The 468,256-nt window shown below is 45.2% G+C and overlaps 9 protein-coding genes, 3 long non-coding RNA genes and 2 other non-coding genes across 30 annotated transcripts; 5 read left to right on the top strand and 9 right to left on the bottom strand.

Annotated features, from left to right (window-relative positions):
- Positions 1-26,685: 26,685 nt before the first annotated feature.
- On the bottom strand, positions 26,686-63,502 carry KIF9 (kinesin family member 9). Of its 4 annotated transcripts, none has more exons than XM_005223054.4 (21): positions 63,141-63,501; positions 59,874-59,971; positions 58,057-58,222; positions 56,161-56,267; positions 53,629-53,853; positions 50,036-50,119; positions 49,831-49,923; positions 48,952-49,099; positions 47,813-47,877; positions 45,796-45,873; positions 40,334-40,402; positions 39,410-39,514; positions 38,122-38,177; positions 37,292-37,382; positions 36,684-36,817; positions 34,943-35,134; positions 33,595-33,809; positions 31,354-31,530; positions 30,939-31,054; positions 30,438-30,542; positions 26,686-26,990 (listed from the first exon to the last, which is right to left on the bottom strand). In XM_005223054.4, the coding sequence occupies exons 1-21, from the start codon at positions 63,499-63,501 to the stop codon at positions 26,940-26,942; spliced, it is 2,736 nt and encodes a 911-aa protein (XP_005223111.1). In that variant the 3' UTR covers positions 26,686-26,939. The 4 variants fall into 4 exon arrangements, with proteins under 4 accessions (XP_005223111.1, XP_024838304.1, XP_059735552.1 ...); XM_024982536.2 differs by lacking the exon at positions 63,141-63,501 and adding an exon at positions 61,902-62,091; XM_059879569.1 differs by lacking the exon at positions 34,943-35,134 and having other exon boundaries at positions 63,141-63,502.
- LOC101906318 (SRA stem-loop-interacting RNA-binding protein, mitochondrial) lies at positions 55,133-55,544 on the top strand (the record flags this gene model as incomplete). Its single annotated transcript, XM_059880122.1, has 1 exon — positions 55,133-55,544. A coding segment is annotated over one exon (345 nt), but the record flags the coding sequence as incomplete, so codon positions are not given.
- Positions 63,503-63,588: 86 nt separating the features above from the next.
- On the top strand, positions 63,589-121,536 carry KLHL18 (kelch like family member 18). 6 transcript variants are annotated; one of them, XR_009492276.1, is made up of 13 exons: positions 63,589-63,739; positions 89,639-89,769; positions 92,383-92,523; positions 96,737-96,935; positions 99,596-99,756; positions 100,962-101,098; positions 102,600-102,837; positions 108,857-108,961; positions 110,725-110,836; positions 111,525-114,673; positions 115,636-115,911; positions 117,100-117,207; positions 119,481-121,536. XR_009492276.1 is itself a non-coding variant. In XM_005223102.5 (10 exons), exons 1-10 carry the CDS (start codon positions 63,611-63,613, stop codon positions 111,909-111,911), a joined length of 1,725 nt encoding a protein of 574 aa, XP_005223159.1. In that variant the 5' UTR covers positions 63,589-63,610; the 3' UTR covers positions 111,912-114,799.
- A 1,989-nt stretch (positions 121,537-123,525) lies between these two features.
- Positions 123,526-127,597, bottom strand: NGP (neutrophilic granule protein-like). The gene is made up of 4 exons (NM_001105468.1): positions 127,410-127,597; positions 126,614-126,715; positions 124,848-124,940; positions 123,526-124,252 (listed from the first exon to the last, which is right to left on the bottom strand). Exons 1-4 carry the CDS (start codon positions 127,587-127,589, stop codon positions 124,109-124,111), a joined length of 519 nt encoding a protein of 172 aa, NP_001098938.1. The 5' UTR covers positions 127,590-127,597; the 3' UTR covers positions 123,526-124,108.
- A 4,331-nt stretch (positions 127,598-131,928) lies between these two features.
- Positions 131,929-136,455, top strand: LOC132343520 (uncharacterized). The gene is made up of 3 exons (XR_009492403.1): positions 131,929-133,896; positions 134,011-134,168; positions 136,027-136,455. It is a non-coding gene; the product is annotated as an uncharacterized lncRNA (long non-coding RNA).
- Positions 136,456-136,597: 142 nt separating this feature from the next.
- LOC132343519 (uncharacterized) lies at positions 136,598-142,275 on the bottom strand. The gene is made up of 2 exons (XR_009492402.1): positions 141,456-142,275; positions 136,598-139,052 (listed from the first exon to the last, which is right to left on the bottom strand). It is a non-coding gene; the product is annotated as an uncharacterized lncRNA (long non-coding RNA).
- TRNAW-CCA (transfer RNA tryptophan (anticodon CCA)) lies at positions 138,138-138,210 on the bottom strand. Its single transcript has one exon. It is a non-coding gene; the product is annotated as a tRNA-Trp (tRNA).
- On the top strand, positions 141,034-161,959 carry PTPN23 (protein tyrosine phosphatase non-receptor type 23). 2 transcript variants are annotated; one of them, NM_001206526.1, is given in 25 exon segments: positions 141,034-141,186; positions 148,085-148,159; positions 154,032-154,159; positions 154,346-154,422; positions 154,913-154,962; positions 155,049-155,180; positions 155,367-155,447; positions 155,537-155,668; positions 155,752-155,799; positions 156,128-156,184; positions 156,266-156,324; positions 156,471-156,550; positions 156,663-156,777; positions 156,866-156,931; positions 157,224-157,369; positions 157,557-157,868; positions 157,944-158,098; positions 158,187-158,338; positions 158,410-158,589; positions 158,678-160,379; positions 160,454-160,638; positions 160,725-160,829; positions 160,899-161,037; positions 161,113-161,226; positions 161,297-161,959. In NM_001206526.1, coding segments are annotated over 25 exon segments (4,854 nt in total). In that variant the 5' UTR covers positions 141,034-141,102; the 3' UTR covers positions 161,777-161,959.
- A 251-nt stretch (positions 161,960-162,210) lies between these two features.
- SCAP (SREBF chaperone) lies at positions 162,211-262,020 on the bottom strand. 3 transcript variants are annotated; one of them, NM_001101889.1, is given in 24 exon segments: positions 162,213-162,604; positions 162,682-162,888; positions 163,073-163,153; positions 163,721-163,887; positions 163,990-164,072; positions 165,533-165,618; positions 165,699-166,218; positions 166,304-166,419; positions 166,498-166,699; positions 166,781-166,969; positions 167,463-167,839; positions 168,563-168,781; positions 168,941-169,039; positions 170,302-170,396; positions 171,344-171,456; positions 172,957-173,083; positions 173,463-173,635; positions 174,166-174,271; positions 174,450-174,670; positions 175,428-175,585; positions 189,304-189,433; positions 212,107-212,326; positions 256,284-256,362; positions 261,827-262,020. In NM_001101889.1, coding segments are annotated over 22 exon segments (3,837 nt in total). In that variant the 5' UTR covers positions 212,229-212,326; positions 256,284-256,362; positions 261,827-262,020; the 3' UTR covers positions 162,213-162,358.
- On the bottom strand, positions 223,174-223,276 carry LOC112443540 (U6 spliceosomal RNA). The gene has a single exon (XR_003031952.1). It is a non-coding gene; the product is annotated as a U6 spliceosomal RNA (small nuclear RNA).
- A 5,783-nt stretch (positions 262,021-267,803) lies between the features above and the next one.
- On the top strand, positions 267,804-270,712 carry LOC112443483 (uncharacterized). The gene is made up of 2 exons (XR_003031870.2): positions 267,804-268,121; positions 269,569-270,712. It is a non-coding gene; the product is annotated as an uncharacterized lncRNA (long non-coding RNA).
- A 2,626-nt stretch (positions 270,713-273,338) lies between these two features.
- ELP6 (elongator acetyltransferase complex subunit 6) lies at positions 273,339-292,290 on the bottom strand. Of its 3 annotated transcripts, NM_001205740.1 has the most exons (8): positions 292,260-292,290; positions 288,165-288,590; positions 284,543-284,621; positions 283,444-283,514; positions 280,644-280,762; positions 279,475-279,676; positions 277,437-277,583; positions 275,695-276,202 (listed from the first exon to the last, which is right to left on the bottom strand). In NM_001205740.1, exons 2-8 carry the CDS (start codon positions 288,216-288,218, stop codon positions 276,074-276,076), a joined length of 801 nt encoding a protein of 266 aa, NP_001192669.1. In that variant the 5' UTR covers positions 288,219-288,590; positions 292,260-292,290; the 3' UTR covers positions 275,695-276,073. The 3 variants fall into 3 exon arrangements, with proteins under 3 accessions (XP_059735597.1, NP_001192669.1, XP_059735596.1); XM_059879614.1 differs by lacking the exons at positions 283,444-283,514; positions 288,165-288,590; positions 292,260-292,290 and having other exon boundaries at positions 273,339-276,202; positions 284,543-284,599; XM_059879613.1 differs by lacking the exons at positions 275,695-276,202; positions 277,437-277,583; positions 279,475-279,676; positions 292,260-292,290 and adding an exon at positions 280,381-280,575 and having other exon boundaries at positions 288,165-288,326.
- Positions 292,291-323,417: 31,127 nt separating this feature from the next.
- On the bottom strand, positions 323,418-335,784 carry CSPG5 (chondroitin sulfate proteoglycan 5). 2 transcript variants are annotated; one of them, XM_059879514.1, is made up of 6 exons: positions 335,531-335,784; positions 333,742-334,852; positions 330,749-330,937; positions 328,840-328,915; positions 327,008-327,144; positions 323,763-323,938 (listed from the first exon to the last, which is right to left on the bottom strand). In XM_059879514.1, the coding sequence occupies exons 1-5, from the start codon at positions 335,625-335,627 to the stop codon at positions 327,034-327,036; spliced, it is 1,584 nt and encodes a 527-aa protein (XP_059735497.1). In that variant the 5' UTR covers positions 335,628-335,784; the 3' UTR covers positions 323,763-323,938; positions 327,008-327,033.
- A 6,668-nt stretch (positions 335,785-342,452) lies between these two features.
- On the bottom strand, positions 342,453-467,472 carry SMARCC1 (SWI/SNF related, matrix associated, actin dependent regulator of chromatin subfamily c member 1). 3 transcript variants are annotated; one of them, XM_024983285.2, is made up of 28 exons: positions 467,156-467,472; positions 458,351-458,470; positions 450,567-450,652; positions 446,341-446,422; positions 445,169-445,261; positions 439,485-439,554; positions 434,497-434,566; positions 431,126-431,201; positions 426,242-426,367; positions 423,310-423,431; positions 420,679-420,803; positions 419,487-419,546; positions 415,078-415,115; positions 412,455-412,576; positions 409,291-409,362; positions 408,481-408,594; positions 407,770-407,923; positions 406,768-406,881; positions 404,909-404,968; positions 397,910-398,168; positions 397,056-397,217; positions 379,570-379,625; positions 377,402-377,516; positions 376,592-376,746; positions 371,146-371,280; positions 360,452-360,713; positions 346,810-346,986; positions 342,453-344,242 (listed from the first exon to the last, which is right to left on the bottom strand). In XM_024983285.2, exons 1-28 carry the CDS (start codon positions 467,348-467,350, stop codon positions 344,145-344,147), a joined length of 3,318 nt encoding a protein of 1,105 aa, XP_024839053.1. In that variant the 5' UTR covers positions 467,351-467,472; the 3' UTR covers positions 342,453-344,144. The 3 variants fall into 3 exon arrangements, with proteins under 3 accessions (XP_024839053.1, XP_059736103.1, XP_059736104.1); XM_059880120.1 differs by having other exon boundaries at positions 376,592-376,743; XM_059880121.1 differs by lacking the exon at positions 467,156-467,472 and adding an exon at positions 466,673-466,961.
- Positions 467,473-468,256: the final 784 nt, after the last annotated feature.

Here is a 468,256-nt window from a genome sequence, read left to right as displayed (position 1 = left end):
TCCTGGCAGGCTACAGTCCGTGGGGTCGCAAAGAGTCCGACACAACTGAGTGACTGAGCACACACAGATTTTTTGCAATAGCCTTGCAGAGTTTCTGTCTTTTGCCTCTTTCTTCATGATCCTATTGCTCATGGCTTCCCTGGTGGCTCAGATGGTAAAGAATCTGCCTGCAATGAGCGAGGCCTGGGTTCAGTCCCTGGGTCTGGAAGATCCTCTGGAGAAGAGAATGGCAACCCACTCCCGTATTCTTGCCTGGAGAATCCCATGGACAGAGGAATCTGGTGGGCTACAGCCCATGGGGTGGCAAAGAGTCGGACACGACTGAGCAACTTGCACTTCACTCAAAAGCCCATTGAGCCCTCTCCTGTTAGTTCTGAGGATATAAGGAGAAAACTCAGTCTGCAACCCAGAAGGTGGCCCTTGTCAGAACTCAGTTATACTGGCAGCTCAATCTCCAACTTTCAACCTCCAAAACTGTCTGAGAAGTGAGTTTCTGTAGTTGATAGCTACCCACTCTATGGTATTCCATTTTAGCAACCAAAGTATATGAGAGTATAAAGCCTCTCCTAGCTCTTTTTTATATCCTATATAAAAGGATATAAAATCTTATATATTCTACACACACATATTTATGTTAGTGTCTATTAGTGCTTTATCATCATTGTTTCTCACTTGAGGATTATTTTGGTTTTTTGTTGGCTTTTCAGCATATCCAGACCCCATCTGACTCCCTTGGTTCAAGTCTCTCATGGCCACTTCTTTACAAACTATGAATATTGCCTAATTTTTCTGCTTTTTCTCATTGTAAGATGAGAATATTAATGTGTACAGGACCTCACTGTTGCGAGGATACAATGAGATAATGTCTATAAAGCTTTAAACTTTCAATAAATGTCAGCACTTACCAGAGTGCAATGATGAAGAGCTACCTAGCACTGTATACCCGCCCTGCCACTTTCTAGCTGTGTGACATGAGGCATGGTTACTTTTCATGCTTGCAGTGCCTTATCTGTAAAATAGAGGTATTATCTACTGCACAGAGTGTTGTGATTATTAAAATTGTATAAAACGTGCTTGCACAATGCCTCTCCCCGAGTAAAGTTATCTTTTAGGCTTTGAAAGAATAAATTGGAGCCCTATGCCTTGGGTACCACATAGGCTATTGGGAGCCACTTCACATTGGACAGACCGGAAAGGACTATGATAAATATAGGTGAAGGTGGCTGAAATAATGTTAAGTGTGAGGTGACAAAGACCTAAACTGAGATAAATGAGAAAAAAGCAGTCAGTTACAGGTCTCCTGTTTCCTAAATAACAAAATAGATAGCTCTCTTGCAGGAGGTACCAGTTGATATCTCTAATACCTAGTCTTAGGATAGCATTAGTCTGGTTAGAAACCAAAGCAATAAGCATGCTGACCTGTGGGGTTCAGTGGGAAATACTAAGTCCCAAACATAAATAAATGAACCAAGTTTTTACAGGCAAGATTGAATACTATTAAATGCCCTCATCTATGACTGTACTAGGAGTTCTCTGTACAACTATTTTAAATTCAAAGAGAATGTGTTCACAAAATGTATACTTAGGCCTGGCCTCTTGATCAAAGCTGTGGAATAATTTGGTCTATAACTGACCATCTCCCAGTTTCTTGTTTAAGACTGCCTACAAATAAGTTTGAAGGAAAAATGTCAAAAGTTTTAAAATGAAACATTATTATAAAAGGCATTCCATAAAATCCTTCATAATTGTTCCTGCCATTACTGCGCCTGTAGGCCCAGAGCACTCCATCTCAGGGAACCCAAATGAAGCCAGTAGTGACCCTGAAACAAAGTTGACTCAGGCATTTCTTGCCTTAGGGGAGGTGGAAGGCCAAAGATCAGACATTGCCCTCATTTACGCTCTTGGTACCTGGATGGGAAAAGAAAAATCATTTTTTAAGGTGGCTGCTACTAAGTCACTTCAGTCGTGTCTGACTCTGTGTGACCCCACAGACGGCAGCCCACCAGGCTCCCCCGTCCCTGGGATTCAGAGAGAGTATCAGTTGCTTGCTTGAGCACATTTTCCAGAACTACTATGTGTAAACATAATTTTTGAAGTAATGTGTTGACAAGGCGGTTCTTAGGACTGGTACAACCCAGAAACAATAAGATCAAGACAGCCAGCTATTCTGAGGTACCACTGGGTGGTTCCTCTTTTCAGTGTGCCAGGCCAAAGCTCTGCTGCTTCAAATGAGAACCTGGCTAAGGCTCTAAGAGAGAGAGAAAAGGTGGTTTCCCCCTCAAAGTAGCTGGAGCTGAGTGAGGAAGCTGCCCCTACCTATTTAACCTCCTCTCCTACCATCCCATTCTGCCTTCAACAAATCCTACCCCCACCTGAGGATTCTCAGAAGACTTCCTCGAGAAATGCCAACTTGGGAAGGACATATAAGAACTAGGCCTTCAGTCCTACGGCTCCCCAGAGTTCCTGTCTTTGTCAAGAGGGGACAAGGTTGGCAGTGGCAACAAATCCAGTGTGGGCAGTGTGAGCCAGGGCAATGTGGGAAACCCTGTCTCTACCCATGTGCTCCCACAAATATCTTCACATTGGCAAAATTAGGCCCATTCTTAATGGCTATAGCCCGTGGTTAATAATGGTCCGCTGGTGTATAAAAGGTTGAATTTAATATCAGAGAGGCAGTTTGGGAGTATACATGAATGATATACAAGACTGGGTTATATCAAGATCAAATGTTTGAAAGTTGAGACTTGCCAGTACAAGGTTTATGAAGATCACAGCAGTTTGTAAGACACCTAATTACTTTCCTTGATTATTTATCTATTACCTTGAATCTATTCCTTAGTGTTAATGATCCTATCATGAGTTTGTTTTTTTCTAGTCCAGTGTACTTTTAAACAGAGGAATCGTGTTACATATTCCAGAAAGGTATTTTTCCAGAAATGTATTTTTCATTATTTGTAATGAAAAAACAAAACTGGCTGTTACTGTAGTTGCACATTAACCATAACATCATGACTACAAACAAGTACATCCTAACATTAAAATAGAAACATGATTTGGTTATCAATGAGCTGTTATATGGGCTTCCCTGGTGGCTCAAAGGGTAAAGAATCTGCCTGCAGTGCAGGAGACCCGGGTTCAATCCTTGGTTTGGGAAGATCCCCTGGAGAAGGGAATGGCTACCTACTCCAGTATTCTTGCCTAGAGAGTTCCATGGACAGAGGAGCCTGGCAGGCTACAGTCCATGGGGTCCCTAAGAGTCAGATAGGACTAAGTGACTAACACATTCACTTTCAAGCTGTTATATAGGGTTTCCCAGGTGGTGCCAGTAGTAAAGAACCTGTGTGCCAATGCAGGAGGCATAAGAGACTAGGGTTCAATCCCTCGGTCGGGAAGATCCCCTGGAGGAGGGCATGGCAACCCACTCCAGTGTTCTTGCCTGGAGAATCCCATGGACAGAGAGGAGCCTGGCGGGTTACAGTCCATAAGGTCACAGAGAGTTGGACACAACTGAAGTGACTTAGCACACACCATTTAATAAAAACTCTGTGTGTGTGTGTGTGTGTGTGTGTGTATCTTTTGATTCAGCAAATTCTGTTTCTGAAATTCTACTTCATAGACTATTCATACCAAAGAATATTGTCATTAAAAAGAAAGAATTTTCACTGTACTAGATGTTCTGGAGGAATTTTTATGAGGTTTGGGGATTTTTTTGAATGGGAAAAGCAAGATTTTTAGACATATATAAATATACATATATACATGCATATATTTATTTGATTTTGTGAGGATGATGAAAGATATGAACAAATATATGCCATTTAGTCAAGTTGTTTTGAGAGTTGAAGGAGGGAATGAGAAAAAAAATAAGGAAAAATTACTACTACCATACCCTGATAAATACATATTGATCTATAGATGTTTGTATATATTTAGAGCGCCTTTAAGAAATTAGGAGAAAAAAGTGTGTATCTACTGGCTTAAAGGGGTGTTAACTTTAAGTATTTGGAGTCTATGTCTATTAAACCAAGATATGCATGAAAGTGAAAGTGGCTCAGTTGTGTCCAACTCTTTGCGACCCCATGAACTGTATGGCATGGAATTCTCCAGGCCAGAATACTGGAGTGGGTAGCCTTTTGCTTCTCCAGGGGATCTTCCCAATCCAGCAATCGAACCCAACCTCCCGCTTTGCAGGCAGATTCTTTATCAGCTGAGCCACAAGGGAAGCCCAAGATGTGCATACTAATATATTAATAAGTGCTTGTGTAAGTATATCCAAACAATGAGAAGGGTGCAGAATGATACAGATGAGTTTGTTAATATTACCAGTGTTTTGTATGTGAGGTATGAGAGAAAGAAAGAAATCAAAGATGAATCCTAAATTTTTACCTCAACACCTAGATAACTGGTGAAGACTTGAGACCAGGAGAAAGAGGTTGGAATTAATAATTATGCTTTCAATGTATTAAGGCAGGAAATGCTGATAAACATTCAGATGGAGATATCAAGTGAGCAGTTCAAAATACCCATCAGGAATTTAGAGGATCCCTCATAAGAAAATAGAAATTTTGGAGTCCTCAGTATACAAGTGATATTTAAAGCTATAGGACTGCACAAGATTTCCTAGGGAAAAAGTACAACTAAAGAAGAAAAGCAGATAAAAGGACAGTACTCAGGATTGAGCATTTGAGACTTAGCCTTTACAAGTTATAAAGAATAGTAAGCCAGCAAAGGGACACAGGTGAAATTAATAACAAACAGGAGAGTGTGGCCACACAGAGGCCATAAAAAGAAAGCTTCTAAATGAATTAACAAATTAAGAAGCAATATTGCTTTTTGCTCTCAGCTACTTTGCACGTTTATCCTTGTATCGGTTCTCAATTGTCAGACCTAGTGGGAAGCCAGAAATCTGTACTTCTATCCAACAAGAACAAGGCACCACTCCCCTCTGGGGTATCATAGAAGGTGAAATGGGAAACCTGAAATTTCACCCCCACTGGCACTTAGGACATGACACTCTATTCCATCTGGCCTAGTGTCAGAGAGGTCATTCTAAAATAGAAGGTTTACAAAAGATCCAGAGTCTCATAATGCTCTGACAGTCCAGGATGCCATTTTAAAAAAATCATTCATCAGGAGAATTACAAACTGAATGACAAAATACAATTTTGAAAGATGCTGACACCAGAAAGAGAAAGACAAATAACATATCACTTACATGTAGAATCTAAAATATGCCACAAATGAACCTATCTATAAATCAGAGTCAGAGTCCCAGAAGAAGCGAAGAAAGAAAGGTCAAAAGTATTCAAAGAAACAATGGCTGAAGACTTACAAATTTGTCAAAGTAGATACACCTACATATTCAAGAAGCTGAACATATCCAAAACAGAATAGACCCAAAGAAATCTATACCCAGGTACATCCAATTTAAACTTCTGAAAACTAAAAAAAGAAAAAATCTTGAAAACTGAAAGAGCAATAACACCTACAGGAAACATTTTTTGGATGGCAGATTTCTCATCAGCACCATGGTGGTCAGAAGGAAGTAGCACATTATCCAGTTTCTGAAAGAAAACTGTTAGGCTTCCCTGGTGGTCCAGTGGCTAAGGCTTGGCAATCCCAATGCAGGGCGCCTGGCTTCGATCCCTGTTCAGGTAGCTAGATACCACATCGGCAAATAAAGGTCCTGTATGCCATAACTAAGACCTGGTGCGACCAAAATAAATAACAACAATAATAAAATAAACCTATGGGAAAAGAAAAACCCTGCCAATTCCAGATTCTACATATGGGAAGATTATCCTTCAGGAATGAAAGAAAACTTAGAACAGCTAAGAATTTGTCACCACTGAACCTACTATAAAAATTTCTGGAAAATGTTCTTCAAATATAAAGGAAATAATGAAAGATGGAAGTTTAAGCTATAAGGAAAAAGGAAAGCACAATAGAACAAAATATTACTAAATACAATATACTTCCTTTTCTAAATTATGTTTGATGGTTGAAACAAAAAAATATCTCTCTATAATATCTGATTTGGTTTGCAGTGACTATAGAAGAAATATTTAAGACAGTTATAAATAGGGGAGGCTAAAGGGACTTAAAGGGAGCTACGGTTTCTATACTTAATTTGAACTGGTAAAATATTAAAACCAGTAGACTGTTAAGTAATTTAAATATTTAGAGTAAATACCCCCAAAAAATCTGTGCAAGAGATACACTCAAAACATTATAGAACACTTCCCTGGCGGTCCAGTGGTTAAGGGTCCACCTGCCAGTGCAGCAAACTTGGGTTCAACTGCTGGTCCGGAAGATTCCACATGCATAGAGCGCTTAGCCCATGCGCCACAACTACTGAGCATGCGCTGTAGAACCCGCTAGCCACAGCAATATACTCGGATCCATATCTCACACCATAAACAAAAATTAACTCTAGAGGAGTCATAGGCCTAAATGTCAATCCTCACATTATAAAACTTCGAAAAACAGAAAAACCTTTTGTGACCCTGACTTAGGCAATAAAAGCTCAGTCCATAAAACAACAAATTGACAAAATGGACTTTACCAAAGTTAAAAATTCCTGCTTCTTAAAAGACAATGTTAGGAAAATGAAAACACAAAGCACAAGCTAGGAGAAAAATCTTTGCAACGCATATATCTAATAAAGAACTTGAATCCAGAATATGCAAAGAATTGTCAAAAATCACCAATAAGAAAACAGCACAATTTTTTAAATGAGTAAGAGTTCTGAACAGGCACTTCATCAAAGAAGATATCCAGATGGCAAAGAAGAACATGGAAAGTGCTCAACATCATTAGACATTGAAAGTGAAAGTTGCTCAGTTGTGTCCAACTCTTTGCGACCCCATGAACTATATAGTCCATGGAATTCTCCAGGCCAGAATACTGGAGTGGGTAGTCTTTCCTTTCTCCAGGGGATCTTCCCAACCCAGAGATCAAACCCAGGTCTCCTGCATTGCAGGTGGATTCTTTACCAGCTGAGCCACCAGGGAAGCCCAAGAATACTGGAGTGGGTAGCCTATCTCTTCTCCAGTGGATCTTCCCAACCCAAGAATCGAGCTGCGGTCTCGCACTGTTATGTGTATTCTTTACCCAACTGAGCTATCAGGGAAGCCATTGAAGAAATGCAAATTTAAAATGAAACAAGATGTCACTACACACCTATCAGAACAGCTGAAGTCAAAAAGGTTGACTATTTCCAATATGGGCCAAGATGCATTTTACTTTCTTCTTGCTGGTGGAAGGTTCAAGATGCAATAATTTGTCTTTTGTTTTGGAGGTGACATCCCAGACTACAGAACTCCTAACATTTTTTACTGATGTGGTGGCCCCCAATTCTTCATAAGATTTATCTTCCAGTCATTGTAGCACATAACAAAGAATCCTCCATGGTAGCCATTTATTGCTTATTTGGTCCATTAATATGATGTCATCAACATAGTGAACCAATGTGATATTCTGAAGAATGTCCATGTTATTTGGATTTCTCCATTTTATAGTTTGACCACAGTCAAAGAGTTAAAGTAGCTTTGGGAAAAATTGTAAATGTGCACCATTGTCCATTGCAAATGAATGTGAACTGTTTTTGAGATTAGAGATTGTCCAATGTTTACAGACTCTTTTAACCCTATTGTAATATGCAGAGCATCTGTTTGTTTGGTTCATACTACTTAACCCTAGCATATGACTGAACATAATTCAACATAGCCAAGTACTCCATATGGTAGAGACAGTTTTTTTTTGTCATTTTGTCCCTTATACAGTCTAATTTCTGCCTCACCAGACAGCATTCACGACTCAGAGAGGAAACTCATGCAGTAATTTTCCATGCTTTTTTAAAATTGAGGAATGGTTTGTGTCTAGAGAACTGATGCTCAGATCTACTGAAAAGGCTCATTTGTATTGAGTTACACAAATGGTGCCCTTTGCTACTGTTTCATCTAACCCAAGGACCTAAGGAAGTTGAAATTAATCCCAAGCCTGGAGTAAGAAATTAGTAATCTCTTCTTCCCTCTATGAACATCTTTTGTTTTTATTTTTTGGTTTACCAGTTATGATGGCACTAGAGAACTTTTTAAAAAGTGTACTCTCTGAACAGCAATTTCTTGACTCCTCTCTATCTGCCAAAACTTGTGGGTAGAAACAGGGTATACAGAGATAAAGTAATCTCTGGCTTTGGGAGGCTCTCAGAGTAACTGGGAAAACACTTCAAATAGTTCAGGGACAGTACTGTATTGAAAGTACTGTAAAAACGGAACCAGAGTGCTATGGGAAAAGGAAGTAACTCTTTATGCCTAGAGGAGTTTAGAAAGGATGTGATACATACACTGAGCACTGATTAATAATCATCTGACAGAAAAGAGGGCAGATGAGGGCAATCTAGGCAGTGAACGTTAGCCCCATTAACGAGTTTCTTAGTAACTTTGGATCATACTTAAAGCCAAGTATGGATCATACTTGAAGAAGGGTTTTCTTTGCTATAAAGAACCAAAGCAGTGTTTAGACAGCTTTATATGCTAGGTTATGGGAATCTGAGGGCTTCCCTGATGGTAAAGAAGTCTCCTGCAATGCAGGAGGCCTGGGTTCAATCCCTGGGTTGGGAAGATATGGAGAGGGGAACGGCTACCCCAGTTCCCTGCCTGGAGAATTCCATGGACTGTATAGTCCACGGGGTCACTAAGAGTCAGACACAACTGAGCGACTTTCACTTTGATGAGAATCTGAATGTCTTTACATGGACTTTCAACAATGGAGCAGCAGCTAGCTAAGGTGAAAGACTACCTGCAATCATTCTTAAATATTAATACATGCTTATCACGTGAGAACGTCTGGCTCACCTGCCATGTCTGGCTTCCTAGGGTTTGTACTGTGGTGTAGTGTCACAGCCATCAGGAATGAGCCTCCTGTTCCCTTGGAATACATTTTCACAGCTTTAAAATTTTTTAGTCTTTTACAAATTCATGCAGAATGAGGAATCCAATGATCATTTATACTTGGGCTCCTTGGTGGAGTGAGGGCTGCTTTTTTCCTCAAAGGATGCTTAAAGGATCATTTGGGTCATCACGGTTGAATTTTGTCAAAGTTTTTAAAATGTTGGAAACATGACTCATACAAATACAGAATGAATATGTGTCAAAGATTTATTGTAATAACTTATATAAGGGAGCCAGTTAGGTAAAGCTGGTTATAAGAGCATGTTGAAGAATTGGGTATTCATAGAGATTTGGAAAAGAAAACTAAGAGTAAAAAAGGAATGTTAGAATTAAAATGTTAGATTTGATATAAAAGAGGAGAGCATTCAAACTGTACCCTTTGGGGTTATTTTTTCTGTTGAATAATATCAAGCATATAATTTGAGATTCTAAGCTCATAATTGATAGTAATAACAATGCTTTATTCCCTTAGGCTAGGTAATGAAATAACTCTTGGACGAGACCACCAGCCCTCTTAGTTTCTAGTAATGCACTGAAAGTACGTGCCACCTACCTTCTTGCCTTTTTTCCAAGTAATTTTTCTTAACATTTCATGTTTCTAAAGCCAGGCATTTGAGCTGTCTTATCCCAGCCAACCCCTGTCTGTCCCAGCATGCCTTTGTAAGCCGAACTGCCCTCTGCCCTTACTCTCTACGCATACCACTCTCTTCTACTTTAGAGCTATTGCCCGCCCTGTCCCATCAGCCAAAGACCCTGAGGTTCATTGCCAGAGGTCAAAGAACAACTTATCCTTCAAGGGCAAATGCAGTTGGCACCCTCTTCTCAGAATCAGTGCTGTAATGAATCCCACTTGACACTCTTCCAAATTACTTAGTACCAGTTTATCTTGGCTAGTCTTTAAAAAAAATGGTTTCTTGGGATTTCACTATTTTATTTGCTTGGAACATCTCTAGAGACAGCCTGATGTAAAACTAAGTCTTCAGCTATTAATGCATTTGCTCCTGTTTAATTGGATTTGATGGCTTGGGCACACCTGCACAAAAGCTTTCAAATGAAATGTGCATTTTGTTGTGTGAACCTAATTTAAAACTGGCCCTAGGGGACATTTTGTACAATTGGTGGGGAATTTGTGGTATCTTGTTGAGACTTAAAGTGACTAAATTCAGCTTTGACTGAATTTTTGATGCAAAAAAAATAAATTTAAAAAAACCTTGCAAATTGGACCACAAAAAGAAGTCTGAAAGGTCATTAATTCAGGCAGTTGATCATGGGACAAACTGCATATCCAAATGCAAAAGAATGAGTTTGTTATCATACTAAGTGAAGTAAGCCAGATAAAGACAAATATCATATATATGTTTTATCTGAAAAACATGATACAAATTAACTTATTTACAAAACAGCAATAGACTCATAGACATAGCAAACAAGCCTACCAAAGGAGAGAGAGGGGTGAGGGACAAATTAGGAGTTTCAAATTAAAATATACAAACTGTTGTACTATATGTAAAATAGATAACCAACAAGGACTTACTGTATAGCACAGGGAACTATACTCAATATCTTGTAATAACCTAAAATGGAAGAGACTATAAAAAAAAATATATATATATATAACTGAATCTCTTTGCAGTGTATCTGAAACTAATGCAATATTATAAATCGAGTATATTTCAATGAAAAATTTTTAATGCAAAAAAGAAAGTGAATTTCAACTACTGCCTCACAAAATTAGCTCAAAATGGACTAAACACCTAAATAAAACTGTACAACTCTTAGATGAAAACATAGGCATAAGTCTTTTTGACCACGAATTTGTCAGTGTTTTATTAAATTTGATACCAAAAGTGTTTTGTGTATTCTCCCCATCTCAGATGGCGTTCATTTCCTTCTTGTGCTGAATCTACTTGTGTCTAATCCATGGACTGTTTTCTCAACCCATCCTCTGATTTAACCTTGTTCATGGGAGAGCCCAGAGGACGCTCCATTTATCAAAGCAGTCAAGAATGCACAGGTGAGAGAGGTACTAGCATCAAGAAAAAACAGTGATGACTGGTCTTTGGAGTCTGGGGCTAACAGTGGAGATGCTCTTAGACAGCCAGCCTTCCTCATAGGATGCAAAAATATCAATAATAGAGGCCAAGTGATATAGCATGTAAAGTGGGCACAATTATCTTAATTACATGAAAGCTCTAGAATGGGTTAATAGAAATGGGGAATAGTCATCATCTTACCTTATCTTCCCAACAGTCCAGTGAGGCAAATATTCGATCCCATTTTATAGAGAATCTGCATGCAAGTCAAGGCTGAGAAGGACTGACACCTTTGCCAAAGATCCACAGAAAGAGGCCTCAACTCCAGGGCCACCTACCACCCAAGTCCAAGTATTAGCATCAGTCCACACTGCTTATGAAAGAAGTATGAGAGACACTTCCAACCCTGCCAGTGGCTGATAGATCTCTGGGAGATAGAAACAGCATGAACTTATTCAGAGGAGGAACAGAAATAATGTGTGTTGAAACTTGATTTTATGGAATTTTCATCAGAACTGAGAAGTTAGCACTGAACTGCTTAGATCTACTGCATGAAGCTGATGAATTGAACAGCACAAAGGGTGCTGTACATCACCCAAATTCCCCTCTGGACCTACTAGGCACTTACCTCACTAGCAGCCCGTGGGTTCTAATCACAGGACATAGAGCTTCTGAAATTCCATACCATGCTCCATGCTTGACCTCATCACAGCAGTGGTGCTCCTTTAAAATTGTGGAGGTTCATCCTCCTATCCTTGAACACTGTAAACTCACTTGCTCCCTTTACTTCCTCAGAGAATCACAGGTCAACTACTGCAAAAATTTCCTTTATCTTTACCCTGGCATCTGCTTTCTTCCCTTTAGGAAGCTCTCCTGCTCTTAGACTGAAAACCTGGCTGCTCTGTGTCTAGACTGTAGAAGTTCTGGAGATGAACAGTGCTGATGGTTTCACAACAATGTGAAGGTACTTAATGCCACTGAACTGTGCGCCTAAATACAGCACATGTCATCAGTGTGTTTTCTTCGTAACCTTGGAACTGCAACTTTCATTCCTTTAAGAGACGGAAAATGCTAGCTATATAACCCAGTTGTTAACAACTTTCCTCTTTGCCATTAAATCGGAATTACTTACTGTCAGAAGACATCTGAGTTTATTTTTTACATGAAACAAATATGTTAATACTTACTTCAAGGAACATGACAGTAACCACTAGGAAATAAACCTTATAAGATTTTTTAAATCCATCAGGTTTAGTTTAAAGTGATACAGATCTAATATAATTAAGTTGTCCATTCTATAATTATTAAAAACCAGATAATATATTAATATACTTTTCTTAGGACTTTCTTGGTGGTCCAGTGACTAAGATTCTGTGCTGCCAATGCAGGGGACCCAGGTTTCATCCCTGGTCGGGGAATAGATCCCACACCACAGCTAAGAGTTCTAAAGATGCTGCTGCCACAACAAACACCAAAGGTTCTGCGTGCCCCAACCAAGAACCTGGCGCAGCCAAATAAGTAAAGGGGTGAAATATTTTAAATATGTAAATATATTGCTTCTTAACTAATTTCTAATACAGTGTAATATATAGCTAAAATTATAAATCACTTATGAAGCAGAGTACGATAAATGCATGGTTTCCCTGGGTAGAATATACATATGGATGTGATGCAAATTCTGGCGTTTAACTTTTAAAAAAATAAAAAATCAAGTATGAAAATAGTAAATAACTCGATTATTTTCATTACAAGAGATCTTTTCATATTTAATGAAGCAGAAAAGTACTTATTACTAAAAACTGATTAAACTAGCATGTAATTTCTTTCCCCCCCCCAGGCCAAAAAACAAACAAAAAAACCCCCTCAGTTTTTAAAACAACAAAGATTTACCATAATAACAAATATTTCATGATATGATTTGATAAAAATTTTAACTAGTCAAGTAATGCACAACAACTCTAAAATAAATCACTTAAAAGTCTTATCTGGGAATTTTATCCAGTGTATCTGAAGAGACTTAGTAGTCCCATTAAAACATTCCAGGTATATTTAAAAGAATCACTGTCAATAGTTGATGCTTTTTTTCTTTCAGAAATGATCATTTAAAGACCTGCTTACATTACATAAATACAGAAAGATATTTTTGGCATACAGGACAGAATTTCTTGTTTTTTTTTTAATTGAAGTATAGTTGATTTACAATATCACGTTAATTTCAAGTGTATAACACAGTGATTCAGTTATATACACACACACACACACACGCATATACGCACATATATTCCTTTTCACATTCTTTTCCCTTATAGTACTGTGTGTATGTCATTCCCAATCTCCCATTTTATCCTTCCTCCATCCCCTTTGGTAACCATAAGTTTTTTTTCTAGGTCTGTGAGTCTATTTTGTAAATATGTTCATTTGTATCATATTTTTAGTTTTCATGTATAAGTGATATCATATGATATTTGTATATAAGCTCTTAGTATGATAATCTCTAGGTCCATCAATGTTGCTGCAAATGGCAATATTTCATTCCTTTTTATGACTTAATGCTCATGCTTTTTGTGGTCTGCTCACAAGTGATTATCTAACAAGAGCTAGGCATTCTTGGGCAATAGGGGATAGAAGAGACAAAATTTATTTAGTAAAAGTTACCAATACTCCCACTGCCTCACTCTATCATTTATCTGAATTCAGAACTTGGGGCAGAGTGCCCTGTTCTTAATTTAACTTTACAGTAGAGATGAGCCCAAGACAGAGAGAGAGACAGGAAACCCCCTCCAAGAGTAGAGAAGGGTAAGGTGTATGCCTTTTTCTTATAAAGGGACAAAGAGCTGTTGGTGATCCAGACCTAGATCTAACCAATGTTAGAAAATTTATGGGCAATGAGGACCTGGAAACATGTATCAAAGCCCTAGGAAGGCCTTCTCATGCCCCCAGGGGAATCAGATCCTGCTTTGCAAGACCACACATCTTAGTCACAGTGGAACTGGTGAAGTGATGTTGCCTCTTCACTCTGCCAAATTCAGAAGGAATTGGAGAAGTCCCTTCATCGGCCAGAAAAGGGAGGGACTATGACTTTTTAATGAGTAATTAATAATACCTTTCTTCTTAATTTGTACATGGTTTTCATGAATACACTTTATTTTTATGTACTGTTGCTTTTATTATTTATGTCTAGTGCTTGTCATACACACTGGTTTTCATGTTTATTTGACATTAAAATTATTGAGAGATCTTTTAATTATTTTAATAGTTAGCCAAAATTTTATTTTCTCTTTAGAACTGTTTTGTTTGATCTGTAATCACTGTGATTTTAAGTTCCTTTATTGAGACTACTACAAACACTTTTTAAAGGCTCAATCTACCTAAACTATTAGACTTGGGAAATGGCTCAAGAGACGCTCATTTATCAACATAATGAAATACCATGCAGTCAACAGCAATGTTGAAGGCAAACAATATGGACTTGCACAATAGCATCTTTTTTAAAACTGTTTTGCTTTATAGTTGATGGACAAATTAGTGTTTTATGTGTACAGCATAGTGATTCAGTTATAGTGATACATATACTCATTCTTTTTCAGATTCTTTTCCCATATAAGTTAATATAGAATATTAAGTAGAGTTCCCGGTACTATACAGTAGGTCCTTGTTGGTTATCTATTTTATATATAGTAGTGTGTGTATATTAATCCCAAGCTTAAATAGCATCTTAAACGCAGAAACTAGAACACTGATTAGAGTGAGTCAGATTATTTCAGTTCAGAGTTGAATTGGAAAAATTTAACATATTAAGTTGGGAGAAACATGAGGAATTTTTCCCTTAAATTGTTTTCTTCAAAGTGGTTAAAATATGTGTTACACAATAAAAATATGCAGTGTATGTCAAGAGCAGTGATCATTGTTAATGAGTAAACTAAAATATTCCTTGAAAATTGATTAGTAAAGAAAAGGACTTTAAAAGGGCAGAGCTTAAGTTATAAAAGGGAGAGTTGGTTATAGAAAAAATGTATTCCGCAAAAGCCTGCCGGAAAGACCCGAAAAACCTCTCTCCTGAGGGTAAATTCAAGAAAGGCCAAGGTAAGAGGCTCCCAGAGTAATCAACAGATCTGTATAATGCAGGTCCAAGGACCTGTTGCTGTTGATAAGCTTGAATATTTTGACATTCCCCCCCACACACAAAGGGAGAAAACCAGACATGGCAAAGGGAAATGTAGTGTATATAAGCTCAACAACCACATATCAAATGTGTGTAAATCTCTGCCTCTGTGTTACAGCATTTGCCCCCCTCCCAGGGATTCTCCTCGTCTTACCCTCCTTTCTGGGATCCTAGGTAGGGAAGCTTGAATGGGGGAGTGGATGGTCCTTCCTTGTTAACCTATGTATACTGCTTGGATTCTGCCTCTGTTCTGGCACCTCACTGGGATGTGCTGGCCAGTGAAGCTGAACTCAAGCTCCACTGCCCGGGAGATTTCCTCAAGCCACAGTTACTCTGCAGCTCAGTTGCCTTGTTGGTTCTGATGTCATGTTGGATGTAGCACCGTGTTGGATAGAGTGCCACGGTGTGGTGCAGCTGTCCTGTGATGCACCACTGTGCTGGTGGTGACAGCACGTAAAAGGAATTCCACGTTAGACAGAGTGCCTCGTTGGCAGCAATACATGTTGGATGTAGCACCATGTAGGCGGTGGAACCAAGTAGAAGGGGGCATGTTGGTGGGCCCTTAGGGATTACTGAGTGCTGCACAGGATTTCTAAGTGGCTGCTCCAGGGAACCCAGGACAAAATGTCTACTCTAGGATTTCTCAGTTCGGTATCAGTTCAGTTGCTCAGTGGTGTCTGACTCTTTGCAACCCCACGAACTGCAGCATGCCAGGCCTCCCTGTCCATCACCAACTCCTGGAGTTCACCCAAACCCATGTCCATCAAGTCGGTGAGGCCATCCAACCATCTCATCCTCTGTCGTCCCCTTCTCCTCCTATCCTTAATCTTTCCCAGCACCAGGGTCTTTTCAAATGAGTCACACTTCAAAACTGTGGGTCCTTAATACGTATATTGTCCTTAGAAATTCAACGCTGAGAGAAGTGTAGAACTAGAGCTCCCATCTCTGACATCCTCCTCTCTTCCAAAAAAATCATAAGTAAAAATCACCCATCATTCCACCCTACATAGATAGCTGCTGATCAGATTTGCATAATAATTATTTGTGTATATATTTGAGTGAAATGGCATACATTATACATAATGTTTTATAGTATTTTTATGTAATAGTATATCTGTCAGTCTTTATAGTGTGGGTAATTTAATTTTTATTAAATATAATTGATTTACAATGTTATGTTAGTTTCAAGTGTAAAGTGATTGAGATATATATAGAGATATGTGTGTGTGTGTGCGCACACACGTGCGCACGCACACACACAGTCTTGTCTTAACTCTTTGCAACATGGACTGTAGCCCACCAGGCTCCTCTGTCCATTGAATTTTCAAGGCAAGAATACTGGAGTGGGTTGCTGTTTGCTGCTACAGGGGATCTTCCTGACCCAGGGATCGAACCCACAACCCATATCTCTTTCACCTCCTGCGTTAGCAGGCAGATTTTTTACCACTGCACCACCTGGGAAGCCATATATATATATTATATATATATATATATATATATATATATATGGTCTTTTAGTTTCTTTTTTATTATAGGCTAACGTAAGATATTGAGTATAGTCCCCTGTGCTATACAGTAGGCCCTTGTTGTTTATCTGTTTTACATAGAGTAATGTGTATATTTTAATCTCAAACTCCAAATTTATCCCTCCCCCACGTTTCCCCTTTGGTAACCATACGTTTTTTTTTCTATGTCTGTGAGTCTATTTCTGTTTTGTAAATTATCTTTATTTTTAATGGCTATATACTCCTCCGTAGTATAAATGTACAACTCCTTTAATCAATCCCCTCTTCATTTTGGGTGCTAACAGTTGTTCGCTCTCATATACAGGGGTGTTTATCCTTGCAGAGAAATCTGTTCACCACCATGATGTTTTCATTAGTAAATTTCCTAGAATTAGAATTTCTGGTTCAAGGGATAAACTGAAGTGATGCCTGCTCATGGTGAAAATTCAAACAACACAGAAGTTATATTGCTGATAGGTATATACTCTTCCAGCCTTTTTTCTCTGCGTGTTCTCACACTATGTGTGTGCACGCACACACACACACACATGCTCATAAAAGGTAAAACGGTATCCTATTATGCATACTGTTCCAAAGCTTGCTCTTTTATAAAAAGTACAGTAGATCATGAATATCCTCCTGGTGTATAAGTTTACCTCATTTTAAGTTGCAAAATATTCCAGAATATAGGTTTATTTTGTCAGCCATTCTGTGTGGACAGACATTTAAGTTGCTTACAGTTTTTCTCTCATAAATTTGGTGGCAGTAAATACCTCTTGTTAGTAGAACTTTCACATGTGTAATTCTGTAGGATAAATTTCTAGAAGTGGATTTCTAGGTGTTAGGAATGTACTGAAGTTCAGTCTCAGTGTTGGTATTCTACCAAAATCTGATTTTTAAGTTTGGCTTTAGCCAAATATCAAAATGCTTGCCTTGTGATCACTTCTGATTTCCTTAACCTTCTCATCAGTGGTAGCCTGGATGTCAACAAAATTCCTGCTTTACTATTGACTCTGGTTTGTAGAATAATGCCCTCCCCCAAAGATGTCCATTTCTAATATCTGAAGGCTGTGAATATGGTAATTTACATGGCAAAAGGGGATCAAAGATGCAGACAGAATCAAGTTTGCTAATCAGATGATATTAAAATAGCTTATCCTGGATTATCTGGATGGGGACAAGAAGGAAGCTGAAAAGGAGGGTCAGAGGGAGTCAAGACTATGGAAAAACAGTCAGACAGATGGCTTTGAAGATGGAGTAAAGGGGCCACAAGTCAAGGAATATAGGCAGCTTCTAGAAACTGGAAAAGGCAAAGAAATGGATTCTTCCCTTTTGTTACATTCATTTTAGCCCTCATATCAGACTTCAAACTATAAAATAGTAAAGTTGTATTGTTTCAAGGTATTAAGTTTGTGGTAATTTGTTACCAGAGCTTCCCTGGTGGCTCAATGATAAAGAATCCGCCTGCCAGTGCAGGAGATGCAAGAGATGTGGGTTCAATCCCTGGGTCGGGAAGATCTGAAGTAGGATATGGCAACTGGTTCTAGTACTCATGCCTGGAAAACTCCATGGGCAGAGGAGCCTGACAGGCTACAGTCCGTGGGGTCACAAAGAGTAAGACACAACAGAGCACGCACACACAATCTGTTACAACAGCAGTAGAAAACTAATATAGTGATCAAAAGGTTTCTGGGCTAACAGCAAATCTGGTTAAGTAAGTAGCATGGAAAATCAATGAAGAAAATATCTGATAAGTGTCCTCGACAATGGAACACACATGGTAAAGATCGTGGGCAGTTTTGGAGTCATAAGCATATAGTGTTTTGTCTGTAGCCTTCAACAGTTTCTTCAGAGTAAGGATGTGTTGGTGAAAGGCAGAGAATGGACGACTTTCATCACTTTTCTTTAGGCCAAGAATTACTTGACCTGTCTTAGATTCAGGAACTGTCTTGTCACACATACACAATTTGCTCAAACAAGAAACTGCAGCCATTAGGTGCAACAGGATAACAAGAAGCCTTATCACTATTTTTTGATAATACCAGCATAGTAGGACTTAATAACAACCAATGCTTGCTTACAACAAAAATAGTTTGCAGGAACCTGATAAAGGGAACTGAAACCAATTTAATTTCCTCTCTTTGGGTTTAAGTTAAAAAAAAAAAAAAATGGGACTAGGCATACTTTCCTGTCCTTATACACTGAGAACACACAAAAATAACTTGGCTCTTTACTTCAGTAAATACTTGATCCTAGAAGACTGTGAACTAACAGAAAGAGCTTACTTGTCAAAACTAGCATTTTACTCATCAATACTTGCTTAAAGGCTATTGCCTCACAGTGCCTATCAATCCAAAATTATTGTTATAAACTCTGCCAAATTTCAGTCAGTTTCCTGCTTTGCAAGACGTTCCTTAAATCTACCCAGTTTGGGTCCTGTGTGTATATTAGTCACTCAGTTCAGTTCAGTTGCTGTCGTGTCCGACTCTTTGCGACCCCATGAATCGCAGCACGCCAGGCCTCCCTGTCCATCACCAACTCCCGGAATTCACCCAAACTCACGGCCATCGAGTCAGTGATGCCATCCAGCCGTCTCATCCTCTGTCGTCCCCTTCTCCTCCTGCCCCCAATCCCTCCCAGCATCAGAGTCTTTTCCAATGAGTCAACTCTTCGCATGAGGTGGCCAAAGTACTGGAGTTTCAGCTTTAGCATCAGTCCTTCCAAAGAACACCCAGGATTGATCTCCTTCAGAATGGACTGGTTGGATCTCCATGCAGTCCAAGGGACTCTCAAGAGTCTTCTCCAACACCACAGTTCAAAAGCATCAATTCTTTGGCGTTCAGCTTTCTTCACAGTCCAACTTTTACATCCATACATGACCACTGAAAAAACCATAGCCTTGACTAGACCGATCTTTGTTGGCAAAGTAATGTTTCTCTCTGCTTTTGAATATGTTGTCTAGGTTGGTCATAACTTTCCTTCTAAGGAGTAAGCGTCTTTTAATTTCCTGGCTGCAGTCACCATCTGCAGTGATTTTGGAGCCCAAAAAAATAAAGTCTGACACTGTTTCTACTGTTTCCCCATCTGTTTCCCATGAAGTGATGGGACCGGATGCCATGATCTTCGTTTTCTGAATGTTGAGCTTTAAGCCAACTCTTTTACTCTCCTCTTTCACTTTCATCAAGAGGCTTTTTAGTTCCTCTTCACTTTCTGCCGTAAGGGTGGTGTCATCTGTGTATCTGAGGTTATTGATATTTCTCCCGGCAACCTTGATTCCAGCTTGTGCTTCTTCCAGCCCAGCATTTCTCATGATGTACTCTGCATATAAGTTAAATAAGCAGGGTGACAATATACAGCCTTGATGTACTCCTTTTCCTATTTGGAACCAATCTGTTGTTCCATGTCCAGTTCTAACTGTTGCTTCCTGACCTGCATACAGGTTTCTCAAGAGGCAGGTCAGGTGGTCTGGTATTCCCATCTCTTTCAGAATTTTCCACAGTTTATTGGGATCCACACAGTCAAAGGCTTTGGCATAGTCAATAAAGCACAAATAGATGCTTCTCTGGAACTCTCTTGCTTTTTCCATGATCCAGTGGATGTTAGCAATTTGATCTCTGGTTCTTCTGCCTTTTCTAAAACCAGCTTGAACATCAGGAAGTTCACGGTTCACATATTGCTGAAGCCTGGCTTGGAGAACTTTGAGCATTACTTTACTAGTGTGTGAGATGAGTGCAATTGTGAGGTAGTTTGAGCATTCTTTGGCATTGCCTTTCTTTGGGATTGGAATGAAAACTGACCTTTTCCAGTCCTGTGGCCACTGCTGAGTTTTCCAAATTTGCTGGCATATTGAGTGCAGCACTTTCATAGCATCATCTTTCAGGATTTGAAATAGCTCAACTGGAATTCCATCACCTCCACTAGCTTTGTTCGTAGTGATGCTTTCTAAGGCCCACTTGACTTCACATTCCAGGATGTCTGGCTCTAGGTGAGTGATCACACCATTGTCATTATCTTGGTCTTGAAGATCTTTTTTGTACAGTTTTGTGTATTCTTGCCACCTCTTCTTAATATCTTCTGCTTCTGTTAGGTCCATACCATTTCTGTCCTTTATTGAGCCCATCTTTGCATGAAATGTTCCCTTGGTATCTCTAATTTTCTTGAAGAAATCTCTAGTCTTCCGCATTCTGTTGTTTGCCTCTATTTCTTTGCACTGATCACTGAGGAAGGCTTTCTTACCTCTCCTTGCTATTTGGAACTCTGCATTCAGATGCTTGTATCTTTCCTTTTCTCCTTTGCTTTTCACTTCTCTTCTTTTCACAGCTATTTGTAAGGCCTCCCCAGACAGCTTTTTTGCATTTCTTTTCCATGGGGATGGTCTTGATCCCTGTCTCCTGTACAATGTCACGAACCTCCGTCATAGTTCATCAGGCACTCTATCAGATCTAGTCCCTTAAGTCTATTTCTCACTTCCACTGTATAATCATAAGGAATTTGATTTAGGTCATACTGAATGGTCTAGTGGTTTTCCCTACTTTCTTCAATTTAAGTCTGAATTTGGCAATAAGGAGTTCATGATCTGAGCCACAGTCAGCTCCCGGTCTTGTTTTTGCTAACTCTATAGAGCTCCATCTTTGGCTGCAAAGAATATAATCAGTCTGATTTCGGTGTTGACCATCTGGTGATGTCCATGTGTAGAGTCTTCTCTTGTGTTGTTGGAAGAGGGTGTTTGCTATGACCAGTGCGTTCTCTTGGCAAAACTCTATTAGCCTTTGCCCTGCTTCATTCCGTATTCCACGGCCAAATTTGCCTGTTACTACAGGTGTTTCTTGACTTCCTACTGTTGCATTCCAGTCCCCTGTAATGAAAAGGACATCTTTTTTGAGTGTTAGTTCTAAAAGGTCTCGTAGGTCTTCATAGAACCATTCAGCTTCAGCTTCTTCAGCATTACTGGTTGGGGCATAGACTTGGATTACTGTGATATTGAATGGTTTGCCTTGGAAACAAACAGAGATCATTCTGTCGTTTTGAGATTGCATCCAAGCACTGCATTTCAGACTCTTATGTTGACCATGATGGCTACTCCATTTCTTCTAAGGGATTCCTGCCCGCAGTAGTAGATATAATGGTCATCTGAGTTAAATTCACCCATTCCAGTCCATTTTAGTTCGCTGATTGCTAGAATGTCGACTCTTGCCATCTCCTGTTTGACTATTTCCAATTTGCCTTGATTCATGGACCTAACATTCCATTGGATTGGGTTCCTATGCAATATTGCTCTTTACAGCATCGGACCTTGCTTCTATCACCAGTCACATCCACAACTAGGTATTGTTTTTGCTTTGGCTCCATCCCTTCATTCTTTCTGGAGTTATTCTCCACTGATCTCCAGTAGCATATTGGGTACCTACCGACCTGGGGAGTTCCTCTTTCAGTATCCTATCATTTTGCCTTTTCATACTGTTCATGGGGTTCTCAAGGCAAGAATACTGAAGTGGTTTGCCATTCCCTTCTCCAGTGGACCACATTCTGTCAGACCTCTCCACCCTGACCTGCCCTTCTTGGGTGGCCCCACAAGGCATGGCTTAGTTTCATTGAGTTAAACAAGGCTGTGGTCCGTGTGATTAGATTGACTGGTTTTCTGTGATTATGGTTTGTCTGACCTCTGATGTCTCTCGCAACACGTACTGTCTTTCTTGAGTTTCTCTTACCTTGGACATGGGGTATGTCTTCATGGCTTCTCCAGCAAAGCACAGCCGCTGCTCCTTACCTTGGACGAGGGGTATCTCCTCACAGCCGCTCCTCCTGACGTTGAACGTGGAGTAGCTCCTCTTGGCCCTCCTGCGCCGGCGCAGCCACCACTCCTTGGACATGGGGTTGCTCCTCTCGGCCACTGCCCCTGATCTCAGGCGTGGGGTAGCTCCTCTCGGCCATCACTCAGTCGTGTCCAGCTCTTTGTGATCCTATGGGCTGTAGCCCACCAGGCTCCTCTGTCCATGGGATCTTCCAGCCAAGAATATTGGATTGCGTTGCCATGCCCTCCTCCACGTTTGGGCCCTAAAGCTCTATATATATCCTCTCTGACTTTCCCTTCTGAGAAATTGTTATGACACTTTGGCAGTCTCTTTAATGCTGTAAGTTTATTAAATTTAACTTTACTTGAACAGATTTTCAGGGGGTCCTTTGGAGAGGTTTACTGCCTGGTGGCTCAGAGGTTAAAGCGTCTGCCTCCAATGTGGGAGACCCGGGTTCAATCTCTGGGTCGGGAAGATCCCCTGGAGAAGGAAATAGTAAGCCACTCCAGTATTCTTGCCTGGAGAATCCCATGGATGGAGAAGCCTGGTAGACTACAGTCCATGTGTCGCAAAGTCAGACACGACTGAGCAACTTCACTTACTTAATCAATAGAAGTAACCTTGAGAGTGCTACTTACTGTGTGTGCACGTGCGCTCAGTCATGTCTGCCTCTTTGTGAACCCCATGGACTGTAGTCTGCCAGACTCCTCTGTCCATGGGATTTTCCAGGCAAGAATACTGGAGTGGGTTGTCATTTACTTCTTCAGAGGATCTTCCTGACCTGGGGATCGAACCCACATCTCTTGCATCTCCTGTATTGGCGGCAGAAACCCTGCTCTGAAGATTCTCCTATGTTGTCACTCCAGGAAAAGTGCTGCAGTTGGTGTGTATGCAATGGAAGCTGAGTACCACGTAGATATTCATAGACAATTTTGTTTTCTTAAACTCAAATCCCCTTGCTCCACAGCAACAGTTCTAGGTCCAAAGTCAATGGAATCTATACATCAGAAATAAAAATATGTAAGTGAAAATAGCAGTGTTACCTCTGATATTTAGTGTTTCCTTCAAGTAAAGCAAAACGCTTCAGTTTGTGTGTTTGCTTCAGTGAAATTGTATCATCAACCTAGCATCAAGTCCAGGAATTGAAAAGGAGATAAATCTTTACCCAGTCAGTTCACTATTAGAAAGGAAGGAAACTTTAATAACTTGATGACAGCATCACTGTCAGCTGAACACTTTACTGTAGAACCTACAGAAATAAGTCTGGCTTCTTTACTCAATGCTGAAAATGAATGACTATTTAGTATCTCAGAAGTACACACAGTAATTGACCAGCCCATGGTACTTGGAAATCATGGTACCCATGAGTATTAAAATGTAAAACTTACAAAATCTGGCAATAAATAAAATAATTATAATTATCTATAAAATAAATGATTACTATATAATAATATTTTGAAATAATTTTACAATAAAATAATTTACATTTGCATTTGACAAAATATGTTTATGGTACACATCTGTTACACACAGTTGTTAAAGATATGGCCAAATTTTTGTCCAAAAAGTTTATACTAATGCATAAAGTGTGTACCAGTATATGTTGTTAAGGCTCTGGAAATACACTGCCTAATTGTCCTCCAGAAAACATGAGCCAGTTGATTCTCCAACACTGAAGAATAATGTCCATTTATCTCTTGTTAAAAGAGAATTTTTCATGGAAGTTATGAACAGGAACAAATAATGGGTATTTCATGTGCCTGGCCACATCTGTGACCACATTCTCTATGCTCTCAGTTTATCTGCTCCAGGGACTGGGAGCCCAATTTGTACCAAGATCATCCATTCTGCAGTTGGAAAACTCTTGTTCCATTTTTGCCTCCTAAAATAAGAAAAAATGTCCCTTTTGGATTTCTCTCATTATTTCTCCATGCAGTGGGAAAATTTTTTCTAGCTTACCTCTTTATCAGATAACGCCACCTTTCTGCAAGGAGTTCTATTTCCATCTTCATATGAGGCATGCTGCTGCTGCTGCTCCTGCTGCTGCTGCTGCTGCTGCTGCTAAGTCACTTCAGTCGTGTCTGACTCTGCAACCCCGGAGACGGCAGCCCACCAGGCTCCCCCAGTCCCTGGGATTCTCCAGGCAAGAACACTGGAGTGAGTTGCCATTTCCTTCTCCAATGCATGAAAGTGAAAAGTGAAAGTGAAGTTACTCAGTCGTATCCAACTCCTAGCGGCCCCGTGGACTGCAGCCTACTAGGCTCCTCCATCCATGGGAGTTTCCAGGCAAGAGTACTGGAGTGGGTTTCCAGGGGCCAAGTCTTATTTCTCACACTTACGTGGACATGAACACTCAAGAGCAACCATCCACTCACACACCTCCCAGACACAGCTGGTTGACACTGACCACTCTGGTTTTCAGTTCTCCAGGTCCTGGCAGTTCCCTTTCTTTTACAAATTTAGCTTTGCATTTAAAAGAATGGTATACTTTAGACAGCATCTCTGTTCGTAGTCAGAGTATCTTCAGGTTATCTTATTCTGTCATATTGATGGAACTGGAAGTCCCCTTCAGGGATGGCCATGATGGTCAGATTAGCTCAGAAGGAACTACTTTCTAGAACAAAAGGCACATTTGAGTGGACATGATGCCCCTAGCTCCCTGTCATGTTGGAAGCATCTGCTCCTCTAAGGAGTTTGTGTGGAGGGTGGTTGACTGAGCACCATCCTGGCTTATTCCTGTGGCTCTGCCCACACTGATGATTACTTGTTTCCTTTTGTGCCAGAACTGACCAAAGAGGCCTGTGTAATGATGAATGAGCTAGAAACAAACGGGACCAACTGCCGTGACAGAGGCCAAGCCTGCCCTGGCCTGCAGGCCCCAGGTCTGGCTGCCCAGGAGTTCTGTCCATGGACGTTCAGGATACCATATGCTATTCTAGCATATGGGAAATGAAGGGAAGAGGAGAGGGGCTTGTAATGCTACAAACGGCTACTTCCTTTGGCACCCAACAAAATGTACCCCTGTGTTTTCTGTTGTTATTTAGTTGCTAACTCTTGTAAAACCAACTAGACTATAGCCAGCCAGGTTCCTCTGTCCGTGGGATTTCCCAGGCAAGAATACTGGAGTGGGTTGCCATTTCTTTTTCCAGGGGATCTTCCTGGCCCAGGGACTGAACCCAGGTCTCCTGCATTGGCAAGCAAATTCTTTACCACCGAGTCACCTTTACTACGTTCTATTTTCTGAGCTGTTCTAAAGACCCAGGAACCCCAAACAAGTCCTGGTAATGGCAGGGGCAACCAGAGAAGGGAAAGAATCTGAACTCTAAGGCCTCCAGCTGCTGGGACAATGCATATTGCCTGGACACATCTGCCGTTTGGCCACATTTAAAGGAAACATGAGGACTGACCATCAAGGCTGTGTGCACACTGTCAGTGCTAATCAATCAGTGATAGCCCCCATGTATCATCAAGGGGAATGAAGTTTGGGGACTTCACAACTGTTCTGGGAATCTGTTTTAGGACCACTGTGCACCTGCCAGTCAGTGAAAGAGAAAGGGGCTGGACAGGAGAGAAGGGACAGCCCTCAGGGAAAGCCTTTCAGCCTTCTCTCAACAGAAGCCCCCATCCAGCTGCTCACTGAAGGCCTGAAGAGCAGAATCATGGGGCCTTTGATTGGAAAGGTACTATTTAGTTCAGTCTTGCAAATAGTGCAGGTTCTGCAGTTTCCTTGTCAGCCTCCCACCATGGGGTTCTCACTACTAATTTCATGGCAGGAATGATCTCATTTTAAGCGTCTTCTTATTTTGTGATAAAAACCTGCCTTTCAGTCATTTCCACCTACACCCCATCCTCTACGTGTTGCTGAAGAAGGGAGTTCTGCCTTCAACTGGCTCAGGAACACAGAGAGCTATGGCCTGAGCCATGAGAACCAGGGCTCCTCAGACCCAGCTCACCCCAGGATGGCCATTCAGAAAAGGAAAGAGGCTGACCAGTGGGACCAAGGCCTGCCAGGGGCTACTTGTCCACTTTCTAACTGGAGACTTGTTAGGACCCCACCTCTGCATAGGGAAGACATCCTCCCAGATAGGAAATAAAGTTATTTGGGGACTTCCTTGGTGATACAGTGGTTAAGGTGCTTCCACTGCAGGGAGCACAGGTTTCATCCCTGGGGGTGGGATTGGGACCAAGATCCCACGTGCCATGTGGCATGACCAAAAATAAAAGTTCTTGGATGAGCACTGAAAGTCGAAACCAAAAAGCTGTTTTATCCTGTCCCTGCATATCAGACAGCATATTGAAACCGAAAGCATTCTGTGAAGGTAGTCAAGGGTGTCCTTTGAAGGCTGTTCCGTCAGGCAGGCCACTGTGTTCCCTGGACTGGGCCCCAGTCTCGGAGCAGAGGGGTTGGAGTCTGGGCAGGAGTGCTGGTAGCTTCTCTAGAGCAGGCAGGACTTACTGGGGATCTCATCCTTCAATGCACTGGCCGTGAGTCCCTATTTTCTGTGTGCCTGCTGGAGGCCCATCATGGTTTTCAAATAATTGTGCTGGACACAGAAAGGGGGAGAAAATAGGAACTGATCAGGACCTGCAGACCTAGCAAGGCCTCAGAAGCCACACCACCTATATCCACCCAACATTCTTCCTGCAGATATCACCATTTGGGGACAAGGACCCCCTTTGATGAATCCCAGTTCTGTGAGAAAAAAATGTTCCATTCAGTCTGTCTCATTCTTTCATCCTAAAGTGTATAAAATGTTTTAAATGTTGAAAAGCAGACATGCGTATTTCAAGGGCTCACTTGAAAGTTTCTCACAAGAATTAGGTTCAAAAAAAGAAAAGAAGAGGGCTTTCTCTCCAGAGGGAGGGGGACCCATGTACTCTGAAGGGCTTTCCCTCTGCAAATCAACTAGGTGTTCATGAATCCTACCTTTTAACGCACTGCTAGGCTCCTGGGAAGCAGGTGGGGAAAGGAAGCTGAAACAACATCAGTGGGCAGGGCAGTGAGCAAGCAAATGCCAAACCCACCAACTTGGAGTGTGGGGGTGAGTCCTAGATTCCCCACATGGTGAACCTGAACTGAAACTGAAACTTCCACTTGAAGCTGGAATTATTTTTTATTGTGGTAAAATACACATAAAATAAAAATTTCTGCCTTGGCCATCTTTAAGTATACAGTTTGGTGGTACTGAATACATTCATAATGTACAACCATCACTACCACCCATCTCCCTAACTTCATCATCCCAAACTGAAACGGCATATGTATGGAGCAATAACTCCCCATTCTCCTCTCCCCCTAGACCCTGAAAAGCACTATTATACTTTCTCCCTTTATGATTTTTAAGTCGTTTTATTTTTTAAAATAACTTACTGGCGAATACTTGATTTACAATACTATGTTAGTTTCAAGTATACAGCAAAGTGATTCAGTTATACATTATGTATACATATATTCATTCTTTCTTACATTCTTTTCTCATATAGGTTATCACAGACTATTGAGTTCCCTGTGCTATCCAGTAGCTCCTCACTGATTATCTATTTTATATATGGTAGTGTGTGTATGTTAATCCCAAGCTCCTGATTTATCACTCCCTCCTTGTGTTTTCCCTTTAGTAATCATAAGTTTGTTTTTGATATCTGCGTGTTCCTGTTTTGTAAATAAGTTCATTTTTATCATTTTTAATTAGATTCCACATATGAGTGATATCATATGATACTTGTCTTTCTCTGATTTACTTCACTTAATGTGACAATCTCTAAATCCATCCATGTTGCTGCAAATGGCATTATTTCATTCTTTTTTTATGGCTGAGTAATACGTACCACATCTTTATCCACTCCTCTGTCGATGGACATTTAGGTTGCTTCCATGTCTTGGCTGTTGTAAATAGTGCTGCAGTGAATATTGGGGAGCGTGTATCCTTTTGGATTATGTTTTTCTCTGGATATACCACTAGGAGTGGGATTGCTGAATCACATGGTTGTTACATTTTTTTAGCTTTTTAAGGGACCTCAATACTGTTCTCCACAGCAGTTGTACCAACTTACTTTCCCACCAACAGTGCAGCAGTGTGCCTTCTTCTCCACACGCACTCTGGCATTTATCATTATTGTCTGTAGACTTCCCCCGCCTCAGCTTTATTGAGATATAAGTGCCATAGAATATACTACTGCATACGTTTAAGGTATACAATGTGTTGACTGGACACACTTACATATTACAAAATGACTGCAACCACAGCATTAGCTAACACTTCTATCACTTCACATAATTACTATTTCTTTTTCTGTGGTGAAATCCTTTAAGATCTACTCTCAGCAACTTTCAGCTATTGACATATTATTAACAGCATTATTAACTATAATAGCCATTCTATACATTAGACCCCCAGAACCAACTCATCTTATAACTGGAAGTTTGTATCCTTAGACCAACATCTCCCGTTTCCCACATTCCACCCCCATTCCCTGGTAACCACTATTCTAATCTCTGTTTTTATGAGTTGAACATGTTGTTTGTGGACTTTTTAATGATGATCATGCTGACTGGTGTGAGGTGATACCTCAGTGTACTTTTGACTTGCATTTCTCTGGTAATTAGTGATGTTGAATATCTTTTCATATGGTTTTTGGCCATCTGTATGTCTTCTTTGGAGAAATGTTCATTTAGATTTTCTGCCCCTACGATTCTTTTTTTCCAGTAAACAACTTAGTTTTTTATTTGTCCAAGGCCAGCTGTTGCAGGCACTGAGACCCCAAGACTTCCAGAAGGGATGGGGGGAGCAAGCCATCCTGCCTCCCAGGTGCTGCCTGCCCCATCCTGCTTCCTGCAGGAGATGGGAGAGTAGATAAAGTATACCCTTGTGCCATCAAGCATCTCCTCAATTTTGTGAGTGTGTCATTCATTCGGGTCCAACCCTGCGACCCCATGGACTATAGCCCACCAGGCTCTGTCCAAGGGATTCTCCAGGCAAGAGTACTGGAGTGGGTTGCGATTTCCTTCTCCATGCCCCTATGATTTTTGACTACTTCATATAAGAGGAACTATTTATTTCAACTTACTCCATCTAAGTGGAACCAAGTAATTTCAACTTATTCAGGACTCCTAGAGTTTTTAAGTTCAATCACATTTTTGGTCAGCTGAATTTCAACAGGGGTACCAAACAGTTCAACAGAAGAATCATTTTTTCAACAATCGGTACTGGGAAAACTGAATATCCACATGGAAAAGAATAAAGTTGAACCCCTGCCTCACCTCATATGCCCCCTCCTCTCGGCCGAGAGGGGTAGGCCTCTCTGTGGTCAGATAAGGTAGCTCCTGCATAGTGGCCACAGTCAAATGATCTCTGAAGCCGCTGGGCTGCCTACGCCTAGTTGACCTTACTCCATCCTCTCTCATAGAGCCCTGCCTTTCCACAGAGGCAGGGCCCTGTTCACTGATCTGGGCCTCCCTTCAGGGGCCAGGGTTAATAAAGCTTAATGCTCACAGCATAAGGCTAAGTGGCTGCCTGGGAAAAGCCATCCTCTTGCTGAAGGAGTGGGCCCAGGCAACTAGGATTGGCAGGTGACCCTGCCCCAAGCCACAGCTGATTGAACCAAGACTGCACACTTAACACAAGGAGAGCATAACTGGCCCGTGCCTCCATCGGAGACCTCCATCGGAGACCTCCATCGGAGACCTCCATCGGAGAGGCTCTCCCCAGTAGGCAGTGGCCTCAGGGGAGCCCCAGGCCCTGACCTGGCATGTGAACCACACACGGGCTGTCTTAGCACTCACTGACATGTCCACGCCTGGCCAAGGTCTGTGGGACCACTACTGTGTGCCACTCTGGAGTTGGCAGAAGATACCCACTGACTCTGGGTGACTGGATTTCCTTGGGCTGGTGTTTTCCCCCTCTGCCTCTAAAGTGGGGGGGGCCATCCTGGGTGTCCCAGTACTGAGGTCCCTGAGGCCTTGCCTTCCTGGAGACCCAGATCCCCCAAGTTACCTTCTGTTCCATCTTGACTTTGGCATTGTAGAAGGAGACAGAGTCAGGGCCCTCGGGCAGCGTCGTCTGCTGCAGCTGGCTGAACCTGTCCTGGTCGTCTTCTCCCTAGAAGAAGCCCAACTCAGCACAGACCCTTTGCCTGGCATCATCAGGATCTGCTCTGACGGGGCCTGTGGTGGGCATCAGGGCAGACCCTCATCGGGCTGGCAAACCTCCATCAGGAGAGCTCACAGTCCTTCAGCCCCAAGTTTCCCAGTGTCATCACAGATGCCTGTAACCACCATCAGGACAAGATGAGCCACTCAAGAAGGTTGGCAGCAGCACATGGTGTTTCCTGGGTCCTCATCCCCCAAAACTGAGGAGAGAGCTGTGCCTGCCCACCTGCCTGGGGCAGCTGTAGGAAGGCCAGGACCAGCCCATCCACTGCTATGCTTGTGGAGGGGGCAGGGGGCACTGCCCTGTGCTCGTCCACCATCCCCACCCCCACCCTGTGCCACTCACCAGAGACACAATCTTGCTGAGAGGCATCATGCCTGGCCGGATGCTGCCACCTGGCTTCACTGCCATCTGCAGGTCCTCGGGGACGAAGAAGGACTCATTGTACCAGATGTCAAATTCTTCAGGGAAATGCAGAGAGAGCATCATGAGGGTGGGTAGTCTCGAGGAAGCAGGTCAAGGCTATGTGTGCCTGTCCTGTGCCTGTCACGGGCTTGCCCGCTGTTCACTTCCTGCTCCCAGGTCTTATCCTTTCCCATCTCCATTTCCTGCCCTCAGAGTCCTGGAAACACATCTAAAGCCCTGTCCCCCTGCCTCTGCCACAGAGAAGTTCAGAAGCCACTTCTAGAATCCAGGCTGTGGCCCTGCCCTGAGCCTCCTGGAACCCCAGGTGGCTGGCCAACCTCCCCAAATGGCACACCCGTGAGCAGGCGGTGTCGACACTGGTCCACCAGGTGCTGGCAGTACTGGATCTCAGCCCTGAGGTCACGGAGGTCCTGATACTCCGTCCGGTACTGCTTCTTGAGGTCTTTAAGCTTCAGGATCAGCAGGAATTCCTCCTCATCGATGATCATCAGCCCTTTGTTTTCATATTCACCTGCAAGGGGATGGAGGAGGTCAGGGAATGAGGGGCCCACCTGGGGTGCAGGAAAGAAGGTGGTCAGAGAGGGCAGTGCTGGCAAAGCATGAACACAGGGCGAGGGGAAGGGCTGGCAGTGCAGCGAAGAGGTGGACAAGGCATGAAAAGGCTGGGCTACCAGGACAGGTCTCACAGGGAGAGGGAGCTCAGGTGAGGGGACCACAGGAGAGGCGAGTAGAGGAAATGGTACAGATGGCCCACATTCTATGGTTATTTTGATCTTAAACCCCATTAACCAGAATATCCAGTAAATACCTCTATTATACAGGTGTTTATCTTTTTCATAAGTTATATAAACAAGCTGCCACGACTGGCTAGTACCACAAGGCAGTTGGGCAAGATTCCTTATTAACAGTAGATATAAACCCAAATTTCAAATTGTCCTCTTAACTTCAGCATTCACCAGCTACCTTTTAGAAAGCATCAGACATCTGTATTGTGTCTGGTGGCTGACAGAGGGCTCCAGGAGGGAGGGGTCGGTCATCCTATGAGTCTTATGTCCTCCACTCATGGTCTCTTTGCACAGTCCTTTTTAAGGGCTGTCAGTTTGATGAGGGTTGTTGGGTTAAGATAGAATTACCTGTGGAGCCACTCACCTGGCGGTCTACTGCCTATAGCACTTGAAAGTCCAGCAAAGGCATCACAGTCATACACCAAGCCCAGGCTCCTGGAGAGTTAGTCCTGTGTGTGACTGAGGTGTGCGGCCAGGGTGCCTGAGGCGGTCCCCAGTACCTGGGAAGGCGTTAGCACCTCCGCTGATGTTTACAGAGGGGAAGTGAGGCACATGGTGTCACTGACACCATCCATGGAGAGGCAAGGGCTCCAATTCAAGGTGTCTGCAGCGGGGAGGCCAGAGTTTCCCTCACCTTCACTGCAGAGCAACCTGATCAGCGGGCTGTGGGCCAGTCCCAGTGTGGTTACTTGATAGACACAAATCTTTTTTTTTTTTTTTTGAGCTGTACCATGGGGAATGTGTGATCTTAGTTCCCTGACCAGGGATCAAACCCACTCGTCCTGCATTGGAAGCACTGAAGAACCACTGGACTGCCAGGAAAGGCCCAAAAATCCATCACAGAGACTTTACGGCACTCTGTTGAGATAGGGAGTGATAACATCTCTTATACTTCCCAGAGGTTCTCTGATTATCTCCAAAGAAAAAAATTTCTAAGAGTTGAACTTAAGATGATTTTCATTTTTCTTTCATGGAAGACATGTCTCATGTCTAATGTCCCAAATGACCACTCTGGGCTGACAAGTGGCTGCCAGTCAAGGTACCTAGCAGGTATGTTAAAAAATGAACTACTTGATCTGTTCCCTTAAGATAAAAGTTATTTTACTTGGTATTTTACCAACCAATGGGAAAACAACTGCTTGGGGGGTAGGGAAGGGCAAAAATGTTTTCTGATATTCATAAAAGTTTAACTATTTAAAAATACTGCTTATTTTTTCTTCTTCCCATCCTTTAAAAATAAACATTTTCCAGGCATATTGAGGAGTAAGTGATATATCAGCATAATATGCATATGATTTAAAATATGTAAATATATGTTCAGTTCAGTTCAGTTCAGTCGCTCAGTCATTTCTGACTCTTTGCAACCCCATGAATCACAGCATGCCAGGCCTCGCTGTCCATCACCAACTCCCGGAGTTCAAATATATAATAAGGAGTTGTATATTCAAAGACCTGGAGAAGGGCGTGGCAACCCACTCCAGTATTCTTGCCTGGAGAATTCCCATGGACAGAGAAGCCTGATGGACAACACACAATCCCTGGGGTTGCAAAGAGTCAGACACGACTGAGCGACTAAGCACATATTTAAAGAAGGTGTGGGCAGAGGGACAAAGAAGGACTCTAGCTCCCCAGGGCTGGCCAGAGCCAAGTGATGCCCCAGGGATGAAGGGTGCACCCCGGCATCCCCTGCGGCTCCCTTCCAACTTGGTCCTCCAGTGCCCACGTCTGCCCATCCCAAGCAGGATGACTGAGATCCCACTGTCCCCCAACTACCTTCTCAGCATGCTCACCTTGCTTCTCTCGTAGTGATTTCTGTAAATTGAGTGCCTCTTTGGTCATGTCGATCTCCCGCTTGATGGCATTGATGCGCTGTGTGGTCTCGCTGGCCCTTTTCCTCCGTTCGTTCAAGATGGATTTGTTTTCTTTGAAGATGCGGTTGATCTCACTACCCCGCTCATTCTTAAAGTCCTCAAAGGCCACAGGCTTGGCGGGTGGGGTGCTAGGCCTGAAGATGGAGAGGGAGATGAAGGGAGAAAAGGGGCAGCTGTCTTGGAGCCACCGGGCACTTTACATTTCTTCCCTGGAGCTTCTGTGAACTGGAGGTCAGAATTCCTGGGTACCACCTACCCTAAATGAGAGGTAAACTGTATAGGAATCATTCTCTCATCTCTGTTCTATTCAGCCCACTGCAGAAAATGAAAATAAGGAAAAATAAAAAAACAAAATACCACTCATTACCTACTGGCAACCACACTTTAATGTATCTCCTTCAGGAATTTATTTGATACACTTTTTAATATTTGGATCATGCAGTATATATAATTCTGCATCCTTCGCAGAAGCATTCTTTCATGCTATTAAAAACTCTTTGAGAATCCTAGTTATTATTAACTAGATGTAAGATGAAGTGCCATGTAGGTGAAGGTAGATTGTCTGCAACTGAGTTTGAAATCCGTTTAAAAAAAAAAGATGGATGAAAAGATGGAAAGAAAGACACATGATGAAATACTACAGTAACAGTACAATCAGGAGGGTGTTCACTATACAGATCTTTCAACTTCTCTGAATGTTTGGAAATGTTCACAAGCTAGAGAAAAATTCTTCATGTACATCTGTGTACATTTCAAGGGCAGAGAGAATCATTCACTTGGTGCCCTTTCCCTAATGTTGACTACTGAAGGTGTTACCAAAAAAATTTTCCTTTTGCTTTTTAAATTAATGACACAATCTTTTAATATAAATTTTTGTCTAAATCTCTTTATTATTTCCTCAGGACAGATTCCTAAAAACTCAATTACTGACTGACCGGGGAGAGGAACTGGGTAGCTGGAGGAAGGGTCTCACACTTGAGAATTTTGTATCTTTTGAATACAGTACTTAGCCATAACGTGCAAATTTAATTATTTAAATAATTGCTGTTTGGAGGGTCTAAAATGATTTCGCGTGTCCCTGCACCTTGGGTGGCTCCTGAGGTTGAGCCAGTGTGCGCCTGTATAAGCCACCACGTTTCTCCTTGGGGGTATGCTCCTAGTCTTTGCCTGTCACCCTTGTTTAGCTCTCTTCTCTCTGCAGGTGCTCTTTCCACGTCATAGTCTGCTTTTGTATGATCTGGCGCAGGAGCTAGCATTAGATGGTCACCTGGGTGGGCGTAATTCCTCCTTTGGGGAGTCAGAGGCCAGGGGCTCAGTATTGGAGGTCTCCCGGTCCCGCACAACCATGTCTTTGACATCCCCATCCTTGGAGGACGGGGTCAGCTGGGTCTTGGAGGTGGAAACATCCAAGTCCTTGCCACTCAGAGGGCTGCTGGCACCCTCCTTTCTTGCTGAGGAGCTGGAAGGAGAAGGGAGGGAGACCCCGGGCTCAGTGTCTCTGATGCTGAGGGGAGTAATCTTGCTCAACACTCATACACCAGAGCCCCATCCCACTCAGCTCCGGTCTTAACACACACCTCAGCCAAAGGGCGGAGAGTACAGCCCTAAGCCATGCACGTGGGGAGGAGGAGGGGAGCATTTGTCTCCTGGCGAGAAACCTCCCAGGAGACTCCGCATTCCTCCCAGGAGAAACCTGGGAGGAACGGGGAGTCTCCAGTTTGGAAGCATGAGGACCTTGGGGTGGGCCACAGGCTCTAAGGAACATCCTGGCTGCTGAGGCAGGAGTCACACAGGTGCCCCTGGGAAGGAAAGCAGAGCCCTCACCCTGGGCGCGTCTGTCTGAGGCCCAGCAATAAAGACAGACACGTCTGCACCCCTGCTCTGACCAGCCCACGACCCGCTCGCCCACCTACCATCAGTGCCCACACCAGCTCCCGGGAAAAGAGCCATCCCTCTCCACGTGATGGTGCCCAGGGCCCTGCCTCCCGAGAGGCACGTGAGAGCAGGGCTGAACTGAAGGAAGGATGCGTGGCTCCCTCTGTGACTGCTTCCTTCTCTGGTTTTCTTGCAACAGGTGTGGCCTGGGGCCCAAGCCTCGATCAACTGTCACACTGATTGCCTGACAGCCGCACAGAGGGGGTGAGTGCCCTGCCTGAAGAGGCAGGAAGAGGCCAGGATGCCCCGCTACCGGACGCCAGTCCTGCACGTGACGGTTTGCTACCATCAGCGTTGACCCATGTCCTTTCCCAAGGAAAAGGTAATGATGGTTAACAACATGTTGGTATTGAAGTCTTCCAGGGACGGGGACTGCGTTTACTCACTTATCCTCAAAACCACCCCAGTGACTAATACTGCTATTATTATTATTCCCACTTAGGGGGAGGAAACCGAGGCAGAGAAGCTCTTATGCCTCACAGAAGGTGACCCTCTTGGGTGAGAGAAGTACACAGCAAGGAGGTGAGCCCAGGAGTTACCCTCAGAGTGGGGGCTGTGTCCACCACAACACAGCACTTCCCAGAGACGCTGGCTCATTAAGGGAAGCTTGACATTCCTCCCACCCTGCACCCACAAATGTGTCTTGCCTGCAAGGTGAGCTGGGGTTTTTATGCGACATGGGTGCCAATTAGCTGGGTCACAGAAGGAATGTGGTGGTGGGGTGGGTTTCCACGTGAAGTACCAATGGGCAAGTGGCAGCCCAGCATCTCATTTCCACTCTACCACTTCTCAGCAGTGTGACCTTGGAATGACCTCCCCTCTCTGAGCCTTGGTTTCCTCATTAGTAAACTGGAGATGTCAACTCCCACCTCACAGAACCGCTGTGAGCATGACAGATGAGCAGTCCCAGCCTGGGCCCAACAGACACTGTTAGTATTGGCAGGGGTGATGGCCATTGTGACCACCCCACCCCATCACTAAGACTGGGGGAAGGGAGGGACAGCTGTGTCCTCACTTCACCAGCCAAGGAGGGCAAGGTGCTGATCAGCAGGAGCATCAGGAACGTTACTCACCTAAGCTGCTCTTTAAACATCTTCTTGGACTTGGATTTCTTCCCGGGTTTGGTAGAGAAAGGGGCGACTCCAAGTCCGAAGCCTTGTCCATCAGGCTCACCCACTAGGTGGCCGTCAGCATCTACGAGCCCTGCCTGGACAGAGGCCAGTCACAGGTCTGCAGGTCAGATCAAGTGTTCAGGCCCCTGGGGGACCCTGGTGTATATGGACATGTTCAACCCACACACCAAGATGTGGCTCCTGCGGATGTCACTTCAGGCTGTCCCCACGCCAGCTGTCTCTGACCACCCCACCAAACATCCAGTGTCTCACCAACTGTTCTCATAGCTGGGTGTCTCATCCATACTCTGAGACTCCAGAGGCCCATTTCCAACCTAACTGTGGGAATTGTCTTGTTTGCTGCTGGGCACATCTCCAATTTATAGAGATCATTTTGAATTCATACGTGGTTGACTCTTGCATGGGTCATTCCATGCTCATGCTGGTGTTAACCTTTACCTGTTACAACCCTAGATCTGCTTTAATGTAGGACACTCGTTGCCTCTGGCAAGATCTGGGAATGCAAAACTCTGATGTGAGTCTTGTCGGCAAGAGGCAGGCGTGCTTACCTTCTGGACAGCAGAGATAGCTGCATAGTCATTCTTGTCTATGAGGGTGTACTTCCTGCGCAAAGTGGACTCCACTTCCTGTTCCTGTTGGCTTGGGAGACAGAGTGAAAGAACCCCTCGCACCTGGGGCAAGCTGAGCCCCCTGGGCAGCACCAAGTTCTGGAGTTAGAAATTATTTGTGTGTGGCCCCTGAGACAGAGCCACACCCTCATCGTGAACCAGACCAGACAGAACACGCTCACTCCCCGCTCCCCACTCCCCAAAGCATGTACCCACTGTCCAGTCTCCAAATCCACAGGGGTCACCCTATGTGTCAAGGACAGCTGCTGTAAGATGACCTTTGACAAGGACCCCAAGCCTGCATCATGCATCCCGATCTGTCTCTAACTGGCCCTTCGGAATCACGTGCCCAGCTTCTGTGATAACACCCAGCATGAGCCAGTCAGGCTACAGGTATGTCTGTACCCCAGAAAACCACAAATCCCTCTTGAGGTGGGGAAGAGGGTGCCAGGAGCATCAAAACACCCTGCTTTGGCCACATAAAAACCTCCTGTCCAGTGAACAAACTCAGGAAACCAGTGACTACCTCCTCTCTGCATAGCCTTCAAAAGGGGGGCTGTCCCCACTTCCAGGGGAAGGGAAGGGTAGGAGGACCTGAGAGCTCAGTGGCAGACTGCTGGGGTCACCCGGGGCTGCCATACCCAGAGGCCTCTGATCCGGCTCTGCGCACACCAGACAGAAGGCAGAGCACCTGGAGGCCGGCACCCAGACCATGGGAAAGGAGAATGGCAGCCTGATGCAGGACTGGGTGGGTGTGGTGGGTCCCTTACCTCAGCACCACCCGAAACTGGTTGAACACCTCCTGGATCTGTCTGAGGTTGATTATCTGGAGAGGATACCAAGGCAGAGGTTAGACCAGGGGCACCACGGAACTAAGGCTGTGTCTGTAGAGAAATCAGGACCCCTTGACTAAGCCTTGGACCATATGTCTCAAGAAGGGGACATGTACCAACACCCTCTCAGCAAAGTGGCAGTCAAGCCCTCCTCAAGAACAGAGAAACCCTTGATTAGTAGTTTGGAAACTATTTATTGAGGCTATAAAAAAATCACCTTTTCTGACTGAAGATTTATATAAAACTGAAATGACTCTAGTTCTTGAAGGTTCTAAGAAAACATCTAAATAAAATTAACTGTCCTCAGCTCTCTCCTGCTTCCAAAAGGATCCATCATGAACCATTCTGTGTGGGTACAGACAAATGCACACACCTGCGGCTGAAGGAAGACCATCAGCCTCTCTTGACCCCAATGCCCTCTAGCATTAGCCTTGACGCCTCGGTCATTCTGGGGCTGCCCTTCCTAGGAAGATCAGAAGAGCCCTCAGCTGTCCCAGGCCTGCCTCTGGCAGCTGCTGACAGTAACAGGCTGGACAAGGTTCTGTCCGTGAGCCCCATGATGAGAAGTCTGCCAGCATGTGCTCTGAAAACAGAATGCCTCTTTCCCCCTGAGAGCCTTCCCTTTGTGGCTGCTTTATTCCTCCTTGGCCCACTCCAGCATGGGCCCTGGAGGGGTCCACCTTGCAGACAACCAGCATGACCGTCATCCTTTAATGCCCTCCCTCTGCCTGCCACAGATAAGCCTCCGAGGTGTTGTACCTCAGTTCATCCCAGCTCGGTTTCCCTCCCCACCATACAGGTCAGGCCACCAGAGTACACGAGCTTGAGCATTTTCCTGAGGCCACTCAGCAGGGAGACTGCTGAGCTCTGAGATTCGACCCAGAGCAGCTTGGCTCTAGGATCTGTATTGGTGGCCCCATGATGGACCACCCCCACTGTATTTAAGGCTTGGACCACTTCCCACATGGTCAAGGCTTGGACTACCTCCCACGTGGTCAAGGCTTGGACCACCTCCCCTGTGTTCAAGGCTGTAGGCCACTCTGTGGGGCACCCACAGCCTTGCAGCCTCAGTGGGCTGAAGGGCCCTGAGGCCAGGAGTCCAGCACCACCCACCCTATACCCCCTGCACCCTCTCAGTGAGGTTCCCAGGCTAGCAGAGCATACATCAGAGATGGAGACAGAGGCCCTGGCCAGCCGGATATGGTGGTCCTGAGGGGCTCCTTACGTCAATCTCTTCCAGCGTTCCCTCCAGGTACCTTCGCACCTGGGAGTTGATCTCAGCAATCTGGATTTCATCCATAGGGTCATAGTTCACGAGGGTACGGTTGGCCTTGGAGAAGGAAGAGGGACGTACTGTTAAGCTCCAAGCGCCCGAGCCCAAGCAGGGTGGCAGGGACCTTTCTGAGGACCAAAGTGGGGAGGCTGGGCAGAGAGCCTGGCTACCCAAGCCACTCCACTCCCTTCATCACCATGTCCTGGTAGGGAGGGCCTGACTCACAGGCCAGGTAGTTGGGTCAGCACGGGACAACCAGGTGGGACAGGGAAGGAAAGGCTGCCAGACAAGGGCCTGCTCCTCCAAGCCGGGGGGCTCTGCTGGCTGAGTCTCAGCAGACTGTGGGATGAGGGCCACAGGAGGGAGGGGGCGCCTCTGCCTTGAGACCCTCTGGACCATGAGCATCAGCTCAGACCAGCACTGGAGGTGTCCTGCCCCCCCCACCCCTGCCTTCCAGCTCCCTGCTGCCCCTAATAACCATCCAGCCTATCCACCTCCCTGACCTTAGAGCCGTCATCAGGCTGTCTGCCTCTGTACCCCCACCTGCCAGGCTTGTGGCCCCTGCCCTTCATCCCCCTGCCTACTGCCTGGCTCTGCTCCCTGACCATCTGACAGCCCTGCCCACATCTTGTTCTTCCAGGGTCTCTGCCCAACAGACATCCCTTCTGCCCCTGCAGTCTCTGTTCCCCCAGTCCCCTGTCTACTCAGCCCCTGACCCACATGGCCCCCTGTCCACCCAGTCCCTCTGCTCACCCAGCCCACCCTCTGATCCACCCCTGCCCTGACCCACTGCCCCCTCCCACCTAGTCCTTCTTCCCACTTGGTACCCTGACCCCAGTCCCTCTAGTATTCCACCCACCACCTCTAGCCCCTTACCAGGCTGTCATGGATGGCTAGTTCCTGCTTGAGCAGTGCTAGCTCCTTCTCCAGGTTCCTGACCATTCTCTGCCAAGGAAGCATATAGAGGTGGGTGGTAGCAAGGAGGACAGTCAGAGAAGCCACTTATAATCCCCTACCCTGTCCTCAGACATCCTGGCCCTTGCAGGTGATCCATGGAGTGTGATCTCAACATTTGGACGATTCCCTCCCAGCTGTTGACTTTTCCTCAACTGGGTGAGTTTAGGGTTTGAAGAGGTTTCAGCACTTCTCTGTCCTTTGCCTCTTACTTGCAGGGGAGACTGAGAACAGAGTGAATATGGGCACCACTAGGGCCACCCTAAAGCCCGATCCAGAAGCTCCAGCATACTTCAATCCACCAGGGTCACTGCCCTCTCCGTGCAGCCTGTGCCTCCAGGATGTTGTCACCCTCATCCTCTCCAGCCACTGCACAAAGCATCACCATTCCCTACTGACAGGTATGCCACCTCCATTTATTGCTGCTATAAACAATGCTGCAGAACACCTTTGCTCTTACATCTTTGTGTAGGATAACAGTGACCTATGCACTATGTCGGAGAAGGCAATGGCACCCCACTCTAGTACTCTTGCCTGGAAGATCCTATGGATGGCGGAGCCTGGTGGGCTGCAGTCCATGGGGTCGCTAGGAGTCAGACACGACTGAGCGACTTCACTTTCACGCACTGGAGAAGGAAATGGCAACCCACTCCGGTGTTCTTGCCTGGAGAATCCCAGGGACGGGGGAGCCTGGTGGGCTGCCTATGGGGTCGCACAGAGTCGGACACGACTGAAGTGACTTAGCAGCAGCAGCAGCAATGCGCTGTGATCTGCCCCATTACTCCTTGCCTATGCTTCTGCCCCTGCTCACGCCACTCCCACCAAATGACCACACTCCTGCCTCTGTGCTGCCCGTCCCCTCTGCCTGGGACACTCTTCTCCCAGGTATTCGCATAGCTCACCTCCCTCAAGTCTCTGTTCAAACACTGCTAAATTAGGCGCCCCTCAGTTACCCCATGTAAAACTGCAGTCCCCTCCCACTCTCACACCACTCTTTTTAAAAATCTTGCTCTAGTTTTTTTTCATAGAACATACCCTAGAGCGGTGCTAACAGAACTTGCTGTAATGATGGAAAGGTTCTGTTGTGCCACAAGCCACATAAAGCTATTGAACGCTTACAATGTGACTAGTGGGACAGAGGAAGTGAATTTTTTAAAAAAATTTTTAATTTTATTTCATTTTACTGATTTCAGAGCACTTCCTTGGAGGTCCTATGGTTAAGACCCCGCACTTCCACTGCTGGGAGTATGGGTTTGATCTCCGGTTGGGGAACTAGTATCCCTGTGGCATGAGGTGTGACCAAAAAGAAAGTTTGTTTTTGTTTTTTTACTGATTTCAGAAGCCACGTGTGAGTAGTGGCTACTGTATTGGACAGTGAAGCTCTAGAACTTAACCTATTTTAGTTTTAAGAAAAATTATATATAAGGTGTACAACATATGTTTTGATATACATGTACACAGTGAAATGACTACTATAATCAAGCTAATTAACATATCCACTAGTCACCATTTTTTGTGTATATGGTACAGTTTCTGAGATCTACTTCCTTTGCAAATATTCAGTATACAGCACACTACTATTAACTATATTCACCATGCTATATGTTAGATCCCCAGAACTCATTCATCTTAGGACTGAAAATATGTACTGTTTGACCCACATCTCCCATATCTCAGCCTGCCTGCTCCCACTCCTGGTAACCACTGCTCTGCTTTCTGCTTCTGTGAATTCGGCTTTGTTAGGTTCCACATGTAAGTGAGATCATGCAGTGTTTTTCTTTGTGTATGTGGCTTATTTCACTTAGTACAATGTCCTCTAGGTTCATCCATGTTGTCGCAAATGGAAGAATCTAGAACTGACTGATTTCTTCTGTTTATTACATCTGTCTCTCCCATCTCCAGCGAACTGTCAGCTCAAGACAGATTTGTGTTTCTGTTGGTCCACTGACGTGTCCCAAGTGCTTCAAAAAGTGCCCGGCACATGGTAAGTACTCCATAAATTTTAGCTGAATGAATAAATGATACATTTCTAGAAGCAGAATTGCTTTGTCATTTTACATCTGGTACTATCCTTGAGTCTTTCATGTAAGCCCAGGACTTCATGTTGAGAACCTTCAGTATGAACAACAGGCTTCTTTTAGTTGTCCAAAATGCCCACTAGAGGGAGCCCCTGCCAGCTGGGTCTCAGGTTTAGTTGTTTGGTCACTAAGTCATGTCTGACTCTTTTGCAACCTCATGAACTGTAGCCTGTCAGGGTCCTCTGTCCATCTGGTGACCAAAGCAGGGACCAGTCTATAGCAAGGGGTCCTGGTGGCTCACTGGCAAATCAGAGCACAAAGCCTGAACTCAAGACACATGACCAGGGTCCAAATTCTGACTCTGCCCCTCTGGGCAACCTCAAGATAGTCCTTCAGTGGATTCCTATGAGGTGACTGAGGGAAGTCCTATGAGAGAGGGCTGGTGGCCAGCCCCTACTCATATTCATCCCCTCGTCTCAGCTGAGGGATCTCAGTTCTAGAAAATGCACTCTACCCAACCAGGGAAACTGGCTGAGCTGCGGGGGACCTCCAGCTCGATGACTCCTCCGTCCACCGTGGTGTGAGGAGCCAGGCTGAGACCTCTGGGCCAGTCAGGTGATGGCGGGAATGGGCCATCTGCTTCCCTGGGTCACCAGGCTCCAAGCTGCACCCTGAGAGCATAGAAGCCACCTTCTTACTGCCTGGCAGGCTTAGTGGCCTCTATCTGTCCTCTTCTACTGACTGACTGGAAAGAAACTGCCTAGAAACAGAGCTGGAACAGCAGACCCCACAGAATAGGGTCTGGCAGCACCTCCTGGCGGACCAGCTCCCTTGTAAGACAAAGGAGCATTTTCTGGATGGAAAAAAAAAAAAAACACCTTGGAGACAAAACAGACCCCATGTAAGTTCCTTGATGGTTAGGTGTTTCCATTATAAATGTAATGAGGATAATTCAGAGAGTTCTGCTTAAGTTCACAGCAGGCTGGGAACAGCTCTCAGCCAAAGAAGTTGCCCTATTTGACCTCACTGCAGTGTGTAAGTGCATTTCTTCTTGGCAGACTAGGATACCCCAAGTCTTTCTGCTGTCTGTTTATACCCATGACTCACAACCCTTCCACCACCTCATGGAATCACAGACATAGTGGGAAGGTCACTGGAGGTCTTCAGTCCAACTTCCTAGTTCACAGATGAATACCCTGAGGCTCAGACTCTGAGCAACTCACTGCAGAGAGCTGGTAGCAGAGGAGGAACTCAGTCTCCCACCTTTCAGCCAGCCCCGCCAGCCAAGGAACCCTACAGAAGCTATTCCACTCCCTTGAAAACAGGCATCAGTACTGAATATTGTGCTGGCGACAACCTGGGAATACTGATCACAGTCTAGGAAAGGCGGCACTAAAATACTTTGCCAGGTCTCTCTCAAGAACTCGTGCACAGAAAGGAAAAGGCTCATCGCAAAGATTATAAACACATTCGCATTTGGTGACAGGGCAACTTGGCTGTCCAGGACCAACAGTGCAGATTTCAGAACAGGAATTACATTAAAATGAAAGTCCCTGCCATCAGGTGCAATGCCCACCCAGCCAGGTTCACAGGTGGTAATGTTGTAGTCCTAAGCTAAGTGAATACCAAATAAGAAAATAAGAAAAATAAATAAGAAAAGCTCCAAGCTACAGAAAAGCATAGAAAATAATGCCATGAAACTGTGGGAAGACCACCCTAAAATCTGACTTTTTAACAGCATGCTAAATACTGGCTGCAGGTATTTTTTATTTTTAAAAGAAATAAAACATTTAAGATAAATGTGAAGCCCCTGGACCCCACTCTGAGTCCATTCCCCACCCTGACATCCAGAGGGAACCCCCAGCTTGCTTTGGTCTTTTCACTCCCACACATTTTTTTCTTTGACTGCGCGCACACGTATGCACCAAGAACAATCAGCATTGCTTTTTATGTCCTTTATCCTTGGTATGAATGATAGATGCCACCATTTCAATCCCCAAGTTGTTTTCTCCCTAGAGATTATCCATGCTCAAAGCTCAAGCTCTGCTCCCTCCCTCCACAACCTATTTAGCTACTCTCCCGTTAAAGGCTATTAATTGCACTCCTAACTTTTCACCATCGCAGTAAGCGGTGCAGCACCGTTTTCTGTAAGTCTCTCTGTGCATATGTGAGAATACCACTGGACTGTACACCTAGGAGTGAGGCTGCTGGTCTGCAGAACTGAGTGGACTGCTAACTCACATTTCCTAAACATTTATGCCATGACAGCACTGTGCTAAATGATTTCTACTCATTACCTTACTCTTCACAACATCTCTTTGAGGGTGGACTCTGTTATTCTTCCCTTAGAAAGAACAAGTATCTCACTGAGGCTAGACAGCTGAGAGAACAGGCTACTGAACCAGGATAGCCCAGTGCACGTGCCAGGGCTCTTAACTACGGTGCAAGTCATTCTCCAAGTGAGGTCCCAGAACAGCAGCACTGCGAACACTTAGGAGAAGTCTGAACCCTCAGCCCCACTCCAGACCGAGGCAATCAGGAACTCTGGGAACAGGTCCAGTGACCTGTGGTTCAATGAGCCCTTGGGGTAAGCTCTAAGCTCTACTTCTTCCTCAACCTCCAAACCATGGTTTAGATACACAGAGCCCTGGAACTGTTATTTTCCTTCAGGATTTAGAGTCTAGAAAGTTTAGGTGATTTGTCATGGGTTTAGGGCACACATGTGCTCCTCTCCAATAACTATGATTGCATAAGCATCTTAAAGGAAAAGCAAATTATTGGTAAATGTATTTTTACTTCAGTAGATGTTGCCACAATGCTCTCCAAAGTGGTTGGCAGTTACCCTTTGACCAGAAATAAATAAGATCTGTTGTTCTGCACATACTCACCATGTTTTACATTGTCAGAAAATGTCTAATTTTTGCTAGTTTGAAGGTAGAATTCCACTAAGGTTTTAAATTGCATTTCCCTGGTTAGTGTTGATGCTGAGCATTGCTCCTGATTGGTCAGCTGTATGCTGAGAGGGATCACTCAGGCTGGGAAGAAAGCTGTTCAGTAGTGACCTAGCCAGATGAATCTGAGAGACAGCCCACACGTATTAAGCTTAGAAGCAGCTCTAAGGGCTCCCATGCAGAAGCCCGGGGTACTCAGAAGCCTTGAGGCCCCATGCATTGGGTGGGGACCTGACCTAGCCCTTTCACCTTGGTGGCAGCCCCCAAGGGGACCTACCCCAGAACAGAAAGTGACTGACTCAGGATAGCATGGGTATCTTTGATGCAAGCAGGAAGGGAAGCCAGGCTCATGGGACCCAGGGAGCAAACCCATACATCTTCCCCAGAGAGAGACACCTGCCTACACCCTTAATACCTCAGCGTCATACTTTTCATTGACGGTAGGCTCAGTGGTGACCAGCTTCATCCTGCTGGCAAACCGCAGTGAAGACAACTGAAAAACAGATCAGACAGACCTCTATGTTCTTGGCAAATTACTTGTGACTAGAGACATTTGCTAAACAACGTCTAAAGGAGTCCACTAGAAAACAAATCTCCCCAAAGAGAGGAATGCTCCATGAGCTCATGAAGTGACATCCGGGGGGTCTTGTCTGTGTCCCTCTAGGGGCACAGCCAGCCAGGGGTGGTTATGGCTGGAGGCCCATGGGTAGGCACTTGGGAGACAGCCCCAGAGCACTGATGTTCCATGAAGAGTGGGGGGCTGCTCCCTGGTGTGAGGAGCAGCCAGAGGCACATGGGGCAGGCCCTGACATCTCAGCCTCAGACTATGCTGGGCTGACTCAGGGCCTGAAGCAGGGAGGCAGACTCAGAGGAGGGATGGGTCACCCAGAAATAGCCTGAGGAAGGCCTGAAAGGCCTCTTCCACTGGACAGTCTTGCCTAGTGGTTAAGAGCTCTGCACAGACCAACCGACTGTACATCCTCAGATGGGTCTTATAACCTCTCTGTAAAATCAGGGAGACCTGGCTCACAGGGTCACTGGGAGACTTAGTGCTCAGGTGTGTAATGTGCTCTGGACAGAACTGACCCACAGTCAGCCCTCAAAGAGGCCCCTGTCATTAGAGTTACTTCTATGTGGGGTGAAACCAGACTCCTGCTGCAAGTACAGCAGCACGTGTGGCCACGACTCCCTTGTACACACAGGCAGGGTCACTGCATAAAGCAACATGAATCACGACAGGCACTGTTTTAAAGTTAGAAAATTTGGAGAAGAGAATCATGACCTTCCACACTGCCAATCTGCCTTTGTCCCAACCCAACACCCCTTCCCAGCAGCTCCTTGGGGCTCCTCTGGGCTCGGTCCTGGGCAGAGATCCCAGGTGGTATGGGCACGAGCCTCTGGGGACAGCAGGTGCCAGGAGAGCTGCTCCCTGTGTGACCATCTCAGAGGTGGGCATACGGGGAGAGAGGGTCTTCCACGGTCTAGGAGGACAGATTTCTAAACCAGGCAGCCAGGAGGCCCAATAGTCACATGACTCCTCTTGGGGTTCACTCACGCTTTATGATACTCTGAGACTAGTAGGTCCTGAAGCCTTCCTCTGGGGATGCTGCCTGCACGTCAGCTGGAGCTCCCCTCCCTGGCCTCCCACGTCCCAGGACGCTGAGTGTGCAGCAGGAGAACTCCCCCTGGAAGGTGGGACGGTCACTAATGCACAAAGCTGGGAGGCCCTGCAGGAGCGTCTCGCCCTGCAGTGTCTGACCTATTTCACCGAGTGGATTCTGCATATGACTGAAGCTTGCCCTGAGCCATCCACATTTGAGCAAAATGTCTAGGGAGAGATTTCCAGTCCTATCTCACTTAAGATGAGTTGGGAGGAGAGGCGGGGAGCCCCAGCTATGTGGACTCTCCTGTGTCACTAGCTCAGCTTGTATTCCTGCCTCTGGTTCTCATAAGCCTCTCGCCTCCTCAGATCACCTGTTTCCTTGCTGCTGGGTTCATCTCCCTGAGTCACGAGTCTGGCCACAACCCTCTTTTACTAAAGCCCCGTGACAACCCCTGCCATCTTCAGGAGAGCAGCCAAGGCCCCAGCATGGCCACCAGGGCCCCTCCAGCCACTCACCTTTTCCTTCCTCTTTCCTGAGCCTCCCACTGCGTGGGTCAGAAAACACAGTGCTTGCCCCACCCAGCTGACGCATAGCCTCGTCTCCTCAAAGGCTTCCACACTGAGCTTGCCCCCTGCCTTGCCTCTCCCTTGACACAGCTTCTGCTCCTTGGGACTTGGTATCTGGATCCTGGCTGGAGCCCTTTTGGCTCAGACTCATCCCCTGGATCCGTCCACTCTTGACCATGTCTGCGGCTACTGAGTCAGTTTACCCAGTCCGGCACGCCTGAGGATGGATGCTAACCCGGCTGCACTGATTGTCCTTACATACCGTCTCTTCTAACTGAGCAGCTTCTCCATAGATGTTTGTCACGAGGACCATGTTGCAATTTCCCCCTGCAGAAAGCAAGACACAGAAGGTCCGTGAACCATGTGGGTTTTCTGCCAAGACATTCCTTTGAGGCTGGTGGTGGTGATCTGTTATTATCTGAGCGCTTGTGTCCCCTCAAAATTCATATGTTGAAGTCCTAGTGCCCAAGGTGATGGCATTTGGAGGTGGGGCCTGTAGGAAGTGATTAAGTTTAGATGAGGTCATGAGGGTGGAGCCCCATGATAGGATCAGCGCCCTTAGAAGAAGAGAGAGAGAGACCAGAGCTCTGTCTCTTTGTGATCTCTTTTCTTTCTCTCTTGGTCATGTAAAGACACAAGGAGAAAGTGGCCATCTACAGGTCAGGAAGACAGTTTTCACCAGGAACCATTCCTGCTGGACCTTGATCTGGGACTTCCAGCCTCCAGGAGGGTGAAAAATAGATGTCTGCATAGTGTAAGCCCCTCAGTCCATAGTATTTTGTTCTAGCAGCCTGACCTGTTTGAGGGCCAGAGAAGACACACGAAAGCATGCACAAGCCTGGGAGGCAGGGGGAAGACGGAGAGAAGAGGGAGAGGCCGCCAAATGTACCTTTTAAAGAGGAGCTGGGGAGAAAGCAGAGGCAAGATGGCTGGGGCAGGGCAGAGGCCTGTGGCCAGGGCTTTGCTTATGGGGGGCACACAGTTAATAATCACACACCCACCTTCAGGCCCAAAGCAAAAACTTGGGAACACAGGATGACAAGACACAGCCCCTGCTCCTCCATCAGGGAGGCTGAAGGAAAGGGAAGACCTCACAGGAGAGGCCCTCCACCTGGGGCTTCAAGGCGCCGAAGGATTCTGCCGGCTGGTTAAGGGATGGCAGGACATGAGAGGGTGCCCCCGGTAGAGGCCAAAGCTTAGGCAAAGCCTCTGAGGAGGGAGCAGAATGGCATAGGGGACACGAGAGGGCACTGTGCTTGATTTTGCCTTTCCAGGTGTGTCTGAGGTCACTGTGAAAAGGCTGCAGGCAAGTCCATGCCACCGGGCGGGAGCAAGTCCATTACCACCAGTAGCAGACACGCCAGTCCTGTTCCTCCTCCCCGCACACCAGCCACCCCTCACCTAATGAGTCCTTGAGGGCGTGGGTGAGCTTGCACTGCCGGAAGGGAATGTGGTCTCGCTTCTGGTCCCCGAGGGCAATGATGGCCTGCTCCAGGAATGACAGCGACTTGTTGATGTAGGTGGCTTCCTTCAGGACTCGGCCCTCAGACTACAAACCAAAGGTCAGTTCTGCTTCAGGCCAAGTGGAGAGGCTGCCCCACAAAAAACACTGCAGGTCTGTGGCCAGGCCAGAGCCTCCTGCCCAGAAGCAGGGTCTTCTCTTCCTTGTATTCCACGTTGGGCTAATAAGAACACTCCCAGGAATGCTGATGCAGATATTCATATGAGTGAATGCTCATATGAATATGAATACTTGTGTGAATATTCATATGAATACTCCCTTAAGAGTCACACTGTTATGAACACACAGGGGAATATTTGTGCAGATATTTGAGCAAATAATCCTGGGAATATACAAACATTCATTCAACACACAAATACAAACACTCATCTGAATGCTCTTGTGAATACTTATGCTAATACTCATATGAATATTTATGTGAGATGAAAAATTCATGTAAATATTCATCACATGAACACTCATGCACAGAGAAATGCTAATATGAGCATGGAGCACTGACTGAGCACTGACTGCCAGGTACTTTGCTAAGAATTTAGGAGCCATCATCTCATTTAGCGTTTACAACAGTCCTGCCAGGTAGGAATTGCCTCTCTGATGCAGCTGTTTCACCTCTGCTAGTTCTGTCCCCCAAGCTGAACTGCGCCTAGCTAGGAACATTGTTCACAAATGCCCAGTGAGGGACAGTCCACATACACAGACACAAAGCTGGAAACAGGGCCATGGCTTGTTGAGGAGGAACTTCCTGCTCCCCCACTTACCCTAGACTTCCCCAGCCTCTCCGAGCCTGCTAGATCCACCAAGTTAATTTTGGAAGTCACATACTTTTCATCTGATAAGGTCCGTGAACGGGCCTGTGAAACACCCAAAACAGAGGTTAGGCTGTCACAGTGAAAAGCTTCTTACTGAACAGGCTCCATGGGAATCGACCTCCCTTCCCAAGCTATTCAAAGAGCTTGTACTTACCTCCACATAGATGGTAAAAATGCAGTGTGACCTGGATGAGTTCTTGTTCATTGTGTGGGAGGCTATAATCCTGTTGGTCTCTCCCTAAAGAAGAGAGAAAACATGTAGACATTTTGACATATTGAAATAACAAGGCATTTGAGTCATTTTTTAACTATACAGAAATGATCTTTACATACAGCTCTTGGTCAGGCCTTCCAGGGAAATCTGATTTATAAACTAGTAGAACAGAAGACATATTGGAGTCCAGACCTATACTTTCACTCACTGCTAGCGACATGTGAATTTGTATAATATCTTTCTGAAAAGCAAAGTGGCAACAAAAATTATGAGCCTAAAAAATGTTCATAGATATTAAGTCATAACCAACCTACATATCCAACAATTCAGGAATGATCTGTCTGGAGAACAATGTTATGTGACCAGAAGAATGCTGACAAATAGCTTTTAATAACAATAATGCAGAATCCAAAAATCAGAGCAAACTGCCTTCAACAGCACAATAAAAGGACTATCCACCACAGCCAAATGGAATTTAGCCCGGAGGCAAGGATGGTTTGACATACACAAATCAATCAATGTAATCCACCTCATTAACAAAATGAAGGACAGAATCATATGATGGTACAATCTGAGGAATGCAGAAGCATTCATAGAAGAAGGAATAAACAGACGGTGCTACCAAGATGTTAATAATGGTCACTTCTGGGTTAGAGTTTATAGGTGGATCTTTTATATACAGGTTATGCTTCCATATTTTTAAAATGAACATGAATTACATTTAAACATTAGGAAAAAAATCAGTAATTTGTATCTTTAAACAGACAGCCCTTGCCTCTAATTCACAGGATTAGGCACTATGACCAGAATATACTTAAAAGGAGACACGTAGAAACGGCTGTACTTAGAGAAAAAGATTCTTATGGGAGGGACTCCTGTCTCCTTAAAGGACCCTGAGAAATGCTATGAAGAAACCCCAATCAGTGATACTGCCTTCCCCTGAGGAGAGTGGAGCACCTAAAGAGGAGGGGAGGCCCTGGGCTGTGGAGGAGGCCCGGCTGGCTCCCAGGCTACATCCCCAAGGTCTCATTGTCACATTCAACTAACCTAAAATTAAGAATATTTGTTCATCAAATTGACATATCAAGAAAAAAAGACAAGTCACAGGAGATAGAAAACAGTTGTAATACATACAACTGAGAAAAGAACTAGTTTTCAGAATTTGTAAAGAATTTATACAAACAAGAGAAAAAAAAGACATCTGTAAAGATAATAATCAAAAGACATGAACAGGGAAATCCAAACGGTCAATAAACACATAATTAGGTCCCTAATCTCACTGGTAATCAGGGAAATAAAACCCAATGAGTGGGGCCATAATGGGAAATAATACACACCAGCCAGACTGGTCAAAATTTTAGGATCAGAATAATGGGAATTCTGACAACCTGTTGAGGGAGTATGCCATTATTGGTATCGTTTAAGAAAGCTTAAGACACATACTCTCTGTGACCTAGCAATTACAGTTCTTGGCTTTACCTAGAGAAATGCATGCTTATGTGCATCAGATATACATACAAGAACATTCCCAGTTCTAGTTCCTAGTGCCATTGTCTTATATATCCCCAAATTAGTAAAACCCAACTGTCCATCTGAAGTAGAATGGATAACTAAACTGCAGTATGCTCACACAATGTAATATGATAAAAGTGAAAACCGTAGAATACCAGATGAATTGCACATAAACAGTAGGTAAAAGAAATAAGACAATTCATCCTATATGATTCCTTTTATATAAATTTCCAAAAAGGTTAACTTATACTATTTGAGGAGATGTAAGTGTTATGCTACAGGTGGTTAAGCCCTCATGAAGACCAAGGAAATGATTACAAGTCAGGAGAGTGCTTGCTTCCAGTGTTAGTTGCTCAGTTGTGTCTGACTCTTTGTGACCCCATGGACTGTAGCCCACCAGACTTTTCTGTCCATGGTATTCTCCAGCAAGAATACTGGAGTGGGTTGCCATTTCCTCCTCCAGGGATCTTCCTGACCCAGGGATTGAACCCACGTCTCCTGTATTAGCAGGCGGATTCTTTGGATTAGAAGCCCAGTTACTTCTACGGGTATGAATAAATACTTATTCATGATAAACTCTTCACAAACTTGGACATTCTTTAACCTTAAGCCAAGAAACTTTCGGCAAACATCATTCTTCATGGTGAAATGTTAGGAGCAGCAATAAGATGAGAATGTGTTTTTGCTGCCTCCTGGCAGGCTCTTTCTTCTGTGTACGTGCAAGGGTTCTGTGTTTAAATCACCTCTGAGGACACCTAAGTGACTTTTTTTTAAACTTTTATTTGACATATATTTTAAATACCCTAAGATTCACCATTTTAAGTGTTATAGTTCAGTGATTTTTTAAATCAGTAAAATTACAGGGTTGTGTCACTATCACAATTCTATTTTTAAATTGTTGCATCACTCCAAAAAAGTTTTCTCAGGCCTATTTACAGTCACTTCCTGCTCCCCTACCCCAGGCAACTACTAATCTGCTTTTTGTCTCTATAGATGTGGCTATCAGGACATTTCAAATGAATGGAGTCATACATTAGGTGACCTTTTAAAATTTCTTTTACTTAGCATTTTTCTGAGGAGGGAGGAGGAATTTCATCCATGTCATAGCATGTACCAATGTTTCATTTCTTTTTTATCGCTAGTTTTCTATTGTTTGGATGTACCATATTTTGCTTATCTATTCTCCAGTTGATGAATATTTTGGTTATTTCTGGTCTTTGGCTATTATGAATAATCTTATTATGAATATCTGTGTACAAGTCTTTGTGTGCACATAGATTTTCATTTCTCTTGGATAGATCTCTAGGAGCAGAATTGCTAGGTTCAATGAAAAAATTAATGTTTAACTTTTTAGGAAACTGCCAAAATGGCTACAGCACTTTATAGTTCACCAGCAATGCATAAGAATTTTAATCTACATGATTTTAAAAAGAATAACAAATCCCAGGGAATTTTTTTATTGATTTGTAAGAGCCTTTATATTTCAAGGACATTAATTTTTAATTTTTTCTATATCACAAATGCCCATGGTTAACTTTTTAAAGGACATTGTCAATAAAGAAAAAACTTCAAGAGAAAAAAAGACTAGAAGTCAAATTTATTAAGCCAAAATATATATTATTGGGACTTCCCTGGTGGTCCAGTGGTTAGGACTCTGCACTCCCAATGCAGAGGCCCAGGGTTTGATCCTAGTCAGGGAACTAGATCCCACATGCCATAACTAAAGATCCTATATTCTGCAACTAAGACCTGGTGCAGCCAAATAAATAAATATTTATATATATATATATACACACAGACACATTATTATTGCCATATGTAGAAAACAGATGAGTGAATTCTTTTTTGCTTCTATATTTTTTCATTATTATCTGAACTTGCTAAACAAGTATATATTAACTTTAATTCTGGTTATCAAAGTAAGTAAGAAACTGAGGAGGAGGGAGGAAAAGGGGAACAAAAGGAAAGAAGGGAGAGAGAAAAGGTTAGGAAGAAGGCACCTGTGGTCCTGATCATCTCACCTCAAAGAGGAGGCTGAATGCATCTTCCTCCTGACTTGTGAGGTGGACCGACAAGCCCTTAATGAAGACCCCTTGAGGATTCTCCACGATGGTCATAGGTGTGACTGAGGGTCCAACATATGGCAGCGTGGATAGGAGATCAAACAGGCTCTCGTTATAGATTTCCAGGTAGGAAACGCGCACAGTAATGGCATGTGTGGGACGTTCTTCAATCATCTTAAAGACCTAGATGGGAGATTGGACAGCCGTCACCAAGAGCAGAACTCCAATGACCAGCCAGGATTAGGGGAGTTCTTAGCTCAGGAGAGAATCCTCACCCTGGAAGAATTTACGGTCTAGTTACTGTGATGGTCTTTATCAACAGCTAGTAGTTCATCGGGTGATATTCACTATCATCTTGTAGTTTTTTGAGGCCTGACTTACAGATTGGCTAATAATTATACAGTCTCAAGAAGTAGAGGCATGATGAACGGAAAAGACTGTGAAGTGAAAATATCATTTTGTGGAGTTTTACCACACAGAAGCTTCTTTCACATCCATTATTTGATTCTGTCCTCCTAACTCCACTGTGACTGAAGCAGGGCAGGGGTCACACCCATCTGTGGTGGCTCGGCTAATAAGGGAAAAAGCCAAGCCAGAACTCAGCCTTCTCAACTCCAGTGCTTATCAGCAGGTGACTTTGGGCTGGTCTTTTCCCTGTCTCTGGACTTTAACTTTCTTATTTGTTCAATGGGAAGCTGGGCTGGATGATCCCTGAAGTCCCCCCTTATCCTAACAGGCTAGATCTGTGCTGTGCCACATGCCAGACACTAGCCACATGGCTGCTCAGCACTTGAAATGTGGCTCACACAAATGAGGAATTGAATTTTACTTAACTTTGACTAAATAATTAAAACTGATACTAAATTCAATTACTGGTAAACTTTTAAGTATGTTTGGAACAATTTGCATTTATGAGTCCACCCTTTCAACTGTCAATTGCATGAAATATAAATACAGAGAAACTATTTCTGATGAATATTTAGGGTCTAAATTGAAATGGGGACTTCCCTGGTGGTCCAGTGCTTAAGACTCCATGCTTCCAATGCAGGGAGTGTGGGTTCGATCCTGGTTAGGGAACTGTGATCCCACATGCTGTGCAGTGCAGCCAAAAAAAGGATGAAATGGGCTGTTAAGTATAAAATACGTTGTTGTTGTTTAGTCGCTAAGTCACGTCCGACTCTTTGCGACCCCATGGACTGTAGCCTGCCAGGCTCCTCTGTCCATGGAATTCTCTAGGCCAGAATACTGGAGTGGGTAGCCTTCCCCTTCTCCAGGGGATCTTGCCAACCCAGGGATGGAACCCAGGTCTCCCGCATTGCAGGTGGATTCTTTACCAGCTAAGCCACAATTCATTTCACTTGCTTTACTTTTTAAAATGTGGCTACTGGAAAACCTAAACCTGCATATATGAGTTACATTATATTTCTGTTGGGCCGCACCGAGCTAGATTATCAAGGTCTAAGATGCTAAAGATGGGGGGGCTTCGGCAGCGAGGGGCACTATGGCTCTGCGTACAAATATCGGCTGGCTGGTTGCGTTTGTCAGAAAAATTTCAGGGAAGGCAGCCTCAAGTGAGCTGAGAGAACACTTTACACAACTTGGCCATGTAAGAAAGTGCACTGTTCCTTTTGACAAAGAGACTGGCTTTCACAAAGGTATGGGTTGGATTCACTTTTCTTCAGAAGAACTTCACAATGCACTACAACAGGAAAATCATGTTATTGATGGAGTAAAGCCCCATGTTCAACCTCAAAAACCCAAAGCTTTACAAGGAGACCAAACATCTGATGAAGAGAAAGATTTTTGAGACCCTCACTGCCTACTGAATAAAGTAAATAAAAGAGGGGGGGAAAAAAAGGTCTAAGATGCTGAGGCATTGACAGTGGGATGTTAAGGATATTGCTTCAAAAAATTATAGCATGGATGGTTATGCACAAGAGGGGCAACTTCACTTCCTACTGGACAGGGCTATAAAACTTCAAGTTGCTGTTTAGGGAAAAATCCTCTGCCTCCCACTTCCAAAACAAGGGTCCTCACAGAACACAGGCTAGCAGACTCCAAAGGAAGGCCCTCCTGTCCTGTCTTCAGTCACACTTCCCAGACCCCCAGGGCTGACTCGGTCCTGAAAGCTCATGTCGTGTGATGATGGTGGAAGAAGCCAGAGCAGGCCAGTAAGGAAGCTCTGCAATGGTCCCTCCCCCTCATTAAAACCAGGAAGGAACAGAACTAGGTCCTCCGTATCCTCTGTTACAGGGCCACAGACCAGCAGAGCAGCAAGAAGCCAGTCTGCACATCTGACTCACTCTACCAAATGGGAAACAAGCTTGGCATTCGAGTTGGTCACACACCCACACACACACACTCCACCATGCATAACCTGTCTCCCCTACAGGCTGCAGCTCCTTGGAGGCCTGGATCCCACTGGCTCCAGGAGCTGGCCTGGGATGGGCAGCTTCTATGTGCCATCCTGCCCACGGGCCCATGCTCTACCTGCTGTAGGGCACGAGGGAGGATCCCTCGGTGCTTGTAACTCTCAGTTGCCCCCGTCATGGTATACGTCTTGCCAGCTCCTGTCTGCCCATAACACATGATGGTGCCTGCAAACATTTCAAAACACATTTTGGTGACATCCAGGAAAATAGATCTAAGGACAGCTTTTCCCTCCCCCAGCACGCCCAGCACCAGCCAGAACCCTGGTGTGAAGGTGGCCATCAGGAGCAGCTAAGGACATCGGGAATTCCTGCCATGTAGGGTGAGTGGCTAAGCAGGGAAACAGGATGTAAAGGGTCAAACACAGACAGCTGCTCTGAATCTGTGGTCCATGGAGGGCTCTACTGCTTCCCCTTCCAAGAGGGGATCTGATCCTAGGGCTTCTGAGGAGAGCAGAGAATTCTGGGCTACAGAGGACCTGGGAATTTTCCTAGCAAGATGAGGGTGATGAGAGCGTTGAACTCAGCCCTTCTTCAGCAAGACCATGGACAGCTAGGCTCCCAGGGCTAGGTCTCCCAGTGAGGCTGCCCAGACAGAAAGAAAGAAGAGCTTTCAGAATCCCCAGGAAGAGATGGGAGTGGGAAGGGCATTTTCTGTTACTGGTGAGAATTCTGTGTAGACAGCACATTCCCACAAGACCAAAGTTGGTCCCAGGCCACTTTCAGAAACCGAATACTGTGACTAGGTCCTGATCTGTCCCAGTGCCCTCTCTGGAAAGATGTTCACTTGCACCTCACTCGTGCTTTAGGTCTACCATCACCACCAGGCTGTGGGACGCAAACCAGTCACCTTGGGCTCCAGTTCCCATCTGCTTTTCCTCCCGACTCGGGCAACCTGAACCAGACCCAACCCAAAGGCTGCTTCTGTAGGTATTCACACAGCAGAAATGCCCAGGCAACACTGGGTGGTGGAAATCAGTGTCCGCCTTTTCCACATCGATGCTCTAGTTCCTGGGATTGGTAGGTTTTAACACAAGGGGCCTGAATTCAGCATTTGCACTGGAGTCAGAAACAGTATCTTTAATCCTGCAGGAATGTGCAGGAAGGAATCAGTTTAGCTGGGACACAGAGCCCATTTGTGGCTCCACAGCACCCAGCGCCCATGACTCAGCCTCCCTGGGCCTTAGCTCCTCTGTCTCTACTTCCTCAGGGCCACATCCCCTCAGGACGAATGAAGACCACACCTATATATCACACACAGGCTACAGTGTTCGGGCATCTACACTCAACTGACTTTTAAACAGAAGACGTAAAACTTGCAAACGGGGAACATTCTTGTCAGGAGCCGCCAGACAGGCAGTCTACAGACTGTGATGTATTTTTTCTAAGGACTTTAAAATCTTAAGATTCTTAAGATTTTAAAACAATCTTAGACTGAACAAGTTTGTACAAATTTCCCTATAAATGTTAATTTGCTAAATGGCTTTTTTGTTAAGCTTTTACCTTAAGAATATCAAACTCTACTCAAGTTTTTAGTGATATATGTAAATAATTTAATACTGGAATGGAACAGATCGATTGTGCTGGTAGGATAAATGGAAATAGCTCCTAGCAGGTAGCCAGGAGAAAAATGTTTTGACTCCATCAAATTTATCATAAAGACACTGTTTCAAAACTAATATTCGAGGAATGTGAAACAGGATAATAGTTGAATCCCCGTGACCTATAGAGAGACAGGGTCATTAAATCGTCCTATGAAGGTAGGAACCCAGAACCATGGGTCAAGCCATGACCACCATGTCACCAAAGTTTTCCATCATAAGAACATGGAGACAAACAAAAGTTAGTAAGAGAAATTGTAGTTTATTTTATTCACCATAAAATCCTTGTACCTCTTCCTGGGTGGGGGTGTTCCCCAGGTTCTTACGTTAAAACAACAGTTAATTAACTAAATTACCGTTAAAGCCATTGAGGGCCTGAGAAACCACATCCTTCGCAACTGTCTCGTAAACCAGGTCCTGGGAGGCATCATGGAGAACTCTGTCCAGTTTGAATGACCAGTCTGTCTGCTGGTTATTGACAACTCCCCTCCGAGAATCTTTTTTTAAGTGAATATCAATGGTCTAGGAAGAAACGAAGACTTGTTAAGAAACTGGTATAAAAAAGTCAATGGCAGCCAAGGCCTGACCTGGAGGAAACAGAGGAGGTGAACTTGAGGAACAACAGGGACTTGCATGTATCCTGGAAGACCTTCAGGATGGGGGGAAGAGAGCCACTTCAGGGAGGCCGCACACCCTCAGGGTGGAAGGAGCAGGAGACAGGAGCACATGCTGGTTTCAGCACATCTCACCCTCGTGGACAGGGGGCTGTCTGTCTTGGTTCCCTCATCTGTGATATGGGGTGAAGCACATTTACCACATTCTCATTAAACAAGTTTTAGGGAAGTCCAATAAGCACAGGAATGCCTTCAAACAGGCCAGAGAGAACAGTGTGCTTGGGAATGGAGGCCTGGGCTAGAGCCCTAGCTCCTTGGTGACTGGAGGTGAGGCCTCCCTCAGCGCTGTGGTGAGCAACTACTCCCTCACACACTGTGGGCCACAGTGAGCAGTGAAGAAACGATAGCCACAGGAAGGGCACTGGTCTATTCCGACATAGTAACTCGCTGGCACTAAATCAAGCGTGCCTGCTGACTTGTAATCAGCGCGTTTTCAGATGGCAAAGATTTCTAAAAACTTTATTTTTAGATTTTTAGATCCCTCTATGGCAAGTCTCTTTGGCAGCAGCTGGTTTAGAAATATATTGGGTTAGATTTCACTTTCACTTTTCACTTTCATGCACTGGAGAAGGAAATGGTAGCCCACTCCAGTATTCTCGCCTGGAGAATCCCAGGGACAGAGGAGCCTAGTGGGCTGCCGTCTATGGGGTCGCTCAGAGTCGGACATGACTGAAACGACTTAGCAGCAGCAGCAGCAGCTTAATGGTAGATTCCAATCTTTGAAATGAGGACTTCTGATGTAAATGGACTCTCACTGGACTCTTACACTGGCTGCCTTAATCCAGAAGCCAAGACACAGCCACACACAGAAAAAATAAGACCAGCAGAGCAGGGCTTGGTCCATTCATAACGTTAAACGTTCTGTGCTTCAGGGTCACTGAATCCACGTCCAGCAGGGTGTACATCACAGGGTTGCACCTGAGTTTCTTTCTGACTGCTAGGACTTTAGAAGCTTGAAAAGTTGACCTTTGAATTGCTCCCTTGAACAATGTCTCCATGCTGCCCATAGTAGATCCACAAATGTTTGCTGAATAAAAATATTCCATAACTCTCAAGGTGTGCTAAATCTGTCTCAGGCTTCAGAATAGTCCTCAGGCATTGGTGAGGACATGGGGCGTTCTCACCGTAAGAGTTTCTCCCACTCTTTGGTAAGTTTAACAATAATCAACTGAAGACATTCCTACTGTACTCCCTGGGAGACTGTACAGTGGGAGATCTGATCACCAGAAAGTTTTATGAGTGTGGACAAATGTCACCTTCCAGTGTCAGATACAAGGATAAAGGCAAACTATTAACCAAAAAGCCAATAAAAATGGGAGTTTCATGAGCTTCCTCATTGACAGCGTTGGTGGGGGAGTACTCTGGACTTGAAGGACTCTAGATTCCATCTGAACTTTTACCAGTTCTGTCCTGGTCCTTACAAGGTGGTCTGAAAACAGAGTAGTGAGAAAGCACTGAGAGATTCTCAGGCAGGTGAAGGCAAACACAACCGTACTTACTTTGTTGTCATCTCTATATTTGATCATTTCATGAGCAAAGTCATCAGTGGGTCTGACACGGACAAATGCGTGAACTTTTTTCCTAGAACCCATTTTAGCTAAAAAGAAGAAAACAGCAACATTTTCAGTAGTCATCCTCAAACAACCATTAGAAGGGAGATGTCATTGATCAACAAGATCGGAAAGCATGATGTGTGGTCCATGTTTTCCTCTCTCAGAGAGCCAGCCTTCTTTTTGCCCCCTAGCATCTCAGTGCTCTGCCCACAGGATCCTGCTCAACAAGTCTGTGTACTTCCAACTTTCTCAGGTGCCTCACCGTTCTCCACCGACCCCCTAAGAGACCAAAGTACAAAACAAAAAGAATGCTCCCTTCAGTGGGCCTAAGTTCAGATGTGGATTCTAGAAACGTTCTGTATCAGAGTCCACCTACACTTTGCCTTCTTCATTGTATTTTCCTCTTAAAATACTTACTATGAAATGCATTAGAACTAATTTTTTTTTCATTAACATACCTTACCTGAGATGTAGCACCTCCTCCTCTACTTCCATTAGACTAACATAGATCAGAAAAAAAGATTTCCTGGAAGTATATTTAATGGAGCCTGCAGTCAAATATTCTTTCTTCTCCACCACTCCATTGAGAGAAAAATCAGTCCCCTACCTCCTCTGCCTCCCTAAAACCTAATTATGTGCATTCTTATCATTTTCAGGTAGACACACATATGTCTGTATTCCTTCATTCATACTATCATGAATAATTACCATGTGTAATAAAATGTTAAACACCGAATGTAGTTTCATCAAATAGGATGAAGGCTTAAAGCTGTAAGTGACAGGGAGGGAAATTTAGGAAAATAAACTTATTATTATGTAGAATTTTCCTATAGTGGAAAAGACTCTCAAAATAAGGACTATAAACATCATAAACAGTAAAGCAAGACACCAGTTAGCAGAGATGCTAGAAAAGGGGCTGTTGTCAGTTAGATCTCTAATATCTTGTATAACTAAAGTATTTCACAAACATTTAAAAAAACTGAATTGTGCCACCCTCCAAATGATAACTAAGAAATCTCACATTTTATTGGATACTAGTCTCATTGGTCAAATCACACTAGGTTCTCTCTCCTGAGAACGTCTGTGTAAATATATTTAATACTGTCACCTAGTAAATTCTGGTTCTAACATTGATCAAGAGTGGAAAAGCAAAGAAAGTTATTAAATAGAAGTAATAATCACACTGATTTTTACTGCTTTAAGGGGGAACTTAAAATGTAATCAGCTCTTTAGGTGCCTCTTATACACCGATGACAAAAGATGAAGTACTGAGAGAAAATGTCAAATAATTCTAAGGAAAGCTAAAAATCTTTCCATTTTTAGAAAATGAATGTGAAAGGTATTCAGGTGGGTAAGGATCATGCCTTGTCCCATTTCAGGTCTAAAAATTTTGTTTGTAAGACTGAGCTCTAGAAATAAAAAGTCCCAAGTAGCTCTAACAGGACTGCCGAATTGAGAAAGCTGAAAAGATTATCTCATCTCCAGGTTCACTTTGATCTAGGATATTGGGAGAGTGGAGAGTAGAGGGAGGTGTGCTGACTTAGGCAAGCAGTGTCACTCTCTAAAGTTCCCCATTCCGGTCTGAGGGCCCGTCCTCCTGCTCAGGGAAGTTAAGATGCTGTCCAGGGTGCCCTCTGAAAGGGAGCATGTTCTGGGGGCAGGTGCCTAAAACTCCCTCCTGGCAGCCCCTACCCACAGACAGCCCAGGAGCAGCACAGGCCAGCTCCAAGCACCACCCTCCCCTCAGAGCCTGCCCCCTTTCTGCCCAGGAATTTGCCAACATGCACATGCAGCCATTCTATCTGTGCTTCCCAATTCTCCCCATGCTCGCGCCATTGCTCCAGGCATGCCAGGAGCTATATTCTCCCCAGACAAACCTCCTCTATTAACTGCATGCCTCCTTTGTGTCCACTAGCCAGCAGCCCCTCAAACACCAGACATTTAGGGACCCCATGCATGCCATCTTGCACTTACTGAAATAATGCTTGTTACTGTTCTTAGACCGCATCATTTGAGACAGTTTCAGCTCCCAAATTAAATAACAAGCTGCTTGAAGGACTGGATGGTGCCTTTTATCTTGTTTGAATCCCCCCTCTAAGTCCAGAACACTGCCAAGCACAGAGCAGGTGCTTAAGAAATGGTGACTGGTGATGGTGGTGGTCATGGCTGGAAGTCAGAGGGTGGCTGAATCTCCATGTGTAGGTCCATCTTCAGTCACTACTGAGAGAGTCCCAAAGGGCACAAGATGTCACTCCCTTCCCTCACCACCACCAACCCCTGAGCCCACAGCCCTTCCAGGAGGACACTAGGTTTCCAGGCACCATTTGGAAAAAGCCGTCTCAGTTCCTTACCACGCTCTCCCTTTTAGTAGAGTCCTTCTCTCTAGGATCTTGTGGGGAATGCCTCTCCCTCATGGACACCACCCTTAGATATCTCTGGTGTAAATAAGTGAACCTCTGAGTAGTCACCAGGAGCCCTCTCTGCTTAAAGGCTCACAGTTTCCTCACTTGTTTTAGGGGTGAGTGAACAGATTGCCACCCAGCACCCCTAAAAACTGGAGAAAAGCAGAGGTTCAGGTGGGTTCCTGTCTTCAGCGCTCCTGTCCAGAACAGACTCTCAAGAACAATCACAGCCACCAAAAAAGCCGCAGCATCTTAGGTCCCCAAATTCGGACCGAAGCCGAACTGGCCTTTCTCCTTTTTCTAACCCAACAGGCTGGACCTCTGTGTGGAGTCTGGGAGGCAATGGGCCTTGGGACCATTTCTGTGTCTCTCTGGAGCGGTTTCTGTATCTATAAAGCAAAGGGTCGGGACTGGTAATCCCAAAGCTCTCTAGTTAGTAAGTCATTTCAGTCGCTTAGTCATGTCCGACTCTTTGCCACCCCATAGACTGCAGCACGCCAGGCTTCCCGAGTTAGAAAACCGACGAATAAAAAAGGGTCCAGAAGAGCAGAGGTCCCTGAACCTCAGGCGCGACGCAGGACCTTCGTGAAACCAGGGAATATTAGATCCGAAGGCCCTAAGCGGCAAAAAGGCTGAAAGAATCCCCTTGACACCGCACCCTCCTCCGCCCGGTGGAGGAGACCAGCGAGCCAAGTCGGGGAACTCCCACGAGGAGCGGTGTTCAGATTCCAGCAACTGCCCGTCACCGGGCGGAGACCCCCCTTTCCAGCCTCCCTTCTCCCCATCCCGAGCGCGCGTGACCCCTGCTCACCGCTCGGGAGGCAGGAGCCCTCTCCCAGCCGGACCGCTGCATTAGCAGCTACGGAATACCGGCAGCGCCGCTGCCAGTCTGTGTATACGGTCGCCGTGGCAACGGGCCGCTTCTGGCTATTCCGGAAGTACGAGGTGGTGGCGGAAACGAAGTCCGCGGTCCTCTGTTGCGATATGAATAAGGTCAGGGCCGAAAGAGGAGGACAAGCAATGGGACCGATTAATCCAGAAAGACTGCGGGAGCTGCAGGCACGAAGCCAGGGTCGGGGTAGCTGGGGAACGGAGCCGCAAGACCTGGGAAACTGCGAGGCCCGGCTTCCGGCGCAGAGCAATTTGAGACTACGGCGGCCGCGCAGGCCCATTCGACGCCGGCCCGGCGCCCCGGGCCGCCGTCCGCCCGCGCCCTCGCCCCGCCCAGTTTAGTTCCGAGCCAGCACAGCCAGGCCTGCGCAGTCTCGGCGGCCGAGGAAGATGGTGGAGGACGGCGCGGAGGAGCTGGAGGACCTGGTGCACTTCTCCGTGTCCGAGTTGCCTAGTCGCGGCTACGGCGTCATGGAGGAGATCCGGCGGCAGGGCAAGCTGTGCGACGTGACGCTCAAGGTCCCAGGGGTCGGGCAGCGCGGTGCTGAAAGGGCCGGGGGCCGAACGGGGAGGGAAGAGAGATGGGGGGATCGGGGAAGAGAGGTCTAGCGCGCTGAGGGGTGGGGAAACGAGGTGGGAGTGAGAGCGACCGGCGGGGAAAGAGAGGTGCCGAGCGGCAGAGGGGGCTTGGGGCTGAGCGGGTAGACGGACAGGGTCAGCCTTTCAGTCTCAGACCTTAGAAGGAAACGCTAAGAGGTGCGCCGCTGAGGCCCTCGGAGTGGAGACCTTGGGGTACCCGCCTCCTTTTTCTGTCACACAGACGAGGAAAAAAAAAAAAAAAAACGGACTTGCAGCCGCTCTGTGGAGAAAGGGGGCGGTGGCTCTTCCTACCTTTGATGGGCACCACGGAAAAGCACCTTTTCTTGTCACCACAGACGTGCCCCCTCCTAGTTAGCTGCGGTGTGATAGAGGCGTGGGCTCTTCCTGAGGAGTCATTGCTCCCCCTGCCTTGTCTCGTAATAAGAGCTTTTAAAATCGGATCTGGAAATCTTTTGAGGTGGGCCACTCCCCTGACCCCACACTGGAAGGCACGCTACCAGCACCGCAGGGGTCCCGGAGAATGGACTGATGGCCTCCCGTGGGGACAGGGCTCTCTTAACCACCTGTTCCTTGTTGGCATTCTGGGCACAAGACCCAGCCTTCCTCCCGTGCTTTTGTATCCATTCCTGCTGAGGAGGCATGCTGTCCTGCTCTGCGGCCGAGCTGCTGAGCCAGGTGGAGCTCTCCAGGTGGAGATGCTGCTGGAAATCCTGTTCCCTGTTGGGCTTTGGCTAGAAGGATGTTAGCATCTGCGAAGGCCCCTGTTTAAAAAATAAAACTATGCAGAGATCTTTGTGCTCTTCTTGTTTTCCGCAGGGTTAAGGAAACTTCCTCTTCCACATTTCTGAGTCAGACCTCCTGAGACAGTTAAGTAGAATGGTTAGGAGTGTGGCTTTGGAGACAGAAGAAGGATTTGGATTAAAATCCTTGGGCAAGTTACTTAAGCTCTCTTAGCTTCAGCTTTCCAAATGTAAAAATAGGGATGATTTCTAATTCTTAGTATTCATATGAGGATTAAATGAGAAAACTTGCGGTATTCTTTGCATAATGCCCAGCCAAGGTTTTCGTCACTCTAAACCCCTTCTGAGACAGAAACCAACACAGTATTGTAAAGCAATTATCCTTCAATTAAAAATAATTTAAAAAAAAATTTTAATAGAAAAAAAAAGCCCTCCTGAAGGAGATTAGTTTTCCAGGAGAGGAGTGAAGTGGACAGCAAGGGGACAGCATCTTTTGTGGGGAGCGAGTGGTTTGAGAAAAATGAGCTGGACTAAAGGAAACAAAATAAATATAAATGAGAGGTTTTTTTGTTCACAGTGATCACATGGAAGCAGGTGTTGAGGGTTCTAGAGATTTGTAAGCAAGAGAATGGTCTGTTTGTGGCAGTAACACTTGGGGTGAGTAAAGACTGGTGAAAAGCAATAATGGGGGTGAATTTTCGGATTAAGATTTAGGCTGTAAGGGTAAGCCAGGGAAAGCTTCTAAGACACAGAGATGCAAAAAGGACGTGATGGAGTAAGATGGTCACACTAAATAACCCTCACCCTAACCCACTAAACCCAAGTACACAATTTTCACTGAAGCTGACTTTAAGGGCCACACATTTGAATCTGGAATCTTGCCTAATTTGTTGTCATACTAATTTTGTGATGAAAGAGTAGGTGGAGGAGGATATTAGGAAGTGAGGTAAGGACTTGTTGGTGCGCGCCATTTTTATGTTATGTGTCATTACTGAGTTATACCAGTATATTTAGAGAGCTGCTGCTAAGTCGCTTCAGTTGTGTCCGACTCTGTGCGACCCCATAGACGGCAGCCCGACAGGCTCCTCCATCCATGGGATTTTCCAGGCAAGAGTACTGGAGTGGGGTGCCATTGCCTTCTCCCATTAGAGAGCTAAAATAATCATATTAAAAGGAGCCATCGAGGTCTTCTAACAAAGCCATCCATTTCACAGATGAAAAAACCCTGGGGCTTAGCGATATTAAGGGATTGCCTAAGGCACAAAGCTGTATTATCTGAGATCCAACACAGCTGTTGGTTGGTGGAAGCAATGCTTTTGCATTCTCTGTCAGATTACTTACCTGCTAATGGTGTATAAAGCAGAACAGGAAACAAGCTGTCCTCTGTCAGCAGCGTCCTCTGTGAGCACAAAGGACAGTGATGTGTACGGCCAGGTGCAGTATCGCTCTTCTATTTCAAGACAGGAGACAGACACGGGCTTTTTCTGCTAGTCTTCTGGACCTAAGACTTCTTGACTCTTGATGTGGAGATGACCCTGTATTGGGAAATCCTGTGCTTCTGAATATTGTTCATTACCGGGGCTCTCTACTCACTTTTTTCAGGTAGCTGTGTTTCCTTTTCAGCCTTGCCTCTTTTTGATGAGTAGTTAAAATTAAGGGGAAGAGTGTGTTCCATTAGAGCACATGTTCACATATCACAGTGGGCACCTGTGCTATGAATTCATATTCATCAAAAAGTCAGTTTTGCTCTTTCTTTTGTGAGTTATGTCGGGGGTGTTGTTAAATTTGGACACTGATTTAGATGAATGAAAGCGCTTGATGCTGCCTGACTGTAGGTGGAGAAAGAGAGTTACATGGTCAGGCTACTCAAGATGGCTGTTGTCTTGCTCTCTGAACATCTCCTGCCCAACCAGTTCCTGCTTCATCTATATCCTGCTCACATGACTGGCCTTTCCACCCTCTTATTGCCTGCCCCCCTCACCCCTCACAGTTTGGGGTGTGCCTTCCGTTGGTTTCCCTGGTGACTAATGAGCCCACCTGACATCAGGTTCCCTACTACTGGTCATCTCCTTCCATTTGGGAGTGAAGACTACCCCCATGTCCTGCCTGCCTTCTGCACACAGTGGGATGCCCCTCCAGGACCTTGTTTCAGACGTATAAGATCCCTGCTATCCATTAAACCGTTGATGGCTCTGTTGCTGACTTCAGGTTCTTCCTTTGGTCTTAAAGCTGGGCACATACAGGCCTTGTAGGCCTGCTGTGTGCAGCCCAACTGAGGTGTCTTGGAAAATCAGTTCCTAACCGAGCAACGTTCACTGGGTTCATCCTGTGGCTTCTGGCACTTGGCCAGCCATCTGGGTGAACGTCAGAAGCCTGTCTTTGGGGATGCTTCGTACTGCAGGTGGTTCCTTTATTGTTTTGTACATGAGACTCCATTGTTTGCCCCTTGGCCACACCTGGTTCAGCTTGTGGGCTGATTGATGGAAAATGAGACCATGTCCTTTCTCCAAAGATGTGTTCCTAGCTCCTCCTGAATTACAAGTGTGGCATCTGCCTTTCTACTTTAGGTTTGTTGACTGTTGGCACTCCCATTGTCTCCTTGGCATAGAAACCAGCCAACTTCCTCACAGTCCATCTAGGCCTTTTCTACCCAAACAGTGGATCACATCATTACTTGTTTCTAGTTGGGGAGGAGAAAGAATGAACCAAGATGTGTGAACCAGGAGCTGGCAAGCATATTCTGTAAAGAGCCAAATAGTAAATATTTTAGGGTTTGTGGGTCACACTGTTTCAGTTGCAGCTCTCCAACTCTGGGTGTTGTAGCACAGGAGCAGCTGTACATAGAATATAAATGAGTGGGTCTGGCTGTGGTCCAGTAAAACTTTATTTATAAAAACAGGTGTTGGCCAGACCCATTGGCTGACCCCTACTGTATACTGATACAGCCTCTGTAAAGTTTAAGACTTGTGGAGTAAGTTACACTTGCTTTATTGCCCCAGCGTCTACTTCTGTGGTTTCAGAGATTGGAAGCAGCTCTTGTTAAAGAGTACAGGTGAACCAGAAATGGAAAACTTTTTTTTTTTCCAGCTCACAGCAGTTGATCAAGGGACTGGCCTGGTCTGTGACCGATAACTGACATAGGAGAAGCTACTGTTACGTTATGCATCTCATCTTTTTTTTTTTTAAATATTTATTTATTGAGCTGTGCTGGGTCTCTGTGTGGCACATGGGTCTTCTGTCTTCCTTGAGGGATCTTTTTAGTCGCAGCACGTGGGGTCTAGTTCCCTGACCAGGAAGCGAACTTGGGCCCCCTGCGTTGGGAGCACCTCAGCTTCCAGACCACCAGAGAAGTCCCAGTATCTCGTCTTTAAAGCCTTGCAGCTCTGTTGAAGCTTGAAGCTGACTATTCCGAAATATTAACCGAGGACACCATGGTCCCTTTCTGTCTCAGTGGAAGCTGAGGATGCTTAGCTGCTTGTACAGGGGCAGGCCAGAGGAGACCGTGATGGCTCCTGTGTTCCCATGGACCTGACTGGCTGTGTGCAGGGCTGGGAAGGTAAAGGCCAGAGTTCGGGCTTGTGGCAGGCCAGGTAGATCAGTAGCTCAGGTGCGGCTCAATATGTCTGGGCAGTGTGCTGCATATCTGATGAGAACACAGAAATGCTTTTTTTGGAAAATAAGCTCAAGAACAGATATGTGTACAAGCCAGTTCATAGCATCATTGTTCACAGTGTCCAAAAGACGAAAGCAGCCCAGTGGTGTGCTGCATCATTTGCTGAATGGATAAACAAGATGTGGTCTATTTTGTTCCATACATTCAGTGGAATAATATTCCATATATCCACGGGAATATTCAGTTCAGTTCAGTTGCTCATTCGTGTCCGACTCTTTGCGACCCCATGAATCACAGTACGCCAGGCCTCCCTGTGCATCACCAACTCCCGGAGTTCACTCAGGCTCACGTCCATCGAGTCAGTGATACCATCCAGCCATCCCATCCTTTGTCGTCCCCTTCTCCTCCTGCCCCCAATCCCTCCCAGCATCAGAGTCTTTTCCAATGAGTCAACTCTTCGCATGAGGTGGCCAAAGTACTGGAGTTTCAGCTTCAGCATCATTCCTTGTAAAGAAATCCCAGGGCTGATTTCCTTTAGAATGGACTGGTTGGATCTCCTTGCAGTCCAAGGGACTCGCAGGAGTCTTCTCCAACACCACAGTTCAAAAGCATCAATTCTTTGGCGCTCAGCCTTCTTCACAGTCCAACTCTCACATCCATACATGACCACAGGAAAAACCATAGCCTTGACTAGACGAACCTTTGTTGGCAAAGTAATGTCTCTGCTTTTGAACATGCTATCTAGATTGGTCATAACTTTCCTTCCAAGGAGTAAGCGTCTTTTAATTTCATGGCTGCAGTCACCATCTGCAGTGATTTTGGAGCCCCCAAAAATAAAGTCTGACACTGTTTCCACTGTTTGCCCATCTATTTCCCATGAAGTGATGGGACCAGATGCCATGATCTTCATTTTCTGAATGTTGAGCTTTAAGCCAACTTTTTCACTCTGCACTTTCACTTTCATCAAGAGGCTTTTGAGTTCCTCTTCACTTTCTGCCATAAGGGTGGTGTCATCTGCATATCTGAGGTTATTGATATTTCTTCTGGCAATCTTGATTCCAGCTTGTGCTTCTTCCAGTCCAGCATTTCTCATGATGTACTCTGCATATAAGTTAAATAAGCAGGGTGACAATATACAGCCTTGACGTACTCCTTTTCCTATTTGGAACCAGTCTGTTGTTCCATGTCCAGTTCTCACTGTTGCTTCCTGACCTGCATACAGATTTCTCAAGAGGCAGGTCAGGTGGTCTGGTATTCCTGTCTCTTGAAGAATTTTCCACAGTTTATTGTGATCCACACAGTCAAAGGCTTTGGCATAGTCAATAAAGCAGAAATAGATGTTTTTCTGGAACTCTCTTGCTTTTTCCATGATCCAGCGGATGTTGGCAATTTGATCTCTGGTTTCTCTACCTTTTCTAAAACCAGCTTAAACATCAGGAAGTTCACAGTTCACGTATTGCTGAAGCCTGGCTTGGAGAATTTTAAGCATTACTTTGCTAGCATGTGAGATGAGTGCAATTGTGCAATAGTTTGAGCATTCTTTGGCATTGCCTTTCTTTGGGATTGGAATGAAAACTGACCTTTTCCAGTCCTGTGGCCACTGCTGAGTTTTCCAGATTTGCTGGCATATTGAGTGCAGCACTTTCATAGCATCATCTTTCAGGAATTGAAATAGCTCAACTGGAATTCCATCACCTCCACTAGCTTTGTTCGTAGTGATGCTTCCTAAGGCCCACTTGACTTCACATTCCAGGATGTGTGACTCTAGATGAGTGATCACACCATCGTGATTATCTGGGTTGTGAAGATCTTTTTTGTACAGTTCTTCTGTGTTTTCTTGCCACCTCTTCTTAATATCTTCTGCTTCTGTTAGGTCCATACCATTTCTGTCCTTTATCGAGCCCATCTTTTATTCAGCCTTAAAAAGGAAGGAAATTCCGACCCTAAGCGCAAATGGATGAACCTTAAAGACATTACGCTACGTTTCAAAATAAGCTGGTCACAGAAGGACAGATATTGTATGATTCTTCTTAAATGGGGTAACCAGAGTAGTCAACTTCATAAAAAGAGAGAGTAGAATGGCAATTTCTCAGGGCCTGGGAGGAGGGAATCGGGGTCAGTGTTTCATGGGTACTGAGTTTCTGTTTAGAAAGGTGAGGTTCTAAAGATAGGTGGTGGTGATGGTTGTGCAACAGTGTGTCACTGAACTGTACACCTAAAAATGGTTAAAACAGTAAGTTTTATGTATATTTTACTACAATTTAAAAAGAAGAGACAAGCTGAAGACTTGTTAGCTAGTGGGCCATTGAGATTGCTTACAGTGCTTTGTAACTGGAAAGACACTAAAAACAGAATTTGTCTCTCTTCCTAGATCCCCTGGTCAGAAACATTTCATGCTAAGGAGTAATCGTCCTTAATCTTCAGTGTTTGCAGTAAGTCACTTCACTCATTAGGAACCACATTTTTTATTAGCTCAGCCCTATGACTGCACTTCAAATGGTCACTTAAAAGGAATCAACTTCTAAGAGATGTACATTTAAGTGAGGCATACACGTTATAAGCTTTTTATTTGTAAAATGTAAAAGTCATGTCATCTTAACAGAGCTAGAGGATCAGTGAAACACATTATGCTAACCTGTCTTCCAACAGCATCTTTCTTGGCATAGTCTACAAATTACAAATGCCTTTCAGATCTAGGTTTCAGCCTCTTGTTTCTCTCCTGAGCACTGGATCTGCATTCCCATTTGTCCTGTTGACCCTTACGCTCGTTGAGTCTAAAATGAGGCCTCTTCTAAACCATCTCTTCTTCTGTTTGCTTTGTTTAAAGATGGCACACCACCCGTCTAGTCGTGTAGGACTGAAACTCTCAGGTTGGTTTTATCTCGTCCTCTCTCTTTCAGGTGCCTTTTGTGACATTTATCAGTAATGATAATTACATAGTTATCTACAGGATTATAACTCCGTGAAAACGGGCTGTGAGTGCAGCATTTAGTGAGGCGTCTGCAGAGCAGGTGCTCAGTAACCCACTGTCCCAATTCAGACCCTTTTCACCTTTTCCTAACCTGGGGATTCTTTAACTCTGGCAGCGTGCTGAGAATCGCTGCAGACCCTTTATGGGATGGTCTTGGTGCAGCCAGGGGATTGGTTTTCAGGTCTGTCCTGAGTGGCCTCCCTTTCATTCTCATTCAACAGGGTATCAGCAGATAATGTCAGCGCCTTCCCTGAGTTGAGCACTGTCCGAAGTACCGGGGCAGGAGCCGAGCAGGCAGAGCCCCTACGGGTGTGAGCTTACTACCTTCCCCAGCGGGGCACAGTGAACAAATGAACAGTATAAAATGCCCAGCGGTGACATTGACAGAAAAGTCAAGAAGAATAGTAAGGGGACTGGGTGCTGGGTTTTTTTGGAGGGACCTGAGCCAGTCTATCTGAGTAAAGACCTGAAGGAAGTAAAGGAGGAATCCATGAGCGTATCTGAGGGAAGAGTATTCTAGGCAGAGCGAATGATCAGCACAAGTGAAACAGGAGCATAGTTCACGTTTGTGGGGACAGCAGGCAGCTGGTGTGATGAGAATAGAGTGGCCCAGGAAAATAGTAAAAGGACGCAGGATCAGAGAGGCAGCCCCCAGCCCAGCATAGTTCCTTGCACAGTACAGTACGGCTCACAGATATGTGTTGAATGAGCAAGTGAATGAATGAAGCCAGATATCATTTATTTATCTACGGATGAATGAATGAGGGGGGCAATGAAGGCAAGGCAGAGTGGGTCTTAGAGATGTATCTAAGGCTGCAGGTGTATCTAAGGTAGGATGTGTTTTCCACAATTCATGAAGCAAGCACACGGTATCGTTTGCACTTTCCTCTTCTTTTCCCGTTCAGGAGGGAGAATGCTAATAGCCAGAGCAAGAGACCAGTTCTGGCTTGTTCTTGAAGGAACGTCTGTTCTTCCACACCACAAAGAAAATCAGAGGTTAGAAACTTTTTGGTGGAGCAGGAAGGTAGAACAGAGCTGCTCAGCTCTTGGTGGGTTTCAGAGGCGCTCCTGCCCACGTTGGGTGAAGCTCATCTTTTGTCCTGCGTGTCTGTAGGCCGTCTCGTCACTCTAAGTCGGCGAGACGTGGGGAGAGCCGTGGGGTGGTGGAGCCCAGGAGCAGCAGACGGTGGCTGGTTTTCCGTAGGATGGATGGAAGGACTGCTGATCTAACTGAACCTCTGATTATCCTAAGCTGCTCTCAGAAATCCGTGGCTGCCTCCTGGGAGCTTTAAGAGGAAGAAGCTTAAGGATGTTCTAGGGGCCACCCTGCACAACTTTTCTAGATCTCCACCTGTGTTCTCGATACTCCAGTTCCTTCAGACCCGGCCCCTCTCTGCCCTTCTCTCCTAGCTGCCCACAGTCTCAGCTGCTGACTGTGTCTTAGGACGTCAGTTCTCCATCTTCTGGGCCTCCGCTCTAATATTCCCGGGGCTTGGAGTATCCGCTCCCCTTGGCCAGCAGAGTCCTACCCACGCTTCATAGCTCCTTTTGCAGTTTTCCCTTCTCAAAGGGAGAGAAGCGACCAGACACTCCTTTCTCTGTTCTCCTAAAACATTTTGCATTTGTGTCTGTTCAGCACTGTCTTGTGGTCCTAAATTTGCACACCTGACTCCCTGCCAACCTGTATGGGCAGAGACCCGTGCCATCTGCTTTCTTTTGCCCTATCACGGTGGGGAGATGTTGTGTGAGATATGACAGTTTTCTCATGTCCTTCCAGGTATAGTTAATCTCTCCCACTTTACTTCAACCCCTGCTTACTCGGAGTAGCATCATGGCATCAGCCTCAGCCTTGCCTAAGAGCCTGTAAGCAGTGCAGACTCAGGCCCCACCCTGGAGCTTCTGAGTAGACTCTGGTGTGTCCTGTGCACCTGCCACCCCCCAACCCTGTTTAGCACACTAACACAGAGACATGTGAGAACGTCTTTCTCCCTCTAGACGTTGAGCTTCGGAAGCATGGGAAGCATCTCTTATCTAACACTGTTCTTGGCATGTTTCAAGCTCTCAAAAGTGTTTGCTGAGTGCCCTTCCAGGGCCTCTGGCGTTAGGTTGGAGATACTCCTTCAGTCAGCATATTGCTGCAGTGCATTTAGCTGTGCATGATGCTTTGCTGCGTGTGTGAGGCACCCTGCCATGAGTGGGAGTCAGCCTCTTTCTTTGGACTTTAAAGATTGGTAGGGGAAATAGATAGCCATCAGTTAACTGTGAGACAAGGCAGAGGGTGGTAAGTTCTGTAACTGCACCAATATCACCAGAGGCCTGAGGGATGGCAGTTACTTCCAGTTAAGAGGGTTTGTGATGGTTTCGTCGAGAGGATGGTGTCTCATTGGTACCTTGCAAGATGAATAGGACTTTGACAGACAGACATGGTAGGAAGAGCCTGGGGAGAGCCGGTTCAAGAGCCCAGGCTTGCAGGAGTGTATGCAGGATGTTTCTTGAGCAAGTAAGACACAGGGGAGCCAGGCGGAAGGTACGATTGGGAAGGTGGGTGGAATGCTGACTGAAGTCCTTGAATTCTCACGGTCAGGCATCTGAGCTGGTGAGAAACATTTGCAGATCGAATGTGGTTGGTATGGTTAGATGTTCAGTGGTTTCTGAGGGCTCCTCCCTCCCATCTCCCTTTTTCCTCCCATCCTTCCCTACTGGACGCGGATGAGGCGGGGGTGGGTTTGAAAGAGGTGGGGACAGGCCTGAATGTTTAGCCAGCTCTTGACTGCTTCATTCCGTGGGACCATAGCCCCAGGTCTTTTTTTAGTGCTAGCTGGTCAACCACTTCCTCCCTCACCCCCTTCCTGAATCACTTACCCAGTGAGGCCCCCTAAAGCGGAGAGACCCAAGCTTCATCACAGAGGGTTTCACACTGCTTTTTTTGTTGTTGTTAATTTTTATTTTGTATTGGTGAAAGTGAAAGTTGCTCAATCATGTCTGATTCTTTGCAACCCCATGGACCATACAGTCCCTGGAATTCTCCAGGCCAGAATACCGGAGTGGGTAGCCTTTCCCTTCTCCAGGGGATCTTCCCAACCCAGGGATCGAACCCAGGTCTCCTGCATTACGGGTGGATTCTTTACCAGCTGAGCCACAAGGGAAGACCAAGAACACTGGAGTGGGTACCCTATCCCTTCTCCAGCGGATCTTCCAGAACCAGGAATCGAACCGGGGTCTCCTGGATTGCAAGTGATTCTTTACCAGCGGAGCTATCAAGGAAGCCAGTTTTGGGATTGGGGTTTAGCCAGTTAACAAACTGTTACAGTTTCAGGTGTACGGCAAAGGGACCCAGCCATACATATACATGTACATACCTGTACATATACATTCTCTCCAAACTCCCATCCCATCCAGGCCACCACACAACGCTGACCAGAGTTCCATATGCTGTAGAGTAGCTCCTTGTTGGCTGTCCATTCACAGAATGTGCTTTAAAACAGCATCAAACCCCCAGACTGAACCAGTTCCGTGCATTCTGTTGTACTTGCCTCATTCCCAGCCCCGTGGGTTTGTGAGGACTAAGCATTTCTGCTTGTAGTGGGATGAGCATCCTTCTGCCCCTGTCCAGGCCTGGCAGGCAAGCTATCCAGGGACACAGCCCCACCCCTTGTTGGCTATGGCCCTGAACCGGACATCTATAGCGAGGCTTGTTTATTTCTTCTAGGGTCCAAGATGCACTGTTAGTGTGGAAGGCAAGCCCTCCACGGGTTGGCCCCAAGCTTGATCCTCTTTTTCTTGAGGCTTTTACTTCAGCTGACGAGTTTTCAAATAAGGTCGGAGAGTAACGCTCCTTATGCTCTCTTCAGTCAAGGGCCGGTGTCTTCCTTCCACTGGCTCCCCCAGCCCTGAGCCAGAAAGATGAGGTGAAACTCCTCAAAAGTTGTGTGACTTGTACCCCAGATGAAGGACTGAGAGCTCTCACCTTTTAGATGAAATCATTTTAGGATTCATTCGGCAGACTCAAGAATGAGGCACTGTGTTAAGTGCTAGGATTCAATCTTTCCTTTCCGTGGGAAGATTCTTCAGCCTGGATGGGGAGACATTCATTAGGGGCAACATAGTGCGGTATCTTCTGTGCTGGAGGCTCCTATCAAGTGCTGCGGGAATGGGGGAGCCTACTGCCTGGGGGTCAGGGAAGCCCCTCAGAGGAGGGAGCAGTTGAGCTGGATCTTCAGAGGTTGAGGAGGAAATCACCAGGCAGAAAAGTAAGGAATAAGGATCCAGGCAAGGGAATAGGGCCATGTAAGGGAATTGGCAGCAGCTCAGAAGAGAGGCATGAAAAGTGTGAGTCGCTCAGTCTTGTCTGACTCTGCGACCCCATGGACTGTAGCCTGCCAGGCTCCTCTGTCCATGGAATTCTCCAGACGAGAATACTGGAGTCGGTAGCCATTCCCGTCGCCAGGGGAATCTTCCCCACCCAGGGATTGAATCCTGGTTTCCTGCATTGCAGGCAGATTCTTAACTGTCGGAGCCACCAGGGAAGCCCAGAAGAGAGGCCTTGGTGAGGCATAAAACTGGTTAGGTACATGGGGGCCAGTTTAGAATTTGGATCTGACTCAGGCAGCAGGGCGGAGAAGGCAATGGCACCCCACTCCAATACTCTGGCCTGGCAAATCCCATGGATGGAGGACCCTGGTAGGCTGCAATCCATGCGGTCGCTAAGAGTCGGACAGGACTGAGCGACTTCACTTTCACTTTTCACTTTCATGCATTGGAGAAGGAAATGGAAACCCACTCCAGTGTTCTTGCCTGGAGAATCCCAGGGACGGGGGAGCCTGGTGGGCTGCCGTCTATGGGGTCGCACAGAGTCGGACACGACTGAAGCGACTTAGCAGCAGCAGCAGCAGCAGCAGGCAGTAAGGAGCTCAACAAAATGGGGACTGACATGACCAGACTCAATTTTAAATCGAGTTGATTCATTCACAGGCTTCATTCATTTAACATATAAGGAGTGTTAATTTCTAGACAATCCCAGGAAACATGAGAAAGATTGCTCCTTTGGTGGAACTCAGGATTAGTAAGTTCTTCATGTCAGGGAACCACCATCGGCTCTTGTCAGGGTTACCGGTGACCTCCGCTTCCTCAGTGCAGAGCTGCCCCGTGACCTCAGAGATGTCCCTCGTGCTGCCCCTTCATCATCACGTCCACCCTCTCCCGCCCACCATCCCTAATTGCTGGCAACTGCTGATTTGTTCCCCACCTCTCATTTCAAGAATGGTGTATAAAATGGAATCACAGAGTATGTGACCTTTGAGATTGGCTTTTTTTCACTCGCATAGTGCATTTGAGGGTCATCTAATTTGTTGTATCAGTAGTGTGCTCTTTAATATATCTGAGGAGTGTTCCATGGTGTGGATGGATGTACCACATATTGTTTAACCATTCACCCACTGAACCTTTAGGTTCTTTCCAGTTTTCACATATTACGAGAAAGGGTGCTGTGAACATTCATTTACAGGGTTGTGTATGAATGTCAGTTTTCATTTCTCTGGGGTAAGTGCCGAAGAGTACAATTGCCATGCCACGTGGTAAATTGAGTTTCAGTTCTAGCAGAAATCGCCAAATTGTTTTGCAGAGTGACTGTGCCATCTTACATTCCTGCCAGCTTGTCTGAGTGCAATGGTTAATTTTGTGTGTCAGCTTGACTAGGCTGCGGCGCCCAGTTGTTTGAGCAAACACCAGTCTAGATGTTGCTCTGAGCGTATTTTTTTAAGATGTGATTAATGTTTAAAAAGTGAACTTAGAGTAGAGCAGATTACCTTCCAAGATGGGGTGGACCTCATCCAATCAGTCGACAGTCTTAAGAGCAAAAACTGAGGTTTCCCAAAGAAGAAACGATTATTCAAGATTGCAACATAGAAATGCTTCCTGAATTTCCCGCTTGCTGGCTTGCTCTCAAGATAGCAGTTAATTTTTATAAAAACCAAGGTGTATGTCGAAGTTCTTTTTTTTTTTTTCTAAGGGTGTCCAATTGCTCCAGTCCTATTTGCTAAAAAGCCTGTCTTTCTCCCATGTGAGGTGCGCAGATGCTTTTGTGCGTTTGTCAGAAATCAGTTGGCTGTCCCTGGATGGGGCTTCTTCTGGGTCCTGCATTCTCTTTCATTGGTCAGTGTCTCTCTCCCTGCTCCGGGACAGCACGGCTGTGCTCACTCTGGCTTTACGTGTGACAGGTAGTGAGATGGGGAGAGCTGCTCCTCCCCCTGTATTTGTTCTGTCTCACCTGTTCCCCATTTGAACCATTTCAAGCATACAGTTCAGTGGCCTTAGGTGCATTCGCAGTGTGGGATATCCGGTGCCCCTGTGTGTTTTGGAAACTTTTTCATCAGTTGAAGCAGAACTCTATAAACATTGAGTAACAAGTCCCCAGTGCCCCTCCCCCAGATCCTGGTTTCCTTCGTTTTATAGAGCCAGCCAAAAAGTTCATTTGAGTTTTTCCATGACATCTTATGGGAAAACCCAAACAAACGTACTGCAGAACCCAGTATTCTCTTGTCTGTGTGGTTTTCACGATTCCACACCCTTCACATAAGTGGAATCATATAATATTGTCCTTTTGTGCCTGGTTTATTTCACTTAGTATAATGTTTTCAAGGTTCATCCATGTTGTAGTGTGTATTAGAATTTCATCCCCCTTTTAAAAAAAGTCTTCTTTTTTTTTTTTAGAGCAGTTTTAGGTTCGCAGCATAACTGAACTGAAGACAGAGATTTCCCATACACTCCCTGTTCGTGCTGCACACGGAGCCTCCCTACCATCAGTATCCTGCACCCAGCTGGTACACTTGTTACAGTCAGTAAGCCTATATCGACACGTCAGTACCACCCAGAGTCTGTACTTTACATTAGCGTTCACTTTTGGTGGTGTATGTCCCAAGGTTTTGAGAAATGAATGGCACATGCCCACCACTGTAGTGTCACAGAGCAACTCATGGCCCAGAAGACCGTCTGTGCTGCACCTGCTGGGCCCTCCCTAAGCCTGGCAACCAGTGAGCCTTGTACTGTCGCCATAGTTCTTGCCTCTTCCAGAATGTCAGGTAGTTGGATGCATGCCTTTTAAAGATTTTTTTTCTTTTCACTTAAATATGTATGTAAGGGTCGCCTATGTCTTTTCATGGCTTGATAGCTCTTTTGTTAACTCCTTTGGGAAAATTCCAGGGAGCGTGATTGCCGGGTTACATGCTAAGAATACGTGTGGCTTTGTCCGAGGTGCCACACTGCCTTCCAAAGCAGCTGTCCCGTCCTGCGTTCCCACCAGTGATGAGTGAGCATTTTTGTTGCTCCGCATCTTTGCCAGCATTCAGTGTCGGCAGTGCTCTGGGGTTTGGCCATCCTAGTGGATATGTATTGTTACTTCATTGTTTTAATTTGCATTTCCCTGATGACATGGTGTGGAGTGTCTTAATACGCTTATTTAATACACTTATTTTTTGCCATCTGTATTGGGGAGATGTCTGTTAAAGTCTTCTGCCCATTTTTAAATTCAGCTGTTTTCTTATTGATGGATTTTTTAAAGTTTCTTGCATCTTTTGAATAACAGTCCTTTCTCAGACACGTGTTTTACAAATATTTCCTTCCAATCTGTGGCTTATCTTTTTCTTGATTCCATCCTTTTTAGGGCGGAGCGGTGATCTGTTATATGTATATGCCGCATTTTATTTATCCCCTCATCTATTGACGGGCGCCTGGGTTGTCTCCATCTTTCGGCCACTGTGAATACTGGCGCTGTGAACACGAGTGTACAAATAAATCTTTGAGACTGTGTTCAGTCCTTTCGGATGCATACTGCGTCATATTGTTGGTCTGTGTTTAACTTTTTGAGAAACAGCCAGACTGCCTTCCATCATAGCTGCGCCATTTTGCATCTCACCAGCAGTGCTCACGGGTCCCAGTGTGGTCACATCTTCATCGACGCTTGGGACTTTCTGTTTGATTTTTCTTTTTCTTTTCTTCCTTTTTTTTTTTCTTCTAATAACAGCTACACTCACGAGTGTGAACTGGCATCTCGTTGCGGCTGTGATTTACATTTCCCTGACGACTAATGATGTTAGACATCTTTTCATGTGCTTGTTTGGCCCTTTGCACTTAATTTTTGTTCAAAACTACTTTAGCTATTTTAGTTCCTTTGCCTTTCTGTATAAATTTTGGAATAATCTTGTTTATAGCTATAAAGACTCTTGCTGGAATTTTGGTAGGAATTGCATTAAATCTATGCACTGATTTGGAGAGAAGCAACATTTTTATTGCGTTGTGTCTTGTAATCCTTGCACACAGTATGTCTCTCCGTTTATTTAGATCTTTGATGTCTTTCATCAGCATTTTGTAGCACATCAATCCTGTTAGCTCGACTTGTTAAATTCGCATCGTTTAATTTTTTTGAGCAATTACGTAATTATATTTTAGATTTTGACTTACACATGTTAACAGTATGTGGAAGTACAGTTGATTTTCTATGATGATATTGTGTCCTGTGGCCTTATATACTGGGACCTTGCTGAACTCACTCATTGGTTCTAGGTTATTTCTGGGTGGTGTTTGGCATTTTTTTTTTGTGGGGAGGGGACTGTGGGGGTTGGTAGATTGCCTTGGATTTTGTACCTAGACCATTGTGTCATTCGCAAATAAGGATACTATTATTTCTTATTTTCTGATGTGTATTCCTTTTATTTCATTTTGTTACCTCACTGCACTGGCTGGAACTTTCAGGACTATGCATAATAGCGATGGTAGGAGTAGACAACCCTGCCTTCCTCCTCTTCTCAGGGAAGAGTATTCAGTCTTTTACCAGTAACTATGCAGGTAGCTGATGGTCTTTTGTAGATGTTCTTTATCAAGTTGAGGCAATTCCCCCTATTTCTAGTCTTTTTAGAGTGTTTATCATGAATAGGTGTTGAATTTTGTCAAATGCTTTTTCTGTTGTACATCCCTGATTGAGAGGGTCATGTGATTTATTTTTCTTCTAACCTGTTTTTATGGTGGATTATATTGATTGAGTTTTGAATATTGAATTTCCTTTGGATCCCCCAAATAAACCCTACTTGGTTGCAGTATATGATTCTTTTTGTATTTTGTTAAAGGATTTTGCATCTATATTCCTGAGGGATATTGGTCTGTAGTTTCCTCTCTTTTGTACTCTCTGTTGTCTACTTTGAGTATTAGCCTAATACTGACTTCAGTTTGAGTTGTCCCTTTCTCTTCTATTTTCTATAAGAGATAGTTTAGAATTGGTATTAGTTCTTTTTTAAGTGTTTGGTGGAATCCTCCAGGTCTCAGCCTGGAGACAGACCTTCTTTTCGAGACTTTTAAAATTACAAAATCAATTTCCTTATTAGCTCTAGGGCTATTATAATGGTCTCATTTTGGTGGGTGAGGGAGAGAGAGCAAGGTGAGCTGGGAGTCACATTGCTCTGGAATCCACCGCTCACACTTACAGAGGAGAACACCAAGTGGCCCTAGTTCCCGTCCACCTGGCCTCAGGGGGGTCACACGCTCCAGTTACGATGGGCAGTCGGACGCTGGGTTTGTTTATCCCTTTCCAGAGTCAGGATATTTTCCCCGATTCAAAAAGTGAGTTATCTTCACGGCAGATAGCTGTCGACCATTTCTGCGTCCCCTGCAGTGTGTTCCCAGTCAGTTCCGCGCTGTGTTTGCTCTGCCCTTTGATGCCTGCAGCAGACGCCGCTTCTGTGGCGTTTTCATACCTGGGGTCCTTGAAGACCTAACTGATGAGCTGAGTGGGGGCCTCCAGGTAACCACCAGGGGCCAGTCAGAGCTGAAACCACCTTTGGTTAGAGCCCGTTTGTGAAGACCAGGAAGGAAGGTCCCCCTTTCTTGCATTTTTCCAGGGCTTTCTCCAGACCACAGTGCTCAGAACTCTTAAATGCAGAACCAGCCTCAGCAGTCTAGACCAATCATTCACTGTCTCATGTAATCAAACAGGAAAAAAGTTGGGGAGCTGAAGTGCTGCCAAGGCCCCTGCCCTGTGTGGTCAGCGTCCTCCCACCGCAGACTGCTTCATCACACACAGAAGTTGGTGGAGCCCCCGCCAGCTCCTTGTTACCTGGAGCTGTTGTCATCATCATTGCGCTATTACAGAGGATTCATAGCAAATATATTATTAAGCATTATTCATACATAGCTAATAACTTTATATTACATAGCTATAGAGGTCATCGTATATCTAGATGATAATGAATATTCATGATAGATTTTGTTGTACTAGCCATCAAGCGTGTGGTTATTTCTAGGTTTGCGGTATCTGGTGGTGGTGGTTTAGTCGCTAAGTCAAGTCCGACTCTTGCAACCCCATGGACAGTAACCTGCCAGGTTCCTCTGTCCCTGGAATTCTCTAGGCAAGAATACTGGAGTGAGTTGCCATTTCCTTCTCCAGGGGATCTTCCCAACCCAGGAGTCAAACCCAGGTCTCCTGCGTTGCAGGCAGATTCTTTACCAAACGAGCTATGAGGGAAGCCTTACTGTATCTACTTATATATGTAAAAAAGTTTTGAATGAAATGAGTAGAAAATTCACAATGCCCTCTGCTCAGTCTTCCATATCCTTCTCTAAATTTAACTGAAGGAAACTGTGGTCCATTTTGGCTATCACTTTTAGCGAAACTGCCATTTTTTTCCTACCATATTACTTTATTTTCGCAAAGATTCGTTGATTTTCTGGGTAGCCATTAAGGATGGAGTTGGTATTTTAATTTCAATAAATATTTACTGAACTATTTAGGGGATGTGCAAGACCGTTATTACCTCAAGGAGTTTGAAGTCCACTGGACTTCAGAACAGAAAAGTATCATGCTTAAGACTGAGGCGTCACATCTCAAACATGCAGTAGCCTTACTTGTCTGACACGTGAATAAGATTCTGGTTTGGGTGGACAGCTGGGCCTCACTGGCTTTGTGCTGGGTGGTTGCTGAATAACGTGGGGGATTGGTAGGTTCCTGAGGTCTGAAGGCAAGTGCTTCAGGGCATCTCCAGGCAGTCCACCTCCTGCATTGCTGGTGCACAAGGCCGCGTTATTTGCTGAGGCTAATTAGCACTGAAACTCCATGGGGGTGTTGAAGAAAGGATGATTGATTGTGTAACTATGGTTAAGAAACTGAAGTTTAAAAAAAAAAAGGCAACTGGTGGTAGCAGGCCCATACAGGCCATTCATGACTCCTGTGTGAACGCCTCTATTTCAGGCTGAGCTCACTTCCTTTTTGAAAGGAACGAGTGTTTTTGTATTAGACACTGTATCCCAGTGTTGGGTTCCACAAGGTGTAGACAGTTCATCCTAGTTCAGCAGGGTGTGACCTCTGAAAATCAGGTGTGATGTGGGTGGGGCATGGGGTGGTGTCTTAAATAAGTGGTCAGCATCTTTCCCTTTCTAGAGAATGTGTTCACCTCCCTCTTCATAATATTTGTTCCCTATGACTCTAGAGCAGAGGTCAGCAAACTTTTTCTGTAAAGAAGCAGGTAGTTTTTTGGTTTTGCGGGCCAGTGGTCACTATCTCAGGTACTCAGTTTGCTATTGTATGGGCATGTCTGTGTTCAAAAACAAAAATTTTATATATGGTTACTCAAAGTTGGATTTTATATGATTTTCACATGTCATGAAATCTGAGGCTTGATTTTTATCAACCATTTGAAAATGTAAAACCTATACTTAGTTCAAAAACAGGTAGGCAGGCCAGATTTTGGCCTATAACCATGGTTTGTTGACCCCTTCTTTAAAGGAATTAAAAATAACTTCTGTGAAATTCTCAATATAAGGACATTTTCTTTCTTTCTTTCTTTCTTTAACAAGCACTTATGTAGCACATCATATGTGCCATGCACTTTTAAATGCCTTGCATTAAATGCCGATATAATCCTCCCAATAACCCCATGAGGGAGGTACTGTTTACCCCACTTTTGCAGATTTGTGAATTGAGGCAGTAAAGTTAAATGACTAGCCCAGGGTTACATTGCTAGTAAGTGGCAGAACTTAGATTTGAACTGAGAGTAATTAATAATTTAGCTGTTAATTTAGTTCCAGAGTATCTGTTCTTATCTACCATGATAACTGTCTCTCTTAAAGAGACAATTATTGACTTTCTAGCCAGAAGGAATTTTACAGATTAACCCATGCCTACTCATTTTTATAGGCTCATCCTTACCCACAAGATTCATAGCTTTTATGATTCAAATGTGTGCCTTAGTGAAATTATGGATTACTACTTGTCATGCAATTTCAGCATCTCTTGTGACTGCCTAAAAGCTTAGTCTTAAACCTCACTGATCCCAAGGGGATTCTGTCTGCACAGGCAAGGCACTTAACTATTCACTTACTGTTTTATTTATGTTTATTGTGGGCTCCTTGAAGGTAGGAGGAATAGGATCAAAATGTTTCCCATCAGACAGAAATCAATTCTAGATTTCTTGCTTTCTTTGGGGACGCCTGTCTCCGATTACTCCCAACTCAGATTTCGCCCTGCTGCTTTGCCTGCCTGAACAAGCAACTAGTTGAATCTTGAGTCTCACCTGCCTTTGACAGGAACAGAGTTCATGGTATCATGCTACACTATCTGTGCTGATCCAAAGATACCTGGGCAGGGTCAGGAATGAAAGATTTCTTAGTCTTTCCAAGGAAGAAAATGGGAAAATATGTGTGTGTGTGTGTGTGTGTGTGTGTGTGTGTGTAAGCAAGTCACAACTTAGGTAGAGCTGAGGTGCTCAGGATTTCTGATTGCATTTGCTCAGTCAAGGTCTCAGACACCACTAACTAGGAGGGATCTCCAGGTACCTCTGGTGCAGGGGTTCCCATGCTAAAGGGATTCTGCAGAATTGTTGCAAAGGGCCCTCAAATCAACACCTGCACCAGTCTGTGGGCCAGATAAATTATATTGTTTAGGTGTAGGTACAGCTATTTTTCAAATGGCATGTAGGTGCCATCACCTAAAGACAAATTAGTTGTTCCCCTTAACTGAGCACGGAATTCAGATGTAATCTGGCTAGCATATCCCAAGACAGGCCTGTCGTCTCTTTAGCTGAGCTTTTTTGGGAAATCAGGTCACCCAATTCGTGCACATACAGCTTGTCCTTTTGTCTTCTGTTTACTTTCTGCATGAAAAATAAATGCACAGGAGTTTTAACACAGCAAATTGAATACACATTTTATCCTCCATTCCTTCCTGTAATACTGTTAAAATGGTAGTAAGAGGGAAAAGGGGGCTCCCTGGGTGGCTCAGTGGTAAAGAATCCACCTGCCAGTGCAGGAGACACTCATTTAGATCTCTGGATCAGGAAGATTCCCTGGAGGAGGAAATGGCAACCCACTCCGGTATTCTTGCCTGGGAAATCCCATGGACAGACAAGCCTGGTGGGCTACAGTCCATAGGGTTGCAAAAAGTCAGACATGACTCAGCACACAGAAGAGGGAGAAGAGAGATCAGCAAATGAGAGGTCATTGGAATGTCGAAGCCAAGAAGTGAGTGTGATGAACTTAGTGGACCTGAGGAATTGAAAGTTCTTGCTGAAGGTGTGGGGAGAGAACTAACAAGAAAGAGGATTTGTAATGCGGAACCCTGGATTAGCTCCAGAACTGGAAAAACCAAATACTGAAAACAAGAAGATTAGTTGAAAGTCTGTGTAAAAAACAGATGCCTACAGCCCCTCCCCTACTCTCACAGGAGACAAAAATTTGAGTCTTAGGTATTGAATCAGAGGTACACCAAGCACAGAAGATGGGATGGAGTACAGAGCAAAACTGAAAATAGGGGCTTTAAGACAAAGTTATAAATATAGTGATTAGTAGAACAATTCCTCTCTCTCACAGTTTTCAGAATATTTGCAGGCAGATGCTCCCATGCAAAAGACTGAAAGGTCTTTCTCTGATAAATATAGTTCCAGAGAAGTCCTAAAGATACTGCCTACTTTGAGGGACCCTCAAAAAATGGCAGATTCTTCTTGCCTGATTACACTAATGTGAAGTGCTCAAGTTGATGAGCTTAGCTATCATAAACAGAGCTTTCCAGCAGCTTTTAAAAGTCTGAGCAGATAGCCAGGTGTTATAAGACATTTAAAGGATATAAAAGACAGTCTAAAACAAATGGAAGAGAAAAGAACTCAGAAGAAACAGTAAAAGCAGGGAGAAGGAGAAGGAAATATTTTAACTATAATATCTTGAGAGAGATTAGAGAAAATATTGCATTCATAAAAGATGAACTAGATTCTTAAAAAATAAATAAAAGGAACCTCCAGAAAACAAGACTTCTTAGAAATTAAAAGTATGATAGCAAGTATGAAAAATACCACACAGAAATATTGAAAGGTAAAGTTAAGTAGATTCTCAGAAGACAGACCAAATGAAAGAGATGAAAAATTGGGGAGAAGAGAGAAATTATAGAGGATCATTCCAAGAGGTCTAATACCTAACTAATGGGAATGTGAGATGAAATAAACAGTAGACAGGAGGAAATTATCAAAGAAATTGTATGAAAAGGTGTTCTTAGAACTGAAATAATGTCTATAGAATAATGCTGCACAGTAAATAAAAGAAAATTGACTCCCAAGTTACAGCCTTATGAGGTTTCAGATCTCTGAGGAAAAAGAGAAAGTCCCAAAAGCCTCTAGAGAGAGCAGTCACACACTTAGGGTTAGTATTCAAAATGGCATTAACTTTCTTGAAAGTAACAAACTAGAAGACACTGGAACGACACCTCTGAATTCTGAAAGAGGGCAATTCCCTGGCAGCCTAGTAGTTAGGATTCCACACTTTGACTGTCAAGGGCACAGTGAATCCTGTGGTAGATCCCTGGTTGAGGAATTAAGATCCCACAGCACTGCCCTCCCACCCTCAAAAAAAAAATTCTCAACACAGAATTTTATAGCCAGCTAAAATACCACCCAAGTTTAAGGGTAATAAAGACATTTTCAGACATTTTGTGCATATGCCCTTAGATATTGTGATATAATAAGAAATATATATTTGGTCTTTGTCCCTGATTCCTGACACAGAGCTCCAAAAACCCTTGTAACTTTCTGAGTTGTAGGGCTGATACGAGCTTCTTCTGTTGTAATACTTGCCTTTTGTTCTGAGTTCCCAACCCAAGAGCTTCTAAAACCCTTGGAATTTTCTAAGTAATAGGGGTAAGAGGAGAAGTCAGCCATACCTGTGTTTATGCTAACGAGGTAACTCTTTGTGGGCCCCTCCATAACTTCAGAATGAGAACTGGTTGCCAGAAGAACCAACCGTGTGATTAGAGGTTTGGAACTTTCAGCACCATCTTGCTGCCTCTAGAGAGGGGAGAGGGACTGGAGATGGTGTTAATCACCAGTGAGCAATGAGTTAATCAGTCATGCTTACTTAAAAATACCATTCTAGCAAATTCTCAAACCTGAAGAGGGGAATTGTGGGGAACCCCACCGCTCTTCTGACCTTGTAACTGATTGGTCAGAAGTACAAGTGGCCCAGACTTGCAGTTGGCATCTGAAGCAGGAGCAATCTGGTGGAACTGTTAGGGGTCCACACGAACTCTACATGGTGTCAGATTTGAATTCAATTGTAGGATACTTTGGCCGCCTGATGCGAAGAACTGACTCATAGGAAAAGACCCTGATGCTGGGAAAGATTGAAGGCAGGAGGAGAGCAGGATGACAGAGGATGGGATGGTTGGATGGTATCACTGACTCGATGGACATGAGTTTGAGCAAACTCCAGGAGATGGTGATTGACAGAGAAGCTGGCGTACTGCAGTCCATGGGGTTGTAGAGTCAGAAGTGACTGACTGAACTGAACTGTAGGATACCAGTTGGTGTCTGGAAAGTTGGAGAATTGGTTGGTGTGAGAACAGAGCCAACGCATTTGGTGTCAGATATGCTGTGAGTTAAAAACAGTTCATAGTACACCCTTTTTAAAGACGCTCTGCTAGAAGATACTTTTTACCAGAAAAAGGAAACTAATTTAAAGGAGAATTAAATGGGATCCAAGAAACAAGGATTCCAATACAGGTTAGGGGAAAGGAATTCCCCTATATATATCTAGTATAGATATATCACAAGAACAAACTGATAGAGTAGTTGATGGAACATATTAAAGGGAGTTCAATACTTTATTATCTTCAGGGAAAATAGGCTTTATACCAACAAAGAAATGCAATCATAGTATACATCTTGGCTTGGCTACAAATAGTATTCACATAGACCTAATAATGCAACTCTTAATGCTAATTTAACCAAAATTTGTCATAATTCTATAGAAAAATTGAGAGTAAGCAGAGTAGTATGTGACAAAAGCATTAGAACAAAATCCTAATCTTCCATCATTAGAATTAAATAGATAACATCATAGTTATATTTTGCTGCATAACAAATTACCCTAAAACTTAGTGACTTAAAATATCAGATATGTATTGCCTCACAGTTTCTGTGGGTCATGAGTTGAGAAGCCCTCATGGGGTTGCAGTCCAGGTGTCACCTTGGGCTGTAGTCCTGTGGACCTCTCCTTAGTGAAAGTCACTCAGTCGTGTCCAACTCTTTGTGACCCCATAGACTATACAGCCCATGGAATGCTCCAGGCCAGAATACTGGAGTGGGTAGCTGTTCCCTTCTCTAGGAGATTTTTCCAACCCATGGATTGAACCCAGGTCTCCTGCATTGCAAGTGGATTCTTTACCATCTGAGCCACCAGGGAAGCCCGGACCTCTCCTTTGGATATGTTGTTACCTGGCTTCCCTGAGAGTACGTGATCCAGGAGAGAGAACCAGAAGAATTTCCAGTGTGTTCTGTGATCCAGCCTCAAATGTGACCTACCGTCATCACTTCTGCTACGTTCCATCAGTCACGCAGACCGACCCTGAGACATTGTGGGAGGGGCCTGCACAGGGACATGGATGCCAGGAGACAGGGGTCAGTTAGGAGCTGTTCAGAGGCTACCACAAGTAATAACTAGCAGTGAAAATTAAAGAAATAATTGTTGTTTATCTGCTAAGTCGTGTCCACCTCTTTTGTGACCCCATGGACTATAGCCTGCCAGCCTCCTCTGTCCATGGGATTTCACAGGCAAGAATACTGGAGTGAGTGGCCATTTCCCCTTCCAGGGTATCGTCCCGACCCAGGGATGGAACCTGCGTCTCCTGCATTGTCAGGCGATTCTTTACCACTGAGTCACCCGAGAGGCCTCAAGAAATAATATTATAGGCATATTACTTAGAAAGGTGGAAAGAAATACCACAAGAAAGAGGCTGCCCTTAGGAGCAGGAATCGGGGGACCAGAAACTTCTAGTTTTCATTACAAGCCTTGTAGAACAATTTTAAGAAATATTGTGTGTATTGGTGTGATTTTTTTTAATTATGAAAAACCCTCAGTGTGCAGCCATATAATGTCACCAACGCTGGTAGTAGAACAACACGTGGATTATATGAGGAAGATGTAGAATCTGAATCTGGTTAAGGATCCTTTGGTATTTAGAAGGTGGTGTGCCTGTTCTTGAAGCAGTTAACGGATAATAAACCTAAAGTTCAGTGAAAAAGAGGACACGGTGACACAGCCTGAGCTAGAATCCTTGAATAAATGTGACCCAAAGAGATGAGTATGAGGTAGTGAAATGGCTTTGGCATTTCACTAATGTGGGACTTGGATGAAAAAGGAAGGAAAAAACCAGACTGTTTTGCTCTTTCTGATGAGTAGAAAGTTCTTAAGTGGAAATGTTTATGTGTCTTGGAGCTATAAATGGCAAAGCTTGTTAAAAGGAATATCCTTTTGGCAGACAGTGGGAAAGCACTTTGGAGAACTCCCCGGGATTAAGGATGTGTCCGTGAGGGTTTGGTACAGATTAGAAAGAGTCGGCCTCTGTCCCTGTGAGCCCTGTGAGCTGTGCAGAACGCCAGCCAGTCCACAGCCCGAGTCCTTCCAGCTGCTGCCAGGGTCACGTTCCTAGGAGAACTCTGGGCTCCTTGTGGTCTACCACAGCCTACTTGGCACCCCAGGACCCCATAATAACTGTGCCCATGGTATTTGCTCTGTCCTTGATCCCCACATGTGCCCCCACCCCCCAGCACTTTTCAAGCCTGGTCTTATTTCTCATGTGTTTACTCTTCTTGAGGAGCCTCCTGTTAGGTGCTTCAGGGCTCTTGGCTAGTTTGTGTCTTCCATCTGAATATTGGGATCAGGAAAAAGGGTTCCGGAAGTCAGGTCTTTGAGTTGCTAGGAGATGTGTGGAGGGGTGCAGTGAAGACTGCTGTGTAAATAAAAACTTCTAACTACTTTAATACCTCTTAAAAATGTGCTATTTGCATTCTCCTACTATAACTGAGTATGCTGAGTTTAAAGTACTTCAGGGTCTTTGTGGAATGCCTCGGCCATCACGTACTGGGATGCCCTCAGTACCCCTCCACTGGGCAGACAGTTGACCTGTGGAAGGAATAGGGTGGGTTTTCACATTTGCGTTGCTCAATGTCTGTCTTTGTATTTTACTTTGCCCACAGATCGGGGACCACAAATTCAGTGCTCACCGGATCGTCTTAGCAGCCTCTATCCCGTATTTCCATGCTATGTTTACAAATGACATGATGGAGTGCAAGCAGGATGAGATTGTAATGCAAGGAATGGACCCAAGGTGCGAAGTTTGTCCCTCAGGTTCCACAGCCTGCTTTCAGCCTTGTGTTTGGTGCCCTTTGAGGGCCTTCCAGTGGGACCCAGGATCTAGCACAGCTCCACACACATAGTAGGTGCCCAGTAAACAAGCCAGAACCTCAGCCACTGGCCTGAGACAGGGTTAAAATAAGGAGTTTTGATGTCTTTTTCCTCTATTAGTAACATGTCTCATAGGAACTAGGGTTCAGTACAGAGATGGTGGTGTATTATTCTCTTCACTTTTCTCCCAGCCTTTTAAGCTGACAAAGTAGTCTTTCCAATAAGTGTCTTCATTCATTACCCTTTTCCTCAGTCAGGAACAGCGTTATTCATTAGAGCTTCCTGTATGGATGGAGATGTTCTGTTTGTTGTCTCCAAAATGGTAGCCCTTAGCACATGCAGCTGTTGAGCACTTGAAATGTAGCTGGTAGGACTGAGAGACTGAATTTTAAGTATTATTTAATTGTAATTAATTTAAATTTAATTTTAGGGGAATCCCCTAGTTGTCCAGTGGTTAGCACTCCACACTTTCACTGCCAGGAGCCCAGGTTCAGTCCCTGGTTGGGGAACTAAGATCCTGCAAGCCACACAGCATAGCCAAAAAGATAAATAAATAATAATAAATGTAGTTTTAAATAGCCATGTGTGATTTAAATACTCTCCTGATCAGGAGAGTTTTTCCATGAAGAGAATCTAGAAGTAAGGACAACTTTAAATAGTGCATAAATGATGCACTTTCAGTGCTTCCAGTTCTGCCTCCTGACCCTAAAATTCATCTAGGGCAGAATTTCTCAGCCTCAGCATTACTGACATCTGGGGACAATGATTCTTTGTTATGGAGGGCTTTCTGGGACACTGAAAGATGTTTAGATGGGACATGTTTCATAGTATGCCTTTTTTATTTTTCTCCCTGGAGAAGGGAAGGGCTACCCACTCCAGTATTCTGGCCTGGAGAACTCCATGGGATCACAGAGTCAGACACGACTGAGCGACTTTCATTTTCTTATGCCTTTTTTGGGCCTTGAGAGGAAAAAGTGTATTTATATGACGTAAAAGAGTGGACTGCAAGTCTGTGAATTGGGGCTGTTTGTTCATAACCTCAGCTACATGCAGAGGTCCATTGCGCCTACTCTGCCTGGCGTTGTGCTGGGGTCTGGGCACATAGCAGCCAAGAGGACACACAGGATGACTCTTGTTGGGGGAGACGAGAAACAAACCGGTGACTCTAAAATATTAGCCCTCAACCTATCCTTTGTCACCCGACTTCTTAATCTGCCAGCGGTGAAAACTCGAAGGAGCAGCTAGGAGACTGTGCAGTGTCCTGTGGATAACTGAAGGTGACCTGCCCTAGCACATGGCGAGGGTTTATATACCCACTGCAGGGGAGCAGCCCCAGGCCAGCTACCTGTGAGGAGAGACAGCAACGTGTCTATCTCCACGGGCAGTTGAACATGCTCTTCTCTGAGGTCTGCGTCTGATGGAGCCATGCTAATCGCCACGTGCCATCCAAGCACCTCATTTAACAGGTAGACGGAGCACCTGTGATCTGTGCTGCTGTAGGCACTGAGACACAGCGTTGAGGAAACAGCACCTCTTATTACGCCAGCTTTCTGGTAGCAGCGATCTGGTAGTAGACAGCCAGATACAGCTGGGAAGCAAAAAGAAAAGCAGACAAAGGCTAGCAAATGATGGTGGGGGTCCATGCTATCTCAGGGTGATCAGGGAAGCCCTCTGTGTTGAGGTGACATATGAGGTGAAGTGAGGGAGTAAGCCATCCGGGGGAGGAGCCCTCCAAACAGAGGGAGCCGCCAGTGCAAAGGCCCTGAGGTCAGAGTGTGTTCAACATGTTGAAACAGAGTAAGGGGAAGAGTGGAAGGTGATGAGGTCAGAGGCGGAGGGGCCAGACCATATACAGCCCTACAGACAGAACTTGGATTGCATTCTTGGTGTGAACTGGAAGGCAGAAAAAGCCTCATGCTGAAAGTTTATCCCAAGGAAATAATCGGAAAACATTATTTGTAATAGCTATTATGCTTACCAATAAAGAAAGAAATTATAGCATATTTATGTGTTGGACTACTATTTAGCACCCGTTAAAAATGTTAAACATGGGGAGTTTGCTGGTGATCCAGCGGTTAGGACCTGGTGCTCCCACTGCCATGGCCTGCATTCAGTCCCTAATTGCATAACTGAGACCCTGCAAGCCTCACAGTGCAGCCAAAAGACCATGAATACAGTGTAGAAACATCGGAAAGGGCTTCAAAATGATTATATCATGCAGGCAAGTAGGAAATGAAAACGAACCTAGAAATGACTACAGTTGACTCATTCAGTGGTGAGATTCTGGGTTGTTGCTTTCTCTTTGTAGAACTTTCTGTAATAAAAATATTTGGGCAGTAAGGACACCCTAAGAAGTAGAAGTATAGCTACGGTGAAATGATTATCCTTTTCAGGTAGATTCTCAAAGGACACAGGCTAATTGTATCTGCGAGTGGGGGGCCATCCATTCTCAGCTAACAGTGTCAGCTCACTGAGGGCACGAGTCTCCTGTAAGCCAAGCCCCATCTCTGAAGAGCATCTTTCCTCTTTGCTCTAGTGCCCTGGAAGCTCTGATCAACTTTGCCTACAATGGCCACCTCGCCATTGACCAGCAGAACGTGCAGTCCTTGCTGATGGGGGCGAGCTTCCTGCAGCTGCAGAGCATCAAAGACGCCTGCTGCACGTTCCTCCGAGAACGGTGAGGTGATGCGATGGGCGTGGCCCGTGGTGGCGAGCGGACCGTCTCATCTCTGGGATCCTCTGCCAGTTTGCTGAGTGTTGGGGGCGTGGGAAGTCTTATGAAGGGAGTGAGGAGCTGGGAAGATAACTGCAGAAATGACGTTTCTTGAAATCATTCTGAAGCAGTACCCAGTTCTTTGGGATGCACCTTTGAGGAGCAGGCTTTATGGAGCCCTGCCTGCATTCTCCCTTGGCCTGATGTGTATGTCCTCTCCTGGTCCTCTGCAGTCTGACCAGCCACCTCCAGATTTGGTCAGCATTGCCTAACGGTTCCACAGCTGTCTCCGTCTTTGTGTGGATCCTTCCCCTGCTTGAATTTCTTAGCCTTCCTTTTTCCTTCTGCTCTGAAATACCCCTGCCAAACTTCACCTCCTAGAATTCTCTGTCCCCTTTAACCTTTAATCCCCTGGGAACAGTCACTGTGTGCTTTTAGGGTCAGGGCCATGCATTATGGCCTTACCTAAGTCCAGCGCTTGGCCTTGACCTTTTGAGGACTTGGCAGATAAAAAGGCTCTTCCTCCCCTCAAGAGGCAGAGATCTTAGTCACAAAGTAGAGGCGACTCTGAACACTGGAGGCCCAGGGCTGAGGGTTAGTGCTGGGCCACACACAGGCAGAGACAAGCCAGAACAGCACCCCACAGCACTCCTCTGTCTGTGGTCTCTCCAGGGCCTGGCTCCAGCTGAGCTCCCCTGATACGGGGCCCCTGGTCTCAAGACCAGCATTCCTCTCGCCTCACACCTGCCCTCCTGAACCTCATCCCCTCTGAAAACCCCCCCTTCCCTCTCCCATTTCTACTCCACAAGCCCAAATCTCTTAACAGCTCTGTGGACCCCCACTGCTATCCACATCCTGCCCATGTGGTGCTCAGGGGCATCAGTGAGCACTGCTGTGTGTGCAGCTGGTCTCAGCAACCGTGGGAACGATGCTAACAGGCAGGGGCACCCTTCGCCGGTTTCATTGGGAGGTGGGTGGTCCTGTTTGGGTTTTGCAGTGCAGACCATGTAGTGAGTGCAGCCCCAAAGCCTGACTTGACCAGCCCTAAGATGCCTTCTGGGTCAAGCTGCATGTGGCAGGCCGTGGGGCACTCGCTGTCTGTCCTACTCCTGTGTGAGCTTAAGGACACAGACTGGACTTGATTCATCCCTATATTCCCACAGAACTTGGAGACTGACTAAGGCCCTCTGGAAGGGAGGAAAGGTGGCCATTCTCACGAGGGGACAAGAGCGCCACCTAGTGGCCTTTGAGATCCTTGCTGTCAACACTGGATCCAGGCTCTATTAGTGTCACTGAAAAGATTTTTAGACCAGTGCACTTTTTACATGCACCAGTAATGACATCTCAGGAAAAGGTGCTTAAACACAAATCCTGATGTTTTGAGTCCATCCTTGACATTTTTCTGTTCAGCACTGGGAGCCTCCTTCTGAAGCCTAAGCTCACACCTTATTCCTGTTTTTTATTCCCTGCCACAGGCCCCTGAGGCTTGACCTCCTTTCTGTTTTCTTTTCAATGGCTGCCATCACTGCCCAAGTTTCTGGGGGGTGATTCTCCCTGAGCCTGACTGTAGAGCGTGATGGGGTCTCCCAGCTGCCCCCTTGACGACAAGTACGTGGGCCCTTCACTTTCGAGGTCTGATTACTAAAGACTTGAGGGAAGCCATCCTGAGCGGTAGTGGAAAGGCCAGGGCTTGACAGAGCACAGAGAATGTATGAAGCCATCAGAGTTCTTAGAGCAGTAGTTCCTGAGGCCGCTCTGCCTGTGAGGTCTGCAGTCTGCTGATATTTTTTTCCCCGTGAGATTGGGGTTGATTTTTTCTCTTGACCCCTTTTCCAGCCTTCAGATGAATGGACCTCCTTGTTTTTAGGTGGACATTAGAAGTGGGTATTTTCCAAAATCTCCTTTCAGAACTGGATCGGAACATCAGATGCACCTGTAAACCAAGCCAGTAACTTACTCAATTCAAGTCGCCGCTTCCTGCCTCCGATAAAGCATTGCATCTTATCCTGGTTAAACAGTGTCAGCCCAGAAGGAGGCTGGGAAGCGGCTCTTGACAGATGTGGGCCTCTGTCGGCCCTGTGGGTTACTGTCCCTCTTGTCTCCCTCCTTCTCCTGAGCGGCCCCCTCTCCTGCACAGCTCTCCCTCCTGCTTCCCCACCAGTTGGCTTTCAGACAGGCTCCCCACATCCCATCCTCTTAGATGTGCAGACCCACTTCAATGGAAGGGGTGTTTTGCACTCAGTATCATGGCAAGCCAGTCAAAGGTGAGATGCAAGAGTCCTGACCAGAGGGAGGGGTTGACATGTGTCCCAGGCAGCAGTGTGCATCGTCCTTTCCCACGTCTATGGACTCTACCAGCTCCCTGTCCATGGCATTTGAACCCTCTTCTTGATGTCAGAACAATGGAGTTGAGTGACCATGTGCTTATAGAGGCTGGAGTGGGGTAGGGGGTCTCTCCTCGTATCTCATCTGCCAAATGGTATGAGGTGCTTTGAGCAGGTCTCATCCTGAGAAAGGCTAATGATATCTGACAGATGACTGAGCTGACACTCCGACCCTGAGCCCTGTGTTCCCCCCTGGCCATGCTGCTTGTCCATAGGTGCTCCGTGCTCATGTTTCCTTGGCCTTTGAAACTACACTTAGCTTTGCAAAGCAATGGACAGAGCCAGCTCAGGCTGGAACAAAAAACAACTATATAGAATTTAGTCATAAACCAGGCTCCTGAGATGCTCCGCCTTCTCAGTCCCTGACAGGTCTGCTGCTGGGGGGCAGTGCTGAATATTGGTTGGTAAGTATAGCTTACTGTAACCCTTAAATCAATAGGGGTGGGAGAGGAGAGAAGGCATTCTCACAAGGAAAGGTCAACCTGGGCAGTTTTTAATGTAATATTTACCATCTCCTACCACAAGACTATCAGTCACAAAATCAAAATAAGGAAAGCCTTGTCCCTCAGGGTCTACTGGTACCATCAAGATTTCGGAACCACATTGAGCTCAGTGGGAATTTTCTCAGATGCAATAATAGTTGGAAAAACAAGCATACTAGAAAGTACTAGAAATTAAACCTGCAGCTGACTTCATACCAGACACCATGCTGAGTGCATTTCCTATGTTCCTGCCTAACGGCCACAGCCCCAGGAGGTGGGTAGCTGTTGGCATCACCTTTTTCTAGGTGAGGTTACTACTGACACTTGAGGAGCCTAAGGAATCCCCCCAAGTCGCCCAGGGTGGCAGGGCCAGAATTGAACCCCAGGTTTCCCTGGCTCTGATGAGCACACGTCTGCCTGAGGGCTTTGGGAACGTTCAGTCTCAGCATCCCCACTTGCTTGTAGAGAGACTGTGAGCACATTTCTTTGTTTCTCTGAGCCTCAGTTTTCCACCTAAAAATGAGCGCAATTACTGTTATTTTGGGGTGTTGTTTAAAAGATCCTAGAGAGGGACTTCCCTAATGGTCCAGCGGCTAAGACTCTGCTCCCAATGCAGGAAGCTCAGGTTCAATCCCTTGGTTGGGGAACTAGATCCCACGTGCTGCAACTGAAAAAGAACCTCATGATGCAACTAAGAGCTGGCCCAGCCAAATAAATAAATATTTTTTTTAAAAAAGAGATCCTAAAGAATACGTATGGAAGGCCTGGCGCCACATAAGTAATGCGTGTCACTGTTGTCTGAGCAGCCAGGCCCAGAGAGCCTCTTTCTGTTTATAAAAAAAATTAAAAAAGAAAAAAAGGAAAAACGTGGAAGGGTCCTGACGTAAGAGAAGTCATCTCTGCATGTGGTTTAAACTCTCATTCTACAACTTCAGGGCCTTCCCGGTGTCCAGAGGTGGACCTTCAACCAAGAATGTCAACGCCTGAAGGAAAGCACAGTTTCCCAGAATGTGCTCCGTTCTCTCCCGAAAGGTGCTTCGCAGGGCTTCCCATAGAGCTCTGTCCACCCTGGCGACACCCGAGTCCCATGAGGCAGACGTCTTTGAAGAGAATCTGCCTAGTTTTATACCTTTAACAAGTGGAGTCCCAGAGAGGCTCGGCCTGTGTCACCCAGGGAGTTTCCAACAAAGCTGAGGGCCAAGCTTGTGTATTTTCCCCATTCTGTAGCTCTGCTCAGAACCAACTCGAGCATGACGCAAGATCACGTTCCTCCTCTTAACTTTCTTCTTCTCACCTTCTCTATGCCAAAAGGCTTCACCCCAAAAACTGCCTGGGCGTGCGCCAGTTTGCCGAGACCATGATGTGCGCCCTGCTGTACGACGCGGCCAACAGCTTCATCCACCAGCACTTTGTGGAGGTGTCCATGTCAGAGGAGTTCCTGGCCCTGCCCCTGGAGGACGTGCTTGAGCTGGTGTCTCGGGATGAGCTGAACGTGAAATCGGAGGAGCAGGTCTGTAGAGCAGAGTCTGCAGGTGACACGGGGGGCTGCTGTTCTTCCTCATCTTTGGAAAAAGTAAAACAGAAGACAGTGCAGATCGTGGTGTGTGTGCCCCGTTGCTGCTCATGGGTTCACTTTATCATACCATCTGCACATTTCACGAGAACTTTTTTCCCCACACATTTTAGCGTCTAAATAATACTCAGCTGATTTTATCAACTGCGTGGTCCTCATTCTTCGATGTTTGGGTTATTTTCCAAAATTTACTCTTAGAAGTAATGTTTCCATGAACTGGAAATGAGCACAGATAACTTCTTGAAAGAATCTTACTCTAAAGGTGAGTAGAGATAGGGGCAGTGGCTAGGGGGCATATGAAGTCAAGAGGGTCTTGATTGTTTTACGATGAGAGAAATTACAGTACAATTGGACTGTTGATGGGAATTTTCCAGAAGAGGGAAGAATTGGAAATGTAGGAGAAAGGGGAGATTGTTGTCCTGGGGTAAATGAGAATGGACAGAGTGTAGGGTACAGGGAGGGTGTCTGAGAGGAGCTCGGGCCCCTCATGTCCAAGGCGAAAAGGAGAGCCCATGCCTAGCACAGCAGGAAGGGCGGTGTGCTGAGAGAGTCTGCTTACATTGTCTTCTGGTTTGTTCCTGTGTTCTCAACTGAGAGCGAGGGTGAGGGAAGAATGTTAGACGTCTGAGGAGAGATGAAAAGGTACGAGCTAGGCATCAAGGAAAGAGGGGAGAGTAAATAGACGAAGCTCGGGACTTGGAGAGGGCTGGATAGGAGGTAGGGCCGGGTGAGATCTGCAGTCGCAAGTGTCACATAAGCTGGTCGGCCCTGTTGTGTGTTGTCTGTCGGCTGTATGTACTGCTGCAGGGTAGAGAGTGGGTTGTGTTTAAAGAGCTGGGCTTTATCAGGGTACTCAGGTTTTTTCTAGGTAAGTGTGACTAAGAGAAATAGGAGACTAACATGGGCATGATAACCCATGGAACCCGTGTAGGTGAGAGAGCTAAGGAAATGGGCTGGAGGGGGACCTGAGAGGGAGGTGTGGGGTGAGGGAGAGCCATGCCCAAGGCTAGGTAGAGTTGGTTGCTGAGCTGGAAGGACTGGAGGCAGTGGTCAGGTGCTGCTGCTGCTAAGTCGCTTCAGTCGTGTCCGACTCTGTGCGACCCCATAGACGGTAGCCCACCAGGCTCCGCCGTTCCTGGGATTCTCCAGGCAAGAACACTGGAGTGGGTTGCCATTTCCTTCTCCACTGCATGAAAGTGAAAAGTGAAAGGGAAGTCGCTCAGCCCTGTTCGACTCTTCATGACCCCATGGACTGCAGCCCACCAGGCTCCTCTGCCCATGGGTTACTGGAGTGGGGTGCCATTGCCTTCTCCGGGTCAGGTGCTAGTATACTTAAAATCATGGAAGGTACTGGCCAAGCGAGGTGTAGGTGATTATAGGGTCCTCTCAGGATAAAGACAACACCTTAGAGTAATCAGGAAAAGCTTAAATGAGGGGCTTCCCTGGTGGATCAGTAGCTAAGGCTTTACACCCCCAGTGCAGACGGCCCAGGTTTGATCCCTGAGCCAGTACCACAGGGAACTGGTACCACAGGCCACAACTAAGAGTTTGCATGCTGCAACCAAGATCCCACGCAGCCTAATTAATTACAAAAGAAAATCTTAAATGAAAGCGGATGGTTTTAGTAGCCAGAGAGGAGTGAAGGTCATCCTTTCTGTTGAACAAAAGTGTGGTGCAGGGTGTCTTAAGAGGACAGTGAGTTGGAGGGCAATGAGGGCTGGGCAGTGAAGGGCATCAGCCACAGGGTTGAGAGGAGGTGTATTTGGACCCAGCACTACAGACACCCGGAGCACCATGGCAGCAAGGCCTCTGCTCAACTGGCCACAGGTCTGGGGGTATCATGAAGCTGTACCTTGGCTGAAGGAGCCCCAGGCTCCATCAGACACTCAGCAGAGATGTTAGTCCCAGCTCAGCTCCTTTCCTTAAAGTCTGAAGAGTCCTCTCCCCTGCATGTTAGTGACCATCAAAGAAGCAAAGCCTGAGCTCAGCAGCATGGACCCTGAGATTTAGAGGAGCACACCCCATCCCAGGAGCAAGGGGCCCTGCACTGGTTCGTCCACTAGTTAATATGGCCCAGGGCAGCTCACATGTGCTGTAGTACATTCTTCAAGGGCCTTTGGGCTTCAGAGGGAGAGATGCTTGTGACTGGAGCCCCCGGGGAAGGCTCCTTGGAAAACCCACTTCTGAATCCAGGCCTTAAAGAAATGGGAATGAGTTTAGATGGAAAGGAAGAGATTCGGGCATTCTAGGTGAAGGGGGCAGCCGGCCTGCCTAGAGAAGAGGATGCAGGAGCTTCGGGAATTAAGGTCGACAGTGCTTTGTTGTAGGAGAGAGAGGAAGAAGGAACCTCGGGCAGGTTTTCATTAGGAAGTCATAGTGAAAGCGAGGATGGTGTTCCAGTAGCCTCGGCTTGCCCCTCAAGAGACTGGACCGGATGGGGTAGCTGGGGACGTGGAGAGAAGGCGGTGGATTCAGGAGGCAAGTCAGAGGAAAGATGGGTGGGCCCAAGGGAGTGGAGGGTTTGAGATTGGGGGGTACCGGGGTGCAGGCTCTGGATGGAGGGGTTGCCACCAGCGTTCCCCTCTCTGTTGTGGCAGGTCTTCGAGGCTGTGCTGACCTGGGTCAGGTACGACCGGGATCAGAGGGGGCCCTGCCTGCCCGAGCTGCTCTCCAATATCCGCCTGCCCCTCTGCCGGCCCCAGTTCCTGTCGGACCGAGTGCAGCAGGATGACCTGGTGCGTTGCTGCCACAAGTGCAGGTAAGCGGAGGTGGGTCTGCACACGGATGCTGCCCAGGGTCTGGCGGGGAAGAGAACCTGGCCGCTTCGTTCAGGGGAAGAAGCATTTGGAGTGGTCATTCTGAATTTGTGGCACACAGGTTGATCTGCCTTCTGTCTAGAACCTAGAAGGGTCCAAGTCTGTCACGTTGAGCAGAGAAATGTGCCCTGTTTAAGCATCAAGGCAGAAGGGTCTTCCTCCCCTAAGTTATCTGAGGATTTTCTAGCATCGCCATCCATTGAGCTGTTATGAGCTTACAGACGTCTGTCTTGCGTGCCCTGACCCTGTTCTCACCAGCAGCTGACTTAGTGGTGACTTCCTGGGGCTCCTTGTGCTCCTCCGTAAACATTAGTCAGTGTGCTGGCCTTGGGTGGGTTTGTCCAGCTGCAGTACTGGGCGGGGTGGGTGGGGCATGTTTAGGAGCAGGCAGAAATGGTACCCAGGGTAAACCAAAGAGACTGTGATGCGGCAGAGCCACCAAAACAGTTCAGGAGACGCCATCCGCGGGGGAGGAGGTTATAAAGTAGAGCAGCAGCGGAGCGTCTGCGTCTTCCTTCTTGCTCATCACATTCCACATTCGCAGCTGGCTCAGGAGGAAGTCGGGGGGTGGGGGGGCAAGCAGTGTGAAGGTGTGTGTCAGGTTGGGCTGGAGGTGTGGCTGGAGGCAGCTGAGCCCCTGGAATGAGCAGTCTCAAGGGTGCCGTTGGGGAGTTTGAGCTTGGTTCTGTAGGCAGTGGGTAGTTACGGAAGGGTCTTAATTAGAAAACCAACCTGGACGGCAGGGTGGAGGCCGGCCTGGAGGCAGGGGGTCTCTCAGGAGCAGGTGGCTTCTGCCGCCTCAGTCCAGGTGAGATGGTTCATCACAGGGTGTGAGTTAAGGAAAGAAAAGGAAGAGCTGGGTCTGAGTGGCAACAGGATGCAGGCAGCTTGTTGAGCCTCCCCAAGCCCAGCTAGTTTATACAAGACTGTTTTTCTTCTATTTAGCTAGCGGAGGTGGGCTCCACTCATCTCGTCCCTCCAGTGTCGAGTGGGTCTCAGTGGTTGTGTGTAGTTTCCCTGGACTCGCCTGCGTTCTTTGAGACCAAACCTTCCTCCTAGGCTTCCCATGCAGTTGTGGGTGGGACCTGAAAATGTGGGGCAAGAGGAGAGAGTCCTTCCTGTCCTGGATTCTTGCACTTTATTCCAGGGACCTGGTAGATGAAGCAAAGGACTATCACCTCATGCCAGAGCGCCGGCCCCACCTGCCGGCTTTCAGAACTCGGCCTCGCTGCTGCACATCCATCGCTGGGCTCATCTATGCTGTGGGGGGCCTCAACTCAGCAGGTATCTTGCAGCTCCCCTTCATAGAGCCCCGTCTTGGCCGCCGTGGTTGAAGAAGCACCCAACAAGCTAGCCTGGCTCCCCTGCTTCCTCTCCCTGGTGCCTTTTGATTTTATATCATCGCTCTGCTGTTAGGGCATGTCAGATATTAATACTCTTGAAACAGAATATCAGAGCACAAAAGGTCTTTAGAAATCCTGCAGGCCTGGCCTTCACAGTGAGGAAATTGAGGCTCAGAGAACTTGATCTGTGTTCACACAAGTTCTTTGGGCTGAGCAAGGGCCTGGCTCCTGGGCCCACACTCATTCTCTAATATCCTGTCAGCTACGGGATTTACTCGGCTCTGGATAGGATATAATCAGAGACCCAATTCTGTTACCAGGCTAATCACATCGGGTCGTGTGGCCCTCTGGGCTTAGACTCTGAGATGTCACCGTGTAAGAAGCCAGATTCTCCAAGTACACAGGGTCTGCACTGTCAGTACTTTTCACTCTTGGACTCTTAGCCTCTAGTGAAATACACGTGCCTTATAGTCCTCGTGTTCTTGGCACTCCTGTGTCATACAGTCAGGCTCTCAGGAACGCTCCCTGGAGCCCGGGCCCCTCCTGCCCACCCCAGGTGTCACTGTCGGGCGGGAGTACTCTAGGAGAGGGCAGTGGAGACTGCTGAGTCCTTGCAGTGCAGAGGCACAGGGAGTTGTCACCTAGGATGTGAAGGCCTGGCCTCTTCAGAGGCCGCCAGGCTGATGGGAGGTGGGGAGCTGGTGGGCAGTCCTGGGCAGTTTTGCTTTTGATTGAAACTTCGTGGGGAGATGGGTCCTGGCCTCTGCTGCTTGTTAACCATATGACCTGGAAAAGGTAAGTCCTCAACTAGTGAACGTAGAGCATGGCAGGTGTTGAGTGTCCCAAAACAGTAGAAAACAGGGAGGGGGTTATTTTATTTGATCTTTTAAAAAAAAAAAAACAACAATAGTGAAAATGGTGGGGTTGGAGTTACTCCTGCTGCCGTGGTTACCATTTGTTGAGCACGGGGTATAGTCTAGAACTCTGCTAGGTGTTCTGTCATGTAATCCTCGTGGGAACTCTGCCCTGGAAATGATCTCACGTGTGAGAACATAAGATGGGGATGCCAAGCAGCTTGCCCAGGGCCCCCTGCTAGGAAGCAACAGTCGCACTGGAGCCATGCCCTGCTCTGTGGGCATGCCGCCCGGGTCGGGGAAATAGTGGACCCCATTTGCCTTCACCTTTGCCTTTCAGCAGGTGAAGAACCTTCTTGCCACTTAAAAGCGCCCTGTCTAGAAAGGAAACAAGCGCCTCCAGTCTGCTTCTGATTTCCCTTAAAGAATTAGGTTTGAGGTTATCCCCGGCTCCAGTTCCACAGGGGGCCCTCCAGCCTTGAGTGATTGTGTGGGAAGAGCTGATAAGATCAAGTCGAACATGCCATGTAATCATTGCCCAGCAGCCGTGATCTAAACGAGCGGTCTCATTTGTTTTAATTTGAGTAGCAAATTTTTATGCAGGTGACTCCCTGAATGTGGTGGAAGTGTTTGACCCCGTCGCCAACCGCTGGGAGAAGTGCCATCCCATGAGCACAGCCCGCAGCCGCGTCGGCGTGGCCGTGGTGAATGGGCTCCTCTACGCCATCGGCGGGTACGACGGCCAGCTGCGGCTGAGCACCGTGGAGGTCTACAACCCGGAGATGGACACGTGGACTCGAGTGAGGAGCATGAACAGCAAGAGAAGGTATTCCGGGAGCAGGCTGCACGTCCTGCGTCACTCTTTGGGACCCCATGGTCTAGGATGGTGGCGCCATCCTAGATCAGCAGGACACGAAGTAAAACAAACGCAGGCTTCAGCCTGGGGATCCCTGCAGCCGCTGCCCGTACCTCCTGGGAGCCAGCACCCCCGTCTGCTTGTGGTAAAACCCCTGCCTTGTCCTTTGAGGAACCTGGGGAGATGACACAGGGGCGTGTGGACATTGTACTGTAACTTAAGTGCCAGATAAGGACTGAAGGTTTTTATTATGGAAGACGTGAGGAGGGAGAGAAGCTGGGCTGGAACATTGGGAAGGTTTCGGCAAAGAGGTGCCGGGACCACAGTTTGAAAGCTGAAGAGTAAGGAGGATTTAACTTCTGTCAGTCACACGAGGGAGTTGGAGGGAATTCCTCCCTATGCTCTCTTTCCCCCCAGGATCCCTGCCCCACATGCTTTCACTGGCAGGGGCTTTGTGGAGCACAGCAGTGCTCTTTACCTGGGGGCTCCACACGGTCCCCAGGCCTGAGCACACAGCTGGCTGTGAGGTGGACCAAGCTTGTGTCTCCTAACGCCTTCCAGCCACTTGTCTGCTTCTGCCCACGTTTCCTGAGTAAGACGAGAGATGAGAGGACATCCAAGGTGCCCTGTTCGTTTAACCAGAACGGTTCTGCGTTGATCCTTTTTATGTATTGCGCCTCCTGGACATATGCCCAACTTTGGAAGGAAAAAGTTAAGATGATATTATTTTTGAAAAGCCCTGGACCAGCTGCCCTTTAAGGGCCTTGTCTACTTTTGTAATTCTGTGGCCTGAGTATTTGCCTCACAGACCCCTTTGTCTGGCTGTGATTTGGGTTTTGTCCTCGTAAGCTCATGTGAAAAAAGAGAGAGATGCCAGTCACTGTGTGTGTGAGGAAGAGGAGTCATGTTTCAGCGTGGAAGTCCTTTGCCACATGGAAGTGTCACAGCCATGATACACGTTGTCCTCATTCAGTTGTGTCTGTGTGTGACCTTGAGCAGGGAGGAACCTGCCTTTGTATCAGTGAGATTCACAAAAGGCCAAAGAGCTTCGTTTTTGGAAGAAAATATATGTAGAAAAGATCTGCCCTCTAGTGGTTCCTTCTCCTCCTGCCTCTGCCTCGGGGCTTCCCCTTCTGGCTCCTTCGGTCCTTTGCAGCTTTCTATGGCCTCAAGTGACTCACTGCTCAATATCCCCCATCAGGAGGGCCTTTTTCGCTTTAATGGCCATGAGTTGTTTTTCGTTGCGTGTCTGCTCTGGGCTGCTTGCTAGCTTCGACGTCACAAGGTCTGGAATGCTGTCTGGGAGGAGCCCGCCGGGTGGCACCTTCTCTCACTGTGGTTATTAGGCGCACAGGCCCAGCTCCATTGCATCCCCCTGAAGTGACAAACTGCCTTAAAATGTGCATGGTCACTTCTCCCCTGATGAACCACATGCCTTCTCTCCTGCTGGCTGGTGACAGCCTCCTTTCTACCGTTGTTCCCTGCCCTCCTCTAGTCCTGCAGGCTCCTTGCCCAGAGCCCTATCCCATGACTGTTCCAGTCCACAGCGGTCAGTTCAGTTCAGTTTAGTCGCTCAGTTGTGTCCAACTCTTTGCGACCCCATGGACTGCAGCACGCCAGGCCTCCCTGTCCATCACCAATTCCCCGAGCTTGCTCAGACTCATGTCCATTGAGTCGCTGATGCCATCCAACCATCTCAACCTGTCTCCCCCTTCTGCTCCTGCCTTCAGTCTTTCACAGCATCAGGGTCTTTTCAAATGAGTTAGTTCTTTGCATCAGGTGGCCAAAGTATTGGAGTTTCAGCTTTAGCATCAGTCCTTCCAATGAATATTCAGGACTGATTTCCTTTAGGATGGACTGGTTGGATCTTCTTGCAGTCCAAGGGACTCTCAAGAGTCTTCTCCAACACCACAGTTCAAAAGCATCAACTCTTTGACACTCAGCTCTCCTTATAGTCCAACTCTCACATCCATACATAATTACTGGAAAAACCATAGCTCTGACTAGATGGACCTTTCTCGGCAAAGTAATGTCTCTGCTTTTAATATGCTGTCTAGGTTTGTCATATCAATAATCTCAGATATGTAGATGACACCATCCGCATGACAGAAAGTGAAGAAGAACTAAAGAACCTCTTGATAAAAGTGAAAGAGGAGAGTGAAAAAGTTGGCTTAAAGCTCAACATTCAGAAAACTAAGATCATGGCATCTGGTCCCTTCAGTTCAGTTCAGTTCAGTCACTCAGTCGTGTCCGACTCTTTGCGACCCCATGAATCGCAGCACGCCAGGCCTCCCTGTCCATCATCAACTCCCAGAGTTCACTCAAACTCACGTCCATCGAGTCAGTGATGCCATCCAGCCATCTCATCCTCTGTCATCCCCTTCTCCTCCTGCCCCCAAATCCCTCCCAGCATCAGAGTCTTTTCCAATGAGTTAACTCTTTGCATGAGGTGGCCAAAGTACTGGAGTTTCAGCTTTAGCATCATTCCTTCCAAAGAGCACCCAAAGCTGATCTCCTTTAGAATGGACTGGTTGGATCTCCTTGCAGTCCAAGGGACTCTCAAGAGTCTTCTCCAACACCACAGTTCAAAAGCCTCAATTCTTTGGCGCTCAGCTTTCTTCACAGTCCAACTCACATCCATACATCACTACTGGAAAAACCATAGCCTTGACTAGACGGACATTTGTTGGCAAAGTAATGTCTCTGCTTTTTAATATGCTGTCTACTACTACTACTACTAAGTCACTTTAGTTGTGTCTGACTCTGTGCGACCCCACAGACAGCAGCCCACCAGGCTCCCCTGTCCCTGGGATTCTCCAGGCAAGAACACTGGAGTGGGTTGCCATTTCCTTCTCCAATGCATTAAAGTGAAGAGTGAAAGTGAAGTTGCTCAGTCGTGTCCGACTCTAGCAACCCCATGGACTGCAGCCCACAAGGCTCCTCCGTCCATGGGATTTTCCAGGCAAGAGTACTGGAATGGGGTGCCATTGCCTTCTCCAGAATATGCTGTCTAGGTTGATCATAACTTTTCTTCCAAGGAGTACGCGTCTTTTAATTTCATGGCTGCAGTCACCATCTGCAGTGATTTTGGAGCCCCCAAAAATAAAATCTGACACTGTTTCCACTGTTTCCCATCAGTTCATGGCAAATAGATGGGGAAACAGTGGGGAGCCCCCACGGTTTTTTGGAGGCCCCAAAATCACTGCAGATGGTGATTGCAACTATGAAATTAAAAGACGCTTAGTCCTTGGAAGGAAAGTTATGACCAACCTAGACAGCATAATCAAAAGCAGAGACATTACTTTGCCAACAAAGGTCCATCTAGTCAAGGCTATGGTTTTTCCAGTGGTCATGTATGGATGTGAGAGTTGGACTGTGAAGAAAGCTGTGCGCCGAAGAATTGATGCTTTTGAACTGTGGTGTTGGAGAAGACTCTTGAGAGTCCCTTGGACTGCAAGGAGATCCAACCAGTCAGTTCTAAAAGAAATCAGTCTTATGGACTCTGTGGGAGAGGGAGAGGGTGGGAAGATTTGGGAGAATGGCATTGAAACATGTAAAATATCATGTATGAAACGAAAAAAAAAAAATCAGTCCTGAATATTCATTGGAAGGACTAATGCTAAAGCATCCAATACTTTGGCCACCTGATGCCAAAAGCTGATTCATTGGAAAAGACCCTATGCTGGAAAAGATTGAGGGCAGGAGGAGAAGGGGATGACAGAGGATAAGATGGTTGTATGGCATTGCTGACTCAATGGACGTGAGTTTGGGTAGGCTCCGGGAGTTGGTGATGGACAGGGAGGCCTGGTGTGCTGCAGCTCATGGGGTCGCAAAGAGTCGGACACGATTGAGCGACTGAACTGAGGTTGGTCATACCTTTTCTTCCAAGGAGCAAGTGTCTTTTAATTTCATGGCTGCAATCACCATCTGCAGTGATTTTGGAGCCCAAGAAAATAAAGTCTGTCACTGTTTCCATTGTTTCCCCATCTATTGTCCAAGAAGTGATGGGACCAGATGCCATGATCTCAGTTTTTTGAATGTTGAGATTTAAGCAAGCTTTTTCACTCTCCTCTTACACTTTTATCAAGAGGCTCTTCAGTTCTTCTTTGCTTTCTGCCGTAAGGGTGGTATCATCTGCATATGTGAGGTTATTGATATTTCTCCCAGCAATCTTGATTCCAGCTTGTGCTTCATCCAGCCCAACATTTCACATGATGTACTCTGTATATAAGTTAAATAAGGGTGACAGTATACAGCATTGATGTACTCCTTTCCCAATTTGGCACCAGGCTGTTGTTTCATGTCCAGTTCTAACTGTTGCTTCTTGACCCACATTCAGATTTCTCAGGAGGCAGGTCAGGTGGTCTGGTATTCCCGTGTCTTGAAGAATTTTCCACAGTTTGTTGTGATCTACACAGTCCAAAGCTTTGGCATAATCAATAAAGCAGAAGTAGATGTTTTTCTGAAATTGCCTTGCTTTTTCTGTGAGCCAACAGATGTTGGCAATTTGATCTCTGGATCCTCTGTCTTTCCTAAATCCACCTCGGACATCTGGAAGTCCACAGTTTACGTACTGTTGAAGCCTGGCTTGGAGAATTTTGAGCATTGCTTTGCTAGTGTGTGAGATGAGTGCAGTTGTGCGGTAGTTCCCCTTGTCTCTTCACACTGTCTTTACCATTTCATTAAAAGGTAATGTCACATGGTTTTGTGGCACCTCTCAGTCCTTCTTACATTTTTGTTCAATTCCACAGTTGTTACTTTTGCCTACTTCTAGAAGGACAGTAACATGTCTAGTGAGTTTGTGACCTTCCCACAGTCCTCTCCTCAGGCAAGTCCTGTCCTCTTTCAGGCTGACTAAGGGATGTCACGTGGATCACTGTGATTTGCTGTGTACATTAGAAAGGGGGCTGTAAAACCTGGCATCCTTTATTTTACTGTTTGTTAGACACCGAGATTCGCTTTTAATCTTCTTCAGCATCAGGTCTGAACACAGTGAATCGGGCAGCTTGGCACTCATGTTTCATTTTCATGAGGCTTTGTGTAGACCAGAAGACTGTATGATTACACCAGATCCCTGCTTCTTTGGTATTAGGAGAGCTTGGCACGATGAACAGTGTGGGAGACAGGCCCTCTGGGCAGCCCTGAGAGGATCGCCTGGCCTCCTCAAGCCACAGCTGCCCATCTCTGCAGGGGTGATGGTGATGCCTCCCATGGGATCGCTGAGGGTGCGAAATAGCAAGTAGAGAGCACCTGCTGTGTGCAGTGGGTGTGAAATAAACAGGAGCTGTTGCCTGACCCCTCAGACAAGTTAGGGGACATGCAGGGCCATGTATGTAACAAAAAGATGTCTGCCATACCTTATAGTGAAATGTGTGGGGAGATCACAGTCACCCACATGTTAAGGGATTGTTCCTTACAAAGCACCACACTCAGCAGTGTCAGGGTCTCACTGTGAGGACCCCTGTCTTCCAGGAGGTCCCCACTTGTCAAGAGATGGCGGGTCGATGTCTGGTACCCCTCTGGGCAGGGCCTTTGGCTCGCTCGGCTCTCTAGACCCGGTGCCCTGGACGGTATGCCTGGTGAAGGTCTGGTGTGCTGGACGAATGGGTGATGGACAGCTGTGAGAAAGGAGCTGCGCTGGGAGGGCGAGGTCGGGAGGGACTCATTCTTGCTGAGGAATCCAGGATGGCTTCTGGAGGAGCATAGGGAGGAATTTGACCTAGGCCTTAAAGGTGAATCCTACCCTGAGCACGGCAGGGCAGAAGAGCATATCAAGGGCTGAGAAGGAGGTGGAGGAGGCACCCCGGGCAGGAGGCAAGAGGAACCCCAGGGCGGTTCCGTTTCCATTTTACACCGTTGCTTAAGCACATACCTGGGATTTAGGTCTGTTCTAGAAGGAGGCAGTTTGGGGCTCAGCTTACTTCTCTGCACGTGAGAGGTTGCCTCGGGAAGTCTGAAGCCCTCGGGATAACAGCTGTGTCTGTTTCAGTGCCATGGGGACGGTCGTGCTGGACGGACAGATCTACGTCTGTGGTGGCTACGATGGCAACTCTTCTCTCAGCTCTGTGGAGACCTACTCACCTGAGACAGACAAGTAAGGAATCCAGCTCCCCTGGGGCATTGGAGCTTGTTAGAGTATGAAGATCAAAAGTGCTCTCCTCATGCTTCTCGAGGTTAAGGAAGATTTCTCCTGTTCAGCCCCTGTGGCATATGTTAGTTGCTCAGTTGTATCTGACTCTTCGCAACCCCATAGACTACAGCCCTTCAGTCTCCTCTGTCCATGAAATTCTCCAGGCAAGAATACTGGAGTGGATTGCTGTTCCCTTCTCCGGGATGTTTTCCCAACCCAGGGATCAAACCCTGGTCTCCTGCATTCAGTAAAGAATCCAGGCAGATTCTTTACTGTCTGAACCACCAGGGAAGTCTACCACCTGTACTTCCTTGCATGTAATAGGTATTTAATAACCTTTGATTAAATGAATGAATAATTAAATTTTAAAAATAAATAGTCTGCATAGGTACTTGGAAACACCTGTTAATGCTCTGTACCACTTAAATAAATCAACTCATTTTAATGGAAATGCATGTGAAAGGGCATGGGAAATAGATGAATAGCACTTTCCAGAATGGGTAATATATGATTTTGGGGGAAAAAATTATACATTAAATTAAAGAAGCTTGGGAAACATTGATGTCTGTACCACCAGAGGCCTCGTCTTCCCATAACACATATTAGCATTTTAAAAGACTGAAAAATTCTGCAGTAGAGAAACCTCTTTAATTTCACTGTATCTGTCACCATCCTGTGGTCTCATTTTGCGGAACACTCTTTGAAAAACACCAGCAAGGTTAGCCCAAGCTTTTCATTTCAGTATTTTAATCTGCTTGTATTCAGTATTTGAATCCTACAGTATAAACACATTGGATCCATCACAGAGCGTTTAAGCCTTTATTCCACACGCTTAACCAACCTATTAAGTGTCAGGCAGCGAGCAGGATTTCTAAGATGGTTAAGCAGCACCTCGTCTGCCGGGGCCAGTGCACACAGCGATGGTCTTCCTCTGGGGGCCTGTGTCTAGAGCTCTTGGGTACAGAGTGGGGAGGGCTTCCATCTTCCCACGGCTGAGGGGGCAGAGTCAGGTTGCAGAGATACCTTCTGAGGGGAAATGCACATCCCAGGAGAAGAGACAGCAGGGAGAGAGGCTTGCAGATAAGAAAGAGCTGCTGTGTGAGGTTGAGGAGCAGGTGTGGGTGGCACATGGCAGAAGGCACAGCTGGAAAGAGGATGAGGACCCAGTGGCAAAGAAGCACGTTAAGGAACTTGGAGTCGCCGTAGAGGAAATAGGAGTTGTCAGAGGACATTCCGTGCCCGGGGGGATGGGAATGATCTGAAAGCCAGCCCCAAAAGCAGGCAGTGGCAGTGGTCCCACAGGAGGCCACAGCCAGCGCAACGGAAGTGAAATGCGGACAAGCAATGACCAGGACGCAAACCCGCGGAGGTATGGTGACCACAGAATGTTGATGATGGAGAAGTGGTCTTAAAAAATTCCGAAACTGTAAATCTAGCAGCTAGATGGCTGGTGGTCCCATTCACAAGACCGGAGGTATCAGGGAGGAGCAGATCTGTCAGAAGGCCTTGCTTGGGCGTCCTGACTTTGAGTGTGTGGGCCTGAAGCTTAAGCGAAGGGCGGCAGCCAGAGTGACCTGAGCAGAGGTGGTGGAGGAGGCCATAAGAATTGGGGGGATCGTCCAGGGTAGGACAGAACACAGCACAGCTCCTCCAGATCCTCTGCTGTCTTGGGAGGGCAGGATCCCCAGATCTCATGGCTCCCTTTCTCCTTTGCCTCTTTCCTGAAGGTGGACAGTGGTGACCCCGATGAGCTCGAACCGCAGTGCTGCGGGGGTTACAGTCTTTGAGGGCAGGATCTACGTGTCGGGCGGCCACGACGGTTTGCAGATCTTCAGCAGCGTGAGTCTGGGTTCCTCCTGGGCTAAGGGCACCTACGCTCCCTTTACCTGCGAGTGTTATTTTGAAAGGACATTCTTTGGAAAAAGGCTCAGCCTGGCCACTGCTAGGGAAAGTGTCATCTTGGGGCCTCAGGCCATCTGCCATGTGCTCTGAAATGCCGCCTCCGAGTGTGGGAACCCATGTGCACAGAGAGGGTTAGAGTGTGGCCTTAGCATTCTCACCCCACCCTGGTCAATTCCTCAGTGAGCAGCGCATGAGACCTGCTGAAATTCCTGCCCAGAGGAAGTGCAGTCATAGACAGAGTGGGAACTTTCAGACAGTTGCGTTCTTCTGGCCATTTGACTTGAAATTGCATTTATTTTAAAAAGAGCTCCAGAGCCATTGAGTGTCATTCCACCGTCCATCAGGGCTGCGGGGGAGCACACAGTGGGGATCTCGGGAGACCCCGCACTCCCGCTGCTCTGTCACCACACAGAGCGAGCGCATCACGGGCAGCTCTTCGATTTCTTTCTGTGGGTGTAGACAGAGCTGGTGAGGCCAGGCCGTCTCCCTGTCATCTCACAAGCCCGTGTGCAGCTGAGGAACGTGGGCCTGGGGGCCAGGGCCCAGCCCGGCAGAGCTCCTCGTCCCCCGAGCCTCTCCCCGGGCGCTGAGGGCCTGGGCCTGACCGCCCCTCTCCCTGCTGCAGGTGGAGCACTACAACCACCACACGGCCACGTGGCACCCGGCGGCCGGCATGCTCAACAAGCGCTGCCGCCACGGGGCCGCCTCCCTGGGAAGCAAGATGTTCGTGTGTGGGGGCTACGACGGCTCGGGCTTCCTCAGCATCGCCGAGGTGTACAGCTCAGTGGCGGACCAGTGGTGCCTGATCGTGCCCATGCTCACGCGCCGGAGCCGGGTCTCCCTGGTGGCCAGCTGCGGGCGGCTCTACGCTGTAGGGGGCTATGACGGACAGTCCAACCTGAGCTCGGTGGAGATGTACGACCCAGACACGGACCGCTGGACGTTCATGGCCCCCATGGCCTGTCACGAGGGCGGGGTCGGTGTGGGCTGCATCCCTCTGCTCACCATCTAAGGCGCAGGGGTGGGCCGTGGTGGGGCAGGGATCTGGTACAAACACGGGCAGCACTCCCTCCCGGGGACCGTCCCCCTGGGGAGAGGTGCTGGCCAGACGACAGGGTGAAACGGGAGCTCGCCGGAGGTCCAGGGTTTCAGGTGCTTGAGTCCTCCCTGGCTGTGCAGCCCTTGTGATCTTCAGGCCTGGGTGACCAGGATACACAGCGGGGGACAGAGCCCCTGTGGGTCCCGCCGCCGGCCGGTGACAGAGCGGCTCGGCCGGTCCACACATCCACGGGCTCCATCCAAGCCCACCTCCAAGGTGCCATAGCTCCGTGGGCCGCCCCTCTGCAGAGGGCTTTCCATCTTGACAGTCCTCGCCCACCGCACGCCAGCCGTATCGTGGCCAGTTTGCGATGGGGCAGCTGCAGTGGCCGAGGCCACTGGAAACTGTGGGATGTGGCCGGGGGAGAGGGACACAGGCCAGAGGTCCTCACTTCGAGCCTGCAGCATGGCAGGGCCAGCTGCACACGGGCCCCTGTGCCTCCTTCCATCCAAGGGCCCCGAGGATTCTTGTCTACATTGCTGAGCAAGCAGGGAGAACAGAAGCTTTTCCTGTGTCTAATTTTGGGATTGCCATGAGGTCTTTTTCATCTTATTCGAGAGAAACCGAGGGAGAAGGAAAAAAAAAAGATACTTGAAAGAAACTGAAGGAAAGTTAAAGCAACATTTGAAAGAAACTGGAAGGAAGAATACTTTTTTCAAGTGAGCTTTTTTTTTTTGCAAGAAGAAAACATAAAAGACACTAAAGGCAGTTACGTGTTTAAATGGAAAACCGCCACCCGCCATGAAAAGGGTGGTATCTGCTCCCACATTCTTCGGATCCCAGGGTCCCGAGGCCTCGCAGGGCACGCGGGGTTCCCTCTGAGCCCCTCCGCGCGTCTGGAACCAGTGCACTCTTACCCAGTCCTGCAGCACGGTGCTCACGGGGTTTGTCTCCACACCCACTGTCAGAGGACTCTTTTAATCGTAGGCTTAGCGAGTTGGCTGAGTTATCGCCGCCTTTCTAGGTGGGAGCTCCCAGCTCATCGCCGGGGCTCCGCGTGCCCGGTGGCCCCCTCCCGCTGCCACCGTGGAGCCCGTGCAGAGCGCCGCCCCCCCGCGCCCCTCCCTCCCTTGGCCGGCAGGAAGCAGCAGGTCTGGCCAGATGCTCATTTGCCCACCTGTCCTCCTCGGATAGTTTTCCTCTTCGTGACGCTTCTGGGGCACGTCGACCGTTCGTACCTCGAGAACCTAACCAGGGACTTGGTCCTTCCACCAGCCCAGGGCTGGCTTGGTCCAGCCGCCGCCTCTCCCCCGCCAGTCGGCTGCTCCCCCATCCACTCGCCAACTCCAGGGGTCTGGCCTCCCCTCCAGCCCTTGGCAGACCAACCAGCAAGGTGGACCTTTACACTCTCACAAAGCCGGCTTTACGACCCAAGGAAGTAAAAGCCGAAAGAATCTCTTGCTGCTGCAAAGAACAGATTTTATATTTCTTCCTATGATCTTAGCAAACGACCTCTTGAAGAGACTCCACGCTCCTCCTTCGTCCTCCCTGGATAGGACCTTGACGTTGCACAGCGGAAAACCGACGGGAGGACACTTCTGTGATCGGTGCGCTGGGCAGGGGAGCTGTTCCTCAACTGCTGCTGCCAAAAATCAGGTTTTCCTAAAATGCTTCCAGTAGAGACTTAAGAGAGGATACGTTTCCAACGCGAGATTGGGTCTCAGGGTCCCAGTCTCTACTTGGTTGGTCTCCTGCCCATCGCCGCATCTGCCCGGGTGTCCTGGAAGCCCATTCAGAAAGGCACAATGTGGCATTCTGAGACATCTCTCCTACCCTGGGACCAGGAGGCTTACCAATGTGTGCAATCGCCATGTTTCCAGAGGAAGTACCTTTGACACCTGCCACTTAGGTGGAGCTGGGCCTTTGCTAAAAGCACCCGAAAATGATGTTTTTATTTTAAAAGACTAAACAGTCTGATCCAGTTTAAGCCCAGGCTCACGGTGGAGCTCCAGCATTTCTCACTCCCTGTTTGCCTCTCAAGGTAGACTTGGAAGGAGGGTGGGGTCCGTGTTTCCTGTTAAGAGAGGAGTTTCCGATGCACATCTTCTTATTATAAGCCCCTTCCTTTTGTGAATTTGCAACAGCACTGACAAGCCTGAGTTGTGAATGTGTTAAGAATCAGCAAGGGGGCCTCGCCAGGTCCTTAGGATGCTGACCCAGATTTTGCCATCGGGGTTGAGAGCTCAGTTTCCCACCCATCTGCCACTCTTGCGGTGACCTTCCTATGCCTACCCCCACTTCCCTGGGGCGGAGTTACACTGCCGCACCTGGGCTCAGTGTTTCCAAGTAAGGTGGAGCCAGTGCTTTGACTTGGGTTCTGAGCACAAGCGAGCCGACACCAACATTTCACGCTCTCCACAGTAGGTTCCTCGGTCCGACGGTCATAACTTTTCACAGGTGGCTGGTCTGACCCTTTGGTGTTGGAGCCTTTCCAGGAAAACCATGAAAAGACATCACCCAGAGATACTGTGGAAGGGATGTGGGACAGACACTGTGAACAGTAAGCCTTGGGGTCCAGCCCAGCTCTGAGCAGAGGGCTGTGGCCTCAGCTGTCCTTGGGTATTTCCCCTTAGGTAATAACACAAGGAGCCTTCTCTTCTGGGTTTCATCTGAGAGCAAAGCCAGGATGGGAGCTGAAGACCAGCCTTTTGACTTGGCCACAGAGATGTGAGTAGGTAGGAATTCTGACTCTCCCTCCCCCCAATTTATTGTTTCCCAGAAAACCTTCATTCCTTTTATTTATAGAACGCATGTCTTTTGTGTTAAGAAACCAAAGAGAAATAAAGAGTACACTCCTAATACCTTCTTGCCCTTCCCTGATTTATTTATTTATTTTTAATTAGAGGTAAATCATATTTTTATTGTAATTCAGTGAAAAAATATTGGACAAAGTGAAAACGGTTTCTGTGGAAATAAGAAAAAAGCCCAACTGGATGGCAGATGTAGTTTTCAAAGAGACGTGTGTGTATTTTATAAGAATGGGTTCCGATGAAAAAATACGCAAAAAACTTCATGAACATGTTGCATGTTTGCTCCTGTCCAGATCACCCCTTTCTTGGATCTCCCCACTTTTCTTCACTCCCTGCCCTAAAACTCCACAAGAGTTCCTCAGCAGAATGTGACTGGCCTGTGAGTGCCTGGAACCAAAACACCCAGCTCTTTTTTTTTATACTCCAAGCTGGAGGTACTTAGCTTTGGTGCACGTAGAAGTCACTGGAAAGTTTTTAAACCACAGATTGACCCCTCCCCAGAGACTGGTTCCCTTGGACTGAAGTGCAGCTCAGGTCCTTATGCAGACAAGTCTCCGCCGTGGTTCATAGGCTCGCCCATGTGTGAGAACCGGGCCCCTGTGTGCAGTTTCCACTTCCCCGGATGGAGCCACGTTCCACATCTGTCTTCCTGAGACTGCACGCTGGTTACTGTGGCGGTGGGTCTTAGGAAACTCTGCATTCACACTCTTCCTAAAGTCAGCTGTTGGCGAGTCTCATCCAGGGGGTGATGGTTACACTCTCGGATGACAATTAGAAGTTTTTGGAAGGGTATGTCACCCACATTCCCCCACCAGCACTGTTGATTCTCACTCGGGCCTCTCAGTAAGTAACCTCCATGCTCAGGCCCTTGTGCCTGTTACTTCCAGGTAACGTGGCTCATTTTAGCATAAAGAAATGGTCTCAAAAGGTCTGAGCAACTGACCTGATTTATCAACTAACCGATAGTATTGTCAAGAACCGAGGCCAGATCTCCACGCTCACTGTCCAGTTCAGCTGGGGGAGCAGTGTCTTTGTCCTCTGGAGCAGCTGATCCTGCAAGCCCCCAGCGTGGAGGTCTGCCGCCCAGTACCGTGATGGGCCTTCGAGAAGCAGGCTGAGCAGCGAGGGAGAGAGAAGAAACCGTGTTGTAATTATGGAAACAGGTACCTTTATGTCGAAACAGGAAACCAGATTAGCTGTGGGCTCTGGGCTGTGGGAGAAAGGCCAAATGCCTGTGATGTGCTAACAGCCCTTTCCATGTAACCTACACCGCTTTGCTCAGAACCACAGGGTGGCCCAGGGAGCTCTAGCTCGGCTCATCTGCTTGACTTTCTGTTTCTCTGTTGTTCACTGAACTCCTCTGCCTTCACAACTAGCAACAGAGCCCACTCCTCTTCACCCCAAAGACCAGCAGCACTGGTTTTTACTGCTGCTCACAATAACATAGTTTTACCCAACCGGAAAATGGCAGGGGAATCTCACGGTTCTCACCAGTTATCTCCCAGGCTTACTGCTCCTTTTTCATCTCAAGTGATGACACAAAATGTTTTTCTCTAATGGAGCTCGGTTCCCTGTTTAACTCACTCTCTCTAGGTTTGCAGTTCAGGGTGAAAATGCAAACCACCTAGCAGGGCGGAGAAGGCTGCTGTGGTCTGGCCTCTCTGGCCGGCCCAGGACGTCTCCTCCACGCTTGTTTCTAACAACCCCAGCTGGACAGTGGCCTGTGTGCTTGTCTCACCCACGAGATGGTGAGCTCCTTAACCCTATTGTGTGCCAGCCCCAGACACACAGAAGAGACACGACCATTATTTTCTTGAAGAACTTGAGGGCAGTCAGATATATGCAGATCCAAAGTTCACCTAATCATGCTTCCTAGTTTCCCTTTGTTTTGAATCACTGGGTTTTTAAAAATAATTTTAATGAGGTGTAATGTACTCACTCATTCTAAGTGTGCAGTTCAATAGTTTGTAGTAAACGTGCAGAGTTGTGCAACCATTGCCGCTGCCCCATGTTATGATATTCTCATCACTCCATAAACTTTCCCCATGCCCATATGCAGTTAGTCCTCATTCTCACCCTCATCCTTGGGCAACCACTATTTTGCTTTCTGTTTCTATGGATTTCCTTGTTCTAGATGTTTTGTATAAATAGGATCATACAATATGTGGTCTTTTGTGTCTGGCTTCTTTCCTTGGAATACTGTTTTTGAGATTCATTGATGGCATAGAAGGTATTGGTAGTTTGTTCTTTTTATGTTATTGTTCCTGTGAATAGATTCCACTGTATGCATATACCACATTTTGTTTATCCATTTTTTTTCACCAATTGATGAATGTTTAATTTGTTTCCAGCGTGGGGCTTTTATGAACAGTACTGCTCTGACGTACAAGATTCTGTGCACATACATTTTCATTCCTCAGGTAGATTGCTAGGAGCAGAATTGCTGGATCATACATACGGTAAGCTTATGTTTAACTTTTTAAGAAACTGACAATTTGTATTTCTCTCTAATGGCTAATGGTTTTTGAGCATCTTTTCATGTTCTTGTTAGCCATTTGTATATCTGTAATAAAATATCTACTGAAAACTTACCCTTTGTAAGTTGGGTCATATGTCTTATTGAGTTAAAGAATTCTTTACATATTCTAGATACAAATCCTTTATCAGATAAATGATTTGCAAATATTTTCTCCCAGCCTATAGCTCGTCTTTTCATTTTCTTAATAGTATTGAAGAATAATATCTTAATAGTGTTGTAGAAGTTTTTAATTTTGATTAAGTTTAGTTTTATAAATTCTTTTATGGATTGTACTTTTTGGTGTCATATCTTAAGAGTTTTGCCTAGCCCAAGGTCATGAAGAAATTCTAGAAGTTTTATAATTTTAGCTCTTGTGTAGGTGTAGAATCCATTCAAGTTAATTTTAAACTTCGTTTTGTGTGTGTGTGTGTGTGTGTGTCTGTGTGTGTCTGTGTGTGTCTGTGTGTTTGTGTGTCTGTGTGTGTGTGTCTCTGTGTGTGTATATCCATTTGTCCCAGCACATTTGCTGCAAAGACTATCTCTTCCTCCATTGAATTGCTTTGGTACCTTTGTTGAAATCACTTAACCATAAATATAAGGGCTTATTTCTAGACTCTCAGTTCTGTTCCACTGATCTATATGCCTGTCCATGAGCCAATACTATGCTGATTGTATGGTACTGAGTTTTCCAGCATTAAAGTAAATCTTAAAAATAGATAATGTAAGTCCTCCAGCTTTGTTATTTTTAAAAATCCTTTTGAATATTTTAGGTACTTCGCATTCCTATTAGCTTTTATAGGCCAGCTTGTCAGTTTCTACAAAAAGCTTCCTGGGTTTTTAATAGATGCTGTGTTGAATGTAGAGATCAATTTGGGGAGAATTAGCATCCTGACAATGCAGTCTTCCAGTCCATGAACATGGAATATTTGTCATTTGTTTAGATCTTCCTTGATTTCTCCCAGCAATATTTTCTCATTTTTGAAGGGTTGCACTGCCTTCTGTTAAGTTGATCCTAACTGCTTTTGTGTTTTATGCTGTGTGGGTGTAACTACACTGACTTAATTTTATTTGGGGAGGTGTTTTTTGTCAGTGTATAGAAATACCATTGGTTTTTTGTATGTTGATCTTGTATCCTGTGACGTTGCCAAACTCATCCATTAGTTATTCTTTCTTTCTTTTTTGGCTGTGCTGCACAGCTTGAAGGATGTTCCCCAACCAGGGATTGAACCTGAGCCATGGCAGTGAAAGCCCCAAATCCTAACTACTAGACCACCGGGGATCTGCTAACTACTACACTACCAGGAAATTCCCTTTAAAGTCTTTATCTTTAAAAAAATTTTTTCACATATGTGTATTCCTTGGGATTTTCTATGCATATGATATTCCATCTGTGAATAAAGATAGTTTTATCTTTCCAATACAGATGCCTTTAATTTTTTCCTGCTTTGTTGCACTGCCTAGAACCTCCAGTATAGGGAGTTCCCTGCTAACCTAGTAGTTAGGACTCAGAGCTCTCACCACCATGGCCTGGGTTCAGTCCTGGTTGGGGAGTAGATCCCACAAGCTGCATGCTTTGGCTGAAAAAAAAAAAATAGAAAAGAACCTGCCGTACAGTGTGGTGTATAAATGCCACAGATAGACATGGTTGCCTTGTTCTCAGTCTTAGGTAGGAAAACATGGTCCTTCACCAGTGAATATGTCAAGCTGTGGGGTTTTCATCAGAGACCTTTTTCAAGTTAAGGAAGTTGCATTCTGTTTTGTCATGAATAGGTATTAGATTTCATCAGATGCTTTTCCTGCACCTATCAGCTTTTCCTGTCCTTTCAGCTGTTAATACGGTATATAACATTAATTGATTTTCAAGATACTGATACAACATTGAATTCCTAGAATAAATCCCACTCGGTCATGGTGTGTAATCCTTTATATGTTGCTGAATGGCTTGCTGATATTTTTTAAAGGAGTTTTTTATAATACATCTGTGTTCACTAGGGCTATATTCTGTAGTTTTCTTTTCTTGTGATGTCCTTGGCTGGTGGTACTGGCCTCATAGAACGAGTGAAGTGTTTCCTCCTCCTTTATTTCTGTAAGAGTTTGTAAAGAATTAGTATTATTTTTTTTAATATTTGATAGAATTCACCAGTGAAGCCATCTGGGCCTATTATTTGAAGGATGATTCTAAATTTATAATTCAGTTTTTTCACTTGTCTCCAGGTGCCCTGAGGGTGGATACCCACTTCTCTTAGGAGATTGGAATGATTGATGTTTCGATACAGCATGAAAGAATCTCGAAATAATGATGCTTAGTGAAAGAAGCTGGTCAAAAAAGGAGGACATTGCTGTGTGCTGTGTCTTGGTCTGTTCAGGCTGCTATAAAAATTACCAAAGACTGACTGGCTTATAGACAGCAGAAATGTATTTCTTGCAATTCTGGAGGATGGGAAGTTCAAGATGAAGGGACTGGCAGATTCAGTGTCTAGTGAGGCCCCGCTTCCTGGCTCACAGACAGCCGCCTTTTTGCTGTGTGTCTTCACATGGCGGGGATGGCACGCGAGCTCTCCACAGTCCCTTTTATAACATCAGTTATTCCAGAGCCCTCATGACCTAATATCAGTACATCCCAAATGCCCAGTCTGCAAATACCATTACTTTAGAGGTTAGAATTTCAGCATGTGAATTTTGAGGGAACACAAACCTCCAGTCTATAGCAGATTTCCATTTATACAGAACTCCACCCAGCACTTCATGGCAAATAGATGAGGAAGCAATGGAAACAGTGACAGACTTTATTTTCTTGGGCTCCATAATCACCATGGACAATGACTGCAGCCATGAAATTAAAAGACACCTGCTCCTTGGAAGAAAAGCAGTGACCAACATATTAAAAAGCAGAGACATTACTTTGCCGACAAAGGTCCAGACATCTAGTCAGAGCTATGGTTTTTCCAGTAGTCGTGTATGGATGTGAGAGCTGGACCATAAAGAAGGCTGAACCCCGAAGAATTGATGCCTTCAAACTGTGGTATTGGAGAAGACTGTTGAGAGTCCCTTGGACTGCAAGGAGATCAAACCAGTCAGTCCTACAGGAAATCAGTCCTGAATATTCATTGGAAGGACTGATGCTAAAGCTCCAATCCTTTGGCCACCTGATGGGAAGGGCTGACTCATTAGAAAAGGCCCAGCTGCTGGGAAAGATTGAAGGCAGGAGAAGGGGACGACAGAGAATGAGATAGTTGGATGGCATCAGCGACTCAATGGACATGAGTTTGCACAAGCTGCGGGTTGTTGAAGGACAGGGAAGCCTGGCGCGTTGCGGTTCACAGGGTCACAGAGAGTCAGAGACGCCTGAGGGAACAACAAGTAGAAAATGCAAACTAACGCAGCGACAGAAGTAGATTGCGGATTGCCTGAGGACAGCAGGGCGATGAGGACTCAGAGTTTAACGGGTGTGAGGAGACTCTGGAGGGGTGGTGGGTATGTGCACTATCTTGTGGGGATGGTTTCACAGATGGACATTATGTCAAACTTACCAAATGTATACTTTGAATATGTGCAAGTTATTCTGTGTCAACTGCAGCTCAATAAAGCTGTTTAAAAAAAAAAGTTGGACACTGATTTGCATTGTGGCCTCTAAGGCCCCAAGGTTTACTGTCTCTTCTGGGGCTCCAGATCCTGGGGTGCAGTTCAGGCCGAGATGATGAGGGGACCTGTGGACTCCAAGGGCTCTGTGGTCTCCATCACGTGGAGATAAACCCAACTTAGCAGGTCCTTTGCTCAAGTCTAACACAAGCATTTTCCTTGATATAACGTTGTCTTCAGATTTACCTTAAAGGCTGTACAATATGCAGTCCAGTGAGTATAACACAGATTACTTAACCATTCCTCTGTTGGCTGGGCACTCAGGCCATTCCCTATTTCCAAGTAGCATAAATAAAACTGCCAGAACAGCAATATTTCTTAATTACTGTCTACAATCCTAGATAGTAATTTACCAATACATTAAGTTCTTAACATGTTCATACACTCTGATACTATTTCCATTCTAGGAACTTATTTTTATCTCAACATTGTTTAAAAACAAAACAAAAAAACGGGAACAACTTCAACAGCAGGAGTAACTTAAATAAATGGAAACCTAGTCACCCAATGGAGCATAAGACAGAAAAAAAGAAAAAATGTGACCCAATAGTGACTGAAGTGTATTGGCTGATAGGTTAAAGGAAAATAAGCTGGTTGTAAAATGGGACATAAAATGACTATGGTCATTTTTTCTTTTAAAAATAAAGCTCACATCATATCTGTCTATGGTGATGGTGGTTTAGTCACTAAGTCCTGTCCAGCTCTTGTGACCCCATGGACTGTAGCCTGCCAGGTTCCTCTGTCCATGGGATTCTCCAGCAAGAATACCGGAGTGGGTGGCCATTTCCTTCTCCAGACTTAGGAATTGAACCTGGGTCTCCTGCATTGCAGGCAGATTCTTTACCAGCTGAGCTACAAGTATCTGTACAGGGAGCGAAAGTTGATTTCTGCAGCCGTTTAGATGTTAACCTAGAGGTCTGCTCACCCATTGTGTTCCCATGCCCAACCCCGGTGAATTCTCCCTTCTCAGTCTTGCTCTGATGGCTCTGAAGACTTTCAGAAGCTGCCAAGGCCAAGAGGCTGAGCTGTGTTTGGCGCCTTGGTGCTGTCTCAGGGCCTGATCATGCTGGGACTAGGAGAATGCAGCAGGGCAGCCCAGCAGAGCCTGGTGGCTGGTCCCATAGGCCTGCCTCTCACTGGGTACAGTATGATGGGCCAGCTTCCCCAGACCGCGTGTGATGCAGCATTGACCGCCACAGATGAGTCTTGAACTTCCGGGGAGAAGTTGCTGAGCCCCATTACTGTCCAGGGCCCCACAGAAGACCTGGCTGAGGCCTGTGAGTATTCTCTTGGGGGTGGAGGTCAGGCAAGAGAGTGGTAGACGGTGTGCCTTAGCTGCTGGCACCTTCTGTGGGGCTACAAGGGCCTTCTCCAGGTGAACATCATCACCCCACCACAGGGAGAGATGGTCTGAGGTCTAGTTTATCCTGGTCCACCCAAACCTGCCCATTTCCCACCTGAGGGTCACTCCCTCAATTTAGATTTAGATTACACGCTCCTAGATTTAGATTACAAGGGGGTTGGAGTGTGGACTACAGTCGAGTCAACCAGTTTCCTTGAGGCGTAGTTTTCTCACTAAAAGTTGCTGGTGAGGCATGCACCTTGCAATACTGTTCTAAGACCTGAGAAGTGTGTTTCGGTTCACTGGGAAGTAGCGTTCATAAATCATGGCTATTATCATTAACAGGAGTCTTTGGCTTCCCTGTGCTGTGCTTAGTCACTCAGTCATGTCCGTCTCTTTGCAACCCCATAGACTGTAGCCCACCAGCTCCTCTGTCCATGGAATTTTCCAGGCAAGAATACTGGAGTTTGTGGCCTCTCCTTCAGGGAGTCGTCCCGACCCAAGAAGTGAACCAGAGTCTCTGGCATTGGAGGCGGATTCTTTACCAGGTGAGCTACCAGGGAAGCCCTGGCTGAAAAAACCCATTCCCCCGAGGGGCTCTACACTATGGCCCCTCAAATGAGAGGGTTTCCCACAGATATTTCTCTAGCAAAGATTTGAAAAAGGGGGCCTACTGGTGAGAAGAAAAGGGCTCTCGTCCACTCAAGTATTTACTGAGCAACTGCCATGTGCCAGGCCCTCTTCACAGGGCTGGATGGATCAGGAACTGAGACCAACTGTCCAAAACCAGACTCTCCCTGAGAGACAGCAGAGAGTCTGAGCAGGGCTCACGTCCTTGGGTGGATGAGGCTGCCATCAGCTGGATTGGGCACTAAGAAGGGCGGTCTGGAGGGAAGATTCTGAGTGGGTGGCACCCCAGGACATCCATGGGGAGGCGTCTATGAGGCCATCTGATGTGCGAGTCTGGGGATCCAGAAGAGGTTCTGGCTGGAGCTTCATGATAAAGAAGGAAGAATAAAAGTAGCCGAAAGGAAGGAGAGGTGGTTCCAGAATAACCTGGGGGCAGGTTACTTTGCCTTTGAGCTCCCAGCATGGCCCTCAGATGGTGCCCCTCATTATCCCGTTTCTCGTCACTGCCACTGCCCTGACCGCAGGGAGTCTGTGTGCCCAAGGTGCACGGTGGAATCTCACCCCCAGGACCTGCCTCCTTGGTCTCTTCCTCCTAAGTCCAGCTGGTTCATCCCTGGCACTTGATTCATTCACCTATTCACATCATCGTTCAACTTAGAAACGTTTTATTGAGTTTCACTCCTGGCGCTCTCAGCAGAGGATGCCCTGGCACCCTCTTGGGGGTGCTAGATACATGAAGGGACATTTCATTATCACAGTGACTGAGCAGGGAACAGGGACACTCAGGGTCCTGCCCAGAAAGAACTGTCCTCCCGGGATTCAGGAGCACTTGGCAGAGAAACTCCCTCCCCAGCCCCCTGCAGCTGGCACAGGAGGGCCCCGCTGGGAGGAGAGACAGTGCTCTGTAGCCCAGGACGCAGCTGGTACTTGCCAGCGTGGTTTGAGGATCGTGACTGCACCACGGTCGAGGGAAGGACACGTGCTGCTCAGGGAAGAGCAGAGAGGCTTCCTGGGGGAGGTGACTTTGGACCTATGCCTGGAAGGATGTGGAGCATCCACAGACACGGGATGGGCAGGAATTCCCCGGCAGAGGGAAGCAGGTGTGCAAAGGCTGAGGAATATGGGTGGGCTCATTTGCAGGCCAGGGAGTGCTAAGGGCAGCAGAGGCAGAGAATGGGTAGGAATCGCAGGTCGCTGTGGGCTTGCAGGGCATCCCTTCCCTTCTCCAGCCCTAGAAATTCCTCAGGATGTTGGAGATGATATCGTACTTGGCTCTCTCGTACATGTCCCTGACCGCAGGTGGCAGATTGGAGCTGTCAAGTTCTGGAGGGTCTTCCCCAGCAGACCCAGCAGAGCGCCTCTCCCGGCGGCGGGGCTGCAGAAGTGATGCCGCGGTTAGCGCCCTCATCGATCGCCACCCCCCCCTTCCTGTCCCACGTGCGGCCCCTCTCTCCCCAGGTGGGGATGAGTCTTGAGGTCCAGGCAGTGACCCTGGTGATGGTGCTGGAGGGGTCCCCAGTCAGGCCCACTCCCAAAGCCCAGAGGGGCTAGAAACGCCTGCCACTCTTGTCCACCCCGGCTATTGCACTCACTTACCAGGAGGCTCCACCTCCGGCTGGTCTTCCCAAAAGTGGGATGGGGAGGCGGGTTACCAGAGCTCAAGGCCCAGAGAACAGCCGGTGGAAGACTGAATCCCCTCCCAGCCCCAGGAGGAGACCATCAGTTCCTGCCCCCAACCCCTTCTGCCAGACGACTAGCAGTCAATCATCAAGGTCTGGCCACGCCTCTCCCCTCCAGACTACTTGAGTTTAGACCGGTTCAGTTTCCAGGTCTAAGGTCTGGGACCTCCAAAACTGAGGTTCCACGCGCCTAAGTCAGTGGCCCGGATGAGGGACCCTCGATCACTGGCGGTCACCAGGCAGAGCGCCGCTGAGACGGGAACTGGGGCAGGTGAGGGCGCAGGGGCTCACCTCCGGCTCCAGCTCACGGTCCGGAACGCAGTTGAGAGACAGGAGGCGGAGTTGCCGCAGCATGAAGAAGGAGCCGGTGCAGTTCCGCTCCTCCTGCCGGGGAGCAAGCACACAGGCTGTAGCAGACGGCGCCCTCGCCCAGGTCCCCCGACTCCCGAGCTCCAATCCACCCGCTAGACGCCGGAGGGAGCAGCGGCCGCTGGGGACACCCGGGCAGGCTCCGTGTGCGCCCGATAGCATTAAGGACTTTCATGCAAGTTCTTACACGGGAAAGGGTCTCCATAAATTAGCCGAGAGGGAGTTATATTGTTTAAAACACTCGTGTGTACATCAAAAAGGTACCGAAGATGATACACCAACAGTTAATGTTGTCTCCTGAGTAGTGGGGTTGCAGATTTTTTGTTGTTTACGTCGGTTCTCTAAATTTTGTTAGTTTGCTATAATAAAATATTTTCCTAATATTAGAAAAGCAGTTATCTGTTCAGTTCAATCCCTCAGTCGTGTCTGACTCTTTGCGACCCCATGAACCGCAGCTCGCCAGGCCTCCCTGTTCATCACCAATTCCTGGAATCCACCCAAACCCATGTCCATCGAGTCGGTGATGCCATCCAACCATCTCATCCTCTGTCGTCCCCTTCTCCTCCTGCCCTCAATCTTTCCCAGCATCAGGGTCTTTTCAAATGAGTCAGCTCTTCGCATCAGATGGCCAAAGTATTGGAGTTTCAGCTTTAACATCAGTCCTTCCAATGAACACCTAGGCCTGATCTCCTTTAGGATGGACTGGTTGGATCTCCTTGCAGTCCAAGGGACTCTCAAGAGTCTTCTCCAACACCACAGTTCAAAAGCCTCAATTCTTCGGCGCTCAGCTTTCTTTATAGTCCAACTCTCACATCCATACATGACCACTGGAAAAACCATAGCCTTGACTAGACGGATCTTTGTTGGCAAAGTAATGTCTCTGCTTTTTAATGTGCTGTCTAGGTTGGTCATAACTTTCCTTCCAAGGAGTAAGCGTCTTTTAATTTCATGGCTGCAATCACCATCTGCAGTGATTTTGGAGCCCAGAAAAATAAAGTCAGCAGTTATCTGGGTGGATTATAAAAGCATCAACAAAAACTAAAAAATAATTTATGGTTTTAAACTGTGGTGTTGGAGAAGACTCTTGAGAGTCCCTTGGACTGCAAGGAGATCCAACCAGTCCATCCTAAAGGAGATCAGTCCTGAATATTCATTGGAAGGACTGATGCTAAAGCTGAAACTCCAATACTTTGGCCACCTGATGCAAAGAACTAACTCATTGGAAAAGACCCCAATGCTGGGAAAGATTGAAGGCAAGAGAAGGGGACGACAGAGGATGAGATGGTTGGATGGCATCACTGACTCATGGACATGAGTGTGAGTAAGCTCCAGGAGTTGGTGATGGACAGGGAGGCCTGGTGTGCTGCAGTCCATGGGGTTGCAAAGAGTCAGACACACCTGAGTAACTAAACTGAACTGAGGCGGATTATGGTCCCCCTTTGTTCTTTCTCTTTTAATATTTAGTTGCTTCTTTAGCATGTATTGCTTTTCTAATAAGGATGGGCAAATTGTAGTAAGAAAAAGCCATAAGGAAAAACCCAATTTTTTAAAAAAGCTTCCACAGTCAAACCTCACCTGTCTGTGGGTGGGTGGAAGCAAACTCGGCCTCCGGGAAGGAGGTGAGAGAGAGGGGAGATTCCTTGTCCTGCTCATTGCGGGGGGAGCCAGGGGATGGATGGGAGACTCACCCCGCCCTCCCTGAAAGGACACTGTCGGGGCCTTCGGCGGTACCAGAGCAGGAAGCACACAGTCTCTTTAATCCTGAAGTTGAGCGGGATCGTGGTGGAGTTCTAAAGAAGCAGGAGAAGAGTCACAGTCATCTCCCTTTTACACAGGAGAGAACAAAGGCAGGGAGGAGAGAGATCACAGTTCCAAGTTGACAGGGCTTGCCCAAAGTCTGCACTTCCCACCTAAGACAGGCGGCTGCTTCAAACAGCCTCAGCAGAGACTGAAGGTGCGCACGGCTTCTGGAAACCAGCGGAGGCCACCACTTCATGGCTGGACCACCTTGAGGGGTCACCTCCCATCTCTGCACCTCAATCTCCTCTTCTGGGACAAAGGACCTAGAATACTTGCCTTGCACGCTCAACTGCCAGGAGAGAGGTAAGGGGGTGGGAAGGGGGACCCTGGAAGGCCCTGCTGAGGTGCCTTCTGGTGGGACCAGTCTGGCTCCTGTCCATCCTTTGAAACAGCTCTGCTTACTGCTTCAAGTCCAGGGCCTGAGTGCAGAATGGACTCCCAGACCCCACATTCCACCCTTGGGCAAAACCCAGAATTGATCAGCTAGCCAGCTGTCACGCTGGAGAGAGATTCCAGTCTCTGTTTTACCTTCTGAGTGGAGAAACATCATAGTAATAACAGCAGCATCTGCTGTTAACCGAGCACTTTGTGCCTGTTTGGGGCACCTGCTCCTGCCTGCTGGCCTCACAGGATGCTGTGAGGTAGGTGGTACCCACTCCCCGGGCTTGAGCCCCTGACCCTCACCAAATCAGGTGGCGGCGGGGTGCTCTCCAGCAGGCCAAAGATGCGCTGTCCTCGCCTCCCCTGGTTGAAGAACTTCAGGGCCTGGGTGACGATCTCTTCATAGCTCAGGCCACGCTGGGCCACACAGGCCACGGCTGCCAAGCCTGCCACCAGTACCAGTGCCTTCCAAGCCCCTGCCATCGTCCCTTCTCGGATCCTCTGCCACTTGTGACCCCTTTAGGTGGTAATCACGCAGCCTTGCCCAAGGCCTGCTGGCGACATGCAGGGGCTGAGGCCTTCCTGTAAGGGGCTTCTCTTTTCCTTTGCTAGGCACCCGGTGTTAGCCAACAGTCCAAAATACCAGTGACTAAGAGGCAAGGAGGATTGGGCAATTGGCCTAGGAGTGAGGCAGCCCCGAGCTGGGGGCAGGAGACCGGTGCGATGCTGGGCACGTCCCTTCACTTTGGCCTCAGTGTCCATCTCTCCCCCAACCCTGTGCCACGGGGAGGCCACCTCTGGCTCTGACACTCCAGGACCCTGTGCCGTCTCTTGCCTGGTTGGTGTGGTTTGGTTCCAAAACAGCTGCCTGGGATCCATGAGTTCTCTGTGTGACCACTTCTCAGCTGAGAGCACAGACAGATGGTCTGGTTGAATGCAATCCCGCTAATAACTGGATACGTATTCCAACAAGTAGCAACAGTATTCCATGAGTAGGAATACCCCGAGTGCTCTAACCAAACTGCTCTTGAAGAGTACAGATGGTCTGTACTCTGGCTGACACCTACCATGTTGCATATATTTTTAAAATACTGATTGTTGTTGTTTTAGTCGCTCAGTCATGTCCAAGGCTTTTGTGACCCCCTGGACTGTAGCCCACCAGGCTCCTCTGTCCATGGGATTGCCCAGGCAAGCACACTGGAGTGGGTTGCCATTTTCTCCTCTAGGGGATCTTGCCCACCCAGGGATCGAACACACATCCCCTGCGTTGGCAGGCAGATTCTTTACTGCTGAGCCACTGGGGAAGCCCTAAAATACTGATTGTCAGTCCTTAAAAATCTGGATGCCTGATTTAATTCAAAAAAAATCATAAGATCTGACAATTCATGGCTCACTAGTCCCTGTCATTGGGTTTGATGGCAGCAACCTCTCCAGGGAGAGCCTCGCTGCCCACATCCCCCAGGCCAATCCCTGCAGGGCAAAGAGGGGAGGCTGTCCCCAACAGGATCAGGGTAGGGACCCCTGGCTGTTGACACAGGCGGCCCCAGGCAGCAGCCCACAAGGGGAGCCGCAGGAGCCTCCCCCTCCTCCGAGGGCTCCCATTTTCCTCAGCTCCCTGTTACTGGGGCCAGGGTGTTGACTTGCCAACCGCCCTTGGTTCTGGGTTCCTGTTCCATAGGAGACTCAGAAACTGGGGAGGAGAGGAGCGGCTACGGTGTTCTCACTGAAGCCCGCCAGTGGGGAAACCAAGGCACAGAGCAGCCCACCCTTCCTCCAAAAGCTAAGGGTGGAGCTGAGAAGGACAGAGCCGGAAGTAGGGAGAGGGGGCAGAGCACAGAACAGTCTTTGGCAGACCCAACAGGTCCTCAAAGGCCTGAGTCTCATCATCAGATCCATGCAGCCGTGGCGTATAATGGTGAAAAATTAGAGACAATATAAACATGCTTCAAGAGCAGTTTGGTTAGAGCACTCGGGGTATTCCTACTCATGGAATACTGTTGCTACTTGTTGGAATACGTATCCAGTTATTAGCGGGATTGCATTCATCAAAGGTTCTTAGCTGGAGAATGAAGGTTCTGCTGCAGCTGATCTCGTGTCCGTCCCAGGAAGTGTGATAAGGCGAGACGGCAGGTGCTCACTGTAGAATCCTATGCTCTTCCTATGAAACGTCCTAATTTCTCCTCCGAGTTAAAATGCAATGAGAATCTGTGTGGTAAAAAGGAAAGTGCATTTTTAATTTTCTTGCTCTCAAGAAAGCTTTCCCCTAACTGTTGGGGGCCAGAGTGAGGCACTCGGCCCGTGGCAAAGGTCATGAGGAAGGAGGCTCGACATACGCAAAGGCGGGATCGAGCCTCAGGAGTCCCCCTGGAAATCCTCGAGCATCTACCCCCATAACCAGAGCCTTCCTACTTTACTACTTTGTGCTCATCTACACCTCTGACTTTACGGGGGGCTGTCCCCCACCACCTCTTTCGGAGAAGGAGTTAACTTAGAGCTCCATTTAATAAAAACTCCTGGGCGTGACAAGAGTGTTTTAACCTACAAACTCCTCTGAAGGTTCTCTAGCCTTCCTGACAGGCTTGTCCGGCCACATGTGATTGCTCACAGCCTCCCAACCGTGAGAGGCATGAGATGCTTTAAACCTTCTAAAAACAGGTTCCTTAGAAAAGTTAGAAACCTATTAGTATAAGTATAATGGGCTGATTAGAAATTGTATTGGTGAAGGGTTTTTCATTTGTTTAGCCAATGTTTGTTGCTAAGTCTCCACATCCCCTGCCCTTACACACATAAATGAATATATAGAAGAAATAAGTATTAACCTTTGATATTAATCACATTGGACCTTAGGCTAAGTAAAATCTTTCCTTAAATAAAACCCACTATACCCTCACCCTATAGGAATGTAACTTTATTTGGGGGGCGTCTGTTTTAAGAATAATCACCCCTGGAGAAATAAGTGTCCTGGTTGACTGACTGCTGTCACAAGGAGAGGGTCATAAATTGTCAGCAGGCCCCCTGGCCAGAAGATGATGTAACACCCCTAAGACCTCTGTATACATTTGTATGAAGCACCTGACTTTGATAAAAGTCAGGACTGCTGACCCCGTGTGACTTTTGCATAACATCTCAGTGTATAAAAGTAGACCACGGAAAATAAAGAATTGGGATCAGTTTCTCGAAATACTGGTCTCCCCATGTCGCGCTTTCTCTCACTCTGGCTGAGTCTCCCTCTGGAGCGCGGAACCCGCCATGCTTACTAATTATGCCTGGGCTTCTAAGATCCAACCGGGGAGGCCTCAGTGTCTCCTCTCCTTCGGGAGAACGGAAGGACGCCTGCGGCCTACGTAAGTGGTGCAAACTTCTTGTCTTGAAGTTTTATTGGTCTCCCGCGTAAACCAAGCTACTCAGCCTCTTTTCTCCACTGAATTTTCCTACTGAGCTATCCTTATTCTATTACTCTTTATATCTTTAATTAATATCTAATTGAAGCTATTGTATCCTGATCCTCGCCGACCGACGCCGTCCCCGCTTCGAATACCCTGGATCAGCCGAGGTTTGGACCCCGGCACCTAACCTTCACACTGGCATCCTATCTCACTTTCAAGTCCTCAGGAGGACTTCCTCCCCAGGCCTTCCTACGCCCCCATCTCTGCTTTCTTATTAAGACACAACTTTCTTCATAGCACTTGCTGTTGAGTAGCTACAGTGGCTTATTGTTTATTTTATTTCCCACTTTGAGGGTAAGCTCCTTGAAAGCTGATTGTTCACCCAGCGCTAAGACGAGTATCTGGCATATAGTAGCTGCTCAGTAAATGCTGGCTGAGGGAATAAATGATTTTACCCTTGAAGGATTTTATGCATAGCTCAAAGACCAGTTCCTTGTACTGCACACATTTCCACCCAGTGTGGCTCAGCTTGATGGCAGCAAGCTTCTCTGACACTCAGAGCATCCGGAATGGAATTTTGTTACAGCCAGGCCTCTTTTTTCTGGGTGTCTAGCTGCAGCACGTATTCCATTTCTGGTACAACAAGTTGACAAGAAGCAAGGATTCTCAGCTGGGGAGATTTTGCCCCTGGACCCCCAGGACAATTGTCAATGTCTGGAGACAGTTTTGAGTGACACAGCTGAGGAGAAGGCGCAACTAGCACCTACTGGATACTGCTGATCACCCCACAGTGCATAGTGCAGCCCCCCCAAGGAAGAACGGTCCAGCCCCAAATGTCAGTGCCGAGGCTGAGAAATCCTGAGACAGAGCAGCACACCTGACGAGCACATAGCAACTGGATGGATCAGTCTTAAACACACGGTGCTTGGCCAGAGAGGAAAGAAATAGAATGAGATCTGTAACAACCCCCCCGCCCACTTCTCTCTAGCCATGTGTATGCGTAGAAAATACATCAGAATACATCCTTGAAACTGATAAACATTTTATAACACCTCCAAGGCCCAGGTAAAAATGAATGATGGTTGAGAGGGCAGGAAATGGTATGGGAGGGAAAAAAGGCAGAGAGGGGGCTTGCACAGACCAACACAGCCCCCACTAAGGTTCGGTTCCTTTTACAGAAAAGTGTACACTGGTCAGTATCCATGACAACATCACTAGCAAGGTGCCTGAAAGGATGTTTGCTAAAATGTTAGTAATGATTACCACTGTGCTTTTCTCTTATGGAGCTGGCAAAGGATTCTGAGGTTTGTTGTTTTTTTTTTTCAACTTTATTATTTGAATTTTTTTTTTTTTTACAATAAACATCTTTGTTTTACAAAAACCACAAAAATATTTTTATTTTTTAAAATTATTCATTTTGATTGGAGGCTAATTACATTACAATATTGTAGTGGGAAAACAACAAAAATATTGTTAAAATACTCATATGGAGTCTATGTTTTATTCCATATCTGCAACTGTTATTTTTTAAAGATGAATGGAGCTCTTTTTATTGAGATGAAATTCACATATCATAAAATGTGCCCTTTCAAAGTGTACAACTTATAACATTTTCATCCTCCTAAAAATAAACTATGTGCCAGTTAGCAGTCACTCCCTGTTTTCCCTTCCCCTTTGCCCCTGGCAGCCAATAATCTTCCTTCTGTCTTTATGGGTTTCCTTTACTGGAACATTTCATATAATTGAAATCATAAAATATGTGGTCTTTTGTATCTGGCTTTGTTTACTTAGCATCATGGTTTCAAGGTTCATCCATGTTGTAGATTAATTCCTTTTTATGACTAAGATTTCATCATATGGATAAACCACATTTGTTGATCCATTCATCAGTTTATAGACATTTGGATTGTTTCCACATTTTTGCTTTTGTGAATCATGCTACTGTGAATATTCACATACTAGTTTTCTATGTAGACATATGTTTTCAGTTACCTTGGGCCTATACTTAGGAATGGAATTTCTGGGTCATATGGCAACTCTGTTTAATTTTGTGACGATTTATCAAAGTGTTTTCTGAAGAGCCTGTACTGGTTTACACTCTCACCAGCAGTCTGTGGTATCCCACATCTTGCCAACAATTATTATTGTCTCTCTTCTTATAGCCATCCTAGTGGTGTGAAGTGATATTTCATTATGGTTTTCATTTGTATTTCCCTAAGAGCTAATGACATTGAATATCTCTTCGTGTCTGTTTATATATCTTCTTTGGAGAAATGTCTCTGCAAATCCTTTGTACAATTTTTAATTGGGTTGCTTGTCCTTATATTGTGGAGTTGTTCACATAATGTTTTTAAAATTAAAATGTTTTAGATTTCCATTGGAGGGAAAAATACCTCCAGTAAAACCAAGGCTTTAGATGTGTAGAATATTTCTTCAGGGACTTTGCAGACCCCCATCCCACGGCTCCCCATCAGCCTGAGAGGCTCCGGTTGTCCCCAGCCCTAATCAGTGAGGCTGATGAGGCCTGGAGAAGTTAGTAAGCATGCCCAAGTTACACAGTTGAGTCCTGTGTAGAACGATGGGGAACTGGGAAGTTTTACCTTGAGGAGAGGGCTGACAGGGTGACTTTGATTCCCTGCTCTGTCTCTGAAAGGCTGCCACGAACAAGAGGACCAGACTGTTTTTGTGGACTCAGAGGACAGAGACAGAACCAAAGGTTGGATTCCCAGGAGGAGACATGTCAACAAGAAAGGTCTCAAATCCAAGACAGGTCCCCTTGACAAAAGCTGGAGTGTGGCGTGGTGGAGGAGGCCTGGGAGACGTTGAACTGAGTCTGGAAGACCACTTGGCAGGGAAATTGTAGGAGACTTGAAGGGTCATTTGACACCTGGCTTCTCCAGCATCCATTTCCCCTACCCCTTCTTCCTGCCAGTCAGGCCCAGTTCCCCTTAGAGGATCTGCATGGTTCTGGGAGAGTAAAACTCAACTCGGTCCATGTCGAGAGAACCTGTCATCTCTCCACCACGACTGGTGATTGATTCAGGGTGTGCATGTGATTAAGCTGCCCCACTTAGAATGCATCTCTGAACTTTCGGTGGGAATACTAGGCACTTGCCCTCCTCCTGGAAATAAACAAGGAAGAGACAAAGAAAACATCTTGGGATGTGAGGTAGGCCCCTAAGGATGAGGTCAGCACCACAGAAGACAGAGAGAAAAACAGCTCCTTATGACATCACTGAGCTGCTGGGTCACACCTGGCCTGAAGGTGGAGGGCCTCTGGATGTTACCATTTAAGCTACTTTGAATGGGCTTTTCTGTTACTTGCAACATGTTACAACAAATTTAGGGTTCAAACATCCAGTATAGAGGCATAAGGACAGTAGCCTTTATAATCCCATCAAATCGTAAGACTGACATGTCCAGAGGTTTGAGGTTGGATGGCATAGTCAGGGCTGGGAACTCAGGTTGGGGGCTCTTCAGTGGGAAAAAAAAATTGGGATTTTTTTTTTTTTTGACAGGTAGACTTTACAGAGTATGAGTTCAAAAGGTCACACTCTGTGATAGCCACATAAAAATCCTTCAATAGAGACACGTGTGTTGGGCTGTCCCGCGCAGCAGTGGAGAGAGTCGAACCTCGATTTTGTTGGTGTCCATTGTGAGCGGCGGACTTTTAAAGGTAAAAAAAAAAAAAAAAAATCCTTCAATAATTTGTGCTCAATAATTGACCTAGAGCAATGCAGAATACAGCTGTCTGAGCCCTGCCTCAGCTTCAGGATTCCATAGATCTGGGTTCACATCCCACTGCTGCCACGTCTCCACTGCTGCTTGGCCAGTCTCTCTGGGATTCAGTGTTGTTGTCAATCGCTGAGTTGTGTCCGACTCTTTTGCGACCCCACGGACTGTAACCCTCCAGGCTCCTGTGTCCATGGGATTTCCCAGGCAAGAATACTGGAGTGGGTTGCCATGTCCTTCTCCAGGGGATCTTCCCGCGCCAGGGATCGAACCCACTTCTGCACTGGCAGGTGGGTTCTTTACCAATGCTGGTATTCAGTATGTCTCATCCTTGCAGCGGAGATAACAACCTTACCTTGTAAGTGCGGTGAGAGGATTAAGGCTAATGTGAGTGGAGGCAGCTCAGGTGTGGTGGTTTTTAAGGCAGTGATAAGTCAGATGCAGCTGAGACCATTAGTAAGCACGGAGCTCCTAACCCTCCAGTCTCTGACAGAGGGACTCAATTTTGCAGAGAGACCCTGATTACAGGGCTGGTCGGTGAAAGTGCCAGGATTCCAACCCCGGGTCCCAGGGTCGTGTCCTCCACCGTGCCGCTCTGCCTTCAGCCTGGGGGCTGCGTATCTTACTCCCTGGATGCTGGGAGCTGAGCTGCAGAGGGTGAGGGCAGGATTCCACGTATCCAGCAGGTTTCTCCAAGACCCACCCAGCCTGTGACTGGACCCTGGGGCCCGAGGTTGGAGCAGGGCATGGGTGAGGCTCTGGAGGGCAGTTGGGGGTGCAGGGAGCAGGAAGTGGACACTCCAGGGAAATGTCTTCCACCTGCTGGAGGTACGAGATCCCATTTGAGTGACCGTTTCCACTGCACATTCTACTGGCCAGAACCACAGACAGCTGAGACCCTCGATTCCTCTTGAATGACCCCATGGCTTCCATGCCTCCTTGAAATGTTTGGAGCAAAAAGCCTTCACAAGGTCTTAAATAATGAAGAAAGAAGCCTGGTGGGATATTGGGCAAGCTCTGCCCTTCACGGGCCTCAGCTTTCTCCTTGCTGTAACAGGGTGGTCAGGAAGGGGACACAGATTTCAGAAACTCTTAGCCCTTGCCCAAGTGACCTGTGCAAGTCCAATAGCGTGTGGAGAAAGTTGCTGTGGCCACCTTGGTCCCCCGGGGACACACATCTGATGTTCTGGAACCAGCACTCTGGATATAAGCTGCCCCAGAGACACAGAGACCTGGGAAGACTGTGGCCTCAGTCCCACAGGGTGACCTCAGTCCTGAGCCGGCAGGTTTCTACCCCCTGCCCTGCTCCACCCCCCCCGCCAGGGGGTGCCACCCAGCCTCCAGGCTCTCACTGCCAAGGCCAGAGTGTCTCAAAGTTCTGCCCCATGTGGCGGTGCTGCCACTCACAGCCTGGCACCATGCAGTCGGGAGGGTGTGTCTGGGGCATCCCGAAGGCCCTATCTACCCTGAGGCGCTCCCTGGCAACGCCTGAATGAGGACATCTGTCCTCGGCAGGGGAGGAACAAATCCCCCGTTGCCCTCCTTCCACTCACAGGCACCCCAAGAAGTAAACCTGGTTCTGAGCAAAACAAAACACGTCCCTAATTCCCAATCTACGGGGCTTTGGTGCCATCAGTGACTCCCAGGAGTGCAGCTGCGTCGTTACAACCCTGTGGCCTTGCTGCCATCTGCTGGCCAAGTAACTTGGCACTCGGGAGAGGTTCGGTTTCGTGACTGGGCCTCAGAGATTCCCCAACCTTCTTCATATTTGCAAACCTGTCTTGTTGGAACCTTTTCTATAGGGAGAAAGTAACGAATTCCTGGAGGGCTCTGGACACTCTGGAGGGAGGAGCAGCTACTTCTTCGCTGCTGTTTCTGAACCAGGGGAGTGGGGGGCCACCTCGGTGTCCCCTCCCCGAGCGCCAGGAACACGGCTGTTGGCTGAGACAGAAGAGACACAGTGGGATTCTTCTGCCTCTGGCCTCTAGGCTGCCAGGTCTGAGACCGGGAGACCTCCCATCTTCCCTTCACCCTTCTTCTCTCCCTTCCCTGGCCACACCAGGCCTCTCCTCTGACCTTCCCTCAGAGGCTCCATGGTGTTTGGGGCAGCCTCTTTCCCCTCTCCTTGCCTCAGTTTCCCCACCTGTAATGCAGTGATTCTGGATTCACATCTAAGAAAGGTGGCCCCGGGGGAGGACTCCATGTTTCCTGTTTGGTGGCTATGACCCTTCTTTCTGGACACACCTCCTGGTGTTCCCTGGGCAGGAGTTGGTCGGATGTCCTGAATACCCTGTATTCACACACCCAGAAATTCCATTGCTGGGGCACCGAAACATAGGGAGTTGTCAACTGAAAAAAAAAAGGAACAACCTAAAAGTTGACAATTATGTTTTATTCAGAAGCCTCACTGAAGGCTTAAGCCTGCGATGTAGTCGCTCAGCTCGGAGGGACTGTTCTAAAGATGTAAGGGAGGAGCCAGAATGTATGAGTTTTTTTGTTTTTTTTTTTTTTTGGCTGAGGAAAAAATGTGCAGTTGGCCATCCAAGGGCTTCCCAGGTGGCACAGTATTAAAGAATCCTCCTGCCAATGCAGGAGATGAAAGAGACATGGGTTCGATCCCTGGGTTGGGAAGATTCCCCTGGAGTGGGAAGTGGCAACTCACTCCAGTATTCCTGCCTGGAAAACTTCAGGGGCAGAGGAGCCTAGTGGGCTACAGTCCATGGTTGCAAAGAGACAGACACGACAGACACACACACACGCATGCACGCCATCCAAAGATTACCGCTAATCACAAAAACGGACACAAAAATCTCAAGTTAATGATTTGAGAGCTTTTCTACATGGGAAGATGCCAGAGGGTGGGCTTGTTGAAATCTTTCCTTTGATAAGCATGCTATTTAGGGCCAGTGTCCTGCTGTTCTCCATCCTGAATCTCTCCCGGGGCACGCAGGGGGCCGTGGTGGCTGATGGCTTTGTGGTCACAACAGTCTTCATTTACTGAAATGGCAGGTGACAGTCTTTGTTCACAGCGTCAACACGACTAAATCATGTCAGTTTCCTGTAGCGGTGGCACCAATTTCCAGCCTCGTTTGCAGCGCGTGAGAGGTCCTGTGGCTCCACGTCCTCACCAACACTGACATACTCATCCATTAGGCTCATTTGTCCCATGAGCACAAAGTGAACTGTCCCTGCGGTTTGGGTCCCATCCTCGTGGTTACTGATGAGGTCTGACATCTTTCCATGAGTTTTTGGCTGAGAACTTTTGAGATTTATATATTGTAGATGGTCCTCTTTCTTGCTTATGTCTCACAGATATCTTGTCTCGATTTGGTCTTTCCATTGTCTTTATGGTGTCCTGTTTTAACTGCCATCTCATATACTGTATATTGTTCATTGTGTTAATATCTAACTCCCCCATTAGACTGTAATCTCATGAGGGCAGACATCTTTGCTTGTTTTATTCAGCAGTGCCTAGAACAGTGTCTAGGGCACAGTGGGTATTGGACGGACACTAGCTAAATAAATGAACTAGAAGGGAGGAGACCCAGGCCCAACCTGGACTCTTCATCCACTTATTGGCAGACTTGAGTGGTCCACTCCCCAACCCAGGCCTCAGTTTCTGCATCATTAAAATGGATCCACATTAATAAAATGGGGGAGGGTGTCTGTCTTTGAGGTCATTCCAATTCTGACAAGATAGTTGTCTTGAGAGAAGGGTGAACAGGCCAGTTTACCTTGGCTGAACGGGGTATTTGCTGCCCCCTAGTGACGGGACCTACCCTTCAGCAGTACAAGTGAGTCTTGAAAGAAAGAAAGTGAAGTCGCTCAGTCCATGGGATTCTCCAGGGATTCGTCCACGGGATTCTCCAGGCAAGAATACTGGAGTGGGTTACCATTTCCTTCTCCAGGGGCTCTTCCTGACCCAGGGATCTAACCTGGGTCTCCTGCATTGGAGGCAGACGCTTTCACCTCTGAGCCACCAGGGAAGCTCAATGCTGCCCATCTCTGTGAGGAAATAGGTGCACTACAAGGGCAATGGCATTGGAGAAGGAAATGGCAACCCACTCCAGTACTCTTGTCTAAAGAATCCCGTGGACAGAGGAGCCTGGTGGGCTGCTGTCCATAGGGTCGCACAGAGTCGGACACGACTGAAGTGACTTCGCATGCGTGCATGCGTTGCAGAAGGAAATGGCAACCCACTCCAGTATTCCTGCCTGGAGAATCCCAGGGACAGAGGAGCCTGGTGGACTGCCGTGTTTGGGGTCGCACAGAGTCGGGCACGACTGAAGCGACTCAGCAGCAGCAGGAGGGCGCCACTCACCCCAGAGACATCTTTTCTGCTGTATCGCTTCCAGTGAGCCATCCTCACCCCAGTGCCTCAGTATTCCATGCCCCTTCACCCCTTGGTGCCTCTTTGATGCCTCTCATGCTAACTGCCCTTCATGTCACTGAGACCATGTGTTATGGGTCGAATTATGTCCCTCAAAATTCATATGCTGAAGTACTAGCCCCCAGTACCTCAGAGGCTGACTGTATTTGGAGATGGAATCTTTAAAGAGATAATTAAATGAATCCGAGGTCATGAGGGTGGACCCTAATCCAAGGTGGCTGGGGTCCTTATAAGAGGAGATTACAACAGAGACATGCACAGAAGGAAGACCACGTGAAGACACAGGCAGAAGACATCCACCTACAAACCAAGAAGCAAGGGTTCAGGACAAACCAGCCGTGCTAACACCGTAGTCTGTTTTTCCACCTCTGAGCAGGTGGTCCCAAGATGGTCCTCCAGAAACAGGCTTTTTAAGATGCTGGTAAAATTTTCTTTTTCCTTAAAAAAAAAAAAAATTACCTGCAAGATCTTACATTAAAAAAAATTCCATTTTAACCATTTTTAAGTGCACAGGTCAGTGGCATTAGGTATTAATACATTCACATGGTTGTGCAGTCATCTGTCTCCAGAATTTTCTCATCATCCCACCCTGTAACTCTGTGCCCACTGAATACTAATTCCCCATTCCATCCTCCTTCCAGTCCCTGAGAAATCACCATTCTACTTTTTATTCTTACAAATTTGACTACTCTTAAGTTAACTGATTTAGGTGGAATCAGCTCAGATGTTAAAGAATCCTCCTGCAACGCAGGAGAGCCAGGTTCAATCCCTGGATTGGGAAGATTCCCCTGGAGAAGGGAATGGCAACCGCTCCAGTATTCTTGCCTGGAGAATCCCCATGGGCAGAGGAGCCTGGTGGGTTACAGTCCACGGAGTGGCAGAGTTGGACGTGACTGAGGGACTAACACAGAATCTAACACAGTATTTGTTCTTTGGTGTCTGGCTTACGTCACTGGCATCGTGTCTTCAGGGTTCATTTATGTTGAGCATGTATCAGAATGTCCTTCCTTTCTGAGGCTGAAGGACACAGTCCAGTGTATGCTGTACCACATCTCCCTTACCCATTCATCTATTGATTTATTTTTACCTCCTGGATATTATAAATAATGCTGCTGCGAACATTTGTGTACTTGCATTTTCTTTTGCTCTAACTCCAGCTGGCATGAAGGTAGATCCTGGATTGCAAAGGGGACCTGGGCCCTTGGTTGTGAGTGAACCCTCTCTTTTGAGCCATGGTCTCCTCCACATCTTCTCTTGAACGACTTAAGGGAATCTATATCCAGCTCAACACAGACAGTCCTGAACCCTTGTTCTTCTCTTCCAAACCTCTTCCTCCCTGTTTTACCATGTCAGAAAACAGCTGTGGAGCCACCCAGGTATATACTGGCTAGAAACTTGGAAATAATCTTTTATATTCTCAATCTCCTACATCCATTCATCCCAAGTTCTGCCACTTTTTTCCCCCCAAACATTTCTCAAACCTGCCCGTGTTTCATTCCCCTTTGCCCCAACCGGACAACATTTGTCTCCTGCAAGACTACAAAAGGTTCCTCGCTCATTTCCTTGCTTCTACTTTGGCCCTAACATTCTCCATTTTATGTGTTTTTAAAGCTAGGTAATATACACATAATTTTAAAATCCTTGCTCTACAGGTCATCTCTTCAGAGCTAATAACTGTTCTCTGCTCCCTGGTCCCCTTCCAGACTGAAAAGTATTCGCGTGGCTGTATAGAGTCATCCCCACCCCCATCGCTCTAGGCCTCTCTCTCTTTTTCCCCTTCCGCTTTACACTTCATTTACCAGTTCTCTCCCCATCATCAAAAACGGACTTGGCCGTCTCTTAGGCAGTGCCTGGTCTTACAGGCTCAGCCGAGCGTGTCAGTCTCCAACCAGTCACTCCTCTGTTCCAAAGCTCTACACCTGGGGTGAAACGCCTTGCTTGCTTCTTAGCCCTGTCTCCTTGGCCAGGCAGCCCCTACTCCAAGGCTGTTTTTAAGTCACTTCTGGGGGTGGCCTGCCACCACGTTATCTCTACCATAGCATCTGACCACATCTACCAAGGCCCTCGACACTACTTAGGGTCTACAAGTCTATGGCTACGTTCTCTAATGTCCTTCCCCTGAGTGGGGAGCGCCTGGAGCCCGAGCCAGGTCCCTGCGGTCTACTTAGGCCAGGAAGAAGAAACCAGTTACCTCCCTGCTTAGCAATTAGATGCAGATAGACTACGACTCCCAGAAACCCTTTCGCCTAGGGCTGGAGGTTTGCCCTCTACACGTGCCCGCGTGCAAGAAACTGAGCATGCGCACCGGAAAATGAGCCTGCGCAAAAGGCTGCACGGGAGGGGACCGCCTCTCCCAGCAGGCAGTAGGGGCATTTTTTTCATCCCCGCGTGACAAGTGACTTCCGGCGTGGAGGGGCGGGGTGCGTGGCTGAGCCTGCAGCTGAGAAAGCTTGGGGAGCGGCCGGGGGGCCGGCGGGTGCCTGCGGCCATGGAGGCCGTGCCCCGCATGCCCATGATCTGGCTGGACCTGAAAGAGGCCGGTGACTTCCACTTTCAGCCAGCCGTAAAGAAGGTGAGGGCAGCTCCTCCTCCCCGCCCCCGCCCCTCTTCTCCCGCGTCTCTCCGTCCGCCGGCTCGTGACGCCCCCTGCGCGTCTATCATCTCCCCAGGCCCTGTCGCAGGGTCGGGTGAGGCCAGGAGGGGCCTCCGCTGGCTTTCCTTCGCCTGGCGCACCCCCCATCGCACCCTGCTGACCCCTGCGCGCTCGCAGAGCTTCTCCCCCCACCCCCCCCATCCCTCGACCCCACCAGCCCCGGGTAGCCCCCGCTGTCTGATCGGAACCTGCTTTCCGATTCCTTCCCCGGCCATCCGCGATCCCCGCCGAGGCACCTCACTTCCTCGGTGTGACGCTTTGGACCTAGTTCTGCTCCTCCCCTCATCCACGCCAGCACCGCCCTGGGGGATCGGTGGGTGGCCTTTAACCGTCTGGTGGAAAGGCTGTGCCTGGCCCTCGTGCTGTCCGTCTACGACCGGACTGGGACGGACGCCGAGGATGGCTCAGGATGTGTTTTAAGGCCCCGGCCAGCCTGATCTCTGCGATTGGAGTCGCTCTAACACTTGGTGCAATTCTGTCTGGTCTCAGAAGAAGACCCGTAATCTGGAGCCCCTTTGGACCGAAAGATACAACTCTGTCGTTTAGGGGAGCGTAACTGCTTTCGCGACTGCACAGAGGGGATAAATAGTATTGTAGCTGCCAGAGCAACGCTAGCAGTCCTTTGTTGACTCTTCAGTTGGATGGAAGAGACAGGCAGTTTTGGCGTTGAGGGAGGCAAGGGACCGCTGTTGGGAGGTCAGGTGTGTCGACTGGGCATCAGGTACCCTGTGAGACATCTGCCTTGGGAAGGACCGTCTGGTACCATTGAAAGACAGAGCAGAAGTGAAAAGGAACAACCAGGAGGCTGCTGCAGGTTGACATCCTTGTGGTTTTAATGTAGCTGCTGCCAGAATCTTGACAGTGCCCCACTGAGTAAGGTGGTGGAGAAAAAAAAAGAAAGAAAATGGGTTGGGGAAGAAGTTTTCCAAGAAGGTCTCCCTTTCTCTGTTCACACTGCCACTGCCTTCCTTCAGACACTAACAGTTTGTATTCCGTTGAGTCCATCATTTAATCTCTTTGAGCATCTTTTCCCTCATTTGTAAAAGCAGAAAGTTAGATTAAAAAAAAAAACACAACTTTGGCCGAGTTTCCCAGCTTATGGGATCTTAGTTCCCTGACCAGGGATCAAACCCCAGGCTCCAATGGAGACTTCCCAGAAATTAGGTTAATTGATCTAAAGTTCCAAAATTTTACTTCTTCGCCAAAGTTTGGTCTCCTTTCCATCTACTGTTTTAATTCCAAGATGTATATCAAATTCAGAACAGAAGCTAAACACTCCCATCACCCACAGAGGGTAAAAAGAATACATAGAGGAAGGAGACCTTGTTAATATTAGAGAAGGTGAGACAAAATCTTGACCCTGGGTCAAGAATTAGGAAGTTTGGCTCAGAGTTCTAGAACTGCTGTTGTTGCTGATCTCTCTCTCCCATTTTTCTAACCTGCAAAAGAATGGCAGGATCTGGTGATCTCATCTACCCCTGGGGCGGCTCAGCTGGTGAAGAATCTGCCTGCAATACGGGGGACCTGGGTTCCATCCCTGGGTTGGGAAGATCCCCTGGAGAGGGGAAAGGCTACCCACTCCAGTATTCTGGGCTGGAGAATTCCAGGGACTGTATAATTCATGGGGTCACACAGAGTCGGACATGACTGAGCGACTTTCACTTTCATCTGCCTACAGAATTCTGGGCCATTGGTTGCTTGGTAAAAGGGCAGAGTAATGTCACAGAAATAGTATAGACACTGGAATCAGGCAGACTTTGGTTTAAGTCCCACCTTTTCGACTTACTAGCTGAGTGACTTCAGCTGTTACAGATGATTACCTCACTAATCTGGGCCTCATTTTTCTCACCTGTAACAGGACTAATACTACACCTTATAAGCTTATGGGCATCAAGAGTTAACGCAGGGGCTTTACTGCTGGTCCAGTGGTTAAGAATCTGCCTGCCAATGCAGGGGACATGGGTCTGATCTTCGGTGCAGGAAGATTCCACATGCTTTGGGACAGCTAAGCCCGTGTGCCACAGCTACTGAGCCTGCGCTCTAGGGCCCACGTGGCGCAACTCCTGAAGCCCTGGGCCCAGAGCCTGTGCTCTGCATCAAGAGACGCCGCCACAAGGAGAAGCCTACGCGTTGCAGCAGAGTAGCCTCCGCTCGGAGCAACTGCAAAAAGCCGGAGCACAGCAGCAAAGACCTAGGGCAGCCAAAAATAAAATAAATAAAGAGAGAAAAACAAGATATACTTAAAAAAAAATGAGATAATGCATTTGAGTCCCTAGTACAGGCCTTGGCGTATTGTAAACAGTACTTTCAGCTTAGCATCCTCTTTCTCTGTTTAGGAAATAGCTCAAGTCCTATGACAGTCTGTGAGTTAGACATAGCAGGTAATTGTCCTTGTTCAGCCGGTAAGTCTTGTTCAGCTCTTTGTGACCCCATGGACTGCAGCACGCCAGGCTTCCCCGTCCTTCACTATCTCCCAGAGCTTGCTCAAACTCATGTCCATTGAGTTGGTGATGCCATCCAACCTTCTCACTGTCGCCCCTTCTCCTCCTGCCCTCAGTCTTTCCCAGCATCAGGGTCTTTTCCAGTGTCAACTCTTCACATCGAGTGGCCAAAGTATTGGAGCTTCAGCATCAGTCCTTCCAATGAATATTCGGGATTGACTGGTTTGATCTCCTTGCTGTCCAGGGAACTCACAAGAGTCTTCACCACAATTCAAAAGCAGCTACTATGAACACCATATTACAGGTGAAAAGCCAAGCCCTGGCCTCACAGCAACCTAAGGGCACAGCCAGGACTTGCTGTGTTTTGGTGTTTCTCTTTGGAAAAAGTCTTTCCAGCCTGTGTATTTTTAACTTATAACTTCTTTCCCTGCTTTTTCCTCCCAGTGGCTCTGAACCCTGGACATGCTTTCAACATGAAACTGTTCACAGGTCTCATTGTTCGTTCAGGAAAAAAGAACCCCAGCTTCTCCAAAGCCTGGCTGGGCTCGGGGGGCCCCTGGCCCTCAGCCCCAGCTGGCTGTCGTTTGTGTGGGTGCGCTGGGGTCCTGGTGGTGCCTTCTTGTATCTTACTCCGAATCCGTGTTGCCGAGGTCCAGGCTCTGCTGCAGGGCCTGCTTTCTCAGGCTCTATGGCGACCCTCACGTCCTGACCAGACCTTGTTTCTCGCCCTGCAGAAGTCTGTGCTGTAGGGACACTGTCCGAGAGATGGTCTCTGTCCTTTACTCTTGAACCTTCATCCGCCTCTTACCTCTGTGTAGTAGGGGGAGTGAGTGATCAAGCCATAGAGGATTTCGTCAGAGTTTAAAAAATCACCTCTCGGCTCCATTGACTCACCTTGTGGCCGGAGATTCGTTTTCACTTCCCATTTTTTTGGTGTTTTATGAGAACTGTGTTTAAAAAATAGAAATGGATTGGTCTGATGTGTGGTCAAGAATATGGGCTCTGGAGCCCAAACGCCAGGCTTCGCATCGGTGCTCTGTCGGTGGTTAATGCTGTGACCTTGGCGAGTGTCTCACCTTCCTTGCCTCAGTGTCCTCAGCTGTCAAATGGTGGCGACAACGCTGTCTACCTCTTTGGGTTGTTATTAGGGCTGAGTGACTTCCTAGGCACTGGGCGAGTGTCTGGCCCGTGGGTGGGAGCTCTGTGTTTGCTGCAGATCTTGGAGGAGGAATAAGACAAGTAGACAGCCTCCTTCAGGGACAGTTTGCTGCGGTCAGAGGCATCATCTCTCACCCCTTCCCCACTGCGTGACCGCAGGGACAGGTGTTCCCAGCGATGGCAGCTGAAGCCCTGTTTCTGGGACTCTCGGATGTCACTCAGATCCCTTCGGCCTTTGTCCCACAGGGCCTCTGGGCTCCACTTTTACTGTCGCCTTGGGGTGACGAACAGAAGCCTCCTGTGAGAAGGGAGTTAATCAGAGAAAGAACATGTTCCCATTTAGATAGTCAAGTTTAACCCTGTAGCTCAGGTCACATTTTATGTCTGTGAATTGGGGGACGGGCGGGGTGAGGGATTGGCTAGATCACAGCGAGGATTATAAACCAAGAGCCCATAAACGGGCTTCAGCATGTCTGTAAACCCCCTGAACATGTTGGCAAATTCTTGTGTTTATGCATAGATGAATATTTGTAGGGAGATTGTTTTGTGGCTTTTATCACGTTCTCAAAGGATCCAACAAGAGGCTAAGAAATGATGATGTAAAGAAAGTATTTTTTTAGGTATCATTTAGCTCAGCAACTCATTTTTTTTTTTTTTTTTTGGCCACATTGCTTGGCGTGTGAGATCTCAGCTCCCTGATCAGGGCTTGAACCCAGGCCACAGCAGTGAGAGTGCCAAGTCCTAACCGCTGGACCACCCAGGAGTTCCCTCAGCAGCTCTTAAGACATTTGTTTTCCAGATTTCAGACATACAGAAAAGTCGAAGGAATAATGCAGTGCTCACCCAAACTCTATCTACTTAATTTTGATAGTTGGGCTTCCCTGGTGGCTCAGTGGTAGAGAATCCGCCTGCCAACGCAGGAGAAGCGAGTTTGATCCCTGGAGAAGTGGAAACCCACTGCAGTATTCTTGGCTGAAAAATCCCATGGACAGAGGAGCCTGATGGGCTACAGTCCATGGGGTCATGCAGAAAAGAGCTGGACATGACTTAGCGAGTAGACAAGAGCAGTGGTAATAGTTCACTTGCACCGTATGTGTGTTCTGTCTGTAAACACACACACACGTACATCCCATGGACCTTTGCAAGTAAGCTGTGCCCATCTCAGCAGGTCCTAAGAGGATTTTCTCCTGTATAACTATACTGTTATCATCACACCTTAGAAAATCCACAAACATTTTCTACTATGTTTTATATTTAAATTTCACCTGTTATCCCCAGACATCCTTTATAACTGTTTTTTTTCTAAACTCAGATCCAATCATGGTTTTCATAGGGTCATTGTTCTTTTTTTTTTAATCTCTTTTAATCTACAATAGTCTCCTGCCCTCTAGCCCTCTAAATGATACTTGTTTTTCAAAGAGACTGAGATAAGTGTTGGGTAAATTGTTACATCGTCTCAAATTTTCTGAGTGTCTTCTTTGGTATTACTCAGTCTGTTCATCCATCCTGTGCATTTCCTGTAAAGGCAGCCATTTGCTGAGGATCGAACACATTGAATCAGGCCCCTGCCATTCCCGATAGACTCGTTATTTGGGGTGGGGGTGGTCGCTGATGTGACGCTGCTGGGAGGCACACTTTCTCAGTGTGGGGAGAGCAGCCGCTGGTGCTCTGGGAAGTGGTATTTTAGCTGAGCCTTAGCCGAGAAGGTGGTGGGGGCAACGTGTGGACAAGCATTGAGAGCTGAGAGCGGTCATTGCAGAGTACTGTTGGCTGGGTGTCCCTGGGAGCTGAAGGCTGTTGGGAGCTGACTGTGAAGATGAGATTTGGCCCCGGAGGTTTGGGGAAGCACTGTTGTGCACATTCTTCTCGGATTACTTCCCCCCACCCTTTATATTACAGCTCTTTCCCCATAATCTCACTGTCCTGAGAAAAGCAAGCTGGGCTTTATTTTTCCCCCCCCAGGAGTGTGTATGTTTCAGAAGGATATAAAGTCAGGAATAACACTGGAGTCATGTTAGAAAGACAAATCTGACCACTGGATGAGGGGTGGATTGAAGGGGTGGGGAGTCCGGGCCAGAGGTGGACGGGGATAGCGAACTGGCAGGAGGTAAAAGCAGTGGAAGAGGGTTGGGCTCAGAGATCTGGAGCTGAAGGAAGCTCAGGACTCGCTTCCCTCTGCCTGCCCCTCCTCTCGCTTCCCTGCCAGGCAGCTAACGAGGTGACACGGCCTCCCAGGCTCCCATGGGCTCACCGCGTGGCCACGTGTCACAGTCCCTGGGAACGGGCCCGGGAGACGGGTGGGCCGCCGCTGGACAGCGCAGGCCACCCCTCCCTTCTCCGCCTCACAGGCCTTGGCTGGGGCCTCAAGGGGCCTTGGGAGTTGGGGGCCCGTGCTCTTAGTGCATGTGGAGTGACGGGTCTGGGCCCCCAGACTGCAGACCCAGACGCCCCCAGACTGCAGACCCAGACGCCAGGTCCCCCAGCACGAGTGGTGGAGCTGCCACGATGTGTTGGTCTTGGTGGTCCAGGCCCCGCCTCCAGGCTGGCGAGTGTGCCCACCGTCTTGAGAGTCAGCCCTGCCGTGGGCGGGGGTGCCAGCCCCGCCTCTGATGTGCGGAGTGACCTCCCCATCTCCCTTCCCCCGGATCATTCCCATCACACCGCCACAGGCCTTTCCTTATTTCTGTGGCGCCCCTTCCCCAGGTGGGCGGGCTGGCAGGGAAGGCTTTGCACACCCACTCTTCTGTGACTCTCTTTCTGACATTTGCTGGCGGGTTGGGATTACGATGGTGATCCCGGGCCCCAGCAGGGTCCCAGACACAAGGGAGGCTTGAAGTCGTGGCCAGTTTACGAATGCTCAGTAGGATCCCACTTCAGCCGACTGAGTTCCCCGGCTTCCTGAGCTGGCCCAGTTCTGGGTTTGGTAGGGAGGACGGCAGCATGGTGAGGGCCAGCCAGGGGATTCCAGCCACATTGTGCAGGCATATTTTCCATTTTGCTCAAAAAAGGAGGGTGCCCCAGAAAGTGTCTTAGCGCTGCCTTGCTACGGAGGCCGAGTTCCCAGTGGGGCAGGAGATGAGATGGTGGTAGAGGGTCTGGACTCCATCCTGAGCCATGGCTGGTGCTTGCAGGGGATTCCGAGGGCGGAAGCGGGAGCAGGAAGGATGCTCTGTGCCTGGTTCACAGCCTTCCCTCTCTATCTCTCTCTCTCTCTCTAGTTTGTCCTGAAGAATTATGGAGAGAATCCAGAAGCCTACAATGAGGAACTGAAGAAACTGGAGTTGCTCAGACAGGTAGGAAGACAGTGTTTTTACACAGGTGTGAACAAAATTGGTTTGATTGGGAGATAAAACTGTTCTTATTTAAATTCAATCATTTTTCCTCTGTAAAAGCAAAATGATGGAAAATATATAAACTGTTGTCATTGCTCAGTCGTATCCAAGTCTTTGGGCCCGCATGGATTGCATTGCGGCAGGCTTCCGTGTCTTTCACTGTCTGCTGAAGGATGCTCAAACTCACGTCCATTGAGTCGATAATGCCGTTCAGCCGTCTCCTGCTCTCTGAGTCCTTGTCTTTCTGCCCTCAGTCTTTCCCAGCATCAGAGCATTTGCAGTGAGTCGGCTGTTTGTATCAGGTGGCCAGATTTTTAGATTCAATGTCAGCAACAGTATTTCCAGTGAGTATTCAGGGTTGATTTCCAATAGGATTCACTAGTTTGATCTCCTGGATTGATGTTTATTTTGACTAGCTGAATGGGACTGACTTAACTGAATAAATAAATGTACCTTTTTCCCGACCCACAATTTGCCTTTGTAAGTTATGATTGCAGAGTGCACAGTAGGTTGCGCTACGGCGTAGCACAGGTATTTTCCAGTGGTCTGTTTTCCTTAGTTGAGTGTGTGTAGCTATGTCTTACCCTTTGAATATATCCCTCATTTCCTCTAGGTCTACCTCTGGTAAAATAAGCTCGTTTTCTATGAGTGACAATCGGCGCCCTTTGCCACAAAGCTCCTGTGTATCAGTTTTCAGACGCCGCCTCTTGTGGTTGTCTGGACGGTCCCTTCTCCGTCTTGGTCGCTTTGTAGCGTTCTGACTTGGTCTGTGTCGCCAGTGGCGCCGTTTCACTCTGGGCTGGGCTGATCTTCTTACACTGTAAAGCTCTGCTGCATGCTTCTTTCCTGCAGCCCCTGTGCTTGGAAATTTTGCTTCTGCCCATGTCTCAGTTATTCTGTTGCTTCAGGAAAGGACACCATCCGTGGGTCTGTTTGATCAATGGTTGTCCCCTTGATATCCAGCCTCATGGGGCCGTGCCGGATCATGGAAACGGATGTCAAGTTCCGCCCTTGGGGACCCTCCTTCTGGGTCTTCATAGTGCCTGCTGCCAGTTTCCGTTTCTTCCCACATCTTTGGGGCCTTCTGTTTCCTCCCTGCTCTGTCCCAGTTTTACTGTCAGCGGTCTTTTTGTTGATGTTCATTCTGAGCGGGCGAGGAGGTACCCCGTTGCAGTTTTCATGTGAATTTTCCTGCTGATTAGCGATGCAGAGGCAGTGTTCCTAGGCTGTCGTTTAAGAGAGTCCCAGTCCAGTTTGTACCTGGTGAACGGGAGCTCTGGAAAGTGGGCCCCTTTTTGAATTCTGTTTTGATTACCCACCCCAGGACATTTCTGGAGGGCACGTGTCATTGAGAGCCCGGCAAGCCTTGAAAATGAATCCTGAGTGTGTTCCAAAGCACCGGGTTTCAAGCTGCTGTTATAGGAAACGGCCACAAGATGGCAGCACTTTTCCTGCCCAACTGGTGACTCTGGCAAGGGGAACCTTGGAGAAAGTCCTGCTCCTGGGCTGTCAAATAGAGGGGGATGTCCAAAAAAAAAACACTGAAGGGCTGGGGTCCCTTGCTTCTTTCTCCTCACCTTTAACCCTCCAGACACCTCCCAGCCCCTGGAATCAAGGTGCTTAGGTGGTGGTGTTCATGGGTGGCCCAATTTCATTTTTGGGGGGAAGGGGTGTTGGGGCTGATATTACACTGTAAGGCTGTACTAATTTGTTTTTCCAGGCTCTTGTGCTTGGAAATTTTGCTTTCTCCTATGTCCCATTATTCGTACTATTGCTTCAGGAAAGGACACCATCCATGGGTGTGTTTGATCAATGGTTGTCCCCTTGATATCCAGCCTCATGTGGGCCTGCCAGATCATGGAAACGGATGTCAAGTTCCGCCCTTGGGGACCCTCCTTCCGGGTTTTCATAGCGCCTGCTGCCAGTTTCCGTTTCTCTCCACATCTTTGGGGCCTTCCATTTTCCCCCTGCTCTCTCCCGGTTTTAGTCAGTAGACTTTTTGTTGATATACATTCTGAGCCGGATGTGAATTTCCCTGCTGATTAGCCATGCAGAGGCAGTTTTCATTTAAAAGAGCCCGAGTCCAATTTGTACCCCATGAGCAGGAGCTCTGGAAAGTGGGCCTCTTTTTGAATTCTGTTTCGATCACCCACCCCAGGACATTGCTGGAGGGCACGTGTCATTGACAATCCCAGCACACACGCACACACAGGTCTTCAAGCTGCTATTCCAGGGAACAGCCACAAGACAGCAGCACCTTTCTTGCCCTACTGGTTCCTCTGGCAGAAAGCCTTAAGGAGTCCTGCTCCTGGGCTGTCAAATAGAGGGGGATGTCCCAGAAAAACCCTGAAGGGCTGTGGTCCCTTTCCCCTCACCTTTCACCCTCAAGACACATCCCACCCCGTGGAATCAAGGTGCCTTTAGGTGCTGTCGTTCCCAGGTGGGCCGAGTCTCAGGCTGGAGGCGGGACGTCCAGCACAAGGAGGCAGCCTGCAGGTCCTCTTTCAGCTCTGAGGTTCCACCATCCTTTGGGAGTGCCTGCTTGGTTTAAGTGCTTGAGGGCCCAGCTGGATCTGCAGTTGGTGGTTCCGTCCAGAGGGTTCAGGCCCTCCAGGGGCAGATCGCAGGCTCACTGGCTGACTTGTCCTCCCCAGCTCTCCCAGCCAGCCATGCGGTCGCGCCTTGATTCCAGAGCTGCCCAGACCCAGGCACGCGACAGCCAGACCTTGTCACTGAGGCCTGAAGGCCTTGTAGTAGACTCTTTTTGTTATTTAGTTCTTTATTTGGTATTTCATTTGGAGCTGATCAATGCGTAGAATATTTTAAACATATTTTTTATTGGTTAAGTGTACCTAAATGAGGTAGCCGGATATATGCAACTGTCTTTTACTTTCCACTCGTTCACTGCCTTTGTATGTTGTGACTCCTCAGTGTAGAATAGGTTGCCCGTTGCTGTAGCATGCGTCTTTTTTCAGATAATGTATTTTCCCTACTTGAGGGTTGTACCTGTGTCTACCCTTTGAATTTCTCGCTCTCTTCCTATCCCCGTGCCTATGCGTTTCGTCACGTAGGTCCTGTCACTGGTTTTGAGACATCACGTCTTGTGGTTACCCTGTGATGGGTCCCTTTCTGTTTCTTCGTTCACTTGGTAATGTTGTGTGTGGGTCTCTGTATGGTGATAGCAGTGGCCCAAATTAATTTTTTTTTTTGTGGGTGGGCAGGAGCTGATATTATTACATTGTAAAGCTGTGCTGCATGTTTTCCAGTATTTTTATACTCTGTTGTTTTGTTCATTTTAAATTTCATTTCAAACTTATCAGTGCATAGAGAATATTTTTAATGTTTATTTTTCCTGAGCTCTGATTGATTGATGTAGTGCGATAACATGCATGTTTTTCTTCCCCGGGATTATTTTTTTCGCACGCTGTTATTACACATTCTGGAGTAGGTTCCCCCGTGCTGATCTGGAGTTACTGGGCTGTCCAGAGTGGACCAGGTTCTCCATCTGCAGGGGCTGCTGTTTTTGGCATGTACTTCCCAGTGCCTCACGCCCAGTGCACTCCCACCCGGGAACCCTGACCTGCCCAGGTTGGGCGATGTGGGACCCAGTGTAGGCTACCGAGGCCTCAGGGGAACAGAGCAGGCAGTTGGTTCAGGTTTTTTTGTTTTAATGCAATTTTATTCTCTGAGTCATTTACAATTGTGCATGTGCTTGAGATAAGGGAACATGATCCACATATGCATGTATCAGTTCTTTTCCCATTCTATTTTCATATACATCATCACAGAGTGGTGAGCAGATTTCCATGTACTATTCAGTTGGACCTTTCTGTTCAGCTTATAGATGAGCATATTTAATGTTATATGTATACATAATATATACTTTATAGATAGTATAAAGCATACATAGATTATGTATGTATAATTATGTATATCTTATTCAAAATGTTTATATCTCCATCTTCTCCAGCTTTCCTTTTATGACTCTAAATTTGTTTAGTAAGTCAATAGTAGATGTTTGGCAAGTTCGTTTGTATCCAGTTCTTTATCTGTGATATTACAGAATGTTTTTCTTTCCATATTTGACTGACTGTGTGTTATCATCTCCAGATCCATCCAGGTTGCTGCCAGTGACACTCTGCATTCTTTTTTATGGCTGCTTGTCCGCTGTGTGGCTGTAGGTTTTGGACGCTTGCATCCTTGCCTGTTGTAAACAATGTCCCAGTGAGCTTTGGGGTTCCCATGTCTTTTGAAGGATGGTGTTCGCTGCATCATTCCTAGGAGTGGATTGCCGCACGGGTTGGTCGCTTGTTTCCGTTCATGAACCCGCATCTGTAGCATGGTGGCTCTTAGCAGTTTACATTCCCAGAGCAGTGTAGGATGGTTCCCTTTTCTCCATGGCTTCTCCAGCATTTAACTGTTTGTAGACTTTGTGCTGAGTACTGAAAGATGATACCTCATCGTCATTTTGATTTGCACTTCTCTTAAGAATTAGGAGTGGTGAAGGTATGTTTATGTGCGTTTTTACTTTCTAAGGATGAGTAAGATTTACTTTGGAAATTGGCTTTTGAAAGCCATTGCTAATGAATTCTTACCTACCGCTATTTCTAGAGCATACGTGTCTTTTTTAGTCTCACAGGCCTTGTGAGTATTTTGCGTTCTTGAGCACAGGTTTTCCAGTTGTTGTTACCAGAAACGGCCATAAGATGGCAGCATTTCTTCAGACCCAGCTTTAGTCACTGGAGCAATCAGAGTCTCAGGAGAAAGAGTTGGGTTCCTGGGTTGTAATTAGAGTGCAAAGTGCACAGAGAAATATGCAAGGGCTTGCGTCTCACCCTTCCACTACTTCCTCACTACTTCCTCACACTTCACCCACCAGTCAACGCAACCCCAGAAAGGTGCTCTGTTGGGGGTGCTGCCAAAGGTCTGTGGATGGACTTTAAGGGAGGAGGCTGGAAGTGGGCTGCAGACTGTAGACTTGCAGTAGCTGTGGGAGGGCCGGCCTGGATCTGGAGTTTGGGGTCCCGTGGAGGGGGGACCAGGCAGTACAGATCCAAGGATGGCTCAGACTGGCTGCCCCAGACTCCCCAGCTCCCTCAGCCCTGGGACAGTCCAGCCCTGGGACCCAAACCTGCTCAGGCTGTGAGGATGGCAGCAGCCCAGGTCACCGAGGCCCGAGGGGAATACTGCAGGCCTTTCTTCTTCTATTTCTTTGTTTAAAAAGTTTATATATGTATAGTGGATTGATTAGCAGTGTTGCTTTAGGTTATAGCAACCTGATTCTTTATATTTTATACCATTCTAACATTTGAGGAGAGAGTTTACTTACCAATAAAATCAAAATGTCCCTGTATGTATGTACAGAGTAGGATGCACTCCTGAAACCTACCCAGGGATCATCTCTTCAGATGGAACTCTGTAGATTTCTCTCTTTGTATAACTAGTTGGCTCTGTTTCTGTGAATTATGTTGCTTATCTTTTAGATGCGTCTTTCTCCCCAGCAGTAAGCGTGTTATGGACATGTTGACATGTCAGTAGAGAGCCTTGTCCTCAGTTGTCATGGCTCTTGTAGCTCATATTTTTAGATACAGAAATACGGGTCAAACATTAAGTACATTAAACATTTTAAGGCATGTTTTATGGAAAAGTGGAGCCGGTTTGGTGGAAGCGTCTGGCGGGATGGTTGTGCAGTGACTGCAGGTAGCTGTTGCCTTCCTTTGGTTTCTTACGCTGCGCAGTCCGCCAGCCCCGACGTGTCCGTCTGGGCCTTTGTGGGCACACAGGCGCGTCTTCCGCTCCAAATGATGGCCGGCCTCCTCTCACCCTCCCGCAGAATGCCGTCCGTGTCCCACGTGACTTCGAGGGCTGCAGTGTCCTCCGCAAGTACCTGGGCCAGCTCCACTACCTGCAGAGTCGGGTCCCCATGGGCTCGGGTCAGGAGGCCGCCGTTTCTGTCACCTGGTGAGTGCGGGCGGGCAGAGCCAGGGGAGCCTGGAGGGTGCCCCTCTCCCCCTCCCCGTTTCCTTGCTGTAGAGGATGGGGAGCTGCTTGGGGTGGTTTTCCCCAGACCCCCTCCCTCCCGCCCTGCACTGGGAGGGGGCTCGCTTCACCAGCTGCCCCCTCACAACTGTGGTGGCCTGTCCCCAGGACTGAGATCTTCTCTGGGAAGTCTGTGGCCCACGAGGACATCAAGTACGAGCAGGCCTGCATTCTCTACAACCTTGGTGAGCTGCCTCTCCCCTTCCCTGGGGCCCCCTCGCTCCCGGCCCTGCCCCTCTCAGCAGAAGACACCTAAATCCTGACCCTGTCCTGCCTCCGTCAGCTCTGCCCGCCTCCTGGGCCGCAGGGAGCCCCCTGGTGGGAGGCTCGGCTAGGCTGCCTGCTCTTGGAGTTGCTGCTGTGCTCCAGGCACAGAGCTGGCCTCTCCTCTTTGTCTGGACACCCCATCTCGCCCCCCACCCCCATGGTGGCTCAGGTTTGCTTCTGGCTGGAGGAGACCAAGGCTGGCCTAGCCATCAACCCTGCTGGTGCAGCCTCAGCCTGGGGAGCAGAGTCCTGTGAGGGCCCCTTCTCTCCCCTGGTCCCTGCCTGGCGCAGAGCTGGAGCTCCGTCCCCCAGATCCACTGGGTCCCCGCCCACCCCGCGCCTCACCCTGGGCGCCAACGTGGGCAGGAGCCACAGCTGAGCCCTGACCCATGTTCCTTGCCTCCCTAGGGGCACTGCACTCCATGCTGGGGGCCATGGACAAACGGGTGTCTGAGGAGGTGAGGAAGCAGGGTGGCATGCTGTCAGCTCCAGAGTGAACCCCATCCCCTGGAGCGGCTCCGCTTCTGACAGCCCCTCCCCCCAGGGCATGAAGGTCTCCTGCACCCACTTCCAGTGTGCGGCCGGCGCCTTCTCCTATCTGAGGGAGCACTTCCCCCAGGCCTACAGTGTGGACATGAGCCGGCAGATCCTCACTCTCAACGTCAACCTCATGCTGGTGAGGAGCCGCCCTCGCTAGGGCTGGACGGTGGCGCACAGGTCAGGGAGGGACAAGCCGGGGCCTGGGCTGCGACCCTCTGAGCTCCAGGTGGGTCAGGAGCTGCTTGGAGGGGAGGCTGGGCAGAGAGGGGTGTGTGCGGTCTGTCCCGGTGAGGAAGGAGGGCCTCTGCACCCACTGTTCCAGGGCCAGGCGCAGGAGTGCCTCCTGGAGAAGTCCATGCTGGACAACAGGAAGAGCTTCCTGGTGGCGCGCATCAGTGCACAGGTAGGCCCAGGGGACCGTGGCCCTCTAGGGACTGGGGCCGGACCTGGCCTCCTCCCAGTCCCCAACTTGGAGCCCATCCTGGCCCCCAGGTGGTGGATTACTACAAAGAGGCCTGCCGCGCCTTGGAGAACCCCGACACTGCCTCGCTGCTGGGCCGGATCCAGAAGGACTGGAAGAAGCTGGTCCAGATGAAGATCTACTACTTCGCAGCTGTGGCCCACGTGAGGGCGCCGCGGGCGTGGGGGTGGGGTGGGGCGGCGCTGGGGTGTCCCCCTCAGTAAGCAGGGCTGTGTCTTCCGTCCAGCTGCACATGGGGAAGCAGGCGGAGGAGCAGCAGAAGTTCGGGGAGCAGGTGAGCGAGCTGGGGTCAGGGGGGTGCTCAGGCTGTTCCAGCCCCGTTGGATCCCCGGTGGGGAGTGGTTCCCTCTGTCCTTCACCCCTCGGTCTCTGCCACCCTAGGGGACAGGCGCGGTGGTTCCCCTGAGTGGCTGCCTGGAGGTGGGCACTGTGGGCAGAGCCGCAAGCGGACACTAATCTTGGTGCTGTTGGCTGGCTGGCGTTGGCGGCCGCTTAGCCTCCTGTCTCGTCTGGGCTACCTGCTGGTCAGACAGGCTGGGTCGGGGAGGCAGGAGGAGCAGGGTCCACCAGAAGGCTGGACCAGGCTCTGCTGGCCCCTGCAGGTTGCGTACTTCCAGAGTGCCCTGGACAAGCTCAACGAAGCCATCAAGCTGGCCAAGGTAATGATGGGGGAGAGCCTGGCTGGGCCAAGGGGGTTCTGGCGCCGGCCGTGGGTGTACTGAGCTCCGCTCCCTGCACAGGGCCAGCCCGACACCGTGCAGGACGCACTGCGCTTCGCTATGGACGTCATTGGGGGAAAGTGAGTCTCTGGGCCTCGAGGGGCTCTGGTTCTTTGCCTGCATCGTTGGGAGGAAGCCACCAGGGCCAGAGAGCAGGGGCCCACATGGCAGGGGCGAGGTCCTAGGTCCCTGCTGACCACTCAAGACTGCCCCCCTCCCATGCCAGGTACAATTCTGCCAAGAAGGACAATGATTTCATCTACCACGAGGCCGTCCCAGCGCTGGACACCCTTCAGCCTGTGAAAGGTCTGAAGCGGAGGGGAGCCTGGGATGGGGTAGGGGGCGAAGATGTCGCACAACGGAGGCAGTTAAGGTTGGGTGGGCCTGGTCTCCAGGACTCTCTGCCTCTCCCTCCCAGGTGCCCCCTTGGTGAAGCCTTTGCCGGTGAACCCCACAGACCCTGCTGTTACGGGCCCTGACATCTTTGCCAAACTTGTACCAATGGCAGCGCATGAAGCCTCATCACTGTACAGGCGAGTGAACAGACAACCCTGTTAGCCCAAGTTGGGATGTCTCAAGAGACACGGGCTGCCAACAAATTGGTCTGTCCCCTCCCTGCAGTGAGGAGAAGGCCAAGCTGCTCCGGGAGATGATGGCCAAGATTGAGGACAAGAACGAGGTCCTGGAGTGAGTGCAGAGCTGTGGGGAGGTGGGGTGGGATCCTCTAGTGCAGTCTGCAGCAGAGGGAGGGAGGGAGCGAGGGAGCAGGGTGGTGAATGGCCGTGGAACAGCAGGCTCCTGGCTCAGCCTCCCTGCCCAGGGCCTCGTGTGCGTTTCCAGCAGTGCCTAGGGCAGGTTTTGTGCTGGTGGCTGGGACACTGTTGTGCTGCTAGGACCTTGGACGTTGCTTCATTTTGTGGGGGGGCTCCTTCCACGTGAGGGGTTGAGTCCACACCCACCTGGTCCTGTTGCCCCACAGCCAGTTCATGGATTCCCTGCAGCTGGATCCTGAGACAGTAGACAACCTCGACGCCTACAACCACATCCCACCCCAACTCATGGAGAAGTGTGCGGCTCTCAGCGTCCGCCCCGACACTGTCAGGAACCTCGTCCAGTCCATGCAGGGTGAGTACAGAGCAGGTGGAGGTCACCTGCTGTCCCCTGCTGGGCAGGGTCGGAGGTTCCCACCTCCCCGGGCACAGTACCCCCCGTGCCCTGGGGCTGCACTGCTCAGCCCGCACTGAGCTGCACCAGTGTGGGACGGGGCAGTTGTGCCCCAGGAGCTGACCCCCTCCTCTGTGCCCACGCACAGTGCTGTCAGGGGTGTTCACCGACGTGGAGGCCTCCCTAAAGGATGTCAGGGACCTCCTGGAGGAGGACGAGGCATTGGAACAGAAGCTGCAGGAGGCGGTGGGCCCGGCGGCGGCCAGCACGGCCACGTCCAAGGCTGAGCTGGCAGAGGTGAGGCGAGAGTGGGCCAAGTACATGGAGGTCCACGAGAAGGCCTCCTTCACCAACAGCGAGCTGCACCGCGCCATGAACCTACACGTGGGCAACCTGCGGCTGCTCAGCGGCCCCCTGGACCAGGTGCGGGCCGCCCTGCCCTCGCCGGCCCTCAGCGCAGGTGAGCCCTCCTACCCCCTCGGGGCGGTCGGGCGCGGCGGTGGGGCTCCGGCCTCACTGCTGCCGCCGCTCCCAGAGGACAAGGCGGTGCTGCAGAACCTGAAGCGCATCCTGGCCAAGGTGCAGGAGATGCGGGACCAGCGTGTGTCCCTGGAGCAGCAGCTGCGAGAGCTCATCCAGAAAGACGACATCACGGCGGTGCTGGTGACGGCCGACCACTCAGAGATGAAGGTGGGCCGGGTGTGGCCGGCGGGCTGGCTCTTGGCACCCCACCTCAGCGGCAAGGCCCTGAGCGCCTGTCCTCCCCACACCCCCACAGAAGCTGTTTGAGGAGCAGCTGAAGAAGTACGACCAGCTGCGGGTGTACCTGGAGCAGAACCTGGCCGCCCAGGACAACGTCCTCCGGGCCCTGACCGAGGCCAACGTGCAGTACGCGGCCGTGCGGCGCGTGCTCGGCGACCTGGACCAGAAGTCAGTACCCAGCCCTGGGCCCACGCCCCGGAGCCGGCCTGCAGCGACTCACCTCCCGCCCTCTGCCCCAGGTGGAACTCCACACTGCAGAGCCTGGTGGCCTCCTACGAGGCCTACGAGGATTTGATGAAGAAGTCCCAGGAGGGGAAGGACTTCTACGCAGACCTGGAGAGCAAAGTGGCTGCTCTCCTGGAGCGCACACAGTCCGCCTGCCAGGCCCGCGAGGCGACACGCCAGCAGCTCCTGGACAGGTGAGTGTGGGGACACCCTGGGCACAGCTGCAGAGCCAGGCCGGGCTGAGGGGGCTCTGACTCCCCTTCTCCCTCGCTCACCCCACAGGGAGCTCAAGAAGAAGCCGCCGCCACGGCCCACAGCGCCAAAACCGCTGCTGCCCCGCAGGGAGGAGGGCGAGGCGATGGAGGCCGGGGACCTGCCTGAGGAGCTACGCAGTCTGCCCCCAGAGCCCTTCCTGGGGGCTGCCGCCCCACTCCACTTCCCTCCTGGCCCCTTCCCCAGCTCTGCAGGCCCAGGACCCCACTACCTCTCTGGCGCCTTACCACCTGGTACTTATGCAGGTCCCACCCACATGCTGCAGCCCAGGGCCCCCCAGCCCCCGGGGCACCCAGGGGTGGCTGTGGCCCCTGGACCGGCTCTCTACACGGCCCCCGCCTATGCCCCAGAGCTGGGCCTCGTGCCCCGGTCTTCGCCCCAGCACGGCATGGTGAGCAGCCCCTATGGGGGGGTGGGGCCACCCCCTCCGCTCGCTGGCCTCCCCTCAGCGCCCCCTCCCCACTTCTCAGGCCACGAGTTGGTCGTGGGGGTTCGGCCAGCCACCACCACCGTAGATAGTGTCCAGGCCCCCATCTCCAGCCACACAGCCCCGCGGCCAAACCCTGCCCCGGCCCCTCCCCAGGCCTGCTTCCCGGGCCCCCCACCACAGCCGTTGCCCCTGCCCTACACCTACCCAATGGGGCCCAAGCAGCCCCTCACAGCACCCCCGGCCCAGCACCACTTCCCTCCCGGGGTGCCTGCAGGCTTTCCAGCCCCGAGGATGGCACCCCAGCCTCCCCCCCAGCCCCTTCCACTCCAGCACCCACATGTCTTCCCACCCCAGGCTCCAGGCCTGGTGCCCGCCCAGGCCTCCTACCCCTTCGCCCCTCAGCCTGGGGTCCTGGGGCAGCCATCACCTGCCCTGCACACCCAGCTGTACCCCGGCCCCTCTCAGGACCCTCCACCCCCCCACTCCGGGGCTTTGCCTTTCGCCAGCGCAGGGCCCCCTCAGCCTCCCCACCCCACCCTGGCCTATGGTCCTGCCCCTGCCCCCAGACCCCTGGGCCCGCAGGCAGCCCCTCTCTCCATTCGAGGCCCCCCACCTGCCATCCAGCCGGCCCCCACTCCCCACCTGGTGCCTTCACCCGCCCCTTCCCCGGGCCCCGGCCCCGTGCCCCCTCGGCCCCCTGCAGCAGAGCCGCCCCCCTGTCTGCGCCGAGGCACCGCTGCTGCTGACCTGCTGTCCTCCAGCCCTGAGAGCCAGCACGGAGGCCCTCAGCCTCCTGGGGGTGGGCAGCCCCTGCTGCAGCCCACGAAGGTGGACGCAGCTGAGGGCCGGCGGCCACAGGCCCTGCGGTTGATAGAGCGGGACCCCTATGAGCGCCCTGAGAGGCTGCAGCAGTTGCGGCAGGAGCTGGAGACCTTCCGGGGCCAGCTGGGAGCTGCGGGGGCCCTGGACACGGTGTGGCGGGAGCTACAAGACGCACAGGAGCTCGACGCCCGGGGCCGCTCCATCGCCATTGCCCGCTGCTACTCGCTCAAGAACCGGCACCAGGACGTCATGCCCTATGACAGCAACCGCGTGGTGCTGCGCTCCGGCAAGGACGACTACATCAACGCCAGCCGCGTGGAGGGGCTCTCACCCTACTGCCCCCCGCTGGTGGCCACCCAGGCCCCCCTGCCTGGCACAGCGGCCGACTTCTGGCTCATGGTGCATGAGCAGAAAGTGTCGGTCATTGTCATGCTTGTGTCGGAGGCCGAGATGGAGAAGGTGAGAGGGAGAGGTTGGGCGGGCACCGGTGGGGACCCTGGAACACCAGCCCTAACTACCTGTTTGTGCCACAGCAAAAGGTGGCTCGCTACTTCCCCACCGAGCGGGGCCAGCCCATGGTGCACGGGGCCCTGAGCCTGGCCCTGAGCAGCGTCCGCACCACCGAGACGCACGTGGAGCGGGTGCTGAGCCTGCAGTTCCGTGACCAGAGCCTCAAGCGCTCCCTCGTGCACCTGCACTTCCCAACGTGGCCCGAGCTGTGCGTCTGCCTGCCGCCCTGGGTGGTGGTCGGGGGGTGATGTGGGCTCAGACTGGGTCTGGCTCAGAGCCCCCATCCCCCGGCAGAGGCCTGCCTGACAGCCCCAGCCACCTGCTGCGCTTCATCCAGGAGGTGCACGCCCACTGCCTGCATCAGCGCCCGCTGCACACGCCCGTCGTCGTCCACTGCAGGTAGGTGCGGGCAGCTCATGGGCTCCTCGCAGGCCCGGGGGCCGGCCTGACCCCATCTTCCGGCCGTAGCTCGGGAGTGGGCCGCACGGGGGCCTTCGCGCTGCTCTACGCGGCCGTGCAGGAGGTGGAGGCTGGAAGCGGGATCCCCCAGCTGCCCCAGCTGGTGCGGCGCATGCGACAGCAGAGGAAGCACATGCTGCAGGAGAAGGTGAGGCTCAGCGGGCGGGCATGCGCCCTCCCCCCAGGGGACGGCCCCCAGCTCACCAGTCGTGTGCCCCCGCAGCTACACCTCAAGTTCTGCCACGAGGCAGTGGTGAGACATGTGGAGCAGGTGCTACAGCGCCATGGCGTGCCCCCTCCCAGCAAGCCCACGGCCGGCACCGGCATCACTCAGAAGGTGAGGGGGGGCCCCTCCCGGGGGCTCTGAGCACCTCATGCATCCTCTTCACCCACTCCTGTCTCCCCAGAATCACCTTCCTCAGGACTCCCAGGACCTGGTCCTCGGCGGGGACGTGCCCATCAGCTCCATCCAGGCCACGATTGCCAAGCTCAGCATCCGGCCTCCTGGGGGCATGGACTCCCCAGTGGCCAGCCTGCCAGGCCCTGTGGAGCCCCCCAGCCTGCCTCCTCCCAGCCTCCCAGAGTCCACCCAACTCCCCTCCTCTTCCCCACCCCCCCCTTCTTCCCCCTTGCCCGAGGCCCCCCAGCCTGAGGAGGAGCAGCCGGTCCCTGAGGCCCCCAGCCTGGGGCCGCCCTCCTCCTCCTTAGAGCTGCTGGCCTCCCTCACGCCTGAGGCCTTCTCCCTGGACGGCTCCCTGCGGGGTAAGCAGCGCATGAGCAAGCAGGACTTCCTGCAGGCCCACAACGGGCAGGGGCTGCGGGCTGCGAGGCCCACCGACGACCCCCTCAGCCTCCTGGACCCGCTCTGGACGCTCAACAAGACCTGACCGGGCGTGCCCGCCTGGTCCTCACTACACCGTCTCCTGGGCCCGTCTCTCATTCCTGCTGCCTTTAGCCCTGCCTGCCTTGGCCTGCACTATTGTGGGGTAGCGGGTCTTGGGTCAGGCTCCGCTCCTCTGTGGGACCTGTTTTTCAGCTCTTTGCTATCGAATAAACAAACCTGTTCTGTGGCCGGTGTCTGCCCGTTGCTGCTCCTGGGAGGCCACTCCGACCTGCTTATGCAAGGAGTGTCTAGAGCTGGCGCCAGGTTGCCCCCCGCCCCAACTTTGTAACTGCCCTGACTTCATGTGGCTCCTGGCAGGAGCCGCTCTGAGCTGAGCAAGGTCTAACCCAGTGCTGCACTTCAGGCACCAGGAGGGTGTGAGTGATGGCAGAGCCCGTCCAAGGGAAGACACAAGTGGCTCAAAAGGCCCCTGGCTGATGTCATTTAAAAAAACATTTAATATTACAGTCATGAGGCAGGACAGGACAGTCAGAAGCAGCTTTCCCAAGACTCAGCACTCCCCCCGTCCAGGTCCCATGCGTTGCCAACCGAGCGCCCCAGCCAGAGGGGTGGGGAAGGCCCACCCTCAGTCCAGCTTCTCCAGCACAGAGGGCACGTACACCAGGCTGAGCTCGCTGCCAAAGTTGCAGACAATGGCAGCGTTGTCCAGCACCAGGATCTGGCGGGCCGGCTGGGCCTCGCTGTTCTTGCCCAGGTAGACTGTCTGTAACAGGTCCCCGTAGTTCAGGTCCCAAAAGGAAACACAGCCCTGGCCGCCGGTCACCAGCAGGTTGTCTGAGATGACACCCAGGCTCGCGCCACAGCCCAGGTCCTGGAGACAAGGACAAGACGGGCTCGGGGTCTGGAGCCCTTCCCGACAGCCAGAGGCCCCGTGGCCCCCACGCCTACCTGCTGGATGGAGTAGAGCTTGATGCCCGTGCTGCGGTCCCAGATGCTGATGAGGTCGTCCAGGCCACTGCTGATGACGCACGAGGTGGTGCAGGTGAGGGAGGTGACATCCCCACGGTGAGCGAACATGTGGCTGACCCGGCTGCCGGTCAGCACGTCCCACAGGCAGATGGCCCCGTCTTGGCCTCCGCTGGCCAGCACCATGGTCTGCAGGAGTGGGTGTGGGGGCCTGGTCACTGGTGCCACCTCTGTCCCCAAGGTGTCCCAGTGCCCGGGTGGGAGGGAACCTTTGCCTGCCTCTCGGAGGCCCTGGGGACCAGCTCCCAGGACTCAGAAACAAGGCCGTGGTGGGTCTGGCTCAATGCCCCCACAGCCCACCCACGGCCCTCACCTGGTCAATATACACGGTCGTGATGGCCCCCGAGTGGCCCTGCAGGGTGAAGAGGCAGCACGAATCCTCCAGGCGGAACACCTGCGGCAGAAACAGGCCTCAGGTGCTGGGCTCCTTGGGGTTTTATTTTAATTAGAGGAGAACCGCTTTGCAATACTGTGCTGGTCTCTGCTGTGTGTGAATCAGCTGTGAGTACCCACGTGTCCCCTCCTTTGTGTCCCCCACACCTCCTGCTGTCCACCGCGCCCCTCGTGGTCTCCAGCGTGCGGCTGCGCACGCTGTGTCGCACAGCAGCTCCCCCCGACTAGCTGCTCCACACACGGCGCTGGGTGCCAGTGCCACTCTCCCAGCTCACCCCACCTCCTTCCCCGGTGTGTCCACAGTTCTGTCCTCTATGTCTGCGTCTCTATTCCTTCCCCGCAAATGGGTTTAGCAGTACTATTTTTCTGGATTCCACAAATACGTGTGATTATGTCATTTTCATTTTTCTCTGACTTCTCTGGGTTTTTCCAAATCACACTTCGGTCAGGAATTCCCTTCCACAGTTCATCCAAGACACCTCCAGCCTCTCTCTGACTGACCCCAGATGCCCTCCCCCGACCCCTGTGCTGGGCCACCGCGTGCCCAAGAGATGGTGCCGACACTTACTCTCAGTGTGTGGTCCTGGCTGCCAGTCACGAGGCGCCCGGCAGCGGCCTTCAGGGCTGTGATGGGCTTCTGGTGTGCACAGGGCACGGTGTGGGTCAGGTGGCAAGCCACCCTGTCACTGCTGCTGCACGCGGGGGAGGCAGGGGAACTGCCCCGCCCCGGGGCCCCTGGGGACAACAGGCCAGGTGAGGGGCCTCGGAGAAGACACCTGCAGCGGCCCCCGCGCTCCACCCACTAGGTGAGGCCCCTGGCCTGCCCAGGTCGCTGACCTCGGAACTGCAGGGGGCTGAGGGCAGTGTGGGTCTCCAAAGAGAAGAAATCGAGGGAGCCATTGAGTCGGGCGGCCACAATCCTGAAAGACAAGAGTGGCTGCCAGGGGGCTTGCCCTTAGAGCCCCTGGCCGTGGGGCTGAGCGCCACGGGCCTACACAGGCCCGTCCCACTGGCCGGGGAGCAGTGAGGCCGCGAGAGACCTCAGCCCAGACGGAAGCACAGGTGCTGGGACCAGGTGCAGAGCAGGAGGGCCCTGCAACCCCAGTGCCACCCTCTGTGCCTCAGATACTTCATGTGTGAAAATGGGAACAACCGTGTGTGCCTTGTGGGGGCGGGTGGTCGTGAAGAGTAAGTGAGCTGATGATAGTGTAAAGTGGTACCTGGGGAACATGAGTAAGACTGGAAATTTAAAAGTCTGGGGGAGGGGAGTCCCCCTCCACAGCCTGGAGCCATAGGAGAGGCTTCAGTGGAGGTGAGAGGAGCTGAGGCAGGGCTGTGAGGAGCCGCAGAAGGCACTGCTGCCCTATGACAGAAAGGCAGCTCCAACACAGGCACTGCCTGCTCCGTTTCCTGTTTCCACAAGGAAATAAGGATTCTCTCCACCGCCTGGCATTCCTAGGCACAGGCTGATGGGCAGAGATGAAGATGTGTGTGCTCTGTGGCCCCAAAGCCTTGGGGCAAGTGGGGTTCACAAGTTTTCAGCCCATAAAGCTGAATGGTCCACAGCAGAGCTGGGGCAGAGGAAGGAGAGGGCAGAGCCGTGGACGCAGAGCTAGGCTGAGACACGTGGGCTTTCCCTAAAATGTCAAAAAACCACCAGTGGGGGAGAATTCCAAGCTCGGGGGAACCCAGTGAACTTGGCCAAGCTACACAGTAGGATGTCAGCTGAGACCTAAGCAGAAAGCCACCAGAAACTGACAACTCAGGGCGAGGGGTGTCCCCACCGCAGAAAACAAGGCTCTGCTCTAGCTCAGATGCCAGGCCACACACGCTCAGGGACCTGGAAGGAAGAGCCAGCCAGCATGATGGGCAGCTGAGGCGGTCACCAGAGGCACTTGGGTGGGTGAGCCCTGGGTCCATCAGCCCAGAGGTTCGGGGGCCCAGTCTGAGTAGCTGGGACCTCCCCCCCACCACCACCACCATGGAGGCGATGGTGTGATGGCGTGCTGGGAACACCTGGCCAAAAGGCATGGTGAAGAGGCAGGCAAGAAGAGTCTACAGCATCAAAGGGGAAGGCGAGTTTTTACAAGGCAGTAGTTCTAAAGATGCGTTTTTCTGGAACTGAAAACCCAGAAGGGTCAGCAGTGACGGCTACCCAGACGAGTCTGACCTCAAAGGGTGAGAGGAAGACTGTCAGTGGTGAAGGGCCTTCTTTCACTCCCCACCTTTACCCTTTTGAGTTGTCACCTCCCATCAAGGCAGACTTCCTGCAACTCACAGGTGTGGGCTGTGTCACACCAGGGAAGGGGGAGCAGGGCTCGACCTCAGTGTGTGCAGAGCTGGGCGTCTAGGGGTGAGGCGGGCCTCCTAGCGCTCCCACCTTCTGTCCAGGAAAACGAGGGCCGTGATGCCTGATGACACTTCCTCACTGCTGCAGCGCAGGGTGCCCTCGATGGCGTCCCACACCTGGGGGCCCAGAGGCTGTGAGCACCTGTAACTGGGAACACCCACGACCCCCCTGCCTCCCTCCAGCCCCCGCTGCCCACCTCCAGCCGGCCACTGCTCCGCCCCACCACGATGAGGCTGCCCTGCAACTCCAGACTCCAGATGGAGCCATCTGCGCTGGGGGCCCAGGCGAGGGACGGGCAGCTCTTCTCGGGAGGAAAGCCAGCCTCGTCCTCAGGGGCCAGGGGGAACGTGGGCCCGGGAGAGGGTGGGCGCAGGGCTGGCGTGTGCACGGGAGCCATGCCCCCCTCCTGGTACACGCGCTGCACCAGGCGGCTGAAGTCGTAGCCTGCGGAGTCTTGAGCACGGCGGCCCGCCCGGTACCGGGGCTCGGGCTGAGCCGGCTCGGGGAGCTGTGGCCGCGCTGAAAAGTTGGTGTCAATCAAGCAGGTGAGGTCTGGCTGGTCCCCAAAGAGGGCAGGGGGTGGAGGGCCCCGGGGCCGGTGCCGCAGCGGAGGGCTGTCCCCAGGCTCCTCCGGGCCACCCTTCCCGCCGTCCGACAGCCGTTCCCAGGTCTCCTGAGTCTCCAGCCCGCTACCAACACCGCTGTCCCGCCGCTGCCTGCTAGGGGCGGGGAGACTGGGTGAGGGAGAGGGCGGGGCCTGGGAGAAGGAGGAGCTAGGGCAGGGCAGGGCGGAGCACCTACCCCGGGTGCGGGATGCGGGTGAGGCAGTCTCCGGTCTGCGCGTCCCATACACACACGTGGCCTGCCAGGCAACAGCTCACCAGTAGCATCCCGTCGCTGGCCAGACACTCGATGTCCTGCGGGAGCGCGGCATGCACATGGGCACTGGCGGCGGCGCGGCTCGGCCCCCCGCGCCCCCGGCCCCATCCACTCACCATGAGGTGCCCGCGCAGCACCAGGGGCACAATCTCCGTCTCGGGGGGCGCGTAGCCATAATCGTCGCAGGGCAGCTCCCCCCGCCGCCGCCGGCCGGGCCCCGCGCCGGGCTGCCCGTAGTTGCGCGGGCAGAGCACACGGTACAGGCAGAGCAGCAGCAGCACAAGCACGATGCCTGAGGCCAGGCCAAGTGCCGCCACCCTGCATCGGGCAGAGCCTGGTGAGACCTGCCCCGGCCCCGCGACCCCGCCGGCCGCCCCACCCCCGACTCATGGGCCTTACTTGTACAGGGTGAGGTCTCTCTGCGCCTGCGCCGTGCCTGGCCCCTTGGGGCCGGCCTCCCAGAGCCCACCCTGCCCGGGCCGGGGCGGGGGCCAGGCGCTGCGGCCGTCCTGAGGGTGCCGGCCCTCCAGAGCCTCCCGCGGGTTCAGGCGGAGCGTGACGGGGATGACAGGCAGCAGGCTGACGTACCTGAGCCGGGCAGCGCTCAGCCTCAGCGGAGACGCCCTCGGAGGGCCTGCTGCTGCCCAGGGCCCCCTCTACTCTCCCCATGGGACTCGGCCTGCTCTGCCAAGCTCCAAGAACATCCTCCCAAGACAGTCTTCCCAGCAGTAGGCTCCCCCGCTCCAGCTCTGGCACCCCAACCTTGCCCTGTCACAGACTCCACCACCCTAGCAATCACTGTCCCTCTGTCACCAATTCTGGCAGAGTGGGGGGAAGTGAGGTGTGGATCTCATTTTGGCTAAGTAGCTGACAGCGACCTATGACCTCACAGAGCGGGGCCCAGGGACTCAGGTTGTGGCTACTGAGAACACTGCTTCCTACCCCACAACCTGATGGGTGTTTATTTCAAAGAAAATTCAGAATTCAAACCCACGGGTCTCCCTCCTGAGGGAAGGGGTGCTCTGGGGGCAGTGAGCTGACACGAACAGGTGGGAGGGGGGACCCAGCTCAGCCCACCCACCTCTTGGCCAGTGTGATGTTGTAATAGCTGAAGAGCGTGGGCCAGTGGCGGAAGGACAGTTTCCTCCAGAGCTCCTCGTCCTCGGGCCCCCAGGTGACCTCTGGGGCCGGGCTGTCATGGACGCCCTCGGCGAGACCCCCGGGCTCAGGCGGCTCCCCTGGCAACGTCTGGTTCTCGGGTAACTTGGAGGCATCCGGCGGGAAGATGGAAAAGGCAGGATCCGGGTGGCTGGCAGGCAGCACACCACTGGGCACAGGCAGAGGAGCCAGGGCACCCTCGCCCAGCGGGCTCTGCTCCGTTACCTGGGCGGCCAGGTAGGTGCGCAGCCCAGCTGGGTCCGTGTACACAAGGATGCCGATCCACACCACCGTGCCAGCCTGCAGCAGGGAGTGGGGGCTCAGCAGGACCCCAGGGAGGAAGGGGCAGCCTTCACCCGCTGTACACTCGGCCCTCACGCTGGAAAGCGGCAGGCCAGAGGGTAGAGAGAGGACACAGGCCACCTGTCCTTCCCTTCTGCCTCAAGTCCTCTATGACTAAGACCAACTGCCCCCCCTGGACGGACCAAGCTCCCTTTCCATGCTCGGGTTTGAGACTCCTGGCCGAAATAGAGAGAGGCACCCTGGGTTTGATACAGAACTTTCCCACCCTAACCGCTCCCTCAGCTTGGGCCCCCATGGTCAGCATAGCCGCAGGGACCAGCTGCCTGACCTGCTCCAGGGACACCACGGGTCTCAGTCCTCAGAGGGCCTCAGCCCCGCTCCCCTCTCACTTCAGCCAACCTTGCTCCTTCTTCCGTCTGCCCAGCCAGCATTTCCTGCTGCCTGCACAGTGAACCCTGACTTGGGGAACCACCTGGTTCCATCCCAGAGCATCCGTCCTGGTCACTCTGGGCAGACTCCTCTCCCTGATGACACCAGCTGCTTCTCCAGAGACAGGCTTCTCACCCCAGAAACCACAAGGTCTGGGCAGGAGGGGAGAAGGGGAGGCTTCCCAAAGCTAGGCTTCCAGGGGCCACGAGGGCCTGGGGAGCACCCCCCCAAGACAAATGCAAACGGCAAGAGGACTGTGAGTGCGGGCCTGCGGGTGGGGGTGGCAGGTACCATGATGAGGCGCTGTGCCAGGCGGGTTCGGGCCAGGAAGTAGATGACACGCAGCCGCTTGGGGAGACGCAGGTTGCGGAAGGAGGACGGCTGCAGTGTGATGGTGTGGGGCATGGATGGCCGCACAGTCGGCTGCCGCTCAAAGCGTGTTGGCCGCCCCACCGGCTTGGCTGGGGGCAGGCAGGCCTCAGGGGGCAGCCGCTTGTTCAGGTCCGCCAGCTGTTGGGGGTGCAGTGGTCAGGGCCTGGAGCCGCGGTCCAGAAGCTCCCACTTGGGGCTGCGGCCCTGCCCTAGGTCTGCCCTCTCTTGCCCAGAGACCCCTGAGCACAGCCAGGGCTGAGGAGGAGGTGGTTAGGGCAGGGCTCAGCCCACTCCTACCTCCATCCGGCGAATGTCAATGGACAGGACAGTGGTGAAAAACAGCATCTGAAGGAAAAAGTCAGACACCAGCCCCACGACGGCAAAAAGACAGAACTCCTGGAAAAAAGGCAATGAGAGGACACTGACCTCAGGGCCCAGCACTGGAGAACCAGTTCCCTGCCTGCTGTGGCCGCAGCCCCATGTGGGAGCCTCATGGGCCCTGACCACTGCACCCCAAACAGCTGGCACCCTGGACGCTGCAGGGCAGTTTCTTGCGAGGCACAGCAGGGAGGAGAGATGCTGGAACTTTGACATCCAGGAGCCACCAAGGAGGATGCAGCAGCAGCTCCCTCCCTCCCCATGAGGGGCAGCAGAGACCCCTGGCACTGATGCCCCAACAGCCTGCAGTACTCCAAAAGCCCTCCCTAACTGAGGCCCCAGCCCTGCTCATGTACCAGAGACCAACACCTACCAAGAGCCCAGGCCTGGCCTGGTTTGGAGGCTCTCAGAAATTCCTTATTCCTGGCCAATGACTACACTGGACCAATGAAAGGAGAGGAAGAGCACGGGGAGAATGAATTCTACCCAGCAACTGAAAAGGGGAGTCTCTTTCCTCCCCAGGCTCTGTGGATAGATGGAGTTTTCTCGGGTTTAGGTTTTCCTCCTCTGCCCTTGTTGAGACCTCTGATGCATCACCATGGCTTCTACTCAAATGTGAGGAAAATGAAGAATGGAGTGCACAGTGGCACGTCAGCCCTCATGTCCCAAGACCGTCCGCGTCCTGCAGATGCCCTCTGGTGGGGTAGGGTGGGGAGCCTGGGAGCCCTGGGTTCCTTCCCAAACCTCAGCTGGCCTGCCAGTCGTGGGGAAAGGACAGGAGGCAACAACTCCTTACTCCCTTCACAAAACTTCCAGGCAGCAACAGTGGGCTTCCTGCTCGCAGCCCCAGGGCTCAGCAATGGCTGCTGGCTCTCCCAGGGTCGGGCCACGGGTCTCGAGGGTGCAGGGGCGGGTCAGGGCTCAGGCCCTGAAAGGCAGGGGGGCCTCACCACTTTCTGCCTGAGAACTGGGAAACGGGGCCTGACTGGACTGTGCTGCGGGCAGCCAGCTTCCTCTCCTGCCACTTGAGTGAGGGACGGCAGTGAGTGGTCATGGGTGAGGGGTCATGGGTCTGAGACTGCCAGGCTGTAGCTCAGCTTACTGAGTCCTCCTCCTGGGCCAGTTCCACCAGGGCCTCTCTGTGCACAGTGACAGCCAGCCTGCCAGTAGAGGGGCCACCTTACAGGAGAGGGCAGCAGCAAGGCAGGGTGTGCCCTGCACAGCTGGGAGGCTCAGTAATGGGCTCCACGCGGCCCAAGCTGCAGACCCGGAGGCCTCACCTGGATGGCAGGCACTAGGGTGAAGTAGCCAATGAGGACGATGCCCAGCTCTGTGGCCATGTTCTTCATGATGGACCAGCTCTCGCTGCTCAGGCCTGCAGGGGACAACGGGGCCATACGGCAACACATAACCTCTGTCCACTGCATGTGGGCTGACGACTGCATGGCCCACAAGACAGCTGCCCACCAAATGCTCCAACCCTAAGGACCCTGCTATGGGCACAGCTTTACAGGGAAGTGGGGCCTGAAGGTCCGGAGGAGAGCTCCGACCATCTGAGGAAGGGAGAAGCGGGTTGCTGACTTGAGCAGACCTAGGAGAGCCACATCCACCCAGACCGGCATGTCCAACCTCGCATGTGGCAGAGGGCTCGAGGGACAGGAGAGCCGGCTGTGTCCTACCTCAGCCCCTCCTGGGCCCCGGGCCACCACACAGTCGCACATTTAAAGCTCTGAGCGCCTAGTGGGCAGCGGCCGTTTCCCCCGGTCTCCTCGGAACCCCATGTCTAGTGCAGGGCCTGGCCTCTCACGCAGGCTCACAAAGCTTTGCTGAGTGAAGGAACAGCCTGCCCCGGCCCTGTTCCCACAGATACGGGCTGAGGTGGAAGAGGAAGAGGAGATGTGAGAGTTCAGACCTCCAGGCCCAGGCTCTTTCCCCACTTTCCCCAGAACCCAGCTCCCCAGCTCCTGCCACTAAGGCCACGCGGGTCTTTCCTGGCAGCTGTGGAGGCAGCGTCTCTGAGCTGACCCGCTCCAGGGGTCTGGGCCTCACGTGATAGAGTTGGGCAGGAAGAGAAAAGACCAGCTGCCAGCTGGACAAAGGGCCAAACACGTGAGCCCGCAGCAGAGGCGGTTTGTGGTCTTACTGACATGTGGACCTGGACAAAACAGGGCCCTGGGCTCCATGGCTGCACAGGGCTCACGCTAACAAGTGGGCGTGTTAGTAGAGGCCGGGGCGAGGGAGGCTCCTGGGCTCCCCGTTCCCTCGGCAGGAGGAGGTGCAGCACAACCCCCGCCGCCATGCCCCCTACTCCCCTCCTGTTACCTTGGGCAATGCGCAGCTTCACCTCGAGGTCCACCGGGGTGGAGACGACGGACTTGGTGAGCACCAGCACGTTCTCCAGCCCAATGACCACCACCAGGTAGGGGAAGATCTCCCTGGGGACAGAGCGGGGTGGGGGGAGGAGGGTGCTGAGGGGGCCCCCAACACACGGCTGCTCCTCAGCAGGCCTGGCTCCTGGGGCCCTGCGGGGTCTGGCCCACAGTGGGGGCTGCCAAGCAACTCCCACATCACAGGACTGGAACCCCACCCTCCAGGAGGCCTTTGTCTACATGGCTCGCAGCTTTCAGGCTGGCTTCCAAGTCGTGCCGAGGAGCCAGCCACCATCCTGCTCTCCATCTGTCCAGCACCGTGGGAAGAGGCCCCCACTGCCCAGCTGCCAGAGCACAGCTCCCCGGCCCTTCCCACACCACACCATCAGCCAGAGGAGCCCCTACCACAGCACGCCAGGCCAGGCCATCAGGACTAAATGGAAGGGGATGAGGCCAGCCTGAAGCCCTACTCGCCTCTGAAGAGAAGCTGCGTGTAGAGAAGGGCAATCGTTTCTAGAGAAAACTCCCCCAGCTCTCTCAGACCACAGGCTCCCGCTCCCTGACTAGGGAACACCAGCCGAGCACGGCGCTGGGATCTCCGCTAGGGGGCGGTGCGGGGGGGGGGGCTCTGAGGAGGCAGAGCAGACAGCTATCGTTGAGGGGTGATTAGCATCATCAGGTCTAGGAAAGGAAGCAAATGTTCTACAAGCAAGGGAAGGAAGAGGAAACACAAGATCGCTGTTCCTGGGAGCAGCCTGACAAGCCAAGGCAGGGCACAGGCCAGTCGGCCGTGATCACTAACAGGCTGGCGGGGTCCAGGGCAGGACCATGTTTCTGAGAGAAATGGAAGGGAAGCAAACGGTGGGAAGGTGACAAATCAGAGTGTGCTTATGGCCTGTATCTTTTAAAATGCTTACTCCAAAGGGACCTACCAAGCAATTTAAATGTTTTAATATCAAGAAAGGACGAAACGTACGGTCTCTATGACACACTCATCTACGGCTTAAGCTGTTGAGAAGCAACGTGCACATGTATTTAAAATATATAAATACATGGTTGGATGGCATCACCGACTCAGTGGACACGAGTTTGAGCAAACTCTGGGAGACAGTGAAGGACAGGGAAACCCGGCGTGCTGCAGTCCATGGGGTTGCAGAGTCAGACACAACTCAGCAACGAACAACAACAATTCACACATCTATACACCCTCAGACACACAGACGCACACAATACATTCCCACACATATGCGTAAACACATACATACACACATATAAATACTTACCCCATATATACACACAAACATACACATGAATATACACACACATACACACACCTATGGATGTATTATATGTAAATATACATACGGTTTGTATATAAATATGTATGATCGTAAGCCAGGTAACTCAAAAAAGTAAAAACACATACCTCTTAAGTGTCAAAATTACCATGTGAAAATATAGGGTAACAGCAAGTGTCGAGGGCAGGGCAGGCCAAGCACCCAGAGGTGCATGATGCTCCGGCCTGCGGGCCCACCCTGCCCCCCAGGGGAGCCTGCTGGGACCTACCCGCCATTGAGCGTGGGTGTCAGGCCGAAGAGTGTGCAGAGCCCCACAGACATGAGCAGCGAGCTGAGCACCGTGACGACGGCAGCCAGAGCCAGGCCCCACTTGGACTTGACCATGTCGATCTTGCCTGGAGGGCAAAGAATACATCAGGGCAGCCTCTCCCCAGAGCCTGGCTCACTGGGCCCTGTATCCTGGGAGCTGGGAGGGGGTGTGCCTGACATTCGAGGAAGAGAAGGCCCTGGTTTGCGCAGAGAATGTGTACCCTTCCCAGTCTCAGGGCACAGTGTCCTTGAAAACCTTCCCAGGAAGGGACTCTGTGAGTAGTGGGAGGAACCCTGGACCTACCCAAGCCCCTCAGGCCCCGCTGGGGGATGAAGCCCCAGCTTCGGTGACCAGCTGGCACATTCTACATCTCTGCCCGGGCCCCTGAAGAGGCAGGGAAGGAGTGATCTGGAAACGCCCCAATTAGCTGGGAGAAAGCCCTGGCCTCTGTGCTGTGGACCTACGTGTGGAGAAGTAGATGTAGGCGAACAGGATGATGTAGGTGGTCACCAGGGGGATGAGCTCAGCGATGCCAATCTCCTCCTTGAAGTGCACATGGACCAGGCTCTCTGCTCTGAGGCTGCAGTTGGGGCTGGGGTGCAGGAGCATCAGGCGGGCCCGCAGGCTGCCCAGGAACCTGGGTGGGGGGTGGGAGATGGCCTGTCCCTCTCTGTCCGGGGGACAAAGGCAATCCCTGAAGAAGGTCAGCTGGGGATTCCCTCCTCGCGGTGTCTAACCTTCCCTCCAGTCTTGAGGGGGTTGGCCCAGCTGTCTCAGAACGCCCCTGAGGACCCCACTCCCAACCTATCACTGCGCTCTGACTGCCACAGGCCCAGAACAGCCCATCGGGGGCCCCCTCCGTGCCCTCGCCCCTTGGAGAACTGTCTGCTGCGCTCTCCCAAGTCACATGGGGCTTGGCAGTCACCAGCTGGGGACCCCCACCCAAGGCTCCAGAGAGACCATGGGGGCACCAGGACCCTGAGCTTGCCAGGCCTGCCTTCCCCATTGTTCTTAGTCAGCTGTCAGGTGGCCCCCCTCAAGCGTGAGCAGACAGCACCCTGAGGGACATGAACATTTCAGCAGAAGGCCTGAGAACTCCAAGCTCCCGGGGGCACTGTGGACACTCCAAATGGAAAAGCTGCCTGCTGTGCCGCAGGCCAGCCTTACTTGGCGTGGTAGTGCTGGAAGACCAGGGTGATGGTGTATGAGACCAGCCGCTTCCTGGTGTACAGGCTCACCCCGCTGTACTTCCCAGGGACGCCAAACAGCAGGTCTGCAGACAGAGGGCAACAGGTGCTGACAAAGGACCGGCAGCTACGTAGAGATACCAAGGACCCCTTTCTACCCAACCCTGAGAAACTCAGGGCAACCCCAGATCTGCCAGAGCAGCCTCCAAAGAGGATGTGGTGACTGACAGGCCCCCGATGGCTCTCAAGGGACTGCCCGGGCACCTTTGAGTGTGGCCGAGGTCTGCAGGGTTTTGGGCTCGTGCTGGTGGATGGTCCTGATGATGTCGGGATCTGCGTGGAAGCGCTCCCTGTCATTCTGCCAGAAGTTCCCGGGGGAGAGCAGCAGGCATCCATGCTCGGGCAGGAGGTTGCGGAGCTTCCTGAGGCCTGGCAGCAGGTCAGTCACCTGCAGGCACACGTCCTCCAGGCTCCTGGTCCCGGAGCTGTGCGGGGGACAGGACGAGGCGCTGCCGAGTCTGCCGGCCCCACACAGCCCCGCGCGTGAAGCTCCCAGGTGCCTGGTGTCTCAAAGGGCCGAGGACAAGGGCAGCCGGGGAAGTTCTTCCAGGGGCTCAGCCACCACACGGGGAGGCAGCCTGACCTTCCAAGTGCACGTGGAGCCCCAAAGCCCAGCCCCTCCGAGGAGAGGCATGCTTGGGAGTGAGCACAGCTCCCTCACTAGAACCCCTGCAGTTCGGCAGGCAGAGGAGGCAGGATGAAAACCAGGGGCTGTGTGTGGCCCAAGCCCTCAGCTAACCTCAACTAGCACTGAGGCAGCCTGCAGGGCAGCACGCCCCAGAGAAGCACTGGTGGGCTGGGACTCCAGGAGGGGACCTCTGGGCACAGCTGGCTTCTCGTCAGCTTGGCCACCATCACACTCGCATCTCACAAGCTCTGGGCAGTGAGCCCTCAGGGCCACCAGTCAACCGGGTCTCGGAGAGCCTGTCCCAGGGTCAGCCCAGTGGATCTGTCTGTGTGAGGCCTGGGGACGACGCTCAGGGCTCTCGGCACAGGTCTGAGGGGAACACAGCTGCAGTGGACCCAGCAGCTGTGTGGACTTTCGCCCCTGAGAAAGGCGAAGCGAGCTCACCCACCCTCTTAGTCTCGCAGAGCTAGCCAGCTCGGTAGATTTATGCTGAGGGCTGTGCCCCACCTTAGGTGTGGAGCTGGGTCGGGGAGGCTGGGGCCTGGCATGGATACCTGTCTTTCAGCACGTGGTTCCGAATCTCCTCCACCAGCTGGAATGCCCTCGACAGAGGTGAGCGGAACACATCTACTGCTAGGAGGTTCTTGTGCCAGGGAGACACGGAAGATTTCACAAATATCTGCTGGATATAAGCCACCGGGGCCCCCACGTACTGCGGAAGAGATGGGGGATGGTAGAAAGGTCAGTACTCATGCTGGGAAAGTCCCATGGACAGAGGAGCCAGGCGGGCTACAGTCCATGGGGTTGCAAAGAGTCGGACACGACTGAGTGACTGAACCACCACCAGCAAGATAGCTCAGCACAAGAGGGAGAAGCACGGCCGGTCCTGGGCAAGGACTGGCTGAGCACCCAGTATGGGCAACACCGTACAGCCCTTCAAACACGAAGACGCCCAGGGACTCCCATGGCAGCCCAGTGGTTAAGACTCTGAGCTTCCACAGCCGGGGACTCGGGCTGGATCCCTGGTCAGGAAATGGATCCCACATGCCACAAGTAAAGATCCTGCATACCCACAAAGATGGAAGATCCCGCGTGCCACCATTCAGACCTGGCACAGCAAAATAAGTATTTAAAAAAAAAAGACTCTGTCCTTCCACCGCAAGGGGTGTGGATTCCACCCCTGGTCAGGGAACTAAGATCCCACATGCTGCGTGGGGTGACCAAAAAAAATTTTTTTTTAAATAATGAAGACGTTCACAAGGGCCTTCTCACCACTGAATAAACCACTTTCCTACCTATTTCTCAACAGGACAGTGACCACAGGCCATTAACTGAGTCTGGCACCTGTTTTACTAAAGAAAGTTTTCCTGGAACAGAGCCACAGCCACCCCATTCCACACTGTTCTGCTTTCACACAACAATGAGAGGTGAGAGTTCACAACAGGCAGAGTGACCCTCAAAGCCTGCACAAGACCTGTATCACCCAGCCCTTGACGCCAAACGCCTGAGGACCTGCCAAGAGGCCACAAGCTCCCCAAGGGCAGAACCCACCGTGCTGACCCTGGTCTTGCCACTTGCAGGTCAGTGGATTTTGAGCTCAGCAGACCCAGTCTTAAATCTCTGCTCTCCGAAGTGTGTGGCCTTGGAAATAACTTTGACGTCTCTGGATTTCAGTTTCTTCAGCGTGACATGGGGATAATGACGTTCACACTGCAGCATCACTAGGACGCGTGTGCACACACACAGTGCAAGCAGAGACTAAGTGTCCATGGACATGTAAGCGAGCACAGGTGTGGCGTGTCCTCTCACTGGCCAGCACGACTCTCCTATGAGACGCAAAGTGACTCCAGGTCTCCGGACTTGAGCAGGATGTGAGGATTCCTACCCAGATCTCACTGAAACACCACACTCCCCTCACCAGAACCTGCCATATATCCTTAAAGGCACTTAAGTGACAAAGTGACACACACATAACAGGCAAGGAACGACTCCCAGCGGTGGACATGTCGAGAAGCAGCCCCAAAACAAGACTGGACTGGCCGCGGCAGGGTTATGGCCGGGAGGAGCTGCGTGGGGGCTGTGAGGTGGGAGGGGTAGTGGGCGGGTGGGAGGGGAGGTGAGGCGGTGAGGAGGGGGTAGTGGGGGGGCGGGAGGGGTGGTCAGGAGGCGGGGGGCAGGAGGGGGCAGGGGCAGCTCAGACAGCACAGGGGTGTCCTGATGGGAGTAATGGAAATCACAGGGCAATGAGGGGGCCGGGATGACGCCTGACTGAACTGTCTGGGTTTTAACCAGGTGACGAAGAAAAGCCCTGACTGTCTCAGAGGGAAGGGCGACCTTACAACGCAGCGCTCCAGGGAACACTAAAGTTAGACCATCATCTACCCGGAGACAGGGAAGGCCAGCCTGCAGCCCTGGGGTGCTGTGAGGTGCCGGCTGGAGGGAGCTGGGCCTGGTTGGGGATGGGGGGACGTCCTGACACCTGTGCGGCCGTCAGGAACTCTGAAGGGCGGGTGTGAGGAGAGCATGCCATCCACCAGCAACAACGCGGTGCTCCAGCATAAGCACGGGCCAAGATACTGATCATACAAAGCACCCCAGGCACCACCTGAGCCTTGGTGAAATGTGCATTTCTGACAGGCGCTGGGGATAGAAGCCTCACCAGCTTAGCCTTCTGCACAGACCAGACCTGGCAGACGATGTCAGGAGGTGCAGAGGGACCTGCACAGAACGGACGCCACCTGAGCTCCTCGACTCGACCCAGCTCGCAGCTCCAAAGGGAGAGCGACACTGGGGTTAGCACCCTCCAGCATCTCCGCGAAGGACATGGCATGGCACCCAGGGACAGCTGGCCCGGTAGAGCCGCCAGACTGTTCCCAGTGGGCACGAGGCTGTGACCGCAGAGACCACCTCCTCCACCCCTCAACCCGGGGCCCAACTGAAGCTTCAGTTTCCAAGCAGGACTGCTCCCTGGCCCTCCAGTCCAAACCCAGACCCCACCAGGCCTCCATTTCAGCAGAGTAACAAAGAATGTACTTCAGAACCAGAGCTCTCCATCAGGGCTCTTGGGATGGCCCCAGGAGTTCTGTAAGCACCCTGACCAACTCACATTTCTTCTCAGAAGTGTCTCTACTATCATAACCTCGTCATTGTTAGGGGAGAGGATCCACGGCTTTCAGACTGCACAGAATCTGAACCCCCTCGGCCCCGCACGCCTCTCTCTCCTTTGACCTTCCATCTGCTCAGGTAAACCCCCCTGCTCATCTGCTCCCACTCCTCAGCAGGTGAGGCTCACCAGGCAAAACCACAGAGAGGAGAGCCCACGCACAGCCGTGCGCTTCGCCTGGCCCTCCGTCTGCAGGCCGGCCCTCACTCGCCTTCCCGACTTCCAGCTGAACTCTCCAAGCGGCTATCCCACATCCGCCCAGCTCTTTCAGGATCTTGGGTCAGTTTAGCATGTCTGTATCAAACTCATCGTCCAGTGTATGTGCCCTCAACTCCCCTCTTCCAGGCATCCCAACTCTCTTACAGTGGTTTACCTAACAGGCAGGAGCCTAACTCTCGTCATTCATTCACTGTCCCACTCACTGTCTCGGTTGGGGTTCCCCCAGCAGCACACCCTGGACACATGGTGTCCTCAGGAGGTGGTGTGAACACGGGCAGGGGAGCAGGGACAGGGCAGGGCAAGGAAGGCCACCACCAAGGGTGGGCTGCTGAGCAAGTGACCCTTGTGGATGATGGTTTAGCTGAGTTACCCCACATAAAGGATGATGGCTGAGGTTACACACCAACTCCTCCTACAGTTACAGGATAAGGGCAGCTCCTAGGGGATGTGAATTCTCCAGCACCTCAGGCCTTCCGTGCCAGATATCTTTGACAAATGAGATGCGGATGCTGGTAGCTGGCAGGCACGAACGTGGGAGCAGAAGAGGTGGGCAGGACCTACCACTTACTGCTGGGCCTTACCATAATCCCCGCCTGAAACTCGAGTAAGACACAGACATGGAAGCCTACGACACGGAAACAGACGACACAAGGTATCCTAAATGGGTGATGGAGAGTGCCTAAGGGCCAGTGGAGTCCAGGTGCCTCTGGGAACAGAGGGAGGGGCCCTCACAGATGGGGCTTCTAACGCGGCCCCCAGTAAGCCCCACTTCCTCATGCTCACGCTCAAGCATAATTCCGCTGGAGAGTGGGCTGGACCTGGTGACTTGCTTCTGAAAAACAGAATATAGCAAAATGATGAGCTCTTTATTTCTGAGATTGGGCTACAAAAGACTACTACTCTTAAGGCCATTATGCTAAGTGAAATAAACCAAGCACAAAAAGGCAAACACCACCTGAGTCCACTGGTATGAGGCGCCTGAAGGAGTCAAATCCAGAGTGTCAGAGAGCGGAAAGATGGTTATCAGGGGTTGGAGAAGGGTGAGTACAGCGTTATTGTTTGACTGGTGCAGGGTTTCTGTTTTGTGAGATGAAGCATTATAGAGAAGGATGGTGGTAATGGTTGTACAATGTGAATGCACTTAATACCACTGAACGGTACGCTTAAATAGTTAAGAGAGGGAATTCCCTGGTGGGCCAGGGGGTAGGACTTGGTGCTTTTGCTGCCACAATTTGTTTTAAATGGAAGGAAAAAACATACTGACTCTTCCTTGGCCCCGTCCTTACAGCCACCACTCTGGTGATGTCAGCCGAATTGTGAGACGCTCCAAAAAGGTCCACAAGGCACGGAACTGAGGGGACTTCCAGCCAATACCCAGTGAGGGACCAGAGGCCCCAGCCCACAGCCTGCAGGGGGCGTGCTTCCCTCACTGTCTGATGTGGATGCAGGCTCTGAGACAACCGCAGCCTTCATAGTAAGGGACCCTGAGCTAGAGGACCCAGATAAGAAAATCTTGTTATCTCAGAGAGATAGCAAGAGTATGCCCAAGGCCACACAGCAGCACAGGCAGGAGTCAAGCCCGGGGCTGCCCAATTCCCAATCTGTGAGTCCTACATGCCGGGGTGGTTCTGACCCATGTGGATCCCATGGAGAACAGGGAGCAGAAGCAAAGGCCCAGCACAGCAGTGCCGGAGGGGAGCTGAGGTCCTAGGGCCCGCGGGGTCTCAGCTGCCACCGTCTCAGCATGAGAGCCCTGACCTGGGCTCCTCGGAAACCTCGCATTCAGGCTTAGGCCGCCACTGCCCACACTGCAGGGCTGGCCTGGAAGCCCAGGCACCCAGGCGGACCGGCAGGCAGGGCCTGGCATGAGGCCCAGGTTCCCATGGTGATCCAGTCTAGCAGGGCCAGGCCAGAGCAGGACATCTCAGGCTTGTTGTTGCTTTAAACACAATCCCGGGGCCTCCCTGGTGGTCCAGTGGTAAAGAATTCGCCCATCAATGGACACAGGTTTGATCCCTGGTCTGAGAAGATCCCACGTGTTGTGGAGCAGTTAAGCCCGTGAACCATGTCTGTTTAGCCTGTGCTCTATAGCCCGGGAGCCCTAGGGTGCTGAAACCCGCACACCCTAGCTCCGCACCAAGAGAGGCGACTGCAATGAGAGGCCTGCGCACGGCAACTGGAGAAAAGCCAGCGCAGCAACAAAGATACAGCACAGCCAAAAATAAATTAAAAAAAAAAAAGCTTGTTTAAACACACGCACACACACACACACACAATCCATCCTTCACTTTCAGAGAAAACATCCTAGAGCTCCAGGCCCTTTGCCTGTGCGCTGACATACCCAGGGGCCCCTGACAGCACTCCCAGCGCTCAGCTCCTTGAGGACAGGGCTCCTGCTCCTTGTTCCCCAGCCCTGGACAGGCGGGGAATGGCTGTGGGGGGAGGCGCAGGGGCCATGCTGGGCTTCACATTCTAGCTCCACCCCCAGCTGCGTGCCTTGGACAAGGGTCTCTACGCTTTCCAAGCCTCAGTCCCAGACTTGAGGGAAACGGGGACAGACCCTCAGAGCTCGGCAGATCACTGTGCGGACCAAACAACACAACACAAGCAACCAGCCAGTAAGGCATGTAGCCCGATGCACGCCAGTTCCATCTAGTGTATCATTATGTCCTAAAGCTCTTACAGGTAGCCTTGCGATCCCTATAAAATGAAGCCCCCTTCCCCTCTCTGGCCCCCTCACCCTCCTCCTAGGCACCATCATCCCCATCTCCAGGTTTCTCTAAGACTGACCATCTTACCACCACTCTCACACCAAGTCGCTGCCTCTAAGGGCTCAGCTTCCCACTGCTGAGGGGATTCATTTAAACTCCAGAGCCCAGGATTTAACTTGGTCCCAACTACCTGATCACCTATCAAGCTCCAAGAAGAAAGCCTCACTTCAGACTTCGGTCTCTTGGTGACAGACACGGAGAACACGCCCAGTGCACTTAGAACCTCTGAGCACAGGAACCTCCGCCCGGCCCTCCGCCCTGGCCAGATGTAAGCAAGGACAGTGGTGACAGCCAGACTCATTTACAGATGCCAGCGATGGGCCAGACACCGACCTGAATTTGCATCCTTTCACTTCATCCTGTGACAACTGAAATGCAGGTGTAACTATTATCCCCATTTTACAAATGTGGAAACTAAGGTACAGAGTCGTTACATAAGCTGCCCAAGGTCACACAGCTGAGAAACGGGAAGTCTTCACCTTTCTGCTTTGCCCTGGTAAAAACACCCCTCCTCCCAGTGGGAACTGACCTCCCCGCACCCCCACATGGGGGTGATCAGTGACTCCAACACACGCCAGGCCTAACCCAGGGCACAAGATGCCGGCAGAGTTGATTAGAGTCCTTTCTGGAGGACAGACACGCACGAGGCCCAACCGCAGGGTGCAGCCTCCATCCCAGTGCGGGAACACGTCAGTAAAAGGGGAGAAGAGGGCTACACAGAGAGACACCTCCAGCACACAGAAAGAATTATAACTCAGTAAAAGAAATCCATCACCCACACACCTACGGGTACCTTATCTTTGACAAAGGAGGCAAGAATATACAAAGGAGAAAAGACAGTCTCTTCAGTAAGTGGTGTTGGGAAAACTGGAGAGCCACCCGTAAGAGGATGAAACTATAACACTTCCTAATGCCACACACAAAGATAAACTCAAAACGGATTTCAGACCTAAATGTAACACCAGAAACTATAAAACCCTTAAGAGGAAAACTTAGGCAGAACACTCTTTGACATAAATCATAGCAAGATCTTCTATGACCCATGTCCTAGAATGATGGAAATAAAAACAAAAATAAATGGGATCTAACTAAACTTAAAAGCTTCTGCACAGCAAAGGAACTATAGGCCATCATCAAAATATCTACAAACAATAAATGCTGGAGAGGATGTGGAGAAAAGGGAAACTTCTTGCACTGCTGATGGCAATGTAAACTGACATAGACACTGTGGAGAACAGTGTGGAGCTTTTCTTTAAAACTAAGCATAAAACTACCATATGACCCAAAATCCCACTACTGGCCATACACTCTGAAAACACCATAATTGAGAACGACACGTGTACCCCAATGCTCACTGCAGCACTGTTTACAACAGCCAGGACTTGGAAGCAACCTAGATGCCCACTGACAGGTGAGCGAACACAGACCTTGGGGCACACATATGCAATGGGTATCACTCAGCCACACAAAGGAACAGATCCGAGTCAGTTCCAGCGAGGTGGGTCAATCTAGGGCCTGTTATTCAGAGTGAAGTCAGAAAGAGAAAAACAAGTATCACATAGCAATGCATATATACAGAATCTAGAAAAATGGTACAGGTGAACCTGTCTGTAGGGCAGCAACAGAGATGCACGGGAGACGAGTCAAGTATCTTACTAGTCACACCCTCATCTCCCGTGCTAGCAAGGCAATGCTCAAAATCCTTCAAGGTAGGCTTCAGCATTATGTGAAATGAGAACTTCCAGATTTGTAAGCTGGGTTTAGAAAGGCTGAGGAACCAGAGATCAAATTGCCAACATTCTCTGGATCATAGAGAAAGCAAGGGAATTCCAGAAAAACATTTACCTCTGTTTCACTAACTACATGGCACCCCACTCCAGTACTCTTGCCTGAAAAATTCCATGGATGGAGGAGCCTGGTGGGCTGCAGTCCATGGGGTCACTAGGAGTAGGAGAGACTGAGCGACTTCACTTTCACTTTTCACTTTCATGCATTGGAGAAGGAAATGGCAACCCAATTTCAGTACTCTTGCCTGGAGAATCCCAGGGACGGGGAGCCTGATGGGCTGCTGTCTATGGGGTCGCACAGAGTCGGACACAACTGAAGTGACCTAGCAGCAGCAGCACTGACTACCCTAAAGCCTTTGACTGCGTGGATCATAACAAACTGTGGAAAACTCTTAAAGAGATGAGAATACCAGACTATCTTACCTGTCTCCTGAGAAATCTTATGCGGGTCAAGAAGCTACAGTCAGAACCTTGTATGGAACAACTTACTGGTTCAAGACTGAGAAAGGATATGACAGGGCTGTTTACTGTCAACCTGTTTATTTAAACTGTACACAGAGCACATCATTCAAAAAGCCAGGCTGAATGAGTTACAAGCTGGAATCAAGATTGCTGGGAGAAATATCAACCAACTCAGGTATGGAGATGATACTACTTTAATGGCAGAAAGCAAACAGGAACTATAAAGAGCCTTTTGATAAGGGTGAAAAAGGAAAGTGAAAAAAGTTGGCTTAAAACTCAATATTAAAAAAACGAATGTCATGGCATCTGGTGCTATGACTTCATGGCAAATAGAAGGGGAAAAGGTGGAAGCAGGGACACATTTCCTCTTCTTGGGCTCTAAAATCACTGTGGATGGTGACTGCAGCCATGAAATTAGAAGATGACAGCTTCTTGGCAGGAAAGTTATGGCAAACCTGGACAGTGTGTTTAAAAGGAAAGACATCACTTCGCCAACAAAGGTCCATCTAGTCAAGGCTACGGTCTTTCCAGTAGCCATGTATGGATGTGAGAGCTGGACCATAAGGAAGGCAAAGCACAGAAGAACTGATGCCTTCGAACTGTGGTACTAAAGACTCTTGAGCGTCCCTTGGACAGCAAGAAAATCAAACCAGTCAGTCTTAAAGGAAATCGATCCTTCATTGGAAGAACTGATGCTGAAGCTCCAATACTTTGGCCACCTGATGCAAAGAGCTGACTCAGTGGGAAAGACCCTGATCCTGGGAAAGACTGAGGGCACAAGGAGAAGGGGAGGACAGAGGGGGAGATGATTGGGTGGCATCACCGATTCAATAAACATGAACTTGGGGAAACCCTGGGAGATGGTATGGGTCAGGGAAGCCTGGCGTGCTGCAGTCCATGGGGTCACAAAGGGTCAGACATGTCTCGGCAACTGAACAACAACAGAGATGCAGACACAGAGAACAGACTTAAGGACACAACGGGGGAAGGTGAAGGTGGGGCGAATTGAGAGAGAGCACTGAAACATTACCGTATGTAAAACAGACAGCTAGTGGGAAGTCCCTGTATATATACAGGGAGCTCAACAGTGCTCCCTAACAACCTAGAGGGGTGGGATGGGGTGGGGGCTGGGAGGGAAGTTCATGAGGGAGGGGACATATGCCTGCCTATGGCTGATTCATGCTGATGTATGGCAGAAAGCTGATGTATGGGCTTCCCAGGTGGCTTGGATGGTAAAGAATCTGCCTGTAATGCAGAAGACCAGGGTTCGATCCCTGGGTTGGGAAGATCCCCTGGAGAAAGGAATGGCAACCCACTCCAGTATTCTTTCCTGGAGAATCCCATGGACAGAGGAGCCTGGCAGGCTACAGTCCATGGGGTCGCACAGAGTCAGACACAACTGAGTGACTAACATTATGGCAGAAACCCACACAACACTGTAAAGCAATTTATCCTCCAATTAAAAATACATTTTTAAAAAGTAAAGGCTTATAAGCTTCACGTGGGAAGAATAGGGACATCACAGTTCTCCTGCAACAATTCTAAATATAAACTTTTCCTAAGGGGAGGGAAAATCACTTAAGAGGCAAAAATGCCAGTTACAATTACATATCCCTGAAAACCTGTACCTGTCCATGTTTAACATGTTAAGAAGAATGATAAACTATTCTCTTGGTACAAACTCCTTTCTAAGATACATTAAACAAGAAACAGGGAAAGTTTGTTAGAGAAAGTGCTAGCGTTTAATCTTTTTGAAAATTTATCTCTTTTTTTTTCTTTTTGTAAAAGCAATGCAAGTCTATTGTAATACACAACCTAAAAGTAAGTGTTGTTTGCATTTTAATGGATTTGATACTAGTTTTTTTCCCATGCACCAGGGCTTCCCTGGTTGCAATGCAGGAGACCTGGTTTTGATCCCTGGGTTGGGAAGATCCCCTGCAGCAGGAAATGGCAACCCATTCCAGAATTCTTGCCTGGAGAACTCAATGGACAGAGGAGTCTGGCAGGCTACAGTCCATGGGGTCACAGAGTTGGACATGATTAAGCAATTAATACTTTTTCTATGCATGTATTTTTTAAATGGTTGGTATAGTACACATACTGTTTTATCTTCGGCTTTTCCTACTTAATCTACTTTGTTGAGCTTAAAAATCTATTTAATGGGTACATTCAAGTTTATGGGTGTAGTATAATTTAGTTATTTCTCTATATAAGGATATCTAGATTATTGCACTTTTTCCATTATCAATATACTTCTTTGAATAGCTTTGCATATTAAAAAAAATCCACACAACTCAGCTCAAAATGAGCAAAATACTGAAACACTTCACAAAGGAAGATGTGCAAATACAACAAGACCTCAACAATATTCATCTGAAAAATGCAAATTTAAAACCACAACTAAGGACCTCCCTGATGGTCCAGTAGTTAGGAATTCACCTGCCAATGCAGGAGACATGGGTTCAAACCCTGGTCCAGGAAGATTCCAGATGCTGCGAGGCAACGAAGCCCGTGCGCCTCAACTACTGAGCCCGAGAGGCACGACTACCAAAACCTGAGCACTCTCGGGCTTGTGCTCCACAAGAGAAGTCACCACAATGAGAAGCCCGCACACTGCGCCTAAAAGGCAGCCTCCACTCGAGGCAACTAGAGAAGCCCACTCACAGCGATGGAGATGCAGCACAACCAGAAATAAATACAGTTCTCAAAAAAGAAAACAACTAGATGTTTCATATTTCTGTAAAAAAGACTAAAAACAAAAAACCACAAGAAAACCCCTGATGGTGCCAAGAACTTCAGAGCACAAAGACTAAACTTTACAGAAATTAAAAAAAAAATACTTTAGAGGCTGACAGATGTGAAAAGAATGACACCTGACCTCTGCAGTCTTCCTTCTAAAACCCCACAAGCTGAGACTAGTCTAGAGAGATAGAAACAAATCCCCGCTTGAGGAACACTCCTCGAAACTGTCAAGCTCATCGAGAACAAGGCAAGTCTGAGAAACTATCACCAAGGCAAAGTAAGGAAACCAGATTTCCTCAGCTTGTCCCCATGTCCTTTCTCTCTCCTGAGATCTCATCCAAGATACCATGTTATATCCAGCTGCCCTGTCTTGTGAGGCTTCTCTTGGCTGGGACAGTTTCTTGGACTCTCTTTTTCTGATGACCTTGACAGTCATGAGGAGTGCTGGTCAGGACTGTGTAGACCACTCCTCACAGATTTGTCTGATGTTCTTCTCGTGATCAGACTGGGATTACAGTGTTTGCAGAGGAAGAACATAGAGGTAAAGCACCCTTCTCGTCACACATCAAGGTACATACCATCAACCTGATCTGCCACTGCTGATGGTGACCCCGAACACTGTGTCGAGAGCTATCTGTCAGGGTTTCCGCTGGAAAGCCACTCTCTCCTCCCCTCTCCACTTGGCACTCTCTGGAAGGAAGTCACTGTGCGCAGCCCACAATGAAGGAAGGGGATTAGATTCCACCTCTCTGAAGGCAGAGCGGCCACATAAATTCAGAATTTTTTGCTCAGATCTGTCTATTCTCCTCCACTTAGTTATTCAAGCACACGGACTCAGCTATGTATGTATTTTGCTGCAAAATGTATCTTTTTTTTCAGCACTGACCACTGGGAGCTCCTGGGGCTGGCTCCTGTGTGCTGTTGACAAAAGAACCCACATCTCCATGTGCTCTTCCCAATCACCGTGCGTCTCCTCCAGGGCAGTGAGGCTCCATGTGTCCCCACGATCATTCTGCCAGGCACACTGAAGACAAGGAATAAACGTGCTGAATAATAAAGGAATGGATGAGGAATGAAGGACCTCACAGCTTCCTGCTGTGAGCAGCAGGCGCTTGCGCTGTGCTGCCCAGGGCCTGCACTTCCTAATCTTCCTTTGGAAACAGTCTCTCACCCGCAGTGTGGTGATGAAGCCAACCAGCAAAGCACCTCCCTGCTCACAGGGTCTTGGGTGGGAGCAGGTAGGTAATCCCATGCAGAGCCAAGCGGGCACCCACAGGGCTGAATCTGCTGTAGCCCCCATTAGGGAGAGGACAGTGAGCTGACCCGGAGCGGGTACAGTTGAGGGATGGACTCCTTCTGAGGCCTAACCCATGCTGTCGGTTAGTAAGTCCTGCCTGTGGGTGAGCTCTATGACCCCAAAATGCCCTTCTCACTTCCCCAGGTTTGGGCTGAGTTTTCTGTTCCTTATACTTAAAGCAATCCTTACAAGTTCTGCATTGCTGACCTTTACTGTTACAACAGTCAATTCTGGTGAGGTAACTGACCACAGAGAGGCCTGACACCAGGTGACTGAGCCAGGGCCTGCATTTCTTTCTCAACCTTTCAGGGGCTGCAGACCCCAGTGAGAAAGAGAAACCCTCAAGCTATTTTGTACCCCCACACTATCATCATCCCAGGCCAAAAGAGGACATCAAGAAGTGGAAAGGGCTCACAAACAAGTGAACCCCTGACCTTGGATAGACCCCTAGCTGTACCATCAGGCCCACTGAACTCTACTAGTCACAAAACACTCACAAACGCAGACTACCCCATTGTGAGCAGGAACCATCAACTCCATTATGTGGTAAAACCCCATCAAGAGGTTAATGGAGGGACTTTCCTCCTGGTCCAGTGGTTACGAATTCTACTTCCAATGCAGGGGACGCAGTTTCGATCCCTGGTTGAGGAACTAAGACCCCACATGCTGCTGGGCAACTGAGCCCGTGCACCTCTACTAGAGAGAACCTCGCATGCTGCAATAAAGACCCAGTGGAGCCATAAATAAATACTTTTCTTTTTTAAGAGAGAGTAAAAGAGACAAAAGGCTTGATCCCACAATGAGCAAAGTGTCAAGCTGAGACATGAAGCTATGAACTGGTTTCCGCCTCATCAGCTCACCCTAACCTTCGTGGCTGAGTACCACTGAGCCTGTGTTCTCTACTTCCTCCTGAAACCATGTGTAGTCATAACACACACCTATCTAACCAGATCTCTACTTTAGCAATATTAGAGCAAAGCTGACATCAAGTTACCTGGCTGCTACATTACCCAGAAAGGCAACAGGAAGGAATGTGCAATCACTGGCACAGAGAGGGTGGAGAAGAGGAGCAGTGTGCCCTGAGCTGGGCTCTGCTCCTCAACAACAGACTCAGCAAGCCCAGCACCAACCCATGGGACCAGGGCCCAGCACGTGAGGGAAGAACGTGTCATCCACAGCTGGCAGGTACAAGCCAGCAGGACGAGCTTATCATTTCCTGTAAGGTTTCCAAATAATGAGTCCAGAGTTCCCTCGGGTTACATCCCGCAGCCCAGTCCCTCACCTGGAGGTTTTGCATTCCTGTAGGTTTTCTTCCTGTTTTGCATTCATGCTCAGCTCAGAGACAGCTGGCTGAGGACAGCACGATTCAAAAGTAGCAGCTGGCTTCAGGTCAGGAGATCTGGAGTTCTAACCCAGTGCTGACCCCATGACAAATGAACTGAAACTGAGGCACATTGCCATTCTCGGCTCAGTTCGCCCAACAGGCGAACAAGCAGAACCTGCACGCTTTACCTGACTGCACTGTGAGGATAAAACAGCACCTACCAGATTTGAAAAAGCTAAGCGCTCACTGCTAACATTAAATGGTGATGGGACTCGGAAGATAAAACATTCTCCAGGGATAGTCAGTGGTTCCCGCAACCACTTGGGCTCAAGGAGGAGAGGTCCGTTTGCCAGGGCACTGCCTGGCCCGAGTACCCACAGTATGGACCCAGACCCAGCCAGCCGGAGCTACAGCAACCACAACCCAGCTTTTCCAGGACAGTCACCTTCCTGCCATGCCATTTAGTGTTTCCTTTCAAAACAGGAATGTGTGACTGGATGTACTATTAAATGTAAGCTAAATATTTTCAGTGCCTTTATAAAGTGGTTCAAGTGTTAAGCATTCGCCCATCAGAAGGTGACCACCCTCACTCCACGTAGAACCCCTGCCACGGCCAATCCGTACCCAAAGCCCAGGGCGCTCCTCAGAACATGCTGAGCACCTACCCACTCTGGCTGCTCATTGGGCTCTCCAGGCTTGTGGTCAGAGGTCAGAGGTGGGGGCGAGTAATCTTTCACAGGAGTGGTGAATTCCACAGGTCCTGTTCCTGGCAAGGGCAGCTTCAGCAGTGGGTAGCTGGAATGGACAAAAAGGAGAGAAAAGTCAGGACATGATGGCAGGTAGAATCCATGCTGAGATAACAGTGACATGGAAATCACTGCAGCTGCACTCACCTCCTGTGCTAGGAGAACTGCACAAATGTACGAAACACCATTCATCAAACTTCAGGGCTACAAGGAAACGCAGGAGCCTCTAAATTAGAATTTTCAAGCTCCTTTTTGGTCACAGGAAACCCAATTCATAAACTACTTAATGAAATAGGTTACTGGCTGAAAATTTTTAGAAATATAATAAAGGCAAGATGCTAAACAAACTTCTGGTCATATTGGATACACGTAAGACAACAAGAAAAAACTGGGGAAGGACTTCCTTGGTGGCCTAGTAGTTAAGACTCCACGGGGGCACAGGTTCGATCCCTGGTCAGGGAAGTTCCACATGCCAGGCAGTGTGGCCAAAAAAGAAAAAAGAAAAGAAAAAAACCAGGGAACCAAAAATCCAGAAGGATCCTGATTCAGACTGCTGCAAAAACTGCTTCAGTTTAAAAGGACAGACCATAACATTTTGTGTAACACATTGAGGGTATGGTTTACACTAGACCAGGCTGAATAGAAAACAATGGATCCACCACTGGCAAAGGAAAAAGCTTGGACTAACATCAAAAAGTTGGCAAATGGATGTGCTTTTGTTTCTGACTTCATTTCTTCAAAACTTTTTTTTTTAGAATTTCCCTGGTGGGCCAATGATTAAGACTCCGAGCTTCCGGAGTCTGCAGTAAATGCAGGTTCAATCCCTGGTCGAGGAAGTTCTGCATGCCACACGTGGTCAAAAAAAAATTTTTTTTAACTGAGAATTAAGTTTTATGTAATACAACGCACGAATCTTAAGCATACAGTGAGTGCAATGAGTATTTACACATACATACACCTGTGTACCCACTATGTAGATCAAGCTACAAAATATTTTTAGAACCTTAGAAGGTGGCGTTATGCACTAGTGAAGGGCATCGTCTACCACAAACCGCTATCAGAATTTCTATAATCACAAATTAGCTCTGCTTGTTTCTTCTGGCATATAACTGAAATCACCCATTCCACTGCGTACTCCTTTGTGACTGGCTGTTTCAACTTACATCTACCGGATTCATCCACACTGGTGCATGCAGTTTCATATATACGCACTGTTTCATGCATACGCGCTATTCCACCAAATGAACATATTACAGTGCATTTATCTATTCTAGTGTTGAGGAACATCTGGCTGTTTCCAGCTGAAACTATTAAGAAGAGAAATAATGGAAATGTTTATGTATACACTCATTCTTATGTAAGCACTCATTTCTGTAAGGTATGTCCCTTGAACGAAATGGCTGGGTTGTGGAGCCTACACATGTTTAGCTTTGTGGATTACACCAGATTTCCAAAGTACTTATTTGAATTTGTATTCCCGCTGGCGGTGCGATGGGAGTTCCAACTGCTCCACCTCTTGATCTTGTCAGTCCAATTAATTGGAACCATTTAAAGGAGGAGGCGGAGAAGGCAATGGCACCCCACTCCAGTACTCTTGCTTGGAAAATCCCATGGACGGAGGAGCCTGGTAGGCTGCAGTCCATGGGGTCGCTAAGAGTTGGACACGACTGAGCGACTTCACTTTCACTTTTCACTTTCATGCATTGGAGAAAGAAATGGCAACCCACTCCAGTGTTCTTGCTTGGAGAATCCCAGGGACGGGGGAGCCTGGTGGGCTGCCGTCTATGGGGTCGTACAGAGTCGGACACGACTGAAGTGACTTAGCATAGCATAGCATAGCAAAGGAGGAGGTGCTGGTATAGCTCTGTGGTTTCAATATACAGCAAACAATGTATGCTTATCTTTCATATGCTTATTGGCCACCTGGACAATTTCCACGTATTTCCAATTTTCCTTCTTTTCTCGATTTTTAGTTTCATTCCACTGTCACTGGAACAGATCCTCTGTATGATTTCAGTCTTTCTAAATTTATTGAGACTTGTGATCTAACACAGGGTCTGGCCTGGAGAATGTTCCGTGTTCACTTGGGAAGAACAGGTACTAGTGCCGTCGGTTTCAGGGTTGCTCAGGTCCTCCATTTTCCTTGCTGACTCTGTCTGGTTGTATCCATCACTGAAAGCGGAGATCCACTGTCACGGAGACTGTGTGTTTCTCTTTTCAATTCTGTCCATTTTTGCTTTATATATTTTAGGAGTCTGTTAGGTGTTAAGAGGTTTATAATCATTATATCCTCCTGTTATACTGAAGCATATATATAGTGTCAGCATATCAATATGATCAATATATCATCAATATATAGTGTCCTCCTTCTTGGTCTCTAATAAGCTTTTTAATGTTGTTTGATAATAATATAGCCACGTCAGCTCTCTTTTGGGTATCATTTAGCATGGAATATCATTTTCCATCCTTTTACTTGCAACTTCTTTGTGTTCTAATGTCCAAAGGGTAGCGGATGCCTACAGTGTCTCCCCAGGCACCACAACTGGAGCCTGCGGGCCACAACCACTGAGCCCACACACTCTAGAACCCGTGCACTGCAACAAGAAGAGAAGCTTGTGTGCCGCAGCCCAGAGCCCAGGTGTCGCAACAAAGACCCAGCACAGGCAAAAACAGAGAGCACGCAGACACTGTTCTTAAATATACAAACCGTGCTGCCTTTTTTTTTGTTGTTGCACTGGGTCTTCGTTGCTACGCACAGGCTTTCTCTAGTTGCAGCGAGCGGGGGCTACTCTCCTTTGCAATTCGCAGGCTTCTCATGGCTGTTGCAGAGCACAGGCTCTAGGTCTGTGGGCCTCGTAGCTGCAGCTCACAGGCTCAGCAGTTGTGGCTTGTGGGCCTAGCTGCTCCTCGGCATGTGGGATTCTCCCACGGCATTTGTGATCTTCCCGGACCTGTGTCCCCTGCATTAGCAGGCAGATTCTTTTCTTTTACTATTTAAATATTTTATTTATAAAATTTTACCTCACATATAGAAGGAATTCTAAATAATAAACAATTAGGTAAAATGTTATAAAGATAATTTAATAATTATTTTTACTAGCAACAGATCCTTGGTCCCAGGTACTCCAAAGGATTATACTGGTAATCCAAGGCACTTTAAGCAATAAAGTAGGAATTCTGTATATAACTGGATCTGGATTTTTCAAATGTGTGGAGAGCAATAGAATTTTCAATGGTATTTTCATACATTTTCAATGGTATTTTTTTATTAGCAGTTATTAATCAGACCCTTAAGAAAGAAAACTTTCCAAAAAAATAATCCTTGAAAATGGTTTAAATTTAAATCCATTAACTTCATAGGGTTTCTATTCAGTCATATATCTTTTAAATGTCAGACTGTCAGGCTTCTTTCCTGAAGGGAGTATAACAGTGCCTGTATCAGAGAATAAAACTATTTCTAAATATTTTTAAATTGCCTAAAATATAATTTTATATAAATGGTAAGAATTAATTTGGGAAATCAAAAATTTATTGTAATTAAATTGCAAATTATAGTATTACATTGTATTATAGTATTACATAGTATTATATAAAATATATATATTATAGTATTACATTGAATACATTTTGTTTTTTGGCCTATAATAAGAAAGACACAGGTTGCTGTACATTAGGAAGTCAAAAAAAATCAATATAAATTAAGTTGAAGCTTGAGAGGTTAGCTCTGTCCAGAATCAGTGTTGATTTAAAAATTAATGCAAGTTTAAACAAACATGCTTTGCTTTACCAACAAAACGTGCATAACACTAAGACAGAGTAAGCAATGCATTAAAAAAAAAAAAACAACAACAAAAAGGTGCTTTCAGCCTGCGTATGGACATGAAAAGGTGTGCACAGAAACACAGATCTGGACAGGCAGATTTTTCACCATGAAAAACCAGGGAAGTCTAGATTCTTTTAAAAATCAAATTGTCTTTTAGTAGGCGAGTTTGATCCACTCATACTTAATGTGAATACCCACAGGGAAGGGTTGACTTATGCTGTACAGCTATTTGTTTTGTTTGTCAAATGATTTTTGCTCGTCAATTCCTCCATTGCTTTTTAAAAAAAAAAAACAGGGAGAGGGTTGATTTTTTGTAGTGTGCCACTTTGATTGACTTCTACTTTCCTGTTCTATATATCTTAGAAGTTATTTTCTTAGTGATTACCTTGAAAGTAAAAGTCACTCAGTTGTGTCCAACTCTTTGGGACCCCATGGACTATACAGTCCATGGAATTCTCCAGGCCAGAGTACGGGAGCAGGTAGCCTTTCCCTTCTCCAGGGGATCTTCCCAACCCAGGGATCAAACCCAGGTTTCCCACATTGCAGGTGGATTCTTTACCAGCTGAGCTACAAGGGAAGTCCGTAGTTACCTTGGGAGTTCTATTATTAACAACTTATAGGACTTCCCTGGTGGTTCAGTGGTTCTTAAGAATCCACCACTAATGCAAGGGACACGTGCTCAATCCTTGGTCCAGGAAGATTCCATATGCTGCAGGAAAACTACTGAGCCCACGCTCTGGAGTCTGCGAGCTGTAACTGCTGAGTCCACGTGCCATAACAACTGAAGCCATGCGCCCCAGAGCCTACGCTCTGTAACAAGAGAACCCAGTGCAGGGAGAAGCCCACATACACCAACAAAGACTCAGCCCAGCCAAAAATTAAAAAAAGACAACAAAACCTTGTAACAATCTAGGCTGAATAGTATTATTACAGAGGAGTTCAAAAGCAAATCTGAGCAGACAGAAGAAAGGATCAGCAATCGTGAAAATAAGACAACTGACTGAGAGCTTAGCATCCACAGTATACACTCCGACAGTACATCCCATCTTTTCCCTTTTATACTGTTACTGCCACAGATTACACTTTATACATTTATTCTCATCAACACAGCTTTTACGTTACACTTAATACACTTGCCCTTTAAATCACAAAAGACAAAGAAAGAAATTACAAACCAAACCAAAAGCACAGCAATACTGATCATCTTTACTAGTGTTTATTTTCTCTTATGGTTTCAACCTGTAGGGCAGGTCCAGTGGTAACAAATTTGCTCAGCTTTTGTTTATCTGAAAATGCCTTAATTTCTCCTTCATTACCAAAGTACAGTTTTGCACAAGATAGAACTCTTGGTTGAGTTTTTTCCTTTCAGGACTTTAAATGCCTCCATGGTGAAAAAGCTGTCTTAAAACTCAACATTCAAAAAGCTAAGATCATGGCATCCAGTTCCATTACGTCATGGCAAATAGATGGGGAGAAAATGGAAACAGTAAGAGATGCTCCAAAATCACTGCAGATGGTGACTGCAGCCATGAAATTAAAACACGCTTGCTCCTTGGAAGAAAAGCTACCAACCTAGACAGCATATTAAAAAGCAGAGACATTACTTTGCCAACAAAGGTCCATCTAGTCAAAGCTATGGTTTTTCCAGTACTTATGTATGGATGTGAGAGTTGGACTGTAAAGAAAGCTGAGTGCTGAAGAACTGATGCTTTTGAACTATGGTGCTGGAGAAGACTCTTGAGAGTCCAGTGGACTGCAAGGAGATCAAACTAGTCAATCCCAAAGGACATCAGTCCTGAATACTCATTGGAAGGACTGATGCTGAAGCTGAAATTCCAATACTTTGGCCATTGGCTGCAAAGAACTGACTCATTGGAAAAGACCCTGATGCTGGGAAAGACTGAAGGCAGGAGGAGAAGGGACGAAAGAGGATAAGACGCTTGGATGGCATCACCGACTCAATGAACATGAGTCTGAGCAAGCTCCAGGAGCTGCTGATGGACAGGGAAGCCTGACATGCTTCAGTCCATGGGGTCGTAAAGAGTTAGACAAGACTGAGTGACTGAACTAAACTGATGGTTTCTATCAGCCATTAATCTATTGAAAATTCTTTTTATGTGAAGAGTTGCTTTTCTCTCGCTGCTTCCAAAAGCTGTAAGGTTCACCTGTTTGGAAGCAGGTATCAAGAGCTGTCTCTGGACTTAGCTAAGGTTCTGTTGGGGAAAACTCTGCACAAGGGCTGGGCTGAGCCCTGGGTGTAGAGAGGAGTCCAGGGCCCAGAGGTAAGGCTGCTGGAGCTCTAGCTCTACTAGAGATGAAGGCGGGCCATATGTTGTATTTATCTACATTCACTTTCCACACAGTAGCTGCTCAAAACACACTCACTAAACTGAAGGCAGCCTGTTTCTCAAGATGTGAAATATTTAAAACATCTGTGAATTCCAGGAGTTTAAACATTTCAGCAAGGAGATTGAATCAGTCAATCCTAAAGGAAATCAATACCCTGAATATTCACTGGAAGGACTGATGCTGAAGCTTCAATACTTTGGCCACCTGATCCGAAGAGCCGACTAAGTGGAAGAGATCCTGATGCTGGGAAAGACTGAAGACAAGAGGCAAACGGGGTGACAGAGGATGAGATGGTTAGATAGGATCCACTGACTCAATGAACATGAACTTGGGCAAGCTCCGGGAGATAGTAAAGAACCGGAAAGCCTGGCATGCTGCAGTCCATGGGATTGCAAAGACTTGGACGTGACTTAGCAACTAAACAAAAACAACAACAAAACATTCTAGCAGGAAAAAAAAAGAAGGGCAGCACACCCCAGAGCATCCACTTTCTTAGGATGAAATCTATTCGGAAACAGCCACAGACCTTGAAATGCTTAAAATGGCTCACGGTGGGTCATTCTCCAACTTTGTCCTGGAGCCACATACAACTCCCCTTCTGCTTCTGAGGCGCTGCACCTGGCTCTTGCCCCATCTTCTTCAAGATAACTCAGTTTCAAGCCTCAGCTGCAGTATTCCTTCCACAGGAAGTCCTTCCGCTCCCCCCAAAGTCCAGGTTAATAAGGCCTCTCCTGCTGCTGCTGCTGCTAAGTCACTTCAGTCGTGTCCGACTCTGTGCGACTCCATAGATGGCAGCCCACCAGGCTCCACCGTCCCTGGGATTCTCCAGGCAAGAACACTGGAGTGGGCTGCCATTTCCTTCTCCAACGCATGAAAGTGAAAAGTGAAAGGGAAGCCACTCAGTCGTGTCTGACAGCGACCCCATGGACTGCAGCCCACCAGGCTCCTCCGTCCATGGGATTTTCCAAGCAAGAGTACTGGAGTCGGGTGCCATTGCCTTCTCTGGCCTCCCCTCCTAGGAGCTACCAAAAAGCCCCATACTCATCCCAAAACGGTCCTTACCATTGACCATGAACCTGCCTCTTTCCGTCTCTGAGAACCTGCGATGTGCCAAGTGCCTTCCATCTTTTTGCTCAGTTAAGCCTCACCACAGCCCAATGAGGCACGCAGAAGCTATATCTCCCCCAAGAAAGTGACAGAACAAGTATGTGAACACAGGCAGTCTGGGCCCAGAGTCCACTCTCTTAATATCATGCTATACTATCTGGTATTACAGTTTTTTGTTTTTTTTTTTTCAAAAATGACCATAAATTCCTTTTAATATAAGCACAAGAAAAAGATTCTACAGAAATACAAAATGCAAGGTAATCATCACCATCCATGGCTACCAAATGTGAGACCAAAAGGAATGCTTGGAAAAAAAGTGTCGGGCAATTTTACAAGCAAAAGCACTCACTTTATCAAGGTCAGAAAAAAAAGACCAAAGATAGAAACTGGAGGTTTCTACCACCACCCCACATTGCTTCTGCAAACTCATTTCAGTAAGCCAGATTCTGTCGTGGCTTACTCTGACCTTACAGGGGCACAAGGAAGGAACCAAGTCTCCAAACCCCTCCCTGAATTTCCTGTCTCAGCTCCACCCATCCAGCTGCTCAGACCAAGCACTCTGAGCTTGCACTCTCTCACACTCCACACCTGGTGCTCAGAAAAATCCCAAGACTCCATCTTCAAAATACATCCAGACTTGGCCACATCTCACCACCTCCAGGGCCTCCCCTTAGACTGAGCAACAGCTATCAACTCTTATTTGGAGTAATGCACTAGTCTAGCTAGACTTCCTGCTTCTCCTGCTGAAATCACTTGTTTCCTCATCAGGTACAAGTACACTCTGAATCTCCCCACCTCCCAGCCCACACACCTCTCCGTTGCTGTGCCCGCAGAGCCCACGGCTGGCCACCCAACACCTCTCCAGGGCCTGCCGCTGCCCTACCCTTGATCCCCCTCATCTGATCTCTGGACATGCTGGCTCAATTTCCAGCTGCCAGCACTGGCATCTCTTCACCTGAGAGTGTTCCACTGCTGCTGGAGGCCTCTCTGCCTCACAGAGACGGGCCCCAAGTGCCAACTGAGGATTAATGCTAGCTGGAAGCAGCCCAGTTGGTGGTTCATGTTATTATTGTACAGATTAGGGGTCGGCAAACTACAGTCCATGTCCTGTATTCATGTGGTCTGTGAGTTCAAAGTGATTTTTACATTTTAAAAGGGATAAAACCAAGAACACCTACAATTAACACCACCCTCCTCCCCCTCCGCCACCAAAAGATGCCACTTTCACCATAGAGGACTGGAATGCAAAAATTGGAAGTCAAGAGATACCTGGAGGGGGAAAAAAAAAGAGATACCTGGAGGAACAGGCAAATTTAGCCTTGGAGTACAAAATGAAGCAGGGCAAAGACTAACAGAGTTCTGCCAAGAGAATGCACTGGTCATACCAAACATCCTCTTCCAACAATACAAAGAGACAACTCTACACATGGACATCACCAGATGATCAGTACAAAAATCAGACTGATTATATTCTTTGCAGTCAAAGATGGAGAAGCCCTATACAGTCAACACAAAGAATACCTGAAGCTGAGTGTGGCTCAGACTATGAGCCCCTTCTTGCCAAATTCAGACTTAGGTTGAAGAAAATAGGGAAAACCACTAGGCCATTCAGGTATGGCCTTAATCAAATCCCTTATGATTATACAGTGGAAGTGACAAACAGATTCAAGGCATTAGATCTGATAGAGTGCCTCAAGAACTATGGATGGAGGTTCTTAACACTGTACAGGAGGTGGTGACCAAAACCATCCCAAAGAAAAAGAAATGCAAGAAGGCAAAATGGCTGTCTGCAGAGGGCTTACAAATAGCTGAAAAAAGGAGAAGCGAAAGGCAAGGCAAAAAAGGTAGATACTTAACTGACTGCAGAGTTTCAGAGAATAGCAAGGAGAGATAAGAAAGCCTTTTTAAATGAACAATGCAAAGAGGAAGAGAAAACAACAGAATGGGAAAGACTAGAGATCTCTTCAAGAAAATCAGAGTTAACGAGGAACATTTCATGCAAAGATGGACACAATAAATGACAGAAACAGCAGGGACCTACCAGAAGCAGAAGATATTAAGAGATGGCAAGAATACACAAAACTGTACAAAAAAGGTCTTAATGACCCAGATAACCATAGGTGTGTGATCACTCACATAGAGCCAGACAATCATGGAGTGTGAAGTCATGTGGGCCTTAGAAGGCATTACTATAAACAAGGCTAGTGGAAGTGATGGAATTTCAGCAGAGTTATTTCAAATCCTAAAAGATGATGCTGTTAAAGGGCTGCACTCAATATGCCAGCAAATCTGGAATACTCAGCAGTGGCCATAGGACTGGAAAAGGTCCGTTTTCATTGCAATCCCAAAGAAGGGCAATGCCACAGAATGTTCAAACTACTGGACAACTGCGCTCATTTCACATGCTAGCAAGGTAAAGTTCAAAATCCCTCAAGCTAGGCTTCAAAAGTATGTGAACTGAGAACTTGCAGATGTTCAAGCTGGATTTAGAAAAGGCAGAGGAGCCAGAGATCAAATTGCTAAGATCCACTGGATCTAGGAAAAGCAAGAGAATTCCAGAAAAACATCTACTTCTGCTTTATTGACTATGCAAAAGCCTTTGACTGTGTGAATCACAATAAACTGTGGAAAATTCTGAAAGAGATGGGAATAGCAGACCACCTTACCTGCCTCCTGAGAAATCTGTATGCTGGTCAAGAAGCAACAGTTAGAACTGGACATGGAACAACAGACTGGTTCTAAATTGGGAAAGGATTATATTGTCAAGGCTGTATATTGTCACCATATTTATTGAACTTATATGCAGAGTACATCATGCGAAATGCCAGGCTGGATGAAGCACAAGCTGGAATCAAGACTGCCAAGAGAAATATCAATAACCTCAGATATGCAGATGATACCACCCTAATGGCTGAAAGTAAAGAGGAACTAAAGAGGCTCTTGATGAAGGTGAAAGAGGAGAGTGAAAAGGCTGGCTTAAAACTCAACATTCAAAACACTAAGATCATGGCATCTGGTCCCATCACTTCATGGCAAACAGATGGGGAAAAATGGAAACAGTGAGAGACTTTATTTTTTTAGGCTCCAAAATCACTGCAGATGGTGACGGCAGCCATGTAATTAAAAGACCCTTGCTCCTTGGAAGAAAAGCTATGACAAACCTAGATAGCCTACTAGAAAGCAGAGACATCAGTTTGCTGACAAAGGTCTGTATAGTCAAAGGTATAGTTTTTCTAATAGTCATGGTGGATGTAAGAGCTGGATCACAAAGAAGGCTGAGCGCAGAACTGATGCTTTTTAACTGTGGTTTTGGAGAAGACTCTTGAGAGTCCCTTGGACTGCACAGAGATCAAACTAGTCAATTCTAAAGGAAATCAACCCTGAATATTCACTGGAACGACTGATGCTGAAGCTTCGATATTTTGGTCACCTGACGCGAAGAGCTGACTCACTGGAAAAGACCCTGATGCTGGGAAAGAGTGATGGGAGGAGGAGAGAAGGGGACAACAGAAGATAAGATAGTTGGATGGCATCACTGACTTAGTGGACATGAGTTTGAGGAAACTCCAGGAGATGGTGAAAGGCAGGGCAGCCTGGCGTGCTGCAGTCTATGGGGTCGTAAAGAGTCAGACACAACTGAGCGACTGAACAACAACATATGAAACAAAACAACCAAAGACAAATTTGTGACAGAGGCTCCACGTGGCCTTCCTATGCGGCCCTGCAGGGAATGAGTCTGCTGACCTGGCAGAGGGTGCAGCTCCCCTGATCCGAGGGGGAGCTCTGAGGCGGAAGACCTGCACTGTTCCTCAGTGTCTCCGAATGTGACTCTGGGGTGGCCCGTGGTGTAAACTTGCTGGATAATGTACCTCCCCTTCCAGCTCCTTCTCCCACCCGCTGACCACTGTTCATTCCATCTTGCACATAAGCTGCTGCTGCTGCTGCTGCTAAGTCACTTCAGTCGTGTCCGACTCTGTGCGACCCCATAGACGGGGGCCCACCAGGCTCCCAGGTCCCTGGGATTCTCCAGGAAAGAACACTGAAGTGGGTTGCCATTTCCTTCTCCAACGCATGAAAGTGAAAAGTGAAAGAGAAGTCGCTCAGTCGTGTGTGACACATAAGCTCAGTTCAGTTCAGTTCAGTTGCTCAGTCGTGTCCGACTCTTTGCGACCCCATGAATCGCAGCATGTCAAGCCTCCCTGTCCATCACCAACTCCCGGAGTTCACTCAGACTCACATCCATCGAGTCAGTGATGCCATCCAGCCATCTCATCCTCTGTCGTCCCCTTCTCCTCTTGCCCTCAATCCCTCCCAGCATCAGAGTCCTTTCCAATGAGTCAACCCTTCGCACAAGGTGGCCAAAGTACTGGAGCTTCAGCTTTAGCATCATTCCTTCCAAAGAAATCCCAGGGCTGATCTCCTTCAGAATGGACTGGTTGGATCTCCTTGCAGTCCAAGGGACTCTCAAGAGTCTTCTCCAACACCACAGTTCAAAAGCATCAATTCTTCGGCGCTCAGCCTTCTTCACAGTCCAACTCTCACATCCATACATGACCACTGGAAAAACCATAGCCTTGACTAGACAGACCTTTGTTGGCAAAGTAATGTCTCTGCTTTTGAATATGCTATCTAGGTTGGTCATAACTTTCCTTCCAAGGAGTAAGCGTCTTTTAATTTCATGGCTGCAGTCACCATCCGCAGTGATTTTGGAGCCCCCAAAAATAAAGTCTCTCACTGTTTCCACTGTCTCCCCATCCATTTCCCATGAAGTGATGGGACCGGATGCCATGATCTTCGTTTTCTGAATGTTGAGCTTCAAGCGAACTTTTTCACTCTCCACTTTCACTTTCATCAAGAGGCTTTTGAGTTCCTCTTCACTTTCTGCCATAAGGGTGGTGTCATCTGCATATCTGAGGTTATTGATATTTCTCCCAGCAATCTTGATTCCAACTTGTGTTTCTTCCAGTCCAGCGTTTCTCATGATGTACTCTGCATATAAGTTACATAAGCATAAGCTGCACTCAAATCCTTGTCTCAGGGAGACCAAACTAAAACATGCCCTCTACCCACTAAATGCTGACCAAACTCCCGTGTATCCTTCAAGGCCACCTCATCTTTCCAACCCAAGCAGTTAGGCACCTCTCTTCTACACTCCCACGACAACCTGCAGACACTGCTCCTCAATTCACCTGCTTAATTAATGTAAGATATATGAGGTGGGAACATGTCCCTCTAACTTTCGCATCCTCATACCAGCCACACGGAAGATGTTCAAGATGTGCAGGCTGATTTTTAACCTACCAGACGCTGTACCAAGGACTAGCTTCATGGTGTGCACCTATGTGGCTGCGTAAGGCCCCACGTTCAGAAGGGCCTGGAGCTTGGGGTTTAATGCTCTGCAGTAGATATGCAGAAATTCTTAACAAATCTATCTTTTGATTTGTGCTTCATAAACCAAATCCATCACAACGGCACATGATGTGGAGTACAGGTTCACAGGTGGTCCCTCCACCCTCGGACAGGTGCGTGACCACCAGCGCCCCTGCTCACCTGTGTCCCAGGATCTGGCCATCCCCTCCCAGTCCAGGTATCCATGTGCTGCTGCTGCTGCCTACAGGCGCCCGACCAAAACCAGTAGGTGTTCAGCAGCGCACACCTTGCTGGGTCCTGGAGCTGGGTGAGGCGTCGGCCGTGGCTTATCCCAGGCTGGCTGCACCACAGCACACTGGATGGCAGGAGCAACTGGGCAGGAGCAAGCCTTTCACCCACGCGCATCTGAGCGTACTGCAGCACCTTTAGTGGTACTTTCCCCTGCTTTTTGAGGAGGCAGCCCTGCACCTTCATGCTGCACTGGGTAACGATGGTGTTACGATGGGAGCTCAGGCGACACTGAAGACACACAGGAAGAGCACCCAGAAAGATGGCACGCGGGGGCGTGGCACAGGACTCCCCTCCGGAGGCACCAGCAGTCAGACGTGCTTCCTCTCTCCCCTTCTCAGGGGAGAGCAGCACAGAACTAGGGTGGGGCGGTGAAAGTCTACAAAGGGAAACTTCTGAGATCTCTTGATCTCTCTTCTGTTTGAGGAAGTCTGGGTTGATAAGGGCGCCTTTGATCTCCTCCAAGCCCTTCAGAGCTTTTCCGGAGTTTGTGTGCAGGGCCAGAGGTAATTTCTGCTTGGAGGGAGCCTCTGGCTTCGGAGTGCTGAACAGGACCCAGGAGCGGCTGCTGTAGCTGGGCCCTGGGCTCCTGCATCTGGGTTTGGGGACACAGGTCCACGGTGCTCAGACGTCCTTCCCAGCCTACCAGCCCAGGTCTCAAAGCACAGGTGCAGACCTGGCTTCTGTTACTCAGATTTCTTTCTCATTCATGAAAAGAATCTAATCATGTTCAGAGTGGTCACAGGGTACAGAAAGAAGGAGCCTGCTCTATAAGCCCCTGAGTGCCCACCTGCAAAGGGTCCACAACAATCATGGGAAAACCGGGAGAGGTTGAGAGCAGAGGCCACCACAACCGAGACGTCCAGTCTCAGCCTGAAGGGGCTGCTTTGCTCCAGAGAAAAGGGAGGAGGAAAGGGCCATGTCTGCACTCGGATACCCACACACTCTGCAGGATTCACCTCCCTCAGGGGGTTTGGAATGGTCTCATGGTGATTCCAACTTGCTCTCTAAGGTAAAATTCACCCTCTGTAACCACGAGCAGCACGTTATGGAATCACAAGTGACACACTGACCCCCACATAAACCTCTGGCCCACAGGGACGGCAACCCAGCTGGCCTGGCACCCAGACACTGTTCCTTCATGCCACGGTGCACCCACCACTTCCCACAGCAGGCCCAAGCAACAGCACCCTCTGCCTTGCTGGGCCGCTACTGGGCATCCTGGTGGCCTAACTAGCTCTAGGAAATGTAAACAGACACCTGTCGCCACAGTGCCTACTTGCTACAAGTTTCATCAGATTTTCCCAAAGGAAAGAGCATTCATGGCTCCCAGGGTGACCCTGTGATGAACAGGCACACAGCTCAGGAAGCTGCTAGAGCCAGACAGAGGGAACAAAAGCAGCAGTCCCTTCATCAAGCTGAATAAGTCTCTCGTTCCATGTACAATACAGGTAAGCAATTGAATGGAGCCTGGGCATCTAATGAAACCACTAAAAGCATTCTATTCACTTCTCCAAAGAAGACATACAGATGGCCAATAAGCACACGAAAAGATGCTCGACAGCACTAATTATTCAGCTCAGTTCAGTCGCTCAGTCGTGTCTCTTTGCGACCCCATGAATCGCAGCACACCAGGCCTCCCTGTCCATCACCAACTCCCGGGGTTCACTCAGACTCATGTCCATCGAGTCAGTGATGCCATCCAGCCATCTCATCCTCTGTCGTCCCCTTCTCCTCTTGCCCCCAATCCCTCCCAGCATCAGAGTCTTTTCCAATGAGTCAACTCTTCACATGAGGTGGCCAAAGTACTGTAGTTTCAGCTTCAGCATCATTCCTTCCAAAGAACACCCAGGGCTGATCGCCTTTAGGATGGACTGGTTGGATCTCCTTGCAGCCCGAGGGACTCTCAAGAGTCTTCTCCAACACCAACAGTTCAAAAGCATCAATTCTTTGGCGCTCAGCCTTCTTCATAGTCCAACTCTCACATCCATACATGACCACTGGAAAAACCATAGCCTTGACTAGACGGACCTTTGTTGGCAAAGTAATGTCTCTGCTTTTGAATATGCTATCTAGGTTGGTCATAACTTTTCTTCCAAGGAGTAAGCGTCTTTTAATTTCATGGCTGCAGTCACCATCTGCAGTGATTTTGGAGCCCCCAAAAATAAAGTCTCTCACTGTTTCCACTGTCTCCCCATCCATTTCCCATGAAGTGATGGGACCGGATGCCATGATCTTCGTTTTCTGAATGTTGAGCTTTAAGCCAACTTTTTCACTCTCCACTTTTCACTTTCATCAAGAGGCTTTTGAGTTCCTCTTCACTTTCTGCCATAAGGGTGGTGTCATCTGTATATCTGAGGTTATTGATATTTCTCCCAGCAATCTTGATTCTAGCTTGTGCTTCTTCCAGTCCAGTGTTTCTCATGATGTACTCTGCATATAAGTTAAATAAGCAGGGTGACAATATACAGCCTTGACATACTCCTTTTCCTATTTGGAACCAGTCTGTTGTTCCATGTCCAGTTCTAACTGTTGCTTCCTGACCTGCTTACAGGTCAAGAGGCAGGTCAGGTGGTCTGGTATTCCCATCTATTTTCAGAATTTTCCACAGTTTATTGTGATCCACACAGTCAAAGGCTTTGGCATAGTCAATAAAGCAGAAATAGATGTTTTTCTGGAACTCTCATGCTTTTTCCATGATCCAGTGGATGTTGGCAATTTGATCTCTGGTTCCTCTGCCTTTTCTAAAACCAGCTGGAACATCTGGAAGTTCACAGATAATGTACTGTTAAGCCTGGCTTGGAAAATTTTGAGTATTACTTTACTAGCATGTGAGATGAGTGCAATTGTGCGGTAGTTTGAGCATTCTTTGGCATTGCCTTTCTTTGGGATTGGAATGAACACTGACCTTTTCCAGTCCTGTGGCCACTGCTGAGTTTTCCAAATTTGCTGGCATATTGAGTGCAGCACTTTCATAGCATCATCTTTCAGGATTTGAAAGAGCTCAACTGGAATTCCATCACTTCCACTAGTTTTGTTCGTAGTGATCCTTTCTAAGGCCCACTTGACTTCACATTCCAGGATGTCTGGCTCTAGATGAGTGATCACACCATCGTGATTATCTGGGTTGTGAAGATCTTTTTTGTACAGTTCTTCTGTGTATTCTTGCCACCTCTTCTTAATATCTTCTGCTTCTGTTAGGTCCATACCATTTCTGTCCTTTATCGAGCCCATCTTTGCATGAAATGTTCCCTTGGTACCTCTAATTTTCTTGAAGAGATCTGTAGTCTTTCCCATTCTGTTGTTTTCCTCTATTTCTTTGCATTGATCGCTGAGGAAGGCTTTCTTATCTCTTCTTGCTATTCTTTGGAACTCTGCATTCAGATGCTTATATCTTTCCTTTTCTCCTTTGCTTTTCTCTTCTCTTCTTTTCACAGGCCTTATTTGTAAGGCCTCCCCAGACAGACATTTTGCTTTTTTGCATTTCTTTTCCATGGGGATGGTCTTGATCCCTGTCTCCTGTACAATGTCACGAACCTCATTCCATAGTTCATCACGCACTCTGTCTATCAGATCTAGGCCCTTAAATCTATTTCTCACTTCCACTGTAGCTACCATACGATCCAGCAATCCCAGTCCTGGGAATATAGTTGGAGCAAACGCTAATTCAAAAAGGTAACAGGCACTCTTAGGTTCACAGAAGCACTCCTTACAAGAGCCCAGACATGGAAACCACCTAAATGCCCATGGACAGATGAGTGGATACAGAAGATGTAGCACATTAAAAAAAAAAAAAAAGGAATATTAGTTATAAAAAGGAATGAAATAACGCCATTTGCAGCAACATGGATGGACCCAAAGATGATCATACGAAGTGAAGTCAGCAGGAGAAAGACAAGTACTATATGGTATCAGTTATATGCGGAAGCTAAAATATGACACAAATGAACTTATTTACAAACAGAAACAGACCCACAGACATAGAAATTTAAAACCAGTTACCAATGGGGAAAGGGGAAGGATACATAAGGAGTTTAGGATTAGCAAATACAAACTACCATATTAAAAAATAGATAAAACAAGGTCCTACTCTACAGCAAAGCGAAAAATATTCAATCTCCTGTAACAAACCATAATGGAAAGAATATGAAAAACAGTATGTATACATGGATAACTGAATCACTTTGCTGTAGAGTAGAAACTGACACAACATAATAAATCAACTATCCTTCAATTAAAAACAAAAATTACAGGAACTTCCCTGGTAGTCCAGTGGTTAAGGATCCACCCTGCAGGGGCTTCCCTGGTGGCTCAGCGGATTAAAATCCACCTGCCAACGCGTGACACGTGGGTTTGATCTCTGGTTCAGGAAGACGCCACATGCCAAGGGGCAACTAAACCTGTGCACCAGCACTACTGAAGTTACGCGCCTAGAGCCCGTGCTCTGTGACGAGAGAGGCCCATACAATGAGACGCCCACACCACAACTGCAGAGTAGCCCCGCGCACAGCGACTAGAGAAAAGCCCGTGCAGCAAGAGGACCCAGTGCAGCCAACAGAAATATACAAAAATTATTTTTTAAATAATAATAAACACACAAACTTCAAAGAAAAAAAAAAATCCAGTGGCACTGCAATTGTTTCTCTCAGGCTGAGACTATGGGAGGGTCTGTGTTCGGCATTACCGTCTGGCACAGCTCTTGGTATATACTACAGCCATCTTCATTGAGGTAGCTATAAAACTCAACTGCATACACTCTCCTCAATGTCTATTATGTAGGGCCACTACCTCAAAAAGCCTCTCTGTCCTCTGTCTAGGCAGATCCTGGCACACTGCAACTGAGACTCTCTTTCTCCAGCTTCTTGGTCAAGGAGCAGACCCCTGCAGTGAAAGTTAACAGCACCAAAGTGTTCTTCATAAAGTTCACATCACCCCAGTGAAGTGGAGAAACCACAGATGTGGATCCACCACACAGACCTGCCAGTTGCAGCACACCACTTACTATCTCGCCGTACAAGCTTTATCATCAGCAGAGGAGCTAATAACCACCTCCTCCAAGGATGTCAGGTGAGCAAATGAAACAGCATGTGTGGAAGTGCTTGCGCACGAAGCCAGTGCTCAGTGAACATGAGTCTCCACTCCCTCTCACCAGCCCAGTCCACCCTGAGGGCCCCCACCCGTTCCCAGGACTGATGTTCCGCCAGACACACCTGTGGGATCTAAGACAGGCGTCCGCCCAGCTTGACTGCAACTGGGCTGCTGCTGCTGTTCAGTCACCAAGCTGAGGCCGACTCTGTGACCCCATGGACTACAGCATGCCAGGCTTCCCTGTCCCTCACCAGCTCCAGGAGTTTGCCCAAGTTCAAGTCCATCGAATCAGTGATGCCATCCAACCATCTCATCTTCTGTCACCCTCTTCTCCTTCTACCTTCAATCTTTCCCAGCATCAGGGTCTTTTCCAATGAATTGGCTCTTCACATCAGGTGGCCAAAGAACTGGAGCTTCAGCTTCAGTGTCAGTCCTTCCAATGAGTATTCAGAACTGATTTCCTTTAGGATTGACTGGTATGATCTCCTTGCTGTCCAATGCATTCTCAAGACTCTTCTCCAGCACCACAGTTCAAAAGCATCAATTCTTCGGCACTCTGCCTTCTTTTATGGTCCAACTCGCACATCCATACCTGACCGCTGCAAAGACCATAGCATTGATTATATGGAACTTTGTCGGCAAAGTGATGTCTCTGCTTTTTAACACAGTCTTGGTCATAACTTTCATTCCAAGAAGCAACTGTCTTCTAATTTCAAGGTTGCAGTCACCATCCACAGTGATTTCAGAACCCAAGAGGAGGAAATGTGTCACTGCTTCCACCTTTTCCCCTTCTATTTGCCATGCAGTCATAGCAGCAAATGTCACGATCTTCATTTTTTGAATGCTGACTTTTAGCCAGCTTTTTCACTCTCCTGTTTCACCCTCATCAAGAGGCTCTTTAGTTCCTTTTGCCTTCTGCCATTAGAGTGGTATCATCTGCATACCTGAGGTTGTTGATATTTTTCTCAGCAATCTTGATTCCACTTGTAACAGCCAGCCCAGCATTTCGAATGATGTGCTCTGCATATGAGTTAAATAAACAGGGTGACAATGTACAGCCTTGACGTACGCCTTTCTTAATTTTGAACATCAGTTGTTCCAAATAAGGTTGTAACTGTTACTTCTTGACCTGCATACAAGTTTCTCAGGAGACAGGTCTGGTATTCTCATTTCTTGAAGAGTTTCCCACAGTTTGTTATGATCCACACAGTCAAAGGCTTTAGCATACTCAATGAAACAGAAGTAGATGTTTTTCTGGAATTCCCTTGCTTTCTCTATGATCCAATGAATGTTGGCAATTTGATCTCTAGTTCCTCTGCCTTTTCTAAACCCAGCTTATACATCTGGAAGTTCCTGATTCAAGTACTGCTGAAGCCTAGCTTGAAGGATTTTGAGCATAACATTACTAGCATGGGCGATAACTGCAACCGTCCAGTAGTTTGAGCGTTCATAAAGAAAGCTGAGTGTCAAAGAATTGATGCTTTTGAACCGTGGTGCTGGAGACGACTTTTGAGAGTCCCTTGGACTGCAAGGAGATCCAACCAATCCATCCTAAAGGAGATCAGTCCTAGGTGTTCATTGGAAGGACTGATTTTGAAGCTGAAACTCCAATACTTTGGCCACCTGATGCGAAGAGCTGACTCATTGGAAAAGACCCTGATGCTGGAAAAGATTGAGGGAAGGAGGAGAAGAGGACGACAGAGGATGAGATAGTTGGATGGCATCACCGACTCAATGGACATAGGTTTGGGTGGACTCTGGGAGTTGGTGATAAACAGGGAGGCCTGGCGTGCTGCAGTTCATGGGGTCGCAAAGAGTCAGACATGACTGAGCGACGGAACTGAACTTGAACATTCTTTAGTACTGTCTTCTTGGGAAATTGGGATGAAGACTGACCTTCTCCAGCCCTGTGGCCCCTGCTGGGTTTTCCAAATTTGCTGACATACTGAGTGGATCACTTTAAGAGCATCATCTTTTAGGATTTTAAGTAGCTCTACTGGAATTTCATCATCTCCACTAACTTTACTGGCAGCAGTGCTTCTTAAGGCCCATTTGACTTCACACTCCAGGATGTCCGGCTCTAGGTGAGTGATCACACCATTGTGGTTATCCGGGTCAATAAGATCTTTTCTGTACAGTTCTTATGTGTATTCCTGCCACCTCTTTTTGATCTCTTCTACTTCTATTAGGTCTTCACCACTTCTGTCTTTTACTATGTCCATCACTGCATGAAATGTACTTTTGATATCTCAAATTTTCTTGAAGCGATCAGTAGTTATTCCCATTCTGTTGTTTTCCTCTATTTCTTTTGAAAAAGGCCTTCTTGTCTCTCTCTGCTATTCTCTGGAACTCTGCATTCAGGTGAGCATACCTTTCCCTCTCTCCCTTGCTTTTTGCTTTTCTTCTGCAACTGGGCTACACTGGTTGCTAAATACTATCACATTTGCCTCTTCCCCTATCCCCAGCCCCATTCAAATTCACCTTGAGTCACGGCATCTTCCATACTTGAGACCTTAGCCACAAAGGTCAGAAAGTTTTCATACCAGAGGCCCCTATCATAAATCCAAGGACAATTTGTTTTGAAACACATGTGTGATATCAAATTATTCATTCAAAGATAAATCCCAGTTGCACCCAGCTACACTCACAGCTGCTGCCCCCATCACACACTCCCTGTCTGGGAAGCTGTCTGGACCCGGCTGGCCAAATTCAATCCTCCAAAGGTGAATGGCAAGAAGAAACATCCTTTCCTTTCTGTTACTAGAGCTGTCCTTGTGGAAAGGGAGTCACAACTACCTCTTCAACTGCCCACTGAGAAGACAAGCTGAACTCAGGGTGCTCATCCATTATAGATTTACCTAGCGCCCTCCCAGGTGCAGAGGCACATGCACAGAGGCTATCACACAAGTGAGGATGTAGGACAGGGGAGCTGGGCACCACCCACCCCTACAGAAGGCGACAGGAGCAATAACGACCAGGAGTGTCCCCACAAACCACTGCTCCAGAAGTCAGAATAAAAAGTACTTTTAGCTGAGATGTGGTAGAACTTTTCAAGACAGACACACAGTCTAGTGTTCTCAGCATGTAGACCCCTGGCCTGGGAAGTTGTTTAGAGACGCACATTCTTGGCTTCACTCAGACCTGAGGAACGAGAAACTCTGGGGTAGAGCCCGGCAGTTTCATTTAACCGGCCCTCCTGGTGATTCTGATGCTAGAGCAGCTTTAAGAATCACTGTCCAAGCACATGAGCCAGACCTAGAAAAGGATGATTCTCAAAGACAGAGATGTGTAAACTGACTTAAAGGAAAGAATACAAGCAAAACCAAGAGCTGGGTTCTCAGAACACTCCTAATTCATCATGTGCAGGTAAAAGCCACAAGCATCTTATCATGTACAACACAAATTAACAAAGTTTAAACAAATACACTGAACCAGAGTGACAAGAGCGGGGGACACAGTGCCACAGGTGCAGGCACCAGGATCCCTGGCCTGGATCTGAACTCGGTTCCCTGCTCATTGGTTGTGTAGACTAGGCAAGCTTTAAACCTCCATCCTCCCTTTGGTTAAATGGAAATATAACTGGACCATTTCCCAAGGTTTTTCTGAGGATCAACGAGACGTTTAATTATATACCTGCTGAAGCGCCCAGCAGGAAATTCTCAAGAATATGCTCATCTTTCCTTGTCCTAATTAAGGAAGAACTTGGGATCATTAACAACCGAACCATCTTTCTTCCAGCACAGCAATGTAAACTTCTATAAACATTAGATGTGCAATGAATCTGGAAACCAGAATTCTTCCCAGAGACAAGGACAACGAGGTGGGCTCTTTTCTTGTCAGTGTTTGCAAGCCAAAGGGGACCCCTGGTTATCACCTTACATCAAGCCTCTCCTTCTACAGTGTCTTCATCAGCCACAGCTCTTAGGGTTCTCCGGGGCCCTGGGACAGCACAACAGACATGGAGAGAGGGCGGCACAGCTCTCAGTGCTGGTGAGTGTGGCAGGCCCAGGGACCAACCAGGTCAGAAGGAGGCTCCCCAGGAACACAAGAAAATGACTGAAGAGGGAGGTGCCTGGTGATCCAGTGGTTAAGAATCCACCTTGCAATGCAGAAGACACCGGTATGATCCCTGGTCCAGGACCTAAGACCCCACATACTGCAAGACAACTAAGTCCAACAACCAGAGAGCCCGCACACTGCAAGTACTGGGCCCACACATCACTAGAGAGTCCATGCAACAAAAGATCCCGCGAGAGGCAATGACAGGCCCCTATGTAGAAAACCCTATCCTGGGATTAGCCTGCAACACTGATGGTATCCCAAGAATTGTTGAAGTGGACTGTTCTTGCAACACTCCAAGGCTCCTGCTCTTAACCAGATACCAAAAGGAAGCTACCACTGCTGAGAAGGAAAATTAAAAGATCACACTTTTATTCATCCTGCAGTTTCTTCGAAACATCTCAACGTTATTTTGAGAAATTCTCAATAATATGAACAAATCTGGCGACTTACTAAATTAGGGCGAGCCTGGACTGTTCTAGTGCAGTGGCTTCCACCCCAGGACTAGAGCTTCCCGCTGGTGGGCCGGGATGAGCCTCAAGTTCCACTGTGTAAAAAGACCCAGTCCAAGGGCTACACAACAGTCAGGGTTAGGAGGTCGACTGGCCCACCACATACAGGGCAACTTGGAAACATACCAGCAGGCTAAGATGCAGAGCCCCGTGAAGAGAATGATGGGGATGGGGTAGGACGCACAGAACAGCCCATGGTTGTAGAAGGCCTGGGATATCTTCTCACGCAGCCTTTCAGTCAGGGTCATCCTCAGCTGAAGTCACCTTGCTGCCATCCCGGAAAGTGACCATGGATCAGCCTGGCACACGCTGGATGGAACTGACAATGTACACCATTTGCAGACACCTGGCAAGAAGGGAGAAAAGCAAATTAGCAAAGAATACCTGGCTGTGAACACTAGGGCACCCAGGGGAGGTGGCGGGGATGTGGAGACCCAATCAGGATGTGTACAGGCAAGAGCTGGAGACATCAACTCCAGCCCACACATGCATATACACACGTGCATAATCTTGGTCAGCTCCTAGTGACTGTGGGCAGTGTCCAAATAAGTCTAACCAAAGAAACCAAAAAACTGCCCCTCTAGTTCTAGTAACAAACTCTCAACCATCTTCCACATTAGGCACTGTCTTAAAAAGGCCACTCCCTCGAGAGGGCATTGTTCTCATATGTGGCACAGGAGAGCATGCCTGTGTAATCGACAGCACCTTCAGCTGCTCTCAGCCAAATGGACTTTCTGGAAACCCTCCCCCCTGTTCTTTGTGCAAAGGCCAGACCAAGAGAAATCCTTGGGAAAAACCTTCAAGGACTGACCCCTCAAAAAACACATTTCTTGCACAAACAGTGATTCACTGATAAAGAACGTTCAGTGAGGTCAGCCCTCAACGTAAAAACACCAAAAAGCCTAGGCCCCTGACATAAAACAAATTGCACTGCAAGGTGGAAGTCTCTGCTTCTGGTCCCCCGTTGCTCTGGGAACATGTGGGGCAGAGGGCCCCTTCTGCTCCTGCTGCCCAAGCTGTCTCCTTCTTTGAGGGACAGCGCCCAGCGCGACTCAGAACACTAGCTTTCTGCACAAGATCCACCCTGTATGGACTGTCAGTTAAGGTCCTCTCCCTGACCCCCATCAGGCTGGTCATGTCTGTCTCTCTGGACTTTGACTTCTGACAAAAAGAAGCAAAACTGGACATGGCGGTACTGAATCCTCCCTGAGAGGTTCCAGCTCCCAGATCATTGCACTGCTCTGGCTCCAGTCCTTTCTGAAGACTCATTAGGTCTTCCTTCCGGCCATCCCATATCCTTCCAATTAAATCTCTGTTTTGTCTGTGCCTTGCTTCCCAACAGAGAAACTTACACCCCAAAAAATCAGAATATAAAATTCTAACAGAAAGCCCCAGAGATCTAGAATTCCTTTCCCTGCTGAGCTCTCCAATGAAATTCACGTTTAAATCTACTTCTGGAATTCCCCAGTGGTCCAGTGGTTAAGAATCCGCCTGCCAATGCAGGGGACACAGGTTCAATCCCTGGTCTGGGAAGATTTCACACGCTGTGGAGCAACGAAGCCCGCAGGCCACAACCACTGAGAGCACTGTACTAAAGCCCATGAGCCGCAACTGCGGAAGGCGCGCACGCTGACAGCCCGTGCTCCACAGCACCAGAAGCCGCGGCAAGGAGACACCACACAGCACGACTAGACAGCAGCCCCCACCTGCTGCGACTAGAAAAGAGCCAGCGCACAGCAATAAAGACCCAGCACAGCCACTACATTAACAAATAAAACCATATTTCTTAAAAAAAAAAAAACTACTTCTCCTGTTCCGTGTTGCTATTTTCCAGTCTGTGCTGGACGTGTGTCTCAGCGTGATCTGGCTCACTGATGAAACCCAGGCCAAAGAGGTGATGCCTCAGAAGTGTGAGACCAGAAAAGAGAAGCAAGAGCAGTCACACCACAGCCAGTTAACAAGAAGGGATTCACTCCATCAGCCTTCCTGGAGGCACAAGCCACAAGCATGCGTGCAATCCTCCAGTCCAAGAACCTTCTAAGCAAACATGACACTGAGCCTCTGTGGGTCAACTCAAAAGGCAGCGGGCAGGGGAGCCAGCAAGTGACAGCTCTGCCCAAGTAGCAGAGCTGCTGACAAGAGCCCAGCCATTCCCCAGGCTCACCTGCAGCCCCAGAGCTCACGAAGGTCCCAGGCCAGGGCCCGCAGAAGGACCCTGCAGCTGCGCTCCCCACCAGCATAACCCAGGACTCTGGGGAAGCGACCTTTCTGCTCCCACGCCCCTAACCCTCCATCCTGCCCCAAGGGGGAAACAAACACTAATGAGAAGCCTGTCTGTGGAAAGACACTGTCAGGAACAAGCTGGAGCTTTTCCAACCTCAGTCCTCTGCCAAGCCCCACGTCTCTTCCCTTAAAGGTCCCCAAACCAAGTCCACCAGGAAACTGTGATCCTACTAATCCTAATCTTCTTCTCAGGCCTCTTCTGTTATCTTATACATGAAATTACTAATATGAGGAAACAAAAACATCTCCCTTCATTCTGCACCAAGTCCAAGTCATTTCTGACATGATCTTAGTCATTTTCAGTTCCCATTCATCTTTATTACAAAGTAAAGTTATGACCAACCTAGACAGCACATTCAAAAGCAGAGACATTACTTTGCCAATAAAGGTTCGTCTAGTCAAGGCTATGGTTTTTCCGGTGGTCATGTATGGATGTGAGAGTTGGACTGTGAAGAAAGCTGAGCGCCGAAGAATTGATGCTTTTCAACTGTGGTGTTGGAGAAGACTCTTGAGAGTCCCTCAGGCTGCAAGGAGATCCAACCAGTCCATCCTAAAGGCGATCAGCCCTGGGTGTTCTTTGGAAGGAATGATGCTGAAGCTGAAACTCCAGTACTTTGGCCACCTCATGCGAAGAGTTGACTCATTGGAAAAGACTCTGATGCTGGGAGGGATTGGGGGCAGGAGGAGAAGGGGATGACAGAGGATAAGATGGCTGGATGGCATCACCGACTCGGTAGACGTGAGTCTGAGTGAACTCCGGGAGTTGGTGATGGACAGGGAGGCCTGGTGTGCTGCGATTCATGGGGTCACAAAGAGTCGGACATGACTGAGCGACTGAACTGAACTGAATTGTTCATTTTCATAGCACCCGGAAAACAAAATCATGAAACAAACAAAAAACGAAGTCCAAATTCTAGTTCCTTACACAGACCACCTACCTGGACGTGGCAAGAGAATTAACTTATCTTTCCTCCACTATGTTCACTTTGACACAAAGCTATTCCAAAGCCCAATTTATCCAACCTGAACTGAAATTTTCTCTTTCCTACATTGCCCCACACTTATAAATTTCTTCAGCTCAAAATCTACACTCTGAACTCAGCTTCTCGAATTTAAAGAGACACAACAGTTTTTATGTGATATGTACACATACAGTGGAATGTTATTTGGCCACAGAAAGGAATGAGGTTCTGATATACACTACAACATGGATAGATCCTGCAAACATGCTAAATGAAATAAGGCAGACACAACAAGACAAACTTTATATGATGCCACTTATAAGAAACATCTAGATTAGGAAAATTCATAGAGACAGAAGACAGATTAGAGGTTACTAGGAGCCTGGGGACAGACAGGATAGGAAGTTACTAATTACAGCTTCTTTCTGGCTTGATGAAAAGTTTTCGAAATAGATAATGGTGATGGCTGCACAACACTGTGAATGTAATTAATGTCCCTGAATTGCACAATTAAAAATAGTTATCATGGAAAATCTTATGTTTATACATACTTTAACACAATAAAAATAATTTAAAAAATTAAAAACATAATTAAAAAAAATAAAAAATAGTGACTTGAAATAATTTTTAAAAATTAAAAATAGACACAATATGTAGAAGGGATGGAGGCCCTGGGGGCCTGAGTGGACCTATTACACAAAAATGTAAATGATTTTGTCCAATGCCTTCACGGGAGACCCTGCTACAAGCAAAAACAAAGGGCTCTGTTGTTATAGACCAAAATTATAGAGCTGTATCGGAGAAGGCAGTGGCACCCCACTCCAGTACTCTTGCCTGGAAAATCCCACGGACGGAGGAGCCTGGTAGACTGCAGTCCATGGGGTTGAGAAGAGTTGGACATGACTGAGTGACTTCACTTTCACTTTTCACTTTCATGCATTGGAGAAGGAAATAGCAACCCACTCCAGTGTTCTTGCCTGGAGAATCCCAGGGACGGGGGAGCCTGGTGGGCTGCCATCTCTGGGGTCGCACAGAGTTGGACACGACTGAAGCGACTTAGCAGCAGCATAGAGCTGTATGTATAAAGAAAAAAAACTATTGGAACCAGAACAAAGAACAGCCCTGGAGGAAGTCTACAGAGAGGACAAGCCCAGATCAAGTCAGACCCACTGGCTCAGAGGACAAAGGGCACAAAGAACAGGAGGAGTCCCTGAGGGCAGGCTGGGGAGGCAGACGGGTGCCACTGTGTCACGAGCTTGCCGAACCTGTGATTCTGAACCAGCCCCAAACCAGATCACAGATGCTCAAGTTTTAGAAAAATCCATACACGTAACATACATTAACATAGAACATTATTTTTTAAAAAAAGAGATGATGGTCTATTTTGTGCCTATATTCACCAAACTTTCAGCATTTAAAATTCTCTTCAGCCAACTCACAAAAGTTAAACACTCAACCAAGAAAAATAAATGTGTCAAAGCCCCAAGGAGAGAGTAGGACAAGAGATGCAAAAAACGACATAGACTGCAGGCTCTGTCTCAAAGCTTTCCAAGATCATTTGTTGAAAAGCCTTACCATCTCCCCTAAATTTCAGCCACACTGGACCCATCATGCTTATTCTTACCACAAATATTTACTATCTCCTTTCTCTGGAATAAATACCCAGAAGTGAAACTGCTAGGAAACATAAAACGTATTATACAACCTAAGACTGCCAACGTATTTTCCAGAGTACCCACACCGTTTTACACTTCCACCAGACTCGACTTCGTTTCTTGGCATCCTTACCAGCATTTGGTATTGCTACTATTCTTTATTTTAGCAGGATTAATAGGAGTGTATAAGTATCTTATTTGATCTTGATTTGCATTTCCCTAATGGCTAGTGAGAAGAAAAGGAGAAAAAGAAAGATACACCCATTTGAATGCAGAGTTCCAAAGAATAGCAAGGAGAGATAAGAAAGCTTTCTTCAGTGATCAATGCAAAGAAATAGAGGAAAATAACAGAATGGGAAAAACTAGAGATCTCGTCAAGAAAATTAAAGACACCAAGGGAACATTTCATGCGAAGAAGGGCACAATAAAGGACAGAAATGGTGTGGACCTAACAGAAACAAAAGATATTAAGAAGAGGTGGCAAGAATACACAGAACTGTACAAAAAAGATCTTCATGACCCAGATAACCACAGTAGTATGATCACTCGCCTAGAGCCAGACATCCTGGAATGTGAAGTCAAGTGGGGCTTAGGAAGAATCACTATGAACAAAGCTAGTGGAGGTGACGGAATTCCAGTTGACATATTTCAAATCCTAAAAGATGATGCTGTGAAAGTGCTGCACTCAATATGTCAGCAAATTTGGAAAACTCAGCAGTGGCCACAGGACTGGAAAAGGTCCGTTTTCATTCTAATCCCAAAGAAAGGCAATGCCAAAGAATGTTCAAACTACCGCACAATTGCACTCATCTCACACGCTAATAAAGTAATGCTCAAAATTTTCCAAGCCAGGCTTAACAGTACATTATCTGTGAACTTCCAGATGTTCCAGCTGGATTTAGAAAAGGCAGAGGAACCAGAGATCAAATTGCCAACATTCACTACTAGATCATGGAAAAAGCAAGAGAGTTCCAGAAAAACATCTACTTCTGCTTTATTGACTACACCAAAGCCTTTGACTGTGTGGATCACAATGAACTGTGGAAAATTCTTCAGGAGATGAGAATACCAGACCACCTTACCTGACTCCTGAGAAATCTGTATGCAGGTCAAGAAGCGACAGTTAGAACTGGACATGGAACAACAGACTGGTTCCAAATTGGGAAAGGAGTGCATCAAGGCTGTATACTGTCACCCTGCTTATTTAACTTATATGCAGAATACATCAACATCATTCGAAATGCCAGGCTGGATGAAGCACAAGCTGGAATCAAGATTTCTGGGAGAAATATCAATAACCTCAGATACAGATGGGCAGATGACACCACACTTATGGCAGAAAGTGAAGGGCCTAGAGAAACTAAAGAGCCTCTTGATGAAAGTGAAAGAGAAGAGTGAAAAAGCTGGCTTAAAACTCAACATTCAGAAAATTAATATCATGACATCCAGTGCCATCACTTCATAGTCAATAGCTGGGGAAACAATGGAAACAGTGAAGAGACTTTATTTTTGGGGGGCTCCAAAATCACTGCAGATGGTGACTGCAGCCATGAAATTAAGACACTTGTTCCTTGGAAGAAAAGCTATGACCAACCTAGACAGCATATTAAAAAACAGAGACTACTTTACTAACAAAAGTCTGTCCAGTCAATACTAGTTAAATCTTCTTTAAAGATTTGACAGAATTTACTAGTGAAGCCATCTGATCTTGGGCTTTTTCCTTCTGTGTGGGAAGTTTTTAAACTATTAACTCAATCTCTTTATCTGTCAAGTCTATTCAGATTTTCTATTTCTTCTTGAATAAATTTTGTTAGTTTGTTTCCAGAAATTTGTCCATTTCACCTAGGCTATCTTATTTATTAGCATAATATTTGCCGTTCATAGTATTATAGTCATTTTTATTACTGAAGGTTAGTGGTACTGTCCCGTCCCCACTTTCTGTAATGATTCCAGTTATTTGAGCTTCCTCTTATTCTCTGTTGATCTTTTAATAAAACAAACTCTTGCTTTTATGTACTTCACTATTTTCCTAGTTTCTCTGCATTTGTTTACACTCCAGTCTTTATTATTTTCTTACTTCTGTTTGTTTTGGGTTTATTTTTATCTTTTCTAGCTTCTTTTTCTTCTTTCTCTAGTTTCTTAAGGTTACTGATCTGTTTTTTCTTTCTTAATACAGGCACTAACAGTTGTAAATTTCCCTCTAAACACAACTGTAGTTGTATCCCACAGCATCTGTATTTGTGAATTTTTGTTTTGTTTTCATTCGTCTCAAAAGTATTTTCTAACTCCTCACATACTTTCTTCTTTGATCCACTAGGTATTTAGGAGTTGCTGAGATCTCCTTATATAATATATTCTAGTTATTCTAGATGTAAGTCCCTGCCAGATATATTGTTCACAAGTATTGTCTTCAAATCTGTAACCTGTCTTCTTAAAATTCTTTTCACAGACTCTATGATAGAGCCAAAGCTTTTAATTTTTGATCAAGTCTAATTTATCCTATTTTTTCCCCCTTTATGGATCATGCTTTAGGTGCCATGTATAAGAATTCTTCACCAGACTTCCTTGGTGGTGCAGTGGATAGGAATCCACCTTTCAAAGCAGGCGACACAGGTTCGATCCCTGGTCTGGAAAGATCCCACATGCTGAGAAGCAACTAAGTCCGTGGGCCACAACCACTGAGACAGCGCTCTGGAGCTTGCAAGCCGCAGTTACTGAGCCCACATGCCACAACTATTGAAGCCCACGCACCCTAGAGCCTGCACACCCCAACTACTGAAGCCTTCACTCTAGAGAGTCTGTGCTCTGCAACCAGAGAAGCCACCACAATGAGAAGCGATGAGAAGCTCATGCAAAGAGTAGCCCCTGCTTGCTGCAACTAGAGAAAGTCCATCCAAAGCAATGAAGACCCAGCACAGCCAAAACAAAATTAAAATGCTACAACAGATAAAAAATAAATTTTTTAAAAAGAATTATTCACCAAGCTTTACTTCTAAAATCATTCTCTGATGTTTTCTCCTAAAATTTTTAATTGTTGTATATTAGTGGCTCAGTGGTGTTTGACTCTCTGCGACCCCATGGACTGTAGCCCACCAGGCGTCTCTGCCCATGGAATTCTTCAGCCGTTTCCTTCTCCAGGGGATCTTCTGGAACCAGGGATCAAACCTGGGTCTCCTGCATTGCAGGCTATCCTTCACTGTCTGCTGCTGCTGCTAAGTCGCTTCAGTCGTGTCTGACTCTGTGCGACCCCACAGATGGCAGCCCACCAGGCCCCCCCGTCCCTGGGATTCTCCAGGCAAGAACACTGGAGTGGGTTGCCATTTCCTTCTCCAATGCATGAAAGTGAAAAGTGAAAGTGAAGTCACTCAGTCGTGTCCGACTTTTAGTGACCCCATGGACTGCAGGCTCTCCATGGGATTTTCCAGGCAAGAGTACTGGAGTGGGGTGACATTACCTTCTCCGTTTACTGTCTGAGCCCACCTTAAATCTATGAAACATTTGAGTCAATTTTTTGTGTAAGATGTGAGGTTAGGTTTGCATTTTGTTTTTCCCTGTGGATAACCAACTGTTGCAACACCGAATGTTAAAAAGACTACCTTTCCTCCACTGAATTGCTTTGGCACCTGTCTTAGCCCTCTGGGCTGTTACAGCAGAAATAGCATACACTGGTGGCTTAAACAATAAATATTTACTCTTCACACTTCAGGAGTCTAGGAGTCCAGGCCGAGGCACTGGCGGGCTCAGCTGCTGCTGAGGGCCCATCTCCTGGTTCACTGGTGGCCGTCTGCTCACCGCCTTCACCTGGCAGAAAAGGCAGTGAGAGCTCTCTGCGGCCTCATTTACAGGGCTGGTTCCCATTCATGAGGACTCCACCCTCATGACTTAATTATCCCCCAAAAGGCTATGATTTCCTGATATAATCACACTGAGGGTTTCAACATAAGATCTTGTGGGGGACACAAACATTCAGTCAAAAAGCAACTGGCTGTACCTGTGTGAGTCTATTTCTAGGTTTTCTAAACTGTTCCACTGATCTGTGCGTCCGTCCCTCCCCCAACACCACTCGGTCTTGATGACTGTAGCTCTAAAGTCTTGAAATGGGTAAAGAGATTCCTCTCATTTTATTCTTCTTCAAAATTGTTTTACCTTTCCTAGTTTCTTTGCCTTTCCATATAGATATTAGAGTAATCTTGTCTATGTCTAAAAAAAAATCTTGCTAGAATTTTGATAGGAATTACAATAAACTTGCATTATCAATTTTGAGAAGAAATGATATTGCTGCTATGTTTAGTCTTCCAACCTATGAAGGAAATATCTCTATTTATTTAATCTTTGATTTTTTTTCCCCTTGGCAGCACTGCAGCTTATGGGATCTTAGTTCCCTGACCAGAGACTGAACTCATGTCCCCTGCAAAGGAAGCATAGAGTCCTAACCACTCACAGGAACTCCCTCTTTAATCATTACTGTATTACTTTAATCATTACTGTTTTTAGCATACAAGTGCTATACATGTTTTGTTAGATTTACACCCAATTTTTTTTGACTGGTTCTGTTTTCAATTTCAGTTTCCCCGTGTTAATCGCTAGTACAAAGAAATATAACTGATTTCAATATGTTGCTCTTGTATCCTGCATTTGTGCTGAACTCAATAATTAGTTCCAGTCTTTTTGTATATTCCTTGGGATTTTCTAAGTAGAATATCATGTCAACTGCATAAGAAACATCTTTCTTTCTTCCTATAATGTCCACACACACTTTTACTGCACTCCATCTCCACTCCTTCTGAGACTTTGATAACATGAAAGATAAACGTTTTGTTATTTTCCCATGGGCCCCTGAAGATCCCTTCATTTTTCTTCAGTTTATTTTAAAAATCTGTTGTTCAAATACATACGTTTTGCCCTTCTACCTTCAGGTTAACTGACTTCTTAATATATCTCTATTCTGTCACTGAGTCCACTCAATGAATTTTAAATATAGTTTCACTTATAGAACTTCCAATTTAAGTGTCTATCTTTCCATTTGTTTCAGAAATGTTCACCCTCGAGGAATAACGTGGTAGTCCAGGGGTAAAGAATCTGCCTGCCAATGCAGGAGACACAGGTTCGACCCCTGGTCCAGTAAGATCCCCAAAGCTGCGGAGCAACGAAGCCCACGTGCCGCAACTGTGGAGTCTGTGCTCTGGAGCGTGGGAGCCGCAACACTGCGACCCGAGCGCTACAGACCCTGTGCTCTCGACAAGGCAAGCCACAGCGACGAGAATCCTGTGCACCGCAACCAGCGAGCAGCCTCCACCCGCCACAACTAGAGAAAAGCCCACGCAGCAACAAAGACAAAGCACGGCCAAATAGAAACAAACTTAAAAAAAAAAAAGAATGTGCACCCTCAAGTATTAGAGCCAGGTTTTAACTAATAATTACAGTTTAAATTCTTTGTGATTCCAACATCTTTGTTATGTCATGATGGCCATCTGTTGACTGTCTTTTCCCCTTAGGAGATGGTAAGATTTTCCTGATTGTTTATATGTGAGTAACTTTGAATGTTTGGATACTATGCTACGTTATTCTGGATCTTGTTCAAGTCCAATAGAAAATGGTGGGCTTTTTTCTTTTTAGTTTTTAATTGGACGATATTTGCTTTACAATATTGTGTTGGTTTCTGCCATTATCAACATGAATCAGCCAGAGGTATACATACGCCCCCTCCCTCTTGAACCTCCTCCCACCTCCCACCCCAACCCACCCCTCCAGGTTGTCACGGAGTCCCTGATTTGAGCTCCCTACCTCATACAGCAAATTTCCACTAGCTAACTATTTTACATACTGCAATGTATATGCTTCCATCCTGCTCTCGCAATTCGTCCCAGCCTCTCCTTCCCCCACTGGGCCCACGAAAGTCTGTTCTCTATGTCTGTGTAGCCACTGCTGCCCTGCAAATAGGTTCATCAGTACCATCTTCCTAGACTCCATACATAGGCACTGATGTACGGTATTTGTCCTCTCTCTGACCCATCTCACTATGTATAACAGGTTTCAGGTGCATCCACTTGATTAAGACTGACTCAAATGCGTTCTTTTTTATGGCTGAGTAACATTCCATTGCACACAAGTACCACAACTTCTTTATTCACTCATCTGTCAGTGGACATCTAGGTGCTTCTAGCTATTGTAAACAGTGCTGCAGCAATCACTGGGGTTCATGCGTCTCTTTCAATTATGGATTTCTCAGGGTATATGCCCGGGAGTGGGATTGTCGGGTCATATGGTAGTTCTATTCCTAGTTTTTTAAGGAAAAAAATAGCAAACACTTCAGGAACTTGCGTGTCATCCTTGCACAGGGGCCATGCTAATCTTCTCTGTATTGTTCCAATTTCAGTATATGTGCTGCTGAAGCAAGTGCACATTTTTGTTTTAGCAGCAATCTCCCTGATTAGGTCCAATCCACAAATTCCTTTCCACTCTCCCTGGGCTGTGCTTCCAACATCAGATCATTTCAAAGCCCCTGTGGTACCGTTCTGACTTGTCTCAAGCATACTGTGCAGATTCCGGCACATGACTTGGGCAGCAGTCTAGCCTCTGGTGTGCTGTTTAGGATCAAATGCACAGATAATATTTAGGAGAACCCAGGAGTTCATACACAGTATTACGGGTTCACTTTGTTGAGCTCCTTCCTCTTTCCAGGGCTTCCCTGACAGCTCAGCTGGTAAAGAATCGCCTGCAATGCAGAAGACCCCGGTTCGCTTCCTGGGTCCGGAAGATCCTCTGGAGAAGGGATACGTTACCCACTCCATTATTCTTGGGCTTCCCCTGTGGCTCAGCTGGTAAAGAATCTGCCTGCAATGAGGGAGACCTGGGTTCGATTCCTGGGTTGGGAAGATCCCCTGGAAAAGGGAAAGGCTACCCACTCCAGTCCAAAGGGTCGCAAAGAGTCGGACATGACTGAGCGACTTTCACATTCCTCTTTACAACCTTTCCAAGACATTCCAGCTCCCAGAGGACCTTTTGCGGGTCTACTGGCAAGAAAGGAAAGAATTTCATTTCTTTCTACTGCTGAGCACCTCCCACAACTGTGACTGCTTCCCGGGTCAAGTAGTAAGGATTAAGAACAAAATCAGCAAATTTCTTCATGCTCTTGAGACCACAATCCCTGTAAACAGAAGGATTCCTCTCCCTGCTGGCCGCCAATGTCACTATTGCCTTCACCACCACAAAATTTCATGGGGGACAAGAGCAGGAGAAAATGGAGGGGAGAAAAACAAATAAACAAGACACAAGCTTTTCTTCCTGCATCCCTACCCTCTAATCTCTTAAGAAGTCCCTTTCTCACTCCTCAGACTAGAAAGACAGGCTTCTCTTGAACTTCTGTCCAAACCTAGTGTCCAGTTCCAGGTTCTGGGTTACCTTTGAGTCCATGCTAGAAGATACTCTATGGAGAGAAAAAACAAAAACAGTTTCCTTTCCAATCGCTGGCCCATGCCATCGGCCCTAGTCATTTAATTGTATTTAGCCAGGACTTCCCAGGTGACGCCAGTGGTAAAGAACCTGCCTGCCAATGCAGGAGATGTAAGAGATACATAGAGAATGGGCTCCCCTGGTAGCTCAGCAGGTAAAGAATTTGCCTGCAACACAGGAGACCCTGGTTCAATTCCTGGGTCGGGAAGTTTGCTTGGAGAAGGGACAGGCGGCTACCCACTCTAGTTTTTTGGGCTTCTCTGGTGGCTCAGATGGTAAAGAGTCCGTCTATAACGCGGGAGACCTGATTTTGATCCCTGGTTTGATCCTGCTGGGAAGATCCCCTGCAGGAGGGCACAGCAACCCACTCCAGTATTCTTGCTTGGAGAATCTCACAGACAGAGGAGCTTGATGGGCTACAGTCCATAGGGTCGCACAGTTTCGGACACAGTGAAGCTACTTAGCACACATGCAGCCAGAGGCCCAGGGTACTGTGTGCTTACTACATGCTGAGCAAAATCAGGACCCTAACATTTTCACTTGTTTGTTTTAAGGCCATGTCATGCAGACTTAATTCCCAACCAGGGATCGAACCCGTGCACCCTCCATGGGTAGCATGGAGTGTTAACCACTGAACTGCCAGGAAAATTCCAGAAGCCTTACATTTTTAACATAAACATCTTAAATTTTCAGGTTCTTTGCCATTAATGAAACTTTCCATACTATGGTCCTTGGCATCATTTTGTCAATCATATCGTTATTCCATTGTGAGAAGCATGGCCTTTCTGTGTTTAGCAACTTTTCTAAAGAAAACATGTACGTTTCCAATCAGAAAAAAAATTAAGTAAAGGATATAGGCAAAAGACGCACAACAGGACTTCCCTGGTGGTCCAGTGGTCAGAAGACTCTGCACTTCCAATGCAGGGTCATGGGTTCTATCCCTGGCTGGGGAAGTTCCACATGCCACGTGGTCAAAAAAAAACCACAACAAGAGAATGGAAAGAAACGTTGGTAACAGTGGTTGTTTTTCTCCATGTGATATTCTTACATGCAGAGGCAGTTTAAGTCAACTTTCTGTACTTGTAACCTTTTTATAATGACTATTGAGTCAACATTAAGTAAACTTTTAAAGTTTAGCATAAAATATTACAAAAAAGCACACAGATTATAAGCACACAGCTCCATGAAAGTAAACACAGCCATTTGATCTAAATATCACTCGATCAAGAATGAGAGTATCACCCCCAAGTGACCTTTTATGAGTTGCAATGGCAATTACTTTTCAATTACAGAAGTGGTATACATGGATTCCTATCAAAAGTACCAGAAGGCAGTTCCGATTTTACTTATTTTAATGCTTATTATCTTCACAGATCGTCAAGATATGTAATATTCACTTTTTCAACTCTTACAAAATCTTCCATATGTTTTCTACAGGTTGATTCTAAAACTTAATAACCATTAAAAAAGCATTTGGAGTAGCTGCTAATGACATTTTCATTTACTGAGAAATCCCTAGCAGGTCTGATAGGAGTTGTATCTCTCCTAAAGCCCGGAAGAGATGATGGCTTCAAGTGCAAAGACAGCAATATGAGACTTCACGGAATATGAAAACTCCATGAAACATGACACCAAAGGAACACAGCAATTCTTCAATTACTGACCCCAAAGAAATGGAGATCTGCAATGTACCCAACAGAAAATTCAAAATATTTGTTTTAAAGATATCCTTAATGAGCTGCAAGAAAACAGACAATTCAATGAAGTCAGAAAAATAATACACGAACAAAAGTGTTGGTCACTCAGTTGTGTCCGACTCTTTGTGACCCCAGGGACTGTAGCCCACCAGGCTCCTCTGTCCGTGAGATTTCCCAGGCAAGAATACTGGAGTGGGTTGCCATTTTCTTCTCCAGGGGATCCTCCTGACCCAGGGACAGAACCCAGGTCTATTGCGTTGCAGGTGAGATCTTTACCATCTGAGCCCCAAGGAAGTCACATGAACAAAAGGAAAAATTTAACAGAGAGACATAGATCATAAAAAGAACCAAACACAAATCATGGTGCTGAAAACTAAAATGAATGAAATGAAAATGCACTGCTGCTGCTGCTGCTAAGTCGCTTCAGTCGTGTCCAACTCTTAGCGACCCCATGGACTGCAGCCCACCAGGCCCCTCTGTCCATGGGATTTTCCAGGCAAGAGTACTGGAGTGGGGTGCCATTGCCTTCTCCATGAAAATGTACTAGGAAGTATTAATAACAGACTTAATCAAGAAGAAGAAAAAAAATCCATGAAGTCAATGACAGGTCATTTGAAATTATCCAGGTTAAGGTGAATGAAGAGAAAATATGAAAAAGTGAAGAAAGCCTTCACAAATTATGGGGTATGAAGAGAAACAACCTAAGCATTATTGGAGTCCCCAAAGGAAGAGAGAGGGAGAAAGGGGCAGAAAACTTATTTAAAGAAATAATAGATGAGATCTTCCCAATCTGTGAAGAGATTTAGACATCCAAGTTTTTATAGGTCCCCCAAAAGATCTCGAGACACACCATAATGAAATCACCTAAAATCAAAGACAAAGAGAATTTTAAAAGCAACTAGAGAAAAAAATTGCTCACATACAAGGAAACTCCCATAAGGCTACCAGTGGATTCCTCACATATTGCAGGCCAAGAGAGAATGAAATGATTTATTCAAAATGCTGCAAAAAAAAAAGGAAAGAAATCTGCCAACTTATATCCAGAAAAGCTGAAAACTCTAATTTGAAAAGACAGATGTACCCTAATGTTCTCAGCAGTACTATGTACAACAGATAAGTACCCCTCAAAAGATGAATGGATAAAGAATATGTGTTCTTTATGTGATACACACATACCCACGCACATGCATACAATGGAATATTTCTCAGCCATTAAAAAAAGAAAGAAATCCTGCCATTTGCAGCAACATGGATGGACCTGGAGTACATCACACCAAGTGAAGACAAAGACAAGTATTATATCATACCACTTAAATGTGAAGTCTAAAAAATAATACAAACCATCTTATTAACAAAACAAAAACAGGATCACAAAGCAGGTCTTGGTAAATTTAAGAAAGTTGAAATTATATCAAGCATCTTTTCCAACCACAACGCTATGAGATTAGAAATAAACTACAAGAAAAAAAAACTATAAAAAACACAAACACATAGAAGACAACACGCTGCTACACAAGCAGTGGGCACGGAAGAGCTCAAAGAGGACTCAGAAGACACCTAGTGATGAAGGAGAACAAAAGCACGCGGTCCCAAACCTACAGGGTACGGGCAGAGCAAATCCGAGAGAGCGTTTCACAGCAACACAACCATATTTCAGGAAAAAATAATCTCAAATAAACAATCTAAACTTACACCAAAAGCAACTAGAGAAAGAGCAAAACCTAAAGTTAGTAGAAGGAAAGAAATCATAAAGGTCAGAGCAGAAATAAATGATATAAAGCAACGATATCCCAATAAAAATTAATAAAATAAAGATATAGATGAAGAAAACAATACGAACGGTCAATGAAACTAAAAGCTGATTCTTTGAAAAGATAACAAAACTGATAAACCTTTAGACAGACTCTTCAAGAAAAAAGGGAAATGACTCAAATCGAAATCAGAAATGAAAAGGAAGTTACAACTGACAGCACAGAAATACAAAGAATCATAAGAGACAATTACATTTTTGAAAAATATAAATGTCCAGGTATTGTTTCTTTCCTCCAAAGCTCCAGAAATGTTTCTGATGAGCAGCCGTGCTTAAAAACAACTGGACTATATGACGATCTTTCACTTTTATCTAGTTTGTTCCACTTTTTCTATTTCATATTCAGGACTTCCATTTCCTTTATGTTTTCTAATTTCTCCATCCCTTCTCTTTTTTTACGTTCTTTCTCAAGCCTTTATCAAGTGTAGTATATACACACACACATATATAGCACGTATAATATATATTTTAGAAAACTAATGAATTTTTGTCTAACTAAAAAATTTATGACATTTTTATTCCACTTGTTTGACCCAGTATGAATAGAATGCTAGATTTCTAATTTAAAAAAATAGATATGCAACAAGAAACAAAAGTTCACCATATAGCACTGGGAACTGTAGTTAATATCTTTAATAACCTATAATGGAAAATAATCTGAAAAATAATATATGAATATATGTGTAACTGAATCACTTTGCTGTGTACCTAAAACACTGTAAGGCAACTATACTTTCATAATATATATATTTTAAAAACAGACTATTATAGCAACCGTACACCAATGAAAAGGACAACTTGGAAGAAATGGAGAAATTCTTAGGTACAATTTCCTAAGACTGAAATAGGAAGAAACAGAAAATATGAACAGACCAATCACAAGTACTGAAATTAAAACCGTGATTAAAACACTCCCAACAGGACTTCCCTGGTGGTCCAGTGGTTAAGAATTTGCCAGTCAATGCGGGGACACAGGTTCCATTCCTGGTCCAGGAAGACTGCACATGCTGTGGGGCAACCAAGCCTGTGCTCCACAGCTACTGAGTCCACACGCCTGAGAGCCTGTGCTCTGCAACAAGAGAAGCCACCGCAATGTAACACAACAAGAAGCCCACTCACCACAACTAGAAAGGAGCCCTCGCGCTCTACAACTAGAGAAACCCCACGTGCAGCAACAAAGACCCAGTGCAGTCAGAAAAAAGAATAATGGCTACCATTTTTTTTTTAAATTAATATTAAAAAAAAGAGAGAAAGAAAAAGAAACGTGTCTACCTTGAAAAAAAAAAAACAAACCTCTCAACAAACAAAAGTCCAGAACCAGATGGCTACACAGGCCAATTCTGTCAAACATTTAGAGAAGAGCTAACACTTATCTTTCTGAAACTGTTGCAAAAAACTGCAGAGGAAGGAAATCTCCCAAACTCATTCTGTGAGGCCAACCATCACCCTGATACCAAAACCAGACAAACATACCACACACACACACACAGAATAACAGGCCAAGATCACTAAAGAACAGACACAGAAATCCCCAGCAAAATTCTAGCAGCCCAAATCCAACAATACATTAAAAAGATCATACATCATGATCAAGTGGAATTTATCCCAGGTATGCAAGGGTTTTTCAATATCCATAAATCAGTGTGATACACCACATCAACAAATTGAAGACTAAAAACTATACGATCATCTCAATAGATGTAAAGAAAACTTTTGACAAAATACAACATCCATTTACAATAAAAACTCCCCAGAAAACAGGCACAGAGGGAACCTACCTCAACATAATAAAGTCCACTTATGACAAACCTACAGCTAACATCATACTAAATGGTGAAGCGCTGAAAGCATTTCCTCTAAGATCAGGAACAAGACAAGAATACCCACTCTCGTCACTTTTATTCAACAGAGTTTTTGGAAGTCCTAGCCATGGCAATCAGAAAAGACAAAAGAAATAAAAGGTATCCAAATTGGAAAAGGGAAAGAACCAGTTAAAGTGTCACTATTTCAGATGACATGATACTGTACACAGGAAATTCTAACAGCACTACTAAAGCTCATTAATGAATTTGGCAAAGTTACAGGTTACAAAATTAAAACACAGAAGTCTGTTGAATTTCTATACACTAACAATGAAAGATCAGAAAGAGAAGTTCAAGAAACAACTCCATTTACCAGCATATCAAAAAGAATAAAATACTGTACCTAGGAATAAGGAGACAAAAGACCTGTGCTCTGAAAATTATGACACTGATGAAAGAAACTAGAGATGACACAAACAGAGGGAAAGATACATCATGTTCTTGGATTGGAATAATCGATACTGTTAAAATGACATACTACCAAAGGCAATCTGTAGATTCAGTGCAATCCCTATCAAATTACCAATGGCACTGTTATTAGAACTAGAACAAAATATCTTAAAATTTGTGTGGAGACACAAAATATCCCACATAGCCAAAGCAATCTTGACAAAGAAAAATGGAGCTGGAGGAAAAGGCCCCCTTTCTTCAGACCACACTACAAAGTTATAATTATCCAAACAATATGGTATGGGCACAAAAACAAAGACGGATCAAAGGAAGAGGACAGAAAGCCCAGAAATAAACCCATGGACCCATGGCCAGTTAATCTAGACAAAGGAGGCAAGACTACACAATGGAGGAGAGACAGTCCACACAGTGCTTGGAAAACTGGACAACTCACATGCAAAAAGATAAAATTAAAACATTAACACTATACATACACACAAAAAATTCAAAATGGATAAAAGATCTAAACATGATGCTGAAAACTATAAAACTCAGAGAAAAACACAGGCAGAATACTCTCACGACAGAAATCTCAGCAATATCTTTTTGATCTGTCTCCCAGAGTAATGGAAATAAAAACAAATATAAACAAATGAGACCTAATTAGGCTCAAATTTTGCACAGCAAAGGAAACCATAAACAAAATGAAAAACAACTCACATACTGGGAGAAAATATTTGCCAGTGATGTGACCAACAAGGGATTAGTATCCAAAATTTACAAACAGCTCATGTGGCTTAGTATCATCAAAAGAAACAACCCAATCAAAAAATAAGCAGAAGACCTAAACAAACATTTCTCCAGAGAAGACTTACAGAGGGCCAAGAGGCACATGAAGAGATGTTCAACATCGCTAATTACAGAAATGCAAATCAAAACTAAAATGGATATCACTTCACACCAGTCAAAATGGCTATCATCAAAATCCACAAACAATAAATGCTGGAGATGGGGTGTAGAGAAGGGAACCCTCCTACACTGTTAGTGGGAATACAAAATGAAGCAGCCACTATGGAAAAAAGAAGTATGGAGATTCCTAAAGAAAATACAAATAGAACTACCATAAGATCCTGCAATCCCACTCCTGGGCATGTATCCAGGGAAAACCTGGTCTGAAAAGATACATGCACTCCCCATGTTCTTTTCAGTACTGTTTACAATAGCCAAGACATGGAAGCAACCTAAATGTTCACCAAAAGAAGAATGGATAAAGAAGATATGGTACATATTTACAATGGAGTATCACTCAGCCATTAAAAAGGATGAAATAATGCCATTTGCAGCAACAAGGATGGACCTAGAGAGTGTCACACTAAGTGAAGTAAGTCAGAGTAAGAGAAATATGGTATGATGTCATTTATATGCAGAGTCTTTGAAACATTATACAAGTGAACATATTTACAAGACAGAAATAGACTCACAGGCTTAGAGAACAAACTTATGGTTACCAGAGAGGACAGGCTGTGGGAGGGACAGTTAGGGAGTTTGGGACTGACATGTACACATTGTTATACTGAAAAAGGATAACCAACAAGGACCTACTGTATAGCAAAGGGAACTCTGCTCAATACTATGAAACAACCTAAATGGGAAAACAATGAAAAAGAACAGATACCTAAAAAACATTGAATCATTTTGCTGTACACCTGCAACTAACACCACATTGTAAATCAACCATATTTCAATAAAACAAAACAAAGCAAAAAAATCTGCCAACCAAGAACACTTTACCTGGCAAACCTACCCTTCAGAAATGAAGGAGAGATAAAGACTCTTCCACACAGGAAACTTCTTGGTGGTCCTGTGGTTAAAAATCCACCTGCCAATGCAGGGGACATGGGATCGATCCTTCGTCCAGAATCTAAGATCCCACATCCACAGGGCGACTAAGCCCACGGCCACAACTACTGGAGCCATGTGCCCTGGAGCCCAGGCTCTGCAACAAGAGAAGCCACGGCAACGAGACCCCAGCACAGCTAGTGCCGCACCCCACTGGCCACAACCAGGGGGCTTGCTCATAGCAAAGAGTCCAGTGCAGCAAAAAAGAAATATATAAATTAAAAAAAAAAAAGATTTTCCCAGTCAGACAAGTGTGTAAAGCATTCATCATCACTACATCTGCCTTACAAGAAATACTAAAAGGAGTTCTTCCAGCTGAAATGAGAGGACATTACTAACAGGAAAACATAAGGAAATATAAAACACACTGGTAAAGGCAAGTATACAATCAAATTCAAAATACAGTTGGCCCTCCCTATTCAAGAATTCCACATTCACAGACTGAAAGAAACTGAATGAAAATATTTGAGGAAAAAAAGTCTCAGAAAGTTCCAAAAAGTAAACCTTGAATATGCACTACTCCAGCTACAATTTACATAGCATTTACAACTACGTACATGATATTTACACTGCATTAGGTATTATAAGAAATCTACAAATGACTTACAGGTTATAGGTAAGCACTACTCCATTTTATCCAAGGGACTTAGGCATCCATGGATTCTGGGTATACACAAGGGATGAGGGGGTGTCATGGAACCAATCTCCTACATACTGAGGATGACTTTAGTACTGTATTATGCTGGTATGTTATCTCTTAACTCTAGTATAAAGGATAAAGCACAGAAGTATTAAAAGTCACTATAGCTACAATAATTTCTACATGAATATACAATATAAAAAGATGTAAAGTGTGATATCAAAAACATAAAGTGGAAGAAGAGAGAAAAGCACGGAATTTTTATATGCTATCAAAGTTAAGTTATTAGCTTAAAATTGATTCTTATAACTGTAAGGTGTTTTTTATAACCCTCACAAAAATCACAAAACAGAAAACTAGAGCAGACAGATAAAAGATCAAGATCAAAACATGCCACTAAGGATTCTCCAAAATATACAAGCAGTTCAGGCAGCTCAATATCTGAAAAACAAACCCAATTAAAAAATGGGCAGCAGACCTAAACAGACATTTCTCCAAAGAAGACATACAGAAGGCCATCAAACACATGAAAAAATGTTCAACACCACTCATTATTAGAGAAATGCAAATCAAAACTACAATGAGGTATCACCTCACACTAGTAAAAATGGCCATTATCAAAAAATCTATAAACAATAAATGCAGGAAAGAATGTAGAGAAAAGGGAGCGCTCTTGCACAGTTGGTACGAATGTAAACGGACATAGCCACTAGGGAGAACAGTGTGGAGATTTATTTAAGAAAAAAAATAAATAAATAAAACTACCATAGGACCCAGTAACCCCACTCCTAGGCATATATCCTGAGAAAACCATACCTGAAAAAGACATATGTACCCCAATGCTCAGTGCAGCACTATTTACAACAGCCAGAACACAGAAGAAACCTAGATGTCCACTGAAAAATGAATGGATAAGGAAGTTGAATGGATAAGGAAGTTGTGCTATATATATACAATGGAATATTACTCAGCCATAAAAAGGAACAAAATAAACAAAAAGGAATAAATCTGAGTCAGTTTCAGTGAGGTGGATGAACCTAGACCCTGTTATAAAGAGTGAAGTAAGTCAGAGAAAAACAAATATGGTATAACAATGCATATACACAGAATCTGGAAAAATGGTGCTGATGAACCTATTAGCAGGGCAGCAATAGACGCAGAGAGAACAGACTGTGGACACAGAGGGGGAAGGAGGCGGGCCAAACTGAGAAAGCAGCGCTGACACATGCACATTACCACGTGTAGACAGAAGCTAGGGGGACGTTGCTGATAACACGGGGAGCTCAGCAGTGCTCTGTGGCAGCCTAGAGGGGTGGGATGGGGGGCTGGGAGGGAAGCTCAAGACGGAGGGGGCGTGTGTATACTTATGGCTGAGTCACATTGTTTTACGGCAGAAACCAACACAACATTGTAAAGAAATTACTCTCCAATTAATAAAAACAAACAAACAAAATTGTTAAAATACAACTCTTTGCTTTACATTGGAGGCTGATTAGATGGGTTTTATTTTTTGTTTTTTTTTTGTGGGAGGTGATAGATATGTATATTATCTTGATTGCAGTGATAGTTTCGGGATGTGTATGTATATATATATATGTTAAATTCATCAAATTGTACTTTAAATATTATGCAATTTACTGTATGACAATTTTACCTCAATTAAGGCACTAAAAATACTTTTAAAAAACTATACCACTAAGGAAAATTATCAATTAAAAAAATGATATCAAGAGGAAGAAAGGAACAAAGGAACTACAAAACAGTCAGAACATAAAAAGATACAACCAGCTGAGCTAACGAAAAGACCTAGTAAATCTTTACCTATCAATAATTACTTTAAATTTTAAATCTTTAAATCATCCATCTATTCAAAAGGCGTAGAGTAGCTGAATGGATTTAAAAAAAAAATAGACCGAACTATATGCTTCCCACAAGAGACTCAATTTAGCTTTTTTTTTCCATCATCAAGGAGAAACTTTATTAGCACAGGTAACCAGATGACATTTTATATGTTTATATCTATCTATCTATAAATATATTTATATCTATTCAAAGAGACTCAGTTTAGCTTTAAGGACACAAAAAGACTCAAAGTAAAGGGATGGAAAAAGATATTTCATGCAAATGAAAGCAGAAATGGCTATACTTACATCAGATAAAAACTTAACAAGAGGGCTTCACTGCAGGCTCACTGGTAAAGAATCTGCCTGGTAAGGCAGGAGACATGGGTTGAATCCCTGACCCAGGAAGATCCCACATGTCACAGAGCAACTAAGCCCATGAGCCACAACTACCAAGAGTGAGCTCCAGGGCCCATGCTCTGCAACCAAAGAACCACCTCAGGGAGAAGACCATGCGCCACGACAAGCGCACAGCCCCCGCTCACCACAACCAGAGAAAAGCATGTGCAGCAACGGAGACCCAGCGCAGCCAAAGATAAACGAAAACAAAACAAACAAAAATACTTTTTAAAGCTGGACAAGAGACAAAAAAGGTCACTATATAATGAAAACAAAGTCAATTCATCAGAGGATGTAACACTTGCAAATACACACGCACCCAGTATCAGAGCACCTAAATATGTTAAACAAATACTAACAGATCTGACGGGAGAAAAAGACAATACAGTAACAGTAGGGGACCTCTATACCCCACTGTCAACAAAACAGAGACTGTCCAAACAGAAAATCAGTAAGGAAGCATTTGAATTTGAACTAAACTCCAGAACAAATGGACCCATCAGACATACATGGCACAAACTATTTCATGCAAACAGCACCAGAACACACATTCTTCTCAAGCGCACACGGAACATTCTTCAGGATAGATCCTGAGTTAGGCCAGAAAACAAGTCTTAGAAAATGTATTAAGAATGAGGGAGGGCCTTCCCTGGTGGTCCAGTAGAGAATTCGCTTTGCAATACAGGCGATACAGGTTTGATCCCTGGTCAGGGAACTCACACCCCACACGCCAAGGAGCAACTGAGCCCGTGCGCTGCGACCACTGAGCCTGCGCCACCACGAGGCAGAGGCTGGCGCTGCAACGCAAGGCCCTGCAGAAGCAGCTAAGGCGGACACGGCCAAGACAGCAACACTTAAACAAGGAAGCATCCTTCTGACCACAATAGTGTGAAACTAGGAATCAGTAACAGGAGGAAAAATGGAAATTTCACAAATGTGGAGACTAAGCAACAAACTCTTGAAGAACCAATAGATTAGAGAAGAAATCAAAAGATAATCTAAAAAATTTTAAAAATCATGATACAAAAATGGAAACACAACATACCAGAACTTATGGAATGCAGCAAAAGTAGTTTTAGGAGGAAAGTTTATAATAATAAAGGTCTATGCTTAGAAAAAAGAACTATCTCAAATAGACAACCTAACTTTACACCTCAAGAACCAGAAAAAGAAGAAACTAAGCCTTCTACTTAGAAGGAAGGAAATAACAAAGATCAGAGTGGAAACAGTCTAAAAAGACAACAGAAAAGATGAATGAAACCAAAAGCTCGTTTTCTTGAAAAGACAAAACTGACACACCTTTAGCTAGACTCACCAAAAGAGAGGATTCAATCAGAAATGAAAGCAGATGATATCACAGAAATATAGAGGATCATAGGTCCAGTACTTTGGCCACCTCATGCGAAGAGTTGACTCATTGGAAAAGACTCTGATGCTGGGAGGGATTGGGGGCAGGACGAGAAGGGGACGACAGAGGATGAGATGGCTGGATGGCATCACTGACTCGATGGACGTGAGTCTGGGTGAACTCCGGGAGTTGGTGATGGACAGGGAGGCCTGGTGTGCTGCGATTCATGGGGTCACAAAGAGTCGGACATTACTGAGCAACTGAATTGAACTGAACTGAGAGACTTCTATGAAAAATTAGATGCCAATAAAATTGACAACCAAAAAGAAATGAATAGAATCTTAGAAATATACGACCAATAAGACTAAATCAAGAATAGAAAATCTGAACAGGCTGATTACTAGTGAGAAGACAGAACGTTTCAGTCACTCAGTTGTGTCCAACTCTTTGTGACTTCGTGGACTGTAGTCCACCAGGCTCCTCTGTCCACAGAATTCTCTGGCACAAATACTGCAGCTGGGTAGTTCCAGCTTCCGGTTCAAGATGACAGAGCAGAAGGACATGCACTCATCTTCTGCCAGAGCACCAAAATCTCAACTAGCTGTTGAACAACTATCGACTGGCAGCACCCACCATCCTGATATCCAACATCCAAAGACAAAGAAGAAGCCACAGTGAGATGGAAGGAGGGTTGCAATCATGATAAAATCAAATTCCGTAACTGCCAGGTGGGCGACCCACAAACTGGAGAACAATAAATCAAAGAAGTTCTCCACAGTTATGAAGGTTCTGAACCCCACATCAGGCTTCCCAGCCTGCGGATCCAACAAAGGGAACTGGGAGTCCCCAGGGAATCTGATCTTGAAGGCCAGCGGGATTCGATTATAGGACTTCCACAGGGCTGAGGGAAACAGAGACTCCAGTCTTGGAGAGCACAAACAAAATCATGCACCGAGACCCACAGCAAAGGAGCAGTGACCCTACAGGTGACTGATCAAAACCACCTGCTAGTGTTGGAGGGTCTCCTGTGGAGGCGCAGGTCAGCAGGGGCTCCCCACAGGGACGGGGGCACTGGCAGTAACAGTCCTGGAAGATTCCCCTTGGAGTAAGCCCTCTTGGAGGTCACCATTAACCCTACCATAGAGCTTGCAGATCCCAGAGTTGGGTCACCTCAGGCCAAACAACTAACAGCAAGGGAGCGCAACCCCACCCATCAGCAGATAACTGGATTAGCTCACCAATGCAAAACCCAGTTTTTCCCCACAGCCAGTCCCTCCCATGTAGAAGGTTACTCAAGCCCTTTAGCCTCCTCCATCAGAAGGCAGACAGAAGAAGCAAGAGAGTCACAATCCCACAGCAGCTAGAACAAAAACCACATTACAGAAAGTGAATCAGGGTGAAAAAGCAGACAGTTATGTCCCAGAGGAAGGGACAACATAAAACTGCAGAAAAACAACTAAATGAAGTGGAGATAAGCAACATTCTAGAAAAAGAATTCAGAATAATGATAGTGAAGATGATCCAGGATCTCAGGAAAACAATGGAGAAGATGTAAGAAATGTTTACCAAAGACCTAGCAGAACTAAAGAACAAACAACAAACAGAGATGAATAATACACTAGAAAGAATCAACAGCAGAATAACTGAGGCAGAAGAATGGATAAATGACCTGGGGGACAGAATGGTGGAAATCACTGCCAAAGAACAGAATAAAAAAGATAATGAAAAAAAAAAGGAAACAGCCTAAAACACACCAACACTTGCATTATAGGGGTCCCAGAAGGAGAAAAGAGAGAAAGGACCTGAGACAATATTTGAAGAGATAACAGCTGAAAACTTTCCTAACATGGGAAAGGAAATAGTTAACCAAGTCCAGGAAGTAGAGAGTCCCAGGCAGGAGAAACCCAAGGACGAACACACCAAAACACATAGTAATTAAATGAACAAAAATTAAAGACAAAGATAAAATATTAAAAGGCCCGAGGGAAACATGACAACAACCTACCAGTTGATTTCTCAACAGAAACTGTACAAGCCAGAAGGGAATGGCAAGATTTATTTAAGGTGACAAAAGGGAAGAACCTGCAGCCAAGAACACCCTACCCAGCAAGACTCACATTCAGATTTGATGGAGAAATCAAAAGCTTTCAAGACAAGCAAAAGCTAAGAGAACTCAGCACCACCAAACCAGCTTTACGACAAATACTAAAGGAACGTCTCTAGACAGAAAACAGAAGAGAAGGAAAAGACCTACTGAAAATAACCCAAAATAATTAAGAAAATGGTAATAGGACCATACATATGGGTAATTCCCTTAAATGTAAGTGGATTAAATGCACCAACCAAAAGACATAGACTGGCTGGGCAGATGAAAAAATGTGCATGTATGCACTTCCACTTACCACATCATTCTGCTTGACCACCCCCCACAAGTTGTTGGTAATTATTTTATTTTTTACTTATTTATTTATTTTTTTAACTAATTTTTTTTTCATTTTATTTTATTTTTAAACTTTACAATATTGTATTAGTTTTGCCAAATATCGAAATGAATCCGCCACAGGTATACCCACGTTCCTCATCCTGAACCCTCCTCCCTCCTCCCTCCCCTACCCTCCCTCTGGGTCGTTCCAGTGCACCAGCCCCAAGCATCCAGTACCGTGCATCGAACCTGGACTGGTGACTCGTTTCATACATGATATTATACATGTTTCAATGCTATTCTCCCAAATCTCCCCACCCTCTCCCTCTCCCACAGAGTCCATAAGACTGATCTATACATCAGTGTCTCTTTTGCTGTCTCGTACACAGGGTTATTGTTACCATCTTTCTAAATTCCATATATATGCGTTAGTATACTGTATTGGTGTTTTTCTTTCTGGCTTACTTCACTCTGTATAATAGGTTCCAGTTTCATCCATCTCATTAGAACTGATTCAAATGTATTCTTTTTAATGGCTGAGTAATACTCCACTGTGTATATGTACCACAGCTTTCTTATTCATTCATCTGCTGATGGGCATCTAGGTTGCTTCCATGTCCTGGCTATTATAAACAGTGCTGCGATGAACATTGGGGTACACGTGTCTCTTTCCCTTCTGGTTTCCTCAGTGTGTACGCCCAGCAGTGGGATTGCTGGATCATAAGGCAGTTCTATTTCCGGTAATTATTTTATATTGTTAGGTTAATCATGTTCCTATTATGGCCTGCAACTGCAACTACCTTTTATTCTTTGTCTGGCTATTGACTGTGGAAACTGATAAAAATCTTTTACTATTGTGATTATGTAACTATTACTCACATAATACCACTGTATCATGATTGGTCAACAGAAAAATAATAGAATTCTATATCACTAAAACTATCATTCAATAGAAAAAGTTGTAATCACTTTTTAAAACCCAATGCATATCAGAATCATCTTGGATTAAAAAAAAAAAAATGCCCAGGCATTACTTTTTTCCCTCTCCAAAGCTCCAGATACCTTTCTAATGAGCGGCCATGTTTAAGAACAACTGGACTATATGATTGATGACTTTTATCTAGTTTGTTTCACCTCTTCTATTCAGGGCTCCCATTTCATTTAGTTTATATTTTACAAATTTTCCATCATTTCTTTTGTTTTTGATGTTCTTTCTCAAGCCTTTATCAAGCATAGTAGAAAAGCTTTTGTATACATAAATAATATGCATTTTATATATATTTAAAAACTTATGATTTTTTGCCTAAAAAATTTATGACATTTGGTGGGGAGGGGTGGGAAGAATATTGGAGTGGGCAGCCATTCTCTTCTCCAGGGGATCTTCCCAAATCCAGGGATCAAAACCAGGTCTCCTGCATTGCAGGTAGATTCTTTACCATCTAAGCCACCAGGAAAGCCAGAAGAGACTGAATGAGAAATCAAAAACCTCCCAACAAACAAAAGCCCAGGACTAGATGGCTTTACTGGTGAATTCTACCAAACATTTAAAGAGGAGTTAAGGCCAATCGGTCTCAAATTCTTCCAAAAAAACTGAAGAGGAAGGAAGTTTTCCATACTCATTTTAAGAGGCCAGCATTACCCCGATACCAAAGCCAGACAGGGGACACTGTGAGAAAAGAAAATTATAGGACAATATCCCTGACAAAAAGAGAGTCAAAACTCAACAAAATCTTAGTAAACTAAATTCAGCAGCACACTGAAAAGATCACACACTTCCCTGGTAGAGAATTTCCCTGGTGGGCCAGTGGTTAAGAATCTGCTTGCCAATGCTGGGGACATGGGTTTGATCTCTGGTCCAGGAAGATCCCACATGTCACGAAGCAGCTGAGCCCATGCGCCACAACTACTGAGCCCATGTGCTGGAACTACTAAGCCCAAGTGCTAGAACTACTGAACACCTACACAGCCTGTGCTCAGTAATAAGAGAAGCCCTTGCGATGAGAAGCCTGCGCACTCCAACGAAGAGTAGCTCCTCCTCGCTGCAACTAGAAAAAGACTGAGCACAGAAACAAAGGCCCAGCACGGCCATCAGTTAGTTAATTATTTAAAAAAGATCACACACCATGACCAAGAGGATTTACTCTGGAATGTAAAGATGGCTCAACTTGCAAATTAATAAAGGTGATACTACACAGTCACAGAATAAAAATCCTATGATCATCAACAAATACAGAAAAAACGTAACAAAACTCAGCATCCTGTCATGATAAGAAAAAACTCTCAACATACTGGGAACAAAGGAATGTACTCAACAGAGTAAAGGCCATATATGACAAGCCCACAGTTAACATCATCATCAATGGTGAAAAGCCAAACGTTTTTCCTCTAAGAGCTGGAGCAAAACAAGGGTGTCCATTACTTTTTTTTTTTCCTGGCCGTGCCATGTGGCTTGTGGGATTTCAGTTCTCTGACCAGGGATTAAACTCAAGCCCTCATCATTAAGAGCATGGAGTCCTAACCACTGGACCACCAGGGAATTCCCATCAAAGTGAAAGTTGTGCAGTCATGTCCGACTCTTTGCCACCCCATGGACTATACAGTCCTTGGAATTCCCCAGGCCAGAATACTGGAAAGGGTAGCCGTTCCCTTCTCCAGGTGATCTTCCCAACTCAGGGATCGAACCCAGGTCTCCCTCACTGCAGGTGGATTCTTTATGAGCTGAGCTACAAGGGAAACCCAAGAATACACAAGTGGGTAGCCCATTCCTTCTCCAGCGGATCTTCCCAACCCAGGAATTGAACCAGGGTCTCCTGCACTGCAGGCAGATTCTTTACCAAGCTATCAGGGAAGCCCTGGGAAGTCCCATGGGTGCCCACTATTGCTGCTTCTATTTAACATGGGACTGGAAATCCTAGTCAAATCAATTAGGCAGGAAAATAAAATTTTAATACTCAAATTGGAAAGGAAGAAATAAAACTGTCTCTGCTTGCAGATAACATGATCATATGTCCTAAACTCCACCAAAAAAAACTATTCATACTGATAAATTCAGTATGGTGGCAGGATATAACATCAATATACAACAGTCATCTGCATTTCTACTGGGTTGGCCAAAAGGTTTCGAGCTTTTCCGTAACGCCTTACAGAAAAATCCAAAGGAACTTTTTGGCCAACCCAATAAATATTAACATCAAATTCTCAGAAAAAGAAACAAGAAAACAATCCCATTTACAGTATGATCAAAAAGAATAAAAGACTTAAGAACAAATTTAACCAAGAAGGTAAAAGACCTGTACACTGAAAACCATAAGACATTGATGAAAGGAATTGAGGAAGATAGAAATAAATAGAAAAAAATTCCAAGTTCATGAATTGGAAAAATATTGTTAAAATGTCCATACTACCCAAGCAATCTAGATTCAATGCAACCTCCATCAAAATTCCATTGGTGTTTTTCACAGAAACAAGAAAATAATCCTATAATTCGTGTGGAACCATAAAAGATCCCAAAGAGCCAAAGCAATCTTGAGAAAGAACAGTAAAGTTATAGGCATCATATACTATAATAATCCGACAGTATGGTACTAGCATAAAAAAACAGAAACACAGACCGGTGGAACACAGCAGTTAAGTTCTGCTATAAACCATACATGTAGGGTCAACTAATCTTTGACAAGGAACCAAGAATATACAATGGAGAATGGACAGTCTCTTCAATAAATGGTGTTTGGAAAACAGGATATCCACATACAAAAGAACAAAACTGGATCCCTATGTCAGTGGTGATCCCTTGCACCACTTACAAAAGTTAACTTAAAATAAACAGATCAAAGACTTAAGCGTAAAATCTGAAATCATAAAAAATCCTAGAAGGTTACATAGAGAATATGCTCCTTGACACTGGTCCTGGCAATGCACAGGCCAAAAAAAAAAAAAGTACAGGAAAAAAGTATTAGGTTGGCATAAAGTTCATTTAGGTTTTTCTGTATCATGAGAACATCAGAACAAACTTCTTTTTGGCCAAAACAATACTACATTAAAGTACAAGGCTCTACACAGAAAGGAAACAATCAATAAAATGAATAGACAATGTATGGACTGGGAGAAAACATTTGCAAACCATATATTTGACAAGGGATTAATATCCAAAAACATACCACTCGACAGCAAAACAAAAAACAAAATAACCTGATTAAGAAATGGGTAAAGGACCAGAACAGACATTTTTCCAAAGAAGATACACAAATGGTACATGAATAGATGCCTAACATCATTAATCAGAGATACACAAATCAAAACCACAGTAAGACGTCATCTCATACTATTAGGATGGTTTCAATAAAGAAGACAATATACGCTGGCAAGGATGTGGAGAAAGGGGTTTCTTGTACACTGCTGGTGGAACTGTAAATTGGTACAGCCATTATGGAAAACACAATGGAAATTCCCCCCAAATTTAAAAACCAAACTACCATTTCTTCAATAAGGAGTGCTGGGAAAACTGGACAGCTACATGTAAATGAATGAAACTGGAACACTCCCTAACACTATACACAAAAAATAAACTCAAAATGGATTAAAGACCTGTATGTAAGGCTGGATATTATAAGACTCTTATAGGAAAATATAGGCAGAACACTGTTTGACATAAATTGCAGCAAGATCTTTTTTGATCCACCTCCTAGGGTAAGGAAAACAAATAAAAACAAATATAAACAAATGGAACCTAAACTAAAAGGCTTTTGCACAACAAAGGAAACCATAAACAAAAGGACAACCCTCAGAATGGGAGAAATATTTTCAAGTGAAGGAACCAAGAAGGAATCAACCTCTAAAATATATTAACAGCTCATGAAGTGCAATATCAAAAAACAACCCAGTCAAAAGGTGGGCAGAAGATGGGGCCTCCCTGTGGTTCAATGGTGAAGAGCCCACGTGCCAGTGCGGGAGAACCCCACGTGCCTGAGCAGTGGGCCCGTGCTCTAGAGCCCAGGAGTCAGCGCTACTGAGCCACAAGTTGCATTACTGAAACCTGCACACCCTAGAAGCCATTCTCTGCACCAAGAGAAGCCCCTGCAGATGCCCACGCACCACAACTAGAGCGTAGCCCCGCCAGCCACAACCAGAGGAAAGCCTGCACCGCAACCAACAACAAGCGGAGCCAAAAACAAATACTTTAAGTGGGCAGAAGATTTACATAGACATTTCTCCAAAGATGACATACAAATGGCTAAAATGCACATGAAAAGATGCTCAACATCACTAATTATTAGAGAAATGCAATTCAAAACTATAATGAGGTATCACCTCAGATGGGTGAGAATGGCCATAATCAAAAAGTCTACAATCAATAAATGCTGGAGCAGGTGCACAGAAAAGGGAACTTTCCTACTGTTGGTGGGAATGTAAAGTGGACAGCACTATGGAAAACAGTATGGAGGGTCTTTAAAAAAATAAAAGCAGAGCTACCATGTGATCCAGCAATCCCACTCCTAGGCATATACACAAAGAAAAAACCGTTGGAAAAGATACATGCATCCCAGTGTTCACTGCAGCACTATTTGCAATAGCCAGGACATGGAAGCAACCATGTTGCTTCCATTTTAAGATGTAAAAATGCTCATCGACAGATGAATGGTTTTAGAAGATGTAGTATATATATACAATGGAATAATCAGTTCAGTTAGCTCAGTTCAAAATAATGAAATAATGCCATTTGCAGCAACAGGGATGGACCTATAGATTGTTCTAATGAGTGAAGTCAGACAATCATACAATATTGCTTATATGTGGAATCTAATAAAAGGGTACAAATGAACTTATCTACAAAACAGAGAGCTACAGATGTAGAAAACAACTAATGGTTACCAGAGGGTAAGAGCAGGGGGATAAATTGGAGGATTGGGATTGACATATACACACCACTATACATAAAACAGACAACTAATGAGGATCTACTGTAGAGCACAGGGAACTCCACTCAATACTCTGTAACAGCCTAAATATGGGAAAAGAATCTAAAAAAGAGTGGATATATGTATAACTGATCCACTTCACTGTAGACCTGAAACTAACATAAGACTATAAAGCAACTGTACTCCAATAAAAATTTAAAAAAAACAAAAACAAAAACAAATCAGCCTACCGTATGACCCAGCAATTCCACTTACAGGCATACATCCAAAGATATCATTTCTTGAAGAGATTATTTGGATGCCTAGGCTCAGTTCAGGATTATTCACAATCGCCAAGATATGCGAACAACCTACCTGTCCATCAGCAGATAAACAGATAAGGTAGGGTTGTGTGTATTAACATATTAACTAGTCACAAGAAAGAAGGAAATTCTGAAATTTGCAGCAACGTGGAAGAATCTAGAGCACACAAAGATAAGTGAAATCAGCCAGAAAGACAAATACTGTATGATCGCCCTCATAAGTGGAATCTAAAAAAAAAAATGTCCAACTCACAGAAACAGAGAGTAGAATGGTGGTCACCAGGGCCTGGGAGAGATGGAGAGATGCTGGTCAAAGGGCAGAAGCCTTCACTGATAAGATGAATAAGCTCTGGGGAATTTAACATGTAGCACAGTGACCACAGTAAACAATACTGTGAGTGCCTGAAAACTGCTGAAAGAACAGACTGCAAGGATTCTCACTACAAAGAAAAGAAAAGGCAACTGAGGTGATAGACGTGTTCATTAACCTGATTGTGGTAATTATTTCACAAAATACACATATGTCAAATTACCATGTTGTATACTTTAAATAAACACAATTTTGTTAATTACACTTTAAACTGACAAAAGCTTGAATATTTATATACATATTTACATTTAAAAATATACAGTAAGATACAGACATCAACCACATATTTACATCCTTCTCAATCTCAAAGCTAAAGTCAAGCCTAGTGGGAACACATTAAAAGACTTCCCACTCAAGTCAGAGGCCAAACAAAGCCACATGCCTCACCACCAGTGTTTACCACTGCTGTGGAGGTGCCACCAATCACAAAAGACAACAGAAGTAAAACACAGGTATACAACCAGAGGAAACATTTATTTGTGGATAATATTATAAACCTAAAAAATCCAAGAGAAGCAACTGAAGACCTATCATAATTAATTAAAAATCAGGTAAGATGATGAAAATTAATATATACAAATCAACAATTCCACATACATTATCATCAAGTAGGTAGAAGGGAAAATGCTTCAGCATTAAAAACAAACAAGAAAGACCTGAGAATACACTTGGCATAAAATCCAAGTGTATTAAGAAATCCATCAAAACTAAAACCAAACTCAGAGAGAAAGGCATGTAATCTTAGCAGGGAAGATTCATCATCAAAATGTCACTTTTCTTACACTAAGCTAAAACTGTAATTTAGTCCCAATAAAAACAAACAGGACTTTTAACAAACAAACTTGTCTTAAAGTTCATAAAGAAAAACAAAAAACAGCAAGGAAAGTTGTGAAAAATAAAGATAATGAATTAGAATTTACTTTACCAAACACTGAAATATGCTATAAAACTAGAGTAACTAAAACAATATGATACCAACACATTAAAACATGGATTAATATCTACAATTGAAAGTCCAGGAATAGACCCAATATACATGGTATGTGGCAAAGTACATCATACATAGTAAATGATGAAGGATATTTAAAGAAGTGGGGAAAAGATGAATTGTTCAATAAAAGGTATTTCAACAAATGAGCAGCCAATTGGGAAAAATTAAGTTGGACCCACACTTCACACTAAAAAAATTTCAAATGGATAAAAGGTAAAACATGAAACATAAAAGGTAAAAAGGTAAAAAATGGATAAAAGGTAAAAAATGAAACATAAAAAGTACTTTAAGAAACCACAGGATAATTTTTCATACACTTCTACCAGGGAAAATCTTTCTATGTATGACAGAGAACCCATAAGCCTTAAAAAGTCAATTAAAAATCAATTTTTTTTTTCATGACAAAACCATTCTAAGTATCAATAAAAAATATTTAAAAATCTATAAAAATATAACTGCAATTCCTATCACTGACAAAATGCAAAGTTTCTTCCTATATAATTTTTTTTACAAAATTAAGAAACACCAAAGCCCAGTAGAAAAACAGGCCAAGGATACAAACTGACTTCACAGAAAACTGAAATGGCCCTTAAACCTTAAATTAACTTTTCTACAGGATGAACTATGACGTTTTGGAGGAAAAAAATCTAGTTTTTTTAAGCTAACAAACTGGTAAAGATCAGGACTTCCTGGTGATTCAGCGGTTAAAAATCTGCCTTGCAATGCAGGGGACACGGGTTTGATCCCTGGTCCAGAAGCTAGATCCCATAGGACTTGGAGCAACTAAGCCTGCGAGTCACAGCCACTGAGACACTGTGCCACAACCAGAGAGACCATATGATGCAACAAAGATCCCCTGTGCTGCAACTAAGACTCAACACGGCCAAGTATATAAATTTAAAAACAAACAAAAAAACTGGCAAAGTCCAAACTGTGAGATATCACAGCGTTGTTGAGGGTGTGGATAAACAGGCACTGCCACACTGGCTGGGAGCCTAAATGGACAAAACCTCTACGGAGGTTTAACTTGTAAGAGCTGTCAAAATCACAGAAGCACATACTCACCACCCAGCACTCCTGCCTCAGGTAAGTGAATGGACACACGCCCTTGGCCATGCGTGGACCGATGTATACAGAACGCGCCTCAGTGGTGTCTGCATTAGCAAAATGTAAAACACCTTACATATCCATCCATAGAGCGCTGGCTAAATAAAAGTACATCCTGACAATGGAATATTCTCCAGTTGTAAAAGACAATAAAAAGCTCTTCCGTATTGACAACGATCTATCACAAACAGAGAAAAGAGCAAGTGTGCTACTTTTCATGTAAAAGAAAGGAGCTCTCTGTGTATTCGTCTGTATTATGCACAGAACAGGCCTGAACAGACACTCGAGAACTTGTAACTCTGGCTGCCTCTGGGAAAAGGATCTGGTGGACAGGGGCAAGATGGAAGGGAAACGTTCTGGTGTATACCCTGCTGTACATTTTAAATTTTGTGCTATGTGAATACAGTACTGCCCTGAAAAGCTAAAACTAAAAAAAAAAAGTGAAAGCCTCCTTCTAGGAGCAGCAGCCTTCTACTCTGAGCTTCTGCAACTGTATTTCCACTTGGCCCTGTGTTTATTCTGACTTCCCCAGCCTCCCCTGACTGACTGCAGTCCCTCCTGGGAGGTCACGGCTGAATCACCTTTGTGTTCCCTAGAGCGGTCAGCACCTCCTTTGGTGCCGAGAGGAAAGTCACTATAGGTCTGTTCACTGTGCTAAACTAGTCCACTGGTGCAAAGAATTCATCTTTGGAGGGCAAGTTGATTTGCAAAGTGGATCAATGATCAGGACAGGAAATTCTGCTTCTCTAAGCATTAAAATTACCCAAATAAGCTGGAAGGATTTTCAGCAGACTTAAATTAACAGTACTGAAAAAAGAAAGGAGTTTCAGTTAACGAACGAAAGCTGATTTCAAAGAATTTGAAGCCTGAAAACATCATATTCAAGAGGATGAATATTGCCACAATTAGGATAATTGTTGGGATGGCGCAGCAATACTCGTATTGAAGGAAGACTAAATTAAACAGTTGTGATGATCATCGCAAATAACCATTACAGGATGCTGACCCCTCTGCACAATTCAGCATCAACAGATACACTGAAGACTTTCTTCCACAACACCAGCAACCTACATTTTCATTCCTTCTTGACGTAGTCAGCAATGACTAACAAATGGACTGAACTGACTGCTAAGAACATGGGCAAAGAATCTGTTTTAAAGCTAGAAACAACGCAGGAGTTCAATAGGGCAGCCCTGTCATTTTGTAAGACTGCGGGCCCAGAGGTAGGGTGCCCTCAGCCTTGGTCTCAGAAGTACGGCCAGGACCAGACTCCTGCTCTCAGCCACACATGGGTATGTCCAGACCTCACAGAACGGAAGCCTCTTGCCTGTGGCTTCCTGAGAGAAGTGTGTTCTTCTGCAAAGTACCATGCTTCTTGAGAGTTTTCTCAAAAGTGAAGGTGTGATGAGTTTAGATTTTATTACTGTCTCAAGAGCTTTTAATATAAACACCACATGGAAGATGGTTGCATTCCAAACACAAAACATGCAGAAGCCCTGTTTGTGAGGGAGAGAGTGCCAAAGAGAGCCAGGAGATGGTACAGGTACAGGACACCTGGTAAAAGTTTTTTCAGCAACTGGTGCTGGGAAAGCATGACAGCCCCACGCAAAAAAGTTAAAGTGGACCCTTGTATCATATACAAAAACTAACTCAAAATCAAAGACCTAAACAAAGAACTAGAACTAATAAAACTCTTAAAAATATAGAGGTAAAACCTTCATGATACTGATTCTGAAAGGATTTTGTGGATGTGACACCAAAAGCACAGAAAAACAACAACAACAGATAACAAAATCACTTTTGTACCTCAAAGAAAACTATCAACAGAGTGAAGAACAACCCACAGAATGGAAGAATATATTTGCAAGTCATATATCTAAGAAGAGATTAATATCCAGAATATAGAAAGAACTGCCACAACTCAGCAACAACAAAAAACTCGATTCAAAAATGGGTAAGTAGGGACTTCCCTAGGGATCCAAAAGACTCTGTGCTTCCAATGCAACGGGCATAGGTTTGATCCCCAGTAGGGGAACTAAGATCCCATGTGCCCGCTGCATGGCCAAAAAAAAAAAAAGGGCAAAGGACTTCAATAGATACATTGAATATAAATGGTCAAAAAGCACATAAAACTGCTCAACATCACTAATCATTATAGAAACAGAAATCAAAGCCATAATGAGATATCACTTCACACCCAATAGGTCGGCTCTTATTTCTTAAAAAAAAAAGAAAAATAACAAGTGTCAGGACACAAGACTGTGCTTGCAATTCATCTAAAAACTAAGACATGTTATTTGAGAAAATGTATTAAGGAATTTGGAGGGAAATTGCTGTATTACTTTATATGCAACATACACTGTATGTATGTTCTGTATATGTATAATCAATGCACTATTTCTTCTCAGTCTGGTTCTGGGAGTTATGTGAATGCACAATGATTAAAGTACCCCCCACAAAATAAAAGGGACTTCCCTAGCAGTCTAGTGGTTAAGACTGCGCTTCCAATGCAGGGGTGCAGGTTCGATCCCTGGTTGAGGAACTAAGACCCCACATGCTGTGTGGCGTAGCCAAGAAAAAAGTATCGGTAAGGATGAGACATAACTAAGTGATACATCACAATGGATCACTACTCTCTGCTTTTGTGTATATTTCAATTTAATGATAATAAACATTAATAAGCAGAGAAGTCCTTTGAAATGTACAAGGCTTTTTCAGAATGTACCCCTTTACAAAATTTGGCAGCAATGAATACACAAGGATCAAAGATCTGAACTTAAGACTATAAAAACTCTTAAAAGAAAATAAAGGGCAAAAGCTTCACGTTAGATTTGGCAATTCCTTGGTATAACACCAAAGGCACAGGGAACAAATGAAACGTAAACAGACTGAACTTCATAAAAATTTTTAAATTGTGTGCATCAAAAGAAACTATCGACAGAGAACTTCCTGGGATCCAATGGCTACGGCTCTGCATACTCACTTCCGAGGCCCCAGATTCAACCCCTGGTTGTGCAGCATGGACCAAAAACACAAAGATTCTGTCAAAAGGGTAAAAAGGCAACCCACAGAATGGGAGAAAATAGTTACAAATCATATATCTGACAAGGGATTAATATCTAGAATATGAAGAAAAGTCCTACAACTCAACAACAGAAAAATCTGATACAAAGTTAAAAGTTTAAAAACAAATAAATAGAAATTTTTAAAAAGTGATCTGATTAAAAAATGGGCAAAGGGCTGGAATAGACATTTCCCCAAAGAAGATATACAAATGGCTAATAAAAGCATGAAAATATGCTCAACATTACTGATCACTAGGGAAATGCAAACTGAAATTACAATGAGTCAATAGCAACCACGGAAAACACTTCAGAAATATTAACAGAACTTGCTCTGAACCCAGGACAGTGCTAGTGCTACAGCTGCTGGGATTAAAAATACAAAAACAAAAACCCACCACTGAACTGTGTCAATCCAGACTCCTGACCATTTATAAACATTTAGGAAGGCAGGATTTAGCAACGTGAAGTGAAGCAGGGGGCTAGTAATTTGAGACAATATACAATCAATACTGGACTTCCCCGGCAGCTCAGAGGTAAAGAATCAGCCTGCAATGCAGGAACCACAGGAGCCGCAGGTTCAATCCCTGGGTGGGGAAGATCCCCTGGAGGAGGGCGTGGCAACTCACTCCAGTATTCTTGGCTGGAAGCATGGTGGGCTATATACAGTCCATAGGGTCACAAAGAGCTGGACACACTGAAGAGACTTAGCACACACACACAATCGATACTAGGTTGTGGGTTCAGAATACAGATTCATCATTTCTTTCTTTGTGAATTTAAGCAGATGCCAGTATACTTAAATACATATTGCTGCGACCTTACTTCAATTTATTAGACATCTCCTCTGTTGTCTCTTTCATCCATTTTATAAACTGTATAAGCACAAATTTAAGGCAGTCTTTACCATTTTTTAAAAATTTATTTATTTTAATTGGAGGCTAGTTACTTTACAATATTGTAGTGGGTTTTGCCATACATTGACCTGAATCAGCCATGGGTATACATATGAGTATTTACCATTTAAATTATGAATACTTTTAAAAGGTTTTAAGGTCAAATTGAGTACATGAACTTCAGGAATATTAAAAAAAAAAGGTCAGCTCTGTGATTATGATATTTAATTGTTAAACTGCTTATGCTATAATAAATTTCAAAGTACACATGTAAAATGAGATTTAGAAATGCTGCTCTCTTCTAGGCTCATATCTTCTAGAGTATACTTCCACTTCCACCTTAGTTACTGAAGATACCTTTCTGAATCAGTGTATGATGCTGTCAACGGATCCTATCTCAGGTCATAAGTCTTCACTTGCAAACATTAAGAAAGTTACTCTTAATCTGAATACTAATCAAGGGATAAATTTTAATTGTATTATTTGTTAAATGCTGGACTATATTACAGAAAATGTTTTTTCAAGAAATCATTTTAAGTATATAGATCAGTGTTTTTTACAGGTAAAATGCTAAAATAAGCTGCCCATGATAGATATGAAATGTTTGAGTTTTATAGAATATTACAAATTAAAAACAGGAAAAAATATTTATTTTATACAACAAATATGTTCACACAAATTTGTAGGACTTACAAAGAATTGATATTTGAGAAAAGCTTTGGTTCACTTACACTACATATACCTTCAGAGTATTAGGCACCTTGTACTTTAAACCTGTGACGAACTGACAAATTTTTAAAGGGGAAGTATTACTGTAAAATGAACAGTTACATATTTCTAAAGACTGTACAGCTGCACATTTGATAGGTAAAGCTCTTTATTTAGAGTTCTGAAGAAATATTCTCTCTTCAATGAAACATTTTCATACTGGAATGATGTAAGTTAAAGTGATAAAGAGTATTATTAAAATAAATGTTTATATATAATAAAAGAAAATTATTCTTAAAATGTATTCTCAGTGAATAGTTGAGATCTGTACTATGCAACCATTTTCTATGTTGATTTTAAGTGATCTTTTAAGAAATTTGTTCATCAAAAAAATATTTTATAAAAACTACAAAGAGAGATAATCACCTCATAGGCATTACAATGGCTACTATCAAAAAAAGGAGAAAACACCAAGTGTTAGCAAGGATGTGAAGAAACTGGAACCCTTGTGTATTGCTGGCAAGAATGTAAAATGGTACAGCCTCTGGGGAAAACAGTCTGATGGTTCCAAAAAAACGAATCATAGAATTACCATACAATCCAGCAATTCCACTTCCATACTGGCCCAAGAGAACTGAAAACAAGGACTTGAACTACTGTTTGTATACCCATGTTATCAGCAGCATTACTTACAACAGCCAGAAGGTGGAAACAGTAAAAATGTCTATCAACAGATGAATGGATAAACAAAATGAGATATACACAGAATATTATTCAGCTTTAAAAAGGAAGTAATTCTGACCCATGCTACAACATGAGAATATTATGCTACATGAAACACACCAGTCACAAGAGAGTAACAGGGTATAATTCCATTTACATGATATACTTAGTCAAAATCATAGTCATATAAAGTATTTAGGATGGTTACTGCCAGGTACTTGGGAGGGGAGAAAATGAGCTACTACTTAATGGATATAGAGTTTCAGTTTTGCAAAATGAGGAGAGATACAGAGAGAATGAGCTTCCCCGGTAGATCAGCTGGTAAAGAATCCGCCAGCAATGCAGAAGGTCCCGGTTCGCTTCCTAGCTCAGGAAGCTCCCCTGGAGAAGGGACAGGCTATCCACTCCAGCATTCTTGGGCTTCCCTGGTGGCTCAGAAAGTAAAGAATCTGCCTGCAATGCGGGAGACCTTGCTTCGATCCCTGGGCTGGGAAGATCCCCTGGAGGAGGGCATGGCAAACCACTTCAGTATTCTTGCCTGCAGAATCCCAAGGACAGAGAAGCCAGGTGGGCTACAGTTCACGACGTCGCCGAGTCAGACACAACTATCCACAGCACAGAAAGAATGTGGTGATGTTGCGAAAATTTAGAAATGTTATTTAATATCACTGAACTGTACACTTAAAATGGTTAATATGGAAACTTGTATATTTACCACAAGAGAAAACTGGAACAACAAAAAACAATGAGGAAATGGCAGGGGGCAAGCAAAAGCAGGCTTCAGAGGGATTCAAGTATATGAAAAAAAATGAAAGGATATAGGATAGCAAGACAGATTTGGAGACAAGAATGTAATCACTGTAATGTTTAGAAAAGACATGAAATTTGTTTTTTATGGTAAAATTTGAGAGAAAGCAAAATGTCTAGCTATTAAAAAGAAAAAAAGAAAGAAAAAAACAATGTTATAAGCCAGAAGAACGCACAAGCCAGAGAACTCTGAATATAAATGAGACTATGAGCTCCCTAGGGACCAAGGCAAAGCGAGGTATGGTTTAAACAAAATCAAACCAATGGTTCAGAAGAGGCATGACCACTCCCAGGCACTGGACCTGAAGGAAATTTCTAATTGGACTCACAGATTTTCTTGGAGGCTTCTTATACAGCTCTTAACACAAGCTGATGGGGCCATGTGAAGCGGAAGGAGGCCAGAAATATGCTAATGATCCAGTTTCATTCAAAGACAAAACACTGCCTAGAACAGGTGCACCGAAGCCTGTGCCAGAACAATCCCACGGACATCCTTTACCACAGTTGAGTTCAGGACAGCTTTTATCCTCCTGACAAGAATATGAGATGCAACATTCTCTGGGGCCTGCTGAAGGCACGTCTTGATATTCCTAACAGTCACTGTTGCTGGGGGGACAACTGAGAATGAATGTCAAACCCAAGCAGGTCTCATGCCTGAAAGATGAGAACTAATCGCTCCCTGAAGCTGGGACAGCACAGGGCTTCCCTGGTGGCTCAATAGATAAGAATCCAATTGTCAATGCAGGAGACACGGGTTCAATCCATGGTCTGGGAACATCCCATGTGCCGTGGAGCAACTGGGCCTGTGCACTGCAACTGTTGGGCCTGTCCTCTGCAGCCCAAGAGCCTCAACTGCTGAGCCCATGTGTCCCAACTACTGAAGCCTGGGTGCCCTGGAGCCTGTGCTCAGCAACAAGAGAAGCCCCCACAGTGAAAAGCCTGCACGTGGCAGCTGGAGCGTAGCCCTCACTCACTGCAACTAGGGGATTCAACACAGCCAAAAATAAATGAATGAGTAAATTTATTTTAAAAATTCTTCCATCCAAGTGGCCTCTTACAAAAAAAATAAAGATAAGGCAGCATAAACACTGCCTGGCAGAGGGAAGAAGGGGTGGATGTGCCAGCCTGGGGCAGATTATAAGAGTGGGGAGCTACTGAAGATTGTTGAGAAAGAGAGACCATGATTGAAGACTTTGTGAGTGACAGCACAGTCTTCTGAAAGGTGCCAACAAAGCCCACAGCCACATGCAGCAGGGTGGACTGGACAAGGCTGCTCAAAGGGAAAGCCACTGAAAAACATCAAAATAAATGAGAGCCCATGTTTTTTTAAAAAAAATCAAAAATGTTCTACAACAGTTTTATACATGAAAAAAATGTTCACACAGAAAATGGATACAGAACAGTATGAACCCATTACACAGAGAAAGAAAACTTCTGAATGAGCAAGAAAGAAGCCTGAGAAGAACCCTGCAGGTGGTTACCACTGGGATTCCAGACAATGTAAATTCTGTGCACGCATATGGGTGAGCTTATCAATTTTTAAGAAGATGAGTGATTCGAATTAAAACAACAACTCTAATTCCTCAACCTAGAAACTGCAGGGAAAGCAGAAACAGCACTACAGTTGAGAATATAATTATGACATTATCTACAAATAAGAAAGAAACGGACTAAAACCAAGAGCCAGATACGCACAGATCTTCCTCAGTTTACAGTGGAGGCACATCCTAATGCGTGTGTATGTGTGTGTGTGTGTTAGTTGCTCAGTTGTGTCCAACTCTCGGAAACTCCATGACTGTACCCTGCCAGGCTCCTCGGTCCGTGGAATTCTCCAGGCAAGAACACTGGAGCAGGCTGCCATGCCCTCCTCCAGGTACATGCTAATAAACCCATCCTAAGCTGAAAACACTGCAATGCCGAAATTACATTTACTGCACCTAGCCTGCTGAATGTCATCACTTAGCCTAGCCTACCTTAGATGTGCTCAGATCACTGACATTAAAGTTGGGCAAAATCATCTAACCCAAAGCCTATTTTATAATAGTGTTGAATATCTCATGTAACTTACTGAATACTATACTGAAAAATACCAAAATACCAAAATGAAAAAAATGGTTGTCTGAATACAGAATGGCTCTAATTATATTAGTTGGTCACCCTCATGAGTACATTGGGCACCCTCATGAGATCCAACCAGTCCATTCTGAAGGAGATCAGCCCTGGATGTTCTCTGGAAAGAATGATGCTAAAGCTGAAACTCCAGTACTTTGGCCACCTCCTGCGAAGAGTTGACTCACTGGAAAAGACTCTGATGCTGGGAGGGATAGGGGGCAGGAGAAGGGGACGACAGAGGACGAGATGGCTGGATGGCATCACTGACTCGATGGATGTGAGTCTGAGTGAACTCCGGGAGTTGGTGATGGACAGAGAGGCCTGGCGTGCTGCGATTCATGGGGTCCCAAAGAGTCAGACACGACTGAGCGACTTAACTGAGCTGAACACGAGTACATGTCTGACTGGGAGCTGTGGCTCAATGCCGCTGTCCAGCATCACGAGAGTGCTGCTGTCAACATATCACAGCCCTGAAAAGATTAAAAATTCACAATCTGGAGCGTGGTTTCTACTGAATATATGATTGCTTTGGCACCATCATATTGCTGAAAAATGGTAAGTCGAGTCATCATTAATTCAGAGGACTGCCCGAGCTTGGCAAAACTAAGGCAATGCTGATGAGATTCTAAGTGAAACATGAAAACACTGACCTCGTGCTCTGGTTTTAGAGCCAGGGCTCTCAAACTGTGGTTCCCTCAGGCAGCAGTGGCTCAGCAGTAAAGAATCCACCTGCAATGCAGGAGACACAGGAGAAGCAAGTTCAATCTCTGGGTCAGGAAGATCCATTGAAGAAGGACATGGCCACCCACTCCAGTATTCTTGCCTGGAGAATCCCATGGACAGAGGAGCCTGGTGGGCTACAGTGCATGGGGTCACAAGAGTCAGACATGACTTATCAACTAAGCATGCAAGACAACAGTAGCACCACTGAGCAACTTGTTTGAATTTCAAATTCCAGGGTCTACCTCTGACCTACAGATTCTGGAGGTGAGGTTAAAACAACTCCTCCAGGTAATTTCAACTCACACTTAAGTTTGAGAACCTAGGTATGAGTAATACTGTCTCATCTGGATAATATCAGCTTATATAATTAGGAAACTACATTTCTTGCTCAAAACCCATTCTGTTATTTTAACCTAAACTCCTGAAGAACACTAATCTATTCAATTGTGAAATAAGCTGGAAGATGACAAAGATTTAATTAGATACAATTCTGAAACCACTCATTCTGAAATAATGTACTAACCACTGCAGTGGAATGAACTAAAGAATCTAGTCTGTAAAAAGTGATAAGGAATCAACATGCTTAGAATTTCAACATTTAGATGATACGAAAATATTCTAAGGTTGCAGAATACCACAACTACAACTATTATAAATGCCATATCTGTGTACACTGATTAGTCTCTTGGGCTTCAAACTCAATTAAGTTGTTTAAAATAGAAGAAGTTCACCTGCTACAATGTTGGTGGGAATGCAAACTGATACAGCCAACAAGAGGAACAGTATGAAGGCTCCTTAAAAAGCTAGAAACAGAACTACCATATGAACCTGCAATCCCACTCCTGGGCACACATCCAGAGAAAACATAAGCTAACAGTATACATGCACCCGTGTTCACTGCAGCACTGCTTACAACAGCCAAGACAGGGGAGCAGCCTAAATGCCCATCAACACAGGAATGGACAAAGAGGCTGTGGTACATAAACACAACGGACTATTACTCAGCCATTGAAAAAATGAAATAATGTCTTTGCAGCAACACAGATGGACCTAGAGAGTGTCAAACTGAGTGAAGTAAGTCACGCAGAGAAGGAGAAATATCTTACGACATCCCTCACATGTGACATCTAAAAAGAAATGATACAAATGGATTTTCTTACAAAACAGAAAATGAACTTATGGTTGCCAGTGGGGAAGGGAAAGTTAGGGACTTCAGGAAGGCCATGTACACACCGCTCTATTTAAAAGAGATAACCAACAAGGACCTACCACATAGCATGTGGAATTCGGTTCAATGTTACAATATGTGACAGCCCGAATGGGAGTAGGGTTTGGGAGAGAATGGATACATATGTATGTATGGCTAGTCCCTCTGCTGCTCACCTAAAACTACCACAATATTGTTACTTGGCTATACTCCAATATAAAATTAAAAAGTTAAACTCTGAAAAAAAACACAAGAGGTTCAACAAAATTTTTTCTTTTTTTTTTTTTTTGCCACACCACACAGCTTGTGGTACCTTAGTTTCCTGAAGTACCCAGGCCCTCATCAATGAAAGCACAGAGTCCTAACCTCTGGACAGCCAGGGAATTCCCAAAGCTTTAACTTCTAAAGGGCTATATCAGTCACTATAGCTTCAAAGGTAAAGAGTACTACTATATTTGCAACATAAAGGCTAATGAAAAACCAAATCTTTCACACTCAGAATACAATTTCTAAAATAATTTATACTTGGTTATTAATATGAAATACCCTGATTATGTAGAATTACACTGAACTTCACTAGACTTCCAACTTAGGAACAAATGGTTAGCATGACACATTACATATTTTATGAATTCAGAAAATGCTGAGTATTAAATAAACCAGGGGGTTCTTAATGTTTTTATGAACTCCCAACAACAAAAACTCAAGTACATATCCCCAATATGTGTGTACATATCTCCAATTTTTGTGCAAAAATTATATGTATGTACTACCGTGATCAAGATTGCCAGGAGAAATATCAATAACCTCAGATATGCAGATGACACCACCCTTATGGCAGAAAGTGAAGAAGAACTAAAGAGCCTCCTGATGAAAGTGAAAGAGGAGAGTGAAAAAGTTGGCTTAAAGCTCAACATTCAGAAAACTAAGATCATGGCATTCGGTCCCATCACTTCATGGGAAATAGATGGGGCAACAGTGGAAATAGTGTCAGACTATTTTTTTGAACTCCAAAATCACTGCAGATGGTGACTGCAGCCATGAAATTAAAAGACGCTTACTCCTTGGAAGGAAAGTTATGACCAACCTAGATAGCATATTCAAAAGCAGAGACATTACTTTGCCAACAAAGGTCTGTTTAGTCAAGGCTACGGTTTTTCCAGTAATCATGTATGGATGTGAGAGTTGCACTATAAAGAAAGCTGAGTGCCGAAGAATTGATGCCTTTGAACTGTGGTGTTGGAGAAGACTCTTGAGAGTCCCTTGGACTGCAAGCAGATCCAACCAGTCCATCCTAAAGGAGATCAGTCCCGGGGGTTCATTGGAAGGACTGATGTTGAAGTTGAAACTCCAATACTTTGGCCACCTGATTCGAAGAGCTGACTCATTTGAAAAGACCCTGATGCTGGGAAAGATTCAGTGCAGGAGGAGAAGGGGACAATGGAGGATGAGATGGTTGGATGGCATCATCAACTCAGTGGACATGGGTTTGGGTAGACTCCAGGAGTTGGTGACGGACAGGGAGGCCTGGTGTGCTGCGGTTCATGGGGTCGCAAAAAGTCGGACACGACTGAGTGCCTGAACTGAATTACTGTGATAATACCAACTGTATTTATAAAATACAAAAAAAAAAAAAAAATTAAGGCTGAAATAAAAAGACTGGCTTTATTTTTTTTCCCTGAGACCCATGTGCCCCCGTGATGCATACACACACCCTCTTTGGACTCTACTGCAAAGCTGCACAGCCCAGCAGCCCTGCAAGCTGTGTCCCAGACCACTGAAGGGGGAAACTATGGAATACAGAGGTCAAATGAATATCTCCTTCCTGTTAAGTTCGACCATCCCTGACTCAAGCCTGTGACTCCGGGCTCCTCCCTTCACCCCAACATCGTCTTCTGCTACCTCTCATTTGGTGGGTAGTGGAGAAGACTGTGAAGCCAGCAGACGCAAGAAGGGCATAAAAGCATGGACTCTGTTTTCAAACAAACCTGGATTTGCAACTGGGCTCGGCTCCTAACTCACTGGGTTACCCAGGGCCAGTCAGATAACGTTTCTAAAACTAATGAGTAAAGAGGGTGATAACAGGGTCATCTCTCCTGGTTATTATGATGGTTAAGAGAGATAGGCTGCCATGAGAGCATCAGCAGAGAATCTAGATAGCCCAAGTGCTCAATAAAATATCTTACCCAGAATTATTACTTCAGGAGGCAAAAGAAGTCACCTGGACTTTGTTTCAGCAGCCAACTCAAGAAGGGAATATGTTACTGTGGAAGGCCTCCCTTGGGGCTCAGCTGGTAAAGAATCCGCCTGTGATATGGGAGACGTGGGTTTGATCCCTGGGTTGGGAAGATCCCCTGGGGAAGGGAACGGCTACCCACTGCAGTATTCTGGCCTGGAGGATTACATGGACTGGATAGTCCATGCGTCGCAGAGTCGGGCACGACTGAGCAGCTTTCACTTCTACCCTCTCCTGTGGAAGTAGCAGGCAGTGTTGTCGGGCAGACTTGGTTTGAAGGTCTGATCCCCACTGACAAGCTGGGTGACCCTGGCAACTCCATTTCTCTATGAGGGGGGAGTCTTCTTATCCGTTCAATGGGAGTGTTGATACAAACTCTACACGAAGTGCCTGTCAGAGTCAGAAAACTAACTCTCTCTTTGTCGCGAAGTCGTGTCCGACTCTTGTGACCCCATGGACTGTAGCCTGCCAGGCTCCTCTGTCCATGGGATTCTCCAGGCAAGAATACTGGAGTGGGTTGCCATTTCCTTCTCCAACACTTGGGAACCAAATGGCCACCAAGGGTGAGGGTAAGCGAATAACACATAAACTAAGTGTTATTGCACAGTCCTTGGGACACATTCAAATGCACACTAAGAGTAAGCATCCTCTAAAGCCTACCATCAAATGTTAATAAATGCCCATGTACCAAACGCCACCGGTACGGCTCATTTCCCAACTGGACAGGTGACTTCTTCATAACTGCTTGAATTCTTCAAGCAATTCACAATCTTCATCCTCCACTGTCATAAACTAGGAGTAGTAGAGTTTTCATACCCACCTACGGACAATAGGCGAATCTAGATGAGGGAGCGGGGCGGGGGTGGGGGAGACCTAAACCAGTAATGACACAGCGCATGGAGACCACCGCACGGAGACCACTGGGAGAGGTGCTGTTTCTGCCACGACAGCAAAAGAAAAGCGGGGTCTCTCAAACACCAGAGGAGCTCATAATCAATGAGAATTACTTCAGCTTCAACAAACCACCGAAAGAATAACTGTAGAGATACATTAATACACATTTTTTTTTACATCGCATGTCCCCCACAGGAAATGCTGCAAATGTGTGAGACACCTACAACACTCATCAACATAAAATTATAGACTAGTCGTCAATTAGAGGAACACCTAAAAATACACCCAACCGGACACCCTTGCCCCTGACTCCCTTACAAAAGCTTCAGTTTTTAGCTCGACACCCTAAGATGGCAGCACCCCCATAAGGACACTGCATAACCCAACTTCACAAACGTTGGGTCAGAAGCACACTCAAAGCTAGCATCGTGAAAGAAACCTTTACTAAGTCCTCTTCACAAAATGCATTGCAAAATCCCCAGGAGTTTAGTCGCCCAGCTCTATCACCACAGACGGTGCGGGCAGCGAGACGACCGGGGAAAGTCACCACGGCCAAGAGCATGTCCACCTGGACAACTATCCTGACTTCAGGCTCCTGCATGGTACACTGGGGTGATAAGCCCACCCAGAGTATAAACAGAGGCAACGATAGTGAGCACCTTGATTTATGAGGGAAACAGAAAACTAGACACCAGGCAGAACCCAGGGAAGCAACTAGCTACGTGCTGCCTCTCAAGCACATTTCACAGAAGAGACAGGTGCGGACAGCGTGCTCTCCCCTCCCCGCAACACCCAGACAGTCCAAAAGCAGGTTCTAGAACCTGCAGCTCCCCGGGGCACGGCGGGGCCCCGGGGGCGCAACAGCGCGACCCCCGGTCAGGCCAGCGGTCGCCGGGGGGCGAGGAGGAGGGCGACAGGCACGCGCGGTGGGCCCGGCCGGGGGCGCGGCCGCGGTGAGGGTGGGGTCGCGGCAAGCCGGCCCCCTCTCCGGCGCGGTCTCCCGGCGCGGCCCTTACGGCTGCTGGACAGCGCCCACGCCGGCGCGCCGCGGCCCCCATCCCGGAACCCCGCGGGCCGCGCAGCGTGAGGCCCGGGCCGGCCGGCGGACGCTGAGGGGACGCGCGCGGAGGTACCTGTGGCGGCAACAGCTTCTCGGTGGCGGCGGCGGCGGCGGCCGCGGCGGGAGGACGGGGGCGGGGCGCGGCGTGCGCGCTCCCGGCCCGCGTGGTCCGGGGCGAGGCGCCCTCCCTCACTCCTCCCTCTCAGTCTCTCTCTCCCCGCCGCCCGGCGCCCGCGCAGCTCTCCGCCCCTTCACCTCTCACCTCCTACCTTTCCCCTCCCGCTCCCGCCCCCGCCGCACTTCGCACGTGCTCCCAGCGGCGCGCGCATGCGTGGTCGAGCCCTGCCGCCCGCGACTCCCGCTCGCCCCCTGGCGGACGCCGGGCCGTACGACTCCCTGGTAGGGAAGATGTCCGGGCGGGGCCGGCGAGGCAGAGCGTCACGCTGGGACAGAACCCAGACTACAGCACCGGAGCTTTTTAACAGAACATTCCAGGGTATATTAGCAAGAACACTTACAGGACGCCCGTGTTCCCTGTTTTATAACAGCGAAAAATTAAAAGGCAGCTGAAGTATGCAACAAATGCAGTTGGGTCAAATTATGTCCATGAAAGTGACTTTCTCTAAGGCGTTTTGAAAACGAAGTTGCTGTTCAGTTGCTAAGTCGTGTCTGACTCTGCGACCCTATGGGCTGCAGTAGGTCAGGCTCCACTATCTCCCAGAATTTGCTCAAGTTCATGTCCATTGGGTTGGTTATGCTATCCTACCATTCCATCCTTCTCTTTAAAAGGATGTTTTATGAATACTAATGTGGAAAGATGTTCTTAAGAGAAGGTTCAGACTGAGCTCAATTTAAAAAAATAATCCAAGGAAAGGATTCTAGAGTGATGCTGATGTGCGCTCAGTGGACACCTCTGGGTGAAGGATTAGGGTGTTGAGATTTTTCCATTTGCTCATGGGCACACAACCATTTTCTACATGGAACACTTTGTTGTAATAGCAATATCTATGTCCACCGTTTACTCCGTGCCAGGTGCTTGAAACCAAGTCACCCTAAAACCAAGTTCTCTGTGCAGTTTATGATTAACCTCTCTAGCCAAAATGTTACTCCCTTTCTTGTCTGATGCCTGTTTCCCTAGAGACTGAGGAGTATCAGAGTAAAGAGGGGATTGAAACCGACCAGGACCCTGTGGTGCCCTCCAATAAGCAGGTAAGTTAGGGGGTGCCCGGAAAAAGAATACCAGATGTGGCTTTCTTGACATTTTATGATCCAATCCTATGATTTAAGGGCCCTGTAAGGGCCACCACGATGCTTGCTCTTGAACATGTGTCAGTAATTAATGATCTTAAGGGAAGAGAGAAATGCAGGAACAGAAAAAAGCCCATCAATCAATAGTCCAGGGATAAAGCAGAGACCTAGTTCCCCCTCAAGAGATACACACAACCATACATCTTTGAGTTCTGCAGGAACCAGGCCTGCACCCAATGAAGGATGGAAAAATGGTGTTGACCCTCCTGACATCAATCAACTAAAGCTTGGATTGCAGTTTCAATCCCTGGATCAGGAAAACTCCTGGAGTAGGGAAATGGCAACCCACTCCAGTATTTTTCCTGGAAATCCCATGACAGAGAAGCCTGGTGGGCTACAGTTCAGGTGTCGAAAAGAGTCAGACATGACTGAGCACACGTGCACACACCCTTAGCTTAGTTCAGTTCAGTTCATTTCAGTTGCTCAGTCGTGTCTGACTCTTTGCGACCCCATGAATCACAGCACGCCAGGCCTCCCTGTCCATCACCAACTCCCGGAGTTCACCCAGACTCATGTCCATCGAGTCAGTGATGCCATCTAGCCATCTCACCCTCTGTCGTCCCCTTCTCCTCCTGCCCCCAATCCCTCCCAGCATCAGAATCTTTTCCAATGAGTCAACTCTTCGCATGAGGTGGCCAAAGTACTGGAGTTTCAGCTTTAGCATCATTCCTTCCAAAGAAATCCCAGGGCTGGTCTCCTTCAGAATGGACTGGTTGGATCTCCTTGCAGTCCAAGGGACTCTCAAGAGTCTTCTCCAACACCACAGTTCAAAAGCATCAATTCTTTGGCACTCACCCTTAGCTTAAACCTTCCCCAATTTTGCTGTTTGGGGAGACACTGCTTTGGGAAAAATGCCTGGTGTTCTCCTTACTTGCTGCAAGTAATCATCAAACATTCCTTCTCACAAACTTCGACTTGGTTGTGTCTGTTGCCTCAATACCAAGAGGCAAACCCGGTTTTCAGGTAACACTCCTGGGTAAAAAAGCCTTTCTGTGGTGTCCCTGTTTCTTGTTTGTAGGAAAAAGGCTTGACCTTCCCTGAGTTCCAAAGGGCAAACTCAAACAGTTACTAACCCAGGAAGTGAGGGAATGCAGAAACAGAGGGAAACAGTCCCGGTTCCTCCGCCAGGGATTGATATAACAACAAAACCCTTTGAATTCTTCTGCTTGAAGGAAGGCCCCCAGCCAGGTGGATGATAGTAACTTCAGGCTGAGTACAAGCATCCTAGACCACCACCCTGTTCATCACCAGCCATTATATCTACTACTGCAGGCAGGAATTCCTCAGAAGAAATGGAGTAGCCATCATGGTCAACAAGAGTCCGAAATGCAGTACTTGGATGCAATCTCAAAAACGACAGAATGATCTCTGTTTGTTTCCAAGGCAAACCATTCAATATCACAGTAATCCAAGTCTATGCCCCAACCAGTAACGCTGAAGAAGCTGAAGTTGAACGGTTCTATGAAGACCTACAAGACCTTTTAGAACTAACACCCAAAAAAGATGTCCTTTTCGTTATAGGGGACTGGAATGCAAAAGTAGGAAGTCAAGAAACTCCTGGAGTAACAGGCAAATTTGGCCTTGGAATACGGAATGAAGCAAGGCAAAGACTAATAGACTTTTGCCAAGAAAATGCACTGATCATAACAAACACCCTCTTCCAACAACACAAGAGAAGACTCTACACATGGACATCACCAGATGGTCAACACCAAAATCAGATTGATTATATTCTTTGCAGCCAAAGATGGAGAAGCTCTATACAGTCAGCAAAAACAAGACCAGGAGCTGACTGTGGCTCAGATCATGAACTCCTTATTGCCACCCTAGACCATACAGGTATGACCTAAATCAAATCCCTTATGATTATACAGTGGGAGTGAGAAATAGATTTAAGGGTCTAGATCTGATAGATAGACTGCCTGATGAACTATGGACTGAGTTCATGACATTGTACAGGAGGCAGGGATCAAGACCATCCCCGTGGAAAAGAAATGCAAAAAAAGCAAAATGGCTATCTGAGGAGGCCTTACAAATAGCTGTGAAAAGAAGAGAAGCGAAAAGCAAAGGAGCAAAGGAAAGATATAAGCATCTGAATAGAGAGTTCCAAAGAATAGCAAGAAGAGATAAGAAAGCCTTCTTCAGCGATCAATGCAAAGAAATAGAGGAAAACAACAGAATGGGAAAGACTACAGATCTCTTCAAGAAAATTAGAGATACCAAGGGAACATTTCGTTCAAAGATGGGCTCGATAGAGGACACAAATGGTATGGACCTAACAGAAGCAGAAGATATTAAGAAGAGGTGGCAAGAATACACAGAAGAACTGTACAAAAAAGATCTTCACGACCCAGATAATCATGATGGTATGATCACTGACCTAGAGCCAGACATCTGGAATGTGAAGTCAAGTGGGCCTTAGAAAGCATCACTACGAACAAAGCTAGTGGAGGTGATGGAATTCCAGTTGAGCTATTTCAACTCCTGAAAGATGATGCTGTGAAAGTGCTGCACTCAATATGCCAGCAAATTTGGAAAACTCAGCAGTGGCCACAGGACTGGAAAAGGTCAGTGTTCATTCCAATCCCAAAGAAAGGCAATGCCAAAGAATGCTCAAACTACCGCACAATTGCACTCATCTCACATGCTAGTAAAGTAATGCTCAAAATCCTCCAAGCCAGGCTTCAGCAATATGTGAACCGTGAACTTCCAGATGTTCAAGCTGGTTTTAGAAAAGGCAGAGGAACCAGAGATCAAACTGCCAATCTGCTGGATCATGGAAAAAGCAAGAGAGTTCCAGAAAACATCTATTTCTGCTTTATTGACTATGCCAAAGCCTTTGACTGTGTGGATCACAATAAACTGTGGAAAATTCTGAAAAGAGATGGGAATACCAGACCACCTGATCTGCCTCTTGAGAAATTTGTATGCAGGTCAGGAAGCAACAGTTAGAACTGGACACGGAACAACAGACTGGTTCCAAATAGGAAAAGAAGTACGTCAAGGCTGTATATTGTCACCCTGCTTATTTAACTTATATGCAGAGTACATCATGAGAAACGCTGGACTGGAAGAAACACAAGCTGGAATCAAGATTGCCGGGAGAAATATCAATAACCTCAGATATGCAGATGACACCACCCTTATGGCAGAAAGTGAAGAGGAACTCAAAAGCCTCTTGATGAAAGTGAAAGTGGAGAGTGAAAAAGTTGGCTTAAAGCTCAGCATTCAGAAAATGAAGATCATGGCATCTGGTCCCATCATTTCATGGGAAATAGATGGGCAAACAGTGGAAACAGTGTCAGACTTTATTTTTCTGGGCTCCAAAATCACTGCAGATGGTGACTGCAGCCATGAAATTAAAAGATGCTTACTCCTTGGAAGGAAACTTATGACCAACCTAGATAGCATATTCAAAAGCAGAGACATTACTTTGCCAACAAAGGTCCGTCTAGTCAAGGCTATGGTTTTTCCTGTGGTCATGTATGGATGTTAGAGTTGGACTGTGAAGAAGGCTGAGCACCGAAGAATTGATGCTTTTGAACTGTGGTGTTGGAGAAGACTCTTGAGAGTCCCTTGGACTGCAAGGAGATCCAACCAGTCCATTCTGAAGGAGACCAGCCCTGGGATTTCTTTGGAAGGAATGATGCTAAAGCTGAAACTCCAGTACTTTGGCCACCTCACGCGAAGAGTTGACTCATTGGAAAAGACTCTGATGCTGGGAGGGATTGGGGTCAGGAGGAGAAGGGGACGACAGAGGGTGAGATGGCTAGATGGCATCACTGACTCGTTGGACGTGAGTCTGGGTGAACTCCGGGAGTTGGCGATGGACAGGGAGGCCTGGTGTGCTGTGATTCATGGGGTCGCAAAGAGTCGGATATGACTGAGTGACTGAACTGAACTGAATGAGAAGAAAGTCACACACACTGTAGCCCTCATCCCAAGTTTTGCCTATAAAACCCTGAAAACCATGGTGGACATTCAGGTCTTTCAAGAACAAGTCACCCATTCCCCTCAATTGACCCTTGGAATCTATCTTTCTCTGCTCCAAAGGCCTACATTTCTGTTTGTCGGGCCTCACTGTGCACCCACCATGTGAATTTGGGTTGGAAAACATGGCTGAGCTGAGCAATTTGCACAGTCCTTGCATCTGACCTTCCAAGAAACCCTGAGCTAGGTCTTGTTACCAGGTCTCACAAGAAGAGGCTCTACCCGAGACAAGGGTACAGGTCCCAGTGGACCCATTGCCCGTCCATTCCTGGGATGGGTAGTGATCATCTGCAGGTCTGGGGGAAGCTTGGCCTGATCACGCCACACACAGGTCTCGAGTGTCAAGGCTCAGCCTCACCCCATCATGCTACCCTGGGCACACTCCCTTCAGTTTACCCACACCCACCCTGCAGCGATCTGGACATGCAGACGAACCCTGTCCTGCCCTTGAGGGTGGCATCACTGGGGTTGCATAAAGGACAGATGTAACCACACCAAGGCTAAAATCAGTGGCAGCCCTTCAGGCAGCTCCAGCCCCCATCACCCCTCACAAGCCAGTCATGCCCCCTCCCATCAACCCTGTATCAACATCTCCAAAACCTTGCCTTCCTCCTTGCCCACACCGCCGTCATGGCAAAATTAAACAATAATGGTGTTGGGCTGCACCCCCACAGGCTTACAAGCCCTGTGCTTGCCCGCTTCAAGACAGAAGAATGAGCCTAGAGTCAGCAACAGAGACATCGACAGTGTGAAGAGGTGGTCCCCAACCTCTGGCACCGGGGACTGGTTTTATGGAAGACAATTTTTCCATGGCCTGGGGAGTGGGGGTCAGGGGTGGTTTGGGGATGATTCAAGAGCATTACATTTATTGTGCACTTTCTTTCTGTTATTATGACATCAGCTCCACCTCGGATCACCAGGCATTAGATCCCAGAGGTTGGGGACCCCTGCTTTAAGGATGGGGGAGCTTACCTAGTCTAAAGCAAGGTCCTGGAGCAACACCCCACCAGTGCCAAGCAGACATGGAAGAAAGGGAACCTGATGACCAGCTGTAGGGGAATTGATGTCAGGTGGGCTCATTAGTTACCAGGGAAACCAGTGGGAGGAGCATGTACCAGATGGGCCCTTTGATCAGACCAATCACCAGCTGGGGTGGGGCAAGTACTAGGAAGGTCAGGCACATGAGCAGTGTACAGGTGAAGCAGGCATATCTCAGGCAGGGCCAATGTACCAAGAGCAAGAGAACAGCCATCTTGAGTGGCCTGACCGTACAAATGGGGACAATGACCTCGGCCCAGAGTGACCTTTTAACATTTTGCCCTGTATTCAGACTTGGCTTTTGGCTTTAAAAGAGAATGTTTATTCTATAAAGGAAATATTCTTTTGTTATTTTTAGAGGGGCAACAACAGAGCAGTGTAGGGGAGCCTGACCTACACCCTTACCCAGCTTGCATCGCTCTACGTCTGATCCTTTATAACCCATGACCGGGCCCCTTGGAAGCCTTGGGCAAAAGGCACCTCAGTTCTCTGTCACCAGTCTTCCTTTGCTCTCCACTGCCTCATTCCTTTTGACAAATATGAAGTCTATCCAGTGTTTTTCGTTTTCCGAGTGATGTCACCCTGCGTGACCAAGTCCCAGTCTCTTCCTTTCACCGTCAAATTCCTACAAAGAATATGGCTCTGAACTTGGCTCGCAGCAGAAAATCTTGGGGGAATGTTCAGTTAAGTCAGAGTCTTCCTGAGCCCCACCCCAGGCCCACGGGACCCAAGTCTTCTCTCCAAAGAGCACTGGAAACGTCTTTTCACAAGCCCCACCACAGGGATGTACGTGACTAGACTGTCTTTTGGGTACTCCTGTCACCCTGCTTCCTCCCCATCCATTCCCCACCCAACCATTTCACCCAACCTTAGTTTACAGGGAACTGACTCTCAACAAGATCTATATGCCTTCTTCCAAAAAACAAGGGCCTCCAGAACTGACACTTGGTTAAGTGCTTCTGCACCCTGCAGCGCTGCCCCAAATCCCCCACTGCACAAGAACCACTGGGGTCCCTCTGGGGACCCTAAGGCTCATGGGTCCAGGGTGAATCCACTCTTGAATCTCCCCCAAGGAGTTGAACGTAAAGTGGCCATGATCTTAGGTCTTCTCCAACAAATTATTATAAAAACATGGGGAAAAGTTGAAAGAACCATATAGTTAACAACTATGTATTCTAGATTCTACAACTATTAACATTTTCTAGTGGTAAAGAATCCACCTGCCAGTGCAATACACGCAAGAGATGTGGGTTCGATCCCTGGGTCGGGAAGATCACCTGGAGAAGGGCATGGCAACCCACTCCAATATTCTTGCCTAGAAAAGTCCATAGACAGAGGAGCCTGGTCAGCTACACTCCATGAGACTGCAAAGAATCAGACACAACTGAGCGCACACAAGCAGTATCACGTTTTTCTAGAAACAACCAAAAACACCATCCCTTTATCCACCTATCAATCTTATTTCTTATGCATTTCCAGGTAAGTTGCAGATGCCTGATTTTCATTTTTAAATACAACTCAGGTGGAACAGCTTGTCAACTGGAAAACAAACAAACAACTTAGACGTGAGAACGGTGTTTTCTTTGGGGACATGACAGCCAACTAACTACAGCCTGGAAACAGCCTCTCAGATAGGTCTGAGGAACTGTTTCCAAGAGGTAAGAGATGAGCCAGGATACACAGCAAACAAAGAAAAAACATGTAGTCAAACACCAAAAGTCTACTGCTAATCACAAAAACAGACATCTCAAGTATGGGAAGATGCTGAGTCTGGGCTCCCTGAAATCATTCCACTGATATGCATCTTAACCATGAGGGCTAGTACCTGGTTTTCTTCATCCTGAGTGCCCCTCGGGGTGTACTACTGGTGGGAGGTAGGCAGCTGCAGTGGCTGATGGCTCAATGGCAGGCAACATTTTTTACTGAAATGGTCTACAAGCTCCACTTGCCCTTCCTACCCAAAGCTCAACCTTATTTTGGATTGCTCCCCATGGTAAATTAAAAAAAAAAAAGAGCTGAAGAGTTCATCCAGAAGAACAGTTCCCAGTTCTTGAGATTCCACGCGGAGCCAAATCTCACGACAATCTTGAAAAATAAGGGCTAGGTCTATTTCACAAACGAAGACAACGTCCTTGAGAGGGGAGGACATTTGCCCAGGGTCATTCTGGTAACTGATCAAGCACATAACAGCCACAGGACTCTGGCTGAGTTCCAGCCCACTGCCCGGCCACCTCAGCCTGTCATGGACACGGAGAAGGGTATTCATGATGAAACGGTGCTCTCTTTGCAATCACTTGCACTACCGATCATGCTCACGTGGAATTAAGCATTAGTGATAGCAGCTGGCAACGTGATAAGAGCACAAAGGCCGCTTTAGGACCAGAATCCTTGGATTTGAGTTAAGGGTCTGACATGCAGCTGCTCTGCAGTCGGGAAAATGAACTTAACCTCAGGGAACCTGGACTTCAGAGTCAGGTTCCAAGACACAACCAAGAAAACTGACCTCTCTGGTTTCCAAAAAACTTACATCACTATGAACACAGGTAAAACTCTTAGATTCTTAGAGCCAGCAGTCATCTGAATAACCATGATAACGGTCATTAAAAATACTCAAAATCTCCAAGTTGTATTAATATTCAATCAATGCCTTTATTAACTATCAAGTTCCTATGTGTCAGAGACAGGGATCCAAGTTAATTCTCTGCACTGGAGAAGCTGTCTTAGTGCACACCTTCAAACAAAACCTTACAGGCAATATTACAAGGTCATAATAGCTGCCAATAATAGTGACAACTATTGATTGTAAAGCCCAGAGACGGGCTTTACAATATTATTACTACCTCATAAAATCCTCACCATGGCCTTTAGAAGCAGGTCAGGTACATACGCCTCATTTTAAGGATACAGAAATGAAAGCGCCCAGAGCCATAACAACTTGTTTGAGGTCACAGACAGGCAGCATCAAATGGCCATCTGCACAAGCCCGAAGTCGAACTTTTGCCACTGAGCTTTCAAGTGCTGTGGGTGGGAGTTGGTGGGCAGGACACCAAAGAGAAGGGACCACCAAGGGGATGTTGTATGAGCAGGGCCTTGTAAGGGAAGAGTTTGCAGCGACAGCTACTGCTTAAACCACATGCCAGGGCTATCTTACTTTCATCACTTATTTGATCCTGACAATGTTTTAAACGCCATGAAACAGGCTCTTCTTATCTCCCCATTTTGTAGATGATGAAACTGAGGGCTGGCAAGGTTAAGTCACTTGAGACTGTAGTCAATGACTTCATTGTTCCCTTCTCTGTGAACAGATCCTACACACAGCCCTGCCCACGGTTAAGTGACGGTGATCGCTCCCAGTAGGGTGAGCAACTTCAGTGTCAGCCCTGGCCATGTCTTGCTTTGGTCAGTGGAGTGTGAGTGAACGTGACCTCCACAGGTCTGGCAGAAGTTTTTTTAAGCGCCATTGCTTGTGTGGGTCAGCCTCTTGTTCTTTCCCTTGGGACGAAAGAGCAACAGTCCTGCTTTGGGACTGCTCCTTCCACTTGGGTCCCAGACTGAGAGGCCCTGGAGCAGAACTGTAGCAATGAGCTGCAGCCCCTGGACATGCCATGCGAGTGAAGACTACGTTTGGTAATGGAAGTCACTAGGATTGGGGGACTGTTTGTTACTAACACAGAGCTCTCAGTGAAGAGGAGTCAGGATGCTAACCTCAGTACCCATCATTTAAATGCCATAAAATTCACCTGTTTTAGGTATAAAGATTTTTAGTAAAGTGCAACTATCACCATAATGTAACTTTAGAACATTATCATCATCCCAAAAAGAAGCCCAGTGGAGCTGTTTCTCATTTTCACCGCCCTGACAGCCCCGCCCCCCATCCCACAGGATTGTATGACATGTAATCTCTGTGTCTGGCACAGAGTTATGGAAGTTCATCCATGTTGCAGCATGTATCAGTAGTCCACTTCTATTTATGCCAAGCAGTACTTCATTGTATGGAGATATCAGACTTTGTCCTTTCATCTGCTGACGCACGTTTGGGTTGCTTGCACTTTCTCTGATTGTAAATAACACCGCTGTGAGCATTCACATGCGTGCTTGTGTGGATGTACGTTTCCATTTCCCTCGGGTAAGTACCTAGGAACTCAATGGCTGGGTCACACAGTCAATCTACATTTAACATTTTTAAGAAACTGCCCAATGTTTTCCAAAGTGGCCACACTATTTTACATTCCTGCCTGCATATGTGAGGATTCCAATTTCTCCTTATCCTTGCTAACAGTTGTAATTGTCAGATTTTTTTTCTTTTGATATAGCTGTTTCAGTGGTAATATGGTGGTATCTCATGGTGGTTTTAATCTGTATTCCCCTAATGGCTAAAGATGCTGATCAACTTTTTAGGTGTATGTTGGTTATTCCTATGCCTGCTTTGGTGAGGTGTCTATTCAAATCTTTTCCCCATTTTTTAACTGGGATATTTGTCTTCTTATTGAATTGTAAGAATTCTTTATATATTCTAGATACAAGTCTTTTATTGTATATCTGGTTTACAAATGCTTTTTCCAGAAAAACAAATAGAATGGGTAACTATTTCAGAAATAAATAGTACTAGCACTGATACAACAAAGAAAAGTAGCCATAAATAAAGGCCAATAACAAAGAAAAAGTTTTAAATTACCTCCAAAAAGTTACTTGACCTTGACCAACCCAAGTCCAAGTCCTCAGAATAAAAAGCACTAAGAATTTCAAAACATATAAAAAGCAGCAAATTCCTCAACATGGTTTATGAGACACATACGGCTCTATGCTCAAACAACTACAGTTTTTTACATGAGAGGAAAAAGTTCCTGAAGAATATTTTACACCTTGGTAAGATCTGGTAAATTTCATCTAGCTAAATACTGGGCTGGACCAATATTTATCTATAAGATGTTGCCAAAAAACGCAAATGAATTTTCTGGCCAACCCAGGAAGTGGGCATAATATCCTTTAAGTGAAGACTATTGTTTTTTTTTGCCTCACCAAACAGCTTGTGGGATCTTAGTTCCCTGACCCGGAATTGAACCTGGGTCCTCAGCAGGGAAACCCCAAGTCTTAATGACTGGATCACCAGGGAATTCCCAATAATGAAGAATCTTGATACTGACATACATTAACCTTTCAATAGTTACTAAAGACAAATTTCAGAGAGGTTCATTTATGAACTTCACACATAAATAAACCACAACTACATAAAGAGAAAAGAACATTACTTCTTAGTAAATACTATTGGGTTATTTATTAATAGCTATCAACATGAAGACAAATTACAACACTGTAAGAAATTCTAAACAAGTCTAAATTTTAAGCATATTTTTTAAACTGTTGATATTTTAAAGTAGGGAAAAAAACAAAGAATAGCACCTTCATTCCAGCAAGGAAGAAACATAAATTTCTGAATTCTGAAGAATTAACATACCATCAGAAAAAAAAAAAAAGAACATTTCAAGGTCCTGTTCAAATAGTACTGCTTCCATAAATTCCTCCCTGATTCTCTGCCCCCTCAATTAAAAAAAAAAGTCAGGGTAAATAATTGCTCTTTCCTCAGACCACCAGCCTATAAGCCTCACATTACTTGAACTGCCTTGATGGGCCTGTTACCTTCTCCACTGCATCACATTTAGTTCCTATTTTCTATGCCCATTCAAGTACAGCAGGTGTCATTATTTTATTAAACTTATATAAAATAGGTGTTTGAAAAATATTTCTTGAATTGATGTGTATCTGAATATTAAAAAAGTTTCTGAAGATTATTTTCTAAAAACCAGAATGTAGAAAAACATACACAAAGGCAATGATAAAATCTGACTTCCCCCAATATTACAAAGAATAAAAAAGAAGGTTGACACCAGCTTTTAAATGGTAAATGATTAAGGGTGAGAAATAGATCCTATACACATGGGAAAATTCAGAATATCATATCTAGTCTTCAACCTGATGTTGGTGGAGGAAACCAACAGGTGACTGGTAACTGGTGCCAGCATCCAGAATGGAACGACTTGATGACAGCTGAGGGCCGGCCCATGCTTTCAACCATAAATTCTACTTCAGGGAGTAGGCTCTCAAATGTCATTATTCCTTACCCTCGTAGGCCTCCTCTCTGCTTTATTTAGAGCACTGATCATGGTCTAACTCTACATCCCTTAATTCTCAATTCTGTTGTCTGTCTCCTCCCCTGGAATGTCAGTTCCACGAGGGCAGAGACCTATTTTGTCATTGTCACACCCTCAGAAAGCGTTAGTTGCTCAGTCGTGTCCAACTCTTTGCGACCACATGGACTGCAGCCTGCCAGGCTCCTCTGTCCATGGAATTTCCCAGGCAAGAATACTGGAGTGGGTTGCCATGCCCTTCTCCAGAGGATCTTCCCGACCCCGGGATCAAACCCGGGTCTCCTACATTACAGGCAGATTCTTTGCCATCTGAGCCACCAGGAAAGCCCCACACCCTCAGAAGGTGCTCAGTATTTGCGGAATGGATTAATGTTCTAAGGAAACAAGTACTTGCCCAATCCCCAAACAGGCATAGTATATAAAATTCATAACAGCGTAATTTATAATTACAAAAATCAGAACCCACATGCCCAGAGAATAGCTATGCAAATTAGAAATTAATGATACCATAAAATGCTAAGTAGCTATTAAACATTAAAAGTTTACTGAAAATATTTATATACCAAGAGAAGAAATACCATATCATGTAAAAAGCGTCCTGCGGTGCCTTACCCATTCAGAACTGCAGCTCATATGAAGCATGTATAAATATTTACGTACTAATAAAAGAATGGCATTCTTTAATAGCTACTTTAAGTGACTTACACTCGTAATTTTAAAATATTCTATCAAATGCCATATTTTCAGAAGAAAAGCAGCTACTGTGTCAATGGAAAAACCTACACAATAGTCAGCACGACTTGAGGAGCAGGGCGATAAATTGTTCCCTTTTACAAAGCTAAAAAATGTTCAGTTCAGTTGCTCAGTCGTGTCCGACTCTTTGCGACCCCATGAATTGCAGCACGCCAGGCCTCCCTGTCCATCACCAACTCCCAGAGTTCACTCAAACTCATGTCCACACTGAGTTAAAAGTAAACACTGGTTATGAAAATGTCCTTAGTCCCTGCAAAGCAGTGTTATCTTTTTCATTTACTTATTTCTTAAGGTCGAATTCTTCATAGCATAACATACATACAATAGAATGTACCCATTTTAAGAAAACAGGCTGAGGTGACCTTGACTGAGGGGCTGAGTGTGGTAAGTGGATCACAGGATGCTGGGCGAGAGCTCCCCGCCTTCAGTCTTCACATGAGAGCGAGGCACTGGCTCCTCCTCAAGGTCCTAGCCTGCCTGGAAGCAAAAACATTCGTTCCCGGCCTCACCAAGGCCATGCAAACCTGTGCCCCATGGGGGCCCTGTGTGGCCAAGCCCAGGGCCTTGATGGCTTGGCCTCAACGGCATGCTGGGCCAGGAACCCAGCAACCACAGAAATAAGAGGAGCTAACCTTTGAACAGGGTGGAGCCTGCCTCTGGTTTCCACGCGGGTCAGTTGGCAATCTGTAGTCTAATCTCCTAATCTTTAGCCTGCTCTATGATGCTGAACGTGCTTCCAAACCCCTCGAAGCCTGCTTCCTCAATGGACTGAAGAAGAAGAAAATCCCCTTGCAATATGAAGGTCAAAGTAAACGTGACCATCCACGGGAAGCCACGAGGTGGGAGCTCACTGTGTATCGGCCACACTTATCCTAGATGTCACCGGGACACCTGCCATCCAGGACTGCCTCTTGGCTGGCACGTTCACACCCACTCCGGCTTTGAGTCACCACAACCAAAAATGGGGAGTTGGAGCTAAAGCGTTTTGAATGAGGAAGGCTCCAAAGGACCCCGTTTCTGCTCAGTTGCTTGATCTTTCACCACCAAAAAATAGTCCAGGTAGCTTCAGCCGCCCCTAAATCAGGTCACAGAACAGCAGGAGACATTCCTTTGGCGAAAAAGGATACACTCTTGTCCTGTATCTTGTACTGGTACGTGAGGCTTCGATCCCGGGGGGTGGTGGGCTGCAGTGGTCTTCTCCACAGGATCCTCAGCTAAGTGACGAAGAGAAGAATGAAAGAGGAGAAGCCCCCCAAGTACCTGCTCCAGTGTGAACCCTGTCTGCCTCCTCACTGACCTTCAGCTGAGGTCAGGTGCGATGCGGTAAATGGGACCAACCTCTGAAACAAAGCTCACTACCCGTCACCTAAAACAGAGGTTTCCCCTCCATTACTATAGTAATATTTGCTCATCCTGGAAAACACGGAAGACAAAGAAAAGTAGAAAACACTCATCCAGAGAAAAACCATGAAAGTACTTTCGTGTATTTCCTTTCGGTCTTTTCTGTGAGCCTGGTTTTGTACTTTTGGGCTAGATGAACTTGGAAGGCCAATGCAATAGAATGCACACACTCAATTCTGAGGCTCCGAAGACTAGACATTTGTCCTGAGTGACTACATCGCTCTGCGGGGCTGAGCGGCTTCAGAGCCACACGCTGCCAGTGGAAGGGTCTCCTCGGGGTGTGCCTGGCATACCACCAGCACAGCCTCTCTGAGCCTGCTCGAATGCTCTGATTTCCATACCTGACTCTGAATGACTCTGGGCCAAAACTCCCACCCACCCTTAATGGGTCAAAAGTGGTCAACGCGAAGTTAACCTGGAAGAGGTGGCAAAGGCTTTGGGGTGATCCCGAAAGAGAAGTTTCAGAAGGCAGAGAACCATGGCAGCCCCTGGGCATGGGGAGAACCTGACCTCCCTTCCAGGCCACAGGCAGGACTCCATGCTTCCCCCTAAGTACTCCAAACATCCCGGTGGTGGGGTTAGGGGGTGGCAGTAACGCCAGCCAGGAGAATAGCCTCCCAAGTCTCCATTTGAAAAGGAATGGTGTTGGCCTGAATACACAGAGCCTGCTATGACCCTGTGGTAGAAGTCTGCTGTTTACTGCCTTCCCCAGGGGATAGCGGGACAGTCATCTCCTCTCCAAGAACTCCCCTCTGGCCGCAAATGACCACCGTGCAAAACCTGCCCTGGTGCACAGGGCCAAGAACCCCTGGAGCGGACTCGGATCTGCATTCACACAACTTCTGAGACCTCCCTCCCACCCGAGGGCATATCCTAGTGGACTACCCCAAGGCCCGACACTGTCCCGGGGCAGTGGGGTGCACAGAGGAGGCGAGCAGCTCCCGGTGAGCCAGGGCCCCGCGCACCTGCCCGTGCCCGACACTGTCCCGGGGCAGTGGGGCGCACAGAGGAGGCGAGCAGCTCCCAGTGAGCCAGGGCCCCGCGCACCTGCCCGTGCACGTCTTTGCAGAAGCCGGTGGCCAGGCCCTCAGCCCGCAGGATCAGGTGGCTCTGGTGACTAAGGCCATTCAGCAGGACGTCGCTCTCCTCGTCCTCGGCATCTCCACTGTCATGTACGAGGGCCACGACGTTTCCCTGCAACAGATACAGGCTGTCAGGAGGGACGCCAGGCTCAAGACACGCGGGTCTCTGGGAGCCTCCGCTGCCCTGCACACCCTCTCACGGGACTGGGCTCAGGGCTCGGGCCTGCAATCGTCTGCTGGAACAGCTTCACCAGCACACCCAGCCTGGACGTCCAGCTCAGTTTGTCTGTAAGCAAGGAAGAGCATCCAGTCGTGAAAAAGAATAAAGCAGATCAGTGTGTTCTGTTTCGGGGGCAGTGGACAGCAAAACACACACTGTGTGTTAGTAAATGAAAAGAAGTACCAAACTGTGTGGATGGTGGGTTACTCGGAATGTGAAAAGAAAAGCAGGGAGATGAGCATACATACAAATGCATTTATGACTGCTCAGACGCTCCGGAAGGATATATGAGGGAGGGAAGGAGAGACCTACTTTTTGCTACAGTAGACTTTATATCCTGTTTATATCTTCTTTTTTTCTTTATTAAACTATTTTAATATTAAAACTTTAATTAAAATATTAAAAACTTTATAATATAAAAATATTGAAATTTTAGTATTAAACTATTTTCTCTATTAAACTATTTCCAAGTTTTACTTTCTTAATTAATATAAGTATTTTTACAAAAAGAAGCTGATAGTGGCCCACACGGGGCTTCCCTGGTAGCTCAGCTGGTAAAGAATCCGCCTCCAATGCAGGAGACCCCGGTTCAATTCCTGGGTCGGGAAGATCCCCTGGAGAAGGGATAGGCTACCACTCCAGTGGTTCAGGTGGTAAAGAACCCGCCTGCGATGCGGGAGACCTGGCTTTGATCCCTGGATTGGGAAGACTCCCCTGGACAAGGGAACAGCCACCCACTCCAGTATTCTTGCCTGGAGAATGCCATGAACAGAAGAGCCTGGCGGGCTACACTCCACGGGGTCACAAAGAGTCGGACACGACTGAGCGACTGCACACAGCACAGTGGGCCACACGGCAGGCTGAGCTGCACAAACTGACTGCCTGCTTCACTCCTCCCCCAGCCCCGCTGAACTGTGTCCTGAGGCCCCTTACACGTCCCCCCCCCCATTCTTTCCCCATCACCCTGGCGCCCGGCCCTGCGACTGTAGGCAGGATGGCCTAAGGTCCCCTAAATCCAGCTTCCAGGCAGGACCCTGCACGCAGGAGGTGAGTGGCATGCACCGCTGGATCCACACACCCTGACTAATCCACTTCCCCCGTCCCCACTGCCCTGTGCCCAACCTGGCCCTGTGGGACACACGCTCAGCTGATGTCTGTAAGCTCCCCCTCACTTAATTCTTGCAGTCTGGTTCCTGGGAGGTGGGTACCACAGGTGTTACTGTTTTGCTAAAATCCCTATGAGGCAAAATCTCTATTTTTGCCTCATAACTTAACAATGAAGGTTACACCCTACCCCTGCATTGCACCTCGCAATTTTCATATTGTTTTTGTTTTGGGACACACTGTGTGGCACGTAGGATCACAGTTCTTTGACCAGGGATCGAACCCATGCCCCCTGCAGTGGAATCACAGAATCTTAACCATTGCACTGCCAGGCAAGTCCCTTCACCTCACAATCCTTAAAGCAGTTTTACATCTATTATCTTAACTGACCTTCAAAACACACTCAGAGCGTTACTGTCGTGTGGCAGAGCGGGGACAGACGCAGGACCACACGTGGCCAACCCCACTACAGTCAGGGCCAGGCACCCTTCAGTTTTCAGGATCTTACTTTTTAGCAATGGCAGGTAGCACAGTGCAGGCTGCATGGGGTGAAGATTTCTGGGGCTGCCGGAGTAAAGAAAAAGCCCCGAGCCATCAGACAGAAGAGATAACTGCCAGCAAGTGGCCCTCTGGGCCCGTGGGGTTCACGGCAGGACCTCGGGGTGCAGCGCCCGATTACCTTCCATTCCCGGCACACGGTGGCCCTGCAGTAATGGACGAAGTCCAGCACCGCCACCGGCCCCACGCCCAGGCTCAGCAGCACGCTAAGGTCATCCACCAGCAGCACCGGGCACCTCCAGGCGGCCTCCCCACAGTCCACAGGCTCCAGGGCGTCCCGCACAAATGCATACAGCGGCTGCAGGTCCCCAGCATTGGCCTCCCTGGGACACAGGGCAGAAGTCACCAGACAGCTCACGTGCTCTCCAGATGTTCAAGAGACAACTCAGCAGCACGGGGGGTGAGGGGTGGAGGGGATGGGGGAGGGAAAAAAGTGGGTCCAGTGCTTGGCACCAAGAGGCTCATGAGCTGCCTGGAAAGAAAAGGCACGCTCCCGTGGGCATGTTTATTTCAGTTCAACTATTCCCTGAGGCCTGCTGGGTACAGAGCACTGTGCTAGCAACTCAGGGACACAGAAATAAACCCCCCAGAGGCCCACACAGCCTCTCAGTCCAAGGGCTTAAGGCCTCTGCTTTAAAGGGAGAGGCCTTCCTGGGAGGTCATAACTGAGGATGAAAGCTCAACAGCAGTTCACGCGTCCAGGTGTGAGCAGCAGCCTGAGCGCTCATGTTCGGACCAGGTCTGACCTACTACTGGCCCCGCTACCTCCGCCTCCCCAGTGACTGCAGCAGTGGTCTCCCAGCAATGGGGGTGGTGGGGAGGTGGGCTCAGAAATCAGAGCCCGGGGCATAGGTACCGGCCTCACGGCCCCACACTCCAGGGCCAAACCCTGCTAACAGCAGGTAGAATGATGCTGTCTATACAATCTGGGCTCAGATGGAGACCAGGCCCACCCATTCAAAGACACCAGCTTCAGAGACGGGACAGGCTGTGTGCAAGGCCACACACACAGGCCACACACTTGGCCTTTTTTTTTTTAACATTATTTATTGATTTGGCTGTGCTGGTTCTTATTTGCAGCATGCAGGATCTCCCATCTTCGTGGGCTCCTTAGCTTTCTACAGCTTCCGGGACAGGCACACAGCCTCTGACAGAGGCGACGACCTTGAGTGATGCCGAGACACCTGGGCAGTGCCTGCCTTCTGCAGCCAGCTCTGCCCTCCTACGTCGGGGAGAGACAAAGGGGTTACACGGAGACCCGGGGCGGGGCCCACCTGCAGGCTGACTGACCTGAGGAACTGCAGGGGGTGCGGCTCCTCCTGGGGCCGGAAGAAGATGTCCACCGCGGACTTGAGACCCTCGAGGACCACCAGCTGCCCGCGTTCCCGCGCTGTGGTCAGGCTGACACCCTGCACCCGACCACGGAGAGGAGAGTGAGTTCCTGGGCTGGCGGGGGCCTCATCGGAGAGGACTTGGCACCAAGGGGCTCACGACTCCAGGACGCCAGCTCCTGAGAGGGCGCCGGGCCCGTTTGGAGCCCTGCGGACGTGCGTCTGGCTGCCTGACATGGGAGCCCAGGTCTTGTCTCCCCTGGGTGCGAGGGCGCCGGGCCCATTTGGAGCCCCGCGGACGTGCGTCTGGCTGCCTGACACGGGAGCCCAGGTCTTGTCTCCCCTGGGTGCGAGGGCGCCGGGCCCATTTGGAGCCCCGCGGACGTGCGTCTGGCTGTCTGACACGGGAGCCCAGGTCTTGTCTCCCCTGGGTGCGAGGGCGCCGGGCCCATTTGGAGCCCCGCGGACGTGCGTCTGGCTGCCTGACACGGGAGCCCAGGTCTTGTCTCCCCTGGGTGCGAGGGCGCCGGGCCCATTTGGAGCCCCGCGGACGTGCGTCTGGCTGCCTGACACGGGAACCCAGGTCTTATCTCCCCTGGGTGCTCCCCACACACAACCCGTATTCTATTGTCAGATGTGCATTTACATGTAGTTTTCACATTTTCTTAAAACAAATTTTTTTTGTTAACTCTCTTCTTTTCTTACTTGGCTGCACTGGGTCTTAGTTGTGGCACGCAGGCTCTTTTGCTGCACCATGAGGGGTCTAGTTCCCTGACCAGGGATCGAATCCGGGCCCCTTTCACTGGGGACACAAAGTCTTGGCCACTGGACCACCAGGGAAGTCTCTACTTGTCACATTTCTTAAAAAACTTACCTTCTTTTGCTTATATACTTATTTTTTACCTAGTACTGCTTTTTACTTTATGATAGTAATATAAAGTTGCCTTTTTAAGGGCATGTAGTTACAAAATAAAGTACATTTAAAAACAGAAAGTAAATAGTAACGTGGTGGTGGGGTGACAGTCTCTGTTGCAACAGCTCAACTCTGCTCTCATAGCAGCCACAGATGGGGGTGGCTGTGCTCCAATAAAACTTCACGTACAGAAAACAGGGGGTGCAGACTGTGGCTGCTCAACCCCTGCTCCCGACCAGTGCTTCGTAAACATGGGTCTTTATGAACCATGTAATTAAGAATCTCCTGAGGGCTTTCTTGGTGGCTGAGTGTAAAGATCTGCCTGCTAATGCAGAAGATACGGGTCTGACCCCTGAACTGGGAGGATCCCACGTGTGTCAAGAGCAATTAAGCCCCTGCGCCACAACTGTGGGGCATGTGCTCTGAGCCTGGGAACTAGAGCTACTGAAGCCCACACGCCCTAGAGCCTGTGCTTCCCAACAAGAGAGCCCACTGCAATGAGAAGCCCACGCACCACAGCAAGAGAAAAGCACCCTCAGCAATGAAGACCCAACATAACCAAAAATTAAAAATTAAAACAAGAATCTCCTGAGATACCTGATTAAAATGCACATCTCTGGGCCCTACTCCAGGGCTAGAAGCCTTAGGGGCAGGGCCTGGGAATCTGCATTTCAACATCCCGTGATGGTGACACTGTCCAGACATGCAACCCGTGGTTCTGCAGAAGCAGCAGGTGACATAGAACTCAGACTCCTTGTGTCCCCAGACCAGGCCTTGATCGCTCAGTCACACACTGGTGTTCACTGTGCAGCACCATTAGCAACAACGGCCCTCCTGGCAGAGAGAAGGACTCCTGACCGTCTCCTTTGCTCTTGCTCATGACTACTGTACTGATGTAAGAACAGCACTACAGCAAGAGGACGGAAACTCACGCTCTAGTGCTGGGCACACCCAGAGCTGTGCATGCCATTCCTGCCGGGTTGGTGAGTCAAAGGTAACAGGAAAAGCAGCCAAACCAGATATGAGAATACACGCCTTTCTCATCCTAGCTCACAGATGCCAGGGCCAAACACACGCCTCACCGACCTGGAATGCAACCGTGTTCCTGACACGACTGTGCTCCCTGAGCCTGTGCTCTGACCTCTGGCACAGGAACTTCTCCCTTCCCTGCAAAGCATGGGAAACCCTCTCGCTCTCTCACTGGTTCCCCCCATCAGAGAAGAGGACTGACAGTAAGGCTGTCATTTCGAAGATCACTGCTGATGCATGGCCTGGTTCTCTCCCACTCTGAGCCTGACTTAAACCAAAAACACGTAACAACAAGAGCCCCAGAAATTCACCTGGTCACAGGTCACAAGTAATGTGCCAGGTGAGGTGCCAGGAGGGTCACCAGCCTCTCAGACATCTTACTCTTGCATGGCTGCATTTAGTAAGACAAGGGGCAAACCAAGATGAGGTGAGGGGCGTGTGACAAAAGCCCTAGACTAAGGGAGAGACAGTGGGAGATACTCAGCTGGGCAGAGACCAAGCTGTGATCTCTAACCCACTGGGGACAAGATTAATGTTCACCCTGAGAAGGAAGAAACCTTAACTGGTCCAGACTCAGTGGAGAAGGGTTTGATTTAATCCATAACAGGTCTGGTTCTAAACACTTGACAAATGAACAAAACACGCAGAGATGCTGCCCTTGCCCTTCAGATAAAGGGTTCAGGATCCCATGATTTCCTTAGTCCTTCGCTTTCTAAGTTCCCTGCAACCCAAACAGGGAAGCCCAGCCTGACAGCATACGTATGCCTGGCGCACACACTCACTCAGGGGTCTCATCACAGAGGTCTAACATACTTACCAGCTTCTGCCCCACCATATTATAGTGACTAAAGGACTGGACGAGGGCCACAAAGCAGACTTTACAATTGGCTGGAAAACAAAATAAACTGATTTTTAACCAACTCTCTATTTACAATCAGTCTCAGATACTTCTTGCCTCTGGAAACAAAAGAACTGAGGCAGATCTAGAGAACCCATGCCTTGCAACCTGACATACTCAATTTGATTTGAAGATGTACTTTTTTCATATTAATAATTATACCTTATATTAATAATAATATCTTATTTCATTGATTCTGAGATGTACTTCACCTGTGAGATGTATCACCAGGAACCTTAGTTTGTTCCCCTGAAAATACATTATAGTTTTTAAAAAGCTGTATTTTTCTAACTCCTTGCTGGTTACAGAGATACAACTGAATTTTTAAACCAGTCTAATACCCGAGGATATAAGAAGAACACAAAGAAACTCTAGCTACCTTATGAACTTAATTAATTCTAAGAACTTATCTGTAGATGCTCTTGCTCTGTATAAGCTGACAATAACACCATCTAGAAAGGAAAATCACTTTCAAAGCTGTAAATGATTACAACTCAGAGTGCCAAAGGTCAACCTTGTATCCTGGCCTGGCTCAGTGGGGACTCAAGGAGAATCAGTTAAGTCTTTATTTTTCATTTGGCTGTTTTCTTCTTCTAATCGATTTCTGTATGTGAACTGCAGAGCTGTTTTCTGTTTTTTTCCCGCCTCTGTTCCTTAGGAAGCATCTATTGCCAGAGCAAAGTGTTAACGGGTTGATGCCTCGAGACTTCAAACACCCAAGGCCCAAGGATCAACAGAATGAAGAGGCCACACAAGGCCCTAAGGGAGTCAGTGCCTGCACAGGGGGTGGAGAAATGGAAGGCAATACTGGATACAGTGAATACACGGCAGTCGCTGGTATGGTAGAGGTGGGAACAAGATGGGCCATGAATCCCATTAACTAACAAATAGCCATCTGGTTACCCAAACACCAAAGGCCTGACTAGTTAATACTATTTCTAGTGCTACCTGAAACAGGCCTCTTTCCGCCCCCATCCCCCGCCCCGGCCTTGGATTTTCTTTTTCTATAGTCTTATACCTTTGAGGTAGAAGGAGAGAAAGTGGTGCACAAGGAAACTGCCATCTGTCTTGGCATCACAGAGTAGAGTCAGCTTCCCCTAAAAGTTAAGAAGAACACAAAAAGATGCATTAGACTCCCTGGAAAGAGGTCAACTGAGTGTCAAAATCTAGTGGATTGTGTCTACTTTTAAATTTCTATACCTGGAGACTCATGTGTGTGTGTATTTGTGTATTTAACCAGAAAAAGAAGAAAATAAGTAAAAATTATAGAAAAACCAACAATGAAAGTGATCTGTATTAAACGTACTTATTTTGGGCAAGCCTATCTCAAGCTATCATCTTCCCCAGGCAACGGAGAACAAAATCCCTTCTTTTCCTCACTCCTCTCCAGTCTTGCTGCTGCTGCTAAGTCACATCAGTCATGTCCGACTCTGTGCAACCCCATAGATGGCAGCCCACCAGGCTCCCCTGTCCCTGGGACAGGGGAGGCAAGAATACTGGAGTGGGTTGCCATTTCCTTCTCCAATACATGAAAGTGAAAAGTGAAAGTGAAGTCGCTCAGTCGTGTCCGACTCTTCACGACCCCATGGACTGCAGCCCACCAGGCTCCTCCGTCCATGGGATTTTCCAGGCAAGAGTACTGGAGTAGAGTGCCATTGAGAAAATTAAATCCTGAACAAAGTAAGATTTTACCATCAGAACCCAATAAAAATCACTGACTTTCCATATTGCAAGGGGTCTTCTAAAAGGTCATTTAATCCAATGTCCTCCCTAACTCTAATCCTTATGCCAATTCTGTCCCATAGGCAGGGGATGAGAAAGCAGTTGTTCCAAGAGACAGCCGGGATCAAAGTCCTCCTCCCAGTGGCCTTGGGAACTGCGTCAGGCAGAGCCCTCATTGTGGAGAGCCCGGGAAAGACCTCCAAAGATGGCCTTTGCAGGGGCTGGCTGTCCCGCTCCAGTCAGCCTTTGTTCCTTGTCAGTGATAGGGAAGGTCATCTCTCTGTTGTCCTGATATTTTTTCCTCTCATAAAATATGAAAGATTACACTAGCAGACTCTGAAGTTTACCCCTGGCACTGTCATTTCCTGGTGCCCACTTCTATCCCTCATTGTAGCCCTCGGTTTGGTCTTTGGAGGTGCTAGTAAGTAGGAACTGGCAAGGTCAGCAGCGCCATCTGGAGGCTTGGGCAGAGAAAAACTGCGGGGCAATTAAAATGCACAAGGATTTACTGAAAACTATTTGCCTGGGACTATGGAATTCCAGTTGAGCTCTTTCAAATCCTGAAAGATGATGCTGTGAAAGTGCTGCACTCAATATGCCAGCAAATTTGGAAAACTCAGCAGTGGCCACAGGACTGGAAAAGGTCAGTTTTCATTCCAATCCCAAAGAAAGGCAATGCCAAAGAATGCTCAAACTACCGCACAATTGCACTCATCTCACACGCTAGCAAAGTAATGCTCAAAATTCTCCAAGCCAGGCTTCAGCAATACGTGAACCGTGAACTTCCAGATGTTCAAGCTGGTTTTAGAAAAGGCAGAGGAACCAGAGATCAAATTGCCAATCTGCTGGATCATGGAAAAAGCAAGAGAGTTCCAGAAAAACATCTATTTCTGCTTTATTGACTATGCCAAAGCCTTTGACTGTGTGGATCACAATGAACTGTGGAAAATTCTTCAAGAGATGGGAATACCAGACCACCTGATCTGCCTCTTGAGAAACCTGTATGCAGGTCAGGAAGCAACAGTTAGAACTGGACACGGAACAACAGACTGGTTCCAGATAGGAAAAGGAGTACGTCAAGGCTGTATATTGTCACCCTGCTTATTTAACTTATATGCAGAGTACATCATGAGAAACGCTGGACTGGAAGAAGCACAATCTGGAATCAAGATTGCCAGGAGAAATATCAATAACCTCAGATATGCAGATGACACCACCCTTATGGCAGACAGTGAAGAGGAACAAAAAAGCCTCTTGATGAAAGTGAAAGTGGAGAGTGAAAAAGTTGGCTTAAAGCTCAACATTCAGAAAACGAAGATCATGGCATCCAGTCCCATCACTTCATGGGAAATAGATGGGGAAACAGGGAAACAGTGTCAGACTTTATTTCATGGGGCTCTAAAATCACTGCAGATGGTGACTGCAGCCATGAAATCAAAAGACGCTTACTCCTTGGAAGAAAAGTTATGACCAACCTAGATAGCATATTCAAAAGCAGAGACATTACTTTGCCAACAAAGGTCCGTCTAGTCAAGGCTATGGTTTTTCCTGAGGTCATGTATGGATGTGAGAGTTGGACTGTGAAGAAAGCTGAGCGCTGAAGAATTGATGCTTTTGAACTGTGGTGCTGGAGAAGACTCTTGAGAGTCCCTTGGACTGCAAGGAGATCCAACCAGTCCATTCTGAAGGAGATCAGCCCTGGGATTTCTTTGGAAGGAATGATGCTAAAGCTGAAACTCCAGTACTTTGGCCACCTCATGCGAAGAGTTGACTCATTGGAAAAGACTCTGATGCTGGGAGGGATTGGGGGCAGGAGGAGAAGGGGACGACTGAGGATGAGATGGCTGGATGGCATCACCGACTCGATGGACATGAGTTTGAGTGAACTCCGGGAGTTGGTGATGGACAGGGAGGCCTGGTGTGCTGTGATTCATGGGGTAGTCAAGAGTCAGACATGACTGAGAGACTGAAGTGAACTGATGGAGTAACAAAAAGACTTTACACACTAGGTGTCTTGGCCGCCTGGACGAGCTTACCATTTCATCAGAAAGACAGGAGTTATGAAATAAATCACCTATGTTCCTAGGAGAGGCAACCCTCGGACTAACGCATGAACATTTTTGAGTTGCTCTAGACCGTGGAAAGGAGAGAGCGAAGAAAACAGAGTAGGGAGGCTGTGGTGCCAAAGGCGGGGTTGTGCAATCAAACGTTGGCTGCGAGCAGCTTCAGAGAGCACTGTTCAAAAACATGAGGAGGAAGACGAGCAGAAGTGTTCGCTGAAACCTGCCGAGTGCTCCCGGGACAGAGGGGGCTTAAGGTCGTTAGGAAGTTGCTCCCTTATGATGGTGGGCGGGGCGGGGGGCTGGGGTGTTCCAGGTGGCTCAGTGGTCAAGAATCCGCCTGTTAAGGCAAGAGACGCGGGACAGGCAGTTCCATCCCTGCGTCGGGAAGATCCCCTGGAGAAGGGAATGGTAATCCACTCCAGTATTCTTCCTTGGAGAATCCCACGGACAGAAGAGACTGGCGGGCTACGGTCCATGGGGTCACAAAGAGTCGGACACGGACAGAGCGACTAAACCACCACCACCAACCTCTGTTTGGGCGCTAGGGCTCCCACCACGGTGAACACGCACAAGGGTCGCCTATACACTTAAGTCAACCCAAACGTATAACGTGCTTGCTGCGGTCTTTCAAGGGCGCACGTGACCTTCGAAAACGCGCAGGATGCCCACCTTTCGCAGGCCTAAGCGTCCAGCCCAGCCTTGGGGGCGGGCCCTCTGCGGACTACAACTCCCAGGCACCCCCCGGCCACGGACATCACGTGATTTCCCACGGGTCTGCGCGCGCTTCATCCGGGTGTCCGGTCTTGGGCCACGCTCCCAGAATCCAACCTCCTCCTCGACCTTGCGACCTCTTACCTGCTCCGCCCCTTCAGGGGTGGTGTTGAGAAGGTTATTGAGTTCTGGGAACATTCCGAGCTCCAGAACGCACGGGGGCCCCGGATGGGAAGATGGGCTGCCACGGATACAGCGGAGGCTGGAGAGCAAAACCCACCACACAGGAACACGCGGGAGGAGTGCGCATGCGCAATTCCCCTGGCCGCAGCCAATGAAACGCGCGGATCGGCCGCTCTCGGCGCATGCGCAGAGACGCGCACCAGGCCGGGGGAATCTGGACGCTGGGCCGTGCGGGCTTCTTACCTGTATTCCACTCGCAGAGAGTTTCCCCCAACCAAGGCATCAGGAGGTCGGGTCTCTTCTTCCTTACCTCAACCGCGCGTTCTTCTCATCCCAGAGCCTCCTGTCAAGCTTCTGCGGTGTGTCTCACACTACTAAAGGCTTTGGCTGCAATGGGCGAACCAGACAGGCAAAGACGCTCGCTCTCGCACAAAACAGAAAACAGACGTAATAAACATGTTATAATACATTGAAAAATTTTGTGTGGGGGATAAAATGAAGCTGGATAAAGGAATAACGGTGGGATGGGGTAGGTTTTGGAATAAGACAGGTTATCTGGGTAGGGTCACTGACCAAGTAGGGTTGGAACACGCCCTGCCTGCTTCTCTTTGAGGTTTTTGCACTGTTTACCCTCCCTGGGCTGCAGCCGTTAAAGAAAAAACAAAACAAAAAACGCCACTTCTTTCAGGTCTTTGTTCACATGTCAGTTTATCAGCGAGGCCTTCCCCAAGCCTCCATGGAACTAGAGATCAATTGCCAATTTTCCACTGGATTATCGAAAAAGCAAGAGAGTTCCAGAAAAACATCTATTTCTGCTTTATTGACTACACCAAAGGTTTTGACTGTGTGCATCACAATAAACTGGAAAATTCTGAAAGAGATGGAATACCAGACCACCTGACCTGCCTCTTGAGAAATCTGTGTGCATGTCAGGAAGCAACAGTTAGAACTGGACGTGAAACAACAGACTGGTTCCAAATAGGAAAAGGAGTACATCAAGGCTGTATATCGTCACCCTGCTTGTATAACTTATATGCAGAGTACATCATGAGAAACGCTGGGTTGGATGAAGCACAAGCTAGAATCAAGATTTCCAGAAGAAATATCAATAATCTCAGATATACAGATAGGCAGATTACACAACCCTTATGGCAGAAAGTGAAGAAGAACTAAAGAGTCTCTTGATGAAAGTGAAAGAGGAGAGTGAAAAAGTTGGCTTAAACCTCAACATTCAGAAAACTAAGATCATGGCATCTGGTCCCATCACTTCATGGGAAATAGATGGAGAAACAGCGGAAACAGTGAGAGACTTTATTTTGGGGGGCTCCAAAATCACTGCAGATGGTGACTGCAGCCATGAAATTAAAAGATGCTTACTTCTTGGAAGGAAAGTTATGACCAACCTGGACAGCATATTAAAAAGCAGAGACATTACTTTGCCAGCAAAGGTCTGTCTAGTCAAAGCTATGGTTTTTCCAGTCGTCATGTATGGATGTGAGATTTGGACTATAAAGAAAGCTGAATGTGAAGAATTGATGCTTTTAAACTGTGGTGTTGGAGAAGACTCTTGAGAGTCCCTTGGACTGCAAGGAGATCCAAACAGTCCATCCTAAAGGAGATCAGTCCTGAGTGTTCATTGGAAGGACTGATGGTGAAGCTGAGGCTCCAATACTTTGGCCACCTGATGTGAAGAGCTGACTCATTTGAAAAGACGCTGATGCTGGGAAAGATTGAAGGCAGGAGGAGAAGGGGACGACAGAGGATAAGATGGTTGGATGGCATCACCAACTCAATGGGCATGAGTTTGGGTAAACACCAGGAGTTGGTGATGGACAGGGAGGCTTGGTGTTCTGCAGTCCATGGATGGGGTCACAAAGAGTCCGACACAACTGAGCAACTGAACTGAATTTCCCTAAGCATCTTATTTAAGTTCTTAACTGTCCCTTCCCCAGCAATTCTTATCCTTTCGCCTCACCCCTCTTTTATTTTTCTCCATATCATTTATATCTGGAGCTAGTGAAGGACAGGGAAACCTAGTGTGCTGCAGTCCATGGGGTCGCGAAGAGTTGAACAAGATTGGGCGGCTGAACAAGACAAGAGTTATCAGAGTGAGGCACGAGGAAGTGCTGCCCCCTTGTGGACACGTCGCAGAACAACTTGACAACCACGCAGCTTAATCTGCAAGGAGGCGGGCGTGCTCAGTCGTGTCCACCTCTTTGTGATCCCCGTGGACCATAGCCCGCTACCCCTGTCTCTTTAGAATTTTCCAGGCAGGAATACTGGAGAAGGTTGCCATTTCTTCCTCCAGGGGATTTTCCTGACCCCAGGGATAGAACCCGTGTCTCCCACACATTTCCTGCACTTCCAGCATTACAGGCGGATTCTTTACCACTGAGCCACCAGGACAGCCCACTGCAGTTGAAGGGCACTTCATATTCACAAAGCCTGCGGGGCTGTAAAGGACACCTGCCCTCAAGAAATGTCAAAAAAAAAAAAAAAAAGTCAAAAGGCAGGGAATCGATAAAGAATTCAAAAGAGGGCAGACTTGGGACTTCCCTTGCGGTCCAGAGGTTAGGAATTCGCCTTCCAATGCACTGGACACCTGGTCAATCCCTGGTCCAGGAACTAAGATCCCACATGCCATGGGGCTACTCTAAGACCTGACATAGCCAAACAAATGAATAAATGTTTTAAAAAACAGAGCCGACTTTCAAGAATCCAATTGCAAGAGAGAAACTACACTCACACTGTTTAATACAAAAGCACAGGATAACATGCTCCACATTGCTAATTATTTAAGAAATGTAAGTGAAACTGACAACTGGGTGTCTTCTCCAACCAGACAGAAATGGCCACCTGCAAAAATCTACAAAAATCAATATGAGAGGGGCATGGAGAAGAGGAAATCTTCCCTCCTGCGCCTGTATGGGAATGTAAATAGCTGATAAGGTGCTATGGAAGCACCATAGGAAAGGAAAACCAGAGCTACATTAAGATCCTGCAGTTCCACTTCTGGGCCTATTTGGATGAAACCATCATTCAAAAAGTCGCATGTACTCCAAGGAGCACTGCAGCACTATTTACAATACCAGGACAGGGAAGTCACCAAAATGCCCAATGACACAGGAATGGAGAAAGGAGATATGGCCCATATTTACAATGCGATATTACTCATAGAAAAGGGTGAGATGATGCCATTTGCAGCAACAACAATGACCGAGACATGATCATACAAAGTTAACTAAGAGAAAAAAAAAAACAACATGTTACCATTTATGTGTGAATTTGAAAATCTGATAAAATTTAACTGATTTACAAGTAGCAACAGACTGACAGCCCTAGAAAACAAACTTATGATTACCCAGGGGCAAGGGGAGTGAGGAGCAGTAAGTTAGAAGGTTGGCATTCACAGATACACACTTATATATATGTGTGTGTGTGTATATATATATACATATACATATATCGACAGGGAAGCCTGGCAGTGCTGCAGTCCATGGAGTCACAAAGAGTCAGACATGACTGAGTGACTGAACTTATATATATATATATATATTCACATATAAAATAGACAGTCACATGGGATCTACTGTGAGCAGAGGGAACTCTACACAACATTGGCCAATAAGCTGAACAGGAAAAGAATCCATAAAAGAACAGCTCTCTGTATATATAAAAATGTATCACCTTGCTGTACATTTAAAACAAACAAAACATTGTAAATCAATTACACTCCAATATAAAGCCCAAATTTGTAAACAGAAAGGGAAACAAGAAAGAAATACCTACTGTATTCCGCTCAGGCCTCAGTGTCCTGTGCTGGCTCACCTCCAGAAAGCCTGAGCGGGTTTGGGTTTCAAGCCTGGAGTGTCCTGGGGCACCGGGAGCAGTGGAGAACGTGCCACAAACGAGCGACACCTTCCATGCCCCGGTAGCACCTCGTCCCCTCTGGAGGAAACCACTATCTCAGGATAGGGGGGCCCCTAAAGGTAAACCAAGCCAAGTGCACCCAAAGGATGCTGGACCCCCTGGCCTGGAAGAGGTCTGAAAAGTCACCTGGTCTCCACATCTCATGGACCTGACGCTCCCATGGTCAGCCTCCTTCCTTAAAGTTGCTGCTGGTATTTAAACCAGCAGCCGAAGTATAGAGAGGTTTGGGATTCCTTGCAGGGCATTGGGAGAAAGGTGAGGGTAAAGAAATAATGGAATACAAGCCCTTGGGTGTTTATGCTGGCACATTCCAGTCTTGTTTACACACCAGGAACGACTTCGAAAGTTCCGCTTGCTTGAGTTCGAGTGGGGCATAAGGAAGTGCTGCCGCCTTGTAGACATTTCTCCTAATAATAACTTTACAACCACCAACGCTTAAGGGTCCTTCATATTCACAAAGCCTGTGGGGCTGTAACAGACAGCAGCCCTCAAGAAGTGTCAAAAGGCAGGGAATCGAAAAAGAATTCAAAAGAGGACAGACTTGGGACTTCCCTTGTGGTCCAGTGGGTAGGAATCCTCCTTCCGATGCATGGGAAACTGGTTCCATCCCTGGTCCAGGAACTACGACCCAGCAGCTCCCAAGGCCATGTTAAGACCCCACACAGCCAAATACATGAATAAAGAAACATTAAAAAATAAAATCAGAATTTTCAAGAATTCAATTTCAAGAGGGGAAACTGTACTCACACCCTTTAAAAAATAGCACAGAATACTATGTTCCATCCACATGACTAATTATTAAAGAAACACAAACAAAACTGACAACCAGATATCACCTGGACACGATCATACCAAGGGAACTTAGAGAAAGACAAATATCACATGTTACTACTTAAAGTTGGAATTGAAAAACTGATATAAATTGAAATCATTTGCAAAACAGGAACAGACTCACAGACTTAGAAAACAAACTTAAGATTACCAAGTGGAAAGGAGGAATAAGTTAGAAGGCTGGCATTCACAATATGTATGTGTGTGTGTTTGTGTGTGTGTGTGTGTCTGTGTATATAGATATACACCTATCTATTTTAAAGATATTAGAATCATGTCTAGTTCCCTTCTTGTTGCTGCAAATCTCTCCCCTGGGGACCTGTGTTGCCTGGTCCCCTCTAGAAGAAACTACAGTCTCCAGATGGGGAATGGGGGATGGGCGTGGGGGCCCTCCTAGAGCTGAACCAAGCTTAGTGCAACCAAACGTGCTCACTATCTCTAACAGTTAAGGAAATGCAACCCAAAGTACTGTGATGTAACTGCCGCACCCTAACATACTATTCTATGTATAATTTAGATAACCAACAAGGACCTACCTTGTAGCACAGGTCAGTATATTCAATATCTGCTGATAACGTATAATGGAAAAAGCTATCTATCTAGTTACATTTATCTATTTTTAGTTATATATAGATAGATCAATAACTTCTGTACAACAGAAAGCATGTCAATTCAATATACTTCAATAAACAAAATTACCCACTGTGTAATTCACAGCATTCAATTCCATACAAACCCTCCTCCAAATCATGGAACAATTTCTAATAAATGATTCTGTACTTCTGTTCTTTTAACATGTCCTTTAGTTTCTCTGGTTTGCCAAGTCGTTGGCTTTTTAGACAAAAAGATATTGCACACCTAAGAGACTAGTATTTTTTCAGTCACTCAGTTGTGTCTGACTCTTTGCAACCCCATGAACTGAAGCACACCAGGCTTCCCTGTCCTTCACCAACTCCCAGAGCTTGCTGAAACTCATGTCCATTGAGTCGGTGATGCCATCCAACCATCTCATCCTCTGTTGTCCCCTTTTCCACCCGTCTTCAATTTTTCCCAGCATCAGGGTCTTTTCCAGTGAGTTGGCTCTTTGCATCAGGTGGCCAGAGTATTGGAGCTTCAGTTTCAGCATCAATAGTATAATGTAAACTAAACTTTTGTATGCACTGGGAAACAAATAAATTCATGTGACTCCCTTTATTGTGATATTCACTTCAATGTAGTGGTCTAGAAGTGAACCCACACTGTCTCTGAGGTATGAGAATACTCATTTTGAAGGAATAAATTTATGCATTTTTCTGCAACCGTGAGTTGTCTTTTCACTTTCCCCCCACTTTCTTGATGATGTTCTTTGAAGCAAAAAAGGTTACAGTTTTGATAAGGTCCAATGTATTTACATTCTTTGGCATTGCCTTTCTTTGGGATTAGAAGGAAAATCGATCTTTTCCAGTCCTGTGGCCACTGATGAGTTTTCCAAATTTGCTGGCATATTGAGTGCAACACCTTAACAGCATCATCTTTTAGGATCTGAAATAGCTCAAATGGAATTCCATCGCCTCCTCTAGCTTTGTTTGTAGTGATGCTTCCTAAGGCCCACTTGACTTCACATTCCAGGATATCTGACTGTAGGTGAATGATCACACCATCGTGGTTATCTGAGTCATGAAGATTTTTTCTGTATATTCTTCTGTGTATGCTATGCTATGCTATGCTAAGTCACTTCAGTCGTGTCTGACTCTGTGCGACCCCATAGACGGCAGCCCACCAGGCTTCCCCGTCCCTGGGATTCTCCAGGCAAGAACACTGGGGTGGGCTGCCATTTCGTTCTCCAATGCGTGAAAGTGAAAAGTGAAAGTGAAGTCACTCAGTCGTGTCCGACTCTTAGCGACCCCATGGATTGCAGCCTACCAGGCTCCTCCGTCCATGGGATTTTCCAAGCAAGAGTACTGGAGTGGGGTGCCATTGCCTTCTCCAATTCTTCTGTGTATTCTTGTATATTCTTTTCTGTATATTCTTCTGTGTATTCTTGCCACCTCTTCTTAATATCTTCTGCTTCTTTTAGGTCCAAACAATTTCTGTCATTTATTGTTCCCATCTTTACATGAAATGTTCCCTTGGTATCTCTAATTTTCTTGAAGAGATCTCTAGTCTTTTCCATTCTACTGTTTTTCTCTATTTCTTTGCACTGATCACTGAGGAAACCTTTCTTATCTCTCCTTGCTATTCTTTGGAACTCTGCATTCAAATGGGTATATCTTTCCTTTTCTCTTTTGCCTTTAGCTTCTCTTCTTTTCTCAGCTATTTGTAGGGCCTCCTCAGACAAGCATTTTGCCTTTTTGCATTTCTTTTTCTTGTGGATAGTCTTGATCCCTGCCTCCTGTACAATGTCATGAGCCTCTGTCCATAGTTCTTCAGGCACTCTGTCTGTCAGATCTAATTCCTGGAATCTATTTGTCACTTCCACTGTATAATCGTAAGGGATTTGATTTAGGTCATACCTGAATGGTCTAGTGCTTTCTCCTACTCTCTTCAATTTAAGTCTGAATTTTGCAACAAGGAGTTCATGATCTGAGCCACAGTCAGCTCCGGTCTTGTTTTTGCTGATTGTATACAGCTTCTCCATCTTTGGATGCAAAGAATATAATCAATCTGATTTTGGTATTGACCATCTGGTGATGTCTGTGTAGAGTCTTCTCTTGTGTTGTTGGAAGAGGGTGTTTGCTATGACCAGTGCGTTCTCTTGGCAAAACTGTATTAGCCTTTGCCCTGTTTCATTTTGTACTCTAAGGCCAAATTTGCTTGTTACTCCAGGTATTTCTTGACTTCCTACTTCTGCATCCCAGTCCCCTATAATGAAGAGGACATCATTTTTGGGTGATAGTTCTATAAGGTCTTGTAGGTCTTCATAGAACCGTTCAACTTCAGCTTCTTCAGCATTACTGGTTGGGGCATAGACTTGGATTACTGTGATATTGAATGGTTTGCCTTGGAAACAAACAGATCACTCTGTCACTTTTGAGATTGCACCCAATAACTGCATTTCAGACTCTTTTGTGGACTATGATGGCTACTCCATTTCTTCTAAGGGATTCTTGCTCACAGTAGTAGATATAATGGTCATCTGAGTTAAATTTGCCCATTCCAGTCCATTTTAGTTCATTGATTCCTAACATGTCGATGTTCACTCTTGCCATCTCTTGTTTGACGTCTTCCAATTCACCTTGCTTGATTCATGGACCTAACGTTCCAGGTACCTATGCAATATTGTTCTCTGGACTTTACTTCCATCACTAGTCATATCCACAACTGGGTATTGTTTTTGCTTTGGCTCCGTCTCTTCATTCTTTCTGGAGTTACTTCTCCACTGATCTCCAGTAGCATATTGGGCACCTACCCACCTGGGGAGTTCATCTTTCAGTGTTCTATCTTTTTGCTTTTTCATACTGTTCATAGTGTTCTCAAGGCAAGAATACTGAAGTGGTTTGCCATTCCCTTCTCCAGTGGACCACATTCTGTCAGACTTCTCCACCATGACCCATCTGTGAACTTCCAGATGTTCAAGCTGGATTTAGAAAAGCCAGAGGAACCAGAGATCAAATTGCTAACATCCATTGGGGATCATCAAAAAAGCAAGAGAGTTCCAGAAAAACATTTATTTCTGCTTTATTGACTATGCCAAAGGCTTTGACTGTGTGGATCAAAGCAAACTGGAAAATTCTGAAAGAGATGGGAATACCAGACCACCTGACCTGCCTCCTGAGAAATCTATATGCCGGTCAAGAAGAAACAGTTGGAACCGGACATGGAACAACAGACTGGTTCCAAACTGGGAAAGGAGTACATCAAGGCTGTATATTGTCACCCTGTTTATTTAACTTATATGCAGAGTACATCATGAGAAACGCTGGGCTGGAGAAGCACAAGCTGGAATCAAGATTGCTGGAAGAAATATCAGTAACCCCAGATATGCAGATGACATCACCATTATGGCAAAAAGCAAAGAAGAACTAAAGAGCCTCTTGATGAAAGTAAAAGAGGAGAGTGAAAAAGTTGGCTTAAAATCAACATTCAGAAAACTAAGATTATGGCGTCTGGTCCTATCACTTCATGGGAAATAGATGGAGAAACAGTGGATACAGTGACAGACTGTATTTTCTTGAGCTCCAAAATCACTGCAGATGGTGACTACAGCCATGAAATTAAAAGATGCTTGCTCCTTGGAAGGAATGCTATGACCAACCTAGACAGCATATTAAAAAGCAGAGACATTACTTTGCAGACAAAGGTCTGTCTAGTCAAAGCTATGGTTTTTCCAGTAGTCATGTATGGGTGTGAGAGTTGGACTATAAAGAAAGCTGAGCACCGAAGAACTGATGCTTTTGAACTGTGGTGTTGGAGAAGACTCTTGAGAGTCCCTTGGCCTGCAAGGAGATCCAACCAGTCCATCCTAAAGGAAATCAGTCCTGAATATTCATGGATATTCATCAGAATAACTACTGATGTTCAAGCTGAAACTTCAATTCTTTGGCCACCTGATGCGAAGACCTCATTCATTTGAAAAGACCGTGATGCTGGGAAAGATTAAAGACGGGTGGAAAAGGGGACAAGAGAGGATGAGACGGTTGGATGGCATCACCAACTCAATAGGCATGAATTTGAGCAAGCTCTGGGAGTTGGTGAAGAACAGGGAAGCCTGGCGTGCTGCAGTCCGTGGGGTCGCAAAAAGTCAGACACGAATGAGCAACTGAACTGAACAGAACTGAATGTATTTACTGTTTTTCCTTTGATTGCTTGTGCTTTTGGTGTCATATCTAAGAATCCATTTCCAAATCCAAGATCATAAAGATTTACACTTGTGCTGTCTTTTAAGAATTATGTAGTTTGAACTCTTACAGTTAAGTCATCGATCCATCTTGCGTTAATTTTTGTATATGATGTGAAGTAAGAATCTCTGTCATCTGGGATTCTGATAGGGATTATGTTGAATCTGTAGATGAATCTGAAGCACATTGCTATCTTAATGATGTTAAGCTTTTTTGATTCATGAACCTTGGATACTTCTACATTCATTTAGATCTTCTTTAATTTCCTTCAGTGTTTTACAACTTTCAGAGTATAAAGTTTGTACTTCTGTTATGTTTATTCCTGTATGTTTTATTCTTTTTTGTGCAATTGCAAACAGAAATTCTAAATTTTATTTTTCAGGCTGTTCGCTGCAAGTGTATAAAAATACAATTTTGTCTATTCATCAAAATAGATGGGTTGTATCCTGCAACCCTGATAAAATATTTGTTCCAACAGATTTTTAGCAGATTCCTCAGGATTTTTATATATCAGACCTTGTCATCTGCAAGTAAAGGTAGTTTTTCTTCTTTCTTTCCAATGTGGATTTCTTATTTATTTCCTTGCCTACTTGGCCCAACCCGAGCCTCCGATGCAGTGTAGCATAGGAGTGGCCAGGGCAGTCATCCTTGTTTTGTTCCTCCTCTTAGCAGAGAAGCGTCCAATCTTTCACTATTGCGTTTGATGCCAATGGTGGGTTCTTCACTGATACCCTGGATCAGGTTGAGGAAGTTCCCTTCCACTCCTAGTTTATTTAGTTCTCTCATTCTTTTTGATGCTACTTCCCCCAGCCCTGGGTAGTTCCCTTACATGCTGAATACTGGAGGGTGACTCTCTGCAGGTCTCTGGGTTCTCTCTCTTTGCAACTCTCTCTTCTCCAGTACTGTGTCCGACATCTATGGCAGCCTTGGTCTCCCCAGACTCTCAGCTCTATCTTTTCCACTCCAAGATCTCTACACCTTAGCTCCTCCTCCCTGCGTAGAAATTTGAGGCAGTGAGCTGGGACAATCAGAGGGTTCACTTTGTCATTTTCCCTTTTCTCAGTGGTCACTGTCCTTTGCTACCTGATATCCAATATCTTTAAAGTTGTTCTTTCATATATTTGCATATTTTGCTTTTGGGGGGGGGGGTTGTTTTAAGCAAGAAGGTAAATCTAGTCCTTGTTACTTTAACTTGGATGGAAATGGAAGTCTGTTGATTTTTTTTTTTTTCCATTTAGCCACAGACTTTATTGTTTGAATATTTGCAACTGTTTTTCTGTACACAAATTTTAATTTCTTACAAAATTCTATATTCCATATTGCTACATCATTCTCCATTTTATGCCACATTTCCATCAGGAACTATTTCCCCAAATCACAATCTGCCTGATTGTGTGTGGTTGTTATTCAGTCGCTCAGTTGTGTCCGACTCTTTGTGACCCCATGGACTGTAGCCCGCCAGGCTCCTCTGTCCATGGGATTTCCCAAGCAAGAGTACTGGAGTGGGTTTCCATTCCCTTCTCCATATGCATTATCTTTTGATGACCCCAAATTTATCAAAATTGTCCTTTATTGTATGATCTGTTTAAGAAAGTTTTCCTTACCCCAAAGGTCATAAGGATACATAAGATTTTCTCCAAAAATTGTGAAGTTTTTCTTTTTACATTTAAGCCTTTAATCCATCTGTATTTGATTTTTGTGTCTGGGGTGAAGTAAGGGATACTATTTTATTTTATGCCATGCAGCTTGTGAGGATCTTAGTTCCCCAATCACAGATTGAATCCAGGCCCCTGGCAGGCCCCTGGAATCCTAACAACTGGACCACCAGGGAATTCCTCAGGTCACTTTTAGAAGTAGTGTATTTTGTTCAGGCTTCCCTCACTAGCCACTCTCAGATGGTTAAAAAAAAAAAATCTGCCTGCTAATGCAGGAGACCCAGGTTTGATTCCTGGGTCAGGAAGATCCTCTGTAGAAGGGCATGGCAACCCACTCCAGTATTCTTGCCTGGAGAATCCCATATCCCATGGACAGAGGAGCCTGGCAGACTACAGTCCATGGGGTTGCAAAGAGCTGGACATGATTGAGCACCTAACATTACTATGTTTTATTTAACCTTGCTGTAGCTTGATCAATACTGTATTGAATCTTTAGATAGAGGAGAAGCTGTGTCATTTTAATATAAAATACTGGCTCTTCCTGTGTTTATCCATCTTCCTATCAATACTCATGGGTTGGTTATAGTTTTTTCCTATTACAGTGTGAACATACTCAACCACGTCTCTTTGATACACATGTGCAAGTGTCTACATAAGGCATTTAGGATGATTTTACCATAAAGCTAAGAAAGCTCATTTTTTATTCATAATGTTGCATTCCTTTTCTTAAAGAGAATTACTCTCCCCTTTTGAATAAGCCTCAGGTCCCCAAATACCTGGATTTGCCCCAAGCCATAGTTTATGCATAGGCTGGACAGACCAACACAATACAGAAAATTCTAACAGAAGAAGGATTTGATGCAGAAAATTGAGTAAGAGGGTGTTGGAAGGCACTGGAGGAACAAAAGAGAGAAGGCGGGAGGGTCACACAGCAGTTGAGAGGCTGATACTGCCCCTGGACTGCAGTGCTCATTTCTGTACAGAAGGGGCTGGAAGCCTGAAAGCTACGCCCTCCAGACTGCTTTGCCAGCTGTGAGAAGCCTTTTTTCCCCCTGCTGCCTGTGACTCTTCTGGCAGCGTCAGCAGCAGCAGTAGGCGACCTTGGGCTGTGGCAGAGGGAGGAAGTTGCAGCAGCTGCCAGAGTGTAGGCTCCTAGGTTTCTACAGCAGCAATGCTTTCAGTTGAGGCAGGAGGCAAATATGCCCCCACCCTCAAGCAACTGGAGATTCATTCTCTATTGACCTCCTAAACTCCAAGATAAGAATAGCAGGGAGGAGGCCGGAGCCTGCATAGACCACATATTTCTCGTTTCTAAAGTCAGGAGACCTCCTCGACCGCACATGCACAGAGAAGGCTCCTTGGAGGCCAAAGGGGAGTCATGTCAAGGGATGTTCTACCCATATGTCTTTGCGGTAGAATTCATCTTGGCCAAGAGATGCATACACACACCTGGGAAGATCCTGAGGTACATCAAATATGGACTGTGAACCAGGCAAGTCAGAATGATTGGCCAAAGGAAACCTGGAGGAAATATCACATAAAAATAACTCAAACTGCCGCTAGGGCGCAACTCAGGGACCCACCCTCTGAATCTGCCCATGTGTCTATCCACAAGTACTGTACTATTTTTCCTCCTAAGAAACATTTTACTTGGTTCACTACTTTCTGTCTTTGTGGACATTCTTTTCTGCAAACCCGAAGGGCCAGGGCCCTTGTCACTGACCACTGGCAAGCACCCTTTGTCTTCACCTTGTCCCCCTCTCTGCAGCACCTGCTCCACAGCGCCTCGGCCTGGTGCCTCCTGCAGCCCCACCTCCCTCCTGGATGCTGCCAACCAGGGCTGCTGGAAAACAAGACGCAGACCTGCCCCAGCTCTGCTCCAAACACACGTCTATTTATACCGTAGTTAACCCCTGCCGTCCTGTCTCAAAGTTAATCAGTTGCTTCCTCCAAGTGCCTGACACCTCCACCTTCTGTAACAAGAGTTTTTATAGCCCCAAGTTGTAGATGAACCTGCCAAGTCCATAGCCTGCAGGCAAAAGCTGAAAGCAGGCTGAGGTGATATCCTGCACGTCCACCAGAGGGCAGCAGACACTGGCTAAAGCTGCCAGCTAACTAGCCCTGCAAAAAGCAACACTTAGAACCAGACATGGAACAACCAACCGACTGGTTCCAAACTGGGAAAGAAGTATGTCAAAGCTGAATATTGTCACCCTGCTTATTTAACTTATATTAAGAGTACATCATTCAAAATGAAAGTTTGGATGAAGCACAAACTGGAATCAAGATTGCCAGGAGAAACATCAATAACCTTAGATATGCAGATGACACTACCATTATGGGAGAAAGCAAAGGGGAACTAAAGAGCCTCTTGATGAAGGTGAAAGAGGAGGGTGAAAAAGTTGGCTTAAAACTCAACATTCAAAAAAGTAAGATCATGGCATCCAGTCCCATCACTTCATGGCAAATAAATGGGGGAAAAAAGTGACAGACTTGATTTTCTTGGGCTCCAAAATCACTGCAGACAGGGACTACAGCTACGAAATTAAGAGACACTTCCTCCTTGGAAGGAAAGCTATGACAAACCTAGACAACATATTAAAAAGCAGAGACATTACTTTGCCAACAAAGGTCTGTCTAGTCAAAGCTATGGTTTTTCCTGTAGTCATGTACAGATATGAGAGTTGGACCATAAAGAAAGCTGAGTGCCAAAGATCTGATGCTTTTGAACTGTGGTGCTGGAGAAGACTCTTGAGAGTCCCTTGGACAGCAAGGAGATCAAACCAGTCCATCCCAAAGGAAATCAACCCTGGATATTCATTGGAAGGACTGATGCTGAAGCTGAAGCTCGAATACTTTGGCCACCTGATGCAAAGAACAGACTCATTGGAAACACCCTGATGTTGGAAAAAATGGACGGCAGAAGGAGAAGGGGACGACACAGGATGAGATGGTTGGATGGCATCATCAACTCAATGGACATGAGTTTGAGCAAGCTCCAGGAGAAAGTGAAGGACAGGGAAGCCTGGCGTGTTGCAGTCCATGGGATCGCAAAGAGTCAGACATGACTGATTGACTAAACAATATCAACAATCAGCCCTGAGGGTTACACACTTGATTTACAGACCTTTGGCCAGAAGCCTGGCTCACTGGCATCCTTACCTCTCTCTCTGGAAGCGCAGCAGTGGACGGTTCACGGGCTTTCTTGCTCCTCAGTAGTGTCCCCACCACCCTGACTCCTCACCACCCCATAGAAAGAAAGAAAAAGAAAAACAGTCACTCAGTCGTGTCCAACTCCTTGCAACCCCAGGGACTACAGCATGCCAGGCCTTCCTGTCCATCACCAACTCCTAGAGTTTACCCAAACTCATGTCCATTGAGTCCGTGATGCCATCCAATCATCTCATCCTCTGTCATCCCCTTCTCCTCCCGCCTTCAATCTTTCCCAGCATCAGGGTCTTTTCAAATGAGTCAGCTCCTCGCATCAGGTGGCCAAAGTATTGGAGTTTCAGCTTCAACATCAGTCCTTCCAATGAATATTCAGGGCTGATTTCCTTTGGATCTCCTTGCAGTCCAAGGGACTCGCAAGAGTCTTCTCCAACACCACAGTTTAAAACCATCAATTCTTCAACGCTCAGCTTTATTTATAGTCCAAATCTCACATCCATACATGACTACTGGAAAAACCATAGCCTTGACTAGATGGACCTTTGTTGGCAAAGTAATGTCTCTGCTTTTTAATTCCACCCCAAGGCTCCCTCCTAATAAAGGCCGGAGTCCTCACCTGGCCTCCCCGGGCTGCCCGCTCCTGCTCCTTGCTCCAGCCCCCCAGGCCTCCCAGGTTACATCTCTGATCTCATGCCTTTTACCAGTCTCCCCATCACTCACTCCTCCCCACCTCCTTGGCCTTCTTGCTGGTTCTTGAGAATGCCAGGTGGTTACTTCCAACTGGTTCCCTCTGCCTGGAGTGCTCTTCCTTCGTGTATATGATCTGCACCAGGCTGCCCCTTCCCCTCCTTCTGACCTTCATCCTTATGCTATCTCCTGGGGCAGATGGTATCCAGCACACACTAGTACGTATCCCATTCCACATCTTATTACAACATGACGCTGATGCTACACTGGGCGGTGGGGTGGGGGTGAGGGTATCTATGATTCCTGCCCTTGAACCTAGGCAGGGTTCTGTAATTGCCTTGACCAAGAGGATAGCAGAAGTGACTTTATGTGATTTCCAAAGCTGGGTTTAAGAAGGCAAATCAGTCCCACCAGGCTGTCTGCCAGACATCCACCTTTGGAGCCCTGGGAGCTACATACCCATCTGTCTGCTTTGGGATTTCTCTACTGGACAGTCCAAGTGGGAAGACCACAGGGAGACAGAGGGAGACACTCAGAGAGTCCCAGTGGGGTCAGTCTCCAGCTGTTGGTCTCAAATCAGGCTAGACACCAGACACGTGAGCCAAGGAGGCTTCAACGTGGTGACCCCAGTCCGTGCAGCCTCTAACTGCAACCTAGAGAGACACCCCAAGTCAGAACCACCCAGCTGAAATGCTCCCAAATTCCGGACCCACAGAAACCATGTGTGTATGCTCAGTTATGTCCAACTCTTTGTGACCCCCATGGACCAGAGCCCGCCAGACTCCTCTGTCCTTGGGATTCTCCAGGCAAGGAGACTGGAGTGGGTGGCCATGCCCTCCTCCAGGGGATCTTCCTGACCCCGGATGGAACCCACGTCTCCTGCATTGGCAGGTGGGTTCTTTTCTGGTGAGCCAACAGGGAAGCCCACTATGGAATCCATGCAGAGATAAAAAGGAACAAAGTTCGGATCCACTGGATTCCCAAAGTCATGAGGCTGAGAGAAAGAAGTCTTACGCGAAGGAGTATGTACTGTATGCTTCTGTTTATAAGAAATTCGAGAGCAGGCAAAACTAATCAATGGGGGAAAGGAATCGGCCTCGGTGCTGTCGTCAGGCCCAACTCCCAGGCCAGCCCAGGAGCCGCTGTGCCTCCTGCTCCTCCCTCCAGGCCCTCCCTCGCTGAGTGACCCTGGGAGAGTCACGACCTCTCTCTGGGCCTCAGTTTCCCCCATGGAAATTTCAATGGAGGCTGGAACCCGTGTGTATGCTTCCTTCCATCCTGACACCCCAGGATCCTGGGGTTCCCATGGAGCTCAGGCCTCTGGACCAGGCTGGGTGTCAGCCATCCCACTTGTGGGGCTGGGGCTCCCTGTGCTCCCCTAAACTGCAGGGCTTGGCAGGTGAGAGACCTGGCAGTCCCTCCCCAACTTCTGAGCCTCCTCTCTCCAAAGGCTCTGCAATGAAAACACAGCGCTGAGAATAAAAGCCCCTTGTCTGGCATCCCGAGCCCTAATCCTCTTACGTGAAAGCCAGAGGAGCCGCTGGCAGAAGGGCTGCTCTGATTTCCCTGCCAGCCAGTCCTCGTCTCACGCTCCAATGCCAGCCCAGCCCCATCACAAAGGGCCGGTGCCCCCGCCAACCAACCACACAGCTGAAGGTAACCCCATGGACCTCTGATGATGGATGAAGCGGTCAGACTGTGAGCTCTGGTGGGGGACGGAAAACCAAGCAAAGTCTGAGCACCTGCTCCAGTGTGCCCTGGCCTGAGGGTCGCCTTCCTCCTCTGGGAGCCCAGACTGTTCCTCGAGCAATAAGGGCGGTCTTCACTAGGTAGTCACGCTGGGTCTCCTGGGCTCACCCATCCCTTCAGGAAGTATAGACTGAGCCCAGCTCAGCTAAGGCTGACAGTGCCCAGAAGAGACGGACAATGGGACTTCTACCCAGGGTTGCCCCATCCAAGGAGCAGACAGACAGACGCTTCCAACGAGGCCAGATGCACCACAGCACTGGTGTGGCCACAGGAGGATGCATCCTGCCCGGCCGCCCTCCACCCAGGGCGGTGGGCAGGGCTGTGTGGACTTTGGTGAGTGAATGGAGATGGGTAGGTGGCTGGGCTTCCCTGGTGGCTCAGCAGGTAAAGAATCTGTCTGCAAGGCAGGAGCTACAGGAGATGCGAGTTTGATCCCTGGGTCGGGAGGATCCCCTGGAGGAGGAAATGGCTGCCCACTCCAGTACTCTTGCCTGGTAAATGAAATGGATAGAGGAGCCTGGGGGGCTGCAGCTAGTGGGGCTGCCAGAGTCAGACATGAAGCATAAGGTGTCTGGGATCGGGCTGGGAGGAGAGGAGGAGACAGCCTCTCTCAGGAGGAAGGGGTCCGGGGAGAACAGCTGGCCATGGCCGCACAAGGCACTGCAAAATGTGAACTGGGCTGGAAGCCCACAGACCCAAAGCATGGGGCCCTGCAGCCTCCACGCAAAGAGCCCCAGGCAGGCGGCCTTTGGCACACGGTGGCTGCCTCTCCGCCCATTCCTGAGCCTGCTTGAATCTTGCTTCCATCCCACTGCCCCCTGTACCTGCTCATTCAAGATCGCCAGCGACCTTCACGTTGCCAACCCTCCAGCAGGCCCCACTGCCGTCATCTCAGATCAGCAGCAGCAGGTCACACAGACCAGCCTGTTTGGCTCAGTCGCCTGGGTGGTCACCTACCTCCCAGACTGTTCCTTCTCCAAACCCTCTGAGGGTGCCTCCTTGTCCCCCAGACCACCTCACCATGGTGGAACCCAGGGCATAGGCTTGAACCCCCTGGTGGCTTCTGCTTTCGAAATAATCACAGCCAGTGTGGAGGGCTCTCTGCTGGACCTGAGGAAAAGAACAGCCCTCTCGTTCCTCCTACCTCACAGCCCTGATGCGCTGCTGGGACCCCGCTCAGCCCCAGCCTGTGCTCCTAACACAGCTGTGTGCCTGGGTCTCGCACGGTACCCGTGGTGTGAGTACCCTGTGGCTTACAGCAGAAAGGCAAGAACGGTGCTCCAAAGATTCCGCACTGTACTTGACACACATCACGCACCGTCACGGCATTTCACACCCTTGCTGATCCAGCCATTCATTCATTCGTCACTGCTCATTCAACCCCCACGCATTCGCTTTTCCTAGACTCCTGGGAAACACAACAAGGAAGGCTTCACGGAGAAACCAGAAAATAAGTACTGTGCCCATAGGATAGATTTTTTAAAAAAATAGAAATTTCAAAATATTTCTCCTAAAGGATTAATAAAAGCATAAAAATTCTGCCTGGGTGAAGATATTTGAACAAACAGATAGGAACATTAAAAGATATAAACACCAGTCTGGAAAAAAAAACCTATAGAAATGTCCTATTAAATATCATATATTCCTCTCTCTGTACACTTTGTGTGTGTGTATGTGCACATATGTGCTCAGTCATGTCCAACTCTTTGCAACCCCGTGGACTGTAGTCTGCCAGGCTCCTCTGTCCATGGAATTTTCCAGGCAAGAAAATTGGAATGGGTTGCCATGCCCTCCTCCAGGGGATCTTCTTGACCCAGGGATCAAATCCACATCTCTTGCATCTCCCGAGTTGGCAGGCAGATTCTTTACCACTGAGCTACCTGGGAAACCCTATATACTTTGTTAAGAAAAAAAAAAAAGTAAAATCAACAAAAAGAAAATTATATATGGATATGTGACATTATTATAACTGTGTACTTAGGAATAACATGTTTTTTCTTCATGTTTTTTCTTAAGAAAAAAATGTACAGTTTGTACAAACCTAATAAAAAATAAAAACAACAGAAAATAAGAAATACTGGTCTGAAGTGTGACATATTGAGTGAGTGACTGTGCGATAAAGATCACTTCCCAGCAGTGCACCCTTGATTAATTTCATCCATGAGCCTTCAGGTTCCCACTCAGCATAAAAAGGAAGGAAATCCTGGGACTTTCCTGGTGGCCCAGTGGATACTCTTTACTCTGCACTTCCACTGCAAGGGCACAGGTTCAGTCCCTGGTCAGGGAACTAGGATCCTGCATGCCACACCATTAAAAAAAAGAAGGCAATCCTGCCATTCTGCCATTTGTGACAACATGGACCTACAGGGTATTATGCTAAAGTGAAGTAAGTCATATAGAGAAAGACAAATACCATGTGACCAGGACTTCCCTGGCGGCCCCGTGGATAAGAATCAGCAATGCAGGGGACACGGGTTTGATCCCTGGTCAGGGAACTAAGATCCCTCCTGTGTGCTGTGCAGCCTTTAAGCCCACCCACCACAACTACTGAGCCCGTGGGCTCTAGAGCCCGTGCTCCACAGCAAGAGAAGCTTGAGTGCTGCAACTAGAGAAAACCTGAGTCCCCCGAAGAAGGGTCCACAAGCCGCAAGGAAGACCCAGCACAGCCAAAAAACTATAAACACCAAAGCCTAAAATACCGTATGACCTTACGTATGTGTAGAATCTAGAAAAACAAGCAGAACAGACTCATAGACACAGAGAACAGACGTTGGTTGTCAGAGGAGAGAGGGATGGGGAAATCGATGAGGAGGTGAAGAGGTCAAGCTTCCAGTTATAACAGAAATGAGCCTCAGTCAGGGATGTAATATACAGTGTAAAGAATATAGTCAATAATACTGTAATAGCTTTGTATGGCGATGGATGGTTACTAGATTTATCATAGTGATGACTTTCGTAAGGTATTTGAACATCAAATCAGTAAGTTGTACACCTGAAACATAATACTGTATACCAACTAAAAAACAGAAGAGGCAAAGCTTTCATACCTCTGAGGGTTGTCTTGAGAATGAAATGAAATTCTGCTGTTGAGTATGTTACATAATATCTGGTAACTATTAGAAAAGAATCCGCCTGCCAGTGCAGGAGATGTGGCTTTGATCCCCGGGTCAGGAAGATCCCCTGGAGAAGGAGATGGCAACCCACTCTGGTATTCTTGCCTGGGAAACTTCATGGACAGAGGAGCTTGGAGGACTACTGTCCACGGGGTTGCAAAAGAGCTGGACACGACCAAGCAGAACAACAACAAAAATGATTACGTTTACCACAGTTGAATAAAGCTTGAAGAATCGAGGGTTTCTGTGAAGGAATAAGCTGGTCATCCCAGGGTTAAGCAGAAACCTTTCAAGTTTCATCATCAAGCCACTATCACTCTCCCGTCTACAAACACGCCAGAGAAGTCAAGGTATGATGCAGGCCAGTGCCAGCCTCCGCTGACCCCACAGGGAGCCAAACTGGGCCATCAAGGTTGTCAGGATGGCCGGCTTTTTACCCCCACCTGGATCAGTCACTGGATGTGGGCCACACTGGGGAGGGGGTGACCTCAGGCCAGGTGGCTCTGCGCAGCTGGGGCAGTGCCCGAGGGGCTGGCTTGCTGACCACACTCTTGGGGGGGATCTGGGTGGGACATGGAGGAAGTGGGCTGGAGGGCAGAACCAGGCCATGAGGGTAAGGCGGAGATGACAGGAACGGGGTGTTCGGGGGAGCCTGGCCTGGGGCTGGACCCTGGACAGCTGAAGCTGGAGCAGTGCTGGCGAGGTGAGGCCTGTGAGCTGTCACAGCCTGAAGGGCCAGGCTGAGCCATCTGCCACCTAAAGGCCCAAGCTGATGGGCCTGGGAAGTCCACTAGCCACCCCGGACGCAGCTGCACAGCAGAAGCATTGCAGTCTACAAAGCACTGCTCAACCTCCCCTGCATCGTGAGCTGGCTTTCAGCATCATTAAACCTGCATCCTGGGACCAATGTAGCCAGAAAGGAAGAAGGGACACCAGGGGAAAGAGCCAGGCTCCTTGGGGGGTGAGAGATGACCTCTAGGGGGCTTGGCTGGGGTGCGAATGGAACACTCAGCAGATGTACAGATGGCGGAGACCCAAGGAGTTTGCTCCCACGTGGCTCCTGGAGGACAGAACTGGGGCTTGAAACAATCCTAACAGGTTAAAAATACTAATAGGAAACTCAGGGGGCTTCCCTGGTGGCTCAGTGGATAAGAATCCACCTGCCAATGCAGGGGACACAGGTTCGATCCCTGGCCTGGGAAGATCCCACGTGCTGCACAGCAACTAAGCCCGTGCGCCATAGCTACTGAGCCCGAGTTCTAGAGCCCGTGAGCTGCAACTGCTGAAGCCCGTGCACCTAGAGCCTGCGCTCTGCAACAAAGGAAGCCACCACAATGGGAAACCCATGCATCGCTGGGAAGAGTAGCCTCCGCTCACTCCAGGCAGAGAGAGCCCACAAGCAGCAATGAGGACCCAGCACAGACAAATTAATTAATTAAAAAAAGAGAGAAATATGAAACTCACAAGGCCCTATCCAGCACATGAGCCCCCAAACCCAGGTGAACAAACGAGTCATCACATCCCTCGGAAAATGACATCAGGGACCGTATGGGTCTCAGCTCCAGGATGACTCAACAGAAGGATGTGTGATGCTGGTTGCGGGAACAAGGCCACTCAGTGAGCCCCTCAAACCCAGGTAAGGAGGGTCCTGATTGCCCTCATGGGGCAAGGGATCCTCAGGGCCAAGGGACACGCCTGCTCTCCTCCAGACCACACTTGCTGCCTGGGACCCCAGACTCTCTTGACCCAAAGGCCCCAAGCCTGCTTGCCTGGCTTTCTTTCCTAGGATGGTGATGGTGTCAGAGAGGCCAAAGTGTGTGAGCAAAGCTGGGACACATTAACTGAGGTGTCCCTATGTGTGTTCCTGGACCAGCTCACATTGAAGGTGGAGCCAGGAGTTACAGGGAAGGGGACCAGGCTGGGGACCACAAGGCTGCTCTTCTGGCCCCTCACATTCTGGGACAGAACTCTGGGTCCAAGAATTCTAGGTCCAAGTTAAGCCTTCCAAGTCATTGGGAAGGTGTGAAGGTCAAAGTAGAGGTCTGCTCCTTGAACTGTTAGCCTGAACCATAACTTGTGAACTTTAAGACATGGATCTGCCTGGCTCTGTGGACCTAAGTGGCCCCTCTGGGTTCACACCTGGGCTACAGAGAGCCCTTCTGGGCCATCAGCATGCTCTGAGAAGAGCACCCAGGCATCGCCCAAGAGAGCTGTCATATGAAGACGGCTGAAGGGACTTGAAGACCTTCACCAGGAGAAGAGAAGGGTCAGGAACTGCATTTTGGTTGTCTTTTGGTCCTGAAAAGATCACCAAAGGAAAAAAGATTCATTTTAAGTGCACACAGCTTAGAACTAGGACCAGGAGGAGGCTTATGGAAGGAAAATGACCCATTTAACAAGAAGGGGGGGAACTTCCCTGGTGGCCCACTGGCTAAGACTCCACATTCCCAATGCAGGGGGCCTGGGTTCCATCCCTGGTCAGGGAACTAGATCCCACATGCCACAAGGAAGAGAGAAGATCCTTCGCTCTGCAACTAAGACCCAGTGCAGCCAAATAAATGAATATTTTTCAAAAATAACAAGAAGGCCTGGAAGGTGGGAGAAGAAGAAAAAGAAGAATGGATCATGGTGGGAGGCAGTGAGTGCCTTCTTGCTGAAGGATGGCCAAAGTTGCTGGCTCAGTTTCTTTGGGGATTTCCTAGAGAAGATTTAAGCCACAGCTAGAGAAACAGGAAGGGACTTCCCCCATGACTCACTGGTTAAGAATCAGCCTGCAACACAGGAGACCTGGGTTCAATCTCTGGCCGGAAAGATCTCTGGAGAAGGAAACGGCAACCTACTCCAGTATTCTTGCCTGGAGAATCCCATGGACAGAGGAACCTTGTGGGCTACAATCCATGAGGTCACGTCCAAGTCACGGATGTGACTTAGTGACTAAACCACCAACCACCCCGAGAGAAGCAGGCCCAGCTGGTAATTAAGCTCTTCCCTACCCAAGAGGGTCTCTGAGTATGACCAGTGTAAGGCATGCGGCAAGGCTTTCACAGACAAAATCTGCCCTAGTCCTGCCGTGACGCATCTGAAAACTCTTCCCATTTTCCAGGGAGTGTAAACTGAGGCACAGAGCAGAGGAGTCACACCAGTCCTGGCTGCCCAGCTTTCCCCACGATGCTTCAGAGGGGACCCACCCTCTGCTTCTGTTGGCCACGTTCCCATCTGCCTTTTTGTGGGTTTGTCGGCATTTGGGGGGGCGGTGACAATTCTCACATGGACACATTTTCATGAATGCCAGCAGCCAGAGTCCTGTTCCTGGTACTTGGCAGCAGCCAGGTGGCCACAGGAGCCAAAAGGAGGTCTTTTTTTTTTTCCTGTGGGAACTCATTCCAGTTGCCAGCAGAGTGAGGAACAGAGCCGTATCACTGGGCTTTCTCGGGCTTGCTCCTGGCAACCTTGCCTGGCCTTGTTGTGGTTTTGGGCAGGGACCCAGTCTTACCCCGGGGTTTCTGTTTCTCCGTCTGTAAGACAAGGGTGAACTCCGGCCCTGGCTGGCCACGGAGCCGGCTGGATCAGGAAGCATGCCGTCCTCCTTGAGAGGGCAAAGCGGCAGCCGGAGTGAAGACAAGTGAGAAGCAGGGCCGGCCGCCTCCCAGGGGAGGCCCAATTAGGGCAGTGGGCAGTTCCCACCAGAGGCTCTGGCCAACCCTCAAAGCCGGCCGCGTGGGCAGGCGGCAGCAGGCTGCGTGATTCACAGCGGCAGCTCGGGCCGCCCACTGGGCCGGCCTCAGGAACTTCAAGTGTGCACATTAGTGCCAAGGGGGATGCAGGCCAGCTCCCTTCCTTCTGCAGGGAAGGGGTGAGAGGGAGCCAGCGTGCAAGCACCCAGCTACGAGAGGGCAAAGCCAGATGAAGGGCCATGCTTTTGAGGTTCCTGGGACGTCTGCACAGCCTCCCCTGGGGGCCTCAAAAATGGGGAGCGTGGGGATCCAGAGATGGTTCATTTCACAGGCCCCAATCAGCACACCCATAAGAAGGTTCAGCCCTATCCCAGCCTTGGGGACCAAGGATGCAAACAGGAAACTGCCCTGTTCTCAATGCACCAGAGTCTACTGTTCATTCATTCATCATCCATCCATTCAACAGAACTGCTGCCTACCTACCAAGCCCTGGAGCCACGGCTGTGAAAAACACGGTCAGGATCTCTGCTCTCAAAAAACTATACGGAGGGGCTTTCCTGGTGGCTCAGTGGTAAAGAATCCACCTGCCAATGCAGGAGACATGGGTTCGATCTCTGGTCTGGGAGGATCCCACATGCTGCGGCGCAACTAAGCCCATGCACCACAACTATGGAGCTGTGCTCTAGAGTCTGGAAACCACAGCTTGTGAAGCCCCCGTGCCCTAGAGCCGATGTTCTGCAACAAGAGAAGTCACTGTAAGGAGAGGCCCGTGCACCACGACAAAGAGGAGCCCCCGCTAGAGAAAAGCCACATAGCGAGGAAGACCCAGCATGGCCAAATATAAATAAATTATATACACACACACACTATACGGAAGTCACACAGAAAGCAAGTAACCCAATAATGAAAAATCAGAGCGGCAACAGTGTGGTTTTGAACACTGACTCAAGTCAGGAAGCCGAGGTTCAAATCTCAGCTCCAACTCTGGCTTCTGACTAGGAGGAAGCTATTTAACCTCTATGCCGCCTGAGCTTCCTTCTTTGCAAGTGTTATTTGCTCAGTCGTGTCCAACTCTTTGAGACCCCATGGACTGTAGCCCACCAGCCTCCTGTGTCCATGGACTTTTCCAGGCAAGAATATTGGAGTGGGTTGCCATTTCCTTCTCCAGGGCATCTTCCCGACCCAGGGATTGAACCCAGGTCTCCTGCATTGCAGGCAGATCCTGTACCACTAAGCCACCTGGAAAGCCTTCTCTGCAAAGTAGAGATAATAAAAGTATCCATTGCACAGGGTTATAAAGAAAAAATGAATTAATATTTGTAAAGTACTTCAAACTGTGCCTGACATACAGAAAATATCCCTAAGTATTTGTATTAATATAGGTATAATGGCACCCCACTCCAGTACTCTTGCCTGGAAAATCCCATGGACAGAGGAGCCTAGTAGGCTGCAGTCCATGGGGTCGCTAAGAGTCGGACACGACTGAGTGACTTCACTTTCACTTTTTACTTTTATGCATTGGAGAAGGAAATGGCAACCCACTCCAGTATTCTTGCCTGGAGAATCCCAGGGACAGGGGAGTCTGGTGGGCTGCCGTCTATGGGGTCACACAGAGTCGGACACGACTGAAGTGACTTAGCAGCAGCAGCAGGTATACTAGAAGAAGGACTGAGCCAAGCATCCATAAAGAGGGCAGAAAAAGAACAGCAAAATAAACTCAAAGAGGGAATTCCCTGCTGGCCCAGTGGCTAAGTCTCTGCCCTCCCACATGCCAAAACTAAAATCTGGCACAGACAGATATATAAATAATAAATATTTAAAAAATCAAAGAAAGTTAAAGAATGGCAATAATAAAAATAAAATCAGGAAATAAGGAAATAGAAAACAAATATACAACAGAGATGATAAACACAAAGCCAAGAAGTTTGGTTTTTGAAAGGACTGATACAACTGATAAGCCTCCTATGTGACTAATCAAGAAAAAAAGAGAAGGCACAAATAATCAAAATCCAGGAGAAAGACGAGAGACAACTATAGATTCTGCAGGCATTAAAATTGCAGGAGGATGTTGAAAACAATATTATGCTATAATTTTTTTTACCTTCTAGGTGAAATGGACAAGTTTTCAGAAAAATATGTCATCAAAAGTGACACAAAAATAGAAAATAGTTAAGGAAGCTAAATCCGCAACTAAGAAAATATTACACAAAGAAAACCCCAGGCCCTGATGGCCTCACCTGAAGAAAAAATGCCAATATTAGACATGCCTCAGAGAATATAAAAAAGGGTATGCCACTCAATATACCTCATGAGGTTATCATAACCTTGATAGCAAACATCTAACAAGAAAGGAAAGTTACAAGCTAACCTAACTCAGGAATGTATATGCAAAATTTCTAAAAATACACGCTATCCAATTTAGCATAGTAATAAAGTAAAAGGTTAATGCATCCAACCAAGTTATATTTATTCCCAAATTGCAAGATAGGTTTAACATTTGAAAACTCAATATAATTTTATGTATTAAGAGGATCAAAGAAGAAATTACATGATTATCTCAGTAGATGCAGGAAAGCTTTTGATAAAATTTAAGATCTATTCAAAGTAAAAACATTTAGCAAACTATGAATAGAAGGAAATTTCTTTAATTTGATAAATGATATCTGCAAAAAAAGCCCTACAGCAAACATTATTTTTAACGATGAAAGGTTGAAAGCTTTCCTTCTGAGACTGGCAATGACACAAGTATACCTGTTCTCTCCATATCTATTCCTAATGAAACATCCTGGCTAGTGCAATAAACCAAGAAAGTGAATAAAAATGTATAAGAATTGTTAAGGAGGAGATAAAACTATTTTTCTTTGGAGTATATAATTATATACACACATAGAAAATCCAACAGAATCTACACACAAATTCTTATGAGTGTTTATCAAGGTTGCCAAATATCAAATCAGTGTTAACAATGATTGAAAGTGAATGAAAGTCACTCAGTCTTGTCCGACTCTTTGAAACCCCATGGAAATATAGAGTCTATGGAATTCTCCAGGCCAGAATACTGGAGTGGGTAGTCTTTCCCTCCTCCAGGGGGTCTTCCCAACCCAGGGATTGAACCCAGGTCTCCTGCATTGCAGGCAGATTCTTTACCAACTGAGCTATCAGGGAAGCCCCATTAACAATGGTTGTTTCTATGTAAAATATATTAGAAACAAGAAAATGAAAAGATACCACTTATAATACTATTTTAAAAAACCAAGTACATAGAAAGAAATCCAAAAAACATGTTTGATGCAAAAGACCACAGAAAAGTATTGAGAAAAATTCTAGAAGACCCAAATAAATGGAAAGATAGACCATGTTCCTTGACTGGACAACTCAATACTGTAAAGATCAGCTCTTTCTAGATTGACGTACAGATTCTATCTAGTTGCAATTAAATCTCAAAGGTTTTTAAAGATGTTTTTGTTTTGGTGGAAACTGACAAGCTGGCACTAAAATGTGTGTACAAATGCAAAAGACTCAATACTACCAAGACACTTTGAAAAACAAAGTGAGGTGACTTGGATCACTAGATATCAAGGCTTACTTTGAACCTAGAAATGCAGTGTGGATGCAGTACAGAGGCAGACAAACAGACCAAGGGAATAAAGTAAAGAACTCCGAGGCAGACATATTCATATACAGACATTTGAATAATGCCCAAGTGACACTTCAGAGAAGTGGGAAAATGAGAAATGGCAGCCCTTCGGTAAGTGATGCTGGGCCAACTGGATATCCACCTGCCAAAAAAAAGAGAAAGAAACTGGATCCCTACCTAATTTCACTTACAAAAATCAATTCTGGTGGATTACAGAGAGCAGTGTACTGATGGATGTTTTAACAACTAGCTACCCAAAAGGAACAATACCTGACTTTCAGTGTTTATTGAACCTTATGTTACAAATACTCCTACCATGGCTTATCCCAAGTACCTGGTGTGAGGTCGCTGAATGCCGAGTAGGGGGGAAAAAAATGCACAGAAGGACTACATAGATGGTATTTTCAATATACAGATTCAATTGACATAAATATAATAAGATGTGATGAATTCTCACTATTTATTACTTTTTGTTTTGTTTTTTGGCTATACCTCAAGGCGTGCAAGATCCTACTTCCCAGACCAGGGATCGAACCCTTGCCTCTGGCAGTGGAAGCGCAGAATCCTAACCACTGGACCACCAGGGAATTCCCTTACCTTTGTTTTTAATATTTTTATTTATTGTAAATTATAGGTTAATTTTTAATCATTGCTGTAGTTAAAAACTGGTTCACAAAATACATGAAAATCTAACAACTTTCTCACGAGCCAGTGTGAGCCACCTCTAATGTACCAGTGCTTTTAGACCTAAATGTGAAAGGCACAGTCTTTTATTTAATTATTTTATTATTGGAATTATTCTTCAATCTTTAGAAGTTTATTATTAAAAGAAAAGATTATTTAGTATAACACTTTCATGATCTCAAGATAGGGAAACACTTCTTTTCCTTTTTGGGGTAGGTTTGTTGAGATGTGTGCAGAAAAGTGTTAATCTAGCAGGTCTGAGCATTCTGTCCTTAGAAAGACTTGCTTACAAGATTGGCCCTTAGCTAGTATCCGGGAACTTAGTTTTTGGAAGGGTTCTCACTGTTCCCTAAGTACAAAGAGTTTAGACACTATCTGCTGTGCCTAAACTGCTGTGTAAACAATGTAGTTTATGCTAAATAGCCGGTTTCTTTCTGGGAGACTGGAATTTTGGTATGTGCTAAGCTGCTTATTTAACTTATATGCAGAGTACATCATGACAAACGCTGGGCTGGAAGAAGCACAAGCTGGAATCAAGATTGCCGGGAGAAATATCAATAACCTCAGATATGCAGATGACACCACTCTTATGGCATAAAGTGAAGAGGAACTAAAAAGCCTCTTGATGAAAGTGAAAGAGGAGAGTGAAAAAGTTGGCTTAAACCTCAACATTCAGAAAATGAAGATCATGGCACCCGGTCCCATCACTTCATGGGAAATAGATGGGGAAACAGTGTCAGACTTTATTTTTTGGGGCTCCAAAATCACTGCAGATGGTGACTGCAGCCATGAAATTAAAAGACGCTTACTCCTTGGAAGGAAAGTTATGACCAACCTAGATAGCATACTCAAAAGCAGAGATATTCCTTTGCCAACAAAGGTCCATCTAGTCAAGGCTATGGTTTTTCTAGTGGTCATGTATGGATGTGAGAGTTGGACTGTGAAGAAAGCTGAGCGCCAAAGAATTGATGCTTCTGAACTGTGGTGTTGGAGAAGACTCTTGAGAGTCCCTTGGCCTGCAAGGAGATCCAACCAGTCCATCCTCAAGGAGATCAGTCCTGGGTGTTCATTGGAAGGACTGATGCTGAGGCTGAAACTCCAGTGCTTTGACCACCTCATGCGAAGAGTTGACTCATTGGAAAAGACCCTGATGCTGGGAGGCATTGGGGGCAGGAGGAGAAGGGGACGACAGAGGATGAGATGGCTGGATGGCATCACCGATTCAATGCACATGAGTTTGGGTGAACTCCAGGAGTTGGTGATGGACAGCGAGGCCTGGCGTGCTGTGATTCATGGGGTCGCAAAGAGTCGGACACGACTGAGCGACTGAAGTGAACTGAACTGAACTGAAGCAGTGGACGTCTACATAACCATTCCCCACTGGGTCTCTTATGAGCTCTGGGTCTCTTATGAGCTTTCCCTGTAGACACCATCTCAAAGCTGTTGTCACAATTTATTGCTGAAGAAATTAAGTAGGTCCTGTGTTGAATCTGCTGGAAGCTCCTGGTTTTCTCTTGACCTCTCTGTGTATGGCTTTTAAATTTGCTGATTTTGCTTTGAACCCTTTCCCTGTAGTACATCTTAGCTGTGAGTCTGACCTCATGCCCAGCTGTATAAATCCTGAGTCATTAAAGCTGGGAATAATCTCAGGCAGCCCTGACACAAGGTACGAAATTCATCTTTTTAAAGTGTACAGTTTCATGACTTTTGACAAATGTACATATTTGTGTAGCCATCATCACAAGCAAGTTACAGAACATTTCCATCGCTACAAGTTTCCTTATGCATCCTTGTGACACAGTCAGTTCTTTGTCCATCCTCAGCCCCTGGCAACCACTGATCTACTCTCTATAAGGTCCTACTGTATAGTATAGGGAAATGTGCTCAATATCCTGTGAAAAACCATAATGGAAAAGAATGTGAAAAAGAATATACGTATAATCAAGTCACATTGCTGTACGGAAGAAATGAACACACAGTAAGTCAACTATACCTCCGTAAAATTGAAAACAAAAAGAATGCCTGTGGATGACTAAGGAAAAGATAATAATAGAACAACTGGCTAAAGAGTTATTAAATGGGTGCTTTACAAAAGTAGAAATATAGATGATGAATAAATATAAGAAGAAGGGTGCAATCTCATTAATAATCATGGAACGCAAGTTAGAATCACAACTGCGTACCATGAGGAAGCCTGTAAGAATGACTAAAATTGAAAACATATGACAATATCAAGGGTTGGGAAGAATGTGGAGTAAAGCAGTTTGGCTCCACTGTTGGTGGGAGTTATTAGCTGATAATTAGCACTTTCGACACTATCTTGTAAAGACTGGCTGAATTCCATCCCAGCAATTCCGCCCTGAGTGTACACTTGGGACATGAGTCTCTGGAGGCTAACCCCTATGATGCACACATTCCTCCTGGGCTGTGATGAACCTTTGCCCAGAGTACTGTGGAGTCTAACTGGCCATCTGATCCCTTCTGATAACTTTGCATATCTTTGCTTCCATGTGCATGGCAGAATCTCATTGTAACATACTCAGGAGACAATATTATTCTAAGTTCCCTTCAGTGGAGCCCCATACTTTCCCCAAGCTACTCCGGTACCTGTGCTGAGTTCCTGGGCTGAGGGAGGGGCCTCTGCTATAGTTCTCAGCAGTGGTTGTACTCACACACCTCAGGAAAGCCACTTCATCCCTCTCCAAGGATTCACCCTTTCCCTGGGCCTGGAGGTGGGTGTGCACAGCCCCTCCTGTGTCTCAGAATCTCTCCATGGACTTTACCTCATGTGACCTCATGTTGTGGGGAGTAAGCTCCACCAGGCAAGGCTTTGGTCCATTTTGGTCATTGCTCTATCCCATGCCCAGATAGTCCTGTGAAAAGACAGGGATGTTACAGGTAAAGACGCTGAGGCTCAGAGAGGTCACCTGACTCCTACATGGAGAGGCCTTCCAGCCCTGAGTCCCGGGTTTCCTGCTGCTTTTGGAGTACGGGATAACTTTTTTATGTCTAGAAATCATATGAGGGACTTCCCTGGTCATCCAGTGGGTAAGACTCTGCCTTCCAATGCAGGTTCGATCCCTGGCCAGGGAACTAAGATTCCACATGCCACAGGGCAACTCAGCCCACACGCTACAGCTACTGAGTGTGCCCTACAGCCCGTGCTCCGCAACAAGAGAAGCCACCGCAAGGAGAAGCCCGCGCACCGCAACTAGAGAGTAGCCCCTGCTTGCCACAACTAAAGACAAGCCTGTGCAGCAGTGAGAACCCGACAAAGCCAAAAATAAATACATAAACAAAGTAAAGAGAAAAGGAGGCCTTGTGAGTAGACAGACACACACAGACGGAAGACGACCATGTGAAGGCAGAGACAGAAACTGGAGTGATGTAACCACATGTCAAAGAAAGCCAGGGATGGCTGGCAGCCCGCAGAAGCGAGGCAAAGACAAGGAAGGATGCTTCCCCAGAGCTGTGAGAGGGGGCATAGCCTGCTGACCCCTTGATTTCAGACTTCCGGCCTTCAGAACTGTGGGAGAATAAGTTTCTACTGTTTGAAGCTGTTCACTTTGTGGTCACGTGTTATGGCAGCCCCAGAAAACTAACACAGGTGTGTTATGTGTGTAAAGGATATGCCTTGTATCCACAGATGGTTCACCATTGCACAGAGGCTTCTCCCAAGTGAAACGACCCATCGGTGCCAAAAGGTTTCCCAATGATTTTCCTTCCATGCTGCCTCAGTTACCCACATTTTCAGTCTGTCCTTTCTTTAGGGAGGAGGATACAGGCCAAGCTGTGGTGTGGGGTGGAAAAAACACAAAGGCGGTCTCTGAGAATCATCCTCTTAAAAAAAATAAAGCACCAAGGAGGAAAATGAAGGGGAACTCAGTGTGAGGCAATCACTGGTGGGCAGGGGCGGGTAAGGGAGGGAACGGCAGAGATGAAGGCCCTCAGAGAGAGATAGGATGCTGGCCGGCCCCATGGAGCAGAATCACTGAGAAGCACAGGCAGAAGACGGGAAAGAGGACCACCGGCACAGATACACATCATATACCTTATTCCAGCACATCAGCCCCTTCGTGCGGTCAAAGACCCTTGGCAGCACTAGGTAGGTCCATTCGTTAGGCCTGCGCTGCCTCCTGTTCCCTTCCCATCTGGGTTCCCCCGTCTCTCCTGCATGTGCTATGGAGGTAGGAGAGAGCCAAGGGCTTGATCTCCGTTTCATAATATTCTTGTGGGAAAAACAAACAACAAAACTAACAAACCCTTGTGTCTGGATGGGATTTAGAATTTACAAAGTGCTTTCACATACAATCCATCTTGACTGGGCCTCCTTGTGAAAAGAAGTGCTTATCCATGAAAGACAGGTCTGTCCCCTAAATCAGAGATTACAGGAAGTCCTAAGCAAAACCATGCCAACGCTCCCAAAGTGGATACGGGTCAGGTTAGGAAACTATAATACACACAGAGACCAACACCCCAGTACACAGCCTTGTCCAATAGCAAAGAGCAGACTGAGCTCACAGGCACCAGCGGAATGCCATCTGGGCAAGAGTCCGGAGATGAAAACAGAGGACTTATGTTGTCGGTAAATAGGAGACTAGGTGAACTGGACCAACTCTTCCACCAAGGACAATCAAAAGCCTGTACGAACATCTTAAAAGCATCAAAGAACTAACAAGATTCTAAAGAATTGCTAGCCTGACATCCCAGAGAGGACAGGAATCTAGACAGGAGCCAAGCATTCAAGGCCACTTTTCCCTGGAGGTGCTTGCCCATTTAGGAGTGATGAATTGTGTTTCTGAAAGTCTTCAAGGATCAGGGGTGGGGGAGGTGTTGGACACTGATAAACCACTGCCTGCTCTGGGCTAAGAGTCCAGACTGTGCCCTAAGCCTTCCCTTCTCCAGGGGATCTTCCCAACTCAGGGATCCAACCCAGGTCTCCCGCATTGCGGGCAGGTTCTTTACCAGCTGAGCCACAGGGGAAGCCCCCTAAGGGGTCAGATCAGATCAGATCAGTAGCTCAGTCGTGTCCGACTCTTTGTGACTCCATGAATTGCAGCACGCCAGGCCTCCCTGTCCATCACCAACTCCCGGAGTTCACTCAGACTCATGTCCATTGAGTCAATGATGCCATCCAGCCATCTCATCCTCTGTCGTCCCCTTCTCCTCTTGCCCCCAATCCCTCCCAGCATCAGAGTCTTTTCCAATGAGTCAACTCTTCCCATGAGGTGGCCAAAGTACTGGAGTTTCAGCTTTAGCATCATTCTTTCCAAAGAAATCCCAGGGCTGATCTCCTTCAGAATGCACTGGTTGGATCTCCTTGCAGGCCAAGGGACTCTCAAGAGTCTTCTCCAACACCACAGTTCAAAAGCATCAATTCTTCGGTGCTCAGCCTTCTTCACAGTCCAACTCTCACATCCATACATGACCACGGGAAAAACCATAGCCTTGACTAGACGGACCTTTGTTGGCAAAGGAATATCTCTGCTTTTGAATATGCTATCTAGGTTGGTCATAACTTTCCTTCCAAGGAGTAAGCGTCTTTTAATTTCATGGCTGCAGTCACCATCTGCAGTGATTTTGGAGCCCAGAAAAATAAAGTCTGACACTGTTTCCACTGTTTCCCCATCTATTTCCCATGAAGTGATGGGATCGGATGCCATGATCTTTGTTTTCTGAATGTTGAGCTTTAAGCCAACTTTTTGGGTCAGGATGAACCAAAGTAAAACAGCCCTTGCACAATCTGCTAAGTCCGTGGTCTTCCTTCTGTGGCCAGGAAATGTTAACCTGGAATCTGCAATAACGTGATCTCAGAATTCCACTGCCCCTGGGAATATGACAGCAGTGAATGAAAAGCCCCTCCATCCATCCTAGACCTGGAAACTGCAATAAATAATTTTTCAGATACAGTGTCCAGCACAAACTAAAAAATAATGAGGCACCAGAGGAGACAAATCAGGGAGAAGCAGCAGAGATTAGGCAAAAGAAACACAGGGATTCCAGTTACAGAATTATCACAGAGGGAACACAGGCAAAGTTCTAGAAAACTCTCCTCACCAGTGATCAGTAAAATTCTATTTGAACTGTTAAGTCTGTAATCCATTCTCATTTATTGCCTGGATTGCTACAGTCTTCATTCTATCTGCCTCTACCTACCTTGGCAAATAGCTTCCCTGTGGCTCAGTGGTAAAGAACCCGTGTGCGAAAACAGGAGATGTGGATTCAATCCCTGGGTCGGGAAGATCTCCTGGAAGAGGAAATGGCAACCCACTCCAGTATTCTTGCCTGGAAAAGCCCATGGGCAGAGGAGGCTGACAGGCTACAGTGCACAGGGCTGCAGTCAGACACGACTTAGTGGCTAGACAACAAGCACCTTGGCAATCTGTCCTAAAACGCACTTTCCCACCCCATCCCCTAAGATGTCTCCCCGTCACAATCTTCCAGTCACACAGCAGAACTCTCCCTTGAGTGTCCTTTTCTTCTCCATCGTCCTGAAAAATGCCTCCCATCCTTCAGCGTCCAGTGTAAAGCTCTCTCCTTGAAGCCTTTCTGAATTCATAAATCCAACTCTCACAGCTTTGTATATACTATACTCTGTTGACACGATGTATTAAAAATGTTTAAAAGACTATTTCTCCCATACACTGTTCACTTTTTGAGGTTACAGGCTTATTCATCTAGAGCTCCTGGCATCTAGCATAGCACCTGGCTGAGTATGTGCTGAATAAATGTTTTAAGAAAGAAGGAAAGAGTATTTTGAATAATAGGTGCTACAGACTGTTACGGACTGAACTGTGTCCTCCCCAAATATCATATGTTGAAGCCCCTAATGTGACTGTGTTTGGAGATAAGGTAATTAAGGTTAAATGAAGTCATCAGAGCAGGACCTTAATTCAATAGGAGTGGTGTCCTTATAAAAAGATGAAGGGACACCAGGGAACTCTCTCTCTCCATATGCACACATAGAAAAGGCCATTGTGGACACAGCCAGAAGGTGGCTATTTGCAAGCCAGAAAGAGAGGCCTCACCGGAAATCAACTCTGTTGTCAATGTGATATTGGACTTCTAGCCTCCAGAAAGTTCAGAAAATAAATGTCTGTTGGTTAAGCCTCTCAGGCTGTAGCATTGTTACAGCAGCTCAAGCAGACTAATACATAGACCATTTCTCGGATATGAAACGTGTATGAATACACATCCTCAATAAAGGTAAGAATTCAACTCAAAGTGACAAGAAAGGGTAGGGAGTAGACACAGGTACACCAGGAAAAATGGCTTTTTAAAAAGTTTTATTTCAAGAACTTTTTTTTTTTTTACCGGTATTTCAAAAAAAGGTAGGTCAAAGTACAAAAAAAAAAGTCAGTTGAATAATAGCATAGGTTTAGAAATCACAGCAGCAGAAGCAATGTACAGACAGCACAGACAGAACAATCCAATGTATTGTAATTCTCTTCGGGTTCTTTGCTTATGGTGTGTTTTTTCCCTCCTGTACAAAATACACCAAGGCATGCCATGAGATCAGAAAAAGAAAGGAGTTTAACAAATGGTTACAAGAAATAGAATCTGTACAAGAGGAGATAATGCTTCTTCTTCCCCCGCCCCCCGCCCCCCATTTCCTCTCTTGCTCAGCTTCAGGTTAAGTTGTTCTGAAGACAGTTCACCTCCAGGTCGGCCTGGTCACCCTTGCCACCCTCGAGTTTGGGCGACATGGAGTTCTGGATGTTAAATGGCTCCTCCTCTTTCAGGCAGGACTTGAGAGCTTCCTGGATTTTGTGGGGAGCGCTAGAATCATCCTGGAAGAGAAAGATAAAAGCTGAGGCAAGAGTGGGAAGGAGACAATGGGTGGAGGAATTAAATAACATCTCAGACTTTTCTATTTTACTAAAAAAGGGTAAAACTGAGAAAAGGAAGAAAGTGCTGAGGCTTGGATGAACCAAAGTGACTCATTAGCAGCTACACTTTCAGAACATCATCCTCAAAAAACACTGGCCATGTACGAGTGAAAACCCGACAGGTAACTGCGTTACAAATACCTATAAGGGAAGCCAGACAGGGGAGAAACAGTCCTTTTTAATACTCAGCCTGGTCCCTCTAAAGCCTCACCTGCTGGTGAGCTGTGCCCGGCCCCTCTTCACACGGCCCTCCATCCTGAGGAGTTCTGCTCTCGCAAAAAGGTCTTGATCAGGAACATGACTTGTTAGTGTGCAAACAAGGCTGTGGTCAGGCGCAGAGCTGATTCCGGCAGAGTCAAGGCCCCTCTCCCCACAGCAAATTCACGTTCTCTGACTAGAGGCCAGAGATGTGCGAGCCTATCAGACTTTATCTACCACACAGACGCCGACTTACACGGTGCTCCCTCAGTCTAAGGCCCGTGCTGCTGGTTTGCAACCCCTCTGTGATGGGTCCCCGCGCCCCCTGCCTCTCCGTGTTGCCTGCAGCCCCAGGACTAGCTTCTGAGCCTCAGTGAACTTGTTAACGCTTCCCAGGAAACCCACACCAGTACATTCCTCCAGCTCTGTGTTCAGAGAACTCTTATAGCAACACCTTCTTCCCACTACTCTTCCTTCAGGAGTCCCTGAGCAGATTTTACCCAGGGGGCCTCGGTTCTTTCTCAGAAGCCCCAAATAGCTATTGTAAGTGCTCGGAATTTTTGCAGATCAAAGAAGCTGTGTAGCCACCCAGGCAGGTTCATGGAGGGCAAGAAGGGTAACTTGCCTATCTGACCAGCCAGCTCAGCCCTTTCTTGCTTTAATCACTTCTGAAATTCAAGATACTCATGGTGATTAAGGACCAGGACATTCTCTACAGAACGGTGAGCCCAAGTCCATGCTGCCTGCTCCTGAGTCTGACCTGTAACGACACTAGGTCGGGCGAGGGACTAGTTGGAAAGTAGGGAAAGGCGCTAGAATTACATCAGACGTTACGGGGGTTCAATGTACTGTCCATGTAGAAATCACTGTGACCTGCCCCCGCTCCAGCCTCACTGAGCACTGTCGCAGAAGGCCAGCTTGCACAGAGCATTCTGAGAGTTTCAAAGACTTCAGGAGTGATTTACAGACAACAGCGGAACACACGCTCCCCAATTCCAGTGTGTATGAGACAAGCACAAGGCGAAATGAACTTCATTCTGTGTTGAGGCAGATTTCAGGCAAGGCCGCTGCACACAGCGCCTACAGGAAGTGGGTATTTTCTACCCCTGCTTGGAGAGGCTGAGAAAAAACTGTTCAGTGGTATAAATGTGTATGTGTGAGATGGAAAGATCGACCTGATATATTAAGTGTATTATGTACACACACACATAGGTTTTTTTTATGGAGAGGAAGCAGGATGAGGTAGAGCTCGTGTGAGGTGTGGGGGAAGATGTTGGATATAAACACCTGAGACCCTGAGTAGAAGGGACTGGGGATCACAGCAAAATTTGGAGCAAGACAGGATGGCCTACACTCACCTCTCCTCTGACAAGGATGGAACTCACTTTCACGTTTTTCAAGATAACTACCCCTACCCTGGGCCCATCACACTCTCCTTGGGGGCATACAGGGGCACAGGGATATTCTCCTAATGTGAAAAAGTGAATTCAGTGAGTTGTATAGACCTGGGCATCAAAACTGATGCCATGAAGGTGGGGAACCTAATTAAACCTGGCCTCTTGAAGATTTGAACAGAGGAGAAAGCTGCCTTCCGGGCCAATGGGTGGGAGAAGTCAATCCTACAAATCAGGAACACAGGTATCCAACAATGCTATGAGACGAGCTAAGTACCTTCAGCAGGTAGAAGAGGTGAGGGCGTGTCTAGACCAGGATGGAGCGATTCTCATCCACGTTTTTGCTCCAGAACTCCATCCTCTTAGGCCTAGGGTGGCTGAGTCCCTCAGCTGAAGGCCCCTCTGCCTTTGATTTGGTGGAAGTCCCTCATCGTGAGGAAACTGGACCTCCCCCTGGCCTAAGCCCTGGGAACTATTTCCAGCTTTCTGTCCCAGCCATATGGGCATCCTTCCGCCAGGAGTTCAGGCCTGGATGTCTTCTTGTTCAGACACAAGCCTCTATCAGAAGGGGGCGGGCAGCCAGTATTTTACCAAATATATGGAGGAAACAGAGACTGGGAAGTAGCAAAGATTTAAACCGGTGGGTAGGGTGGGGATGGGAAACATTAAGGGACCTCCTGGAAGATCTGTCCACTCTCAGGAGGACCAAGTCCTCGCCACAACACTGCTGACAGCACAGCTGGGAGACGGACAGGGCGGCTTCCGGTGCTCAGACAATTCGCCCACGGAATTAAGGTGACTTCCTTCATGCCATGCAGTGGGAGGTGCCCAGCCTTCTACACACTTGCCATTCCTCCCGGAAAAGGGCAAACCTTCATAGCAGGGGCTGAAAAGCCACAGGCTTTTCCTTTTCCTTGTGAAGTTTCTTTCTGAGGCTGGCTGCTCAGTGACACAAGACCCTCACACACTCAGCTGCTGGCTCACCAGCCACAGGGTCCCACGTCACTACAGAGGGCCCAGTCCAGGAGCAGCACAGAGTGATGAGCATAGCAGGGGAGAGGGACGTGCCCCGACACAGACATCAGCCAGGGACCCTTCCCCGACCAGACCCAAAGTGGTACTTTGATGTTTGAAATCTTTTCAGACAGTGGTTTATAGAGATTATTGGACCTGAGTAGGAAAAGGCCCCATTCCATCTCCTTGACTTATGCAAAAGAAATAACCCCTCTGCTAAAATAAAGAAAACTCTACAAAATTTTAGGAGATGCCAAAATCAACAAGGTTTTTTTTTTTTTTTTTTTTTGAGGGGTGAAGGGAGAGGGATGGTGAGACTAGCTGCCCCTGTTTCAGGTCCCAACTCATCTGGAGGTTCTCTCACTTTCATCCTGCTGCCAGCAGCACTTGTCAGCAGTCACTGCGGTGGCTGAAGCAACGGCCAGGGCTCCACTTCATCATAAGGTGGTAACTGTCTTCACTGTCAGTGCACAAGATCTTCACTATGACCAAGTCTGACTTCTGGGTGAGGTGGAGGGAATGAGAGGTGAAGTGGAAAATCCAGATGCTGGACAGGAGAGCCACCCCCCACAGGCTCAGGGCTTTGGCAGAGGTGATAGGATGTACCCTGGGGCACAAGCTGAGGGAACGATGCCCGTGGAAATGGCCCCCAGGATCCCAGAGGAGCCAGAGAGCTGAGTGCCGCCCAGACAACCCCAGGGCCCTTCTCGGGCAGAGTACACCACGGCTGACCACCCTGCTCCACTCTGTTTTTGCTCTGCCATATGCTGAACTCAAGGTCAGTCGCAGTTTTCCTGGAGAAATGCCTTGCTTTCCAAAAGCTGGGTCCGCAAGAACTGGAGACCTTTCTGTTGGCTCCTGCAACCAAGGCCTCCAAGAGATGCTATTTCCTTCCCCTCCATCTTTGTGAGGAGGAAAGGTGGATGTACCAAGGCTGCCAGAAATGCATGAATCAGAAGCTTTGCCAAGGACCCTTGCACTCTGTGGATAATAAACATCCTGACTGCAGGCACTCCTCTACAGGTCAGGCCTGTTGTCCCTCATGTATGAGATGGCACATCAGACAGTGGGTCTGAGAGACCCCATGGCAGGCCACTGACCACCAGTAATTCATAAATGACAACTACATGCACATCACTGCCAGGGGCTGGGTATGTTGGGATGGGGTGTTCCAAGACAAGGCACATCCTACATCCTTGTGGGTTGATTGGAGTGGTCACCAATCTCAGACGTGACAGGACATCTTGTTCCCTTGACAGTTATGCTCATCTTAAACTTACTAGTATCTTGGTACATACCACATAAAATATATTTGTTCTCTATCCTTTATAGCAAAGTCTTTAAAAAATTAGCTTAAATTGGCCTTTTTTATTTCTTATTTAAATTGACTCCTTTTCTCCTCCTTCTGCAGGTCAACTTGTTCTTTTCTGGGGTTTGGTGAACAGCCTCATATACTATTATTTTCTCCTTTGTCTTCTGGGGATGTGCTTTCCCCAGTTATAAAAAAAGGAAATGGTCTATCAGGATCTCTTATTGGGTTTCAGCTTACATTTATAAACCCATCCTCATAAGGACAGATTTATACCTACACTTATGGTTCTGCCAGTGTTCTATGCTTCCCTTTATATCAAAAACTTTAAAAAACTATCCTAGATTGGCCTCTTTCGGTGTATATAACCAGTGTATATAAGCCTGCTAATTTTTAGGGCTCTCAAAACAGTGTCAAAGAGATTGTTTTTCCGGCAATCCCAGAGGTTTTCCCATTCACCCCAAAGAACAAGCACCATCTGCTTCAAAGACCAGCGAGAAAGTCCCTAGCAAGAAAAGCAGAGGCTTTCTTCTCAGTGTAGAAAAGAAGACAAAAATCAGACTTCTAAAGCTGAGATGAAGCTAAGAATCATACGCTATCCCAGAAATGGCTCTTCTGTACTTTGTGCTATTTTGCCTGTCCAGGAAGTGACACGCCATCACGCCCTTCTTCTCACTCTTATGGTCCGGCCAGGCGACATTATTCAGACCCTCAGAGCTCTGAGGAGTGGCTCCATATGCTGAAGTGAACCAGAGATGCGGGCAGGGGTGGGAGCAGGCACAAGGGCAGATGCGAAGACAAGTTACCTGACAGATAGCGTTTCATAGCGAGCCCAGGCACAGGCAGTGAGGGGGAGGGGAACGCGGAGGGTCGCAATGCTTCCTTACGTTTGGGTGAGAGCCCTCGGCAATGGTGGACAGGGAGAAGTTATCGTTGTGGAGCTCAGATGGGGTCCGGAATTTGCTGGTTAGGACAGAAGAGAGAAGGGAAAATGTAAGTGAAACAATCACAGCGACATTTGATAGAAGCTTCACAGGGCAAGCGCTGTATTTCGTCAAATGTCATGGGTGTGCCCCTACTTGTTGTACCACTAAGAAAAACCTTCTGCCATTTAAACCATGGTCCAATCCTTTCTTATCACCTACAGTTTTCATTACACACTTTAAGGCACTCATTTAGACTTTAGATAAAGAACTGACAACGATATGAACAGCTATGACCACGTTTGTGCCTGCCAGACAATTACAACTACATCATGACTGCCATCTGGCCAACAGTGATTATAAGATGCCAGCGACTGTAAGACACAATCCAATTTCAGAGATGCTAATATGTGGGGAAAAAATGGGTATCTTAGAATCAATATGCGACAGCAGTATCTGTAGTACACTGGGCACATGCATTAATAGCGTTTGCAGAGTGGTAACAAGGCTTGGGAAAGAAAGGAGGTGTACAGAGGAAATAAGGAAGGTAGCATTTGAGCTGAAGGGCTGGGGGAGCCATGATCTGTGCAAAACGAAAACTGGTTCCAGGAGGAAGACCTAGAAGAGGGCCCTTCCCTGGACCTCAGCTCCTTCTCTCCCCGGTCATCAGCAGCAGCCCTGGTAGGTGGTCCCATTCCCACCCTGACCCTCCCCCCACCCCCTCAGTGGCGGTGTGAGGAGCCAAGGGCCTTGGCTTGTGATCACATGCACAGATACAGCCCTGCCTCAATGCACAGGCACAATGGGGAGGCCCTCGCAGCCCCAGGACAGTTAGCTGAAAGGCGGCAGAGAGCTGCTGGCATCTGCACGTCCCACGAGTTTACCCAGCAAAGGAGCAACAGATGGCGTTTTGTCCCTTTCCCAGGACCCAGGGCAAGTCCTTCAGTCCCATTCTCTGGAGAGCCTCGGGTCAGGGCGAGGGAATTAACTGGGGGGAAACAACAGGGGGAAAAGGGGGTGGGGGCGGTCCTGCATAAATTGCCTCTTGGGTCCTGAGGAAGCTGAACTCCAGTCTCCTTTTCTGACTCCTGTGACATTTCACAGGAGTTATACTTTGCTATTTGTTATACTTTGCTAAGTGATAACAGTGACTGTCTCAGGGTGGGTAAGGTCACATCCGAGTGTTCAAGGCATGGGCTTCAAGGGTAAACGCATGTTGATTCTCACAGGTGCTCAGCTGTCACTCCTCTGCTCAGAGAAGAGCTGAAATGAGACTCCACATGCCCATATGGCCCTTCAAATCCACAATGGAGGAAGTGAGGCCGAGGTCCTAGCACTCCCCACATTCTACTGAGAGGGAACGGGGACTTCCTTGAGCCCTCTGTTCTTCTGCCTGGACCAGGGTGGACCAGTTTGAAAAGCAACACACTGCTAAATCTTTTCACTGAAGAGGACGGCACATCTGAGGCAGCTGGAGGAGTCACTTCAGCTGATTTGGGAGCGAAATCCTCATACTGGCCTCTGGCTGTCAAAGACTTGGGAAGCAGGTGTAATCAGATGGGGGTGGGGGGCTGAGCGCGGTACTTAACCAGTTACTTGACCAGAGTCGGGAGCTGCTATACTCTGGCTGCCTTTCCTAAGCATCCTGAGAAAAGGTGGCGAGTGTGTGTGTGTGGAATGGTGCTGGACAGCTGCAGTCTGCCACAGGGGCCTAACCTCTGCTGCCAATTCCAGCACATTCTGTCTAGGAACGGGTAAGCTTGGGTGAATCTCTGGTATGAAAAACGCAAGCAGGGATGGACAGCAGATGCCAGAAACCCTCAGGACCACATTCCTGGATCCCACAGGGCGGGGCTGGCAGTCACAGACTCACTTGGTCCTACGCAGCTTGGTGTTCTCGGTCTTGAGCAGGTAGAGCTTCTTGGCGAAGAACACCGTCATCATGAAGAGCAGGAGCAGCACGAGGGCGGCCGAGCCGACGGCCACGCACATCACCTGGAAGTCGGTGATGATGGACTCGCAGCGCATCCCCTTGTGCCAGATGTAGTCCTGTGTGTTGCACCTGCAGCGGTGACAGGGTGAGGCTGAGGCGATGGGCCGGCAGCCGTGGCTGCAGAGCGTCTGACCCCTGACCCCGGGGCTGACGTCAACACCCTGCTCCTATGAGCAGCTAAGGAAGTGTGGTGTCCTCGTCTGTGCAGACTTTAGGGTTGCTATTCTTGCCTCATCTTTACAACCACACCAGGAAGAGTGTGTGGCACAAATGCATCAAGGGCGGTCGACACAAATGAGGTAAACGGGGCGCTGGCAAACAGAGCACACTGGCCATTCACAGGCCTGTGAAGTGACTGAGGGAAGGGAACCCCGTTTTCCACTTCAATGACAACAATCACAAGATTCCCCCGGAACCCCCCAAGCCCCTGCCCTGGGCTCTGGTGGGGGAAAAAAAAAAGATGAAAAACAAGATCAATAGGAGCTACCACCACAAAGTAGTAGGACCCGCCCTATCCTGGGGCATTGCAGTCCCATCTAGTTCACGTGGCCAACCAGACACTGAAAATAAGGAAGCGACAGACAAGGACAAGCACAAAGATGGATGTACATTCTCCCCCATCTCAGCAGCCCCCCAAGTGCTGCCCCTACAGCTTCCTGTCCTACACCATGAGAACTGTCATGAAAGCAGAGTGAGAATCAACCCTCTGGGTGGGTTTCAGTCCTTTTGTTGAGTGACTTTCTCCTGCCCTTGGGGACATTCCCAGGCTCCAACTCTTCCAATGACATTGCTGTTTCCATGGGAACCAGGCTGCTTCAAAGAGGAAAAAATGTGGAAGGATACAGAGGCAGGCAAAGGAGGGAGGACATGAACCTCAGGGTGAATGACAGAGGAGAAAGGAGTCCAGAAATGGGGAAATCAAACCCGGGAGAATTAGCCACTCCACACCTAGAAGAGGGCGGGGCTCTGTGGCAAGCAGTGAATTCTCTTATCCAGCTGCCCCTCTGCAGTCGTGGGAGGCTGTTGGAGGACAGCGGGGAAAGAAGGTCCCTCTAACAGAGTGCTCTGGAGAAGTTCTGCCATAGCTCTGCTCGTTTCTCTGCAGTGGTCGGGTGACACAGACAAAAGCATGCTGCAGTCTGCAACCAAGGGCTCGGCAGCCTCCTGTGAGTGGAATGTAAAACAGTTTCCAAGCTGGGGCTGGGCCTGGGTGTACCCGTCAGAGGAGGAATTTCTGGTAGGGAGGCCCAGGATGGGTGATCCTGGGATGGAAGCTGTGCAAGGGGGGCTGGAGTGGACTAGTGAGAAGTCCTCCTAAGGCAGGATCCACTGGATGATCCATGGTCAGTATAGGCATGCCACTCAGTGAGGTCATGTTTACTACTGGGGGGTCCCTTGATAGCTCCAGGAGGTTCTGGGAACTGTTCTAGTGCTTCAGAGGCAACGAGGGCTCCAAATTTAATACTCTGATGGGGAGCTAACTTCGAAGGTGAAAACTCAGGCCTCCAATAGGATGAAAGATACTAATTTTGCACAGAGATTTCATAGCTCCCAGGCTAAAATCATTACTATAGTCCTCCCTCCACAACTGGAGTCTGAGGAGCAAAATCAGGGTTTCCTTGTATTTCTGGTAGCCCTTAAGCAACCAGCAAGGTCTTGTTGCCGTAATACCTTGATCACAGTTCTTTTTGGCAATAGCTGGCCAGCTCCAATCAGAGCTGTGTGGACACATCTTATATCAGTGACCTTAATGACACAATCATTTATGGGAAAGAACTTCATAGGAAGGAAACTCAAGCTTTAATGACAAAGGCACAGCATGCATGCATTATATTATTCTTCTATCAGAACATTAAGACCTATAGAATCTGAATTCTTTATATACCTCCAAAAAGACCCAGAAAAAGAAACATAGGGAATGGCACTTAAAAAAACAGAGATACCCAGATTACAGAAATGTTTCACTCTTAGGACCGGTGGAAACAAGTCCCAGAAGACTCTGAGGTCTACTTGCCACTTCTAGGGGCTGTAAAGGATGGAGAGAAGCAAACCACTCAGCCCTGGACATGTGCTTCATCCAGAATAAGAATAAGCCCGTGAGCTCTCCAGCAGGTTAACTACCTTGCCGTGAGGGCAGGTATAGGGGGTTAATTACCAATGAGGCATGGGCTGGTGGCTGCACACAATATCCTTACTCTGACACTAAACTCTCTGGGTCTTTAAAACATGTCAGACTGAGTATCTCCAGGAAGACAACAACAAAGGTAGGAGGAGTAAAGTCACTATCCAGAACTAAGAAATGCCAAATGTCTGCTGTGTGAGGAAGGACACTCTGCTTGACTTGACCTGTTTGAATGGCTGCTCTCTGGGTCTTTATCCAATGAGAAGGTCCTCATTCGTGCCACCTGAAGCACGTGCCCCCCAGGGTCATGGAGCCCTTCTTCTGCCTCACACATGGCTCAGAGGGAGTGGTCAGCAGTTCTCTCTTCTCCCAGGGCGTCTATGGACCTTCTTCTGCAAGTTTAGCTAGAACTTGCCAACAAGAACCTGCCATCAAGCCAGTAAAGGCCTTTTCCAAAATCCTTGGCCAAGTCCTTTTGTTTCGCCTTTATAGTGTACTGGTTTGGTAAAGGGCACGACACTTAGAGGAAATGCACAATCTTACTTCTGAGGAAACTCTCCTAGTGATGAGCTCACAGGAAGTACATTTACGCTGTTAGTCTGTAGAATATTTACTGGGACCATCTCTTGACCCATAAACACACAAGCTCTGGGAACCTGTCACATCCCCCTCTCTGCTGAAGCAGCCTCCCATGCCCCCTTCAGGAGTTCTCTTGACAAACCCCCTGGACACCTGCCTGCCACATCCTTACCTGCAGAAGGCCCCAATGTTCTCCACCAGGTAGCACTGGCCGCCATTGTGACAGTAACTTGGGAAGAGGTCGCACACTGACCGGCAGGAGCCGTTATGTCTCACAAAGCCACTGCGGCACACGGTGCCATTCTCGCTCGGGGCCAGGTCCCTGCCTGGCTCTCCTGGGCGGGGCCTGAGGGCGATGCTGCTGCCGGGGATCATCCCCAGAGTATGCTGCGGAGGGACAGCGTGCCACCGACTGGTGGGCTGGCCTGTCCCGGGCCCCAGACCAGGCTTCTCAGTGGGCACTAGAAGGTCATTTTCATCTTCCAGGTCTCCGCCTCCCACTGCATCCTTGTCCTCCTCTTCTTCCTCCTCTTCATCCAAGTCATCATAGAAGGATGTGGTAGGGTAGAAATCAGATTCATCAAATGGAGTGAAGTCATCGTATAAGTCAAGCAGGCTCCAGGAAGGAGTCTCTCCCCCGGGATCAGGGTGGTGCTCTGAGGTACCTGGCGACCCAGGGAAGCTCCCCAGGTCGGCGCCACGGCCCTCACCATCCAGTCCTTCGAAGTAGTCGATGTCAATTATATCTGACGCTGGGTGGGGCTCCAGTGTGCCCTGAAAGGGGTACGTGGGCTCTGGCCCGTGAGGGTCAGGTGTGCTGCCTCCCAGGTTCAGCCAAACCTCCATGGGGCTCTCCTTGGGGAGTTCGGGGCCTGGGCTCGGCTTGTCGCCAGGAGCTGGGGAGGGTGGTTCACTGGCCTCCGTAGCCTCGAAGGTGGCTGCGGACGTCGAGGACGTCCCAAGGGCCTCGTCGGGAGTCGGGAGCGTGGCTGGAAGGGCCTGGGTGTCGCCGCTGCCCGCCTCTGCGGTCACTCCGCCCAGGCCTGGGCTCTCGGCCTCCAGCCAGGCTGTGCTTGTCACCGCCGCCGACGCCTCCAGCGCCTCCTCAGCCCCGACCCCAGGGCCCACCAAGGCCTGCTCGCCGCCGGGCGCAATCCGAGAAGTCTCATCTTTCCCAGCTGCTGGTGGGCCGGCCTTCTCCCTCGTGTCGTTAGCACGCGGCTCCCACGCCGGGACGCTCTTCACCGGCGTGTCTGCCTCGACGGCGCTGCCCGCCTCAGGCACTGTGGGAGGGAGGGAGAGGGGCGGGGCGTCAGCGACCGCGCGCGCGTTAGAGCTGGGGCAGCGCCCCGCCCCGGCCACGGCTGCTCTCTCAGACCCCGGCCAACCTTAAGCCTCAGCTTCAAGCTTTCCCAAGGCCACGCCCCATCCTTAAGCCCCGCCCCTAGCCCGCCCAATAAGCCCGAGAACACACCCGACCAAACACTTTACTAGCTTAGGCCCCGCCCCCAAGCGAAAGGCCCCGCCCCCGACATCACCCGCGCTCTAACCCGGGCGGCCCTCAATTCCGGCTCCTGGCAAAAAGTCTTACCTTCGGGGCTCCATTCCACACGAGGCCCCGCCCCAAAGTCGCACCCTTAGGGCTCCGCCCCGAACTCGCATTCTCGTGCCCCGCCATCACCTCCAGGTCCCGCCCCGAAATCTCACCCTCAGGCCCCGCCCCAACAGGCCCACCCCCAGCCAACACCTCGGTCTCCACACTCGGGTGGCGGCCGCCGAGTCGCCTCCAGCAAGTCCCCGCATCTCCTCGTGCTCCCCTTCCCCCGCCCGGGCTGCAGGCAAGACGCTGCCCCGCCCCCTTGGCAGAGCTCGCGGACACCTCTTGTACCCGAAGCCAACGGGACCCTGGCCCAAGGTGGGGCGTGAGAGCCACTGGGGTCTCGGTCGCGGTCTGTACCTACCCGGCGCGGCCCCAGAGGCGAGGACCAGCGTAACCCCCAGAAGCAGCAGCAGCGGCGGTGGCCCCCGGCCCGGGCCCCCGCCCTCGGCTCGGCCCATGGCGCGGAGCCCCGACCGCTGTCCGCGGTCTGCCCGGCTGGCTGCGCCCTCGGCTCACCGGCCGCCGCGCCTCCCGCCCGTGCTACGGCCGTCTCAGCCCACGATGGGCAAAGGGAGAAGCCGCATGCCGCCGCCGTCCGCCGCTGTCCCCGGCGCGCCGCGCCTCCCCGCCTCCCGCGCCGCCGCTGCCGCGCTCAGCGCCGCCCCCACCCCGCCCGCCGCGCCCGCCCCGCCGCACGTAGCTCTGACGCCGGCCCTGCTCAGTCCTCCTGCGGTGGGGACAGACAGACCCCCGGCTCTGCACGCGGAGACAAACGGACGCGGGGTATCGCGCGGGCAGGCGCACAGCGCCGCGCGTGGCATTAGCCGCCAGGTGCACTGGCGGGAGACCTGCGGGGCGGGGCCGTGGTCCCGCCCTCCCAATGGAAGGGCTGGCACGGGCCCCCCAACCGCGAGGAACCCACCCGCCAAGCGGCGAGCACAGAGCGGGGCGCCCAGACACCCGCAGGCTCGGGGCGGGGCTCGGAAGGGCCGCAGGGGGCGCAAGCCCCAGCCCGCGCTGTGCCAGTGAGCCGAACCCAGGGCACACGGAGCTTCTCGGATTTCCGCACCAACCCGGTGTTCAGGGCGAAGGGTCTCCGGGAGGTCCCCGAGAACCCAAGAGGGCGGGGCGGGCGCTGACAGTGCCAGGCAAGGGGGCGAAGTGGACCTCCCAGGCTCTAATCGGATCAGACCTAATCCGTCTGCAGCCAAAGCCCCAGACCTCGCACAGCCAGGCCCGCTGGAACGCATCCTGGGGGCAGGGGTCAAGAATTTCCCTCCTCAAGGCAGCCTAGGGTGCGGCCTGTAATCCCGGTTCCTTGTTCCCTCTCCAAGATACATCGCCCCCGATTCTTCCCGGGCCACCAAAGCTCAGGTTGGTGGGTAGTCCCGGCGCTTGGTCTCTCAGTCGCGTCTGACTCTTTGCGACCCCAATGGACTGTAGCCCGCCAGGCTCCTCTCCATGGAGATTCTCTGGGCAAGAATACTGGAGTGAGTTTGCCATGTCCTCCTCTAGGGGATCTTCCCAACCCAGGGATCGATCCCGCATTGCAGGCGGATTCTTTACTATTTGAGCCACCAGGGAAGCCCAGGAAGACTGGAGTGGGTAGCCTATCCCTTCTCCAGGGGATCTTCCCGACTCAGAAATCATCGAACCGGGGTCTCCTGCATCGCAGGCAAATTCTTTACCAGCTGAGCTACCTATCCCTAAGAGACTAGATCAGAGTCTAGGGAAACAGCCTCTGCCAGGCCAGGGGTTGCAGTCTGTGGGTCCTGTCCTAAGGTCACTCTGCAGTACAGAGCCACTCATCTCCAGATCCCTGCTTGGTGGTGGGAATTGCTGCCTAGTCACCTACTTTGTCCACCAAACCGACTGTCTGCCTTTTGATCTCTTAACCCTAATGATATTCAAGGTCACTGCCGGAGATGTGGGAACTCTGGTATTTGAGACACTCCCATTTCTGTCACTTGGGACCCACATAACTGACCAAAAACTGTCACTAGTACATGTCTCTGGATGGGGTTGCCTTGATTCAAAGCCTGTTTCTTTCACTGGAACTAGGTCTACTTGCTCGTCCTGGTTGGTCCCTCCTCTCCCCATCTACCTGGCAAATCCTTTAACCCAGAAAGCTCAGTTCCCATAACCTTCCCATCCAGGAAGCCTTCTGTCTGACCCAGTAGATACTTTTGCCCTGATCTCATTGTCTGTCTACAATAATTCCCTACTAGACTGCAAGACACTTGCACAGGCAGCACCAAGCGCAGCTGCTTAAGGTGGGTAGGAGGCATAAATGAACGAATGGCAACCATCTTAGTCCCACCATAGAACTGTGGGTCTAGAAGGGGCTGATGTGCCAAAGCTCTTTTCATGGCTTCATAAGGCCTCTGGGGACGGTATATACCACTTTGAGATACAACTTTCTCTGAGCAGAGGGCCAGGCAGAGGTTTGTACTTGCCTGTAGCCACAAAGGTACTAATGGACCTGCCAACACCACCTCTTCTTTCCTGTAGCTTTTCTCTGCATGTTTTTCGGCCTTACATCCAAGGCCTTGTGTGTTGCTTTGTGTGTCTCCTTGAGTCTTGAGTAGCGTTGTCAATGTGAAGGACCTTGGTGGACATGCCCACCTCCTCCTTCCTGAGGCCAGTCTTTGTGGAAAGGCGGCCTCACAGATGGGTCCTTTGGTGCCTGCTGCTGCTGCTGCTAAGTTGCTTCAGTCATGTCTGACTCTGTGCGACCCCATAGATGGCAGCCTACCAGGCTCCCCCGTCTCTGGGATTCTCCAGGCAAGAATACTGGAGTGGGTTGTCATTTCCTTCTCCAATGCATGAATGTGAAAAATCAAAGTGAAGTTGCTCAGTTGTGTCCAACTCTTAGAGACCTCATGGACTGCAGCCTACCAGGCTCCTCCATCCATGGGATTTTCCAGGCAAGAGTACTTTGGTGCCTAGAGCATGACAATTACTCCTGTTTTTCACAAGAAAGGTCTGGGTGGGGGCTCTTTCCACACCCCTCTGTTAAAGCTCTACCTACTCCAGTTTATATTTCTGTCATATATTCTGTTAACACTTAAATATATCCTTTTAGATTCAATTTTTGATTTATGTAAAACAAGCATATGGTATAAAATATGAAATATCTCCTTCCTCAGTGACCTTCCTCCCTTCTCTGGAGACAAGATTCTATTACTACTGTCTTCATTTGGGGATTTTATATTAACTATTATCAGTTTCATTCTGATCCTCCCTAGATCTCACCAGCAATTTCAGAACTAAGCACAGCACACCTGGTTAGGTGATACCTCCATAAGCCAGAACCTCATCAAGGCAGTGACCTTGAGACAGTCAGTATCCTGTCTCATATACATGAAAGTAGTAACCATGGAGTGTCAAATGAATGTGGTTCTGTTTTTCTGGGCACAGTGTGAGGGTAGGCTAAAAAAGAGAAGGGAGAATATGTAGAAATTGGAAAGTGAAAGAAAGGTAAATAGACTACTATCTAGAGCTTACACTCCGTGTCCCCACATTCAAGTCTCCTGGACTTGGGCATCAGGGATGTTTTAGGCTATGGCTTCTGCATGCCTCTCAAGTTCCCATTGGGTTTGGCAGAACCAAGGAAGGCACGAGGCCCACTGCCATGGATATAGCCTGCCACTCTGTGCATAGAAGGCCCCTGGGCAAAGGCAGGGGGCTGCTCTCCAGGGCATAGCTGCTCCTGTTGCTGTGGCTAGGGCATATTTCAGTCTGAACAGGAAGCAGCACAGATCCTGGCTTTAAGTCCTCAGTAGTAACCATTAACATTTTCCTGAGGTTTTAGTTTTCCAAGTGCTCTAATTTGTCTTACTCTTCACAACCATACTACTGTTCTACTGGTCACTTTACATGCTTGCAAATGGACACTGAGATCATGCTAATGAACTGCTAAGACCAGGACTTGTACTAACATTTTGATTTCAAATCTTTCCATTTTATTATGGAGACTTTTCATTCTTGCTTCTTAATTTCAGAAGAGTAATCAGGATGCAGAGGTAGGGCCTCACTTGGCAGAATGGAACCGCAGCCTCTCCCCCTGCCCCACTGGGTGTTTAAGAGTTGATGCTATGGGGTCTTCCCTGGTGGTCCAGTGGTTAACACTCTGTGCTTCCAATGCAGGGATCACAGGTTCAATCCCTGGTCGGGGAAATAAGATCCCACATGCTACACTGCATGGCCAAAACTTAAAGGAAACAAAGCTGAATTTTTAAAAAGAGTTGATACTGTTTTCTTAACAGGGTATAACACTGCCGTCCAGACTCATGTCCTGATCAGCCAGAAAGGGACATCTAGCATGGCCTCTCTCTTGCTCTCCAGCATACCGAGTAGACACACCTAGTTCTGGGCTACAGGTAGTCAGCTCTGTGACATTTTTGGTGATAAGCTGCTGGGAATGATCCTTCTTGCACCATTACCAGGAAGATGCAGAGCCAAGAGGCAGGGGTCTGAGTTCTTTGTGCTGACCACCACCTCCTCACTACCGGAAGCTCGACATTCTCAACTTGCACAAGTGCTCTCATCTTAGAAAAAGACATTACAACTTGGAGGTGGTCACCCTGTTTGGAAGTGGGGCTGCCATCAAATTGGAAAGGCCCCTGAACTGCATTACCTCAAAGCCAAATCAGTTGGGAGAAAGGCACACTGCACATGCCAACACAGCCTCTGACGTGGAGCAGCCAGGCTTGCCTGAGAAAAGTCCTGCTGCCTCAGCAGGCAACCTAAGTGCTGCTAGAGAACCCCACAGCTCCTGCAGGGTACCTGGAACAAGGAATGCCAGTCAACTTGGATGGCCATGGGAGATCCATCACTGTCAGTGACAACAAACCAAAGAAATCAGGAGCTCTGCCCACTTTCAAAGCCCTTGGGGACCGCCCGACAGTGGTGTCGCTGTACTGTATTAGGCATGGTGATTCTGCTGAGACCCACAAAGGCTGTACCCTAAGAGTATGTGGTGGTGTAAGGTGGCTGGCAGCAATCAGGTACCTGGCTGATCCACATGGGTTTGTAAGGGCCTGGAAAGGCCTCTGGAGGCAGAAAGGAGTAAAGATGGCTCCAGTTCTGCACGGCGAGCCAGGAGCAAGATGGGGGGCCATACAAGGTTCTCTGCGGCTGGTGTCCCCTGAAAGCTGGAGTAGGGAAGGGTAGCCCAAGAGAGAGGTAGCTATGATTAACTCAGTAAACTTTGTTTTGGCTGATTCTTCGGACTCTCTCTTCTTCTACCCTTTTAGTCACCCTCTGGGAACTGAAGGTCGACCCTCAGTTTACCAAACCTTGAAGGACACAAACCGTGAAGAACATTTAATTCACAGACTATGTACATTATCCCCCAAGAAACAACTGATTATTATACCGTTCCTTTTTGCTTCGTGGACACCTGGCACTATAGAACCTCTTGACCATCTGGTATTCCCCAGACCATATACATTATCCCCCGTTTTTTTCCTACAAAAACATTAAGTGGCCTGGAGTGCCTTACCTTATTCATGATTGTATGCAGGTCCTAGTGCCTGCTACACAATAGGCTCTCAAATGTTTATGAGACTAATGGACTCACAGAGTGACTCTAAGAAACTGCAGAAGAGCTTGCTCGATCATACAACTTTCTTAACCAGCAATCCTCAAAGGGTGGTCCCAAGACCCATCAGAGTTCCCTGAGAATCTGTTAAAAAGGCAGAATTTCTGAACGGACCCCAGACAGACCTGCTGAATCAGCAGCTTTGAGGATGGGGCCCAGAAGCTTGTATGTTAACAAAGTTATAGATGTTCCTGGTCTGCACCCAAGTTGGAAAAACTGTTCTCAATTGCATTTGGGCGTGGGGTGGGGTTATTCCACAGAAAGGACTTGAGGAACCTGTGGAAACTTGGTTAAATGTACAAGTCTTGGTGTGTTCTAAAAAGAATTCACACTCAGGTTGATAGACCAGTCTTTCATCTGAATCAAGGATTAACGTCCCTCATCACCCCCTGAGAGGAGTGGATGAGTCCTGTGAGACCCAGCTGGTTCCAGAACTCTTCATTGGAGGGAAGGGTCGAATTAGTCAGAAAGCACAGCACAGTTGGCTAACATACTTTCATGAAGGACCAAGTGTCCACTTCCTGGGAGACAAAGAATCTGCTTCTTTTGCTTTGTTGGGTTCGCAAGCATGTTGAAAGCACTGTTTCTGTTTTTTGTGCAGGGCCTGTACCTGTGGGTGCCCGAGGGCTGGCCATGAGAATGTGCCGAAGTTCACAGCATCAGCCCTCAGTGCCTGCCTCTGACACGGGGATGTCTAAACTGTGACCTGACCAACACTCTCTTGTGCACCAGGCAGAACTACTTCTCTGCTGGGGGTGCCAGCATGCTGGCCACCCTTCCTGAAGAACATCCACTCATCTCTCTTCAGTTTGACCACAGAAACCAACAGCGTGCCAGGCACATTCAACCATACATTCCTTAAGCCCCATGAAGGTGAGAAGGTGGTCAGTCAGTCAGGAAACTCAAGCCACTGAACTTTAACTAATGACCAAGACGAGGTGAGGCTGAATATTGAGATTCCTCCTAGGACACATGAAGAAACTGGTATACGAACGCAGAGAATGGGACTAGAATCCAGAAATGATGTTCCATTTATTCACTGAAAAAGAGGGAGATTAGGCCTTCTTGATCAATTTCTTCCAGTCTCCCCAACTCCCTCCCTTCACTTTTCCGAAATAACACACTGAGAAACATTTTTGTACAAAAACCACGTATTATTCCCCCCCTCACAAAATCGGGTGGCTGTATTACAGGAACAAAACCAGATCAAAGACATAAAAAGAAAAAGTCACCACTTATACTGAAACACAACAGTGTTAAGAATTCAGGTATTCTGTAGAATTATTACCAGCATAGTTAAAATATTTCCACCTGGATCTTTTAAATTTGAAAGTGATCACATTAAAGACCTGAGGTTGCAAGAGACCACAGTATGAACCAGAATTCCATTTTCCTTTAAAGACCTCAGTGGAAAAGGTATTTGGAATGAGTTTCCTTTGGGAAAAACTGGCGGGAAAATACAGAAAACCCTGGCCATTGTCAAAAGGCACTGGGATCTTTCTGGAGTCAAAAGCAATGGAATTAAACTCCAGTAGGAGCAAGCTCATTTTCACTCCAAGCGCCTGGAATAAACTCACTAAAGGAACAAGGTCTCCTTGGTTCCAGTACTCTGATGGTGACCAGGGCCACCTGCTTAGAGGTAACACCTGAGGGTTTGAAAGGCAAATCTTAATTGTGGTTTGATTTTTTTTTTTTTTGCTTTCTGATATTAAGGAAAAAGGTTCTAAGGTGTTTTATAAACACCTTCCCACACCCTCACACATGTAAAGCTTTATAGAATATATAGAAAAGATATCCAAAAGATGTTCCACTTTGCATTCTAAAGGAAACTGCCACTTGAGAATGTGAAGGGGCCAGGTGCTTCGGAAACCAAGCTCGACCCAAAACACCGTTTCCCCACCCATGGAAGGATAGAGGAGAGGGAAGAAAGACAAGAAGAGAAAACCAAGAACTCTCAAGTCACTCATCAGCAGGGGTAGAAATGGGCTCATATTAAGGCATTTTTGTGGCTCTTCCTCTGGAATGGCACTCCACTCTCCCAGCCCGAGCACCCCACCCTCAAATCATGATGCTTTGATTGCCAAGTGAGTTCCCTGGTACCCACAGCATCTCCTTGACAACCAACCATGTAATAGATGGAATGTGAGATCTCAGACGGGGAAGGGAGAAGGTATGAGAGGCTGTTGGTCTTGCCCCAATTCTCCAATCCCACCCCAAACCTAAAGTACCGCTTCACTAAATCCCACTCACCCTGACTACTGCAAGAGGTAGTGTGGGGACCTGTAACCCCAGCCAACCTAACCAAGTCCATGAGCTAAACTCAGCACTATCTACTTTTTTTTTAAGTTTTTTCTTTCTTGTAAAGAGGGAGAAAAAGAATGCACACAAAGCAGTGAACAGTGGGCTAGATTCACTGGATGACCATTGCCCAAGACCCCCAAAACTTTCCTGGTTAGTCTAGGGGACTCAGGAATGCCTCCCAAATCGCAGCCCTCAAAGCTTACACTGCTTACACTTTTGGGAAAAACAAAATGCCCACCCCCTCCCCTAGCAATCAAACAAACCGTCTGCATAGAAAACCAGAACCAGTGGGCCCGGGCAAGGAGTGGATCTCTTCTAAAGCTTGTGCTCTCCCCTACCAGGGATGAAAGGGGGTGTTCTGCCAGGCAGGCTGGAGGCTCTCATGGTCCTCACTAAGGATAACATCAGCAGGAGTGGGGGGGATCCCTTTTCCCCATCTCTTTTAATTTTGGTGCGTCCATGTGTGGCAAAAGTCTCATGAAACTTCACCATCAGCACCATTCTTAGCTCAGATAAGCAGAAATAAGGTCACTTACAATGCCTTAAGGTTTGTCCCCTCTGGCTATCCCCTCTGCCCATCACTATTTTTTGGTTCCTATTAACTTAGGATGCTCTCCTTTAAAGCAATAATGACCAAAAGGAAAAAAAAAAAAAAGTGATAATGATTATAAAGTATTATCCATACAAGCGTAAGACAAAGCAAAAACAGAACAAAATTGCAGGAGAGCAAAAACTGATACAGACATAGAGCACTAACGTTGACAGGACCTGCAGATACACTGTCAGCATACCCCACCGCAGGTCAGGGAGACGCCAGGTATTTCAGGGTGACCAGGGCACACTGGCACCACAGGCTTCCCCCTCCCCCTGTGCTGGAGGAGGACCTAACACAGCAGGTGTCAGAGTACGGAGCGGGGTGGCAAGAGGAATGGGGACAATTCAGGGTGCGTGCTTGGGGCTGTGAGAAGAAAACTCCTGAAAGAAACCCAAGGAAGCGGAGGAACACAAGTCTTGTCATCCCCACTCCAGCTGGGGGTGCTGGGCGCGGATGTCCCCTGTGTCTTTCGGGCTAGGGCGCAGCAGAGGCTGGTGGGCCAGGAGCAGGAGGCGGAGGGCCTCCGTCCGCAGGTGCTGGAGGTGGTGGCTGCTGCTGCGGCGGAGGGGGATCTGCAAACACATCCAAAAGAAACTTGTCATTGCTGGGAACACAAGAGGCCTGGGCAAGAGCCCACGCAGAGAAACAGGACTTACAAAGGAAGTTTCTTTACGGCCTGTGAGGCACGGCTGCCGCTGTGGGCTACATGGGGCGCATCTGAACCTCCACGTCACCGCTCATGTGGCTCCCCTGATCCACGCGGCTCAGGGGTGGGGAGGTGTCTGAGTCCGCCCCACTCTCCTTCAAGGCCCGCTCCTTCCAAGAATCCTCCAGACCTTTGCATAAATTAATTATATTTTGATTTTATCATTATCTTAATGCTTCTCACTGCTAATTCTGTCTCTTCAGTTAAATGATAAGTTCCTTCCTAGGCAAGTTCTGTGTCTTCTTTTCTTTCTCTCAGAGTGCCTAGCCTAGCTGGGCACAACACTGCCTATCAGAAACTGCTGGCTCTTATGAACTGTCTCCACCAGGGTCACCGAGATTGACTTGCAGCAGCCAACAAGCTGGACAGTCTGAGGAGGCCCCGCAACTCCTGAACTGTAGTCTCTGGATTTTTGGCCAAAACTAGGTCAGGTCCTGAAGGGAACAATTAGGAAAGGAGCTCTTTCCTATTTCTACTTTGGCTGCTTGAGTGTACAAAGCAACCATAGAGATGATTCAATCCAGGGTTTTAAAAACTTCTAGATTTTGCCAGGGATGAAAACGAAGGAAACACACAATTAAAGCACCTCATTGCTTACCAGCTAATTCATCCAACCTTCCCCTCAGGAGGTGTCCACCCAGTTGCTAAGGCTCTTCAAAGCATTTTTAAGCCCACCGATTTACTCCCTGGCGTCATCTTTCAGGGGAGCAAAGTAAGGCCTGAAGAGGGAAGTGACTCGCCTGATAAGGCCTGCCCAGTGCCCTGAAGCCAAATCAGCAGCTCAGGATCCCTGAAATTCATCTGGGGCAGGAAGTGATGGGGAGCACCTCAAACATTCAACACCCTCAAGGTACTGCACCCAGGGCCCTTTAGGATGGAATCGTGTATGCAAATCAGGTGTTATCAGCAGGACAGGACAGTGGTAAAGACCAATGACATTATGTCTGCAACAGAGATGCAGCATGGTCAACCCTCCAAGTCAGCCAGCACATTTTTACATTGCCTGTGGGGCAGCAAGGCTAGGAAAAGAGGTACACACTAGACTATGATCTCTGATCCTTGACTTAACAAATAACGCTTTTCTTTTTTTTAAAAAATATCTTAATTTATTTGGTTGTACCGGGTGTTAGTTGCAGCACTCAGGATCATTAGTTGCAGCATGTGGGATATCTAGTTCCCTGACCAGGGATCAAACCCGGGCCCCATGCACTGGGAGCGCAATATTAGCCAGTGGACCACCAAGGAAGTCCCTCGTTTCTCACCTGTGATCCTGTACTGACCTGGCTCAACTGCTGTCTTTCTTCTGTGCACCTAACTCTGTCCTCGTCCCTGGGGGTCCAGTGAGAAGGGAGACGCACCTGTGTTGATGGCACTTGTCTCCTGGACCCAGGAAGTCTCCCAGAAAACTACAGTGAGCTCAAGTCACTTCATAGCCTTGTATAACTTATGGTAAATCCTACACTTCTATCCACTTGTTCATGTTTTATTTTCCCAACTAAAGCTCCTGGAGGCCAGGAATGCCTCTGCATCCTAGCTCTCTGTATTGTATTATAAATACATTATTACTACTTTATGTTTTTGTATTATAAATACATTATCATTTTATTATAAGCTGTATTATTATAAACAAACAGGGGTTGACTCCACCTCATGAGGACCCAGGTCCTCCTCTAAAAGGACCTGGGATCACACATGTGGCGGGGCACATGGCCACGATCAGCTGCATTTTGGAATCATTACCATGGTCCACAGGAGTCAGAGGGCAGGCCGGGCTCTGATGCACCCCTTTGGAGGCCAAAGTTGGAGAAGAACAAGGGCTCCATGGCGAAACTGAGCTGGTTTTGCACACACTGCCACAGACACTGTTCAGAAGCATATGTGCCCGCTCCATGGGGCCTGCTAAGACTTCAAAGTCCTTCTCAACACAGCCCTGAATACTCCTTTCTAAGTCTAAGCAGCCACTACCAATATATTGGACAAAAACTTATTATTATTCCTGCCCTAAACCAGACCCTATTCTTTTCTTTACACCTACCTCTTTTAAATCCTGAATCCATAAAAGGCTCCTGTAGAGAAAATAACTACCAGTAGTTCTGTGTATCTACTCAGATTCAAATTAGATAGGCTCAAACAGGCATGGGTGAGGCGTGTCCTTGGCCTCGGCAGAGCCCTTGGTGTCAGGAACGCATCCACGAAGGCTGTGGCATAGCATCCCGGCTAACGAGGAGCACTCTGCGCTCGCCACCTGGGCACCTGTCCACCAGGGATGCTGAAGCGCAATGAGCAAAGCCCAGCCTTTTAGAAGCCCCCCTCACAGGCCATGCTGTCCATGGATCTGTCACACCCCATAGGGAACAAATGGTGCTTGCCTCCCTTGAGTACAGCTCTCCCCAGAAGTCCCGAGGGTAATGCCTCCCCCAACTGGGTACTTACACATGCCGTTAGGTGCCGTGAGGGGTACCCGGGGTCCTAAGATGTTTCCTGGGATTGGAGGCATACCAGGAGGGGTGGGGCCACTCCCAGGGGGGTGGATGCTGGCTGCAACGGTGGGCATCATGCGGCCTGGCATGGGCTGCCCAGGCATCATGGAACCTGGGCCTGGTATCTGACCTGTGGAGGAGATTCAGAGCACTAAGGTAAGGAAGACAGGAATCAACTCACTGCCCGAGACTGCTCAATACAGACAGATATCTAACCCTCCAAAAGGATTTGAAAGATCAATAGAACAATAATCTGGAATAATCTGACTAGCTTTTAATTCGGGGTGGGGTCGGGGGCATGGAGGGATGATGGGGCAGGTCTGTGGAGTCAACGACTACCCTAAACCCTGGTATAGGCAGGTAACTGTAAGACGCTATTACCAAAAAAAATCCTTAAAGAAAGCATTCACTCTGGTGAGTTTGGGTGAACAATGGATTGTCAAATATCTTCCTGAGGACACGAAATACCAAGCACGGACCACAGGGAATGGAGGGCTTACCAGCAAGTCAGTGCACAGTCTAAGAACTGAAGCTCAGTCCAGACTGAGCTTCACGCACAGGCTATCTGGGAAGGTATGCCTGAAAGGGGATTGGTCACTACCATGAAATCACCATTAAAAGGGGATTCTAATTGGAAGTCTCAAGTTCTTTTCACAAAAACAAATCTCTCCCCCTGCCCCCAGCCATGAAGCACTGGCCCTGGAGAACCATGGTGGGGGAGGGACATGAGAGACAGACAACTCCTTCATCTCTTCCTACTGCTTTGATACGAAAGACGGGAGACACTGGTCACAAGGACAGTGCAACACCTCCTGTGTTCAGGCTCACACTGAACCTTCAGGACCTTCAGCACACTTTTCCTGAAAAGAACCAGACAGTAAATATTTGGACTTCACAGGTCATATGGCCTCTGTCACAACTTTTCAACTTGGCTATTATAGCATGAAGACAGAGAATATGCAACAAATAAGTTTTGCTGTTGTGTAGTCACTGTCCAACTCATTTGTGACCCATGGACTGTAGCCCGCCAGGCTCCTCTGTCCATGGGACTCTCCAAGCAAGAACAATGGAGTGGGTTGCCATTTCATCCTCCAAGGGATCTTCCTGATACAGGATCTTCCCAAACTCATGTCTCCTGCATTGGCAAGTGGATTTGTTTTACCACTGAGCCAACAGGGAAGCCATAACAAATAGGTGACGTGTATTATAATACATCCTTATGGACTCTGAAATGTGAATTTCACATAATTTTCATGTGACATAAACATTTTTGAGTTTTCTCCAACTACTTAAACTGCAAAAACCATTCTTATCTTATGGCCCCTACAAACATAGGAGATAGACCAGATTTGGTTGTGATTAGCCAATCCTGCCTTTTAATTTCAATTTCAAAAAGAAAAGCCAGGACTGGCTAAACTACAAACAAACTAAAAAGACACTTGCTCCTTGGAAAGAAAGCTATAACCAAGAGAGACAACATATTAAAACGCAGAGGTATAACTGTCAACAAATGTGTGTATAGACAGAGCTATGATTTTTCCAGCAGTCATGAATGGATACGAGAGTTGGATCAAAAGAAGGCTGAGTGTCAAAGAATTGATGCTTTCCAACTGTGGTCCTGGAGAAGGCTCTTGAGAGTTCTTTGGAATGCAAAAAGATCAAACCAGTCAAAATCCTAAAGGAAATCAACCCTGAAGATTAAATGGAAGGAGTGATGCTGAAGTTGAAGCTCCAATACTTTGGCTGCCTGATGGGAAGAGCTGACTCATCGGAAAAGACCTGGATGCTGGGAAAGATTGAAGGCAAAAAGAGAAGCGGGCAGCAGAGGATGAGATGGTTAGATAGCATCACTGACTCAATGGACATGAATCTGAGTGAACGCTAGGGGTAGAGGAGGAGAGAGGAGCCTGGCATGCTGCAGTCCATGGGGCCACAAAGAATCAGACATGACTGAGACAACTTAGCACGAACACACACTACCAGATAGCTAACTGGCAACTAACACAGGTAGAGCAGGAGAGGAGACAGCTCAAGAGCTCTTTCGCAGTGCTTAGAGAATGGCCTGTCTTAACAAAGACAAAGCTTTAAGCCTCACACCATCTATTTCCAGTGTCTGTTCCCTGAGCCAGGACTCAGAGAGAGGAGCCTTTTACTACAGGGTGTCCACAAAGAGAATCTCAGTGAAATGTAAGAGGCAAGAAGAGAGGTGGTCCATTGTCTCTGGAGGACGTTTGTTTTTTTTTAATTTTTAAAAATATTGATTCATGTGGCTACACTGGGTCTTAGTCGCCGCATGTGGGATCTAGTAACCTGACCAGGGATTCAACCTGGCTCCCTGCACTAGGAGCATGGAGTCTTAACCACTGGTCCCCCAAGAAAATCCCAAGATTACTTTTTAAAAAACATAATACATCTGCCTTATGCCCCAGAATAAACAGGAGAGCAAGTCTGGGGCTCTGGGGCCCCCCTGCTCTCTTATGCAATTCCGAGGAAGTGCAGAAGAGCCCCAGAGGTCTTCTCCACATGCTGGAGAATGAGTTGATCAAATCCCCTCAGAGAAAGCAAGAGTAGCTGCTGGGCTGACATGACCGCCACCCTCACACCACTGAACATGTCATTAAAGCTGCTGGGGGCCTGGGCCACAGGGCGAGGACAGATTTAGGCAGTGCTGAAGTCTATCCGTGGACAGGATGACACAGAGATGAAAGCCACAAAGGCCAAGTACCCTACAAGCCATACAAGGGATGAGGACACATGAAGGGTAGGCAGGGAAACCAAGGGAAAACTATGGAAGGAGCAAGTGAACGAACTTGATACCTTGTGGCTAATTAAGACCAATCTGTGGACAATTTAGGATTTTGGATGATGTGTATACAAACTGAAGGAGGAGAATTAGGAACAGGGTAACAGGAGACTATATACTCGCCATCCCCTCTGAGATAACTACATCACCTTACTATCTACCACCTGCATTACATGTAGGAGTAATAAGCTCAAAAGATTATTTAAAAACAATGCCCAGGTTAGAGCTCAGCTGTCCATGCTTGGTCTGTCTACACGAATCAAGGCACAAGGGGTCGGATGAGTCATGCACACAGAACAAGGTGAGAGATGTGGCCAGTAAGGCTACAGGGGCCTGGCTAAAGGCTTCTGGAGAAGCGCCTGATTTTCTGTGTGATGAAAAGTGATAAGGAGGGATGGGGAGAGGTGCCCTAGGTGGCTCAGTGGTAAATAATCTGCCTGCCAATGAAGGAGCCATGGGTTTGATCCCTGGTCCAGGAAGACCCCACATGCCCTGGAGCAACTAAGCCTGTGATCCACAACTACTGAGCCTGTGCTCTAGAGCTCGGGAGCAACAACTTCTGAAGCTCTTGTACCTTAGAGCCCGTGCTCAGCAACAGAAAAGCCCACCCCAAAGAGAAGCCCATGCACCACAACTAGAGAGTAACTCCCACGAGCCGCAACTAGAGAAAGCCCACGCACAGCAATGAAGACCCAGCACAGCCTTAAATAAATAAAAAAAAATTTTTTAAAGAAGGAATGCAGAGGAGTCTCAGTCTAGAACTGAGGAGAAGAGCTTTTGCACAGAAGTAGGGGCTGAATGAGGGCAGGTTGAATAGAAAAGAGCTGGGAACAGCACCCTACAGGCATCCTGGAGACGGATGAGAGAACGAGGAAGAGGAAGGGGGCAAGTGTGAAGTTGAGAAGGAGAAAAAATGGGAGTCTGGCATCTGACTGGCATGTGCAATGCAGAGAATGGGGAAGGGCTCTGGGGTCAGGAGGTGCATGACTGGCTGCCATTCCAGTGGAACGATGAGATGGAGTGAAGGGAAGGCACAGAACCCTCAAAGCTTCCAATGGACAGTAAGCAGCACACACAGAGCCTTATTCTTCTGAGAATTAGGGTCAGTCCTCTGGAACTCTCCCAGTTTCCTTCTTACCACACACGTGCGAGGTCATTACTAAACACAAGGCTTTGTTTCCCACTCTCCGGATCTCCTTACTGTTGTTGTCGTAGAGTCGCTCAGTCTTGTCTGACTCTTTGCAACCCCATGGATTGCAGCCCACCAGGTTCCTCGTCCATGGGATTTCTGAGGCAAGAATACTGAAGTGAGCTGCCATCTTCTTCTCCAGGGGATCTTTCAGACCAAGGGATTGAACTTTTGTCTCCTGCTTGGTAGGTGGATTCTTTACCGCTGAGCCACCTAGGAAACTCTCAAGTCTCTACTGATTCTCTAATGGTATTTCAGGTGGTGAGCAGGGAGAGGAGAGATATCTTTGCTGTTGTTGGGGACAGGAGGCCTAGTTTGAATCCAGACCTACAAAATCCCAACCTGGAGATGAAAGAACCCTTTTAATGGACTTGCTGTGATGAATGGAAGCTGTTCACTAGAGCAAATAATACAGCTCATGCTTGTCAATGGGTACAGACTGCCCTCTTCTACCCAGTTCAACCTGGACAAGAGGCCTTTGAGCAAGTTAGGAAGAACATTTTGCCAGCCCTTCTCAGATCTCTCTCTCTGGAAAACTGGTATTAGAGCACTGAAGAATGCCTTTACAAAAAGGTCAGACTGAGTAAGGGAGAAAGAAAGAAGGAAGAGCACAGACCAGGTGTATGCTAAGTGAACGGACACACAACTGCTCAGTCTTAACCATTCTTATCTACAGCAGCACAACAGAGTTTTCTACTGTGATATCTTGAGCAAGGTATGGGCTGCCCAAACTCCTGGCTGACCAGTGAGCACACCCGTCAGTAAGCCACCCAGTAACACTCTCAAAGGGGAAAGCACTGGTGAAAGTTGTTCAGTCACGTCTGACTCTGTGACCCCATGGACTATACAGATCATGGAATTCTCCAGGCCAGAATATTGGAGTGGGTAGCCTTTCCCTTCTCCAGGTGATTGTCCCAACCCAGGGATTGAACCCAAGTCTCCCACATTGCAGGCAGATTCTTTACCAGCTGAGCCACAAGGGAAGTCCAAGAATACTGGAGTGGGTAGCCTATCCCTTCTCCAGCGGATCTTCCCAACCCAGGAATCAAACTGGGGTCTCCTGCATTGCAGGTGGATGCTTGACTAACTGAGCTATCAGGGAAGCCCCTACAATACCATTCTCAACAGGGAAAGCAGAGATGAATGAGACTGCAAACTGAACAGTGCGATCTCCACTTCACGCTGACCTAGATGAGTGGTTCTGGACAAGCTGTTTAGGATGACCCAAGCCTCAGTTTCCTGAGATTATTAGAAAGAGCAATGTTAAATATATGCTGTACTCTAACATCCAGTTCTCTGTACGATCAGGGAAACGGTTTGCTATGATGTCTTACTATGTCTGCGGCTCTGCCTTATGAAAGGAAGAACAAACATTCTCAAGTTAGACAGACGCTCAGAAAAAGTTAAGAGATTTCTTTACAGTCTTCAAACTTTAAAGAGGAATCAGATCCAAGTCTTTTGATTCTAAATCTAATTATTTACCATACTATTCCATGCTCAAATCCAACAGGTCATGTGAAAGGACTTCAGGTACCAGTCAGCATTAAAAAAAAATGATATAAACTTTAATTCCAAGCACCATGTTTTCTTCTTCACTGTATCAACAATAAAGAGACTGCTCTGCTTCCTGCAATATATAATTCTAACAAATAAACTTGCTAGCACCTTGCAGTGGGTGGGATGGTGGCCTCCAAACACATACACACACATTCTAACACCTGGAACCTGTAAATGTTAACTGTATTTGGAAAAAGCATCTTTGCAGATTTTAGCTGAGGATCTTGCGATCATCCTAGATTATCTTGGTGGGCCCTACATCCAATGCTGAGTGTCCTTATAAGGGACACACGGAGGAAAAGACACAGGGAGAAGAAGGAAGATAAAGATGGAGTAAAGAAAGGTGTGGCCATAATCCAGGGAAAGCTATCAGCAAGCAGAAGTGGAAGAGGCAAGGAACAGATCTCCCTGAAAGCTCCTGGAGGGAAGCATGACCTTGCTCCCTTAGCTCCCAGAAATGTGAAACCCCTACATTTCTGTTGCTATGAGTTACCATGTTTATGAAAGGGGAAGACAAAGACTGAGTAGCTCATCCAATGTCATGAAGCGTATAAGTAAGGGAGCCTGGCTCTGACCTAGGGGCTCTGGCTCCAGAGATGGTACCCGTAACACAGAGCACTCTGAGGATGAAAGTCTGAAGCATCCGTCTTCCAGTAGACTGTATGATGGAAACCCTGCTGCACTAAACACTTGGAGAGTGTTGGAGTCTTGGAAAGAGGGGAATCAGTGGCACATTAACACAGACGCATAGGCTTCCCTGGTGGCTCAGATGGTAAAGAATCTGCCTGGAACGCAGGAGACACGGGTTTGATCCCTGGGTCGGGAAGATCCCCCGGAGAAAGGAATGCTTACCCACTCCAGCATTCTTGCCTGGAGAATCCCACGGACAGAGGAGCCTCGTGGGCTACAGTCCATGGGGTCGCAAAAAGTTGAACACGACTGAGCAACTAACATTTTCAACTTTCACAAGGTGACATCTACTAAAACAACACTGGGATAAGCTGCAAGCTCTGCTGTCAGGTCCATCGGCACTGCTTCCAAGCCACCTGCTCAGAGGCAGTGGCCGATTCCCCTACTACCCTAAATCTGTTTAACAACAAGCTGGGCCAGGGGAGCTCTAGGCTTTTAAGACCAAACTACAAACCCAACAGCTGGAAAACAAAACAAAACAACAAACCCTTTCTTTTGCAATAAATCCTGAAGCTTTCTGTAGAACAGTGTTCTTCCATCCTCCTGTCATAAACGGAGCCAAAAAGCCACCAGAGTATTGGTATTTAAGGTATGAGAAGACAGTGGCTCCTTGGGAAGAGGTGGCAACAGAAAGGAAGGACTAGAGGAACAACGGTTTATTTCTGCTTGTGGGACTTTGCACAGACAGACATTTCTCAGGAAAGCAAGGAACACTATGAGTGAGGCAACGTCTCCGTGCCATCCGGAGGCGCTGGTGTGCCCAGGGCAGTGGATTTAGAGAACAGATAGCGAGGAGACAGAATGCTGCTCTGAGTTGGGGCCTGTCGCTTGCAGGCAATGACAGTGACCTCACGGAATCTTTCAGGTTGTCAGAAAGACTGAAAGAGAGGGCCCAGACTATAATTAAGGAAATGAAGCCTCAGAGAGGCAATGGAATCTGGTCCCAAGTCATAAGAACAAGGGACTGAGCTGTCTGACCCCAAGGTGCATTGTCTTTTCCTGTACATCATCCTGCCTTAGAAGGGTATTCCTTTCCTTGGAAAAGCCGATTTCTAAGGACAAAATTTGAAGAGGGGTAGAGTTTAAGAGGACTGAGGAGAAGCCAAAAACCAACTTCTTACAAAGTCAACCCCTGTCCTTTTGAGATCTAAATGTCCTTGGCTTTTCTGGGTTTTGATATAGGTCTCATCATTTTTAAATGGATGACAAGATGGGAAAGCATTTCATTTTATTTTTACTAAACATTAAGAAGTCTGGTCCACAGATATCCAAAATGAATAGGAGCAGGCCTTATCAAACAAAATAAAGGATGTGGGCATGTATTTTTATTAAGTGGAAAAAAAAATCTCAGGTGCTTCCTTTTCCAGTAGAGAGGGAGGTGAGAGAGAGATGTGGCTTCAGAACAGCAGCATCAAAGCATAAACTGGTGGGAGTCTGACCTACATACGAGCTTTTTTTTTTTTTTTTAAAGCAGTAGGCATCTGAAGCCTGAAAAATGGAAAGGTTTGCTAAAATTAGGCTTTGCCTAGTGGAAAAACCCCTCTCACTATCAGGTTTATTAGATCTTATACTAAAGTGTTACAGATACCACACTCAACAGAGTATCATCTAAGGACTTCATATTTATTCTCTGGGATGGGAGAGGCAGGTGGGTAAAAGAACACAAAACAACGAAAGGGAACCCATGAATTTCCAACCATAAGCACATTTCCTTGCTGTTTCTAACCACCCACAACACACCCTCTGGCGAGTCCCCCAGAGAACGGAAATAACCATGAGGGCCAAGTGAGGGGAAGCCAGGGCTCCCCGGAGATTGCTCCTCGGCGGCAGCTTCCGGGAGGGGGGAGACCCACAGATGCTCTTTGTTGAAGACTGTGCCCTCACTGTTCTCTTTGTGGGGATAACCTGCCACTCCGGAAAGCGGCACGGCAGCCTTGTTATCACATGATGCGAGCAGGACCAAAGGCACCGCAGATAATAAAAACTTGGCTGCCGTGATGAGCTGTTTCAGTTCCCTTTTCAGTGTGGGGCTCTGAGTTGGGGGGAGAGAAGAGGCTAGGAAGTAGTGAGTGGCTGTAATCCTTTCTTGAGCACTACTTCCCACAGGGAGGGTTGTGTAAGTGGATCTAACGTGGGGGCCTGAAAGTCAAGGGCTTAATGCTTTGCTTGGAAATTTCATTGAACAACCAGTATTTTATTCATTGATGCAAAATATTCTAGTTTTATTACTAAAACATCTCTATCATCCCTGAGTTCTCATCAGATCAGATCAATTCCTACTCCGATTTTGGGGGGGCACTTCTAAAAATTCTTACACTATTAATGAGGAAATGATACAGGTTATTTAAACCAACTTGTCCTTTTCTCTCCGTTTTTCACACACAGAGACACATAAAAAGGCTTCCCCAATGCAGGCGGCTCACTCCAGATCCGTGAGGCATGAATACTCAAGAGCGCCTCATTTACTATTAAAAGCCCAAGGGGAAGGCAGAGCTTACACTGCACTCACATCCTAGATTTTTAGGCAATCTCCCTAAAATACACTTGGCCCTCTGTTCCACCGTATCCATGGGATCAGCATCTGTGGGTATGGAGGGCCGACTGTATTCACTGTTCAGTATCATTTTCTTTAAGAGACGTGAACATCTATGGATACTCATGCATCCCCCACTGGGGTCCAGAACCAATCCCTGGTGGAAACAGAGACGACTGTAGGTGCTAAGGTCCCTAGGGGAGACACCCTGCAGTCACAGGTGTCCTCCTTGATCACAATCAAGAACACCCCAGGGAAGAGCAGCCACTACCCTGCCATGCTCCTTGGCTCCCCATGTGCTGTCATGAATGCAATGGGCCAGGCTGCAGGCAAGCATGTGTTCAAGAACTGGTGGCTGCCATGACTCTTTCATCTGTGCCAATTTAGAAAGGCAGTAGTGCAGGAAGAACTAGTTACACTTTAACTTTCGAATCACTTCCATGAGATCACACTGTGTTTCAATTTAAATGAAAGACAAAACACAGTGCTGTGTACTTTATGAAGATCAACAAAACCTAAGAGTGTTATAGGGATGGCTATGGGCACCTCCAGTTTCCATTTGCTAACTGTACACTGGAGATTCTTCCTTTGACTTTTTGTTTGATGGAAACAAATCACCTTTGGACACTTTATCAGGGAGAAGAACAAAACCTACAAAAAGCTAGAGTTTGAGGTGAGTAAGGAGTACGACCAAATAGTAAGAGCCCAGAAGACAGATAGCAGCAAACAGATGCTCTGTATACAAAAATTCTAAGCATGTGAATGAATTAAAGAGGTGAATGGAAGGACTGCAGAAGTACAAACTAAATGGAATATTTACAGGTGTTGGTTTATACTAGCCCCTCTGGTGCTTGGGCCCAAAAGGGCTCGACAGTCTCACAACAAGGAGCCATATTTTAATGGGTTCTACCATGAACTGATGGCCAATTATGTGGAGAAAGATTACATGTGTTTTATCTACAAAATAATATGAATTCTATTAGGTCAGAGAGCTGGACAAATTCACCACTTGACCTTCTTTCACCACTTTCCCAATCTTGCTGGTTTTGAGAGGCTGATTTTTCTCCTTCCTTCACACACCATAAATTCTGGCCAAATACCAAAAGCTAGTCTACTGACCTGGATAATTACCCCCAGCTTATACATAAATGCTGGGGGCCTGTTAACTTTTCTAAACCTAGGAAATATTAGTCAGAAGGACTATATTCACAGTTATGAACTTACACCTGTGGCAAATAAGAGACTAAAGTTGTTCTCCACCTAAAATATTACAGACTCCCTTGCTTGCCTTAATATAAAAAGCCCCTTTAGCCAGTTTCTAGAATCTGTTAAAACCAGTCTTTTCTGAACTGCTAATATTAAGTTAGCTTTTAATTAGTGGGTTCAATTTATTATTCATAATTTTACTTTCCAACACATCTGATTTTTATATTCAAACGCCAAAGCAACCCCACAAAAGGGAAACTATGGAAAATGATCACCTTGAGCTGCTGGAACTCTTACACCCTAAGGGAGAGAATGTAAACTGGCATTAGCATTTTGGCAAAATTTTGGCAGCATCAACTAATGTGAATACATGGAATTCCTAAGACTCATTCTAGGCATGTGGCAAATTTCACTACTTAAGGGCACACACAACAGAAATGTATACCAATGCCTCGAAAAGACGTGTGCACACGCATGTTCACAGCAGCACTATTTCTAATTACTAAAATGGAAAAGAATCGAACATCCATCAACAGGACAATGGATCATGGTATATAATAAATCATGGCAGGGCCACACAGTGGAATACATGCAGTAAGAACAAAGAGCAAATCGATGACCAGTCACGACAATGCAGATGCATTTCACATACGCAGTGTCGAGTGAAAGAAGCCAAACCGACAAAAATCAGCACAAGATCCCTTCCAGATATCATTCAAAACCAGCCCAACTGGTCTATGGTGTTGGACTTTGGGACAGTTGCTACCCCAGGGGAGGGAGGAGCTTGCGAAAAGCCATGAGGGGTCTTCAGAGTGTTGGTTACAAAGGTACGTTCTCTTTGTTAAAAATCATCAAGTATTTACTAGGGCTAGTGTATTTTTTCATATGTATGTTACATTTCAATAGAAAAATTTTCAAGAAAACAGGGACTTTCTTGGCAGTTCAGTGATTAAGACTTTGCACTTCCACTGCAGGGGGTGTGGGTGTGATCCCTGGTTGGGGAACTAAGCTCTCACATACCGCATGGCAAAAACAGAATAGCTTGGCACAAAAACACTCTCATTATACACATAATGATCCTTTTCTTCAAAATTCACTTAAGAAAAGCCTATTTCTCTAAGTAAAAAGAGAAACATAACCTATCTGTATTCTACAGGCTATTTTAAGAACTCTAGTTTTCCGCCACTGTCTCCCTGAAAGAATATAGCTGTATCTGAGTCTGCTACCAATCCACTTGGTCCTCCATCACAGGAAGGGGCATCGTGATATCACTTTGCCATAAGAGGGAGTCCAGCAGGAAGCCTGGCTCCACCATGTGGCAAGGTAACATAGCCTTGACATGCATTAGTTCTTCACTTCTAAAGGGAGGACAGTGAGAAGTAAAAATACTGTGGGTTAAGGGCCTGGCATACAAACACCTGTTCTCACCAGGATGTAACTTAGAAAAAAAGGCAGAAGGATACTTTTTCTAAATGCAGATGGTAGAGAACTTCCTGAGAAATTCTGTGAATAGTTACTGCGGATGGTGAGGCTTCAACACCATTAAGAACAAATGCCACAGCAAACCTCCTCTTAAACATTTATCCCAAGAGTTTAAAGAATTAAACTTTAAAATAACTGTTTTTGAAAAAAAATCACTTTGGGATCATCATTCTGTTAAGCATTCATAGCTTGTAACGTGTTAGAAAATTAGATTTTAAGACCCACTCAAGCAGACAGACAAGGGCTGAGAAGTAAAGTAACCCTGTGTCATGAGCCTGGCAGACTTCTGAAACTATCTTCACAAATGTCATATAGATCAAGCAGCAAGTCTAATGGTGGTAGTAAACTCACAACTGCCATCTGTGTGCGTGTGTGAAAGCGAGAGAGAGAGAGCGAGAGAGAAAGCCCCATTTTGGGGTCAAGCCAATAAAAACTAATGCCTAAACATGTTTGGGGCTGTAAAGTAAAAATTCATATTGGTAACATAAATTGTCAGATCAGAGTTGTTTCAGTCATGGCTCCCTCAGGCCAACATACCTTGTTTATTTCTATGAGATTTAGAAATTCTGCCATTTGAGGAAGTCAGGTCAACTGACATTAGTAACAGTGAGAATCCTCTCAGGCTTCCAAGGGTCTTCCTATTTTTATTTCACCTGAGCTCTGCACGCCTTGGCCAGAGAGCCTGCATCCCACCCTAGAAAGTACAGACTTTGGCTCTGGAGGCACCTGACACATTACCATAAAGTACCTATAAAAATCGTACAGGAAGACTGTGACTAGAGCAATATAGTACACCACAGCCACATATATTACCTTACAGGAGGGGAAGGAATACAGGGAAAGATGCTGCAATTAAAGGTACATTTTAAGTTTTAATGATGTCAGTAGTTAAGTTTGAAAGAATTGTGAGCTCGACTTTCAAGGTAGTTAAAATGTGGTAAAAAGCTGCCAACTTGAAGGGCACCCATGAACTAAAAGATGGGACAATTTCAGAATGAAAATGAGTAAGGTCCATAACATTGAAACACATAAAAATACAGGACATACAAATTCACAATACTAAAAGCATACACACACAACAGAAAAATCCTTATCGGTCACCTTTGGAGACTCTTTGCGGGGGAGTGGAGGACTGGCTTGGGGGAGGAGGGAGGACTCATTATTCAGGTGACTGATAAATAAAGGGAAAGAATGAAGCATTTATCCAGGCTTTCTTGCAAGGATTGATTTTCAGCGTAACAAAATGACTGGTGAAGAAAAGCTTTTGTAACAAAAGAATCACTGCTAACAAATGTAGAATATAAATAAAGGCAGAAAGGACAATAAATTCAGGAATCTTATATTTTGCAACAGCTGATGAAATAACTGATCTAGGAAGCGATTCTCATTGGCAGGTGAAATCTTAAGTGAGTCAATTAATGGGGAACTTAGGAACACCAAAACCACTGGCAAACCTGAAGGTCACCAAGAGAGAACGGACACCACAGGAAAAATGTCTGCACTCCCAAAGTGACCCTAAACCTGCGAAAGTATCCAGCGCCATCCTGTGGTTTACTTATGGGAGATGTGTGGGAGGAGGAAAGAGGGGAGAAGCCATGTGAAATGACACCATGCACCTTGAGTGCACAATCAGGCACAGCCACAGGCTCAAGACCCGGATTTCTTCAACACATGAAGTGAAGCTGTGCAATAGGCATTTGGGGGCTTATTATGCTATTCTACTTTTACCTACAGAAGATTTCTACAACAAAAAGCTAAGAATGGCAGAAAGGTGATGACCACTGAAAATGCATCATTAAGAGATCACTGTACTTTTCTTTTCATGTCTATCTTTGAAATGTCAATTAAAAAAATAGTGTAGACAATCCAAGGATGAATTTTTAAGGAACTTTTGGGATATACTGCTGACCTATCCAAGAAAAAGGCATCATGCCAAGAGGACCCTGGAAAGAGAACCCAGCAGGCTTCATGTGCTGATGGCTACAAAGCCAGATTCACTTGTCTACCACATCCTGGATGATGACGGACATGCTGCACAGTCTCAGTCAGAAATCCCCAACGGTGAGGTCTGACCCTCTGATGCTCCGAGCACAGGGATGAGCCCAGCTGCATCTGTGAGCAGAGCTTCCTCTCACCTGGCTGGGGTGGATGAGGCGGTGGCATCTGGTGGTGCATCAGAGGGTAGGGAGGGGGCTGCTGATGAGGCATCATGCCAGGATGTCCTGCTGCTCCCAGCTGCGCCAGGCCGGGTCCTCCTGAGTGCTGGTGTGCCTGTTGAGGGTTCGGCCCATGCTGCTGCTGTTCCATTTGCTGTCGGGCTCGCAACTCAGCATATTTCAGCTGCTCCATGTGGAAGTTCTGGCGCTCCGTAAGCAACTGCTGCCTCTGTTGTTCTAACTGTTAAGAAAAGAAAGGGGAAGAGAAATGACACCAGGAGAGGCTTTCAGGATTGGATGCCAACACAGGACACCCACATGGTGCCTAAGTTCCCCAAACTTCATCACCGTTACATAGTCACCTCCTCTCCTGCAACCACCACAGTCAGAGAAAAGGCACTGCTTCTTGAGTAGCATGAAGTCAAGTTTTTCTCTATGTTAAGCATAAGATTTGCCTTTCCTTAGAACCTTCACCCCATGTGGGGCAACTGTACTCAGCACAGGTAATCCCTCTGTTGGCAGGCCTTCAGATATTTAAAAAATAGCTTCCACAACCACCTTACTCTTTCTCAGGTGACAGAAACACCTCTTGTCCTCTTGTTCCTTAAGATAGTTCCTTAAGATACTAGTATTTCAAGTCCAACCATTTTAGGTGCTCTCTTCTGAAAGTGATCCTTTTTGGCTACTATTTTAGAATGTGACATCACAGTTAAATCCTCTGCACGAGTGGACGTGGCCTTAGCTGCAAAGATACACATCTTCTAGATGGAACTTTGGCACTGCCACTGTAAATCTTAGCTACTTAGCTTCCAAGTAGCCAAAATTATACTGGGTGACACATTCACAGCATATTTTCAAAGTCTAAATAAAAATTTACATGACTTGTGGTCTGAAGAATATAAGTGCTTCAGTATTCAAGATAATCTTTCTGGGACCCAAATTAAAATAGAGAAATAAGAGAAGTTATTATAAATAAATAATAAATACGTTATTATAAATACATGAGAAGTTATTATATGTGGTAGAAAATTCAGAAACCATATGCCAAACAGTAGCACAGAATGGGTGGTCACCTTAAAAGCCATCAAAATTAAATCCAGAGCTGACAGAGAAAAATCATCTTTAACATGAACAAAAATAAAAATTCAGGTTTCTAAAGTAAGCATTATAAAGATCATAAGGAGGGTTTGATCTATTTCTACTCTATAATGTTCTACCCCACCATTTTCGAGAGCAAGATCTTATTCACTGGGAGGCATTTCTATAGCAGCCACAATGGCTCTTGGGCACTTGAGATATGGCTAATCTGAAAGGAGATGTACTATCAATGTAACATCCGCACTGAGTTTTGAAATCTGAAAAAAATCAATTTTTCATACTGATTACATGTTAAGAAAAACACACATATATTGCATTAAAACATCTTTATGATTTTGTTTTTTTTTAATGTGGCTACTAGAAAATTTTAAATTACATATATGGCTCACTATATTGCTGTTGGAGAGCACTATTCCAAGTTAAGGAAATTTAACGTTTTGGCTTTCAGGAGCAGTCAGATTTATAGATAAATACTACATACTATCATTAGCAAAATCTAGGTAGAATATGCGTGAGTATTTGCTTGCGAATCTGGGCTCTTAGCAGAGAGCAGCTTGGGGAGAAGTCCCTGAGGAGCCTAGTGAGAAGCTTCATTGGCTGTCAGGAGTTAGCCAGGAGGGAATGTCCACAGATGGACTGGGTGTGGGAAGATAGGCCGTGGACACAGCATGAAGACAACCAGCATGGCCAGGTGAGGAGGAGAAGAAAGGGAGAGAACAGATGGCAACACTTATACCATGAGTGTGTTGTTCAGCTGGCTTGCAGAGTCTCCCTTGGGAGATGGAGATCTGAAAGAAAGGATTCTGTGAGTGGTTGAGGGTGATCAGGAGAGGAGACAGGGTGCTACTGCTACCGTGGTCTAACAGGTTGCTGGGAGCTCTTCCTAACAGCGACCGGAAGAGGCTAGAGCCCGGCTCAGTAACATACCCTTCTTTTCAGAATTGGAAGGGAGCTGTAAGAGAACAAAATTCTCAACAGCCAGAGAATCCTCTGGAAGTCCAGCTCTGCAAGATGACTAATCAGTGAGATAATGGAGGTAAAAGGTAAATAAAAAAAGAGAGAAATCTAAAGACTCTGACCTAAGTCCTACGTTTTGCTTTCTTCTAACCATTCTTTCCAAGAAATTTAGCACTATCCTGAAGTTAGACTTACAAGGTTGCCAGAAAAGGACCTCAACCTACAGTCCTGTTGAGCCACTATTGCTCTGGACAGCTTGGCTGAAGTCCTGCAGTTACGTAAGAACTCAAGAATATAGGTCAAGATCTGCTTTATAAAAAGCTGAACTGTTACTAGAGGCAGATTTTGTGTCTCTGAAGGGAAATTTTACCTATCTCAGTGTTTGTTTGTTTTTAAACCAAACTAGCCTTTCTTTAGGAGCTGACCTTAGTATCAAAGTATTAATCTTGAAGAGAAAAATTTGCCCACCTTCCTTGTCTAGTGAAGTCGCTCAGTCATCTGACTCTTTGCAACCCCATGGACTGTAGCCTGCCAGGTTCCTCCATCCATGGGGTTTTCCAGGTAAGAATACTGGAGTGGGTTGCCATTTCCCTCTCCAGGAGATCTTCCCGACCCAGGGACTGAACCCAGGTCTCCCACACAGTAGGCAGATGATGCCACCAGGGAAGTCCAATCCTTTGTCTAAAATGAACTAACCTCAATTATACTATTTTCTCATGAGCTTCAATGATCACTTCAAAACATACAAAGTAATTAAAAGATAATTAGAAGAATTAAAAAGGATGTGATTAAATATATACACGCACATATACACACACACACACACACCTGGAAAGAACCCAATTTAAGCTTTAGATTAAATGTGCAATGCACAGGTCCTGTGAAGTGAGAGCAATGTCCACGGCAGGTTACCAGCTGGCTCCAGGAGGGACCTGTTCTGGGGAGCATGCAGCAGAGCTTATGGACACATACTGGCCCCACCATACAAAAGGAATTTCTTTTGTTACAGGTAACTGACTATTGCTGCCTGCATGCTAAAGTTGCTTCAGTTGTGTCCGACTCTGTGTGGCTCTATGAACTGTAGCCCACCAGGCTCCTCTGTTCATGGGATTCTCCAGGCAAGAACACTGGAGTGGGTTGCTGTGCCCTCCTCCAGGTGGTTTTCCCAACCCAGGGACCGAACTCTCATCTCTTACGTCTCACCTGCCTTGGCAGGTGGGTTCTTTACCTTACCACTAGCACCACCACTGTTACTCAGTCTAACTGCCACTTCTGTGGCAATCAAATGTGAATGTGAACTGTGAATTTTTGAGCAGAGTACGATAGTTCTGAGCAAATTTGAAATTCACAAAACCAATAACCCAGTGATTCTATATGTGGAAATCTGTGCTAGAAAACTGCATGTATGTTTGTATAAGGATAGTCATTAATGTATTATTTTTGATGTACATTTATGTCTGAGATACACTGAGCAGAAAAAAAGCAATTTGCAATAATAATATTTATATCAATTATATATATATATATATATAAAAACTTTATGGTCACATACAAACATTATCTACTCATTGAAAATGTTCCGGAAGACACTAAATTATTAACAGTGATTATTCCTAGGAATAAATCTGAAGTCACTTTTTAATGTATTCGTAATATTTGTGTAATCCCAAAACAAAACACTAAAACTGACCAAGTTACATGCTTCAGATAACCTGACTTTCTTCTCTCCCTTTTCTATGATCAAAGACTACAGACAAGTCCCCACAGCGAAGCCAAATAGTGTAGATTACTCCCGTAACAGGGAGCTAATCAATCTGTTCACTTTCTTTCGCGGCTCCAATGTGGGTCTAGGGAACCCAGTATCATACAAAGCTGCCTGTGGCTCTGATCTAAAGACACCCCCGACCCCCACGGCATTCAAACTCTGCCTTCCTCTCCCTCTTCATTCCTACACTGTGTATGTATAAAGCAGCAAATCCAAGCAGAACCGGAACACAACAGAGCACTTTTCTACAAGACCCCAAACGCACACACAGCTGCAAGTGCAGCTGAAGTTCACACAGAGCTTCTCTCCCAACTTCATTTGCATAGAACAGGGAGGAGGGGTGGGAAAGAGTAAAAGAAGGTGGGGGCCTCAAAAATCCATCTACTCTGCCAAGGGTAGTGGCAGAGCCTTGAAGACTCTGACTACTTGGCCTCAGAACTGAAGTAAATAAACACACCTTCCTTTGAAAGGTTTGATATCAATGAACAGAAATCGACTTAAGAAAAAAGCGGGCATAATCATTCCTTTGTACACCTCTGGAAAAACAAAACAACACAACTGCATCTTTCTGCTTCCACACCTGCTTCTGGAGGTGGAAATTCCAAAGCGGAGCTGACATCATTTTTGTGACCGGTCACCTGTAAAGTCCTTGTAAAGTGCCTGCTGCCTGAAGCCCAATGTCTTTTCAAGTAAACTCGCTTCTAAGTATAGCTTTCTTAATCTCAGATAAAACTATCCATAATGTCATGGTGCCTGTCTACCAACAGATTGAATTACATGACAGGCAGTACAAAGACAAAAGGGGGCTACCCCAGTGGCTCAGAGGTATGAAGAAACCGCCTGCGATGCACTAGCCGCAGGAGATCTGGGTTTGATCCCTGGGCCAGGAAGATACCCTGGAGAAGGGCATGGCCACCCACTCCAGTATTCTTGCTTGGAGAACCCCACGGACAGAGGAGCCTGGCAGACTGCAGTCCTGTGTCCAACTCTAGTGTCACAGAGTCAGACACAACTGAAGTGACTTAGCACACATACACGCACAGAGACGAACTACTGTCAATACAAACACACAGGCAACTATTCTTCTGGGGCAGTATAAAATTAACTTTTTGCTAATTTTTCCTTAATTAGTCATAAGGGACTTCTGTGATTAGAGCACCATTGTCCCTGACTTCATGCTGTTCCCTCCTAACTCCCGCCCACCCGCCTACTCCTTAGTTTCAAACATGTCAGTCACGCTCCAGCCTCAAGAGTCTCTGATACTGGCTGTTTCTAGGCCTTAAAGACATTCACCCAATTGTCAGTTTGCTAAGGCCTACTCAGATGACATCTGTTAATACGCAAACCCTTCCCTTGCCTCTCCCAGTCTCACCTACCCATTGTGAAACATAATGGTATGTATACATACACAGTAATACACATGCATACAAATATACAGCACACAGCATCTAGCATCCTTCATTAATATTTAAGGTCTACTAAGTAAGCCTAACAGTTTTATTCACCAGTGTATCCGCAGTACCTAACATGCCTAGAACAAAGCAGGTGTTCAATAAACAGTTGCTAAATGAACCAATGAACTTAATCCACTGTCTGTGCCATGAATACTGCCAGATCTAGGCAGTAGATCTAAGTAGACTAAGGAGACTCTTGGCCTCCTTAGCAATCACACCTTCCTCTTCAGTTTTGGATTTGGACCATTAAAAAAAAAAAATAACCAGCTCAGATCATTCCTTCCTCTACCAGAAAGATCTCCTTGACAATCGGAGGCAGTCCTGAAATTGTCCCATCTTTTAGCTCATGGATGACCTTTCAAGTTGGCAACTATTTAACCATATTTTAACTACCTTTAAAGTCGAGCTCACAATTCTTTCAAACTTAACTACTGACATCATTAAAACTTAAAATGTACCTTTAATTGCAGCATCTCTCCCCGTATTCCTTCCCTTCCTGTAAGGTAATATATGTGGCTGTGGTGTACTATATTGCTCTAGTCACAGTCTTCCTGTAAGATTTTTATAGGTACTTTATGGTAATGTGTCAGGTGCCTCCAGAGCCAAAGTCTGTACTTTCTAGGGTGGGATGCAGGCTCTCTGGCCAAGGCGTGCAGAGCTCAGGTGAAATAAAAATAGGTAGTTAGGGAATATACAGAGTTTGTCTGGGAACTGACAAGATGAAAACTACTGACCCCAGTTAAGGTGAGGATGCTGAGCTGGCCCTGGGTTAGAAACTGTGCAGCCTTCCATGCCAAACGGATGACCTGACTTCCTCAAATGGCAGAATTTCTAAATCTCATAGAAATAAACAAGGAATGTTTGCCTGAGAAAGCCATGACTGAAACAACTACGATCTGACAATTTGTGTAACCAACATGAATATTTACGTTACAGCCTCCGCTGAATCCCCTTGGCCTCATTACCTGAAGTGGTATCTTTGTGTCAATCTCTTATCTACTCTCTCACCTCCTGAAGGTTTCTCACAGCTCTGAGTTTCCTACAATGTCTCTCTTTCAGAAGGTACATGATTTCTATACCTAGCCAAATGAGAGCATCAAGTCCAGAGGCTATAAACGAAATCAAGACACAGATCCTCATGGGCCTCCAAGTATTTCCTCCCCTTTAATTCAAGTAAGAATACTGTAGGTAGGGCCCAGGCCCTCCAGTTCTCTCCAACCTGCCACACAGCGCATGTCTGCCACCTGTTCCCTTGAATGACGTGTGCCATCCGTCTGGCATGGAAGGCTGCACAGTTGGGCAGACTCTCTGAGTTTCTAACCCAGGGCCAGCTCAGCATCCTCACCGTAACTGGGGTCAGTAGTTTTCATCTTGTCAGTTCCCAAACTGTGTATATTCCCTAAACTACCTTCATCCTGTAACAGTATTTTATGAACAGGCTATAACAAAACTACTGAGCTCTAATTATAGCTGCATTCATAGTATCTACACAAGATACTGAGTTGTTAATAGCCTTACTCTTACTTTCTAAATAAGACTCAAAAGAACATCTGATTTTTAAGGTATTAGAAGAAATTTCATACCTGATTCTGAAAGTCTAAAAAAAGATTTTTGAAACCTATTGCTGTATAAACAAAACCAAATGTTTACTTCAAAAAAGTATGTCCTGAAGCTACTGATCACCAGGCAGAGATGAGCAGGATCGGACTGACAGTGCACTGAGAGCTGGAGCCAGAGCACTGGGCAGTGGTTGCAACGTGCTGCTCCCAGCTCATCTGACCGCTCTTCTCAGTTTCAACTTTCATGAGTCATAACAGGGGCTTGTTAAAACCTTGCATATCTCAGTCTTCGGGTGAAAAAGAGGTAAGAATGGCTCATTTCTTTACAATTATGAAGTACTAGATTAAAACACAGAGCTGAACTAGCATAGGTTTGAGACCCAGCTCTGTCATTTATGAACTGTGCGATCTGTTCAAGCTCTAGAAACTTTGTCAATGAGAAGAGTTAACCAGAAATAGCCTCACGCTCTCACCCAGCACCCTTGCTAGATTCTAAATGTCCATAATGTAAGCAAAGGCTTATAAATATTAACAATTTAATCTATAATTCTTGATAATTGATTTGCATAAAGAGGGCATATAAATATTTATTGAACACTTACTTTGTGTTCTAGGCAGTGTGCTAAGCACATGCCATAGTTCTCTCATTTCATCTTCACAACAGGCCTGGGAGGACAGGAAATCATCAGCAGGAAATAGCCAAGGCTTTGCTCGCCCACAGGATAACAGGAGAAAAATAGAATATGTCTTGCTGCTGCTAAGTCGCTTCAGTCGTGTCCAACTCTCTGCAACCCCATGGACTGCAGCCAACCAGGCTTCTCCACCCATGGGATTCTCCAGGCAAGAACACCGGAGTGGGTTGCTATTTCCTTCTCCAATGCATCAAAGTGGAAAGTGAAAGGGAAGTCTCTCAGTCGTGTCTGACTCTTAGCGACCCCATGGACTGCAACCTACCAGGCTCCTCCATCCATGGGATTTTCCGGGCAACAGTACTGGAGTGGCGTGCCATTGCCTTCTCCAGAATATGTCTTACTGTGCATGAAATGAATGGGAGCCATTTTACAGTTTGGAGGACTTTCTGGCTGTTGTGACAGCAAGCCTCCAAGCGGGCCCCTATGACCCTGCTCCCTAACACTGAGGACTTGCCCACTGAGCCCTGCCAACCTACGGGCACCCCCAGCCCCAGAATCAAGGCTGGGCTGTGGGGCTGACAGAATACAGCAGAAGCACAGGGCTGTGACTGACAAATTGAGGTTATAAAAGATACTGTGGCTTCCAGTTTGGCTGCTCTTTTATAGCTCTTTTCAGTCACTTGCTCTAAGAAGGGAGGCCACTTCATGAGGAACACTATGGAGAAGCCCATGCAGTAAGGGACCAAAGTCTCCTGCCCACAGCCTCGTGAACAAGCTTGGAGGTTGTGTCCACCAGCCCCAGCTGAGCCTTACGAAGATGGCAACATAATCAGAGACGCTGAGCCTGAGGCACTCAGAAAAGCTGCTCTCAGATTCGTAACCCCTAAGAAGTGTGTGAGGTACTGTTTTCAGTCACTGCTTTGGGGTAATTTTTTTACACAGCAGTAACTAATACAGATATGTTACTGATATTCAGTGCCTAGGGCTAGGGACTGTCTTACACAATAAACTGTCCTGCCCCAAATGTTGATTTACAAAAGACAGGTTGATCACCAAAGGATTTGAGAAGAGCAATCTTGTGTGGTGAAAAAGATTCAGCAGAATGTTTATCCATGTTTTTGGTTGTGCTTTTTTATTCAGACTATTTTGTAAAATGTTTTATGAGCTCTATTAGAATTTAACATTAAAAAAAAGATTCAAATAAGAAAAACACAGAGCAGTTAATTTGAGATAAATAACTATTAAAACTCCAGAGCACAAGGAAAATTTGGAAGGGCTAAGAACCATCACACACTACCCCCAGATGTCTGAGAATCCGTGGAGAGAACCAAGGAGGGACTGAGGGCTCTGCCATTCCAGGGGACACAGTCTTCCACTAGGGGGGTTTAAGAGTGATGCATCCACAGGCTCACCCTCTGAAGATAAAGTGTTTTATTTTTAAAGCTGAGAAAAGAGCCCCATGACAATCTAGACATAATTGTATTAAGTACCCACACAGGGTCATGCTAATCTTCCAGGCTAACATATTAGTTCTGCTTCATGAATGGCAGCATGGCATCCAGGTGCCAGGGGGAACTACACAATCATCATGTGAATTCTGTATGTGTCGATAATCCATTCTATAGAAATAGCTCCCTGTTGTTCCAAATACCCTACAAGAGGCTATCAAATGACAAAAGGGCAGCTTCTTAGGGTAAGATAAACACAACCACTCATTCTTCAACGTTCCAGCTCACCTCTTGGATATTTTCTCTAACATCCTCTCCACATCTTCCAGGTTATGTTCCCATAGGAACTGAACACACAATACTGTCACCTGGTCTCTGTCTTCCCTGTTAAATTAACGTCAAGTCCCCAAAGTTAAACTTTCTTTTCTACTTTTCCAGCTTCTGACACATGCATTTATTCAACAGACACTTACACAAGCACCCATGATGTGCCAGTGGTGTGTGAACAAAGACACTCTAAAGAGTATATACTCTGGTAAGAGAGTCGCGTGCATGAACTAGCATTTACGATACAGGAAGTGCTCTGTTAGGCTGCCACAGCAGCAGAGACGGAGGACACATCACCCACAGGTGCAGGAGGTTGGCAAAGAGCAGGAAAAACACCTTGCTGGTGGAAAAGCAGGTGCACACAGGTGGAAGAGAACACAGCCATGAAGGAAGCCTGCATCTGGCGTGCGGCGGCATGGCTGGTGCTCAGAGCCGCAGATGGGACAGGGTGGCCACAGCTCCTGGGACAGGAGAGGGCAGGGGACGTGAGAGATACTCACACAGCTATGGGACCGGGGATATGAGAGTACAGGGTGTGGATAGGGTAGTTACCGAAGCAGCCTGTTCCTCACGGGGCCAGAATATAAGAGGCAGAACAAGTCCTAGGACAAAATGAAAATGGGCTACTGTGATAGTTACTGAGCTAGTCAACATGAATCTGCCAGAGGACTTGCCTGGACTGACAATAAAGAAAGAGTTAAACAGATGCAAATGGATCCTTAAGATTAAAACTATTCTGGAATGATTTAAGGTTGTCTCATTTACAGAGACCAGCATATGGCATGCTGACAAAGAAATCAAAACAATCCGAAAAATTCCTAACTACTAAATCCTCAAACTTAGCCATTATTTAGAAAAGTCATCAATTCCTTTCCTGGTCAACTCATCCAAAAAAAACTTCTCCAGAGAACTTGATCTCTGTTTCTCAAACAAAAAAAAAAAGTTCCTTCGGAGCATCAAATGTTCCCCTGCTTCTATGTTTCTTGCTTCTTGTGGCTTCTCTTCTTATTCTTGGCCTTTGCTGTAATTTTTTTAGACCTGTTTGGGGCATATAAAAAATGTACACCCCTGCAAAATGCTGCTTATAACTACTACTCGAGACCTGGTTCTCCATAAAAGAGGGGGAACATAACACACAGGTAATACAGTAAGTATAACATCCGACTACTGAAGAAGGGAGAATCTGATACCTTCAAGTATCTGCAAAGCTAAGAAGTGTAAGAAGCTGAGGCTTAGATAATTATTTTTAGACTTCCTTTCATTTACCATCACTGACTGATAATCCTTTTGAAAGGCAAAGCAAATACAGAAAAAGTTAAATGATAGAGATGGAGACCAACAAATTAGGTTACCGTATTTTCTTTAGTTTGTGTTTTATAAAAAGTGATCCAAGTTAACTGTCAAAAAACCACTATAAAATTCCCAATACTTACAGCTTCTTTCTCTCTGTCCATGATAGTTTCTAGTTCTTCAAAATGTCGAAGTTTAATCTCCAGTTTCTTCATTTGTGTCTCAACCAGAAGAGCTACCAGAGACTTGATCTTCCTCTCTTCCACGGCAGCCAGGTGCTAAGGGCAAGAAATCATTTGAAGTATTCAGGTAAATATTTGCTTAGAAAACAGTAAGACAATGCTGAAATTGCTACTGAAAGTGGGAATTATGTAATTAAGAATGGTGCCCTAGATGCCCTCTTTGTGAGTTTCTAGCATTTATTTCAATTTAACAACTATCCATGCCTCAATTTCTAGTACTTAACAGATATAAATCAACCCTTTTTAAGGATTAAAAGGCAACTTCTACCATGAAAATCTACTCTCTTCAAAGAGCCCACCAGGGAAGGGAGAATGAATCAGGGCCTTGATGGGCAAACAGAAGGACACAATGGCCCACAGGGCACTTCCCCATCTGCCACTGAGCCTGCCTCCAACCCTCACTCTGTAACTCTGCCCTTCCCTGCTCAGGAACTGTCCAGGGGCAGGCAAGCAGTGGTCTCCCTCAGCGCCCAACATACAGATGCACAGCCCCTAGTGAGGGTCTACTGGGAACAGGGAGGAAAGAAGGTGAACAATACTTCACCCCTAGTTTGAAGATACACAGGAAGACATTCTGGAAGAATGTATCACTCACTCCCTGCAACAGGACTGATGAGTCCTATTCTCGTTTTCTGTCAACTCAGCAGCACCCAGAGGAAAATGCCACATCACTCAGAGAAGATGAGGATCACCCAGAGAGGACGAGGATGCCATACTTAGCCAATGTCCTGACTATGTGCAAAGGGTCAATCCCACCTTCTCCACACACCATCCAAGAGCTTACACACTCCCAACTACACACCCCCAACACTATTTTCCACTATTTTATCAGCTGAATTTGTGTGCTTATCTTGCTTCTACACAAGGTTTTGAGAATTAACACAGGGTGGCTGTCTTACTGATCTGTATTTCTTATAAAATCTAGAAGGAGTAAACATGCACAAGGAGTTTAATATAGTTTTGGGGACCTAAAGAGAACACCGATTAAATAAGAGCCTTATTTTTCATTCTTTTATAGTTGATAAAGAAAAATAGTTTTATACTTTTGGAGACTTATCTGCAAGAAGATTCAGAAGTGTAGGCGAAGGATTTTATGAAAGAATCTATAGCTTTTAATGGTCATGTTTGCCTCCTTAAACTACATTAAGCTGCATCAATCATACCAAAAGTTAAAATAAAGATTACATGATTCTAAGTCTGCTATCACTGACAGTATTATAATTCTGTACTTCTGATATAAAATTCAATATGCAAGGAGGTATAAAATAAAAAGTGACTTTCCTTCTCATTTGTGTCTCACCCTTCACAAGAGACTAATGTTACCAGTTTCTAGTTTTGTTTTGCTTTTTGAAATGAGAATGGGAATCCTAGAACTCTGCTGGCTTCTGCGGAAAATGTTTTACCTTTTTGAGAGTAATACAGGAACTTAGGGAAAATTAAAGTGAAAGTCGCTCAGTTGTGTCCAACTCTTTGCGACCCATGGACTACGGTCCATAGAATTCTCCAGGCCAGAATACTGGAGTGGGTAGCCTTTCCCTTCTCCATGGGATCTTCCCAACCCAGGGATAGAACCCAGGTTTCCTACATTGCAGGCGGATTCTTTACCAGCTGAGCTGCAAGGGAAGCCGGGGAACTTAGGGATATCCCCACTCATTAGCAAATAAATACAGCAAAATACTTCCTCTCAAAACTGAAGATCACAAGTTATTAAACAAAAAGGGATTATTACCATGTAAGAAAATAAACATTTAAAAAAAGATCCACAGCAATGAACTTTGGAGATTTAAGATCAAAAGACTGAAAATTCTAAAAATTTTCAGACAGACCAAAAAGAAAAAAGGTTACAAACAAAAATTCAGATTATGTTAGACTTCTCAAAAGGAAAACTAGGTTTTTGAAAACAAAGGTAAAAATACCTTTCCAAATTTTGATAGACAATAAAGTTCAGTCTAGAATTTCAAGTACAACTTAATTAGATGCAAAATAAAGACAAATTTCCAAAATCAAGGACTCAAAATCCTACACACGCTATTCAAGAATGTGTTCTGGTTAACTTCATGTAAAATGAGAAAAAGATACAATTTTCCTATCTCGAGAGAGAATTTCAGGCATAAGGGAGCAAGTTATGAAGTATTTCTGAGGGATAAGAAAAAAAAATCTTCCTGATGTCCTAAAACTAACACCCACTTACCATGAAGACAAATCTCCTTTTTAAAGCAGGTGGGTATGGCGTAGTAGTAGAAAAGAAACCTGAAGGAAATGTCTGCTGCTGCTGCTGCTAAGTCGCTTCAGTCGTGGCCGACTCTGTGCGACCCCAGAGATGGTAGCCCACCAGGCTCCGTCGTCCCTGGGATTCTCCAGGCAAGAACACTGGAGTGGGTTGCCACTGCCTTCTCCAATGCATGAAAGTGAAAAGGGAAAGTGAAGTTGCTCAGTCGTGTCTGACTCTTAGCGACCCCATGGACTGCAGCCCACCAGGCTCCTCCATACATGGGATTCTCTGGGCAAGAGTACTGGAGTGGGGTGCCATTGCCTTCTCCAAAGTAAATGTCAATGTGGTCTTAAAAAAAAAAAAAAAAGTGATTTCTGCTATCTTATGAGAACTGAATCCTACTGCTACTGATAAAGGAGGACATACTCTATTTTCTGGAGTTTCTAAGTTTATCCAGCAGTAGTTCTGGATGGTTTCTTCCAGCTAAACCCAGATGGAAGGCATGGATGGCACTAAGCCAACAGTGCTTTCTCACACCCACACACCACTCTTCAGGTGAGTTAGTCCACAGCTTGTCAGTAGGTGGGATGAAAAAGCCGATCTCTCTACCCAAAAGCTCCTCATCTGGCAAGGATGGGGAAAGCCAGAAAGCATGCCCACTCTATATGTTTCGGAGCTAGATCTAGAACCTCTAATTACCACTCCATGTCAGAGTGTGACAAACAATTAAAATGTATCAAGGAAAACTCTTAATAACAAAGCTGTTTATAGACTCAGAAGAACAAAAACGAGAATAACAGAAAACTTGGATAGGCCAGATAAGTTGTACTAATTACAGTAATTTAAGTAAATTCCTTACTCCTTAATTACCATGTAGCACAAAAATGATTATGTGTGCTGTGAAATGCATCAGATCCAGCTGTAAGTGGCACGGAACAATTCGTGCACCAAGTCATGTAGTGTGAACATCTGTAACACTTTCACAAGTCAGTGGAAGACACAGGTATTCCAAGAATGAAGACCCAAGTTCCAAGTCTATTAGAAATAAAGAGTGAATGATTGATGAGGGAGTGGAAATTCAGTGACCTGGACAGAAAATGTTCTTTGGACACTCTTCTAAACATTGTACGGACTATCCAAGGGCCACAGTAATTGACCCGTAAGAGCAGTTCCTCTGTAATGAAGGAATCGAACAGCAGTGGCAAGGTGGTCAGTGGTACAAACGTTTGTGCCCAAAGCACAAAAAGACCTTTGAGACTTTTTATGGTCATCTACCACTTTAATTCCTTCTTTGGCAACTTACAATGAAGCACACACAGTAGTACAGAGAGGAGAAATAATGGGAAGAGCCAGTGAGACTTCAGGACAGATGGGCGAGAAATGACACCTGAGAACTGAGAAGGGTCCCGTTCAGGGAAGATCCCCAAATTCCCTCAGGGGTTCGAGTCTGAAGAGACAAGAGAGGTTAATTTAAGAGAGTACCATGATCATATTGGTATTTTTAAAGGCTTTTCTGCATATGATTTCTTTCATAAGAAGTAACTTGTTAGGCGGCAAGCAGCATCTACTTCTGGAGGGAAGCAGTCACTGGAAGGGATATGAAAAGGCTAATGCTGAGCAGGTAAGGTTATATATACAGCTTGACATGGGTGCTGTTTATGAGCCTATAGGTGGGTTCAGCCTGTGAAAAAATGTACTAGTTGTAGACACATGTATCTACTTGTGTCTAAGTTATACTTCAATGCAAAGGTGACCTGAGTGAAGACTGGGTGGACAGCTGTGTCTTTCAATTCAAAGGCACAAAGGAGGGAAGCCCTCCTGACTTGGCTCCTTTTTAGAGAAAACATGCCCAATTGATGACAGCATGAACAGAAATAACTTGGACAGCTTAGAAACAATGAGATAGCCAGGAATCCAACCTCGCAGAAGATAGACTCAAAAAATGCTTCCAATGAAGGAAGAACAAAACCAAACAAATATGAAACAACCGTCAAATTGCTGTCCCCATCAGTATTCACTAAAACAAGAGTACCTCTCACAAATTCCTAGACATCGGGGGTGGCAGACAAGACAGAATACCTAAAATTAGACTTAAGAACCATGAAGATCAGGACACATCTTTGGAAAAGACTGGCAAGTATGAATATGCAAGACCTTAATCTACTGTGAAATTAACATTCAGCTGGGGTATCTGACTGAACAATTCTGTGACCCCTGAGCAACCCTCCCCAACACCGTCTGCACCTGTATCAAATGGGCAGGCACCCGAACAGTGCTCTTATGGTTTGAACTGGGTCATCAGTGGATCTGTGTGGCATGTTATAAAGTCATGCCACACAGATCAAACACTTGCAGAAACAGTTTACAACAGCTAAATAGTCTGGGGTAATTAAACACCATGAAAAACATCTTTACCAATGGATCAAGAACAGGTCCAGATAAAAATAATTAGCCATGTCCTAATAACCACTGCTTAAAATGTGGTGACCTATAATGAAAGGAGACTACTTTTGAGGGTAAAATAGAAAAGGGGTGAATAGACTTTTTAAACTTCACATATTCATGCCTGGAATGCTTTAAAGTGCTAACTTAACACAAAGCAGGGAAAATAACATTCTCTTTTCTTCTTAAATATGCTGGGAAGCCAATACCATGTTATAAATAGAGAAAACCACCCCCAGAAAAGCTGGCAAATTCAAGAAGAAAAAGAGCTATTTTAGGTTCCTTCTTGTTCCTTCCAGTCTGTAAAAGCAGGGTGAAGTATTTATACAAGGAAACAGATTTTTGTCTTAAAAATTACAAATATTTCAATCTGGTTGAAGTTATTGGAACTACAGTCCAAGACAAGTTCTGCAGGCACATTTGAGAGACTTTAAATTCTGCCTTCAATCACTGCAGTCTTCAGAAGACTGAATGAATGACACAATGAATGACTCGAAAGCAGCCACCATTTAGGCCCAGGTCTATTTCCACCATCCTCCTGCCCATGGAATTCTTAACCTAGAAATGTCATTCAAACAAACAGTCATCCATGAGGTGCAAGGCTCTCTATACTAAATATTCCCAGTAACGTCAAAACAATACAGCCATTCATGGCTTAAGAGAGCACTAGGAAAAGAGCTGTCAGGGGCAAACCTTGGCTTTCGTTGCAGCTGAGGCAAGAGCAGCTGCTGCGGCTGTGGCTACGTTTCCTTCAGAAATTTCATGTTCTACTTTCTTCTTCCCAACATCACTTTCTCTTTCTTTACAAGAATCAGTGAGTTCCTTGTTCTCTTCAGCCTCCTTTTCTTCTGGGGGGAAAAAAATCAGAAAGCTTTACTACCAGTGTGCCTAGTCTGAATAAGCCATCTTACTTCTCACCTCTGCCACATGACGAACTAGGACTGATGTTACAAAGAGATCCCAGTGCCTTTCCCTTCTTAAGGTTTCTGTTGATCCACTCCATGCATGTTAGTTGGCTTCTACTTGAGATGGATTTTCTAAATAGGACACTCTGTCTTCTCTGAGCTCTCTATGTAGTTTCCCTTGCATATAAAGGAAAATTCAGGGGAGCTAAGTCCTAAGACCAAAAGGTTTGTTCATCAGTCAATGAGATGCTCTGGGAAATCCTAGGGTCTGGAGGAAATCAGAAGCCGAGAACAGGCACCTCTGGAAGCCTTTCGAGTCAGGCAAGATGGGACATGCCAGCAACGAACTGGAAAGAAAATGCACTGAAGTACTGACTTCAGTCACAGCTGAACAACTTGCTTGTCTCTGTGTCGCTGAAAACAATGTAGTCACCAGCATGTTGATGGTGCCTCAGTGCAAAATAAAACTCAAATTCATATTTACTGTTAAGAAACATGTAGCAAACGAAGGACTATTTCTACACAATTTAACTGCTCACATTTCTCCAGTGCTTTTAGTGTTTTACATAAGAAAATCCAAAGAGTTTCCTCAAATTACCTGATTTGGTATCCTCACTAACTTCACTATCCTGTTCCTTTTCACTGTTTTTTTCATTTTCTCCGTCTTGTGCTTTATCACCTTCATCAGTTTCATTTTCCCCTTTGTTTTCTGCCTGAAAGGGGTACAAAAGAAAAGGATAGAGAGTGAGAAAAAGAAAACAAAAGGTCCTTTTACAAGTGATGTTATCTTAGAATAACAAAAGGTTCCACTATTTTTGGCAACAGGTGGACTAGGTTCAGAGAAGTCTTGCAGAAAAAACCTGGAAAAAAGTCAATAAATTCCGAAAAATACCTCTCACTATCCACAACTCCTGAATGCTCATGAGACTTCATGTTTCTTAAGTACAGTCCCACCCTTTCTGCTATAATGCTGGGGACAGTGTCCAGAAGAGTGTCAGTGTGACTTACTTACTGGTTAAACAAACAAACACATGGTTAGTCATCTGTATGCTTAGTTGCTTAGTCGTGTCTGACTCTCTGTGACCCAGTAGACTGCATGCAGCTCGCCAGGCTCCTCTGTCCTTGGGGACTCTCCAGGCAAGAATACTAGAGTGGGTAATCTTTCCCTTCTCGAGGGGATCTTCCCAATCCAAGGATCGAACCCAGGTCTCCTGCATTGCAGGCAGACTCTACCACCTGGGCCACCAGGGAAAGTACTAAAAGTATTTAAAATGCACAGTACAAGAAGGTCCTACTGTACAGCAGAGAACCATATTCAGTATGCTATAATAAACCATACTAGAAAATAATGTAAAAAATGTATATATAATTATCATTTTGCTGTACAGCAGAAATTAACATAATATTGTAAATCAACTATACTTCAATATATAAAATGAATAAAAATACATAAAATGTACAGTATCAACCAAGAAGCAAAATGAAATGCTGCCAAAATTAAAAGTTGACAAAGCTCTTCAACACAGCCATTTGCAATGGCTCTTAGAAGAGCCACAACAGAGCAATCAGTGATCATTTTCTAAAGACTGAAAACTTCAATTGCTCTATGGCCAGGAGCTGGCATCATTTATTGATTTTGAAATCCTTGGACAAATTATGTAACATCATCTATAAAATGAATAGCACTATCATTGACTTGAGGCTGTTTTAGGAACCTGATAAATTCATAAATGTAAAGTATAAAGCACACTATTTGAGACGCTGTAAGAACAATCATTAATTTTACTATGATTCCCTTCCTCTCCTTATCTATATGCAATGATAAAGCACAAAATATAATTAAGACCTTAAATCCTTGCTTCATTTAAACAGTGACTGACTGATTATTCTGTATCCCCATCTTGAAGAGGCCTGACAATTCTGCTCTGCTTGGCTTACCTCACATTTACAGCCTTTAAGACACAGGGGTCAGGACACAAACACCCTGGGCACCCGGACGCCTTCTGCATACTGGCTGAAGTGTCTCCCCCTCCACTGCTGGCTGGAATATCTGATTCCCCATTCTTCATTTCAAGCCTTATAATTTTACGTGCTCTTTAAAACATACTTCAAATGTCACCTTCTTGTTAAGTTTTCCAAATTTTTTTCTGCTGACAGCTAAGTCTCCTAGAAAATTCCTCAATACTCTCTAATTCTCTTCTGGCGTAAGTACAGAACCCAAACCCTACAATTCAATAGTTTTATGTTTTCAATAGTCTTTTGTATTCACATTCCCCAACTCTGTCTGAAAGAATTACAGAAGCAGAAGCTGCAAGAGTGGATAGATAAATCCTCACTAAAGTGAAAGTCACTCAGTTGTGTCCAACTCTTTGTGATCTCACGGACTATACAGTCCATGGAATTCTCCAGGCTAGAATACTAGAGTGGGTAGCCGTTCCGTTCTCCAGGGGATCATCCCAACCCAGGGATTGAACCCAGGTCTCTCTCATTGCAGGTGAATTCTTTACCAGCTGACCCACCAGGGAAGCCCACCGAGAACCTGAAGAGTAGATAAATCCTCACTAAATAAACAAATGAACAATGTCCTGTATTATGTCTTATGGGAACTGCACCTTAAACCAGGAAAGTGAAAATGGCTGACAGAATCACTTATAGTCCTGAGAGGGACTCAAAAGATCAAAATAAACCCCAACTGTTATTGTGTGAAAGACTGTGCTCTCTATGGCTTTTCTGTCGTGGGAGAACTCAAACAGACTGACATTTTACCTTTTCAGGCTGCTGAGCATCAGTATCTGTTTCCATTTTTTCCTCTTCAGCTCCTTCTACAAACAAAGGAATAAGAACAAATAGTACAATGTGGGGAAAAAGTAAAAACTATTGTAAAGTTCTGAGAGTATCTGAAATACAACTACACATAGTCTAACGGACAAATCTCACAACCAGAAGCTTGACATAAAACCACACATTCTATGATTCTACTAATTTAAAATTCAAAAGCAGATGAAAGCACTCTGTGGTGTTAGAAATCAGGACAGTGGTTCACCAGGAAAGGGGTGGGCTCAAGGGTGGCTTGGGATGCTGGTAATAAACAGTTTTCTTGATCTTGGGGCTGCTTACATGAGTGTGTTTCATGTGTGAAAATGAATTGAACTGCCCACTGTGGGTCTCCATTTTTCTGTACACATAAAAATTAAAAGTTCAAAAACACTTTTTAAGTTAAAGTTGTCTTTGTTACCACAATGCAATGAAATCAGAAGCTTAAAATACACACTTCTCTGTGTTTGGAAATGTAATTTTGAGATTCAGTAAAAATACCACTTATGGGAAAAGGTAAAATATGCCTTTTTATTCTTAGATTAGAAAAGAAATAACGGTTCAAAGTCTATAAGCTGTACATTCTTTATAAAAAAGAAAGAAAGAAAAACAGAATAGAGGAGGTAGGCAGAAAATAACAAGGGCAACAAAAATTAAACATATAAAAAACAAACAAAAATACAACAGTTTAAAATGTAAAATAGATTCAAGGTATCTCTTCTGTGACAGATCAAGAAAAAAGAGGGAAGGCAGAAATCAATATTAAAAATGGAAGAAAGGCCATAAACTATTGATAAAAAAGCAAAGGTCAAAAAGGAAGTGGTAACAACCTACTGAAGAGGTAAAAATATTTACAAATAATATTGACTGGTGAAGGGTTAATATTCAAAATATATAAACAGCTCATACAATTCAATATTTTAAAAAACACAAATAATTCAATAAGAAAATGAGCATTAGACTTGCATAAACACTTTTCCAAAGAAAACAAACAGATGGCCAACAGACACAAGAAAAAGAGGCTCAAAGTTGCAAATCTTCAGAGAAATGAAAGTCAAAATCCTAATGAGGTATCATCTCACACTTGTCAAAATGGCTCTCATCAAAAAGATCACGACTAACACATGCTGGTGAAGATGTGGAGAAGAGAGAATCCCAGTACACAGTCAGTGGGAAGGTAAGTCAGTGCAGTATGGGTTCCTCAAAAAGAACAACAAAAACCACTATTCCAGTCCTGAGTAAATATTTAAGGAAATGAAAACACTAATTCAAAAAAATATTAGCACTCCAATGTTTGGAGCAACCTTATTTACAGTGGCCAAGATATGGATACAATCTAAGTATCCAACAAAGGATGAATGGATAAAGAAGATGTGGAACACACACACACAAATATTTCTTAGCCATAAAAAGAACGAAATTTCATACTGTGGAACAACACGGATGGACTTGGAGGGCATTACATTTAGTGAAATAAATCAGGCAGAGAAAGACAAATATTCTGTTATCACTTATATGAGAAATATAAAAAATAAAACAGAAACAGACTCACAGAATAGTGGTTACCAGTGAGGAGAGGGAAGGAAAGAGTGTCAAGATGGGAAAGGGGATTAAGAGCACAAACTACTATACATATAAAATAAATAAGCAACAAGCAGCACTATTTACAATAGCTAGAACATGGAACTAACCCAGATGTCCAACAAGAGATGAACGGATAAAGAAGCTCTGGTGCATATATACAGTGGAATACTACTCAGCCATAAAAAGGAACACATTTGAGTCACCTAGTTCTAGTGAGGTGGATGAACCTAGACCCTTTTATACAGAGTGAAGTAAGTCACAAAAAGAAAATAAATATTGTATACTGACACATATATATGGGATCTATAAAGATGGTACTGACAAATTTATTTGCAGGGCAGCAATGGAGAAACTCTCCAGTACTCTTTCTTGCCTGGCAAATCCCATGGACGGAGGAGCCTGGTAGGCTGCAGTCCATGGGGTCCCTAGAGTCAGACACGACTGAGCGACTTCACTTTCACTTTTCACTTTCATGCATTGGAGAAGGAAATGGCACCCACTCCAGTGTTCTTGCCCGGAGAATCCCAGGGACGGGAGAGCCTGGTGGGCTGCCATCTATGGGGTCGCACAGAGTCGGACACAACTGAAGTGACTTAGCAGCAGCAGCAATGGAGAAACAGACACAGAGAAGAGACCTACGGACACGGTGGGAAGGGAGAAGGGAGAGGGTGAGACGGATGGACAGAGTAATATAGAAATTTATAACACTGTATGTAAAGTAGACAGCCAATGGCAATTTGCTGTATGACTCAGGGAACTCAAACAGGGGCTCTGCGACAATCTAGAAGGCCAGAATGGGGAAAGAGATGGAACAGAGGTTTGGGAAGGAGGGGACATGGCTGTACCTATGACTGAGTCTTGTTGATGTATGACAGAAAACCAGAAAATTCTGTAAAGCAAATCATTCAATTTTAAAAATTAAGTTGCAAGAAAAAGAATATATTCTACAGCACGGAGAGCATAGCCAACATTTTATAATAAATGTAAAGTATTATAAGCTATAAAAATACTGAATCACTATGCTGTCCACCTGAAACTAATATTGCAAATTGACTATACCTAAAAAAAAAAAAAAAGGAAGTGACAAACCGCTCTAAAAAAGTTATGCCAAATAAAACAAAAAAACTAGATCAAATTAACAAAATTATGAGAAAACTTGATTTTCCTAAACAGATCTGGGAAGAAGAAGTATAATAACTGCAAAAGCTTAAAAACTTAGAAAAAAACACCACAGGTCCAGATGTTTTTACTAGGGAATTCTACCAAATTTTAAGGAAAAAAAATGATTATAATCTTCATAAATTTTTCCAGAGAATATGGAAGACAGAATATCTCCTAGTTCATTCTATAAGGCCAGTAATAATCTTGATTCACAAATTGAATACAGACAACAGATAAGGAATATTATACAGGCCCCTAGGCTCATTCATAGTCATAAGTGAGAAACTCCAAAGCAAAATACCTAAAACCAGAAAACAGTAGTGTATTTAAAAAGGTAATATATTATGACAAAATAATATGACAATAACAGAAGAGTAGTTTAACATTAATATTTCTATCAACTTATTTGCTCATATGCATAAAAGTATCTGATAAAACTCGATATCTTTCATGACAAGGGTTAAAAATAAAAGGAGAGTTCCTGAGCCCCCCGAAGACAGTCAGCAACAATCCTATAATATATGTCATTCTTCAAGAAGAGATGCCTATAGTATTCCATTTATTATCAAGAGCAAGACATGAATACCAGTATAACTTCTTTCCTTTGATATTGCCATAGAGGTCACAGCCTAGGTAGTCAATAAAGAAAAAGAAATCAAAAAGGGGTAGAAAGGAAAGAAGAAAATAATTATGATCTGCAGAAAATAAAACGATGTACCTTGAAGAATCTGCAGGAAAGTTACTAGAAATAAAGACAGCATTGCAAGACAGTTAGCTATTAACATACAAAATCAACTGCATTTCAATACGTTAACAAAAAAAATCAATTCTAGATAGACACATGAAAAAAAAAACAACAAACCTGAATGATCTCTTAATCACAACATAAAATGTGCCCATAAAATAGAAGAAAAAACTATTAAAATGAAAATAAAGGACTTCCTTACATTGAGACACCAAAAAGAACAAGTAACAAAAGAACACATGCCTCACAGTAACTGGATTAGTTCCTCAGATTTATAAAGAAAAAGGTAAACACTACGGAAAGGTGAATGTAAGACAAGAACAGTTATTCCACAGAATGACGTATGACTGATAAATTTAAGATACTCTAAGTCATCAGAGAAATGTAATTTAAAACCATAACGGAACATCATTTACATCTGCTACATCAGCAGAATTCAATACTAGGAAGGCAATGGATCAAGTGTTACTGGTCAACTTTAGGGAGAAACTAGGAATTTCCTAAAACAGTGTTACTCACAGAAGCAGTTCACAACAAAATAAGTTAAGCAAAAATGTTCAAGGTTCAGTGTTCAAAAACGTTCAATTCTCTTTTCTCCTTTCCTTTGTTAAGAAATCCATTTTACGAAAAAATGACAACTCAATTAGTGATGCAATCACCTTAACACAGTGTGGCAACTACACTTAAAGCAACACCGTATCTAAGGAAAACTTTGTATGTATGTGTACAGCTGACACTATTCAAAAACTCATGATTCTCAGTACTGGGAGTAGGAAAGTGAAAACATCAGGTACAAGGGAAAAAAACTACAGGTAATGTTCTAATTCCTAGTTCAGATGAAATATGTAACTAGAATTAAGATACATTAAAACATAATAAAATGATGTGAACAAAAAAGCAAATGCAGATGGAGCTTTTTTAAACCCTAAAATCTCAAAAGTTACTTTTAATTGAATGTGCATTAAGCCACCTTTGCTGGATCAACTTAATTACATACTGAATAAGTACTATGTGGGAGAAATGCAGTATTTTTTTTAATAAAGGTAATCTACATTTAAAATAAATAATCACAATCTATAGCTCTGCATTCTAAACAGAGAACATACTCTTTCTACTGTAAAGCAAGCCAAATTTGATATCAACTCTTATAATTTCAAGATGAACAATATATTAATATTAATACCTATTCATAAAAGGATGGTAGAGTTAGAGACAGACTCTCTGTAACGGGGACTATCTGAAGATGAGTGTTCAGACTTTTAAGGAGATGTTTATTAAGAGTTTAATTATGAGCTGTATACTTCTCAGGATGCTATGTGGAAGAGGAATGGTTTCTATTCTATAAAACATTTTATTAAAGCGGCTATTAGAAGTCTTCCTGAAAAGAGAGAGCAAGCATGTGCACACATGTGCTTTGTCTTTGGTGTGAGTTCTGGTCAGAGGTGTAAAATCTGAAGAGGTTGCAGCCGTTCACATATCCCTTAATGTCATCCTGTTGCCGATCAACTAGAAGGTTAAGAACCTTTCCCTACAAATATATGGCCTGACCCATGTCTACAGAGTTAATTAAAGATACTAGAATGAATAAAAGAAAATTCCCAACCTATAAGAAAGCACATAACATAAACTAGTGAGCTACGGGCCAAAGACAGAAAGATAAAGAAAAAAAAAAAATCCTCTGACGAGGTACTTAATGCTGCATCAGCCAAGGGAAAATATCGACATCATAGTTTACGATTAGTTCTTATGCAGTAGATCAGGGGTTGGTAAACTTTTTCTGTAAAGGGTCAGACAGTAACTATTTTCAGGTTTGCAGGCCCTACAGTCTTAGTGGCATCTACTCAACTCTGCTATAGCAGCATGAAATCGGCTACAAAAGCAGCTTGGAAATGAATGGGTCTGGCTGTGTTCCAATACAACTTCATGAACACTGAAATTTAAACATCATGTAATTTCTATGTATCACAAATATTATTTTTTTGGTTTCATCCAAACATTTAAAAACGTAAAAACCATTCTCATATATTGTGAGCTAAATAAACATAGGTGGCAACCTGGATTTGGCCCAAGACCCAAGATTTGCAAGACCCTGCTCTAGAAAAATAGGATGAGCTCTGGATACACAATAATTAGGCTTGAATCCTGTCCCCACAATTTACCAGCTCAAGTAACACTAAGCAAGCTACTTAGCGGACAGTGGCTTAAGTTTGCTAATACACAAAAGAAGAATATTATTATTATTTCCTTCACAGAGATAGACCTAAGGATTTAATTACTTCATGTAAAATGCTAATAACTGTCTGGCTCATAGTAAGTGTTCAATGGCAATTAGTAAAATCAGAAAGCTCAGTTGGCTGCACGTGAGCTTTTCAGTGGCCTCTGGTGCTGCTTCAGTGACAACAAAGGACTCTCAATCTTCCCTGGCTGCCAAAGACCTTTTGCAATCTGGTGTGTCATCTGTGACTTCCCCCTCACCATGTGATCTTTTCTGTAAAAGATCAGATCAGTTTATAAAATGACCTGCCTGGCTCCCACTCTCTTATGTTACTAATGACTCAAGAGATATCCGATCAATCCAGCTGACAAGGGGTCAGCAAACGATGGCTGCTTTTGTCAATAAAATTTTATCAGAACACGGCCATGCTCATTTGTTTTAGTATTGCCTATGGGTGCTTCTGCACCACAAACGCAGAACTGAGTAGTTGCAACAGAGACTGTCATCAAAGGCAGTAAAAGTAAAGGTCCTATAAAGGACCATTTAGTCCTTTACAGAAAGAGCTTGCAAACCTCTGCGACAGAAAATTCATCCTAGTATGACAGCCCTGCTTATGAACGAAGATAGTCTTGGAGACACTGCCAGACTCTCAAGGTCTCAACTTGAATGTTGGGAATTGAGGGGCACGGTGTTGAGATGTGAGGATGGCTTCATCGGGTCCCCTCGAGATTTTCATGCCCTTGTATGAATCCCTTCCAAGTGTGAGCAGCATCTGTGATTTACTTCTAGCCACAAGAGAACACAGCCAGAGTGACAGGATGTTAAATGATACGAGACCCTGTGTTGTTACCAGACTCACTCTGGAGACTCCTTGTTGGATTGATGAAGTACGCTGCCATGCAGAGGAAGCCTCAATGGCAGAGTCCTCCGTGGCCCTAGGAGCCGAGGGAAGCTTCCAGCTGACAGCCAGCAAGAAACCAAGGCTTTCAGTTCTACAGCCGTAAGTAAATTAATTCTGAGAACAAGAGTGAGCCTGGGGATGGATTCTTCAACAGTCAAGCCTCCAGATGAGAATGTAGCTCCTCCATCAACTTGATTGTTGCCTTTTGAGATCCTCAGCAGAGGACAAGTTAGGCTATGCATAGACTTCTGACTCACAGCAACTAGGAGGTAATAAATGTACTGTGTTTTAAGCCACTAATTTTGTGGTAATTTGTTTTGCACCAATAGATAACTACTGTACCTCCACCGAGCTTCCCTGGTGGCTCAGACAGTAAAGAATCTGCCTACAATGCAGGAGACCCAGGATCAATCAGTTAGGAAGATACCCTGGAGGAGGAAATGGCAACCCACTTCAGTACTCTTGCCCAGAAAATTTCATGGACAGAGAAGCCTGAAAGGCTACAGTCCGTGGGATCACAAAGAGTCAGACAAGACTGAGTGACTAACACACACATACCTCCTTAACTTCTGAATAAACCTCAACCAAGGGTGAGAAGCAAATTAGCCAGTATCCATAAGAACATCTTCAGAGAAATGGTCTCATTCACTAGTCCAGGACAATTTCATCCCCAGTCACTACCCCTTTCTCCCAGCTTCCACAAGGTGTACTTTTTGGTCTAGTAATAATATGCTTGAAAGTGAAAGTGTTAGTCGCTTAGATGTGTCCGACTTTCTGCAACCCCATGGACTGTAGCCCACCAGGCTCCTCTCTCCATGGGATTTTCCAGGCAAGAATACTGGAGTGGGCAGCCATTTTCTCTTCCAGGGGATCTTCCAGACCCAGGAATAGAACTCGGGTCTCCTGCACTGCAGGCAGATTCTTCACCATCTGAGCCACCAACGCATGCATGTTCAGTCGCTTCAGTCGTGTCTGACTCTTTGCAACTCCATGGACTACAGGCTGCCAGGCTTCTCTGTCCACGGTATTCTCCAGGCAAGAATACTGGAGTGGGTTGCCATACCCTCCTCCAGGGGATCTATCTGACCCAGGGATGAAACCCAGGTTTCCTGAATTGCAGGCTGACTGCTGAGCCACCAGGGAAGCCCATAAACAATATGCTTAACAAAACCAAAATGAGGAGAGAGAAAGAAACCATTTCCTAAAGTCTTGAGGGAACTGGAAAAGTTAGCTTTGAGGAAAGAATTAAATGCTTGCAAAATACCTGCCTTTAATAAAGTATGTTATAAATAACTAAGTCATGATTCTCCTTGGAAAAGAATGACGTTTACTTGTTGAGAACATTCTTACACATCATCTGTAAACTGTCAACAGTCACTTTCTAGAACAGACAGAACAATGCTACTTCTACAGAGACTCTGGTCCTCTTCTCTACAAGGTAAAGTCTATGAGGTAAAAGCCTTTCAAAACCAGTCGCACACCTCCACGGCTACACTTGACCAGGAACTCTGCTCCCCACAGATTTCTTGCGTTATTTTTAAAATATGCTAGGTGTTCACTCCTTCCTTTTTCATTATTGTTTACAAGGTCATTTCCTTTGTGAAGCCTTCCCTAACTGACTGAAGTATTAGTAACTGTGCTTCCTCCACATGGCCTCTACTTATAACTGTTTTTCTTTTTATAATAATGTCCCCTCTCCCACCATGAATATTCAAGTACAAGATTATTTAATTCAGTGACTGATTCACAACATGTGGTCCAGGTACCCTGGGAGTTCCCAAGGTCAAAACTATTTACACAGCAACACAAGATGTTACTTCCCTTTTCACTCTCATCTAAGTGTGGAATATGACTTTCCAGATGCTACACGATGAAGGTAGTCACAGAAATGTGCACCTATGTATCATTTTGTTTTAAAAACTTTCCCAGTTTCAATTTTTAATATAGAAAAAAAAATCAATGATATAATGCAGATAAATGGAAGCATTTGAGGTTCCTTGATATTTTTAAATGGTCAAAGAAGTCCTGAGATCAGAAAATTTTAGAAATGTGATTCCAGTAACTTATGTCTTCCCAGGGAAGGGGAAAAAAGAGGCCTATGGTAGGAACTCACAGTAGGAACACTTCTGGGAGAATAATCAGGTCATTCCCTGTATTAAAGTCCAAACATTCCATAAAGCTGGCAATACCGTCCAAGCAAGCTCATGAGCCTGTATCATTCTCTATAACCTCACTCCAGCTTCTGCATGCTATTCTCTTTCTACATCCTTATTTGAATTTTGTATTATGGCCAACCTGGTTTACTTCTCACCTTTTAAACAACCTTCCATTTCCACCTCTGGGCCTTTGTTCATGTTGTTCTACAGAATAGAAAATTATACTTGCTCCAAGCTGGCTCAGTGACATTCTAAACCTCTTTTTCAACACTCAGTTCAAATTCCACTTTCTTTGTGAAGTCTTCTTTAATCTAAAATTACACAACCCGTTGTGTTCCTTCTTATAGCACTTCCTTTGTAGTCCTCCTTGAACAATATTATACTTCATTCTATCTCCAATCCTCCGAATAATGAATTATTTTTCTATGTTTATGTAACTCATCATAAATATAGCCCCAATTATTAGTATTACCTGTCCTACATAACTGCCCCATAGCAAGAGAGCTATATCAACTAAGCATAATATCTGATTTGATTTCTACAAGTCACCTAAAAGCAGACAATTATATACATGAAGGCAATTTCTTCCTAAAAATTCTTGTCCTATCATCTACTGAGTGAGTCATTAGGTAAGTCACTTAAATCCTGGATAGTCCTTAGAGGTTAAATATCCAATTCTGAGCTGCTCAAAAATCTGAATCTCTATTTCAATGCCTCTTAATACAGATCTGAAAGAGCCCTTAAAATATAACAGTGACAAAGAGAACAGAGAAGTCCACTCCACATGACGCAGCCTGAAGATCAAATACTGATCCCTGTTTCCTTAGGTTCACGAGCCTAGCATGGTCTCACACACTGGTGTTTTAGAAGGGCCTGATTTTAAAGATGTTATGGGAATCCTCAGGGTGAGAAGAATGAGGCTATTTATATGCTATAAACAGTATCTGCGGCAAGAATCTTAATAGTCACTTCTGGGCTTTATGTTCCTAGAAAGTGACCTTTTCAACATTATTATTATCAGGATGCTCTTCATCTCCTGATGGACTACAGACTAGTTCTTAACCTTCTCATAAACTAGGAATAATGAGTTGGGTTCTTCTACACAGAGCTGTGACAAATGGCTCAAGATACACTCCTTGAGTTCATTATTCCACAAGGCATTCAGGAGCTCAGGGGATAATTCACTCATTGATATAAAAGAATCTTCTCTGAACATTCTATATATAATAATATCTGTGATTCAAGTTCCCTAAAAGCATAGTCAATAATAAGGAAAAGCATCAATGAACTTAATCTTTCAAATTTCTCTAAACCAGAATTAAGATAGACAGTGAATCTACTCAGCATGCAAAACAATAAAATAAAGTAAAACCCATACTTCAGATTCAGTTCAGTCGCTCAGTCGTGTCTGACTCTTTGCGACCCCATGAACCGCAGCTCGCTAGGCCTCCCTGTCCATCACCAACTACCAGAGTCCACCCAAACCCATGTCCATTGAGCCGGTGATGCCATCCAACCATCTCACCCTCTGTCATCCCCTTCTCCCCTTGCCCTCAATCTTTCCCAGCATCAGGGTCTTTTCAAATGAATCAGCTCTTCGCATCAGGTGGCCAAAGTATTGGAATTTCAGCTTCAACATCAATCCTTCCAATGAACACCCAGGACTGATCTCCTTTAGGATGGACTGGTTGGATCTCCTTGCAGTCCAGGGGACTCTCAAGAGTCTTCTCCAACACCACAGTTCAAAAGCATCAATTCTTCGGTGCTCAGCTTTCTTTATAGTCCAACTTTCACATCCATACATGACCACTGGAAAAACCACAGCCTTGACTAGACAGACCTTTGTTGGCAAAGTAATGTCTCTGCTTCTCAACATGCTGTCTAGGTTGGTCATAACTTTCCTTCCAAGGAGTAAGCGTCTTTTAATTTCATGGCCGCAATCACCATCTGTAGTGATTTTGGAGCCCAGAAAAATAAAGTCATCCACTGTTTCCACATCTATTTGCCTTCAGATTAGGCAATACAAATGGAGGGTACAATAATATGTATTTAACAGACTCCTGCCTGGCCCCTGAATATACATGCACATTCCAACACCCTAAGGGGAAGGGCTGATGACCTTAAGTGACTAAGAGTCACTGTATTATGATATTTATTTAGGAAAATGTCCTTATTCTTAGGAGACACTTGCTGAGTTACTTAGTGGGGATGAAAAGAATCATGAGGTATACAACTTACTTTGAAATAATTCACAAAGATAATAAAATAAAAATCGTTTCTTTAGATGCCTAAATCGATTAAAATGGCAAAGCTGAACCTACCTGGTAGGCACAGGAGACTCCACTGTGCTATCCTATCAACTTTTCAGTATGCTTGGCCACAAATAAACAGATGATCAGAAAGGCAATTCTGTTTCCTTTCCAGGTCAAATTAAAAAAAAACTGAAGTTCTTTAATAAAAGGCGTGGTGATAAAATAAAAAAAAATTTAATATTCAAACACAGTACATAGTTATTACAAAAATACATCAATTTAACAATTCCTAGATGGGGTCTATTCTCAACCTAACAGAATAAAACATTAAAACACAGGTTACACCCTGACACTCTTCTGCTCAAATCCCTCCTTTGGCTCCACCTCCAAGTAAACGTTAAACTGTTACAAAGGCCCACAAGGACCCTCATAGTCTCCCCTGACCTCCTCTTCCCTGCAATACAGCTACCTGTCTGTGATTCTTCTTGCTATTCCTCCATATAGCAGGCAGCTCCTGTCCAGAGGCCTATATGTTGGCTGCACCCCATGCCTTGAACCCTCTGATCTTGGATGTCTACACAGCTCCCTTCCTCACCTTCCACTTGTATCCTTGCTCGAATGTCACTTACATGGTGAGACAGTCATTCCGCTAACCATTTAAAATTGCAATTCCCCACACCTCACTCTTATCGATGAGTCCCTGCTCTGATTTTCATGATGCCAGGAACCGGCCCACACACTCTATGTATTTACAATTAATTTATACATCCTAATTCCATCTTCCACATCTAAAATAAAAGTCCACTAGGGCAGGAATTTTGGACGAATTTGTTTACCAGTACTCCGACACCTAGAACACAATGAGACGCCATGATAACACAACATATTTACAGTCTCATTTATCTCTGAGTGAAAAAGGCAGTGGGGCGGGGGGGCAGCTAGAGTCTAGCTTAAAACTGATCTCACATCCAAGAATGCTTATGTTTTAGGCTCATACACTGAATCACACTGACTGAATTTTTCTGTGTGTTTCTTAACACTTACTTCAGTATAGATGAATCACCCACAGCCACTCTTCCCAGTAGTCATGTATGGATGTCAGAGCTGCACTATAAAGAAGGCTGAGCGCCGAAGAATTGATGCTTTTGAACTGTGGTGTTGGAGAAGACTCTTGAGAGTCCCCTGGACTGCAAGGAGATCCAGCCAGTCCATCCTAAAGGAGATCAGTCCTGGGTGTTCATTGGAAGGACAGATATTGAACCTGAAACTCCAATACTTTGGCCACCTGATGCAAAGAGCTGGCTCATTGGAAAAGACCCTGATGCTGGGAAAGATTGAAGGCGGTAGGAGAAGGGGACGGTAGGAGAAGGGGACGACAGAGGATGAGATGGTTGGAGGGCATCACTGACTCAATGGACATGAGTTTGAGTAAACTCCGGAATTTGGAGATGGACAGGGAGGCCTGGTGTGCTGCAGTCCAAGGGCTCGCAAAGAGGCAGACGTGACTGAGTGAGTGAAGTGAACTCAACTCTTCCCAGTACATTTGCCTGACTCCTTCTGTAGAGCCTGGGTGTTCAGGAGGGCCTGGGTCTTTTTCTATTGTATTTGCCAATATTGTATTGTATTTTCTATTTACACTATATAAGGCAAAACATACAATGGAGCCATTAGGCTTTTAATGATCCCTGTTCAATGAATGAAAATACACAAACATACCTATATAGTTTATAGAGGAAAGAAGCTGAGGAAAGAAGGAAGGGTCAGAGATATTTAGGTTCAAATTTTAGTCCACTCTTACAAGCATGCCAATGTCATCTGCCAACACCTCAGTTCCTTCGCTCCTATATAAAAACCATGGCACTTTCTCCAAAGGGTTGTTCTGAAAAGAATCGCAGATGACCAGAGAGCCCCTATATAGGAATTTCCCTGGTGGTCCAGGGGCTAGGACCCTGCACTCCCACTGCAGGGGGCCTGGGTTGATTCCTGGAAGGGGAACTAGACCACACATGCCACAACTAAGACCCACCCACTGCAGTGAAATAAATAAAAACAAAAATATTTTTTTAAAAAACAACCCTATATAATGTGTAAAAAGTATGGGTGCTCAGAAAGAAATGTTGGTTTATAGTGACTTCCAAACAATGTTTAAAATTTCTTTCCATTTCTTTTGTCTTAACTTCTCCCATCTTTCCCACAAGCAAATAAAATCTCATATATTTTTAGATTAAATAAAAAAGGTCTCAAATATCAATATCATTTTTTCTATTCCCAGAATGGTCTCTGGTCAAACAAAAACCCATACAAACCCATACCAAAAAAAAAAATCAGTAGATACTAATCAATGACTAGAGTGTTAAAGAGGATAAACTGAGCAAAATCCTAAGCTGACACTTCTTTACTAAATAATTCTCATGAGAAACCGTAACAAGTGAAATTCACATAATAAATGAAAAATACGGTGTTCCAGACCTAGTGTTCATTTATCTTAACTTTTATTTCACCAAATACTCCCTTGCAATTCACAATAAACAGTTAGATAAGGGAATGTCCTGTGGCACAGTGGATAAGAATTCACCCCCTAATTCAGGGGACACGGGTTCAATCCCTGATTGAGGGATTCCACATGCTGTGGTGTAACTAAGTCCATGAACCACAACTATTTGAGCCTGCGCTCTAGAGCCTGCGAGCGGAGACTACTCAGTCATGAGCCCCATGTTGTAACTACTGAAGCTGGTGCACCCGGAGCCTTTCCACAAGAGAAGCCAGTGCAGTGAGAAGCGTGCGCACTGCAAGTAGAGAGTAGCCCCTGTGTGCCACAGCTAGAGAAAGCCTGTGCAAAGCAACAAAGACCCAGGGCAGTCAAAAATAAAAACAAATTAAAAAAAAAGATAAGCTAATGAGAGAAATCCAAAGTCTTATATTTCATAAGGAAACATTTTTCCCCGTATTGTTTCATCATCATCAATTCACATTACTGCAACTGCAAATTAAGTATCACAATAAAAAGTATAATTAATCTACCACCCAAGCATGATATTATCTTGATAAGGAAAACCTACGTCATTCTATTTTCAAAGTGCTATGTATAAAGCACTATTTTGTTATATAAAGTGTAAGTTTAAATGTACACTTGATTCTTCCTTTCTTTGAACTTGGAATGTGGTTCAGAAAGATAGGAAGCATACTATCGATTCCCCACTAGAACTTTGCTGAGTCAGTTCTACAGGGAGCACCACTTGCTGTTTTGTAATTTCTTCAGTCACAGCCCAAGATAAATCACTTTAGCTGTAATAGGCCAGCATTAGTTACAGAATTCTGTTCATGACTCATTTAGAAATATTCACATTATCCTGGTTCTTTCCCTAACCCTTATTAAATGGTGGCTATTGTTGTTCAGTCACTCAGTCGTGTCTGACTCTTTGTGATTGGATGAACTGTAGCACGCCAGGCTTCCCTGTCCTTCACTATATATATCCCTGAGTTTGCTCAAACTCATGTCCAATCTGTTATACCATCCAACCATCTCATCCTCTGTCATCCCCTTCTCCTCCTGCCCTCAGTCCTTCCCAGCATCAGGGTCTTACTAAATGGTAAAAGGACCCAAATTCTGCTGCTGCAACCAGTGAGTACACACTGCACTTCAAAAAGTTTGGCTGGCAAGACTACCTCCAGGTACTATGAGTGAAGCTTACTGTTCATGTTATTCAAAGAATCACCCTGTGGAGTCTCCAGTGCTTCCTGCAGCAGTCTGATTCAAGCTTTGTACACTGTAGAAACCGTACGTTCACTAATGAATCAGAAAAATCTAGCCTCACAAGACTAAGGTTGGTTGATTTTGGGGGGAGGTGTGGGGGAGAAGTCCTCTTTTAAATCCCACTAAACCAGAAATGGCCAACTTTGCAAGCTGTTTCTCAACCACTAATGCTTTATGATATTATCTACCAAAAAATTTTAAACAAATTTATATGTAAAAGCATGTCTCAGATACCACAAAGTACAGAAACACTTTTTGAATCAAATAAGAAGGCTTTGCCAACCCTTTTCAATTCCATGACCACAGGGAACCAAAAGACCCTACAAATGAACCAAAAACACACAAAAAACGTTGAGCAAAGTAAGACCTTTCCCAGACATTCAATAGACCCAGGTTTTCCTGGCCTGAACTGGGCACTGCCACATGGTGTAGAATCAACAAAAAGCAACAGAGACATGGTCTGGCTTGCTAATTTCTGTCTCCATCTAAGAGAAAAGAAAATAGTGTGTTTTCAAACTCGGAAATACTGTGGATACTGTAAATTACTTTTTAATTCAAAGCCTTGGTACTCTGGATTAGTAACCAATATTAAGAACAATTAGGTCAATAATGTGTTCTTAGGGCTGGATTGAGAGGTTTCGTGAATCTGAAAATCTGTTTTCATATTTGCAAAAAAAAGCTGCTAGATTGATACTTTAAAAAAAGCAGAGAAAACAACAGGGGTAGGTCCTATGGTAACTCACGGAAACCATGAGGTTTGAGGCTAGAAGAGACCTTACTAGCATCTACTCAAACCACCTACAACAGAGCACCAGGAGTCCAAATGGTATCATCTGTGGAGTACTGGCTGACAATTTAAATTTTAACTTTATCTTTATTCTGTAAGAATAAATAAAAAAGACAAAAGAAAGCCACTGCAGCTGAAGCACAGATTATATAAATTTCATATAACTAAGACAATGACAGGACTAGTAGAAAAGATGATAGCAATAAATATTTAGCTTGAGTTATTCATCAGAAATTGTTTCACAATGAATGAAAAAATTAACGAACAATGTAAAAAACATTGGAAATACACGACTGATAACTATATATAAAACAGGGTTTTTACTTTAGTGTAGAATAGGAACACTTCTCATTTGAGAAGTGGGTTGCCATTTCCTTCTCCAGGGAATCTTCTGGTCCCAGGGATCAAACCCGTGTTTCCTTCTTAACCACTGAGCCATCAGGGAAGCCCCGACTGTCTCCACATATTTACCTATTTGGAACATTTCATATAATTGCAATTACATAATATACTGTCTCTTTTCACTGGCTTCTCTCACCTACCATAATGTTTACAAGGTACCTCCACGATACAGAATATGTTTAATACTTCATTCCATTTTACAGTCCAATAATATTCCACTGAATACCGCATTTTGCTTATCCATTCAGTTGATGGACATCCGAGTTGTTTCTAGTTCTGGTTTTATGATTTTTTTTTTTTTTTTTTTGCATGCATGGCAAACAAACCAGATAATCTTAAAAATTCCTACAAAAACACACACTACCAAAACTATCCCAAAAAGAAAGAGAATAATTTCCTATAGCAAGTAAACAGATTTTGAATCAGTAGTCAAAAAACATTTAAGTATAGCCACTTCATAAAACAGTATGGAGGGTCCTCAGAAAACTACAACAAGTATTTATGTGAGAACGCGAAGAAATTAGAAACGTTATACATTGCTAGTGGGGGGAAAAAAAAGGTAACACCACGGTGCAAACAACTGAGTAGAGCCCCAAAAAGTTAATTATACAATCTCACAAGATCAGCAATTCCCCTCCTAGGCACCCAAGAAGCAGAAAACATTATGTACATGAATGTTCATAACAGCTTTATTCAAATGAATAAAAAGCACAAACAAACCAAACAGCCATGAACTGATTAGTGGATTAGTAAAATGTGGTATATCCACCCAAGAGTATTATCGAGCACAGGAAGACACGAAGTACTGAATTACACTACAACATGACAACATGAATGAACTTCAAAAGCATTACGCTACATGAAAGAAGTCACACAAAAGGCTACAATGGCATGCTTCCATTTATAAGAAATGTTCAGAATAGGCAAATCCATGGAGACAGAAAGCAGATTAATGGTACCAGAGCTGAGGAGAGAAAGAATGGGAAGTCACTGCTTAATTGATATGGGATTTCTTCTGGGGTGAGGAAAATGTCCTGGAATTAGATAGTGGTGATGAATGCACAACACAGGGAATTTACTAGAAGCCACTGGATAATATACATTTAAAGTGAATAAAATGAAGAATTTCACATGAAGTTTATTTCAATTTAAAAATAACCAAAAACAACAGTCTACTCAGCAATATATAAATTAAAACCACAAAAGTCCGTTTGGAATTCTTAGGTCTATACACTCAAAACCTAGATTTAAAAACAGGCATCAAATACCTCACAACTGTGATTTATTAACAGGAGACAATTTTTAAAAATTCTATCACAAAAGGAAGAGATTAACAAAGTCACACATAAATTTTTTTAAGGCCTAAGTTTGTACTGATCATTGGAGCCAATTTTAAGTGCAAGCGAACCCAAGTATTGTAGCAAGCTGACAGAAAAACACAACCACTATTAACCGTGTCCTTGGGGGCAGCAGGGACTCACCCAGCTTCTCTGGCTCATCTGGCCCCGTGCCTGCAATGCAGCTGCTCTCCAGGCCGTAGGTGGGATCCACCTTTCCGGAGGCTCGGGCTGCTTCTTGAACTTTCTTGACATGAGCCTCCACCAATTCCAGGGGCACCTCCTCCCGGACCCGAGAAAACTCCTCTGTGTAAGAATAAAAATGGAACAGTGATCTGGTGTCCCGTGAATATTTGCTTCAGTGTAAACTAGGAAATCTGACACAACACTAGTGTGTCGTGTGTAACCTAGTGACCTTTCTTGAGACTCAATCTGATCTATCCCAGGAAGTCAAGAAGGCCAAAGTTGATAAACGTGTACAGTGAAGCAATTCCATGACTCTTATGTCTTACCTTACACGACAGTCTTACTATATAACAAGAGATTATGATCTTTAAATATCTATCAGTAACAATCAAAACTGCTGTCCAAAATTCATCTAACTCTGCTGTTTGGATTTTAATCAAGAAAACAGTAAGGATGAAACAACCAGAATGTCAAGAAAGAATTCTATAGTGTGAGAAAATTCTAGTTAGAATTCATGCAACCCAAGAGTGTTAAATAACTTTTTGCCAATTACATAAAAATCCATATGAATCACAAAATACCATTAAAACCCACTGTTTTGTCCCTCTAAATTCTTAAAAAATGCTCATAGTTTGAAAAATGTTGTATGTTAACTGCTTTATTTAAAAAACATAATCTACTATCCTTAAGGGGTAATACATAAAACTGCAAGCTGATAACACCTAAATCTGAGATAAAACTATCATGAAAGAAAGCATGAAACCATGATCTGAAACGGTTACGCTCACAAGACAGCGTAAGAAAGTCCATACCCAAAGCTGCTTTGGCTGCAGCAGACGCCACACGAGGATCCACCACAGACGCCAAAAAAGCAACAGTGCTCATGACTGGGTTTCCTGACTGACTGAAAGGGACAGGCTGGTAGGCCAGGGGCCCCAGGGAAGCATCAGAATTCTCAAGGTATGGGTCCTCAATGGGAAGCCTCAAGAAGTGAAGGATGCATTCATCCTGAGTGCGACTTCCAACGTGCTCTGACACTTTGTTCCAATCATCCTTATACATCTCCAGAGCCTGTGATGGAAAAAAACAGGAGCTTTAATAACAAATAACAAGGAAGTAATACTTAATGACATCAGCAACCTGTGACTATTCTTTAGATGGGCTTTAAATTAAAAAAAGTAATGAAAATAGTTATACTGTTCATAGCAGGTAGATCTGATTGCTTTCCTTATTATGTTAAATTCTCAGTCAAGAAAAAAACAACAAAAAAAGGCATGTATATTACAAAGAATTATGGTGCTGGAGAAGACTCCTGAGAGTCCCTTGGACTGCACAGAGATCAAAACAGTCAATCCTAAAGAAAATGAACCCTGAAAATCCACTGGACAGACAGAAGCTGAAGCTGAAGCTCCAATACTCTGGTCACCTGATATGACAGCCGACTCATTGGAAAAGATCCTGATGCTAGGAAAGACTGAGAGCAGGAGGAGAAGGGGACGACAAAGGATGAGATGGTTAGGTGGCATTACCAATTCAAAGGTCATGTTTGAGCAATATCCAGGAGAGACTGTCTTAATACTTTCCAGCATAACCTTTTCAGATGAGCTTACTTTTAAGCTTTTTTCTTTGTTCATTTTCCTTTAGCCCGAGAAAAGTTCAGGAAGTTTTTTTCCCAGAATAAAGCTAAGGAATAGATATGCAGAATTCAAGCCACCATCAGCATCCAGAAAAGCACAAGGCGAGCAGCAGTGAAGTTCTGTGCCTGAGCACCGACAGAAGCATTACATGAGAGAGGCAGAATGAAGAGAGGTTTTCAAAACAAAATGGCGACAGGCGTCCAGGAAGGAAAAGGGTGACAAGCAGAAAAAAGGCATCAGCAGACATTTACACTATACACCACCACCTCCGGCCATCACTGGGGCCTTCACCACCGCTTACCTGGATTCTTAGACTCGCCTGTCTCTACCCTTCAATCCAGCCTTCTTCCTGTTGCTGGATGTATGACACAGGAGACTGTCTCTTGCCTGCCTAAAACTATTTCAGTTCTCATCATTATGTTAAGGAATTAAATCATACTCTTTAATGTTCCGGGAATACCCAGATCCCACATCCTAAGTATTGTGTGTATGTCCAGTTTGTTCTGTACTAGAAATATCATGAACCAGAACCAATACTAGCACCCTACTCCAGGAAGCTGTCCATTACATCTTATCTACCCAGGCCAGCTACACAGCCACTCCTCTGTATGTCTTATGCTCGTCATACCTCTAATCACGTTTCAATCAGTTTCTATCACACACTAGACTATTACTGAACTGAATTACTGAACTGTAGACACTACGGGCTAGTCATCTCAATCTGTCTGCCACAGCGCCTGAAACACAGTACCAAATAAAATGTGCTGAACTTAATCACAGGTAGCCAAACTAAATTAGAAAAGGAATCTTACTTTTCCATGACTCCAAGCATTAAAAGAAAAAAGAAAAAATCTGGGGAATTCCCTGGCAGTACAGTGGTTAGGACTCTACTGAGAGGGGCAAAGGTGCAATCCCTGGTCGGTAAGATCCTGAAAGCCAAGGAGTGTAGATGAAAACACCCCATAATTTTAAAAAAGGCCTTTCTTCAAGACAACTGGAAGCTGAAGTGTAATATAAAATTACACAGGAAGATACCTAGTAAGTAGCCTGCCTATGTGATATGCTTGTCTGATAAAATGGTATGATTTGGGGGAGGGAGAATGGACAACAATAAACTCTAACGAGTCTTCCAGATGTATTTGTCAGGGTGAAATTGACGAAGTTTTTGGTTATAAATTGATTAACAAATTTTCCTCTGACTTCATGTTCTTAAGCTATTAATTATAGATAAATAAATGATAAAAACAGAAGGTGTGAATAGTCAACAATGCTGTTGGGAAGACTTTTATATTCCTCTGTGTAAGTGCAGACATCTGTTGGTTCAACAGCATGTTTTAAATGGAAAATCTACTGGTTGCAAAGCCTCCAGCTGCAGGAGAGAAAACACACTATTGTGTGGAGATCTGTGGCTTTCTTGGCTATGTTCAGGGTAAACAGGAGCTCGGCCATTCTGACCTCACTCTTTATTTACTATCCACTAATCTTAACCAGTCAATCTTAGAAATCAACCCTGAATACTCGTTGGAAGGACTGATGCTGAAGTTGAAGCTCCAGTATTTTGGTCATCTGATGCGAACAGCCGACTCAATGGAAAAGTCCCCGATACTGGGAATGATTGAGGGCAGAAGGAGAAGAGGGCACCAGAGGACCAGATGGCTGGATGGCATTACCGATGCGATGGACATGAACTTGGGCAAACTCCAGGAGATAGTGAGGGACAGGGAGGTCTGGTGTGCTGCAGCCCATGGGGGTGCAAAGAACTGGACACAAATAAGAAAACTCCTGAGTATAAATGTGCAGCAAGGAAAAGAACTGACAGGAGAATGCTGTTTCAGGCAGTACTGCACAACTGCATCTCTCCCCAGAGCCCACAGATTCTATATGAGCAATACAAAAGCATTTCCCATACATTTCCCCACAAGGGCTGAGAACGGTAAAATCAATACCCACAAGCAGATATGACTAGACAAGACAGACCTGAATTAAAGAAAAAGGAGTTCAGGAAAGAAGCTCTCTGCATACCAATGACACTTAAAGGACAGACAAGAACAAATGAAAATAGTGGTAAAAATGCAAAAGGAACCAATCTTTTTGAATACAGACAGACACGAAGAGAGAATAAGCAAAGTAGAAGAGGGTGGTAAAAATGAAAACAGAAGAGTTAATACACCATTAAAAGTTTTCACGAACCATGACTGTTGGAACAATTCATAAAGTCAAATTAGAGCAAAACAGATACATGAGACACCACAAGGCCCAAAGGATCCCTAAGTGTGGTCTGGAAACGCACAGAGCACCAGACCCCTTCACAGAAACCAAGAGATCAAAATAACAACACTAGGACATTACTGTCCTACTTGTTATGTCGACATGTGCACAACGGTACAAAAGCAACGGGGGAAACCCCTGGCCCCTTAGTATGAAGCAAGGAGGTGGCACCAGATGTCTTAAGGGCCATTTAATTCCTCATCACCACGTACTTGGAGAAACCACATAAACCAACTTAAACGTTTCCTGGATGAAATAGTAAAAATGATTTTTATTGAATCTAATTATCTTAGCCCATGTGTTTTCAATATTTGATGTTATGAAATGCCAGGCAAACAGGAAGACTACCAACTCTCGAAGCATCATAACTACCTAAAGGAAAAGCACTCATGTGATTGAGTTTCAAGTAGCCACTCTCTTCTCCAAGTATCACTGTCACTAGAACGAATTGCTAACACACCACAGTTTTACAGACACAGATGTTTGGCAGACACTTTCTCGAAAATAAACAATGATTCTCAAAATTATCACTCCAAGGAAAACAACTGATACTGTCTGTTGCCAACAATTAAGTGAAAAATTACAATTCTGAAAATCATGCATCTGCCATGAAAGCTGGTTCTACTCTCTAAAAGACTTCCTAACGAGATTGGTACCAAATATTATCAATTTGCATTTTTTGATATTGTATAATGAACTGCATCAACATTTGGAAGATCTGCATAAATCAGAAAACCAGTATTTTCCAACTTATCAACGAAAGACACTATGTAATCATACATGGGTATAAGATCCATTACTAGTTCAACAGGAGAGACCAACTGATTTCACACCAACTAACCTTTAAGAAACTACCAGTGGTCAAGGTTTAATGTGATACTGTACAAGCATACCTTGGAGATGCTGCAGTTTCAATTCTGGACCACTGTGATAAAGTGAGGACTGCAATAAATCGAGTCACACAGATATGTTGGCTTTTACAGTGCATATAAAAGTTATATTCATACTGTGCTATAGTCTACTAAGTATGCAATAGCTTTATGTCTTTAAAAAAAAATGCACTTACTTTCATTTTAAAATAATTTGTTGCTAGTGCTTCCTTGGTAGCTCAGTGGTAAAGAACCCGCCGCCAATGCAGGAGACATGGACTCGACCCCTTGTCTGGGAAGGTCCCACATGCCAAGGAGCAACTGAGCGTATGCACCGCAACTATTAAGCCTGTGCTCTAGAGCCTGGGAGCTGCAACTACGGAAGCCCTGGCAACACAGAGACCATACTCCACAACAAGAGAAGCCACTGGAATGAGAAGCTCAAACAGCGCGATGAAGAGTAGCCCCCACTTGCCACAACTAGAGAAAAGCCCCCACAGCAATAATGACCTAGAACAGACAAAAATAAATTAATTAAAAAAAATACAATTTCATGTTACAATTATTAACTTTATCCACAACAACCAACATCTGTTATATTCTTATGCGACATTATCAAGGCTTGTCACTACAAATATAAAGATAGATAAGAGTTTGTCTTTTCAACTTGAGAAAATTAAACACTAAAAGTTGTGTTGTGTAATACACAAGGCACCAAAAAAGAGAGCAGTCTCAGTGATGGATTCTGGGCAAAGATAACTTCTGAATTAAGTATATCCCCAGGTATGAGTTCTTAAGGAGACAGCCAGAGATCAGGTGATTTCTACTAAGGGGATCATATCAGGAAAGATCTAGTTGTGGGAAATCACAAGCAGTTTGGGAGAGTCATAGAAGATGGAAGTACAAGCTGGAAATCAGTGAGAAAACAGGCTGAGGAAGGAGGCAGAGAATAGATCTTTAAATCCTAAGGATATTGACAAACAGAGCTAGTTCATGTATAATAGGCAAGGCACTTGGCAGTGATATGGAATTATCAGATCTAAATTTGGAAGAATCATTTGAGTGCAAGATCCAGTTTAAAAAAAAAAAAAAAAAATACTTTGCTACTAAAAAGTGCTAGCTATCACCTGAAAGTAAAAGTCGCTCAGTCATGTCCAATTCTTTGCAACCCCATGAACTATATACAGTCCATGGAATTCTCCAGGCCAGAATACTGGCGTGGGTAGCTTTCCTCTTCTCCAGGGGATCTTTCCAACCCAGGAATCGAACCCAGCAGGTGGATTCTTTACCAGCTGAGTTACGAGGGAAGCCCAAGAATACTGAAGTGGGTAGCCTTATCCCTTCTCCAGCGCACCTTCCCAACCCAGGAATCAAACCTGGGTCTCTTGCATTGGAGGAGGATTCTTCACCAGCTGAGCTATCAGGGAAGCCCATAACCATCATCTGAGCCTTCAGTGAATGATCTTTTTGAAATAGTAACATCTAAGACCACAGATCACTGTAAGAAATATATAATTAACAATAAAAAGTTTAAAACATTCTGAGAATTACCAAAATGCGACACAGACACAAGGTGAACAAATACTGTTGGAAAAATGGCACCAACAGACCTGCTTAATGCAAGATTTCCACAAACCTTCAGTATGTTTTTAAAAAAAGGGGGGGTGGCAGGGCAGATGCCTTTATCAAAGAATACTAATTATCTGAAAAAGCCATTAAAATATTTCTCCTGCTTCTAACTACATATCCAGGTAGTAACAGACTTGCCTAATAAACTAAAACAATATACCTAATGGACAAGCAAATTATGAAAATCCAGGTCCATCTAGTCAAAGCTATGGTTTTTCCAGTAGTCATGTATGGATGTGAGAGCTGGACCATAAAGAAAGCTGAGCACCGAAGAATTGATGCTTTTGAACTGTGGTGTTGGAGAAGACTCTTCAGAGTCCTGTGGACTGCAAGGAGATCTAACCAGTCCATCCTAAAGGAGATCAGTCCTGGGGGTTCATTGGTAGGACTGATGTTGAAGCTGAAACTCCAATACTTTGGCCAGCTGATGCGAAGAGCTGACTCATTGGAAAAGACCCTGATGCTGGGAAAGATTGAGGGCAGGAGGAGATGGGAACGACAGAGAATGAGATGGTTGGATGGCATCACCGACTCAATGGACACGAGTTTGGGTAAACTCCGGGAGTTGGTGACGGACAGGGAGGCCTAGCATGCTGCGGTTCATGGGATAGCAAAAAGTCGGACATGACTGAGCAACTGAACTGAACTGAAGACAAACAGTTCTCCTCTGAAAATGGTTAATATGAAACCAAAGATTCTCTTTTTCCCACCCTTCAGAGTACAATTAAGAGATCTGCAAGAATCTCCAAAGACATAAGCAAACTGAAAAAAGCAGCATGCTGATGGACAGAGATATTGTGTATAATCACAGATTCATCACAGTCTTCACCTTTCATTCACAAGGTAATGTTTTCAATGGCAGATATTTTCAGTCCCTTTTCTGTAATCCTTTTGGGAGATACGGAAGTTGTATGCTCAAATGCATAGAAACTCTAGGGAATTAATCTACAATGACTGACATGGTCTAAGTTAAGAAAAACTGGATATGAAGAAATGCTCCAATTCAAAGGAACATCTGCTACCCAAGGCCAAGGAGATAATTATTGCTGTGTGAAAACGAGGGTCCAGAGTTGCTAAATCTTCTAATTATGGAGGAAGAGTTAGAAATCTAGACTACCTTGGCAAAGTTCCAATATTTGTTAGTAACAGATTTAAAATAAAAAAACTCAACCCGTGCCAAAATAACACATATCCAAGCTTGATCTCCCCTACTGACAGCCAGCACGTTATCTATATGTATATCACAGCCAGTGTGATATACAAACTGTAACAGCCCAAGAATATTCCATTAAAACTCACCGCATGGATTTACTATTTTTAGGATAAATTTCAAAGGTGTATTTAAAATGCCAGGCACAGAAACTTGGCACCCGTAAGACTAAAGGGACCCCAGCATTACTGTGCTTACCTCCAAGAGCAGCAGAGTCTCCTGTTCGGTCCATTCTCTTCCAGCACTAGCACCTTTACTCTAAAGGAGAAAGTTCAGAAACGATTTAACTCATTCCTAAAAGCTGAGTATGGAGCTCAGCAGAGCTCCTTTCTAAGTTCCAGGGACTGTTTTCTGCAAACCACCAAAATAAGTCCCTGAATTACAGGAATAAAACATGCAAGGAACTTAAACCCCCAAGAAAAAGGCTGTTTTATTTCAAAGATTTCTTGCTGTCTACCAAGAATTCATGGACTACTTAGACATGGATCACTTACACTACTTATTTCTACTACTTTGATATTTAAAAACACCTTTTGAATCTACAACAGCATAGCATTTTAACACATACTATGGATGCACTATAATATTAAAACATAAAACAAATGTTTGGTATACCTTGAAGCCTGTACTTTATCCAAGATTTAAGGACAAACTGTACCACACATAAGGCACTCTGGCAGATAGTTTACTCCAATTGCAACAGGTTCATATATCTCATATTTAACATCTCTTGATTAATAAAATCTCCAAGTGACTCCCTAAGCTCCAAATCACTTTTTTCATTAGAATCTTTGATAACTTACAAGTGAGCTTGTGTCCTCTTGATTAATACCTTTATCATTATGAGATGCCTCTATTTAATTCTGGTAAAACAACTTGTTTTGATGTCTATGTTTATAAATATTAATATAGTGATTTTGGCTTTGTTTAGAAGGTATGTCTTTCCCATTCATTTTCATTCAGTATGTGTCTTTGAGTGTCTCAGACAATATATGTTCTCGATTTTTCATCTAATTTGACAATCTCTGCTGCTCAATTAAAACATTAAAACCATTAACATGCAATTCAATATAACTGTTCTTATGGTCTTTATTCCTTCCTAACCATCATGTGCTTCCACTTGGAATCACTACCCTTCAACTTAAAGAATTTCCTTCAGCTTTCCTACACCTTGAGCTAGTTCCACCTTTCGAATGTCTGTGAAAGTCTTTACTGTACTTTCAATTTTGAAAGGTATTTCTATTGAATACAGAATTTCAGAGTGACAGTTTCCCTTTCAGCATTTAAAAATATTTTTACGTTGTCCTCTGGCTCCTATCATTCCTGCTGAAAAGGCAGACATCAGTTTTATCATTGTGCCATTGACTTTAATGTGCCCACTTCCACTCCCATTCTCCTTGGTTGCTTTATAACACATCAACTTTTAGAGTTTAAACATCAAATGTCCAAGTATGCTTTTCTCTGTATTCAATCTCTCTTATCCTGGGCATTGTTATTTTTTCATTAGTTATGGAAAATTTTTAACCCTTACACTTTCAAATATCAGTTCTGTGCCACTATCTCTCCCCTTATGGGTCTCTATTAATGATAAATGAATCATTCTTCTGACCGTATCTCATGTGTCTCTTGCATTCTTTTTTCTTTGTCCTGTTCCCTCAACTTCAACCATTTTTTCTCTTGGTGTTTCAATACATCTATCCTGTCTTCGGCTGTGTCCAGTCCTCTGTTAAACCCATCCAATGGGTTAATTTCAGGTATGGTTTTAACTGTTCAATAGCTATTTCATTCTTTTTATATATTCACATTCTCTGTTGAAATTCTCCATTTTCCCCTCATTTTCTTTAACATATTAATCAAAGTTACTTTTATATATCTATCTTCTAACCATACCATACAGTGACTTCTATAAAATGCCATCAGATTTATGAAGAAAGCTCACCTTTACCCTACAGAAAGTAAAGCAAGTTTCTTACAGAAAATGCTGCTTCTTAGAAGTAAAAAGGAAAATTAGGATATGCTAGATTGTAGTCCATATGTCCCTATCAAAAAATCCTTACCTTTGCTAAGGTTTTCTTGGAGTAGATGTCAGTACGAAGACCAAAGTTCTGCAAATCAATTGGTTTTTCCTTGTTCTTCTCAGGAAAATTTAACATCTGCTGAGCAGCAGGAATCTATGAGTCAAATAAACAATAAATGGCTGTACTAACCTCTACAAAGTCAAGGGGACAAAAGTTTTTAAGGCTGTTTAATACTGGCACTTAAATGACTCCTGGTGGAGATTCTACAAAAAAAAAAAAAACCTTATGCTAAACTAATAAAATCTCAACATATAAGAAACTTTTTTTTGCCTCTCAAGTCACAGAGACAACAAACAAATTTTATTTAATGTTGCACAGTGGGGGCAATTTATAGATTTCCTTTGTGTTATTACAATAGAAATGATACACATAATCTGATTGACATAATTATCTTTTCAAGAACGTGTGCACAGATGTCCACTTTCCAAATGTTAAGGAAAGGGAAGAAGTTCTAAACAATTTAAACAGTCTGCTTCTTGATTACTGTCTTTGATGGCAGAGGTGATAAAGGAGTCATGAGTTATGAAAGTAAATCTGTAACATGATAAGATAAAGCACAGACTCTTGGGATTAAGGAGAGAGCATTATCTTAAAACATAAAACATTCTTATGGACTCAAACTTTTACAACAGATAAAAACAAACACAACCTACCGGCTAAGAGACAGCACAATTATATGACTGTAACAGTAATTCCTGAATACAAATACTAGAAATGGTTGTCTGTTACTACTCAGACCTGAAGAATGAAAACTGAAACTGTTAGTCACTCAGTCGTGTCCAACTCCTTGCGACCCCATGGATTTTGGCCCACTAGGCTTCTCTGTCCATGAGATTTTTCAGGCAAGAATACTAGAGTAGGGTTGCCATTTCCTTCTCGGGATCTTCTGGACCCAGGGATCAAACCCTGGTCTCCTGAAATGCAGGCAGATTCTTCACCATCTGAACCACCAGACCTGAAGAATGGGTGGTATTAATTTACCTGAGGTGATCGAAGATGTAGAGGAACAAGCCCCGAGGGGGTATCAGCTAACACATTGAAATGAGGAGTTGGAGGAGGCCCCATTGCCATGGGTCGACTTTCTGGATCCACTTGGTAATTAACAAGCCCCCACTGTTCTAAAAAGGCATGAACCCTGAAGGATAAACATCTGAAAGTTAAAAATCTAGAGAATGTACCTCATCATCTTCATAACCATCATCACATTTCATTAAAAAAACAAACCAAGAAAACAAATAAACACATTCTTTTGCAGGTTATGAACCTTTACAAAGTAACCGACAGTTTTGGTTTGAGAGACAGTTCTCTACAAACTCAAAATAATGTTAATAATATAGCACCCCCAAACCAAGTAGAAAGCCTAATCTTTTCAACCACAGAAATGAGAACAAATACATGCCTGTGTAGGTCCACGGTGAAAGAACTCACACATAAACCAAACACAAATGGAAATCTACTTTTCTTTTCTTTTCTTTAGACAGATTTAGGGCACAGAGCTTATTCACTCCCCACCCTAACCCACTCTCTGTGGTCAGTTTATGATTAAAAGATGTAAAATGTGAATTTAAAAAAAGATGCTACTTTAGGTATTTTATTAACCAAGAAAACATCCAGTTTAATCAGCCTAACATTAGCGAAGTACCACTAACCATCTGCAGTGAAATATCTGAGAAAAAGTCCAGACATTTTTACCTCATCACAGCACACACATCTCCAGTTAAGTTCCTCCGACAAGCAGTGCTGGTTAAATATTCTTGGGGATTTAGGCGGTATGTGTCAATCATGAAATTTCGATATGCCAAGTATCTAAAAAGTAATGGCCAAATTCGTAAGGTGAACACACATCCTTTCAAAAACAGTAACTCATAGAGCAAAGTAGTTTCACATTCTTCTGGCAAATACACCAAAAAGTTAAGACAATAGGCCAATAAATCAGAGTGATATTGTACTGACTATTAACAGTCATGCATGCAACTCAGGGTAAGAATCCCTAAAACACAAAACAACTGTCTGCTAACATGTAACAATAATAAGTACAATAGAGTAATGTGATGAAGTTAATGTGAAGTAAAAGAAGCACAGCCTTGGTCACAGAGGTGAATCGATAAATCCTTAGCTGCCTGCAAAATTTGCAAGTAACACTTCGTTACTCAGGCTGTCTCCCTAACTACACTACACTATACCTAGAATTTATTGTGTGCCAGCCTTAGGTCTAAGCACTTTTTGTGTGGTAACACATATAATCCTCACAATCTCTCTATAATGTAGGATCTATTATTATTCCAATTATAGATGAGGATTAAAGAATTTGTCCCCAGACCACAAGGCTAGTCAGTGGAGCTAGAATTCAGCAGTGTGGTGACTCTGACATTAGCAAAGATTAACTAAGAAGAGTGCTTTAAGAAGCCCCTGCCAAACACATCCAAATAGTCAGGTTTTCTAAATACTGATCCCATTAAAATAACTATCAGTATCCGGATCACATCTTAACATTTCACTCACATCTCTGGGGTCTTGGATTTGTTTTTTCCATTGAAAAACTCAGGAAGAGCACGCCGTTCAATCACATGAATACTGAAGAGAAAAGAGAGAGAAACAATTAAGAGTCCTCTTAGAAAAGCAAAATCCTGAAATCTGAGTTAAGCTTGTTTAATTTTCAAAGTAAAAATGGATAAAACCAAAAACTGAGCACTACTTGCAAAATTTAATTGGCCTGCACAAGTTCCTATGTATTAACAGTATGTAATAATAAAACTAAAGAAAATATAATGTATACTAAAAAGTTAAATAAACTATAAAGTTAAAAAAAGATTTCCCTTTCTCACCTCTAATACTTTAACTACAGTCTTTCTATTCACATAACCAAACTCAAAAAGTTCTACCAACACACTGAAGGCTTTAGATTTTATGGAATTGTCCTAACATACCATAACTAGATGAAGAGCCAGAAGATACAAGAAGTTCTTTGGAAATCGTAGGACAAAAATCACAGTAACTGGTATGGCAACAAATTGGTGAAATGAATAACCAAAAGACAGTGGAATTGACAATGATCAGTTTCTCAGATTCAACATTAGTGCACATTTCTGACCAGTCCTCAGAAACTCTGAAGTGAACTTAATTTTTTAACAGAGTTTAGTGACTTACTACTTTTAAAAAGACCACAGCACTAATTTTTAACATTTAAATAAAAGCATTGATAATTTTATAAAATGTTACAGGTGATAAGCACTGTAGAAACCATCAGGCCCAAAACATTCTACAAATGAACCAACTGTACATCTAGCACAGAAGTTTAGACATTAATGGTGGCTCAATGGTAAACAACCCGCCTGCCAATGCAGAAAACAGATTCAATCCCTGGGTTAGGAAGAGCCTCTGGAGGAGGAAATGGCAACCCACTCCATTATTCTTGCCTAGAGAAATTCCATGGACTGAGTAGTCTGGCAGGTTACAGTTCACAGGACTGCAAAGAGCCAGACAAGACTACGCATGCACCAGCGTTTTTCCAGATGATACATTTTAGTTTCTCAGTGGCTTTCCATGTACAGAGATTGCATGGGAAAAAGCAAATCAACAGTCTGTGAATACAAATAAAAGCATTCACTCTTTATTTGCTAACATTTAAATTATTTGAAATGAATATTACCAAATACTATAAACAAAATGAATCACCTGGAAACATCTAGGAAGATAATGTCTAAGATCAAATATGTTCCACAGATCTAATGAAATTCCAGGTTTTACTATAAAAAGAGTAACTGTAAGTAATTACAAACTGGTTCTAATATACTCTTATGTTACAGGTTAGGAAGAAGCCAAAAAAACAATTTCACCAAGAACAAAACACATAAGGGTATGTAATCACAAGCACTTTCTTTTTCAAAATCTATGTCTGAAGTACTGGCAGTCAATTCCTTAGGTTCTGTGAATGAGTCAAGTAGTGGAAGGAGTGGTATCCAGAATTAGAAAGCCTGAGTTCTTCCAATGATCAACCCTGCAACTGAAACACTTCAACTGAGACAGCAGTTAGCTCATCTATAAACAGGGATATAACTAATACCTCTACTATCCTTCTAATAGCACACTTTGTGACATGCAAATGAAGTGTTTCTGGAACCTATAAAAACATACAAAGTTATTTACTGTTATGACTTTCTCCTTTTTTGAGAGGCAAATGCTAGTTTCTCAAACCATTCTGAATCTTCCAAATTTAAAACTCATTTAACATCATAATGAATGAAGACTGACCTTCAAAGTAGAGCTATTTACTTATTCTGTTTCAGCTTCCACTTATTCATAACATTGAGAAACGGCATGAAGAGTTAAGTTTTAAAAAGTATGCTGAAAAGTCTCACCAGTAGAGACCATACCTTCTGGTTTGCGGAAAAAAAGAAGGTATGACTCAAGTGGACCATCCACCCTATTCTTTTAAGGTGGTTTTATAGATATGTATTTAGGTGTATGTGTGTATAAATATATGTATACACATACACACACATATATATGTATATAAAGATATACAGGCACATATATCCTTAAAAATAACACAAAAACCATTGAAAGCAGGCAAAATATCCAAACAGGACCAAGAGATTCAGAGTGAAGGTGGCATCACTAGACTAAGTATACAGTCTTCCAATGAAAGGACCTTAAAGAAACTAATCTATTTAGAGTTCTGGTACATTTATTTTAAAATAAAAACCTGTCAAACAAAAATCAGCCTGATATGAAACAGTTACACTTCAAAAGTAATCAAGAAGTAGGATATCTAGGTCTGCATTTACTTCCATCCATGTTCCAAGGATGCCACAGTGGTTGTGGTAAATGACAAGGAGGATGCTGAGATGGGTGTTTTCTTGAACTCTTTTATATGCCAGGGTTTATATGTGAAAGAGCTCCTGTTTCCCGTTAACATAAAGCCATGACTGGGTAATCAGAGGAGTTTTTCTTTATGTATTTCCGTAACATTTAAAAATCACAGGGCTTCCCTGGTGGCTCAGTGGTAAAGAATCCACCTGCCAATGCAGAAGATGGGGTCTGGATCCCTGGTCCAGGAAGATCTCACAAGACCAATTAAGCCCATGAGCCACAACTACTGAGCCTCCACTCTATTATCCAGAGTCCAGGAAGTACAACTACTGATCCTGTGTGCCACAAGTACTGAAGCCCGTGCACCCTAGAGCCCATGCTCCACCACAAGAGAAGCCACTGCAAATAAGAAGCCTGCATCCCACAACCGGATAGCGGCCCCTGCTCATTTCAACTAGAGAAGAGACTGCATGGCAATGAAGAAGCAGCACAGCCAAAATTACATACACAAAATTATTTTTTTAAATCTGTTAAAAAATCATATAATAAACATCAGTATTTTATAATAATTAAATACTCAAGCCTTTGCCTGTCTGAACTAAAACTGACGCCAAATGAGTTAGGCTTAAGTTTATAAAATTTGATAACCCTAAGTTACAACATAATCTAATTTCTATCCCTAAGTAAAACAACTAAAAGAACACATTCCAGAGTTAAAATAACTTTCCATCCCCCATCATCTAGCGTGACAGGGATTACCGATGAGAGGACTTGGGCAGAAGAGCACAGTACTGTTTCAAGGCAAGTGTCCCCACTCCTCAGTGCCAAGTTCACAGATATAAGCACACACTCACCAGTTATAATCAAACCACGATGCATAGCTAGGAATAATAATGTGATTGGTCTGCTCAGTCACATTATCTTCACCAGGGTCAACGGATCTACTCTGATCACCTTTGCCAGGATCTTCATCTTCCTACAGAAAATAAGCCAAAGTTGAGAGACATAAGGAATAGCTTTCAAACTTCTGACAGCAGTTTACAGAAAATGCAGCTAGCTGATCCAATTTCAAGGACTAGGAAAACAAATGTCAAGGAAAAATAGCTTTTCACAGTTTTTAAAGGTACCTTCAAAAGATGTCCGGATGAGAGAGCAGATTTTATTCCTCCTTTTTAACAGATCAGGGAATCAACTCAAAGGCGGCCTGAAACTTTTTCCACAGTAGCCTGCATCGTATTTGTCTAGTTTTCCCTAATCCTAGGATCAGAAATCTAAATGACTAGTTCTCAATTTATAAGGAGGTTAGCTCAATGACACTAGTAAAACCTAATGATAAAGTTTCTCCAGTTTCAAAGACTGAGTATTAAGCATCCACCAACAGCTATATGTGCATTACCTCACTTACTCCTCACAGTAACAGCAGGTACTATTTATCATCTCTTCTGTGGATGAGAAAATGATGTACAGAGCTAATAACATCAACAGGACAAAATTTCAGAAAATCCAGCTAGAGGGCCTACACTGTTAACCATTCTCACTGCCGGAAACTAGCTGAATTTTATCATATTTATGAAGGTTTTACAACTGAATTCACCTAAAAACCTGGCTTTGCGAATAGTAATTGCAAATACCACTGCACTAGGTCAAAACAAAAGAAGACTTTTATACTACAATAATCACTTTTAAATAATATCATTTAACATACAGTTTATATGCAAATGGATCCAAGTGTCCCAGAAATGTCTATTACAGATTTTCCTCCCCAAACCAGAACCTGATCATGGAGTCCAGATACATCTCTTTGGTCTCCTTTAACCTCCTCCTCCTTTTGCAAGGAGGAGGAGTTTTACGATGGCTTGTAGAGTATGTTCCAATCTCTATTTAACTCAATGATTCCTTATAATTAACTTCACATTAAATGGTTTTATCAAGATACTATAGGAAATAAATTTTTTGACACTGAGGTGTTTTCAAACTGTATAGGGTTATTTCTATTAACCTTTTATCTGTGGTGCTTTTACTGTTTTAACCTTATGAAACTCTTTTAAGAAAGCAGTCAAGTTTTGAATCATATTCTTTTATAATGATTCCAGAGTTTAATTTCTACATTTAAGGTAATTCAACCTATATTTCCTGGTAAGGATCTAGTTAGTGCTAGAAACTTAAGACAATAGTTTCCTTAAGATCAATGAATATCAAAAAAAAATTTAAAGTATGAAAGCACTAAGGAAACTGGTTGTTACTTAAATAATGTTAAAGCAAAAGTGTTAATACTGATTACAAAGGTAAGAAATTTTATTTCCCAAACCAGGGAAGCTAGTGAAAACCATGCTTATGATTAAGTTGCTTTTGTGCCACAGGTTTTACGAATTAAATGTGATTCAATTCAGAAAATTTTCTTGAGGAAAAGCAGAGAAAGGCTGGCACTGAAATGAATAAAAGCTGACAGGAGAATGACACTGTGGGACCAGTTACTGGAGTAACCACCTCTAACTGTCTTAGCTTTAAGTTATACAAAAAACTTGTCCACAGTTTCAAAATTACTCTCATTCTTGATGTTAAAAATTTGGGAAATTCTCTGGCTTGTATTTTGCTCTCTTTTACTACCACACAATACTATATACTCTAAATGATGACATCTCCTCACAAGCGTAATATTCATCAATGTTAATAAGTTGATTAATACAGAATACTTCTCTGAATACAAAAGTTTGATTTCAAAGAGAAAATTGTAAGAACGATTCAGTTAAAAAGCCATCTACACAAGAGTTTCTTGAAATACTTTTCCTTGAAATCCTGTCATGAATATTTTCATTTCATGAATGTATAAAAAACAGTAAATGTCACTATGGGGAAGTTCTCTGACTCACTGAAAAAGAAAAAAAAAGAACTATTCATTTTCAGCATTAAGGAAGTTATTTCAAGGAGATTAAACATTAGTTACACATCTTAACACAGAGATTACAGCCTGAATAAATAGTGGGGCCATTTATTTAAAGAAAAGCAAACCCTGCCTGAAATCCAACATCATCCAAGAGCTTAATTATTCTTATGTCTCCAGAGCAGAACCGATGAAACATGAAGTAACTGTAAAACTCAAAAGAGGTAAAGAGTGGACTGGGGCTGCACTAACAGAAATGGGAGTGAGAAAATCAAAGCAAGGCACTGTCCCTGCTCACCTGGAACACTGTGCAGCTGATTACTCACATGAAACCAGGAGAGAAATGGAACCAGAAACCACAGTATATGAGAAATGCTTACCTGGGAGAATGGCAATTCCTCCTGATAACATTGTAGGGGGTCAAGAAAGACAAACTATTTGGGGGGGGGGGGGTAGGGGTTTTAAACAAAAATTTTAAAAATCAGAAGAATCTCAGAATATTTCTAAGGACACTTGCAGTTCAGTATGTCTATTGCTGAACACACAGGACCCTTAAGAGTTACTACTGCACCAGGCCTAACTAAATAAATCATTACCTTTCCGCCTGTCGTGACTGTTTCTTCATCCTGCTCATCTGCAAAATCAAACATGGAATTGATTTAACAGGTAAATGCTCTTTGGATTACTTGGAAACTTTAAGGTTTAAGGAAATGATACTGGACAGAGACAAGGCAAAAAGGAGAGCATTATTAAAGCAAATTCACTGTGAATAATTCAGTAAATGAGATCCGTACACAGGAGCATAGAGGTGACTAAAAATTCAAAGCACAAATCATTAGATTTCCAACAATAGGGAATTTATAATTAATTACTGCTTGGCCTACAATCTTAGTCACAATCTTACTTAATAACAGGTAAGGGACTTGATTAGGGCTCCAGCCTCCTGAAGTTTAGTGAAATGAAGTAATGACATTTCAGATCCCAGAGGAAATGAATAAAGAATGCGGAGTAAAGAAGGAGGTGATAATCAATCCCTAAGGACAAAGTTCTGGTAAGAGTATTTATATATACCTTCTGAGGATAGGGACTCCAGGACCTAAATGCTAGCCTTGCAAAAGAACAGAGGCAAATCCATGTATAATTTAAATAGCTGACTTCCATAGCAGAAAGGCAGATAACTTTCCACAGTGCAAAGGGTAAGAGGTTACAGCACAAATAATTACATTATTAACTTCCTGTAATATTTTTATTTTTAATATAATTATTCTGAGTCTTGGCAGTGATGAAGCACTGTAAAGCTGAAAGAGAATATAAGGAAGCCATCTTTTCAGTATTTTGCCATTATTCATTCAGCAAATATTTCTAAAGAATCTGCTACTTGAAAAGCACTAAATAAATTGCTCAGACTAGGGGTCAGGATCTCTAGCCCACAGGCTAAATCTGGCCCACTGCTTGTTTCTGTAGGGAATCTGGGGAAGTGACTTGGTGTGTTCCTAACCGATAGTTAACTGATAGGAAGGGTGGTGTACTGCGCCTAGACTGTGGCACAACACAGCTTGTGATGAATTTCTGCAGCGTGAAATTTTGGTGTGTGTTAGGCAGAGGGTACCCTACATGACCAATAAGAACAATGATCTTGGACTCTCAAAGGGGCTTCTGTGGCTGGAAACACTGCACGCGTGCTGCCACAGGAAGAGTGTACTCCGTGCGACCTCTCAGGTGAGCGAGCACACGGGAGGAAGCCTGCATGCAGACTCTGCCTGTATCATCTTCCCTTATGATCTGTTCATGCTGCCTATGTCGCTCTGATATATGTCAGCGGAGGGTACAACTAAATGCTGAGTTCTACCAGTCCTTCCAGAGAATCTCCAAACCTGGGCATGATCTTGGGGATTCCTATCTCACCTGCAAGTCAATGTGATTTTTGCATTTTTGAATGATGAAATTTAAAAAATTAACTGAAATTCAAATTTCAGTGTCCTTAAATAAAAGTTTTATTGGAATAAGCCATGATTATTTGTTTATATATTATGGATGGCTGCACCTGCATTATAATGGCAAACTTGACTAGTTGTACCAGAATGCCTAAAATATTTATTATCTGGCCCTTTTTAGAAAAAAAGTTTGCCAACCCCTACTTTAGAGATGTTTAAATACATCCTTTAAATGATATAAATATAGTATTTTAACAGGTAATAAGGAACTAGCATTCCAACATTTAACTTAATTTTATTTATTATCTATTATGCACCAGCCACTGTCCAAATGCTAAAGACACAATGATGAAAAAAAAAATCCCCTGTATTTATGGAGCTTACATTCCAGTTATGAGTGGTAGGAGACTGAAGAGAAAATAAAAGATACCAAATGCTGACAACTGCTATACAGAAAATAAAAACAACGTATTTCAGAGAGGAATTGAGTGGGTAGATCTTTCAGAGTCCATATACCGGGAAGCCTCTCTGAAAAGGTGACATTTAAGCTAAAACTTGAGAGAAGGACAAAGCAAGCATTTCACAGAGGGAAAGAAGCCAAATCAAAGGGCCTCAGGTGGGGATGTACCTGATGACTTCACAAAACTGAAAGACAAGTGAGCATGAGAGAGAGGCTGTAAGAAATGAGCAGAGTGCAGTGAGACAAAGCGCTGCACTACCGAAAGACCTGGATCTGGATCTGTGCTCTCTCAGTAGCTGTGCGCTTAGGAATGTTCCTGAACCTCAGAAGTCTTCATTTCCTAATCAATAAATTGGGGCTAACATGGTTTTATGCAAAAATGCAGACATTTATAGAATGACACCTGACATGTCTCATGTAACATAAAGATGGACACTGTTCCTTGATTTTTAAGTTAGAAACAAATAGCCACAAAGAAGCAGTGTGGTAAGTTACAGTATTACCGACATTAGTCCTCCTACTCTGCACAGGGACTATTTTTTCAGAGGAAGTGACTAACAGAAAGAAATCTGGGTAAAGCTGTCAAAAATGAGCTTTTGTCCTTTGGGTCATAGTAAACCAAAGGATAATCAACTTCTCACTAGATGCTGGTAGTACAATAATCGCTCTCTGGTCAAATTATACTATTTCATTTCAGTTTAACAGATTTTTGTCCTTGAGGGACTCTTGGTACCCAATGGAAATACACTTCTGATAATACAATATACTGATTCCTAGATGGTGGTACAGAGTCAATGTTGTCCTCCTGCGAGGTATGGACACATGCACTCTCACCTCAGCCCCTGGATACTGACCTTTTAGAGATTTCAACAAAGAAATGACTGGGTATACTTAGCTTGGTGGCATATAAGGCAAAATATGGATCAGTTAAAACAATGAACAACTCTGAACAATTCCCAGTTGATGGATCAGTCAGGTTATAGCCAATGCAGAAAGTCAAATGCTTAAATGATCCTTGGGAAGCCTGTTGGTCTGTGGATGTAAAGTCAGGACAAAAACTTCAGATTCCAAAGAGTCAAACCCTTCAGTTACGGTCAGCAGCATCCGCAAGCACAGCCCTCCTGAGTGAGACCTCTACCTGCTCACTAACACAAAGGGAAGATCTCCTATACCTAGCACTAAAACTCTTTATCCAGTCAGGACCTCATTCCTTCCCTAATCATGGCTTCAATCTGACTCCTCTGATAAAGTCTACTACAAAAATACTACAACAGACACCTCACTTTTAAAAGAACAATTGTCCACTCCCTTAAAACTATGGAATAATTCTTTTTTGGGATTTAACTTTTAAAATATAAACTAGCATTCTGTTTAACAAACTGTCTCAGTGAAGATTATTCAAGTCTTAAGAATATTTTACACTGCCAGAGCACTGAGAATATAGAACATAATACTGTATATCATTAGCTTTTGTGTTTTTGGCCTTTCGGTCAGTAGATAAATGATGGTTATAAAACAGACAATATAAACTTATGGACAATGAAAATTATTACTAGCTATTTAAAATCTATATTCTGTTACTAATGTTAAAAACAGCTATGAAAGAAGCATTTTGATAGTAACTTTATTTTGTTGACCTAATAGTACCTCTCTATAAACTGTCATCAAGACACTTTTCTGCTTTACTTTCAACATAATCAAAAACAGAATCATCCACTGATGTCCGATGACAGGCTTGAAGCCAGAAAAAGCAGGATGTATTTAGTGAAATGAAGTAGAAAAACGCTCCCAAACACCCACACGTCTGCCATCAAGAATCACAGCAATTAATTTGAAATACAGAATTCACCTGACTAGGAGACAGTAAAGCCAAGACTCTTTTTCCACGTAAGGAGATCTTGAATATCCCCATTAGGTCTAAAATCCCATCAATTCATAAATTTAATATATACTGAAAATACTAGGATTCCCTTTGACTTTCACAAATGAACAAAGTAATTGAGATCATTACTTCATATATAACTTTCATGAAAAAAGACGTTTCAAACTATTTTTAAAAATTGGAACAAATGACTACACTCTTTTCTACCCTCACAACACATCCGAGAGTTAGACCTTACTTGTGAAAATGTACTCGATACCCTGAAAATACAGTAGAAGGATGATGTGACTCTCATTTTATCCTGTTAAGGAAACTTTCTGTTGGCTTACAAAGTATTAACAGTTACCAGATTTTTGTTCTGAAGACATAATCAATTTGCACATATCATGAAACAAGTATTCCAGCAGATTATAAAAAGTGCATTAACTACAACTGTTTCCTTAAAACTCAGATATTCTGATTTAGGTATCATACTACCACATTTGCTGGTTTGCAAGAAAACATTATGCAGAGAGAAGGAAATTCATAAGAATGCAAAGAATGGACCATAAGAAATTAAATTTCCTAATAGGTAACTAAGCAACAATGGTACTAACCTAGCCATAGTAAGTATCTGTGCTGGAAAGCACAGCAACTGAAAATGACACCTCTCAGTAAAGAAAGGATTCTCAAAGGACCTGACATATCTCTGAGACAAAACAACACGAAACTATAGATTTTGATTTTTACCTAGATCTGCCACAGTTCCTCCTTTAACAGGTGTATTTTCACTATCTTTCTTTGGGTTTACTAGAAAGAAAGAAAAAAAAATCATGCTTTAAGGGGAAAGTTCTACTTGTTTTTAAGAAAACAGAACAGAAGATTAAAAAATACATGAATCTCAGGGCAACTCTACTGTCATTCAATACTCACCTCCAAGTAAGTATCTTAAGCTCAGCTAAGAAATATCAACAAAGTAACAGACTATATTTTGTATTAATTAAATAAGCAGAACTCTTCTGTCATCATAGAAGTAAACAATACAGAAATACAGATAAAACCCTGAAAAGAACCTTTTAACCCCTTTACCAAAATTATGTTTTATTATTCTTTTGTACGCTTGTGCATCCCCACTTGTGTGCCATTCATTAAGCCAGACAAATTGAGGGAGCACTGATACCTTTCACATCAGTGGAGACTTGAAAACATCCCAAGGGTTTTAAATCTTACGGGTGTAAAGTTATCATTCTGTGCTTAATCCTTAGTATTCTCTTTATCTCATGTTATAATGCACCTATGTATCTTTCCATGCATTTTTAGTTACATCTTCTTTTTTTGTTCTTTTGGCTGCACCACAAGGCATGCAGGATCTTAGTTCCTCAACCAGGGATCAAACCTGCACCCCTGCAATGGAAGCACAGAGTCTTAACCACTGGACCGCCAGGGAAGTCCTCTTTCATTTTTAAGAGCCTCTGTGTCCATGAGTGGATCAGAAGGTAACTAGCCCTATGTCAGCGGAAACTTAATTTATCTTCAATTTTTCATTACTCTCTAATCAACATTCTTTTATACTTATCTTTACAGAGACATGCAATTATTTAATAGGGATTCTGAAATTAAGACTGCTACTGGATGTGTACTTTTTTATTTTGGCCACACCACGCATAAAGCATAGGAATCTCAGTTCCCTGACTAGGGATTGAACCTGTCCGTGCCCCCTGCGTTAGAAGCACAAAGTCTTAATCAGTGGACTGCCAGGAAAGTCCCTGGATGTACCCATTTTCAAATTTAGGAGACAGCCAAATCACGTTAAGTGGCTTCATCAATTTATACTTCCACTGAGAACTAGGGACATACAGCACGGAGAGACTCACCCCATGGTACTGCTGAGAGGGAGTAAATCACAGCTAACGTTCCCATGTCTATGCAAAAGGATACAAACCATTTTTTGGAAGAACCACTTCCTCTATGTTGGGTACAGGTGTTGGGTCTTCCATGTCCTTGGTAAGATCTTCCTGCTCATCTTCCTCTTTCTGACTTCTCCGCTTCCCATAAAGACTAGCTTGGCTAAGACACAGAAGATATGTGAGCACAAGACTGACTACAGCTACTTATAGCAAACAATTTCAGAGATTTTAACTGTATTGTTGGGAATCTATGCTCAGAATCACTTTAAGAAACAAACATAAATCCAAACAAATTAGATACATTCCCCAAATTACATCTAACCTGTCAAGAGGAAAATAAAAATTACAGGGCATAAGAAATGGCCACAGAAATCCTACAATTCAAACTGGAGACAGTATCCTAAAAGGCAATTATATCAGTATAGCAAAAAAAAACTTTGCCTTGGAAATACAGCAAGTATTTTAAAGATCATAAAGAATCACACAAGAAATTTTCTCGAAGATATATACAACTAAGTGGGTGGTTTGGGTTTTTTTTCTTTTGGTTTGTTTGTTTTTTGTATTCTTCCTGGCTCTCTGTATCATCCAAACACCAGGAACTGCAAAGTAAAATCACTAAAGGCAGTACTAACATTTAAATTTGTAAAAATTGCCATTGCTCTTTCATCAATTCAAGCAAATCAACATCTATTTTTAAAACTAACACACACAAGAAAGCCTATTTAAAGTTCACACAAGAATGGACTGATTCCTTATCTTGAAGAATTACAGGAACTACCTCATTTAATGTGATGTGTATTGACACAAAAAAAGGAATAAAAGGACCAAAAAAAAAAACCACCCTCAGAGAGTTAGTCAAATGACAGTTAAGCTAAACCTTGGGAACTAAAACAATTCACTAAAAAGTTGGCTATGTTTCAGGATGAGTAAAAGCATAAGAAAAAAAAACTTCTGTTTTGGGATAATACTTTAGAATATACTGACAAGGAAATGAGAATGGAGAAATAGAGTGAAGATTCCTCACACTGCTGAGAGAATGCACACAGCTCTCTTTCTACAGCGACAACGTGTGGGCACATGTGAGACTAAGGTATAGAGTGTAAAATAATTTTTAAAATAAAAATTATAGGACAAATTTTTAAGCCTATGAAATTAAAGGGGACAGACAGATCAAATACTTTAAAAGCAAGAAAAGATGCAAGGAAGATGAATATAACAAATGTTAGGAAAACAGGTTTCAAGATGTTTTCGTTAGATAGAGTATTCTAAGGGGGAATTTAAACCAGCAAAGTCCTGCTCATTAGAAGGCAGATGCATACATTTATTTGGGGAACGTCAATGTGGTGAGTTTTATACTCAAAAGAATGACGCTTCCCTGGTGGCTCAATGGTAAAAAACCCACCTGCCAAAGCATGAGATGCGGGTTCAATCCCTGGGTTGGCAAGATTCCTGGAGAAGGAAATGGCAACCTAATCCAATAGTCTTGCTGGGAAATCCCATGAAAAGAGGAGGTAGGCAGGCTACAGTCCATGAGATCACAAAAGAGCTGGACATGACTAGGTGACTGTAAACAACAATACTTACAGTAGAGGCTAAATGCCACCACTGTGAGCTTCATGGACATAACGTTTTGGTTCTGTGGCCACTCCTATCCTAGCAGCCCATCTTAGGCCATAAAGGGAAAAGTAACATAGCAATTTCAGGCCCCAAAACACTTGGAAAAGTTGTTATATTACAGGTAGCTCTGAAATCTCTGAACATCAACAGTACATTTCAGAATTTATGAAATTTATTTCCTAAATTTGTAAGTTTAGGAAATAAGGTTACCCTCAACGCCCAAAGAACAATCTATTTTAACAACAAATATATGTGACTTGACAAAGATAACAAAAATCTTTTCTGTATCTGTGACTAACTCATTATTATTATTTATGAGACTAAGAGTTTCTTAAATTCTCTAAAAGCTTCTACACATGTTTAAGAATGCTTCAAGTAACCTTTCAAGAAATAGTGTGACTCAAGGCATGCTCTGGGCAGCAAAAGGCAAATGTGGCTAAAGAAAGTCACAAAAGGAAACCAATGGAAAAAGATGTCTGCACTGTGAAGGTCTACTTGACAACAGCCAGAAATTCAACTAATTCACTATCACATGAGAAGAATAAATTCTGTAAACTCTCATCTTCTAAAACTAAACTGTAACCTTTAATAAACTGTTTAAAATATATTTTGAGCTAGACAACCATGAAATTATTAAGTATTTACTTAATATACATTTATTATGTACATAATATATACTATGTATTATGGACCATCTGTTATCTACTTCAGGGCAGGAAGACCTATACAAGGTCTTTAAAGTCTCACTTAATCCCCACAAGAACCTACTCAATAGAAACCAAAACCTCCATTCCAGCAAGATTCACTAAATACAAATGTGTCTTACTGAACAAGGCACTACACTGCTATACCATGCAGAACATAACACAGAGGTTCACTCCTCCGTAAGTCACTTGGATCACGTACAGGACCAGGTGGTAAAATCAGGGAAATACAGTACCAAGTCCAAGCTAGACTTCCTACAGCCAAACGTCCCCTGTGAAGGTAAAAATCTGGGAAGTCCTTTAGAGTTTGTTTCAGGGCCTCCTGCATCACAGTGCAGTTCTTACCCTTTCTTCCCACTCTTCTTCCGGGATTCTGTGGGTGTGGGGGGCGGAGGGGAAGGTGAATGTTTCCTCTTTCGAGCATTAGCTGATGCTTTTCTATCTCTTCTCTCTGGACTTCTGACTGGCTAGGAAGAAGGAAATGGAAATAAAGATCAGCCAGCTTTGCTGATGTCTCAGTTTCCACAAATCCTTGTCCAAAACTAAAATTTCACAAAGAAGATGTCAAACCTACTAGCTCAGAGTAAATGAAAGGCACAACATAAAGCATCCTGGACTATTAGCAGCCAGAAGACTTTCCCTACCTTCCAGGTGACACACCATCGATAGATACGTAAGAACCATCCCACAGGTATTCAAACTTTGCTAGAGAACAGACATGCTCAAACCCTGTACAACTAAAAACTGTTCCTGTTCAAATTCTGTGTTTCGGGGGGGTGGGGGAGGAGGAGGGAAGAGAAGGGAGGGGAAACATTTACAATAACCACTGGAAAAAACATGGAACACATGCTATTAAATTAATGAATACAAAGACTGGCTGAATAACCATGTGAAAGAGTACCAGAACCTACTCCTAGTTCATCATTAAAAGAAATACAATAGATGATTCAAAAGAAGTAAAATTTAATAAGCCTGCAATTTTTTATTTAAAAGCCAACCCACAGGAGTAAAACTACTCCTGTTTGCAGATGACATGATCTTACATATGGAAAAAGAATCCACAAAAACACTCTCAGAGCTAATAAATGAGCTCAGTAGAGTTGTAACATGGGCCTGCAATGTAGGAGACACTGGGCTGATTCCTGGCTCGGAAAGTTCCCCTGGAGAAGGGATAGGCTACCCACACCAGTATTCTTGGGCTTCCCTGATGGCTCAGACAGTAAAATCCACCTGTAATGCGGGAGACCTAGGTTCGATCCCCGGGTTGGGACGATCCCCTGGAGGAGGGCATGGCAACCTATTCCAGTATTGTTGCCTGGAGAATTCCCATGGATAGAGGAGCCTGGCAGGCTATAGTCCATGGGGTCACAAAGAATCGGACGTGACTGAGAAACTAAGCACAGCACAGAGTTGTAAGATATACTGAAAAATCAATACACAAAAGTCAGTCTGTAGGTGATAATTACTAATTTAAAAGAACAGATCATAATAAATACACCTAAAATGATCCAAAGTATTGTATCTGAGGTTAAAAAAAGAATCAGAGATTAAAACATCAATTAAACATCAGTGTCCTCTGGTATCCTCATACTGCTTACAACTATCCATTTCCTTTCAGAAGCTCTGTAGCATCAAATTCAGAATGTGGATTATCTTACAGGCCAATCAAAGAAGTTTTTGTTTGTGTGTGGCCACAACCAAGTGGCATACAGGATCTTAATTCCCCAACAAGATACTGAACCCATTCCCTCTGCAGTAAAAGCACAGTGTCTTAACCACTGGACCACTGGGAAAATCCCCTGATCAGAGAAGTTTTAAAGAAAATCTAAACCACGTATCTCTGATTGTATAGTCTGAAGTTAAAAGTTTTAAAGGGGGATATTAGTTTTTATATAATCCCCCCTAAAATAAGTGAATAAACAACCTAAATCGGAGCAGGAGTAGATCTGAATATGCCAATTCAATAATGTAGTGTGGAAATCAGAGTATTTCCAGTAACAAAAGACTCGGCTTGAAATACATTAAGGAGAAACAAATACATAAGCATGTAAGTGAGATGGCTGAATGGCATTGCTGACTCAATGGACATGAGTTTGAACAAACTCAGGGAGACAGTGAAAGACAGAGAAGTGTGGTGTGCTGCAGCTCATGGGGCTGCAAAGAATCGGACATGACTTAGCAAATGAACAACAACAACATAAGTGGGGGAAGAGTAAAATTAAAAAAAAATTCAAGTCAAATGCCAAAGAAAATAGGAATTTAAAAGATATGAAAAAGACTCAGCTTTTAAATATTTTTTTCTTAAAAATAAAGAATCCTCAGTGTGTGACAGTTTTAGTAAGAAAGTCTCAGGGCTAAAAATAGGTACGAAAGAACTATACATTCTAAATTATTTGTTAAATGTATTATGTCCCAAGATTTTTTTTCAGAAAACTAAAATACAAGACAAAAAGCAAAAATGTTAAGTGTCCCCAGCAAAATAGACTTCTGGACTCACAGGCGTCCATCTGAAAATGTCATAACCCAACACGAACACGTCAGCCTTCTTCTAAGTCTCAAGTGTTTCTCTAGTGACACACCCACTTCTAAACTTGTAACTTATAAGGAAACATGGATAAATATCTAAGTGGCTTAAGGATTAAGTGTTAACTGTCAAGTTTGCCCACCTCAAAAGAGAACTGAACTGTAACTTTTGAGACCTTTAAGGCCTACATTTTATTGTGTGTGCTAATTCACTTCAGTCATCTCCAACTCTGTGCGATCCTAGACTGTAGCCCACCAGGCTCCTCTGTTCATGTGGTTCTCCAGGCAAGAATACTGGAGTGGATTGCTACACCCTCCTCCAAGGGATCTTCCCCACCCAGAGACAGAACCTGCGTCTCTTACATCTCCTGCATTAGCAGGCGGTTTCTTTACCACTAGCGCTACCTGGGAAGCCCAACAAAGTTATTAAAAAATATTAAAATTAAATCAGTTTTCCTGTGGAAAATATTTACTTTACAAAATTCATACTCAAGATCTAGAAACCAAAATCAGTTGTACTGCCTTACATAGTGCATGACCCACTTTAAACCTTAATGACTCTCTGAGACTGTCACGCTCCTTTTTGGGAGACACCAGCTCCTGAGATGGTCATTATGGCCATTTAGTAACTTTTTATAGACACTTGATGGCTGATGAGCCTTGCTTTGTACGTTAGTTTATTAATAAGATTTGATAAGATACAGGCCAAGGAAGAAAACACCAAGAGAAAAAAAAATGGTGCCGAACCAAATACCTCTTCATTCTTTGTTGAAATTCGCTGACGAAAACTCACGGGCTTCCTGTTCTCATCCACCTCATAATCCTCCTCATTCATCCATTCATTGAAAACATCAGTGTCCAAAATCCATTTTGCATGAACCTAAAATCACACCAAAGCATTAAGAGCTACATAAATAATAAAATGCTAGGAGTTTTAAAGTACTCAAAATGAAACAAGCTGATTTATTATACTTAAAGCTTCAATTCATATAGTTTAAAAATATGACTATTAATGACATATGAGTCACTTAACCATATCTAATTTTTATTCCACGTCTTTGATTGAGCAAATAGTAAAAAAGCATCACAAGTTTTGTGTGCACTGAGGTTTTGATAATCAAGACCCTTAAAGTTTATAATCATGTCCTCTTTTATTTCGTTTTATTAGGATATAACTGAAAAATAAAAGTGAAGGCATTTAAGGTATACACTGTGATTTGACATGTGTACCCTTTGTGACGGATTCCCCGCCCCAGTGAATCCATCCCTGCACATATTTATCTCGTGTGTGTGTTAGTATGAACATATGAGAGCATTTAAGCCTACTCAGCAAATTTCAAGTCTAAAATACACTGCTTTCAACTTTTTTCATATTTGACATTAGCTCCTCAGACCTAATTCATCTTACAGCGAAAACTAGTCTTCCTATTTCTCTTATTTCCCAATCCTTGGAATCCACTTTTCCACTGTTTCTAGGAGTAAATTTTTTTTTGTATTCTACATATAAGTGATACCATATGGTATTCGTATTTCACTATGTGGTTGATTTCACTAATCGCTGCATCTTTATCTTCACAAAAATCAGTGACAAAAACATTCAAAAACAGAAGGCCCAAGAAAATCATTTCCTTATGCATAAAGGATGTATCTATATTTATACATTCAATAACATTCTAAGTAATTACAAAAGATAAATTTTAGATAAATTTCAAATGTTACAGCATTTGAAAACTTAATAGTTTTTCAAAGTACTGAAAAGAATACATATATTTTAAAAGCAGAGAGGAAGATTCACATTGTACATTCTTTGCTATCCATCAGACCTTGGTAGAATTCTCTTAAGAAAGTATGTTAGGACAGTATGAGTCATTCTGCTGAACACCTTACAAACAATATGATCTCATTTAATCCCTCTAAAGCAATGCAGGTTAGCCTCTCCAGTCTTCTAATGAGCAAAAGGGGCAGAGTGTCAGTAAGCTGCCCAATTACCTACCCTACTAGAGAGAAAACTTAGATTTGCACTGAGTTGTGCCTAAGCTCTTAAACTACTATGCTCTATTAATCTTTCTCATAAAAACTCCTTCACATCAGAATAATATAATAGGTTGTACAATCTTACATAAAACCAGCCCAGTTTCCTTACCTATAAAATGATACTATGGTAAACTGCTATCAAGCCCAGTCCTAAACTTGTGATTTAGTGTATAAGTTCTAAACTTCTATGCAGAGTACGTCATGTGAAATGCTGGGCTGGATGAAGCACAAGCTGGATCAAGGTTGCCAGGAGAAATATCAATAACCTCAGATATGCAGATGACACCACCCTTATGGCAGAAAGTGAAGAGGAACTAAAGAGCCTCTTGATGAAAGTAAAAGAGGAGACTGAAAAAGTTGGCTTAAAACTCAATATTCTACATAAGACACTTCACTTTCTTTTTCCAGTTTTCAATGAGAGAATGGTTTGGATATAACCTCTTCAGTTACATTTAAGGGTGGTTTTTGTTGTTGTTTTTAAAAATCATCTTCCCTGAAGATAATGGAACAATACAAATACAGAGGGAATTGACACGCTTTACTGCAGGGTCAGATAGTGAACATTTTAGGCTTGCAAGCCATATGTTCTCCAGGTCTATTCAACTCTGCTGCTACAGTGTGAAATCAGCCACAGAATATATATAAATGAAGGGGTTTGGTGATCTATTAAAATTTTATATGCAAAAACAGGTGGCTTTAATTTATGTAAGAGGATACAATTTGCCAATCTTTGTCAAAGGGAAACATAGTTTTATCCAATTGACACTCCATATATCAGACTTAGTAGAGGAAAAAATTTCAAAATGTATAATTACTATAGATTATTCTGAGACGATCAGTGAAATCTGAAGAGAATTATACAACTTTACTGATATAAAAGATCTAAAGAAATAGGGAGATAAACTGCTTCCACAAATTGAGACACTCAATACTGTAAAGACGTCAGTTCTCTCCAGGTTGTTCTACAGATTAAATGTTAATTCCAATCAAAACTTCAATGAGTTTAATATGGACCTCAACAAACTGATTCTTAACTTTATACAAAAGTGCAAAGACCCAAGAGACTCCTGAAGAAAAAAGTGGGAGTACTACTCAGAACAAATCAACTAATTAAACTTCATAACTGCAAGAAACAAACCACGACTTGTGTAAAAGCTTACTTTTGACGGAAATGGCATGGGTCATTGGGAGAGAAATCCAGGTTCAATATTTTCCCACCCTGAATGGAGAGGTGATCTAACACCACATCAAGAAAAAATCTTTCCTACATCGTAACATGTTAAAAAATTAATTCCAAGAAGATTAAAGATCTATATACAAAATGCAAAACTAAAGAATAATTTTTCAAGATGATATAGGAAAATATTAAGATGACCTCAGTAGTGAAAAACAAAAAGCTAAGCTTACTAGGAAAATCTATTTTTAATACAAGTAACTGATGATATAACCATGCATGTTCTTATGCACAATATCTAAATAATATCCACAAAGAAAAAGACGATGCAATGGAAAAAAGCAAGAGGTAGAAACAAGCACTTCATAGAAGAAACACCAGAAGTGAAAGAAAAGGTGACATGAAAAGGTGACAAAGCTAACAGGCAGATGCAGAAAACAAACACATGGTTACCAAGGGAGAAAGGGGGGAGATTGACATAAACACACTACTCTACATAAAACAGATAATAAGAACCTATTGTGTAACACAGGGAACTCTGCTCAATACTCTGTAACGATCTATATGTGACTAGAATCTAAGAAAGACTGGATATATGTATAACTGATATATACTCTGCTATATAGAAGAACACAACCCTGAAAATCAACTATGCTCCAATACAAATTTATTTTTAAAAAATGACCAGGTCAAGCAGCAACAATGAAATACGAACAGTAGACTAAAATACCTAAAGACCCATTCCATATACATCTTTACTTCAAATGATTTGGAAAAAATATTTATATGCAAGTATCAAATAGTAACTCAAAAAGGGAGTAAAATGTTAACAGGCAAATGTGGATAATGGGTATACAGGTATGCCAAGTACTATTCTTTTTCTTGCAACTTTTCTGTAAGTTTGAAATCATTTCCAAATTAAAAGTTTATTTAAAACAAAAAGTAATTTTTGCTAACTCCATGTGGAATCTAAAGCTCAAAGGCTATCTCTCTGAAGGTCACACAATTGGAAATAGGCTGAACCAGGTCTAAAATGTAACACTTAGATCCAATTCAAGTGTTGCTTATCCTATGTAAAAGTCAATAAAAATCACATATAATCACTCATGGAAAAGAGCTACCTGTAAAAATACTAGGATAGGGACATTACAAAAAGAGTTTGGAACATCTTTTGTCCCAGAAAAGTACGAGGTACGCAAAAATGAATCAAACAATGCCAAAAGATCACAGGAGGCAGCTTAAAGGAGTTTCCACTGGCCAAATTCAGATAATTCATCAAAATGAAGTAGTACTGTCAGTGTTCTGTGAGTGCATGCAGAGCACAGACACACATCAAGGGAGAATGGAAGAGTTGTCCCCACTGTGAAATGCCACTGCAAACAGACAGCATCAGTCACAGAAATTATTCATGGATGAGCAAACCTTCAGACAGAAATTCAATTTAAAAAAAGGGTATTTCTGCACTCTCAAAGTTTTTCCCTATAAAATATCTTAAATGCTGATGAGAAAAATGGTAATGTTACAGTGAGAAAACCAGGCAGATAGTATCTTAACAAATGATCCAACCATCAGCCATAATGGGGAAAATGGACAATACGAGGTGTCTGGTATGATGCACTGAGAAGGCTACAGTATTAGGTATGGAATTCTGCAGCCCAAAGTGCACAGCTTGAATGTAATAATGAGGAAACATACAAACTAAAATTCAAGGACCTTCTACAACTATAACAACAACCTATGTATTTCAAAAATGACAATGTCACAGAAGAAAAAAAAAAAGAGCTGCAAGTTTCAGATTAAAATAGAATAGAGATGTAACAACTAAATGTAATGTGTGATCCTGAATTGGATCCTGGATCAGGGTAAAAACTTAAATATACAATAAAGCTTACTGTATCAACGGGACAATTCGTGAAAATGGAATATGGGTCCTGTATCAGGTAATAAATTATTTCAATAATTAATAAGAGGGGAATCTGGAAGAATATAAAACAGTGCTTGGCTTTGTACTATTCTTGCAACTTTCAAAATTATTTCCACACTAAAAGCTGAAAACATTATAATAGAAATGAACAGTAAGATGAGTCTATATAAAAGTCAAGCAAGCACTGCTCCTAGCCTTCCTAAATGACATCAACAATGTTCAACTCCACTTCTAACACTCCTTTCTCAGTATCTCAAACCACAATCTAACTTGGCTTTGAGGTGTCCTCAAACATCACTGCAGACATCTGATCTAAGACCTGGATAATGAGGTCTTCAAGACCATAGGTATCTCTTAATAGGATGATAAGAAAGAAAAGTCATCACTCTGTATATATTTCTTTAAAACACTGTTGTTAAAAATAGCTAAGAAGAGTTATTAACTTATGAAACAGTAAATTTTGTTTTTACTTTTTAAAAAATTCTGTTTTAAAAAGGATCTCTCACCTTCCATGGTTTTTCTGGAATCGGTGGATCTTCAATTTCTGCATCAACATCATTACTATGGACCCAAGTATCATAGCTATAAAAAAAAAATGAAAAAAGAAATTAGAACCCAAATTCATTCACTTTGATCTAGAGGTAAAAACACATTTTAGAAATACTGTTAGGATCCAGTAATAGCAAATTATCACATTCTTTTGTCTCTAACACTCTAACAAGAAAACTCTCCTGCAGAGGTCTACAGTAATCTTCATGTCGTGAAACCCAAAGGTTAAGCCTCTGTGCACAGAACTTTAACATGTTAACCACTCCTCAAAGGATGTCCCTTACTTGTCCTCTAAGACAGAGCTATTATCTGGCATTCCTTCTGGACACTAGCCTCTCCTCTGTCTCTATGGCTAGTTTCTCCTCTCCTCCCAAATCTCTTTAACACTGAAGCCCCAAGTTTCACTTTTTGGAACAATCCTCTTACCTATTCAATCCCTTGATGATCATCTCATGCAGTTCCACGGCTTCAAACATACACTGATGACTTGAAATCTTGTATCTGCCTATCTTCCCTCTTCTCTGAACTCTGGACTCATAAATTCAATTGCCAATTCCACATCTCTCATTATATGTCAAATAAAGCTTCCAAACTTAATACACTCAGAAGTCAACATATAATGCCATCCCAACCCCAACAACATGACCTAGCAAAAAATCCCAATTCCACTTTTCTTGTTGTTATGGCCAAAATCCTTGGACGATATCCTTGACTTCACTCTCAATTGCATCCTATAATCAAATTATCAACAACTTCTACCACTTCCACCTTCAAATTATGTCTGGAATCTATCTAACTTCTGACACTTCCACTCTGGGGCAAAGCCCCTGGGATTCCATTTTTCACAGAACAACCAGAGCAGTTTCTTTTAAAAGCTGTCAGTCCACACCACTCACTGTTTAAAACCTTCCAACTCACACTGAACTCAAGAGTTAAAAGTCAAAATCCTTACACTGGTTTGCCAAGGCTTCATGATCTGGTCCTATGACCTCATCTCCTAGTACTCCCTCTCACTCATGTTATACTCAACCACATGGGCTTTAGTAATGTGCTTTACATACACCAAGCGGGGGTCCCTTCACACCCTTTATATATGCTCCTCACTACCCAGATATACACCTAGCTCACTCCCTCCTATCTTCACATGTCTCTGCTCAATGGTTCTCTTATCAGTGAAATCCAACACACTGATATAAATTACTCCCCTCCCCCGCTACAACCTTCAAATAAGTATAAAATTACCTACCAAGTTACCTACTTTATCAATGCTCCTATATTGGCCAATAAATCATTATAAAACTAAGTCATAACTAAATGAAATATAAATACGGTAACAAGCACTGGCTGGCTTTAGCCACTTCTTAAAAGTTAGTTCAAAAGCATCTGGAACAAGTACAGCTCAACATACCTATAAACAGCACTGTGGTAAGTTTTCTAGGAACATTTAAACATGAACTGGCAGGAAAAAAGTTCCTCTGCCAAATAACTAACTATAACAGGTAAAGATTATGATGGTGATTAAAACTTATATTCTTTAAGTCTTAGTGAGAAAATGCTGCCCAAGAAGTGAGGACACAAACTAAGTTTCTAAAGATAATGAACTAACAAGGTCCCTTGAGAAGATAAGACATGAGCTAGCCATTACAATTTATTTGATTTATAAACAAAAGCCTAGCAAAAAGGCTAACATGTCTTATAAAGTGTTAACTATAAAATTCGTTTCAATCCTGTGCTTTATGGAGCTTGGCATAGATTTGAGTTTCCACCTAAGTGTTTCAAACTCCAATAGTTCCTGTGACAGTTCTTATAATGCTGAAAAGTTTAATAGTGCCGTGAATACCTAAAGCCTTGAGATAAGAAATGTTCTCTAGAAAGAATTTACCTAAATATTATTATTTTTTAAAAAATGTTAGTTCATGTAAAGTGGTCAATTATAGTTCAGAAAAGGTTGACAAGCAAGCTAACTTGATCTTGGTTCTAATTAATTCAACTTGTATAAAAACTGTTCTTTAAATTTTGAAGATACCAAAAAATGTATTTCTTTCTCAAAAAAATATATTTAACAAGTAAAATAAAGTTACTCAAACAGATTAACTTAAACACACCACATAACCAAGACATTATATGTCTCCTGATGAAGAACACACACCTATGCAAGTTTTGTTCCTTTCCTAAACTGAAATAGATTCTGATCAACTCTAGACCCAGAGAATGGAGAAACGTTCAAACACATCACAGTGACGCCATAAAAAATCCCAGTGTGGTAAAATCTGCACGACAAATAACCCAATTTCTTGAGTAATACACTGTAAGGAGGGGTGAAGACACAGGGAGAACCCACAGGGAGAACTGAAAAATACTTAGGAAATAAAACGACATAAGATGTGTTTAAATTCTAATTCTAACAAACATCAATCTTATCAATTAATCAAATGTATCATGTGTCAATGATTTGATATCTGACATTAAGGAATTCCCTGAAATTTTTTAGGTTTGAAACTGGCTTTATGCTTATTTCTTAAAAAATAAAACAAAAAACTTATCTTTCAGAAATGCATACTGAAATATTTATAACTGAAATACTGAAATGATGTCTTGGATTTGCTAACAAAAATGTGGTAGCAAAGGCTAAAAATGGATGTGGATACAGATGAAAGAAGACTGGTCTAACATGAAAAACCCAGAACGGAGAGTCTGTTCATTTGACAAAAGTGAAATGAACATGTGAACAGCTCTACCACAGGTTTAAGATAAAGGACGTGAAAGGTTATCCTTTTCCTACATTCCCTCTGTGCAGCCATAACATTAATAATAAGAGCCACTATTTTCAATGACATTAGTTCTTGTTTATACCATTAATTCACATTTAGATACTGAAACACAGTATGAGTTATGGTACATGCTTCATTTTATACATAATTTCATCCTTAATAAAGAATCCATAAACTGAAAAATAAAATGACCTATTTTTTAATAAAATGGCCTATTTTTTAAAAATAAATAAAACTAACAAGTCATTAAAACATCCAGAAGAAATATTCATTTCCTAAAGGAAACAAATCCAAATTAGCAGTTGGTATTAGACTGATTACTTAAAGACTGTCTTGACAAACACAGCAAACTTATCAGTTTAAGATAAATAAAGCCTGTGAACTCCACTGAACTCAGTAACTTAATAAATATGAAAGTCAGTAAGAGAATACTCAAAAGAACTGAGTTCACTGACTAAAACAAATCAACAAAATTGTTACTACTCAGAAAGCAAAACTATATATAAATAACTGATGAAACTGTTTATATACCAGGTCTAAGGACATTTCAACATTACCTGTCAGGGTAAAACCCCCAGTGTACTAACACCTGCTTGTCTTTTCTCATCACAGGTCTCAACCACTCTTCTGAAAGGGAAAAAGAGAAAAAACTTTAGTCAATCTGACAGAAGAGATGAATCAACTATTTCTTGGACTTAATTTCTACCTAGAGTTTTTGGTTTGCTAGAAGCTCCTCCAAAAATTCCTTATTAAGGGGAGGTTTTTCACTGGTTATTCAGACTTACTAGATTCTAGGTCTATTATCCATCACTCTTGATAAAACCAACTGTCTACTTCAGTAAAATACTCCCCCCTCCCACCCACCTGCCTATTTGTCGCCAGATCCACCCAAATCAAGACCACTATGTTCTTTACAGCTTCCTTTCCCACACAGAACCGCTCCTTCATTTTTCTGGTAAGCTTTGCAATTATGACACATCTTTCAATGTGTAAGCCATGCTTCAGCTCCTTGATGAAAGTTTTACCAATTGCTCTTTTCCCTCCAGATTCACTTTCTCTGGTATCCTACAGCACTTCATAGTGCTATATCAGAAGTTTTAGCAATAATACTTGATTATATGTGAATGACTTCCTGTTATTTTAGCCCACCCAACAAGAGTGTAAACAATATGACATAGTGTAGATACTTTCAAGTTTCCTGAACAAAAAGAGATGCACATGTATATAATCAGATGATTCTTGTTGATTTAATCATAGCTGAATCATATCTGCATTTCAGTACTTGTTATGATTCCTTTGGTAGCTTAGAAAATTCTGGTAGCTTAAAAAACCCATTTCCAGTACTAAAAAGGAACTAATGAGGTGATAACCCCTTGAATCTTGCAAAAAAGCAGAACAGAAAAACCAAGTGAAATCAGCTAAGTAAAACTGGCTTCTCATTGCCAACATCAACAGGGAATAGCCCCAGCTTCACTGACTAATGCCATGAAGTCCACAAACCTATAGGACAGGTTTCTGTCTCAACGAACTCAGTGTTGATGGGAAACCAGCATACTCGGAAAGCCTGGGCACCCACAAATCAAGAGTTCACTCAATGGCTTGTTGCAGCAACAGCAAACTTGTGGTACGGCAGTCAGACACTAGAGAGAGCAAGAGATTATAATTTCCTGAAAGAGAAACTAGCAAAGCTCTCTGAGAAATCATATATTCAAGCCCAGAAACTGTCTGATGGATGCCAGGTCTCAAGCTGGGCTTATCTGTGCAAGTCTTTGCCTGTATCAAGCCAGGCCATAAAGACTGAGAGATGCAGCTCTTTATCCAAATGCACAAAACACAGCAGGGAAAAAAAAAAATACAGGAAGTGAAAGGGAAAAAGGGCCAATCAAAGGAATAAAATGAATCAATCGTAAAGAAACAAACATCTATGGATTACCTGACAAATTCAAAATTATCATTTTAAAGAAGCTCAAAGTACTACAAGAGAACACACTTAAAACAACTAAACAAAACTAGGAAAACAATGTATGAACAAAATAAGAATTATCAACAAAGAGATTCAAACCATAAAAAAAGAACCAAACAAATTCTGGAGTTTAAGATTACAAGAACGAAACTGAAAAATTCTCTAGAGGGGTTCAACATCAGACTTGGCCAATCAGAAGAAAGAAAGCAAACTCAAAAACTGGTGGTTTGAGGATACATGTATATGTATAATGGAATCCCTTTGCTGTACACTTGAAACTAACACAATATTGCTAATCAACTATACTCCAATATAAAATTCCAAAAGTTTTTAAAAACTAGTCATTTAAAATTATCAAGTCAGAGAACAAAAAAAATTAAGAACAGATAAGAAAACCTAAGGGGCTTTTCTGTCTATCTAAATAATTTATTTTGAACAAGATATAGTCTGTTTTCCTCTTCTAAATAGTATCTAAATTTTTTAAAATTCTCTTTTCTTCTCTGAGGAAGTACACATTCTTTCTGCTAAAAGCAGTAATTCAACCCATGTTCTTAAACCAATCCCTTTATCCCTACCAGGTCTTAACTCAACTATGTGCTCTGCCCAGAAATATACTGTAAAGCCACCAATGAAAAACACAACCCAAACCATCTCCAGTTTCTTTTCCCTGTCATACATTCTGGGGCAATGGTGATCTTCCACCAACTCTACAACTTGCTCTCATTTGCAAGTTACTGAAATTCCATTCTCAAAGGTTATCAATTATTTCCTGATTGACCAAATGCCTTATATCAGGCTTTACTTTCTGTAGAAAAATTCCACTGCCCACCGCTTATATTTGGAAATGTTTTCCTTATCTTCCCTTGACTGTTAAAGATATGGACCATCCTGGTTTGCCATTTGACTTATCTCCTGTGCTCTCCTGATATGTGGATTTATCCCAGACAGTGGTTACACATCCCCTCATCCAGCAATTTGAGACCTTCCCAGTGGTTCCTGTTCTCTAACCAGTTTCCTTTTATCAGGTATCCCAGGAATCGGCTCCCAGGAAAATTCTCCATCTTTCTTCACCAAACCATCAAAATTTGTTTACCCTCTGCTTCACTCACCAAATAAAAACAAAACTCTTTAAATCAGACTCATGTTCTCTGACCTACTCACTCTTATTCCCACTATCCTGATACACAAAGTTCACCACTTGATTTTCCTCAAATTTCATAATTTACTACCTTTATGGTTTTATTTTGTGCCCCCTTTAGCATACCATATTCAAAATATTACTAATATCTTAAATATCACCTTTTATTTTAAACTTAACTAATCTATATAAAAGGCATACTGCATTTGAAAGAGTTTTACAACATGGTTGTAATGTGCTGAGGCTGGTACTGTTATCATCCGCAGTTACCTAAAACGGTGTATGTAATAAGCCCAACACAGAGCTTTGCTGAGAGTCAACATTTACTTGTCAGCTTCTCTAAGGTAAATCCTATATGTGAAGAAGCATATCTTACATTAAAAAATAGCTTCCAATATATTAAAATCAAAATGCTATCTCCTAACAATTACCATAACTACTGACAGCAACATACCAACCAACCATCAGTATGTAGTAATCCAGGTTGTGTTAAACAAAGGAGAAAAACAAAACCAGCATGAATAAAAAATCTAGATATAACAATTACAGTTCCAGTCTTTTGTAAAAGGTAATTTTTTTCAAAAAGTTCATAACCTAAAAGTTCCATACCAGCCTTATTGGAGGAGAGTTAGCCAACAACAGAATGCTATATACACAGCTAATTCACCACCTCCATCTAGTGGAAACCAACTGCTATTACCTAAAAGGATAAAAATCTGAGAAACCACCAATTAAACAGGGAAGGCAGAGTGAGGTTTCACATTTTATAAAAGTATCATAATCACAGAGCTAAAATTGTGACTGTTACAAATCAAATCAAGATTTCTGCATCAAAACGGATAATGAAAAGACCTGAATGTCATAGCTAAACTATAAAACTCTTAGAAGAAAGACAAGTGTTAAAACTTCATGACTCTGGATTTAGGAAATGGTTTCCTACATTTGACACCAAAAGCACGAGCAAGCAACCAACCAATCTAACCTCTTACAACTATAGTCATCTGTTGGAGCTGTAGTGATGTCCCCCTTCCATTCTTGACATTATTCTTTCTCTTTCTGTTGCTGATGTCACACGATTTTGTCTTATTAGTTTTTTCTAAGAACCATTTCTGACACCGTTCATCATCTTGCTATTATTACTTTCTAGTTCATTAAGTTTTGCCCTTGTCTTTATTATTATTTCCTTTTTCCTGTAGGTTCAACTTGCTGTTGTTTCTCTAAATTCTTCAGATAAATTTCTTGTGAACCACTGAATTTTCAGTCTTTCTTTTTTCCTAATACGTGCATTTAAAGATAAAGTTTTCCCTCTGAGCATAGCTTCGGCTGCATCCTACAAAATTTAATGTTCTCACACTTTATTATTCACTTCATAATTATTCAGCTCCAAAGTTTTCCCATTTCCATTATAGTTTCTTCTTTGACCCATGGATTATATGGTAATATGTTTCTTAACTTTCAAGCATACAAGGATTATCTGGTAATCTTTTTGTTATTGACTTCTAGCATAACTGCACTGGTCAGGAAAAAACGCTCAACATGGGGTAATTAGTCATTCAAATCTGATATAATTTGGCTTTTCATATAAGATGTCCTAAAGGGATATGATGTGCTTTACCAGAGACTTGATCCCTATAAGAGATCTCTCAATCTAAATTAGTTAACCTGGTTGACTAACTCACAGCTTGTATCCCAACTTTCCAACCTTTAAAAGAATGGTTAGCACAAATCTTTGTAAAAGGTACAAAATCATTTTTCATAAGTCTAATGAACTCTGGCCAATGACAAAATTAACTTTCATGACAGCCGAGTTAAAGATCAAAATCTGAATCACTATAAATTCACCAAACTAAAATATTGCTGAGGGGCCCTATTTAGACAGTAAGCCAATCTTCCCAAGAGATATTCCTTTATCTTGCAATTTCTCTTAATTTTCAGAACACAAGAGGTACAGCAAACATTAACAAAGTTAATATATAAGGCTGGCCTAGACTTAACAACCAGATAATGATTACCAACAAAGAAATAAGTCTAATGATTAGAAAAATGGGTATCACAGAGTTAGCTTGCTAATCATAACTCAGCAAAAATTAAAAACCCCTACAAACTTAACTTATCAATGAAATTTAATACTTAAAAGTATCTTATCTTTATTTTCTTTTATTTTTTTAAATATTTATTTATTAATTTATATCACTGCATCCAGTCTTATTCAAGGCAGGCATGACTTGGTAGTTGCCAGTAGCATGTGGGATCTTAGTTCCCCAGCCAGGGACTGAACCTGCATAGCCCCCATTGCATGGCAGGTTCTTAACCACTGGACCACCAGGAAGTCCCCAGAAGTCTCTTATCTTTAAAAAGCTGGTCATATTGTTTAAACCACTTGACATAACTTAAAAATCTAGTGAAGTATCAGTTTATTAGTTCATAACCAAAAACTAACTTACCATCCTCTTGTGAGGAAGGATATGGATAAACGTGGTGGGAAGCTTTTGACTTCTCATCAGTAAATGTTCCCTGGAAAGCAAATGAACAAGTAATGTAAAAATAAAACATACGACAAACAAATTATGAGATGCCAGATGCAAACTGCCTGGGAATTACAGGGGCATTATTCTACACCTTAAATTTTAACAGCACTATTTTAAGACTATAACATTTTTATTATTTTTATTCAAGGCAAGGGATAATGATTAACAAGAAGAAACAAAAACAAATTATCTATATACAGTTTATATTTTGTATAGGAAAATAATGCTCATGTATTAGCTAACTCTTGGCTTATTCTCTTCAGAACTCTCTCTCTCTGGGTAACTTTATCAGTAATTTGAATACCTTCAACTAATTTTGCAAGCTATTCCAAAGTCATCACAAATTATCAATGTTACCTGAAGTGAATCAATCCAAGTTTAAGGCCACGAGTCATAAGCTAGGGCCACATACATACAAGATGGACATTTGACTTCACTCCAGTATATATGTATGCTACTGCTGTCTTAAGTCAATGACAGAATGCTGAAGTCAAGTTCTGGCTAAGCCACAGCTAGAATACTATATACAGTCTAGAACATGACGTGGAAGTCATCTATTTTTATTTTATTATTATTATTTGGGGGGGGGGAACATACGGGATGCAGGATCTTAGTTCCCCAACCAGGGATAGAACCCATGCTCCCTGTATTGGGATTACAGAATCTTAACCACTGGACCACCAGGGAAGTCCCATGACTTGAAGTCAGTTACACACAAAAAAAGCTCATTCTTGGGACTTCCCTGGTGGTCCAGTGGCTAAGACTCTGTGCTCCCAGTGCAGGGGGCCTGGTCAGGGAGCTAGATCCCATACACTTCGACTAAAGATCCCACATGGTGGAGAAAAGGGAACCCTCTTACACTGTTGGTGGGAATGCAAACTAGTACAGCCACTATGGAAAACAGTGTGGAGATTCCTTAAAAAACTGGAATTAGAACTGCCTTATGATCCAGCAATCCCACTGCTGGGCATACACACTGAGGAAACCAGAAGGGAAAGAGACACATGTACCCCAATGTTCATCGCAGCACTGTTTAGAATAGCCAGGACATGGAAGCAACCTAGATGTCCATCAGCAGATGAATGGATAAGAAAGCTGTGGTACATATACACAATGGAGTATTACTCAGCCATTAAAAAGAATACATTTGAATCAGTTCTAATGAGGTGGATGAAACTGGAGCCTATTATACAGAGTGAAGTAAGCCAGAAGGAAAAACACCAATACAGTATACTAACGCATATATATGGAATTTAGAAAGATGGTAACGATAACCCTGTATACGAGACAGCAAAAGAGACACTGATGTATACAACAGGCTTATGGACTCTGTGGGAGAGGGAGAGGGTGGGAAGATTTGGGAGAATGGCATTGAAACATGTGAAATGTCATGTATGAAACGAGATGCCAGTCCAGGTTCAATGCACGATGCTGGATGCTTGGGGCTGGTGCACTGGGACGACTCAGAGGGATGGTATGGGGAGGGAGGAGGGAGGAGGGTTCAGGATGGGGAACACATGAGAAATAAAGGAATAAAAATTTAAAAACATAAAAAAAAAAAAAAAGAGGTACAAACTACTACATATAAAATAAACAAGCTACAAGGACATACAGTAAAAAAAAATAAAAATAAAAAAAAATAAAGATCCCACATGCTGCAACCAAGATCCAACTTGGCCAAATAAATAAATGCTTTTTAAAAAATGCTCATTATAGAAACCATAAAAATAACAAGAAGTTTTAAAATCAGGTATAAGTAGCACATTAACATATTATCTAATTTTGTCTTTGACAATGAGTATTTACTAAATATTACAATCAGAAAACACTATAATGCAATTTTCAATGGAAAGAAAACTTTATAAACTTCTCAGATTTAGGGCTATCTAAAAACGACTCTTGTGCTTGTGCATGCACAGTTGTGCCCAACTCTTTGCAACCCCGCGGACTGTAGGCCACTGGGCTCCTCTCTCTATGGAACTTTCTGGACAAGAATACTGGAGTGGGTTGCCATTTCCTACCCCAGGGGATCTTCCTGGCCCACGGATCAAACCTGCGTCTCCTGCATTGGCAGGCAGATTCTTTACCACTGACCCATGTAAAGATGAAATAGCTACCAAAGAAGGCAAAGAATTCACAATCACCAGAAGTATTAGAGCACACTTCTAACAGCCAGAGGAAAGGTTAAAAAGGGAATGTCAACATCTAATGTGTGAGGCAGCAGTCAGAAGAGCACACTATTGAGGACTCTGGCCTCCAGAGTCCATCAGAGAGGCCTGGGTTTGTACCCTAGCTCTACCATGTACTACTTAACATGACATGGGACAAGTCATGTGCTTGTCATGTTTTTGTGCTTCAGTGTCTTCTGTGAAATAAAGTGGTAACAATAAAATGTGTTTTACAATAATTTTGTTAGGACTAGGTTAATAGACACAATGAGCTAACAACAGTGAGAGGCACACTGTAAGTGATCAATCAATAGAGTTATTAGTGCATTTTGAATGCTTGAGCAAAGGCCTGATCATCTGATCTTATTATTACTTTCAAAGAATGTTAGGGAAGGGATCTTGAAACCAGGAAGCTCTTTTTATCTTTCTGGAGGTTATCCTTAGAAAACAATCACTGAGTCAGATTTCCTAAGAACTATGACACCTAAATGTTCAGTATTAAATTGCAGGAAAATATATAAACTTTTCCCAGGATGATTTCAGAGCAATAAGAGTATATAATTTTAGCTTGAAAGCAGAAACCCACTGGTTAACTTGTTCCATTTATGCCCTCTAACATTCCACCTGTAATTAAGCTACATTTGACGGTCACTCCAATAAAGAATCTAAAAGAAAAAAGGTTAAGTGACTTGTTCAAAGTCATAATAATAGTTAAAAACAAAAACAATTCCACTTCAGACTGCCTGATTTAAAGCCACAATCCTATCACTCTTCTCTTTTGTACAGATGTTATAGGTAAGAAAAAGACTATACTAAATTTCCAATTTTTAGAAGTACAATATCAGAGGGGTTTCCCTGGCGGTCCACTGGTTAAGAGTCTGTGCTTCCACTGCAGGGGGCACAGGTTTGACAACTTGGTTGGGGAACTAAGATCCTGCATGCCGCACAGTGCAGCCAAAAAATTAAAAAAGAAAATATAGGTGGTCATTTTCAGCTCTGTAGTGATCTAAATGGTAAGGAAATCTAAAAAACAGGGGATACATGTATATGTGGGCTTCCCTAGTGGCTCAGCAGTAAAGAATCCACCTGCCAATGCAGTAGACACAGGTTCAATCTCTGGGTTGGGAAGATCCCCTGGAGGAGGAAATGACAAACCCACTCTAGTATTCTTGCCTGGGATATTCCATGGACAGGGGAGTGTAGTGGGTTACAGTCCATGGAGTCACAGAGTCAGACACAACTTAGCAAGTAAACAACAATATCATGTATATGTAAATCTAATTCACTCTGCTATATAGCAGAAACTAACACAACATTTCAAGCTGGTTTTAGAAAAGGCAGAGGAACCAGAGATCAAATTGCCAACATCCGCTGGATCATGGAAAAAGCATGAGAGTTCCAGAAAAATATCTATTTCTGCTTTATTGACTATGCCAAAGCCTTTGACTGTGTGGATCACAATAAACTGTGGGAAATTCTGAAAGAGATGGGAATACCAGACCACCTGACCTGCCTCTTGAGAAATCTGTATGCAGGTCAGGAAGCAACAGTTAGAACTGGACATGGAACAACAGACTGGTTCCAGATAGGAAAAGGAGTACGTCAAGGCTGTATATTGTCACCCTGCTTATTTAACTTACATGCAGAGTACATCATGAGAAACGCTGGACTGGAAGAAACACAAGCTGGAATCAAGATTGCCGGGAGAAATATCAATAACCTCAGATATGCAGATGACACCACCCTTATGGCAGAAAGTGAAGAGGAACTAAAAAGCCTCTTGATGAAAGTGAAAGAGGAGAGTGAAAAAGCTGGCTTAAAGCTCAACATTCAGAAAACTTCTGAAGATCATGGCAGCCGGTCCCATCACTTCATGGGAAATAGATGGGGAAACAGTGGAAACAGTGTCAGACTTTATTTTTGGGGGCTCCAAAATCACTGCAGATGGTGACTGCAGCCATGAAATTAAAAGACGCTTACTCCTTGAAGGAAAGTTATGACCAACCTAGATAGCATATTCAAAAGCAGAGACATTACTTTGCCAACAAAGGTCCAGCTAGTCAAGGCTATGGTTTTTCCGGTGGTCATGTATGGATGTGAGAGTTGGACTGTGAAGAAGGCTGAGCGCCGAAGAATTGATGCTTTTGAACTGTGCCTTGGACTGCAAGGACATCCAACCAGTCCATTCTGAAGGAGATCAGCCCTGGGATTTTTTTGGAAGGAATGATGCTAAAGCTGAAACTCCAGTACTTTGGCCACCTCATGTGAAGAGTTGACTCATTGGAAAAGACTCTGATGCTGGGAGGGATTGGGGGCAGGAGGAGAAGGGGATGACAGAGGATGAGATGGCTGGATGGCATCACTGACTCAATGGACGTGAGTCTGAATGAACTCCAGGAGTTGGTGATGGACAGGGAGGCCTGGCATGCTGCGATTCATGGGGTCACAAAGAGTCGGACACGACTGAACTGAACTGAACTGAACTGAACACAACACTGTAAAACAATTATACTCTAATAAAAATTTTTAAAAAAGCAGTATTAGCAATATTTGCTTTGAAAACTTAGAAGATAACTTTAATAAATGCTAAAATATAATTCAACCAGCAATTTCTCTTGCAGCAGGAAAAAAAAAAAAACATCTATTTCATGAGGTTTCTCAACCAACTCTAACACCAACTCTAACATATGGTAAAACTTTGTCATTCAAGTGATGTTGCTTCAAAAAATTATCTTGAGTGTCCTCAGCTAGTTTACCATGACAAAGATTTGCTTACAGTTTAGCCACATATGTAGTCACAGACCTATACATGCATAAATACCCAAGGTCTTCACCACAATAAAGTTAGAGAAAGGAAGTGAAGATGTGAGAAGATAGCACTGGTACATGTAAACCAAGAGAAGGAAGTTTGTAGAGAAAACAGAATCTTCCAGTCATTTTTTCAACACTACAAATATAAATACAATACATATAATGGGAGAGAGGCAGGTTTACTTGAAGTAATCTTCGATCTCTTCCTACCAATAACCGTGTCACTAGCTCTCACTGTTTGACTTTGTAATTACAGGGATGCACAGTACACTGGTCTCTTTAACTCTAAAAAGACATATTTCATTGTAAGACTGTTATGAATCCACACCAATGGCTTTATTAAATGCTACTCCAGGAAACAGCCATGTATCAAATCATCACATTGGATACCTTAAATTTATAATGTTATGTATCAATTATATCTCAATAATGCTAGTGGGAAAATGCTATTCTAGGCTAAGAATTGAAGGCAAGGGGAGAGAGAAGAAAACTTGGGACTAACCCAAAGAGAGGAACTTTCACTTTATGCATATATATATAGAAATCAAAAGATATAATTTATAGCTGAGATTCACAAGAATTCTATATACACAATGTTTCTGAAGTGATCATGTATATTACCTGATGTCGTTTGATTATATCTTTCAATTTGTTAGCCAACTTCAGATCAATGTCTGGAATGAGGTAGATGTTGGGTCTGGCCAGACAATTGCTCTGAGGGAAAAAGAAAACATTTCCAAATTCTTAGTTTTGAAATAATGTCACATTACTTATGCATTTACCTTAATGACAAAAGTTGGCACTCAAAGCCAAACTGCTTAAAATAGGAAGACATACTTTGCTGTAGCATGTAAAAGCCTTATTTCAATACAAAACCTAGGTGTTCAGCAGGCTACTTAATGCCATTCACTGATGAAAAAACTGCTAAGACTCATGACCTACAGAAATTCATTATACTTTTCATTAAGGTATTATATTGATAAATTAATCCTAGTCAATTTTACCTGGACTCGAGAGTCTAAGTCTCATGTAGCATTTTCACCTAACCTGGGGGGTGGAGGGTAGAGGGGGGTACATGGGGAGGGATGCCCAATTTGCTTCATCATTTAATTTACTTAAAATATAAAAACTGAATTATAGCTCTTTCCCCCCATTTCTAATCTTACGAATAGCAACGATTAAAACATGCATATTAACTCCCCAAACCATCACCAAAAATTAGACAAGATACAGAAACTGCTCAGTTATTTCTCTTAGTTAAGAGCCCATGAGAAAAGTTTCAGGAATTAAATTAATGATAATACCCAGCAGAATTGTCAGTCCCCTCTCCCCACGAAGGTTAATTCAGTGATTATTAAAAATTACTTATTAGTAAAAACACTAAGAAAGAAAAGAAGAAAATTAAGTGTTCTCTTCTCCAAGTTATAATCTAGTTGGGGAAATAAGATTTCTATTTACGGTACAGCCATGAAACAAATCCAAAGAAAATGACTGTATAAACAAATGACTACTAGGATGAAAGAATGTTCACATTAAATATGAAAGATCTAAATAATGGATTAGTGAAATTACTAAAGAAAATATTATGAATTATCTACCATGTTTAAGAAAAATATTCTGTAAATGACATAGTCATACCTTATAGCTCTAATCCCCAAAACTCATAAAAATAATACAATAATAGATTTCAGGAAACTTTTCTCCCTTTGATCTTTGAGCTAGAATAAAGCCAATCTTAGAATTAAAAGCATATTAAAGAAAAAAAGTTTTAACAATCAAATTTTCTGAGTTACCTGAAGCAATGTTTTTTCAATGTTCATAAACATTTCAACATTACGATCCATTCGGGATGGATTCTGCAGATCAAACCTCCGCCTGTAAGCAAAAAATCATTAGTTAATTTGCCTCCGACTTTAAACAAAAGTGAAAACTTGGTTTTAGTACCCAATACAAGTGAGCTCAAAAGATCTGGATATTAAAATAGCACTCTACAAAATGTATAACATATTTTCTTGGCAGTATGAGAAATCAATGTCAACACTGTCATAAAACATTACATTTAATGATATTCAATCTACTCCAGTCAAAATGAACTACCCAATTCAAGAAGCGTCCCCTGTTTTCTGTAGATCTAAGATATTTTACATCATATATAAAAAAGTAATCCACAGATCCAAAGGCAGTGAACTACTATACCGTTCTCCAAGTATACGGAAAGTGTCTACTTTATATATGCTTAAAAGTTATCTGTTCAAAGTCAAGAGTGTCTATAATGCTCTTAAGAGCCCACTACTGTCCCAAATGTGGTAAAATTCATCTATTTACCTACACTTCAACTCCTTCCCGAATGTTTATCTAAATACCCAAGAATAACATGTTACTGTTATTTCTACCTATTCTTAGTCATTTCCAGAGATTCAGTTCAGTCAGCTCAGTCACGTCCGACTCTTTGCGATCCCATGGACTGCAGCATGCCAGGCTTCCCTGTCCATCACCAACTCCTGGAGCTTGCTCACACTCATGTTCATTGAGTCGGTGATGCCATCCAACCATTTCATCCTCTGTCATCCCCTTCTCCTCCCACCTTCAATCTTTCCCAGCATCAGGGTCTGGAATTCCATCACCTCCACTAGCTTTGTTCACAGTGATGATTCCTAAGGCCCACTTGACTTCACATCCAGGATGTCTGGCTCTAGGTGAGTGATCACACCATCGTGGTTATCTGGGTCATGAAGATCTTTTTTGTATAGTTCTTCTGTGTATTCTTGCCACCTCTTCTTAGAATCTTCTGTTTCTGTTAGGTCCATACTGCTTCTGTCCTTTATTGTGCCCATCTTTCCCTCAGTATCACTAATTTTCCTCAAGAGACCTCTAATCTTTCCCATTCTATTGCTTTCTCCTAAACACTTTGGTTGGGATAAAGCCTTTTCTTCAGGAGGAAAAGGGGGCAACAGAGGATGAGATGGTTGGATGGCATCATCACCTCAATCGACACGAGTCTGAGCAAACTCTGGGGCATAGTGAAGAATAGGGAGGCCTGATGTGCCACAGTCCAGGGGATCGCAATGAGTCGGACATGACTGAGTGGCTGAACAACAAGGACATAATACAATTCTACAAGACAACCTGTTATTTTTTTTAATGTAGTTTTTTCAGGAAAAGAAGAAGAAAGAGTAAGAAAGAAAATCAGAAATGTTCTAAGAGGCTTAAGAATCAGGCTTCCCTGGTGGTTCAGTGGTGAAGAATTCAAGGTCAATGAGGGAGACATGGTTCAATCCCTGGTCCATGAAGATCCCACATGCTGAGGAACAACTAAGCCCATGCATCACAACTACTGGGCCCGTGCTCTAGAGCTGTGTGCCACAGCTAGAGAGTAGCCCATGCTCTCTGCAACTAGAGAAAAGCCCACACAGCAACAAAGACCCAGAAGAGCCAAATATTTTAAAAATTATTTTAAAAAGAGACTTAAAAGAGTCATATGAACCAACTGTAGTGTATGAATCTTGTTTGGATACTGTTTAAAACAAAATATAAAAAATATTTGTGAGATTATCAGGGAAACAAGCACTAAGTAGATAGTATTTAACAATATTGAAAAAGTACTGATAATTTTCTTGGCTGTGATAATGGTACTGTTATCATGCTTTCTTAAAATCTAAAAATTAAAAAAAAAAAAAAATCTAAATTTTTTTGATCATGCCATGCAGCATGCAGGATCTTAATTCCTCAACCAGGGACTGAACCATGACCCCTGCATTGGGAGTGCAAAGTCTTAACCACTGGACTGCCAAGAAAACCTTTAAAATCTAATTTTAGAAATAAATACACAGAAGTATTTACAGATGAAATTCTATAAAGCAGAAGATGCATGACTAGAAATAGTTCACTGTATTAGTCTTTCTTCTTTTATGTATAATTTATATTTTCCATAATAATAAACCAAAATGGCTTGCCAAACAGTAATTTGATAACATGGCACATTAACGCTTTTCTGAATCTACAGTATAAGTAAGCAAAAGTACATATATGAATATTAAGAAAAACTGAACAAAACAGGTAAATACAGTATAACCTTTACTTGAAATATTTTATCTGACTTATTTTTAAATTACCAAGAGTATTTAAACTTTACTTTTTAAATTATGCAAAGATGCTCAAACCTGCCCAAAAGGGAAATGTAAATTAAACTAAAATTATAAAACCTTTTTCAAATCTATCACAAATTACTTGGATGAAAAGATGGAGGTAATACAAATAAATACAACTGCTGGCCAGTGAAAGGGGAAAAGGTACACTGTTAATACATTCTGGTTGGACAATAAATCAGTACAATTTTGTTTGAAAATTTGCCAATTGTTTGTATTATGTTTCATGTTATTTCAACCTGAGTATCTTAATTCCTTATGATCTCATCTGAGTCAGCAGCAGAATCAAGATGACAAGCCACTATTCAAGTGCCCAACTGGGTGGACAGTTAAGATATGCACTGTTGGAACATAAGAGATCCACTCACTGCAAGTGTGTAAATCACAGGAGACAGGGGAAGGTGTGTACTGCAACTGGTTTATAATTGTACTTGAAAGAGGATAATTCTGCTACAGTCTGAGAAGATTTGGAAAAATTATTATTCTTCACTCCTCTTAAAGTCTGTAACTCTATCCTTTACTTCTTTGTTGGCCTGATATTTAAGCCATAGATGATTTATTTCATGTAGCCTTCTAAACCACCTGAAATCTTTTCAGATAAAAATATTTCATTGTATTGATACACTAAATAAGCAAGTTTCATAATGACTTAGGAAGTCATTTCACTTTGAGACTCTGCCCTCAAGAGTCCAGGCTGGACTTGGGAGACACAAGCTGAACAAGAAAATCAACAAAGGAAAGAGTTCCAACTGTGATCTAGAGTGCAGACACAAAACATGTATGAGTCCCCAGACATGCTGTCAATCCTATCAACAAACCAAGGAATACTCTAGTGAGAGCACAACACCAGAGCTGCAAAGAGAACTGAAAAACAGGAAGCTAGCTCTGATGACAACAAACTCTCATGCTCATTTAATCAATCAAATAATATCTATTAAATACCCATTCATATACATAAAGTTCTAGTAAATAAGATATATGTCTGTATCTCTTTCCACTTACCATAAATAAGTCATTTACTTATAAACTTTTCCTGATTACTGATGCAAATACTTACTGGCATTTCTCAATCATAAGGTATTGGATTAGCTTACTTTTTACGTTAAAAGACACAAATTACGTGAATATTCTCCTGGAAAGATGCTAAGATTATAAACCGTACAACACAACTAAAACCACCAAACAACTTCAATACACTTCAGCGCCCTCCTAATCCCTAACCTCACCCTTATCCTTGAAACAGAACCATCATCATTAAACACTCAGTAGTCCTAACAGCTGAACTTCCCATCCTGAGATGGAGAAAACCCAAGAGTTCAAGAAAGAAAAGGAGGAAAGCACCGAGAAAGACAGAGAAAGGAGAAAAGGAAGAGTAAAAGGAAAAGCAAAACTGTAGGAAAAAAACCACCAGGAATTCCCTTCCTAGTTCCATCACTGCCCTCATGACCACCTGCACCCCTCTGAGCCAGACTCCTTTTGTGTTCCGAGGGGGGCAAGCTGGATGACTCTTACTTGGAAGTCCACAGAACACTTAAAACTGTTATCTTTCAGCACACTGTAAGTTTATAATAAACATTTATGTATTTCATAGTGAGCCTACCTTCCAATGTGCTAATAATGTACATCCATCTATTATCTACATGTGACCGTACATGAAAAATATCCTACATAATAAATGTAACAGTTGTTTGATATTTTTCTTGGTTGTGGGCACAAAAGTAAATTAGGGCCCTAGATAAAAGACAACGTACTTTGGGATATTAATCATAATATGCTGATAGAATTCTATAATGCTATATCAAGGAGTAACAGGTTTAACGTTGGAAAAGTTACACACATCACAGCAAAACATGCAAATAAATAAAAAAACTTACCATCCCTGTTCATTTTTGTATTTGTAAGCAGCCCCAAGAATGTGACACAAGGTGCCTCCAGCTTTGAAATCCATGAAACATTTTGCCTAAAAGATGATACAAGTTACACATGAGAAAAAAACTTCTGACAATTACTCCTGTCTGAACTCTAAGCTTTTTACCTAAGTGCTAGCTCATTTGTGTCTGACTCCTTGCAACCCCATGGGCAGTAGCACGCTCCTCTGTTCATGGGATTTCCAAGGCAAGTATACTGGAGTGGATTGCTATTTCCTTCTAAAGAGGATCTTCTAAAGCCAGGGATTGAACCTGCCTTAACAGTTGGATTCTTTACCACTAAGCCACCTGGGAAGTCTAAGCTTTATATAAACTCAAAATTATAAACTACTCCTAATTCAATAACTTCCTTACTTTTTTGGAACAAATTGAGGCACAAAAAAAATGTTTCTAGTTTTAAGTAAACAGTCTATGAAAAAAAAGACTTACAAAAGATACATCAAATTTTTTCAGCAGAAAACATTAATGGACAAATTAATGATATACTACTAACTCCACTGGTAAATTTCAATTTAAAAAACTAAGTAAAATTCAAATTTTAAAATGTATAATAAGAAATATCAAGCCAACTTCACCGATGAACATAGACGCAAAAATCCTCAACAAAACACAAGCAAACCGAATCCAACAGTACATTAAGAAGATCATACACCATAATCAAATGGGATTTACCTCAGAAATAAGCGAGGGTTTTTCAATATCCATAAATACACAATAACAAACTGAAGAAATCATATTATCATCCCAACAGATGCAAAAAAAGCTTTTGATAAAATCCAACATCCATTTATGATTAAAAAAAAAAAAAAAACCATTCTCCAGAAAGTGGGCACAAAGGGAACATATCTCAACATAATAAAGGCCATACATGACAAACCCACAGCTAAGATCATACTCAATAAAAACTGAAAGCATTTCAGTAAAAAAAACTGAAAGCATTCCTTTAAAGATCAGGAACAAGACAAGGATACCCACTGATACCACTCTTCTTCAACATAGTCTTGGAAGTCCTAGACATAGCAGTCAGAGAAGGAAAAGAAATAAAAGGAATCCAAATTGGAAAGTAAGAAATAAAACTATCTTCAGATGACATGATACTATACATAGAAAATCCTAAAGACACTACCAGAAAACTTCTAGAGCTCATCAATGAATTTGGAAAAGGTGCAGAATGCAAAATTAATATATAGAAATCTGTTGCATTTTATACATTAACAACAAAAGATCAGAAAGAGAAATTAAGGAAACAACCCAACTTACCATCATAACAAAAGAGTAAAATACCCAAGAATAAACCTACCTAAAGAGGCAAAAAACTTGTACTCTGAAAACTGTAAGATGCTAACAAAAGAAATTAAAGATGACACCAGCAGATGAAAAGATATACCATGTTCTCAGTATTGTCAAAACGACATCACTACCCAAGGCAATCTAGCTTCAATGAAATCCCTATCAAATTACCAATGATGTTTTTCACAGAACTGGAACAAAAAAATTTTTTACTTGTATGGAAAAACAAAAGACCTTAAACAGACAAAATAATCTTGAGAAAGAAGAACAGAGCTGGAGGGATCACAGTCCCTGACTTCAGATTATACTATGAAGCCACAGTAATTGTAACAGTATAGTGCTGGCCCCAAAACAGACACACAGATCAACAGAACAGGAAAGAAAGCCCAAAAGACAAACTAACGCACTTATGGTCAATTAATCTGTGACAAAGGAGGAAAGAATATACAATGGAGAAAAGACAGTCTCTTTAATAAGTGGTGCTGGGAAAACTGGACAGCTACATGTAAAAGAATAAAATTAGAACATTCTCTAACATCATATACAAAAATAAACTAAGAATCCATTAAAGACTTAAATGTAACACCAGTTATTATAAAACTCCTAGAAGAAAACATAGGCAGAATGCTCTTTGACATAAATCACAGCAATGTTTTTTTGATCCATCTCCTAGAGTAATGGGAACAAAAACAGACAAACGGGAAAAAAATTAACAAATGGGACCTAATTAAACTTAAAAGTTTTTGCACAGCAAAGAAAACCATAAACAAAATAAAAAGACAACCAACAGAATGGGAGAAAATATTTACAAATGATGCAACTCAAACAAGGGATTAATTTCCAAAATAGACAAAAAGCTTACACAGCTGTTTAAAAAACAACAAACCAACAATCCGATAAAAGAAAAAAATGGGCAGAAGATCTAAATAGACATTTCTCCAAAGAAGACACACAAACGGGTGACAGGAAAATGAAGATTGCTAAGTATTAAAAGAAATGCAAATCAAATCAAGCAATGATACTGAAGCTAAAGCTCCAATACTTTGGCCTCCTGATGTGAAGAGCTGGTTCACTAAAAAAGACCCGGATGCTGGGAAAGATTGAGCACCGGAGGAGAAGGGGTTGACAGAGGATGAGATGGTTGAATTACATCACTGACTCAATGGACATGAGTTTGAGCAAACTCTGGGAGATAGTGAAGATAGAGAAGCCTGGCGTGCTGCAGTCCATGGGGTCACAAAGTGTTGGACACAACTTAGTGACTGAACAACAAATCAAAACTACAATGAGGTATCACCTCAAGCTGGTTAGAATGGCCGTCCTCAAAAACGTTACAAATAATAAATGCTGGAGAGGGTGTGGAGAGAAAGGAATCCTCCTATACTGTTGATGGAAATGTAAGCTGGGGTAGCCACTATTGAGAATAGTAAGGAGGTTTCTTAAACTAAAAATAAAACTACCATATGATTGAGCAATCCCACTCCTGAGCATATATTCAAAGAAAACCATAATTTGAAAAGATACATCACCCCAATTTTCACTGCAGCACTATTAACAATAGCCAGGACGTGGAAGCAACCTAAATGTCAATCAACAGAGGGATGGATAAAGATGTGGTACATATACAGCAGAATTTTACTCAGCTATAAAAAGGAATAAAATCATGCCATTTGAAGCAACATGGACAGACTTAGAAATTAGCATACTAAGTAAAATAAGTCAGACACAGAAAAACAAATATCATGATATCACTAATATGTCAAATCTAAATTTTTTAAATGATATAAATGAACTTAAAAACAGATAACCAAAGAGAGCTTACTATAGCACAGGAACTCTACTCAATATTCTGTAATAACCTATATGGGAAAAGAATCCAGAAGAGAATGGATATATGTATATATGTATAACTGTATATATATGTATAACTGAATCATTATGCTTTAAACCTAACATAACACTGTAAATCAACTATACTTTAATACAATTTAAAAAAATAAAAAACATAAATAAAAAAGCAGAATACAAAATCAACTAGTTTTTCGTGTTACAATTATGTTTGTGTTACGTATGCATATGTACTAAAAGCCTTGAAGAATTATGGAATAACAAGAAATTTTACTTGTGGAGGTAAAAAAACACTTCTGTTTCAATTCATATCATGTTTGTCTGTGCAATATATTTTGAGCCTTACAAAGCACCTTTTCCCCCCTAAATCTTTCTAATTTCTCAGCATTAGATAGAACATATCCTATGTTGAGCCAGCTGTTTAATATCCAATATGACTTAGTGAAGTGACATGAAAGTCACTCAGTCATGTCCAACTCTTTGAGACTCCATGGACTAGGACCCACCAGGCTCTCCTCTGTCCTGTGGATTTCCCAAACAAGAATACTGGAGTGGGTTGCCATTTTCTCCTCCAGGGGATCTTCCCAACCCAGGGATTGAACCCAGGTCTCCTGCACTGCTGACAGATTCTTTACCATGTGAGCCACCAGAGAAGCCCTTAATATGACTTAGGAAGTTAGTAAATAACAAGTTCTAGTTTGATTAAAAAAAAAAAAAAAACAGCCCAAATAGTGAACTCTTACACCAGTAATACTCATTCAGGAAAAAAAAAATGTTTAAGGTAAATAACTTACATGTTTCACTGAAACATTGTCTGCTTTACTGTCTCTCTCCTTCAGTTTTGCTTTACACCATTACACTTTATTGTATCAATCCCTTTCGTTTGGGAACAAGCTAAACACTATTTGGAAAGAAAAAGAAGTAAATCTGGTTCCTCTAGCACTAAACCATGAATTATTTCTAAGTACAGCTTATGTCTAAAAATATTCTCTTTAAAATCTTTTAAAATTCAGAAAAACTATAATGGATTAGTTCCCAAGAGTTTAATATTCCCCAAATAAACCATCCTGTAAACACTACTTTTTAAGACACTCATATAACCCTAATTAGGAATACCAATATAATGTAAATCACCTTACATAAAATACTTCATGTAATGCTACATGTAAATTTTATTCTAAATGATTTTATACCTGATAAAATATAAACTATACATAAGTGGAGAGTGAAAAAGTTGGCTTAAAGCTCAACATTCAGAAAACGAAGATCACGGCATCCGGTCCCATCACTTCATGGAAAATAGATGGGGAAACAGTGTCAGACTTTATTTTTGGGGGCTCCAAAATCACTGCAGATGGTGACTGCAGCCATGAAATTAAAAGACGCTTACTCCTTGGAAGGAAAGTTATGACCAACCTAGATAGCATATTGAAAAGCAGAGACATTACTACTTTGCCAACAAAGGTCCGTCTAGTCAAGGCTATGGTTTTTCCTGTGGTTATGTATGGATGTGAGAGTTGGACTGTGAAGAAGGCTGAGCGCCGAAGAATTGATGCTTTTTGAACTGTGGTGTTGGAGAAGACTCTTGAGAGTCCCTTGGCCTGCAAGGAGATCCAACCAGTCCATTCTGAAGGAGATCAGCCCTGGGATTTCTTTGGAAGGAATGATGCTAAAGCTGAAACTCTAGTACTTTGGCCACCTCATGTGAAGAGTTGACTCATTGGAAAAGACTCTGATGCTGGGAGGGATTGGGGGCAGGAGGAGAAAGGGACGACAGAGGATGAGATGGCTGGATGGCATCATTGACTCGATGGACATGAGTCTGAGTGAACTCCGGGAGTTGGTGATGGACAGGGAGGCCTGGAGTCCTGTGATTCATGGGGTCGCAAAGAGTCGGACACGACTGAGGCGACTGAACTGAATTGAACTGAATGCGTATTATATTATAGTGTTTTAAATGATAAAAACTTCAACCAGTTCCTGATTTGATCATTCTAATCTAGTTGATAACGTAAAAGAACAGGAAATAAACACTCAAGTATTTGGAGGTAAAGGAACATGGAATTCTCAGATGATTCAGAATATGCACAAACATGTAGAGAAAAACAGAGTAAGGAAGCAAATGTGAAAAAAAAAAAAAAAAGGAAGCAAATGTGGCAAAATGCTAAAAACTGGGGATTCTAAATGAAGGAAAATGAAAGTTCTTTACACTATTCTTGCAAATGTTTACTTTCAATTAATTTTAAGCTTATAAAGGTTACCCCCAAACCCTCAATCTGCCATAGTACAGAAAATATGCTCATTATTCAGCTGAATAGCTCCCATTAAGTACCTCCAATATCTAAACATGTATTTATAAATTATATACATGTATTTACTACAATGCTAATATACTATCTAACTTAAATTACATGTAAAAAAGTAGGTATTTTAAAGAGTAACTAAAAAATAATTAAAACAGAAGGAATGCTCTTGCTCTACAAATGTGAATTCAACCAGCACCCTGTAACTCTCAAATGTCTTCCTCTAATTCAACGTTTTCTCTAAAACTCCAAATCTCATTTCTAACCACCTTCAGGATTTCAAAATCAGAGATGCCCTACAGGAAAGCTAACTTCAAACAGACTAAACTGAGTACCTTTCTCCAGGAACCTGCTTTTGCACTCTCGCTTTCACCTTAGTGCTAAAGGAATCTGCTCAGTGCAGTCATCCCAGGCAATTCTTTCTTATTTTAGCCCCACAACCCATCCTCCCACCAAAACAAACAAACAAAAATCCCCACAAAAAACCCCCTCTCACTATTTCAACTTTCTATTCTGACTATAGCTCACTTGGATTAGGAGAGCAGCTTCTTCATGGAGAAGGAGATTTTAAAGCCTCCAATCTCAAGGCTTCCAAATCATTCTTCATATCAAAGCCTGCAGGATTATTATAAAGCCCAAAATTGATTAAGCCACCTCTACTCTCCCCCTTGTTCTGGTTCCCAATCACTTTCAAGATAAAAGCCACACTTCTATCCTTTTATGACTGATTCTGGCCCATCTCTCTGCCTACCGTTCTAACCCTGTTGAACTATCTGAAACCACATTAAAGTGCCAAAATTTTCTAAGGCCTTTAGGGTTTTACATATTGCTCTCATTGCTTGAAAATCTCATCTTTCTTTCAGGACTCAGTTCAAATGTCCTTTCCCTGGGAAAACATCTCCTGAGACCAAAGGCTCTATTTATCCAGCTCAAAGAAGAGAGTAAGTAAGCCCCCTGAGGACAAACAATACACTGCATTACTCCTTGAATTCTCAGAGCTTAGCACGGACTCAAATGCTTAATTTTTGCTAAACTCAAATCAGTGGGGGTAGGCAGTACCCTTGAATAAATGTTGTTGGGTTAACCAGGTGATCATATGGAAGAAGATAAAACTGGATCCACTGCTCACAATGAATACCAAGATAAATTCTAGATGGATAGGGAGTTACATGAAAAAACCCACACCATACAAATAATAGAAGAATGCATGGCTGAAACCCTTTATCACCTATGAGTGGAGAAAGAATCCTAACATGATTCATAAAACCACATCCATTTATTTGACTTAATGAAAATAAATGTCTGGGTGGCAAAAATATCATAAGCGAAGCAGACAGATTTATTCCAAGGTCAGTAAAATAATATTTTTTAGTCCTATTTATATCTGAGAGATCAGTGAGTTATTAAAACAAAAAGGTTAATGACGAAATAAGAACACACAAACCAGAAGCTTTTTAGATTTAAAAAAAAGTCTACCAATAATAAATTCAGTAGTGGCAACAAATAGCAGACTGGAAACTACAAAAACCCAAACCAGAGAATTGGAAGACAAAAATTACAGGAAAAGTATATGACAGGTAGTTCCCAGAAATCTAGTATTTGTACAATCAGAGTTCAGAAATATAAAGAAATACAGACAAGCAGAGAAGACTAATAGACCGAATGTTCCCAGAGGTAAAGAAACGTAACTGAGTTTTCAGACCATGACTTACGAGAACTAGAAATATTTATTAATTTTAAAGATCAGTATGAAAAAGGGAGAAATCAACAGATAGTATCAGATTTTTCTGTATAAAATCAAATGCTTAAGAAAGAACAAAACCTACAAATTTAAAAAAGAATAAAACATGACCAATATCTACACCAAGTCTAAGCTCTAGTCAAAATACCCACTTCAAGGGGAACAGAATCATATTCTCACATAAGCTAAGAATCTCATGTACAAAATAAAAGAAATTCCACAAAACAGCATTCTAGCCACAAGAACTGAATCAGGAGAAAAAAAAGGGAAAGACTTAGTAAAAGGCAACAAAGAAATTACAACATAGTAAAATGTTAACAGATAAGTCTAGGTAGTAAATATTGTGATGTCTAACGCCAATGTTAAATGACTCCTGAAAGAGATGCTTCCTATAGTTCAAAAGCAGTAACATTCTACAGCAAAACTTCTGTAGAGATTCCTCCTTTTCCCTATTCTGTACAATAGCACCAGCAAAATAAAGAGCTGTAGGCTCCACTCAAGAGTACAGAAACAGAAGCTGTCCCAGTGTGAGAAGCTGATGTACTTACCGGGAGCTTGGTGAAGGCCGGGTTGGTGACATGCTTCCCAAAGGCATCTTCCTGGAACTGAAGAAGCTGTACCACCAGCCCAGCCAGTGTTTTATTGGTAGGAGCATCTGTGTGAACATACTGCAAGATAAAGACAGAGACTCAAAAACTGGGACAACTGTGCAGAAGATAATGTTATTAGTTTACTTCCTAGTACCTAAGCACTGGCCCAGTGGCAGATTTTTAAGTGTCTGAGACACTTCTATAAACAAATATTGGGGGCAGTGGGCTGGATAAATAACACATCCTTTTAGGGAACAGATCTTAAGGATGAGAAATACTATGTCCAAGAAACCAAACCGAAATCATCTCATCCCCACCTGGATGGTAAGATCCTGGACCTCAAACTCAAGCCTGATGCTATAAGGGAATGAGAGCTATTGGCTACTGAATTTCGTATGTGGCCAGAGAACCGACTATGTTAAAAGTTTTTCAAACTAATCCACAAACTCTTTGATGTTCCTCTCATCTAGAAGTGGGGATCTATGCCCTCTTCTATTGAATCAGACCATCCTTAGGGACTCACTGAAAACCATGCAAGAGAAGTGAAGCTGTGTGACTTCCGAGGATAAATCAAAAAAGATCAGACAGCTTTGCTTCCAAATAGTTCTTTTGGGACATCCACCTTTAGAGCCCTGAACAGCAACAAAGGTGTCCAACCACCCTGACACCACCACACTGAGGAGGCCCAGGCTGCCCAGAGAGGTCACATGGAGAGGCCCCAGCTGATGTCCCAGAAGACTGACGGTATAACCACCAGACACATGAGTAAAGTAGATTCCAGGTTTCTGGTCCCCAGCTGTCAAGTCACCCTCAACCATCAAATGTCCCCAGTCAAGGGCCCAGACACCACTGAGCAGAGACAGTCATCCTGACCATGCCCAACCAAATTCCAGACACACGGGAACTATTAAGCGTAATAAAATGGTTGTTTTATGCCATTTTAAGCACATTAAAATGGTTGTTTTCATGCACTAAAATAAAATACACATGTGCGGGCACTTAAAAATGGTTATGATGGTAACCTTTACAAGTGTTTGGTCAAATTTTAAAACTCTTTTTAAATAAATGTACACGAAAAGTTACCCACGCTGATGTACGTAATGTCACAAAGGGCAAATCCATGGTAGACAGCAAGTGAACATCACAGCAAGGAAAGACCAAGTACATGACAGGAAAAGCATAGATTAGTGAGCTCAATTACATGTAGGTTTAATTTAGTATTAAGCACTCAATATCACTTTGAAAGGCCATCAATTTTTTTTTTTAAACCGCCAATTCTGAGCAGGAAGAAATATCTATACTTCCATTAAAAAAAAAAAAAACAAAAAGCCCACTGTTTCTCTTTCTGGAAAAATCTCTTTCCCAGTACCACCCCACATTTCAAAATTAATGTTTCTATTGCAATAAATAATGTCTGATATCTATACAGCAAAATATCAGCTATATCATCTACTGTTAGTTACAATGCTTTAAGTTGACTGGTTCCCATTATGTGCTACTGCCAAAGAAAGAGCATAATATATTAACAATAGGGCAGGCAATTCTTCTTAAAGCTTAGTATCCTCTCACATTTTTATTTGTTCAAGTATACTAGCTTTCCTCTCTATGTGGAACAGCCAGAGTAAGTTAAATTTTGCCAAAGGCTGGTATTTTGTTGGAATGCTTTGTTTTACACGAAACCCTCTAGACCAAAGGTTGGTAAAACCCAGCCCACTGCCTGTTTCTGTGTGGCCCACAAGCTAAGATTGGCTTAACATTTTTAAATGCTTGGGGGAAAAGTTTTAAGAATAATATTTCATGACACATGAATATTATATGAAATTCAAATGTCAGTGTCCATAAACAGTTTTATCAAAACACAGCACACTCATTCATTTGCACTTTGTCTATGGCTGCCTTCCCCCAACAGCAGAGTCGAGCAGTTGCCACTGAGACATGGTCTGCAAAGCCTCAATATTTACTCTCCGGCCCTTTTATAGAAAAAGTCTGCCTATCCTTGTTCTAAACTACACCTTTTTATCCTTACAAATAGCTTTCTTTTATATCAAAGGTGTTCTGTAAAAACACATTTCCGTAAGGCTATGAAGTGAAACGTGTGTCAGACATAAGCCCAAAACTAGAAATATGTTTCATACAATTAAGCACATAAGATGTCAAATCTGTTAGTATAAAATAATGGTTCTTAAGTTTTAGCCCCACTCCCAGTCAGGTCCAAGAATCTGCATTCGTAACAAGTTCCCATGCAACAGTATGGGAATGGGCACTACATTTAAGAACCACTGGGCTTTCAAAAACAAATCCACTTCAAATATTGTCATATGTCATGTATCTCAGTTAAAGAACACATTTATTATAATCTAAAAGTTAAAAAACGAGGTAAGCAATTTTTAAATGTTAAAAACTACTTACAATTCCCCTTTCCTATAATACCAATTCACACAAAAACCATCAAGTTTAATTTTCTGAGGACTATTGTTCAACACAGTAAATCTTTAATGAGGAATACTCAATTTTGACTGTAATACTGAACGTAGTATAATCTTTAATAAAGAATAAACTCTTCAAGTGTAACCCACACAACTGGCAAAGTATGTTGTACATACTCACAAGGTAACTTCACAATCTTTAGTAAGTACAAGCTTCTCCAAGGGATCTCATAATGTATTGCAGGGTTTTCGCACATGGTAAGGCAACATGAAAAATTAATACCTGCAGACAACTGAACAGTGTCAAATCCTAAAATTGAAAAAGGCACCATTTGGAGGAAGGTTGTTCAGCTAAAACCAAATCAACCCTTTAGGCAAAAATGAATTGTTAATGACCTATATACGTAGCTTTGTGTGTACTCTAAACTTCACCACTATCTGCAGATGTTTCATTTAACATACTGTCACTCAAAATGAGAAAGATTTCACATGGACAACCCTACAGTTTTAGAATAAAGATAGCAGGTTCAAAGCTCAATCAAAATGGTTACCTTAGATATATTAAAATCCAATTTTTAAACTATAAAATATTTTTTTAACTGCTTACTTTCTCAAATCACTCACAAAAATTATCAAACATGAAAATACATGTAAGAGATGACATTTTTAACTCATTAATTTGACATACACATATTATGTAAACTATACTCATACCCTCTCAAAAGGCAGGGTATGACTATTATAAGATTTTTAAATCAACTTTTAAAAATTTCAAAGAGTAACATTCTATTTAATCAATCAGAGGGATCAGAAGATATCAAAGGTATCACTAGTATCTCAAATTTATATAATCCCATCTTCAAGGACTATCTCTTTTGATTCAAAACAACAGCCTACAGGAATTACAAATGAACAAGTAAAATGTAGAAATCAAGTGATCTGCTCAATGACATCAATCAGTGGCCAAGAGTACTGAACTCACATTTACCAACCCAATGTAATGCTCATTCTACTATCCCATACTGACAACTCAACTCCTCCCCAAAATCTCACTTAAACATAAAAAGATCCTAATGGTTTTCAAGATAATAAATCCTGATTAAAAGTGTTTTATCTCCTTGATTAAAGGTGTTTATTAAAGGTGTTTTACAGGGGGAAAATTTAATGATTATAGAGACAACTTCAATCATAAAAATTTGTATGTGAACCGTGAACTTCCTGATGTTCAAGCTGGTTTTAGAAAAGGCAGAGGAACCAGAGATCAAATTGCCAACATCCGCTGGATCATGGAAAAACCAAGAGAGTTCCAGAAAAACATCTATTTCTGCTTTATTGACTATGCCAAAGCCTCTGACTGTGTGGATCACAATAAACTGTGGGAAATTCTGAAAGAGATGGGAATACCAGACCACCTGACCTGCCTCTTGAGAAATCTGTATGCAGGTCAGGAAGCAACAGTTAGAACTGGACATGGAACAACAGACTGGTTCCAAATAGGAAAAGGAGTACGGCAAGGCTGTATATTGTCACCCTGTTTATTTAACTTACATGCAGAGTACATCATGAGAAACGCTGGACTGGAAGAAACACAAGCTGGAATCAAGATTGCCGGGAGAAATATCAATAACCTCAGATATGCAGATGACACCACCCTTATGGCAGAAAGTGAAGAGGAACTAAAAAGCCTCTTGATGAAAATGAAAGTGAAAAAGTTGGCTTAAAGCTCAACATTCAGAAAACGAAGATCACGGCATCCGGTCCCATCACTTCATGGGAAATAGATGGGGAAACAGTGGAAACAGTGTCAGACTTTATTTTTTGGGGCTCCAAAATCACTGCAGATGGTGACTGCAGCCATGAAATTAAAAGACGCTTACTCCTTGAAGGAAAGTTATGACCAACCTAGATAGCATATTCAAAAGCAGAGACAGTACTTTGCCAACAAAGGTCCGTCTAGTCAAGGCTATGGTTTTTCCCGTGGTCATGTATGGATGTGAGAGTTGGACTGTGAAGAAGGCTGAGCGCCGAAGAATTGATGCTTTTTGAACTGTGGTGTTGGAGAAGACTCTTGAGAGTCCCTTGGCCTGCAAGGAGATCCAACCAGTCCATTCTGAAGGAGATCAGCCCTGGGATTTTTTTGGAAGGAATGATGCTAAAGCTGAAACTCTAGTACTTTGGCCACCTCATGTGAAGAGTTGACTCATTGGAAAAGATTCTGATGCTGGGAGGGATTGGGGGCAGGAGGAGAAGGGGACGACAGAGGATGAAATGGCTAGATGGCATCACTGACTCGATGGACGTGAGTCTGGGTGAACTCCAGGAGATGGTGATGGACAGGGAGGCCTGGTGTGCTGCGATTCATGGGGTAGCAAAGAGTCGGACACTACTGAGCGACTGAACTGAACTGAATCCAAAAAAAAAAAAAGTTCAACAGCATGTTTTACTTAAGACAACAACAACAAAAAATCTTTTAGTCTCAAAGTTTTGATTAAGAAAGTTAGGAAAATATGCCTAGAAAGCTGTATCAATAAGTCTGCTTTATATTCCCTATGACATTAATAACATATTAAAAGTTTAACTTCTCCCTAAACAATTCTATTGCAGATGTCCCATATGAAAAAAATAACTGTCTTAACCTGTTAAATACTATATATAAAGGGCATGGAAATACCTTCCTTGGGCAATCTAGTCTGTTTTAGTGATCATTGTTAAATCTAAAGCATCTTTATTTAAATCATCCTGAAATCTTTAATTTCAGGAATAAGCCAAACTTTGGGAAGAAACTTACCTGGAATCTTAATGGCTTACAGATACACTTCACCTTCTCAATGTTTTATCATCTGAAAACCACTCTGAACTATGGATAGAAAAATACCTTTCAGTGTTAAGGATAAATGATACACACCAAATAATACAAAACAGGCAGCTTAGGTAGATAACCAGCTTCTGTACTGCTGCAGTGCACTGAAAATGCAACCTTGGGCATTCTCCGCTTCCCTAAACTGGTCACCTCCTCTAGACTCCTTTGGCAAGTAGAAGCTCATCCCAGTCAAGAAGTATTCGCTTTCCTTTCTATAATGCTAAGGCAAATGAATCAACAAAACCTAAATAAATAGGTTTCTATAGGTTTCTGGTCTAGTTAATCTGTTCATTCATGGAACGAAGATTTACTGAGCACCTTCTATGGACATTCAGAAGACAAAAACAATACAACGGAACTCTCTTTTAATTTGAAATCACCTGGCTTTTACAGGCAGGTGCCAATGTCTATCTTTTCCACAACATTGTGAATTTCTTAAAGAGAGGGATTACAAATAGCAAAAAGAAAATAAAAGGTGGTGGGAGCGGCCGGGGGGGTGGGGGGGGGGAGGTGTGTTGGAGCTGGAGCCAGGTGGATCTTCTCTGAATCCTGAATTTGTAACTCCGAACTGTAATTCTTAGAGAAGTTACTTAAACCTCAAGTCTCAGGTTTCTATCATGGGGAAAATGAAGTAAACAATATCTATCATACGGGACTACTGTGAGGATTTAAGCAAGTTATGTTTTAAATGCCCAGATAAAGTGGATGCTCAGGTTGTCCTCATAGTGCATGCGTAAAACCATCAATAAAAGTGCTACTATCAACGTCATGTTTATTTATTTGCTGAGATTTATTAATTTGAAAATACAGTATTAAATGCAACACAAAAGTTAAGTTAAAACCCATCAATGTGTACACCAAGGAGAGATATAGTATGTATGGAAGAAGCAAAGAACATTCTTGTAAATATTTTTACCAAATCAACAACCACTCTAAGAGGCTGATAGGATTCTGACTATCGAGTCCAAGGATATGCAATTCTGAATCTGAACAGGCCTAAGAAATACATTCCAGTTTTATGAAACACTGAGAGGCCAAACATAACTTTAACTCTGTCTTCAAGGCCTCAGGGACACGGAGCCAGCATTAGCCTACTGGCTTCAACCCTCTGGGACAAACCTTGCAATCAGGCTCACAGCCACTTCCTCATCACCCAAACCCAGCTCTGAAAGACTATCCAACCCTAAAGCTGCCCTCTGAAAACTGGTCCAAAAGAGATGCAGTCTGGAAAGGTAGAAATAACTATCACTGTACTTCCTTTTTTTCTATTCCCTTCCTTGCTATCCAAAAGAATATTCCTCCTGAGTATCTCTTTCTTAAAGCTACACTGATAAAGTAATATAATATTATATGTCAATTATATCTCCATAAAACTGGGGTAAAAAATCCAGCCTGGGGCTTCCCTGGTGGTCTAGTGGTTAAGAATCCGCCTTGCAACATTGGGACATCAGTTCGATCCCTAGTTCGGGAAGATCCCACGTTCTGCGGGGCAACCAGGCCCCTATGCCACAACAACTGAGCCTGTGCTCTGAAGCCCATATGCAGCAACTACTGAAGCCCTGAGCACCCTAGAGCCTGTACTCCGCAACAAAAGAAGCCACTGCAATGAGAAACCCGTAAGAAGAGTAGCCCCCACTCTTTGAAATGACAGAAAGTCTGAGCGCAGCAACAAACACCCAGTGCAGCCAAAAAATTAACTAAAAAAAAAATCCAGCCTGGGAGGGAAAAACATTAAGGTATATTAAGACCCAAAATAGTGCCTGAAGAGGATGTGATAAACAATAATTTCATAATATAAACATATTCAATTCCCTCAGCTACTACCATAAGCTCTATTGTTTACACAAAAAAAGTGACCAATTTACCAATGTACAAGGAAAAACAATATTGTCTACTTAACATATAAATGAGGAAAATCTACAATCTCAAATGTGACTCCAAAATTCCTGGGGGAATAAAGTCAAAGCAACAAAAGATATATAGTAATTAAGAATATATGTCACCTCCCACTTTCTAAAAACTGATGTGTGTGTGTGTTGTGTGCTTAGTCACTCAGTCGTGTCAGACTCTGTGACCCCGTGGACTGTAGCCCGCCAGGCTCCTCTGTCCATGTGGATTCTCCAGGCAAGAATACTGGAGTGGGTTGCCATGTCCTCCTCCAAGGGATCTTCCCAACCCAGGGATCGAAGCCAGATCTCCCACACTGCAGGGGGATTCTTTACTATCTGAGCTACCAGGGAAGCCCAAAACTTGAGATAAGAAATGGTGAGTTCTGAAAGTACCACAGTGGAGTATCAAAAGAACACAAGGCCCCTGCCCATGCCTAACAACTTCCAAAGGCTGAAGAGTTTCACTGCACTGTACACCCGAAACCTAAAGTAGGTTTCTAGACTACTTTATCTTTTCATTCATTCAACAAATATTTACTAAGCAACTACTAAGGGTCAGGCAACTACTAAGGGTCAGGCAATGAGGATCAAAAATGTTCCAGGACACACTGTAGTGAACAGGCCAAACAACGTCCTAGCTCCAGGGCAATGGTCCACAACGGAGGAAGTAGAGAACTGTGAAGGGTGTTCAGGAAATTCTAGGACACAAAGAGCAATTTTTTTTTTTTTTTTTTGGCAGTCGGCCTTCTAAGGGGGTCAGTCATTCCTAAATAAATTATATAAAGGGGAAGCTAAAAAAACTGTTATAAACAATGGGACTAAGTCACAACTTTCAGTATTAATGACTCAGTCCAACTAACACTCCAAAGGCACGACAAGCAGGTAAATGAAAATAATCCCAAAAAACGGTATGAAAAAACAAAGGTGATGTAAAGTGGGGTGACCTAACACGAATGGGGTTCTCAGGGAAGGCCTCACATTAGCTACAAGTCAACATTAACTCTTGCATTCCCACTATACATAAGCAGAGGGAACTGTGAAGTAAAAGCCGTCGTTTTTTTACTATTAGTGAGTTTCCAAGAACACTGTGATCCATTATACTAACCTGCGGTTACCGACGCCCGAGTACAGCGGTCCACAGTCCTTTTTTAGCATATCAACTACAGGTTTAGGAAAACCTTGGCTACCTCACTGGACTTTGAAGACTAGTCTCTTAAACAAAACTTGCCGCGGCTCTTACAGCTCGGCTCAGACAGTTTTAATAACCACTGTTCACACACCTAAAGCGCCTAACAAAGAGGAAGAGTCACACCCTCCGGGTCACGAAGCCCGACCCGCTCCCTCACAAGCGCGGGCAGGGGCTTTCGCCCGGGATGCCCGGGCGCCCAGGAGCGGCGCCCCGAGGGCCCGCGAGCCCCGGGCGCGCGGGCGCCGAGAGTTCGCGGCGGGGGCGTGGCGGGCCCGGCGCCTGCCTTTGTTGTCCCTCGTGGCGCGCTGGGGGAGGGGCGGCCCGAGGCCCGCGAGGCCAGCAGCAGACCCCGGGCCCCGTCGCGTGGCCTCCCGGGCCCCTACGGGCGCGCGGACCCACCTTCTTGTAGTGCTTGCCCAGCCAGACCCGCACCGAATCCAGCTGGGACACTGTCTCCGGGCTCTCCCAAAACTTGCTCGCCGGGCCTCCGTCCTTCCGCCGATAAACGGCCAGGCCCGTGGCCGCCGCCGCGCCTCCTGCGCCCGCGGCGCCGGCCGTCGTCCCCAGCCCTCCGCCGCCCGCCGCCGCGGCCATCGTCGCCGTCCGTCGTCCCCACCGCCCGGCCCTCCCCGGCCCTCGCGGCGTGCCCCGTTCGCGCCCGCGCGCGCAGCCGCCACCGCCGCCTCCCGGCCCCGCCCAGCCAACCCTCTTCCGGCGCGGAAGCCTGGCCCCGCCTCTTCTCGGGACCGGCGCCCTAACCGACGAGGGCACGCGCGCACGCATGCGCAGCACTCGCGCCGGGCTAGGACGAGCCCCCTCCACCCGCCTGTTCCGCCTGCACCACGGACCGCTTACCCGCTGCACCTCACAGCTTGGGCTTCCGTGCCTGTGGCTGTTTCCCCGGTACCTGTGTTGAATCGTTATGTAGTCTACATCTGCACGGTGGTTCTGTGTCACCGTCTGCCACCGCCGGGGAGAAAGGAGCTGGTGTGAGATGGTCCGAGAGGAGAGCGCGTTTCGAGTGTCGCGTGCCAGCAGGGGAACCCACACGCCGGGTGGGAATCTGCACCTGTCCCCGCTTGCCCTCAGACCTTCTGCACGTAGTGACCCTGTCGTCCTTTGTAAACATCCATCTGGGACCCACACCTTCGGCTTCACACACCTTCCTCCCCACTCATGGCTCCAGCCACACCAGCTCATTCCTGCCTTGGGGCGCTTACAACAGCTATTCCCGCGACCTGGACCCCTCTTCCCCTCTGATTGTCACTTGTGAAGTGAAAGTCGCTCAGTCGCGTCCGACTCTTTGCGACCCCATGGACTATATAGTCCATGGAATTCTCCTACCAGAATATTGGAATGGGTAGCCTTTCCCTTCTCCAGACGATCTTCCCAACCCAGGGATCGAACCCAGGTCTCCGCATTGCGGGTGAATTCTTCACCAACTGAGCCACAAGAGAAGCCCAAGAATACTGGAGTGGGTAACGGATCTTCCCGACCCAG

The sequence above is a fragment of the Bos taurus genome, chromosome 22, assembly GCF_002263795.3.
Source record: "Bos taurus isolate L1 Dominette 01449 registration number 42190680 breed Hereford chromosome 22, ARS-UCD2.0, whole genome shotgun sequence".
NCBI lineage: Eukaryota > Metazoa > Chordata > Mammalia > Artiodactyla > Bovidae > Bos > Bos taurus.
The sequence above is the reverse complement of the archived record's forward strand: the minus strand, read 5'-3'. Positions and strand labels throughout refer to the sequence as shown.

Coding starts and splice junctions, on each gene's coding strand:
- ELP6 (NM_001205740.1), bottom strand. CDS start 288,218: ATGTTCCCAGAACTCAATAACCTTCTCAACACCACCCCTGAAGGGGCG. Junction 277,584..279,474: donor CCGTGTGCCGGGAATGGAAG/GTAATCGGGCGC, acceptor TATCTGTTGCAG/GGAAACGTCGTGGCCCTCGT. Junction 276,203..277,436: donor GCAAAGACGTGCACGGGCAG/GTGCGCGGGGCC, acceptor TTCGTCACTTAG/CTGAGGATCCTGTGGAGAAG.
- KLHL18 (XM_005223102.5), top strand. CDS start 63,611: ATGGTGGAGGACGGCGCGGAGGAGCTGGAGGACCTGGTGCACTTCTCC. Junction 96,936..99,595: donor ACGTGAAATCGGAGGAGCAG/GTCTGTAGAGCA, acceptor CTGTTGTGGCAG/GTCTTCGAGGCTGTGCTGAC. Junction 102,838..108,856: donor AGCATGAACAGCAAGAGAAG/GTATTCCGGGAG, acceptor TGTCTGTTTCAG/TGCCATGGGGACGGTCGTGC.
- PTPN23 (XM_024982749.2), top strand. Junction 155,800..156,127: donor AGCAGAAGTTCGGGGAGCAG/GTGAGCGAGCTG, acceptor TGGCCCCTGCAG/GTTGCGTACTTCCAGAGTGC. Junction 158,339..158,409: donor CTCGGCGACCTGGACCAGAA/GTCAGTACCCAG, acceptor CCTCTGCCCCAG/GTGGAACTCCACACTGCAGA.
- CSPG5 (XM_059879514.1), bottom strand. CDS start 335,627: ATGGGCCGAGCCGAGGGCGGGGGCCCGGGCCGGGGGCCACCGCCGCTG. Junction 334,853..335,530: donor CGCCTCTGGGGCCGCGCCGG/GTAGGTACAGAC, acceptor TCCCTCCCACAG/TGCCTGAGGCGGGCAGCGCC. Junction 330,938..333,741: donor AACATTGGGGCCTTCTGCAG/GTAAGGATGTGG, acceptor TCACCGCTGCAG/GTGCAACACACAGGACTACA.
- NGP (NM_001105468.1), bottom strand. CDS start 127,589: ATGGCAGGGGCTTGGAAGGCACTGGTACTGGTGGCAGGCTTGGCAGCC. Junction 126,716..127,409: donor CCCCGCCGCCACCTGATTTG/GTGAGGGTCAGG, acceptor CTGCTTCTTTAG/AACTCCACCACGATCCCGCT. Junction 124,253..124,847: donor ACCGTGAGCTGGAGCCGGAG/GTGAGCCCCTGC, acceptor TCACTTCTGCAG/CCCCGCCGCCGGGAGAGGCG.
- SMARCC1 (XM_024983285.2), bottom strand. CDS start 467,350: ATGGCCGCGGCGGCGGGCGGCGGAGGGCTGGGGACGACGGCCGGCGCC. Junction 415,116..419,486: donor AGGAACTGTGGCAGATCTAG/GTAAAAATCAAA, acceptor TTGATTTTGCAG/ATGAGCAGGATGAAGAAACA. Junction 408,595..409,290: donor AAATCCAAGACCCCAGAGAT/GTGAGTGAAATG, acceptor ATTACTTTTTAG/ATACTTGGCATATCGAAATT.
- KIF9 (XM_005223054.4), bottom strand. CDS start 63,501: ATGGGCCTGCGCGGCCGCCGTAGTCTCAAATTGCTCTGCGCCGGAAGC. Junction 49,924..50,035: donor TTTTTACCATCTATGTGGAG/GTAAGTACAAGC, acceptor GGTGTTTCACAG/GCCCGTTCACGGACCTTATC. Junction 33,810..34,942: donor GAGGAATTACGCCCACCCAG/GTGACCATCTAA, acceptor CTCCATCTTCAG/GCCTAGCACCCCACCCGCCA.
- SCAP (XM_059879557.1), bottom strand. CDS start 212,228: ATGACCCTGACTGAAAGGCTGCGTGAGAAGATATCCCAGGCCTTCTAC. Junction 173,636..174,165: donor TTCCAGCACTACCACGCCAA/GTAAGGCTGGCC, acceptor CCCCCCACCCAG/GTTCCTGGGCAGCCTGCGGG. Junction 169,040..170,301: donor CCCTAGTGCCTGCCATCCAG/GTGAGGCCTCCG, acceptor CCTTTTTTCCAG/GAGTTCTGTCTTTTTGCCGT.